General features: G+C 43.0%; 2 protein-coding genes, 1 long non-coding RNA gene and 1 pseudogene across 9 annotated transcripts; 3 read left to right on the forward strand and 1 right to left on the reverse strand.

Annotated features, from left to right (window-relative positions):
- Positions 1–43837: 43837 nt before the first annotated feature.
- Positions 43838–329076, reverse strand: ERG (ETS transcription factor ERG). 7 transcript variants are annotated; one of them, XM_003263932.3, is made up of 12 exons: positions 328954–329076; positions 247376–247477; positions 238306–238391; positions 107944–108161; positions 85539–85690; positions 65361–65564; positions 64437–64517; positions 62471–62542; positions 54246–54314; positions 53527–53583; positions 52861–52908; positions 43838–45796 (listed from the first exon to the last, which is right to left on the reverse strand). In XM_003263932.3, the coding sequence occupies exons 3-12, from the start codon at positions 238342–238344 to the stop codon at positions 45276–45278; spliced, it is 1461 nt and encodes a 486-aa protein (XP_003263980.2). In that variant the 5' UTR covers positions 238345–238391; positions 247376–247477; positions 328954–329076; the 3' UTR covers positions 43838–45275. The 7 variants fall into 7 exon arrangements, with proteins under 7 accessions (XP_003263980.2, XP_003263983.2, XP_003263982.2 ...); XM_003263935.4 differs by lacking the exon at positions 328954–329076 and adding an exon at positions 327835–327980; XM_003263934.3 differs by lacking the exon at positions 62471–62542.
- Positions 165020–165190, forward strand: LOC115833146 (annotated as a pseudogene).
- A 142632-nt stretch (positions 329077–471708) lies between the features above and the next one.
- On the forward strand, positions 471709–490798 carry ETS2 (ETS proto-oncogene 2, transcription factor). The gene is made up of 10 exons (XM_012501890.2): positions 471709–471987; positions 475904–475975; positions 478881–478992; positions 480151–480270; positions 480659–480859; positions 482820–482903; positions 484240–484461; positions 485323–485586; positions 487406–487524; positions 488527–490798. Exons 2-10 carry the CDS (start codon positions 475904–475906, stop codon positions 488740–488742), a joined length of 1410 nt encoding a protein of 469 aa, XP_012357344.2. The 5' UTR covers positions 471709–471987; the 3' UTR covers positions 488743–490798.
- A 30029-nt stretch (positions 490799–520827) lies between these two features.
- Positions 520828–522131, forward strand: LOC105738742. Its single transcript, XR_001114596.2, has 3 exons — positions 520828–520914; positions 521065–521243; positions 521367–522131. It is a non-coding gene; the product is annotated as an uncharacterized LOC105738742 (long non-coding RNA).
- The last annotated feature ends 17152 nt before the right edge of the window (positions 522132–539283 follow it).

The following is a 539283-nucleotide window of genomic DNA, read 5'->3' on the forward strand; positions in this document are numbered from 1 at the left end:
TCTGTGCCTATCTGTGTCCTAATATCCTCATTACAACACTGGTCATATGGATTTAGGGCCCACTCTAATGATCTCATGGTAACTTAATTGCCTCTTTAGTGGTCCTGTCTCCAGATACCATCACATTCTGAGGTACTGGAAGTTAGAACTTCAACAGAAGAATTTTAGGAGGTCCGAATTCAGCCCTTTACAAAGAGGAACTTTCAGGAAATGATCCAGCTTGGTGAAGAAATTGTTCTCTTGAAATAACATTTAAGTAAATTAAAAACACAGATTTCTCTTTTGTACACACCTCAGGATGTGGACTGATTCATGCCTACTGGACCCCACAGGTGCCTTTTCCCCAGGCAGGAAGGTACAGATCCTGGGAGGGACACGATTGTGTGTGTGTGTGTGTGTGTGTGTGTTTAAAGGAAATCTCCAGGTGATTTTCAGTCCCTCCCACAGAGGCCCACTGCTGTGCCAAGTGGGCACAGGGCAAATCCCAAAGCTCTTGCTCAGTTATAAGACAAATAGTCAGTAGGTGCCTTCTATAGGCTTAGCGTTGTGCAAGGCACCTGGAGGAAAACTAAAGTATGTGGCCTGCCCTTACCTGTTATGTACAGCAAGGCGCTCGGTCAAAGCAAAGACAGCCCAAAGGCATTCCCAAGCTTGGTGCTCCAGACCTCCCTGTGCACTCACATGCCTGCACTCTTTACTCTCATGCAGGTTCTTTCTCCCTCCCTAGATCTGCTAAGAAGTGTATTATGGATGGGTGACCTTTTCCAAAGAAAGGTGGGAACTTCCTCCCCTCAAGGGAAACAAGTGTCCCGTGGTGGCAAGGAATAAGGAGAGTGAGGAATACGACTTTGTGGCAAATGCTTTAACTCAGACGTTAGAGCTAGGTCTGGCATTGCTGCAACTGAATGGATACTGTTGTCCCAACTTTGCAGAAGACTCCACATATCTTAGTTTGGGATCCCCTGAAAGTGGACCTTTGGACAAAGATTTTCTATGCAAGCAGTTTCTTGGGCAGGGATCCAGGAAGCACAGTGAGGGAGAGGGGAACAAGTGCTGGGAAGGGGAGGGGATCAGTAAAGGACACGCTAGTGAGTGGGCTACTGCTGCAGGCGCATGGGGCTCAGTCCCAGTGGGGACTCTGAAGCCTAGGGTCATGAGCTCAAGTAAGCATGCATTGGAATAAGGGGAATGCCCAGACCTTGTAGGATTGTTGGTCATAGAGTCTGAATTGACACTGATAGCTGGGGACATACGGGACCCAGGTAATACATGAAGTCCTGGCCCAGGTCTAGCTTACAGTGGATTTGTTTGACTCATAGAACACTGAGTGGTTGTTTTCCTAATCACTCAATAGAGAGTTGGAATGAAAATGCTTGGTGGTTGTCAGAAGTCTCACACTGGAACCTTGACCGGTAGCATAAGAGTTTTACATACTGGGGAAAGCCAAATAGAAACCCAACCCCTCTCCTTGGCCAAAATAATTTAAAAAAAACCAAAACGCATCCCCAGGAAAACAATGGAGCTTAGTGGCACCAGCAAAAATTTGAAGAAGGCAGGGGTGGTATCATTGCTATATCCCAATTTAATCTGTTAGGGAAGCAGAAGCCCAGGAGAGCCAAAGTGACACCATTTTTAAATCAATTCCATCTTAAAACTGGCAAGGCACATTTCTTGCCAGTCACGACCCATGGTCCTGAGATGTTTACAGCTAAGGAAGCAGCTTAGTGATGCTACAAGGACACACTCCTACAATAACAAAAAGGCCAGATGTCCCAATACTCGTATATGTTTCCAAGATAATTATAGTTACGCTTTGATGTACTTACACACTAAAATGTCAAGGATAGTTTTATTTAAATCAACAGAATAATTTTGTCATGCTGTCAGCCCACCTGTATGTGGGCACAACTTAGTTTAGTCTCTACATAGACAAAACCCCTATATAAAAAATTAAAGTTGATACATTCCTCTGCTTGCTTCCTGAGAATACCCTACTCTGTAATGGAGTAGTTTCTAATAAACTTGCTTCTTTCACTGCGCTCTGTGACTTGCCTTGAATTCTTTCCTGCATGAGATACAAGAATCCTCTTTTGAGATCTGGATTGGGACCCTATTTTCCAGCAACAAATCCATCAGTCTGGCCACTACAGAAATCAGAAGGTCATGGAGATGACAATGGGCTGTCACAAACTCAAGCAAGTAGTAGCCTGCATTGTCGCAACTGTGCCGTACGTGGCAAAGAGAGATTAACACAGCCTTTAGAACATGGTGTGCACAGGGGTGCTGCCGTTGACCTGGAAATGTGTACTTTTCCTTATGTATCAGCAAAAAAGACCAGAAGTAGTTCCCCTTCATGTAGGACTGATACAGATTTCTCCTGAGGCCTCTTTCCTTGGCTTGCAGACAGCCACCTTTTCACTGTTTCCTCACCTGGTCTTTCCTTCGTGTGCACACATCCCTGGTGCATCTCCCCCTTCTTATAAGGACATCAGTCATACTGGATTAGTGTGCTACTCTTACAACCTAATTTAATCTTAATTACCTCTTTAAAGGCCCTATCTTCAAATATGGTCATATTAGAGGTTAAGGCTTCAACCCACATATTTGAAAGTGGAGGGACAAAAGTTAGTCTGTAAGAGGCACCATGGCACAGATAGACAGAATGACTCAGCCAGCTATGATCAGCCACCTCAATTCTGGCACAAGGAGCTCACAGAGTAGCTAAGGTGACAGAGAAGGAGATTGAGGTTGTGCCTGGACCCAACAGCAAGGTCTCCCTCTCATCAAGGCTGATCTAGCTTTGGCTGCTGCTGCACGTCCAACCCATCAGCAGCAGAGGCCAACAATGACACAGAGACCTGCCTATCCCAAGTGTGTGCCCCCTCCCAAGGGACGAGTGTCACCAATGACTGGCTTCTGCATGGGTATGTAGGTCCAACCCCTTTCCTTCAATTTGGGAAAACTCTGACGGATCATTCCAGTTATGGAGCTCCTGTGGAAGCAACTGAGATCTCAGTGATAGCACCATCACAGGTCAGTTTCTCTCTCTGCCCAGTTCTGCCATCCTCACTCCCTTACATATGTATCTCCCAAGAACACTCCCCAATAAACCTTGGCACTCAGCTCTCAGAGTCTGCTTTCAAAGGACCTATGATAAGACAGTAACCTTTCTAAAACTGATCTGAGAGTGAGCCTGCATTCAGAATAGTCCTTTCCCCACTGTAGAACACTGGTGCCCCTCATCTACTTTAAATATTTCTGTGGCTCACTACCCTAGTTGAAATACACACCTGGCGTTCTACAAAAGGAATCGAAGTAGTCTCAAAAGACCATCTTCATGATTAATCAAGGCCCACTGAGCCATAGGGCCTCCAGCCTTTCCCTAACTGAGGGATACTTCTGCTAATGGTGAAGCTTGGTGTTAAAAATAATGTTTAGAACTGTTTTGTGATATTCTGAATGTAGAACAGCCAAAGCCATTTAGATTAGTGTCATTTGTTCTCATAAATGTGAATAGAATGCTTTGTGGGACTACCAAATTCTTTAAGACACATTACATAAAATGTGCAGATAATCTTAGGAGATTCCTTTTAGAGTTGGTGTGTTTCATTCAGTAAACCTGTTTTATCAAATCACATAACATTTATTTAATTGTCACCAATCATTCTTTTATTTCATCATATAGAGTAATGCATATTTGTCTTTTTTTTACCAAGAAATGAACTTTCTAAAACTTATGAAAATATTTAGATATTAGCTTACAAAAATACACAATGATAGGTAGATTTTTCCTTATTCTCTTAAGGTGTATGTGGAAAATAAAGTACGAAGATCAATGGAAAAACTAATACCCTCCTGCCTGCCCATGATTTCAAGCAATTAATAAATAAGAGAAAAGAGGAAGCAAAGAGACAACAAAAATATATAATGACATCCCGTCACATGGGGTGGGGGAGAGGCACCACCTCCTCTCCAACAGGATACCCACACCTTCCAGATTATCTGGGTAGATCTCAAATTCCAGTACTCTGATCTGCCATCCTCAGAAGATCACGAAGGACTGTCAGATACCTTGTTCTTTTTGGGGTAAGGGTATGGAACACAGAGTCCCAGTAACCACACACCTTCTTACCCAGCCTATGATGGCTTCAGAGCACAGAGGCTGCGGTGCCCTTGGCTTCCTGACCAGGTGCTCCTGGTTGGCCTTCCCCCAGCACTTCCCAGCAGACCTGGTTCCTGGTAGTGACGCTTTGCTTTTCTTCCACGTCTATTTTTGTCCAGAGTAGCCAATTCCCCACCACAAGTCTCCATTCTTTTCCCCCAAGGACCTTCACTGGTTTCCCTAAAGGGGTTTTCCCTTGCCCAATCCTGATGCCTTTGAGTCACAGCCGGCATCCTTGCCAGGGGGCCACCAGCCCACTCTGCTAGCTGACCAACAATCCTGTTTTTGGGTCTAAGGAAAAGCGTCTCATGTGATCATCAGAGCTTGAGCCAGAGGACATATATGGGCAGGGCTTAGACCAAGGGCCAAAGGCAACAGGCCCCAAGTGAGGGCAGAGAAGTGAAGTCATAGATAGTCACTGCTGCTCCAGGCACCCATGTGGGAGAGGCTGCATTGCCCCATGAGTGACCAAGTGGTCCCATTCCTCTGGATATAGCAAAATTAAGAACCTTAGCCTTGAAGAGGTCAGGAGGCTTAAAGGGACATTTCTGAAGTTGGGGTCTTTGCACTTGAAGTTATCCAAGTAGTTGAGCATTAGACGTCTTACTCTTAAACCTTGTACGCTCTCCACCAAAAGGTTTGAAGCCTGGTAAAACTCTTGAAAAAATGCACACCATTGTGGTAGCCATGTCTTCAATTAGCCCCTATCCATAGAGCAATATTTTGGCTCAGTGATTGCAAAGACATCCTCTCTTCTTATTTTATCCCTAATGCTTAGGTTGCTGCTGGCACCTAAGAAGTATTAAATATTGATGGCATGAATGATCATTCTGACTTGAAAGGGCATTTATTGAACTTTTTACTCCATCAAACACCGTAAGCCCTTGATTTTTATTTCTTCTGCTTTAATTTCTCAGAGTTTGCAAATATTTCCTTGCAGGTCATCGTTGCCACCTGGGCAAGACAGGAAGGCTGCCCTCATCCCACTCACTTGTTCTCCTTTTGATCATATGCTCTCGTGTTCTCCAATGCATCAAATTGGTGACCTTCTTCTAATCACAGACAAGTACAATAAGATTGGAAACTGTCATGTTTTGGCAGGTGAACCTGTTTCTATAAGGATCCTGGAAAGACCAAGGTATATTTATTACCCTCAGTTTCTTTCCCTGACTTGCTCTTTGCACTCTGATGGGCCAGCCTTGGAATATCTCCAAGAGCAGCTGTTGGCAGGTCTTTCGCCCCAGGAAAAAAATGTCAGCTCTGTATTACTCAAGTTGTCTCTAAAGATGTTGGTCATTAGCCACTTCACTCTCTCTCACCTGTTTGTGAAATATGGGTTGGATTCCTTCTGACATGTTACATCCCCAGTTGATCTCCTAATGCAAATAGGAATTTATGGAGAGATTCAACCCAGGAGTTTATGACCTGGCTGGGAGGGAAAATCTCCTCCACAAACATCTTCTCTAATTTTTTGTATCTTTCCCATCTCAACATTCCCACTTCCTAAAGACTCTCATGAAACAGAAGCACAATTTTTGATTGAGCACCCAGTCTGTCTACTATAATACTCTCTGGATCCCTTGTTACCAATATATTTACAATCCTATTTCTAACTAAGGAGTTTAGTTATAAGCTAAACTCCTGCATTTCCTTGGGAGGTGCTGGCCTCATAAATGTCCTGCAAGCAAGGAAAGTAGATCTTTCAGGAATGGCAGGAATCATGAGAAGACTGAAGGGTCAGCTCTTTAATTGGACCATCTCAATCGTTTGGGCTGTTAAACAATCTTTTTGCTCAGTCTTTCCCACATTATAGTAATTAAATAGTTCCTCCCACATCCTCAACAAAGTCAAACACAGCAGCTTCACTGGGTGAAAAAGACCACTCTTGATTTGGATGAGAAATGTTCTTTCCCACCCATGAGGAAGGCCAAGCAGCGAATCCTCCCACTGCTGAGATTAGAGCAGTTATTTCTGCTACACTGCCACCCTTCTCTCTCCACAACACTTTCTCTGTTATCAAGTTGAGCAAAGCCAGGAAAAAGTAAGCTGGTCAAATGTTTACTTGGTTGGTGAACGTTGATAAAATGTTGGCCTATGTGTGGTTCTGGACGAGACATGCACCCCCTGACCCAGCCAGCCCTGGGCTACAATGAGAACCAAGGAGCAGGTGATAGCTCTTAAACAACTGCCCAGTCCCAGGTTTTCAGCCCAGTGTTTGTTCACTTATCCCAGACGCTTGGCTTACAAGGGACCGTGTTTATACTGGCTCTGTCCCAGGGTCACTTTGGTTGAGTGGTATCCATTGGTGCGGGTCCTACAGCGAGAGGCCAAGTCCTGATGCCAAGAGAGATTAGGAGTTTGCAACGGGAAAGAAGAGGAAGAAACAAAAAAGAGTGGCTCCAAGTCGAGTAAGTTGCTGAGGTGACTTGAGCTTGTTTCTACTTGCGGAAAACTAAGATCAATCTCCGGTCCGGTTCAAATAATCTTCAGACTGTCTGAACACCATAGTTGGTGGCACGCATTTACAGATATCTCAGCAGATTGGAGTGCAGGAGAGCAGAGAGTAGGTGGGTTAAGATATGAGCCAGCTTAAAGCTTCACTCAATGGAAACTGGAGCCCCGTGTTTCCAGAGAGGCAAAAAATGAATAATAATAATTGTGATGACGATGATGATGATGATACGTTAAATAAACCTCCTTGGAGCTTTTTGCTGACTTCTTCTGCTGGTGCCTGCTTTCTGCCTCCCTGGAGGTTCCAACAAAACTTCTGACTCTAAAAGGAAACCCTTCTGACTCCAAAAGGATAGCCAATTATCTCAAGTTTTACAGCATGAATAATCTAATTGGATACTAAGAGGACTCCAGATATTTGCACAAAAATTAAACCATCACACAGAAGGGTATTATCCCCCTGCCTGGCCTCCTTCTTCCTAAAAGCCTTGAGAGTGAACAGATTTGAGTGTTGAACAACCCCCATTTCCTCCTGCTGTACCGCGAGTGGGCACCGTGGCCTCAGGCATGGGACCAACCTCTCCATGTCCTCTCAGTTTGAGGAAGGAGGTGCTATCCGTTGTGCCTCCCTTGATAGGAGAAATCAAGCATGCATTGAAGCCCTTGACAAAGAAAAAATTGCTGAACAGAAGCAAGGTCTTCAGGACATGGGTCCTATTGCGGCTGGGCATTTTGCAAGGATAAATATTACGTAGTCACTCAGTTTGATAGGAACTTTGCTCACAAGAATTGGAACTGGAGGGGTTGGAAAATAAAAACTACAACGGAAAAGGCTAAATTCCTTTTATCTTCATTCTTTATTGTTAACTACTTAAGCCACATAATCCCCTCAGTGTCAAGTATCCCAGGCCAAGAATCCTATATACCCAGGCACATCGCCACCCCTGCACCACCAGGCCACATAATACTAGAGACTCGTTCAGAAAAACTCTTTCCAGATTGATTAATTGGTGATTGAATAAGTGGGGGAAGGAATAGGGGAAAGGGCAGAATCTGTAAATAAGAAGAGAACGCAGGAAGCCAAAATTAGCGTGGCAGGTACAATGGCACCTGCCCAGATCCCCTCTCGATGAAGGACAGATGGCCGCAGCTGCCAGGAGGGCTATTATACCCTTCAGAAGTGGCTGCAGTTGCAGAGAGATGCCTGACTAGGGCATCCCACAACTGACAGATCCAGGCAGGTGTATAAGGTAGCACTGGGTCATTTTAACCCAATGCTGAACAATGCTGCTAAGCCCTTTTAGCTTCTGAGCTTCCATGGCGTCCGCTGAGGCTGTCTCCTCTGCATCACTGCTCAGCTCCCACCTCTGCCCACTCAAACTTTTCTTGTCCTCACTTCCACTGGTGTCGATCTCAAGGGCACCCCTTAACAAACATCCTATCCCTTAAAATCCATCTCAGAATCTGCCTCCAGAGAACGCAACTGTGACCACTAGGAAATGCAGCCAATGGAAATTCTCAAAGACTAAGAGGAGAATGAAGAAGGCAGGGGACACTCTCATCTTCTTTGTGCTGTCATTGCCATTCCTTGTCTGGGTGTCTGCTGCAGCAAGGCACTGGAGCACAGTGACAAAGAAACACGTGTTAGGTTCCTGGGACCTCTTTCTCACCTTAGTTTTGTCACTCACGAACTGTGTGGTCATGGATAAGTCAATGTCTCAGGGCCTCTTTTTGCAAGTTAAGAAACAAGGAGAATAATGATCCTACCTGACATTTGAGTCATCGTGAGGGTCTCTTATGACCGTAGATACCAATGTGCATGGGAGATGGTAACACCCCATCTGCTAGTGACATTTCCCTTTTCTCCAGCCAAAGCTTGGAAAGACAGCAGGACCTTGAAAATGGCATCCAGAAAGGCAGCCGTTTCCACCCTGACCTTCAATCCCTAGGCTGAGGAAGTCCTTGCAGGGAGGAGTTAGCTGCTAGAAGTCATGGGAGAGGGGAGGGTACTAGCTCATGAAACTCTCACGCCATAAATCATATTGAACACCTGCTGCCTATGTGTTAAACTCCAGGCCAGTCCACACTCCATAGGGAGATGGAAATTAACTAAACAATCCTGCAAACAAATAAAAACCTCCCACAGGGAATAAGCCAAGTAACAGGAGTTACAGAAGGCCTCCCTGAGGAAGTCACACTTGAACTGAGAACTGAATGACGAGAAGGAGGTATGTCGACAAAGGAGGGAGGGAAGGTGATTGCAATCTGAGATGAATATGAGTCCCAAGAAGTCCTCATGGTCAGGGGAGCAGAGAGCAGAAGGCCTGGAACACGAGGGTGAAGCTGGGAGAAGTTGGGAGGCAAGAGTTGAAAACGGGCTGGGGAGAGCATGAGGGCAAAGTTGAGCAAGTCCTGGCAGGTCAAAGACTATTAGCTTTATCCTGAATAAAATGAGGAGTTGTGGAAGGGCTTTAAGCAGCAGGCAGATGGTTATACCGGCTGCAGAGGGAAGGATGGATGGCAGGGAGGTCAGAGTGGGTGGCATTAATAACCATGAGCATTGGTTGATTTACTACATGCTTGGCACAGTTCTAAGTGTTTAAATGAAGCACAGGCACCCAATAAAATAGGTACTATTGGCTGGGTGCAGTGGCTCATGCTTGTAATCCCAGCACTTTGGGAGGCCAAGGTGGGTGTATCGCCTGAGGTCAGGAGTTCAAGACCAGCCTGGCCAATATGGTGAAACCCTGTCTCTACTAAAATACAAAAATTAGCCAGGCATGGTGGTGGGCGCCTGTAATTCCAGCTACTCAGGAGGCATAGGAAGGAGAATCACTTGAACCTGGGAGGCAGAGGTTGCAGTGAGTCGAGATAGTGCCATTGCACTCCAGCCTGGGTGACAGAGCGGGAGTCCATCTCAAAAAAAAAAAAAAAAAGGTACTATTATGATCCCCATTTTAAAGATGAAGACATGAAAATACACAGAGAACAAACAAACACGATGCCAACCAAGCTGTCTGGCTGCAAAGCCACACACGTAACTACACAATACTACATGGAGGGTAGACCAGATGGACAGCTATTTTAGTAATCCAAATTTGAGTGACAGCAGTGGAATTGGAAAGAAGTGGATGGATTTTCAAGCATGTAGGAGATCAAAAGAAAAGACAGAACTCAGTTACACTTTGGCCACAGGGATGTGGGGAGATGGTTTCTGGGAGAGTGATAGGGTGGCAGTGAGAGACACTGAGATATAGGGGTCCAGAAGAAAACCAGGGTTGCAGTATCACGATGCGCAGGAGGTCAGGGACAGCATGAGTCCACTGGGACCTGCAGAGATTTGAGATGTCCTAGTGACATATTTAGTAGCGTTATATTCTTTTAAGGAGACCTGGTTTTATCCTCCTACAAGATTCTGGCTCTTTCTGTTTGACTACGATCCATCTGGAATAGTCACCTGTTTAATATAATCTGGCTCCTGTGCACACAGGGAAAGGAACCACCGTCTCCCTTAAAGTCCCCTTCCAGAAGCAAGAGCATCCTCACCCCCCTCAGCCCAGCACATCATCATGCGAAATCACCATGGGAAGCAGGACAGTCCCTGCTATGCAAGGAGAGGACAGTTGAGCATGAGGGCTGGCTAAGAGCAGAGATTTCTGAGCCTGACTCCAAGCCCTACCATTTATGAGTTGTGAGATTATGTCTTTGCCCAATTTATTAATCTGTCTAAACCTCAGTTTTTCTATCTGTAAACTATGGTTCTTAAGAGGCTGCAATGAGATGATATACCTAAGAGAAAGCTCAGAGCCTGGCAGGCAGTAGCCAAGCGATGGTAGCAGTTATTATCCCTAGTGGAAACCCCAGTGCATGAACACTCTTGGATTGTTGTTTGTTTCACAGCTCGAGTCTCTGGAACTGGAGGAATCCCTTCCAGTTACCTCCTGTTCTTGCTTTTTGGATGCCGGGGGCCTCTCTTGCCAGAACAGCGGTCATGAGCCATGAGGGCAGTTTCTACACATCTTCCTAGACAGGATGGCTCAGCTCATGATCTGGAAGATGTTTTGCCACTGTTCAGCCACAAGAATGGTTGTCATTTGCTCCCTTGCTTGTAAAGGAAGGCCCATCTATGGCATTTGCTTAGCGAGAGCAGCAGTTTTGAGGATAAGGAAAGAAGTTTATTTGAAGAGGGTCTCAGAAAGTGAAAGATAATTGTTTTACACAGATGATGGATGAAGCGACTCCTTTTGCGATAAGCCCTTATCTTTCCTTAAAGCTTGTTCTAAGGGGGAAAGGTTATCACCTGGCCTACTGTGATTCTTGGAGTCTCCTCTGGCAAAAGAGGTGGCAGTTGTGGCTTGCCTCCCTTTCGTTTTTTTTTGCTGAGGCCTCCAGAAAGTCAACCTGCCTCAGAAGGTGCAGGTCCCATGGGTTGTGGCCCCTCACAGGATGGTTACAAGGCAGGCAACTGAGTCACACATTTTGTTGCTTCCCAGGACACTGGAGACTTCTCACCTTGAGGGTGGGAGAGGGTGGGAGAGGTCTGACGGTTTGAAGGAAAGAGGGATTCCTAGCTACTGCAGGTCTTGGTAGGGAAAATGTCTTTGTTTATGAAGCCTTGGGGAGCACAATCATGAGTGATTTGGGGAAGGATTTCCTGGGAAATGGAGACTCTGTGAAACAGACAGGTCTCGCCTCATTTCTCTCTAGTCCCTGGCAGCAGCTGCTCACAGGAAAGAGTGCAGGGTCTTTGCTAAGATTCACCGAGGTTCCAGCACTGCATAGAAACAAGTAGGTAAGTGTCCCAGTAATTGTCACCATCTGTACCTAAGAGAAAGGAAAACCTCACGTGTGACCAGTTTTTTTTTAAGCAATCATTTCTTGAGAGAATAAAGTGGAAAAACCTGAACTCATCCTAGGAGAAAGAGAAAACACAACAAAACACACACACCTGACCCCCAGCTAACCTTTCTCGGGATGGGGATGGGAGGGTCCTGTCTGGAATCTCAGAAGTTGGGGCTTCCTAAGGCACCCCTACACCCCCGTTTCCTGGAATCTGCTAAAAGAAAATGGAAAACCAGCCGAGATATTTGACTGAGGTTTCTTAAGAAAACATATTCTCGGTTTGGGTTGTTTTCTGAGGGGAGGGTTGGAGCGATGTGGTTTAAGTAAGAAAATTGCTTATGAACAGTGATGGAAATAATGACTCTCTTGACTGTTCCACATGTCTCTGGCTATAGTTACAGGAAGCAAAGTGGAACAGTGTTTGCGAATTACCTGGGGAACATGGGCAGAATAGACAACTGATCTAAAAGGCTGGAGCCAAGAAAACATCACCGCATCAGTGATCTGGGTAATTCCACAGCTGGAGCATGTGTTTAGTTACTTAAGTGGAAGGTGGGGACGATCTTATTTCTGGAGCCTGGCTAGACTCCAAGACGAAATAAGGGAACCTACTTCATCTAATTTGTTGCCCACACTCCCTAGAGACTAACGCATCTCAGGTCTCTCTGACGTCTATCCTAGTGAATCTCAAAAGATTTATTTTCATACTCTTTTAATAAGGTCAGTCAACCAAAATCTAAACTACTTGACTTGTCTTTGAAAATGGTTTTAGATTTACAGTTCATGGTATAAGAGCACAAACAGTTTCCATTATCTTTGAATAAACCCAATAAATAATATTCACAAATTCTAAGACACAGGCAATTTTAGTTGTTTGACCATCAGAATCAGTTTTTCTCTGGTGTATCTTTGTGGTTACCCTTTATGATGTCACGTGTCTGCTACCATCTATCTATTCAGGGAAAGATAAACAGAGGGCAAACCATATTTGTTTATACCTTTTGGGTTAAAGACACAAAAATTCTGCTTAACTGCCTTCACCAATCAGTAGAAGATCCTAAATTCCTGGAGATCATGGAGCTCAAATGGTTAGGGTGGGCCATGTGTACACAGTCATTCATTCAATAATTCATTCACTCTCTCAGCCAGTCAACAAGTGTTGCACATCTGCAAAGTGCCAGGCACTGGGCTAGGCTCTGGGCATTTCAAGATGAATAAGACCCCACTTCTGAATGATGCAAAGAGCTTTCCAGCTACACAGTGACATTCGTAATGTCACAGGCAGTCCAAGGAGGGAGTGGTTACTTCACAGAAGTCACTAGAGAAAAAGAGTATTTACGCAGGGCCTACAAGGATGGGAAAGATTTTGGCAGGGAGAAACAGAGGGCTAAGGAGCTCTAGAAAGATGGGTTTCCAGGTATAAGCAAACTGAGGAAGCTGGAAATGATGAAAACGGGATGGCCACCACGGCTGCAGCTTGGGAAATGCGGAGCGGAGTGGTGGCAAATGAGCCACTGACAAATCGCCGAGTTTCTTCAGAAGCAACAAGTGGGGGCTTTTCTCTGTAGTAGCTGGGAACCGAAGAAAATGTGTGAATGGGGGCAGAGGCAGTCAGGGATCTGATCAGAAAGTTCAGTGTGCTGTCAGGTGAGGAATGCATTACACAGGTGGGTTGGAAATACTGGGATAGGAGGCAAGAGATACAGACTTGAGCAAATGCCTGAGAGGGAAGCAGTAGGTTGCTGAGTGGGGCATTGCCGAGGGCAAGAGGAGAAGGAGGTGGCTGTGCAGAGGGGCAGGCCACCCATCTGGACTCTGTCCTGGCCCCACTCTTGGCAGCTATGGGACCAGGTTTAAGTGGCCTCCAGTTCCTCTGGAGAGAGAGAAGGGCTGGGTACAGCATCCCCTCCCCCAAGCCTATTGAGACATCTGTAGGGAAGAGAGTTCAGCTTACTGGGAAGGAGAAGCCTTCAAAGCTGGAGAGCGCCGTGGTGATGTGGTTATCTAACTTTGCTGTGGGTCGGAATTGCCTGGGCAGCATAGCAAGCGGTCCCATCCCTGGAAATCCAGACCGGGCTGCCTTTGTAGCTGCACCACACTTTGGAAAACCCTAATCTTACATCTGGGGTGTTTTCTGACTCTCTGTTTGGAGGATTCTGAAGCTCAGAGGGGCTGGGTGGGTCCAGCCTGAAAGGGGCACATCCCATCACCTCTCTCTCCTCCACCATTCACAGGGACACCCAACACGATGCCCCCCGCGTCTTCATCTCTCCCTCTCCACCTCCTCAGTCCCTCTCCCCGGACTTCATGGGAGCCTGTTGAGCTCAAAAGATCCCCAAGAGCCAAGATGCAAGCCTGCAGATTTCAGGACAGCTGGTCCTGGTGCTGCTGGCTGCTCGCGAGGGCCGGGCCTCCTCATTGCCATCACCAGCCCCTGTTGGGCCTCATCAGAGCAAGGCCAGGCTCGGCTGATGCACGGCGCTCTATTCCTTGACAGCTCCATGGGGCTTGCTGCCCAGAACGTCCCAGGCTTGTTGGAAATGCTGAAGCTCAGGCTCACCTCAGACCCACGACTCAGAGTCTGTATCTTTTCCAGATCCTGGAGTGATCGCATGTGCACATAAAAATCGGAGAAGCTTTGGCTTCCATAGCCTCTGCTGGCTGTAACTAATCCTTCCTCACCCCACATTGAGGGAAAAGAAAGAAAGGAAGGGAGGGAAAGGAAGGGAAGAGAAAGGAGAAGGAAGGACAGGGGGAGAGAGAGACAGAGAGAGAGAGAGGGAAGGAAGGAAGGAAAGGAAGGAAGGAAGGAAGGAAGGAAGGAAGGAAGGAAGGAAGGGGAGGGAGGGAAGGAGAAAGAGAAAGGAAGGAAGAACAGGAGGTTAGGAGAGAGGAATGAAAGAAAGAGAATGAGAGAGGGACAGAGGGAGGGAGAGAGAATGATTCTGTGACCCTCTTAACTCTGGTCCTCCTGTGACACATCTTCTTAAGCTTTGAAGATGTAAAGTAGGACCAGAGGGTGGGAAATTCAAGAACCTTGAAATAAAAGACATTTCTGTTTGCTTTTCATTTCCTAAAAAGGAAGGCCTCACTGACTTCCTGTAAGCGATATTAAGCTGCGTGGATTATGGGTGATTCGTCACCCAGCAATTTGGAGCAGGAAGCACACGAAACCCTAGAGCTAGCCTGCACGCAACTAACTGAAGCCCTCAATTAATCGGATTGGCTTCCACCTTCAGGAGAAAAGTGAATACTAAGAAAACAAATTGGCACCTGGAATTTAACGACTTCCCTTTCTTGGTGTGGGGGCGTGTTATATTCAGAGTACATGATGACTGATGGCTCGTCTCATAGGCACAGACATCTTTACAATCCTCTAAGGCAGATTGGTGTGGTGGAAATGGAGTTGGCAGAGGCCTCAGACCTGCCTGGGTTTCTATCCCAGCACCAGCATGCATGGGCTGTGTCACTTGGCAAACAATCTCTCCACCCAGAGCCTTGATTTCAGGATTAAAAAAATAATAACCTATTCAACAGAATCATGGTCGAGAAGATTAGGGGTTTGTGCAACTGCTCACCTGGTGGATACTCAACTGGAATGAGTTCTCTTTCTCAGTTCCTGCCTACAGATCTATAGACACGTAGCTTACAAAGCTTTGATTGTGGCCAGTTGCCTGGTCTACCTAATACCAGCAGAGGAGTGTATTTTCCCTACTAAGGAGGAACAGAGGTGAAGGTTTTCCAAGTTTGAAGCAATCATACAAACAAAATAGGAGCCCAAAGACTTCTGGGGAGCTTTGGAATGAGCGGTGCCCATTCTGGTTTCAGAAACGCCAGCACCAGCTCTTGGAGGAGAATGAAATTGGTTCCTCGGGCTGAAGAAGCCTCCATGGGGCCCCAGGTAGCAGGTTCAGCTGGTCCTTTCCTTCTTTCAACTGTAGTTTCAGACTGGAACCCCAGGGCTTCTTCCCAGGGAAACATTCTTAATTATTTCTTTATAAAGGTCCTGCATACCTTTGTTCGTCTCTCTTCCAATCAAACCATTCTTTCTCTCTAATTTCATTGGGTCCAGTATTTCCAAATTTCAGTCCCAGTTTGTAAATCTACAACTCAACCCAAACCTTCAAAGACTGAATTTTCTAAATGGTTAGTTATCCTTCTAACACAGAGGGTCTTCCTTCTAACACCCTAGCAGAGGCCGGGTAGCCTAGCACTCAAGATCCTGGACTCTGAAGCTAGACCACTGTGGTTAGCATCCCACCTCCACTCAGTCTTCCAGCTGTGCGACCTTGGAAAGTTACTTGACCTCTCTGTGCCTCAGTTTCCCCACCCACAAAATGAGGCTGACAGCAGACACCACCTAGAATGGTTGTTGCAGCATTACAGGAGTTCACACCTGCGGCACTCAGTGCAGGCCTGTGACGGATCCCCAGCTAAGTGTTTGCCATCATCTTGGTTTTCAGTGGCTGTTCCCTTACACAACACTTACAGCGTTGGGCTAGGATTTCACTTGACTTGTCCACGTTACCCACCAGGCGGTGTTTCTGTAGCATGGGCAGTAAAGGCAGCACAGACCTAGGCCACACTCAGACATGCACATTGTTAGCACATAAACCCTGTGATTCAGATGCAGGTGGTCTGGGGGCCTGATTTTTAGAGCTGCTGCACTCAGTTTTGTGCTCCTAGGGGGCGGGGACTAGCTCCATCCATCTCAGACCCCAGCCTGCGTGCAGCGAGCACCTGCCCCCTCGAAAGTGCTCCTTCTCCATCTTCTTTCCTTCTCCATCTTCTGTAATAAATGATCTTGGAGTGAACAAATGGGAGGCTGACAGTATTACACTAAAATAACAGGAGTTTCTGGGCACCTGAGAAGCACAACGGTCTCTCGTCTTCTCTTTACTCCATTAGGAGTTCATGTGTCTGCATTTTCCTTATTAAATCTGAGGTGCTTTTCTGAACTCTATCTGAGAAGGAGATGAAGCAATTGATGAGTGTCTCACACACAAATACATGGAAACAGGTTCTTAGTGAGAGCAGTGGGGACTCTGAGTCCAAATTTAATGATTTTTCACTAGAAAGAAATGATGCTTCCCTTCACTAAAAAGCAATGATGTCTTTGGTGGTTGCATCAATGACCAAACATGTATAATAAACTGCTTCTTTGACCTTGAGGACATCTGATTAAAAGACAGAAAGCAAAACAAGCCTTCACAGATGGTAAAAGTGCTGGGACACACCAACTTTTGTGAAGAACTGAAGAGTATATATTAATAACAGAAATCACATCGGAGTGCCCTTACTGAGGATCAACAAAGGAGAACACGTCTGTGTTTTGGGGAAACATGACTGAAGCCTTCATCCAATGACGTTGGCCGGCCTTGCTCTCCTTGTGCCATCAAGCCCTTCTACGCTGACTCAGTAGAGCAGCACAGCCCTGTGTGTGGAGAGATTCCCATGCACCACAGGAAGAGGGACCAAGCCTGGGCCCTGGAGGGCACAGCCGGTGCAGTCTGCAGGAGGCTCCCTGTTTCAATGACTGTGATGTCCTCACACCCCAGGGGCCATCTGTAGATCTGCTGCTCCAAAGTTTCTCACAGTGGCTCTTCTTTGGAGGTCACTCTCCAGTTAAGTGGGGGACCAACTGCAAACTTCTCCCATCAATATGAACTGCAATATGATATTGCAGCAAACAAAACACACACACACACACACACACATACACTCACCCAGAAGCATTTAACAAGAGAAGTGTGTACCCACACATTTAGTCCCAAGATCTCTTTCCGGGCCCTGTCCAGGTTGGTGGTGGAAGCCTGTCCTCTGCACACTGGCTTCCCCAAATCTTGCCATATTCCAGAGCAGCGGAGTCCTTTCTCCATCTTTTGGCTCAGATCTACTGTGGAGTGTGGGAGAAATATTAAAAGTAATGATCCTTGATAGTTAAAGCTGCCTTATCAAGTTCCTGCCCCGGGTTTAAATAAAGTCTCTTTTTCTGCCAGCTTTAGATAAGGATGGAGGGTGAGAGAAACAGAGAGAGACAGAAAGAGAGAGAGAAGAAGGGAGAGAGGCAGAGAAGCAAGGACTCTATAGGGAAAGAAAGAGCTTGGACATTAATTCATTTTATGAATATTTGTTCTATTCTTCTTAAGAACAAGGTTTGCCCCCTGGTACCTTGGGGACAAGAGAGAATTTAGGGGGTGGCAAGGGGCCACTGTCCCGCATTTTGGGGACGTTGTAGGCAGGCAGGTAGAGATGTGCTAAGGTTCCCGGGTCCTGGAGATGCCAGGCAAGTTGAAAAATGCAGGAAAGGAGGCTGGGGTGGGCAGGGATCGTTTTGGCTGAAGCTGGTTATAAGAGGCTTAGAAGGTGAAAGTGTCTGCTGTGCTGGGCCCTGAAATGTGGGTCTTCCGTGGCCACAGTGGGAAAGGGGAGCCCTAGAGGTCCTTGAACAGTCTGAGTGACAACACCTGGGCTGCCCAGCCCCAAAGGCCAAAACCAAGACATATCTTTGTCCCAGAGGTTGGGCCTGGGGGCTGGAGCTGTGGATGCTGACCCTTTCATGGACATGGGGACAGGTGAAAAGCGGGAGCGAGGCAGGCAGGGGTGGGTGCCAGCACCAGCCCACAGCCATGAGGCCCGTGCCAGGCCAGCCTGTGGGGACACTGGGCCCCTGAGAAAGACATGGAAGCTCCCGCCAGCAGGAGACTTGAAGATGGTCAGTTCTGAAGTCCTCTCCTTCTTAGGCCTGGACCTGGGCACACAGGCTCCAGCCAGCAGCAGGAGCCCACGAAACTCATTTGTCCCAATCTTCTTCCCAAGTCTCAACAGCTTTCAGGGGGTTCTGTGACAGGCACCCCACTTCTAGCTCCACAGCCAGCCCTTTGCTAACTCTGACAGATGAAAGGCCTCAGAATCACTTCTTCAAGTGTACTGCACCCAACTTGTGGAAAGCAAAACAATATTAAAAATACTTTTTAAGAAACTCTAGAATATATTGTTATCAAAGTGATCACGGTTCTGCTTATTTTTGGTCATCGCAACTAATGTACTGAGTCCCCTTTGCCCAGACCCTAGTAGGGCCTGAGTCTCAGCGTCCATAAAACGAGACCATGGCCCTTGGGAAGTTCCGTGCGGTGCCACAATTGGCCTCTGAGTTACTCTAAAGTGATAAATGCAGCCTTGGCAGTAAAATACCAGAGAGGTAATGAGTGCGGACTCCGTGCTCCCTCCGCAGGGGCAGGTGCGTGAGGCTCTAGCGCCACCTCGTGGGCAGTGGGATTCGTGCCCATCTCCTCCCGGGCGGGAGTTCCTCTGGAGCCAGGAACTCTTTGGCCTCAGGGTGTCTTTTTAGAAAAGCTTCTGACATTGGTTCTTCTTTAGTGGACCTTCTCCAGTAAAAAGGGGGGAACAACTCCGAACTTTTCCCCACCTACAGGGATTGAAAAGCTGTTTCAAAGGAATGAGAGCTCTGAGACTGCAACCCACAAAATACACAATAGCATATACACAGAGATGCACATAGAAACACAGACACACAGGGACACACACCAGAGATACACACACAGACACACACACACACACACACGCACACACACACGGACAGGCAGATACATGGCCACAAACACATACACAGAGATGCACACGGAAACATATACACACAGGGACACACACCAGAGATACACACACACACACACACACACACACACACACAGTGATATTCAACAAGGGAAGGGTGCACCCACAGGCTCAGTCTTGAGACCTCTCTCCAGGCTCCTGGGTGGGTTGGGGAAGCTGAGCCTCCCTGCCTGCTCATCGCACACAGCCCCTACAAATCTTGCTCTATTCCAGAGTGAGAGAGGAACGTTAAAACTGATGATCCCTGATGGCCAAGGCTGCCTTATCAAGATCCTGTTCCCGATTCAATAAGAAAAGATGCCTCTTGTGCCAGCAGCAGATAAGGCTGCAGCCCTGGGCGTTCCCAGGAGAGCGAACAATGGAAGCCCCCAGGATGCCTCTGTATGAGGTAGGATGGTTACTTGCCCAGTCCCTGCCTGCCAGGCCCTTATCTGGGAGGTGCTGGTTCTGTTCGCACCCTCCTGTGTTCCTAGCTGGGGCTGCCACCCACCAGGCTTCTGAGGCCTTCCTGGTGGGGGTTGGTGGAATGGCGGCAGGGGGAGGGTGTTGGTGCGTCCTGAAGTCCTCCCTGCACCTTTCCCAGAAAAAGAAAAGAACGCCATGAAAACACTTCACCCTAGACATGGTTTACCCTCGGGAAAGCTGATGTGAAGGAAGTTCCAGGGGGCCGTTTAGAAAGATGAAGGCAACAGACAAACAACACTGACAAAGTGCCCAAGGTCTGCAAGTCCTGATAGTCACAGGGAAGGACATCAGCTGGTTGAAAACCTCACCTTTTAGGCCTGAGTGTCAGTCTTGCACTGCTGAGCTGTGTGACCCTAGGAAGGCTACTTAACCTCTCTGCGCCCTGGCATCTCCATCTACAAAATAAAGCTTCTGACAGCACAGGCCTCACACACCTGTGTGGAGACCCCATAAGTCAACAACATATGTTTACCTGAGGAAATAAATGTGGGTGCCCCTTTAGGCCTGTCCCACAGAGTTATACACCTGAAAGACCTCAGAGTGGGTCCACATGCCTTACCAAGTAATGCAGGCCTTGATTAATCGCCACTTGAAGGGAGGTGGGGAGAAAGAGCCCCACACCTAAATTTACTAAAAAAGAAACTCTTTGCCCACTTAACTTTTTAAAGTGCCTCACAGCAGAGGCAGCCCCAACCCCTTCCTCTCTCTCTAGCCTCACCTCTTCTCCTAAAATTCAGTTCCTCCTCACACTCTCAGTGCCTGGCCCTGGCCATGTATGAAGAACTTTTGAAAAAGACCAATCCCTGGGCCCTATCTCAGGTGTGTCTGAGCATCTGTAGATTTTAGAAGCTCTGAGGAGTTTTACATGCATGTAGGGTGGAAATCACTTGTAAGTATATTTTTTTAACAGTTTCCTTTAAATATGAATCAATGGACCACTTATGGCTTCTGCTAATTCTCTTACATATGCCCATGGTTCCTTGTTGCAGTATCATTTGTATAATAAAAAGATTGGAGCCAACCAGAAAGTCCACCAATGGGGGGAAAGTTAAATAAAATGTAGTTCATTCAAGCAATGGAATACTATGCAGCTCTGAAAAATGAACCAGGAAGCTTTCTATGAATGGATGTGGAAAGTCTCCAACGTACAGCAGTAAGTGGAAAAAGCAAGACATACAGTAGTGTGCACGTTCTATATTTTACATAAAATGTGAATAAAGGCAGTTTATATTCATGTTTTCTTAGATATACATTTAAAAAACTCTAAAAAGATACACAAAGAATGGTCTAGTAGTCATTATGGGGGGTCTGGGAAGGCGAGAGATAATATATTATATTTTCAAATTTTTGAATTATGAGAACGTGTCATTCATTCAAAAATTGAATGTAAAAAGGGTTAAGAAAGAGAATAAAGCAAGGGCCAGGGCATGTCTCCACTGTCTTCCCATGGCCCTCTCAGAAGTGGATCACACCTGGTGCTGGGCAAGGGGACAGAAATTGCTGTGGCCTGAGCAGAGCCTGGGTCCAGCCAGCATCTATGCAGCCCACGTCCTCCCAGGGGAATTTCTCTGTGCTCTGTTTTGAGGGGATGGTCCTGGTACTGGAGTTGCAGAGCCAGGTCCCTGCTTCTTGCATACCTCTGAGGCTGCCCTCTTTGCTCTTCCTGTGTGGAGGGCACTGGCAGAGGCCTCTGGCCTCTTTGTGAGCTGAGCCACAACTTACTTCACTTTGAGCTGTTCTCTGCCCTGGCTTTGCTACCCTGAGGTCTCCAGTGCCATCCACACCTTCCTTCTGCCACTGCCAACAGCCACAGGTGATGGATGGGGACCATAATGTGAGAGGAGAAGTGTGTACTGGAAATCAGCATGCAGGGATATCCAAAGACCTGGAGAAACCCAAATCACATGGGGATGGGAGAGTGAAGATCTGAGGGAGGGATGTGCGGCAAGCCCTGCTCTGAGCTCTGAGGGTGCAGGTGTAATCAAGACCGAGTGCTGCCCCACCAGACCTGTAGACGAACTCTCCTTCCGGTGAGGCAGTGAACCTGCAAGTACGGGAAGGTGGTGGTGGGATGGGTGCCATGGAGGAAACGAAGAAGCAGGAGATACACTGGGGGCCAGGTGGGGTTGCAGTTCTCAGCAGGGTGGGGCTGAGGTGGTGAGGGGCGAGGGAGTGAGCTGTGGAATATCCAGGCAGGGAGAGCAGCAAGTGCAAAGGTGCTGGGACAGGAGTGGATTTTGCAGGTCTGCAGGGCAGTCAGTGTACTGGGAGTGGAGCGGATGAGGTAGGACATGGAGGCCACAGAGTCTCAGAAGCCGTCAGAGGCTGGCGTGCAGTCAGGTTCTGCAGGGCGTTGTTGGCCCCTAGGAGGATTACAACTTTTTCTCTTACCCCAAGTGGACTTGAAACCATTGGAGGGTCTGAGGGAAGAATGATATGGTCAGATGAAGTTTTTAAATCATGTATTTAATTATTCTAGTTGATGTGCAGAGAATGGAATTGGTGAGGGAGGAGAGAGTAGAAGTAGGGGGACGAGTTAGGACTGATGGGAGATTGAGTTGCTCCTTGACCATCACAGGATTCCGCATCCTCTGCCTTTACCATGGGCCTTGCCTGCCTCCCCCAGGGACAGAGTGTACCCCTCCAACCCTATTGACTGCACATTTGGCCATGTGACTTGCTTTGCCTCAAGGGACGTGAGCAAAGGCCACATCTGAGCAGAAGTTTTGAGGGCCATTGCCTGGTTGGCTCTTGCTTTTTTCCCTCTGCTCTGAGAACAGGCATTTCCAACAGGGGGTCCCCTCCAGCCCAGGCCCTAGAATGGGAAAGCCCACGGAGCAGGGCTGCCACCGCGGCACACAGCCATGACAGACATGGGAGTGAGAATGAGATGGCTGTCGTCGTAAGCCTCGGAGATGTGGAGAGTGCTGACCGACACAGGGGCCCTTGGGGTACCAGACTACAGAGGCACTGCTGGAACGGTGTGAGGTGAGTTGACTTGGTAATGTTTTCTGAACAGCAGAGCTACCCAAATTGGAGTTTGATGTATGGCATGAGGGAGAGTTTGATTTGGTTTAGGGATATGTTAAGTTCGAGATACTCATTAGACATCTAGGTAGAGGCTGGAGTTCCTGGAAAATGTCAGCTATAGGTACAACTTGGAGTCATCTTCTCACATTTGCAAACTCAATATATGCAAATGGTATGAAAAGTCATGAGGCTATACCTGATCAACCAGGGAGAGGGTGTAGAAAGAGGTGTGTTCTTAGGACCTGGGGCATTCCATCATATGCAGAAAGGAGATCTCACAGGGCGAGTGAGCACTGACCTGGTGGTGGCACAGGCAGGTGCATGTCAGGGAGAGAGAACCTGTGTGCAAATACAAAGAAGGTGAGTGAGATGGTTTGGCTGTGTCCCCACCCAAATCTCATCTTGAATTGTAGCTCCCATAATTCCCACATGTTGTGGGAGAGAGCCGGTGGGACATACTTGAATCATGGGGGCAGTTCTCGTGGTGGTGAATAAGTCTCACGAGCTCTGCTGGTTTTATAAGGGGAAACTCCTTTCGCTTGGCTCTCATTCTGTCTTTGCCGGCTGCCATGTAAGATGGGCCTTTCGCCTTCCATCATAATTGTGAGGCCTCCCCAGCCACTTGGAAATGTGAATCCATTAAACCTCTTTTCCTTTATAAATTACCCAGTCTTGGGTATGTCTTTATCAGCAGCATGAAAACTGACTAATACAGTGAGAGAGCATGACACCTTCAAGAAGGGGGCAAAGGACAAACTCCCCAGCCTGCCTGGGCTCATGCACAGCACTGTGGCCCTTCTCTATCCAGGAGCCTTCCCTGTCATTATGCACACCCTCAGTCACTATCCTCTACTTGGCAGCACCTCTCTGGACTCACTGTTTGTGGACCAGTTTGTACTCATTAATCTCAAGACTTAAATTTCTACTACCCATGACACACAACCTTTCCCTCTCCTAACTCAACCCCTTCGTCACTTTTCCCCACTTCTGATGTAAAGGTAACCCATCTTCCCCAATTACAATTTCTTGTGGCCCAGCCTTGCCCCAGTACCAAATTTTAGGAGATGATTTTTGTCACCATAGGTTTTATTTTACTACGAAAGGCATAAGATTTGTTTGGGGCTCTTCTCTCTGTATGTCCACCTTCCCTGCCCTCAAGTTCACCATGTTCCCCCAGCATGATCTCCAGTCTTCCCTAACAGCTGTTGGCTCCACTTCCCTCCGGCACTCTAAGAGTTATCAGCCTGCAGAACTATGAGCTGCTCAGGTCATCCTACAGCAAGTCACTCCTCCCACTCAGATCATTCTCCCTCGACCCATCAGAGCAATATCCCTTGAAAACAGAAAGGTGGCCCTTCACTCCCTCCCCTGCCACACTCCTGCCTGGTAATTCCACCATGGCTGCTTTCAGCCTCATGGGGACCTCAAGTCCCTGGATACTTCCATCCCTGCCATGATGTCTGGAACTCTCAAGAAACATTTTGGACAGTTTATCTGCCTGCTCTTGGATTTATTGAGTAGGGAAGAAACTCTGTAAGTTCACATATCTCTACTCTATCCCTGACAATTTTTCTGGGACAGGAGAGGAACCAGACAGGGAATGGAGTTGGGGATTGAGGAAAGAGGGGAGAAACAAGAGAAGGGAATATCTTGGTCAGCTGGGCAAAAAGAAACAAAGCCACACCATCCAGAGACAGGGATTTTGGAATAACTGCAAAGTCACAAAAGTATTGGGAAGATGACTTAATGCCTGCCTCTTGAATTCAAGTCCTCAGACATACACAGATATTATGGTGATCATCCTAGCAAAGCTAGCCTTCCCAGGAAAGAGAATGCCAGAGGTTTTCCTCAGAGGAGGCACAGAATTAGCCCAGCCAGTGACCAGTGAAAGGACAAGTGTTAACTTTGACTTTACCCCAGTCCACTCACGCTGCCACCCTCACGCCCTACAGAGCCAGCGTGTCCTTGTGTAAAGCACACCAGGAGACACCAAAGATATCACAGAGCAGGTCCAAGTGGCACATGGGTTCTGAAACCTTAATGCAAACCAATGGCATGCTGGTATCTGATCCCACCATGACCTTCATCTTGAGAAAGGTGCCACGAGGCTGTTTCTTGAAAGGAAGTTTTGTTGACCTGGTTCCTATACTGAATATGACCACTCACTACCTGGATTTCTTTAGCCATTTGGAACAGGAGCAAGACCACAAGCTCTCATTACCTTCCTGCATGAAATTACATCTCCTGGGAGGAAGAGAGCCATAAACATCAAGGTGGGTGTCACCTGGTCTTAATTTCTTGGCTTCATTAGAAAAATCAGAGAACTTGGAACGACATACCCACAGAGAACATTTGGGTTTACATAAACTAGTATTTCCTTCATCTAGGAATACATAGTCGGTTTAATGTAAAAGAATTGTGGGCCCAAACCAACAGTTTTAGGGTATTTAATTAGGATATTATTCAATAAGCACAAATGGCTCTTCTTAAATCTGTATTTGATTCACCACTGAAAAATTTGAAACTAGGAAGCAAATCTCTGGAGAAGTTGCATTTATTATTTTAGAGTGATGGTAAACTTTGGGGATTTGATGAAAGCAACGGGCCATCTCATCACAAAAATTCACACATACAAGCATTTTTTTCTATGCAATTTAGAGGGCACCCAGCCCTAGCTAAGAATCTCTGATCTATTGATTAAAATTCTAAAATAACGAAAATAATATGCATTTATTTATGTATTTATGTATTTATTTATTTTGAGACAGAGTCTCACTCTGTTGCACAGGCTAGAGTGCAATGGCATGATCTTGGCTCACTGCAGCCTCTGCAACTCGGGTTCAAGCAATTCTCATGGCTCAGCCTCACGTGTAGCTGGGATTACAATCGTGTGCCAACACACCCAGCTAATTTTTGTATTTTTGATAGAGACAGGGTTTCACCATATTGGCCAGGCTGGTCTTGAACTCCTGGCCTCAAGTGATCCACCCACCTTGGCCTCCCAAAATTCCGGGATAACAGGTGTGAGCCACCATACCCAGCACCAACATGCATTTTCTTAGTGCCTGAAAGCTACCACGACATGGGCGTGAAATGGGCCCAGTGCAGACTACATGTGTGAGAATAGACTTCCTCCAGGCCAGCACGACACTTCTTCCCTATGGTCGCAAGTCCATTTTTCCTCTTTGTGTAACAACTCCTCCCTAACCATCTGCGGTTTGCATGTGTTGAACCAAACCCTAACTCCAAAAACTTAGGTCTGGTCAGTTGGAACCTTCCATTTATTTGGCTACAGTAATGGGTTCGGGGATGGACATGTGACCAAAGTGAGTGAGTGAGACTCAATTACAGGACTCTCTTGAGACTACTGGGAAAAACGAGTGCTATTTCTGTTGGAGCGGTTGAGAGGCCATGATGTAAGCCAGGGATTCTCAACCAGTGGTGATTTCACCTCCCATGGGACATTTGGGAACACCTGGAGACATTTTTGGTTGTCGCTTCTAGGGATGTGCTACTGACATGTATTGGGTAGAAACAAGGGATGCAGTTGAACCTCCTACAAATGCGTGGGACAACCATCCCCAACAAATGCCAATAATGCAGAGGTTGAGAAACGCTTCTGTAAGCTTACAGTTTGAGCAACTATTTTGGTGTTGCATAAAATGAGCCTGCCCAAGACTGAGGCCAACTGAAAGGAGATAAAACTGAGAGATGGAGGAAGGGCAAGTCATGAAGATGTCCTTTGAGATCTGGGATGCATCTCTGTCTGAAGTTAAGCCCTGGACTTTAAAAACTGTTTCATTTACAAGTAATTGCTTCCTGATTCAGCCTTCGGTTGATTCAACAACACATGTTCGTTAGGTGGCTGCCAGGTGCCAGGACTCTTACTTTCACTGAGTTACACCAACAACGATGATAATGAGAAACAAATAACACAAATAAAGAAAGAAAATAGAACTGGGAATGGCAGATTGCATACAGAGGCTAATTCAGATGAGGAGGAAACCGGAAATCAACAACAGAACATCCTCTGTGTGCGTGCATTGTGGTCCATGATGCACGAAAATGTAAAGTACATGATATTTGATGCTCCTGAAAGAGTTTGGCTGCAGTCACAGTCATCAAATCCTTGCAGTGTCTTCACAAAATCTCAGGTTCAGAACCCCTCTAGGATTGCTATGTAGGTACCAGTATAGGAGAGAGCATTTCTGATCTTTAAAGAGAAAACATGCAGGATTCTGCCTTCAGATGGCATTTTATTTCCTGCCTGGGGGCACGAGACAGACATTTGGTATTGAAGGACTTTGACTCCTAGATGCTAGCAAGGCTGTGGAGAAATAGGAACACTTTTACACTGCTGCTGGGAATGTAAGTTAGTTCAACCACTGTGGAAGGCAGTGTGGCAATTTCTCAAGGATCTAGAGCCAGAAATACCATTTGGCCAAGCAGTCCCATTACTGACTATATACCCAAAAGATTATAAATCATTCTGTTATAAAGATGCACGCACACATATGTTTATTGCCACACTATTTACAATAGCAAAGACTTGGAACCAACCCAAATACCCATCAATGATAGACTGGATAAAGAAAATGTGGCACATATACACAATGGAATACTATGCAGCCATAAAAAGGAATGAGTTCATGTCCTTTGCAGGGACATGGATGAAGATGGAAGCCATCACTTTCAGCAAACTAACATAGGAACAGAAAACCAAGCACTGCATGTTCTCACTCATAAGTGGCAGTTGAACAATGAGAACACATGGGCACATGGAGGGGAACATCACACACCAGGGCCTGTCGGGAGGTGGAGGGCAATGGGAAGGAGAGCATCAGGACAAATACCTAATGCATGCAAGGCTTAAAACCTAGGTGACGGGTTGATAGGTGCAGCAAACCACCATGGCACATGTATACCTAGGTAACAAATCACACACAGCCAGGCAGCTGCTTATAGGGACTTCCCTGAGGGACACCTGTCATGTGCTTTTTGTCCCTGTTCTTTATCCTTTCCTCATTAGTGCTAGCTGGACTGCAGATGTTATTCAACCAAAGACACACGCCCCGATGAAACGCACACGGGGCCTGCTGGGGAAGCACTTGTTGGAGAAAACTCCAGGAGTCAGGAGCAGAAGTGAGCATGTGGATCATCTGTTGGACATAATGGTTCTGCAGCAGTGCACAGAGGGCTTACAGGGCCTGGCATCTGGCTACGGGAGAGGGACTTAACCTTTAGAGGGGTTTTAAACTTATGTCTCCTAGAAAGACTAGGAGTTTGGATCCAACAGAAGTAAGAGGCAGAGAGACCTGTCTCTAGTTTAATTCCATCAGCTCAGATTCATGGCTGAGGAACACCCATCCCACCCCTTGGTGAACGAGGGTTTGAAGTCCAAACCTTGCAGTCGCAGTTTCCATGACAGGGCAGACGGGACCTGATTTGCCACCTCAAGCACTCAGCTGTACCAATTCAGAGACCAGCTTGTGGGAAATCAGTCTTGAAAAAGACTTGTAGCCTGTGGTGGTCAGTTGTTCCAACACAAGTCTCAGAGTTGCTCTGAAGGTATTCTGTAGATGTGGTTAGCATCAACAATCAGTTTGCTTTGAGTAAAGAAGATTATCCTTCTTAGCCTGGGTGGGTGGGCCATGTTGAAAGACATTAAGAGCCACACTGAGAAAGAAGAAATGCTGCTTGTAGATGACAACGTCAGCTCCCACCGCAGAGTTTCCAGCCTGCTAGCCTAAGGATTTCAGGCTTTCCCAGCCAGACCCCATGATTGTAGACACAATTCCTTGAAATAAATAAATATATATCTTACTGGTTCTGTTTTTCTGGTAGAACTCTGATACCTAGTGCAAGTCCAACTTGGACTTGCTTTTCCGTGCATATGTTGGAATTACAGCATCTATCTTTGACCAGCATAACTATGCACAGGGGAGCAACAAGATAACAAAGATCCTGGATCTTCTTACCCTGAGGATCCACAATAGCCCTTGGCCATACACCTCTGGATTTTTACACAGAAAAGATGCAAACTTCTACCTCGATGAAGCCATTGTTTTTCTTCGCTCATAGCAAACTTAATCCTAAGTAATGTATATTTATTGGATGACTGTTATTTGCTCAACAGATAAGGAAAGAGAACTTCTGAGGAACTAAATGACATACCCAAGATCAAGCAACCAGCAAGTGGTAGGAATAAATGCATGCCTGTGGGGTTTGAAATCCCACACTATTTCAACTACAAAATCCAGAATTTCAGGGTCCCACCTATGCTTCTACAAGAGCCCTTTTACATCTAGGGGTGGGGGAATGTTTCCTTAAGCAATAGTCTTTGGCTTCAGAAAATCTGAGCGTTGTCATATACTTTCACAGTGGAATGAGAGAAGAGCCAGCCAAAGGTTTTTCAGAAGCAGAGGGAGCACTTTGCAAGGCTATCTCAGCTTATCCATTCTTCAAGTCTAACACGATGGACTAGGTTAGGCAGAAGTCATAGGCCGAAGTCCAGAGAAAACAAGATGCATCAGTCACTGTGTAACTATTTATTGCTATGTAACAAATTTCTCCATAAACATTTATTATCTCACAGTTTTGGTGGATCAGGTATTCAGAAGCAGCTCAGGTGCGTGGCTGGTGGCTCAGGGTCTCTCATGAGGTTTCAGTTAAGATGTTGGCCAAGACTGAGGTTACATGAAGGCTTGACTGGGGCTGGAGAATTGGCTTTTGACAGGAGGCTTCATTTCCTCATCCCATAAACTTCTCTGTAGGGCTGCAAGTCTTCATGACATGGCAGTCTCTTCCCCCAGAATAAGTGATGCAAAGAGAAGGCCACACTGCCTTTTATGACCCAGTCCCAGAAGTCACACACTGTCACATCTGCTATATTCTATTCATTAAAAGCAGATCATTGGGTCTAACCTATACAAAAAGGGTGGGGAAATTAAGCTCCACTCTTGAAAAGAGGAAAATCATAGGCGACCCATATTAGAACAAGACAGAATTCTGCACAGACATTCATCAACAATAACTAACCAACAGAGGGCATTTGGCAGAGGAAGCAAACCTTCTGTGGAATAACGAAACCTACGGTACAGAGAGTGAACTCTCAGCCACCTCCCAGGAGGACATGAAACATCCTCTGCAGAGAACAATTAGAGTGCAGCACATTTCACAACATTGCTGAGCACTGCTCCAACAGGGGCATGCTCCTGGTGGAAGCAAAACTGGGGCTCAGCTTCCATCCTAGGCCTCTGGGCCTGTGATGGGAAGGGTTCTTTTTCCATATTATTTAAAAAATAACCAAAGTCAAAGGGACATTGTATATACAGAACAGTGTTTGAAATGAACATGTATAACCAATAAAGAAAACACTACCACACAGAGAATTAGAACATTGCCAGGCTCTTAAAAGATCTGATTCTCCCTTCTTAACCCCATCCCTCTTCTTCCTGCTGAGAGGTAATCACTGTCTTGGCTTTGGAATAATCATTCCCTTGCTTTTCCTCGTTTTTGTTTGTTTGTTTGTTTTTCACTACCATTGCACGATCTCTAAATAATATATTATCTTTGTCTGCTTTCAAAATGTAAATAAATGGAACCACATCATATATGTTGTCCTGCTACATGCTTCTTTGGTGCGACAGTGAGTTTGTTAGTTTCATTAATTGCTGTATAAACTCCATTATGTGGATATACCTGAATTGGCTAATCCAATCTAATGTTGATGGATTCTTGGTTGATGAATGCTCATGAAAAAATTTCTTTTTTCTATGTGCATGACCCAATCACCTCCCACCAGGCCCCAACTCCAACACTGGGGATTACAACTGAACATGAGATTTGAGCAGGGACATAGATCCAAACTGTATCAGACTTTTTTTATTAACTTTAATTTGGAGTTCAGGGGTACAAGTGCAGGTTTATTACATAGATAAACTTGTGTCATGGGTGTTTGTTGTCCAGACTATTTCATCACCCAGGTATTAAGCCTAGTATCCGTAAGTTATTTTTCCAAATTTTCTCCCTCCTCCCACCCTCCCCCCTCTGAAAGGCCCCAGTGTGTGTTGTTCCCCTCTATGTGTCCATGTATTCTCATCATTTAGCTCCCACTTATAAGTGAGAACATATGGTATTTGGTTTTCTGTTCCTGTATGAGTCTGTGAAGGATAATGACCTCCAGCTCCATCCATGTCCCTGCAAAGGACACGATCTCATTCTTTTTATGGTTACATAGTATTTCATGGTGTATATGTACCATATTTTCTTTATCCAGTCTACCATTGATGGGCATTTAGGCTGATTTCATGCCTTTGCTATTGTGAATAGTGCTGCAGAGAACACTGGGGTGAACATGTCTTTATAATAGAATGTTTTATATTCCTTTGTGTGTATACCCAGTAATGGGATTGCTAAATCAAATGGTATTTCTGTCTTTAGGTCTTTGAGGAATCCCCACCCTGTCTTCTACAATGGCTGAACTAATTCACGCTCCCACCAGCAGTGTATAAGCATTCCTTTTTATTCACAACCTTGCCAGCATCTGTTATTTTTTGACTTTTTAATAATAGCCATTCTGACTGGTGTTAGATGGTATCTTATTGTGGTTTTGATTTGCATTTCTCTGATGATCAGTGATGTTGAGCTGTTTTTTCAAATAATTGTTGGCCACATGTATGTTTTCTTCTGAAAAGTGTCTGTTCATGACCTTTGCTCACTTTTTACTAGGGCTGTTTCTTTTCTTTGTAAAGAAATTAATAAATTTGTTTAAGTTCCTTATAGATGCTGGAAATTAGACCTTTGTTAGATGTACAGTTTGCAAAATTTTTCTCCCATTCTGTAGATTATCTGTTTACTCTGTTGATAGTTTGTTTTGCTGTGCAGAAGCTCGTTAATTAGATCCCATTTGTTAATTTTTGCTTTTGTTCAATTGCTTTTGGCATCTTCATCATGAAACCTTTGCCTGTGCCTATGTCCTGAATGATATTGCCTAGGTTGTCTTCCAGGATTTTTATAGTTCTGGGTTTTACATTTAAGTCTTTAACCCATCTTGCTTTAATTTTTGTATATGGTGTAAAGAGGGGGTCTAGTTTCAATATTCTGCATATGACTAACCACTTATCCTAGCACCATTTATTGAACAGGGAATCCTTTCCCCATTGCTTGTTTTTGTCACTTTTGTCCAAGATCAGATGGTTGTTAAGTGTGCAGTCTTATTTCTGGCTTCTCTATTCTGTTCCATTGGTCTACGTGTCTGTTTTTTGTACCAGTACCATGCTGTTTTGGTTGCTGTAGCCCTGTATTAGAGTTCAAAGTTGGGTAGTGTGATGCCTTCAGCTTTGTTCTTTCTGCTTAGGATTGTCTTGGCTGTTCGGGCTTTTTCATATCAGGCTTTTTAATGTTTGCCAATATGGTGGGTGCAAAATAGATATTATTTTGATTTTAATTTATATACCCTTAGTTACCATGAGCTTGAGCATTATTTATAATTAATTGTTCATCATGTTTCCACTCTTGAAAAGTGAGCTATTCAATTCTTTTGCATATTTCCCACTGTTTTTACTTGTTGATTTACAATAGTTAAACATTTTGGTTATTAGTGTTTGGCAGGTGATATGAGTTACAAAACTTTCTCCCAACAGGTAGTTTATCTTTTCACTCTCTTTAATGATATATTTTAATTTAAACACCCTTAATGTTAATATAGTAATATCTATCAATATTTCTTTCACAGGTTGTAGTTTTTATGTCTTGTTTTATAAAACCCTTTTGCACCTCAAGGTCATATTCTCCTGTAATACCTTCTAAAATGCTTTATAAGTTTAAATTTTACATTTAGATCCTTAATCATATATGTGTGATTGATTTTTACATGTGGAATTATGTAGGGGTCCAATTAGTTTTCCCCATTATAAAGATTTCTAGTTGTTTGGCCTCATTTATTGAAAAATCCACTCTTTCTGAGTTGATGTTTAGTACTATTTCTGATTATATCAAGTATGCATATCTGTTAGATTAGTTTATGGACTTTCCTATTCCATTGTTGTGTCTCTTTTGAGCCGTCCATACTGTTATTCTTAATTACAATAACTTTATAATAAGATTTAGTTCCTAGGGGAACAAAAAACACAACACATATGCTGTGCTTCAAGCATAGCTGGGCCTGTGCAATCTAGCCCTCTGTGTAATTTTAAAAACAGCTTGTAAAAAAAAAAAAAGTACTGCCAGATTTTCTTTTTTAGAGGAATTGCAGTGGGTTTCTAGATTATCTTGCAAACAATAGACATCTTTATAATACGGAATTATTAAATCCATGTACATGATCCATCACTTCATTTGATTAGATCATCTTTAATGTTTTTAAATGAAGGTTTATTGTTTTCCCATAAAGCTCTTGCATATCTTTATAGAATTATTCTTAGGTATTACATTTTTATGCTATTGAAAATGATATATTTTTAAATTTAACCTTCTCAATGTATATGTTAGTATGTAAAAATGCAATTGAATTTTGATTCCAACATTTTGCTAAAACTCTTAAATAAAATTCAAAAATTAACCTAATGATTAATTAGAATTTTATACATGCACAGCCATATTTTCTGTGAATAATAATAGATTTGTTTCATTCCAATACTTACCATTTTTATTTCTTTTTTCCTTGCCATAGTATTCTGGTGAGCCTCCAAACCTATGTTGAATAGTAAGCATCTTTTTCTTGTTCTTGACAGCAAAGAAAATGCTTTTAATTATATAGCTTTATGTGAAATATTTGCTATATGTTTTCTATAGATACTATTATCAAGTTAAAGAAGTCATAGTCTTTTCTTAGTTTGCTAGTAGTTAATAAGATATAGATGCTTAATTTTACTTTCTATATGTATTCAGATAATCATACTTTTTTCCTATAATGTTTTCATGTGAGGGATACATTAATTGATTTCCCAATATTAACCCAACTTTGCACTATTTTGATCAACCCACCTTGATCATGATATAATTTCTTTTTTATACATGGCTGAATTCTCCTTACTAATATTTGGTTGAAATTTTTGCATCTTGCATTCATAAGAATAATTGGCCTTTTTTTGTACTGTTATTGTTTTTGGCATCAAAGTTATGTTAGCCTACAAATTTTACAAATTTTATTGGGGAGTATTATTTCTTTTTTATATTCTGCACCATATTTTGGGAAATTCTGGACCTTAAACATTTGATTGACCTAACTGATGAAGCCATCTGACTTTAGCTTTCTTTGTGGGAAAAGCTATGACTACGAATTCAGTTTCTTTAATGGCTGTAAGATCATTCAGGTTTTCTGTTTCTTCTTGTGTCAGTTTTGCTAGGTTTGTTTTCTACACAAATTTATTCATTTAACATATTTTTCAAACAAATAGGCATAAAGTAGTTCACAACATCCTCTAATCATTTGAAAGTCTTTAGCAACCATAGACTTATCCCCACTCTTATTCTTAATATTATCTGTCTTTTCTTTTTTAAAGTAATCTCACTAAAGACAAGATTTGCCCATTTTACTAATCTTTTAAAAAACTCCAATTTTTATCTTTGTTGATTCTCTGTATTTTAAGTTTTTCAATTTGTTAATTTCTGTTATGTTTATAATATCCCACTTCCTAATTGTTTTTTATTTGTTTTTTGTTTGTTTTGCTGCTCTTTTGCCAACTTTTTAAAATGGATGCTTAGTTTACTAATTATCTTTTTTCTCTATTTCAATATAAATATTTAGGACTATAAATTTCTATTTGCTGTTTTAGCTGTATACCACAAATTTTATATGTATTTTTATTATATTAAATCATATTGTCTAACTTACATTGTAATTTCTTTTTTGAAATGTTAGTATATTTCCTAAGTAAACTTTTCTACTTAACTTTTTATTGACATCTAGCATAATTCCTTTAGGCCTGAGTAGGTATTATATTATTTTAGTCATTTAAATATGTTGTGATTTTCTTTGTAAACCTATTCATGGTAAATTCATATAAATGATTCATGTGTAAGAATTTGTATTTTTTAGTTGTTGGGAGCAGTGCTCTAACCCCGTTAAGTCAAGTTTGTTAATCTTCCATTTCTTGTTTTTTTTTCACCTGTTTTATCAATAGCTCACACAACTATATTAAAAAGTAGGTATGAATGTAGTGCAAGAAATTATTTTCTTCTTGTTATAAAATCAAAATGAAATTGACTCCACCGAGAATTGGTGAGAATTTTGAATCTTTTAATGTCATCATCATTGTGAGTTCCGCTCTATCCATAGATCCTGGAAGCAAAAGTCTTCTGGTCCTCGGTGCACACTCTTTGCTCCAAACCCTATCGGTTGTGGCTTCAGTGTCAAGTAAAGGTACAGGGATCCCTGATGGGGCTAGAATCTGCATAACCAAGGCTTCAGCTCCCTGGCAGAGCCACACTCTGAATTCCTGTAAGTATCCAGGACTTAAACATTCATAATGGTCTAGGTGCCCATTGCTTGTGAATCCTATAGACTCTAATCTTTTCCCATTAATGGAATAACTTCTCCCAACATCTCTCTCATTTTGCTACTCTTTTTATTGTTTCCTTTTACATTTTGTTTTCAAAAATTTCCCCAAGAACTTTTAGAAGCTCAATTTAAACTACTCTATCTTGGGCTTGGGGGTGGAGGAATGCGATGCTGAGATGTAAGATCTGGTAATAATGCCTACAATAGGCATATTTCCCTCCACAGAAAGGTCAGTACCTCTGTAAATATACAAACCAACTGCCTGGCTTCCTGTTTTTTCTGTATCAAGTTCTTGTAGTACCATTAGAAAGTAGCACTGAGAGGTTGAAAATGTACCTGGCTAGCATCCAAGTCCTGGGTCCAAGTTCAAGCTGTGCTTTTCACTAGCTACATGTTTTAGGATGTATATTACCTTCTTGGAGTCTCTACTTCTCATTTTCAAATGGGGACAGGAATTCTACAAGACTCTGAGGTCTACAAAGTCAGGGCCTGTGTCCCATTTCTTTATGTATTCCTTGGGCCTAATTCCACATCTGCTATTGGAGATCAAATCTTTTTTCTGAATGAAAGAGTAAATAAATTTGTCTTCAAGATTTTTTGCTATGATGAACTGAGACAGCACATGAGTAAGCTCTTTGTAAACTATTAAGCACATGAAAAATGTATATTGTTATTGTCACCTTTCTATTATATTTCACAGCAATGTGAGATATCCTCAAATATACTTTTACATCCCTCATCCTCAAATGTTTAGATCAGCCCCCAATATTTACATATTTTTCAGCAATTGTTTAATATAATCTCTACCCACGGAAGAGATAGAAGCCACTTGAAAACAAGTCTTAGGGACATCTCCCAAAACTGCTTATTATTTGAATGGCTTATATTTTAAAATGTGTGCAGCCAATTTTTTGCTCTCTTGTGCTCCAACCCTTCTTCATACCACAGGCTGTGAGGGTCTGCCCCACAGACCCTGACCCAATGACAGATGAATAATGTACACTGACACACAGATATTCTGCTTTGACAGTCCAGCTAAGTGTCTCAGCTGCTTACAGACTCCCTGGAGAGTACTGTAAACAGTTGTCGACCAGCTAGTGAGACTTACATTTATTTGGTAAAGATTAATTGACAAAGGCTCGAGTCAACACCACCAGAGGGTAATTGACACTGTGGACTTCCCAAGTAGAAAGCAATTAAGCACCTGTGGTAAATCAAAGGTTAGTCTTAAGACCACATGAGTAAACAAGCTAGCTAGAAAAACTCCCCACATTCCTTTGTTACTACTTTAATATATTTAACTAAAGGTAAAGGGACCAGGCCACCTTCAGCCAGATCTATTACCGAAGTTATGCAAACTCTCAGGCCTTCCAAGAGAGTTTGTGGCTATTACTATAACTATCTTAAATATTCTTCCCACCAGCCTGATTGAACCCCTACGACAGACTATGGTAGGTCAGACCCAGAAGTGCCATGACTTTTCAGACGTGGTCCACATGTGTAGCAAGATGCCCCAAGCCCCACTCCTCAGTATTTTTTGGTTCATTAAATACAAAAAACGAACCTTCTACTTGGCCTTATATTGTTTTTTAAACCACAGACTGCTTGGGTTTGTTTTGTTTTGTTTCCATCACTAGTATGTTTTGCTCCTGAAGATTGTTTTCTGACCTCATGCCTTTGCTCAAGAAAAAAAAAAATCCCTGCCTGGAATGCATTCTATTCATCAAAACCCTTCCCTTTCTGAAATATCACCTCCTTCAATAAGCCTTTCCTGCTCAGCCCCACTATATGAGTATGAGTATCCTCATACTCAGAGGCAGCTCACACATGCTAAGCCGCCCTACTCCAATTAAGAAGAAAATACTAACAGAGCATCTACAGCTTTCATTCAAGGAAGGCTGAGTACTTGTTAAGATCATTTTTTCTAAGTTCACTTAGCTGTTAAGCAGCAAGGACAGGATTTGGATCAGGTTCTGTTTGATTCCAAACCCACCACGAAGAGCCACTGTGCTGTTTTACCTCTGAGAAAGACCTGACTTAAATAAAACCCGACCTCTATGTTATAAGAGTCAGGCTCATAGGATGGGCAACCATGATAGGTGCATGCATGTCTTGTCTTGCATTAGAGATTTTTATGTATATTTTCCCTTTCTAGATTATAATCTCTCCAAGAGCAAGAACTCCCTAACACCGTTCTGTACCTCTTAGATCATTGTGACATCAAAGATCCTTAGCAAATGCTTGTTAAGTAAATGAGAGCAGACATTCTTGCTCCCCACTGATTTTATCTTGGATTCTAATAATACAGTAACCTTATTTCCAAAAACCATCCCCACAGAGCCCGACACACAGTGGAACAAAAACTGAGAACTGGATTGAAGAACTGGATCGAGAAAAGGAAACACTTTGGTGAAATCACAACCTGTAAACAGACCTCAAAACATAGTGTTCACTCAACTGAAGCTGAACATTCTATAGCCTGGGTTCATTTGGCTTGATTGTGCATCATTTGTTTACTTGGTGTGTGTAACACTCCATAGGAGACACAGGGTCCTTTTATAGGCATCTCGACTGTGGGTCTGTTGTGGGCCCCAGGTAGTCATAGTCCCACTCTCTTGCTCATTATCCTCCTGCACCCCCAACACAACTGGACATCACACACTAACTTACAATTCAGCCTCCTTCCAACTGTCTTACCCCTTCTACCTAGTTCCTTCCTGCCTTACTTAACTTCCTAGCATCATATGAATAATCATTTGTTTGTTTGCTCATCCTATTGTGGTTGCCCATCCTATGATCTTAAAAAGTACTCAGCCTTCCTTGAATGAAAGCTATAGAGCCTCTGTTAGTATTTTCTTTTTAATAGGGGTAGGATGGCTTAGTGAGCATGGACCTGACAGTGTTGGTTTAAAATCCAGTGACCATTGCATAGTTCCACTTTAAAATGCTCTATGCCACAGGAGTGTGAATGCACAGAGGCACAGACAGGCCCAGGGTCTCAGTTTAGAAAATATGATGAGGGGAGGGGTTTCTTCTAAAGAGAACTGTGGAATTGTCGGATGTGAATCTGGGCCTATTGTTCTTTTCTCGCTATGCATGTTTCCATGGGACGGACACTCACTTGTTACTCTCGCTCTCTCCCACCACTTCCGCTCTCTGTCACAGGAAGAGGCGGGTCCTACCCTGATGGAAACCGGTTCTGGTCTCTGTCCAATGGGAGTCCTTCCCGTCCTGCACCTTCCCAACCACATCAGTGAAAGGGTGGAAGTGCTGGTCTGCCCACTGCTGCAGGCTTAACCCATGTTCTTCGTACTAGGAAAGGGACGTTTCCATTTGCATCCACCTGACTCCCGAGTTGGTTGCAAAGATGGAAGAAAAGAACAGCCATTTATTCTCCTGGAGGCAGGCCCTGCCCGACCTGAGAGGGCCTTCCCTCTGACCCCAAGCATCAGAGCGGATGGAGGCAGAAACCCCTGAGACCGCTGTATGGTGGGTCTCTTCACAGCCATGGGGCCCAGCCCCACTCGCCTCCCCCAGGTTATGGCCCAGCAGCTGGGACTCGGCCCAGAAGAGCACCTGCAGCACGTATCCTGTGTTCTCCATCAAAGCGGCCTGGAGTCCGCCTGCGTCCCCAGCAAGCAGCACTCCCGCCCTAAAACCAAAGGGCGCAGCAGGGAAATGGGAGGGCTGCGCTTTGCTTCCTGTCTGATAACTACCAACAGCCGGGCTTCTGCCCAGCATAGCTAGATAAGGGAAGGGCACTCCATTTGACATGCCCTGAAGGCTGTCCAAGCGATGGCTTAGGAAGGCCATTCCAATTTCAAGTCCTGAAAGTTGTAAGATTTTTCTGTGACTTAGTGTGATTTATAACATAGTTTAACCTCTCAAAGCCTCCATTTCACATCTGTAAAATATGGATAAAACTATCTCAAAGCGTTATTGTGCAAGTTAAATGAAAAAGATAGTGTATGCCATTGTTTAGCACTAAGCTATTATTATTATTATCGAAAGTAGTAGCAATTAGTATTATTGTTTAAAGGAGAAAGTGATATCCATTGGGAGGCTCCTCTCTGGACCTGAAAGCTTAATATCTGGAATTACTTAGAACTGGAATGCCAGCCTCCGCCTCCTGCCAGCAGCCTGCTGCCAATTCTGATGAGACAGCTTAGAAACCTTTGCCCTGATGCCATAGAAAAGAAGAGGACAGCTAGCCTTTTCCTTTCTCTTCACCCTTAATTTAAAAAGGTTGGGCAAGTTACACATCCACCCACCTCCAAACCTTTCAAACAAGTTTCAGTTATATTCTTGCCAAGTAAAAAAACCAAAAATTAATAAGAGAACTTACTTAAAATAAACAGTTGTTAACATCTTGATACATCCTGGCTTTCCAGTTAAGAGACTTTACAGAATGGTTCATGACTTCTACACCAAATTCTTTCTTGTACATTTTGTCTACACCCCACCCCTTCCTTAGCCTCAACCTCATGAGTGCAAATGGAAATCAGCCCTGGCTCCTGGCCTCCCATGACTACTTGGAGGTGGAAATGGTTAGTCTGGAGTGGGATTGAGGGCCCCTAAGGCAGACTGACACTCTTTCAACTGATGCATGTCTAATGCTGAGCAGGCTGTGACCAACCACCCTCAGGACATGTTTTTATGCAAGTGTGCTGTAGGGGGTGGTCTTCCCCGTAAGTGAGAAAACATGGAAGCAAAGTTCATTCATCCCATCAGTTGGCTGCTTCTCACCATTCACCTGGGCCCTGCAGTGCTGAGAAAATAGATGTATTTTAATCTCCAAGCAGACTGGACTCCAATCAATTTAGAGGCACAGAGCCACAACATAATTCAATTTGGGGTGATTCCACTGCCTCTGTAATGTCTAAAGCCCTAATGTACTGCTGACTATTAGGACAAACTGGCACTGATCAAGAGTGAGGCTACTAAGCCATCACTGATTTCGGACTCTCACCCCTGACTTTCTATGTATGTGTTTATAGACAACACTTAATATTTCACAGAACCCAAGTTGCACAGGACCAAAGAATACCTAAATAGCCATGTAGTCCATGTGCCGCCAACAGCTGGCAAATAGTTACATGGTTGTTAAATAAGCACACCCCATATCCAGGAACTCCTGGACAAAGGCTGACCATTCCATTTGGAGCTCCTCCAACTTTTAAAAAGCTTTCTCTTGAATTTGGCCAATGGGCATCCCTGCTGAGCCCACCTCTAGTCCAGCTGTTACCTTTCTGGATGTTCATTCATGCATATAGCTGCAAACAGCTTGATATTGCTAGGCACTGTGCTGGGTCCTGAATCAATGGGTGATAAGGGTAATCCCACTTCCAGCAGAGACACTGACAGCCCCTCCTTGACATGGTCCTGGGTTCTCTCATTCCCCTTGTCTCTCCCCACTGAACCTCCATTAACTGTCCTATGTCACTCTTTAAGTGTAGGCCCAGAATTGATATTGCAGTCTGTTTAATGTAGAACAAATAAGTCCTTGTTTGTGACCTATTTCAGAAAGTGCAACCTAAGATTGGGCAGTCACGTCACCTTCCCGTTTAATTTTCTGTCCATATGAGGCAAAATAGCTTAAGATTAAGAAAAAGCTTTTGGAATTAGCTAGCCCTGGAACAAGCATTTGTTGCACCTCTTACCTTGGAGAGCTGGGCAAATTGTTCAATCTGTCGAAATATTTTTTTTAAAAGTGTACCGTGGGGGCAGTTGGTAGGAGTAATGAGGCATTGTATATACAGCACCTGACCTAGTCATGGCTCATTAAAAGCTGCTCTTCTACATCTCATTGCTGTCGTCTCCAAAACGCTTAAGTCTTTTCACATGTGCTGCTGCTCCATCAAACTCCCAGGTGTTTTGGGGAGGACTGGATGGAGGTCCTAACACCTTCAAGATCTAACCCATCACCTCAGCCTGTTCTTTGGCATCCTGGATGTGTCACATAACCTATTGTCATCTCAGCCCCATGGCATTTGGAGCTGAGATCAGGATAGCTTCTGTATCCTCATCTGAGTAAAGTATGACCAAGTAAGTTCAAGGGCCGCAGCCTGGGGTTTAATCCTGCGACCTCCCTTCTAGACAAGCATCCATTTTTTAATTAGTACTATTTGGCTGTGCTTATTCAATGAGTCACAACCTTGTAACATCTCCAGATTGTTTTATGAAGTCATGTCAGGATGAAGTTCTGGCTACCTACTATTTCTGTATTATCTTCTTTAGGAAACATGCCGTGTGGCTATAGAATATGAAAAAACCATTTCTTTTTTCCATAAAGTTTCTACATATAACATGCTTCCTGCAGAAGTTTGTAATTCACATATTCTAGCACAAATTATAATCAGGTAATATTATTACTTTCTTCAACAGAATAATAGTTTAACATTTTTTTGTGAGAAGATAATTATGTTTTACTCAGTAAAATGAGTTTAAAATTACAAGTTAGAAAAGTTTATCTAGTTGTTTCTATATAGCATGAATCTGGGCTGCTTTGTCAAAAATTTATTTTATTTTTGAATCAGGGTTTCACTCTGTCACCCAGGCTAGTGGCATGATCACAGCTCACTGCAGCCTTGAACTCCTGGGACTGCAGTTGTGCACCACCATGCCTGGCTAATTTTTGTATTTATTTATTTATTTTTGTAGAGACTGGGTACTCTCATGTTGCCCAGGCTGGTCCTGAGCTCCCGGGCTCAAGCGATCCACCCGCCTCTGCCCTTCAAAGTGTTGGGATTACAGGTGTGCGTCAACAAGATTTCTTTAAACCAAGGTTAAGATAAAAAGAAGGCACAGAATTTGGTGTATTTTTGAATAGTCCAAAGTAATTTTTATTCTCTAATTAGTCGCCTCACGACTTTATTTGAATGAATTAATGAGAGGCTAATTAAACCAGCTTTTTAAAAAATATTTTCTTCTCTTTCTCCAGGCAATGGGTCACTTTGGGGCGCTGCAGAACATCTGTGCTTTCCCTGTGCCCCATCACCTTCCCAGCTCCTGAGCTGTAGCCATCTCTGCTGCACCTGCTGTCAGAGGGCAGCTCCTCGGGCTCCTGCTCCTGGGCTGCAGGTGCCACATCTGTGCAGAGGGCTTAGGAGGAGCAGTGAGCCTTCTAACTGCAGCAGTCCTGACGAAGCACTTTGTGAACCCCGCCGGGACATAAGGGCATCAAACTAGAACAAAAACACAGTCTTGACTGTGATTTGGTGATTTTACCACATACAAGGCCCAAAAGACAATCGAAGACAAGAAAAGAAGACAAATCTCTTGCCAGCAGGAGTAAGATTGCACAGGAGTCTGAGTATACATCAGGGCAAGCCAAGAGACAGGGAAAAACAGAGAGAAAAGGTTCCTGCAATTATGAATATGACCTGGAGGGTGCTTTGGAATTAGATTACAACAGTAACAGAGAGTTAATGCCATTTGGAAACAATTTAAGAATTATGTATTTGAAGGAACTCAGTATTATCATGTTATCCAAAATTATCCCAGTTGCTCATAAGACTTGCTAATAACCTGGATTGGGCGTGGAGGGTTGAGGGATCTAACGGAAAACATCTGTTAAAATTGAATATGATAATCATGTCTTGTTTTTATGATCTTGCTCATGAGACAGTCTTGAAGAGAGAACTGAGTGATTATCCAAGTAGATGTGTATTTCTATGCAGAATGTAGGTGTGTCTTGACTTTGCATTCCAACATAAAAATGACTGATCTTTTCCATTAGCACAGTTTGGGTCAGCCTAACTGCCAGCTTTCATGATTGTATTTATTTATTTTCCCTAAGGAGATACTGGCACTTTGTGGGCCTTCCCAGGCTGCTGCAAAATGATGGATGGTTGGGCTCCGTCTAATCCAAATGACACGGGGTGTCAGGAGCATTGGTAATCGTATCTTGCCGACTTCAAAGCCCACTGCTAAAACATCCACAGCACAGAGGTTTGGCAACTTCACATAATCACAGCAAAAGGATTACAACGTGAAAAAACAGGCCCTGAAACAGCTACGAAAAGGGCCCATTCAGAAACCGATTCAGCTAAGATGGTTCAGCTAGCGCCTTTGCACGGTCACCTTGTATTTTCACCTCTTGACTTGCCTTCACCTGGACCAAGGTTGGTAGCATTTGTGATTCAAAGAAAAGATGCCCAGGGAAACTGACTCTAGATTATGGAAATAAACATTGTCTTCAAGGGATAGCCAGCAACATCAGGCTCAGGGCTAGTGAATCCCCAGCCACAGTGCCCAGGTAACTCTGATGTAGCAGGACTAAAGCTGTCTACCTAGTGAGAGCTCCGGAAAGAGAAATCCCGTGGCAAATCTAGACGTTATCCCTTGTTTCTGTAAAGTGAGAAACTGCAGCTATCCATGACGCTTTATTTGCCAGTAATAATACAGTTTGCCTTACGAGCAGTAGCTTGTTCACTGTTCAACAAATGTATTTTAATCATAGCAAGAATTAAGGGTGATTTGTGACCAGGTGCCGAACTAGAATTTCTCAATGACAACCCCAGCTTCATAGGCCTCTTTCCATTCCAGGCATAAATATGGAGGCTCCAATGTGAAACCTGGGGTCCTTCTGTTCCAAAAGGGGCTAGAAATAAAAGACAGGAGAGGAGGCGAGAAGGACATGGAGAGGCTGACGCCATTTGGGTGCCAAACATCCTATTTCCTTGGCTCTCGCTTGCACAAGTTCCTGGACAAAGTAAAATTATAACACAAAATCCACAACATTCAGCACATGTTTTCATTAAGCAACTTTAGTCACTAAAAAAAGTGCAAATGCAGACTCCTGTATAAATCTGATTTGCCATGCTAGGCCAAGCTTATTTTATTACATACATTCTGCATCCTAAGAACTAATAACTTCATATTGTAAACATTAAGCATACAGAGTTAAAATTCAAGGCCACATTATATTGATTGTCTCTTTTGTCGTGTGTCTTTGGCTGGCCGAGATCAACTCGTAGTGTATAAATGCATAAGTTATATAATTATTATATAAAAAGGGGAAAAAAAACATTGACTTGTATACTTCATTCTGACAAACGCACAGCGTTCGCGACTCAAAGGAAAACTGGAGGCCGCCTACCCAAAATGCCTGCGTGATTTCTGATTGTGGCAGCCAAGGCTATCTCTTACCTGACCCTGTGGAGAACAAAGCCCCCACACAATGATGAGGTCCTGAATGTTTCTCTTAAATATCAGACAATTCCAGTTAAAATTTTCATTTGACAAACAAAAAAAGAGATGCACATTTTTGTTTCTGAATTCTACTTCCCCTTTCTCCATTACGCTGTGTCCTTTCTCCTAACACTGGGTTTGGTATAACACTGACTGCATGAACCCTCGAGTCTCCATAACTCATTGTACACAGTCCGCAAATGTCCTGAGTCCAGTCTTCATTGCTTGAGAAGTTTCTTTCCCAGCCCTGGTCTTCTCCTTCTCTGCCTCCTCCTCCTCCTCCTCCTCCTCCTTCACCCCTCTGTCTACAATCACACGCTCACTCTATACACATCCTCAGTCCCACCTTTTAGTTCATAGTCCCGGTAATACTGTAAAGGAGTTGGAAACTTTGGGTCATCTTCACAGTTTGAGAAAGCTGACAGCTGTCCATCAAATGGAATGTATTTGATTTCAACCAAAACAGCACATGCCATGCAGTTGCATATCAATGTCTGTTGATGGGCCACAGTCTCTCTCGTGTCTTTTCTCTTGTTTCTGATATGTTTCTATTTTTAAATACAGGTAGTTTTCCTTAAAATGGCATTATAAACGGTATGTTAGGTCAAAACTGTGTTGTTTTTATTGCTTTAGTTTCTTCCCAGTTTGCATTAGTGGGATTCCAAACTCTACTCTAAAGTTTATACATTTCTTAAGACCACTTTCTTTGGCACTTTGTCCTTAAGACTTCATGCTTCTACATACATTGTCTTTTACAAGGTCAGTCCACAGATGATATGTCCATATTCGTGACATTTTTAGCATCCTCCTCATTTCTGTAGTAAGACTTCAGTATCTCCCTCCCAAGAGTCTTTGGATCTCTTCCCCGGCTTCCTTCCCCAGCCCCAGTAAAGCTTTTTTCATTCCTCTTGAGGCACTTTTGATTCATGTTCTCCGATAGAGTTTGTGGTGATGGCTGGTGAATGCACGCTGATGGCAAAGGCCTCCATCGGGTCTTTAGTAGTAAGTGCCCAGATGAGAAGGCATATGGCTGGTGGGGAGCCTAGTGTTAGGGTATATACCCCCAGTCGGTGAATTCCAGTATGGGTTTGGGGCAGCAAAAAAACTGGAAGATGTCACGGGGAGGGCTGGAGGGTGGGGCGCCACAAAGTTCATCTTCTGTGGGTGGGCGTGATAGGAGCCCATGTACGGGAGGTCTGAGGGGTACTTGTACAGAGATGACTCTGGGGGGTGGGGCTGGAGGGCCTGGGCGATCCCGTGGAAGTCGAACTTGTAGGCGTAGCGCTTCCCGTGGACCTTGGTCATGATGTTCTTGTCATAGTAGTAACGGAGGGCGCGGCTGAGCTTATCGTAGTTCATGTTGGGTTTGCTCTTCCGCTCTCCCCAGCGCCGGGCCACCTCGTCGGGATCCGTCATCTTGAACTCCCCGTTGGTGCCTTCCCAGGTGATGCAGCTGGAGTTGGAGCTGTCCGACAGGAGCTCCAGGAGGAACTGCCAAAGCTGGATCTGGCCACTGCCTAATGAGGTCAGGAGAGGAAGGAAAACTCCAGTGAGCACAGGTTCCAGGGGAAAGAGGCTCTCTGTGATGACAGAAGGAGGTGCTATTGGTGTGCCGCCCACATTCCCTTCACCAGGCCTGTCCGTCCATCCCTCAGCTGCAGGGGTGCGGACTGCTGTCATTCCATGGCCACCCATTTCTCCAGAGAACTGCCCTTGCCTGGACAGAGCCGCCGCCTCACCCACCCCCAGGTATCCCACAGCTGGGTGGACTGAACAGGGTATCATGGGCCGGCCCCCTTGCCTTAAGGAAAGATCAACTCCATGACGCTATTCAGGCTTCAGAGCTCCCGTGGGATTGGGCTGAAACAGCCTCCAGCTGCAAGGAGGCTTGGAGGAGGCCAGAAACTTCCTTAGCGCTGCCCCTGCAGCACTTCCCATTCTCTCTCTCCTGAGAACATGCCGTTAATCAGTCACCTGCACAAGCAGGCTTACCCCAAGCTCTGCATCAAGGGAACCCGACCTAGGACGATGATCTAACAGATTCAAGACCTAGATGGAATGCAGGGAATTCATATGGGGCAAAGTTCAGGCTGGTTCCATCCATTTCTGACTTCCTTAAAAGAACAGCCAGATCGACCTCGTGTTTAGGGGATGAAAGAGCTATATATTTTTTTTTCCTATTTTGTGAAGCACAAAGTACTGTTACGTGGATGGCAATAATGACTTAATGCCATTTATATTGGCTAGGTCAAGTAAGATAATAAAAGTTAGATTTAGGAAATGAACTTCTAAAAGTTTATGGAAAAAAATCGAGAATGGAAGTAAACACCATTATTTCTAACATAACATTTTGCTGGCGCTCAGAAAGCAATTCTGTCAAAACTTTTCCTAGAACAGAATTAACCCTCTCAAAATGAGGAAGTTTAGAAAAAAAAAAAAAAAAGCTGGCTCTTTTTCAAACCAGATCACCCAGTTCCAGTATTTGGGCAAGTGCATCGTAACGGAAACCAATGCGTTGCCTGTGCCCTGCAATGCCAATTGTGTTAAGCGGCATTTCCAGAAGAAAAACCCCAACAATGAGTGACTGCAAGTCCCCTTGGGAAGCTGAATGAGACTCTTCCTTTGTCAAAGAGATCACATTTAGCTGGGTGGACAAAGTCAGAATTTTCTTGATTTCATTGAGAGCATATAGATACGGCTTTATTTTATGAAATTCAAAGAAAAATCTAGGCACATCATTCTAGCTGCTATGTTACAATACTTGGAGATAATTTATGGCTCCCTAGAAGACAGCAGCATGTAAATATTGACAGCAGTATCAGTACCAAGAGAAGCTAAGCTGTGCTGAACATATTTCAGAAGTTTAAGAATGGATGGGAGGTGGGTCTTTCCTCCCAAATTCCAGTTATAGCACTGCCTTAGACTTATTACCAAAAGATTACCTTTTATTATATTGTAAGTAATATCAATCGATGTGATAAAATGATTAAAGTAACTTTAACTGACATCTACTCAGGCAATTAATATAATGTAAAAATCAATTTTAAGTTCATTTTCTTCTAAATCCTCGCTAGCCTCCTGTATATACCACCCAACTCATAAATACTTCTTTTCATGTTGGCTACATGGAAATGGATATTTTTGTGAATTTATCCATACAATAGCACTGTGAGAAAGGTAAGCTTTTTCTGAATCTATTCTGGAAAGTGCTCATTTTCAGTCTAGCAACACATTTGAAATGTATTAACAGCTTGTAGCTTATTGCAGTGGAAGCCTTTGCTTTTTCAGAACCACACATACAAACTGTTCCCAATCAAGTTTTGTTGCCTCCAACATTTTATTAATATGTGTTTAGAAAATACAAAGAATGGTATGAGAAAGCCATATGGTCTTAGTATATATATTGTAACCAAAAAATTACAACTTGAAAAAAATTCCATATATGACCTGGGAATAGGAAAAGGCATGGATTTTTTAACAGTCTAACAGATGCTTCCATATAAACACATACGGTTGTTTGAAAATAAATATTCAGCGTCAACTTTCTCCCCCAGAGAAAGCAACGCCACAGACCTGCCGAAATCACACTTGGAATCTACTCAAACCTTGGCATTGCCCCTTAGCAATTTGTCCCTCACCCACTTCTCTTATAAACGTGTGTAGGACAGAATCAGTGGACAAAAGTGATCTCATGTCTCTCCTATTTCTGAAGAGTTAGAAAGCAGGGGACCTAAATTTGTGGCAGAAAACTCTATGCCCAAAGGATGGATGAGCTAATTTCTCACTTGACTATTTTACCCATTAGCCATGAAGACACAGGGCTCAGGACTGTGAGAATTTCAAGGGAGGGTCTATAGAAATAAGAGATCTGTCAGCAAAATTCATCAGCTTTCAAACCTCGAAAGAAACCTGGAAACGCAAAATCAATGAATGTTTAAGTAAATGGTTGAAAGAGTAACATTATGTCAAACTCATTAATTGTTGAATTTAATATTTGTAACAAAACTCACTGCATTTTGCAGTGTGTAGAACAAAATTTCTCACTGCAAGAATTCTCAAAAATGAACAATGGTTGTTAAAAAATTGTCAATGGCAAATGAGTTATTCTCAGTCATAAAATTTTAAAAGCAATTTTTAAATTCTTATTTTACTTCCAAAACAATAATATTTAATGTGTGATGAGGTGCATTTTAGAATATAGAATAGAGATTTCAAAACAAGAATGCTTAGGATTTAGGAAAGCCTAAAAGTGGCTTGGGTCACTCATGGGCCAAACCAGGATTTACAAAGAGAAGCTCTTGAAAGACAAGAGCCTTCACTGAGTAGCATCACCACCTCTCCCTTAGGACTCATCTTTCTTGGGTAAACCCTTCAGATCTATTTTTTTTTTTACTCTATCTTAATAACATCCTTGCAATGTCAGTAAGGAAGAACTAGTTTTTTCTTAGGGTAATTACCAAAATAAAACAGATTTGGGGGTAAAAAACAGTGGCAAGCAGCATTGCCCACCTACAGAGAACCCTGTGGGTGAAAGGGAGTGGCTGTGGCTTTTAAGAAGACAGAAGGCACTCCTTTAATTTTACAGAGGAAAGTAATCTCCTAATACTGTTAAAAGAAAGGGAGAGAAACAGGGTAGCAAAGGGGTACAGACTGAGCAAAAAAGGGCAAAAAAAAACACAAAACCTAAACGGTTTACAAACCACAGAGCAAAGCAGAGAGCTGCAGAGTGACTCAGCAGCTGTGAGTCTGGTGGAAACAGTGTCCTGGTGCAAAGCCCTGCAGCCGCCAGCTGATGAACAAGGGCAGTAAATACAGCCATGAGGGGCCCTGCCAGTATCAGGGTGGCAGTGGTTTGGGGCCACTTTCTCTAGAAGCCAGGGGTGGTGCAGAAGATCCACATGCATGGCCTGGACCCTCTGCAAGGCAGCAGGTGTGTCCTGAATGGAAGTCTCTGCCCTGAGGCCCAGTGAGAGGCTCAGGTACCACTTACTGGAGGGGCAGGAAAGCATGATGGTAGGCAGCACCAACTTTGGAGTTGCCACTGCCTCAGTTGAATCCTGCCTCTGCCCTTTGTGGGACGTTTGACAACTCTCCCAGCTCTCTCTGCCTCAGTATCCTCATCTGTAAAGTGGGGATGATGGTAATAGTACTATCTTGCAAGATCATGGTAAGGATGAACTCAGTACATGAATGGTCTTGTCATCATTTATTTGGGCTGAAAATCAGAGTTTAAGGAAAGATAACACTCCTCTCCTATAGCCAGGAAATGCCTAAAGAAAGAAATACTGTTAAATTGGCCTATTGAACCATGAAGAAGCTTGAAACGGTGCTATTCTCGGGCTGACTGACATTCTCTGAAAGCTTACTGTGTGCTATGTGCCATTCTAAACGCTTTACAAGTGTTGGTTTATTTAATCCCCACAGGAATCATGTGATTAGTCCATTGGAGAAGTGAGGAAATTGGAACTTACAGAGGTAGACTGACTTATTTTGCTCAGCATCAGGAAGGGTTGAAATCCAGACTCTAGGCTGCCATGCTTAATCACTGCGCAAACTTGCTTTCAGGCCTGGTTTATGCACACCTCTGTAGCCACCTCAGGTCCCTTCCATGTTGTCCCCTCCCTGGGGGGCTCCCACTGGAAGACCGCACACTCCCACCTCCTAACAAATGGCAAAACATCCCTAGCCTGGTCTGTCGTTCTGCAAGAGGCAGGATGTATTTTCATGTGCACCATTGAAGAGTATCCAGTTAGCATCAAGGAAGCCTCTGAACATAACCCAACAAAGCTCTTTCATCAGGGGAACCATGTTAGATAGATTCTGGGCTGCTCTGATGGGATGTAAAGGAGAGCTGTGTTGCTTATAACCGATCCATGATACCAGAATGCAGGGACACACTGTTCTCAGCAGGAGAAGTGATGTCCAAAGCACACATCAAATGAATATTTGGGATAGAGATGTTGGGATGCTGACATCATCCTGTGCATTCATACTATATGATGCAATCTTTCCACTTAAAATGATGAAAAGGAATTTGTATTGTATGAAGAGCAAAGACAGCAATTTTTAAGTGATGAAGGATTTATTTATCAGAGAATAGAAAAATAGAATCAAACAGGAAGAAGCATTCTCATTAATACAAAGATAAAAGACATTCTGGTTTCAGGGGAAGAGTTCACATGGGTAAAACAGACACAAACCTAAAGATAGATGGAGAGAAAGTCAAATTCATCAGAAACTAAATGAAATAAATCTTTCTCTTACAGTCACTTGGCTGCAAATCAAAGGTGGGATGTTGCCATTTTCTCCAGGCCCATTAAGAATAGTCTTAATGGTATGAAGCACAGTCCTGTTTCCCCAGGCCTGTGATGAGTTTCTGGTCTCCTTGCTCTGAGCTCAGGTCCCTCTATCTATAAAGGGCATCCCCAGGCTGCTGGGCCCAGGGCATATGCAGTGTTCCCTTGTGAAAGCTGGCACTCTTCTTAGGAGCAAGTGACTCTGGCCCTATTCTACAAACAAGCCAAGCAGTACCTTTGGGCTGTGACAACGTGGTCATGGACATATATGTTTCATTTGGCCAATGTGTGAGTGCAAAGGCCAGTTTGGTCTTCTTTGGTGCAGCTTGACTCTTTCCTCCTCTTCCTTCCTGACCTCAGATTCATCGCCTGCACCTAAGCAGTTATGACTCTGAAAGGAAATCCTTGCTTTCTATTCTCACAGTCCGCATTTTGTAAGACCTCCTCTTCCCTTCATACTTAGTCAGTGGCAGAGTAGGGCAAGAAAACAAGAGTAGACTTTGGAGACAGTCAGGTTTCAAATCTGACCTCCCTTATCATTGGCTGTGTGACACAGGAAAAGTTACTTAACTTCTCTGGACTTCTAATTCCTCTTCTGTAGGATGGAGATAGTAACCTCCCAGGGCTGTCATGAGGCACAGAAGGGACCACAGACATTCTATGGGGGGCGTTCTGTGGGGTGGGAGCTGTTTGATTGTTATTTCACATGATTGTATTAACATTCCCAGAGTGTTTCAGCTTCCGTCATTTTCTTTTTTCTAATCTATCCTGAACATTGCTGCCAGATCAGTCTTCCTGAAGCATGACTGATAATAATCATCTCAAAACATAGTCATTATTTGTATTTGAATGGTTATATGGCAGAGTTGCAAATGAAAAGCTGAGCAGAAGGCTGAGAAGAGACCACAGCCTCAGGAGCCTGGGCTACTAGATGAAAGCCAGCATGAGCAAAAAGGGCCGGGACTCCGTGTTTGGGACAATGTTGTAACTACCTGTGTCCATCTCTCCATGAACCGAAAGCTCCCTGAGCTAAAGGACTATATCTCATTATCCTTGGCATTCATGTATGCAACAAATAATTATTGAGCACCTAGTCTAGGCCCCAGGCTAACTGTTTTCTTTAGATTTTTAGCTGGGTAAAAAAAAAATTCATTGAATTCATTAACATTAACCAAAATTTAACATCAAAAATACAGATGTTCAATAATGATAACATTTCATGTTTTCAATGTGTAGATTCTCTTGCAGGGATGTACACTGATTAAATCTGAATTATTCCATTTTGAACCTTATTTTGGCCTCAACGTTTAGGAAATATACATTCCATCTTGTGCTTGCAACATGCCTGTAACATCTTGGCATTTGAATTTGCAGTTGGGAATATGCAGCATAGGTTACGAATTTCTGAAGTTGGTGCCAGCACAGCTGGTTCTGATCTGAATACAAACAAATAAAACTATGTGGTTGGCACTGAAACACTAGGACAGGTGACAAACCTTGGCAAGGCACTGGTTACAAATGGGCTAATTAAGAATCTGCACTTTCTTCTAGCATTGAAGTTCAGAAACAGACCATCGAAGATGAGCCTGAATCTGAAGTCTTGTGGTTGTATTAAGGCTCTCTTTTAAAAAATACTAGTTATTTTATCTGCTTGTCTAATGGGTTGAATTGTGTCCCCTCAATTCCCTATGTCGAAATCTTAACCCGTAGTATCTGAGAATGTGACCTTTTTTTGGAGATAAGATCCTAAATGAGGTAATCAAGTTATAGTAAGGTTATGGGGTGGGTATTCCAACCTGACCAATGTCCTTATGCAAAAGAGACATTTGGACACAGAGACTGACACACACAGAGAGATGATGATGAGAAGAGACACGAGGAGATGATGGCTATCTGTAAGCCAGGAGAGCCCCCAGGACAGATCCCTCCCTCACAGCCCTGAGAAGGAACGAATCCTGCCACCATGACACTCTGATTTCAGACTTCTAGCCTTCAGAACTGCGAGACAATAAATTGTTGTTGTGTAAGCCACCTAATCTGTGGTACTTTGTTACAGCAGCCCTAGAAAACTATTACAGCTTGGATTAGGTTATAATGTTCTTTGTTGAAGCTGAAATCTTAATTTATAACCCAACCCATTTTTCCATTAAGGCAAATAATTCAGTGAGACCTAAAACTAAAATCTGTTCAGTCGAAGGAATTTCTCACCAATACCAATTTAATTTTCAAAATAACCACTGCTAAAAAGTAATTTTGTAAGAAGAAAATCATCAGCAGTTTCTCACCTGGATTTGCAAGGCGGCTACTTGTTGGTCCAAGAATCTGATAAGGATCTACAGCAAAAAGAAACAAAGTCAAATCCTAGACGTAGTTGTAACATAGTATGATGTGACTTCAGACATAATGGCTGACTCCATTGTTTTTTCAGATTTCAGAGCTGAAAATGTCCCCCAACTCCAAATCAACTGCCTCCACCTCCTCTATGAGAGAAGATGTCACACGGCATCTCAGATGTCTTATTAGGGTACTCCTAATTGGTGGCAGGGCTTGGATTCAACCCCAGGATCCTGACACGTAGCTCAGGGCTCACACCAACCAATGATATAAAGAGGGCAAACATGTGCCAAGCCCCATCAGTCCAGGGTCGTGCAGGCTGTGTTGTTCAGTCATGGAAAGTAAAATTAAAAAAAATTAATGGATCACAGAGAAGCAGCCTGTGTGCAAGTAGAACTTTTTTCCCTATTTATTGCATAGATGAGGACGTGTTTTAGCACCATCTCAAGTCACCTCGCATGAGTAGGCTGATGACTTGGGCCCTATCTTATGTATGGAGCAGTCGAAAAGAGGCAAAAAATTCATGTTAATTTCCATTAAAAAGTGAAGCATTTTAGAAATGTGCTGCTGAGCCTGAATCTTCTCTTCTGGTTATCCAGATGGCCCCTGAAACATACCTAACTGAGGACGCTGGTCTTCAGTTTTGGGCACTGTGGAAGGAGATGGTTGAGCAGCTGAAAATCCAGAAATACAAAAGGCAATTAGCTATAACAGATTTGGTCACTAGTCTTTGATGTTGTTGTATAATCATTCTATCAGTTAATTTAGTTATTAACATAACAGTCTAACTCAGAAGCATCTTACGGTAAGGAAAAATTTTCCTTTCTGATGAAATCAAATGTAAACACTGTAACAAAAAAAGAGGACATTTCCAATTATTTAAAAAATGGATACCTCCCACTTTTTCCAAAAGTTAAAAAAAAAAAAAAGAATTTGGAATGGCTTACCAAATAGATTACAATAAATCATAGTCTAAGATAAATACATAAAGGGAAACCACCAGTCAAATAAAGTAAAGCCAGAGATACTTTTAAGCATGGCCAAGATTCATGAAATTACCGATATTTTAATGTGTACTCAAACATCCCATGAAACATGCATTTGGGAAGGTTGAAATACACTACATCATTCCTTTATTTTTGTTATGAAAGTCCTGATGACCCAAATGGAGAAAGAATCACTGCAGTTAAAGATCAATTGTACTCTGTTGTCAATGGAACAAACCCATCACATGTTGTGAAATCACAGATTAACCACAGAAATTATTATATACTCCATCAACAGTCATCCACTGCCTGTGACATGAAACTCAGGGTCATGGGAGCCAACACTGTACCTTTCGACTGGGGCGTGGGGTGGCCGTGACCAGTCCAGGCTGATCTCCTGGGGGGCTCATATGGTAAATCTGTAAAGACAAATAAATTGACTAAAAGATCAATCATGTAATTTTTATAAGAGATGTTTTGGTTTTTTATTTGATTTTGCATTTATTAGAATCAATTTTGTGCAAAAAATCTGGTAATCCAAAGAAATATCCCACTAGATTTGAGTTTTATCTACAAATTAAAATTTCATATATTATAGTGGTCTAAAATTCTCACCCGTTTGTCTGAAAACTTCCATTGACAGATTCTCCCAGAGCTTTCCAACTCTTCTAATTTCCTACAATCATAAGTCAAGACCCTAATAAAAGTTTCTTACAATCTAGTTCATCCTGCTTCCACTGGGACTGATTTACATCCATCTCTTTATTATCTTCATGACTCATCCAAAACAGAGTCTACAACTTGGATGAACCAGCCCATTTTTGTTTGAGGTCTGCCCCTAAATCAATCAAATGACATTCAACTTCTTTTTCTTCTTGCATCTCCTAGGAAATGATCGCTGCCTTATCTTTTTATTTGCCAGCTGCCTCTCTTAGCCAACTCTCATTTTCCCTTTATAATCTCATCAATTTATATTAAATCAGTCTTATCTGATCTAGTGATTTTCGTAGGCAAATGTCTCCCATTTCTAATGTTCTAAATAAATTTAGAATTTCTCTAAAATGACCTGCATGAAATGACTTACAGGACTGAAATAGTATTGTTCCCACAGCACATTAATGATGAACTTCTGAGCTTAAGTATATGCCAAACATTTCTTTGTATCTATAAAGTAGTATCACTTGTCCTATAAACCTTCATTTACTTTTCATATGCAAATTTAATAACTACACTTCTGCATCCTCAGTGTGAGTTCTATTAATGATTATCAAAGCTCTACGTCATTTCAAGTTTGTTTCAAAAATATATTACAGAAACCTTATTATAATACTCTTGCTAAGAGTGCATATCTAAAGCTATTTCTACATGTAATCTTATTACATAACTGTTTCAAAATTATGTCTTCTTGGATTGCTTGGCCTCAGTTCAATGTCATGTGTCATTCTGGGCCAAGTGAAGGCCATGGCCAAATATCTCAGCAGGTACTTTGCTACCAGACACCAGGAGATGTGTACAAAATTTCACTTGGAGGGTAGGACAATGCAATTGTTTTTAAGCTTCTCTTTAAACAAGTATTTTAATTTTGTTTAAAACCAGCAATTTGATGGGTCAATCTTCAAAGAGCATGACTGTGTTGCAGAAGATGTGTCTCTTCCTATTTTCATATCCCAAAGAGAATAGAAATGATATGCAACGTGGAAGTCAACACAGAGTCTCCTTAATGTCTTTGGTCTGTTTGGCTGCAAGCATCTTTGCTACTAGTGTGGCCTGTGAAATCCTACCCTTCAGAGCTTTGGAGAATTAGATAATTTTTCTTTTTAAACTGCTGTTACTCCTCTGTCTCAGCTGGCATTTTTGCATTTTTGGACCTAAATCTTTTCCCACCCAGCTCCTTAGATTTTCACATTTCTGGTGTTGGGGTTACACATAGGAATTAAATCTGCAGCCCCTAACAATTTACAACTGAGCTTCAACTTCAGTCTCTGGGAACACTCTGCACATGGGTTCTCAGTCAGTTGCATTTTGTCTAAAAAAAAACTGGATAGCCAGAGTTTCAATTTGCGAATTGTCTCAGAAAGAAAAATCTACTCGCAAGGCAATCCTAACCACATCTAACCTAATTTAGGAGCAGAAAAGCACATTAACTAAGGCCTTCTATTTACCAAATGAAAAAAAGCAAGATAATACAGAAATATAGAAATATGTCCTAGACCTCTGTTTCTCAAAGAGTGGTCTGTGGACCAGCAACATCAACAATACCTGGGAGCTTTCCAGAAATGCAGAATCTTACCCCAGACCTACTGCATCAGAATCAGCATTTTTTTTTTTTTTTTTTTTTTTGAGATGGAGCCTTGCTCTGTCCCCCAGGCTGGAGTGCAGTGGCGTGATCTCGGCTCACTGCAAGCCCCGCCTCCTGGGTTCACGCCATTCTCCTGCCTCAGCCTCCCGAGTAGCTGGGACTACAGGCGCCTGCCACCATGCCCAGCTAATTTTTTGTATTTTTAGTAGAGATGGGGTCTCACGGTGTTAGCCAGGATGGTCTCGATCTCCTGACCTCGTGATCCGCCCGCCTCAGCCTCCTAAAATGCTGGGATTACAGGCGTGAGCCACCGCGCCTGGCCTCAGAATCAGCATTTTGACAAGATCCTGGGTGACTCTGGTGCACACTGAAGTCTGAGAAAGCCTGCTCTAGACCATTGCTCTTTTCAGGAACTCTGTTCCTGCAGATGATTTCAGAAATGCTATCTAGAGTGTGCAAAGACAAACTAAAAAATGGTTGAAAGAGTTCTAGATGGATTGCTTTTACCCATGGCATAAGTATGCTAATGGAACGAATAGACAGCATCAGTAGGTTAGTCAGACACTACCTTAAACAGAAAATTATTGCTCATGAAATGTGACTTGGAAAAAAAATAAATGCCAAACTACTACTCCCAAAATATTTTGAAACTCTTTATTCACAAAATCCTTCTTAGGTGTATAACGATATCCCATCCTCCCTTGAAAATAAGTCGAAACTTAACACTAAACAGAGCCTACTTTTCAGCCAAGTATTTGAGACATTTATATGAACAATGATTAACATGTTCATAAACATATTGCGTGGAAGATAAGCGGGCTTTTGTTTTCTTCCATGACATTCTGGTCCAATGCTTCCTTATCGGCTACCGATCACATGCTGTGGGCACTAAGTGTTCCCTGTGGGATGTGACATTGGGAAACATTCAACTCAGGCTCACTGAGATGGGGGACAGCCAGGGGTGACTGCTTCAGCAGCTACACCATCTCAAAACCTTAGTAGTTCTGCTCTTGACTGCTTGAAAAATAACTCCTCCATGTATTTTTGCTATCTGTCCTTTATTGATAATAGAGCATTGAACTTCCAATAAGAATACATTTTACATTTAATTTTTGCTGATCATTTCAACACCCTCTCCATTTCTCTTTAACTTTGATCTTCAAGGTAATGAACTCATATGCTTGGCAGAAGTGCCCATGTAAGGGAAGGCTGCTTTCTGGCACTGGTTCTGCTGTTTTATCTGTAAAAGACTGTGTTTCAAAACTGAGCTTTATAAAAGTCATTGCATAGGCAGCTCGGGTGAACACAGATGTACATTACATCACAAAAGTATAAAAAAACAGCATGAAGCTACAAATAGGGACTCGGCTAGTGCTGACCGCTACACACCAGCAACTGTGTTGATTTCCTGGGAGCTGGGATCAGCTTCTCATTCTGAATGAGACTCCTCCTCCACCACACCCCTTTGAAGACATCAATAAATTAATACAACATTCTGGCTACCCTTTCCTGGAGGGCTAAGTTCAGCCAAGTTTTACATTCTCCCTTCATCAAACTCACTGAGGAGGAACCCTCTAGCTCTTGCCCCACACCCCCCACACCGCCACCCCGCTGCCTACCCGCTTTATTTTTTAAAGCGCAAGAATGTGGATGATGGAAGAGCTCATCTTCATTCTGCAGGATCCACATCATATCTGCAAAGCAACTCTGGAGGTTCCCTGGCTGGGCTGGATGGGAAAAGATGAGATTTGCCTGCTCTTGAAATTAGATGCTAATGGGGAACACAAATTAGGAAGAGCAAGAGCTGCTGCTGAGAACCAATCTATCAATGTCTGTGAAATGAAAAAACAAGTTTGAGTCAACCTTAACATAATTAAGTTGCTCTCTATTTTCCTCCAGATCTTCTTAACATTCTATATCAAAGGCATGGAGTTTTGGAAACATTTTGCATTCCCTTCTTGCCTAGGTTTGCAGATCCCTGTGGTTATATAAGAACTAAGGGGAAGCAAAGAATGCAGTTTTAGCCATTTGCTAAGATACAGGCTTTACGTAACACCTAACTGAGAAGTGCTATGCAGTAGTTGCATTGTCTCACGCGCCTAGCTGTGCTGAAAAGCACTAGGCTGTGAGCTCCAGTGGAGGAATAATTTAAGATTCCAAGAAACCCCTGAAGAGCAGCAGCTTCAAAGTAGAAGCGAAGGCTGCATTTGCAGGCTTAACTCTCTAATCTCTTTTGATAACACCCCAGAGGCATATCATAATATATGGGTTGTCATGGGGATAGAAGAGGAAAGGATGGGGTTGCAGAACATCATCCTTGGGATAGAACTGAGCTTTTGCATGACCTGCTCCTAAGAGGACAGGCAGGGTGGCGCGCTATGTAGTTAATAGGGGCTTGCAAGGTTCTGTGGATATGTGTTTGCCACTTTTTTCCCCTGAGACCTCAAAGGGCTATGGCTCCAAAAGAAGTGGAATCAGCAAAAAAGAAGGGTGTTTGTAGAGGAGGTACAGAAAGGGATTCTGGTCGTAGTAACTGCAACAACGTGAGAAACACGTGAAACATCATAAAATAAAGTATAATAAAATATATATATATATTAAAAAATCATAAAACCACAGAATGTAAAATGATATGCCTATGGGTTGATACTTTATGAGAGTAGAGAAGACCGTCTCAATGCTAATTCAACAAAGGGGTCGTGAAAGAAGGTAAATCTTGAATCAGCAAAATGTGGGAAAATACTAGGTATGGGCATGCAAGGAAAAGGGATGAGGTTTGGACAAATGGCAGGTGGTGGTGGTGGCAGGGCATGTTCACATGTGGTCCCCTGTGAGGTCAGTGAACAGCCTCCGCCAATTGTGCAGGGAGACTGAACTGACATAGCAGCGGTGAGACTGAGCTGACAGGGAAGCAGTCAGGGGGCTCTGGAATAAATGATCCACTTGGGAAGGTGGGCCATGAACAGAAGAAAAGGTAGATTGGGAGCCGGGCATGGTGGTTCACGCCTGTAATCCCAGCACTTTGGGAGGTAGAGGTGGGCGGATTACGAGGTCAAGAGATAAGACCATCCTGGCCAAGATGGTGAAACCCCGTCTCTACTAAAAATACAAAAATTAGCTGGGCATGGTGGCATGCGCCTGTAGCCCCAGCTACTCAGGAGGCTGAGACAGAAGAATCGCTTGAACTCAGGAGGCAGAGGCTGTGGTGAGCCAAGATTGCACCACTGCACTTCAGCCTGGCAACAGAGTGAGACTCCATCTCAAAAAAAAAAAGAAAGAAAGAAAAGAAGAGAAGAGAACATAAAAGAAAAGAAAAAAAAGAAAAAAAAAGGTAGGTTGGGGCAGTAACCCAGGGATGGGTGACTCACAGTGGGAAGGGAAGGAGGGAAGGGTGGTGAGGAAGTGCTGGGAAGGTGGATGCAGCAGGACAACACACATGTGTAGAAGAAGTCTCTGCAGAAAGGGTGCAGAGTGCTGTCTAATCTAACCAGTAAACCCTGAACATCACTGTCTCCTCTATCAGGGACTCTATAATGAAACGGCCACCATGCAGAGAAGAGACAGATTCTGGTCTAAGTAGAGTTGTTACCTAGGAGCCTGGCTTGCTTCATGGTCAGCACAATAACACTGACCAGAGTTTGGTTCCCTCGGATGTGGGATTAGACAAAGGGTATGGAAATGAAGATCACGGCACAGCAAACCGAGAGTGGAGGAGACAGGGATTTGGGTCTGTATCCCCAAGGACCTTCAAAGAAACAGTCAACAATCACCTTTCTGAAAGTAGTCAGGTACCCACTGACCACAGGGATATCGTCAGATTCCCAGTGACCTCCCTCTGGGACTCGTGCAGCTCTGAAAGTTAGTGATGCAAAAGCTCTTCCCCCTCAGCCATCACGACGTTCATTCTCCAGTTGCAGGTTCACAGCTTTTATCTCCACAGGACCAGTCCTTTAAGATTGATCGCTTAGCAATGGATGACCCGAGGTGTATAACTAGTTCTTATCTCCAAGGTCAAGTCCCTGAATAGGGCCTACAGTAAACAGTCCTCTGGCTTGTTCAGTCTGCTTTAAATTCTTTACAGGTCAGATACCAATATTTGTACTGGTTCTCATAATCACAGTAGCAGTGGTCAAAACAGGTTATTTCAGGTACAAACTGAGTCGCAAAAACATACTTGACTAGTAGTGGAGCTGTGGAAGTGTGCTCTTTCCCAGGTCACGCTCAAATCATGGGCCCATGGAAGAGCACCACCAGAGTGGCATGGGAGGTGTCTGAGTTTGCCACCCTTGCCTTCCCTGAGTTGGGCAGAGAGGGAGTCCCAACCAACATCCTCACAGTCACCCTCTTCTCCATCCACCTGGATAGGCCATACCATCCAAATCCACCATATCCTAAAATGTGAAAACAAAGCAGCTACAGGACCCACTGTCTTAACCAGGTAGCATCAGTCAGCTGGCTTGTCTGACAGAGAGATTGTGCCAATGAATTTGGCCAGTGTTGTGATCTTTTAACACAGTTTATAACACTAGCTCACAACCCCTGGCTTTGCAACTCAGTCAGAGGCACCTATGAGATGTCTTAACATAAACAAACAAATACAAAATTAAAAAGTAAAAAATTTTTTAAAACCCCAGCCAAATGTTTTAGAAATAGCTTTTATTTTTTAAGTATATATGGAAATATTTTTTAAATGCTCACAGAATTACAAACTCTCTAGAACTTGAGTCAAACATGAATTTCTATTTTCCACTTGCAATACACGTGGTGGATTTCTTTAGGACCAGTCTTGTAGACTCTAGGAACTGGGTCTTGCCCATGTTTCAATGGCCTGTGAAATCTCTTACATGACAGAGATGACTTACTACCTCTTAGTACCTCTTAGCTAAGCCTTTCCACCATGCTTCCCAGGAGCAAGAGAGCAAACTTTTTCTCTGACGTTAGAGAAGAGAAAGTTGCCAGCCTGAAGTCACTAGGCAGTAACCAGGGCAGTGTCAGTATTTAAACAGCCCGAGAAGCTTCCTCATTCATTCTCTTTAGCTCCCTGGGCCCCCAGTCTTTCTCATTAGAAAGAAAGAGTAGTTGCCAAGCCTAGATCTCGAACCAGTTCAAACTGAGACTTGTGTATTCCGGATATGTGACAGAGGTGAAAGAGGAGTCGCCTGAGTTTAACATGAATTCTGGAAGCATGTATGAATATGGAGAAACCATCCCACCACCCTGAACACGAAGTCATCATCTGTGAGGCTGGTACAATGATACCTAGCTTATCGGGCTGATGTAAGTCCCAGGGAGGGGACAGATGCTTAAGGCAAGCTATACCCTTCTGGGAAATGCCCTCTCTCCCTGCTCATTATTCGTCTGGCAAACATCTAATTCCCCTTTGCCATGTGGCCATTCCTCTGGAAAGCATCTTTATGCCTTTCATGGGGGATTGGGTTCCTCCCCACCCCTGCTTCTACAGCCTGTATTGCTAGATGTTGTGCCTCTACCATAAAATCTATCACATTAGGGAAAATATTTATGTGTACATATCTGTCTCTCTGGCTCTAGGTCACTCTACTGAAACATCTAGAACTGGAGGCGAAACTTTTCGGCTTGTTCACCGTCATACCATCCGTGGCTGGCACAGAGGAGGCACTCAGCAAATGAACAAGCCAAGCTAAATGAAGAAGTGAACTTTCTGAAGACAGGAAGCTTACTGAAGCCTGGTTCATCTTTATACTTCCAGAGTCTAACATCATGCTTGGCACTAATGGGCACTTGATAGATGTTTATTTTTGCATGAATGGCATGTAAATTAATTACCTAATTAAATCATCTGGAAGACAGGCAGTAAGATTCAGATGTAAATACTACTGATTGCATGCTTCTGCTCTGCAAGACCGGCTTCTTGTGACATACTGATAATGGGTCACTGTGAATCTGGGGAGTGTCCTTGTTTTGTGCTCTTCCCCCGAGGAGGGACGGATCCTTCTGTTAGTTCAAAAGTGGGCCTATTCCTAACTGCCAGGCATCCAGGATGCCTTCTTTGCCCATCTATCTTTCTGAAGAGCTAGTTAAAGGGTTAATCTGCTCTTAATTCCTTTAGTGTGGTCTTTGAATGAAATGGTTTGAGGGGATTTAGTCTCCAAATCAACAGAGGCAGAAAAAGACTGTCTGGGACTGGCTTCAGCTCCGGGACCAGCTCTCTTTGTATCGCGTGACTTAGGGCACGGATCTCAGCAGGACATCTGGGATGTCTCTCAATGAAGAGATCACACAGGGGTGTTTTCGTACCTGGCCTAGTTGTAATTCTTTGCGTAGCTTCAGGATATACTGAAGTATTTGGGAAAATAAAAGCTGCACCCCCTGCAGACAAAAGGAAAGACAAACATGTGAAGGTCTTTTGTTGTGGTTGTCGATGTCAACATCAGCGCCAAATCTACTTTTCCCTATGACAACAAAGGGAAGAGACTTCCTCAAACCTGCCTTAACAGAGCTCCGGAGAAACGGACAGGTGCACGCGTCAGATTCTCAAGATGGAAGTGAAACTTGGAGGCTTGGTGTACTCCTGTGCCCCATTTGCTATAAAGCGTTTTGTGTTTTGATTTTATAGCTTCTTAATGAAGCCCTATCTGTGTCCCCCTCAATCCCACTTCCCACTGGGCAATCTCATTTTATTAAAAAATTATATGGTACATATTTTATTTTTCAACTTGTATAAAAACCCATAATATATTTTACAGAGCTCTTGGAAAGTAGTATCAAGCAATTATAAGTATTTAGCCTAAGAGTATATGGATTTTATTAATAATTAATTCACATCTCTATTCGAATGAGTTTTCCCTTTCTCTCTTTTGACCAAAACTCATGTTGTCAGCTGAGAAAATTCCCTTTCACAGTTCAGTCCATTTGGAATTTGTTGTCCTGTTCATTGGTTGCTTCTGTGTTTAACAATAGCAAAATTAATACATTTGGAGCTTTTTTTGAAACTTTCACTCAATAGTTAAAGAATTCCTAAATAAATGTGAAATTATCAGAAAATGTGCATAGCTCAAAGGTGTTTCCTAAGAAGGGGAAGTAACTTCCTCTAAGTTATCTGTTATTTCTGGCCACAAGGTCACTAACAGGCTGATGTGTGCAACCAAAATTATTGAAAAAGTGTACTACCAACTCGAAGCAGGTTTTTTAAAACTTCAGATTAAAAAGACAATGTGTTGGATATAGAAGACCATGATAAATGAGCAATTTCATTGTAATACTCAAACCGGGACTCACTCACATTTTATATTTTAAAATAAAATGGTAGATATTGGGAAAATGGCTGTATTTCTATGTGAGGGCTGATCGTGAGTTAACTGGCTGACTTGCAAGGCTTCCTGGCACTTCCTGTCTCCCTCCCTAGCCCAAGTGACTGTGGAGGGTCCCTGCAGCTAACAGAGTGGGGTGAGCAGCCGGTGGCCATGCTTCCGGAACTCTCTCCATCAGGAAGGAGCAGATGGACGTGAACCAGGAACACATTCATCCACAGAAAACCCAGCCTCTGCTGTGAGCGGGGGGCGAGGGAGGAAGGTTAGCCAGGATGAGGCATGGTGTTAAACCCTACTTAGGCTCAGGCAAAATAAATACATAAATAAGTCAAATGTAGAGTCAATGGTTAGAGATAGAAAACAGGCATTTGGTTAGTGACTAATTTCATATTCTCCAAAATTATAGCAGAGGTTCCCTCCGAACAAAAGCTCTCAAAATGTTACAGAAATTCCCTCCTGCCTTTTGCAAACATACAAAGTCTGTAGGAAAACAAATCAAATAGCCTAAAAGTTTATGGGAAAGGAAAAAGAAAATTCCAACTTATCCTAGCAAATATTTCTTTAAGAATAAAAATGAAAAAAATTAAAGGAGGCTGCTAAGGGCTCTTTTATATCGAACATGCTTTTAGTGTCTTACAGAGTCAGCACAGCGAATATATTGGGATGACCAGAAGAAGATTGTAATCCGACAAATGTGAGCTAAAGTTATGGCTAAAGGCAAATTCTGCACGTCTCCTGGTTAAAAAGGAACCCTTTGATAATCAAAGTGGGGTGCTTGGGAAGCACTCAGAAAACCAAAGGGCTTCACCTTCCTTTAGGCTGTGGTACCTCCTAAGTATCGGAAAGTATTCTGAATCATCTACGTGCGTTCTGTCTGGTTTCCCATGAAAGCATGCAACCTGTACGTAAGACCTTATGCTCTTGCTGGGAGGCAGGGGCGGGGCCAGCATTACCTGTGTTTCTAGCATGCATTAACCGTGGAGAGTTTTGTAAGGCTTTATCAACATCATCTGAAGTCAAATGTGGAAGAGGAGCTACAAAACAAAACAAAAAGCGACATCAAAATGAAAAAAAGAGAGAGAGAGAGAATTACCTTTCTTACAAAAAAAAGAAAAAGAAAGAAAGAAAACCATTCCCCCACTCCCACACTAACATCACGGGCAGCTTATAACCATTTCCATCAACCTGCTACTTGTTAGCATGTTAAAACCTACATGGGGGCCCATCTTTAATCCAGGGAAGAAGTGGTTGGGATGCCAGGCAAAGCAATGGAGGAGAATTTACTCCAGCTCACTGTCTGTCACACTACTTCCTTCTCACCATGCTGGACGTTGTAGAAATTAAAGCATGCAGCAAACATTCTGGATTCATGCCAACATGCCATCCCTTTCTGTCAGGTTAAGCCGAATCACATGATACAAAGTGAAAACTTCCCTTGATCTGTGCTCAGGTTAGAATATAAAGTGGGGCTTCATGTAACTTTAGGGAGAATAATCCCCCTAATTCCTACGAAAGAGGAGCCTTAGTGACTGTATTTCGATTTGGGGTATCATGGAGAGTTAACCAATGTGTGACCAGTTAACGCTTCCTTTCCCTTTGACATTCCATCTTCTTGGTCGCAGGACCCTGGAGGAGGCAGCTGAGTGTGGAAGTGAATTTTGGCTTCTGAGAGCGCTGACTACTTCTCATCAGGTGATGTGGCCAGGGTGCTGTTTCCCTAAGTCATCACATACCAAGCGTGTGGTTCCCTCGGATCCCCAGTGGGAACTGGGCGAGGGCAGAAGGATGCTGTCGACACACCTGTTTGAACCCTCTGAAGCTCAGGTCATAAGAACCATAGCCACAGCCATCTATCCTTGGAGGAAGGGGGAGCTTACTCTCTCTGAGGTAGTGGAGATGTGAGAGAAGGATGTCGGCGTTGTAGCTGGGGGTGAGCCTCTGGAAGTCGTCCTTGGTCATCTTGCACAGCTCCTTCCCGTCGATGTTCTGGAATAACAAGATGTTGACGTCTGGAAGGCCATATTCTTTCACCGCCCACTCCAGCCACTGCCGCACATGGTCTGTACTCCATAGCGTAGGATCTGAAAGGGGTGGGAACACATTCAGTCAATTCCTGAAGCCAGGTAACTGCATCTTGGGGTAGATCCCCATCCATGCGGGATTTCTGACCAGCTACCTTCCACAAGCACAGCCTCCAGCCAGGATCCCTGGTTACCCAGGAGAACATCTTAGGGGAAAGACAAAAGCTGCCTCACATCCATAGATCATTGTCTTTAAAGTGAATAGTTCTGGAATCTTGGGATTATTCACATCACATGCCCTCTTTTTTGCTCAATCTAAAGTTTCCTGTAGGCATAAGATTTTAAAAATTCTTTTTTCTCATTTATGTTCCATTTTATTTATTCATTTTAAAATGAGTAAGAAGAAGAGGAAACTTCCTTTCCTTAGAAAACTACTGGAATATTTATATGGAAATAAGAGTAAGCAACACATATCAGGAAGGTGCTAATTACAGATCACAACAACAACAAAAATAATGATAACAGTATTTATGCAAAATACTGAAAAATACTGACCACAGAATCTGAAATGAAATATAGATACACCAAGACTCCAGCCCCTCCTATGAGCCAGCGTTCCTCACAGAGAGCTGTCAGTTCCAGACTTTTCCTGCAGGGTGTTTGGTTTTGCAATTAACCAGCACCTGCAGGAGTGGGGTTGGTGAGTGGTTTTTGCATTCCACAGCTGGCCATGGCGAGCACAAATACCCCAAGGGATGCAGGCTACGTCGTCACACTCCACTGCCACCTATAGGACAGGCAGAGCAGGGCCCTGGGGAGAAGGAGCAGGTGATCTCCAACAGAAACGCCAGCCGGGATGTCCTGTGGTAAACACCGTCAGTGGTAGGGTCTTCAGAGTGTGGTAAATGGGGCGGCTGCTCCCTTGGGCCCCGAGCCCTGAGAGACACATGGGCAGAGAGTTGCAGTCCTGAGTTCTAATCCCACCATTTCTCCACTTTCTGGACCTTGCTGTGGGCAGCTATGTCTCCTTTCTGTGTCTGTCCCACCTGTAAACTAAGAGCACTGATCTCAGCTCCCCGGACGAGCCCTTGGGGGTCAGGCATGCCAGGATGTTTCAAATCCTCTTGAATGAAAGTCAGGTGTGGGAGTCACATTTTAGCTAATACTTTCAGATCCTTGCTTGTTTGGTCCCACTAATATTTTAGGCTACTCAAGAATGGAGCATGTAGTATGCTGCTGCAACACATTTTTAGGTTTACAGAGGTAAACCATAATAATAGTGAGAAACAGCCAGCCAGTCATACACCCAGAGTTCTCTTCCTCTCCTTCCTTCCTTCTTCCTTCCTTCGCTTCTCCCTCCCTTTCTTCCTTTCATCTACATACGAGAAAGAAATTATTGCAGGTCCAGTAGAATCTACCCTTCCCATTCCATTCTCCTACTGCAAACACCTATCCTGAAGTTAGTACATGTATCATTCCTATACATATTTTAATATTTTTACCATTTAAACTACATATATTGTTTTGTGTATTTAAAGTTAACATAAACGATATCTGATTTGCTATTGGCATTCAATGTTATAATTTCAAGATGTAGCCAAGTTAATTCACAAAGATATACTCAATCATTAAGCAGCTCTTAGGCCTCCCCCACGTGATAGTCTCAATTTATTTAGTGAATGTCCCCTGTCCATCTCCATGCATACGCATGAATGAGTCCACATTGGTCCAGGGCCTGGGGTCCTTTTTGGAATCATCTGGGGAGACTGAAAAACTAGTGATGTCTGGTCTCCCCTGGGAGAGTCTGTTTCAATTAGGCTGGAGGGCAGTTGGGCATCACAGTCGAGAAGAGCTCCCCCAGGTGACTGTAATGAGCAGCCAAGGTTCAGATCATCTTCCCTGGGCCTCACTACTCCAAGCGTGGTCCTCCAACCGGGCAGCATCAGCATCACCTGCGAGCTAATTAGAACTGCTGACTGTCAGGCCCCACCCAGACCTGCTGAACCAGAATCTACATTTTCACATGAAACTTGGGGACACGCTGGCCTTGGCTGAGTACCTAGATATGGGATTTCTGAGTTACAGGGCACATCCATTTTCAACTTGACCAGCTAGCATTGGATGTCTACCAATATTTAAACACCCACATTCTCACTTAAAAATCAGTGCGTGGGCCAGGCGTGGTGGCTCACGCCTGTAATCCCAGCACTTTGGGAGGCTGAGGCAGGTGGATCACGAGGTCAGGAGATCGAGACCATCCTGGCTAACACGGTGAAACCCCGTCTCTACTAAAAATAAAAAAAAAAATTAGCTGGGCGTGGTGGCGGGCACCTGTAGTCTCAGCTACTTGGGAGGCTGAGGCAGGAGAATGGCATGAACCCAGGAGGTGGAGCTTGCAGTGAGCCGAGATCAGGCCACTGCACTCCAGCCTGAGCGACAGAGTGAGACTCCATCTCAAAAAAAAAAAAAAAAAAAAAAAAATCAGTGCGCAGAACCTGAAAACTAAAGGGAACTCTGGTTTTGCTACAGAGAATATCAACAAAAACTCCAACGGCAGTGATGACAGAAAAGTGTACATGTTTATTTGTCATCCAAACACTTGGAAACATGTTGTTAGTCTGTGAAAACTGAATGTAGATATGGAAGGTTAATGTTATCCAGTTCACTGAAGTTCAGATGACTCTTCGTCATTGGCTGAGAATTTGGCTTTCAGAGATAAAATGTTTCTTTTATCGTGACATGTCAGAATTCCTCTTTCTACAAAAATGGATCATACTGAGGTCTTAGGCAAGTTCTCTTTATCTTTGGTTCTGCGCAGAGGACAGTTTGCTCCATCTTCACAGAGAGAAGACCCCCCATCCTACCCAAGTCATTCCCTATAAGCTCCATCCTTTCATGTTAGCCAAACCCACCTTTTTGTTTTGTTTTGCTTTGCTTTTAACAAAACGGGAGGACTATTTTATTTTTAATGTAACAACTGTACTTCCTAGAAATAAGTTCATTCTGGGAATAGATTTTCTTCTCTAAATGGTGGAACTGGATATTCTCAAAATGATACCTAAACATATTGTCTGAAAGCCACTAGGTTCATGTTAAAATGGTGAAAGGAGAAGTTTAATCTCTCTATTATCCCTTGGTGTGCCCCTTAATTGGTTTCGCTCATCAAGCCAAGGGTTATCATGGCCCATTCAGTTTTCCTTTAAGGGAATCAGGTCCAACACCCCAGAGACAAAGTCCTCAACCTGTATTGTACTTATCTCTACAAGTCTCACTCTGAGTTGGTAAAAGGCTGTTCTGGAGCTCTGGAGTTCTGCCGATATGAATATAAATTACTACAACCTTTCTGATGAACAACACAACAATACGATACAACAATACAACACAACAATACAATCAAACGTCTTTAAATATGTGCATATTCCCTGGCTTAAAAATTCCATTTCTAGAAATTTATCCTAAGGAAATAATAGAGGATGTGCGCAATGATTTATTGTCAAGGATGTTCTTCGTAGTGTTGTTTATAATAGCAAAACATTGGAAACACCCTAAATGTCCAGCAAAAGAGAACTAGTTTTGTAATGCATTTAGGAATATTCCTGTGATATTTAGAGACTAAAAATTACACTGTTGAAATATATTTATTGATATGATAAAATGTTCAGAGTAGATTGCATTTTAAAATTTCAAAATATTATTATGATATCATTGTATTTTGCAAAGATATATAAATATCTGCAGAGAAAGAAATTCCGAGGGAGATACAGCAAAATGTGAACTGTTGTCTCTGAGGAAAAGGAGATGGGGAATTTTAGATTTGTCATTTTCACTAAACTATATTTTCTCATTTTTCTATAATAAATATGGAATACTTGTGTCACAAATTATTCATAAAAAATGTATTCTCTATTTTTCAAAACCAAAACATGGTCTTACAAAGGGCATATATATATATATATTTAATGTATATTATATATATATACTATACATACCACCTATATATAATATATGTGAAAGTATTTTTATAAAATACTTTAAATACTTTATAAAAAGTATTTTTTAAAAGTATAAAAAATAAAAGTAAAAAAACAAAAAGAAAAGTTAAAAAATAAAAATGAAACTATGCAAAGCATTTTATAAAAAGTATAAAAAATAAAACTACTAAAATACTTTATAAAAATATTTTTATAAAATAATGAAATATATAACATATAAAATATATACTTACATATATGCTATATATACTACCTATATATAGTATATATGTGAAAGTATTTTTATAAAATTGCTTTCAAGAGTATAAAAAGTTAGTTTCAGTTTCTTTTATATTTTGTTAATATAGATTGCTTCATCTGAAAAGAGTAAAATTACATGAAGTCAGAACACTCCCACATCCTTTTAGCATTTGATCTCCACACATCTGCCCTATAAATTTCTAAGCAAACAATGGTGAAAACAAAACATGGCCACTTGGTAGAAGAAATGAGGGCATTCCTTTTCTCCTGTGCACTCGCACCACTCTCCTGCACCCACTCCGGAGGTGTTGCAATAGAGGACAGTTTGCAGGGGAAAAGCCCAGATTCCCCAGCATGAAGCACACAGTCCTTTGTTCCATGGGTGTCATTCCCAACCATTCCCCCTCCACCCTACATTTCCTGAGCCAATGCCTCCATGCCTGTGCCACATGCCACCCACAGCGTGAAGGACTAGCACCTTCTTGTGCCCTCACCTATACTCACCACCTCCTTTGGGCATCTGTCCTAGATGCTCTCACAGAGGAAACACTTAACAAATCTCTGGGCAGTGAAGTGATAACAAGACTGAAGACCTAGTCTCTGCTCACACTGAACTCCACCTCCACTACTTTGGCCAGGCAATGATGCTGCAGCTATAGATGATGGTTTTTAGAGTTCAGGTCAGTGCACTGGGTCCAGGCTGTCAGGTTTTGGCCCTAACCTTTCAACTCCATGGAGAGCCCCAGTAGTCTCTCTAGTCTCCTCCACAGTCCACGGTATCTCAGCAAAGCTTTATGGCTTCTGTCACGCCAGGAATCAAAGAAAGGGGCTCACGAGTTCCTATGAGATTCAGCAGGCCTGTCTTCCTCCTTTCTTGACCCCAACCACACATGTGTAGGAGGAAGGAGAGGGGACTACAGCATAAGCCCCAGCCGAGGCATCACCTTTGCCTACGTTTAGGTGCGACCTTCTGCCCTGGGTAGGAACACCTCTTGCCTCCAGGTAGCAGCGTGTTTGGAACCTGTCATTTAATTTTATAACTGGACCTCATTTTTCTCTTCTGTAAAACAATGTGAAGAATTTCAGGACCTGAGAAATGACTCAAATAGGATAAGAAATAAGATAGATTTAATTCAAGTAAAAGTCATTAAGCATTGAGCATATGGCTATATGCACCAGTACTATGGAGATTCCAAAGTGTCCAAGACCAAGAGAAACACTAAGGATCCACTGAGAGAGGCAGCTTATGACCACAACCACAAAGCAGAACTAAGACTCCGTGATCAGGCCGGGCGTGGTGGCTCACATCTGCAATCCCAGCTCTTTGGGAGGCCAAGGAGGGTGGATCACCTGAGGTCAAGGGTTTGAGACCAGCCTGACCAACATGGAGAAACCTCATCTCTACTAAAAATACAAAATTAGCTGGGCGTGGTGGCGCATGCTTGTAATCCCAGCTACTCAGGAGGCTGAGGCAGGAGAATTGCTTGAATCCAGGAGGCAGAAGTTGCGATAAACCGAGATTGCGCCATTGCACTCCAGAAGCCTGGGCAACAAGAGCGAAACTCCGTCTCAAAAAAAAAAAAAAAAAAAAAAGACTCCGTGATCCAAGCAGGAAGTGGAAGTGCAGAGAGGTAGCACCAACCAGGAAAAATGGGAAAGGTTTACCAGGAGAGTGAGCTTGGATTAACAGCAAGAATTTTGACAGAAGTAGAGAGAAGCTCTTTGGTTTAGGGGAACCACTTAGCCCAGCCTCATCCGACATGGGCATGAAATATCTGACATGTTTAAGAAGAAGGGAGAAATTTGGTGTGGCTGCAGTGGAGGATTTCAGAGAGGGCACAGCAACATACGAGGATGGGGATGAAAGTTGGGCTCAGATCAACAAGGCCCTTGAGTCTTGCTAACAAGGTTGGATTTTCATTTCTAGAGATTTCAGAGTAATTGAAAATTTCTAAGAAATTTTTTAAAATCTTAACACCAATCACAGAAAACTTGGTGATGAAAATAAAAGGTTTTATTGGGAATCCAAATACCCACATTTGGATTCTTATTCAACCATTTACTAGACATAAACGTCAACCTCTCTGGAATTTGTTTTATATTTTTCTGTGGGTAATTAAATGAAATGTTAGGGGAATAGAAAAGTAAATGAGATAATGGATGTGAAAGCACTTTGCCAACAATAACATACTGCAAAAAAAGAATGCATCCACGCACTCGATTTTGCATTGCAAACTCTGCTAAAATGGAATAAGAACAAAATCTATTATCATAGGGGCAGCCTCCTCCTTAAGACACAAAAGTCCAATTTATGATTCTATTTTAAGAAACTTTTGGAGGTGCTTCTGTCAGATGAATCATAAGCCATTGAAGATAAGTTGTTCATTTTCAGCCTTCCATTCCAATTGTTTTGAAAACATCTGTGTCATCATTCTACATTTCATAGACACCAAAATGGTAAACTGTCATGGCACAGGCTAAACAGGAGAAGCCATCACACTCTGAAGCCTCTTATTTGTATCTTAAGTTACATGGTTATTATGAAATCTACTCTGGTAAATTGGAATTTAAAAAAATAAATAAAAGTAAACCATTACACACAGAGTTCTGGAGTTGTACTGTTAATGTACTCTGTATGTGGAGTGGGAGTGGGGGTATAAGCAGTGGGAGGGAGGGAGGAAAGCTGACATTTAACAAAAATATTTCCATGAAACAGGATTCTGACCTAGTAGAGTTCCACTATTGCCAGGAAAATATTGAGTGGATATTTAAATCAGGCAAAGGGGTACTGCATTGCCAAAGACATACTGTGCCTTTGTAAAACAAAATGCCTCACACAGGCAAACATCCTATTTCAGAGGCCCCTCCAGAGAAATGAATAAAGTAAGATTAAATAAAAGCCAAACTGGTGATAATGAAACTCCTGAATGTTATTTTTCTTAAATAATACCAATGTAAAATCTTGGCTTCCCAAAAGAAAAAAATTACTCTTGGTTATGAAAAAAAACATCAAAAAATAAAAACTAAAATGTACCTCTAAGCCATATCACAAGCCTAGTGAGGTGTTTGTTTATAAATCCAGGCCCTGGGCAAGTCAGCCAATCTGCTGTCCAAGACACTCATAAGCCTGCAAAAATAAGATTTAACATCTTGCATCCTCAGGAGGACAGAAATTACGTTTATAAAGCAGGCCCAATAGAGAGAACTGGCTTAAATTTGAGCAATGATTCATTCCATCACAAATGGAAACTTGATCTCAAATAAAGAGCCTATCTCAAGACTGTTTCTGAGCCTTTTAAATTTCTAACTTATATGTAGAGTTCATTTATTGTTTTGGTATTGATTTCTAATTTTATTGCACGTTGGCCAGTGAATAGAGTCTATATGAAATTAACATTTGATTTGATTTTATTTTTTTGAGATGGTGTCTCGCTCTGTCACCTAGGCTGGAGAGCAGTGGCATGATCTGGGCTCACTGCAACCTCAGCCTCCTGGGTTCAACTGCCTCAGCCTCCCGAGTAGCTGGGATTACAGGCACCCGCCACCATCCCCGGCTAATTTTTGTATTTTTAATAGAGACAGGGTTTCACCATGTTGTCCAGGCTGATCTCGAACTCCTGACCTTAGGTGATCCACCCACCTCGGCCTCCCAAAGTGCTGGGATTACAGGCATGAGCCACCATGCCCAGCTGAAATTAGCTTTTTAAAAAGTTTGTTACTCTTTTGGTGGCCTAGTGCATGGTCAATTTTTATAAATGTTCCTTGATTGCTTAAGAAATGCATATTCTCTAATTTGGGAGTACAGAGTTCTAGAAAAAAAAACCCTTGGTAAGGTATATTTAATTTTAATGTCACTGACCTATCAATTACAGAGAAGTGCAAATTAAAATATCTCACTAAATTGGACTTGACTATTTCTTTTTGCAGTTCATTACATATTTCAAGGCTATGTTATTAGGTACATATAAGTTTATCATTATCATATATTTTTCATGAATTTAACCTTTTTTCACTATGTAATGACCCTCAATTATCTCCAGTTATGCTTTCTGCCTGAAAGTATATTTTGTCTGCTTTCTATTTCTATTTTTGTCAGCTTTTTTAAAACTCAATTTTGACTAGCGTATCTTATTCTGTCAACTCTCAATCTTTGTTTGTGCAAGATGTTTTTGTAAACAACCCATAACTGATTGTGGACTATTTTTTAGTCTAGTCAATCACTCTCTGTCTTTAATGGCAAATTTGGTCCATCTACACTTATTATTACTGATCTATCTGATTTTTACCGTCTTATTTTGTGCTTTATGTTAAACTTTCTTAGTCCATTCTCTATTTCTCCTTTCCAAGTGTCTAATCAGATTGATCTACTTTTCTTCACTCACTTGTTTTTCTTTGTTTCTGTATTGGTTTGGCTCTTTGACATTCTAGTTCTCTTTCTTGTTAATCTTTAAACAAAATCTAAGTTTAATCACCAGTAATTTAGAAAGCTTATATTTGAATCATCAATCTCTGATTTTACATGACAAATGTTCCCTCGTATTTTTACTCCATTGAATTTTCTACTCCCTACTTAGGAGGCTGTGGTTGTCATTTTACAGCCATTTCTTTCTAGATCTACCCTCACCTGAATCAATTTCATTGCTCCCATTTCCTTCCTGTATCTCACTCCCTTCTTCTAGGATCCATTTTTTAAATTAAATCTTTTGTTATTATCTGAAGTGAGGTTCAATTAGCAACAAACTCTCTTTTTGACTCCTTCTTTTATGTTCTTCCTTAATATTTAAAAAGTTTATTTATTTTATACTCTTTATCCAATACTTTAATTATTTAACCTTCTTGAGGGTTTAATCATGTTCGTTGTTTCTGTTAAATCTTGGTTGGGGGAGATCTCTCTTCAGCTATTTTTTTGTAATTTGCGGGTGGCAGAGTCATCTTTAGCAGGTCTCTATCTGCAGGAATTCGGTACAACGTAGGTTGAAGACATGTCTCTCCATGAAGATTTCGTATTTACTTCTGCCAGGTTTCCCAGATTATCACTAGCCCATGACCATTTTTCTGTACTAATTTCTCAGCCTTAGAGTTCCTGGCACACACTGTTGTATGTATGGGGTGGGGACTCGGCTAATGACAGGCTCAGTTCCAATTCCCTGCTTTGTGCAAACTCAAGATTTCATTCCTTGCCCCTAGTTGACCTTTAAAATCCAAATCTCTGCATTATAGCAACCTAGGATAACCAGATGTCAACATAAGAATGTGCTGCTCTGCTGTATTCTCACTTTTTCCTTATTTTAGTCCCTAAGTAGTTCATTGACTTTCTTCCCAGTTCAGCTGTGCATTTAAAAGGATATTAAACTCTATGCAGCAATTCCAGGTGTTTTGCAAAAGGAATGTTTTTCAGGTCCTTTTATAGTAACCTCTCTATTTTACTAGAACCAAGAGCCCTCTCTGCATACTTTTTACCTATTTACTTTGCATAGTTTTCATTTTTAATGCAGCGATCATCCTAACTCATGTTATGCTTTACTTCATTCATTTATTAATTAATCATCAAAAATTACTTACATGAATTGTATAATCCTCTATGAAAGATTCAAAAATGGCAAGAAAGAGTGCCTGTCCTCTACTTGTTTGAGAATCTACAATTCTGTGTATTTTATTTAAAAATACATGACTAAATTATTTTTGTTAGGCTCTAAACATAGCTTTGTCATTCTGACACACTGATTTATTTCTCTGGATGAAACCATTCTCAACTAATCATCTTGTTTTTGGATAATGATCGTTATTGTTCTTTCTTTTGTTGTTGTTGCCTCCCATTAGTTATTCCATGACAACATTGTGTGTGCTCATCATGTTTTAGAAATGCAAGGGCTTGTTCCACGTAAAGGTTTCTCCCTGCCTGGGTTTTCTTTCTTTGTCTTCTCTTTAAATGTTGCTATCCCCAGAGTTTCATCCTTGGTCTACCCCCTCCTCTTTCCATAGATATCTTTGGGCATTCTTATTTGCTCTCGTGTTTGAACTACAACATGCATGCTATATTATTTTCCTAGGGCTGCCGTAACCAAGTACCACAAAATGTGAAATGTGTGGTTTAGAAACAACGGAAATTCATCGTCTCGTAGCTCTGGAGGATCAAAATCTGAAATCAAGGTATCAGCAAGGCCTTGCTCCATCCGAGACTGTGGATAAAATCTGTCCTTGGCTCTTCTAGCTTCTGGTGCTGTCCAGCAATTGAATGTTCCATTGCTCGCAGTTCCATCAATCCAACCTCTGCCTGTCTTCACATGGAGTTCTCCCTCTGTGTTTCCATATCATCTCCCTCTGTGTGTGTCTATGTCCAAATTTCTCCTTTGTGTAAGGACATCAGTCATTTTATTAGGCCCACCCTAATGACCTCATCTTAACTTGATTAAATCTGCAAAACCTGTATTTCCAAATAAGGTCACATTCTAAGGAACTGAGGGTTGGGACTTCAGCATATCTTGTGAGAGAGGCACAATTTAACCTGTAACAGGCAGCTGTGTCTGCCATTCTATATCTTGAGTCCCCAGGGCGCTCTCGCAGTTTCCAGACCCAAATATAAACTGAAGAGCTGCACTTTTTATCCCAGGTACTGTTTAAGCATGTCACACATATTGCTGTATTTAATCCATATAACACCACATGAAGTAGGAATTATTATCATCCATATTTTGGTGATGAAAAACCTGAGAAACAGCAAGATTAAGTAGCTTCCCAGATCCCACAGTTAGTACATGGCAGAGTTTAGAACTCAAGTGCTGTGACTCCCGATAAAGGACTTTCCATCCGGAACTCTAGGCCCACCACACTGCCTGGCAGGTGTCCCAGAAGCATCTTAAACACAGGATGAACCAAACTGAAATCACCTATTTTAAACACTTTTTTTTTGTATATTCATTAACACCTACCCAGCTGCTCATGCTAAATCTAAGCTGTCTTCAATTCCATTCTTCTCTTTGACTTTGAAGAAAAACAGATAACATCATTAGCACTGTAGAAATGTAAAAATTAGCCCTGGGCAACACAGTAGATTATTTTGCAAAATTCCCTCTCCACCTCCTTTATTTACTTAAGTCTTATTTGAAAAGGCTGTTGCAGAATGTCTACAAACAATTTAACAAACATATTCTCTCATCCCATTCCTGTGTTCTCCCCTGGGTATTTTTGTCAGTGCAGCTTAGGAAGAAGAACCCAGACTCTGGAGTCAGAAAGAACTGGGTTCAAATCCTGGCTCTTCAAATGATTGGCTGTGACATCTTTGGCAACTCTCTTAGCGTTCCTAGTTTTAGTTTCTTTACTGTCAAGTGAGAATGATAATGAGTACCTACATGATAGGGTGGTCGCATGATTTAAATGAGATGATACCTCTTCTACAAAGTTCATGTCCAAGTGCCTGACAACAGTGCATATCAATAGATAGTAGCTGTCATTGCTTTTTAAAAAAATGATTCAATTTCAGCCTCACATGTAACCCAGTGGAGGTTTCCTCAACCACTATTCAGCTGATAACTTTAAAATACATATCATAAACTTTGATGTTAGCATTTCTATTTTAGTGGGTTTTGTTATTTAGTTGTTTGAGCATAGCAGGAATTTAAACAGAAGATTAAAGAAGCATGTCCCATCATATCGACAGAGTGGAAGAGATCCTCGGGTGTGTTCAGGGATGTGACAAAGAAAGATGAAGACACAAGTCATTTCACCAACAGGTTCTAGGCCTGAGAATAGGCTCTGGTCTCACCCAGTTGTGCAAGTGTCCCTGGGAAAGTCATTTGACCTCTCTCAGTCTTGGTTTTCTCATGTTTAAAGGAAGACTGAACTTAGACCACCAAGAATCCTGCAACCCCTGCGAGTCTGCGATTCCCGCTAGTTAGATCTAGATTACCGTTAACTTGATAAATCACATTTACTCTCCTCCACACAGAATCCAAGTGCTGGCTGTGTTGTCTGGTGATTGAGAACAAAAAAGACATGATCACCACCTCACTAAACTTACCATCTAATAAAACAGACAGGCTTATAAATAACTCATGCTAAGAGGATTGGAAACATAATATATCAGCCATCAGGGCTTGGTCGGAGGGTATGTTCTATTACTTGTTATTCACTGGCTTTCAAAGCCCAGAGGGGGCATGCCAATATTTAGGGAGGATCATGTGAAAACTACACAGTCCTCTACTACTCTGAGAACTCAAGATCCCTTCTTTACATGAAAGCAGACTGCCAAAGACTCATGCTGAGTGTCTGTCCTCTACCTGTGCTGAGCTATTCTCTAACGTAACTCAGTGCTCATAGAAGATGTCACAAGAAATAGGCTGTTGAAATGCAGTGCTGCAACTGTGGCAGGAAGATGGTCGATGGTCGGGTCTATGGCCCCAGTGGCCCCAAGGGATCCTTGTTTCAGGATTCTACACTGAGATAAACATTGCCTTCCCTGTGAAACTTCTTTTTTGAAAGGAAAAATTATTTTCCCAAATAACTCTTTTCATTTTGGCTGCCAGGAAGCTCAAAGCCACACTGGAAACTTAAGTATAGCATCTTGGGCAAGCTTGTGGTCAAAATGGCTGCATTCTTCCCTCACATGCTCTTGGTTTCTCATTTGTATTTTTAACTGCCTTAGCACTGATCCCTAATTTCTATTTGATAAGTCGTTTGGGCACATGCCCATCAGTAGTTTAGTTCACAAGACATCTCAAATCCTTTGCAGAATATCCATATTTAAGTAAGTATATACGTGCATTTGAGAATACAATATGAAACAAAATAAAGTGTGATAACAAAAGAATTGGTAAGATGTCGTAAGAGGAGTGATTAATCTGACAGAGAATCAAGCATGGCTCCCTTGACAGGGTGGATTTTGAAGATGTCTGGAAGAATGAGGAAGAACATTCCAGAGAGGGAAACGCAGGGACAAGGACACCAGGTGGTGAAAATACAGCATGTGAGTTGGGGATGTGGCAGAGGAAAATGGCAGAGGCTGCAAAGGGCTTTCGAAATCACATCATCATGGGTATAAGCAAAGCTTTTCTTGATTTGTCCTGTCATACAAACCTCCATTCCTCAACTGTTCTGAAACACGGGTCTGAATCACTCACTTGAGCTCTCAATCACACATTCTTCTGTCTGTCAAAAACTACTTACCCCACGTGGGTGGGTCTTAGCTACTTCTGACAGCCTTCGGTCATCTCCTCAGTGAGTAAGAGTAATGGGAACTCAATGAACAATTTCTAATGGAATCGAAAGGTCCTAGCACAGGGGTCTGAGTAAGACACAAATCATGTAGCTTCAGCCACACGTGTTTGGTGGGCAAGAAAAGGTGATTTTAAATCTCATTAGAGCTTTTATTCACGGTGAATGGAACACAGTGAGTTTAATGAACGAATTAATAATGAAGAACGTGAAGAGATACAGTGAAGAGAAGAATGTGGCTACTCTTTTATCTCTGAGATTACTGATTATCGCAAGGGTCTATGCTGAAAGTGAGTTATTTTAAAAATAGAAGCAGAGGCGTTTGAAAAGCTCAACACTTTAGCACCTATTTTAGGGAATTAAAACAGAAAAAGGGCCGGGTGCGGTGGCTCACGCCTGTAATCCCAGCACTTTGGGAGGCCGAGGTGGGTGGACCACCTGAGGTCAGGGGTTTGAGACCAGCCTTGCCAAAATGGTAAAACCCCGTCTCTACTACAAATACAAAAATTAGCTGGCTGTGGTGGCAGGCGCCTGAGATCCCAGCTACTCAGGAGGCTGAGGCAGGAGAATTGCTTGAACCCAGGAGACAGAGGTTGCAGTGAGCCATGACCGCGCCATTGCACTCCAGCCTGGGCAACAGAGTGAGACTCCATCTCAAAATAAATAAATAATAATAATAATAAAAACAGAAAAAGAGAAACCTTTCAAAATGCTATAAGCTGCTAAAGCCAGAGGTCCTATTGCATTTTGGTCAGCATTTTGCAACTTTTAAGAAGTGAACGGAGCCTGTGCCTTCCTCTTTGTCAGCCACTTGGTTAGCACATCTCCATGTTCACAGCCAACACCTAAAGAGTAACAGTAACTAGCACAACGAGTGATTCTTCATTTAATTTTTTTTGGAATGTTAATGTGATACTGTTAGTTATTTCTACCCTTCCTTTTTGTCTACTTGCCTTTTCTAAAAGTGATAAACCATATCTTTGTTAAAAATAATTCAAGTCTATTAAAGTAAAATTCATATCTTCTATCTAGATTGGAACTTTTAAACCTTATTATACACGAAAATTACATATACAATAAGCATGTTAATAATATAAAATCTCCAACCCCACATCCAGGTTTGGAACATTTGGAGGTGCGTGTGTGTGTGTGTGTCTGGGAAAGGGTCTCACTCTGGCTTCCTGGTGAGAGTGAAGTGGTGCAATCATGGTTCACTGCAGCCTCAAACTTCTGGGCTCAAAGAATCCTCCTGCCTCAGCCTCCCAAATAGCTGGGACTACAGGAACCACCACTACACCTGGCTAATGTTAAAATTTTTTGTAGAGATGGGGTTCCACTATGTTGTCCAGGCTGGTCTTGAACTCCTTGGCCTCCCAAAGTGCTGGGATTACAGGTGTAAGCCACTGTGACTGGCAGGAAATGTGTATTTTTAATCACAAATTTTCCAGGCAATCTTGATGCAAGTGGTTCTGACCATACTTTGAAAAACACTTTCTAGGCCAGGCGTGGTGGCTCATGCCTATAATCCCAGCACTTTGGGAGGCCGAGGTGGGCGGATCACCTGAGGTCAGGAGTTTGAGACCAGCCTGGAAAACATGGCGAAACCCCATCTCTACTAAAAATACAAAAATTAGCCTGGCGTGGTGGCGGGCGCCTGTAATCCCAGCTATTCAGGAGGCTGAGGCAGGAGAATCACTTGAACCTGGGAGGCAAAGGTTGCAGTGAGCTGAGATCGTGCCACTGCAATTCAGTCTGGGGAACAAGAGCGAGACTTTGTCTCAAAAAAAAAAAAAAAAAAAAGGAAAAGAAAAACACTTCCTAGTCAACCTCCAAATTAAGCTCGGCCAAAAAAGAGCCATGTAACCAGGATGGGGGATGTCACACTTGTCAGGCCCTCTTATTACAACTGGTTTCACTGAACAACACTTGGGTCTACAACAATGTAAGAAACTGCCCGGCCCTATGAGAGATCCACCTAGATTTATAGATACGTGCACCAAATACATAGATAAAACCAGAGATGTGAATTATGGCCTAACCAGTACCCTTTGGGAAGGCACAATCAACAGTCTTGCCAGAACAACGGGCACAAACCAGGGCTGCCCAGAATGCCTGGTGGCGCTACTGGTTGAACGCTTTGCTCATGACTCCCCCAGTCTTCCTTAGGACAAACAGAGGAACGCATCTTCCTCCAGACTCAGAATTAATAGCTGGACTGTCTTTTCACATTTGCTTTCTTTTTTTACTGTGGACACTGAGTTATCCCTTTCACACTGCCTGATGATACCTTGAAGCCAAGTAACACCTACCTTTTGCAATTCTGCAATATTTAAAAGTTGCAATTAAAAATACATACATACACACACACACACACACAGGTGTGTGTAAACCTCACTCCTGGTTTTACTCTGTCTGTTCAATTCTTACTTTAGTCCATACTCCACATTCCTCTATTTTTAAAAAGTGGATTCTACTGTGCTCTTTCATATGTATCTATGTGAGCTTGCTTAAATCTGTTCTGAAATAGGAGGCAGTGTAAATATATCAAGTGGCAGTCTACATTCATTCATTAGGGACATTTTCTAGTTGACACTTTCTTATGGGCTTTTTTTTTTGACGCTTTTTTTATGGGCTTCTTTATTAACTCAAGATCATGAGTCTCAAAACCAGGGTTGAGGGAATCACTTCTCAAAACTGGGTTCCACGTACCAGAACCCAATCTGAACACGGACAAAGCCCCCCAGGTCCTCTGTGGTTTTCTCTCTCAGTCTCCATACAGTACAAATGTTCTCATCAGTGTTTATTAGGACCACTGTTACCTCTAGTGTGTAAACATCGGCATGTATTGATGGCACAAGTGTTTGGGAATTACTGATGTTTTTTTTCCATTCAGCTATCCGTATGATTTGCATTAGTGCCAAGCAACGTCTCTAAGTAGTAAGGTCTATGTGAACCACTCAGGACCAGGTCTGGAGAATTCTTTTTGCATACATGGGGTACTCCATGCCCCAAATCTGCCTTAGTGAGGTGCCTGAATACCATGGGGATGGATACAGCAGCTGGTACAGCTGCCTGAGGTCCTGCAACCTCATGGCCACATTGGAAAATTGTCCAGATTGTGCAATGAAGCTGTGTTATGTGTGTGTGTGTGTGTGTGTTCATCTCTGTGTGTGTATGAGCACACATACATGAAGCTTGACCAATAACTGAAAGACTCACAACTTGCAAAATCAGCCACAACTATGTCTCTTACAAACACTATTAACTGAATAACTGCCTACGCTGGCGTGAAGCAACTGAAGGAGGGAAGAGCTGAAGAGAAGAGTACTTTGCTCCAAAGAAAGGAAACAGCCTTTACATCAAAGCTTACTATAAGCCAATTTGCAGAGCTATCCTTGCATCCATACAGCTAATATTTGATGAGCACCTACTATGTATAAAAAATCCTGGGTGCTCTGACTTCGGTTGCTTCTCTGTTCTCTTCCCCACACAAATATCTCTCTTATTTTCTAAACACTTTCCTTAGTGTAGAAAGACTCAAGTCTGGCCCTACTGAAAAGGATATTTATGACATCAAAGCATATTGATGGCCTCATGGAAATACAGCCTCACCAGTTAGAAGATGGTACCAGGCATTACCTCTTACGTCTGTGATTCAATGAGGAATCAAGCAAGGAATCTTCAGTGCAGGCCCCCTCAGATGGATTCTCTCATCTTTGAGATCTAAACACTTTGTTTTGTCTCCTTTGAAGAAATTATATTCTTAAGGAGGAGGGCAAAGGGTGAGATGGGTTAGGGGGCTTCCTTTGGGTGTCTACCTCACTTTGTTCATGCCCAGCCAGTGTCTGGGCAACACACCCCTGCCCTCCTGCCTCTCCTCCAGGCACATCCCAGCCCTCAAGTTTTTCTTGCGTGCCACACATCTGGAATGGGCACCTGGGGCATTTGTGTTTCTATTTTTCCCATCCAACAGGAACAGCTCCCTGTTCCGAGGCACAGCAGCAAGTGAGGCGTCTCAGGCATTCAGGTGCATTGTCAAGATCAAACCAAATGCATGGCCTCTGTACCTGTCAACTGCCTTTCAGTAAATACTAAGGACAGTTTTCTTCCTTTCATAATCTACCATCAGTGTCTCCTATAAGTCTTAAAAAATGCTTTGAAATCAGGCACAACCCCAAAGGATGGTCGCTTTCACACCCCACTGCATCAGTCCAGCTTCACGTGTTTGCTGAAAGTCACACGGTGACAAATCTAAGCTGAAACCCAGGATACAAATCCAGGCCAGATGTTTTGCAAAGTACTCTGCACTCCTGAACTCTTCTGTCTAGAAGGTGACAGAAGCTCACTGGGCGTGATCCAACTCAGGTAAAGGGAAAATCACACCATGGAGGGGATCTAACCTGTTTGCCATCACACTTCGCAGACATTAATTTAGGTGACCCCAGGAGCAAGGGAGAATTGAGTTTGTGCAGATTTCACCCATGCATACCCTTGGCTACTTTGCCAACAAGAAGTAACTTGTACAGTGCAGCTCAGTGGTGAGGTGTCCGTTCATCCATTCTCCACCTCCCTTAATAGTCACTGAGCACCTCCCACTTACCAGGCACTGCAACTGGCCCTGGAGATAGGGCCTTTGTGGGGCTTACGTTCTACTCAGGGAAGAGGATAATAAGAAAACTTTTTATTTTTTTATTTTTATTTTTTTGAGACGGAGTCTTGCTCTTGTCGCCCAGGCTGGAGTGCAATGGCACAATCTTGGCTGACTGCAACCTCTGCCTCCCTGGTTCAAGCAATTCTCCTGCCTCAGGCTCCCAAAGTGCTGGGATTACAGGTGTAAGCCACCATGGCTGGCCAATAAGAAAACTTTTACATAAACATGCAATATAATGGCAGATGGGAATGAATGAAATCAAGAAAAATCAGGCCAACAGGAGACTGGCAGCCACAGGTGGAGACGAGAGCAATTCTAGACGGAAGTGCTCAGGATCGGCCTCCCTGAGGCCATGACACTGGCATGGATACTTGGTGAAGGAAAATGATATGGAACTACCTGGAATCAAGGGTTTCAGGCTGAGCTGATGCCAAATTCAAATCCCTGAGGCGGGACCGCAGGGTGACCAGATGGCTTAAACGAGTAACAGGAGGGAACCCACAGAAATTTCATCAAGTTCGACACTGGTAACCTGTGTATGGTGACTGGAGGTGCTAACCTGGGAAGAATTGGTGTGATCACCAACAAAGAGAGGCACCCTGGATCTTTTGACGTGGTTCACGTGAAAGATGCCAATGGCAACAGCTTTGCCACTCGACTTTCCAACATTTTTATTATTGGCAAGGGCAACAAACCATGGATTTCTCTTCCCCGAGGAAAGGGTATCCGCCTCACCATTGCTGAAGAGAGTGACAAAAGACTGGTGGCCAAACAGAGCAGTGGGTGAAATGGGTCCCTGGGTGACATGTCAGATCTTTGTACGTAATTAAAAATACTGTGGCAGGATTAATAGCAAAAAAAAAAAAAAAAAAAAAAGAAAAAGAAATTGCTGTAAGCAGCTGAGATTTAATCCAATGCCAACAGGCAGAGACTAAAGGAGTAAGGCAGACCTGCCTGAGTCCTAACTTGGCCTCTTATTAGCCAAATGCCCTTGGAAAAGTTGGTGGACCTCTCTGAACTTCATCTTCCTCATCAGGGAAATCATAAGAAAGATGCCCAGTTGCAAAGATTGCTTGAGATCATGTTTCTAAAGCATTTATCCAAATGCCTCCTGTAGGGTAAGGGTTCACTGACTGGTGACTGTTGCTGTTGTTCTTATATTTCTGGTTTTATGTAGCATGTATCCTCTGAGGAGCTTTAAGTCATTTTTTCTATTACCTTTAGTTTGGCTAAATAAATAAGTTCTTGGCATGTCTTTCAAGTTCAAGAACTATTCCTTTGGGTTGGTTTTGAATTATGTTTGTGGCAAAGAGTTACTCTGGTTATTAGAATCTGTATTACAGGCCAGTGATAGCTGGAATTTTAGATGTTTAAGAACACGTAAGACAGCAATATAATACATGGCTCCCAAATGTTTATTTTGCCAGATAAGAGAATTTTAAAAACAAACAAGCCTATCATCTATCATAAATAGCACCTCATGAAGGACAAGATATTTGGCACAATAATCTCCAAGAAGGGGCAATTCCTCCCTAGAAAGGTCACCTTTTATAGACATATACACACATGTGCATATGTGTGCGTGCATAAGCAAGACTGTGTGTTTGCCTGGACATCCTCTTTCTCTCTCTTTCTCCATATGTAGTGTGTGTGTGTCTTTTTCTCCACGTGGCAAAATAAAGAGCTGGGGCTACATATTGCTGTCTCACATATTTTTTAAATACTTGTATTTTTAAATCCAAGTATATTTTTCTCGCTTTGCTGTTGATCCATGAGCATGTCCCCATACATAGACCTCTGCCAGCTCCCATTTCCAAGCCATGCTCTGGACAAAGGAGATGTGATCAACGCCACAGGTCGGGGAGAAGAGCTCCCTGAGGCTCAGCCTAGCCTTGGGGAAGTTGAGACCTGCTGAGGGCAGTGAAGCTGTGGGCACCTGACCTGCTGGCACGATAACTCTGCGCTCGTTCGTGGTCATGTTTGGGGGTGGCATGTGCTTCTCCTCCATGTAGCTGCCGTAGTTCATCCCGACGGTGTCTGGGCTGCCCACCATCTTCCCGCCTTTGGCCACACTGCATTCATCAGGAGAGTTCCTGGAGGAGAAGAAGAAATGTTCTTCCATTACAACGGCAACCAAAGAGCTTGTCTCCATCGACTTCTCCCAGTACACAGAGAGAACCAAAGAAGGGCAAGGCGGAAGAGACTGGGGGAGAAGGGACAAGTGTGAAAAGCCAAATACAGGCGGGGTGCCATGGCTCACGCCTGTAATCCCAACACTTTGGGATGCCGAGGCGGGCGGATCATGAGGTCAAGAGATCGAGACCATCCTGGCCAACATGGTGAGACCCCGTCTTTACTAAAAATACAAAAATCTGGGCGTGGTGGCACATGCCTGTAGTCCCAGCTACTCGGGAGGCTGAGGCAGGAGAATTGCTTAACCTGGGAGGTGGAGGTTGCAGTGAGCTGAGATTGTACCACTGCATTCCAGACTGGCGACAGAGCAAGATTCCATCTCAAAAAAAAAAAAAAGGAAAGCCAAATACAGTGCCTTCCCTTCTGTCCTCCCAAAATGCATATTTTGAATCCCTAGCTCCCAATGTGAGGTATTAGGAGAGAGAGGCTTTGGGAGGTAATTTCAGTTTGATGGGAGGTAATTTCAGTTTGATGAGGTCATGAAGGTAGAGTCCCATGATGGGATTAGTGCCCTTATTAGAAGAGAAAGAAACCAGAGCGCACGCTCTCTCTCTCTCTCTCTGCCATGTGAGGGCAGAGCAAGAAGGTGGCCAGGCCATCTGTGACCCAAGGACAGAGACCTCACCAGAGACTAGCCCTGCTGGTGTCTGATTTTAGACTTGCAACCTCCAGAAGTATGCAAGCTCGAGTCCCGTTGTTTCAGCCAGCCAGTCTGTGGGGCTCCGTGAAGGCAGCCTGCACAGGCTAGGACAGTGCCCACACTGGCTAGATGCATAGAACATGCACAAGGGAGGCAGAACTACCACCTGGCTTCTGTTTCTTAAGCAGCTACTCCTGAAACTGTCATGTCAAAACTCCATCTGTGACAACTGATTGGGAACACTTGCAGGGAACAGTGAACTGCTCTTTGTTCTCTCAGTGTGACAGCAAACAGGCAGAGTAGACAGATGCTGAGGGGCGGCACCAGGGACACTCGCTGCTCAGAGAGGTTTATCCTGGAACGATGTTCCTTTTCAAAACCTCAGAATGAAATCCTCCTGCTGAATTTCAAATCCCTGCAGCCAATCTTTACATACGGAGCTTTGAAGACTCACAGTGTTCCAGGCTTAGGTGCAGACAGGAAGGGCAGGGAAGGGTGGGGACTGACGCTAGGGGAGGCCTCATGGGGAGTGGACTCCAGCAGTCCTAGAGGACCCTTGGGAAAGGGATATGGAAGGAACAGTGTGGATGCAGAGAGGGGTCAGCTACTGACTACTGACCTTGGGCAACAGGTCACAGGGCTGCTGTTAGTAAGGCAGTCACTGTCATTTGGATAAAGTCAAACCTACCTTTCTGGAAAAGGAAAAGGAAAACATTTTAAACAGTGAGATGTGAAAGCTACAGGACATTGGTGAAATCGCATCTGATAGGGAAATGCCAAAAAGAAAATCCAGCTTAGGGCCAGGAGCGGTGGCTCACACCTGTAATCCCAGCATTTTAGGAGGCCGAGGTGGGCAGATCACCTGAGGTCAGGAGTTCAAGACCAGCCTGATCAACGTGGAGAAACCCAATCTTTACTAAAAATACAAAATTAGCCGGGCGTGGTGGCGCAGGCCTTTAATCTCAGCTACTCTGGAGGCTGAGGCAGGAGAATCCCTTGAACCCGGGAGGTCGAGGTCGTGGTGAGCTGAGATTGTGCCACTGCACTCTAGCCTGGGCAACACGAGCGAGACTCCATCAAAAAAAGAAGAAAGAAGAAAGGAAAGAAAGAAGAAAGAAAGAAAGAAAGAAAGAAAGAAAGAAAGAAAGAAAGAAAGAAAGAAAGAAGAAAGAAAGAAAGAAAGAGAGAGAGAGAAAGAGAGAGAAAGAAAAGAGAGAGAAAATCCAGCTTAGGCAGAAAACAGAAAATACATGTCAGTGCCTTCTTAGATGGTTAACACATAGATGGTAAACCCAGGGTCACTGCGTCTGAGGAGTATTAATATTTACGGTCTGTTGTCTAAGGTGGATTTCCAGAAATGCCTCTCAGGCTCTATCCAATGCATACATTTTTTTCATATTCCTTGGAATCTGGGAACCTTCGCTTTCTCTAGATTTTAGATTTCTATCCCAGTGTGGGATCCACTCCAATGAACCCTCATGTATCTCCTCCACATCTGGTTAGTTGGAGTTCTGCAGGGAACTTGAACAATCAAAAAACTATGGGCTTGGCATGGATGTGAACTTCAAGTCTAAGGAGGTCAAAACCATCTGAGGCAGGAGAGCACTTTCTGAGTGGGGTGAGATGGAGAAGGTCATTCCACACCTGAAAGCCATAGCTGGGATGTGGACAGGAAGGGGAAGTGTTTGTTCAGCATGTGGGAACTTGAAAACATAGGTTTGTTCTCAGCATCACTTACAAAGGTGTCTGAAGCCTACGGAGGGATCTTAGGTGTTGGCAGTGAAGAGGGTACACTGCCATCTGCGGATGGAGGTTAGAGTCAGGGTCACGCAGGACTCAGGCCCTAACACGGGCCTGGAATGCACAGCCCTGCCTGATGGCATCCTCACAGCTGTGCTAACATGAAGGAAATTTTAAAATAATAATGGTCTGAGTTCCCATGAAGTAGATCCTGAATATTTCCACCGCTGCCTACACATGCATTATTTCCTCTTGATGCTATTTTTCCTGGCTTCACACATTTATCTCTAAAAGACCCATCCTAATATCAAAACACAGAGTGTCTTCACTTAGACGGAGTTTCCTATTCCTCTGGAAAATTCCATCAGTTGAGTCGAGTGTATATGTTTTGGTATATTTGTCTCAAGGAGAGAAGTTACTAGGGAAGAGAAGTTAGAGGGATTAGGTTCTTTAGGAAAAAGACTTTACCCAGATGATGTGAGTAACTCAAGTAACAACTATAAATCTGGACAACCTTCGTTCAGATTCAATCATTCACTCATCCATTTAGACAACTGTTATTAAGTGCTGGCCGTATACCAGGTCCCATCAATTCTTTCTTCTCCAACAATGCAGTTAACCATTTGAAAAGTAAAAGATCAAAGAGAGGTATAAAATTATAGAAACAGGCCAGGTGTGGTGACTCATGCCTGTAATCCCAGCACTTTGGGAGGCCGAGGTGGGTGGATCACCTGAGGTCGGGAGTTCAAGACCAGCCTGATCAACACGGAGAAACCCCATCTCTACTTAAAAAAAAAAAAAAAATTAGCCGGGCCTGGTGGCACATGCCTGTAATCCCAGCTACTCGGGAGGCTGAGGCAGGAGAATCACTTGAACCAGGGAGGTGGAGGTTGCGGTGAGCCGAGACTGCGCCATTGCACTCTAGCCTGGGCAACAAGAGCAAGACTCCATGTCAAAAAAAAAAAAAAAAAGAATTATAGAAACAGGGGACATTGAGGATTTTGAACCCTTCAGACCAACCCCTTTTTCATTTTCTTTTAGTTCTTTATAGTTTAATTTTCATATCTGAGGACAAGAACTCTAGGCATAGATCACAACAGTTTCTCTGTGACATTAAAGTAGATCCTTCAGGCCGGTTGCGGCAGCTCATGCCTGTAATCTCAGCACTTCTGGGAGGCTGAGGCAGGCAGATCACTTGAGGCTAAGTGTTCGAGACCAGCCTGGCCAACATGGTGAAACCCCATCTCTATTAAAAATACAAAAATCTCACCGGGCATGGTGGTGCATGCCTGCAATCCCAGCTACTCAGGAGGCTGAGGTGGGAGGATCACCTGAGCTGGGGAGGTGGAGGTTGCAGTGAGCCAAGATTGTGCCACTGCACTCCAGCCTGGGCGACAGAGCAAGATTCTGTCAAAAAACAAAAATCCTTCATCAAATCTGGATATGATGAACTATTAAAATGCATTTTGTGAGAGCTTTCTAAAATATGCATAAATATTTAAAATAGGGTAAATGGCATATGCGTAAATATTTAAAATAGGGTCAATGGTCAGTAAAGCTACTCTGTTTTCAGTTTGCAACAACGACATCCAATTCATCCTATTAGATTTTCCCATCCCAGCTTTCATTGTGGAAAATGGCAGAATGAGGCCATCAGACCCTATTTTCAAAACTTGCACCTTTAGGATAATTTTTTTAAACTCTTTTTTTTTCCATTGCATTTTGTTTTAGCTTAGAGAAAGATAGAGTAGAGCCATATTTTTTATTATTTCAAGTGTTTTTTTTGTAATAACTCTGAGGGAACTCCAACCCCAAAGAGAGGAAATGGTAACGCCACAGGGTCACTGAAGTGCTAGACTCCAACCGCGTATTCAACAAATATTAGTTAAGCAGGCCCCAGTTGTTGTATTCTCACTTTTTGGTCTTTTTCCCTTGTTAGTTCTCTTACAATTTTTTTTATTTTTATCTTATTATTATTATTATTATTATTTTGAGACGGAGTCTTGCTCTGTCGCCCAGGCTGGAGTGCAGGGACACAATCTCGGCTCACTGCAACCTCCGCCTCCTGGGTTTAAGCAATTATCTTGCCTCAGCCTCCCGAGTAGCTGGGATTACAGGCGCCTGCCACCACGCCTGGCTAATTTTTGTATTTTTAGTAGAGATGGAGTTTCACCATGTTGGCCGGGCTGGTCTCAAACTCCGGACCTAAGGTGATCCTTCTGCCTCGGCTTCCCAAGGTGCTGGGATTACAGGCGTGAGCCACTTCACCCAGGTTTCTCTTGCAAATTTTAACAGCAAAAGAGTAGCCTTAACATGTTTGGGATCTGTTTTGGGAGTTTAATAGTTATCAGTCTTCACCACAGCGAACTGTGTTGCTGGCATCATCTCCGCTTTCCAGAGGTGTGAACTGAGTACTCAAAACACAAGGGGCTGGCTCCAGGACTCACAGCCAGGAGGATGTAGAATGAGACTTCAGTGTGGGTGGCCCGAACTCTCCATCCCTGCTTCTTAACCCTGAACAGAATGACTCCACAAAGTAAAGGCAAGACAATGTCCTTTAAAAGGTAACTAGATCTTCATTTCAGGAAGGCATCAGGGACTCCCTGACCCATCCACTACTCTGCTTAAGGTGTACACTGAAGCACTCATCCTGACATACTGTCCTACCCTGGGACTGTTCATTCCCTGAAGGGCATGTGTATGACACAAACAGGGCACATCTACAAGATACAAATAAGAAAGAGGAGTGATTCCTGGAGAAGAAAAGAATTTTCAGAGATATCTGCTTTACGTAAGAAAAGGATGCCAGGCACAGTGGCTCACACATATAATCCCAGCATTTTGGGAGGCCAAGATAGGTGGATTGTTTTAGCTCAGGAGTTCAAGACCAGCCTGGGCAACATGAAAAATGTGTTTACAAAAAATACAAAAATTAGCTGGGCATGGTGGCACACCTGTAGTCCCAGCTACTCAGGAGGCTGAAGTGGGAGGATCACCTGAGCCTGGGGAGGTTGAGACTGCAGTGAGCCAAGATCGTGCTACTGCACTGCAGCCTGGACAACAGAGCAAGACCCTGTCTCAAAACAGAAAAAGAGAAAAAAAGAAAAGGAAATTTTATCACAATTCAGAGAACTGAAAAGTGTTCATTTGAAAGTCTCACTATAAATACATTTCTAGCTCTGTGCCTAGGTGTGATAAGAAAAGATCCACACTGCACAAATATGTGTCTTGATTACTCCATTGCAGCCCCACCTTCACCGGGCATTCTGAGGCTCACACATCGCTAGGGAAAAAGTCCCCGCAAACCGCTTGGTATGTCACCTGCACCAAGCACTGCCCAGCATAGAGGATCACATGTTCTCCATTCTCACATGATAAGGATTTGGAGGTTCAATGCATTGTTTTATTGTGCACATGGCAAAGAGCATGCTGTGCAGGGAATGAACAGTCCTGAAGTAGGACAGTGTGTCAGGATGAGTGCTGCAATGTACACTTTAAACCAGAGTAGTGTATGGGTCAGGGAGTCCCTGATGCCTTCCTGAAATGAAGACTAGTTACCTTTTAAACATATACTTACTTTTAAACATACACATACAAACTTTTTAAACATACACATAATTGCATATGTGTGTTGCAGCAGTTCCTGAGAATATTCTCAGGCTACTCAGCAGCTGCCTGTCAAACAGATAATCATTTAGTAAATATTAAATGTATCTCTCTTTTTTGGGGGGGTAGAAATTTCTTTATTGCAAATAAGCGTGGTTCAAGATATTGCTCTCACAGACTCCTTTAAGGACAAACAAAAATCATTTTGTCTTTTTTTTAAAATTTAAACAGTTTTGGGGGAACAGGTGTTGTCTGGTTACATGAATAAGTTCTTTAGTGGTGATTTCTGAGATTTTGGTGCACCCATCACCCAAGCAGTAAACATTGTACCCAGTGTGCAATCTTTTCTCCCTCACCCACTCCCACGCTTCCCCCAGAGTCCCCAAAGTCCATTGTATCATTCTTATGCCTTTGTGTCCTCATAGCTTAGCTTCTAGTTATAAATGAGAACACACAATATTTGGTTTTCCATTCCTGAGTTACTTCAGTTAGAATAATGGTCTCCAACTCCATCCAAGTTGCTGCAAACACTGTTATTTCTTCCTTTTCATGGGTGCATAGTATTCCATGGTGTGTGTGCGCGTGTATATATATACACACACATATATACACACATACACATATGTACATACGTACATATACACGTGTGTATATACACATATGTACACATGTACACGTGTGTATATATACATATGTACATATATACACGTGTGTGTATACATACATATGTATACATATACACATGTGTGTTTATATACACATGTACACATACATATGTATATATACATGTATACACATGTACATATGTGCATATATACATATATGTGTGTATGTATATGTGTGTATATATGTGTGTGTGTGTATATATGTGTGTATATATACACACACACACACACACACCACAGTTTATCCACTCATTGGTTGATGGGCATTTAGGCTGGTTCCACATTTTTGCAATAGTGAATTGTGCTGCTATAAACCTGCATGTGCAAGTGTCTTTTTCATTTCCTCTGGGTAGATAACCAGTGGTGGGATTGCTGGATCAAATGGTAGTTTTACTTCTAATTTTCCATATGGTTTTCCACAGTGGTTGTACTAGTTTCCATGCTGTTTTCCATAGTGGTTGTACTAGTTTCCATTTCCATTGGCAGTGTAAAAGTGTTCCCTTTTCACCATATCCATGCCAACATCTATTTTTTTTTATTTTTAATTATGGCCATTCTTGTAGGAGTAAAATGGTATCACCCTGTGGTCTTGATCTGCATTTCTCTGATAACAAGTGATGTTGAAGCATTTTTTCCTGTTTGCTGGCCATTTTAATATCTTCTTTTGAGAATTGTCTATTCATGTCCTTAACCTATTTTTTGATGAAAGTATTTATTTTTTTCTTGCTGATTTGTTTGAGTTCCTTGTCAATTCTGGATATTAGTCCTTTGTCAAATGCATAGTTTGCAAATATTTTCTTCCACTCTGTGGGTTGTCTGTTTGCTGATTATTTCTTTTGCTGTGAAGAAACTTTTTGGTTTAACTAAGTCCCATCTATTTATCTTTGTTTTTGTTGCATTTGCTTTTGGATTCTTGGTCATGAACTGTTATTCTCAAATTTACATTTTCAGTTCTAGGTTCTATTTGTCACCCACAAGACATTAGTCTTGACAGTCCTATGCAATTTGTGGCAACAACAAGAGTAAACAGGAGCTGGGAAGACAGATACTTCCCTCTGCTCACAGCAGCAGAAATTCCACATTAGCCAGGGTCCCCAAGAGGGGAGGGCTGGTTCAGAATGCTGAGAAAGAATTGGACAATAGCCCAGTGGCTGGGATACTAAAAAGCCAGCCATAACACTTCACAACTCCCTGGCAACACCCCTGGGGCCACACAGCCTCAAACTCCTGAGCTCAAGTGATCCTCCTGGTTCAGCCTCCCTATGAATAGCTGGGACTACAGGCCAAACTCCTTGAGGAGTGTAACCTCTGCAGCAATCTCACACTTTTCCATGGCATTTGGTCATAACTGTGGTCACTCACAGGAACACAGAAACAGTGTAGGAAGACACCCAAACCTTCATGATGGAAATAAAAGAAACCAGAATGCTAGTGTCCTTCTTTTGGTAACTGGAGACGTGCCCAGTGAAACTGGCTTGTTGAGCTTCAAATAATAATCTCCCTTAAATATCAGTTGGAGAATTAAGTTCTAATCATTTAAAATCATGAGCACTGACTTCTTAAAACATACTAGTATTCTGAATTAATGATAAAAGGACATGGCAAAGAATATCAAATACATTGGAAATTTTGTTAAATTTGAATTAAGGAGAGAAGGCAGACACGTTGCTAAGCCCAGTTGGGTTCTCATAGGGTTACTGAATCAGAGGGCTGGAAGAAGCCCCATTTTCAAGCCCCCGGGCATGACTGTCTGGAAACCACTTGGATGAACAAGAGTTTAGCTTCATTAACAGGTTTTTATGGAGGGGCTTCGTAATTTTCCTCTGCAACTCCAGAGTTCTATTTATAAATATGTATAGTGGTTTTAAATATAAGTTATTCCCCTACCTGTGTGCAAGCTATGTGAAATTTGAGGTGGGTTATAAAAATACATATAAGACAAAATGATAACATAAATAATTAACAGAATAAAAATGAGGAAAACAAGGGCCAAAAAGGAATTAAGGGACAAAAGCAGCCCGCTGAGTAAGCTTACTATTTATCCTGCTGAGGTAGGATATCAATTCAACTCTGATCTTTCTACTAGCCAAAGCAAAGACAGAAGTGCATCTGATGACAAGGTTCAAGGTATTAGTAAGCTACATACAAACCAGTTATTCAGCAGAAATAAAGCTCTCCCTGGGCTAAGCTTTGAGAGTTTTTGTCAGGGCTTCTCATGAAGAAAACTGGATTATGCAGTAAACAATATCGTTCCCAACATCTCATAATACATCTAAGACCACCCTGCACAGTGCCAGGAGGAGCTGGTGGCAGAGCAGGACACTCCCTGCACACAGTGCTCACATGCTGCAGCCACAGAGGTCTAGAGATGGCATGTCCCCAGCCTCTCCTCCTTACTGGCTGCTATTGGAAAGATCAGACCTGTCAGAGAAGTCAGTGCAAAAACATGAAAAAAATGCGTAATTAAAAAAGTAAAAAACCTCGAGAGATGCAGTGTTATATATGCTTCTAGTTTCATAACTCCCAAATTTCTAGATTTGGTTTGGTTTTATTGTTTTTTAAGAGACAGGGTCTTGCTCTGTCACCCAGGCTGGAGTACAGTGGTATGATTATAGCTCACTGCAGTCTCAAACTCCTGGGCTCAAGCGATCCTCTTGCCTCAGCCTCCCAAGTAGCTGGGACTACAGGCATGCACCAACACACCTGGCTGTTTTTTAATTGTTTGTATAGATGGGATCTCACTATGTCGCCCAGGCTGGCCTCTAACTCCTGTCCTCAAGCAATCCTCCCACCTCAGCCTCCCCAAGCACTGGGATTGCAGGCATGAGCTGCTGCACTGAAACCCCTAATTTCTAGATTTTAAATTCAAACTTACCAACATTAAATAGGGTTATGTTTATGTCTCCAAGAGCACCAAATGCACTGTGGGTAAACAAATCTTTCCAGGCCTCAGTTGGTTAATCTTCCAACCAGTATTTCACTGTTGACTAATGATGAGCATGGCTCCAGACTCTTTTCATGTGTTTATGTTATAATAAACATATGGATAAAGCATTTAACATGGTGCCTGGCACATGACCACGCCAGGTGTCAGCTGTTGCTGTTAGTTCATTTCAACTGCACATCTCCATGACAGAAATACTCGAAAGCAGGAGCCTTGTTACAGATGAAGCACAGAGAGGTTGGATAATTTGCCAAGATCACACAGCCAGTAGTGGAAGAATTGGGATTTGAACCTAGACAGTCAGGGTCTCGACTCCAAGTACTTCACCGCCCCACTCTATGCCCTTGCTTGGTAAATCCGTGTGAGGAGTCTTTCACAGACCTAAAGCACCATTGAATGGATCCTCAGAAAACTTAATTACATCCCTATTAAGTATTCTAAAAGAACATCTTCAGAGTGGCCCTGAAGATAGTCACGGATGAGGGTTACAGACGTGAGCTGAGCAGGGCAGCCATGAAGGAGCAAGGCAGGGCCCCGTGGGAGACTTGGAAAGTGGCAATGTTTATGTGGAGATATAAATAGGTTTTGATAAGTTTGGTCTAAAAGAAATAGTCACCTCAATTTGCAGTTAAGCGTTCTATGCTTCTCCCCAAAACTTCACTGATGTGCCCAGCAGGGTGCATGTTTTACACAGATGATGGGCAAACATTCCTAAGTGCAAAAGGAAATCAGACAAAAAGTCCCCATGATGAGAGAGCCGAGTGGGAGTGCATCTGACTCTGACTGCAGGCCCAAAAAGATGGAGGTGAGGACCAGGACAGGAGCTGGACCACTGGGGAAGTAGTCAATCTAATTTTTTAAGATTAAATAAAATAAGTCCAAGATGAAAGCCTCCTTCAGCTGTCATCCATACATAATACCCCTTAAAAAAAACAAAAAAGCGGGGTTGAGGGTGGGGACTAATATTACTGAAAAAACATACTGAGAAATGTAAAATTTGGTCTTTAGTCTTTGAAAAACAAAATAAACTTGGCATCTGACTTTGGTTTTCTCACATCAGAGTCTACTTACAGCGAGGCAATTTTCGTCATGGAAAGAACCCGCAATGAAATGGCACAGCCGTGGCCATTAGCTCGACAAGCATGGAGCCTCAGCCCTTGTGAGTGTGAATGGGCCCCATTTATCCAAGAACGGCACTGAATACATCCCAGAGGGACAGCCCCAAGCTCGCTGGCCACATTAAATCTGATTCACCCTCACTTCAGAACACTTAGCAGGGGCCCACTCCTTGGAGAAAGTCCAAGCCAAGTCAGAATGTAATTGCGGAAATCAATATGTCTTCTTCTTTGAGTCAGTGGAGGCAAACCCGCTAATCCTGTCGAAAATCTACCTATTCTTCTAGAGCCATCCTCCTTCCTAATCCTCTGAATTCCTCTTGCACCTGGACACGACTTTCCAGCCCCTCGTGCTCCATCACATGCTGGCGAAGTGTCCCTGAACTTCACTTCCAAAGCTTTCTCCCTCCTGCTACCAGAGTGCTCTCCCCCAAACAGAAATGCAAGCTGGCCATGTCCAACCTAACCCCCATCATGGCCCAGAGCCCCTCCCTAGATTCTCCTCAGTGATCTGGCTCTGGAGCCCCTCAATTCACTCATTTGTTTAGCAAATATTTGTGGAGTATCTTTCTAGGCCAAGCACTGTCCCAGGTACTGGGGTTATATCAGCATCTCTATTATCACGGGGCTGGCATTTGAGTGGCCAAAGCCCCTCTCCCCAACTCCATGTGCTCTGTGCTCAAAGACCACATTCCACATCACCCCCTAGTCTCTTCCCTTCGGGCCTTCACTTTTGCTACTCCCTCTGCCTTCAAGGCCCTGCCTATGACCACCTGATACCTGCCCTATTCACCTGTTCACCACCCGGTACCTGCGCTATTCACCTGTCCATGCTCACCTCTAGGTTCTCTATAAGCCTTTCCTGGGCCTCCAGAGAGGAACGTCTCCTTTCCAATTGCACCATTCTCTGTATTTTCTCAGTAAGTGTCTGCAGGATGAGTGAGTACATTTATGAATGAATCTTCCATTTAAATATTGAGTTCCTTATCTTATACCTGCAGTGCAAGAGAAAGCCCCTCTTGGAGGGGCTTTGTTGGAGTCAGAAAACCAATGTTGACCTTGGTTGACCTTAGATGAGTCACCTAACCTTTCGAGGCTCAACTCCTTCATTCATAAAAATGAATGAATGCTTTCTTGAGGCTGCTGTGAGGACATCCCTGAGATGACGCCTGTGAAGAAAGTCTGCAAACTGTGAAGCACTATACAAATTAACACAGCAACATACTGCATGTGCACGCCTGTGCAGGTGTGTGCGTGGGTGTAGATGTGAGGCTTTTTGTTCTTGGCAGCTGTTCATAACTGTACCTTGGTGAACTCTTATGTAGGTCAGCAAGCTAAGGTTTACTATTGTGCAGTGTTCAGCCTGCAACTGTTTTTTGGAATGTCACTGTCTTTCTGAATGTTCCTTTTGGTTTATTAGGTTAGTTCACATTAAGAAGAACTTGGTGAGGAAGCCACATGGAAGAAATGGAAAGGCTTTCTTTGGCAGCTCTACCCTAAGAGGGCAAAGGGGTCAGTTCTGAGAGAGAACCCCCACAAGGAGGCTGGCCCAGGACAAGCATTCCAGGCCTGTCTCAAGTCTGAATACAAATAAATCCCTTCTCAGGTGGTTTTCTTCCCAACGATCCTAAAAGCACATACTTAGTCCTAATCGACTGAACAAGGTCCTAATCAAGTTTCATAGTGTGAATCGAGGTCAGTCAGCACAAAAGGTATTTTTAGGACCCCAGACAAGGAGGGGATTGTCTGGAGCGCTGCAGGGTAATTTGTGGGTCTGTTTTATTTCTGAATCAGAGGCAGTGGAAAAGCTGTTTCAGACCCCATGGCTGGAGCAGCGGGTGGAGCTCAGCAGTGATTCATGTAGAACTCCGGGCTCAAACTGAAACCGTAGATGTTTGTCTTCACAGCTGTGTGTTATTTTTACCCTTACTAAATATTCTCTCTTACACCTGGAATTTCAGCCTCTTCCCAACAGTCCTGTTCCTTCCCCCTTCTCTGAAGCAGTTGAAGACAAAATTAATTAAAAAGTCACCACCAGCACACCAACAGTTAGTTCTTTGTCCCTTTAAAGGGGCTCGATGTTTCCCTGAGAAAGTTTCATTATTTAAGTTTATATTTCTCTTTACAGCCAAAAACGAATGCCAGCAAGACCGTGTTGCTTTTAGATCTTGAAAACTGGAGGGAAATGCACCATTTTGTGATTCATCATTTGAAAACAAAATGTTCTGTAGCATAAGATCTCTACAAGCAGTTACATGACAAAGATCAGATGTGACACCTTTTCTATCTTGTGCATGTCTTTTAATTTGTCTGAAAGACTCCTTTTTCAGAGAAGAAATGATTGAGCCCAATAGCCAGTATGGTGCTAACCACCTACTATTTTTAAAATGTGATTTTGTTTGGAGACACCTGGTGAGGTTAATGTAAAGGTGAGTGCAGGTGAACTGACCTGATGTGATAAAATAAGATAGTAATAAATGTTTCTAAAATGTGTAATATATACAAAAAGTCAAAATACAGTTGGCACTTGGATTTGATGCTTCTTGTCACTGCTTGTCTGACACATGGAGAGAACCTTGCTATCCCTCTCAATGCAGGAAAGAAGTTCATCTTCTTCTAAGAAACCCTGAGGGAGTGAAGAAGAGTCCAGGCCTGTGGTCAAATGGCCAACTTTCACTTTCACTAACTTTCACTTGAGCAAGTGACGAAAACTTTTGGAAACTCAATGGTCATCTGTAAATGTGAATAATCATAATAATGTCATCTCATAGATGTTTGAGAAAACTGGACAATATGTTGTATACCAAAATCTATTAATAAATCACATGGGTTTTAGAAATATGGGTTAACATTATCCCTTTCAGGGTCTTTCTCTCCTGCCCAGGTAGAGTTGATCGCACCCTCATCCCTGTTATTGCTGGGCCCTGAACATCGCTCTGTACTGAATGTGTCTTATGATCTCACAGAATCTTTTTCACCTTTGGTAGACCATGAGCTTTTCTTAGTTCCTTTTTTTCTTTCTCTCTCTCTCTCTCTTTTTTTTTTTTTTTTTTTGAGACAGAGTCTTGCTCTGTCACTGGAGTGCAGTGCCATGATCTCAGCTCATTGCAACCTCTGCCTCCCAGGTTCAAGTGATTCTCCTGTCTCAGCCTCCTGAGTAGCTGGGACTACAGGCACCTGCCACCATGCCCAGCTAACTTCTGTATTTTTTGTAGAGATGGGGTTTCACCATGTTGGCCAGGCTGGTCTTGAACTCCTGACCTCAAGTGATCTGCCCACCTCAGCCTCCCAAAGTGCTGGGATTACAAGTGTGAGCTACCCGCACCCAGCCAGCTTCGTTTAATTCTTAATCCATCTCCATCGAAGCTAACACAGTACATGATGCAGATTAAACACTAAATAAATGTTGGTTTCGTGCAGCATTTGTCAACTTCAACACTATTGCCACTTGGAGCCAGATCACTCTTTGGACAGGTTGGGGTAGGGGCTGCAGGGATGCTGCCCTGTGTACTGCATGATGTCCCCGGCCTCTACCCACCAGATACCAGTAACACCTCCCAGCTGTGACTGGCAAAAACATGAGCATTGGCAAATGCCTCTGGGGGCAACATCACAGTGGCTGAGAACCACTGGGCTAATGAATTAAGATCCGCTGAGCTCAGACAAGGAGGCAAGAGCCTCTTGTTTTACCTGGTGTTTATTAGAGGGAAGTTCCTGTCCCCAGTGTCTGGGGTGATGCTTAAAAGGGGCCCTTAAAGGGGCCTCTATGCTCATGAGGATTCCTAGTTATGTTTTGTCCATACCTTGTTTGGGGTACATTCCCCAAGCCTTGGCCCATCCTCGCTTCCTCTTTTCCTCATGCCATACGTCCAACCCATCAGCAAAGCATGTTAATTCCACCTTCCAACTATACCCAGAATGCGATTGCCTCTCCCACCCTCCCCTGCTACCACTCTCACCCACTCTCACGCAGACTTCTCCCATCCCACACCAACATTTTCAAAGGAAGACTTCAACACAGGAGCCAGAAAGTCCCTGCAAAATCTAAGTAACACTATATCCCTCCTTTGCCTAAAGTCCCTTAATGATTTCTGAACTCACCAGAAAGAGAAAGTCAAAGTCCAGCAATGGCCCCACGGCCTCTCCAAACTCATCCTCTATTACTCTTCTTGGACACTAAACAGCAGCCACGATGGCCTCCTTGTTGTCCTCTAACACCTCAAACTGACCTCAGGGCCTTTGCATTTAGCATTCCCTCCTCTTGGAATATTTTCTGCTGTTTAATCACGGGCCTTCTCCCTCAACTGCCTTTGTGGCTTTACACAAACATCACTTTTTGGTGATCTTCTCCAGCCACCTTCTTTAGAGCTGCCATTCGCTTCACACCTTTATTTTTCTCCTTAGCATTTACCACGATCTAACCTGCTGTGTGTTTTCATAAGTGGTCTGATGTCATGACCATCTTCACTGCTAGAAAGTGAACTTAGTGAGGCAAAACTTTTTTGTATATTTTATCACTCTATCCCAAGAGCCTAGGAAAGTGACTGCACATACTAGGTGCTCAATAAATACTCATTGAATGACTGAATGACTCCATGCATAAACAGTATGTCTAAGGCCCAGAAGGACCCAGCAGGTAATCCCTACTTTTTCTCATCTCCATCACATTACAAGTGGTATGTTTTTTAAATAACATCTATAAAGCATCTTGCTATCTGACCCGAGGCTGGAGTTACTCATGGCATGCAATGAATCTCCATCCCAGAGAGAGGCAAGGCCCAGATAGCACCGTCTCTCGCTGCACAGGCCCAGCAGGGCAAAGCGCCAATGTGGTGGGAGGGAAGGAGGTATTTCTCAACTCAGGCAAGGACTTCTGGGGAACAACCCCGCCGCCACGTAGATTCTCCCAGATCATTCGCTGGGTGGTCACCTTTACCCAGCTGCTGGGCATTCTCATTTTTCATCTCCTTGGATTGTGCAACAGAGCAGTGGTTCTCAGACTACCAGGCATCGGAATCCCACAGAGGGCTCCTTCAAACACAGCGTGCTGGGCCACCACCCAGGTCTCTTCCGATTCTAGGGCAGGGCCTGAGGAGCCGTGTCTCAAACAAGCTCCCAGGTGGAGGTGATGCTGCTGGTCCCGGAGCCCACGTTGAGAACCATCACACCAGGGGAACCCTCACTCAACAGAATCAAACATGGCAATGGCTCCAGGTGGCCTGCAGACTGGGCTGAGGGAGGACTCACAGCATGGCACATAAATTCACTGAGTTCCACCTGCAGTGAGCCTCCAGGTGGGCTTCACGAAATCGCCGTCGCCTGTGGAAAGGGGAAGGTGCCATTTAGTGTAAGCTGCCTGTGATCTGGCTGGCCTGAGCTGGGGATGCTCAGATAGTGGAAAAACAGCCTGCTCTGCACAGACCTGCCGGCCTGCTCACGGGAAGACAGTTTGCTTGTGGACCATGAGTGCGCAGGTGTTACCTCTTGGCTTATCCTGCTAGTCTATCATGACTTGAGCTTTAGGGACCTCACAGCAAATTCAGGACATTGGTAGGGAGCTCAAGAGAGGCTGAGCAGGCGCCGATACTCCCAGCCGAGCCCTTGGCGTGGATGGTACAGGAAAACAGCTGGTTTTAGTTTGGCCGCGCACTGACAGTTCTCCATTGTGTGAACACTTGGGGCTTTCTGGTGCATGAGGCTAGAGTGAAGAAAGGGAGAGGGTGGCTGTGGACCACCGAAGCTGAAAAATGATGTCCTGTGTCTACACAACGTGCAATTAGATTAGTGTCTGCAAGAATTCTGCCGTTTGATCTGGCAGTGGCCGAGCCAAACCCACAAGGATGTCCCAGTTGGCTTGCAAGCAGTGGTTCCTTTCTCTCCTGTTTTTCTTTTATTATGTTTTACAGAAACTCTATTATAATGGCAACAGATCTCATTTCACCACTTGTATTTCATTTCAGGAGCTTGTAAGCACGTTAGGGCTGAGGTTTTGTAGAATTCCACTATTCGGTTGGGAACTAAGTCCTTCCTTCCTCTCAAAGCACATGGCCTTTTTCTCCATGGGTACTGGATGGATAGGGATGGACAGAGGGCACTATTCCCAAGCTGGGTATTCTATGCAGAAGGAGGTGGGCCATGTTCTGGAAAGACCTAAGCTGCAGAGAGTGCACTTCTCCCTTGGAGGTGTCTGCAAGATAGTCAGGGGCCACAAAGGTAACAGCCCACAAGTTCCAGCCAAAGAGTAATATTTGACTTATGTAACTTCCCCTTGGACTTGACTTCAAGTGGCACGTGCACTACAGGAAAGCCCATTATGCATAAGCTAAGAGGAGGGACAATTAAAAGAAGCTATTGGGCCAGGGGCCAGGAGCCAGGAGATGGGCTAACTCCCTGGCACAGCTGGCCTGGGGCTTCCGAGTCTGGAAGGATGCAGGTGCAGGTAGTGGAGCGTTCAGGAGCTGCACTCGTGGCGGGGCTCCTCCAGAGTCGGGCAGCCACACACAGCTCTGCAGCATCTCTGCTGTGAGCCCCTCTGTGGCAGAATCTGCGTCTCCATGAACCCTACCTCTGCCCTGGCCCCTCGAGCTGGGCTGACACAGCCCGGTGCTGGTTCACGGTGTCCAAAATAAAGCAGAGTGAATCACGCCCATGTTCCTTTTTATGGAGCTGCACCTGACATTCGTAAAGAGCCCATAGTGAGGCTGGGCATGGTGGCTCACGCTTGTAATCCCAGCACTTTGGGAGGCTGAGGCGGGTGGATCACCTGAGGTACGGAGTTCGAGACCAGCCTGGACAACATGGTGAAGCCCCATCTCTGCTAAAAATATGAAAACTAGCCACTCGGGAGGCTGAGGCAGGAGAATCACTTGAACTCGGGAGGCAGAGGTTGCAGTGAGCCGAGATCGTGCCATTGCATTCCAGCCTGGGTGACAAGAGCAAAACTGTCTCAAAAAAAAAAGCCCACAGTGAGTCAGCAAAGCCTGTGGATTGGATCCCAGGCAGTTCTTTGTCTGCCCCAGGGCTGCCTCCAACCTCTGGCTGAGATGAGTCTTAGCTCCACTGATAACCGTTCAGCTTCCTTTTCCGCCATTCCCCTTCAAGAATCCCATTGGATTCTTAATAGCAGAACACTGACTCACCACTTACGTTTCAACTCTTCCAGATCACTAAGCTTGAGCAGCCCCCTAGTGAATCTCTGACCAGACACGCCACCCCCTTTACCACCCGCTGTCCAGTCAGGCTGAGCTCCAGCAGCAGCAGTGAACTGGCCCCCTAGAGCACACTGGTTTGGAGATCTAAAAAGTACAGTGGGTCACCAGTCACTGATAAGTGCAGCATCCCTGGAAGTCAGGTGTGGGGGCCAGTTTCCTGTGTCAACTTGGCCATGCTGTAGCACCCAGTGACTTAATCAAATGCTAACTGAGGTGGTACTGGGAAGGCATTTTGCGCAGGCAGCTCAGTCAGTTGAACTTAAGGAGATGATGTTGGATCATGTGAGTGGGCCTCATCTAATCAGTTGAAGGCCTTAAGAACAAAGCCTGCGGCTTCCAGAGAAGAAGAAATTCTGCCTCAAGACTGTAACACAGAAATCCTGCCTCGTTTCCAGCCTGCCAGCCTCCCCTGCAGATCTCAGACCTGCCCACTCCCACAATTGCATTGGTCAATTCCTTCACATAAATATCTTGAAATATAAAAATATCCTATAGGTTCTATTTCTCTAGAGAATCCCAACTGATACACCCGGCCAGCACCCAGACACAATGCCAGGAGACACACTGAGCTCTGGGGGAGATGGGCATGAGCTCTGTATCTTTCTCTTCTACAAAGGGGATTAGGGTCAGCCACTCCTCCCCCTCCCCCTGGAACATCCTTGGGGATAGGGGACGATGACACTTGGTGACTGGTTGACATCTGTACATTGCTAGATGCCTCGAAGCTGAGGCAGCCTCTGCAGCCAGTGTTCCCCTCCTGCCTATTACAACCCAGCTGCCCTTTTCCTCAAAGGAGGCACGTAGGCCTGGATTGAAGGCAGATGGGGTCAACCTTGTTCTCTTCATGAACAGCACCTGCCGAAACGACATTGCTGTGAATCCACCGGAGGACCCGGAGGATAAAGAGGATGACATGATGGTCTTCACTCAGTATCCACCCACCAAAACACATCACCAATGCTTTAAGAGCTGGAACAGCATTGAAAGTTTATGACAGGAGCAATCTGAGCAATGTTAGAATTCTGTGAGCCCTGAGAGAGGAAGCTCTTAAAGTTCCCATTGTTTCCTTGAAAGAAAATGTCAAGGCCGGGCGCGGTGGCTAACACCTGTAATCCCAGCAATCTGAGAGGCCAAGGTGGGTGGATCGAGTTAGAGACCAGCCTGGCCAACATGGTGAAACCCCGTCTCTACTAAAAATACAAAATTTAGCCGGGCATGGTGGTGGATGTCTGTAATCCCGGCTACTCAGGAGGCTGAGGCAGGGGAGTCGCTTGCACCCCGGGGGGGTGGAGGTTGCAGTGAGCTGAGATCATGCCACTTCCCTCCAGCCTGGGTAAAAAAGAGCAAAACTCCATCTAAAAGAAAAATAAAAAAGAAAGAAAATGTCCAGTTCCCCTGAAAAAGATGTCGTTTCCCAGAAAGAGACCCTCAGCGCAGCACCAGCCTTTCACTTGCCTGACAGAATAACCACCCAAGAGCTTTCCCCAGTCTGCTGCGCTGAGGGCCCTGGGGCAGAACTGCCCTGGCGTCTTTCTTATGGACTGAAGCCCCTGGTGTTTCTTTCTTATAGACTGAAGCCCCTTGCCTGGGGCTCAGGGTTGCCCCAAACTCCCAACCTGCACCCCTGGGGTCACAACATAGGCTGGAAAAGCTGCCCCATGCCTGGCCAGGAGGGAGAGGACACATCAGCTACCAAGGGGCATCACAGGCTCACACTAAGGAAAACAGTGTTCGCACTTCTCCCACAAACAGAATGCTTATTTTTTTATTTTTTATTTTTATTTTTTTGAGATGGAGTCTCTCTCTGTCGCCCAGGCTGGAGTGCAGTGGAGCGATCTCGGCTCACTGCAAGCTCCGCCTCCCGGGTTCACGCCATTCCCCTGCCTCAGCCTCCCGAGTAGCTGGGACTACAGGTGCCCACCACCACACCCAGCTAGTTTTTTGTATTTTTAGTAGAGATAGGGTTTCACCATGTTAGCCAGGATGGGCTCGATCTCTTGACCTCGTGATTTACCCACCTCGGCCTCCCAAAGTGCTGGGATTACAGGCGTGAGCCACCGCATCTGGCCAGAATGCTCACTTTATTTTAAATTCGGGAGTAACATAGTGAGAACAACAGAAACTTTCATTTCTGGAGCACTGTTCTCACCTCCTCACTCAGTCTCCCTTCGGATGCTTGCTGAATCCAGACTGGCCCCAGGCCAGACTCTCAAACAAGGGCCAGGACATGGCTCACTCTGTCTGTTGTCCATGGGAAATCATCTCAGTGCCCCTTTGTCTGAGATGTTTCCTTCCTCTCTCCCCGCTTTCCAACATCCCCCTCCTCCCTGCAGGTGAATTGCTCATAGGTAGAAATTAGCCTCTGCAGAAGAAAAGCTTTAGAAATGTGTCCCGGTCTTAGTGTCTCCGCCATGATCACGCTGGCGTATATGGGATCATATGACCCCACCCAAAACAGAATCCATTCAGTGTTTCCAGGCTGTGTTCCACCAACTGATCTTCTGCATAAACACTGCTGCATTCTTTAGAACATGATTACCCTGCATTCTTCTGTGTTTCAGAAATACATACAGTTAATGATCAACAGAAACATTGTATCAAATGTATAGGATTTGTGGGTAAAAAATATTTACATGTAATCATTAATTTCCCACAACTTTGGTGTCCTGGACCCATCATTGCATTTTCTACCCAGGTCCTTCCGTAACTCCAGGAATGAATCTCTTGATGAGATTCAAGACGGGCCTGCCTCAAGTTCCACTTAAAGGACCAGTGCGGTGGCAATATTTAGCATCAGAGCCAGTGCCCTTTCAAGAAGCTAAATGCACAGACGCGAACTGACTTCTCGGAGTGGAGGAGTGTTCTGGCATCTCCCATCTCCCCATCTGGCACGTCCAGCCTTGCCGCTGACATTCCCTCTAGGACACTGTGACTTGGCACCTTCATTAACACCACACTAGGAATTGACGCAACCGTTTCCAGACTTATAAACTATGACACTTATAATAAACCTTTTTAGCATTAAAACATATATGTAACAAAAAGGCCCCATTACAGCTTCAACAGAGTGGAAAATGCTCAGGGTGTGGAGTCAAACCCTCCTGGTTTAAATCCAAATTCTGATTCCATTTAAGTGGTGATTTGGGGTCAGATTGGAAATGCCTGATCATAGGTTTCTTCACCCATCAAATGGGGTCAAGTATACTCCATGAGGGGCTGCTTGGAGGACTGAGGGGCTATTGGATATAAAAGGGCCTTGTACACAGTAAAGTATCCGAAAATGTGAGCTGTTCTTATGACCGGATGGTAGATTATACAACATTTCAAAGAAATAATCTGTTCTTTATCCTAAGATTTGATATTCTTTTTCCTGAATATATATGGGGTATTAGATCATAATTGAAATTAATTTTACTTTTCAAAACTACACATAATTCAACGCTTTTTGAGGGCCAGGAACAGTTCTGCATTTGGTAATACATTTTACGTGACAGTCGTATGTTCATGACAAACTCAGGGAAGCTAATAATTATGGGAGACACCGGAGAGGGCTTTACGTGTAAGCTAAGAGGAGAAAAAACAAACAGCAGGCATTAAGAGAAGAGGACCGCAGGGATCAGAGGGTGGGGTGAGGGTGGTGGAGGGCAGACAATGCAGATCCACTAGGAAATTCAAATGGCTTGGACATACGCCGCACCGCCCGGCCACTAGCTGACACTCTCCCTTTGTGAAAACATAAGACGGCATTATTTTCCAGGCAATCAAACTTCAGATGAATTCTGCCATATGTGGGCAAGGCTCCCCTCCCACAGAGCCCTCGTGCCTGGGAAATAGAATTGAACACATCTTCAAAGACAGTTCTTGGTAAATATACTACTGATTTTACAGACTCCATCCTCTACACAAACCACTGGAGAACACATTTTCCCAGCGCTGCCCCATGTCACTATTCAATGGCCTTTCTTTCTTTCTTCTTTTTTTTTTTTGTTAGCCAGAGTCTTTCTCTGTCACCCAGGCTGGAGTGCAGTGGCATGATCCCGGCTCACTGCAACCTCAGCCTCCTGGATTCAAGTGATTCTCCTGCCTCAGGCTCCCAAGTAGCTGGGACTACAGGCACAGTGGCCTTGCTTTCTAAGTCAATCTTTGGAGAAGCATGACTGACTTCCACTTTGCCTTTCTAAAGGATAGGAAAATGGGAGGTCGGGGAGAGAAAGGGGTGGAAGTCTCCTTACCTTGAGCCATTCACCTGGCTAGGGTTACATTCCATTTTGATGGTGACCCTGGCTGGGGGTTGAGACAGCCAATCCTGCTGAGGGACGCGTGGGCTCATCTTGGAAGTCTGTCCATAGTCACTGGAGGAGGACGCGGTCATCTCCGTCTTAGCCAGGTGTGGCGTTCCGTAGGCACACTCAAACAATGACTGGTCCTCGCTCACAACTGATAAGGCTTCCTGAATGCGCAAAGAAACACATAATTCAAGACACTCCAGCAGACAGTCACGTTTCAAAAAGTTGTTGATTTCAGAGTCCTAGAAAGGTCCCAGTTTTCTAACTGGGAACACATTTTAGATAGTTTTTATGGTCTCCATTTCTACCTTTCAGAAGAAAAAGGTGCTTGTTTTTCTTTCCTCCGGACAGTAAGAGTTAGAAATGCCAGCCTAGAAAAACTTTTATGCAGGTCTCGAAGCATCCCAGGCTTGACTGCGGCAGGGCAGCAGAATATCCACTTTAATCTCAACTTAAGGAAGTTGAATTTCAAAGGTCTTAGAAGACACCCAATTGCATGTGTCACTATTTGACAAATGCGATCTATAATTCAAGCAGACAGGGTACAGAGCGGTCATGAAGATTAAAAAAAAGAAATCTGAAGGCCAACACCTAAGCATCTGGCAAAATTGCCACATTGCTGGGGATTTTGCAGAAGAGGGACTTAGAGGAAGACAGAGGGATCAATGGAGCACCAAAGGGCAACCAACCAAAGATACAAACGTTTCCACTCTAAGTTATTAGCTGAAGTAGAGTTTCGAGTGGTGCTTCCATGATGGTGAGCATCTGGATGATAAATGAACCAAAAAAAAAAAAGCTGTGAAGTATCCAGATGCTTCCAAACACCAGGATGTTTAAAATATGTAGATCACTGACAAGTTCTTTTCTCCCCTTACTTTCGATGAATATCTTCGCTCTTTTGCATGATTTGGTGAGAAGAAATAGCAATTTGTCATTGTTGGATCAATCATTTTTCGTGGTTTTAAGTCAAACAAGTGGTAAGCCAATGGCTATGTTTATATTCTACAGCCAATGAGCAACGGCAAGTTTGGGAAATTTCAACAACTTAAATGATGCCTTGTGCTGCAACGACACAGAGCTGCTGTGATACAAACCAATTTTGGTTCTTATAACAGACAAAAAAAATCCATATGAATGCTCATTTTTATATTAGTCCTTTGGCATCCTCAGTATTAACATCAACTAGTGAGAAGCAAAGGCTAGTTGGGCCACACATTTTTATTAAAAAAAAAAAAAAAAAGAAAAGAACTTTGGAGCCAGAGTAGGGGAAGCAGGGGAGTATGGGCTGTGCAGACCCTTCCAGTCCGAACTTCTCATCTCCAAATGAGAAATCTGAGACCCAGAAAGGTCTAGAGCTAATCTTGAATGCACTGGCCATGATCAACCAGGGGATTAGTGATGGGAATGACATGTGTATTACCATCTGCCTTCTCCTTGCCCCCACAGCCCTATGATGCCCTTTGTGACATTTTTTTCATTTGGGACATGTGTTTAAATTAGCACCCTCTTCCCCTTCTTTGAGATGACGTTTACATAAATAAGGGTGCTTCCCATCAGTAATTGCACCCTAGAAGCAGCCCTTCTGAGATGGAGAGCTCCCTCCCCACCCAGAAGGATCAGAATTTTTAGGAAACAATCACCCCCAACCCCACATCTGCTGTCGCTCGATCCTCCACCTGCCCCAGGACCAAGTTTTTTCCTTAGCTTCCCAAGTGCACAAACTTCTTTGCCAGACACACTGCACTGAGAATCAGCAAGGAGGAAGAATCAAAACAAACTCAAACCTCTGTCTCTCAAAGTAGTGGTCAGGTGTCTGTGCTAAAGCAAAAGCCCCCATCCTGGACTCCATTAGAATCTGTAGAATTACAGCCCTGACACCCTGGGAAAGACTAAGCCTGGTGTTCAAACAGTAATGCAAAATGTACCAAAGAGTCAGTTATGCCAGACAGAGAACCAGAATCAGGCACAAGGGAAAAAAATCATCTTGAATAGACAGCAAAATCAAACTCATCAACAATCAAAAATAATACGAGGCAGTGACACAGAAGTTGACAGTACAGAAACGGCGTCCTAGATGTTAGGGAACCTGAAATTCATGGCTTTCTCTTCCAGTCACAATTGAGTCGCCAAAACAAGGAGTCTAAACACACAGACGTGGGTTTCAAAGTAAAATCAGCACCATAGACTTCGTGTAGTCATGCTAATTAAGACAAAAATTAGACCTTCTTAAAACATTTTTGCAAAACAGATACTCCCTTCCCATGGTGGCACTGGGTAGTGTATTTTACAGGCTCAGAACAGGAAACAGAGCTGATGGCTGCCGCCTCTCTCCTTCCTGGGCCTGAGCCTCGACCAAGACTCACAGGGGAATAACACACTATGTAATGTTAGCTTTGGCTCACCCATGATGAGAAACATGAACAAATGTGTGATTTATATCAGAGACTGGCGAAAACACGTTATATATATAAGAAACAGGCTAAATTTAAAATTACAAACTAAAAAGCAAATGGCTGCAACAACAAACAAGCAATAAATTTAAAGTATTAGTATCTCTCCAAGATAAAGTAAGATACTTCTGCAAACAAAGCCAATAGCCACAGAAATGTAGTGTAAGTGTGAATAATAAAAAAAAAGACCAAAATATTAGAACTAAAATGAAGCTTAAGTGTGTTTGTAGGGGAAGGAATCCATTCTCACATCTGGCAAAGCATTATTTCAGCACATGGTTTTCTAAAGAAAGAAATCAAAGTTAATTGAGATCGATTTAGGAAGGAAAAAACCCTTAGAAATGCTAGAGATAGGGGAGGCACGCCTCCTTTTTTTGCATCTTAAAATTCTTCTCACAGTTAATATTGCACAAAAATGAGAAAGGGAATATAATTCAGAATTTTGAAAGCAACCCCTCAGTTGCTTTTGTTCATTAGAAGGGAAAAATTCTGAAAATAAGGAAGCTTCAGGATAAACATTTCAAAAGGGGTGAAATACAGTCCACGTTTTGAAAAGAAAGAGCAACCCAAACTACGCCCCAAAATGATTCTCACTCAACAAAGGCTGCTGAACACCTAGGATGAAGTACAGCTCAGGAAAAGGAAACAAATGAATAAAGAAAATCTCTCTCACACACACATTTGGGGAGTAAGAAGCTGAGGGGTTTTCACAGACCCACTCCCACAAGAGCGGTCACTAAAATTAAGTGCTGTTCTTCAGAAGCAAACCAGCTTCAGAAGGCACAGCCCTGCCACATCTTTGTCCTCCCACTTGACTTGGCTGTTGGCAGGTTTCATCATCCCTTTGGCTAAAGCTTGAATGGACACAGGCTGCTGCATAAGACTCTCCCTGCCTGGCAGCCCTGTGACTTCAAAGGGGAGAGAGGATCTAGCCCAGTAGGATTAAAACCAGAAAAAGAGTGCTGAACACAGGCTGCTAACCAGGACCACATGAGTTCTTTAACTCCAGCTCTGGGAGAGACTTCCTGGCCTTGACTGACATGTCTCTCCTTCCCTGCAGCCTGGCTCCTCCTCTTTATAGCTAGGAGATCTCACCTACCTACTTACCCGCCTGCCTACCTGCCGGCGGGGTTAGGCAGCTGCCTTAGTTAGCATGTATAGATTGTTATTGCAGAGACTCTGGCCAGCCACAAGGCTTGGGACACGCTTCAGAGCTTTACAACAGAGAATATTTTAAATGTCAAAATCTGGCAGATATGTGGCATAATAATTTCATATGCCTGCTTCTATGTTACTATAAAAAGACCTGAACTTTAGATTGGTGTTTGCCAATGTGTGGGGTGTTTTTTTTTTCTGTAGCTCCAGGAAAGTTGGGATATTCCCATCAGGCAAATGGCAGGCTACCAAGCTCATTTTTAAATAACTTATGAGAAACACATAATTCTAAGCAAATTACCCCCAAACAAAAGGTACTGCTGTGTTAGTACTACAGTGTTGATTATTTCATTTCAATACAGAATATACCAACAACATATGAGGACCATTCCTTTGGATTTTGGTCATGGGATAACAGTTCCAGAAATGAAGGGAGGTCCCACCAGGTTATATTTCATATTATAACTCTAAAATATGCATCTATTTTCAGGTAACTAGAGTCCAAAAAAGGATCCAAAATACTTACATTAAAACACTAAAAAAGAAAACTAACAAAGTTGAATGCATACTGACATTTTCAGTAATATATTTCAGGAATCCTGACGCCCTTCTATAACAGATGAATACTTTGCAAAGTATGTTGGTTGCATATTTCTCAACCAAAGTATTAGAAAATAAGGGCCCAAAATTGATTCTAATTTGTGATCCTTATAGCTCATAAAAATATTACATTGTTAATACAGAGAATCCATCATACTTAAACTCTTTTGAAAATTTGGGAGTGGTAAAGTGTTGAAACTGAGAAAATCTTTAAGAATGGTCAGCTAAATTTCACATCTGGAGTAAAGCAAAGGCATCCATGGTCCTTTCATGGTTTTCAAAAATAAGGAAGATGGCCAGAACTAGACCTCCAGAGAATTAGAATATCAAATCCATCTTCAATGTTTTCAAGTCTTATATGCCATAATTATTTGATAATTATGAAAAACAAATGGAACAACTAAGTGGAACAAGAATTTTATGATCATGATCATGCTTAAAAAAAAAAAATCTTGGTTCGGGCATGGTGGCTCACCCCTGTAAACCAAGCACTTTGAGAGGCTAAGGTGGGTGGGTCATGAGTTCAGGAGATCAAGACCATACAAAAATACAAAAAGAAAAAAGAAAAAAAAAATAGCCAGGCGTGGTGGTGGGCGCCTGTAGTCCCAGCTACTCCGGAGGGTGAGGCAGGAGAATTGCTTGAACCCAGGAAGCGGAGGTTGCAGTGAGCCAAGATCATGCCACTGCACTCCAGCCAGGGTGACAGAGTGAGGCTCCATCTCAAAAAAATAAAATAAAATAAAAAATAAAAAATCTTAAAGAAGTCCTTGCTGCTATCACAATACAGTGTGGAGATCATTCATGTAGGAAGCCAACATCATCTTAAATCAATAGCCTACTTTTTCTGTCAGTTTTAATCCCATTACAATCCTAAAAAACCCTTCCTTAAATTTCTCTCACATATAACCACGCAGAATTTGGTACATCACTTAACTCCCTATACTGCCATGTATACGGTATCTTTTAACCACTTGCATAAATAGATCATCACCAAATAAACCAGGTTACCTTGTTAAGCACTTTGCATGAAATATCCTCTTAAATTCTATTTTGTTGATTATAAGATACACCACTTTTCACATTTTATCAGCTCTGAAATATGAAAATGAATGGCCTATCCTAGGTATGAGGCACCATTTCTTCTTCTCTGATGGCAGATAAAATAATGTGACATTTTATATCCAATGACATCTTACATTTTATGAAAAATGATCATTTAATCCTTATAATTGTCCTACAAGGTCAGCTGTGATTCTTGCCCACCCATCAGAAAGTGCGATTAGAGAAGTAACATCAACAGTGAGGATGAGGTAGAAACAGGGTTTGTGTCTCTGAATGGAATCATTCCCCAGGGCTGTACCTTGGCCACTACCTGGGTGTTACTGGAAGGAAGAAGTTGGATTAAGAAAAGTCACACGGTGGAGTGTTTTGATGCCTGCTCTTGCCATGAGAGATGGAATCACCTAGAGAGAGACAGAGAGAGAGAGGCTGGTAGAGGGAAGAGACAGAAGAAGGATGAAGGGATAAGTGTCCAGAATCCCTGGATCTGGGATGGAATAAAGGATCTGGATGGTAAACGGAGAGTGTTGGGAACCAGTAAAGACTTCTCTAGGTATACCATGCTCTTCTATGAGCCTAGGGGATATGTAGCAATGGGCCCTGCGTACAGTGAATCATTTCTTTTGCAATGGCTTAAATCAACAACCCTGTTCTTTTCTTTGATTAATCAGATTATTCAGACACAAAGACATGGCCAGGTGTTGGGATGTGTTCACTGCAGGTGGATGCCTGCCTTCTCTTAACGAGTACTATGCAGGAAAACTAGGACAGGTAGGAGTACCATTTATAAATATGCTGGAGCCTATGCCACTTTGGTGGCCTTTAATGGATGTCTGCAGACCTCAGGATATTGGAAATCTATTAGGCTGTCGCAGGCTCTATTGTTTATAGTTTCTCTTTAAGGTAGCACACATGCAGTAGATGCTTCTAAAAGGTCTAGTATCTAACTGTATTTGGAGGAGGAAAAAACAACACAAACAAAATAGACAATGCACTTAGAGAAAGCTCTGCTGTCCCACCATAAGCCTGACAAAAATATGCCAGTCCTTCAGGAGTTTTTATTCTACACATGTGCACTTTTGCAATTCTGATGCCACCAGTATCTCATTAAACAAGAATCTTCATCTGACCAGCGTGTCTTTTATTTACAACACACAAAAAAGCAAACCATGGTAAGTGAAAGAAGCTTCACCAAGCTGGGTATGATCATTTTTGCCCCTTCTTGATATGATTTTCTTTTTTTCTTAATTCTTCAGAGAAGGAAGCATTAACATTGTATATTAAATGCAGCATCTAGCTTTGTGTTCACGTTTTTCTAATTTAACACATTGCGATTTTAGTCCTTCAAAAATATAAAAAAAAACTTGGATTAACCTCAAAGGAAAAATGTATGTAGGCAGATGAAGTCCATCTAAAGAGAGTATTTCTCCAATATGGTATCACTTCAGTGTCAAATAATTTCACCACTCACAACACTAGTCCAGTGCTAAGAAATGAGACCCAGAACTAGTGTCCAGATACATTTGCACATACATATATACAAACACATACACATGCTTACATATGTACACATATACATGTGTGCGTGCATGCAAATACATACATACACAAATACATATATACATACACACATATATACAGATACGTACATGCATACACACAAATACATATATAAGTGTATGCATATATGCAAATAGATACCTATACAAATACATGCAGATATACAATACATAATGTATATATAAAAATATCATACATATGTATACATATTACTAAATACATACTAAGATAATAAGGAGAGATGAAAATCTTTATCCTTAGTATCTTTATTAATAGAACGCTTTAGAGGACTTTCAGACATTCTTTATCTTTAATCATATCCACTAGGGCAAATGTTACCTAAAAGATACAGAGAACCTGGCTTCCCATTTCACCTCTGCTCCTTCCTCTCTCATCCTAGAAGGTGCTTTCCCCTATGCTCAGCATATCCCTTCAGAACAGACTTAGCTGGGGATCCATCCCCTCCATGTCCTTCAGCCGATTTTCCCTGCTCTGGACTCACAGACTTTCTCATGGCTCTAAGAAGGCCTGGCTGGTGCCAGCAATTCTCTTTGCCCACATACTTCTCCCCTGGCCTTGCCTTTATTAAAATATAAGCATTTTCAGGGCTGGCTCCTCTGTATGTCTGCTCCTAGAAATAAGATAATTTCTTAACCTCAAATGCTTGTTGGTGTTCATATTAGCCCTAGAACTAAGTCATCAGGTGATATTAGAGCCCCATCATAATGCTATAAATGGGATCCACAAACTTCTATTACATCCAAATGAAGAGATGTGTTTTTGTGAGATGAATGGATTTTGTAGCCAATGGCCAGCAGTTCCAGGGAGTTTGGAAAATAATTGCCATCGGCAACACGTCTGCAGTCATCCTACCAAAGAACGCATTACTGCAGAGTTTCTCCTTCAATCCACATAGGCTTAAATAGGGACTTCTATAGCTAAGCAACCTATGAACAAAATAAGACTTACTGGAAAATGAACGTTTGCAAAAGAAGGAGGGAGCATTCAATCTGGAAAGCAGAAACTCTAGAAACATCGTGAAAGATTGGAGCATGGTAGAAAAATGTTAAAGAAAGAATAGTTATGTCCACATAATGAAAACTAGATTTAAATGAGCCTTGGGAGATCCAGAATTTCAACCAACATCATTTTAAAACAACTCTTTGTTTTCTCAGTGCCATGCAGAATAAACCTCGAATGCATTTGAAAGGACAATGAACTGGGACTCTTTGCCCTGGCAAATGTCATTTAACTGTTTAAGAAACAACGTGCCTGTGATGTTAATAGCTTCTTATTTTCTTCTTTAAAGAATCGCATTTTTGGCTGGGTGCAGTGGCTCACTCCAGTAATCCCAGCATTTTGGCAGGCCGAGGCGGGTGGATCACCTGAGGTCAGGAGTTGGAGAGCAGGCTGGCCAACATGATGAAAGCCTGTCTCTACTAAAAATACAAAAAGTTAGCTGGGTGTGGTGGTGTGCGCCTGCAATCTCAGCTACTCAGGAGGCCGAGGCAAGAGAATCGCTTGAACCCGGGAGGGGGAGGCTGCAGTGAGCTGAGATCGCGCCATGGCACTCCAGCCTGGGCAACAAGAGAAAAACTTCATCAAAAAAAAAAAAAAAAAAAGAAGAAGAATCACTTTTTCTTCCCAGTAGGCTTCTTTCCTTCTTTGGAGATGAGCAAAAAGTATAAAAACATCTGTGGAAACCTCCTGTTTGTATGTTTTACATTGGAATGGGTGCAAAAAATGCACTCACTATTCCTTTAGATCCTTCTAAGAGGGCTGTTTCTACTCTTGACACTCAATACTTGTTTTTGTTTCTCTAATCACTGTCACACATTACTCACGAATGTTCATCAAAACCCTTTTCCTTATTTTTCATCTAGTTTTAAATAATTCATTTGAGATAAAAAGAACTTTTTCTTTCCTTTTTTTTTTATCACTCAGTGGAGGATGAACATGAAGCTGCACCAATGGGTAGGAGGCCGTCTGGTAGAGCACAGGAGCCGGGGATAGGGATCTAAAGATGGAAGATGTGAGTTTCAAGCTGGGCTCTGCCCTTGCTCTGGGAATCACCTGGGTAAATCCTTTAACCCTTCCCTGCCCCAGGTGTGAGCTGAGAGCTTGCCAGAAATGCAGATTCCGAGTCTCCAGCCCTGCTGAGTCAGAATCTGCTTTGTAACAACTTCCCCAGGTGAGCTGGGTGCCTGCTCACTTCAACAAGTGCTGCATTATCCTTTTTTGACTCTCAATTTCTTCAACTATAAAGGTGGTGCTGATGGCAACCAGCTGCCAAGCAGCTCTCTCCCAGGAAAAGTTAAATGGGCCAAATAAGCTAGTGTGTGTAACAGGTTTCAGAAATCTTAATATTGTATTTAAATTATCATATGATAGAAGGGTGATGTGACTGACTCCAAACCTCCACATGTGAACCATCAGAATTATCCATTCTAGTCATATTATTCTAACAAGCCAGATGCAAGGAAAATCACAGTCTCTTGTGTGCAAATTATCACTTATTTTTTGTAAGTACTGGATTTTCAAACCGTGTATCTACCTAACAGAGGGGAAGGGAGATCTAGCATCTTTTACTTCAAGAGCACATCTGTCACTTTGATTTAGCCTTTTTGGTCCCTGGTCCAGTTCTTTTGTGGGTTTTCCATTCAAATTCTACATTAGTTTGTTTAATATCAATTAAATCAAAGCTTTGTGCAGGAAGGAATGAATCCTGGTACACTCCCCAGTGTGCTGTTGGTATTCTCTACATAACAAGACAATAAATGAATAAATATACCATGGTCTTATAACATAATGTCCTCTTTCTTTCTTTCTTTTTTTTTTTTTTTTTTTTACCTAGAATAGCACAAGACACACAGTTGATAGCCCTCAAACTTCCGAAGAAAAGTCTTTTCTTCCAGGATGTGGAATCCATAATGCTTGTTATGTTAACTTTCCCTAAAAATTGTTGAATTTTTCATAAACTTCTATGAGGAAGTGTTTCTATGGCAGTCTGGCTAAGAAGTTCACACCGTCATTCTGTCCTGGTGATTTTTGAAACTTACAAGCCCAGGTTGAAACTCGGGTGATTCAAGGCTTGAGAAACACAAAGGCCAAGCTCAAGGAGTAGCAGAGTTGCTTGCACTTTTTTTCTATTGGCAGGTCCTTCTCTGAACACCAGGGGAGGGATGGTGCACCACCTCTCTCCTCTGCAGAAGGAGCTCCATGAAAAATCGGCAGTTTTATGCTTGGCCCTTTCAAAACACACAAAGGCTAAAAATATAGCGTGCTACACATCTGGAATGTGTCTCATCTGTGAATCTCTGACACATGGATTCATTGTTTTCGATAAAATTCCAGGAATTTTATTCATGAGAAAATTCTGGCACGATGGAAAACCCTGGCAAACAAAAGATAGGGGCAGCAGATGTCCTGGCCTCCACCCACAACTCTGTCTCTGCTTTCAGCTAATTTTCATCAGGTGTCACTCTCATGCCTTCAAACATTCAATTCAAAATTTCCCATAAGACGGGGGTGAGGGGGTGGGGGTGTCAAAACAGCCTTAATTTTTTAAATAATTGGTACAGTCCCCGCTACCCCAGACGGGTGTGTCACACCGGGTTCAACATGCACGTGCCGGGATGCAGGATGGGCACTTTAAGAAGGAGCCGCAAGAGCACAGGGCCACTGGCTCGAGATCCAGCTGCCCATGGGGTTCCACCACTCAGTGCCCCTCATGTCCAAAGTCTTCAAGCTCCTCATCTAAAACGAGGGTCTGGTCTACTGATGTTTTCTAAGCCTCCATTTTGCACGTTTTCTTTTTCTTAGATGCTGACTTACGTAGAAAGAGTTCGTCTTCACCCACTGTGAGGGTCCAATCCCTGCCAAGATCTTTCTTCAGCTTGGTAAGTGATGATGTCTTACTCCCTGGGGCTGGGAGGCTAAGCCTGTGCTTTTCAGAAGATTTTTCCAGCACATAAATACATCCTGGTTGCTGCATGGAAAGGGGACTAAGTAGCCAGAGCATCAGAGCCCTTTGCTAATGCTATAGGCTGAGCTCATGCTTTTCCTATGACATAGATGGACACTGGGTAGACCCCGTCCTGGTAACACTTTTCATACATCAAATGAAATCGATTTTGTTTAACTAGTAACATCCTCTTTCAGCCATGGCCAGCCTGCAGTCTCTACCTCCTCCATCTCTGAGCAGACATGCAGATAAGGTGGAAATCTATCATGTATGGAGTTGCTAAAAAGTTCCTATGCATCCAGGTTAGATGCTAACTGCAGGGTCTTTCCCTGCTGCCCCCAGACTTTAATTTTCCTCAATCTTGTAGAGATCTCCTTCTCTGCTAATGGTAAGAAGCTAGTCGGCACCCCGAGAGCTAGTGTTATGTTTTTAAGTATGGAAAGGATCTACTCTGTTGCATGGGAATATGGCATCTGTTCTACACATAAAGCACTTCAATAATAATAAAAAATAAAAAAAATTAAAAAATAAAAAACACATGGCAACATGGTAATACCAACAGAAAGTCTTGTAGAAACTGGGGTTCTGGCAGAGAGAGGAGCACATGAATAAGTCTCCACTATTCACATGATGGTCCAGGGGTCTCCTGCTTTTGCTTTCTATCCCCATCCCCAGATAATTGTTGGCATGGGCCACACACTGTATAAGGCAGACACGAACACAGACGTTTTCTTTTTCTTAGATGCTGACTTACGTAGAAAGAGTTCGTCTTCACCCACTGTGAGGGTCCAATCCCTGCCAAGATCTTTCTTCAGCTTGGTAAGTGATGATGTCTTACTCCCTGGGGCTGGGAGGCTAAGCCTGTGCTTTTCAGAAGATTTTTCCAGCACATAAATACATCCTGGTTGCTGCATGGAAAGGGGACTAAGTAGCCAGGGCATCAGAGCCCTTTGCTAATGCTATAGGCTGAGCTCATGCTTTTCCTATGACATAGATGGACACTGGGTAGACCCCGTCCTGGTAACACTTTTCATACATCAACAAGCTGGTTGCCAGTGAGACTTGATTTTTATGAGTCTGGGAGTGCTGACCTCAAAACCTAATACATTTGAACCAGGAGAGCAATCCCTCCAACAATTTGAAACTACACATACATACATCACACCCAATAGCGCTCTTTTGCCATCTGGCTTGAGCCCCTCTATAAATATGTCTACTTTGAAAGTCACAAGGCTGGGTGGGGTGGCTCACACCTGTAATCCCAGCACTTTGGGAGGTGGAGGCAGGCAGATCACAAGGTCAGGAGATGGAGAACATCCTGGCTAACACGGTGAAACCCCATCTCTACTAAAAATACAAAAAATTAGCTGGGCGTGGTGGCACATGCCTATAGTCCCAGCTACTCAGGAGGCTGAGGTAGGAGAATCGCTTGAACCTGGGAGGCAGTGGTTGCAGTAAGCCAAGATCGTGCCACTGCACTCTAGCCTGGGCAAAAGAGCAAGACTCTGTCTCAAAAAAAAAAAAAAAAAAAAGTCACAAATACTCTTTAAAAGTTTGTAGATTCATTCATACCCAAACCATCAAGGCCTGCAGAACAGCCTAGTGACTTGAAATCTTGACGTGTACACAGAGTCTAAACCTCTGTCTTTAGACTGCCTCCTTACTGGACCTCTTTACTTATTAAGATTCATCCTTGTGGAGGAAGTGAGGTCATGGATGTCCACATCTATCTTTCCCGGGAAGAAAAGGAAGCTTCAAGAGCTGGGAAATGCTATGCACCACTGTGCAGGTTCTGAGCAGCACAGAGCCACCTGTGGGGGGGCGGGTAGGTGAGTAGTGGACATCTGACCACCAGGCGCTGTGCAGGACTACCTCTTTGCAGAGCAGGTGGGGCCTTCCAAGTTGCCTACTCATCCAACCTGCACAGTGAGCCTTATGGGAGTGTCATGGGGCTACGCCTACTTCAAAGAGCAACTTAGCTAAAGGGAAAGGGAATTTGCACTTGCTCTCTTCCACTCTAGCAGACTTGCACTTGTCGCTATTTATTTGTGAACACAGATGCATTTTAGATCGACTTAACAAATAAAAAAAGGTGCAAAGAACAGGGCAGCTGGAAGTGAGGAAACCACTTCTGCCACTGCTGAATCTGAAGCCTTAAGCTCCTGAACTGGAAAACCAGCCGACTGGAGCACTGAGCTCCCTGGCCCCTGTAAAAGAACACACCGGCCAGGCATGGTGGCTCACGCCTGTAATCCCAGCACTTTTGGAGGACAAGACAGGTGGATCACAAGGTGAGGAGTTCGAGACCAGCCTGGCCAACATGGTGAAACTCTGTCTCTACTAAAAATACAAATATTAGCCAGGTGTGGTGGCAGGCGCCTATAATCCCAGCTACTCAGTAGGCCGAGACTGGAGAATAGCTCGAACCTGGGAGGTGGAGGTTGCAGTGAGCCGAGGTTGCGCCACTGCACTCCAGCCTGGGTGACAGAGTGAGACTCTGGCTCAAAAAAAAAAAAAAAAAAAAAAAAAAAAGAATGCACCAAGTAGTGGCCAGTCAGGCTCCCATGGGCCTTGACATGTGAGATGTGAGGCAGAATTTTTATTAATGAATCTGACGCCGATTCAGTATTTCTGCAATCACAATGCACTTTCGCAATATTTATCCAAGCAATATTTATCCAACAAAAATATCCAATATTTATTTATCCAGGATCTCGCAAACGTTCAGTCTAGTTTCACTCACGTCAGTGTCTCTAACCTTCATACTTTGCTTTCAAACAAGAGTAGTGTGTTGATCTGGGTGTCCGAAGGTGGGGGTGGTAGCTGGTGATGCAAGGAACCAAAAATTGGCCATACTTACTTTCTTAAATATTTTACAGCTCTTTAACAGATTCTCATCTCCTGCTGTCTTCTCCAACCTTGCCGTCTGGTTCTGACACTGTCCTGCCATGATTAGGAGTGAGCTTTTTGGGGTTCCCTCAAACGTACACTCCCAGCTGGTCTCTTTGTTACCTACTCAAGAGCAGTTCATACTGTTGGCCACTCTCCCCCTTTTTAACCCTCTTTTCTTTGGCTTCCATGTTCCTGCTGCTCCTCCTATTTGGTTGACGATTCCATCCCCCATCTCTGTATGCCCTCCTTTTTCTCTCCTCATTCTCTAAATGTCAGTTTTCCTCTGTGCACTCTCCTGGGCCACTTCTCTACTAGGCTATCATTTCTTCGAAGCCATCACTCAGGAACCATTCCAATGGCCTCAGCGCTGCCAGGAAGCACAGTGCATTTAATTTCAAGGGTGAAACTGCCTTGGAGGGATGGCAGGTGCATGCTTAATAACTTGATAGGTTTTATCCCATTTATTTCCCAAGGCCACATTAAGTGTAATTACTGGATGATAATAATCAGCTCAAGAGGGAAAGTTCTAAGACAGAGAATGCAAGATTTCTAAACAGGTCTAAGACAGTTTTCCAATGTAAGATTTATTATGTAACAGTTTTGAAGGCAGTGCCTGATTCCCTGTTTATATCCTCCACAACAATCCGAGGGCATGGCTGCCATTACAATTTACTTTGGGGGACGATTTTGTAGCACATCTTCACAGACAACATGGCAAACATCTTTGCTTCTGCTACACTGACAACCTGAAGTTAACATTTCTGTACCTATGTAGCCATTTTAATCACCGCCTAAACTGGTTATTCCACAGCTCAGGGGTGTGGGACTGAGTCAGATGGGCTACAGATACCTTTATTCAGAGGATTTAGAAGTTTGCCTCAGAGAAAGGCCATTTCTAGTCTCCACTAGAATCACACATATCTTCCAGGAATAAGAATATTCTCTTACTCATAAGTTCAACAAATATGTACTGAACACCTTTTCTACTCTAGAAACTTGTCTAGCTGCTTCTAGATTACATCCATGAACCAAAACCACAAAGACACCTATCTGCATAAGGCTTGTATTCTAGCACTACAAGCCATAGATAATTTTTGAAAATCAATTAATCAACCAATAATTGATAGGGTAAATTTATAACCTTGTTTTTCAAGCCTGATCTCAGGGTTAGAAGGTGGTGATAAGTGTGAAGAAACAGAAGGCAGAACTAGAGACTCAGGAAAAGAGAGGTGAGCTGCTGCTTTTCATTTAGAGTGGTCAGGGTGGTCCTGAGAAAATGCAAAGGAGGGGAGGGTGTGAGCCCCCATGCATTCATGAAGAATAGGCCTTCCAGCCTTGGCAACAGCTAGAACGAGGGCAGAGTGGACTGCGGGGGCTGCACGAGGAACAATGGGACCAAGAACAGCCAGGGAGGAGGGGTTACTGGAAAGGAGCGAGAGAAAGAACCAGGAGGTGAACCAGGAAAGGCTGGGGGTGGTAGAGCCTTGCAGGCCATGGCAGGAACCTGGGTGTTGACTCAGAGAGAAGTGGAGTCTCTCTAGCCGTCTTGGCTAAAAGCCCGGGAATTGTCTTCTTCTGTGTTGCACTAATATTTTCCATCTCATAAGGGTTCTGCAAAGAAAATTCTTTCTATCTTTAAAGTTTTATTATTTTCAAAACTAAATGTGATCAGAATGCATATATTGCATATGCCATGTGTACACCAAAAGCCACACCTAATAAAATGTTACAGCCATCCTTTGTCCCACATGCAACGAGAACTTCCATTCATCATCACATGCAGAAACTCTGGGAACTGAGAATCTGTGCTTGTCATTCAGAGTCTGTAAGGGGTCATGGCCATTTTAAAAGGCTTTGACTCACACAGGAAATACCTCATTGAGGCTGCCGCCCACCCATCCTCTAATAGGGCAGCCTTTAGGGAAACTGACTTGTGGCAACTGAAAGGAATAATGGCACCAAAGTATTCCCCTGCCCTGAAATCTCTGTTTACCTGTGGACCAGTGATGGGTGTGAGGCTGTAGGTTTTAACGAGCTCTGGATGGCAAATGGCAGACAATGGTGTCACTTCCTTTCTAGTTAGGAAGCAGGCGTTTGGAAAAACTGTTCACTGCTGTGCTTGCCTATGGAGAACCTGGATTCCCAGAGCTCTATCTGGTAGAACGTGTCCCCATATTAATAAGCAGTGGATCCTCTTTTGTGGCTGAATTTTCCTCAAGGCAGCAGCATGGGCCTTATTACTGCCTTAAAACCCAATTTCAATATTCGATACATAGTCTGTGTATTCATTTGCTAGGGTTGCCAAGACAATGTACCACAGACTGAGGGCTCAAGCAACAGACATTTATTCTCTCATGGTTCTGGAGGCTGGAAGTCAGAGAGCAAAGTAGTAGCAGGGTTGATTCCTCCTGAGGACGCCCTCCTTAGGTTGTGGATGGTCATCTTCTCCCTGTTTCTTCATATCATCCTCCCTCTATGCATGCCTGTTTCTGAGTCCAAATTACCTCTTTTTACAAGGACATCAGGCCCCTAAGGGCCTCATTTTAATTGGATTACCTCTGTAAAGGCCCTACCTCCAAATAAGGTCTCATTCTGAGGTCGTGCGGGTTAGGACTTCAGCATAACTTGGGGAACACTATTCAGCCCATACCATCCTCCAGGAAGGCAGAGAATGTGTCCCTTTTCTTCACTGCTGCATCTCCCTGCCTAGCACAGTGTCAGGTACCACACTATGCTCTGTAGGTCAGTGACTCTCCTAAGCTGTGTAGGTCAGTCATTCTCAAAGTGTGGTCCAGGAACCCCCTGGGGACCCCAAACCCCTCTAGGGGCAGGCACAAGCAGATCTGAGAATCCAGCTGCCTCCGATTAGCCCAGACATTAAAGAGATTGCAAAAAATGCAAAACAATGCCACTTCTCATTAACATTTTTTTGGAAAATAGAGTTACTTTTCATAAAAATATCTCATTTGTGTTAACATGCAATGAGTTTATTTATTTATTTTTATTTTTTGAGATGGAGTTTCACTCTTGTCGTCCAGGCTAGAATGCAATGGTGCGATCTTGGCTCACTGCAACCTCCGCCTTCTGGGTTCAAGTGATTCTCCTGCCTCAGCCTCCTGAGTAGCTGGGATTATAGGCACATCCCACCAAGCCTGGCTAATTTTTTTTTTTTTTTTTTTTTTTTTGAGACGGAGTCTTGCTGTCTCGCCCAGGCTGGAGTGCAGTGGCACGATCTCGGCTCACTGCAAGCTCTGCCTCCTGGGTTCACGCCATTCTTCTGCCTCAGCCTCCCGAGTAGCTGGGACTACAGGTGTCCACCACCACGCCTGGCTAATTTTTTTGTATTTTTAGTAGAGACGGGGTTTCACGATATTGGCCAGGCTGGTCTCGAACTCCTGACCTCAGGTGATCCGCCTGCTTCGGCCTCCCAAAGTGCTGGGATTACAGGCATGAGCCACTGCACCTGGCCTTATTATTGTTATTTTTAAATGAATTTATAAGTAAATGTTTCAAAATTTCTGTTTTTATTTCTACCAATAGAGATAATGCATATAAACAATTTTTTTTTTTAGAATCCTCAACCAATTTTAAGAATGTAAAGGGGTCCTGAGACCAAAAGATTGAGAATCACTGCTGTTGAAGATTTAAGCGTGGCTAGGACAGTCTGTACTTACTGAAGTAACCCACAGTCTGATAGTAATAAGACACTTTATGAAGAACATATTTTTAGTAGCTAAGTGTCATAGAAAAGGAAGCTTGTTAGCCATTTCCTCAAGTTGACAACACAGAGTCCTTAGGAAAATAATTTTTTAAAGCCAATATTGAGCCTTCCAAGACTGCACATGGTGATATGTTAAATTTGGAATTTATGCAACTTAAAAAACTGAGAGTCGGGGGTTGGCATTTTTATGCCTCCTAACTGATGAGTGCTGCCCCAGGGCTCTCTAACACTGCACAGTCTACTAAAGAAGCAGGCTGCCCATCACGACCCCCACCCATCAGCTACACAGCACATATCTGCTTCTAGATGAACCTTCTTGCAAGTGGCCTGTCCTATGGCAAAATAAGGGGGCAGGCCTGTAAAGGGGACAAGGAAATGGGCAGCAACTGCATACCACCAACCTGTTGCCAAGCTAACTGTGCTTTTCTGGATCAGAGGCAGCTTGAGACACTGATCCCCGGGGCTGAGGGACTGCAGAGCCCAGGCACAGACTCCCTGCCTATATCCCAGTGTGTCCATCTTGGTACACCTGGTGCATGTCTGGATTGGCAAGTGGCACTCCCCAATTAATGTTAAGGGCCACTCGTTTTAAACATAACCAGATTATTTTAATTTTTAAATATGTATCCCATAGTTGGACACTGAAAGGTCCTCCCTGTTTACCTGCTTGCTGGGGTCTGTGCTTGGGTGTCTCATTTGATTATAAAACAGAGTCTCGAAGGCATTTGATACTAAGAGCAAGTGGCTGGGCATCCATCACGTGCAGAGCAGGAGCCTGATAGTGGTGAAGGCTCATTCTGCACGTGGTTGACTCTAGGAACTACTCTAACGAGGGGAGGAAATACACTGGGAGAAAGAAAAAGGAGACTCGTCAGGGCTGGGGGAATACTGGCTCCATGAGGGCAGAGACTTTTTTCCCTTTTTTTTTTTCAGAGCCTGTAAGTGTCCACATGTCATGCGCATGCAGTGTGTATTTGTTGCATGAGCTCCTAGTATGGAGGAACCAAGTGTCATGCTAAGTGTGTTGACTGGATGACAGAAGAAGGAAGGAGGGATTGAAGGAATTGGTGTGCACTGGCCTGAGCCTTGAAGAATGGGGTGTACTGGGTAAATCAAAATGGTGGGGAGCATTTCCAGATGGAGAAACTGCGAGGAAAAGCATAGAAGTGGGGCCACCCCTTGCAAGCAGGGGAGGGCCCAGGGTGTGTGTGCTGGTTGGGGGTAAGCTGAAGCTGAGGAAATTCGGACTGGATCCATAGCCTGGTTCTGGTTTCCACAGGCCTGGGATGCCCCGTCCAGAGTTTGACTTTCAGTCTGCACGTAATCCAGGCTTTGTATTCCCATTTCCCGTATCCTCTCACTCCTTTTTCACACACCCTTTTTATCTATGATGCTACTGGGGTCATGGGTTAAAAAGTCCTGTCCTCTAAGCAGCAAGAGTGCATCAAAGCAGGATTTTCTCCATTGATTCCAAGGTAGTGATTCAGAAATGGTAAAAACTCCGAACACTAGGATGGCCGTTGGGGAAGGGTTCATGTTTTTTTTTTTTTTATTAAATAATTCAGAATTTATTAAGAATTCCCTTGGCAAACCAAATTAAATATTAAACAACTATTTGTTAATATGTTACTATTGATTCTATCTTAGAAAAGTGTAATGTGTAACTGAACTTTTTGTTCTCTTGTGGTTGAACCCTGAATTACCATGTCTTCTGGTTTCCGTGTTTTTCCTGGGGAATAGACCATATTTCTTACTGCCAAAGCCCAGAAATAAGAGCCTCACACATCCATCCACAGTCCCAAAGGCTTTTCTGCCGAGTACCCAGAGAGTAACAGCAGTGCTTCAAACTATTTGTGGACAAGAAGTCCTAAAACATCAGAGACACTGTAGAAAACAATTTCATTTCATTAACACAATTCATAATTAACTGCATTTATTTTATTGTCTAAATTCCAACTGCTAACCTATCATATCGACGAATTCTTCAAAGTTGCCTTTATTCTACAGGATGTGTTCATTTTTAGATAACGCTATTTTTTATATACTTTAAGTTCTGGGGTACATGTGCAGAACATGCAGGTTTGTTACACAGTTATACATGTGCCATGGTAGTTTGCTGCGCCCATCAACCCATCATCTACATTAGGTATTTCTCCTAATGCTCTCCCTCCCCTACCCTCCCACCCCCTGACAGGCCCTGGTGTGTGATGTTCCCCTCCCTGTGTCCATGTGTTCTCATTGATCAACTCCCACTTATGAATGAGAACATGTGGTGTGTGGTTTTCTGTTCTTGTGTTAGTTTGCTGAGAATGATGGTTTCCAGCATCATCCATGTCCCTGCAAAGGACATGAACTCATCCTTTTTTATGGCTGCATAGTATTCCGTGGTGTATATGTGCCACATTTTCTTTATCCAGTCTATTGTTGATGAGCATTTGAGTTGGTTCTGGGTTCATGTTTTAAAATCTCAATTTGCTCCCTAGTCCTAGGAATGATCTTCTCTACCTCCAAGGAATGCAAGCCCCAGTGCAACATGGATTCTTCCTCTATAAGAGGCTAGACTCCAAATAATTTGTCCTGTTTTTGCCTGTGGGATGTTACAAGTGTACCCTGCTGTCTGTAAGTGTGTTTCTGAAGTGTTCTATGTAAGTAGGTTTTTGTTAGTTGAATTGTACTTTAAATGTGCCAGTCAAGTTCCCCATGAAAAGAGATGGGCACAGAGACTTTTTGAAAAATTAAGCATCCCAAGAGAAAAGCCGACCTGAAAAGACTACATACTATATGATTCCCATTATATGACATTCTAGAAAAGGCAAGACTACGGAGATACTGAAAGACCAGTGTTTGCCAAAGATTAGAGGGAGGGAGGGGTGAACAGGTGGAGCACTGAGGGTTTTTAGGGTAATGAAACTATTCTGTATGATCCTATAATGTTGGATACATGTAAATATACGTTTGTCCAAACCCACAGAATGTCCAGCACCACAAATGAACTCTAATGTAAACTACGGGCACTGGGTGATAATGACCTGTTAATGTAGGTTCATCAACTGCAGCAAATGCACTCTGATGGGGGATGTTGATAATGTGGGCAAGACTATGCAAGCGTAGGGGCAGCAGGTGTACGGAAATCACTGCATCTTCCTCTCGGGTTTGCTGCGTACTAAAATTGCTCTGAGAAATAAAGTCTATTTTTTAAAATGAAGTATTCCAATTAATTTATAAGTTTTGCCACACGTGCAATGATGGCTCTAACCACTTTACTTTGGTTGTCCAATACTGAATATGTCACCGCCCGTGAATAGCTCATCCTCCTTGATCCTATCCCCATCAAAACTAGAGATTGAAATAAGGAGATGAGATGGCCCTCCCTGACCACCTTGTGCCTTTCAGAGGAGGTGCCTGGGCTGGAATGGGGAGGAGCTGAGGCCTCCTGTGGGGTTCTGATGCTGGGTGTGAAACTGTCTGCAGCTTGCACGGTGCTGGAGAGATGAGTGCTAGACTTTGTATGTCTGGGGACTAGTGATAAATGCTTGTTATTATTTATATAATTTTAAAGCTACGTTTAAATTTGTCCCCAGTACTAGAGACTTTAATGCTATGTTGAAATAATACATAATAGGATGCAAATAGTTAGATTCTTTTCTTGTTGGTGTCCATGTATCAGCATTCTTGTATGAGTGAAACTAGAACCAAGAAGAAAATCCGTCACTACAATAATGGTCCATACATTAAAACAGTTTAGGCTGTCTGATGGTCTGGGGTGGGTGTGTGTGTGTGTGTGTGTGTGTGTGAGATATAGATATGTATGATATATATGTGATATATATGCGATTTATATATATATATATAAATCATCTCATCTTGCTCAAAACAATATCACTCTTATTTAGGTAGGCACACTGGAATATGATTTTAATTAATTGAAAAGTACAGTTTGTTTTACATTTGCAGGAGTGGTTTAATTCCTGCACAGTGTACTAAGATGGCCTCTTGTGGGCTCATGATCCTGGAAGATATACTCCCAAAGTGAGGGGGGGTCTATGTTGGAAGCAAAAATAAAAGGAATTTAAAGAATGACAGGTCTGGGAAATTATTCTTAATGAATGGTCAGTTCTCCATATGATAAAATAGTTATGACAAACCAAACAGGCACAGTCTCATGTATGCACCGATTTGCATGAACCAACTTTACAGATAATTGATTTAATTGGTTGGAACTACGGTTTCTTCCAAATGTGGATAACTTACAACAGGGTGGGAGCCCCAAACTGTGAAGTCCTGTGAGGTCATGTGCAAACTGAAAAACAGGGCTTCTCTACTGGAATGATAATCTTACCATGTTACACTTTTCCCCAAAATGAAATCCAACATCTGTCACCTAGCGTAAGAAGCCCAACATGTTCTGGCCCCTGGAAACACTTACATCCTGCAAAGAGGGACTGGAGCTTGTTACTCTTACTAGCTACTCTTAAAGTCACAGAGGCAGTTAATTTGGCAAGGAATGGCTACAAATTCAAGACATGTTTGGATGTGCTGAGAATCAGAATCCAGTCTCGGCCCACAAGTCATGGGTTAAAGACTTGGTTTTTTATCTAGATGCGGTCTTACCTTGTAGTTCAAGCAGAAACATCCAACAAATGAAAGCAGAAACAACATTTGACAGCTCAAGTTCAAAAGCAAGAGGCTTGTCAATGCAAAAGTCTTGTGCTGCAAATGTTTCAAGGGAAGTATCCATACTCTGAAGTGTGCAACTGAAAGAACGACCTGATATTCTTGCACTGTTGCCTCAAACCTCCCTCCTCCTAGCTAGCTCCAGATATTTCACGCATCATACAGTACACCTTCCCAAAAAAGCAGGTGGAAACCAAAGTGTGCAAAAACACACATTTTCCAAGAACAAATGCATTATACTAGCAAGCTATGTGTGGCAGGGCTAGGTGCTTCAGCGGGTTTGGAGGAGGAGGAGAGAAAGAAGGGTCAGGAGGAAGTGTATTGGGTACAGAGACATGGAAATAAGAAACAGGAACCCTGAAAGACACACCCATGGAGGTTCTGTAACTGTACATGTGCTCTCGTTAAATCGCCTGTTTCAGAGGACTCAGATCTGAGGCCAGATAGAAATCTATGAATTTGCATCTTGACTTTGGGGCTTCCAGTAACAGTAAGTATTTGTATTTCAGGATCCACTCAGCAGAAAGGCCATACATATTCAAGTCACATAATAAATTGGTGAATTCCAAGTGAAGAGTGAATACCAAAAAAGAAAACTGACTATGTGACTTTCTGGAATACGATGTAGAAATTGACCTAACAAAATGTACATGCACACTTACGGCATGTGTGCATGAGGGCGTCATCCATGTACACAGGTCATGTGTACATCCAACTCATGGCCATGCACGCTGTAGCCTGTTACCCACTCTGGGAGATATGTAAGCCTTTGTCTTTCTCCCTCCAGCTTCCTGCCTTCCTAAAACATTTCACTGGTCGTCAACCAATGATTGAAGCTCGGTGCAGAAAAGGAGAAAAGGTGAAAACTCCTGTTAGTCCACAAGGTGACTTGTTAGTGCTTCAAGTGAAAGGGCTGTGGTGGAGAGCCAGAGAGAGCCCTTAGGTGGAATGAGACTGTGGTTCCTATAGGTCTGCACCTTCCTCTCCACCCAGCAGGTCAGCTCATCAATTGCACTTATCTCCCAGCTGCCACAGCCTGTCTCACTCCTTTCTCTCTCCTGTTGGGCTGCTACCAGGCCTGGTAAACTATTCCATAGCTCTGTGCAATAGAAAATAGATGTGTATTTCTCTGAATATAGAGAGGGAAATTGGAGTTCACATGGAATGGATACCATGAACTTATTTGTTTTCTGAAAGCAAAAATTAAACTTGAAAGGAGCCAAGTTTTTAAAATTTCCCATAGTGCTGGCCTCAAATCCTAAAGATTTTTTTCCTTGACAAGAATCATGGGATGAATTGGAAGATCTGGATGCTCCATTCACCACAGTTGATGATGCTAAAACCCATGTCACAGTAGAGGCAAGAATCGAACATTCTAAAGTCCCCTCTGGCAACTGGAACGCCAGGGAAGCCTTCACCATATACCTCATCAAGCCACCCCAACAAACCTGCCATGTCAGTGAAAAGAGCGTGCTCACTATGAAAATGTGGCTTCGGCCGGGCACGGTGGCTCACGCCTGTAATCCCAGCACTTTGGGAGGCCGAGACAGGCGGATCACGAGGTCAGGAGATGGAGACTATCTTGGCTAACACAGTGAAACCCTGTCTCCACTAAAAATACAAAAAATTAGCCGGGCGTGGTGGCGGGTGCCTGTAGTCCCAGCTACTAGGGAGGCTGAGGCAGGAGAATAGCGTGAACCCAGGAGGTGGAGCTTGCAGTGAGCCGAGATCACGCCACTGCACTCCAGCCTGGGAGACAGCGAGACTCTGTCTCAAAAAAAAAAAAGAAAATGTGGCTTCAAGACCAGAGCTCTAGCCCTTTGTCCAAAAAAACCATAGTCCCCGAGACCCCTGATGGCCTTGACATGCCACAGGGGGTCCCCTTATCTGTTTACATGATAGAAGTGCTTCTAAGAAGAATGGTTTCAGTCAGAGAATCCAAGCAACTTAGCTAAAGTCCAGCCTCATCCTCAGAACTCTGAGCTTGCTTGTTTTTAATGCCATGTCTATCCGTCTGTGACTCATTAACGCACTCAGCAAACACCGAGTGACTGACTACTCTCTCTCTCCCTGTGATACAATTTAAACGCCTCTTACAAGACATGAGTAGTCTCGCTACCTGTTACTTGTATGCCATTATCTGAAGAATTCCCATTTGTTTGGATGCAAACTTCACAGAAACTCTGCCACAAATGCTCACGAACACCATCACATGGGCTGGGCTCTAGCGCTTTGGAATATCCTACTTCCTTAGAAAAAATCAGTGAGTACATATGAATATAATTAGCTGCACCTTGCTTCCTGTGGAATCATTGTATTAACTGCTTTGGGCTATTCTCCTTCTTTCAGGCAATATTAATTTGTAACAAACACATTTTATGATATAATAAATTATCTTTCATTTTTTTACTATCAAATAAATGGAGAAGTAAAAAAACAAAAAACCCAGAACCTCTAGGCAGCTCTTAAACAAGTCTTGCTGTTACTTGGAAAAATAACAAATTCACAGGTTTATTGTCTATGTTAATAAAGCTGTGTTGGAGTAATCATTATAACCTCTTACATTCCCTCCTGTTTACAGCTCACGGAATATGTTTACACATGCGATCTCATTCAGTTGTAACATGATCTGCATAAATTATGGGTATTAACACTTGCCATATTTATTACAAAGATTTCCCCAGCAATTTGTCTTAATTGTATCACCTATATTGCACACAGATGTCTGCAGTTTGTATATGCAGCTATGTACTCCTACGGTTTATGTATCTATCTCAGGCCATTAAACTGTAAGCTCCTGGAGGGCAGGGATGTATCTGATTCATTTCTGTATCTCCGGAACCCACTGCACAGCTGCTGAATGGATACACATCTAGTTACTTAACCTCTGTGTCCTTCAGTTTCCTCCATTTCCTGTGAAATGGCTATACTGATTGCAGGAACCTGTCTTCTCTGTCCCAATTGTATTACGTAAAACACTTAATACTATGTCTAGCATATAATAAGCACTCTATATATGTTTTCTATTATTATTATTGTTATAATTATCTAGAGTTAATTGAATTAAAGTTCACAAAGATGACCTAACTCATTTGGGGGAAGGTGATGAATAAATGGCAGAAAGAAAGGAATATCAGGGATCTTATATGCTGATCCTAGCTTTGTCTAATCTGCCGAGCTAAGTTGTAAGATTTTTCTCTTTTCAAAATACTTCTGTTAAGCTAGTAAAAATTATTTACTTGTAAAGATTCCATGTGCTTCTTTTTCTGTCATAATTGCATTTACCTCACCAAATACATATTGACCATCTACAAAGTGGATAGCAGAGGTGCCACAGAAATGAGTAAAGTCTAGCTCACTGTGCAGTGGTATCTCTTTTCTTCCATATTTACATTTTATAATTACATTTGTCAAACTGCTTCATAGGCGAAGTCCTGGACCAGGAACCAAATAAAATTGACCCAGCTTTTCGACTATGGAAAACTAAAAGTATAATCAACTTTGGCACCATTAAATTGTGTTTCACTTGTTTTTTCCAAGAGTCTATTAACATTGTCATGCAGAAGTAGAAGATTTAATTGAGTGTGTGCATTTTGAGTTGAAAGCAGATACTAACAAGGGAAGCTAACCTGGAAGACATCTTGTAAACTGTTTCGTCAGGACCAGGAGCCAGGGGAGGGTCGAGGTGACTCAGGGCTGTTGGCAAAGCTGCAGAAACTGCCACTGGATTTCTCTGTCCTCTAGGTAACCTAGGCTGCATTGGCTCTCTGGCCTATTATTCATTCTGGTTTAGTTCACCAGAGAGGTTGCCAGTGAGCAGCGCATAAGATTAGAGATTGTGTAAAAACATGTTAATTTGTATGAAGACGAAAATTAGACTATGGAGTTTAGTGATGAAAATGGATAAACAGTTCTGTCATTTGATTTAAATATTAAAATAAGAAAAGACAAAGCTTTTAAGGAAATGACCACTTCTTGGTTCTCAACTAGAGGCAATGCCTCTTCTGTCCCAAGCAGATGGGTGTTTGGGAATATGTGGGGTGACTTGGGTTGCTGTGATAATGCAGGGGTTCTCTGGCAATCAGAGGGAGAGGGAGGGGCACCTTCAAACTGTGCTCCAGATCTACACAACCAGGAAAGGCTGTTCACCTAAAATTCCCATAGCACCTCCTGTCGAGAAGAGCAACACTTACGGAGCTCATCAGAGAACGACCAATCACTGGAATAGTTCTTGAGACCAAAGTCTCATTCATTCTGGGACATATCCAATTACATAAATCATTTATGTTTTATCCCATCTCTACTTTCCCAAGAAACCCTGCCACACATTCACAGTGAGTATCAAACCTAATTAAAGATCCTAAGCAGCTGAGAAAATTATTCAATGACCAAGCTATAATTAGTCTTCTACAAGGGAGAAAATGTATTCAAATCATCGCTTAATTTTGTTTCATTTCTTCTTACCTGCACTTGACCATTAAGATCAAAAGTCTGAGAATTTTGGCCAAAAAAAATGAACATGAGTCAAAGTCACATCTATTTGTTAATAACGGAAAGTAACTCCTTTTCTAATTACACGTGAAAATATTAGTATCCAACAAACCTATTTGTGGAAAATATGGTTTAGGTTGGGAAGGTTAATTACTTTCAGGTTTTTCAATGTCCAAAACACACCTCAGAACTAACAGGCTCAGATGAGATCTTTATGAGATCACTGGATCCTCCCTCCAAAAGCTTCCCCCTCCCCTGTTGATCTCTATTCCATATGCTGCTTCATTTGATCGTATAGCGTGTATGATGAGCCTGAATGCGGGCATTTGTTGATTTGAGTATTACCTGAAACAACAGATACACCAGAATGTAAAACCCATGAGGGCAGAGACTGTTTTCCCAGAACCTAGAACAACTCCTGGCACATACCAGATGTAAAATCATTGTAGAATGAAAGAAAGAAAGAAAAGAAAGAAAGAAAGAAAGAAAGAAAGAAAGAAAGAAAGAAAGAAAGAAAGAAAGAAAGAAAGAAAGAAACGATGCACTATTGTATGCCACCTTAAGTCACTCATAGAAAACACTGCATGCTAGCACTGTATGCAATGGGTGTTACACTAGCCATTATGTAAAGTCAATGACGGGATTCTATGCTGGGCACTTTATAATTTAATAAACACCCTTCAATTACCGTCTCATTTGCTCCTCCATGCCACTCCACATAGCACACGGGACATATTTTAGGATCACCAGTTTAGAGATAAAGACAGACGTTGTGTTCCCAGAGTTTGCTTGCGAGTCTGGTATTTGTGACTTCTAAAACTCTAACTCTCCCCTGAAAACACGTCCTAAGAGTGGTGAGGCTCCCACGTGAGGTGGCAATATTGGTTACCCCCGCTGAGCTCATTACATGGCGCGGGCCTCCACAGAGCAGCTCACACTCTACAATAAGGAACATGAAGCCACGAGAGTCAGGAGGGAGAAAAAAGAAAATGAACGTTTCGAAAACGGCATCCCCAAATCACAGGAGGAGGGGAAGAAACGTGTCTCAGCTACTAAGTTTCTCTTTTCCATGACCCTCAAAGCAGAAAATGGCTGCATGTGGGCAATTCGTGCGCGTGGAGCTCAGACCTGCAGGCTTGTAGTTTGTCTGCCCTGTCTTGGTGGATGCTGGGCCTGACTTTTTATTTTTCCATTTCAAGGAGCCCCAGCAGGGCCTGCAGGAAATGAGTTTTGCAGCCCATCTCGGCCCTTGAACTTGGCTCCTCGGCTGACCTCAGCTCCCCGCCTGCAGACCCGGCATGAGGCAGGCAGCAGGCACTGCGGGGCAGAACTTCCGGGACCTGCAGACCAGTCCGCTGCCTTGTGAGACGTGGTTCTGAGATGTAGCAAGTTTTCATTTTCACAGCATAAAACTGTCTACAAATACATAGTTCAAAATGAAATGGAGGATGCGCTCAAAAAAAAAAAAAAAAAAAAGGCTTAGAGACACGTCAAAAGGGCACAGGAGCTCAGCCAGGTCAAATAAATTCCCAAATTTGACTCACATCACTTCAGCCTCATCTGGATATTACCCACACTCTGCCTAGGCAGGCAAAGCAGACAGATCCTCTGTCTTTAGTGAATTCTTTCCTTTATCTTGTCCAGCTTTTCATTGCTCTTTCAGAAACTGAGCCCATGGTTTTAAATCTTAATATGACCTTGCATTCAATTATATATATACATATATATATATATATAACTGTTTTTTTAAGACAATTTTAAATAAGAAAAAAATTATTTTAGATACCAGAGAGTGGTGAAATAATAATGATTCAAACTTAATCCTCACTTCACGTAGGGGAAATTGACTCAAATTTGGGGGCATCAAAAATTAAGATGCATTTACAAATCCTAGGAGAAGATATCCTTTGTAATCTGAGAGAAAATAACTGAGAGAGGGAAAATTTTTTTGAAAGACATGGTTTGGGGATATTATTATTTTGTGAAATGAAGTTATACTTAAATGTATGGTACAGATATTAAAGTTTACTTAAGTTTTATCTATATAAAGTATGTGATTTTGGATCTAAACAGGCATAAATATATATACATGTGTATGTATATGTGTGTACATGTCTGCGTATGTATGCATGTGTATGTGTGAGTGTATGTGTGTGTATGTGTGTGCGTGTGTGTATATGTATGTGTGTGTATATAATAGGAAGAAAGCTGGAAAACATGAGCCAACTGATTTTCTTTTCCTTAGACGGCTAAAGAAGAGTGGTTAAAAGTTTACTCACAAGTAAATCTATCTTTTAAGGAGCACTTACTTCTCAGAAACAGCAATGAGATCTTGGAGGAGCAATTCTTGCCAACTGTGCGTCATCAATGGAGTTTAACTGTGAGAGGTAAAACCCATTGTTGGTCCCAACTCCACCAACCCAAATGGTCATATCTGAGGACTTCCTGTGGTTCTCCCGCCCCCACCCTCTCCACGGCATTTACTGCTCCTGTATACCCTGGACTTCTCGACAGGAAATGGCAAATTCCTCAGTAGGAAAGCCGAGAAGTGGGAGGCCACATGGAGACTGGAGGTTCATTGCGTGCAGCCCCTCCAGGTGACAGGCAACACTGCCTCTGCATGTTGAGTGTCTTTGTGACACAGGATCTCCTTGTCTCGTGACCACAGGCAGCAGGGTCCTGATGGGCGCCCTGGAGAAACTTGTCCTCCCACCCCTGGGTGACACAGAGTCTCAGAAGCCAGCAGAGGTGCTGCACCAAAGGCTCAGACTTTCACCCGGCCTCTCTTCTCCTCAGGTCTTTGCCCTAAAAACCATGTGCTTTGAGGGGGTGTTAAAAATCTCACTAAGTCACATGATGCCTGTGGGGCAGAAATAACCCTTGCTCTGAAAGGGTCACCAAAAAGTCATGAGATTCCTACCTGTATGGAAGGTGGTGACAATATAGCCCTTGTATAAACAAACAAACACGGTGAAAGACTTGGCTCCATTTTTTTTTGTCTGTTTGTTGTTTTTTGGAGAAAACATTGTGATAAGAAGCCTTTACCTACAAAAATGTCTCTAGATTAATGATAATTTATCTCACTTTTCTCAGTGAAACAGATGAATCAAAGAAAGTGAAGCATTGTAGACAATATAGGACCTTCCTGATAACATCTAACATTTAATGACATGATCACAGCGTGGCAGGCTCTAAAAGACATGCATGTGTGAATTAATGCATCTAACCTGCACACTAGCTACCATTATGCCCATTTTAAAGATGAGGAAAACTGAGACTCCAAAAATTAAATAAGTTGCCTAGAGCATCTTGCCAGTTAATGCACCAGAACTCTAAGCCAGCTGCCTGGTTCCAAAGCGCATGCCCATAAATGCTGAACATAATGCACCAAATGGCCTAGAACTGAAGCGACTGCAAAAACAAGTCAACATATAAGAAACTAGAGAATATATAAAGCCAGCCCCACCATAATCAGTGGCAAGGGATAGGAGATGGGAAGAAGGGAGAAGGGAAGGGAAGCTAAATAATTTAAGTTTTTCTCTGTGCCTTTAACTCCTGTCTCCTGAAGATGACATGCCTATTTTAGCAGCAACCCATGGCCAAGATGCATTCCCCCAGCTTTTCGCACCTGACAGAAAGGGACTCGGTGTCCAGGACTGTGCCCGATTACAATCAAAGCAGATGGACCCTTCCTTAGGGTAGGGCTGTTCTTTGACAGCCTCCTCTGTGAAACTAGATTATAAGAGGATGTGCTGCTCTCAGACAACCCCCGCCTGTCCCCGCCTTGGGGTCCTTGCCTTTGCCATTCCCCTGGCCCGCATCACTCCTCCGTGGCATTTGCAAACCTTGTTCTCACCTTTTCTTTGGGTCTCTGCCTGACAGGCCTTGCCTGATCACGTTCTCTAAACTAGAGGTCCCGTCCCCTGGGCCACCTGGCTCTATCATGTTCCCTACATTCCCTCCTAAGGCTCCTGACTGCCTGCCACACTCTGTCTTGGTTGAGCTGTGATCTATTTGTCAGTCTCCCCCATCTGCATCCCCCTGATTGACAGCACTGAGTGAGCCCAGCTGTCCTGCTGCTCATGCCCCTCAGCACCCATGAGCCTCGTGGGTGCCCAGTAAATCCTTAGTGAGTAAATGAATTAGTCAATTTCCACACACCAAATCCCAAAGGGATAAAAAGACATCGCCTTTATGCCATTTCTTGGAAGAATTTTTTGAGACAAAGTAAAGACAGGAAGCTACTTGTTATTAAATTTTAAAAAATCTGCCTACTATTTTCAGGCAAATATGTCATGATGACATCTATGAAATCTCTGAAATTAAAGAGAAGCCTGACGTTTCACAGGAATTAAATGAAGTTGCTGCATCACAGGTGCTCCCTGCCACAGGGCTCAGTGTGGCAGCAGCAAACAGAACTCCTCGCTGCTTAGGTGTAGTCCTTAGGAATGAAAATCTGAACCTAGTACATTAAAAGAAAAATCTTCAAAAGCAAACAAAGCCCTAAGTGTCGCTGTGTATTATCAGGGCAGGGTCCTCCTCAGAGAGAGGCGGGCTGCAATCGCCCCTACACCTTTCACCAAGTGCCTCGCTTCAGGGTCCCATTGTCTCCACGTTTACGTTTCGGAGCCTCGCTCTTCATAACAGCAGCGAAACATGTTCTCCTAAAGATGTTCCCTGAGATACAACACTACTCTGCATTGTTTCACCACATACCAGCATTAATATCCCAGAGTAATCCACCCTCCTCTTAACGGCTGATGACAGCTCCAATGGCCATGCAAAAATCAGTTGAAGGAAAGGGAAGTCTTGTCGGAAATGAGATTAATCTTGTAACGAGTGTTCAGCCCTGATAACCCATCTGGGCACAGAACTGCTTAAACTGGAGAGCAATTAACCTTCACCCGACAAGCTCTGTCCAACCGTTATAAACATTAAAGAGACAGAATCCTTCCCCCCTCCTTGTAGACTAAACAACCAGATTTGAATTCCACATAAACGGCCTCTTTCTGCAGATGTGCACCAACAACAACGTTTAGGGGGAAAAGGTGGGCAATGGCTCTGTTCATAACTCTGGTAACTTTTGGCCTTGGTGTGAGCGGGCTGAGGTTATTAGTGCAAAAATTAACTGGAGGTATTTCCAATAAAATCACCAGGTTTAGGGGACTGGACATAGTTGCTTTCATGCAGAATCCCACGTCTCCTATAGGAACACAACTTGATGCTTAAGATATTCTTTTTTCTTTTCTTTCTTTCTTTCTTTTTTTTTTTTTTGAGACAGAGTCTCACTTTGTCGCCCAAGTGGGATTGCAGTGGTGCGATCATGGCTCACTGCAAACTTGACCTCCCCAGGCTCAGGTGATCCTCCTACCTCCACCTCCCAAGTAGCTGGGACTGCAGGCACAGGCCACCGCACCCCACTAATTTTTCTGTTTTTTGTAGAGACAAGGTTTCACCACGTTGCCCAGGTTGGTCTTGCTCAAGCGACCCACCCACCTTGGCCTCCCAAAATGTTGGCATGACAGGCGGGAACCACTGCGCCTGGACTTCTTTTTTCAACAGTAGAAATATTTGCACTGGGCTAGACTCTCACTCACTCCCAATTCCTCTCTTCTGACATTTGCATGAGTGATGCTGCTTGTGGTCACAGAAGGGAGATTTTTTTTTTAATCTCTGAGAAGTTATTGGTTTTCATGGGGAGCAAACCTGTGATCTTGCCTTTATCAGCATATGCCGTAACCAGTCGAGTTAACCAAGTTGGACCATGTGAAATACCGAGTGGTTAGAGAATCTACTAAGAAACCTACTGTTAAAAATAACTTTCACAACACTGAAGAGAAATAGCTGAGGTCATTTAATTTATCACTCAGGCATGAGCTTTCTTCAGCATCAGTTTATGCTGAGCCATTGGCTTGTTTATGGACATGATACTAAAAATAAATAGGTAAAGGGTAAGGTCCCTATAACTTAGAGCTGGCTACAAACCAATGTGGGGTACATAATACGCCTAGCATTTAAACAAAAAAAAATGTTATGTATATGCAGAAAGTCATATGAGGGAACCAAACCTCTATGTTACTGACCTGTTAATGTGACTGCAACTCAGATTTTTTTAAATAGCAAGAAAAAAGGAAAACATATATTTAGCATGTCCTAAACAAATTTATCTCCCCAAGGTTTTAGTGCAATCTTCATGATGGCCTGAGATAGCTCTCAAAACAGTCCATCCTAACATTCGATCTTATCTCTCCCTTGAACCCAGTTTCTCTTTTTCCGGTAGGTAAGTCATAATATTCCAGGCCTCAGAGATGTGTTTGCACACAACGAGGCTGAGTCTATCTCACTTATAAGGATGACATATCTCACTCATGCTGGACTCCAGACCGGCCCCAGTAACAGTTTTGGAGAGTGGCATGGTAGAGGATGTGTGTTACATGGGAAGTACTACTGTACCCCGGGACAAGATATCCTGGCAACAGGTCTTGTTTTCATGGTTTGCATTTACATGCTTAACTGTTCCTTTTCCTGCCTTTGTAAGACTAAGAAAATCCTTACTGTACAGAGAAGGAATTGTGAAAATAGAGCAAGTGGGACTGACCCTCACGTTGCAGGGATATGCACCATCTCCATTTTTGCAGCCAAATTAGATGCAAGCCCAGGATTCCATTGGTCTGGCTCTCCCAGGAACACTGGGAGCTTCTTGGTGTCTTAGCTTGAGGTGAGGTGAGGATGGGCTACGGGCACGTGAGCTGACCGATTTTTCATCCTGTGTGCATTGGACGTAGACAAGGGCACACACAGACATGACAAGAATCCATGACCTAACTCCTAATGTAAATCTTCTTTCCCAAGACAATCTTGCAGAGCCCTCATGGTCAGTGATAAGAGGAACTTCAATTTTTATTTGGAATCTGACCCGTTTCATAAGAATGAGTAACACCTGAATATTTAGGTGCAGCTATCAAAGACAGAAGACAAAAAGAAATCATAGTGTTTGACAATAATATTAGTATGTGATGCCGTTTTATGAGTTCAGTCTTAGGACTGTGCAGGTGCAACATGAAGACTTTCCTGAACACAGCCACAGGAATCATTTTTCATAGGATGTAATCAGCACTGCCATCCATGAGCCCAGGCTTGACACATGGAATGGGGGTGATTGGCTGCCTAAGTAACAAACTCCCCACGTGTGCTTCTGACGAAGTGTGTGGGCTGCCCTAAGCTTTTGCATGTCTCGACACTTACCAAGTAAAATGATGAGATAAGGAAAACCACAACATCATACTCAGTATCTTGTGAAACTGAAACGGTTGCAGAGTAAACACTTTGCCTTACAGTGATTTTATTTTGACTATTATGCTGGATTTAACAATATAATGGTTGACATCCATGCTATAAGGTTTTATTTTTTCTTCAACAAAACTAATTGCGTTGGCACTTTCAAAATGTTGTTTGCACATAAATGATTTATACGTAAGTATGAGTATAACAATCTTGCCATCAGGACCTCGTCTGTCGGGAAATATCAGTGAATGGAGCCTGGCTCTTCCAATGGGCAACCGTTGTGCGTTGGTGAAGCTGCCACCCTTGAGACCTGCCTGATCTCCTTCCCACCTGTAGTTAGCTAAGTAGTGTCTCCCCACAATTCATGTCCACCTGGAACCTCAGAATATGACCTTATTTAGAAGTAGGATCTTTGCAGATGTAATTAATGATTAAAATGAGATCATAGAATAGGGTAGGTTCTAAATCCAGTGAGAGCATCCTCATAAGAGGCTAAGCAGGACACACAGAAACATACAGAAGAATGTAGCAGGATGACAAAAGCAGAGACCAAAGTGATGCATCTACAGCAGTCTCCCCTTATCCATGGGGGACACACTACAAGACCCCCAGGGGATGTCTGAAACCTCAGACAGGACTGAACCCAACTGCCATTAACTGGAACACTTTCTCTTCCACCCACAAATGCAATGCCTTTTCCATCTTAACTAAGCACTTACTATCCACTGTGGTCATCAGTTTTGCGGTTTGAGGTGCAATGGCAAAACAAGCACAGATTTCTTTTTATTTCTTCAAACTTCAAAGATAGAAGATTCATTCTTACTGTACATCTTAGCAACCACAGCATATGATCTTTTTCCTCACCTTTTCACTGAAAGAAAGCACTTTACGGCTTCTCTTTAACATACCCGGAATTGCCAGGATCAGTCCTCTTGTGCCTTGGGGCTATTACTGAATAAAAGAAGGGCTACCTACACATAAGCACTGTGATACCATCACAGTCGATCCGATAACTGAGAGGGCTACTCGGTGACTAACAGGCAGGTACCATCTGTAGCATGGATACAGTGGACAAAAGGGAAATTAATGCCCTGGGTGGAGCAGGGCAGGATGGTACAAGATTTCATCATGCTACTTAGCATGGTGAACAATTTAAAACGTATGATTCATTTATTTCTAGAAATGGCCATCTAATATTTTCAGACAGCAGATGAAACTGCCAGAAACCATGGAAAGTGGAATCGCGGATAAGAGAGGACCACTGTCCAAGCCAAGGAACACAGGGCTTGCAGGCAACCCCTGGGGCTGGAGGAGTCACCAGATGCATCCTTCCTCACAGCCTCCTGGGTTGGAAGGGACCAACCCAGCCAACACCTCCATTTTGGATTTCTGGACTCCCAAGCTGTAACAGAATAAATTTCTGTTGCTTTAAGCCACTAGGTTGTAATAATTTGTCACACCTATCCTGAGAAACTGGTACAGTACTTCTGGATGCTGTTTTTAACAAAAATTTTGCCACTTTAGGGCACTATATGGCTTTTTTTTTTTTTTGCCTTATAGAGTTAGGTCAATTTCCAAAAGTGCTGGAGTTTATGCCAAGAATTAAGTGACTCCCTGGTTGCAGTGGCCAAATAGCCTGAAATTTTCAAAGTAATACTAATTTTGCAAAACTTTTCATGTGAACTCCTTTGCCTGACCATGCCCTAATTTTTCTGATTAGGAAAACCTGGCTCTTATCCCACTGGAGGAAAAGTGTCTAGTTTATATTTTAATGGAAATCATCACTTGGGAGGTGTTTTGACAAACATCTCTCAGTTTTGTTTAAAAATTATGTTAGAAATCAAGAAAAATAACGAATGGAAAACAAAATCTAATTTTGAGTATATTTTCCTGCTAACATTTGTGGGCAAATTAGTTAAATTATGATTGTTTCATGCATACTTACTCCTCCAACAGCATCTTAGCTCTCTTAGGAGTTCCTTTTAATTACCCTAAAAACAGTTAAGAGGATACTGAGCCAAAATATAATTAGGTTGAGAAACAATGAACCCCTAAATGACCAACCAAGTTTTTTCCAACATTTTAATTCTCAAATAAAGGTCATTTCCTTTTATTTGACTCCTTAAAAACTAGATTATAGTTCTTCTAGGAGAGGAATCAAGTCAGATTTATTTTAATCACATACATTGCCAAATGCATGCTTTACTCAGGGAAAGATTTCAATATGCATCTATTCATGCATTCATTCATTCATTCATTCAGGAAACAAAGAGTAGCACTTTACATGCCAACACTGTGGAAACAGTGATATGAATTCTTAAATGATTAAAGAAACAGTCCACTAAAAATCTTATAAAGATAATAGAAAACTTCAGGTTTTATGAAAGATCACATTTTCATTGGCCTATATATAATGTTTTAACCAGTAAGGCTCACTAAGTTAAATAATATGCTGGATAATCTTAAATTTACAGAAGGGTATTCAGTTTTACTATTTGGCTTAGATAAGCTGGTAGTTACTTGCTAAAATTAATCTTTATTATAAAGCAGATCATCTTGAAACTGAATACACAAACAAACGTAGCTATTATTGAAAATGTTATGCTATCTCATATCCATTACAGATGTTATGTATATAAGTACTGTGTTGTAATTTGCCTGATTCCAATGAATACAGAAGCCCTCAGTGTGAATCCATACACTGGATACCAGCAGACATATTTAAAAGATTGCTACAGTTTCACTGACATTTCAAAGGGGTGACTGCAGTAACAAAAGAAGAAAAATGAATAGTCCCTATCATATCATAGCACATTAATACAACTTGTCACTAGTTCATGCCCAGAAAGACTTATTCTATAATAGATTGTCAAAGTCGAATATTTCAATGACCCAATGCAAATCCTGGATAAACGCTGGTAGGTGTTGCAGCTCAATAAAAATGAAAGTGGTGTTTGGTTTTGCTTATCAAGGCAAGTGTCATGTAGCAAAATGCAGGCTACGGGTTGCCTGGAAACTGTATTCCTGCTTTTAATTTGCAAGTGAAACATTTCCATCCATGGCCTGGAAGGGACCATCATGTACTCGGCAGCACTCATTAGATTCTGGGCAGCCCCCCGGTCATCTGACCTTCCCAAACATAGGGAAAGGATGTGGATAGACACTTTCTCAAAAAGACATAACAATGACCAATGGGTGTACGACAAGGTGCCCAATATCATTAATCACCAGGAAAATGCAAATCAAAGACACAATGAGGTATCACCTCACATCTGTTCAGACGGCTATGGTCAAAAAGACAAGAAATAGTAAGTGTTGGCAAGACTGTGAGAAAAGGGAATCCTTACACACTGTTGGTGGGAACATGGAATGTTGCAGACACTGTGGAAAAAAGTATGGAGGTTCCTAAAGAAATTAAAAATAGAACTACCATATGACCCAGCAATCCCTTTTCTGGGTATTTTCCCAAAGAAATGTAATCACTATCTCATAAAGATACCTGCAGTGCCATATTCATTGCAGCATTACTCGCGATAGCCAAGATATGAAAACAACCAAAGTGTCCATCAATGGATGAATACATAAAATAAATTGTGGTGGATATATTCAACGGAATATCATTTAGCCTTTTTTTTTTTTGAGATGGAATCTCACTCTGTTGCCCAGGCTGGAGTGCAGTGGCACGATCTCGACTGACTGCAACCTCTGCCTCCCAGGTTCAAGTGATTCTCCTGTCTTAGCCTCCCACATAGCTAGGATTACAGGCACCCACCACCACACCCCACTAATTATATTTTTAGTAGAGACAGGGTTTCACCATGTTGGCCAGGCTGGTTTCGAACTCCTGGCCTCAAGTGATCCACCTACCTCGGCCTCACAAAGTGTTGGGATTACAGGCGTGAGCCACCATGCCCGGCCCATTTAGCTTTCAAAAAGAGATTCTAGCAATTGCCACATTATGGATGAATCTGGAGGACATTATGCTAAGTGAAATAAGCCAGACACAGAAAGATAAATACTGCATGATCTCACTTACATGTAAAATCTATAACAAACAAACAAAATGGGGAAATGGGGAGATGTAGGTCAAAGAATATAAAGTAGCAAATATGCAGGGTGAACAAATCTAGAGATCTAACGTACACCATAAGGGATGTGCTTAATAATACTGTGCTGTGCTCTACTTGGGATTTTTGCTTAAAGAGTAGATTTTAGGTGCTCTTGCCCCACAAAAAAAGAATGCGTAACTATGTAAGATGATGGATATGTTAATTTGCTTCACTATCGGAACCTTATCACCATCTTCATGTACATCAAAACATCACGTTGTACACCTTAAATATATAAAATAAAACTTTTAAAAAATAAATCAAAAAGAGTTCAAACCACTCTTTTGGAAAAGTATGGATTTGTTAATATAAGTGGTATATAACAATTGTATATGCATCTGGGGAAAATGGACTCCATCTTTCATGATATAAAAAGCAATTCTCGGCCAGGCGTGGTGGCTCACGCCTATAATCCCAGCACTTTGGGAGGCTGAGGCAGGTGGATCTCGAGGGCAGGAGATTGAGACCATCCTGGCTAACACGGTGAAACCCCGTCTCTACTAAAACAAACAAACAAACAAAAAATAGCCGGGCATGGTGGCACATGTCTGTAGTCCCAGCTACTCGGGAGGCTGAGGCAGGGGAATCTCTTGAATCCCGGGAGGGGGTGGAGGTTGCAGTGAGCCAAGATCGTGCCACCGCATTCCAGCCTGGGTGACAAAGCGAGACTCTGTCTCAAAAAAATAAAAATAAAAAAAATAAGCAATTCTCTGTGATTTCAATATAGGGTGCCAGCCACGTCACTGATACACGCACTCACTCATGCATTTGTCATGCAGGAAGTTATTTGTTCATTTATGAAATGGACATTTACTGATAGCCTGCTTCTTAATAGGCACCATCAGCACGATTGAAAGGTTACATGACGACAGCCACAGAACTTAAGGCATAGAACTTTAACAACGCATGTTTTGAGTTTCTGGTCTTGACTCTCGGCTAATTTTTTGTATTTTAGTAGAGATGGGGTTTCACTGTGTTGCCCAGGCTGGTCGTGAACTCCTGAGCTCAGACAATCTGCCCGCCTCAGCCTCCCAAAGTGCTGGGATTACATGTGTGAGCCACTGCGCCCGGTCGAGGTTCTATAGATTCTTAATCATGATTAACCAGCAATATGATAATTCAGTAGACGCCTGCTCACCTCCCCTAAAGAATGTGCCACTCTAAATAGTTGGTCCAAAACAGCTTGACTTTGTAACCTCTAGATCCACTCCAGAGAACAGTGGTCTCTCCCCATTGCACAAACACATTCATTTATTTAATAGCATCACCCAAAGCATAAGAATGGGAGGAAACAATGAACATCTTTCATTTCTCCAACTTTAAATTATCAAAACTATTGATTTTCTGGGCTCACAAAAATGCAGTTGAGTTCAGCTGTTGAAAGTTTGGTTAACATGTCAGTTGAGCCACCAAATGGAATAACAGTTGTAACTCTCTTATGTTTTCTCTACTGTCCTCAAAGGAATAGCATGAGAACAAAGCAATTAGCATACATTCAGCAGTTGCATAATGATGTTTTGGACAATGACAGACTGCGTATAGGACGACAGTACCATAAGATTATAATGGAGCTGAAAAATCTCTATGGCCTAGTGACATACAGCTGTAGTAACACTGTAGCACAATGCATTTCTCACAAGTTTTTGGTGGTGCTGGTGTATAAACCTACTGTGTTGCCAGTTGTATAAAGTATAGCACATACAATTATGTACAGTATATAACAGTTGATAATGTTAATAGTTGACTATGTTATTGGTTTACATATTTACTATACCATACTTTTTATTATTATTTTAGAGTGTACTTTTTCTATTTCCAAAAAAAAAGTTAACTGTAAAACAGCCTCAGGCAGGTCCTTCAAGAAGGATTCCACAATAAGGCACTGTTATCGTAGGAGATGACAGCTCCATGCAGGTTATTGTCCCTGCAGACCTTCCAGTGGCACAGGGACAAGATGTAGAGATGAAAAACAGTGATACTGATGATCCTGACCCTGTGTAGTCCTACGCTAATGTGTATGTTTATGTCTTAGTTTTTAATAAAAAGTTTAGAAAGTTAAAAAAAATAGAACAAAGCTTACTGAGTAAGGATATAAAGGATGAAAATATTTCTGTACAACTGAACCGTGTATTTGTGTTTCAAGCTAAGTGAGTACAAAAGAGTCAAAAAGTTTAAAAAAATTAAGTTTAATAAGTAAAAAAGTTATAGTAATCTAATATTAATTTACTATTGAAGAAAGAAATGTTTTAATAAATTTAGTGTAAATATACAGTGTTTTTTTTTTTTTTTTTTTTTTGAGACGGAGTCTCGCTGTGTTGCCAGGCTAGAGTGCTGTGGCACAATCTCGGCTCACTGCAACCTCCAACTCCCTGGTTCAAGGGATTCTCCTGCCTCCGCCTCCCAAGTAGCTGGGATTACAGGCATGCGCCACCATGCCCGGCTAATTTTTGTATTTTTAGTAGAGATGGGGTTTCACTATGTTGGCCAGGCTGGTCTCAATCTCCTGACCTCGTGATCCGCCTGCCTCGGCCTCCCAAAGTGCTGAGATTACAGGCATGAGCCACCACGCCCGGCCAATATACAGCGTTTATACGTCTACAGTAGTAGACAGTGATGTCCCAGGCTTTCACATTCACTCACCACTCACCGATTCACCCAGATCCACATCCACTTTCCATCCTGCAAGCTCCATTCACAGTAAGTGCCTTACACAGGTGTACAGGTGAACCATTTTTTTCCTTCTTACTAATAATAATAATTATTATTTTGAGATGGAGTCTCGCTCTGTTGCCCAGGCTGGAGTGCAGTGGCGTGATCTCAGCTCACAGCAACCTTTGCCTCCCAGGTTCAAGCAATTCTCCTGCCTCAGCCTCCCGAGTAGCTAGGACTACAGGCACGTGCCACCATGCCTGGCTGATTTTTTATATTTTTAGTAGAGACGGGATTTCACTGTGTTAGCCAGGACGGTCTCGATCTCCTGACCTCACGATCCACCCGCCTCAGCCTCCCAAAGTGCTGGGATTACAGGCGTGAGTCACCGCACCTGGCCTATACTGCATTATTACTATACCTTTTCCACATTTTGATACATAAAAACCATTGTGTTAAGTGTCACAATTGCCTACAGTATTCAGCCTGGTCACATGCTGCACAGGTTTGTAGCCTAGGAGCACAGGCTACACCATATAGCCTATAGCCTACGTGTGTAGCCGGCTATGCCATCTACGTTTGTGTAAGTGCTCTTTGTGATGTTTGCACGATGAAATCATCTAACAACTCATTTCTCGGAACTGACCCGGCGTGGTGATGCATGACTGTGTAGGGAAATACTTTCATCCCTTTAGGAGAAGCTATAAATAACCAGGTATAAATGCAGGATTCCTTTCCAAAAACAAATACTGGAAACAAACACAATCAAGGAAGATAATTGATTATTTCAGAAGAAACAAATGAGATATGAGAGTAAATTAAATAAGAAGACTGTGACTGGGATAAGTAACCAATAAGAGCCCATAACAGCTAACATTATTATTATTGTTGTTATTATTATGAGAGGAGGTCTTTTGTCAGGTTGCCCAGGCTGACCGCAGATACTGAGGCTCAAGAGATCCTTTGCTTTGGCTTCCCGAGAAGCTGAAACTACAGCCAGCTACCAGCATGCCTGGTCTGCAACGTACATCTTTTGTACACTACAGCACGTTACTGTTCAAAGCACATACATGTATTAAGCTGTTTAATCCTTGCAACACTACCAAGAAGTAGGAGTTATTATCATGACTGACTCTCTTCTACACATGAGGAAACGAGGCACAGGGAAGTGAAAGGCGTGGTGGGACAGGGACCTGCGGTCTGGATCTGCTTCATATAGAGAAACTGGGTCCTTAAGAAGGAACATGGGCCTTAATTTCTAAATCGTAACAAGTTCAGCCCTCACTCCTCTTTTTTTTTTTTTTTTCACTATCCTGGAAAAAAAAAAAAAGAAGTGGATAGAAAGGTATTAATAAAAATGAGCTTAATTTCTCAAATTTTATTATTCTTTAGAAAGAATACATTGGTATAGGAGTAAAGACAAAAAAAATCAAAAAAGAATCGAGTATTCAAAGACTCTTGATGGTGTAACATCAATTATTTTAATTTTGTTTTTAACATTTTTATTTTCTAAACTCCTATAATAATTGTTTTTCAAATGGGGAAAAAGAACAAAGTTTTTATTACTGCCTTTCTTTCTACAATATATTATTCAATGGAGATATTGAACCTGTATTTGTTACAGGCTAAAGAAAATAAAATAAAACAATCCCTAGCCAGGCAAGGGAGATTTTCAGAGAGGATGCCAACAAGGTCCTATCCCATCAGGCATCCATGACAAATCGGTCTGCTGTCTGGTCCCGTAGCATCACCCAAATGTGGTTCAGGCAGCAACGGAAATAATACAGACTCAGGAGATCAGGGAAGTCATTTTGCAAAGAAGCAGAAGTGTCAGGAGGCAACACCTGTAAGGATGAATGCTGGAGCCGTCTCATGGAGTTTCACAGAAAGGTAACAAGCTGCACAATGACTGTCTAGGGGCAACAGATACATAGGAGGAAAGCAGTCTTCATTCAAACAGGGTACTGAGATTGATGTAGTGTGTCTTCCAACAAGATAAGCAAAAGTATGTGAAGAAATGAGTCCCTAAAGGAAAATATCTCTTTGGGCAATTTCACTTCAATTCAATCTCATGTTAAATACAAAATACATATATTGAATATGTGGATAAAATCATTAGAATATATTCGTGCATTAACATCTACATGAGACATGACAGCATCTCACCATGTCTGGCAGTCTCTCAGGGTCAGATGCAATCTCTGCCCCCCTCCTGGCAGTCATTGGCACTTGTGGAATAGGCCAGGCAGAATACCCTGTTAGATACTGCCTTCTTCCCTTTGCAATGCACTGTCCCAGATTTCCTGAGGTGAGAGAAGTGATTGTCTACGAGAGCCAGCTTGGAGTGAATGAAAACAGCATTTAAGAGGCTCAGCATTTTCTGATCACCAAAGGGGGTACTTCACCATGAGGTGACCCAGCAATGATTGGCTGCTGAGTTCTTTGAGTATTTTAGGGACCTGCAGATCTGGGTGGAGCTGTGGGTTTCCGTGTGTAGAGTGTGTAAACATCACCCTTTGGTGCTTCGCCAGTGCTTGAGGGGCTCCCAGGTGCTATTTATTTTGTTTAGTTTATTGTTCAGTGTTATTGTTTGTTGACTTGATCTATTTTTTTTTCTCCTACAAAGGGGCCAGTCTGCAAGGACACATCCTGTAGATGGCTAATTGATGATGCCCTATTGTTTAGTGTGTGTGCACTGTGGTTTTATTTGCTTCGGTTCAAAGGGCCTAAACAATGCATTCGTTGGAATTTAGTAACTGCTGTAAAATCAGCACAGAGAACAATCTGTGAGCTGATATTTTTTGTACCCAAATCTGGTAATCTCTGCTTGACTAAAGAAAGCAAAATCTAAAATGACCTTTCAACTAACCATAGAAAAGGCCTTCCATTGACTCTCAAAGAGACTTATTTTTCTACCAAATATAAAAACATATGCATCATTTTCCATGATTCAAAGGAGACGGAGGTGCCTACGGGGCATGTTACTCATAGACAAGTCTATTCTAGTCTAATCACGTCCCCTTAAAAATCACCAAGTAGATGACACCGAGGATGAGAACGAGGGACTGAAACCATTACTTTAGAAACTATATTTTTACCTGTTTCAAGACAGAATTCTCCTAGAAAATCTGGAGCAACAAGCTTATTCCCCTTGGAGAGGAGATAACGAATAATGGACACGCATTCGGAGAGAGGAAGTTTCCACTGGGAGCCCTTCCTGCATCAGTGCGTCTCTGGTTGGGCTGGCTATCTGTGTAGGAAGTGAACGCAGGAAGTATCTGTCTACAAACCCTTTATCCTCAAGGTAATTGCTGTAGCAGCATTTTACTGTTTACCAAAGCAGTAAACATGTGATCTAAAAAAAGATGTTTTCCATCTCCAGAAGAACAAGGCTTTAAAAAATGTATACATGTGCTTATTTGTTAACCAGCTTCTTATCAAAATTGGTTACAATAGGCATGGGCTTTCAACAGTGAGTCAATGAAAACAACTCTTGGGATGGACAGAGGTACCCTTACAGGGATGCACAAGAAACAAAGAAGGGGCGTCCTTCACTAGAATGCTATCCTAGCAACACACATTTTAATGTCTTTTCTCCTAGGACCGGCTTAACTGAGTTCATACTGTTTGGCTTACAAAGAAGGTAAAGTCAACAAAACTATCTATGTTAATTCAAGTTGGTAGAATGAGTAATTCACAAAGTCCAATAACTCGTAAAAGTCACTTACATTTGACCTTGGACAATATTCTTATTTTTATGTGAATATAAATATGCTTCCAGTTTAGGAGTTCACACAAGACAAAGTGAAAAGTTAGAACTCAAAAGGAGATGTGTAGTGGCTGCTTTTGCTGACTTTTGCCTGGCGTAGGCCAAGCCTCTTGGTGCATCTTTTCCTTTGTTTCTTTATTCCAGATCAAGCTTGCAAACCTGCACCATCCCAGATTTCCTGGGGTAAGAGAAGTGATTGTCTAGGAGAGGCAGCTTGGAATGAATGAAAGCAGGTCCAGGAAGGATCCCTCAGCATTTAAGAGGCTCAGGAGGGCTCCCCCTCGTCATCCTTGTTGCCCTTTGTGTTTTTCAAGCCTCCTTCCAGGTGGATAGCGATTGCAATGAGAGAGAAAGAGTATGGAAGGAGAATAAGAAGAATAGGGAGATGCAGAAGGTAACAACGCCCTGAATGTCTCCTTCCAGGACCTGCTAGGCATAGTGTCAGGTGAACTCACCAGCAAGCATTTCCCAGCCCTGTTTTAAGCAATCTCCAATGCAGATCAGGTGCTTGTGAATAATTGGGAGCTCACTGTGTCTGTCAGAGTTCTTACTTTATAACGAAGAGATAAAAACATGTTCATCACAGGAAAATGGACAAATTGGCTACTTGAAAACAAAATTCAATTCACAAACTGCTGTAGAAATTGAAAAAAAAAGGTGGGGGACTTGTGGCTTGTCAAAGCCACAGGTGGGAGACTGCGGCTTGTCAAAGGTGAAATGACCAGGAAGTAGAACAGCCAGGGTGTGAACCCCAAAAGCCGGGTGGGGGCCCATTTCCCCTGCCCACTGCACAAGACCCCTCCCCAGTTTCAAGATCCGATAGGGGCACTGCTGTTAGCTCCCCCTGCGTCCTGGCAGCAGCACAGTCATCAGATGGTCACAGTGGAGAAGGCGGAGCTGACCACCTCCATTTTCCTATAAGGGAGCTAGGGCCAGGAGAGGTGCGTTCACCTGGGGAAGTCCTGCAGCATCAAACTAAAGCTCCGGGCCACCCTCTCCCAGACGGGCCTCTTTCCACTTCCCCTTGCCAGCAGCTATATCTATGCCTCCCATCCGTTGCACGGAAGATAAGGCCAATCCCTTTTCCACAGAGGCTATTTTAAGGATGCCACGAAGAAATACAGAGTACCACGTGCCTCCCTGGGCCAAAGATAAAAGTGGGCTGTGCTCTCCGGATTCAATCTTCATGTTTTTGATGTTCTCTGGAAGGTCAGGGAAGGCGTACATATCATATGGATCCAAAGAGGACTACGCAATACAAAACCACATACTTTTTTTTTTTTTTTTTTAACTTAGAGCAATGTCTTGGGACATCTCCCTCAAATTGAGACACAAACTAATTGTGTTGACAGATTCTGAAGTGTTGTTTCAACAGTTTCTTCTTCCTCAAAGGTGAGCATCATGTGCACACTGTCAAAATTAAAAAAAAAAAAAAGACCCAATAAAACCCAATGAAACCCAAAGAGCATGGAGATGAGAAACTCACTGCTGGCTGATGACCTGAATGAATGGCCTTTGGGGGGAAATGTGAATGTGGAGGTAGCAGAAGGGTCCCTTCTTCAGTGCTGATTCTGTGTCAATACTTGGCAAATTAAAAAAAAAAAAAAAAACAGCAGGGAGATTTTAAATCATCAAGGCAGATGGATTTAAAAAGTGGAATGTGTTAAATGCAAGAGTGCGGGATCTTTGCATAAAGTCATTATATTTTCAAAAATTCAACAAGCATTGTTTTTAACAAACGTGTTTAAAGTAACAGCCCTGAGGTTAATGTTATGATTGGATTCTGATGTAGCACTTTAAAAATAAATCATTTTGCTTGGCCTTAGCATTTCTTTTCAAAATGTCTCTGTACTTATCTGTGTACAACAGCAGATTACTGTTCTTCCCAGAGTTTAATTCCATGAACACCCTGCTGAAAGACTTGTTAAGGCCTTATGGAAAACTCTGACCTGCGTGTTCATTATTGACGCCCAAGACGAGTGCAAGGAAGTTGATACTTGGGATGAGGAAATTTAAATCAGCAGCTGATCTGGAATCTGAAAGCACTGCCCCTTGGATCTCGCCAAATATGGAAAGAATTCTTGTCACTGAGCAAATATAGAATTCAGTGCTAGAGTTTTATCTCTTGAATTTTCTAGAACTTTGTTTTGATTAGCCACCTAGAGTATAAGAATTGTTGCCTATGGGATTTTTCAGAGAAGAGTAGATAACATAAAGTACCCAGCGATAATAATTTTCATTATCCAATTATTTCATGTGTCTCCATAACACTTAATACATCATGTTTCTCTGCATAGTAATTCACTATTTACAGCTAGGGTCAGTAGCAGGAAAAAAGAGATCAGATGATAAAGAGAAGGGAGACAGATTTGTGTGATTTGTATAAGTCACTTCACCTCTCTAATCCTTTGTCCTTATCTGTAAGAAAGCAGCAGTACCCAGGCTGCTGTGAGGATCACATGAGACATTGTGAGAGTTTAGCACAAGGCTTGGCACATAACAAGCAGTTATTAGGATGATGTTAGTCTGGATTATGAATTCAAGATACTACAGCTACATTTTTTATACGTTCTTAAACATCAATTTAAGTCCATTTTAATTAATGTTATTTTACTAGGATAAATGTCTCTAAAAACATAAGAATTCTATTTGAAGTCTACAATGATGATTACATTACTCTGATATCTTAAATTCCTCTTTATGATTTCAAATAATTAAAATTAAAGTTTATGTTTTCAACAAGTGCTTATTGAACCTCTACTCTTTGCCAGTCACTGTTGAGGACACAGAAGAAATGGATAAGATATCACTAAAAACAGCTTCTGTGATATCAGTGGGTATACATAAATTATTCACACTCAACAACAAACACAAGCAAAGCTGGGAGAATGTGCTGACAAGAAAGAAAATGAAGAGTGGGAGGGTGGACAGATGGGAATCGATGTTAAATTTTATAAAACATGTCTTGGCCAAGCTCAATAGGGGAAATAGGTGGAAAGTAAGCTAGACCAAACAGGGAATAAAAGTACAATAAGAAAAAAAATCCAGAGGTCACAGTGGACCACTAGCCAAAATGGGTTCACAGCAAACAAACAAAAAAAGTAATGAAATACTAAAATTAAAGAAGTACAAATAAAAATGAGATTCTGTTCTTACCTGTCAGAATGGCAAAGATTCAAAGAGTAAAATATTCAGAGTTGTTATGGGTGTAGTGTGGAACTGGTCTCATATGTGGCTAGAAAAAGGGGGAACTGGTATAATCCTTCCAGAGAATAATCTGGTAATTATTTTTTAAATTGGCAAATATTTAAATTTGGCAAAGACTTAAAATATATATATACCCATTGGCTCGATAATTCCTTTCTAGGCACCAATACTAATAAAAAGTATTCAAAAAATTAAATAGATGGTGTACTGCAATATAATTAGTGAAACATCGCAAGCATCACTTTATACACTAGGATATTGGTTATAAAATGGTAATACATATTTTAGATAGAATATAATGAAACATAAAATTTCTGCTTATCACAAAATGTTAGTAACATGGGAAAATGCTCGTAAAACAACGCTGAGAAGAGCAGGACAGGTAGGTAGATACAAGGCCAAACAGATACACACGGTGGAGAGACACATCCCAATTGTTAGGAATTCGCTGTGGTTGGTTAGGATCTGAACAATTTATATTGACTTTGTGATGACTTTTAAACATTTTCTCTACCATGAGAATTTTTTATGTTTATAATTTATGCTAAAGAACAAGACGTATTTTTGGTAATTCAGGAGTAAAAAGGATAGTGGGGTATTCCAGGGTGCTGTTCCTGACCTAACTAGGAGCACGATGCAGTCGTAGGCCTCTGTCCTCCTCCAGAAGCCTCAGCTCAGAACAGGACGAAGCCAGCCTCTCTGACCAGCACCACCTCGGGCGACCCCTGGACGCTCCACCTGCCCCTGTGTGTGGTACCTGCCCTGCTACGCCTTTAACAAGCACCCCTGCAAGCTCCCTCCTCCTTCCTTCCCTGTCCTGTGGCTGCCCAGACCCAGATGTACCCTGCCTGGGTGTGGGAGGCCACACATCAGAGCAGTCTGTGGCTGTGGGCTTCACAGCTGAAGGGGGGCCGTGGGAAATGTTAAGAGGATTGAGTGCAGAGCCTGAAAGACAATACGGTAGAAAAGGTTACATCCGCGGGGGGGCATCTGATGGCATCTGCCATTTATTGAGGATGGGTGCAAGACAGGGTAGCCATTATGATCCCATTTTACAGATGAGGACACTGAGGTCAGATAGGCTAGCTACCTTGCCCAGGGTCACAACAGGAAGGAAGCAAATGCAAGCGTGTCTGTGGCCACGAAAGGTAAGAGAAGCGCCATCAGGGGTGGTCTGACAGAATTCCCAGGCCAGGGAGCCATTGTCCTCTATCCTGTGGGGTCAAAGGAGGGGACAAGAAGGCTCTCCTTGAGGTAGCTCCACAGAAAAGACCCCGCCAGAGCACAGTGTGCTACCAAACGCTGGAACAGCCTGGAGACTGTCCCTGTCTCTTCTCTGAGGTTTTGCATTTCAGAGAAACTCTCATCCGTCTGGCTTCCCCATGGCCTTCACTCTGTGATTCTCTTATGTATCAGCTGTTAAACCAATAAATCCGCCAAGCTGTTGGGATGCCTATAATGGCTTTGGGTCTCCACTCCCACAGAGGGAATCTTATTCTAAAGTTCTAAATGTATCAGTCATATTTTCCTGAAGACAACAGAAATGGTTGTTTCATTTACTTATTTTTATGTATGCTTTTTCAAGAGTTGTTAACCTGTGTTTGTGTTTAAATAAAGATCTGTTTTGCAAAACAAAAACTTTATGAGATAATCACTTATAAATGTAGATAATTAAGAAATGGTTCAGGCTCAGCACATTGTCTGACAGCATTGCAGTCCTGCACTGTATTTCATGGGGGGGAAAAAGTCCACAGATTGAGCCATTCTCAATCCTGCTTTCTGGGGTCACTGAATTAGGGTGCCTGGCGTGCATGGGTGCATGCACACACAGGCAGAGGGCCAGGGAGAAGTGTGCTGTGTCCACAGAGGGCTGCCTGGATCACAGAGCTGACCAAGAACAGAAGCAGCAAGTTGTTTTAAAGTAGTGGCCTGTAAAGCCACTTTTCGGCAAGGACAGATACTCAGAGCATGCTCTGAAATGACTTATGCACAGCAAGGCAGCGGCATTTTGCCCCGGGCCTTCCTTCCATTCTCCCGGAATCCCCCCAAAGCAACAAGGACTGACGCAATTCGTATTTCACTTAGCCAACGAGTTGATGAAAAATCATAAAACTGTAGCTATTAAACTCATTAATCACATCCATCAAAATTCTATGAGGAGTTAAACTTTCTTCATATAACTCTTAGTCTTAATAAGTTTCCCTCACATGCGATAGCAAATGTTCAAGAAGTGCAAATGTGCAAACATGGCGTATATAATGCAAGCTTTATGTCTTTAAATTAATAAAATTGAGTCCTATCAGGTCGTGTTTCAATTACCATCAAACCTTCCGACCTCTGTTAATTCAAAAAAAGTAACTTCTTTAGGCAAGTCATGGAAACAGCACTAGGGTGCCCTCAGATCTCCACCAAGCCTTGTTAGTAACTTTCCATGTTCTGTCTGATTTTTAAGATGCTTTCCCCTGATGCTGCTGCCGGCTGCTGGCTCTCTCCACATCCTTCAATGTCAGATCTCTGTGATGATGGAAAATCCCCCACATTCCCTTTTTACACATTAAGTATCTTTCTAGGGTCAGAACCTGCAACCCGGGGTTCATGTTCTCCTTAAAAGGTCCGGGGAGAGAACTGTATTTCTGTTGTAATTCTATGTATTTCTTTTTATGCACCTGAAAGTATTATTCTGAGAAAGGACTGTAGGCTTCATTAGACTTCCCAAATTGCAGATGGCATTAAAAAAAAAAAAAGGAATCAGGAAAGTCTTTGGGAAATTAGGTTAAAACTCCTAACTGAAGCACAATCGAGTTTTCAGTGCAACAGCAGGATCCCTGCAGTCTATAGCAAACACCGAGCTGTTTGTGGGGACAGTGGGGCTGGTGAGGTTCAGCACCTCTCAATATTGTCAGATGTCACCAATGCCCAAGGGAAGCACCAAAACTGATCTGTGAATTGTCTGCAAACCATCAGCTTTGTTGCTTCCAAGTCTTTACTAGAACTCTTAAGCTGATCTTAAAATTCACAGACACTTAGAGATAAATGAACACTCTCACCTAAGTTCCCAAAATTCCTTTACTTCTTCCAGTTGAAACATTTTATTCCCAATTTCAAATTACCAAGGGAAAATGATGGTAAGAATCACAAAGACTGGATAAGAATATTTAGCTTTTCACAGTGTCTCATAGGGTCTTAAAAATGATAATGCAAAAAAATAAAAACTCCACTCAAATGCGGAAAACCAACTTAACAAATTCAGAGCATCTGATACCTAATCGACTAATTGATTTATTTACTGAAACAACAAAAAAACAGAGTGCATTGGAGACTGGAAATTGCCTCTATGGGGGGCTGTTTCCTAATTCCAGTGGACAGCCATAATTTTCCCTATGCTAACTTGGGCTTTGCACTAACATAATTGAAACTGTAGTCAACAGACTCAGGACCCTTTTTTCCACTCTATAAACAAGGCTGTAAAATCATCTCATTACTTTACCCAGGAAATCTAACAGAAACATGTCTTGAAGGAAGTCACCTATAAAGAGGGACTATTTTAACAGAAGATTAAAAAAAAATTCACCTGTAGTCATTCTAAGGGTTCACTTGGGTACATACAATAAACACATAATGCAATGTAATCAAATGTTAAATCAGGCATAGTATCTTAGACAAGTGTAAGCTATTATTTCCAAAAAAGTGTTCAGAAAATCACAAAATATTCAAACTTTCAAAATAGCTTCATGTATTCATAAATGTATATTTTAAATTAAACAGTATAACGCATTTGGATGTTTTGCAAAATGTACCTACCTTCTAAAGGATGGTCTGTTATTTCAATGTCCTTTTTAATGCACTGATTTTTTTGGGAAAAAAAAACCACATAAGATCGTACCCAAGCTATTCAAGATTTACACAGAATATTTGATTTAACATGCATATGAATAAGGATGAAAATAAGAAAAAAAAAAGATAACATTTGGGGTCACAAAATCAAGTAATTTCTATTCATGTAGCTAAAAGTAGGGCACATTAACTCTCAGTTTTATAATTCCTGTGTATAGGAGCCATATTTCAGCAGATTCCAATCCTTGAAGCCAAAGAAAGAAAAGTCTCTATAAGGTGAAAGTTCTTGGTACGTAGATTTTTAATATATTATTGAACACACCTTGAGAAATAAAAGCTGAACTTCTGAAACACAGTTTCTATGGTACATGAGTTAAATCTTCTAATACAAACATTTCCAATTATGAAAATACCAAACCAAAGAGTATTTTTGAAAATGGCTTGGCCCAATTCTGGGCAAACTTCCATTTTCTTATGCACTTTCCAACAAACTAAAAGCCTCATGAAAACACCACCAAATGCCTCTCACCTTCATGCAGCAAAACTAAAGACATGCAACAAACACAATTTTCTTTTTCCTCCACTCAGCATCTGCTTTTGTTGCTGATTTTTCACATTTCTACAAATGTCACGAAGGTATGGTGGCCTTTAAAACAACTGAACAGACCCCCATTCAAGACTGCATGCCCCCTGACTTGCAGTCACCACTAAATTGGCTTCATTTCCAAGAATCAGGCCATATTTAGGATTGTACCTGTGCAGATTTACCTCCACATTAATCTCTATATGCCATCTACTAAAAACTTAGGCAAGGAAATGCATCAGACCAAACACCCCAGAGCACAGAGAACCGACCAGCCATTGCTTTCCAATCCCCGCAAACCTAACCATTGCTAGGAAGAAATCTTACTCACGGTGTACAGAGAGTAGGTATTTTATTGAAGATAAACATATAGCGGAACAAACCAAATTACCCCCATTTGAGTTACGTGAACACTCAGTTCTCAGCATGGATGTCCCACAAATCAAGTCAACATTTGCGTCCCATTACCAGCAGCCACTTGCCGAGTATCTCTTCGCTTCCACTGGGACTGCCTGGCATCCCTGACGCTAAGGAGCCACCGAAGAGCCTCCAAATGTCCGACATTCACAAACCCATCTTTTGCTTTGACCCGACCCTTCAACCTCTCCGAGTCTGCTGCCTTTTCTCAGACACACATCCAGGCACCGTTAGGGATAGTTAGAGAATCTGAAAATTCAGAAGCGCTCCGAAAAACCTTTCCAAAAGTAATCCACAGCCCTCAACAGTGAATTTAGAAACCCCAATTTTTTTCTGAGTTTGAAGTTTTTAAGCCTTGCGGATGGTTGGAGTAGGAAAAAGGAAATTTACTAGGCAGTGCAAAGGAAATCTTGTTGTCCTCTATTGTGGCAGTGGGGGTGTTGCCCAACCCTAACTTATCTGCCTTGATAAAGGAAACCAAAGAAAAGAGTAACAAGAACAAGATTTTGTCAAATTAAAAGGAACCCTTTCCTTACCTTAATGGTGCTGGCCATAATGCAATCAAGTTTATTGATCGTTAATAAATGTTAATAATAATTATTGCTTCTCTCTGACCAGAAAGTAGTTTTGATGAGGTTGTTTAGAGCGGATGAGATTGTGCTAAGTCTGGGAAATGAAGTCAGCCAATGGCAGGAAGAGGTTTCTATTGGTCCTGGCTGTCCAGCCCAAAGAAACAGGATATTTGGGAGTGGAGAGATAAGAGACCCTGAAAACAATGTTGTTTTTCTTGATGATATGCAGCCAGGAGATTTTTTTTTAATTAAAAAAAGAAAAGGCATCAATTGGGACGGGGACTGCCACAGCAGGTGTGACCGGTGTGCCGCCGTGTGACACACTGCACTGAGACCAAGGCAGGATGCAGATGTGATGGGACTCCGCATGGCTTCACACGGGCTGCGAGCACCTTGGAGCCAAGGCGTTGAGGGCACCCCACTGCCCCGGGTGCCAGCCCTTTGCAGCCCAATTCTTCGCAGAATTACTAGGACAGAGGACTTGAGCTCCTTTCTCCTAAAAGGAAACTTTGCAGGTGGAGTTTATTTCATGTTAATAGATGGCCATGTTCAGTAACGGCCATTGCCTGGCTGATTTTTAACAACCTGTATTTATTCAACATTTCATATGAGTGTTCCAGAACAGTTTCATTTTCTCCTTCCAAATACCTGCACTTTTTATTTGCTCTACAACAAAGTTGTTGAAAATGCAAGGACTCTAGGCTTACAGTAAACAAGAAAAATAAAGAGGAAAAATAAACCTTTGCAAGTCTTGCTTTCAAGTATTTATTAAAATCCAAATAACTGAAGTGACTACAAATGTCCCGGAATGTCAGTGAGCTGGTCTCACTCTGACAGACATCCATGTTGCCGACAACAGATCCTCATAGAACTTTTGGCTACCCAGAGATGCCATGTGAGGGCCCCATTACATGTTAAAAATCCAAGCTATAAGTTCAGGGTCACAGGTCTGCTTTCTCCTCGAAGGAAGTACAGCGAATGCAGGCCTGAACATTCCTTAGAGGGTTTCAGGACTTTAATTACTCATTTTCAGGAAATTGCTTGGAAGAAACATTTTGCTTTGAATCTAGCTACAGGAACGCAGGACCCATAAAGAGGTGTGGTCTCAACAGGGGACCCCAAGAACACAATAGACTAAGTCCTGAGTCATCTGACAATTCCTGGTTGCAGAGTTGGACGTTCAGTAAATAGATTTCACTCAGACTTTAGGCTGGTATGTGTCAGAGTTCTGTCCACCAGCCCAGGCCATTCTGGCTTTTAGTATATACGTCTGATTTATCACCTCATGTTAGGATAGAAGAAGGAGGAGAAGGAGAAAGATAAGGGGGGAAAGGGGGAGGAAGGAGAGGAGGAGGAGGAGAGAGGGAAGAGGACAAGAAAAAAAGGAAGGAGAAGGAGAAAGGAAGGACGGAAGACAGGGAGAAAGGAGGATGGGAAGATGGAGGGAGGAAGGAAGGAGGAAGGGACGGAGGGAAAGAAAGAAGGAAAAGAAAAGAGAGTATGTTGTAAGAAAATCATTCTGTAGAAATCAGAACCTAAGTTCTCAGCACCTACATTTTGAGGGGGTGTTGATTTCCGCTCTTTTCATCTCTGAACAATGAATAAGATGGCAGGCTGATTAAAATTCTGTTTCCCCGAAAATTTCAAAGTCCTGAGCTGTTTTATCTGGGCAGCTTCCACTAGAATTCTGGAGTGTGGAGGAGAAAAGCTCTCTCAGCTTCCCTGAGTGTCCTTGCTTTTTGTTCTCTCCTAAGAAGCATCAATGTAAAACGTTAACTGTGGCCCCCACAACATGTGATGCCCGATTACGCATTTACCAAACACCAGCTTTAAATAAGATGAACGCTTTGCTAATGAAATAGCCACGGAAGAAAATCCCGCATGGTCCCGCCTCACGCATGCCTCCTGGTTGCTAATCCAGCCCTCAGTTGTTCCCTGCAGCAGGAAAGATCAGCATTTCTACCAGGACCTAATGCTTCAGTGATGATTTGACCTTAACTCCCTGGTTCTTGCCTAATGCAAATCAAACTGTGAAGAGTGGGATTTCTTACCTCTCTATTTTGAAATAATTTCCAACTTACAGAAAAGCCACAAGATAATACACAAAACTCCTAATACCCTTCACCTGGTTAACTCTGATTGTCTGCTGGTGCCAATGTACATCATTTTCTCTGCTTTCTCTCACACATACGCTCTCTCTCTCAATCTCTGTCTCTCTCTCCCATATTTATTTACGTATAACATATGTGCATGCATATATCCTTTGTTTTCTAACTAATAAAAATATTGTTTTATAAGAGACAAATTTATTTTATTGGATACTAAAAAAGAGAAAAACAGATGCTATTATTTGATCAATATTCGATCCATAAGTTTCATTGTGTCTAATTTTGGAAATGCATACAAACATAAAAAGTGATCTAATAAAAGTTAATTTGGGGATACTGAGTGGTAAATTCTGTCCCAAAATGTTACAAAGGAAACTCTGCCTCATTTCTAATGACAAAATGTTTGATTCCTGTTGTCTTCAAAGAGAATAATTCTTGATGTTTCAAATGGCATCATAGCATCCAAGCCTGGTAATCTCTGACTAATGTAAAGTGTTTTAAAAAAAACTTTGGCTCTTGATAGCACAAGGCACATCTTTTTTTTTTTTTTTTTTTTTTTTTTTGAGACGGAATCTTGCTGTCACCCATGCTGGAATGCAGTGGTGTGATCTCAGCTCACTGCAAGCTCCGCCTCCCAGGTTCATGCCATTCTCCTGCCTCAGCCTCCTGAGTAGCTGCAACTACAGGCGCCCACCACCACACCTGGCTAATTTTTTTTTGTATTTTTAGGAGAGACGGGGTTTCACCATGTTAGCCAGGATGGTCTCGATCTCCTGACTTCGTGATCCACCTGCCTCAGCCTCCCAAAGTGCTGGGATTAGAGGCATGAGCCACCGCGCCCGGCCAAGGCACATCTATTAACTAGAATATAGTAGTGCAGAAACCATTTCCCAAACATTATCCTATGGGGAAATTATCTGAAGATATAGATATCACTTCAGCTTTCCTCACCTGTATCCCAAGTCTATGCTATTAAATGGCCTCATCCCTACACCACCCAGCAGCCTAAGATAACCAGGCTGCCTTTCCCACCTGATACCTCCTCTCCCTAGGGAAATATACCCTCCAAGTCACCACACAGACCAAGTTAGGGGGCAATCTGGCACACGGCCCCTACCTGAGGCCCATCCTGCCATGAGCCTGTCAGGGCAGGGTCCTTTTTCACTCTCCTTGAGACGCAACAAACATCACACTAGACCAGCACAGCCCACCCAGTGGCTGTGGACAGCAGAACCTATGAATAAAGTACACATTTCCATTGCATGCTTCTCTGCCACAAACCCATCTCCTGTGAATCTGCCAAAACTTTCCACTAGTCTCCTCAAATTTTACTCCAAAGAAAGAAACAAAATAATATAAAATAAATATACCATAAATTCACTGTCACAATAAAAGAAGCACTATTATTTATTTATCCTAAAATCATTTCTTCCCATTTTCTAAAGATTGAACAAGTTCTCATTCTTGTTCCCTTACTAACTTCTCTGTATGGAATATGGGGAGGAAGGTCAGGAGCTAAGAACACTCTGAATGACAGCCACATGGTTCTCAATGTGATACATGCGCAGAGCAAAGAGAGGAGACCCGTCTGAACCTCCACATCTGTGGGGACACAACAGAAGATTCACTCATGACTCATTCATGTCTTTATCCCTGCCCTATACATCCATACAATGGAACGCCCATCCTCCTCAAAAACATTGCAGGAAAATGATGTAGTAGATGAACACTTAGCAATACGGAAAACTGCTCTGATATCTTACCTGGTTAGTTAAAAAATCACAGAATATAGGAGAATTATATCGTAGACCCATTTTGTTAAAAATAAAAAGGCAGATGGGGGTGGCCATACATTCTGTTCCAAAGCATCTGTGAACCCGAGGAATAGACACCATGAGTGAAGCTAACCTTCCCGAGTTGAAAGATGAAATGCAATGGTGGCAGACATGTCCAAGCAATATTATGGGGACTTGATCCCTTTATGAATCTTGTGATAGATGAATGTGTGGAGATGTCAACTAGTTGGCAGCAGAACAGTATTGGAACGGTGGTAATACAAGGAAATAGTGTCATCATATTAGAAACTTTGGAATGAGTATAAATAATGGCTGTTCAACAGAAAAACCCATGTCCCCTCTCCAAAGGGCCTGTTTTACTATATGTAAAAATTAGGTCATGTATGTTTCATATTAGACTTTTTGTTAAATAACTTTTTTTTTTTTTTTTGAGATGGAGTCTCGCTCTGTCACCCAGGCCGGAGTGCAGTGGCGCAATCTCGGCTCACTGCAAGCTCCGCCTCCCGGGTTCACGCCATTCTCCTGCCTCAGCCTCCGGAGTAGCTGGGACTACGGGTGCCCGCCACCACGCCCGGCTAATTTTTTGTATTTTTAGTAGAGATGGGGTTTCACCATGTTGGCCAGGATGGTCTTGATCTCTTGACCTCGTGATCCACACGCCTCGGCCTCCCAAAGTGCTGGGATTACAGGCGTGAGCCACCGCGCCTGGCCAATAACCTTTTGTAACAGTCAAAAAATAAAAAATAAATAAAAAGGCAAAGTAAAAAATATTGACAGCTGTATCTTATAACACTAATGGCAGAGAAGCTTTTTGTTTTTTCCCCTCTTTTTCTTTGGTTCACTTATATTTTCAAAACATAAATTTGTAATAAACATAAATTATATCCTAATATAAAAATATGTAAGTAACATGCAATGTTGTACATTTTTGTAAATATCTGAAAATTACAGGCATGTTCTGTAAAAAGTGCAACCCACAATACTTGTAGGCGTCAAACCTTTTAGCATGCCCAAATGCCTGTTCTTTTTAAAATGTCTACAGCAAGCATAGAGCTCTTTTTTTTTTCATTTTATTAAGAAAACCCAGAAATGCTCAAGAGTTTTGTGGAGGCCATCTATGCGGCATTAATCCATTCAGGTGATATTAATGGCATGCCTTTTCCTGCCAGGAACTCCAGTGGGCACTCAGGAAGCCAGGATTACAGGGCTCTATCCAGTCACCGCGTGTCTCCGCATTCGGGAAGCCTATCTCAGTCTCCTCAAATTCTGCACACATAAAACTTCAGAGCCTGGGAGCGACCCATGAAACGCAGGTTTTTAAGGACAAAACAATAGGACAAAAGTGCTGTATATCGTCCTTAAGATGACACATGAATTTAAAATGCATAGTGTTTGGATTATTCATGAGAGCCCCGCAAGAACGATGTCCCAAGGATTTTTGCCAGGAACATGCCTGAGATTGTAGATAAGAATCAAGCATCTGGGGCTGCCACACAATGGAAAACTCCAGCACTCCGTGGAACTTTTCCATCTGCAGCAGTTGGAGGATTTGCCTGAGAACATATGCAGCATTAAGACACTCTCAGCCCTCAAGGGCACCCAGTCAGTGCTGTTTAAGGACGGTTTTTCTGTTCACAGCACACTTCATGATTACAGCTTCACTCCACTGGATACAACTACGTATGTGTGTATGAATGTGTGAGTGTGTGTATGAGGGTGTGTGTGGGGGGGGAGGGGAGTGCCATATCCCCCAGCAGCACATTAAGAAATAATCCAATTACAATTTAAATAACCATTGTTTCAACACTTTCTCTAAGTGGTGAATGTATTCTTCAGTCTCTTGGTTGATCTGAACTAATAGAAACCAAGGAAACTGTTATCACATACCAAATCCTCAACTTCTCAACACCAAGTTGCAATTTCCTTAATACTGAAGCACACGTCAGTTCAGTTCTATAAGTTCACATGGAGCAATGATTTCAATAAACACAGTTTCATAAGCATCCCACACGTTCTCAAGTTTATGCCAATTTTGCTCTTACTCAACTCCATATGACTTTAAAAATGCAGGAATATTAAAACCATTATCAAGGACTCCAAATATGTCAATGTATTATCTATGGTTTTCAGAAAGAAACCTAAGAGGAGAGTAATTATTTTGTCACCATTATTTAGTTTAAAATAACTTTTAAATGTATTGTTCCAATTATTAGGCTTCTCTATATAATCTGGAAACCATTAAATGAGTTTCAACTTCTTTATCCATATAACCGGGTATATCTGAGCATAGATGCTACAGACATCACGTTGCCATTGGTGCCCATAAGGCTTGGTATGCCCACAGGGCATATAATTAAGATTCACAAAAGCATCTAACTGGCATCCCACTCTACCCCCGACTCAGATCCAAAGTATCCTTTCCCAGGTACTGTCCCCGGTCACCATCCTTGGCCAAACTGAGAATTTATCCCAGGTTGTTGAAATTAATTTTGATTTTGATTCTAGTCAGAATTTTAAATGATTTTTTAAGAAGTGGGTCAATCTCACCTATAAGATACTAAACAGCATCACTTATTTTTGTCTTAATCTGTCACTATTTTATGAACTTTTTTTTTTTTTTGAGACGGAGTCTCGCTGTCGCCCAGGTTGGAGTGCAGTGGCGCGATCTCGGTTCACTGCAGGCTCTGCCCCCCCGGGGTTCAGGCCATTCTCCTTCCTCAGCCTCCCTAGTAGCTGGGACTACAGGCGCCCGCCACCTCGCCCGGCTAATTTTTTGTATTTTTAGTAGATACGGGGTTTCACTGTGTTAGCCAGGATGGTCTCGATCTCCTGACCTCGTGATCCGCCTGCCTCGGCCTCCCAAAGTGCTGGGATTACAGGCGTGAGCCACCGTGCCCGGCCTATTTTATGAACTATTTTTAAAGAAAATACAGATTACTTCTTAAAGAAAGATCATAAGTGGCACTGTAATAGCGTTCAATTTATATAGAAGCCTGCATTAATAATTTTTCCTGCTGCTTTCTAAAGTTGGCTTTTAGTTTTAGGTTGAGGTGGACTTTAATTCAGCATCACCTCATTTGATGATTTATTTACTAATTTATTTCTATCACAAATGAAATCAGAAATGAAGTGAAGGCAAAAAATCTTTGCCACAAATTCATTTATATTTGCATGAGTATCATCATCAGGCTACCTGCGGATGCAATGAAGCCCTATACCCGTGCCTGAAGTCAGGAGCACAGGACCCTGGGAGTCTGTCTCAGCGCAGTAACTGCTACACCGTACACTGCACATGGTATCCTCTCCACCCCAGCCCTCCTCATCCCTCGCCCCCTCTCCACACCTCACCCTCTCCACACTGCATTATCTCCCATTGCAAGCAACGCAGAGGACACAGAGGTGCAGCGGAAGTGAAGGCAGGCCAGTTCTTTTCCAATTCACTCATATGAAAATGTGTTAAATCCTGTTAAATGCACCGACTTGAACTGAACGATGATGTCAGTAAATTTGTTATTGTCATCTGATGCCCACAGAGATCTCAGCACATGTTTTGGGAAAGGCTGCAGTGTTCAAGGAGTACTAGAAATGTTCTTTGTGAGTGGACTGGCCGTGATAAGCCAAAGAATATTATAGCCGATAGGGATAAATCATGGTTTTCCCACTGCGCAGTTGCCTGGTGGAGATTATTCCAGCCTTTATTTACAGCTACAAAAATAATCCTGCTTCAAGGATTTGAGGAAGCAACCACCTCCTGCCTAAAGAACCACACTGCATTGTTTACTTGCCAGCTAGAAACCAGACATGAGCCGTGCAGGGAAGTTCCCTTTGAACAGCTTGAATTGTTGTCACTAGAGGGTGCTAAATGCCCCTCAAAAAGACCTTTAGAGCGAATAGGAACTAGTGTGCCTACTTCTTGATTTAAATTCCTTGAATTGACATTATTTTACAAAGTGGTCTAATTTTTTACTTGTTAAAATTAAGATCTAACATTTATAATGCAGAAATGGTGGGTTTTTTTTGAAAAATTTGAATTGTTCATTATTATAGAACATAAAGAAATACACGTTTTAGGAGCGAAGATGAAATACACAGATCTGAATATAAGATTAAAGGCATAAATCTGGGGGGATGAGATTTGACCATGGAAATTGTATAATTGTTTCATGCCACTGTTAATGATTTTAAAGCCTGAAAAATTTTCCACTTTACAATAATTTTAGATTGTTCAATATGTTCCCAAATGTGAGTTGCATCAAATTCAGTAAATTCAGAGCACGTTTGTTTTCTCTGTACACAATACTGACATCAGTGCTAGCGCCTGCCTAAACTCAGACGTGAGTAGATCCTTTCCAGAACTACGTGTTATAGGAGGAATATGGATTATACTATAATACGTCAGATGTGAAAAAAACCTCACGGTCCCTTCCTTTCTCAAAAAAACGTGTAGTATTTTGGGATATGCATGGAGTATACCACTTCTCAAAATGGTACTTTATGTATATATGAAGTAAAATAGGCCTTAAAACTTAATATGTAGATTTTCTTGAAAATAATCTTATTATACATTTACACTGACTTTTTGGTCATCCAAACATTATACACTTAAGCAAAAAGAAATATAACCAATTTTGCAACTTTCCTCTTTCTGTCTTTGCTTGTACTTAAAAATATCTGCAGTATTTCCTTTTCTCCCCGCTTCCACTTTGGTTCATATACCAAGGAATGGTGAGGTCAATGGGTGACAGTTGTTTGTTTGTGTTCACGGCTGTCGGGTGGGGCTGGCTGTGGGTAAGGCTCTGACCGACATCTGAAGAGGCTTCACCCACTGCGGTTTAGGATACATTTTCCTCTCGCTCTGCCAGTAGAACAGGGAGGCTCGTTTTCAATGTGTTCTACAGAAGGATAATTAAGGCAGTGTTTCATCTGCTCGTCTGCTATTTTTAAAGGGAAACAAACATAACCTTTGCATGTGAGAGGCATCGCAAACTAGATGGGAGGAAGCCTGGACCCTGTAACAGTCGTACATTCCGGCCACAGCTTCGCTGGGGTGCAACTGCAGATAAAAGACGCTGGCTCGAGAAAAAGCGACCCTGGGCTCTGCTTTGCCAGCATGCACAATACAAATTGCTAATGATGAGCTGGCTTCGGTAGGAACTGAGGACCGTGAGTGCAGGGCTAACCTCTGCTTCACAAGAGGGGTCCACTGGCGCGTGCTGGAGGCGGGGAGCCTTCGTGATATTTCTCCGAACGGAAGAGTCCATGCAGCATCCTCCTGATAACAGGGACCTTGGCTTTATCCCCAACTGCTCGGTGACCCCAACGCGTCATTTAATTCATTTGTGCCAATTTTCCTTTTTCAATCAACCAGTAACTTTGCAGGTTTGTTCAAAGAAGAAATGAAAATGCATTGGAGATGGAAGGCAGCCATCTTCCTGGAGCCCCAGTGCTGACAGTGGGAGGGGAGCCCCAGGATTCCCTCATGACCGCGTCAGCGATGACCCTCAACAAGCACTTACTGAATGAGTGAATGAATGAATGAATGAATGAAGCCGGCCACAGAGCCCAGGAGCATCAGGGAAGGGCAATACTGGCTGTGTCAGTGGCTAGTCCAGGAGAGCCCTTCAAGAGCCCAGAGTTTGACTTGAACTTGGGACTCCCCTGGAATGGGTGAGGTTCTCTCAACAGCAGTTGACAGGAGGGCACTGGGACAGGCCCAGCCAGTTTCAGTCCAGCCAGCTGTGGCTCCTCTGAAGGGATGTGGCCAGGCCCAGCTGTGGCCAAAGCACCAGCCAGTCCCTCAGTTCTGAACAGAACGTGCCCAGCATCAGTGCCTTCATTTGTTTTTAAACTGCCTGCTGACCAGCCTCAAAGTTAAGATGACAGCTGGGACTTAAGTTGTGAGGAATCAATGGCTCCCCCATCACTCTCTCACACACACACATGCACATGCACACACACAGACACACAGACACACACACATACAGAGACACACACACATGCACATGCACATATACACATACACACATACAAACACACACAGACACATACACAGAAGCACACAGACACACAAACATACAGACACACACATGCATGCACACAGACCCACATACACATACACACAGACACACACATACACAGACACACACATGTGAAAACACACACAAAGACACACACACATATTCACAGGCACAAAGACAGATAGACATAAACACACAGACACACATAAACACACATATATATACACAGACACACACATACACTGACACACACATGCACACAGACACATACACAGACACAAAGACAGACACACATACACATAGACGTATGCACACAGACACACAGAAGCACACAAACAGACACACATACACACAGGCACACAGAAGCACACAAAGACAGACACACATACACACAGGCACACAGAAGCACACACACATATACACACATGCAGACACACACACATACACACAAAGACAGACACATATAAACACACATACACACACATGCACACACATATATACACACAGACACACAGGCAAACACAGACTCACAATGGATGGTATCAATATCTATGAACAGATGAGGGAGAGACAGAGCAGGAGGTCATCTGCTCCCCACCCCTCTTCTCCCCACTGTCACCACCTCTCTCCCAAGTCCAGCTGCAGGCCCTGTGAGCTGTGGAAGTGGCTTTTTTGAGCTGTCTTCTTAGATTGAGTCGTTGGGAAGTGAGGAAGGTAAAATTTCTCTAAGAAGCCTCCCAAATCTGTATCTTACGGGATTTCTGTCTCAATAATTGAGCTAATAGTACCCGTAAGCAAGTGGATAGTCAATAAAAAAAAAATACCAGCTGTAAGAACGAATGAATGAATGAGTGGATGAGTATACATCCTCTATTTTGCTGGCATCGTGATGATTTTACAGTGCATTTATCTGGATTTCAATATGAAATAAGAGCTCCCATTTGTATACAAATTAGTCCTGGTAATTTTCCAAAGTAACTCTGATTAAAATTATTTCCAGTCAAACTATTTAGGCAACTGGGTTGGTTTCACACATACTTATTAGAAACCATTAGAATGGTATATTGATTGCATTTCTAGACATCTGCCATATCACCATGGCAACTGTATTTCCCAAGATGGCCCAGTAGGATTTCCCACCATGCATAACCTTCTATAAAGTGACATTGACTTTGCTTCCATCAGAAAGTGAGGTCCACGTTCCCACTCCTTGAATCTGAGTCGGGCTGTGACTACAGCAGAAGTTCAGCTATGTGGCTTCCAAGGCTACCTTGGAAAGGTGATAGAGCTTCCACCTGAATAGAGCTTTCACCTGATTTTCTTGGGAACAGCCACTCTTAAACCTCAGCCACCATACGGGGAGAAAGCCCAAGCCATGTGACGAGGACATTTGTAGGTGTTCCGGGCATCAGTCCCAGCCCACAGCCAGCATCAAACCCCAGAGGTATAAATGAAGAAACCAAGATCACTCCAGCCCCAACTGGCACTTGACTGCAAACCTATAAAAGACTCCAAGCAAATAATATCTATCTCAGCCCAATCAAGCCCTGGAACCATGAGAGATTCTAAATAAGAAAGTGATCATTGTGATTTAAAGCCACTGAGTCCTGGAGTGAGTTGTTATACAGCGACCGGGCATTGGCATACCATCAGAAGATTCCTGACTCAAGAAGAAACTTTTGCAATGTTGCTACAGCAGAAAATATTCCTTCTGTATGATCATTCATCCCTTCATCAAATCTTGACTGGCATTGGCTATGCGCTAAGCATTGTCGGTCACTGGAGGTGCAGAAAAGAAGCAAAGCAGTATTCAGCCAAACAAACAACTTGCATATTGGATAGAGAGAAAAATACACCAAAATTACAACAGTATTTTGACCCAACAGAAAGGACATAAGAAGGGAACATCAACAGTTCCTTCCTATTCTTTTCCACCCTTTTTCTTTCTGGGCCCCTTAAATGTAGAGGTGCCTCAGGGTCACTTTGCCCCATGAGAGTAGATACCCTCCTCCCCCATCCCTAACTTTGGTCTTCACTCTATGACCAATACCAGCAGCTCCCCAGGCTCCTCCATGCTGTTGGCACCCCATTCCCATTCTCTGGAAACATCTCTGCCCATCAACCTCAGATTACTTTCCCAAGGAGATGTGGGAAAAGTTCAATTTTCCCCTTTGTGACTTGCAGAGAAATAGGGGTGGTAAATGAGAAGCAGAGGGAGAGGGTGGGGATTCATTACCTTGAGTTACTAAAAAGAAAAGCTCTAGTGTTTAGAAGGTGCTGTTATTATTTTCTCTGAAACATTAGCTCCTAGAAATCAGGGGCTCTGTACCTAGCACGGTCTCTAAGGCTTCCAGGACGCCATGGGGGCTTCCCTCAGTCAATTTTGACTCTAATGAGAGCCATCTGGAAGGCTGCAATGGTGGGTCTCGCCGACCACTGGACGGGGCCTTCGCTGTGGGCACAGGGACGTGCACAGGTTCACAGAGTGTGTCTCCATTTCTGAGAACCATGGTCCTGTGTGCTCCTTCCCCAAGGAAAGCAGGAGAAAGAAAACCCACAGTCCTGAGTGGGATTCTTCCCAAACATCTAAAAAGCTTCTTTAAAGAAGTCAAGTTATCATAATTAAACTCACATATGGAATGCCTGTAGACAACGTGTTGCTCTTCCAATCCCAGGGAGCTAGGGCATCCAAAGCCCACCTCCTAGACGGCGCTAGGATTTGAGATACTGGATTCCACATTACTTAAAGCTGTTTGAGCTTTTCATCAGGAATGGAAAGCATTAATGCGTCTCACACATCACTCTCTGTTTCATGGAATTCTTACACTGGGGAGCTCTTTTTATTTTACTATTTTTCTTTAACAGCAAGAACACTGAGAAGTTTGCAAAGAAATTTTTCAACTGCCTTTAGTGACCCTTAACTCAAGAGGTTTTGCCTAATCTGTAAATTGAAGTTGAAAATATTTCTGTACTTTTGGAGTGGGGAGCTTTTTGTCTTTAAAAGAGTGGAACGACACTAACAATAGGGCTATACATACATTGTGCTTCTTTGTCAGTTACTGCAAACCAAAACCAGATGTGAAGTATCAGCGGCTACCTCGTAGTGACCCATGGAAGTTGAGGCTAATCCAGATCATTCTTAATAACTCAAAACTGCCACCTTTTAACCACCTAATTTTTTTCCCACTTACAAATGCAAAAAAAGGAATTGACAGTACACATTGAAATCCGTTTTCCCCTGACCGCTTACAGATTTTCTCCTGTAAGAGCCAGGAATAAAAGCTCACTCCATTAAATCAAGCAGCCGTCATCTGAATATGCTTTAGTTTAGGTGATAATCACCTTTAACAAACCAAGATCTGGAAGGAAGATTTCTGATCTTTAACAAATCAAGATTTGAAAACTAGATATTCCTGTCGTGATCTTTTCCCAACATTCAGTATGTAAGGGATTCACTGGATTATTAGACTGCTTGTAAATGTAAGAAAACATAGAAGGTTTAGTGTGAAGAAGTTAGCAACCTAACAAATGTTTCCCTAACATTGAAACACCCTGAATTTTCAGTAACTTTCCTGAATTTAAAGGTAATGAATATAAACGAAGAACAAAATCAATAGATATAGGAATGACTCCGCGATTGATATTCTAGAAATCTATTTTTTAGAAATACTCACAATAGACAGTTATAAGTACAAAGGATGTCCGCTATTATACTGCTCAGTAACAGTAAAATATGAAAATAAACTGTATGTCTTTCAATCAGATGTTGGATAATTATACTACACAGTATTATGAATGAGATAGATATTAATGAACTGCATAGAAAATATTCAAAGTATAATAAGTTTTAGAAAATTATCACATATGTATATTAGTATATGCAGAGAAAACATCTTAAATACAAATTTCAGTGTTGAGGTTTGGATCATGGAGTAACTGCCCCCTTTTCAAGTCAAACAGTTGAGAAAATTTGGGATAAAACAAGTGTGTGCTACTTTTGTAATCAGATAAAGTATTTTAAAATAATTCACATTATAATATAGAAATACTGAAATGCCAAGAAAATTTAAATATATTAATTAAAACCTACGGGCCAGGCGCAGTGGCTCAAGCCTGTAATCCCAGCACTTTGGGAGGCCGAGGCGAGAGGATCATGAGGTCAGGAGATCGAGAGCATTGTGGACAACATGGTGAAACCCCATCTCTACCAAAAATACAAAACTTAGCTAGGCATGGTGGCATGTGCCTCTAATCTTAGCTACTCAGGAGGCTGAGGCAGGAGAATCGCTTGAACCAGGGAGTCAGAGGGTGCAGTGAGCCAAGATCGTGCCACTGCACTCGAGCCTGACAAGAGAGTAAGACTCCGTCTCAAAAAAAAAAAAAAAATTTTAACAGGCTACCAATTAGACTTTATAGAATACATAAACATATTAATATAGCTACAAACAGGTTGAAGCTTATTCACTGAGACAAGAGTATTTATTGAGCATCGACTTTATTAAATACACTGTTAGTAAGACAACAAGTGAAACTTGTTAAAAAAAAAAAAACTAGGACAAAAGAAATTTGAGTTGGGTTCCCCAAAAATAGGGAATATTCAGATTGTAGGGGAAATTGGGTAAAGGATTTGTTTCATCATGAAAGGGGCAAAGAAACTAAAAGGGAGGTTATGCTGAGAAGTATATCAGTATGAGGAAATATCTTGACATCTACAGACAAATATTTGTTACCAGTTCATTTTGGGCATTGAGGATTCACAAGAATAATTAAAAACACGTAATATAAAATCCTGATTAGAACACATTTTATGGCACTGCATAAAGAGATGGCTGTGGGAGTCATTTATATTTTAATACTAACTTGAATGAGGCTTGGTTCTGCAAATAAAACAGAAGAGTAAACATGAAGTGGAGCACATAATAATGTTACTGTTTCTGTGGGTGAGCTTCCATAGGAAAGAGGCAAAGGCATCAATCTCAAAAAGTTAGCAAAACCCAAAGAAAGAAGAAGAAAAATAACAAATGAGAACAAAATTAAGAAAATAGTAAATAGTCATATGGTAGAGAAGATAAACAAAGCCAAATCTGGTTCTCTGAAAAGATTAGTTATGTATAAGTCACTGGTGATTATAGAGAGAAAAGAGGGAAGGTTAAAATAACCAAAGTCAACAATAAAAAGGGGCTATTACTACAGATGCTATAGACATTGGAAGGGTAATAGAATATTATGATCAATTTCCTATCAATAAATGTGAAAAATTAGTTGAAATAGATAATATAATTGGAAAATATAATTTACCAAAACTGTCAAAAGAAAAAACACAAAACCTGAACTCCTATAATTATTAAAGACATTGATTGAAAAATCTCAGACCTCTTAAAGGACAACTCCAAAAATAAAAAAAAATAAAAATAAAAAAAGAAAGAAAGTTCCAGGCCAGACATCAGCAAATTCTAACATGCATTAAAAAAAAATGATGCCACTCTTACATAAGCTTTTCAGATAAAAGAAAAGAAAGCTTGATACCAAAATGTAACTAGAAAATTATTTAAAAAGGAAAATTATAGGCCAATTTCATACATAAACATAGATGCAAAATCCTAAATAAAATACTAGAAAACAAAACCCAACAGTATATACGACAATAATATATATATTGTGAACAAATTGGATTTAAGAATGAAAGCTTGTTTCAATCAAATAATCAAATTTACATTGTAAAGAAAATTTATATAACTTTAAACAAAAGAAGAAAAGCATTTAATAACATTCAATATTCATATTAAAAATTCTTAGTAAATTAGAAATAAAGAGGAAGTTTATAAATCCTACAAACTGATAAAAGGAATCTACCAAAACCTACAGTAAACCACACATTTTCATGTCAAAACTTTAAAATTTAATCCTTTGAAGTAGGGGGAAAAGACAAAGAAGCCCCACATATTACCACGTTTGTCTGAAATTGAATTGGCAGTCTTAGTTAGTAAAGAAGGCAAGGAAATGAAATGCAATGTTAAAGGACTGGGAAAAAGTAAATAGAACTTTATTTACAGATGACATCATTTTTTTACACAGAATTTCCAAGAGAATTTGGAAATAAGTCATTAGAATTAATAAATGAGTTTGAAAAGTTTGCTAGATACAAGGTCAATATAGAATTCTAGTTTTATATATCAGCATAAACATCAATAGAAATCAAAATTTTTAAGTGATACTGTTTTCATTAGCATTAAAAATACCTTACAATATGGAAATAAATCTAACATAATATGTGCAGAACCTCTACACCAAAAACTACAAAATATTATTAAAAGAAGACCAAAATAAATGGATAGATATATTCATGGATTGAAAAACTTAATAATCAAAGACAGAATTTTCTTCAAATTGATCAACAGATTCAATGCAGATGCAATAGATACTTCAACAAAGTTTTTGTGAAACTCGAGTGATTCTAAAACATGTATGGAAATGCAGAGTCAAAAACAGACAAGACACTCTTAAAGAAGAGTGAGAAATACATAAGATTATCAGAGACTATTACAAACTGGAAAATCTAGAGGAAATGGATACATTTCTGAACACATACAACCTGCCAAGATTGAATCAGAAAGAAACTGAAAACCTAAACAAACCAATAACAAGTAATAAGATTGGATAGGAAAAAAAAAATCTCCCAACAAAGAAAAGTCAAGGACCAGATGGTTTCACTACTGAATTCTACCAAACTTAGAAAGAAGAACTAATACCAATCCTCACCAAGCCATTACAAAAAATTAAAGAGGAGAGAATTCTTCCTAATTCATTCTATGAGGCCAACATTACCCTCATACCAAAATCAGACAAGAACACAACAAAAAAGAAAACTACAGGCTAATATTCCTGGTGAACATCACTTCAGTTCAGCACGGATACAGGCCAATATTTCTGGTGAATATAAGTTTTCTAGTATTTTGTTCAGCAAAAGTTATCAACAAAATATTAGTAGGCTGAAACCAACAGCACATCAAAAAGATAATGCACCGTGGTCGAGTGGGATGTATCCCAGAGATGCAAGGATGGTTCAACATACACAAATCAATACATACGATACATCACATCAATAGAAAAAAACAAAAACCATATGATCATATCAATAAATGCAGAAAAGGCATCTGATAAAATTTAACATTGATTCATAATAAAAGCTCTCAACAAACTAGGTACAGAAGAAACATACCTCAATATAATAAAGTCCATACATGATTAACCCACAGCTAAAATTACACTGAATGGGGAAAGGCTGAAAGTCTCTCCTCTAAGAACTGGAACAAGACAAGGATTCTCATTTTTATCACTTCTATTCAATATAGGACTGGAAGTCTTAGCCAGAGCAATCAGGCAAGAGAAAGCAATAAAATTCATCCAAACTGGAAAAGAAGTCAAATTGTCCCTCTTTGTAGATGACATGATCTTACATCTAGAAAAACCTACAGACTCCACCAAAAGACTCGTAGGTTTAATAAACAAATTCAGTAAAGTTGCAGGATACAAAATCAACATTTAAAAAAACAGTAGCATTTATATACCCAATAATGCACTGGCTGAGAAAGAAATCAAGAAGAAAATCCCACTTAGAATAGGTATAAGGAAAAAAAATCTAGGAAAAAAATTAACCAAGGAAGCGAAAAATCTCTACAAAAAAACTACAAAACACTAATGAAAGAAATGGAAAAGGACACAAACAAATGAAAAGACATTGCATGGTCATGGATCAGAAGAACTAATATCATTAAAATGACCATACCACCCAAATAAATCTACAGATTCAATGCAATCCCTGTTAAAATATTAATGTCATTTTTCACAAGAATAGAAAAAAACAATCCTAAAATTTGTATGAAAGCAAAAAGGAGCCTGAATAGCTAAAGGAACCCTGAACAAAAACAACAAAATTGGGAGCATCACATAACCGGACTTCAAAATATATTACAAGGCTCTAGTAACCAAAAGAGCATGATACTGGTATAAAAACAGATACATAGACGAATGGAACAGAATTGATAACCCAGAAATAAATCCACATATTCACGGCCAACTGATTTTCAACAAAGGCATCAATAACATATATTGGGAAAAAGACACCCTCTTCAATAAATGTTGCTGGAATAATTGGATATCCATATGCAAAAGAATAAAACTGGACCTCTATCTCTTGCCATATATAAAAATCAACTCAAGGTAGATGACAGACTTAAACCTAAGACCCCAAATTATAAAACTATTAAAAGAAAACAGAGAAAACATTTCAGGACATTGATCTAAGCAAAGATTTAATGGCTAAGACCTCAAAAGCACAGGCAACAAAAAACAGACAAATGAGACTATATTAAACTAAAACACTTCTGCACAGCAAAGGAAACAAAACAATCAGCATAGTGAAGAGACAAGCTGTTGAATGGGATAAAATATTTGTAAACTGTTCATCTAGTAAGAGAAAATCCAGAATATACACAAAACTCAAACAACTCAACAATTAAAAAAAAACTTTTACAAAGTGGGCAAAGAACATCAATAGACATTTCTCAAAAGAAGACACAGAAATGGCCATCAAGCATATGAAAAAAATACTCAATATCACTAATCATCAGGGAAACACAAATCAAAACCACAATGAGATATCATCATACCCTAGTTAGAATGGCAATTATCAAAAAGACAAAAAATAACAGATGCTGGCCAGAATGCAGAGAAAAGGGAACTCTTCTACACTGTGAGTGGGAATGTAAATTAGTACAGCCACTATAGAAAACAGTAGATTTCTCAAAAAACTAAAAATAAGACTTCAACATGATCCAGATATCTCACTACTGGGTATTTATCTAATGAAAAAGAAATCAGTATATCAAAAAGATACTTGCACCCCCATGTTTACTGCAGCACTATTTACAATAGCAAAGACATGAAATCAACCTAAATGTCCATCCACAGATGAAAAGGTAAACAAAATGTGGTACATATACACAATGGAATACTATTTGGCCATAAAAATAAGGAAATCATGTCACGTGCAGCAACATGGATGGAACCGGAGGTCATTATGCTAAGTAAAATAAGCCAAGCACAAAGGACAAATACCACATGTTCTCACTCCTATGTGGGAGCTAAAAATGTTAATGTAATGGAGATAGACAGTGGAATGATGGTTACCAGAGGCTGAGCAGAGAGTGGGAGTGGGGATGAAGAGAGTTTGGATAATGGGTACAAACACACAGTTAGATAGAAGGAATAAGTTCTGATGTTGCATAGCAGAGTAGGCTGACTATACTTAACAATAATGTATTGTATAGGTCAAATCAGCTAGCAAAGAGGACTTGCAATGTTCCTGACACATAGAAATGAGAAATACCCAAGGTGACAGACACCCCACCCTGACTTGATCATTACACATTCTATGCATGTAACAAACTATCACATGTGCCCCATAACTATGCGTGTCTATCTATCTATCTATCTATCTATCTATCTATCTATCTATCTATCTATCATCTATCTATCTATATACAGTACCAATTTTTAAAAGGCAAATCTTAAAAAAAAAGAGTGAGGTAGGACAACCTGCTCTACTAAACATTTTTATAAAGGCACAGCAATTAGGTCAGAATGGTGTTCATGCAGGTAGAAACAAATCAGACAATGGAAAAGAAAGGAAAGTTCAGAAACAGATTCACACATATACGGACACACTTGATTTTTGACGAAGGTGGCAGTTGATTTTTTTTACAAAGGGGCAGAGTAGTTAAAAAAGGGAGAAACCATTGGTAAATGATGCTGGAAAATGAGAAATCCACATGAGAAACAGAAACTTGAGAAGTAACTCATAACATCACAAAAATTGATGTCAGATAAACTACAAATCTAAATATGACAGGCAAAAACTATGAAGTTTCTGGAACATAATATAGAAAACTATATTCCTGACTTGGGAAGGGAAAGATTTTATAAACAAGGCACAGAAACACTAAGTGTACAGGAAAGACTAATAAATTGAACTGCATTAAAATAAGAAAAAAATTAAGAACTTAAATTTTCATCAAAAGACACTATTAAGAGAATCAAAAGGCAATGCATGGAGTGGAAGATGATATCTTTAACACATCTAATCTACTATTCATATCCAGAATATGTAAAGAACCCCCATCAATCAATAAGAATACACACAAGTCAGAATACACACAAGGGGAAAAACAGGGAAGAAACTGCACAGGCAGTCATAAAAGAGGATATCCAACTGCTCATTAAATACATTAAAAGGTCTTCTACTTCATTAGTAAAGCAGGAAGTACAAATTAAAACCTGAATGAAATAACACCACAGATACATCAGAATGTCTAAAACAAAGACTAACAATGTTGGTGAAGATGTGGAGCAATAAGAACCCTCACACGCAGCTGGAGTTTAGAAAACATCCTTATTTATCCATCAGGGCTGTAATAAGAGGTATACAGCATATTCAAATAGGTAAGTGAACAAAATTTAATGAAAGTATTTACAATGGTAAAGGTAGAATTTAGTAAAAACCAAAGGGTGAGGAAGTCCTCCGGGCTAGCAAGAACAGGAAGCCATTACTACCCTCAGGCCTACAAGGGCAAGGGAGGTAGCAGTCACGCAGCAGCAGTAGCTGTGAACACAGGAGAGGATACGCAATAGGAGCTGTGGCCTTCCATGGAGGGAAAAAGTCACTGCCAACCCATGACCAAAGAGAGAAAGCTGGAGAAAAAACTCCCCAAGCTCTCTCCTCCTACTCTCAGGCTTCCTTGTGGTGACTCTCATTTGCTGAACCCAACAGAAGACAGAGGACAAAGGAGCCCATTTGATGTAGTTAACAGAAGTCAAACTCCCAGGACAAGAAGAGCAGAGAAGGATGGAGAATGAATTAGAGAAGTAAACAAAGAAGGTCGGCACATCTACTGTCATCAAAGACTGTGTAATTCCACTATTTAATATACATGTACAATAGAGATGTGTGTATATGTGCACCAGAAGTCACCTACAAGAATGTCCACTGCAGTATCATTCTCTCAGTTAAATGCTATATCTGGCTGCACAACTAAATTAGGACTGAGACCCTAACCACACACGTAGAAGCAGGGAGAAAGATGCAGTTGAGAAGCCCTTTGCCATCTGATATGCTTCCAAACAAGGGAAACTCAGCCTGGACACTGAAAGCATTTTGTATAAAATACTCTTTGCATGATATCCCCACGGTACCACACACACACACACGTACAGACACACACACATACACACACACAACAAAAACAAAAACAAAACTTCCAGGGTTACTTTTCTCCTCAGTTAGCAGGTCAAAACTTTTCACGTGTGAAATGCTTTTGCAAGGAGGCAGATGAAACAGGGGAGAAGGGATAACCTTGCCTTGCGGTCATCTACCAATTCACTGCAAGGAAGGAACGGAGAGCTTAGATATGAAGCATCCGGAGTTCTTCCCAAGACCCTTCTTGTCCCTTGGGAAGAGCCAGGAGCTGGAGGGGATGGCCTTCACTGAGAAGTGGCATCAAATTAGAACCTGCACAACAAATAAGAACCAGCTACTTAAAGATCCAGAGAAGTAGCCCTCTAGACTGAAGGATCAGTTTCTCAAATATCCTTTTTGATTTTGAACTCACAAGTTCAAGGGCATCTGAGGAACAGACACAAGCCAGGGCTGAACAATCTCATCTGTGTCCATGAGGTGGGCAAGAGCCAGATCCTACTGAGGAGTTTGAACTTAAACCCCAATATGGCGGGAAGCCACTGGGGCCAAAGATGAATTAGGGATTGTCTGATCTCCTTGACACGTTCTGAAGGCTTTTTGTACAGAAAAGGTTTGTCAACATGCACAAAGGAAAGCTGGGATAACCAAGCTAAGACGCTACTACATCATTCTAGGGGATGGGTGATGGACCAGGAGTTTCTGCAGGAAGACCTATCAGAACTGGTGATTGACTGGAGGTAGAGAGCATGAAAAAAGAAGAATCAGAGATGATTTGTGGTTTGTGGTTGTTGTGTAATGTTAAGGCTTAACAACTGCGAAAACAGTGTTTCTACTTTACAGAGAAGAAGACTTGAAGAATATGAGATTGGGGAGGGCAGATAGGGATTTGTACTTTATGTCCGAGGTGCTCACAGATATACATGTTGAGATATTAGTTGGGAGCTGGATATATCAGGATTCGAGACTGGGAATCACCAGTTTATAGATGGCTTTTAAGCCATGTGATTGGATCTCATTTCTTAGTGGGGAGAAGTGAGATAACAAATAAAAGCCAAGATTAAAGCTGAGCCTTCAGCCCACCCATCACTTAGAAGCCTGGCAGGGACAGAAGAGCCAGCCGACAGCACAGAGTCGAGGAGGGGGATTTCCAGGCTTCAGTGAGTGTGCGTCAGAGATTCATGGACACAACTGAAAGTGAGACCAGCCACACGGTTCCCTTCATTTTCTCAAGCAACATTCAGCAACTCAAAGTGCAACTACTACATACGGAGCCAAGCCCTGGTCCAGTTGTCACAAAACCTTACTAGATATGTCTATTATTAGCTACATTTTATAGCTAAAGGTAGGCAGGCACAGAGAAGTTAAGTCTCTTGCCCACAGTCACAGCAAGCAAACAGACCTCAGACCAAAGTCTTTCTAACTCCTTATTTCACATCTAAAACACTATGTGACGCCACCTCCAAAAAATGTGGGGGTTACTCTAGGACAAAAGAAGCTCAGGAAAAGAAACAAACAAAGAGAGAAGCATAGAGCTTAAATTTAGAACAATATTCAGGGTGATTGGGAAAGATAGCCTCCACACAAATATAATCAGTTCATCACCATGTGAATAAAATGAGAGAGGAACCTGGTACAAAGCGAAGTTCATTGAATTTGCTTGCAAAAAAACACAATTCAAGCGTGGAAGCTTGGAAACTAAAATAGCAATCAGCTTAAGAAATTTTCAGGCCAACTTAGACACAATGGTGACAAAGCGCCCCTGAGGAGGCAGGAACTATACTACTTGCAACTCTAACTGAATGGACTTAACTTAGCAATTAAGATCACCGTAAGTTTGATCAGGTAAATATTAAAGGGTGTCTTGGGTACATTTGCAGATTCAGACACTCTTAGTTGTGAAATTCTTTACCAAAAATTTGCAACTTATGGCTTGCACATTAAAAACATGATATGAATGAAATTCAGATATCTCTTGGTAAATTTTATAATTATTCCTCCAGCTAAAGTTCTCAGTATGAAGGGTTATAACTGATGTTATATACAATAACTACAAGCTGTATCATACAAAAATTGAGAATTTTCTATTATAGAAAGAATTGCTTTAATCTAAACCTAAAGTAGCATCAATAATTTTTCATAAGTGGTCCCCTTCCTATGAATAAGCCCCCAGGAAAAATAAATTGCTTTTAAGAAATGCTATAAGTAAGCTGTTTCATATATAAGTTTTGGCAAGATCTAGCTACTTAAATTACAAGATATAAAATGAGATTTGTACTTTTTCTCAAATGTAAGAAAAAAAGATTTACTTCTGAAATAATGGTCTTTATAAAATATGCATTTTTGTTCCTTTTTCTTATCGTATCTATAAATTTACTAATAAAAGGTTCTATCTTGATTTACTAACATTTGTAAAGATTGATTATATTGGTATTGCAAGAAGAGGATACCATAAATTAAAAATCCATATATTAACCATATTCTCTTATTTGCAATATGACAAATGATTGTATAAAGTTATAATCAATAAAAGCTATTTGAAAGTCATAAAATGGATATTGCCATAATTGCTTTCCTAGCAAGGTTAAAACACTTTATTTTTAGTCAACTTACAGTGTAGTAGGTCAAGCATATCGAAATGTTTTATTTTAATCAAGCAAATATATTTATGCGTTTCCTATTATAGTATGAAAGTTTGGTTCCAAATATTTCCAAGGTATTTAACACAGTTCAATAGAGGTCCTGTCTCATAAATCAATTTCAGATTAGACAAAAGGAAAAAGCAAATTCTTGTTTACTTCAGAATTTTTCAAGCCAGTTCTAAAGACAGAGTTGTTACTCTCGTGAATTTTCAGGAGAAAGCTGAACAACGTTGCTCTGACAATCTTTTTAAATACTATATGATGGAGACAGAATAACAAAAACAAAGTAGGTATAAGTTGTATGAAATTATTTCTCTTGGACATAAAATGTGTTTGGGGAAGTAATGCATTATTCCATATGGACTAGGGTAGTTATTTCTCAAAGTGGGAGCAACTCAGACTCTGAAAAATGGTTTCTCAAAGGAGGCATTGTGTATGAGTGAGGCCAGTTTTCAACTCAAAATCATTTTATGAAATGCCATTGGATTGAATGCTTCCAGGTTTGCTCTCTGAAATATGCCCTATCATTCTTAAAAAACACACTTAGGTAGCAAAAAGGGCACACTAAAAATAACATGGGTTAATGTTTCTATCCTGCCCATGTTTTCTACGTAGCCCCTGCCTGAGCTTTAGACTTTTCTAAATGAACCATCAAATAGTTGGTTGTCTATCACAAATAAGCCATCTATTTTGTTATTCCTGTACCTTTTCATAGAATCCAGAAAGTAACATTCTTGTTGACATATCTTATATAACACCAAGTCCATTTTTTAAATGAGCATTCCAATGAGTATTCATCACCAACATCTCCCCGAAAAATATTTAGAAAAACAGACTAAATCCTTTATCCAAAGTCAGTGAGTAAGAGGCAGGGCCAGGGTTAGACAAAAATCTCTTTGGCCAGGAAGCCGGTGGTCACCCTGATCTACTTCTCTAAGCTCCCACCCGTGACGAATGTTCAATATCTGAGTCTCACCCCACTCATTATTGTAATTCTCCGTAAAACCCTAGTTACCCACACGGAATTCTCATCTACATCTAGCCCAATTTGCTACTGGATTTCAATGTTATTTCATATGAAACCAATCACTAACAGAAAGAACCTGGATCTGGTTTCGAAAACATAATTTGAAAGGAATTCATTCTGAAGGCTGCAAAAGCCCAGTGATAGCCCATCGGTACTCTGAATGGGCTTCTTAGGTGCCTCCACTCTCCTCTGTATGCCTCCATCCATCTCAAAATACATGTCTGGCTTTTCCTGCTCGTAAACAGAAACAGAGAGTTCTGGGATCCAAAGGCAAGGCTGCGATTTAAGAGACACTTTGTTTTTGTAGGTGTTCAAGGATTTGGAATCAAAGCAGCAGAATTATTAAAATTAATCCAATTTTCTTGCATTTATTTTGTTAGTTCATACCTCTAAAAGATATATTTTGGAAGGCACCCTTCAACCCACCCATTTACAAATCAAAGCTTTCTTTGGAATCCCTGAGACCAAACCCAAGCTAGACAGTGACACACTGCCAGCTCCAGAGCCCTGCCCACCTGGAAGGGGTATGGAATGCACTATTTGACTTGAGCCCACATTTAATTACAGTGTCAAAAATCAAACTTAAATTGCTTTAATCAGCTGCCAACACTATGAGCCTTTCTGGCTTGAATTTCTATAAACAAAGAATAAATTCAAATATGTCACAAAGTGGCAGCAACTTGTTGACCACTGGACTAGGAATCGTTATGCAACCATGGCTCACTGTGGAAAAAGTAAACATCTTCCTATATGTGACTCTTTGCTGATCTTTTTGGACTATTAGTCAACAGAATCATCATAAAGCTAAATTATCTATCTACACTGAAATTACTCAGCCTCAGATATCCAAACCAGTAGCTGTTCACCAATAAAGCCTGAATAAAGCTGTTGCTGACTTTCCCTGCTTCAATTTAGAGTATTTTTGGAAACATCATTGCATGTTTAAAATATAATAAGCAAAAGGACCTCTGGTGATTAAACATTCTGTAATTTAAAACTCCAAAAGACAGGAGCAGTGATAAGACATTAGGTTTTCTTTACTGGGGTGAAAAAGACAGAAAGCGGTTAGCTGTTTAAAAAAAGAAAGAAAGAAAAAAATGCAAGGATTTTTAGAGCCAGAAACAGTAACAGCATCCTTTATTCTGGAAATGTTTAAAAGCCTGTAAGCAGAGATCACCCAGTTCATCCTGAGCATTGGTGAGCAAATAACTTCCGAAAAGCTCCTGAAAGAGAATTCTCCAGCCTCCTCTGTTTGAAATGCTTCCTAAAGCAAACACAAAAGTGGGCAAAACACAAGAGCTCATGTTAATTCCAAACAAAGAGACCAACAGTCGCAAATTAAGAGTCCCATCTTAGAAGGGGGTGCTGCTTCCACATCAAGCAACTATTGGAAAGAGTAGGGGTAGATGCCGAATTAAGATCATTTGTGCTTACAGAAAGAGACCAGAAAATTAATTTTTAAAACTAAAAGAGAAATTTATTTCAGATAATCCAAGGAAACGAGTAGAGTCAACCTAACAGGATTCTCAAGCCCCCTCCCTACTGGTGTGGTATGAAGATCACGTGTGGTGTAGCTGACACCCCTCACATCTTCCCCGGGCCCCTCCTGCCACCTCTTTTTGGCATTCACCCTCTCTCGGGTTCTGTATCCCTGCCCATGTTCTCCATGAAAGGCCACGTTAATGTCCATGGTCTTTCCTGCCTCTCACAGGCGATGCCTTCCACAGTCATTCAAGCTTTAACCCTCTTCTGGATTCTGACCTGTGCATCCAAAAGCCCGCCAGACATCTCTTCCGGATGCTCTCAGGGCCCATGACCAGAAGCACATGCAAAGCTCTCCTGAACCTCAGTGCTTTCCCTCCAACATTTCTTCCACCCTCTCAGTTACCAAGCCCAGACACAGAGTTGTTTGTGAGTCATTTCTCTACCTCATCCCCACCACCTAACCTTCCTGTGAGATCCTGCTCACCTTACCTCCTAAATGCTGTTACGTGACTTCAACCATGTCAGCTTCTTATGGGGGAGGAGAGGCACCTGCATATCAGTGGGAGCACCAACCTCTAGACATCTCCTGCCAAGTTACTGCAATGGGCAGAAAAGAGGAAGAAAACCAGCCCAAGTCGCAAAGTCTTTGTCAGTCCTTCTACCAACCACACCTTCGGTGGAGATGTGGGTCTGTGGAAATGCAGAGATGGACTGAAAGCCAAATGGGCCAATGAGAGATCTGAACAAAACATTAAGCTTGTTTTTCTTTAAGGCAATGTGATTAACAGTGGTCCATTAAGAATCCGTTTAAAAAACAATAATAATAATAATAATACCCTGACTATTGTCGGGGGAGAACAACTCCTTTATGGGGAGTATGAATTCAAAGACATGAAATTGTAAAGGAGGCCTTGAAGAAGAGAGGGACTAAGAAATGTGATGGTGTGGTCTGTTACATGTGCAGGTGCTGTGTGTGAGGGAAGCACTGAGGACCACTGGAGGATGAGGGATGCTCTGTCCTTCTCGGGTATGGCTGAAGGACAGGGATTGACCATCAAGGAGTAAATAATCCACGAGTGAACTAAATTCTTTAGAAACAGGAACTCATATCCAGTAGGGATTAGGATAAAAATGTAAACTCTACTTTGCACCTCTCCCTCTCTCCCCTAAATAGTCTCTTTCTATAATTTTATACTAAATCAATTAAATGTATCTGCTATAATATTAATCATAATTTTGTCTGAAGTGGTAACAACTGGAAACTACCTAAAAGAGTCAGAGTAGGACTGTAAGACTATATTGCAGTCTACATTATGTCACAGTGGACTGCATCATGATAGAGAACGATACTCATGATTTAACTGATAAACACATATGGCAATGAATAAAACTGTGAGTAAGATGTCTTTAATTTTAGCAAAATTATCTTCATTCTAATTTTCAAGTAAACTTACAGATTTATATATAAATGCACATAATTTAATTAAAATACATGCATATATTAACTAGAAGGCTAATCCCCCAAAATGTCCATAGATGTTATTTCTGAGTGAGGAGGGTCAGGAAGGTTTTAATTTTCTTTTTACTAACTCTATTTACTAAAATGTCCACCTGGATTAACGTTATAATAAAAATATCACTGTTTAAAATAAAATGAATAAAATACACAGGTATGAAGATATTACTAGAACATATGAAAGTACAAAATCAAGCAGCACAAGGAGGACATTATATTAAGAATTGAAAAAAGTATGTTGAGAATTCTGTCTGAGAAAAGCTATAGCAATTAAGAAAAATCCCAGTTCTGGAAGTAATAGGAGAAAGATGATGACTTCCAGAACTTTCACCATCTACTAAGATGTCCACCAATTTCTAAGAAGGGATTGAATATGTCTGCATCCTCAGATCTGAGACTGATTTTCCATGACGCATACTGAGCACCACAATGAGTGAAGTCTCTGAGATGACCTCTACGACCTCTCTCAAACAATCACAGGCACTGCAAACATGGCCTATCCCACACTGGCCCTTGGTGAAATTCAAGGGCATAATAATAGACTGAAACAGTGAGAAGAGGATTCGACATGGAGTGTGGCAAGAATGTGTTCTAGTCCTTGAAGGCCAGCGCTGTTCCAAGTGTGGTCTCAGATCAGCAGCCTCCTGCAGCTGGGGGCTTGGAAATGGAAACGTATGTGCTACCTCCCGGACCTACGGAATCAGAATCTCTGAGGCGGACCAGGAATCTGTGTTTTTAAAACCCTGTGGTTGGTAACTTCCTGCTGGCTGAGGACAGAGAGAATGCTTCGTGAACGCTGAGGAATGACGGGTTAAATAATCCCTGAATGATTCCCGAGCGGATCAATTTCTCAGCCAGAGTTTTGACCGTAGCTGATGATGAACAGGGCTGTGACTACCAGGAAGGGTCTGAAGAGGAAGCGTTGATTGCAGTTTTCTGCCTCTGATCCTCATGCATGGAGCCCCACCCCCAGATCTCTTACACTGAGGCCAAAGAAAAAGCTGGAATTCTCCAAGAGAGCAGGACCTGTTAAACAGCAAAGGGCAACCCAAAATTGTATGAGTGGCCTTGCCCCGAGAAGCTTTGAAGCCAGAGGTTACTGAACAACTACCCTGGTAAAACCCTAACGTGACAATAACGTGTGACTGTGTGTGGCTGTCTTTAAAACAGCAGTGATTTAGGCACAACGTGGATCTCTGATTGTTCTGTGAGTTTGGTCTGATAAGATTGTATGCATTTCCCAGGGTTGCCATAACAAAGTGCCACACCCTGGGTGGCTTCTGCAACCGAAATATATTTTCTCACGGCTCTGAGGCCGAAAGTCCAAGATCAAGGTGTCCGCAGGGTTGGTTCCTTTTGAGGCTGTGAGGGAGGATCTGTTCTAGGCTCTCTCTCCCCCCAGCTTCTGGGGGCTGCCGCAATCTCTGGTGTTCATTGGTTTATAGAAGCATCATCCCAATCTCTGCTTTTGCATTCACATGGCCTTCTCCTCATACACCTGTCTGTCTCCAAATTTCCTCTTCTCATAAGGACACCAAGCACTGATTAGGGGTCCACCCTACTACATCTGCAATAACCCTATTTCCAAATAAGGTCACATTCTGAGGGACCAGCTAAATACAAAACATTAGCCAGGCGTGGTGGTGCGCACCTGTAATTCCAGCTACTCAAGAGAATCGCTTGAACCTGGATTAGAACTTCACAGTTACTGACACAATTCAACCCATATTAGGTTGTTTAGTATTATACATTAGGAAGCCATAGCAAACCTTTGTAAAAATAACTGTTTATTAAAATTTGGTATAATTAATATTTAAATATCCTTTCTGGCAAGATTTAGCCAGTTTTTTAAGCTTCACTGAGAGTACCATGATATTAGCATTAATAATAGAATGGTCTATTAATTTTTTAAAAAGATACTGTGTCTGCATTTCCAATATAAAATTCACAGCAATGATTCGGGTAGAAATTAAATGAGAATGTCATTGTCAACCTTTTAAATTATATCACAGGAGCAGGGGGCACATGGGCCCTGAGGTAGAAACGAATAAGGAATATTCTAGAACCAGCGAGAAGCCAGTATGGCCACAGCAGAGTGAGCCAGTGGTGCTGGAGGCAGGTGAGATCTTGAAGGGCCTTGGCAACATGAACGGGAGCTTGTATCCACATTGCCGAGGGAAGTATGAGGTGGTGTTTAGCAGGGCATAAATCTCATCTGATCTGCACTTTGAGGAAAACACTCTGACTTCGGTGTGGAGAACAGTCTATAGGAAGCCAAGAGGAGAGGCAGGGAGATGAGGGAGGGGTGATTTCAGTCTCCAGGAGAATGAGCTAGTGATGTGAATTAAGGTGCTGGTGGTGGAGGAAGTGAGGTGGAGAACTGGACCCTGGGATCTATTTTGAAGAGGGAGCCTACAGAACTTGTTGGTGGATGGGCTATGAGGGAAAGGGGATTAAAGAATGATGCTAGGGATTTGGGCCTAAACAAATCCCTGAGTAAATGGTTATCCTATTATTAATACTAAGACGGGTAATGCTAGGGAAGGAGTAGCGTTGAGGAGCAGTGATCAGTTATATTCTTAGACAGAAGCCATGTTACCTATAGGAGGCTCAACAGAGTATCAAATTAGAATAAAATATCTAATGTCCTGATTTGTGTCTTTAGTTTTTCCATTAAGGTACATATGGCTGGCCAGGTGCGGTGGCTCACACCTGTAATCCCAGCACTTTGGGAGGCTGAGGCAGGCCGATCACCTGAGGTCAAGAGTTCGAGACCAGCCTGGCCAACGTGGTGTTACCCAGTCTGTATTAAAAATACAAAATATTAGCCAGGCGTGGTGGTGGGCACCTCTAGTTCCAGCTACTCAGGAGGCTGAGGTAGGAGAATTACTTGAACCCAGGAGGCGGAAGTTGCAGTGAACCGAGATCACGCCATTGCACTCCAGCCTGGGTGACAAGGGCGAAACTCCGTCTCAAAAATAAAAGTAAACAAAAACCATGGGAAAGAACAATTGAGGAAACTGGGGACTTGTCCTGGAACAGAAGACAATGAAGATTTTTGGTTTTTTAGTTTTGTTTTTGTTTTTGAGACACAGTCTTGCTCTGTTGCCTGAGCTGGAGTGCAATGGTGGGAACTCAGCTCACTGCAACCTCCGCCTCCTGTATTCAAGTGATTCTCCCACCTCTGCCTCCTGAGTAGCTGAGACTATAGGCGCACACCACCATGCCCAGCTAATTTTTGTATTTTTAGTAGAGAGAGGGTTTCACCATGTTGGCCAGGCTGTCCACAAACTCCTGACCTCAAGTGATCCACCCACCTCGGCCTCCCAAAGTGCTGGGATTGCAGAAGTGAGCCACTGCGTCCAGCAAGAATGAGGTTTGAAGGGAGGCATGATCGTGTTCTCTTCAAATAGTTGAAAGGTTCCATTTGGAAAAGGGATTTACTTATTCCTGTGGTTCTAGTAGTTGCAGAGGGTGGATCTAAGACCATCAGATGAACTTTACAGAGAGGCCAGAAAGCCTTCTCCAGGGGAAGAAAGAGTCAAGAAAAGGCCTCAAAACTGTCTGGCAGAATTCTGCACAGGAGAGTCCTCAATTCGGTGTAGAATTGGCAAGTATAATAACTGTAAATCCCTCTCAATCTACCATCTACATCATTAGGCGACATCTTCATTTCCTGAAAATTCCAACACGTGAAGGCTCACTTACTCTCAAGATGAGCAAGCTTGTGCTACATAGTGAATTTGATTTCAACAGGACTCATTTTATAAATTTTAAGAGTCTTTAAAAAGTTGAAAATGTAAAGATCTGCAAGAGCAACTGATCTTCAAAGTCCCATCGAGTCATAGGATTTTGTAATGATGTCTAAACAGGAAAATTCCCATTTCAGAAAAGGCTCAATAGTATTTAATAGTTAGCTCAAAAAGACGAATAAAGTTCTACATGGGAAGCTGCTGAACTAAAGTCAGGCCAAAACTTCATGCCTGGAGAAGATGACTGGGCCTGTAGACACAGATATGGATCATAAATCATCACAAAACACAGCTTTCCTTAATTGGGGTGGTGGGCAGGGAGGGCAGGCTTCAGGTTGGCCTTCCTCCAGCAAGGGCACACACGCAAAGGGGACCTGAACACGTGGAGCTTACGGTCAGGAGGCCTGAAGTGCCTGACCCAGCACATCTGGTGACTAGTAGTGTAGATTCCCCACGGAAGGGATGTCAAGGCGTCATTATTCAAAGTGACCTTCCCTCCATTGGAATAATCAGAAACAGCTCACAAATAAAGTAATCTGTAAGATGCTTCATCTTCTCTAGGTAACCTCTCCCCAGCATGATGACATCACTTCACATGAGGCGACATGGTTTTGTGAGGACTTTTTTTTCCTTCCAAGTTTGGAATCTGGCTGAAGGCTAAAATCGCCATTTACAATGTTTGAGCCCTCCTTGACACTTTGAAGAAGGAGTCTTCTTCAAAGTGTAAATGTGTAACTTCAACGTGTAAATAGCCATTCCTACTTCTCAGACTCGCCAGAGGCAAAACCTGTTTTGCTTTGGTAGTACATGCTCTTCCTTAACTGGTAAAAGACTTTAAAAAAAAATAAGATGCCATTTTTAATTGTTTCATAAATCTGGCTTAGATGTATTAAGGAAAATGCTATTTTATATGTAGAACAGCGGCAAGCAAATCTCAAGAGATTAAAAATCATGTTCTTGTGGTTTTCTTTTAAAAGCTGCAAATTTGAATTCAATTTAAAAAATCATGGCATAGGGACAAAATAAGAATGAACAAAGATGGGAAAAATGTCCGCAGCATTCTGCAGAGTCAAGTGCTGCTGTGAGTGTGCATGTTTCCAATTACACAGCAGGCCTCGGTGAGCTCCAGGAGTCAAATTCAGACAGAACCAAAGTGCAGTGCGTTACACAGAACCCAGGCCAGGAAAAGCTTCACAGAGTCTGTCTTTCAACTGAGGCAATTGCGTAGACAATTTGGTTCATTTCAAGAAAAAAATAAAACTGATGTAAGAAAGAAAAATATTATTATATGATTGCTCTCTTTTGCCTCCCAAAACAAAGTCAAATTGTGTTGGTGTATAAATCAAGATTTAGTATTTCCTTGGTTGCTTCCAGCATAATAGTAGATCACAAAGAGAATAAGAACAAGAAAGTTCAGTTCTCAGCCAGACGATCTAAGGTAACAAAGGGTGAGACCCTCATTCCATTACTCACAGGAGCAAACAGACAACCAATAATAATTGGGCACATGGGGGTTTCAACAAGATAAACTGTTATGTGAGTCCAGGGTGCTAATTTCCGGATTCTTTTGAGTTGCAAGAAAAATATATACCGATTCCGCACCCCCACCCACCCACATAACAAGACACAATAGTTAACAGCTGGAAGACTGTGGTTAGGGGGAAATGTGATAGTAGGCTTCCATTTCAAATGATGGAAAATCATTTCTGAAGTCACTACGAACGTTACTTCACAAAACTAGAAGAAGCCTTGACACCTTGTGTTATCCCATCATCTAAAGCAATTCTAGTTTGGAAACACTTGATTCTTGGCAGGGGATTCTAAAGAAGGTGCCGTATGTGAAAGGCTGGTGTGTCAGAAGGAGCTTTAAGGAACTGGAATGAGAACAGCCAAAAGCTAAGATTTCTGATTATAATCACAGGTCTGGATGTGTTCAAGGTAAGAAGAGATCATCCCCATCATTTGCAATATTTTCAAGAGAATGGGGCTTTGGTGACATTGATCAAAGTCTGACATGGACTTTCAGCTGCCTTCCAACTCCACATACCTGCAATTCAATGATCTCTATGGATAGTGGAAGTAACTGCCACCCTGATGTTCTCATCGGTGATTTACATGTGAAGTGGACTCAAAAGAAATACAAAGAAATCCCTTAATAAAAATTATGTCCATTGACCCAACAAGCTTCCCAGTGCTGTATCAGTCCTCAACCGATTTTGGAGACGTTTGATCAAAAATGATCTACTTGTAATAAGCCATCTGAGGGCACTAGCTCTTTTTCACCTCTGTGTTCCTTGAAGCAGGAAGTCAGTAAAATCACTATTGAATTGAAATGAAGTAAAGCACTTTGAGATTTCGGATTTCCAAATTAAGGAACACACAACATACAGTACTTTATTTGGACAAGAATTATTAGAACCCAGGGCTAACACCCAAGTGAGGTCACAGGTAAATGAAAATCTGTCTCAGTTATTTGAACTCAGGTCAACACACAGCCAGAGCGAAGCACCAGCTGACCTCAGATGCGCAACCCAGTGTTCTTACCATAGAATTCCAGAAGGCATCTCAGTCATTCTCTTACGTAAATACAAAGACGTCAACTGGTTTAAAAATTCATTTATTTTTATTTTAGCTTCTTTGTGTCAAACTCAAAGAAGCCTCACATAAATGATCAAAGACTTTTTGGTGGATCTTCCAAACGTACATGCCGGGAAGGGCTGCTTGCGCTTTTTCCTTCAATCCTCTAAAATGAAGGTTTTGAAGATGCTTGCCAATGGAACGTTGTGCCTTACAGCTATAATATTTTTTAAAAGGCATTCAGTTTAAATTAATATATTTGGCCAGACAACTGTATTAAAATTCTTGTTGTTTTTTCTGTTATAATGGTAGCCTGTGGTATGACTAGTCTTCTTCAAAAATATGTACAGTTATTGCTTCTCTCTTGCCTGGGGTATATCATGTGTTTTTCATTTGAGTGTACATTGCAATACCTCATTAAAACCAACACTTAGGCTACACAAAAGTCTTCATATCATGCCGCAAAGGGCGTAAACTCACGTGGAAAGTTTCAGAGCCTCATAACTCATTGCATACAGCTCTTACTCTAGCTGCTCAACTGATATTTAGCTCTCCTGGATGATGTCACAGTTTTCATGCTCTTACAATTGCCTGCCTTCAGAAAATATATAGTTTTCTTCATGCACTAATCATGGGGAGTTACGGTGTAAATAGAGCCATTTTTTTTCTTATACAAGGAACAAGTGCTCTCACCCTCCTCCCTTCTCCCCCTCCCCATACACAGAAGCACACACTAAACACTTCACTTAATACTTACACTGCAACAAAGAGTTGCAAATACGTGCAAATAAAGCCTTTATAACTCGCCTCTCTCCTGCTGGACAGCTCCTTGACTCAAGTATTTCCGAAGACAGACACTCTGATAAGGGTCTGCTCTGAGCTTCATTCTCAGCATACAGTCCTGGGATTATTTACCTACCAATATTCACCTCTGCATGAACCAGTAAGTCATCACTGACAAGAAAAAAACAATTTGTGATTTTTTTTAATGTGAAAACTTTTCTTTTTAAGGTTTGGGAGAGAAAGCTGTTTTGAATGTTTCGTCAGTTTCTGTTGCCAAATGAACACCTGATTCAGAGTCCCTGAAAGTCACACATAAGAAGCTTCTGACTTCAACATATAGTCTGCTTTGAAGAATTATTTTAAAAAAGCATTGACTGCTTGAAGATAAGCAAGTGACACTCAATAGCTTCATTCTTTAGTCTTAAAAAATAATTTTTACACCTCACACCTATTAGGATGGCTACTATGAAATATAAAAAAATTGAAAATAACAATGGTGGCAAAAATATGAAGACATTAGAACCCTTGTGCACTGCTGGTGGGAATATAAAATGATACAGCCTCTATGGAAAACAGTACGGTGGTTCCTCAAAAAATTAAAAATAGAATTACCATATGATCCAGCAATTCCACTTCTGGGTATATATTCAAAAAAATTTAAAGCAGGATCTCAAAGAGTTATTTGTACAGCCATGTTCATGGCAGCATTGCTCACAATAGCCAAAAGGTCAAAGCAACCCAATCGTCCATTAACAGATGAATGAATAAACAAAATGTGGTATACAATAAAATATCATTCAGTCTTTAAAAAGAAGAAAATTTGGACATATTGTACAATATAGATGAATCTTTTTTAAAATTAAAGTGGTTTTTTTAATCGTTTTATTTTAAAGTTCCAAGGGACATGTGCAGGATGTGCAGGTGTGTTACACAGGTAAACGTGTGCCATGGTGGTTTGCTGCACCTGTCAACCCATCACCTAGGTATTAAGCCCAGTATGTATTAGCTATTTTCCCTAATGCTTTCCCACCCCCACCATCCCGCAACATACACCATAGATGAATCTTAAGGACATTATGCTGCATGAAATAAACCAGTCACAAAAAGACAGTGTATGATTCTACTTATATGAGGTACCTAGAGTAGTCCAAATTCAGAAAGTAGTAATAATGGTTGCCAAAAGGTGGGGGCATGGGGAACATGGGGAGTGTTGATTGACATCGAGTTTCAGTTTTGCAAAGTAAAGAAGTTCCAGAGATTGGCTGCACCAACAATGTGAATATACTTAACACCACTGAACTGGAAAATGTTGTGACTATAAATTGTATGTTTTATGTGTTTACCACAACCAAAAATAAAAGTTAAATTAAAAAATAAAAGATTTTATAGCACCCATCACTTACCAAACCCACTGTATATCTTACACTCATGAATATTTTATGATTTTCAAAACACCTTTATTTTTTCCCTTATTCGTTCATTCCTTCATGTATAACCTACAATGTGTTAGGTTATGTGGTGGGCAGCCTGGAAGACCCAAAGATGAATTAGGGAAGCACCCTATATTTAAAGACCTTGCAAGGACATAAATATCAGTAATATAAAGTAAAATGTGTTCACTGCTGAAAACTGCTATACTTCCTAGATTTTTCAATTCAATTGCAATTTCTAATATTCTGCCATGTTGATCCCACAAATTCACTTGTGTTTAAAAGTTAATGTGCTTGATGATCATACAGCTGCTTCTTTCATAAGAGGAATACAGATAAAATGCTATGGGATTTCAGGGGGAGAAAGAACTTCTTATTAAATTCATATTTTCAACCAATAAGAAAACATAATTTTTTTGAATTAACACTATGTTCTTGGTGCTTTTTTCACATCTCATCCTCTTTGCTTCTTTACCCTGCCTAAGCAACCATTTCTGGACCCAATCTTGGGTTATTACATCTGATGGCAAGTGTTATGTGGGCTATGGACCATGAGCCATTAGCTCCCTCTCTACTCCTAGGGATGGAGTACATGTGATGACTTCCATCAGACTCAGATTAAATATCTTGCTGGTAAGTTACCCCTAAAAATCGACTAATGGACTCTCCAGGTAGACACTGAGGTAATCTCCAACCAAACCTAACTTATACTTAGGGGCTTTGGGAGCCCACCAGAGTCATCAAGCCATATCTCCATCTAGGCTCTATACTGGAAAGCTGGTCAGTAACGCAAAGAACAAGCCACTTGGGAAAACAGCCCACATGAAAAGAACTATGGTTTCAAGAACAGTCATTCTATCCCAGGTTTAAAATACTCTTCTCCTCTTTATCTACCTTGAGGACTCCTATCTATCCTTCCATACCAGATCCAGCCTCATCTTCTAAGTGAAGCCCTCCTCTGGGACATCAGCCTCTCCTCTGCATCCCCTAGCATTTTATGCATCCTCTGTTAAAGCAACTATTTGCACAGCTGTATCCACCACTAAACTTAGAGGCAACAGACCATGGTTTTGAATGTGTAGAACCCAACACAGAGCCTGAGACCTAGTGGGTATTTCAGTGCACGTTGAAGGGAAGAATGAATGCATGAGCAAACAAGACAATGGAAGCCTGTCATCAGTATTTACATTTCAAAATGCTAAGTGAAAATTGTGCAAATCTCTAATCAAGCTGTACTTTAAAATGCTAAATTGATTTGGCTAAAAATATTTCAACACTGAAATTTCTTTTTGCAAGTTAAGTCTTCGCATAACCAAAACAGAAAAGAACATATCAATGAACTAAATAGATAAATTTATGGCTGACAAAATCTCAAGATTTAGTGTGTGAAAGGAAAGTAAAATTAAACGTGTCCTTGAAAGTTCCGGGGTCTAAGATATACAGGCCAATGGAATAGAATAGAGACTTCAGAAATAAACTATTGCATATATGGTCTGATAATTTTTGAAAGTGGTTCAAAGATCATTTAATGAGAAAAAAAGGAGTCTTTTCAACAACCGGTGTTGGGAAAACTGGGTATACATATGCAAAAGAAAAAAATTGGGCTTTTACCTTATACTATATACAAAAATTAACTCAAAATAGAACAAAGACCAAAAAATACAAGCTAAAACTCTAAAATTCTTATGAGAAAACTCTAAAATGCTTAAGGAATAACTTCACAACATTGGATTTTACAAGCCTGTCTTGAATACGACACCAAAAGCACAGGCAACATAAATAAAAGAGACAAATTTGCCTGCACTAAAATTAAACACTTTTGTGAATCAAACAAGCTATCAACAAAGTCAAAAGACATCCTATAAAATAAGAGAAAATATCTGAAAATAATTTATCTAATAAGGGATTAATATCCAGAAAAAAGTATATATATATATGTATATAACCTACAACTCAACAACAACAACAACAACAAAAACAACCCAATTTAAAAATGGGCAAAGGACTTGAACAGAATTTTTTCCAAAGATAACACTAATGGCCAATAAGTACATGAAATTATGCTCAACATCACTAATCATTGGGAAAATGCAACTCAAAACCACAATGAAATACTTCATAGCCATTAGTATGACTACTACCAAAAAATCAGAAAATTACAAGTGCTGGTGGAGATATGGAAAAGTTGCAAATCTTATGCACTGGTGGTGGGAGAGTAAAATAGGAAAGTCACTATAAAAAACAGTCTAGTGATTCAAAAATTAAAAATAGAATTACCATATGATTCACCAATTCCGCATGAAGATAGCAGGAAATTGAACTGATATTTGCACATCCATGTTCATAGCAGCATTATTTACAATAACCAAAAGGTGGAGGCAACCCAAGTGTCCATCCACAGATGAGTGGATAAACAAAATGTGATATACACATATCATGGGATATTCTTCGGCCTTAGAAAAGGAGGGAAATTCTGACATATGCTATAACACAGATGGACCTTTGGAACGTAAGAGATTGTCTTATTTATCTTACGCTAAGAGAAATAAGCCATCCACAAAAGAACAAATGCTGTACGATCCCACTTATGTGAGTTACCTAGGGCAGTCAAATTCACAGAAACAGAAAGTGAAATGATGGCTTCCAGGGGCTGAGAGAAGGGTAGAATGGAAAGCTATTGTTTAATGGGTTGGAGTGTCAGTGTGAGAAAATGAAAAAAGTTCTGGAGATGGATGATGATGATTTTTGCACCACAATGTGAATGTATTTAAAACCAATCAACTGTACACTAAAAAATGGTTAGGATGATAAATTTTATGTGTATTTTACTATAACAAAAAGTCACAAAAATCAAATATGGTTCTTCTCATTAAAAAAAAGAGAAAGTTCCTGGGTCTAGTTGGTTCTCCCTCCTTCTCAGTTCTTGGATCTAGGAGATAGAATTGTGTCCAACGTGACCAAGTGACCTACGGAGTAATGGGCTTCCATCCAGCCACTCCCTGCTTTATGACTGAGCTGCAATGGGAGAGGCATTGTCAGGGGAAATTCCAGGTTTCTAGAATTGGTGTCTAGCCAGAATTTGTCCCAGGGCTAAGTGGCTAAGGCAGTGAACTAGTCTGTCAGCTTCTCTGTTTTAAATGGAGTTATGCAATTCCATTACATACCCTTTGCTTTCAACTATATGGCCAGGCATGACTGGCCAGGAGCCTGGGGGACGGAAGACATGTGGGCTTGTGCTTGTTACCTGGAATTGAAAGGAGCTCTTGGCGTGGTTCTTGTTCAAGCTCCATGGTTGACTAGCGCATGACCACCAAGAGAGCTACCGTACTTCTCCGAGACTCATTTTCTCTTCTGTAAAAAATGACTGAGTTCCTTTCACAGTGCATAAATCTTTTCCTCCAGGAACAGAGACTGCCCAGGGCCTGTCCAAGACAACTAGGAAACCAGAGCAGCAGTTAAGCCGTTCCTGGGCAGGAATAAATGAGCAGATGTCAGCTCTCAGAATCTCAGTTTTCTCACCCATAAAATGGAAAAGAATATTATTTTCTTTTATGTCATTCACATTATTGTGAGCTGAAGGCACTTTAATGATGCTGAGGCTGTAAACTAATGCATAATGTGATGTTTATCATTCTTCACCTACGTTTTAGTTACTGAGCATCTCCTGAGACCAGAGAGGACTCAACAAAAATCGCAACTCCTAGAACTGCACAGTCTAAATGGCAACCACTAGCCCCTGTGACAACTGATCACTTGAAAAGTGAGTAGTCCAAATTAAGATGTGCTGTAGGTGCAAAATATATGCTGGATTTGGAAGATGTTCTATGAAAAAATGATCTCATTAGTCATTTTTATATTGATTACATATTAAAAAGATTCCATTTTGGCTATGCTGGACCCTTCAGATATATCCTAGGAGATTGTATTAAAAGAAAATACATGATGGAAATTAGTTAGTATAGGTAGTTACTAGAAAATGTAAAATCACATGATTCACATCCTATCTTTACTGTTCTAGACATATAAATATAACTTTTGAGTTATTTTTAAGCATGAGAAGATAGAAAGTAATGAATAAAGTGAAAAAGCTAAAGATTAAAGATACTTACAAATCATTGCTGTATTTTTGAAGAGGTCATTTTGAGGATATTCCTCACCATTGAAGCCCCTGCCTGTCTGGCTCCTCTGTCCACCTTGTTTTGCTAATGGGTCATGCTCCTATATGTGCACAGACAAGGAGCAGCTCTCAGGGACTGACCGTAAGCATAGTCAGCACAGCCCGTATACCCATGCTCTGACGCCAGGTTGGTGTCTTGGAAGGTGAAGCATTTTCCCAGTCCTTCTTTGACTCATCACAAAGGTATAAAACAGCATCTCCAACACATGAATTTTTTTTTTTTTTTTTTTTTGAAACAGAGTCTTGCTCTGTCGCCCAGGCTGGAGTACAGTGGCACGATCTTGGCTCACTGCAACCTCCACCTCCCAGGTTCAAGCAATTCTCCTGCCTCAGCCTCCCAAGTAGCTGAAATTACAGGCACACACCACCGCGCCTGGCTAATTTTTGTATTTTAGTAGATACGGGGTTTCACAATATTGGCCAGGCTGGTCTCAAACTCCCGACCTCAAGTGATCCACCCATCTTGGCCTCCCAAAGTGCTGGGATTACAGGCTGAGCCACTGTGCCAGACACATGATTTAAAAGAAAAAAATATTCAAACATATCTGGTTTCTTACTGAGGTGAAGTTCACATAACACGAAACTAACAGTTTTAAACTGAACAATTCAGTAGCATTTAATTAACAATGTTGTGCAAGCAACACCTCTGTCTAGTTCCAAACATTTTTGTCACCCCAAAAGGAAACCACGCGCTCCGGAGGCAGTCGCACCACATCACCCCTCTTTCTAGTCCTGTGCTTTGCACACAACTGACTCACCCTGATAGTTATAACCTAAAAGTTAAATAAAATTATTAGTAAACTGCAAACCCCTGGCAAGTGAATTACTTAATATCTCTTAAAATCCTGACATCAAATGATTCCCCTGTAAGGCCATGAGATGATAAGAACATCCGCCTCCCTCTCTTGCTCCAGTGGAATGAAACCCCCTCCTCAAGGAGGGTTACACTCAGGCATCAGTTAGGCCCAATCACTCATCATATATTGACAGACGTGAAGGCCTGAGACCCTGCCTTCTGGAGCTTTCTAATGCTCCTTGTTATCTCAACCCAATCCTTGCTAGGAATTAGGCTCTTCTGCTGAATGTAAAATTTTTCCATCTGCCTCCATAAAGTATGTGCCACCTGTCAGCTGACTGGTCAACCCCAAACTCAAAGTATATGGACATTTTGGGGGTGACAATGGTGGGCATACATCTTTAGCAAAGATTAAGAAGGTACCAGAGGAGGACCAGCACAATCCAGCAATGTAGCAGAATTCATCAGGAAAGCTTTGGCTCTGGGTGGAGCTCCTTGCTTTAGCTCTGCCTTTGAGCACTTGGGTGGCTGGGGAGGCATTGGGGTGGAAGGGAAGGAAGCACGAATTCGTACACTGCAAATTTCACTGCACTTGACCACAACTTTGAGTGGAAAGGGCACTGTCGTACGTCTATCTGGCCTTTCTTTACAAGCCTTAAAATGCTATGGAATCCATCTGGATGAAAGATGCCATCCAGTGATAAATCCTTAGGACACTTTTTATTGCCCTTTAAGAGTTCTGATGCTTGCTCTTCCATGCCCATGTGTTTCTGCTTAAGAGGCTTCATTCAAATCAAATTTGAAGAAAAGTCCAGATTACCCAACCACAATTACCTGAGCAAAAATCCCCTCAATTATCTTGGTAATCCAAATAAATTCGGAGTACAAAGGTGAGTTGCCTGGATAGCACTGGCTAAAAACTGCTTTGTCTCCCATTTCACCTTGCATTATTAAAATCTACTTGATTACACTTCATTTATAACAATAGGGAGGGCTTGTTTTATGCCATACATTGCCACTTGCTCAAGTGTAAAATAAACCTTAAATGACTGATATGCTGCTAAATTTATCTTAAAAAACAATCATAACAGGAATCTTAAGGCAATAAAGTCAAACAAATAGAATCTTACAGAATTTAAAAATTATTTTGTGGGTGATTTATACTAAAATACCTCAAATTTATTTCAAAAACAGTCTTACTTAAAACTGACTTAAAATATATGTAGGATAAATAATTTGTAGTGAATTTAAGAAAACTTCAGCAATTCAAATGAATGCATGTTATTCTTCTTAAAAACAGATATCCTGAAAATATCCATCAGGATAAATAGCTAAGGCATGTGTGGCCTAATATCTAGGTGATGGGTGGATAGGTGCAGCAAACCACCATGGCACACGTTTACCTGTGTAACAAACCTGCACATCCTGCACATATATCCTGGAACGTAAAATTAAATTAAATTTTTAAAAAGCAGATCTTTGGAAAATATCAATAGCTTCAAAGTAAAAATACTCTATACACTGTTTTTGTTTTTCTTTTTTGAGATGGAGTCTCACTCTGTTGCCCAGGCTGGAGTGCAGTGGCACATCCTCAGCTTACCACAATCTCCACCTCCTGGGTCCAAGCGATTCTCCTGACTCGGCCGTGCCACCATGCCCAGCTAATTTTTTTGCATTTTTGGTAGAGATGATAGGGTTTCACTGTGTTGGCCAGGCTGGTCTCGAACTCCTGACCTCGTGATCCGCCCGCCTCGGCCTCCCAAAGTGCTAGGATTACAGGCGTGAGTCACCGCGCCTGGCCTATGCACTGTTAATTTTATCACGACAGTTATAAATCCATCAAGATGTCCTGCGATTTTTCAACAAAAATTACTCAAATTATGAACTTCTCTGTGTGTATTTTCCACTGGCTTGTTTATGAATCCTGCTGATATGTCTGCTACAATTTCTCCAAAGGCTAAAAGATGTTTACAGGACAAATGACATCATGACCATGACAGGCTTAAATGTGTTTATATCAGTTGGGTTTAGAGGGTCTTCAAAACATGGCTTTAAAATCTCAGTTATTATGGAGCTTAATGTGTTCCTGATGTTTCTGGAGTAATGTATTTCTAAAAATAGAGAAATAGATTGGTTAAAAGAAAATGAATTATTGGTCTAATCTGTCTTATGCATGGCTAATGAAATGCATTTTCACTCTCTTCCATGATAATATGACACTTAAAACTGTGAGGACCAATGGGGTGATAAGAGAGAAAATAAACAGTAAATAGATACTCCATGTAAGTTGCTACTCTGTAATAATAGAAAAGATATTTTATAGAAAAGGGAAAATACCCGCAGACATATAAGAAATGTCCTATTTTTGTTATCAAATTTACTGTTACCTGTTTAAAAGTGCCTTAAAGGTTTTTTAAATGTGTCTTTTCTACCTTAGATTCTTTAGATGAAAGCCATCAAGCAGCAAATACCTCGCAGGAGGCCATCGTATTTCTATTTGAACTTCTATTGATGTCAAGCTCTGTTCTTCAAAATTTAGCCCTACAGATGGGTGGCCCACCGGAGAGAATTAATCTCACTATGCAGCCAACATTGCCCTTTCTGGATCTTTCCCCAGTAGTGTGGATTCTGCTCTAGTCCAGAATTATGCGGAATAAGTATACTTTGTCTTAGACACCATAATTCTTCAAATATCTAAAATGTATATTATGCTCTCCAAAGCCTGGTCATCTCCAGGTTAAGTATCTATCAAAAACAGTCCATCAGATAATATGATTTTAAATCTTTATCCCCTTGGTCATATACCCACAATCTCATTCTATTTACCAATATCCCTACTGATGCCTCAACTATATATGTATATGTGTTTTTTTTTTAAAAAGCAATTCCACTGTAATTTTAGCAGAGGTTATTTCCACATAGAACCATGTATATATGTATATACACATATCTTTATATTATATACTTTTCTGTGCTTTCCCAGTTATCTACAATGGGCATATATGACTTTTACAGCCAGGTAATCCAATATTCATTCATTCAGTGAAGATCATCGAGCATCCACTATGTGCTAGGAAGTGAGGATGGAGCCACAAACAAGCAAAATAAAAACCCCTTCCCTTCTCATTGGAGGAGACGTACAGTAAAGAAAAAAAATAAAAGAGTAAAGTTAATAGCCTGTGAGAAGGGGATATAAAAGTGGGAAGGAAGACAGGGTGATGTGTGAGGAACACTTTTTTTTTTTTTTTTTTTTTTCCAGATGAAGTCTCACTCTGTTGCCCAGGCTGGAGGGCAGTGGCTCGACCTCGGCTCACTGCAACCTCCACCTCCTAGTTTCATGCGATTCTCCTGCCTCAGCCTCCCAAGTAGCTGGGACTTCAGGCATGCACCACCATGCCTGGCTAATTTTTATATTTTTAGTAGAGACAGGATTTCACCATGTTGGCCAGGCTGGTCTCAAACTTCCGACCTCAAGTGATCTGCCTGCCTCGACCTCCCAAAGTGCTGGGATTACAGGAATGAGCTGCCAAGCCCAGCCTGGGGAACAATATTTAATAGTGTGGTCAGGGAAGGCTTTACTGTGCAGGTGATGAAGACCCAAAGAAAGTGAGGAACTAAGTCATAAATGATGGGTAGAACATTCCAGATTGAGGGAGCAGCAAGTGCAAAGGCCCTGGAGTGAGGAATACCAAGAATGTTTGTGTGGGCAGAGCAGAAAGAACCAAGGGAAAAGCATTAGGAGATGAGGCCCAAGAAGTAACCGGGCTCAGGTGGTTAGGGCCCTCAGGCCCTGGAGGAAGGCTGGCAGCACTGGAGCCACACGGACTGACAATGTCTAGCAGTCATCCTGGCTCCCTGTGAAGAACAGACCCTTGCTTACAGAGAAGCGAGGACAATTAGGAAAGCAGAGTCATGATCCACGCACAGGATCACGGTGACTTGGACCAGAAAGAGAGCAGTGGAGCTGGGGAGTGACTCTTTTCAGTATTTCTCAGGTGGTACCAGTGGGACCTGCAGAGAATACATAGTTAAAGGAGATGTCTGGAACCAAACATGACTCTTCCAACGTGATCCTACTGTGGCAGAAGAGAGACGACTTTACATTTCCTTTCCCAGGGTATCTTATTCTAATGAACACAGAAACCCTAAAAACAAGCCAACCAACACGATGAAAATGATTATATAAGGTACACAGCCCAGGCTGGATTTGAACTGATGAGGGTAAAAAAATCTCTAGCAAAAATTCCTCTCTCTAACCACAGCCTTCTCTCCTTCCATCTCTGCCTCGCCCTTGCTCTTTCTGAAGCCTTTCTGGATGCTCATGAAGCTCCCTCCTTCTTTGACTCATCCTATTTTCCCAGGACCTTTATCAACTCAGGGCTCTTCTCCCCTCCACACAGTCAGCTCACTGTGCTCTGACTAGTTCCCTGAAATTGCTCATCCTCTTACTAACCAGGAAGCTTCTACCCGCTCTTGGTCTTCTTTCTCCACCCCAGTGCCAGAGAACTAAGCACTGATGGAGAAAAAGCATGCAGCTAATACTGGCTGTCTCTACCACAAATCTCATAATTTTTAAAACCCATTTGGAATTTACATTCACTCCTTAACTTCTTTTCATTCACTCCTAATTCACTTCCTATATAATTCTCTACACAGCTGCTGAAAACCTTCCTTTCTGCTGCCTCTTACCCCAAAACTACTCTCACATTACTCACAAAGGTTGACCTTGTTTTCTATTTTTTTCTAGAGTAATGAAGCCATAAAATGTAAGTTCTTTCAACCTGGACCTCCCACTCTTGGGATTTTTCAGTAGCTTCACCTGTATTCTCCCCCTTCACTCTTGACTCAGAGGTAAAAGCTCCCTTGCTCCCAAATCCTTCGGCAATGCAGGGTTGATAATTGCTCCTTTCCAAATTTAATCCCTGCATCTGCGCCCCTGAGACAGACACTGCCATGATTTCCCAGCTTGCTGTCTTCTCCCTCCTGCATCTCCTCCCTTTCTCTCTGTGATGGATATTTTCCCTGTGCAAGAGAAATTTCTTCTACCCTAAAATAAATAATCCAAAACATCTCTTGACTCCACTTAAGCTAACATTCAATATCTCACTTTCCCTTGTATTAACAAAAGTTAATTGAGTCAGTACAGTGCTACAATTCTCAGACACAACGATAAACATGATAGAGACCATCAACACGCCTTGGCATTTTGCCTGCTTTCTCTTCAATTACTTGCAAGTTGGCTTCTACTGAGCTCCACTGAAAAAGCTTTCATGACATGACCACATCCAATCCCAAAGAAACTGTCCCCTTGCCCAGTGGTCTTCAAAACCCTCCGACTCCACAGTGTCTCATTAACTCCAGCTCATTTCCTACTAAACATCTCTTCAAAGTCAAAGATTGGGAACCAAATCTACAGACTTCTCCTCTCTTCTCCTTTGGGTCCAACTCCATCCTTCTCCATGAAACTTCTTATCCCTAGAAATGGTGTCTGCACCTTTTAGACTTCCAGGCTCGAGCCTAGAGTCATCTTTAACCCTTTCCATACCCAGACTCCCAAGACCCAGTCAGCTGTTTAGGTGTCTCCTCTGCATGCAGCACTTACTGTCATTGCCCTGGTCCATCTCCCGGACCCCACATCTTGTCCCACTGTCTGCAAGGCCTTTCCTGTACGCTGGATATGAGTGCAGACTCCCCCTAAAATCCCATTGAAGTTTTTACTTTTTTCTTTTTATCTTCTTTTTTTACTTATTTTTATCTTCCTCTACTCACACAGAAGTGCTCCAGTTACAAGGACCTTATTTTATTCCCTTTGCTGTCAAACACAAAGCCAACATGCCATACGAAAAGGCAGTACTGTGCTTCCTTCCATGCCACTATAGCACGTCCACTCCAGCACACCCTTCTTGTGCGGGTGTATGCTCATGTGATACTATCACAGGCAACACTTACTATGCAATACGGTTTCCACAATCACAATATTGTGATATGAGCTCATTCTTCAGGCCTTGACACAAGCGCCCACAAACCTAAGAGAACGCATTTTCATTTTTATGATACACAGTTTTCGACTGCTCCACTCTGGCTGCCAAGGCATTCCTCCTCCAAATCACGATGTCTATATCAAAAGAAGAACAATGAGGGAGAGCTGGAGGTAGCACTAAGAAACAACCTGGTTCAGTTCCCAGGTCTCATAGAGAACACTCAGAACATGCTTGTTAGAGGTACCTGCTCCTGGCCTCAGCTTCTCAGAAGTAATTACGCATCTTCTGGGTAAACGTGGAGTGTGCAGCACAGAATACTAAAACAGAGCTTCCCCTTGTACCTGGTTGTTGATCTCCTGGTTGACCTCCCTCAGCTGAACATTTCTTAAGAACAGTGTTCAATTAATCCAACTATCCCTGGTGGCTGGCAGGATGAATCAGTTATGACTTATTTCATGTTTGTGGGTGGGTGTATGAAGTGGTCCTCAAAGGAGATTTTTCCTCTCTGCAGACAGTCTGCCTGTCTGTAGAGTCACTTCCTGCCATTTCCTTTGAGTGGGAATATGAGCCAGGGTGTTGGAAGAAGGAAGAGTCCAAAAGATGTCTCAGGGAATGTCCCATGGCTATTGGCCTGGACAACTTCTGAGCCAGGTCACCCTAGAGTGCTACATGAAAAGTCACGGGTTTTGTTTTTTTTTTCTAACTTGTTGATCTCAAATGTCCTGATTTGGCATGAATATCCAGCTTTCCATGTTGCAGCTATGGATTTATTCTTGCCAAAGTATTGGGGATTGGGCTGGAGAGGGAAGAAGGTATGAAGATGCATTCTGTGTTGCTCAGCAAGATCTGCATGGCCTCAATCAATGCGTGTTTGACCATATGGATATTTACAAACCCCACCATCAACTCGCCAAAATGAAGAGTGTCTTAGACTTATTCTCACAAGACAAGAGGGAACGCTGCCTCTAAGGAGACTCTCTGGGACCCCTGGGAGAGATTCATTTAATGGTAAAGAAAGGAAAGGAAAAGATGAACAGTGACCTGCAAATCATTAAAGAGGGCAACTCGATCATAGGCAAGGGCTTTTATTAGTGCTAAAATTCCACTTCAAAGTTTGCTGATTCATGGATGCTTTTTGTTTTGCTGTTTACTTTGTAGAAACTGATTTGATTTTCATAGACAAAATAACTAGGCATTTATAACCACATATAGGTATGAAAGAAAGATAAAATGTTGCCTTTAGCCCAGTCAGAAATACTCTTAACCATCAAAATACTTCCCTGAATCTAATAGGCCAACGATATTCCAACACCAGAACCTTTGCTACTATAGCCAGAATTTTTAAGACTGCACCACTGTTAAGTAGAGGCAATTTTTAATACTTAGGGTCTAACCACAAGGCAAAAAATGCAAAAAAAAATTACACAATCCTGTACTTTTTAATAATTAAATGAAAACACATAGACTCTAAGCAGGAAAATATCTGAGATCCTTAAAACTGTATAATCATAATTGTTCTACATTGGTAATATGTGTGATGATACTTTTCTCCAAAAAAAATTCTCTACCATTTTATTCTCTTCGCTTTCTTCTAGCCCTTAAGGTCTAGCAAAGAGGAATACCTGAATAGATGCACATTGCACCCCTGTGCTGTTCAATGACAGCAAAGATTGCAGCTCCCCAACCCCAACTCTTATGTCCCCTGAGCAATCTGTGATCACTTGAGGGTGAGGACAGTATATTGCCCCAATGAACTGGCTTTCCACCAAGTACCACCAAGAAATCAAAACAGCTTTTATTTTATTGTGTCATCATATATAAGTTAATAGTTCATAATTAGTCCAAAATTTAAAATTATATTCTAAAAATAAAGCTTTCTAAGTCAATGTAGGCAATGATTCCAAGATCCTTATAGTTTTCCTCGCTTAAACAGAGACCATTATCATATGATTTTTTTTTTTTTTTTTGAGACTTCACTCTGTCGCCCAGGCTGGAGTGCAGTGGCGTGATCTCTGCTCACTGCAAGCTCCGCCTCCCGGGTTCATGCCATTCTCCTGCCTCAGCCTCCGGAGCAGCTGGGACTACAGGCACCCGCCATCACGCCCGGCTAATTATTATTTTTTTTTTTTTTGCATTTTTAGTAGAGACCAGGTTTCACTGTGTTAGCCAGGATGGTCTCGATCTCCTGACCTCATGATCCGCCAGCCTTAACCTCCCAAAGTGCTGAGATTACAGGCATGAGCCACCGTGCCCGGCCAATCATATGATTTTTAAAGAGAAACTGAACAGTTATTTGTAGAAACTCTGCAAAGCATGACTTTGGGACGGGCACGGTGGCTCACACCTGTAATTCCAGCACTTTGGGAGGCTGCGGCGGGTGGATCACGAGGTCAGGAGATCGAGACCATCCTGGCTAACATGGTGAAATGCCGCCTCTACTAAAAAAATACAAAAAAAATTAGCTGGGCATGGTGGCGGGCGCCTGTAGTCCCAGCTACTCCGGAGGCTGAGGCAGGAGAATGGCATGAACCCGGGAGGTGGAGCTTGCAGTGGGCCGAGATCGCGCCACCGCACTCCAGCCTGGGCGACAGAGCGAGACTCTGTCTCAAAAAAAAAAAAGCAAAACAAAAAGCCATGCCCAAGCCTACCCCTGACCAATGAAATCTCTGGGATTGGGGCACAGGTATAATGTTTTTATAAACATCTTCCTAGATGTTTCCTGCATCCAGGGTGATAAATCAGCATACCAAAGGCATCATCTGAAGGCTCCTAGAGTATAGAGAAGTTCAGAATAAGGGCCCCAACCTATTGCACATCCTGATACTAACTAGGCATAGCTGTGCACCCTGGACAGGGACAGATCTAACCAGCTAGTTAACTTACTTCACCAAAATCTACAACTAAAGATGTCTATCCATCTATTATACCTTCGGCTTCCCTAATCTAGATGTTCAATCTACTTTTCTGCAATTTGGCAAAGTAAAACACCCACCTACAGTAATGCACAATGTCCTGATTGTTGAGGATTATTATTTGTTTTGCATTTACACTTCTTAGGTATGTAACATGCCAATGTCATGGGAGCTGAGTCTTTTGAAACAGAGGCTTGTTTGCGTGCAAATATTAATTTTCTATGAAAAAAGAGAAAGTACAAAGAAAAGAAAAAACAGCAGTAATACAGAAATGAATGTCTTCCTTGTCTGGGACACAGTGTTTTTTTTAACCTAGATTTCTTTGAACACAGACTGACACAAAAATTAAATACTGTTGCTCCATTGGAGAGGTGCAAACCTGGGGCGGTGAGAGTGAGGGAAAGCGAATGAGATTGTCACTACACTGGCTTCTGGAGACATGGAGACAGCCAGTCACTGAGCCCATGCCTTCCCTTGGCCATGCAGATGCCTCTGATAGGTTACAGAAAAATTCTACCTCACAGCAGCCCACAGGGTGGAGGAAATATAGGAACTTAGTTGCCTACATTCTTCCTGCATCCCCTTCCTCATTGGTCAGAGTCGCCCTGCATGTCTGGGTTGTCACCTGCTCCCAAGGTGACCACTCCAAAAGTCAGGTTCTACGCCTGGTGGTGGGGTGCTTCATCCAAGTACAGAAATGCCAAGAGGATCCGGAAACCTTTTGACCTGGTTGCTGAGTCACAGGAAAGAAGGGCCAGCCCTCCTGGGACAGGTGACAGGCTGGCCCTGAGCTGTGGAAGCCCTCACACCCAGAAGGAGTCAATCGGCTGGAGTGGCCACTGAGACCGAGCAGGGGCTGAGGGTCCTGGAGTAACAGATGGAGGCCCGTGAGATGTGTTCAGACACATAGCGTGTTTGTCAACTGCAATGTGTGTGTGTGCCCTCAAAATTCATGGGTTTAAATCCTTACCCCCAAGGTAGCAGTATGAGGAGGAGGGGCCTTTAGAAGGTGACTAGGTCGTAAGGATGGAGCCCTCATGAATTGCATTAGTACCTTTATAAAAGGGACCCCAGGGAGATTCCCTCACCCTTTTGCCACAGTGTGAAGACCCAGCAAGAAGATGGACATCTATGAATCAGGAAGATAGCCGTCACCAGAACCCAACCCTGCTACACTCTGATCTCAGACTTCCAGCCTTTAGAACTGTGAGAAATACATTTCTGTGGTTTATATGCCACTCAGTGTATAGCACTTTGTTACAGCAGCCCAAGCTAAGACAGCCTATTATGTATGAGCAGGTGGCTTTGAGATAATTGAGAAAACAGAGATTATAACTACCACCAGCCAGAGATGGGATCATTGCAAATGGGACTCAGGTTCACACAAGGTTTGTGACACACACACACAAAAAAAACATAAGACACATAAATCAGCAAGGGTAGCAGTCAGGAATTGACAGACGATTAATGGATTAAGGAAACAGAATAGAAAATTTAAAAGAAAACCTTTGTACACAAAAGAATTCAGGAGGTGATAACAGTAACATTTTCATATCAGTTGGAAAGTAAGTCATTCAATAGCAACAGAACAATCATTTATTGAGGAAAAAAACTATTTCTTCCTGGTTCAATCTTGGGGTGTTGTATGTTTCCATAAATTTATCCATTTTTTCTGGGTTTTCTAATTTTTGTGCACAGAAATGTTTTTTAATAGTCTCCGAGGTTTTTTTTTTTTTTTTATTTCCGTGGGTTCAGTGGTAATGTCCCCTTTGTCATTTCTGATTATGCTTATTTGGATCCTCTCTCTTCTTTCTTTGCCTGTCTAGCTAGTTGTCTATCAATCTTATTTATTCTTTCAAAAAACCAACTTTTATTTTTGTTGGTCTTTTGTATGGTTTTTTTGTATCTCAATTTCATTCAGTTCAGCCCTGATTTTGGTTATTTCTTTTCTTCTGCTAGCTGTAAGTTTGGTTTGCTCTTGTTTTTTCTAGTTCCTCCAGGTGTGACATTAGGCTGTTAATTTAAGATCTTTCCAACTTTTCGATATCGGTGTTTAGTGCTATAAACTTTCCTGTTAATATTGCTTTAACTGTATCCCAGAGATTCTGGTATGGTGTATCTTTGTTTTCATTTGTTTCAAATAATTTATTGATTTCTGTCTTAATTTCATTGTTTACCCAAAAGTCATTCAGGAGCAGGTTGTTCAATTTCCATGATTTTCAGAGATATTCTTAGCATTGATTTTATTTTTACCGTGCTGTGGTCTGAAAGTATGGCTAGTATGATTTCAGTTTTTTTTTAATTTGTTGCAAATTGTTTTACAGCCAAGTGCATAGTCAATTTTGAAGTATGTGCCATGTGCAGGTGAAAAGAATGCATATTGTGTCGTTGTTGGGTGCGGTGTTCTGGAGATGTCTGTTAGGTCCATTTGGTCAAGTGTCAGGTTTAGGTCTCAAATATGGTTTTTTTTTTTTTTTTGAGATGGAGTCTCGCTTTTTCACCCAGGCTGGAGTGCAGTGGCTCAATCTCAGCTCACTGCAAGCTCCGCCTCCCGGGTTGACGCCATTCTCCTGCCTCAGCCTCTCCAAGTAGCTGGGACTACAGGCGCCCACCACCACACCCGGCTAATTTTTTGTATTTTTTAGTAGAGATGGGGTTTCACCATGGTCTCGATCTCCTGACCTCGTGATCCGCCCGCCTCGGCCTCCCAAAGTGCTGGGATTACAAGCGTGAGCCACCGCGCCCGGCCAGGTCTCAAATATGTTAAGTTAGTTTTCTGCCTCGATGATCTATCTAATACCGTCAGTGAGATGTTGAAATCTCCCACTATTACTGTATGGTTATCCAAGTCTCTTAACAGGTCTCTAAAACTTGATTTATGAATCTGAGTGCTCCAGCATTGGGTGCATACATATCTAGAACAGTTAAGTTTTCTTGTTGAATTGGACCCTTTATCATTATATAATGCCCTTCTTTGTCTTTTTTGATCATTGTTGGTTTAAAGTCTGAAATTGAAACCCTGAACAGACCAATAACGAATTACAAAATTAAATCAGTAATAAAAAGACTACCAACCAGAAAAAGCCCTAGACCAGAGAGATTCACAACCAAATTCTACCAGATGTATAACAAAGAGATACTACCAATCCTACCGAAACTATTACTAAAGATTTAGGAGGAAAGACTCCTCCCTAACTTCATTTTATGAAGCCAGTATCATTTTCATACAGAAACCTGGCAGAGACACAATCAAAAAAGAAACTTCAGGCCAATATTCACGATGAACAGGGATTTGGGAATCCTCAACAAAATATGAGTAAACCAAATCCAGTACCACATCAAAAAGCTAATCCACCATGATTAACTACACATTATTCCTGGGATGCAAGGTTGGTTCAACATATGTAAATCAATAAATGTGATTCATCCCATAAACAGAACTAAACACAAAAACCACTTGATCATCTCAATAGCTGCAGAAAAGACTTCCAGTAAAATTCAACATCCTTTCATGTTTAAAACAGTAACAAACTAGGCATTGAAAGAACATACCTCAAAATACTAAGAGCCATCTATGACAAACCCACAGCCAACATTGTACTGAACAGGAAAAGCTGGAAGCATTCCCTGTGAGAATTGAAACAAGCTAAGGATGCCCACTCTCACCACTCTTAGTCAATATAGTACTGGAAGTCCTAGCCAGAGCAATCAAGCAAGAGAAAAAAAAAAAAGAAATACATCCAAATGGGAAGAGAGGAAGTCAAACTATCTCTCTTCACAGAGGATGTGATTTATACCTGGAAAACCTCATTGTATCTGTCTAAAAACTCCTGGATCTGAAAAATAATTTCACCAACGTTTTAGGATACAAAATCAATGTATAAAAATCAGTAGCATTTCTAAACATCAACAATGTCCAAGCAGAGAGCCATATCAAGAATGCAATTCCATTCAAAATAGCAACAAAAAAAATACAATACTTAAGGATACAGCCAACTGGGGAGTGAAAATCTCTATGACAAGTATTACAAAACAAAGATGAAAGAAATCAGAGATGACACAAAGAAATGGAAAAACATTCCATGCCCATGGATAGGAAGAATCAATATTGTTAAAATGGCCATACTTCCCAAAGCAATTTATAGATTCAATGCTATTTCTATCATACTACTAATTATATTTTCACAGAATTAGAAAAAAATATTTGGAAATTCATATGGAACCACAGAAGAGCCTAAATAGCCAAAGCAATTCTAAGAAAACAAAAAGCTGAAGTATCACACTACCTAGCTTCAAACTATACCATAACGCCACAGTAACCAAAACAGCATAGAACTAGTACAAAAACAGACACATAAACCAATGAACTAGATTAGAGAACCCAGAAGTAATGTCACACATCTATAGTCATCTAATCTTCAACAAAGTAGACAAAACAAGCAATGTGGAAAGGATTCCCTATTCAATAAATAGTGCTTGGATAACTAGCTAGCCAAATGCAGAAGATTGAAACTAGACTCTTTCATTTTACCATGTACAAAAATCAACTCAAGATGGATTAAAGACTTAAATGTAAAACATACAACTATAAAAACCTAGAAGAAAACCTAGAAAATACCATTCTAGACATAGGCCCTGGCAAAGATTTCATGACAGACTCCAAAAGCAATGGCAACAAAAACAAAAATTGACAAATGGGACCTAATTAAACTAAAGAGCTTCTGCACAGCAAAAGAAACTATCAATAGAGTATACAGACAATGTACAGAATAGGAGAAAATATTTGCAAATTATGCATCCAACAAAGGTCTAACATGCAGAATCTATAAAAAAAACTTCAGCAAATTAACAAGCAAAAAACAAACAACTTCTTTAAAAAAAAATGGGCAAAAAAACCATGAAAAGACACTTCTCAAAAGAAGACATGTGTGGCCAACAAGCATATGAAAATATGCTCAACATCACTCATCACTAGAGAAAAGCAAACCAAAACCACAATGAGATATCATGACACACCAGTCAGAACAGCAATTTTGAAAGTCAAAAAATAACATGTTGGTGAGGCTGCAGAGAAAAAGGAACACTTATATGCTGCGTGTGTGAATGTAAATTAGTTCAGACACTGTGGAAAGCAGTTTGGAGATTTCCCAAAGAACTTAAAATAGGACTACCATTCAACCCAATAATCCCATCACTGGGTATATAAAGGAATATAAATTGTTCTACCATAAAGACACCTGCACGCGTATGTTCATCACAGCATTATTCACAACAGCAAAGACATAGAACCAATCTAGAAGTCCATCAGTGGTGGACTGGATAAAGAAAAAATGTAGTACACAAACATTATAGAATACTACACAGCCATAAAATAGAATGAAATCATGTCCTTTGCAGTAACATGAATGGAGCTGGAGGCCATTATCCTAAGGGAATTAACACAGGAACGGAAAACCAAATACCACATGTTTTCACTTATAAGTGGGAGCTAAACACTGAGCACACATGGACACAAAGAATGGAATGATAGACAGCAGGGGCTGCTTGAGGGTGGAGGGTAGAAAAAGGGTGAAGATTGAAAAACTACCAATCGGGCACTATGCTTATTACATGGTTTATGAAATAACCTGCACACCAAATTTTCATGGCATGCAATTTACCCATGTAACAAACGTACACGTGTACCCCCGAACCTAAAAGTTAGAAAGAAAAAAAAAACACTAAATCCCTATCTCACATTATACATCTAAAAAATCCAAATAGATTAGAGATTTAATTAAAAATTAAACCACAAAACACAGAAAGAAAATACAGATGAATAGTTATATAATTTAGGATGAGAACAGCCTCTGTCAGGATGAACTAAAGAATTCACAAAAAAAAATGTTAACAAATTAAATGACATGTTAAAAATTTGGCCAGGGGTGGTGGTTCACACCTGTAATCCCAGCACTTTGGGATGCTGAGGTGGGCGGATTACCTGAGGTCAGGAGTTCAAGACCAGCCTGGCCAACGTGGTGAAACCTCGTCTCTACTAAAAGTACAAAAATTATCCAGGCATGGTGGCACACGCCTGTAATCCCAGCTACTCGGGAGGCTGAGGCAGGAGAATTGCTTGAGCCCGGGAGATGGAGGCTGCAGTGAGCTGAGATCATGCCACTGCACTCCAGCCTGGCTGACAGAGTGAGACTCTGTCTCAAAAAAAAAAAAAAAAAATCAAGAAACTATATATTGAAAGACTATAAAAAATAGTTTTGGTTTTTTTCTCAGTAAAAAAATATATTCATTGTCAAAAATTTTCTATTTTCAATATTATTATTTAATAGAAAAATTTCAACAATTTCTGGAGAAAATATATGAAACACATTTGACAGAGTTTTTACATCCTTAACATAATTTTCTTTGTTCAGTTAACAAGTTTTTATTGAGTATCTATATTGTAATATGCACTATGTCTGACACTGGCAACACATTTGAGGAAATAAAGAAGAAAAATTCAAGTCCACATGGAAAAATGGACTAAGGACGTGAAAAAGTATAAATCATCAGTACACTTTTAATAAAGTTAATAATCAAACAAATGCAAATAAATGTGACCTATCAAGGTCTTGCTATTTGTACTGTCAAATTATAAAAATATAACAACAAACATTGGCAGATATTGGGGAAACAAGGAATGTCATATACTGGTATGTGCTTAAACTGGTAAAAGTATTCAGAAAGGAAATTGGAAATATATGTAAAAATTTTGGACAGTTGCATATTCTTTGTTCTAGAAATTCTACTTATATGATTACAACCTAAGGAAGTTATCATAGATTTAATCAAACATAGTTACAGGATATTCAACATAGCACTGTATATAACAGCCAAAAATCTGAAGCCAACAAAAAATTAATCAATAAATATTTAGCTTAAAATGTATGGAATATACATAGGATGAAATTGTATAGGTCACTAAACAGTTTCTAGGGACATGGAAAAAGAAAAATGCCATATTGCAGAAATGCAATATTTTGGGATGATAAAAGAGCAGTTTCAAAAAATTGAAAAAATAGCAGTTACTATGACCTCTTTTGGCAAAAATAATTATATGTAATATTGTTCATGGAAAAATAGACGGGAAATATAACTATTAAAATGTTACTTGTATCTGGGTTGGTGAGATTATATATAATTTTAATTCTTTACTTTTTTAGATTGTTCACAGTGACATCAAGATTTGTCATGAGAGAAAAAATGAAGAAGATTATTATTTTGTAGTCACCCAAAGAGAGAAGAAGTCACATCTCTGGAGATAGGAGGAGATAGGGCATATGAGCCAACCACATTTCTGCAGCTTTCTGTGGATACAAAAGAGGCTGGCCAAGCCTTTCCAATATCCCTTTTCCTCCTTGGCACCCAGACAGACTATATTTACCAGCCTCCTTTGCAGCTAGGTGTGGTCATGTGACTCATTTCTGGTCAATGAAAGGTAGATGGAAGCCTGGCCTAGGAAACATGTCCACATGCAATCTTCCATTCTTCTTCCACCCACTGGCTGAAAAGAAAGGCTTCTGAGGACACAGAGAGGGGGGAAGGCTAGGCAGAGGCTGGATGGGAAGAAAGCTGGGTTCTCTTATTCCTCTCACCAGAGAGCCACTGAGGAGACCCACCACACCCAAACCCCAGTACTGGACTGTTACAGGAGTGAAAAATAAACTTTATTTAGACCACTGAAATTTGAGGGTTAGAGCTATTAGCCTACCCTGATTAACGCTGGGGTAGCCCCTCACATCTGCCCAGCACCCTCAGCAGAGCCTAACCCAGTCATCCAAGGTTACCCAATAGAGAACTCAGGCTTCCACTAGAGTAGCTGTCACGTAGAGTTACCCGGTCTTCCAGGTTCTGCCACCTCCACCGTGTTTTGTGGGACTCTCCACTGAACACTCACAAAGCACATGTATTCAGCTACTCCAGAGCTATGTGTACTCAGGAAGAGAAAGTTCCAAGTGTTTCTGTGACCTTGCGCCACGGATATCATGGGTTCTCTCCTTCAGACTGCTAAGAAAAGTGTTAAATCTCCAGAACAGCTTTGGAAAAGTGGAGAAATTTGAGACTTTCTCTATTTTTAGTTGCTAATATGCATTCCTGAAAAGTTTATTTAAAGCCACAAGGAAATATTTCCATATTGAATTTCAATATTGCAATATACTATTTTAGAATAAAATGGAAAGATCCAGGACATAAAGCAGCTGAGAAGCTGCACAGTTGTCCCCTGGGCTTCACTCAGACAGTGCTTCTCTAGGCTGCAAGTCATAAGTCTTTGTGTCACCTACTATTAGAAGACATCCCCCCGACTTCTGGGGCCAAACTGGGGTTTGTAGGAATCTCTGAGGATCAATGACCAAACATATATTAGCTTGAAAAAAAACTAATATATGTGTATGTTTTTTTAAAAGGTTAAGTTTTTAACAATTTAGAAGTCTTGGCATTATACTCTGAGAAGGCTAACCAATGAGAATAAGAGTGACAACTTAGATGTAAAACCTCTTAAAGGTACAGATAAAATCCTAGCCACACGGGGAAAACCATGTGTTCTGTGGACGATTTCCATGGATTTCTCAGAAGACTCTTAGAATGTTCTGGGTATGACTTTGGGGGCATCTGTTCTATGAAGATGGGCACCCCAGCATCACCTGCATATTAACTGTTCTTCTTGCTCCTAAATGTGCAGAATTAGCTGAGATTAGGAAGATGTACAAAGTGTTCTCCCTGCACTTCAACTAATGACCAAAACTTTTTAAAAATTACTTATGATTTGGAACTATTTTATCATTTTATATATCCTATGGCAACTGGCATTTTATATTTAATTTTATCATCTTTTTCTTTTTTTTCTTTGATCTAAATCAGGGCGCTAAGTTTTGGAGGAGTCCCACAGTTTTGACAGAGACCTCATTCTAAAAAAGAGGTACCAGACTATTAAGGCAGAACCTGCTGAGGGTGGCCCCAAACCTGGTCTGGTGAACCTCACTCAACTCATCATTGATTTCAAGGGCCCAGAGGAGGCAAGGAGATGACAGCAGGAGAACTGGACATGTACCATGGTGAAAGGGGACCAACCACACCCTCCGTCCAAACCGAGGTTTCCCGGCCTGAAACAAGTCAGCACCGGGGGAAGCAAGAAACTTTAAACTGAATAGGAGATTAAGGTAATAAGAAGATGAGTACTACTACTGGTACAAATTATATTGGTAATAGTTTTACGTTTCATTCTTTAAGACAGGGTGAATCACAGTCCCTTCTCTCAAGGTCCTTGTCAGCATTCTATTTTTCCAAGGACATTCAAAAATTTCTCATCCAAAGTCAAACATTAGTGTGTGTGCCTCAAACAAGAAATAGTTTTCCATCAGTCTCCAAATCCTTGAATAGTGAATGGCAAAAGTATGGAAATGTAAGATGGAGTGGGGCTTAATGTTGCCACAACATTCCTACAATACTGGGATAAGTCTTCCTTGGAAATTACTTTCTTTCCTATCACATATCAATAAGGAAAGCAGATTTAAATGAGCCAAATGCAAGAAATAAAGAAACCTCCCCGATTTACTTAACACACGGAGGTGACAGTTACAGTGCAAAATGAGGGAAGAAGTAAATGATTTCTACGAATGAACCAAAAACACTTAAAAGCCACATTTGAGAGAAATGGAGTCATAAAGGCAATATTTGGGAGCAGATAAAAAATCAGCACAGAAAAAGGTGAGAAATACACAATGTCTTTCATCAAGGTGCAAGGAAATGTAAAATAACATTAAAAGTACCAACTACATAATTTGAATATAAAGAGAACAATAGCAAGAAAGGAGAGAGGAAGGGATGGCAATATGCAGACGCAGACTCTTTTGCATGCACAGGGCAGAACCGGTGCCTCAGGCTGGAGGGTGTCTGTGAGTGTCCCACAATGAAGGCAAAAGAGCACCCAGCATTGAAGCCACAGACCTTGCTCCATGAATCCTAGCTGATGGGCTGGCACAGAGACATCAGGAGCAGAACAAGGAAATCCATAGGAGGATCTTCCCGAAGTACTTTTTTTTTCTGGTCCAAAAATCCTTAAATCATTTAGAAGCAGGAGGTTGGAATGGGAGAATTGCAGAGCCTGGAACACACCTGCCTGCTGGTGACCCACTCTGAGGGGGATCTTTCTACTTGCCAGCAATGGACTTGGTAAAAAAAATAATAGATCCTTCTCCATGGATCCCATTTCCCCTTTTTTTTTTTGAGACGGAGCCCCAGGCAGGATTAAAGACCAACTCTGGGACCCAAATTTTTAGAGGACAAAGGTTGATATAATGGCCAGCACAATTTAGTTATTTAGATTTCAGGTCTAACTAACTGATGACAGACTTTACCAAAATCACTGAAACAAATTTAACGTCAACCTTAAATAACAGTAGAGGCAGGTAATATAACAAATAGAGTCAAAATTGTTTATCTAAAGGTCTAAGCCCAAGAAACATCCAAACAATAAAATTAATCTAAAAGGAATTTTTTTAATAATCTTTTTTTTTTTTTTTGAGACAGAGTTTCACTCTTGTTGCCCAGGCTGGAGTGCAATGGCACGGTCTTGGCTCACTACAACCTCCACCTCCCAGGTTCAAGTGATTTCCTACCTCAGTCTCCCAAGTAGCTGGGATTACAGGCATGTGCCACCATGCCCAGCTAATTTTTTTGTATTTTTAGTAGAGATGGGGTTTCACCATGTTGGTCAGGCTGGCCTTGAACTCTTGACCTCAGGTGATCCACCCACCTTGGCCTCCCAAAGTGCTGGGATTACAAGCGTCAGCCACCACACCCAGCCTCATCTTTTCTTTAACATTACAATTTCCCATCATGGTGGCACTTGACAGTGGTGGGATTGTCCAACAGCAAATGACCTCATCTAAGCACTCAGGACAGAAGCCATTTTAGGTCATGAAAATTATATAGATTTTGTGAACAAAGGACATTTAATTCTGAGCAGAAAGTAGTCTTGCAAAAGGTAAATTTGCAACAACAACAGAAAAAGACAAGGAGGGTGACAATGTCAAGCAAATGATAACCCTCCTGGACAATTCAGAAGGAACCAGCTACATCCTTTTCCTGCTTCTACAGATGCTATGGCAGCCCCAGAGGTGTCCCACTAGGAACTCCCTTCAAGAAAGAATCTAGCATGCATCTGAACAGCCTCCAGCTGTTCACACCACAGGCCCTGCCTCATCCCAGACAGCCCTGAGCCAATCACTGACACAGCAGAGTATTAGAGCCTGGTCATTTCTGCCCAACCCAGGGCCCCTCCAAAGGCAAGCTCTGCTCCAGAGCTCCCCGTTGGGTTGGTGAAACTATCAAATCTGTACCTGGTATGAGGCTCTCCCTGCCCAATCTTGCTTCATCTTCATTTTGTCCTTCACAGGCATAGCCCCCTTCCCCCTCCAATAAACCACTAACATTCCTAATTCCATCTCAACATCTGCTTCCCAGGGAACCCAACTAACACAATACTCCTAAAACCAATACCAGCAAAAAGTGACTTTCCAAGCCCCTACATGAAGACTCATTTTCTGGAAAATAAAATTTAATATAATTCCAATTACCCATGATGCTATTTAGCCATTTCAAAGGAAATGAGAAAGCTTCCCAAATTGCAGTCCTCATGGAGTGAACTGATCATCAAATGTTGCTGTTTACATGAGGGCACACAATAATTAGGGTTGTATATAACATGCTACTTTCAGATTTTCAGGTAAGTCTAAATGCTTTTAATTGATGCAAGAATAAGTCCTTCAGTTGATTTATGTCATGCATTAATATCAATCAAAAGGTTTTCCAACACACACTTTTTAGTACTATAAAATGTGGGGTTTTTTTAATGTCTTTTTTTTCTTATTCAGAGCCACATTTCTTCACACGGTATGTTTTACATAACCTAAGGGTTATGTTGTTTGTTTTTAATTTCAGGTTTGAGGAATCAAGTAACAGGTCTTTTTAAATCCTTTTATTGGATATGTGTTAATTTTCCATTATCACAAAAGACTGAGGAACAGGAACAGCAGCATACTGTTTAAATGATTCATAGGTAAAAATATCTTCTCCCTCTTGGTCTGTTTTCTTCCTTGATGTCTTTGCTCATTGCCAACATTGTCTATTTTATATATAATTCTTGCAGGACATTGTGCCCTGAAGGTGAAGTTGGACAGGTAAGGAAATGACCCATCACCCCTTGTCACACCTGCAGGCTCTAGGTCACTTTTGTAACACGCAATGAAATGGGTAAATTCTACACAATCCTTTTTTTTTTTTTTCAAACAATAACAGAAAGTAAATATTTGAACTGGGAGCTTTTTCAAACAACACAAGTCATAAAAAATTGACTTGTTTTTGACTGTTACTTTAGGCATCTATTTTTGATTAATGACAATTAAATGTAAATATAAAGATATTTTAAACTTGAGGTTTTAAAACAAAGGATGCAAGAATCACCTGGTTAAAGTTAGATATTTTGTCAGTCTCAGAGTCAGTTGGCTGAATAATACCATTATCATAAAATTTTATGAGACTAATTTGAAGGTCCATATGAATTGGTATTGTTCATTTTTCAATATTGATCATAGCAGTGTATTAACAACATACAGCAGAGTTAATGTTTAATACAAACAGGACTTTCCAGAAAATCTACAAAGAATCACTAACTAATAGCCATGCTTCAGTTAAATTTGTTTACTTTTTAAAGGACATTCTCAGAAGTAACATGTACTCTCAATTAAGCAAAACACAACCAGAATTTTGGAATTTGATCTTTAAAATAAAATAAAAAAAAATCTTTCACTGCTATTTACAGTCCTGCCTTGGTTAAAATCCCAACATCTGGATACCAGAATCTGAGCAGCAAAATCCATGGAGACACATGTGCAATTTTATGCCTGCAAACTCACTATTATTTAGAATAAACCAGTGTAGTGCTTCTACCCTTGTTTCTTGCTACACAGAATGTATCCAGAGTACAAACTAATGTAGATTATTATAAAACTCAGTGTGTAGATATATATTATATATATACACATACATACATACACACACATATATAACTAAAACAAAATTTTCAGAAATAATACTTTTTCTTTCTATATGTGATGTGCCCTGATAGTTTCCACTTTACTCCATCCCATTTCTTTTTGTTAATACTGGCCTTGACTCACTTAGACAAATGGGTCATGACCTGTAGTTTGGAAAACAGGGCTTTCCAGCCTGGCTTTAAAGAGGCTGGTCCTCAGGCCAGCAGAACCAGCAGCACCTGGGGGCTAGTTTGTGGCACACAATCTCAAGGCCTGCCCTAGACCTACTGAATTGGGATCTGCTTTTAGCAAGGTCCCCAGGTGACTTACGGATGTATTAAAGTTTGAGAAGCCGTCCTCCTGCATGCAAAAGTACAGAATGAGTATCTGTGATCTGAACTACATTTAAATCGATAATGCACCTCTTAAACTGTCTTTGTTCAAAGAACTTCTATCCTTCTACTGAACTCAAGGAGCAACAGTTTCTAGCAAGATAGGTGCAAAGAAAAATTCACTTTCAATTTCATCAACTGCCTCAATGGGTTGCAAGGACTGGCTGATCTGGTATCCCAGCTCCTGCAGCACCGAGAGTGTGGGAGGTGGGTTGAGGGGAGGTACTGAATTGACTGCAATAGATCCATGAGCACATAAAAGTGTGCGTGTTTGTTCTTATTCCTGGAAGAAAATATATAGCATTCACCTAATTTTAAAAGAGTTTTATGGTTTAAAAAGTTAAGATGAGCTATTGAGCCATGAAAAGACAAGGAGGAAGCTTAAATGCACATTACCACACCGGATAAGAAAATCTGAAAAGGCTACATAGTGTATGATCCCAACCATATGACATTCTGGAAATGGCAAAACTATGGAGAGGTAAAAAGATCAGTGGTTGTCAGGGCCTAGGAGGTGGGGAGGGATGAACAGACAGAGCTCAGTGAATTTGAGGGGCAGTGAAATTAATCTGTATGATATGATAATGGTGGATCTGTGTCATCACATGTTTGTCCAAACCCAAAGAACATATAACACCAAGAGTATATGGTGTTTATATTAGAGTATAACCCTAATGAGAACTCTGGATTTTGGGTGATAATGATGTGTTGATGTAGGTTCAGCGCTTGTTACACATCAGCCACCCATGTGGGAAAATGTTGGTAGTGGGGGAAGCGATGTATGTGTAGGGGCAGGAGTTATATGAGAGCACTTGTGGTATATGCTCAAGTCTGTTGTGAACCTAAAACTGCTCTAAAAAATAAAGTCTGTAGGTATCTATAAAAGTGAAGACACATGGTCCTGGAGAGCATGTCCTCTCTGCTATAAATTAGTTGTATGGTTACAATCATACCTAGAAAGGAGAGAAAATAAAGAGTAAGTGAATACCGACATGTTCAATTCTGCCCCAGAATACAACAAAGTCCCTGGATCACTCTTGTTTCATTGTTGCCATTGCTTATTCAATTCAGTCAACTCATATATGTGAAGCATGTGCTACATACATAATGTAGAATGCAGGATACAAAAATGATTATGTGATCACTTCAAGTAATTTATAATCTAGCAAACATATAAAACAGGCACACAGATAAACCTTATATAGTAAATGCCTCCTTTTTCCCCAAAATGGCAAGGAGACAAATAGCAAGGATCAGAGGACAGAGAGGCAGAAGTCAGAAGGCCAGAAAGGCATGGAGCCAGAAATCCAATTCACTCGCGAGTAAGGTATCGGGAGAGAGTGGTGTACAACGTGACAGGGACACCTGTTGCTCCCAATTGTAATCTTTTCTGATTGGTTTATGCCCCGTTCCAATTACTGTGTCCACGATAATTATCAACTATTTTTATTATCAACCCTGCAGAGGGGACTAAGAGGAAAAAAAGAAAAACTGCTGCAAAGTGATGCTGTGTTCATTTTGCACAGAACCCAGAAATCCTGATGAAGAAACCTGAATTGGATGCTACAAGCCTTATCTCCTGTGAATGCTGAATGACTCTGTTGGTGGTTTTTATGATAAGATGCATTTTCTTTTATATCTATTAAACAAGCTACACAGAACACTGGTAAATACACAGAAGTAAAAAGAAGAATAAAATAGATAAAATTTTCTAAGTTAAAAGCTAAGGGAAAAATAAAAAGAATTATCAATCGATGTGATCAAAGAAAAATGTTTATCTCATGGGGTGTTGAAAAAGAACACCATAAAAATTAATTGGTAGAATAATCATCAAAAACAATCTGCACAACAAATATGACATAGTTGAGGGGAACTATCATTAAAATATAATGTATACAAATTGCTGAGAAACTCACTACACCTTCTAAATCATGTCAAAAGAGTTGTTTGCATATAAGCTGTCTGCACTTCTCTCTCTCTCTCTTTTTTTTTTGTTCAAATTCACTGCAAGGTGGCTTTTGTCCACTCCATGCAAATCATTCATATGAAGGTCACAATGATGTCCAGGTGGCCAAAGCCTGTGGCTAATCCTCAGTCCTCATCTCACCGAGACAGCGGTTTCTTAGCCCTTCTCCTACCTCCACTGGCATCTCTTCTCAGCTCCTCTGTAGTTCCCTCTCCTCTTTCCAATCTGTATGCATTGGAGGGGCCCAAAGCTCAACCCTATGGCTCTTCTGCATCTTGGTCCCTAGGTGATCTCACCTAGTCACCCAGCCTCAGATAACCTTAGGCTTAGGAATCACAAATATATCTCTCACATGACCTCTAGACTCCTATCAACCTCTCAGCATCACAATTTGGATATCCAACAGGCATCTCCAACTCAACACAGCCAAACCCCACTTTTTTTTTTTTTTTTTTGAGACGGAGTCTCGCTCTGTCACCCAGGCTGGAGTGCAGTGGCGCAATCTCGGCTCACTGCAAGCTCTGCCTCCCGGGTTCACGCCATTCTCCTGCCTCAGCCTCTCCGAGTAGCTGGGACTACAGGCGCCCGCCACCACGCCCGGCTAAATTTTTTTGTATTTTTCGTAGAGATGGGGTTTCACCGTGGTCTTGATCTCCTGACCTCGTGATCCGCCCGCCTCGGCCTCCCAAAGTGCTGGGATTACAAGCGTGAGCCACTGCACCGGCCCAAACCCCACTTTTGATTTCCTGCTCATTGCAACCGTCCCCTCTTGCAGACGCCCCTTTTAGAGTAGGTGGCACCATCATACACCCAGTTACAAACAAAATCTTTGAAGTCATCCTTGACTTTCCTACACTGCATATCTAATGCATCAGCAAATGCTGTCTTTTCTACCTTCAAAGCAGATCCCCAATCTGATCATTTCTCACTACCTCCCCTTTCACTGCCTGGTGCCTGGCAATGGCCTCCTAATTGGCCTTCCCTGTTTCAACCCTTGGTCCCCCTCTAGTCTGTTCCCCACATGACAGCCAACATGGTTCTTTTAAAACTTCAACCAATGTAAATTATACTTCAAGAAAGCTTTAAAAAAAATTCAATCAGATCACATCTGCTATCAACCTTCCAATGGTTCTCCTCCTGCAGTGTGCAAAATAAAATTGAAATGCCCTTATCCTTGCTTAACAGAAGTCTACAACACAGCCTCACCAGTATGCCTCCAACTCACATCCTGCAGCTTTAACACACCAGCCCACAGTCTCCTTGCTGTTACTTGAAAGTGCCAGGAGAGCTCCTGCCAAAGGGCCTTTGCACACGCTGTTCCCTCTCTGCAATACTCTTCCCCGTGTGATCATACGGCTCATGTTCCCACTTCCTTCAGGTCTCAGCTTGAATGTCACCTCCTCCCTATGACCTTCCCTAACCTTTCGTGTAAAATTCCACCTCTCCCTTCCTCAGTCTCTTGCTTCTCCTGCTTTGTTCTGGAGAATACCAACCAGCACCACCTGATTTGTAACTATTCCCTTGAGCACATTCTATCCCAGCCACGGGAATGGAAGCTTCATGCAGGCGGGGACATCATCTGTTCAGTTCACGCTGTAGCCCAGCAATTCTGAACGATTAGATTGAAATTGGATCCAAAAATATCACAAATGAGATAATGTAACTTGTTGACAAGTGTATGAAGAGTATGAAGAAATGATCAAACTCACAAGTTTCCAAATGCTAACATCTAAAAAACTCCACTGTCACCGATCAAACCAGCAAAGATTAAAAACCACAATAGAATGTAATAAAATAGTGTTCTCAGATACTTCCTGGAGAAGTATAGGTGGGCCGAGTTGGGTGATCTGGTATCAATGATCACTCTTTCATACCAATACACCATGGGATTTTGCGATCAGAAGGTAAAGAAGACACAGAAGGAAAAGAAGGTGAAGATTAAGCCAGCAAAAACCCGTAATTAGGACTTCTTCCTATTCATTTGTAAGAGAGAGTTGGGTGTCCCCATGGGAAAATGCTAATTTAGTGTCCTGAACCACTGTACCCTCCAATTCCTGCTTCCCCGACAACAGTGGCCCCACACTGAGTCCTGCAATGAGGATAATGATCCTCAACCCCCACTCGCGCAGACAGGGCTAAGTCGGAGACAGTGATGTCAACCTTGCTGATGTCTCTAAAATACTCAACTACTGGGGGCTAACCCTAAGAAAAATTATTGACTCCGATTCCTAAGTTAATTTCCTACAAGGTGGAAGAAGCAACAAGTGTCACTTCTCTTCTGGGCTCTATGACACCAAATAGTGGAGCCAAAGAGACTTGCTGATGTTTTGAAACCCAAGGCCAAATAATGCTCTCTAAACCCTTAGAGGTGTGACTAGGATATTCACAGCAGCCACGCAAAAGACAGCAGCCTTCAATGAAGAAACAAAGAACAAAAAACATGGTTCCTTTTATAAATATTTATCGATTATCTCAGGCTAGGTTAATTGTTGATAACTATCAATTATCTGAGCAAGACACGCAGAAACACTTCAGGTGCTTGAACTGCAGCACCCTGGGCTCCAACCCACACTTACTGGAAAAGAAACTTCAGATTAGATACCAGGAATCTGCATTTTAACCAACTCCTCAGGGAAACTGCCCCAGAGGGGGTCTAGGCTAACCATGCACAACTTCTACCCATTCTCCTGGGAAGTGATTGTGAATCTCCTCCAAACCCCTCTTACACTTCCTGATTAAGTTGGTGCCCCCTACTGAATGTCAGCCTCACTGAATCTTAACAAGGAATCTCCAGACTGGGGGGGGATTGTGCAGCATGTCTGGGGAACACTTCACTGCTTCACGAAACCCTGCTGCACACATGCTGAACACCGCTCCAAAGGCCACAGGAACTGAGCTCCGCATGGGAATCGCCCTGGAGGGTGCCCAGCATGGCGACCCTGAGGGGTGCAGGAACCCAGCGAGAAGGAGAAACAGAAGGTACAGTCCAGCTCGAGACCACGCACATAAGGAAATCTGTAGGCAGGGTCTCTATTATTGTGCCATATTAAATATCTTGATATTTTAAAGCAATATTATTTTGCTGACTATAAAAGTACTCACTGTAGAAATTTTAGTCGTGCCATCATCCTGCAGAAAAAGGAAAGTACAAAAAACGAAAAAGCAGCTATACACGGCCACAAAGTCACAGGGCTCATTGGGATGTGCTAACCAGGCTGGAAACTGATCAAAGCTGATTTATTGAGAAAAAATAGGCAGCATATCAAAGACTTACATCAGCTTCATAGTAGACAGACTTTGGGGGTGGGGGTGGAAAACTCTGTCTCTTTTGAGTATATTCTCAAAAGGATAAACTTTCACCTTCCTGTGAAGCACAGTTACTATAAGTCAGATTTGCAAACTGTGAGCAATGCTTACAACTCAATGAGTCTTTTGTCAGCCAGGTGGGGGCTCCGTGGTGAAATCCACCCTTTGCCATAGCGATGGGATAAATCACCACCAGCCCCGAGACATCGCCTAATCCCTTCCTCGCAAGGCAGATTCGGGCGCTTTCTGCATCTGCTTCGTGTTATTGAAAAGAGCTCCACTCATCTGCTGGGCTCTCAGGCTTCACAGTGACCTCGCACGAACGCTGCTACTTCTGAAACTGTTTTAGACTCTTCCGTCTATAAAACAGACACGGAGTTTAAGTTTAGCATCTTTTATGGTCAGAAATATTTAGGGTTACTTCCAGAGCGGCAGCCGTGGAACAATGTGGGAAAGAAGTGCTTCAGTTCACTTCTTGGGAAGTACTGACCCTGGGTCAATTTAATTTTTTCCATAAGATTTTCCCTTCTTACTTTTCTCCTTCCACTGCTGTATGTAACAGTATCTCCCCTTCCACTGCTATATGTAACAGTATCTCCCCTTCCACTGCTATATGTAACAGTATGCTAGTATACAACATCATAGATTAACAATATGCTACATTGTTTAAAAATATTAATGTTATATAATTAACGTGGTGTGCATATTATTATATTGACAATATGTAATGTGATGTGATAATAAGTCTCACTGTGTGCCAGGCACTGCTCTGAATGCTCTAAATTCATTAGCTAATTTATTCCTCATGATTCTATGGGGTAGATGCACTATTTCATTCCCATTTTACAGCTGAGGAAACTGAGGCAGCTAGTAACAGGTGGAGCCAAGCTTCAAACTGAGATCATCTGGCCCCAGCACACTCATAAAAATGAGCAAAAGTATACAAGCTAAAGGGAAAAGGAAGCCAAGGGGTGAAAATCCTAATTACAAACAAATCCTGGGTAAGCTGGTTTTTTAGTCCTTCCCCACATGTGAACAGCAACTAGAAACCTGAACAGTGACTTTGTTTCCCCTGTGATCCATTGTTGGTGCCTGATCCTCACACAAAATCTTAGGGAGCAGTATCTAGTGATTAGCTCAGCTGAATTGAGCCTGGACACCCTTCATGAGCTGGAGGACAGAGGACGTGTCAATGGAGGGTCCAAATTCAGGCATCTGTACTCGCCTGCTACAGGTGTGTGGACCTATGAATCCCCAGCCTCATCAAGCACCCTCAAAGGTCACCTGTCTGCTTCACCTGGAAGAGACAGGAAGGTGTGATCCCAGGAAGATCCTCTGCCAGGAGGTTTACAGGCAGAAGCAGCGGCTGCTGAACACAGATGCTGTCAGCGGGACACAGGGGTGATGGGTGAGCCAGTGGAGCAGGTGAAGGTGCAGACTACAGGCAGCCCCCCTGAGATCCTGCCCAGACCCCAGCAGCAGCTCCCCTGTCCCTCTCTAGCAGCTTCACAGTGCCCGAAGTGTTTGAGAACAGGTGACCCACGCCCTGAGTGGCAGATGGTGTGTCTTTTTGATCCCTTCTCTCTCTCCTCCCCCACCCCCGGTGTGAGTACATGGATGGTTTGCTAAATGTTTGTTGAATGAATAAACGAACCCAAGTCAGAAACAGTCTCCAAATCATTCCTCATCGCAAAAGGGTGTGGTGGAAAAACTCACAAAGCCAAGGCAGGAGGACACACTCAACTTGGAAATGGCCTGTGCCCAGCTTTTGTGCAGGCACAGCCTGAGCTTCAAGGAAGTCACTTGAGCAGCAGTAGCTCCCACCTTTCCTTGCAGCTAGAACAGCATCAGACCAAGTGATCTCTAATGTGATGATTTGCTAAAGTACAACGAGTTTTACAATTAGAAAGTAACTTCCTCTCAAGAATGACTTCACTATGAGTCATCTAATTTTTCCTCTCTCTTCTTTTAGTATTTTTGTTGCAAATAGTACACACAAAACAGGATATATAATCTATTTGTGCAATTTAAAGAATAAGAAGCAAACACCTTTGCATGTACTCCCTAGTCCACAACAGTCAGCCTCAGGACCTCAGAAGCCCCTTATGCTTTTTCCCCGAAACTCTCCCCTCCCTGACAAGGTAATTCCAATGCTGGGTTATGTGTTTATTTCTTCCTTTTCTTTTCAACACATATTACATTTCTCCGAATAATATGCTTTTTAATTTTGCCTCTTTTTAATCTTTATTTGTGGAATCATGTTGTATGTAATCTGTGACTTTTTTCTACTCACATATGAGAACCATCCACATTGATACATGGCTACAGATAAACACTTGGAGTTTATTTTTCACTGCTGTATAGTACTCCATTGGTGGAGTACAATAGGTTTATTTATCCACTTTTCTGTAGATGGACATTTGGGTTGTTCTGTTTTTTGCTCAAATATACCTCCTGGTGCTCAGGTACAACAGAATACAGACCCAGGGTGAGACTGCTGGATCACAGGCTAGGCACATCTTCAGCTTTACTAGGTAACACCAAGCCAACACAAAAGTGCTTACACAAACTCATGCTCCTACCAGCATGGAGGACCCACTGTGCCACAGAAAAAGATCACTGTTATTAACTTGTTTTATTTGCATATGATTATTTTTCCCTTATCCCCAACCACTTCTCAAAGCAACTAGCCAGCATGTGCCACGTAGGCAAGCACCCACTCCAATGTGATCTATATGTGTTAGGTACATATGTACCCTGGAAACCCCTAAGATGTTGCTTGAGGAGTTTATAACTTTTTTATGTATGTTAAGTAGCATGTGCTACAAACAGCGTTTTGTTTTCTGTATTTTTCCCTCCACTCAGCGTTTTGTAAAACATACTCATGTTGCTCCATAGGTATTAGAGACAGGATGATGTTTTATCTTTAAGATGGGTATGCCAAACTCATTTTATAGATCAGTGATAGCTCACAATTGTTTAGTACTCGGTGGGGTCTAAATGTACTAACTCGTTTAATCTCCCACTAACCCTGCAAAACAGATGCTTCTGTTTCATATTAAACGAGACCAAGGCACAAAGAAGCTAAGGAACTTGTACAAAATCACCAAGTTAGTAAACATCAGAGCAGGATTTGAATCGAGCCAGAATGTGTTCCTATCCACGACATGAAACTGGATAAGAATGCAAAGCTCGGGGCCGGGCGCGGTGGCTCAGGCCTGTAATCCCAGCACTTTGGGAGGCTGAGGCGGGCGGATCACGAGGTCAGGAGATCGAGACCATCCTGGCTGACACGGTGAAACCCCGTCTCTACTACAAATACAAAAAATTAGCCGGGCGTGTTGGCGAGCGCCTGTAGTCCCAGCTACTCGGGAGGCTGAGGCAGGAGAATGGCGTGAACCCGGGAGGCGGAGCTTGCAGTGAGCCGAGATCACGCCACTGCACTCCAGCCTGGGCGACAGAGAAAGACTCCGTCTCAAAAAAAAAAAAAAAAAAGAATGCAAAGCTCGGAGAATTTTCATGACTAGCATCTCTGGGATTCACAGCTGGCGACCACGGAGCAGAACTAACATACAGATGGTTCCCCTCTCAGTCCAGTCCTCATTCCATCAGCTCCAAAATGCGTATTATTCTATATGAGTAGCTGGTGAACAACAAAGGGAATTAGTTAGTCCTCTTCGGCAAATGTTAGTAAATGAAAATATTACAGAGACAGAACTCTTTTTAGGAAATGCAATCACATGAATTTAAAAATGCTTTATCAGAAATAGAATTAATGACAAAAATATTTATAGGATCCTAAGAAAATGGATTTGCTATTTTTTTTGTCTGCTGAGGATAATTATCCGGGTGCATCTTTGGTTGTGACAGCTCTACCCCTTCAGAGAGTTGTATCTTCATACACACCTAACATGCTAAGAGTACATCTGCATGATACGGTAGTTAGTATAATTTCTGTAATAAAAAAAGTACTTGGTCATGCCTGTAATCCCAGCATTTGGGGAGGCTGAGGTGGGAGGATTGCTTGAGCCCCAGAGTTTGAGACCAGCCTGGGCAAGATAGTGAGACCTTGTCTCTACAAAAAAATTAAAAATTAGCTGGGTGTAGCGGCGCACACCTGTAGTCCCAGCTACTCAGGAGGTTGAGGCAGGAAGACCGCTTGAGCCTGGGAGGCAGAGGCTGCAGTGAGCCATAATCATACCACTGCACTCCAGCCTGGGCAACAGAGCGAGACCATGTCTTAAAATAAATAAATAAATAAATAAAAATAAATAATAAATAAAATTTTTTTAAAAAAGGTACCTGGAACGGCCTGCAAAGAAAGGTAAATCAAATTATGCTTAATGACAGTCACTATTATCACCGACAGAGAAGCAGCTAAAATAAACAGCCTGCTCATTTTGTTTGTAAATGAATTGCCACAATTCTTGCACTATTTAAATCAAAAATATTTTATATTCCATAGTTTTCAACCACCCCTCCTTTTTTTATTGTTTCCAGCTCCTTAAACATATAAAAGCGTAAAAGCCATTTGTTCTGGCAGAAAAGAGTCGTCATACATTGTGCAGAGTGAATTTCTCTAAGATGAAAGGAACATTCCTCTCCTTCAGGACGGCCTACGGACATGACTGTGATGACACACAGAGTCTTCACGGGAATCACACCTGCAGTGTTAAGCCACTTCTGTGGAAAACTCAAGTCCTTCTCAGATAACAAAAACATTTTAGTAGCAATGAACCAAAAACAAAATCTTCCACTATATATGTTAATACATCAAGAGGAACCATTCATGTGACATTTATAAGAACTTCCTTCTGGCCGGGCGCAGTGGCTCATGCCTGTAATCCCAGCACTTTGGGAGGCCAAGGCAGGTGGATCACAAGGTCAGGAGATCAAGACCATCCTGGCTAACAAAGTGAAACCCCGTCTCTACTAAAAAAAAAAAAAAAAAATGCAAAAAATTAGCCAGGCGTGGTGGCAGGTGCCTGTAGTCCCAGCTACTCAGGAAGCTGAGGCAGGAGAATGGCGTGAATCTGGGAGGCGGAGGCTGCAGTGAGCCAAGATCACGCCACTGCACTCCAGCCTGGGCGACAAAGCGAGACTCCATAAAAAAAAAAAAGAACTTCCTTCCCAGAAATCATAGCAGCATTCCTCAGCCCAAAGCCAGAAGAAACTTCTCGCACATGAAATTTTACTTCAAAAACTCCCATATCAGGCATTTTAATGAATCAGTGGAAGAAAATTATCCTCCCAACTTTGTTGTCAAGAACCCCAACTTCATATGCAAAAAAAAAATTACAAAAATAATTATTTGAATTCCAATAGGTGGAATTTTGATAGGTTTGTAAAGGAAATAAACATCTTTAACATAATTCTACCTCGCAGCCAACATCAGCTATTAGTAACCACACTTCTTATTGCCAGTTCATCTCTCCAAACACACAGAAGCCATGTGAGTTGAAATTTATTTTTTAAAAACTCTCAGTTATGATTTCTCAAAATTATATTTTATATATTGACATCAACCAATATGATGATAATTGTAGGGAAAAGAAAGAGAAATCAGACCGTTACCGTGTCTACGTAGAAAGGAAAGGCATAAGAGACTCCATTTTGAAGAAGACCTGTACTTTAAACAATTGCTTTGCTGAGATGTTGTTAATTTGTAGCTTTGCCCCAACCACTTTGCCCCAGCCACTTTGACCCAACCTGGAGCTCACAAAAACAGGTGTTGTATGAAATCAAGGTTTAAGGGATCCAGGGCTGTGCAGGACGTGCCTTGTTAACAAAATGTTTACAAGCAGTATACTTGGTAAAAGTCATCGCCATTCTCTAGTCTCAATAAACCAGGGGCACAATGCACTGCGGAAAGCTGCAGGGACCTCTGCCCTGGAAAGCAGTGTATTGTCCAAGGTTTCTCCCCATGTGATAGTCTGAAATATGGCCTCGTGGGATGAGAAAGACCTGACCGTCCCCCAGCCCGACACCCGTAAAGGGTCTGTGCTGAGGTGGATTCGTAAAAGAGGAAAGCCTCTTGCAGCTGAGAGAGGAAGGCCACCATCTCCTGCCTGCCCCTGGGAACTGAATATCTCGGTATAAAACCCGATTGTACATCTGTTCAATTCTGAGATGAGAGAAAAACCGCCCTATGGTGGGAGGCGAGACATATTTGCAGCAACGCTGCTTGGTGATTCTTTACTCCGCTGAGATGTTTGGGTGGAGAGAAACATAAATCTGGCCCACGTGCACATCCAGGCATAGTACCTTCCCTTGAACTTCATTATGACACAGATTCTTTTGCCCACATGTTTTTTGCTGACCTTCTCCTTATTATCACCCTGCTCTCCTACTACACTCCTTTTTGCTAAAATAATGAAAATAATAATCAATAAAAATTGTGGGAACTCAGAGGCCGGTGCCGGTGCAGGTCCTTGATATGCTGAGCGCCGGTCCCCTGAGCCCACTGTTGTCTCTGTGTCTTATTTCTTTTCTCAGTCTCTGGTCCCACCTGACTAGAAATCCCCACAGTAGTGGAGGAGAAGGTCAACCCTTCAGATAATAAGATAAATCAGAGCTAAAAACATAGTTCATTCCTGAAATCAAATACAGAGCGTTTCTACCAACACACATTTTCAAAGATGCTGTTTTCAGGTTTGTATGGGATTGTTTCAGCTTTATGAATTAGCTATTTAAAATCTGTAATACTTTCTTGCTGACTTCATCATTTCCTTCTGGTTGCCTGGAGGGGTGGTGGTGGAATGCTAATAAAACGAATTTCAGTTGCCGTCCCTCACATTCTGAACTACAGAAGATATTTATTGTCTCAACTTCCCTATGAGCTTTTCTTTGCATCATGCAGCTTCATGGTCAGCAGACACTAAAAATTAAAAAAAGTCTTTCTCCCACTTTACATGTGTAGCATAGACACACTGATCAAACATGTTCCCAGCGCTTCTGAAGAAACCTTATCACATCCACAAGAAATTTCCCACGTGCACATTTTTTGATAAACACAACCATCATAGCCCAACAAAACATCACACAGAAATCAAATTATAGTGTCCCCATAAGCATCTGCTCCTCTATGGCTTTGGGCAAAATTTAGAAACCTCGACACCCCTAGAGTGACCGCAATCTCTGAAAGTGCAGGAGCGCCCACAAAGCTCAAGGAATGCATTGAAACTCTTATTACTTCCAATTCCATTTTCAAAGAAAGTTAATGTGTACGCATGTGAGCTGCACATGGTCCAGAATGCCTCACCAAATGTATTGTTTTCAAATGTGTGTACGTCCATGTGTAATTGTATGTGTGGGATTTTGAAGAGCTTTTTATATTTTACTCAAAAAGGTACATTTTTCAATATCACAAACTTTCCTTTCAATTATAAGCCCTTCCCATTTTCAATTAATGTTTTAGGCAAGGAATATACATTAGTAAAATGAACCACACCACTTAGGGAAAATGAATTAGTATGGGGAAAGTGAAGAACCGGCCGTGCAGTCAATTACTTTGGCCAGCACAGATATAGTTGCACTAACCAGCACAGGTGTAGACAGCCTGTTTGGATAAGGTAGCTTAAGCCCCAATTTTTTCTGCAGTCTTTATTTTTGTCAAGTCTATGAAAACTACCATCTCATTTCCTCCCTGTAGCTATTACCCACACGTATCTGTAGTGTCAAAATAAATGGCCAGAGTCCTCTCAGGGACCTCCCTTGGCACAAGTTTCACTTCCTCACCCTCTCACCTCCAGAGCCTCAGGAAGTGCAGGTCAGAAAGCAACCAGGGCAGGTGTGAGGTGATGGAGCGCTGAGTGTCGGCGAGCCCAGATAAAACAACGTTCCAACATCGGAAATCCAATCATTCACCCTCTTGTCTCCTCCTCGCTAACCCCAGGCAAGTATAAAGGAGATGGAATTAAAACAGGAGTTAGAAGAATTTGGATGTGATTTCATATATTAACTCAGCAAATTTTTTTCTGGAAAGGTCCAGACAGTAAATATTTTCAGCTGGCAGGCCATATGGTCTTTGTCGGACCTACTCAACTGTGCCATTATGGAGTGAAGGCAGCCCCAGATGACATAGAAATGAATGCATGGGGCTGTGTTCCAATAAAGCTTTCTTTATGAACACTGAAATGTAAATTTCATGCAATTTACATGTGTTATGAAATATGCTTCTTTTGATTTTTCAACCATTTAAAAAAGTAAAAACCATTTTCTTAGCTCCTGGGCTGTGTTGGCTGACCCCTAACTAACTGATATATGGGCTGCTATCCATGAAAATCTAGGCGCAGAGGAAGGCAGAGCTGGCTTCCCGGCCAAGATGGGACTTACCTTGATATGAGCTGCTGGGTCCGGGACAGTCTGAATCATGTCCTTCAGTAAGCCAGCCCATCTACCAGCTGTTCAGAACCTGACGGCTAGAAGACAAAAGGAACAACATACATAATAATAAACAACTGCATTTCTGTGTTTTATGTTCTAGCAGGACCGGACACAATTCACCAATGGCAAAAGAATCATAGCTTTGCATTAAACATGTTTGCCTAAAGGCATTCTCTAGGTATGTGTGGTCCATGAGGTGACTAGATAAGTCACTTCCCTTCCATTGGGAGAATCACTTACGATGAGCCCAAGAGAACCCTAGTCCGACAGGCCAGAAGAATCTAGCTCAAGCTAACCCACATCACATGCAGTATCCACACATCCTTCCACATGGGCAGCATCTAATGAGGGATCCATTAAAGGAAGACGTGAGACTAAAACAGGGCATACTTCTCTATCATACTGAGAAAACAGGACTTTGAAATCCCACCAAAACTCATGCGATCTGCACATCCTTTTCAGCTTCATTATTAAGTTCTCAGTAAACGGCACAGCTACCGTTCATTGAGTACTTCAGTGCCAGTTCCTTGAGTGCCAAGGGCTCCACACACATTTTCTCATTTCATTCCGACCACGACTCTGAGAGCTGTCATTCCCATTGTCCAGCTGTGGACGTCAAGACTCATAAAGGTTACTGATTTGTCCAGGATCACCTGGTTAATAAGCGACAGAACCAAACTTCAAATCAGATTAGCCTATCTGACTCCAGAGCCCCAAAAAAAATTGGTTTGACTTAATTAGCAGGTATCAACCCATATTTCGAAGGGACACTTTAAAACACGCCTTAAATAAATTAAATTTAAAGGTGCCTATAATCCAGGAATTTTCCAGAAATAAATACTTCATCCAATATATTCCTTTATTTGAATTATAAAACAGCATGTTCTGACCACTGTCTGTGCCCCTCCCCTTCCACCGAGCCAGTCTCCAACCTCCCTTTGCTGTCACAGGCCCCAGGGCTGACCTCTACAGATGGGCTCAGCAGGGTGCCTTGCCTCCTGGCCACCTGTCAGGGTTGGTTGACGTGGCCCCATCTGGAGAGCAGGGGTGAGAGGAGAGGGGTATCTCTTCCCCTCACCTTCCCACCACCAACACCTGCCGCCCAACCTCCCTGGGCGCTTGGTTACGGTTCCGACTACAGCTGGATTCTAGGGTGACCTCTCCCGTCATGGGGCCCCTCCTTCCAGGCTCCAGCCTCCAGTAACTGGTCCCCAGCCAGTCTCTGGTGCTCTGCAGATCTCAGCCAAGCCATCAGTTGTTTTTTGGCACTAAAAATGCCTTTTTTAGTTTACATTTTTAGAAGCCATCACTTGCTTTTTATCACCTATATTTTTTTGTTTGTTTTCTTCTTTACAATGGCTCTTTGCAGTAACAAATGCAAAATAAAAATAAACAATATGATTACAGAACTGAGACATTTTCGAAGGCTGTCTTTCAAATTTGCTACTGAGCACATTACTGTAGTGACAAGTGAAAGCATTCACAAGAGTCCTCCCCACATTCACATCCGTCCTTTCTGACCTCTCATGCTACAGGCACACCCATTCCAACCCAATCGCCTCTCATGGAGAGCGTCTACCTCCAGATCTGCGTGCTCCATGTCTGTCCTCCTGAAAGGTCTCCCAGGAGGCCTCCCAAGATTGGCAGAGCTTGGCTCGCCAAGAAGATGACGTGCTGGGAACCTTAGGCATTTTTTTTCTATAACCAAATTTCTAGGTCTTGGAAAATATGTACTTTCCCCCCACCCCCACCCCCAGGCCTCAAGTAAGTCCCTCTGGGGGATGAGAGTTATTGAAAGTGCAGGGGTAGTGAAGTGCATCCTGAAATCGAACCGGGAAGCAGATGAAGGTGACCAGGCTCCTGGTGCTCTCGTGGGAGAAGAGGCTGGGAGAGGATGGGGCCTGGCTGCAGGTTTCTGGGAGCATAGGAATCCTCACTCTCCTTATCCTAAGAGCAGCAGGTGCCACAGGAAAACACCGCTCTGCTCCTGGGGTCATTCAGCCCGGAAGGGGAGCGTCTGCAAGCCGTCTTCACGAAGGGAGGGCCTCCCACTGCACGACCCTGCTCTGGGGAGCACGTGGCTATTTCTGTATGTCTGGACATTCTCTCTGGACTAGTTCACTCTGCACAGTTCCTCCCTGCCTGCACACACATGCTGCCGCTCACACCAGGGGCTGAAGCTCGTCCCCCTCCCCTCAAACCCAGGCTGACCTGTGGCTGCCTCTGACCTGGAGAACACAGCAGAGGGAAGGTTTCAGGAGTCGCAGGCCCAGGCCTTTATGGAAGTGGGAGCTTCCCCTTCCTGCCTCCTGAAACCAAGTCCCCATACCCTCAGCAGCACAGCATATGGCAGAGGACCGAGTGCCCAGCAGGGCAGCCAGCACCAATGCCAGGCCTGGGAGGGAGCTGTCCTGGACACTCCAGAGAACCGACTCTCAGGTGACCACAGCCCCTGCCGACATCAGGGAGGCAGCTTCCAGCTGAGTCCAGGCAGCCCACAGAATCAGGACCAATAATAAATGGGTTGTTGTACTAAGCTGCTGGGATTTGGGGTAGTTTATTACAAACACAGGTCATTGAAACACCCTGTAAGTGCTCTGGAGGCACGGAGAAGATAGAGGGTAAATAGCTCGTTTCACTGTCACTATGGATGAATACAAAGATGGTTCCAACACTCAACTCCTCCTGTATCCATGCTTTTTGCCACATAACTTTGTGATTCTTCCCACTAAAGAGGTAGAATTACTTCCCAACCCTTATTTTTGGGCTGCCTATATGATCTGCTTCAGCCAACAGGCTGTAGCAGAAAGACAAGTATATCAGATCCTAGCTAAAGCCTCAGAAGGCAGGACGTGTTCCCCTTTGCTTTTCGGTAACTTTCCACCAGCATGGGAACATGGCCAGATGCATGCGGGAGGATGAGAGGTACCTGAGGCAGAGTCACCCACCCCAATCACCCACCAAGACTACGTTTCATCATCCCATAGACAACCAAAACCCCAGACATGGGAGGGAGGCAACCAGACCAGGCGCTAGCCAAGGCCAACCAGAATGGCCAACCCACAGGCTCATGGCTGAATAAGTGCTTACTGCTTGAAGCCACTGAAATTTGGGGAATTTGTTACACAGCATTTTTGCGACAATAGATTACTGACATACACTTTGCCCTGTATAATCAGATTACCGAGATCTTTGTTAAAACTTTTCTAGCCAGTGATAAAAGGAGACTCAAACAGGGCATCTCAAAGGAAGCCAACTTCATCCCAACACAGAGACATAATATTTCCACTCGCCTACGAGACATGATCTCAAACCCTAATCCTGCCCTCAAAATGGGTTTGGAAACTGAAGGATAACCAAGAAACCACCACCAGAAACCTCCATGGGATTCCCAGAGCCCTTCCCAGGAGCAACTGAATTCTCACTTCACACGATGCCCTGCCAGCCTCCCCTGGATTCCAAAAATCAGATCAACATCCTTGGATATCCAAGACTGCAGCAACATCATAGAAGTTACAGCAGCCACTCGGTCTGTAACCAACCAAGACATAAATTTAATGAGCAACTGTTTGAGTCTCTTGTTTCTTATGGGGAAGTTTTGAGTACTCAGGACGCATCAAGGATAAAATGACAGGGAAGGGAATAGATAGATTCCAGATGCAACACAGTCCCGATCCTTGAGGGATTGAGATGGGAAACAGATCTGTTTCATACAGATATGAAGCGGTCAGTCCTGAGAGCAGGCAGTTAGTGGAGGTGCCCAGTGAGGCATGTGGATTTACCTAGAGGAAAGAGAGAGCTGATTCATGCAGAGACAAGAGGGTGCCACGAAGGAGTCTTGATGAACAAGAAGCATGAGGACTGGAGGAAAGAGGGTGAAAGGCATGAAGCAGGGAACCTAAGTTTCTCCCAGCTCCGCCACATTAGAGACCAAGGGCGTATGAGCTCCTCAGACTGCCACCACCAGAGTGATCACACACCAAAGGGATTCACTCAGCACGCAGCGTGATGGCACTACCATCCTCCACACCAGCTCAGCGAAAACCCAACGGACCTAAAGACCAGGAGAATAAAAGCTCAACCACCCTCCCCTGCCTCCTCAACCCACACAGATCTCTGACTCTTTTTATTTTTTTTTTTGAGACAGAGTCTCTCTCTGTTGCCCAGGCTGGAGTGCAGTGGTACGATCTTGGCTCACTGCAAGCTCCACCTCCCGGGTTCACGCCATTCTCCTGCCTCAGCCTCCCGAGTAGCTGGGACTACAGGCGCCCGCCACCACGCCCAGCTAATTTTTTGTATTTTTAGTAGAGACAGGGTTTCACCATGTTAGCCAAGATGGTCTCGATCTCCTGACCTAGTGATTCACCCGCCTCGGCCTCCCAAAGCGCTGGGATTACAGGCGTGAGCCACCGCACCCAGCCCTCTCTGACTCTTTTTGCAGCCATTTGAGTGCCTGTTGTTTTTTACCATTTCAGAAGTATTTTATGGATTTTTTAAAGAGGACTTCTAATTTACTTTTGTGTTCCTAATGGTCATTTCTCAAATATGTAGTAGTTGGTAACCAAACAAACTGAAACCATACTAAACATTTTTAGTAGTTGGTGATAGTTTCATGTCACTGTAGGAGTCTTTTTATTTTCTATTTTACCTGCCTTTGAACCCTTGCAGGACTTCACTCTATGTTGATCGAAAATCATTTCTTTAATACTTGTTTCTTGCAATAAACTCATTTGCTAAGGTATATACTTCTGTATGATTTTGTGTTTCATGACCCAGCTATATTTTATTATTGGCTATCTTAAAGATACAAAAAAGGCCTTAACATTAACAGAATTCTACTTGTGTCATTTCTTTGTTTTTGTTTTCAAAATGCCAGTGTCTTACTAAATAGAAACAAACCTGATTTGGATTACCTAAGCTCTAACCACATAAAAGATGGACTGGTACCCAAGGTAGAAGGGAAAATAAGCATTTTGTAATTATGGAGGCAGTATTGCAAAATGGTTAAGAGAAGGCCTAAATATTTGCAGGACTGGTGCAAGAAAATAGATGGAAGTTTGAGACCCCTCGACCCTACCCCTCCTCTCTTCTCAAACCCAATTCTGTTCTGTGGGTTAGGGGATGCATATAGTCACATAGACATCCTGATCCACATGGCCACATTCCATTCAGCAGTGCTCCCTGCTCATCCTTCAGACCCAGGGAAACACACACAAGATATTCCCAAGAAGATGAACTCCAGAAAACAGGCTGGTGCAGCCCAAAAGATGCTCAGTCAAGTTTGGAAAGGCGCTCTGGGTGCCCTGGCACCTGGGGCGTGGCCTGGAATGGGGATGGGTTCAGCTGGGGAGGGCAGGAGTGGGGCCGAGAAGGCACAGGCAGGACCCTGGGCTGGGGGCAGTGCTCGATATGAGCACAGTGCAGAGCCAGATGAGGGATGGAAATCAGATCTGCCACTTGCTCCTTGGAAACGTATAAATGATCACTTTATCCTCCAAGAGCCTTAGTTACACATTTGCACAATGGGGATAATATTACTGTAGCATAATAGGAACTCCATTTGCCCTTGTCTCTCATTTCTGGCATGGAGCTCCTAAAACTCTGGGAATTTCCCAAGTGATGGGAGCATCTTTTGCTCTAAGAAGGCAACGGGTTGGTGAGTCCCTAGATAGCTTCAGGATGGGGGCTAATTGCAAGAAAGAGTGAGTCTTGATTAGATGCTCAGAACTTTCAGCCCCATTTCCCAATCTCTCAGGAGAGGAGAGGAGCTAGAAATTCAGTTGATCCCCAGTGGCCAGTGATTTAATCAATCCCGCCTATGTAACAAAATCTCCATAAAATACCCTGACAGTGTTAGGACAGCTTCTGGGCTGGTGAGCATATTGGTATGAAGAGTGTGGTGCACCCCAATGCTAAAGGGACAGAGGCGGCCAGGCGCGGTGGCTCACACCTGTAATCCCAGCACTTTGGGAGGCCTAGGAGGATGGGATCACGAGGTCAGGAGATTGAGCCCATCCTGGCTAACACGGTGAAACCACGTCTCTACTAAAAATACAAAAAATTAGCAGGGCGTGGTGGCAGGCACCTGTAGTCCCAGCTGCTCGGGAGGCTGAGGCAGGAGAATGGCGTGAACCCAGGAGGCGGAGGTTGCAGTGAGCCGAGATCACACCACTGCACTCCAGCCTGGGCGACAAAGCGAGACTCCATCTCACAAAAAGAAAAAAAGGCGGTGGGGGCAGAGGCTCCTGTACTTGGAATCCTTCCAGACCTTGCCCTGTGTACCTCTTCATCTGGCTGTTCATTCATATGCTTAATAATAAACTGTAATCATAAGAGCATAGCGTTTTCCTGAGTTCTAGCAAGTTATTGCACCTAAAAGGGGGGTTGTGGGAACCCCCAATGTTGTAGCCACGTCGGACAGAGTGTAGGTAACCTGGGGACCCAATACTTGTAACTGGCATCTGAAGTGAGGACGCTGTTGGGGAGCTCAGCCCTTAAACCCGTGTGCAAACTTCAGGTAGTCAGTGTCAGAATTGAACTGAACCGTTGGATACCCAGTTGGTATCAGTGTTGAATGACTGGTTGGTACTGGCGAAGACATCATGTATTTGGTGTTGGGGAACATAAATAAAATTTTTTAAAACCTCCAAACTATGCTCAGCAATTCACAATGGTGTCAGTGCAAGAGTTGGTCTGTATCTATTCTAACTGGTCAGTATGCAAGTTGACCCATTGTTTGATTATCTCCTCTGTCTACACCATCAGGCTTTTGTGAGGATTAAACTGAATTATGCCTCAGAAAGAAAACTCTCTCAATGCTAGGCACATAATCAACACTAAACAAGTGGTAATCATTATAATTAAGAAAGTAAAAATATTTCAAATGGAAGATTTTGATACTGTATAAAATGTTGCCAACTTTTTTTTTTTTTTTTTTTTTTTTGAGATGGAGTCTTGCTCTGTCGCCCATGCTGGAGTGCAGTGGCACAATCTTGGCTCACTGCAACCTCCACCTCCCGGGTTCCAGTGATTCCCCTGCCTCAGCCTCCCGAGTAGCTGGGATTACAGGCGTGTGCTACCATGGCTGGCTAATTAAAATGTTGCAACTTTTTAAGAAAAATAATTCTCAATAAATAAATTGCTAATTTTCATAAGAGCCCTTTGTCAACTGACTAAAAACATCCTTAATCTAGAAATGTATTTTTAGTTTTAAGATAACTAGTCATTAAGTGAAAACATTGTAGGCAAAATGGCTCTAAGCAATTTAGTATTCATAGGAATTAATCCATTCCTTGAAAGCATTGGTCACTAGGTGCACTTGTCCTGGATGAGCAGATATTGGGCAAATCAGTCTTTCACCAGCAAACGCTGTCATAAGAACTGCACAGGCCTGATTCCTGCCAAGCACACCAGGCCCCTGACTGGGGCAGAGGCCTCCCTTATGGGGCAGGAAGAAGGAGGCAGGGAGAAACGTGGGGCCCATGATTTAAGGAGGCTCTCCCTCTCAGGCTCATGCAAGTGCAGGATCAGTACCTAAAGGGGAGCACCGCCCAAAATCCTGTGCCCCAGTCACCTTAACCCAGTCCAGTCCTGGCTCCTGCACTCCAAAGCTAAGCGGGGAATACCAGCGGGAGACGGAAGACAACATGAGAAACTGAATGCATCTCTACATTTATCTAAAAATAAGAAACTGGACTTCTTCAGTAGGAAATGGCTCATCTTTCCAAATGAATAAAAATACTTACAGCTATGGGTTGAATTGTATCAATTCTCTCCCCCAGTTCATGCATTGGAGTACTAACCCCCGGTCCCTCAGGATGTGATGATAGAGAGGTAGGGCTTTTACAGAGGCAATCAAATCAAAGTGAGGTCATTAGTGACCTAACCCAACATGACTGATCCACTTATGAAAAAAGGGACAAGATTTAAAGACAGACCTGTATAGAAGGACGATGGTGTGAAGACACAGGGAAAAGACAAAAGAGGCCTGGAACAGATTTCCCTCAAAGCACTCAGAGGGAACGACTCGGGCTGACACCTTGATCTTGGACATGCAGCCTCCAGAAAGGCGAGATGATGAATTTCTGTTGTTTTAAGCTACCCAGTTCATGGCAATTTGTTACAACAGCGCTGGGAGAGGAAAATACCGCTATTGAGGGACTTATGAAAGTCACTTAACTGATGCAGATAAGAGGCCTCGCAGTGGGGGTATGGCCTCAGGAGCCACATCCATTTTAATTGCACCATTTCTCACTGAACACTGACCCTGGTCAAGGCATGTCTCAGCTCCATGGACTGCTATTCCTTCCACTAATCGACCCTGGTTTCATTCTGGCAAGAGAGGGACTCTTACATTCTGCGGCCTGCGTGAGTGTCATGTGAGCACCCCCATCACCTTGATCCCTGCGGTGCTTCTCCAAGGGAGCCCTAGCATTCCAGCCGGCCTCATGGGCATGCCTTAGAGACAGGGTGCTGACCCTCTCCTTCTCCAACTGGATTTTATTTTTATTTTTTGGCATGTTTTGTGAATACAAAGATTCACTGCCTGGGTGTGCCCCTTGAAAGAAGGTTTCAGTTGCATTCAGATGAAATAACCAGAAAATGACTGTAAGCCAAATGTAGTAGTATGATAGAAAAATGGAAATATCGTAAAAGCACCAGTCTGTAGACACTGAGCCTCTGGTTCCTCTGGAAAAGGGAGAAGAGAGTAGACGGTGATGGAGAAAAGAGGGCCTATGAAGACTACAGAACTGAGGAAGCAGTAATTCTACAATCTCCACACTGTAGGGCCGGGAACAGGCAGTGCTGGGCAATGGGGCATCTTATCTCAGGGAAGTCAAGGGTGTCATGTAGAACCAACATAATTCATCCAAGTACAGCAAAGAATCCAGAAATGGTCTGTGGAGGTTTGGAACCATGAAAATCAAATAGGAAAGATACAAAATATTTACACACCCACATTTTTTAAAAGGGGTCCTGACTAGGCAGCGTAAGATTATTTGGGTTCTGTTCGTTTTACCTTTAGTTGCCCTTGGTTCTGCCATCTTTTTTCTCTGTGAGTCATTTGTCTTGCTTTTGGTCAACACGGCTTTCCTCGGGTCTCCAAAGATCCTGGAATAACCTGAATATAAGTTTAAGAATATTAAACCTTATTTTGTTTTCAAATATTAATACCAGGGATCAACTGTACATGTACCGACAAAACCTATTTCTTAAACATTATTTTAAAATATCCTAAAAGGGGAAAGAACTTAAATCCTTCGTTTTAAAAAAAAGAGGGGACAACATTCCTCTCCTCTGAGGGAAGCCCAGCATTATGAAGCAAAAATTGGGAGTGAAAGCAAGGCCAAGCCTAACTGGCATGCTGAAGCACACAGACGCTTTTGCACAGAAAATATTCTGAAAATGTTTTCTTTTCCTTACAGCCCCCAGCTTTGGTAATAATGGCTTCCCCAGATCATTCTGTTAGCACTTTCTGCTGCTCAGAATAGGGTAGTGGGATTCAGAATTTAGAAAACATCCTGAGAACTGTAATTAAGCAATTGTCTTAGTCCCAGAAAAGAAACAACCCTTTTACTTTGTAAATGCTAGGAGGATCCGTATTTTTTAAAATCTTAGAACACTAACAAGCTAAAAAGATAGAAAGAAAAAAATCTTTCTTACAATATGCCTGTAGCACAGCTCCAAAATCCAGTCTCTCTCTCTCTTCTTTCTTTTTCTTTTTTTTTTAGATACAGGAATTTCTTAAACAACTTTCCAAGTAAAATATTCAATCCCCAAATATTATATTTAGTAGAGTCCTTACAACATGAGAAATTGTAAATGGCATCTGTTTCCGTTGAAAATAGCTTTAAATTAGAAAACATCTTAAGCACTGCATCAGATCAATATTTGTAATGGTCAGAATTATTTCTAGATGGTTCCACGGGCCAGCTGACGTTCCCGCTCTACTTAGGAAGCCCCCGGCCAACTCCACCTGATGTCTTTGAAACCTATGCATAGAGGCAAACTGCCCAGATGTCACAGAAAAGCATTTGTTGTGATACAGAAAATAAAACACAACATTATTGGGGGAAAATAATGAGAGTTCTAAACCACGTACATAATATCATCCCAATATTGCACAAAGAAAAAAAATAAATGGATGAAATAAGAGAGGGAAGGCAGGAAAGGAAAGAGGATGACCTGAGAAAAGTTATCAAAATGGTTAACAGTCATGGTCTTTGGCTTTCCAGTGTGAAATAGGAGTTCTTATTTTCTTCTTTTTTAAATATTTTTAAAATTATTTATTTTTTTAAACCAACTAATAAAAGTAATATATTTTTACTGTGTACAACATTATATTTTGAAATATATATATATACATATATATATATGTATACGTGTTGGAATGGCTAAAGTAAGCTAATTAACATCTGCATTACCTCTCATACTCATTTTTTTTGTGGTGCGAACACTTGAAATCTACTCTTAGTGATTTTCAAGAATATAATGCATTGTTATTAACTACAGTCAATAGATCATAGGTCTATTCAAGTTCAAGTCATAGATCTCTTGAAATTACTCTTCCTGTCTAACTGAAATTTTGTGTCCTTTGACCAACATCTCCCCAGTTCCCCTACACTCGACATCACTAATCATCAAGGAAATGCAAATCAAAATCATGATGAGTGTCATCTCACACCTGTTAGAATGGCCATTATCAAAAAGACAAGTGTTGGTGGGGATGCGGAAAAAGGAAACTCTTGTCCACTGTTGGTGGGAATGTAGATCAGTACAGCCATTATGGAAAACAGTATGGAGGTTCCTCAAAAACACAAAGATCAATTACAAATCAAAATACTATATGCTTTACAAATGTACTACAAATCAACTTTGTACGTATTACAAATCAAAATACTACATGATTGCTGGCAATCCCACTCTGGGGATAGATCCAAAGAAAATGGAAAATGAAACCAGTATGTCAAAGAGGTACCAGCACTCCCACATTCATTACAGCATTATTCACAACAGACAAGGTATGGCATCAACCTAAGTGTCCATCAACATAAATGCCCATGAAGAAAAGTGGCGCACATACACAATGGAACACTATTCAGCATTTAGAAGAGAAATCCTGTCATTTGTGACAACATGAACAAACCTGGAGAACTTTATGCTAAATGAAATAAGACAGGCACAGAAAGACACATACTGCATCCTCTCACTTATACATAGCATCTGAAAAGTTGAACTCCTATTTCCTTCTTTATAGTTCTGTGTATTTTCCAAATTTTCTAAACCAAAAATATTCATCTTTATAATCAGGGGAGAAAACTAAGGAATAATCATTTTATAATCCTAAACATGATTTTAAAGCATTTATTTCACTGTAATGTATTCTTTTCCCATCCAGCCATACATGGGCCCAAGGAGCTGGCCTTCCCTGCTTGGTGGCCTGATGTTCAAGGGGATGGAGGAGGGGGACGGTGCAGTAGAGCATGCTTTGCAAAGCTGTGCAAATCTTTTTTTTTTTTTTTTTTGAGACGGAGTCTCACTCTGTCGCCCAGGCTGGAGTGCAGTGGCGCGATCTTGGCTCACTGCAACCTCCGCCTCCCAGGTTCACGCCATTCTCCTGCCACAGCCTCCCGAGTAGCTGGGACTACAGGCACCCACCACCACGCCTGGCTAATTTTTGTATTTTAGTAGAGACGGGGTTTCATCATGTTAGCCAGGACGGTCTCAATCTCCTGACCTCGTGATCCACCCGCCTCGGCCTCCCAAAGTGCTGGGATTACAGGCGTGAGCCACTGCGCCCGACCAAAGCTGTGCAAATCTTGAGTTAATAAACGTGTTCCCCAAATCCAAAAGCCAATATTGACTATTGCTTGGTTAACTGTTTTGCATGGATAAGTGGTTAAAGGAGTATTTGGTTTCCAATTTCTGCAAAGGGAATAAAAGTTTTAAAAGCGTGAACTAAGATTTCCTATACTATGCTATTCTACAGCAGGTTTTTATGCCAAAACCTCTACTAGGCTGAAAGGATAATTTGATTTATGGTTGAGACATTGTTGGGCCTGATTTAAAGCCCAGAGTCAAGCCCAGAGAGGATTCTCTTAAATAGGTGCAATGGGTATTTTTAAATTAACATTATGGCGTTATTAACATTTCATTTATCCTGAGAGCATTTACCTGACAACGTAAATTATGCGTAACACAGCTGAGAAGCCACAAAGGATCCAAAAAGATGTCACAAAGTCCAGGAAGAGAAGCTTTGCCAGAGAAAGGCACACTACCAGCCGCGTGAGCTGGCCTCATCAAAGCAAAAAAGTCAGAAAATTATGTAAACCAGACTAAAGAACTCAAAAAATACAGCCGTTTGAGAACGTTGGTAAGAGTGCAGACTGCTCAACCCAGCTCAATCGCCCCTGGTCCAGCAACGGCAGAAAACCAAGGTCAAGGAGTCACATGACCTGAAGAGACCCCACCACCACCACCATCCCCCCAGCCCTGCCCCTGGCCAGTGGGACAAACCACATCACCCCTGGGATTCAGTATTCAGTCAGGTTCTGTGTTCTGTATGGGGAGGTAGAAGAAGGCGCTGGATCATCAGGAAATCTGGACTGGAAATGGCCAAAGCTGAACACATCTGAGTACCTGAAGGGTGAGCTTAAGGTGTCAAAGCAGCCATGGTGAGGCAGAAAGAACCTTGAGCTTGGAGCCCCACGTTTGTGCTGACCCACTAGCAGCCAACAAAACCTCCCTCAGACTCAGTTTGCTCATCTGAAAACCGTGAGTAAGAGGCTCTGACTCCAGAGAGGTGGTGCAAGTTCAATGAGATGGGGTTGCTGATGGTCCAGATGGACAGATGCCAAGCATTATTTTCTGTTTTTGTTTTTGTTTTGATACAGGATTCTCTCTGTCATCCAGGCTGGTGTGCAGTGGTGCCAATAGCTCACTGCAGCCTGGACCTCCCTGGCTCAAGTGATCCTCCCACCTCAGCCACCCAAGTAGCTCAGACTATAGGAAAAAGAGCCATGCGCCACCGTGCCTGGCTAATTTTTAAAAAAATTTTTTGGAGACATGAGATCTCACTACATTGTCCAGGCTGATCTCGAACTCCTGGCCTCAAGCAATCCTCCTCTCTCAGCCTCCCAAAGTGCTTGGATTAGAGGGGTGAGCCACCACGCCCAGCAAAGGCATTGTTAAATTCAGGAATGAATGACCACCTTGTTCCCCAAAACACTAGACAAGAGAACCACTCTCTATGCACAGATCTCCCTGGCCACCACGTGTAAGCAGCAGTGAATATTCCATAGGTGGAATTGGCTACTGTGAAGAAAGAAAACTCCAGAAAAGGTGTCCTCACTCCAGGAAGTAGCCTGGACCCCACGTGGGTGACAGCAGCCTGGGGAGAAGGCTCCACTCCCACCAGCAATGCCAAGGACAGAGCAGCAGCAGCCATCCGTCCCCACAGTTATGGTGAACACAGCCACGGAGTAGCCTGCTTTTTCCATGTATAGCCACACATAGGTGGCAATGGCAGCAGACACAACTGGCTGCCCTTCCTCCCTTATGGAAGGAAACATAATTTTGCTTGGGTGTTCTGCCTGCCCCCACATGACCCACGGAGGATGGCCAGCCCCAACACCAGTGTAAATCCTATCACTGGGCACCATTTCTTCTCACCACTGATTGGTTTAGGGAAGGGCACATGATATAATTCTGGTCAGTCTAACACTCAGGGAAGCGAGCTAGAGGACTTCTAGGAAAAGTGTTGGCTGATGAAGAAAGGCCATAGAGTAGTAGTCCTGTCTGTGTGGCACTTGGAACTGTGAGAGCCATCCCAGGACCATGAGACCATGAGAAGAGGTCACCTGAGGATAAAACCAATATGCTGTGGATATCTGGGGGAAAGGAGGGAAGTCCTTATGTTTCTACCTACAGTAGGGAAGAGTATTAACCAACTCTGAAGGCATCTCATGGCAGGGCAGCTAGGCACATCAAATGCATTTTCCTTGTTAACTAAACCATTTTGAATTGGGGTCATTTTTGTTGTTATTGTTACTACTGGCAGCAAAAGTATCCCATACACTCTAGTATCCATGTTCAAAAAAGTCGCTTTCAGCTCTTTTACCATCTGTATCCACAGTCACGCAGACATGCTGAATATGCTCTTCAGTTCTAATTTTAAAATAAAATGATCTGCTGGAAATTAGCTCAGCTCACAGATCTCCATACTTACAACACTGTATCTAAGAATTAGTAAATAACTATTACCATGATAAGTGGCCTATCTCAGTCTATCCACATGTTGAGTGTCCAGGTACTGGAGGTGGCATGGAACCTCCCCTCAATAAACAAAGGGTATGATGAGGAGATTATAGTTTTAATTAAATTACTAAGTGGGGCAGAATGTGGTGAAAGTCACAAGAGAGGTACCAAAGATGCAGCAACAGAGCAGTTGATGGGCACTTAGTATTTCAATAAGTGGGAATGGGGAGGAGAGCAGGAAAGGTGGAGGAAATAGATGAGGAGAAGGAAGAAGGGAAGTGTTCTCCAAAGAAGCATGCTGCAGGGAAAGAGTCTTTCACCTTTATGTCCCCACAAGGCACAGAGTATGAGCTCAGAAATGTTGAATGATTTGTCTCTATAATTAAGGGATGATTTCATTGATAATATTGTCTTCTTCCATGATCTAAATTCAACCTGCCCTTCAAATCCATTCATTCATAGAATTGTTCATCCATCTATCCATCCATGTATTCGTGTATTCATTCATCTATCCATCCATGTATTCATCCATCCATCCATCGTCCATGTATTCATCCATCCATCCACCCATCCATCCATGTATTCATCCATCTATCCATCCATCCATGCTCACTGAGTTCCCTCCATGTGCCAAGCACTGAGCTAAACACTACTAGGGTTGGGCTTTGCCAATGAGTTCAGAGCCTAGTGACAGAGAGAGTTGTAAAGAAAAAAATCACAAATGCCAACTCCCCCATTGCCTTGCTTGATCCTCAATGCCAGAGTGTAGCCTGGTTGAGCATCACAATCAGCTAGAGAGCTTTTTAAAAACAGAAATTCTGCAATCCTTCCTCTTTTTTCTTTATTGGAAAGTCCAGGGGTGAAAGGGGCAAAAGGGTCTAAGTGGGAGTTACGGAGGCAGAAGAGGATTGAAGGCAGTGTCTGAAATATTTTCAGACTGAGAAGGAAAAGGAAAATAGCCACGAACACAAGGAGGAGCAGTCAGAGCATAAGGAGGAAACTAGGAAAGATCTAAGTCATGGAAGCCAAGGAAGGACATTCAGTAAGATGGAAAGTTCAGTGTCGCATCTGCAGAGAGAATAATGTCCAGGAGAAAGTCATTCAACCAACCATATGCATTGAGAACAGGTCCTGAATTTGGCAACTTAAAACCTCTGCTGTCCTCTAAAAATGTTGTAGGAGCCTGACCTCATGAAGCCAAATGGCTTAGTAGTTAAAGACAGGGAGGATATGCAAAGGGCGATGTAGGCTACTCATGGAAGGAGTCGAGCAACAAAGTCAGGGACGGAGTGGCAGTTTAAAGAAAAGCACTAATGCCACAGGTCGCAGTGGCTCATGCGTGTAGTCCCAGCACTTCAAGTCAGGAGTTCAAGACCAGCCTGGCCAACACGGTGAAACTTCATCTCTACTAAAAATATAAAAATTAGCCGGGCATGGTGGTGGGCACCTGTAATCCCAGCTACTCAGAAGGCTGAGGCAGGATAATCACTTGAACCCAGGAGGTGGAGGTTGCAGCAAGCTGAGATTGCACCACTACACTCCAGCCTGGGGGACAGAGTGAGACTCCTCAAAACAAACCAAGAAACAAACAAACAAAACCAAAAAACAATAAAAACAAAAAGAAAAGCACTAATTGGCTTCACCCACCCAACATTTGCTGGGCACTTACTGTACTTCAGAAATCACTAGTAGCTAGGGATGCACTAGTGCACAAGACTCAGCCCTGCCCTCAAGGCATTTACGAACCAATGAAAAGAAGGTTTATCTTATTTGCTCAGTCTGTTTGAAGGATGAGAAAAGCAGGTATGTTTACAGACAGGATAAAGGGAGCCAGTGGAGTAGAGGACATAGACATTCTAGAGCCAGAGGACCTAAGGACATTACTGTCTGGGGAAGAGGTAGAGGAAACGCCATGTTTCACAGCACAATGGTGGGGTCAGTTCTGGTGGGAAGGTGGGACCCCACTGTCTCAGAAGGGGTGTACCACCAGATGGCTAACAACAGGCTCTCACAGGAAAACTCCTGATCTGAAGCACTTGGTCATTGCTGTGGAGTCAATATTTCCATCACGGGCAACTGCAAGAAACCCAGGGGAGTCCCTGAATGCAGAGTTGGGAAAAGATGTGCTCTAACGCATCATTGCCGGCTCTAGCGAGTTGGGAGGAGCCAGCTCTAGCACACTTGGGCTCCAGAAGCCAAAGAGAGACCAAGAAGCCTGGAACTGTTGGTAAGAAAAGAGTGTTCAGAGGAAAGCTGTGAAGCCGGCATAGCCAGCTGCTCTCCTAGAAGCTGAGACCCTGTGATGAGAGGAGAAACCAGCGAGGAGGAGTTCCAAGTCTGGAAAAGTGGCAGGCTTGAGTGCTCTTCAGTTACTCCCACTTGAGCAATTTTGCTTCCTAAACCTGGTTAATAGCCCAAAATGTGGGCTGCTTGTTGTCATCTCCCTTCACTCTGTGTGTGTGTGTGTGTGCTTTTCCTATGTAAATTGTTGCACCACTAACTCTGCTATACTTTAGAACTCAGTGAGGCAATCCTTAGAATCTTATATAATTCCCTAAAGGGTCCCCTTTTACTCTAAGTCATAGAGAAATGTTGAACATTTAAACCTTTAAAGTGCAGTTTGGCTGGAAGAAAATCTCAAGGGTCTCCATGAATCATATCTGAGCCATGTATTGGCCATGACCATATACTTCTTGTCAGTCTTATTTCATTTGGTTGTTATTGTGGTTTGGTTTCATTTCATTTTGCTTTGGAGGGTCAACCTTTCTTCCATTCATGACATTCAATCAACTTTTCTCCCCAGTGCGTCTCCCCATTTTTTATGTGTGTGTCAGGAGATAGCAAAATAAACACAGGTATTAATGTGCCTGTGAGCACCAGTTTGTAAAGCCCAAGATGTTCTTAGACCCAAGGAAACTTTCAGTTCTTTCTCAGCCTTGCCGTTTTACATGTAAAGCATTTGAGCTGATCTCAGAGTTGAGGTGGCTGCCAGCTTCCACCAGAACAAAACACACAGCAGCAAAACAGCGCCATGCCCCTCAGTGTGGGAACCAGGGTCTGCCTGGGGTCCCCCGTAAAAATGAGAGATTTGAAGGAAAACAGACAGCATTTGAAAGGCAGATGACATCAAGAAATAAAAGCAACTATAAATATGACTTCTCTCCTGCTTTACACTGAGCCTTCTGTTCAAGAAAACATTTACCAGGGATTTTTTTCCTTAAGCTCAACTGGAAAAACAAATATTTAGTCATTTTACAAGAGCAGACAACTGAAAAGCAAGCCACAGATTAAACAAGCATTATGTATTTCTAAGAAAGTTCATCAAACACAATATATCTTTGAGAACACAATCCTGAAGTCTGTTTTAGAGGCAAATTTGACCTTCAAAATGAATTTTGTCTCAATATAATTACAAGGTCAAATCTTAAAGAAGCAAATGCATAGATAACCATCTTTGCAATGAGATCTGTTTTATATTTTCAAATGAACAATACTGGAAAGAAAAAAAATATTTCATTACTTCTGAGGTTATATATAAAATACCCAATTGGCAATTAACCAATATCATATTAGCATCTCAATATTTTAAATAAAGCAAAACTCCCAAATACAAAATAATCTGTAATAGAACAAAATGGCAAGTTATATTAAAGAGAGATTACATATAAGAGACTTTATTACAAGTTATCATTTTTTAGATAAAATTTATTCTTTCAGCATCACTTTGATACTTGTAGGAGGCAGATATAATATAGAGAGGCAGATAGAGGTGAGAACCTTTCCTAAGAAAAATCAAGCAGCATTAAAAGCAGAAAGAGAAAAGAAGAAAAAATATTTCAGATTCTCAATTCGGTATATCACACTGTTGCCAAAAAAAAATAGAGAATACCAACAGGAAAAGGTTTCCTTGTGCTCTTTAAGGGTGGGGAATTTCAAAGAACCTTGAACTCGTCATGAAAATAGTTCTATACCCATCGGCTTTGCCAAAAACACTTTGGGATTTCAGTGATGGGTACTGAGCCACCAGGAGCAATGAAACCAGCTTTTCCATTTCCACTGAGTTTTGGCTGGTTTATGAGGATTGCACAAAGATCACCTCATTTGTACTGGACACAATTGGGAAATAAAAATTTAAAAATCATCCTTGATAGTTAAAATAGAAATCATGAGCCCCGCCACAAACATGCTTCCCCGATACTCAGGACATGAGGTTGACAACATGCCTCCCCATTAACCCATGAAGCTTCACAGGTAGGCACTGCATCTATATAGCATTTTCCATGGACTCCATCATCAAAGCGTTCTTTAACAAGTATGAACTGAGCACTCACCCCATGCACAGAGCTGTGGACGGGGCCATATGGGACAGAAAAGTTCCAAGGTGTGTCTCTCACTCCCAAAGAGCCCACACGCCTTGCAGAAGAGGCAGATGAAGGGGCCACATAGCTGCTCCAGTAAGAAGAACTGGAATCATTTGAAGGAGAGGAAAAGAGGGTGTTTCAGCCTTGAATAGCAGAACCCAGATCATGAAAAATAGGAAGAACTTATATGGATATCAGAGAGGAAGGCAATCCGACAAAAACAATAACTTAAGCGAAACAGAAATCAAATGCAGCTTGCAGAAGGCTCTGTACAGGGAGCCAACACAGCTACTTCATGTGAGGAGTCAACAAGACCATTTAATAGAAGCCCCCTGTCGAAACTGTAAAAACGATTTTGCCATCTTGGCCATCTCCTGAGATGGTTGAGAAGGGATTTGCAAAGCAAAAAAAGAGCTGAGGGGTTTTGCACAATGGCCTGGAACAGAGAGGGTGGACAGAAACCAGACAAGTCTCTCAGGCAGAAGTTCCAGAAAAATGAAGAAGCGGGAGAGCCCGAGGCAAGAGGGAAATGGCAGGCACATTGGTTGGACGATGAGGGTTTGTGTGGATCTCAAAGGGCCAGGCCGTGGAGAGAGTCCAGACTTTCAGGCTAGGAAGTCCGAACCTTGTTGTGAAAATAGATGAAGTTTTTGGAGCACCTGCCGAGCAAAGTTTCCCAAAGAGGCTGTTGGGAAGATTCATGAGGCAGGAGACTACAGGGAGGGAAGGCCAGAGGCAGAGAGGCCAGTTCCAGGATGGCTGCCATGGTCCAGCCCAAGGTAATGAAGGTCGGGAAGCCTCGGAATGCAGGAGACAGGGTGGAGATGAGAAGACATGTCAGAGCCTGGTGGCCAATTAAGCACAGAAGGTGCAGGGAAGAGAGGAGAGCAGGATGGAAAGCCAGGAAATGTGGGTCTCAGTGTTGGGGAGTTCTGTTTCAGCCCCAAGAATGAGCATGTGCATCCTTGGACCCCAGGCCTGTGAGGCTGGTCAATGGAAGCCAGGAGGCTCTGCTTAGTCAGGGTCTAGGACTGGTTACTCCTGCTGGGGCCACCTCAGAGCAGAAGCAGGGTGGGGGCGGTGGAGGCTGGCTCTGAAGTGTTCTGCCCTTAAAGAACAACAAGACTTTCCAGAGGCAGTGTGTAGGCTTTAAGATGGAGACTGTGACAAAGAATGGAGAGAGATGGAAAGAGCTTCTCAGTGACATGGGGAGAGGGTCCGCACCTGGAGGGCAGACCCTTCCTGGAGGGCAGAGCCTCGCTGGCCGTCTGGCTTCCCACACACCTGCCTGGTGAACCAACATACCACTATGGGGTTCTTTTCTTGCTTGAAATGTCATTGAGTTTTCAATTTGTAGCATTCATGAGGTGCATTATAAGGTTTATTCACCACTTTTTTCTTTTGCTGAGAAAGGCACAATTAAGTACCAGAATTTTCTTTGCTGGCCTAGCCTTCTGGAATCTGAACAGGTTTTGCAACTCCAGGACCAGATCCACTCTGTATAAAAATTGGTGGGAGGCCGGGCGCAGTGGCTTACGCCTGTAATCCCAGCACTTTGGGAGGCCGAGGCGGGCAGATCACAAGGTCAGGAGATCGAGATCATCCTGGCTAACACGGTGAAACCCCATCTCTACTAAAAAAAAAAAAAATACAAAAATTAGCCGGACGTGGTGGTGGGTGCCTGTAGTCCCAGCTACTTGGGAGGCTGAGGCAGGAGAATGGCGTGAACCTGGGAGGCGGAGCTTGCAGTGAGCTGAGATCGTGCGACTGCACTTCAGCCTGGGTGACAGAGTGAGACTCCATCTCAAAAAAAAAAAAAAAAAAAAAAAAAAATTGGTGGGGGATGGGGGCATCTCTTTTTATAATAGCTAGAACATCTTAATATTTTGTAAAAAATAAGCTCATCATGAACCCAGTTAACCCAGCAAGGCTACTGCCCTTCTTCTGTGTGGTGGTAACAGCTTTGTTCAGCAGTGCAAGGTGCAGGCAGAGCCTTTCGTAGTATTAATCACTAGGTCCATTTATTGAGAGAGCTTGAAAGGTGATTACTCCTGTTCTCATTTCTTAGAAAACTGAGGCATGTGAAGATCACAGGTAGGGTAAGCAAGTGAACACAAATTCAAACTCGGAATTCCAAAGCAGCCTCTATGTATTCCTGAGGACCATAGTGTCTAAGTGTAGAGAAAGGCACATGCTGGTTCAACAGCAGAGAAAGCAAACAGGAGGCACTTTCTGTGAGTCATCTCCACCCTCTCTCTTGTGATCCAGTGATACTCATTCACAGTCAAAGCCCAGGAAGAGCGGAAAGATTAACCTTTGTGAGCCGAACCGTGTGACACTTGATTACTTGACAGAACTAATCCTTCTGTCCTGATGACAAAAATTCAACTACATAGATACATGCAGGCTACAATCTGTTGTAATGCCTCCCAGTTTCTCTGGAGAATTCCTTAGTTTCCTGGACATCTCTGAAATGCAAAGTTTTGGCAACCAGTCTCTGAATTAACCTCTGAAAATCTCACCCAGCCAAGATGGCCTTCTTGAGAAGACTGAAGCACATGGTTGGTTTCAGGCTGAGCTGGAAGTAGTTTACCTCCCAGGACAGGTTCCCCACACGGGTGTTTAAGGCACGGGGTGGACCAACCCCAGGAAGACTCAGACATCACACCACCCACCTTCAACTCAGTCACATCCACCTACATTTTCTGAAAACAAAAGGCAGTCTCCCCAAAAAGCACTGAGACTCTTGTGTAGGTAAACTGAGCAGACACCAACTTCCCAGGGCTTCCTTTTACCCAGCAGAGCTTGGCTGTTCTTTTTTTTTTTTTTTTTTTTGAGACGGAGTCTCGCTCTGTCGCCCAGGCTGGAGTGCAGTGGCGCAATCTCGGCTCACTGCAAGCTCCGCCTCCCGGGTTCCCACCATTCTCCTGCCTCAGCCTCTCCGAGTACCTGGGACTAGAGGCGCCCGCCACCACGCCCAGCTAATTTTTTGTATTTTTATTAGAGACGGGGTTTCACCATGGTCTCGATCTCCTGACCTCGTGATCCGCCCGCCTCGGCCTCCCAAAGTGCTGGGATTACAAGCGTGAGCCACCGCGCCCGGCCTGTTCTTTTTAATGGTAATATCTTCTTCTTCCTGCAGCACCAGGCTGTGGCCCACTCTGGAGAAAAGGAAAGATCATTGCTGGCCTGTCTTCCCAATTTCAGACTTGCCAGTCTACAATTGCATAAACTAATTCCTTAAAATATATCTCACTATATCTATCATCCATCTGAATCTATATGCATATATATGTATATACATGTATGTACATAGTTATAAATATGGATCAATATAATGAGATGTATTTTTAAGAAACTGGTTTATCTGTCTACATATATTTACATACATATACATCCATACATAGATATCTCATTTTAGCTCTATATCTATATACATATAAACACATGTGTGTGTACATTTATGTATGGACATAGAGATGGGTGTAATAAGATTTATTTTAAGGAACTGGAAATATAGAGAGATATCTATATATATCTATACACACACACACACACGGAGAACGAGAGAGAGAGAGAGAAAGATCTATCTACATCCACCCTATTGGATCTTTGTGGAGCACGCTGGCTGACACTCCTGCATTGATGAGTCATTGGTTGTAGGATGTCCTGGGAACGAGGCATGAGCTTGGACACGGCTGTCATCATCAGCAGGCACTTCCCAAAGAGGGCTGACAGCTGAGGCATCTTCCAACCATACTCCCAGCATCTGAGGGAGTAAGTCCTTCCTTCCTGAAGGGAACCCAGACAGCACATCACAGAGCCCACGCCGACTGGGCAAATTGCATGTGCACAGAGTAAATTACCAAAACTGCCAATAAAACTCAGAATTACAAAATCATGTAATTTAGAAATTATGTGATGTAATTAACATTTGCAATCCATTGACTTAAAGTCGATTATGTGAGAAATAACTGAGAGATCGTTAATAAGCACAAAACGATCCAGCAGAAATTGACAGCGTTAGGTGCTCAGGTTGTGTGGAGGTCAATCTCAGCAGACCAGAGTCACTGGGCTCCCCAGATGGAGTTAAGGAGAGCCCTGTTCTTGGGCCAGCCACATCCTTTACACATAGCAAGGACTGTAAGCCTGACCTTGCTCTAGCACAGGAAGGAGGAGGGCCTCCCTCTAAAAACCACCCATTTTCTCCCAGAACCCCAAGACTCCAGTCCCTGTCAGGCTGCAGAGGTGATTTCCAACCATATGATCCATAAGCTACCTGCATCAGAATCGCTGAGGCATTCCTGGGCCCCATGCTCCATTCCTGGAGTCAGCAGCTGGACTACGAGACTGGCTCAGTGAACCCACAGACAGGGTCACAGGCATGGAAGCGCAGGCAGCAGAGTGCAAGCGCAGAGGCTAGCAGTGATCACCCACCTGGCCCTGAACAAGTCCAACTTCTCAGAGTTTTAGTTTCCTAACCTGGAAAACGGAATAATATCATGAAAGAAACACCAGGCACAGCACTAATATATCACAAATGCCACATAAGTAACCATGTGCAAAATTGGACGTTTCCTCCCATCGGCTGAGGCTCAGAATAGCGCACAGAGCACGGCAGCGGTGCACTCTCTAAAAAAGGAAGCCGGCACATCCATGCACAACTCTCTAAGGAGTGACCTAAACAACAACAGCAAGTCCCTGCCCCTCTGCCTTCCCGGCCTCAAGGGTACATATGTCAGAAACTGGTCAATGCTGAATATCCAGCTCCCACAGTCGCAGAGAGGAGCAGGGTGGATGTGTAGAGTTTTCTGGTTTCTGCACAGTATAAATCCTCCCACAATTTCAATCAACCAAAGGAGGAGTTGGAAGACATCTGCACAATTAGCTCTTATGCACCAGCACTGATAGAAGAGACCAGAGACCTGGATTCCTTCAGAGAAAGTTTCAGAGGCTGTGCAGCACCTCTCTCCACCCCAGGGAAAGAAAGGAAAGGGGGACATAGGCAGGGAAATTTCACATCCATGTGCAGATGCACCAACCTCAAGACCAGTGAGGGAAGCTTCAAAAAAACCATTTAGGCTGCCTCCAAGGGGTTCCCTAGGGTTCTGAGCTACCAGGGCACAGGGGCTGGTGACTGCCTTCCAGGTAGAGAAGTTTGCAGAGGCTGCCTGGGGACAGGTAAGAAGGAGAGGCCATGCGGGAGCACACTGAGCTTCCATCCATGGTTAGGTGAGAGGGCCTGGGTATATCCTTGTACCCAGGGACCCATGGCAGGTGGCTGGACTTGCAGGGGTGAGCCAGCCCTGACAGAAAGAGGCTGGAGGTGTATGTACCAGGGTGAAGCTAGGGGAAGGGTACCATCAGCAGACACACACAGGGATGTCACCCTGCCATGGAGAGCTGTGGGGCAATGTCACTGCAAGAGCCCTTCGGCACCCTCCCATGCATTCCATGAACAAAGGGCAGCTTTTAGACCTTTGCTTCACAGAGGGGAATCTGACACCAAATCATGATGCATGGTCAAGTAATCCTATTAATAGCCCTTGTTGTCCTGTCTTCCTGCTCCAACCCTGGAGAACCAGAGGCAGAGGTCAGTGGTAAGGAGAGGAGTGGGTGTGCAAGCCTCTGAGGCTGGGAGCCGGCCATGGCCCCAGAGGCGTTTCCAATGCTGACACCAGCTCCGGATGCAAAGAATCTTGAAACAGGACGAACAATAGGCTTTTAAAAATTCAACTTCTCTGGACCTCTCAATACTTGGAAATCAGACTCTTCACTGTATCTAGAAGTGACGGGGAAAGTCTGGTGCTTGAGAAGACTCGGAACAGGGACAGGAAGGAGCTATCAGACTTGAGCCATGAGTTTGGAGGAAGTAAAGTTGCACCTACATCATACCCTACTGAGAACAGCTCATTCAGAAAACAAAGAAGCCCAGTTTCTCATATGTCTGGTGGATGGCCCTGCCAGGTAAACCTGTAGCAAAGCCACATGGAAATAGGATAGGGTCAAAACCAATCAGGCCAAGAGTGAGCAACAGCCCACTGGGTCTCTGAAAGAGCTGAGGAAACGAGGAGGCAAAAGAAGTGATCTATAAGGCACGAGGTTGGTGACGAGGCCAAGAAGTTTACAAGAGCAAGCATATCAGACAGACAAACACCAAGAGGCAGAAAAGTCTACAGATACAAGGAGGTCCAAACCTACCCGCAACCCCCACCCAACCCCGCCCCGTCTTTGGCTCCCCTGGGGCTGGCGAAGGTAGTAAGTCAAAACACCCAGGTTTCAGAATGGCTGGGCATCAAGGCAGTCTTGACAACCTCAGAATCAGAAGTATTTGCCTGCAGGCCAGTGGCTAGGAGAAATGTCCAGCTCTACGTAGATTTCTGTAGCTGGGGTCCCATTTTCCTTCAAGGTGGGATGGGTAAGACAGAAAATGTCCCCTTAAGGACAAGACTCAGGACAGCTCCAGCCTAGTGTCTCCGGGTCCCTGTTTGTTCCACAGGAGAAAGACCCTCCAGAGTGCAATGAAGGGGCCCAGAGGGGACAGTAAAGGGACCCCACCCCATGTGACGACGCCCCTCATGGCAGAACTGTAGAATCCAACATCACATGGACCTCATCGATAACACTGACCACGCCTCCTTGCTCTTAAGATGGATAAAGGGCAGGGACAAGGGGCTCCTTGTCCTATTTGACCAATAGCTGCAAAAGTAAGAAATCTTAGTAAGCATGGAATCACAGAACCAGTTGAATGTAGAATTAAACAATTAAGGCACATTTCTGGCTTAAAGATGCCAAGAGGTTTTTGTTTGTATTCTTTATGTTTTTGTTTTTTTTTGGACAACCAATAAACACACATTCAGAGCATCTTCTGTAAGAGCCACAGAAACATCCCTTGAGACTTCAGATGATTTTGAAACTCTGCTATCACTCCTTGAAAAAGGCAGGCCTGGGATTGCAACCTATCCATGCATCTAACCCCACCTGGAAATCTCTGGCTCCAAGAGTCTAATGGTGATGGCTGCCACTATTAGATTTCCTTTCTCTCTGGGGATTACAATCAGGTTTACAAGGAAGAAACACCAACCACGGTTATCACCTCCACCAGTGGACACAGAGTTCACCAGCTTTTATTGCTGGGACAGACAGATGTCAAGGGGATCGCTGGATTCCAGGATTCACAGGATGGAATGGTCAGTAGGACGCCTTCCCCCAACAACTCAGATGACAGAGTCCACAACACGGCAGCCAGATCAGGCAGGAATCCAACCTAATTTTCAATAACACCACTGATGGGAATCCCCACTGAATCCCAACTGAAGGCTCAACTGTACACTGTGGGCCCAAAATACCTACAACGCTTTACAAAACCTAAAGAAAAGGCAGATCTCTTTGGTGGCAAAGGCAATGTGGTGAGTTAACTTTGAAGCAATCCAACACCATATTACTGTCATAGACACGCTCACTAAGAAAAAAAAATCATATAGAGAAATAGAAAAATAGAGAGATAAATGAATAAATATTTATTTTGAGGTTTCACTGCCAAAGGCTAGCCAGAGAAACAGGGGAGATACAAGGTGAAGACTGGAATCACAACTAAATATTGTTCCTGCATAAGGAGAATTTTCCCTGTTTGAATTCTTAGATTAGTTGACTCCCCGAGTTTCTCATTCCTTTGACAGGCACCCATGAGCGTTTCATTCCAAGCACTCACCCTCCTATTTCCATATGCCAGCATTTCCAGTCACTATCTTGATTTAAGTAGAGAGGATAACAGTTTTCTCCTAGATAGTAACTTTAAAATAGTAACAGTTTTCTGCTAGAAGCAACTTAAAATAAATTTATTGACATTAAAAAATTTTAAATGAGGTGTAGTCAAAGCTTAACCAGCACTTTTTTAAAGGAGCATATTTTACTTTATTTTATTTTTATTTTTATTTTGAGATGGTGTCTCCCTCTGTTGCCCAGGCTGGAGTGCAGTGTGATCTCAACTCACTGCAACCTCCGCCTCCCAGATTCAAGCAATCCTTAAAGAAGCATATTTCATAAAGAACACTTCCGAGATACTTCTGTTGTCTTCCTGAGTGCTTTTTACCTGCTCTTTGCATGTGGCACAAACTCCTACTTGTCGAATGCATCTCAGTTTTTAACTTTTGGCTCTTTCACTGCAAACGTAGGAATTTTTTAAATAAAGAAACCACAGCTGGGAGCGGTAGCTCACGCCTGTAATCCCAGCACTTTGGGGGGCCGTGGCGGGTGGATCACGAGGTCAGGAGATGGAGATCATCCTGGCTAACACGGTGAAACCCCGTCTCTACTAAAAATACAAAAAATTAGCTGGGCATGGTGGCAGGCGCCTGTAGTCCCAGCTACTAAGGAGGCTGAGGCAGATGAATCCCTTGAACCTGGGAGGCAGAGGTTGCAGTTAGCCAAGACTGAACCACTGCACTCCAGCCTGGGTGACAGAGTGGGACTCCGTCTCAAAAATAAATAAATAAATAAATAAATAAGTAAACCAAAACAGTTGTACAAACAGCAGATATTCAAACATCAAATGACTTGGTAAATGTGGACTTTAACGGGGCAGGGGATAAGGAAGGGAAATGCAGCAACTCATGTATTTACAGCAATTAATCCTCCCTCATCATTAAAAACACTGCTCCATTTTGTAAATAGCAGCACAGAGCAACCGTGGAGAAGTCATGCTTAACTATACATTCATTTGTGGGCTTTGTGATTTTTTTCCCTCTCAAGCCATTTTGAAGAAAATCTTTGAACACCTCTCAGTGGCTTGATGCTTCACATTAGGCTCCTTTAAGCAGCTAGAAGTTTCCTGAAGAAAACACATGAGCCTTTCACTCCTAGAACGCCAAGAGCTGGTGGAGTCCTCAAGAAAAAAACGACGATTCCAGTGGGTATGAATTTCCTTCTGAGAAGTGAAGGGCAAACCACATAGAAAAAGTTGAGCTTCATGCTTCAACTCAGAAAGTTAACCTAGCCAGGGTCCGGGCAAGAACAAACTCTGCCAGAAAGGCAGGGTGAGCTCAGACAGATTTCAAGCAGGAGCACAGGCAAGGTAATGTTCAAAATCCTGTCCAGCCCCCAGGTACTATGAATACTCAATGACATCAAATGGAGCCAGTTCCAAATTGCTACACTTGTAACTCACAGCAGGGTCTCCTAAAGACACCTCTGCCACATGAAGAGACCCGAAACACAGCTCACATCCAGAGCAAGTCCTTTGTCAATGAAAATGTGAATGGCAAAGACGTCAAGGTATCTAGCAGTGGCCATATTTGAACATGTTTTAGGACTTTCAGACAAAATTCGATTAAAACAAACAGATTGGGGCCAGGCGCGGTGGATCACGCCTGTAATCCCAGCACTTTGGGAGGCCGAGGTGGGCGGATCACAAGGTCAAGAGATCGACACCATCTTGGCCAACATGATGAAACCCTGTCTCTACTAAAAATACAAAAATTAGCTGGGCATGGTGGCACGCACCCTGTAGTCATTCTTTGCAGTTCCTTGCTCTGGGGCTGCGTGAAGGAGTTCCACCTGTGAAAAGAAGTGGTGAATTTGGGGCCCATCATTGGAAATGCCAGCCTTCTCACTGAGTTAATCAGCTATTTTGCAAGAAAAATCACAAACAGCATTCCCCTTAAGTAAGTCTCTCGAGATATCGCCCAGGCCAGGGAATCCCCGACTTTGTTCTTGGATCAAGAAGGGCCCCTGATAAGGTTTTCAATCATCCTTAGAAAAATAGGAGGAAAGTGGAGGAACAGTAGTCTTATGCTAAATTAACATAACTGAAGTCACATTCTTTTAAAACTATGTCCTCAGATTTTTGGGGGTGGAAGTTAAAGTGTCCTTTATATGCTGAAATGCTGATGAAATTAGAGAATAGAGGTTTTCCTCCTTTGTTAATGCCTTCACGTATTGGCATCTTGATTTCCTCCTTTTAAAAAATGTACTAGCTTCAGCGGGGCGCAGTGGCTCACGCCTGTAATCCCAGCCCTTCAGGAGGCCGAGGTGGGCGGATCACGAGGTCAGGAGATTGAGACCATCCTGGCTAACACGGTAAAACCCCGTCTCTACTAAAAATAAAAAAAATTAGCTGGGCGTGGTAGCGGGCGCCTGTGGTCCCAGCTACTAGGGAGACTGAGGCAGGAGAATGGTGTGAACCTGGGAGGCGGAGCTTGCAGTGAGCCGAGATCGCACCACTGCACTCCAGCCTGGGCAACAGAGGGAGACTGTCAAAAAAAAAAAAGTACAAGTTTTATGTCTTAATAGCAAGTCTCCATTCTAAAATGTCTACAAAATTATGAGAATTTTATTATATACATGAAAACATTTATTATGGAATAAATAGGAGAAAATGTAAAATATTATGTACAGTATGATTACAATAAGAAAAAATAATACACAAATGTAAAATGAAGATAGTTACACAAGGGTGGTATAATTGGGGCAATTTTGAGTTTTTAAATAATTGTTTAATGTCCTTAAAGCATTATTTTTTAATTAAAAGAAATTTCATGTGAATGTTATTATAATAGATTTATAATAGATTTTTTAAATTACCTACCAAAGCATAAACATTCATCTCTACAGACATTACAGTATGCCTTTCCAAAAATATTCAAATAAATGTTAGCTTTTTTATTACCAGTATAATGTGTACATTGTTAGTATTACTGATTGTGTCCTAAGTACGAACTCAACTGGCATATCCACGTTAGGTCCTGAAGAATGGCCTCAGCCTTACTCAAGGACCGTTCTCTGATAATGTCAGCTTGAATAGAAGCAACTTAAAAATCTCCATGCAATTTCTATTAGCCTCATGCTGCTGCAAGATCTACAAGCCATTTGCTCTTGTTGGGAGTGTGAAATGTCAACCAGAAAATGTACTTACTATAGGGCGTATTATTTCTTTTCTTGCTTGCTTCTTTCTAACTGAAGATTCTGCTCTGGTTCCCCTTAAAACAATCTTCAGTGTTTCCTAGATGAAATATTTTTCTCCATCTGTCCTCTCTTCCAGCTTCCACACAATTGTAGACTTACTCTGTTGCTGAATTTTCAGTTTTTCCTACCAAAATACTGGCTATTTTTGTTCTCTCCTTCCCCACTTCTGTCCACTTTTTAAACCATCAAAATGCTATCTATTCTACCTCAAATGCTTTCAACACCAGTAATACAAAATTATATTAAAAATGTGATCTTAGAGTGGCACAGTAACCATTGTCATGGGGTCACAAAAACCACCGTTTTTAAAAAATGGTTTCCCTCACTGAATGCCCATGCTGTCCCTAAACTTCACTAGAAGTACAACAAATAATCTTCATAAAGAACAGTCTGAAATCACCACATGGTCGATTCGCCTGAGACAATCAGGCCTTATTCCAATTACAAGTATGTTGAAATGCTAGAGAAAATCTAACCACCACCAACATCCACCCTACCCCCAAGAAAGAATTTACATACATTATATACATGGCCAAGAGCAAAAGAAAGAAAACAGAAATCCCCAAGGTCCAGAATCAAAGAAAGAAATTCAGTTAGCAAGTGCTAGCTGAATCCACAGGAACCCATAGGGATCTGGGTCACAAGTGTAAGTCCTAAGGACTGCGGGTGGGGTTCCAAGGCCCAAGCAGGGACAAAGGACACAGCTTATGACCCAAGAGAAGCAGGAGAGCAAAGACTGGAACGTTTCCTAGCAAAAGTTGCTGTGTGCCTAAGGCTATGTGCAGCAAAAACAGTCATCTGTGAGAAATAAAAACCACATTTCTATTACTTGTATAGTGTGTTGCAGCCCAGATAGATAGACAGATGATAGAAAGATAGATAGATAGATAGATAGATAGATAGATAGATAGATAATAGATAGATAGATAAATAATAGATGATAGATAAATAGATAGATAATAGATAGATAAATAATAGATGATACATAATAGATAGATAGATAGATAGATAGATAGATAGACAGACAGACAGATAGATAGGAGATAGGTAGGTAGGTAAATAGGTAGATGATTGATAGAAGTAGGTAGGTAGGTAGGTACTAGATACATAGGTGATTGATAGGTCATTAGATAGATGATTGATAGATGATAAATGATAAATGATTGATAAATGATAGAGAGATAGATGATAGCGAGGTAGATAAATGATTGATAAAAGATAGGTAGATAGATAAACAGATAGACCGATAAATAATTGATAGAAGACAGGAAAGTAGGTAGGTAAGTAGACAGGTGACAGTAGATAGGTAGATAGATGATACACAGAAGATAGGTAGATAGATAATTGATAGAAGATAGGTAGGTAGATGACTGATAGATGATTAGATGTATAGATAGATGGTTGATAGATAGATGACAGACAGATAGATAAATAAACTGATTCATGACCATCAACACCCCTAGGGCTCTGGCAGAAGCAAAAATAAAACTACTTTATAGAGATACTTTCATAGCTTACATTATAGAGAATTCACAAAGAAAAAATAATCCCCACTGAAGATAAGTTCACAAGAAAATATTATAAAGTACATGAAGAAAAAAACCAAAATAAGTAGATTTTAGTAGATGTAGTAGATACAAAAAGATTGAGGATTAGCACCCCAAACAGCCTGGATAAAAGATCAAACCAAAAGCATCTATAAAGTTAATTTAAAATGACTTTTTAAAAACAGAAATTTAAACCATAATTAAAAGCAGCAGAGTATAAATCAATAACAGGCAGAGCTGAAATAACTGAAGACAAATTCCAGAAATAAAAATTTAATAGATATCTTAAAATTAGTTATTCAAAAATGATAAGAGAAATTAGTGAACTACCTAGAAAGAAGGAAAAACAGAAAGAGATGTTAAGGAGTGTGGAGGCTAGCATAAGATGTCCAAGTGAACAGTGAAAATGAGGGATAAAAATTATTCAGAAGGCCGGGCACGGTGGCTCACGCTTGTAATCCCAGCACTTTGGGAGGCTGAGGCAGGCGGATCACGAGGTCAGGAGATCAAGACCACGGTGAAACCCCGTCTCCACTAAAAATACAAAAAAAAAAAATTAGCTGGGCGTGGTGGCGGGCACCTGTAGTCCCAGCTACTCCGAGAGGCTGAGGCAGGAGAATGGCATGAACCCGGGAGGCGGAGCTTGCAGTGAGCCGAGATTGCACCACTGCACTCCAGCGTGGGCGACAGAGCGAGACTCCGTCTCAAAAAAAAAAAAAAAAAAAAAATTATTCAGAAGATGTATTTGGAGATAAATAATAACCAGATTTTAGAGAAAGAAATGAGACTTCAGATTGAAAAAAAAAAGAGTCCTGAGCAAAATAAACATAATTAAATCCACATCTAGTCTATCACGATAAAACATCAAAGACAAAGAAAAAGTATTAAAAGTGACCAGAGAATAGAATAAAGATTACCTACAAAGGAAACAACCTGATGGATACAAGATTTCTCATCAGCAACAACAGATGCCAGAAAGGAATAAAATAATGCCTTCAAAGTGCTGGTGGAAAATAACTGGCAACCTAAAATTCTGTGTCAGGCAAAATTAACATTCAAGAGTGAGTATAAATGGAAGAAATGTTGAGGGAGAGACTGAAAGATTTTACTACTTACAGACACTTAATTAAAGAGCTATCAGAGTATATCTTCAATAAAAAGAAAATTAAACCTGGAAAGGAAAAAAATGAAATTCAAAATACAAAGGTAAACAGGCCGGGCGCAGTGGCCCACACCTGTAATCCCAGCACTTTGGGAGGCTGAGGCAGGTGGATCACGAGGTCAGAAGATTGAGATCATCCTGGCTAACACGGTGAAACCCTGTCTCTACTAAAAATACAAAAAATTAGCCAAGTGTGGTGGCGGGCACCTGTTGTCCCAGCTACTCCAGAGGCTGAGGCAGGAGAATGGCGTGAACCTGGGAGGCGGAGCTTGCAGTGAGCCAAGAACATGCCACTGCACTCCAGCCTGGGCGACAGAGCCAGACTCCGTCTCAAAAAAAAAAAAAAGGTAAACAAAGACAATTATGAGTTGATATATGTGCATCTTAAATTCAATTTTAAAAAGAAAATTATGAGTTGATAAATCAAGATAAGCATCGATACAATTAAAGAGATAATAGTAATGATGAACTTTAGAAATCATTACTAAAACAAAGCAGAACTAAAGAACTAGGTAACAGTAACCTGAGAGCTAGAAGTAGGGGAGCAGAGTCAGAGGGCCTTGGATCCTTTGGAAAGTGGGTAGAAACAATGCTTGATGTCAGACTTTGTTAGGTGAGGGATAATTAGACAATCGTAAGAAGAGTCTAACCAGACTAAAATTAGAGTGTATAACATTCCCAAAACAGTAGATTGGGATAGGCAGCATAAATAAATTTGATAAAGTCAGGAAAAATGAAAGTCACAAAATAAGTTGACAGTAACAACTGCAAATATATTTTGTATATATGGTAATTTATGCAATATATAAATTAATCTCACTTGTCAAAACATAAATATTCTCAGCCTGGGTGATTTTTAAAAATCTAGTTATACTCTGTTTATGAAAGACGTACCTAAACCATAAATAAACAGAAAAGTTTAACATACATTTACTGAAAAAGATATACCTGACATAACATAGCAAAAAAGAAGTTCAGCTATCAACAAAAAGAAAGCTGGAATAGCCACTTTACTAAGAGGACAAGTTAGACTTTAGGATAAAATTATTTATTAGGGATAAAGATGAGCAATGCTTAGTAATAAGGAGCAATAATTCATCAAGAAGATATAAAACTCCAGAAGCTGTGTGAACCAAACAACAGAGCGTCAAAATACATATGCAAAAATCAACAGAATTATAAACAGAAATAGAAAATCCTTCATTATAGAGAGAGGTTGTCGCTCTCATCGAAACAGCTAGATTAAGTAGACAAGCAATTAGTACAATGATTCTCAGAGGACGCTTTGTGAGACTTCACCTGTTGCCTGACATTTAGTGGCCAGGACCTAAAGCTGAGGGTTTGGAGGTGTCTGGGACCCCACATTCTGAAGACAGATATGTATGAATCACTAGGGGACTCAGGCTTATAAAGAGGTGGCTGAAGTGGCCCTAGCCAGTTTTTATAAAAGGCCAAGGACTGTCTTAGTCCATTCCTGCTGCTGTAACAAAATATCTTAGACTGGGTAGTTTATAAACAACAAAAAATTATTTCTCACAGTTCCAGAGGCTGGGAAGTCCAAGATCAAGGTACCAGCAGATTCAGTGTCTGGTGAGGGCCCATTCCTTATAGATGGACCATTCTGGGTCTCCTCACAGGGCAGAAGGGGAAAAAAAAAAAGGCCAAACTTGAACTTGCTCCCTCGATCTCTTTATTAAGGGCACTAATCCTATTTATGAGGGTGGAGTCCTCATGGCCTAATCACCTCCCAAAGACACCACCTTCCTAATAGCATCACCTTTAGGGTTAAGTTGCAGCATATGAATTTTGGAAGGACACATACATTCAAACAGCAGGGACAGTCAAGGGTGTGTTTCCTATGGATAGGATGTGAGAAGCAATGAGGCTTGAACCAAGTGTCTTCCTGATACGACATGGGCTTGGGAATCAGCAAAGGCTTCCTGCCAAGCAGAGGCCACCAGGGTAAGCTGAAGGGCCCAGAGGAAATCAGGCCAAATGAGTTTTCCACTCAAGGGAAACCCATAGGACTCCCTGATCCACTCACATATGGACCACCACCCAGTGGGCCTTGGAAGGACAGTGTCAGACACAGACAGAAACAGCCAAGCTTCTACCATAGAAGCAGTCAGACAATTTCTTTCACCCTCTATGCACCCCACATACAGGGGCACCAGAACCAGTGGGGTGGGAGCAAAGGGGTGGGTACAAATAATGAAACAGACCTCACCCTCCAGATTCCCATGGCCCATCCCCCATGCCTTGGGAGGCAATTTAGGGAGGAAGAAGGGTAGAATCATGTAAGATCTTCCATGGGTTTTAAAATTGTATATATTTATTGAAAGTATACAACAGGATGTTTAGAAGTACTCATCTGGATATACATAGACACAGCACAATGATTACTACATAGTGATACTACAGTCAAACAGATTAACATACCCATCATCTCATATTGTCAGTGTCTTTGTTGGGGACAGGGGGATGGTAAAAGAACCTACAATCCATGTAAGAGATTTTATTAGACCAGATAAGACTTTTAAGTGATTAAAGGAGATTGGAAAGCTCTTGAATCTACTCCAGATAGTAACAAGGGATGTAAAACAGAGATCTGTCCAAACGTGGATGAAGGCAAAGGGGAGGAAAATTTGTTGAATGCACCACTTATACAAAGATCTGAAAACACAACGATCCAGCTAGATCTAGCAGGCATTAAGAGAACCTGAACCAAACTGAAAATACATACTATTTTCATGCCCATGTGGAAGATTTCTAAAAACGACATAGTAAATCCCAAAGAAAGTATCCACAAATTTCAAAGAATGAAGATCCACACAACACGCTCCCTCACCACAATAACTCGACATTGGAAAAAAACAAAGGTATCTCAAAAAAAAAGACTTAAAATCAAAAAAATAAAAATAATTATGAGACAGTCAAAGAAAATTATGAAATAATTAGAACCAAACCACCACAAAAATCAGTATGCGAACTCAATCTACTTGTATGCATATGGATAATCTTAACAACAAAACCTTGAATGAAAAAGCCACTTGCAGAAGGATATGTATAGAATAACACCATATGTGCAAAATTATAAACACATTTATAGAATAAACATGTGTGCAGGTGCACATGCGTATGTGTGAAATTTGTGCTGTATACAGGCAAAGAGAAAGCAGAGTCACGTGAACAGGAAAAAAACACACCCATTTCTGGATACCAAATGGAAGAGGAAGAGACTGGGCAAGAAAAGAATGCAAATGAATCATGCACTCTGTTTGTAAGTTGTGTTTCTTCAAAAAGACTCAGAAGACAATACAACCAAGCATTAGCGTGTGTTGAATTTGGTCAAAGGCTTTCTTCATTTTATTATGACTCGAATTTTGTATATTTCAAACAAATAGAATTAAAGGAGAAAAGTTACTTAAATGCTTCAAGCCATTTTTAACATGGCTTCTGCTCCTCTGAGCACCAGCTGCAGCTGGTGCCTTTAGAGTGGCGAGAGATAAGAGGCCACGAGGGAAGGATGGAGGGAGATTCAGGTTCACAGGTTCTTTGAAATTTAACATAGCAACGCTGCGATCACTATTCAAACACACAGCAAGTAACGGATGGCACTTAATATGCACTTCAGTTTCTTCCACTGCCCTTGTGCAAAGTAAAGCTTCCCAGAAAACAATAAGAACTAAAATGTTTTCCTGAAACAATGCTAGATTCCTAAAACCAATACCCAAGCTTGAGCCATAATGGGTTCAAGGGTGGTGGATGAAACACATCTTCAAGGTTACTGTTGGTTCACTGCCATGCGGGCTTCTATGCAAATGGCAACATTCACCATCCAAGAAAGTAAAGAGCCCAGCCTCAGTCTCCCTCTTCCACAGATCAACTGAACCCACATCCATCCACTTCTCTGCATTCAGCTCTTTCATTAGTAAACCTGATACTAGTAGTCCACGTGCATGTGTGTGTGTGTGTGTGTGTGTTTAGCAAGAGGGTCTTGGATTCCTCAAAGTCTCAATGAAAACTCAGTGTAGACTGAAGCAGGGGAGATTGAAATGCAATTGTACCAGTGCTTAAGGACAATGAATGTTTGATCTGAGCAATCATTCTGTGCTGTGGTGTGAGAAAGGAAACCTACGAAATAATACCCCTCCTTCCTGTGACCACATGGGCTGCACTGTGCATCTTGGCCACGTCTAATGCAATGCAACACCAACCCACGCTGTGTCTCTCTCTATCCTTGGCGAGGTCCTACACACAATGCAAGGAACTGCTTCACCGCACCGGCCAAGGACAACAAGAATAGGCTTGAGGGGAGATTGAAAAAGAGGAAGAAAGTGTTTCACACAGAGGAGAAAAGAAGTTTTAGATTAAAAGAGCCCTCATCACTTCCCATGTGCTTTCACCATAACTGCCTTGGAGGGAAGCAATCCCTGCTATCCACAAACCAGCAGGACTGGCAGAAGGTGGAACACAGAGGTAATCCCTTCCAGGGGCTCAGACCCAACACAAGGGCTTCACCCTTGACTCACTTCTTCTCCTCGTGCCACACATCCAAACCCTATGCAGAATAACACACATGCCCCCGTCACCACCCACCTCCCCACCTCCACTGCAACGTCCCTGGTCCAGGCCACCGTCACCCCTCAACTGGATTATTATATTAGCTTCCCATGTTCCCTGCTTCAAACCTCGAAACTACTGTCCACAAGGCAACCAGCAAGATCTTACGAAAACATCCATCAGATCACATCACTCCCGCTGCTCACAACCCACCAATGCTGGGCTTCCCATCACACAGACCCACAGCCCTTAGGGGGCCTGGCAGCACCCCTTCATCACGTGGCCCCTCTTTCCGTGACCTCATCTCCACTCCTCCCCTCTCTCCATCTGGCCGCCCTGGCCTCCCTGCCGCTCCTCAAGCTCAGAAGGCAACTGGCAAGGCACTGGCTGTTCCATGTGTCTGGAATGTTCTTCCCCAGATAGCTCCTGGCTCCCCCTTCACCTCCCACAGGCCCTCACTCCAATGTCAGTCTTTCCATGACTGTCACTCTATAAAATCCTAACCCCCAACATTCTCCATTTGCTGCCTCTGCCTGATTTTTCTCTCCTTAGCATTTATTTCCATCACAGCAGGCCTTTGCTCATTTGTCTTATTTTCAGTCTGTTTCCTGCCCAAGGATGGGGACATTCATCTGTTTGGCTCCCCGCTGCATCCTTGGCACCCAGGACAGGGGTGGGCACGGAGTGGGCAGGCAATAGGTGTTTGTTAATGGAATTCGAAAAGTAAATGACAAAAGAGAAGAGGGGTGAAAGCAGATCTTTGTTTTCTGGTTTATAAACTTAGTGCTGGGCAGGAGGAAAAAAAGCGGGGGGTTCATGCGAAGCTCCGTTCCTGAGTCAACATGGTGATCTAAAATAAACTAAATTTAGTTGGAGACCTTTTAAATCATTTTTGTCAAGTCAGTTATATGTGCTCTAGCTCATAAATAGGAGGAAGAATGTGGGTGACATTCCCAAGACTGCAGCAAATGTCGGCCAAGTGAAAAACACACAGAATGTCCTGAAGATCCAGCGACGTCCTGAATGTGATGCGTTCCAGTTCACAAAAGAGGAGTCACAAAATGTTTACAAACCTTTACCATTCCATTGAAATGGACCTTAACATTTTCCTCAAAAATAGCTTTCTAAAATTGTTACTGGTTTACATTAATTTTACCTTTCTTCTTTTTTTCCCCTTTTTCTTTCTTATTTTAGAAATAAAGTAATATGATTAGCTTTTTGATTAAAGCATATTAATAAAATTTTGACATTTTATTTGATTTTAAAATATGTTCCAGTTTCCGTCATTATACTGGGTCCTGTATGCCATGTTTATTTTTTGAAAGGCTAAAATTATGTGTGATGAACAAATGTATTTTATATCAAGAGCATCTGTACATATTAAATCCTAAATATGTCTTGAAAAACACCCCCTCACCTTTCTCTATCCTGCATTTTATCTGAAGCATTATAAGCCTTCATGAAAAACAGAGGAAAAAAAACACAGTAACTAACTAGGAACCATTAGAATTATTTTCTTTGACATTTTCTTTTTTTTTTTTTTTTTTTGAAACAGAGTCTCACTCTGTCACGCAGGGTGGAGTGCAGTGGCGCCATCTCAGCTCACTGCAACCTCCACCTCCTGGGTTCAAGCGATTCTCCTGCCTCAGCCTCCCGGGTAGCTGGGACTACAGGCACCCGCCACCATGCCTGGCTAATTTTGTATTTTTAGTAGAGATGGGGTTTCACCATGTTAGCCAGAATGGTCTCGATCTCCTGACCTCGTGATCCACCCACCTTGGCCTCCCAAAGTGCTGGGATTACAGGCACGAGCCACCACGCCCGGCCCTTTCTTTGACATTTCTAAGCAGCAGATATTTGCAAACCATGTTAACGATTTGTAGATGTATATTACTAACAGGCAGGGCCCATTGAAATCCTAACTCTTCTCCATTTGTTTGCTGATTCTTATCAGTTTAAATAAAATGTTCACTCTTAAACTACATTTTAAGCACATACTTGGATCAGTATAGGAGGAATGTGTTCATCTGAGGAAGCAGTGAACGGACATCATAAACTTAGCCAAGACTATTTAGTAAAGTCACAAATAGACCAAGCAGTTTCACTGCTGTGAGTTTAAAAAAAGAAATCACTGATCTTTAGTCGGACATAGTTTTCTGAATGAAAGTTAGCACAAGCGGCCCCTTTCCAGTCTACAGTTGACATGTGCCTTCTAAGTGACTAGACTGTGAAACCTCTAACACTCTGATCAGAGAGTTAATTCACAGCTAGTCACTAAAGCGCGCCCCCGACCACATTGTAACTAGTGTGAAAAGCAGTCCCTATAGAAATCATGACGTTCTTTTCCTTTGTTTGCAGTAGGTTGTTCATCGTTTTCATGAGAACATAAGGGCCCTCTCCCAAATAGCTCTGTCCCCAAAATGCAGACATCAGCAAATGACAGCAGGTAACACCTGCAGACTGGTGCTCGCCACCAGCTGTGAAGGCAAGCAGGCTTCTGACTCAGTTTTTTCCCCCTCTTTCTCCTCCGATCCATTCCAATCAACACCACTGACAGTGGACAGTCTGCTGTCCGGGTAAGAGTGAGGGGGACAGAGGGCCTGAAGTTGCTCCATTCGTCCTCATCACAATGGGTAAAGAAGGGACTTTATGTCCATGTGCAGTTAGCTTCCAAAAGACAAAGAAATCTCCCACCTAGAAGGGGACCCCACCCACACCAACCACAGGCTGGGCCCCCCCTCCTCAGCCGGCCCCTGCCCAGGTCCTGCTGACCAAGCCTCCTCAGGACACAAGGTCAGTTCAGGACTTCAGTGGCCTCATCCCTTGCATCCCACCCTCTCAGTTAAAGTCTTTCAGAAATACAGCACCATGGGCTTCTAGAGCTGCATGGAACCCTGGAGATCATCCCACTCCACTCGTTGAACAGCTGGGGAAGCCAAGGCTCAGCAAACAGAGGGGATTCTTCCCTCGGGCTTCATATGCAATGGAAGGGCACCAGCTAAAAGCTAAGCGCTTTGACTCAGAGCCAAAGACCAGGGACCTTTCCAGCACCTTCCTCCCTCCCCATAACTTATATGTAGGAGAAACAGTTGTTTCCATGAGCCTATAGAAGGAATATGATGTCAAAGTATGGGAGAACATTGGATAGCATTAATGTCTAGTCAATACACATTCTCCCCTAGTTCTTACAATGAATCCCAATGTTGCTTAGGGCCACAATATCTTCAGGTACAAATTACATCCCCAGGCTTCCTTACAAGATGTGGCCATGAGAGGGAGTTGTGGCCTAGGAGATGTATGCAGACATCTACTCTGGGTTTCTGGGAAATTCTGACCTGCCCTTCTTCTTAGGGACACCCTCCTACCTCTTCCATCCTTGGGACCACGCAGATGAAACCACCTGCAAAGGTGGCAGGCAGTGGCTAGAAGGGGACTGGGTTGGGGACGAATGGCTTCCTTGAGCCCTGGACTGGTCCACGACTGCTCAGGTCCAGGCCTCTCCTTAGGCAAGACAAACACACGTGTGGGGAGGAAGGCCGATTTATCTGATTGGTGAGTTGGGAAGAAAGCACAGAGCATGGTCAGCGTGGCCTCAGCAGGGGGTCCCTCCTTTGGGGAAATATCCTGTCCCAAGGCCAAGGTATTATTCTCGTCAGCCATTGGATGAGATTCCTGGGACAGGCTCTCCCTCTGGGGGGAAGCCCAAGATTGTCCAGCTCTACTCAGCACAAATGCATAAGTGTATATCAGAGGTGAGGTATCAGCAGTCTTAGGTATTTAATTATTATTAAGGCAAAGATTATATCACTGCCTGAGATACCCAAATCCCATCCCAAGCAGTTTCCTAACAGCTGATCTCATAATAATAACAATCTTATTATTAAAAGGCCAGTGCAAATTGATTCTTAGAGACACTATTATTCAGTACAACAAGAATCAGAAAGTCACCACAAAACCATGGATGTCCAGTTAATTCCTCACCTTACTAAAGCAAATAAACTGCCTTTAGAATTAAACTGGCAATACCAGTGCCGCCCTCAAAACTCACTGCTTCCTCACCAATAGATAAAAATGTCAGATGAGATGATATAAAATAAATTGAGATACTGAATTACCTCACTGAATAAAATGGCTATCTGAACAAAATTTTATGTGAACTGACTTGTCATGGAGCCTAAAATTTCTTGAGTCCCATTCCCTTAGGTGAAGGCGGGAAGGCATCTCAAAAAATGCAAGCGTGGGGCTTTGAAAAAGTCTTTGAGTAAAGGAGGCAGTAAAGCACAAAGGGTAGAATCATGAGCTTTCTTCAGTTCAGAGATAGTTCTGTTTCTGGCTCTGACATGTACGAGTTTTGTGACCTTTTTCTAATCAGTAGACACCATCTCAGAGGTAGCTATAAAGATTTTGAGATGAAGTCTGTAAAGCATCTAGTATGTAGAAGCATAGCATAAATGATAGCTGACGATTATTAGAGTGATTATTATTTAGAGTGTCTGGCAGTGGTGTGCTGACAAAAGGGTTTTTGAAATATCATTTATTTGGGGAGGAAGCCCTGGTTTGTACTGACTGCCAATTTCCATGGTGTGAACACTCCCATTACGGTCAACTTCAAGCTACCAATGGGATGTCACTGAATGCAGAGTTGAGAAGAGGTGCATACAGTCAGCTCTCAGGAGCTGCCAAGAGTCAGCAACAGCTTCTCTCTGGTTCAGGCACTGCAGTCACACCTATTGACACGGTTTGGTTCTGTGTCCCCACCCAAATCTCATCTCAATTTGTAATCCCCAAGTGTTGAGGGAGGGACCTGTAAACCCCACGTGTCAAGAAAGGGAGGTGATTAGATCATGGGGGCAGTTCCCCCATGCTGTTCTTGTGACAGTGAGTGAGTTCTCATGAGACCAGATGATTTTAATGTGTTTGACAGTTCCTCCTTCACACACTCTCCTCTCTCCTGCTGTCTTGTGAAGAAGGTGCCTTCTTCCCCTTCCACCATGATCGTAAGTTTCCTGAGGCCTCCCCAGCCATGCATAGCTGTGAGTCAATTAAACCTCTTTCCTTTATAAATTACGTAGTCTTGGGTATTTCTTTATAGGAGCATGAGAATGGACTAATATACCCATCTTGATCTTTGGGATTCCTGTGTGTATGGCAAAGCACCTAGTGAATGAATGATTTATAAATGATGGGCTATTATTAACACGCAAAGCTATTTTTGTCTCAATAATTTTGCATACCTTTGAACTGAGATTCAGAAAAAAATGTTTTCATGAATAAGAATAGATAAGAGGGGCCGGGCGCGGTGGCTCACGCTTGTAATCCCAGCACTTTGGGAGGCCGAGGCGGGCGGATCACAAGGTCAGGAGATCGAGACCACGGTGAAACCCCGTCTCTACTAAAAAATACAAAAAATTAGCTGGGCATGGTGGCGGGCGCCTGTAGTCCCAGCTACTCGGAGAGGCTGAGGCAGGAGAATGGCGTGAACCCGGGAGGCGGAGCTTGCAGTGAGCCGAGATTGCACCACTGCACTCCAGCCTGGGCGAAAGAGCAAGACTCCGTCTCAAAAAAAAAAAAAAAAAAAAAAGAATAGATAACAGGGACATTAGAGCATGGACTGTTGCCTATACTTGACTGTGAACACTGAGACAGTGCCTTCCCAACACCTAGCACTATTCCAGGTATAAGGTATATGGTCTGTAAATGACTTCTGGGTTGGAGTGGACTGGTCTGGATTGGATTCAACTGGATTGGATTGGATTGGACTAGACTGGACTGGACTGGATTGGATTAGATTGGACAAGGATGCAGAAAGAAACTGACCATAAGTCTGCTCAGAAAACACTCAACCTCTAAGAGGCAGGGAAGTCTACCCTCCCCCACCTCATTTTTATCCTAAGCATCACCTGGAGGAAATGCCCTCCAAGTCCCATGGTGGAAACCATCTAAGATGCCCCTTCGTCCATGGGGCTTGCTCTTTATTTTAAATACAGTTCAGTTTTGATTGCTGAAATTTTCTTGGAGCCAAAGCATTCCAACAATGCTACTAGTCAGAACATCAAGAAATTCCCTGGAGATTCCCAAAGTAAATAATGTGATGTAACTCTTACCTACAATTAATCTATGCATGAAAATATATTAAGGGATATGGCATCTTCTAAAATTACCTGCCTGAATTTCTAGCAGAGAGACCTAGGGAATTACATCATATGCTGCCTCTCCAAACCCAACCTCTGAATGACCTCCACGAAGGGATAACGTAATAATGCGGCTGTGTCTTAGTAAATGTCATTTATTCCCTCATGAATTTTGACAGAGATGACATCAAGTTTCTTCCAATTCTAAGATTTGATGGCACCATAAATATGACTTCAATTTTTAACAATTTAATGAAAAAATCCTTCTGGAAAGAGCTGCTCATGGGGAAACACACCTCAGGCATGAGGCACATTTTCTTTTCCAGCCCTTCCTCCAACCATAACAGATCCAAAATGGACTTCCAGGAGGATCCTGAAATGAGCCCATGTGTTCAGCCTCCCTCTTAACCACATGGAAAGGGCAGGCGGATGACCTGCCCAAGGTTGGGAATTCTCCACACACTAAAGTCCATGACTGACATTTAGGAGAACACTTTGTTTAATAAATTCAAAATGTTCTTTAAAATTCTATCCATGCTTTCATTGTCAAGGGTCTTAATGGATGTGTTTAAAGTATAAATAAATATAGTAGGCATTCTGTTTGCTTAACCTTTCTTCCTCACCCCTTCATCGCTTCATATAACATTCACTGAACATGAAACAGGACAAGTCCTGAACTCATTTCTATTCCAAGTACTAACTCAAGTCACTGGAAAGGTTTCTATTTCATTTAGATGGTACAGAGATGTCCTGCTGTTTCTGTACCATCCCCATCCCACTGTTGATATTTGATATGTCATGTTCATATCTGTTGTCTTTGTTTCCCAAAGGGTTTGTTTAGAGTCCACTGCTGAAGAAGAACTAAATGGAATCTGTCTCCGGGCAGGAAGGTAGGGAAGGCCTTTGTTTTACCCCACAGTGGCACCGACTCAGACAACAGAGGACAGAGGGAAAATACCCCAGGCAGGACAAGGCCAGCCTGGAGCAGCGCCTGGCATGACGAGGCTTAAAAGAATGAATGAGGGATAGGCCCAAGCCCACACGTGTCGTGGGGTACCATTTACAACTTTGCCCACTTGACAATGGAAGTGGGGAGAGTAGAACCTTCCAGACCATCAGCAGTAGGATCAGAAAGTAGAAGAGTCCGGAAAAGCAAGACTAAGCCAGAATAATCTGGAAGAATGCAGCCCCAGTGAGAAGTTGACAGCCAAGCAAGGAGCAAGACCATCCTGTTAAGAGGCACTGAGTGGTGAAAACAGCCTTGTCACGAAACAGGGCAGATGATCATCCCGGAACGAACAGGTGCATTCAGGAAAGATAAAAATGAAAACCGGAAGATCAGGATCATTAATTGGTAAAACAATGCATGCCCCTAAAATAACAACTGACAAGGGTAAAGTGGCACAGAGTGAGAATCACAAAGTAACTTAGAGCAGATTGACTCTAACAGAGCTTTTCTGGCTCCAAAAGCAAAAGGTTTGGTTGGTAACATCTTAAGACACCATAACTATAAGGTCCCTAAGTGGACAAGAGCAGGCAAGCTTTCTCATTTGGCAGGGAGGTGGGGGGATGGGGAACAAAGAACTTAACAAAACGGCTAATACTAACTCCTTGAGAATAGGATTCTTCTAGAGAAAGGCAATGGTTTGTAGGTAATGTGACCATTCTGTCAATAGCATCAGCAACAGCACTGCCTCCTTTACAACATGGTGACATTCAGGACCTCTCAGCATCACCCTCTGTGGGGCAGGAGACAGAGTGAGCAGAGGTTAGTCACATCCATGTGGGTTCTAGCTCCCCTCTACCACTCACTAGCAGCATGACATTGCTCAAGTCACAACTTTGTGCCTCTGTTTCATCAACTATCAAATGAGAATAAAATTAGACTTACCTACCAGGGTTGCTAGGAAAACTAAGCATTAAAGGGCAGAACCCAGTTCTGAAAATTTAGCAAGTGCTCAATAAATCAAAGTTAGTCCTTGGAGAAGGACCTAAAACATTAAGTAGATGCAATTCAACCAGGGTCATGCAAAGCCGGGTTCAGTGGGAAGACCACTGGGTCTGTCAGACAGCTCACATTAAGCCAAATTCAGTCATTGTGACCTACCACCATCCACTTCCCTGACTTCTCCAAGATGGTGTCAACGACACACTCTACCTGTAGACCAAGTTCCTTCCCCATGCTCCAGCCAGTCCAGATACTAAGCTGAATGTACTTCAGAGCTTCAGCTTCACAAGTCGATGGAGTCTAGAATTATAGCCCACACACCTGGTATCAGAGAGCCAGAGAAGAGCCTTGGGCACATATTTCTCCAAGACATGAGATGTGTTTCTCTGAGACATTCCCTCATCTTTCTCCCTCTATTCCTCTTGCTCCCTCCCCTCTTTCTTCCCTCCTGCTCCCCTATTTGATCTCACTGTGATCCTAGCCTACTTCACTCTCCGGCCTTGCAGCTAATTAAAACTGTGGCCCTTAGTCGTTTATTTAAAGACCCCCAAAAAATGGCACAGGAGATCTAGCAATCATAAAAGCATCACTTTTCTGAGATTCTGTCTAACAGGGATAGCTCAGGAGGCCCTGCACAATGTATTGGTGAATCTATTCTATTTCAGCCTACCTTGCCTGACAGTGTTTATAGGGCCAGAATTTATTACCAGCCTTATGGCTTCATAAATTAGCTAGTCAGCTATTGCCACACCTCAGTGTATTGTCACATCTGTGAATTTATGGCGTTGTGGCTTAATATAGCATCATTGTCATCACTTTCCAGTACCTGGAGCATTCATTTTACCCTGGAAGATAATTCATCATGGTTATTATGAGAATACCAACATAAACAAAAGAGGAAGAAAACATGTAGGTTGTGGTGTAATTGCCTGAATCAATCCCAGAAGAAAAGAAGATACTTGACAAAGTCTGCAGACTTTGAATGAATCTTGAATGTGCTTAGTGTTATTCAAACTCGAAATGCTTTGCACATTTGAATGGGAAAGTATGCAGTGAAAATCCCATTGAAACTCCACAGAACGCCAGCCAAGCTAAAGTGCTGCACTTGGTCGGAATAGCTGGGCTCTGACTCCTCCGTAAATCAACATTTAAAGTGTTAGATACAGAGAGTCCATAAATCCGTATCGCATTTCTTCAGCATAAGCTAGTGCCTTCAGGAAGTGTCTTCTGCTGTTTGGCTCTTTGTTCTGATCTGGTTTGATATGGCTGGTGTGGGTTTGGTTTGGTTCGGTTGGGGGGATGAAGAGGTTATGCAACATATGCAACAGAAAAGCCATGACTTATTCTTTTGCTCTTGCTCACATCTCTAAGGACTAAAAGCAATGCCAGTTCAACCCTCCTACTCATGTGTGATGGCCAAACCTGACTTCTGGCTTCTAACTGCAAAATCCCCAGCACACTCCGCAGGCCCGCAGCCAGCTCGTCTGCTTAGGAAGGAGCAATAGCATAATCTGAACATGACCAATAAAAAAGAACACTGGTCTTACTTACTTTCACAGGTTACATTGTCTCACAGGTAAGGAATGGAATTTTTTAATACATTTAAAAATAGAGATTCCTAACCAATAAAATATCCCCATCACCAAGATTTTAAGGATGCCATGAGTAGCTGGTATTACCAATGACATTGGTGTAGTGGGAAATGCATGGATTTTGGAGAAAGAAAGATGCAGGCCTAAACATGGACTCTATCATTCACTGTTACCCAAGGACAGGCTTTCTCTCCACCAGGCTAAATGAAGTTTCCCAGTACACGAGGGTGGTGGGGAGCAGAGTGGTTCTGCAGCAGCAGGCTGGTAAATTTAGTCCTAAAACAAGACAGGTCTAAACATCTTGGAAAGTAGAATCTGTTTGGAAGCCCCTTCTAGACATCCTCTCAAGCACAGCCTTGTTCAGTAAGAAGGACCTTAGACATACTTTCCTCATGGCTTCCCAGAAAAAAAGTTAAGGATGATGCCATCAGTTTTCAGCATTTATTGAGAGAACTCGAACTACTGGAGGATTTCAAAGATGCTTATTGGGTATCCAAGTAAGATGTCAAGTAAAATTTTGGATACAGGAATTTGAGTGTGAAGGGAAGCCTAGGAATGCAACTATTTGGGAGTCATCTGTATAGGTGGGATTGGAAGCCACGGGATGGGATGAGATCACTCAGGAAGCAACAGACTAACCCCCTTCTGTGATAAATAAATTCCAGCAGATTAGTGTGGATTATTGTCCCCAACTCTTATGGCCTACCTCCTTTCATGCAGCTCCACACGTCATCTTGTGACTTGTGCTTGCCTGGCAGTAGAGAGCGCACTTTCCTCTCCAGGAACCTTGGGCTTGGCCAGGTGTCTTGCTTTGACCAGTAAATGTGAGCAAAAGTGAAAGTGTGTCCATTCCAGGTGGCAACTTGAAGAGGAATCATGCATTTCTGCTTGCCCCTTGCCATTTCCCTGCTGCCATAAGAAGAGCATGCCTCAGAGAGCTGCTATCCTTTCAACCTGGGACCCAGAATAAAAGACACAGGGACCTCCATTAGGCCCAGCTGAGTCCGACAGAGCTCCAGGGACCTGAAGTCCTCTGAGTGAGAAACAAGTGGTTGCTGTTATAAATTACTGAGACTTCTGGAGGCCATTTGCTACTGCAGCAAAAGCTGACTAATACAAAAATAAAACCCATCTCCTCTGGCAGATCCCTCCAGAAAGGAGGGTTAGTCTCCGTCATAGGAATCAGGCCACCAAGCCTAAGAGAGTTCCAGAGGGCTATGCAAGTTCAGCCCAAGGCAATACACAAAAATGCTTACCTTGCCGGGCGCGGTGGCTCACGCTTGTAATCCCAGCACTTTGGGAGGCCGAGGTGGGCGGATCACGAGGTCAGGAGATAGAGACCACGGTGAAACCCCGTCTCTACTAAAAATACAAAAAATTAGCCAGGGATAGTGGCGGGCGCCTGTAGTCCCAGCTACTCGGAGAGGCTGAGGCAGGAGAATGGCGGGAACCCGGGAGGCGGAGCTTGCAGTGAGCCGAGATCGCGCCACTGCACTCCAGCCTGGGAAACAGAGCGAGACTCCGTCTCAAAAAAAAAAAAAAAAATGCTTACCACTGTAATTTCCAGACTCTACTTAGATGCTCCCCTGAGTCCCCACTCATGCCTTTCCAGCAATGAAAACCTGCTCTGAAGAAAAAATGGCTGATACCGAGATGACTCTGTGTACACAAGGCTGGGAAGTTACAGGAGACAGAGGCTCTCTCGGATCTCCAGGTAAACACACGCAGCTGCTCAGGAAGGCAGCCTGATCCGGGAGCCTGCAGGAGCCTGAGTCCTACCCAGATGGCCAGGTGCAGCCCCAGCTGTCCCAGGACATGGGAGGAAAGGTGACCACGTGCTGCCAGATAGCAGCTCAGGCACCACTGTGCAGTGCACAACCTCACAGGCCTTCATTCAGCAGGGGACTAGATTTGCACTCTTTTTAGCCAAATGTGGGCCTTCTCATGCTCCACGTGTAAACGCAACTCACCAAATACAGCCCCCCTTGCTTTCCGGGCCAAGTCAGTGGAGGGCACTGAAGCCCGGCTCATAGCTAAGAAAGCAGGGCTCTGCCGTGCCAAGCCCAGGTCTCTTTCAACATCAGTAGGTGACACACACACTCACAGCACACACCACACACACTACATGCTCATACATATCACACAACACACACACACACCACACATGACACACACCATACCATACACATACACACCACACACACACACATGCTCATACATACCACACACACCACACACACACACACACCAATCACATACACACCATACCATGCACATACACACCACATACACATGCTCAAATGTACCACACACACCACACACAATCACACACACACCACACGTCACATACACACATCACACACATACACATCACACACACCACATGCTCATACATACCACACCACACACACCACATGCTCATACATACCACACCACACACATACCACACACACCACATGCTCATATATACCACACACATACATCACATACACACCATACCACACACATACACAATCACATATACACCACACATACACACCACATGCTCATACATTCCACACACCCACACCACACATACCACATGATCATATATACCACACACACCATACACACACCACATGCTCAGCCATACCGCACCACACACACACACATCACATACACACCACACCACACACACACATCATGCACACACCACACACACATCACACACACACATTACATACACACCACACACACACAAAGCATGCACACACCACACACACACACACAAAACCACACACACATATCACACATAAACCCCACATACACACCACACACATTACATACGCACCACTCACACACACATCATGTACACACCACACCACACACATCACATATACATGCCACACACACATCACACACACACTAAACACACACCACATGCTCATAACACACACACATCACACACACACACACCATGCATACACACCACAGAGCACACACATACCCCACACACATATCACATACCGAGCACTCCACCCACACACCACACACCACATACACACCACACACACACACCGCACACACCATACACATACACATAAAATTTGCATGAAATAAACATAAAGGAAATGAACACCAAGATTCATTTCTCTTGCCCTGCATATTGGATTGAAACATGGAGCAGACTGGCCAAATTTAAGATTTTTGTAATTTACCTCTGAAATCTTCATCAAATTCAAAACACAATTTCACTTTTTGCCCCATCTGGCAGTGTAGGAGGTTTTGCCACTGGAATAACAGAGTATATTTTCCAGTCACACCATACAACAGAGCTCATGTGTGTGTTAGTTTGTTGCAGGCGTCCTGGTAGCAGAGCATGAGGTCCTAGACTCAGAGTGAGTTCCTCCCTCCAGAAATGAAGCACCTAAGTTGCTCAGCACTGACAGCAAACATGTAAGTGAGGCAAAGGTTGCCACCGGCGCAGCAGGGGTTGAACTTAAAATGAATCTGTGCATGTGGGCCCCTTGCCTTTGACCCATGGGGAGCATCATTCCAGAAATAAACGAGACAATACCTAACAGTCAGCCATTAGATTTCTTCAAGGCCATCTCTGCAATTTCTTTGATGAAACAAAATTGAAGTTCATAATTTCCTCCCAAGCTAATGTTTTACAATAATTTTTTTAAAGATCCCAGAGTTACAGTAACCACATATCAAATAAGAACATTCTTGAGATGTTTTCCATTTGGAATAGTGAAATTATTTATTAAAGCATCTCGGCCTTCATCCTTCAGGCTATATGTGAAGCCTTCAAGAAGAGCTCCTTGTGAGCCCAACCACATGACTTGGCAGTCCCCACTCCTACTTTCTACATCATCCCCGGCCATGCTCCGCCACCCATCCCATGGTCCAGCCTCAGCAAAGCCCTGGCTGTCTCCACAATGCACCAAGCACCTGGCTGCATGCTCTGGCAATCTCCACTTAAACTCTCCTCCCTGGGAACATCACATACTGGGGCCTGTCGGGGGTGGGTGGGGGGCAAGGGAAGGGAGAGCGTTAGGACAAATACTCTGACGGGGTGATAGGTACAGCAAACCACCATGGCACATGTATACCTACGTAACAAACCTGCACATTCTGCACATGTATCCCAGAACTTAAAGTAAAATAAAAAATAAAAAAACTCTCCTCCCTACTCATCCCGGCGCACTCCTGCCTGCCCCTTAGGCACAGTTCATGCACCAGCTCTGCTGTGAGACACCCCTTCTGTGTCTCCACAGAGCTCCTGTCCACCTCCGTTCACAGTGTAGGGCTGGGGAAAAGGTTCTGTGATGGGACCACCTGGGTTTGAATCTCAGCACCGCTCACTGGCTATATGACCTCGGACACTTAACCTTCCTGTGTCTCAATGTTCTCGTCTGTAAAACTGGGATAGTATAAGCACTCACTTGATGCAAATGTGGTAGGGAATAGATATTTTAATAAATGTAAAGCACCTAGAATAATACTTGGAACATCCTAGCCCTTATCACAATGTATTAAAGTTGTCTGTTTATGTGGCTATCTCCCCCACTAGACTATAAGCATTTTAAAAAGAATATGCCTTATTATTTTAATATCCCCAGTATTTAGCAAATAACCTGGCACATAGAAAATTTATTTTTCAGAATGTTGAATGAACGAATAAATGTATGAAATTAAAAATATATATTAATATTAAATTCCTGTTATCCTGTCCCAAAAGACAACGTGCTGTCATCACTGCTTGAGGAAGAAGTACATTATTTTACACATCAACCCACCTTCATCCTTTGAGAATTTTTTTTAGATTAGAAATAGACTCTATCCAAACCACATGGCATAAAGCTGTAGTTTTTAAAGATAAAGATACTATTCAAAAAAGTGCTGACTCATTTCATCCTTATACACAGAATACTTATCTTCAGCATTACAAGCTTGTGATGGAAGAATACAAAATTTTAAAAATACAGAAATTTACCTCTTAGAGGTAAAGGTTTGAAGAACAGAGTTATTTGGTCTACTTGCACCATTAGTTTGTTTTCTTTAATTTTACTTTAAATTCTGGGATACATGTGCAGAACATGCAGGTTTGTTAAACAGGTATTCATTGTACCATTAGTTTTTAAGAATCGTTGATCTTTAAAATGCTACCCACTTGGCCTCCTCTTTTATTCATAGCCTTGTTCTCCAGGAAAGAGGCTGAAACATCCCTTAGGGAACATTTTCTGCCAAGGTGCTAGACCAGGAGTGTGAAGCAGTGAGCCTTAAACTGCAGGAAGTCACAACAGCAGAAGGCAGAACACTCCTCAAACTTGAACACAGAGCCTGGTGCTGCTTCCAAGAAGTCCCAAGCCAGCCTGACCTCTGACAGTTGATCTCAGGATCTCATCCTATGTTCATTTTCACATCAAGACTTTATTTTGAACAGGTTCCAGGATACAATGCCAGCTTTTTTATTGAAGGCGAAGCATTCTCAATTACTTAGATACTTCCTAATCAACATGATTGGCGAGATGGTGCGTATTTAGAATAATCTGAGATAAAACTCATTGAAGCAGCTTTAAAAAGCCCATTATAATAAAAATAATACTTGAAGCTCTTTTTTTTTTTTTTTTTTTTTTGAGACCAAGCCTCACTCTGTTGTCCAGGCTGGAGTGCAGTGGCGTGATCTCGGCTCACTACAACCTCTGCCTCCTGGTTCAGGCGATTCTCCTGTCTCAAAGTCTTGAGTAGCTGGGCCTACAGGCGCCCGCTAACATGCCCGGCTAATTTTTGTATTTTTAGTAGAGACAGGGTTTCACTATGTTGGCCAGACTGGTCTTGAACTCCTGACCTCAGGTGATCCAGTCACCTTGGTCTCCCAAAGTGCTGGGATTACAGGCGTTGGCCACCATGTTTGGCCAACACTCACTTTTCTTAAAATGTCATGATAATAATATTCAGTGTTGAAGGACTGAATTCTGAGCCACCTGCAAACCATAATACAGTCTGCAGCAGTGGTACTGAGTGTAATCCATAGACCAGTGCCATTTTGCAAAATGTTGACTGACCATGATGAGAGAAGTACAGAAAGTAAGAAGGGCTTGTAAAATTTTAGAGCAAGTTGACATCACTGTGACATCAGTATGAGCTCAGTGCTCTAGTTCCTCTAAATAAGGTGCAGACCACTTCAGACACTGCAGCATTACTCACATTTGGGAACTCACTGGTAGGGCCACATTACAACATGTGACCTTTTAAGGCCAGTTTGTCAAGGATAAATCAAAGTATATGAAAATCTGAGAAAAGGGAAGCACTTATTTTCATAACTTCTTTTCATAATCTGAGAAAAGGGAAGCACGTTATGAAAATAATTAAAATTTAATTAATTAAATGTTAATTATGCCTTTTTAAAATTTATAGTTTAACATTACTGGCTAAATAGGGGAAGTCAAATTAGTATTATGTATTTATAACCTTTATTGATTGATTGATGGCCTCTTTTTGGTCAGAAAAACATGTATCTTTTTTGAATGTGACAATCACAGTAACCAAATGATGACAAAGAAGTTGACATTGAAGAAATGAAAGCCAAAAAATTTTGTATTCATTTTACTTGAAAGTATAATCCCTCATATACAAATTTTTATAGTTTATGTAGCCATAAACTACAGTTTTGCAGCCATAATTGATAGCAAAGTGCTAAAAACACTGTATGTCATTTGAACAAATGTATTGGCAAACAAAACAATGAAACTATCAAAACTTGAGTAGCATTTACATAAAAAACATTTTTAAATACCGAGAACAAAATAAATTTGCAAAAAGGAGTATTATTAAAAAGACAACAAAAGTAGATGTTCAATATTTAATGTCTAAAAATGAATGTCTTAAGGCTTCCTGTAAAGCAGCACTTACATTACCAAAACTAAAAACAAATGAAATGAACAATCAAACAAAAATCATAAAATTGCCAAGACATTAATGTAAAACTACATTAAAGAAGTCTACTTGGAAATGTGCGGTGAATCTGTGACCCAAAAAAAGGAAGCTTGAGTACCACTTTTTAATAATATCACAAATCAGTGTTTTTAAGAATGGGCTGATAGCATAGCTGTAATGACAGGAAAATACTGTGAAATCATTATTCAGATAACAATGAAAATAAATCAACAACCTGCTTCTTTTCTTCAAAAAGTCTTGCCAGGAGGAAAAAAAATCAGCTGAACAACATGCTTAGTGACATAGTATATAAAAACTAATGCATTAAATTCAATGTTTTTACATTTATTATGTGATGTTATAGAAGATGAACATAAAGAACCGTAGAAGCATGCAAGGCATGATGGCTGTTATGGGGAAAGATTCTGACAAGAATGTTTGAAATGGGAAATGAACTCTTGGCGTTCTGGTAGGAAACGAGTTTTGTCCCATGTTTTTAAAGATGTGAATTAGACAGCCAGACTTTGTCTGACATCCTCAGTATTTAAAAATATCTTAATACTCCTATGCAAGAAAGGGATGTGGTAATTTTTTGATGTATATCTTTATATAACCATGCATAGAAGAGTCTGGGAATATACAAAACAAAATAATAAGAGTGGCTAACTCTAGAGAGAAATGACAAGGAGTTTTTTCTTTTTCTTCATTTTTTTTTTGTTTGTTTGTTTGAAAGAGGGTCTTGCTCTGTCATCCAGGTTGGAGTCTGGAGTGCAGTGGTGTGATCTTGGCTCACTGCAGCCCCAACCTCCTGGGCTCATGCACTCCTCCCACCTCAACCTCCTGAGTAGCCAGGGCTACAGTTGCATGCCACCACAGCTGGCTAGTTGTTGTATATTTTTGTAGAGACAGGGTTTCGCAATGTTGCCCAGGCTAGTCTCAAATTCCTGAGCTCACGGAATCCACTCGCCTCGGCCTCTCAGAGTGCTGGAATCAGAGGTGTGAGCCACCATACACAGCCTGCTTTTTCTTTCTTTTGCTTCTCTGTATTTATAGTTGTTTTTCTACCCTGAATGCTGCCTATGTCATAAGAAACAAAGACCCCAGAGTCATAAAAGGGTCACACAATTTCAACCATTTAAAAAACATTGTCAAGAGCTTTGCCCATCTAAGCACCACATGAGCATTAATGACTGATGGACTCCATACACTACCCAGAATGACTAACACATCAATGAAAGACATGATGATCTAAGGGCCGAGGGAGGGGTCAATCTAAAACACAAAATGTCCCTGCTCAATAGCCACCTGCACACCCACAGCTACTGCGTGGAGAAAAGAGAGAGTTGGCTGCAGTCCCCCTCCTGGGGGAAACTGTGAAGCACAGCAGAGGCCTGCTGTCTGGAACCTGGTGGCTCCCTCCCCACAGTGAGCATACCACACCTGCACTCTCATGCCCCCACTTCTCTCATGGAGCTTCCCTGCCCCTTCCCTCCACAAGCTACAAGCTCTCAGAATCACACCTTTCATGCTCCAGAGTCAACAAGGCTGAGTTTGTGGTGGGCAACAAACAGACTAAATGTCCACACCATTTCTCATTAAACAATCCCTGTTCATGAGATCTGCATTAAAACTTTTTTCTCTTTTATCAAGAGATAAAGCAGCAGTACACAGCTTTTAGAGGACTACGGCCTCCCCAGTAACCCTTTCCTTCAAACCTTTCTAAACAAATAATCATTATCATTGGTGCTGTTGTCACTATCACTAGTACTGTTAATGCCAAGAGATGACCTGTTTTAGGCAATAACATTTACAATTCAATAGTAGAGTTTCCTGCACTGACTGTACTATTTACAGAGTCCTGCAGCCCCCGGACAAGGGAACACAAGGCTCCCAGCTGCCTGCTTGCAGAGTCCCCCTGTGGGAGGCAGTGAGATGGAAACACATGGATGAGAGGCCAGGAGACATAAGCTCCTCCATCCCTGGTTCTGCCTCCAGGGAAGTAAACTAAGGCAGATCGCCCATTCTCTCTGCTCCTAAACCAGAGGCAATTTTAAGTGGCTTCCAGCATTGATACACTAGGTCTCTATGAAAAGTGCAAACCTTTCCACACTCAATGGATTCTTACCACAACCAAAGCAGCAGGGCAGTGTATTAGTTAAAATCCATTTTAGTTGCAAGTGACAGAAGATAACACTGATTTTTTAAAAACAATGGTGGCTTAAAAACAAACAACCCAACTCAAAAATGGGCAAAGGACATGAACGGACATTTCTCCAAAGACCATTCTATGGCCAATGAGCACATGGAAAAATACTCAACATCGATGAGATACCACTTCACACTCATGAGGATGGCCAGTAGAAAAAAAATATATCAAGTGTTGTTGAGGATATGGAGAAATTGGAACCCTTGTTCCATGCCGGTGGGAGCACGAAATAGTACAGCTGCTGTGGAAAACAGTATGACAGTTCTTAAAAGATTAAATATAGAATTACCATGTGATCCAGCAATTATACTTCTGGGTATATACACAAAAGAATCAAAAGCAGGAATTCACACAGATACTTGTACATCAATGTTCATAACAGCATTAATCACAATAAACAAAATGTGGAAACAACCCATTCATGATCAACAGATGAACAGGCAAACAAAATGTGGTCTATACATACAATGGCATATTACTCAGCCTTAAAAAATAAATAAAATTATAATCCATGTTACAAAATGGATGGCCCTTGAAAATATTATGCAAAGTGAAGTCAGTCACAAAAGAACAAATATCGTATGACTCCACTTACATGAGCTACCTAGAATAGGTAAGTTCACAGAGACAGAAAGGAGAATCCAGGTTACCAGGATCTATGGAAAGGGGGAAGGGGGAATTAGTGTTCAACAGGTACAGAGTTTTTTGGGGGATGATGATTTTTAAAGTTCTGGAAATGATGTGGTGATGCTTGTACAATATTGCAAATATGCTTGATACCCCTGAATTATATCCTTAAAAATAGATAAATGATAAAATTTATATTATGTATGTTTTACCACAGTAGATTTTTTGTTAATAATGGTGGCTTAAACCATAGGAAAACAAGCAGATAGGCCTGGTATGATTATAAGGTACCCAGGCTCCATCCATTGAGCCACCTCAACACAGGGCTTCCTCTTTATGATCCAACATGGCTGCTCCAACTCCAGTCATCATCTCAGCCATGCAACAGGGAGGTAGGAGGAGGAAGGACAAGGGCACTCCTCTACCTGGAAGTTCAACCTTCTCTTGAGGGATACTTGCTGGAAGTGGCACACAGTCCTTCCATTCTATTGGTCAGAACTTGGTCACACAGTTGCACGTGGCTTCAAGGGAAGCTGGGCAATGTTGACTTTGTTCTGGGTACCCATCTTTTCAGCTAACATTGAGGAAGAAGAGACAAACAAGTACTGAAAACAACAACCAATCCTGCATAAGTTGAAAATCACCTTGAGTGCAAATGTTTTTTAGCACAGGACTGCACACCTTGATGTTTTCCTAGGATCACAGTCAAAAAGAAGAAGCTTTAAGAAATGGTTCTGAGGACTTTCTTCTTTGTTAAGCTCACTTTGCAACATAAGAGGAATTCAGACTTCATAGGGATGTGAGCTACATAGTTATTCACCATATACCCTCAGGAAGAAGTAGAGCTAAACTGAGAAGCACTACAAAGAAAAAATAAATGAAGAAGAACAAAAATGAAGATAAAGGGTCACTTTCTTAATGCCTCATCCTATGCATTTTGTAGAATTTGAAACCCCTGGAATGGAAAGCATAAAGCTCTGACAATCTGGGCTCCATTCAGCCTTGGCAGAAACCAGGATGTGCCCACTGGCTCATTCCTAACGTTTCAGGTGGGTAACAAATATTTGCTTTTTCCTGGGAGTTGACCACACACCCTCTTCCACTTCCTTCAACTCGGAGTGCATCTTGCCCTTGAGAAAAAAGATTTGGCACCTTCAGAACACACCATTCCCCACACTTCATTTCCCATTAAGGTTGTCTTGGTTAAAAATGTTACAGGCCAAGTACATGGTTTCACATATTCACATGGTTAAGAAAGAGAATAGGAGTTCTATGAGTCACAGAAAATTTGGTTGAAAAAAAAAAGGAATCAGGAAGAATCAGTAACACTAAACGCCCACATGTCTCGTCTCTTTAAAGCACATTGGGGGAAATTTTGCTTTTAGTGGTAACTGAACATTCTGTTGCTGCTATATATGTCATTTTCAGCAGAGATGAAATAACTAACAGCCTGGGAAGATTTTTATAGCCTTCCCGTCCTTTAAGGGATGGCGTGGTCCCAATTTTGACCTCCCTTTTACTACTTTCCTTTCCTTTGGATAAAATCCATGTAATCCTCTGTAACACTAGAACATCTCTGCGTTACTGTGTGCACACCTGATTTCCATGCCGTTTTCACCCCTCATTTTGGCAGCAATCTATGCATAAAGGCAAAAAGTTCCCACACCCCTATCCTGACCTCTTGGTAGCCGTGACCCTCATCCCAGCTCAACCCTCCTGGCATCTCCTCTCTCCTGCCAGGTTCGCGGCTCAAGTCAGGAAGTACGTCAGCCCTGAGACCTGCAAACCGAATCCCACAGACAGTTCTAGGGGGTGTGCTTGACTTTGGAAACCCAGTTTAACTGGCTTCTGCTTGAATCATCACTCCATTAACATCATCATTCCAGAAAGTCGTTGCTCAAGGTCTAAAGCACTTGAAACCTTCCCTTATATTTAATATTTATTACCCATCTCGAAGGAACGGCATCTGAGGACATCTTCCCATCTTGTAACATGGCTCCCCTAGGAAGGGTATAACATAGTGATTGCAAAGCAGGACTCTGTAGCCAACCATCCAGATGCAAATTCTGATTCCATCACTTGGCCTGAATATAACTTTGGATAAGCTGACTAACCTTTGTTTGCCTCCACATTCTTATCTATAAAATGGGCACAGTAAAAGTGCATCCTCCTAAAAAAAAATGGTCTACAAGCATATGAAAAGATGCTCAGTATCACTAATCATCAGAAAAATGCAGATCAAAAACACAAAGAGATGTCACCTCACACCCATTAGGATGAATACTATAATTTTTTAAAAATTAAAAACAAGTGTTGGTCAGGATGTAGAGGAGGTAGAACCCTCATGTACTGTTGATGGGTGATATGGTTTGGCTCTGTGTCTCCACCCAAGTCTCGCCTTGAATTGTAATAATCCCCACGTGTTGTGGAGGGACCCTGTGGGAGGTAATTGAATCACGAGGGCAGGTCTTTCCTGTGCTGTTCTCGTGATAGTGAATAAGTCTCATGAGATTTGATAGTTTTATAAAGGGGAGTTCCCCTGCACATGCTCTCTCTCTTGCCTGCTGCCGTGTAAGATGTGACTTTCCTCCTTTGCCTTCCACCATGATTGTGCGGCCTCCCCAGCCATGTGGAACCATGAGTCAATTAAACCTCTTTCCTTTATAAATTACCCAGTCTTGAGTATGTCTTTATTGGCAGCATAAAAACAGACTAATACAGTGGGATTGTAAAACTGTGTAGCCATTCTGGAAAACAGTATGGAGGGTCCTTAAAAATTAAAACCAGAAATGCTGTGTGGTCCAGAAATCCCACTTCCGTGTCCATATATCCAAACTAACTGAGATAGATATTTGCATGCCCACATTCTTGAAAGGACTAATCACAATAGCCAAGAAGTAGAAACAACCCAAATGTCCATGGATGGATGAATAAATGAAATTTAGAATATACATACCATGGAATATTATTCAGCCTTAAAAAGTAAGAAAGTCCTGTCCCATGTTATAACATGAATGAAACTTGAGGACATTAAGCTAAGAAATAAGCCGGCCACAAAAAAAAAAGACAAATATGGTATGATTCTAGTTATATAATGTATCTAAGAGAGTGAAATTCATGGAAACAGAAAATAGAATGGCTTACCACAGGCTGGAGAAAGTAGAGAGAGAGGAGTTGTTGTTTACTGAGTGTAGAGTTTCAGATTTGCAAGATGGAAAAGTTTCTGAGTTTTGTTTCAGAACAATGTGAAAATACTTAACACTACTGAACTCTACACTTAAATGTGATTAAGATGGTAACTTTCATGTTATGTGTTTCTTTTTACCATAATAGAAAAAAATAATTTAAAAAGTGACTCTTCATAGAGCTTTTGTATGGATTATATCAGTTCATGTGTGTAAAGCATACAACACTGGATGGCACAAGTGAGCATTTCTCAAATGTCGTCATTATCAGCGAATTCACATACCTTGCTCCATGCTGTATCAGCATGCGTGAATTATTTTATGTTTGGTTGGGTGCCTTTTTATTTGTTTGTATGGAGTTTTGTTTTCTTATTTATTTTTGCCTTCTCAATTTTCTGTGTTTTCTGAGGACTGTTTTAGAAGGTTTACACATTTATTTTTTAATTATTCCTTACCAGGATAAAAATAAAAAGTAGAAAATAAATGAGAAAACCATCATCTGCATCTCCTTCAATTTCATAAGATACAATTTGAAGTGTCGAATTATTTTGTTTGTTTTGGGTTTTAAAGGTCCTTCTTTTTACTGAATGAGAGGGATGTAGATTGGCAGTAGTTGATATGAAAAAAAAAAAAAGATCAGGTTGTTTCCAAAGGCAGTGTGACGGGCTGCCCTAAAGCTGCTGCCTCAAAAGAACCATAAAGTCCAGATCACAAAATATAATGGTCTCAGATTTCCTAGGGCCTGTTCTGTATATAATTCTCTAAGAAGAACATTGATAAAAAATAATATGTCCAGAAAAATAAAACCAATACATGATAGCTCTAAAATACATATTGTAGGAAATCAGGTTAAAATAAGTAGTTGTATTTTATCTGCAAAAGAGAAGTTTAAGGAAATACTGCCTTGAAATATATGAAGATAAGTCAAATATTCATTCATTTATTCAGTTCTGAAATTATTCAGCCACTATTCACTGTAAGATTTCCAGGTACCATTCTAGGTGTTCCTAGTCCCCATTATGAGCAAAAGTAGCCACTTTACTGTGTTATTCGAGGAGAGAAAAGTAGATACGATGATGGAGACATATTTGAGGTTGATATGAGAAAGTTCACGCTCACAAACAGAGCTGTGCATAATGGGAATGGCTATTTGATGAGGGAGTAAGTTCCCTGTCCCTGGGAATATGCAGGAGGAGAAAATGTGAGCATTAAGAATGCCAAGAAGAAACTTCTAACTAGACCCCAAATATCTGGTGTAGATAACAATCAACCTCTCCTCCAACCAAAAACTCCTCGAGTCCAGTTTTAAGGCACGTCAAGCAGGAGAACATCTGTATTCTCAGGGTGACTTCAGGACAGAATGCTAAGATCTTCACTACTGACTTCCATGTCGCCTGCACAAAGACCCAATAATCCATTGTTTTTAACATAGACCCATAATGAATCTGTAACACTTATTCTATTAAAAATAGTCAGCTCCCTTTGCATGGATGCAGATTGATGATCCATTTTTAGAATCTCGATAATGATTACAATGGCACAGCTTGTCACCTGGAAGGTATACTGTAGAATCCTTACCTACAGGGTTTCACTGAAGCTTTGAAAAGAACATGAAGATAACTGCTAAAACTTGGAAGCAACCAAGGTTCCTTATACAGGTGAATGGATAAACAAAATATGGCACATCAAGACAATGGAATATTATTTAGCAATGAAAGGAAATGAGCCGCCAAACCACGAAAAACATGGAGGAATCTTGAGTGCATATTGCTAAGGGAAAAGTCAATATGAAAAGCCTACATACTATATGACTCCAACTACATGATATTCTAGAAAAGCAGACAGTAAAAAGATCAGTGGTTTCTATGGGTCAGTGGGGAGGAAGAGAGGGATGAATAGGGAGAGCCCGGGGCATTTTTAGGGCAGTGAAACTTTTCCATATTATACTATCATAGTAGGCTCTGTTTTTAAAATAGAGCCATACTGAATCCTTTCTGAAAAATGTGAGCCTACTATAATAGTATAACCTACTGTAATAGTAGGCTCACATTTGTCAAAACCCATAAAACATACAACACCAAGAGCAGGCCCTAATGTAAACTATAGACTTTAGGTGATAATGATGTGCCATCCTAGATTTATCAATTGTGACAAATATAACACACTAAAAAACAATAAAACTACTCTGAGATACCAAAAAACACTAGATATATGCATAAATAAAGAAATAGTGAGTAATCCAGTAAATGAAAAAGTAATCAAGAGGAAACTTCACAGGCATGATTCCTTTAAGGAAACAAATAAATAAGAATAATAATAATAAACTTCTCGTTTCTAAAATCCAAAAACTGTTAAAAAGGATTCAATGTGATATTTTTAAAGCACAATTATTGAGCATAAAATACAATCTGAAAGGCATATAACTTTGCAATAACCTTTTCTGTGTTTAGGTAAGGTTGACTGCAGAGTTGAAAGCTGGACCATCAACATTTGAGGTCATGGTGGCAGGAATCCTCCACTATTACCACCTACGTCCAAACACAGTTGACCCTAGCATGACTCAGGTTGAATAATATTCAGCAAATGAGGCCTTGGGTTAGGGTCCCAGCTCTAGCAATCACTATTTCCACAATTTGGGGGAGCTGATTCTTCTGGGTCTCTATTTTCCCATACAAGATGATATGGTTTGGCTGTGTCCCCACCCAAATCTCATATTGAATTGTAGTTCCCATAATCCCTATGTGTCATGGGAGGGACCAGGGCAGGTAATTGAATCATGGGGGTGGTACCCTCATGCTGCTCTCAAGATAGTGAGTGAGTTCTCATGAGATCTAATGATTTTATCTGGGGCTTTTCCCCCTATTGATCAGCATTTCTCCTTCCTGCCGCCATGTGAAGAAGAACATGTTTGCTTCCCCTTCTGCCATGATTGAAAGTTTCCTGAGGCCTCTCCAGCCATGTTGGAACGGTGAGTCAATTGAACTTCTTTCCTTCGTAAATTGCCCATTCTCAGTTATGTACTTACAGGAGCGTAAGAATGAACTAATACACAATAAATGCACAGAAGAGGTCAGCTAGCAGTTTTCACACCCATCTCCAGGAGAAGAGAAGCTGGAAGGAGCAGGAGGGCAAGGAAGGTCCGGCTCCCGCCAAAAGAGTTCACCCTCTGGGGGAAGGGCTACTTATTGGGCTTTTATGAAAAATTTTATTTGAACAAAGAATTCTTCAGCTTTAAAAATAGTGGCATCTGGTTCCTTTTCCCTGAAGGTATTTACTCAAGCCAAGGAATGAAGCACCTGTGGGTGAAGAGCAGATGAAAGCTGGAACTACAAAAACTGGAGGGACGCTTTTTCTCATTTCTAAGGAGATTATCAGGAAGAATGTACTCTGGCTCCTGGAAACCCAGCCAACCTCTCCTCTCCCACCTGGGCTGGCTGCAGCAGCTCTGCAGGATGTCACCCAAAAAGCTCCCTTCCCATCCCTGCGGCCCACAGCCTGACGGGAAAAAGAACTCTCTCAACCTGGATTCCGGGGCCCTATACTCTGAGAGAGGGCTGGACACTGCCTGGCTGTCCCCCCACTTAGAAGGAAACAAATGTTTATTCAAAAATATTTATTAGGTAATACGACAAACTGTCAAAAAGGAAGAGGCGAACACTGTTATAGTTTACAAACATGAACCATGGATTCTTAACGTATGAGAGACTTTAAATGGGGATGGAAATAAAGCCCCAAGGAGGCGAAAGATGTTGTGGAAACGCTGCCCAGTGGGACGCAGGCTTGGAACCCCACGCTGGGCTGGCTGGTGATAATCTAGTCTAGATGAAGATCTGGACAGCATCCTTCTGCTCAGCCACTAGCCTTTCTTTGCTTTCTAGTTAGTGTAGAAAGCATCTCAAAACCATTGCTTTCCCAGACTTCAGTCTCCTGAAATGTGTGTCTGTGTGTGCAGTCTGTAGGTGTGTCATTGTGTGTTTCTGCCAGCTTTCTGTTGAAACTTGCCAGAGAAAATGACCCACCTGCGAATTGGCAAATGGAACCTGACTGAATAAAAAATCCTTGATTCATAGCTTAAGAAACAATCCAGTGGATTTCTTACTAATCTGGGTGTTCAAAATAGTCTTTCTACTTATTTGGGCTCAATATTTTGGAAGGCTACTGTAGTGAAATGAGTGATCACGTTGGAATTAGACACTGTACTACTAATTGTGTGTCCTTGGAAAGTTACCTAACATTTCTGAGCTTCCGTTTCCTCAACATAAAATGAGGATAAAAATGTCCATCATGCAAGGTTGTCCTGACAACTGTGCTACTGTCTAAAGGATCCCAAGAAAGAGCAACTAAAATTTGTTAATGTTATTAATTATAATTTTAATCACCAATACTGTTAATAATAAAAGACTTTAATTTCCTTGTTTTTAACTTACTGTAATATCAACTGTCTGTGGTAGCCTGTTCACTTGCTTTGTCCTTAGTCTTGTGATCCACGTCTTTTTCTTATCTGTTAGTTTTATGCTGTGTCTCTTCACAAGTTCTTTCTGTGTGTGTGTGTGTGTACACATGCGTATGTACACACATGTGTGTGTTCCAACAGGGGTTCCCACTTGCCCATTAGAAGTTTATGCTGGGGTCTAGATAATAAAAGCAAGAAATCCAGGACTAAAAAAATGTTAACTGAGTGGATTGAAGAGCAAGAGAGTTCTCATCACAGCCAAACCTATGAATGCAATGGTTTGGGCATATCAGAGAAACCGAAGATCTAAGGTAAGGCGTGAAACACAGCACATGCAACTCTGGAAATGACGGGAGGAAGATCTGGTAGGGGGGCCTGGACTGTGAAACTCTTCAGATCTGGGTGCGCCAGTCCGTGTGCAATGTCCCGCTCAGCCACTTCTCCCCATGGGACCTTGAGCAAGTCACTCCATGATTCCATGCCTCAGGTTCCTGCTCTGTGAGTTGGGAATAACAGAGCCCCTCCCAGTGGGATGTTGTGAGGATTTGGGGAGTTAATCCAGGTAAAGCCCAGCACAGTCAGCATTCCATAAGCATGAGCTTCACTGTGATCATCTTATCACTTTGCATGCATCTGGCCCTCCTCACTTACAACTACTGCACCCCGTAGTAGAATGCAGCACTCATCCAACAAGACTTGCAACTCACTTCATCTCTAAAATGCAACAGGTCCAGGTAAAAAAGGGCAGATTGAACTTGTGGGCTCACCTCTAGAATAATATCACTAAAAGTAGAAATTCAAATGGACAAAGGGAAGAAACAAGAGACAACAGCCTGTGGAAGATGTTTGCAAAATTTGGAAGATGGAAAGCAAATAAGAGAATGGCAGCTGATGAGTGAGGGGACCTCCCTGCCAGAGGATGGGGGCAGTCAGTAAAGGGAAAGGCAATTTGCAACATACGACCCTGACAGGTTTGGAAATTTGAGGTCCCAGCACCTCAGAGGGTGGGAGCAGGGCAAGGAATGGGGCTGAAAACATGGGAGTGTATGAGTGTTGGAGAAAGGGGAAATTTAAGTGCTCCCTCCTCCTCCCACATCCCCTTTCTGATCCCCTGCAGCCAGGTAACCATCCTGTGCCTAGCAGGTAATTTAGGGTTCCTCTCCAGAGAGAAATCAGGGACTCCAGGCTCTGCAGAGTGAGGGAATGAGGCAACATACTGAAAAGGGGAACCAAGTGAATGGCAAGGTACCTCCCCCAGGATCTTCCCTCTACTTCACCCTCAGAACCCTGCAGCCAGGCTCTAACAATCCCACCCTCATTCCACCACCCTTTCCACAGCTGACAACAGCAGGATTCTCCCCCAGGAGATGCTGACCAACCCAAGAGAAAGAGCTACTTAGACAGTCACTTATGGGTCCCCAGTGACACAGTCAGGTGCTGATGCCCATCACGGCACACACCCCCAGCCAACAAGCCCCACCTGGGCACACAGTTTCCTAGTGAATTATTCTTTCCTAGTGAATTATTCTGAATTATTTCCTAGTGAAGAGCATCCAAGGTCCACCAGACACTTGTAAAAAACTTCCAAGCATGAGAAACGATGACCAAAATCCAACAATCATGAAGAAAAAATGTGGAGCAAAAAGAGATGTTTTAACTTTTAAAAGAAACTATCATTAAGATCCTAAAGATAAGAACAAATAATACAGCCATTAAAAAAACAGTTAAAGATGCCTTGAAAAAAAAGGATCAGAGAGGAGGGTCAACATCTAAATAACAAGGGTTCCAAGAAGAGAAAACATTTAAAAATGGAAGAGAAAATTCTCAAAGAAATCATACAGAAAAACTTCCCACAACTGAAGAGGCCCACTGAGTACCCCATATAATAAAAGGAAGAAGACCCTAACCAAGGCACATCTCTGTGACATTTCAGGACACCAAGATGAAAGAGAAAAACCTAAAACATTCAGAGAAGAGAAATGGAAACCAGGACGGCATCCCAAGCTTCTTGATAACAACAATAAGAGCTGGTAGTCTATGAAGCATCACTTTCCAAATCATGAGGGAAATGTTTCTTAAAGAGAATCAAAGGTCCAGCCAAGCCATCAATGTGAGGAACTACACCAACCATGAGGCTGATAGGATAACCTGGAGTCAGGGGGCCCAGAATGAAAACCAACAGAATCCTAGGGTGCCAGAGGGCAGAGATGCCAGGACAGCCATGCCTGGAAGCAGCCGGTTCCATCTGTGAGCACAGGGTTCCTTAAAGCACCCTGCCCCACAACAAAACAATAAAGACCCTGAGAGATGACCAAATTCATTCTATCACATTGAAAAGAGGAACTGGTTCTGTCAAGGAGTTTAAGGGAGTCTTATTGCAAGTACTTAGAAAAACCAAGGCAATAAAAAAATCATTGAAAATCAATGAAAAATCAATTGAAAATCAATGAAAAGTTATTAAGTTTTTGAAAAAATCAAACATCACAGCACACTATATGACTCAGTTCTAAGTAACATTTACATAGTTATAATAATGTTACAAATGCATATCAACTTAACCAACATTATGATTTACCTACATTGGAAGGATGGAGAAACAGGAGATGGGGGAAGGAGACACGAGCTAAATTCTCATCTACCTTAGGAGAAAATTGATAATGTCTGATATGGTTTGCCTGTGTCTCCACCCAAATCTCATCTTGAATTGTAGCTCCCGTAATTCCAATGTGTTGTGGGAGGGGGCTGGTGGGAGATGACTGAATCATGGGGCGGTGTCTCCCACACTGTTCTTGTGGCAGTGAATAAGTCTCACAAGATCTGATGGTTTTATAAGGGGAAACCCCTTTCACTTGGCTCTGATCTGTCTTGCCTGCCGCCATGTAAGATGTGCCTTTCACCTTCTGCCATGATTATGAGGCCTCCCCAGCCACATGGAACTGTGAGTCCATTAAGCCTCTTTTTCTTTATAAACTACCCAGTCTCAGGTACGTCTTTATGAGCAGCGTGAAAATGGACTAATACAAAGTCCAAACGAAAAGCTCATGAAAACGCAGTGATGTATCAACAAGGAGGTGAATGACAGAAGAAACAGCTAAGAGGACAGCAGTTACCCCTAGGAAACGGGGCTCTCTGGGAAAATGGATGGCAGAGAACTGCTATTTTTCATTATAAGCCCAGAAATACTATTTGACTTTTACAACTATGTATTAGCATGAGAAATATAACAACTAAAATAGAACAGTGATAAAACATGTAGAAAATTTCACAGTGAATAAACTAACGCATACATAGATAGGCAACCGTTTTCTGACAGTCAGTTGTGAACCCAGAAAAGGCATAAAACCCAGTTCTGCAGAGCCATCCCATGCTCATTGCATGTACCACAAGTTTGTTTCCTCCCAAAATTCACATGTTGAAATCCTAACCCTCAAGGTGATGGCATTAGGAGCTGGGGGCCTTTGGGAGGTGATTAGGTCTTGAGGATGGAGCCTTCATGAATGGAATTAATGCCCTTATAAAAGGACCAGAGAGAGCTCCCTTCACCCCTTCTACCATGTGAGGACACAGCAAGAAGATGCCATCTATGAACCAGAAAATGGGCCCTCAACAGACAACAAACCTGCCAGTGCCTTGACTTTGAACTTCCCAGCCTCCAGAACTATGTGAAATAAAGTCTTGTTTATGACCAACCAGTGTACAGTATTTTGTTATAGCAGCCTGAATGAACCAAGACACTCATCATCAGGGCTGTTGCATCTGCCCCTTCCCACCACAGTTTCACTAAAGCAACCGGAAGGAGGCACCAAATACATCCCCCTTTGTTATGTTAGTAACACGGTCATGTTACAATGCAAAATAAACTAAGCAATGTCAAACAGATCAACATAATTATTTAGTATGACATAAACCTCTTCCAAATGCACATGCAAATTCTTTACCTTTTAAAAGCCTTAAAGCTTAAAGTGAAAATTAGTGTGAAAAAAAAACAAATTTATGAATGGTAATTTGTCAGTCTATATCGAAAGATTAAAGATATATATCTTTCATCACACAATTCCACTTTCAAGAGCATATCTCAGTCTGATAAACTACAGCGTGGTTTGAAACAGTAATTTTCATCTTGGAGGCATGTGAGAATACTGATTCCTGGGCCCCACCCCAAGGCAGCCTGATTCAATTGGCCTGGGATAGGACCTGGGCACCTGCATTCTGCACTCAAGACTGGGAATTCCTGGTTTATAATACAGAAAACTAGAAACAGCCTGAATACTCAACAGAAGAGGACTAGGTAGGTAAATTTATAATGACAGAGACACACGATGGAATACTAGACAGTTTAAAAGGAATGGGGCATTAAAAATATCACTAAGCATACCTGTGAACATGGGCAGATACTTCTAATGTGCTGATAAGTGAACAAAACAGGTGCCAGCACATATATATAAACATGTATATATAATATGATCCCCTTTGGGGAAAAACATGTGTCTAAGAGAGAAATTCCACTATCTGGAATGAAACGTATTACTTTTCAACAGCCATTATGTCTGAGTGCAGAAAGATTTAATTTAAATACTTTTGTTCATCTGTATGCTCACGGTAAACAAAGTATTATTGACACCATCTTCTAAAGTTCAAAAATGCTGATATATGTCACTTGTAAGTTTTAAACATTTTAGTACTGTTCATATAGATTTCACCTCACACCCCACCCTGCCCCAGCCAATAAATCCATATACACAGACCCACTCAAACTCTCACCTGCAGCTTTTCAGAGCACATTACATCCTGCCAAGTCTCCAGCACGAAGAACAACTTTTGCATAGATTTCGTCTTTCCTTTGTATTAATAGGTAGCAAAGTCTGGCTGCCTCAAACTCAGAACATCCTTGCAACACTGTTACACCCACTGATCTTCCAAGTTCACCTTCACAAATGTGCAAGGGATGAGGGGGACAAGGACCAAGTCACCAGCACCACTCCTGATCCCCCAGATTCCAGCCCAGGTAAACCATTCAGCATCATTGGTCAAAGGTATTGAGTCACTGAAAGAGGAGAGGGATAGAAACAAGGCATTGATTCAAATACTTCCAAAATATGTATGTGTTTTCCCAAGCAGCTGTTACTCCCTAGCTTGAGGAAAGTGCTGAGTTACAGATGATGGAGTATGAAACACTGAGAGAGTGCACGCCCTGTGCCTTTGCAGCAAGGATGGCAGAGCTACAGTGGCTTTGGTGTTTTACTTCGCCCACTTTTATGCCTACCCTTTTCTTAGCGCCCCCTTCCCTTACTCATTGCATCAAAGTGATCCACTGAAAAGAATCAAGTCAACTGCAGAGTTCCACATAGCTATCCTCAGGAGTTTTGAAACTTAAGATGAAAGCGGTCAGGGAATTAAGACTAAATCCCGAATATGTAAGAAAAGGGCTTTCCCACGTGACACAATACACGTACTGTCTGCTTCACAGGTCCAGCCTGGTAGCAATCAGGCAGGATACCAGAGCACGCAGGAAATCCAAAATTAGGTTTTACTACCTATAATGGAAGATTTATGGGATGGTTTAATTGGTAGTCTCAGGACTAAAACCTGAAGCAGGGGAACAAAAACATCTTTCTGGACACAGCCAGTGAGCCCACGTGCACCCCATGACACTCGCTCATAGGGCACACAGGCCCGAGGCTGCAGGGGACAGAGTAAGGCCGCAACTCCTCCTTCTCCCAACCTTGATGCACACCAAAGCCAAGAATGTGCTATTCCCTGTTCCTTTTATTTAAGAGGCAAATTTGTTTCTTGTGGTAGAACAGGTCTTCAAGCTACACACACACACTCAGATGTTCTGCAAAACAAAAGAACTCATTCAATTCAGTCCTCCCCCTGTATATCCAAACCACAGGGGCAACACTCACAAGCTGCAAAGAGGATTCCACCCCACCGGGAATGCATCAGTCTGCACCTGTCTGTTGCCATTTTCAGGGTTAGCAGGGCCACTGGAAAATTTCCTCAGTACCATTTTGGGTCAATGTAAAGGATAATTGCAGTGCATGTTTCTGTAAACTCCGCGTGTTCAAAGAAATTTCAAGTAAATATGGGAAAATAAGAACTGTAGACTTGAGCCATATGTTGGCTGGCCACGTGGGGCAGGAAGAACACACACTGTCCAGGCAGTGAGTAACTGAAAACCAAGTGTCCACAGACACCATCCACTGCCAGAACTTGGGAAGCTGGGGTCCCAAGGGACGGTCCCCTCTGCTCACCCTCTCCCCTCCTTTCTTTCTCACCCTCTCAACAAAACTTTAGTAGAGTTAGCTTTTTTTCCTAGAGGCCTTCATAGCCACTTTTTCCCCTCTCCGGGTGGTAGCGTGGGACCCACCGCGCAGAAGGACACGCAGGCCTGAATTGAGGTCAAGCCAGGAAGAGGAAGAAGTACAGAGCAGGGCAGCCACTGACTCCTGAAATCCAATGAAGAGGCAGCACCATTTAGTAGCATGACATTCTGTCTGCAAACCACTGTGACAACATTGTTACTAAGTAGAAGTATCCCTTTTAAAAGAACTTTCGATGTATTATAACATACTATAACAAGATGGGAAGACATTTTTCCTTTTAATAAATTGATTTTCATAAAGGAGATTTCAACTTTCCAGCGATGGAAGCACTTTTCCTGGCTTCCACTTGTTTTCTGAAGGTTTCCATTTGGGTGTGATTTCTTAGCAAACAAGAGCCTTCCCAAACATTGCCTGCAGACATCTTGGTCTGTAGGAACGCCTTATAAGGAGATCAACGTATAACACAGTCTTTTTCTACCTAGAGAATTAGCATAGGGTGAAATTTGGTATGACAGGGGTCTTCCCTGGATTAGTTTCAATGTAGTGCAAGGAAGAACTAACTTAGGCTGAATTGTAAGCTTTAAGACAAGGTTATCACAATATTTACAAGATTACTCATCAGGATTATATCAATTAAAAATTTTGGGGAAAAAAACTGCCATACAAAAATCATATTAAAATTGAGCCAAGCAGTGAAACAACTCTGAAATGGCCTAGAAAACTAACATGTACTTGATATTCACTTTTTCTGACTACGGATGTGATCTTCATGCCATCATTGACCCCAGGTGGTGAGGATCATTAATGTTTCTAAATTCCTACACTGGGCGGCTCATGCCTGTGATGCTAGCATTTTGAGGGGCCAAGGCAGGAGCATCTCTTGAGCCCAGGAGTTAGAGAGCAGCCTGGGCAACACAGCAAGACCCCGTCTCTACAAAAATATTTTAAAACTTAGCCGGCATGACGGCATGCACTTGTAGTCCCAGCTACTTGGGAGGCTGATGTGGGAGGATCATTTGAGTGTGGAGATGGAGGCTGCAGTGAGCTGTGGTCACACCACTACACTCCAGCCTCAGTGACAGAATGAGACTCTGTCTCAGAAAAAAATAAACGATTTTAAAAATTTTAAAGTTTTAAAAATAAATAATAAATTCCTACACTGTTGTACAGTTAATGGCCCCAATTACTAAGCTCAAAGGGAATTCCCCAGAAAAGGCAAGAACAACGTAAGTGTGAACTATGGCTATAGAGGAACAAATATATGGCTTGTAATATAAATAGGTTTCATATACATAAGAGTGTAGGCATACATTGCAATATATCATCTCATCTGACCCTGCTACCAAATAAACCACAATGTGATTTTGCTACTGTGGAATCCACTGTGAAACGAGTCATAGTTCGAAGAGGTATTTTTAGTGATTTTTAAGGGCAAGCATTCACAGACTTCAGATCTGGGTTCCATGTGACCATGACAAACACTTGGTCAGTTCTGCGGCTTGGGCTCCAAATTCAATCTGTGGATCACCACTGACTCAAACTAACTCTATCTGTAAGATGATTCAAAAGAGACAATTTGGAAAAACAGAAGGGAGGAAAGACTTGAGAAAGAGTGAGCTTTTACAACTAAACAGTATTTGCTTGAATTTAAACACCACTTAAAACATAGACAACAAAGACAAAAAGCTTCAATGAAAATGTATGTCCCTTTTACATTCCAAATACAGGCCCAGAAAGCAAAAAGCAAAAGGCACAGCTGGGCTCTGTATAGCCGACTTGTTTTAATGCAGGTACCGCTCTGATCTCAGCCCCCAGATAGAAGCATATACCTTAGTGATGGCCCAGGAAGACGTCTACCAGTGCAAAGCATCCCCACACTTCCCACATTCTGAGCTGGATACAACCATTCTCTTAGGAACCTAGTCTTGACTGGGTGTTGTGGCTCACGCCTGTAATTCCAACACTCTGAGAGGCCAAGGAGGGCGGATCACTTGAGGTCAGGAGTTTGAGACCAGCCTGGCCAACATGACGAAACCCCGTCTCTACTAAAAATATAAAAACTCAGCTGGGTGTGGTGAAATGCACCTGTAATCCCATCTACTTGGGAGACTGCGGCACAAGAATTGCTTGAACCTGGAAGATGGAGGCTGCAGTGAGCACAGATGGCACCACTGCACTCCAGCCTGGGTGACAGAGGGAGTCTCCGTCTAAAAAAAAAAAAAGCAAAAACAAACAAACAAACAAAAAACAGCCCCTTCTGCACTCATGGTAACATCCTTTACCATTTAATTTCTCCTAGAAGACAGGGCACTGCCATACCATTACTCACTTGAAGATGAGAAGTGGAGGATTTGTTAGGACTGCAGGTGATGAGGAGAGACTCAAACAGAATGTTAGATTCTGACCGATCTGCTCTGGTTTCACACACTTCTTTCCCTTCCTAAGAATCTGCTTTTCCCTTCATGTACTTTTTCCTATTTTCAGTATCATTGGGTCATTTCTAGTAACTCTGCTTAAGTGATCCTGTCAGCTACAGGGCGTGGGTGGGTTATTCAGCTCTGCCTCACAGAACACTCACCCTCCATCTCTGAGTCAGTTGCCTTTTAATGGAAATACTATTCACTGATCACGTTCATAAAAACATGGGCCAGCCCGGTTTTGTTTCTCTTGACAATGGCCCAGGTGTTTTTCTCTTCTGACTGAGTTTTGGGTTAAGCTCAGCACCTTTGTTGTTGTTGTTTGTTTTATTACATTTCCATTTTTACTGGAGGGGAAATATCAGAGTCAATGTGATCCAGCTGCTGCACGTCAGTCCCGCCACACGACCTGCACTGTTACATCCAAGGCGTGCAGGGAAAAGGCTGCGTGCTCAGGTCTGGGAAGTTTATAAAGGCAGCGTCTCCCATCAGCTCACCGGCTGGTGGATGCCAGCCTCCATGCCGCCTTGCTGTCTCTAGGCTACTAGTTTTTGCAACCTTCTGCTTTTGTCCACTCGTAACTTTGATAAGTACCGTGTCACCTTCTCATACGTGGAAAACGTGTAGTCAGCGATTCTGCATGTTTAATGGTGCTTGAACAATACAAAGGGGAGCTGTCATCCATCTTTTGTTTTCTCATTATCAGTTTTCAGGCCACGTTCTAAACAAGGATGACAACCATCAGAACATCATTCCCTGGCGTCCCAGTCCTTGCTTACTTTGAATCTCCTCACCACCTTCAGTCCTTCCTAAGATCACGTACGGGCATCCACCGTCTTTTTTCCTAAACAGAATACTTTGCAAAGTAAAGTATTGGCATGGCGTATTTAAGCCATGCATCCTCAAGGAGGCTAAAATTAGTTCTTAAAGGATGAAAAAAGTCTTATTCCTTTTCTGTATAAAGCACAGATATACTTAAACGTAGACATACGTATATGTATAACGCAAAGTACTAAAACAGTATATCTGTGGTATTAAATTTTCATGTGAGGAGGGACAATTAGGAAAAAAAAATCAGAAAATGCTTTTTAGGAGGTTGATCATGAAAATAGGAGGTTGATCATGAAAAAAAGGTTGAAAAACACTAATTTAAGCCTAAATGTAACTGCATTACAAAATGTCACTACTTCTTGCTGGTTTTGGCACCAGTGCCTCAGGTGACACAGAAATACTAAGTTTTCTTTTATTCTGATATGCTTAAGGTATCCCCAAAATGATTTCTCTAAGTTGGGAATTGAAAGGGTTATGTTACACTCATTCACTCTTTAACAAGTCACATACACGTCACCTCCTATTTTAGAAGCCAATGGGTATAAAGCACAAGAAATAAAACCACTGAAAAAGCAAAAAATAAAAAGGAAAGAAATAAAGACTCGGCACTCTGACACAGATGAAGCAGATGATTATGTTTATTTAAAACAGCAACTTATTTTTTAATGTCTATGAACTAAAGATTTCTCAGGACATCTTATTTCATGTTAAGTGTCCGATGCAGCAATCTTTGCCTTGCAAAGTCCATTACAAATAGGCTTGTGCATTCCAGAAAGGAAGCATGCATTTAACTTTCTCAAATATGTAATATGTAATTCTTTTTTTTTAATTTTTTACTTGCTTGGAGTAAAGACTGAAAGCAAGTATTCAATCTCGCTTCCTTTGCCAGTGCAAACATAACTAATTCTGATCCTCATTTCCATTTCTTCCTTAATCTTTTTAAATCAGGGTTGGGCCAGCATTTATTCCCAACCTTTTGGAGAAGTAGCCTGTATTTCAAATGGGGCCGCGATGCTACTGCGTGTTGTCCTGACCAGCGCTGTCCAGATCCTTGCTGGAGAAAGAAATGGAGGCATTTTACTCACAATCACAGAGCTTATGTATGCCAGCATTACAGAATGCAAAAAATAACTTTGCAACAATCTGAAAGGGTAATTTATGGAGCGTGGACAGTAAACGGGGTATGTTTTCTGTCCTGAAAATCCCAGATGAGGGCAGGCTTATGAATAATTTTCAAAAATCAGGAAGTCTATGGAAATCCCCGCTGTCTTATAAAGATTGCACCGTGCTCATCGCATCTCCCACGGCCTCTGCCTCCTCCACCTCCTCCGAGGTTCATTGGTCCTGACTCCTAATGGCAAGGGCCAAAGAACACAGGCACCTGCCTCCAGCAAATCCACTCCAATTCCCCCTCATTCCCAGACACAAATTTCCATGAAAACCAGACAGAGGACAGAAAGCAGGGGCAGGATATTCCAAAAGCACTTCAGATCTGCAGCCTGATTTCATTAGACTCGCTGGCTTGTTTCTTTTAGTCCCTGGGTGTGTTGACTGCAGGAGAAACCTCACTAAAGATGACACTTCAGAACTGTGAGTCCGAACACTTAACAAAAGATGTGCCCAGGAGAAAGGTCTAGAAGCTCAGAGACAGTGAGGAAGGGGCATTGCTCAGCGATACTTAGATGCCTTTATGAGCTGACTCTACTGGCAGTCACTTGTCATGTCTCTGAATCCACCCACACATCCCTATAACATATGAAAACTGTTCGGCCCAAAGGAAAAAATAAACTCGACGGTTGTCATTAATCCAAGTTTAACTAAACACAACAGTTCCAAGAGTACATTTCAGCCATTTCGCACCCGCAGATACCCAACCTGAGAAGCTGATGGGGAACGGCTGTTTTGGCATCACTGAGGGCTGAGGCAGGCAGCACCCAGGGGGTTTCTGTCCCCCCTGTGGCACTGCAGCTGAGAGCCACACCCATGAGCTGACGATGTAGCGTTTGTCTCAAAGGTCTTCCTTGATGACGTGGCAAACTGCAAGGACCAAGCACAGAGGCACCTGGACACCAACCCTTCCCTGCGAGCCACATGGCCAGTCAAACGTTCTGGTTACCAGGGATGACACGCTTTTTCCGACAAGATTTTAAGCACATGTGGCTTACATCAATGTGGTCTCGTATTCATTCTGTGTTTAGACCACTTGCCTCGCACGTTCTCATATTTACACATGTTCACTGAACGTAACCTCAAGTGAATTATTTAAGAAGCCTTAATGTGCTTCAGACTGCTCAAATATAATTTAGACTTTAAATTAAATTTGTACTCTGATACGAAACTGTAATGCTTGAATGCAGCTTACGGCATCAAGTGGAGGTGCAGGAGGCCTTGGAATAGAATTTCAGTTACCTCTAAAGGGCTCACACCTGGTGGCCCACGTTCCTTATAGGACGAAACAAGATTCTACTACAAAATCCAACTCATTGCCAACATTTGAAAGCCAGGGAGCCTGCAGTACACAAGATAAAGTCTTGCTTTTCCATTTGTCCTTAGATGACCCTACAATAAAGCATCGCAACACACCAGAGACGTATAATGCCAGACGTGAGAACACACAGCCTGTTAGGTAACAGGGGTACCTTAATGGCGCCGGTTCCAGGTTCTTCTCCCCGCCTTGACCGGGCACTCTCTGAACCCGCCAAAGGAGGGCCAATCAGAAAGAAGCATCTCGCCGGGCGCGGTGGCTCACGCTTGTAATCCCAGCACTTTGGGAGGCTGAGGTGGGCGGATCACGAGGTCAGGAGATTGAGACCACGGTGAAACCCCGTCTCTACTAAAAATACAAAAAATTAGCCGGGCGTGGTGGCGGGCGCCTGTAGTCCCAGCTACTCGGAGAGGCTGAGGCAGGAGAATGGCGTGAACCTGGGAGGCGGAGCTTGCAGTGAGCCGAGATTGCGCCACTGCACTCCAGCCTGGGAGACAGAGCGAGACTCCGTCTCAAAAAAAAAAAAAAAAAAAAAAAGAAAGAAGCATCTCCCGCCTTCCCTTGGGCCCGCCCCACGTAGGCCCAAGGGATATAAAACCCAGCACACCAGCAGCTCTCTCTCTCTCTTCTCTTCTCCTCTCTCTCTCTCTTCTCTTCTCTCTCTCCCCCGCGCGACCTGACCTCTACGTCTCCAATAAAGATCTCTTGGCTGCCACCGGTATCATATCTGACTAGCCTGTCGCCCTTCATTTTGGTGCCGTGACTCGGATCGGGATTCCCCACCTTTAGGTGGGACCCCGATCCCCTTCCCAGGCTCAGTCTAGACCTCCGGCCAGCCTTCACCCATTTTCCTGTTCGCCAAGCTCTTCGCCCACCACCGGCCTCATCTCGGTAAGTTTTCCCCTCCCGGGCCTACCTCTCGGGCAAATCGCCACACCCTAGCCGCTCCCGTGACGGACACATTTTGCCCAATGCCCTTACGGCAGTGGTAGGCCCCTATCATTCACTTCCGCCTCGGCCTGCAGGGAACGGAGTTTTCTCCCTCTCCTCCTCGCGTCTCCGGCCTGGGCCCCTCTCCTTTGCTCGTTAAAATCCTGGTACCAGGTGACCTACAGCCTCCCGCCTCTCAGAGGCTCCTCAGTCCTTCTGTTTCGGTGACGATGGATCCGGAGGCTCTGACTCGCTCCGCGGCAAGCAGCCAGCAGGGGGCGCCCTGCCTAGCTCGTCACCGTCTATTCCTTCCTCTCATTATGGGAGGCTCTGCATCCCTGCCGGCCGACTCACTCAAAACTGGCCCACCTATCCCCTAGACAACCAAAACAAATGGCCTCCTTATGGCTCTCTCGATCCTGATCTTCTCCGGGATCTCTACAACTATTGTGTGCGAACGAACAGGAAAATGGGTAGAGATCCCAGATATTCACGGCTTCTTCCTCCTACGGGACACACCTAACCTCTGCCTCCCTTGCGAACCCCAACAGCTCCTTGCCGCTCTTAAACTGCCAACCCCTCCCTCTGCCCCCGACTTCGACCCAGCCGATGAGCCCCCCCATACCACCACCCTCCGCCCCGCCTTCCGGCCTTCCGGCCGCCGGCCCAGAGCAACCAGACGCCCCTCCCAGCGGCGCCTGCCCCCCCCCACCAACTGCACCTACACCACTGCTCCTCCAAACTTCCCAGCCCCCGAAGGCTGGTGCAATGGCTCCCTACACAAGTCTATCAACTCTTCCACGGGTGGCCCCTGTGTTCCCGTCACTCTCTTTCCCCAACTCACCCTATTACCCTTCTCTGAAGGCTCATCAGCACACCGACACAAGAGAGCAGTTTTCCTACCATTCATTCTCGGGCTATCCGTCACCACCTCCCTACTAGGCTCAGGACTAGGGGCTGCCTCCCTAGGTTACAGAGTGTCTCAGTTTTCCGATCTCAAGATTCCGCTTTACAACGTCAAATCACATCCCTAGCAGGGGTAACACTTCAAACCGCCGAGCTCCAGATTTACTCACCGCTGAAAAAGACGGTACTTGCATCTTCTTACAAACATTAAAACTTACATAACATTAGGAAGAAACTAATAGGGGCCAACTCGTCCCCATCATTGTGGGACACCCTAAAGACCCCCTCCTAGCCTGGATCCTCCCATTTCTAGGCCCTCTCATGGGTCCTCTCGTGCTCTCCTTCCGTGCCTTCTCAAAGTCATGAGACAGCAAGTCTCATCCATCTCTAACCAAACCTTTAACCAGCTTCTCCTTAGATATCATCAACTCCTAGCAACCAGTGAAGAAGCGGCTGACTCCAGAGACAGACTCTGAGCGCCACGTCTCGGTTCCACCAGTTCCTAGACGATCCCCGCAAAGACTGCTGGCTCATCACAGACCCCTCCCTGCCCCTTGGCTGGCTACAAGGAACATTCATGGACTTCACAACTGAGGAGATATTCACATACAGCGCCCTACTGCTTGGCCTTATGCTCCTGCTGTGCCCCGTACACAACCCCCACAGTCCTCCCATACCCCTCCCCCACGACGCCCCCGCTCAGCAGGAAGTACTCAGACGAACTACAACGCCCATTTCCCCACTTCTTAAGAAACAAAAAAGGGAGGAATGTTAGGTAACAGGGGTACCTTAATGGCGCCAGTTCCAGGTTCTTCTCCCCTCGACCGGGCACTGTCTGAACCCGCCAAAGGAGGGCCAATCAGAAAGAAGCATCTCCCGCCTTCCCTTGGGCCCGCCCCACGTAGGCCCAAGGGATATAAAACTCAGCACACCAGCAGCTCTCTCTCTTCTCCTCTCCTCTCTCTCTTCTCTTCTTTCTCTCCCCCGCGCGACCTGACCTCTACCTCTCCAATAAAGATCTCTTGGCTGCCACCGGTGTCATCTCTGACTAGCGTGTCACCCTTCACAGCCACGCTCCTTGGTCTGAGGTTTTGGGTATGGTTGGGTGTTTTAATAAACCACAATATTCCTTCTCCCTTACTGTTTGGTTACCAATAACTGTGCTGCATTAGGTGTAAAATTCAATATAGTGATTAGAGTCTAGAGAAACCACATTTATTTCATTTATCAGTTTTTGCTTTATTTTATTTTTACAGTAAGCACTGCCCACCGGGAAAAATAAACCAAAACAAAAAGAGTGAAATTTCCTTATTATGCACTAGTGATAATGAAAACAAACTTATCTACAAGGAACCACAGACGAGAAACTTGCTAGAGACCAGCTACTGGAACTAAAAACAAATTTCTTATTCAGGAAAATGTGAATGAGTAAGAATCTGCTAGTGAAGTTTCTTACTTTGCACAAAAAATTAAATGAAATCTTAACTTTAAGAGTAGCATAGGCTGGGCACGGTGGCTCAGCCTGTAATCCCAACACTTTGGGAGGCTGAGGCAGGAGGACTGCCTGAACTCAGGGGTTCCAGACCAGCCTGGGCAACATGGCGAAACCCTGTCTCTACTAACAATACAAAAAATTAGCCGGGCATGGTGGCGTGCACCTGTAGTCCCTGCTACTCAGGAGGCTGAAGCATGAGAATCACTTGAACCCAGGAGGCGGACGTTGCAGTGAGCCAAGATTGCACCACTGCACTCCAGCCTGGGCAACAGAGCAAGACTCTGTCTCAAGAAATAAAAATTAAAAAAAAAAAAAAAGAGTAGCATAGTTAAAAGGGTAGAAGGTTAGTCAATGATGCATCATGTATAGTACACATATAGCACATTGATAATAACAAATGGCATGTAAGCACTATGGATTGACTTCAGAAGACTTTTCCATAAGCTTCATATCGCAAACGAAGGGAAAGGCCTGTGTTATGTGCAACCTGTCATGATCAAATAGTGTGAATATATCCTTGTAAAGGTTAATTCTGTAGCAATACATTCAGTTGATGTGCTTTCTTCCTCTGGGATTCTAGCACTTTAAGAATGCCGTTCTTCAAAATAATCAATTGTATTATTCTCAAGAAACATGCAAAATAAGAAATGTGTCATCAAGCTGGAATTATCTTTAAATAGAGGATATTCAAATAGCATTTTTATGCCTGGAGTTGTCACAGCATGATTCCAGCAAAAGCCGCACTATTTGTTACCGGGCATACAGAGTTTTGGCCTGAAAGTCAGTGTTTTATTTTACCCTTTAAAAGCATGAAGTGACTCAACAGGAAATTATACATACATTTTTCCCTCCAATGTAAAAACTGCAGATCTAGTACCGAACATGTCACGCTGGCATTCAATTTTCTATTGCTATCATATCTGATTCCTTAGTGACATAAGGTCACAAAACTTCTACTCCTGTGGCCAAGTTACATAATAGATCTTGTGGTTGCTCATTATATTAAATTTGAATTCCTAAGCTAAACATTGTAGACCTGCACTATTCAGCACGGTGGCCACTAGCCACATGTGACCATGGAGCCCTTGAAATGTGACCAGCCCAGATGGAGATTTGCTGTAAGTATACACTACACAATGCATTTTGAAGATTTCATATAGAAAAAAATGAAGTCAAATATCTCATCCATATTTTACACTGATTACATTTGAAATGATAATATTTTCAGCATGTGTTACATAAATTACATTATTAAAATGAATTTCACCTGTCCCTGTCATTTTTAATTTGGCTACTGGAAGATTTAAAACTACCCCTGAGGTTCATGTTCTATTTCCTTTGCCCAGCACTGCTAGGACCTTACACGGACTCTACCTCCACGTCAGTCGCTCCCTTCGGGTCACTTCCGTAACAGGCCCGCTGCTCTGACCAAGATAACTACATACAGCAGAGTCCCATGGGTGGATCTCAGCATCAGCCTGCCTGGTTCTGATGCTGCACTGGCTCCCACCATTGTGTGACTCCAGGCAAGGTGCTCAGCACTCCTGAGCCTCACTGCTATTCTGGAAAATGAGGACAATTAGAGCACCTCCTGCAGAGAGCCACAGTGAAGACAGTCCTGGCAACATGTCTCCTGTGGCTATACCATCTGGTGAGTGAATGTCACCTGCCACCTTCCACAACATCACACCTCTCCCTTCCCTTATGTAAGACTGCTTTCTTCCCTACCTCTTAACTTTACACCTGAGATACTGAAGTAGGTGGTCTGATCCCTCCAACAATCCAGAGGATTTGGTCAGTTTCCACACGGTGTGACCCACTCCCAGGTAACACTTCCACCCTCCAAACACACCAGCGGACCTGACTCCCCCACCCTCCTGCCCACTGCTATCTCTACCATTCCCGCCAATCCAGATCCAACACGCCATGGCACAGCTCAAGGGCCTCAGCCTCCGGGTAGCATGCTCTGATCCTCTGATCTTCCTATGGAATGGTGTAGATTGCTTTTGGATTGCATGATTCTATTTTATGTTATTCATACTCTACCTTGTTCCCAAAAAGGGACTCAAAGCGGTCTACAAGGATATATGCAATATGACAAGGTTGTTTAAAATTCAGAAGCAAAATAAAAAATAAAGATGAAGCTAAAGGGAAACGGGTAAGAACATAAACTCGAGCTGGGAATGCAATGGCCTGCCAGGCAGGCCTCAGGGTCTTACATGTCTGCTGGAGTTGGGTCATTCACACGTCTCCAAATAATGAAATCCAACCAAATGCTCAGACAATGACTCCTGATGCTAAGGCTAAAAATGAAATCCTCCAATGATTCCATAAGAAAGAAGACCTGTGTGATAGCAAGCATGCCCATGAACGGCCCTACAGCAAACCCAGTGCATTGCACGAGGCTGTCTCCCTGCTCGGGAACATCTCCCCCATCGCCATACAGTCTAGAGCCCTGTTCACTGCCATGCTGGCCCAGTTCAACCAGGTGGTCCCACTGAGGATGCCACGCTTGTTGGTGTGTGAACTCATCTCTTTCGAGATTTCCTGATGCGCACGTTCACCCCCTTTCTAGATTTCATGACACAAGCATTCACCCCTTTTCTAGATTCTATAGCAAGTATGTTCACCCCCTTTCCAGATTGCACAGCATTTGCATTCACCCCCTAGATTCTAGATTCCACGGCATGCACATTCGCCCACTTTCTAGATTCCACAATGTGAATGTTCCCCTCCTTTCTAGATTCTATGGTGTGAATGTCTGCCCCAATTCCATGGCATTCTTGCTCACCTCCCTCTCTAGATTCCATAGCATGCGAATTCATCCTCTTTCTGGATTTTGCCTCCCTGAAGGCATTACTCAAGTCTTCTGCGTAGTGTCTTGCATGAAGTCTTACACAGAACATAAGGCAAAAACACGGACTAAATGGACAGCTTGCCATTCCACCATACAGTTTGTAGCTTCTAGCCTCTCTTCCTTTGCACGTGCCTTTCCCGTGATCCGGAGCACCCCCTCTGTGGCTGGAGTCCTGTACCTTCTCACCCTGAGTCAAATCTGACTGGCCACTGATCTCTGCCTACTCAGCATTGCCTGAATTCTCAGGCATTCCACTTGTCCTGTATTAATTTCCACCTGCAGGCATTTATCTTAAGGACACTGCATTTAGAGTGTCCTTGCAAGAGGGGATGCTCCTCTCTTCAACTAAACTTAGCTATTTAAAGTAAAAAGGGTGGTAGTTTGGTTTACCTGTTAACACAACTCGTGGAAAAGAGAAAAATTCAAGCATGCCACTAATTGCTGCAGTCAGACAGACAGGTGGATAGGCGGGCTCCATAGCGGAATGTTCTGGCTTCTCCCACTAAATTTGCAGTTGTTTGTCTAATCTCTAGATGTGTCCCGTGTCTTAACAGTCCCTGTATGACTTATGCTCCCACCTCTTTTTTGGGACAGTGCTCTCATTTAATAGATGCTCAATATATTTTAATTAAGAAATGTATTTCCAGGTTGCTTAAGACCAATAAAGAACAATTAATACAAGTTAATGCTTAATTTTGCAAAGAAAAAGTTTATATTGATGCTAAATGCATTTACAAATGTGCTCTTAATGTACAAACAAATACAGCCCTTACTGTGGGTTACACATACTTATGAAATGATTTTATTGACTTACCTTTGGTTTTACAATTTGGCTATGGGGTACTTAGAAAAAACTGCCCTTGTGGGACATTCTGTTTAATCACTTATATTTACAAGCCTTAGAAAACTGCAAAAATATATGCAGTTTCATTAAGAGATATTCGATCTTCAGAACTGATACTATTTCATCTATAAAATCCTTTTACTGGCCGGGCGCAGTGGCTCACGCCTGTAATCCCAGCACTTTGCGAGGATGAGGCAGGCACATCACCTAAAGTCAGGAGTTTGAGACCAGCCTGGCCAACGTGGCGAAACCCTGTCTCTACTACAAAAATTACCCAGGCCTGTTGGCAGGTGCCTGTAATCCCAGCTACTCGGGAGGCTGAGGCAGGAGAATCATTTGCACCCAGGAGGTGGAGGCCGCAGTGAGCCAAGAATGTGCCATTGTACCCCAGCCTGGGCGACACAGCAAGGCTCCATCTCTAAATAAATAAATTAAATAAATAAATAAATAAAATCCTTTCACTTTGATACCTCAAGTAGTAATCAATAATATCCCTCTCTGTTCTAATGGCAGGGCCTTTAGGTAAGGTTTCAGAATTTGGGATAAATACTAATAATATGCTGATCTAACATCTCTTCTCCAGAAGACTCCCTAGATTTGATTTTTACTGTCATTATTTCTATTTTAAAACTCTGTAGTGAAGTAAGTTTTACTGCCGGGTCAAATAGACTAGAAAGTACTTTTCAATACTGAAGAAGCAAATTTTTCCTCCACTTTTGCTTATTCTGTCCTCTTGCTGCTGTATCTTGAACTGCAGAAAAAGCAAGCCTTGCACAAGGCAAGTTTAAACTTTGTGCAATTATAGATCCAGATTTGTAAATCTGGCAGCAGGCTCACATCAGCTTTGTGAGGTTGGGTATAATTTTAATGAGAATCCATTCAACATATGAAGTCTTCTTAGAATGTTTCTCAATTAGCACTTGGTTTCTTTTCAAAATGTTTTTTACCTCATTTCCTAATACAAGAAATCTCAGCTTTCTGATACATTTAATTAAAAAGTTTTATGTTGAGATTGTAAATGTGAGTGGTTTCTGTTTCAAAACATTTAATTTTACTAGCACATCCTTCACTTATTATTTATATTCTGCTTAGATCTCTGCATTTCCCATGCAAAAATCCTGAAACGCACCTTCTTCAGTGCTGAGGTCTAAAATTGTCCCTTCCTAAGCAGTGCCACAGTCATCCCCTCTTCCTGCCACAGGGCCCCTCATAATAGCTTCTTTCAGTCCTTCCTCTGAACCCTGAGACCCCCGTTCACTCTCATGTCAAGCAGAATTCCAACCCTTCATTGCACACAGAGGTGGGTCCAGGGAGGTATCATGTGTTTCTGAAATTCCTGCTTTGCCTGTGCGTAAGCTTCCCAATTCTCCCGAGAGTCTTCATTTTAAGAACACAGCATTGCGCTAGCATTCAGCATCTCCCACCACACATTGCAAATGGATAATTAGCTTGATTGCCAGGAGATTCACCTTGCTATCTGCCCCCCTCACCCTTTAGCAATGTGTGTGGAACGCACTTGGCTCCGTACAAATCAATTGTGTGTGAGGGGTGACATCTGACTATGAACAACTAAAAAGAACCATTTAATCAGGCCAAATTCCCTTCAGGCTTATTGAGGCTTGAGTGTGGATTTTTAAAATGTAAGTAGCACTGTCACTGTAACCATGAAACAGTCATGGTTTTAAGAAGTGAAGTTTTGGGGGACAACAACATGACCAACAGACTCTACCTCAGCATCCAATTCCTAAATTAGTTAACACAAACTTGGGCCCCGCTTTTCAACAGAAGCACAGCTCTAAGTAAAGGCTGGTACCCAGCTCTGCCCACTCAAATTATTTGGTGAACAGGCCAAATGGGAGAACTGCAGGTAGTACTGCAGCATCTGCCTGCCTTGGAAAACAGGCTTTCCATGAAATATAGTTTTAAGGTCCCCAGAGGCCAGGGCTCTCTCCCTCCCCTACTCTTCACTGCGCCCCCCGCCAGCCCACATGTGACGAAAAACCACTGCCCCTGCAGAGGCCCCAGCAGCAGGCAAGGGTCTGTGGATGAAAGAGAGGAATATTACAAAGGGGTTTCTGGCTGGAAGGGGGTTCCAGGGAGGGCGGAGAGGTTCAGGCTCCAAAGCTGGCAGCAGCCCCTACAGATGGAAAGCTCCAGTGACAGGACCCATGAAAGGACACTGCAGAGCTTGTCCCATGTCATTGGGCCATCAAGACATCAAGGGCTGCCTGGATTTCAGGAACTCACATCTGCAAACCAAGAAGGAACAGCACGTTCCCATTGCCAATTTCAATCAATTTATTAAACTAAGGCAATAGGTAACTAACAGATTTACTAAGATCTTGGGATTCTCTTACTGTCCATCTTAGTTCAGATGGAAAGATTTACAACACCAGCTAATCTGATTCCAGGATGCAGCTTCTGACGGTGCACAAGCTAATATTTCCTCAAGATAGTCACACAAACCTCTCTGCCAGGCATGCAGAAAAGTGTGCACGCTCCAATTTAGTCTTTCTTTTACTTTCCAACTTTAAGTACTTTAGTGAGCCTCAAGGATGCATAGCCCACTCTTTCCACCCAGTTAGAAAGAAAATTAATCTTTCCACCAATAACAAAGAATCACTTAATGGAAATAGGACGATAGTACTTCACTAAATAAGGCTTCGCTCCTTTGCTCCCCTGCTCTCAAAACTGAGGTTCAAATGCATTTCTACACTTTCAAACGAACATTTGCAAACTTTTGCTGAATGCTTACATCAAGTGAAAATAAGGGTTTCCTATTTTTTAAAAGTCATTCTATATGTGCCTGTTCTCTTTCCTATTTCTTAGAGAGATGGCTTTTCCTCCTGGAGTATGTTTTGCGGGGGGAATAATTACTGCAATAATGTTATCCTTAAAAGGGAGCACATATAAGACAAAAGCAAGTAGAAAAATCTCATTCCCACTAAAACGATTCAAAATCATAGGTTAGGCTTTAAAAGGAAGCAGCTACAAATCTAGGTTTTAAAAACCTTTAGACACACTAAAGATTTGTCCCAGATCACATCTGATGTCTATTTCTCTATTTCTCTGGGATCATAACAAAAAAAAGGTGATAATTCAAATGGCCTATTTTACACACTTGAAGCATATTTCCATTGTCTCATATAGCTGTTCTGAATAGGACAGAGTCACATAATGAAACTTCCTTTGCACATTCTCCTGAACACACACTGAGTCAAGATAACCAAACCCCTTACTTTCATTGTAAAATTACTGTTTCTCATACGCAATCAGAGTCTCCCAGATTATGATATGCGACCCTAAAAATAGGAGAACTTAAAAGTTAGTTTAAATCTAAAACTTAGACCCAGCGCTCCATTTTTAGACGCACCCTTTAATTTCTTGGTGTTGTCTACATTTTACTTACACTTAAATTTAGCAAAGTAATTTTAGCTCAGCCTCCTTCACTACCTTCACTAGACTTTGCAACGTTACAAACATGAAGCATTCAAGCCTCTCCCTAATATGAAAATGTTTTAAATAAAAGATAAAGTTAAAAGGGAAAGATCCCCCTTTTAACTTTAACTTTTAACTTTTTTAGCTATGTTGAAGAACTGGTTCGGGTGACAGCCCAGCCATTGGAAAACTCCCGCTGTTGTTTATTTACAAAATAACTGCTTTCAATCAATCATTGTGAGAGGTCCGTACACTGACAATGCATAATGGACAACTAATTAACTGACCCCTAATAAGGGTGTGGGAAATACCAGGGAGAATGCTATCATGCAAGGAACAGCAACAATATGGAGGGGTGGCTGGTCACTGCCAAGCGTGAGCATCCCCAAATACCGCAGTGATTTTCAGAGTTTTCAAAAAGCCCTACTCACACCACTGCCATAATCATCTGAAACCGTGCCCCAAAGATCTGAACATCTCTGTTACATCAGCCTATTTTTCTTACAAATGTTGCTCCTAAGGTTCAAATTCAAGGTGTAGAACATTAAACAATAGCTGTATTGTGAAGGACCATGCTCCCTGGGAAAGCCCAAGTAACCTTACACACTGGGGAAGGAAAAAAGAACTCCTTTGCCATACTCCTCCTCTGTGGAAAACTGCCTCGGACGCAAGGGGTAAGGAAGCAAAGAAGTGACAAAAAGAGACCTGCATTCAGAGAGATCAGCTGTCAACTTAAACTGAGAAGTGACTTGATGCCTCACAGAGCTGGGATTTTGCCACCTTGACCAAACTGCTTCCCAGACTCCGTAAGTCTCATCAGAAATGTAGGTGGCTCTGTGTCAACACCTTCTCAATGGAGTTCTATGAAATAACAGGCAACATAGACATTTATTCACTATGACAATGTCTTCCCACCACTCCAGATCCTATGACTGCGGCTGACTTGCTATCGGTTTTTGCCTGGGAATAGGAAACAATTCCAGAAACATTAGCTCTTCTGTTTTGAGAAGAAATAAATCCCCCCTTTTATTTCTTTTTTGTTTAAAGATAGCAAGATAAAAATAAAAACCAATATTACTTTTAGAAAAAAAAAAGTGTTGAAAGTTTCCTATTACCCTACTTACAATGTGAGATACATTTAAAAGATACATAACATATAACATTGTAGAATAATATGTAAGTTACAAATTCCTTTTGAGGTCTTTCAGGGATGCTTTCCTTGTTACTTATGTATCTGGTATTCCATTGGGATCTTAGGTCTTACCACAAATAAAATATCTGATTTTATAAGATTAAAAACTCAACAAGGTTTTTCTTTAATATCAAAGCAAAACGTGGAACGTGGAGGGGGGAATGTTTATATACAGGTGTGCGTGCAGCCCCTCACACAATCCCTTCAATGGTAAATGCAAATTTTCTAAATTTTAGCTAAAGAATTCGCATCAGATTAAATCACCAATAATTCCTCAGGAAATAACAGATAAATGTGAAATAATGTACTACAATTCTACTCTAAATTTTTTAAATAGAATAAAGTAATTATAAAATGTTACAAAAGAGAAGAAACTGAAATTATAAGTGCAACTGGAATTATATATTCCTTAACAAATATCTCGAGATAGATTACCCATTTCCTAATTTAGTGTACTTTCCAAAAGCCGTTGACCCAAACCGAAGCTAGGATTACCAAATGGCAAATAGCATTTGTGATGTGTGTAGCTCTTCTAAAGCCTTTCTTGACAATTGTAAAACTTGATATATTAGCCACAAGTTTACATAGCTCACCCTGTTTCTGCTAGAATTATAATTTCGATGGTGTAATTAGCTTATTAATAATTTGACACATGGTGAATTAATTTACAATGGTTGGGTTCTTCACAATGTCTGTTGTCTGATCCTCCTATGGATGAAGGCTATGAGCTCTGACCTGCCCTGGCAGCGGGCACCAGCCAATGCCAGCGGAGCAAGGGTTAACTTTGGGACTGTGACAGTTCTCCCTTCAGGGGCTCTAAACTACTTGGAGAGAATGGAAAACAGTCAAAAATAGTCCCAAAGGTAAATAAACTCTGTATCCTATGTATGTCACCCAGGAAAGAATAAAATGTATTTTTATTCACATTGAAAGTTTTCTGAGCTACAAAAGCTATACAGACATGTACAGAGTGAAACCTGTAGCACATAGGAATATGTTATTTTGAAAGATAAAGGAAACTATCTTTAGATTAACGAAGAGTTGTATTAAATCCACATCCTCATTGAAATTGTTTATCCATTTTATTGCGCAGTGTAGTCTGCTATTAATAACAGCATTTGTCTTGTACTTAAAAGATAATTAATGCCTCTATGCATCTATGCAATATACCATAGCAATAAACGTATGATGTATTTCAGACAGAAACCAGGTAAGGCTAGCTGATAAAATACAGACTGAATTTTTTTTAACATGCCAAGTTTTGCAATTAGGGTGGTAAACTGGAGGCAAATAAACATAACAGCTGCAGGCTGAGGAACGAGAAGGTGAAAAGACTGAGATTGAGAGTGGGAAAGGAAAGGGACCGCTCCTGGCGCTGAGAGCTGGTCCCAGAGCCGGTGTTGCGGGGTGTGCGGGAAGGCGCCGTCGGGGGTCATTCCACCATCAGGACCCAGCGGACAGCGACAACCCAGCCTCAAACTTGGTCCCTACTTTAGGCCAAGCGTCAGCTTTTTTAGTTCAACCCTGATTTCCATTCCAGACAAGGACAAATAACCTCTTGGTCTGGGCCCCAGATGAAGTCCCCGCGGTGTGCTCTCCTGGCGCTTGTCAGTTTCGGGGTGCCCCCTCCTCTCCATCTGCACCCGACTGCACGCGCCTCCCTGGGACCCCGCACTGGCGAGCCGTCCTTCCCGGCGCTGCACGCCCCACCTGTCCCGGCGCCGTCGGAAGAGCCCTGCAGAGTGCGCCCCTAGGGCCACCCCGCTGCCTTCGTCCCCGTCCCCGCAGCCGCTGTCGCCAGCGTGGGACTCGGGCAGGTCGCGTGGGGTGCGGGACTTACCGAGAGGTTAGCGCCGCCGTCGGGGGAGGGCGTGTCCCGCACGTGTGTGTCCGCGCGTGTCTGCGCCCGCGTGTGCCCGCGCGCGTGCCTTGGCCGCGCGCGCCGAGCCGGGTCGCACTAACTCCCTCGGCGCCGACGGGCTCAGCCCATGGTGTGGGCGCCGGGCTCAGGGAGGCTCCGGCTCCCGCCAATCGCGGAGCAGGACGGCCGCCCCGACGCGCGACTTGCGAACCCGGAGTGCGCGCCGGGGGCGGGGCGGGGACGCGTGGGCGGGAATGCACGCGCGTGGCCAGGTGCGCGTGGGTGCGAGCGCGCGGGAGTGTTCGAGTGAGCGCGTGTCCGTGTGTGCGTGGGTGTGGGTGTGCTCGCGTGTCCGTGCGCGCGCCCTCGGGGCCGAGAGCGCGGGCGGCGCGGGCAGGTTTGGACACTACTCGCCCTGCTCGGGTTTAGGACGCGGCTGGCGGCTCCGGGAGGAAGAGGAGGAGGCGGAGGAGGAGGAAGAGGAGGAGGCGGAGGAGCAGAGGCTGGGACGGCCGGAGGAGAGAGTCCGGCCCCAGCAGGAAAGGAACCCAGGACGCGACTACTGGAGGGGCGAGGAGCAAGGGAAGGACCAGAGGGGAAGAGAGGGGGTCATGGGAGGGAAAGTGTGGGAGGGGGAGCCGCGGGGGTGCACGCTCCTCCTAACTCGGGGTCGCTTTTAGCGAGAAGTGATATTTTTCCAGCCTCAGTGAAAACCGTTGCAAACATTGAAAATAGTAAAAGTGAAAACGGTTGCGACACTAGACGTTTATAAAATGACCGCGGACTGCCCTCGATGCTGATGAGAATTGGGACGACACCTCGCAGAGCGTCCGGAGGGAGAGGCGCGGTGCCCGGGACCTCGGTCGTGGGGAGGAGCCGGATACAGTCGCCGGGACGCGGGGATGCCGAGGGCACCGCGGCCTGGTCTGACCGACGCACGCGGTGACAGCCGCCCTTGGGAGACGACGGCGTCTGCAAGAAGCAGCCTCCAAAGGGTGCAGCCGGGAGGCTCAGCTTGTCCGCCTCCGGGGCTCGGGGCTAAGCCCCTTCCAGAAGTTTTCGTTTCTACGCGAATTCCGACCGCAAAATCGAGCTTACCTGAGCGCCGCTCCTCTTCTCTCATGTCCCTCGGGGGCCGTCACGACCGTCCCGGAGCGATCTCTAGGAACCTGTCCCGGAGCGATCTCTTGCACACTCTCCCCATTCCGACCAAGTGAAAACTACCCATGTCCCTCCCTCTCCAAACTTTAACAGCCAAGAATTTCAGCAAACAGCCAGAAAGAAAGCTAAGTCTCCCCCCGCCCCCCACCCCAAGGGAAGGGAGGGAATAAGCACTCCTTTAATTTGAAAAATAATAATTAAAACTCCCTCAACTTTTAAGGCCGAGCAACATAATCTATTAATTGGTCGCTATTAACATGCAGTTTTATTGACCATAGCACACAGAAGTCTGATTGTGAGGGAGGAGTGTTTTCAATGAAAGTGGAGTTATTTTAGCTGCAGACGTGTTTACATTTCTGTGGTTTAGTCTATAACTTTCTCTTTTTCTTGCTTCAGAATTCTGCTCCATGAAGCAAAGCCCTTAGCTCCCAGACATTCCAAAAAGTCTGCCAAAATAATAGAAAAAAAGAGAGGGAAGAAAAAACACACAGAGACCCCCAAGTCTGGGTCAGGCTCAGGGTTGGATGTGGGCAGGGTGAGTGTGCCCCCTCCCCGCGCACTTTCCAGTTAGGAAAAAAAAAAAAAGTTTCAGGGCTCCATTTCCTGTTTGCTGGGGGAAAAAAATAAAATGGACCTGAGCAGCTGAGTTTAGAAACCGCCTTTTCCAGTACCTATAGGTTCTGAGAGGATCTTTAACCCTGCAGATGCCAAAATAGGCTCATTAAAATTTGAGACTCCAGCCAAGGAAGTTTTTCCCCTGTTAAGATGGACAGCCTTCTTGAAACTACAAATGCATTCCTAGGAAATTTCTTGAACAATCAGGCACACCATGGTAGTTGGGATACAAGCCCACCTCTCCATAGGTGGCCAAGAGAAGATACCAATAAAAATAAATATTGAAAACATTAAATTTCTGACAAGCATGCATCCTTTTTGTCCCCTGAGGTACGAAGAACAGAATGTATATTTCAAAGTGGATATTTAGTAATAGGGTCTTGGCAGTTTATCCACTCTGTGCTCGAATCGTCATTTGCAGAGTCGATTGCATTAACTTTAGTATTGAATGTGCTCACTAGTCACACAGAAGTCCCCATACTCCAGTTCACATGGTCTTAAAAAATATTCGATCTGACTCTCCTTAACTTCCAAACGCATATTTTGGTTCCTTTTCTTTCTAATTATCCTCCAAATATTCAGATCCAAGATATTTCACTGGATTTTGAAATCTTCCAGTTAGCCACTAATTTTCAAGTCTCACCATAGTGAACCCTTAACATTTAGGGGAATGCTTTAAAGTAAACAGGTTCTGAACCTGTTCAATAAAATCAGTAGCCCACAGGCCAATGACTCTTTTTTAATACTTTAAAAGCTTTTTAATACGCTGCCAACGTTTCTCAATCATCATCACTGTATTGCGAATATTATCACAATATAGAACAGTGCTAAAAGCAATATGCGCGCTGACGAACAAAATAACATTTAACGTTTTAAGAATAATGAACTGCACTTTAATAGTAGAAGGAACATGATTTCAAAATGAGCTCAGAAAAACCCCAATATCTGAAACAATGTTGTTTGTGACTCTCCCTCACTACCATCTCCAGTTCCCCCAAAAGACACTGCAGAGGGAGAGAGAGAGAGAGAGAGAGAGAGAAAGATAATTTCTTAAAAGATGAAAGACACATACCGATCCCATTCATAAAATGTGGGTCATTAACCTTGAAGAATCTCAGTATCCAGAATCCTAGAATTTTGCATATGACATCATCTCCTCCAACTGATTGCATCTTGTAGTTACATTTGGGAAGTTCTTTCTGCTGTCTAATACCTGCCTATGGCCACAGCATTCCCTTCAGTCTGGCCCATGATTTAGGTCAAATAGGAAATCAGTTTCAATGAATTAAATCAATTAAGTTAACTTGAGAGGCCAAAAGAAAACTAAGAGACAACTTCACGTTCTGTATTGCAGGACAAACATCATAATTCTAATTAAAATGTCATTTAAAAGGAAAGTTTTTATAAAAACACCACTTGACACATTCCATAAGAATTAGTATTTTAAAGTATTTCATACATGAGATGGTCTTCTTTTTATATAAAGCTTTGTGGTCGACCTAATTCATTTTAAAATCCCTTTTATCCAAAAGATGTTTTGGATTAATTTAAGTATTTGTTACTGGATAATGTCAAGCTCCTTTTCAATGAAATGTCCCGTGTTGGGTTGTCACACCTGTTAAATATAAGCCTCCTTTTCTTTTGATATTCTGAGAAGGGCTTTAAAAGGTTTTCATCCCTCAATATGGAGATTTAATTGCTTTACCTATAATAAAAATAATCCCTATAAAATTCAGATTGTGGATATTTCAAAGCTAAAAGAACTATTGGATTGGGATGTAAAGGTTGCAGTTCAAAAAGTCTTCCACTTTTAATATAACATGCATGGTGTTATGAGTTATAAAATCCTGGTTATCATTTTGAAAGGTCTGGTTTTTGTTGTCCTTGCACGGAGCGTCTTTGCGCTTACTTTATGGCTTAGCAGTTCTGCATGTGCATGTGTTAAATATGGAAAGGGTAGCGTATCCCTCTACAGTAAATGCTCACAAGGGAGGAAGTCTCAGATTCTGTTTTAAACGGGGTACTGGAGTGAGGTTCCTCACACTGACCCATTCACATCTTTGGTGAGCCCAAATCTGGCTTGAAGCCATTCTGAGGATGGTCATGGTTTGAGAAAGCAGATAGCTCTCAGGCTTCAGCCACTGCCAGGCGCCTGAGCCCTACCCCCACAATCTCCACCCGATCACCTGAGACCTTCTTTTCGTCATGCAAATGGGTCGGGCAGCTCGGAAGCTTAGGAGTCACTGGAGGCCCCTGTCCTGTCCCATTCCTAGTTCCACTTTCCCTCATGACAAATGATTAGAACACACTCACTCAAGCAACCAAGACATGGAAGCAATGTGAATACGTGTCAGAACACGACAGTTGGGAGTTCCAAGTGGAGCATCCCTGGGTCCCTCTCTCCCCCACCACTCTCACTCATTCCCTGATTTCCATCACTATTAGTGAACAGGAGGACAGATGTGTATCTTCTCTTAGGGGAGTCTCTTAACCTAGTACACAAGCATCACTATTATCTTTGATTACTTGCTGTTAAGAAGTCAGTTTTTAGGTGTTCTTTATCCTTGCAGATAAACTAATTTCATGCAACACTCTCACCCTCTGAAGCGCTTTTTTAATCTACGTCAGATGCAGTTTAAGTCTTTACTACACACAGCAGTTCTCAATAACACGTGGTGACCACAAACTGCTCCGTAAAATTGCATAATGCATAATTCCTATCAACTTGCATAACACACAAAATAAGTTGATATGAAACACATTGTACATCTGTCAATGAGGTTTGGTGACAAAGGTTATACAAAATAAGTCAGGAGACTCTATTTGTATTTTTAAAGTGGAATTACATAGAGTACAACAAGAGATTTGCTCCAGCTTTTCTGACAATTAGGCAGTTCAGTTTTGAACTTCGTATACTGACACTAAATCTATCACGAACAATTTTGTCGTGTACATTATCATAACATGATTACTCATGAGTGTAAAACTAGTTGCAATTTTAGAAAATTGAGACAATTTCTTCTCAGTGATTTTTTTGTATTGATAAAGTCACTAGCTGATATGGTTTGGCTGTGTCCCCACCCAAATCTCCCAGAATTCCCAGATGTTGTGGGAGGGGCCCAAGGGGAGGTAATTGAATCATGGGGGCTGGTCTTTCCCGTGCTGTTCTCGTGATAGTGAATAAGTCTCACGAGATCTGACAGGTTTATCAGGGGTTTCCACTTTTGCTTTTTCCTCATTTTTCTTTTGCTGCTGCCGTGTAAGAAATGCCTTTTGCCTCTTGCCATGATTCTGAGGCCTCCCCAGCCATGTAGAACTGTAAGTCCAATCCAACCTCTTTTTCTTCCCAGTCTGGGGTATGTCTTTATCAGCAGCGTGAAAACAGACTAATACACTGGCATAACAGTACATCAGTGCAAATAAGAGCAATATCTTAAGTTCTCTTTTGTATCCTAAAATAGTAAATCATTATGTTAGGATTATGGATGACCTGATACAATTTAAACGGGTGAAAATTTCATTACAGATATAATGCACCAGCAATTATTAGGAATGCATGTGACCAGGGATCCAGCACTTAGCAGCCACATGACCTTGGGCAAGTCATAACCACTTGATTAAAGCTTCAATTTTCTTATTTAATAACTGAAGCTGTTGAGGTGGATGACCTCAAATATACTAAACACAGGATCTTCCAGGGAAGAACTTGGGTTATTCATCTTCATCTCTATTCTTTGGGGTAGGGACTAATTGATTGATTAAGGGGAAACCTCTTGGTAGTTTACTTCTCTTTGATAAACCCTTATGCATACAGTTCTTGCTTTTCTTCAGCAGCACTGCAGCAAGAGGTGTGCCTTTCTGGGATGGGTTCTGTTACGTTTGCATCCTATATCCACCTCGTATGGGTGGAGAACTATAGTCTACACAGCAGCAGTCTGGGGCCTGCCTCCACATCAAAACCACTTTGATGATGGAGCTTCAAAACTATTGCTATCATCTGGGCACCATCTCAGACCCAGTGAATCAGAATCTCAGGGGACAGGGAGACCACCATGGCACTGACAGATATATTTGAAACTCCCCAGGTAGTTGAAATGGACTTCCAGGATAGTGGGTCACAGTACTTGACATTATAGCCATTAAATGAATGATGAAGGAATTCCGAAAGCTTCATCTTATCAGACGTCTCTGGGAAAGCACATTTTTAAAATGAACCTCTGGCCAGGCACAGTGGCTCGAACATGTAATCCCAGTGCTTTGGGAGGCCAAGGTGGAAGGAGTTCGAGAGCAATGTGAGAAACATGGCAAAACCCCATCTATACAAAAAAATTTAAAAATTAGGCATGGTGATACACAGCTGTGGTCTTAGCTACTTGGAAGGCTGAGGCAGGAGGACAGCTTGAGTCCATGTGCTCAAGGATGCAGTAAGCAACTGTGATCATGCCACTTTACTCAGCCTAGGCAATAGAGCAAGACCCTGTCTCTTTTTAAAAAAAAAAAACTTCCTACTCCCAAAACAGCTGGAGTCCACTCCTTCCATTGCTAGTGTCATTCTTCACACAGTTACAAGGTCCTGGATATTTGGAATCCCTTCCTCATTTTGTCCCCTTGTCCTGGAATGTCCTTCCCATCCTTACCATAGCAGATGTCATTCATTTGGATCTACCATTTAAAAAGCACTTACATGCGTATTTGCCCTGGGGATAAACATGCATGTAAGTGCTTTGTAAACGCCCACCAGTCACCTTGGCGCAGGGATGACAAGGTGGAAACTCCAAGTTTGCACAACTAGAAAGCGAGTCAAGACTCAAACCCAGGCCTTGGGGCTTTCCCTGCATGGCCAGCTCACCATCCTCCCTTATTCAAGGTCTTTTTCTGGGTACCTCCCTGCCAGCCCTGCGCCTAATTTAATTCCTGCCCTCCAGCACCCCTTCCCACCTCTGTGACAGCACTTACTTCTCCTAACTTCATCATCCACGAATTGGAACTGTCTGCATCTTTTGCTTCCCTTTTACACATCAGCTCCTTGAGGCAACCTTAGTTCCCCTTGACTTTCTTTACAACAGTGACTCAAAAGGAATCAGATCTTTGAACCCTGCCCCTCACTTGCCCCATTGCTAGATGTTACCATAGGCCATGTTGACTCCCCACAGCTCCCGTGAACACCCCCTTTTGTCTATTTCCAGGGCCAGTTTGCCTCGTTCAAGGTTTTATAACCTCACACCTGGCCACTGAGGCTATCTCCCTAACTGCCCACCTGGTCACTGATATCTGCCTGCACCAAGTCACCCTGCACCTGCACTACACCAAGCACCATCATACAGTCTTAGAAACCTTCAGGAATGCCTCCTGCCTGCCGAGTAGATTGCAGATGTATTTGCTAGGTGTCACAGGATAAGAATTAGAAAACTAGAGCATACTTCTTTGTTTTTGCCTTGCAGAAGGCAAGCTCTTCACCAGGGACAAGCTTTGATGTCTGCCTACCTGCCTGGGAGAGAAGGGGAGATTAAGATTTGTTGCAGAAGAAATTCAAGGTGCAAAGTAGGATTATGGAGCAGAACAGGAGCTGCATTTCTTAAAGGCTGTGCACTCAGCACTGCACTGGCCTGGAGCATCCACTCAGGGACGCAAAAAGAGAATCCTCTGTGCCATTAAGATGTAGCTGGAGAGTTTGAATTCAGGAAGGGGAAAGAATAATATAGGGGAAAGCCTGCTCTTTCTGAAGCCCATGAATTGTGGGGAGAGATAAAGGAAGGAGTTATAAAAATGTCTAGGTCCCTACTGTCTTCTCTGGCTTCTGCCCAGAGTGGGGGACCAGGTCAGGCCAAAGCTCAGGGCAGAGGGAGTTTTTGCACCCAGCCCCTAATGAGGACCGTGGAAGCTCTTTTACTCCAGAACCTATGGTGGCGGAGGGGAGCCTGGGTCTTCCTCTGTGGTGTAGATTCTGAGTGGAGATTCAAGGCGTCTGCTGCAGTGAGGTAAGGTCACAGTGAACCTTGGAAATCAACCTCTGGTCTTGCAGGCTGGGTAAAGGGTGTGGCTGAGCCTGGCGTTAAACAGCTGGCAGGCCCCGAGGGAAGGCCAAGTGGCCAAGAGATGCCAAGGAAGGCCCTGGACAATGAGTTCCCCCAGCCACGGGTTTCAGCCATGTAGGCCAGCCCAGCAAGAGGAACCCAGAGGGTAAGGGACCTTCCCTAGAAACCCAAAGACATCGTGTCTGAGTACCTCCGCTCTTCCACAAGACCCGTGCTACTCCGAGTGTGGATCAGGAACGGTCTGTGAAATTTGTTACCAGTCTCAACAAGATAAGTCCAGAAACTGAGGGTAAGCGTGTAGAAATGTCTATAGCTATCTGACCAAGTATTTTCATGTCTGTTCAACCTAATAAAACTTGAGCTTGGATTTTGCGTGTCTTTTTCATTTCCTTTTTTCTAGTAACTTATTTTTCTCATACTTTACAAACTATCCATTAGCACCATACTGAACATTTTAAAACAAACAAACAAATTGGTTTTTTATCGTGGAACGTTTGAGAAGCACTGCGGTAAACCACAGCAAGCCCACAGGCCCCAACACCATCTTAGAAACAGACTCAAGCAAAGAGTTACAGAGCATTTTATCCAAGGGAGACCTGGCCCTGCCTAGCGACTGTTTACTGGATCAGACTTAAAGCGCTGACCAGGTCTGGTAATAAAGCTAACATTTTTCCTGCTAACCAGCAGGTGGGGCACAGGAGGAAGCTCAGATTGACTGACACAATGACCGTTTCTCTGCACACACAAGTTGTGGTGTGAATTAAGATTTGTAACTCCTATATGTGGGTATCTGGGTCTGCTACAATCGGGGTCCAGGTTTTCTTTCTAATGAAACGCCCATCACTTTCTTACATGAATCTCCGTAGGCCAGGATTCTCCCCCGAATCCTTTCTGACCATGCACAACCTACTATTCTTATGTTTGCCCCATCTGGCGCAGCATCAGAAAGATACTCCATCTTAACAAATCTCTATTGATTTCTTGGCCTTTGGTATCACATTGAAAGCCTCAGGCAACAGTGTTTGTGACCCAACTCACCTCCTAGTACCTACCTATGACCAACATAATTGACTCTCACCCTAGATCCCACTGGTCCACCTCTCTGAGTTCACCCACAGTTGCAGTGGACCATTCGCTCACATACTGACAGGTTCTTGGCATGAGCATCTCTGGCTTCTCTGAAACAGGCTTTCGCTGGGGCCACTGAAGCTTGTTCAGCCTTTGTGCAAAGCATCCCAGAAGGGCTGAGGATGGGCTACCCAACTCTCGACCCATAAGGGAGAGCAGTTGGTGGATCAATGCCCCAGCTCCTCATTCCCCAGAGGCACAACTCTGAAGTTCATTCCACAGGATTCCTCGGAGGCTTCCCATGCAATCAGGCCTCGACTGTCCACTGAAGCAGTAATGAGCTTCCGGACGTTCTCTTAATTGGCCAGCCTCCCTTGTTCCTGTTCTCCACTCCCTCACTTTTGCTTCCTGGGATCACCTTCTAGGTAAACTACCTGAACCCAAGGTCTTGGCTCAAGTCTTCTTTAAATGGAAACCAAAAAAAGGCACCATCCCAATGGGCTCTTTGTTATCTATGTTTGCCCAGACTTTTATTCTTCCAGCATTAGTGCAGAACCAAACTGGCTTCCAGGTGGAAGGTGCCCATGGACCTGATCCAGGAGGAGACCAAGAGCCAGGTGATACGGCCAAGAAGAGCTAGAAGCACATCTCTGTGGAGAATTGAGCCTTGAGCGATTCGGAGGCCTCATCCTCTTGCAACCTGACCGATGAAGCAGCTAGTGTCAAAGAAGATGGCAACTCTGTCACTTTTGCCTAAAAATACCCAAAGCTCCCTGTGATCCAAGAGGCCCTCATCTTTCCAGCTGTCACTACCAGCACAAACAGGAGACAGCCCTAACCCCTTACACACCACCTGATTTTTTTCGCTCCTTTGTAGCTCCTTAGTAATCACTGTAACCAAGGCGGCAGAGGAAAAGATGGTACAAAGAAATACAGAAAAGTCAGGATACAATACAGGTGATGTAACTCTGCCTCACCCATGGGTGACTATAACTGCCAGAAGACTGAGGGTGTTGGGGAAAGCGAGTCCCCACCCAGGACTGAGCACAACTCCGAAGGCATGCGGCCCCACCGAGTACTGAGCCTGTAGGTGCACATCCATCTGTCTGTGAAAGTCGGAGAGAAAGGAAAAGAAAGCATTGCAAATAGGAGTGTTCAGTATTTCTCATGCAGCCTCTCGCACAAGCAGGGTGCACTCTGTTCCTGTGCTATTTCACACGCTCTTCCATTATGGAACTCAGCACACAATCTTGATGGTGTTGGTCTCTGTCTCCTGCCAGCCTGTGTGTTTCTTGATGGCAGGTTTGTCTTATTTATCTTAGTACTCTCAGAGCCTGGCACATGGGAGATAGTGAATAAATGTTTTTCAAATTAGGTTGCAATAAATTAAATTGGGTCTACTTTGGCTCCGATGAAAATACACTGGAGATAAAAACAAAGCATAGTGCAGTTTGTATGAGTTGTTCTGTCTCTCTCTATATAGATGTATATATATATTTATATTTAGTTGTAAGAAATATAAATATAAATTTATATGTACACACACACTTTCTTCTAAATTGGTCTGAGTTGAGGCAAACCAATGTGTGTTCATTCCATTAATCAGTCAGGTCCAGTGTTCTGTTCATTTATAACTATATTCAATAAAGGATTCTAAATCATCATCATAGAAAGACAACCCCAGAACTCAGGGCCTTGCAGCCCAGTTCCAAAGAAAAGAAAATGTGAACTTTTTCTCCAAAGTGTTAAATTGTAAGGAGTGGTTTCCCTTGTGTGTTACTTCTGGGCCCACAATTGAGTGCCAAATTGCTAATGAATAGGTAGACCGCGTTGTCCATTTACCCTTGGCAATTAAAATTAAAGTCACATACTTTTTATGATATCCTCCCCGGCCCCCAGAATAAGCCATGGCAGCCACACCTTTCCCCCTGAACTATCCCCTTCATTTTTCACCCGCTCTGTGGCTATTCCTGGGACTGAGCCCCTTTTCATGAGTTCCAACAGGTCCCCATCAACCCCCAAATCCCACCACAGGCCACATCGTCCCAGACCAGACCACGTCTGTTGAGCTAGCTGTCTGTTTCTATGTGAGTCTATCACCAAAGTAAGTTACAGTCTTTCACTACCAAAGTTACTGGGCCTTTTTTTTTTTTTTTAACAATCCTTGGAAATGATCCCAGCTTAAAAAAGAATGAAACTCTCAACAGTCAGCCAAATACAACTTTTGAATAATTTAAATGAGAGCTACTAAGTCTTTTGAAAACAACCCCAACCCTGTGTTCTCTGATGTGAACAGGAAAAAAAAAAATTATGCACCAATGTGCAGAATTTGAGCCTATGCAGATGGCATGTTTTGCACCATAGACTGCTGTTACTGTTTTGGCCAACACGTTCCTATGGGATGTTGAATTTTGCTTGTGGATTGATCTCTAAGTTACTTTATAGTTGAATCTATCATCATATTTTCCTGGGATTTTATTTCTCTTCATTTTAAACAGATACATCAGAGACGGAGCAAGGAGCTTAGGCTAGCAAGCAGCCAGCCTCCTCTGTTTGACCAAAATGTTCCCGCACTTTCAGAAGAATCCGTGAATGTTGTTTGAAATGAAAAGAAAGAGTAAGGCATTTACATAGTTCCTAAAGAAAAATAAAGCTTAATCAAGCCAATCTTTCTATGATGATGATTTAGAATCCTTTATTGAATATAGTTACAAATGCAGAGACATCTCCTTTCTTCTGGGGCCATGACCAACAGCACTGTATAGAGAATCACATAAATAGACAACCTGCTTTCCCATCCATTTGGGACACCTTAGACAGACAGAAAGGAGGGAGTCCAGAGACCTTTACTAAGCACCCATGACATATAATGTGCTGTGCCTGGGATAAACTGTGATTTCTAGGAGCTTCTATTCTTCTTCTATTCTTACAAGCACCTACACAAGAAGCTACAAAAAGATTTTGTAAGCTAAGGGAAAGTAGGTACAGAAATAGAGCGAATTACTATTAACAAGTTTAGCTGCAAGTACAATTTTTTCTGACATTGTGCACCGAGGTGAGCTTCTTGTAAGTGGTTCAAACTTGGATTTATTGTCATTGTGTTCTCATCATTCTACTATAAGTGGATCAGGCACCACTGAGAGAAGCACACGTTCATTTATGCATTCAGCACACATGTATGGTGCACCTAGTGTATGCATCATGCCAGGAACTGAGGAAGAGAAGATGATGAGAACTTCTGCCCTCCAGAAACTCATGATCTTCTGGGGGAGACAAGTATGCAAATGTATCCTTTAAGAGCACTGTCAGAAGTGCAATGAGAGAAAGAAACTGTCCGTTCACAAGACTCACTCCTTCATACCTGGATGCAGTACAGATGGAGGTAAGATTTAGGACTTTCTGCAGAGCCATTGAATTTTAAGTAGACTGAAACTGCATCTGTCTAGGAAGCTAGGCAGTATTTATCTGTCCAAGCAAAAATTGAATGAGGCAGATGACTTCCATGGATGCAAACATTATAAACGAGGTCTCTGTGTGAATTTGCAGGATCGAATCTCCCAGATTAAAGTTGAACCCTACCATCTAGAAATACTATGATTTTTATCAGACAAAATCAAAACATATACATTTAAATTGGAACAAAAGAATAAAATGTGTTTGACTCACTTTATTTAGCACAGATTTGGATTTTTGTTGTGTATATCAATTCAAGAACTAAGAATTCAACCCAAGTTTTAAAATGTAAAACTGACTTCACGTATCTTTAGTAAAAGGCCAGCAATACCTCCCAAAGGGTTCATAATGTTTTTAGGAATAAAGTGCTAGGGGTTGACTAAGACTATTAAGAAAATTGGGTATAAATTCGAATGAAATTGTGTGTGGGTCCCTCCCAGACCATCTTAGCCCATAGAAGTCTCTTATTTCCTTGAGATTATTTCAAGGCATCAGAAATCTCCTTCTCGTGTTATCTACCCTGCCCCATAAGCCAACATTTCATTCTCTCTTTGCATGAATTTCTTGCCTGTAAAGAATCTCTTGCCTTTTTTTTTTTTTTTTTTTTTTTTCTGAGACAGAGTCTCGCTCTGTAGCCGAGGCTGGAGTGCAGTGGCATGATCTTGGCTCACTGCAACATCCGCCTCCTGGGTTCAAGTGATTCTCCCTCCTCACCTCCTGAGTAACTGGGACTACAGGTGCGTGCCACCATGCCTGGCTAATTTTTTGTATTTTTAGTAGAGATGGGGTTTCACCATTTTAGCCAGTATGGTCTCGATCTCCAGACCTCGTGATCCTCCCGCCTCGGCCTCCCAAAGTGCTGGGATTACAGGCATGAGCCACCATGCCCGGCCTTGGTTTTGCTTAGACTGAAGACTTTTCAAAATCATAAGTCAGTTCTCCCTCTTCTCTTTTTGTTCCTCAAATTCTCTGGAACTCTATTAAATATAGGAATTTAAAAATGGCTGTCAAATCAGTTGTTTCAGCTCTATTGTTGCTAAGCCACCTTTGAAACAATTAAGACACCATCAATTTTTCTACAGTTTATATAGTACCAGTGTACAAAGTAGATACTCAGGAAAAGGTGGGGTGAATTAACTGATTCTGAAGAATTAAGAATTGTCCCTGAGTTATAGAAGAATGATTGTGTATATAATTTTTAGTTGAAAGCATATAGTAGCCCCTAAAGAGCTTATAACGCAAACAACAACTAGGTTCTCAGGTTTTACATCTCTGGTTGACAGGCTTATGGGTACTACATTGTCGGACATATTTTAAAATAGAATGGGGCGGGGGAGAATGTACACAAGTATTATTTGAATTCTATTACCATTTACTTATTTAAAACTTATTTTTGTATTTCATGTTTACTACTTTTGTTTGCTTTGCTTTGACGGAAACTAAAACCCATCTTCTCTGACAAAATACTATTTTTGATACTCAATAAACAGAGCTTTCTTATTCATCCCTTTCTTTAAAAATTACTTTCCTGTATTACAACTTGTATTTGTTAATCACGTATGGAATCAGCTTTTAAACAGAAGAAAACAAGCATCAGCTCTGTAGAAACTGCAGACCTTTTGGAGAAGATCAAACAAGACAGCTTCAAAAGACCAAAACATGAATCCACCCCAGCCCTTGTTGGTCAAATCACGTGGGCCTTCAGCTGTCTCGTCTTTCTAGAATCTCATCTTATGATGAAAGTTAAATAAATTCAGTTGTAAATGATGTTTTTTTAAATTCTAAATGAGAGAAGCAATAGAGACTTTACCCCCTAATAATGGGAGAATATATGTAATTCTTAAAATTAATAAAGGCCATTTGTGCTATAAGAATTTCTCCATTTTCTTTTGTAAAGGTGACTTTTTTAACTTGAATATTTTAACAGGTCAATAAGATATGCCCCTGGTAGTAGAGTGACATTTTTTTCACTCCTCGAAAGCCATTTTAAAAGACAATGCACATTTCAACATCAGCGTAAATAACAGCCTTGTTTGAAAACTCAGGAGGCAGCTTTACTCTTTCTCTGCCTTCTTTCCTACCCAGCCCTCCCCCCTCCTCTGAACTGAACCACACCTCTCTAGAAATACTCGCTTTCTTAATGAAAACCATATTTAAAAAAAAAAAAAAAAAGGTTTGCATGACCCGCTGAAACGCCTGGACAATCTTTAATGTCAGCTTCAGACGACACGTGTCTTATGAAAGTCTGGGGCCCCGCTCGTCTGGCAGAGCGAGCTCTGTCCCACATCTTTATGAGAAAGAGGGACAAAACTTCTGTTTTTGGCATTTTGTGTTGGAGTCTGTTTTAAGCAAGGAGGAAAAAAATAGCAACGTAGAGTCTAGACAGAAAAGATGGGGGTGAAATCTGGAAGCCATTCACCCCGGCAAGGGCAGCGGCAGCCCGTCGGCAGCGGGGATCGCCTTACGCTGCCTAATTACACATGAAAAATGTACACACCGCGTCTCTCAACTGCTTGGAAAAATAGATGCTAGGATGGCGCTTTTGGACGGTGGCAACCGAACCAGTTGTATATTCTGGGTGTGGGATCTCTTACTCCACGCATTTTGCATGTGATTTCATTTTTCAGGGACATAGGTATTCCTTTCATCCTCCCCGCAAGATGTTTTAAATGTATTCTCAATTTGGCAAATGGTCACATTCTGTGAAGAATATTTAGATATTAAAGTAGGTTCCGTATGAGATCAAGTTAGACACATTTCTATGGTAAAGAGTTTGCCTAAGAGTAAGATCAAGACTATGAAGTCCTTGAACCTACTTTAGGATCTCATCGATGGCTTGAGGTGATTTGCATTTACAAGGATAACTTCCAAATCATTAGCGCGGCCTGCTCATGCAATCACAGACTTCGTGCCAAGCATAGGTCTACATTTTATGCAGGATAATGATTTTTTAAGAATCCTTTAATACAGTGTCTTTTTCCAGGAGTTCAAAGCATTTTTCACAGATATTAGCATTCAATCACATAACATTCCTGGGATCTAAGGAGGGACGAGGCCGTAGCCAGGAGCTGACTGCAGAGGAGGTGTGTGTGCAGGCTTTGGTGCTGGGGAGATTCTCCTGAAGGAGAAATGGTAGGAGAGAAATTTAGAACCCAAACTTAACGAATGTTAGAGAGCACAGCTAGCTGTGTGGGTGACAGAGAGACTGACAGACAGACTTGGAGAGGTGGGTAGAGGTCAGGGAAAGCCTGGGATAGAGAAACTGTCCATCAGAAGCTCAAAGCAAGTAAAAGAGGAGGCCAGGGAGCTATTTGGGGCCCTGAGAAGGGGTCATCTATGGAAGGTTTGGGAACATCAGGATACCAGGAAGGCTGGATGCCATGAGTGGTGAAGTCAATGGGACCAACTCCTAAGGGCTCTGGGTAAACACTGGGAAGGAGCCAGGAGCTGTGGGCAGAGCGGGTAACATGGCCTGGCTCAACTTGGGGCAGGCTCGCTGGCCAGGAGAGCAGAGACTGTGGGGGCTCTAAGGGGAGACTTAGGGAGAGACTGTTGTTCTGCTAGCAATAGATGGTGATGGTTTGGACCAGAAAGAGGAAGAATCTAGAAACACTTCCCTAAGGCTGATTGAAGGCTGAATCTATCATCCTGCCAGGGTCCCGGGGGGAACTGCAGTAGGTACAGCAAACATCAAAGGCAAGGGCCTCCTTCTAACATGAAACATCTATGTGCCCTTCAGTGAGGATTATGAAGTGCAGTGGGGCAATCCCGCCAGAGACTACCAAAGACCCACACCAAAGACCACTAAGCAGCCACTAAAAATGATATCTTGGGGTGGTAACTGCAGCAGGTGTATACCTCAGTCAAAATACATCAAATTGTGCATACACTTAATATCTGGCCACTTTATTCTATACAGAACATGCTTTAATAATAAATAGTAAATTAATTATTTAATCAATGTAAGGCTAGGATAAGCCTTGTACGTGCCTCTGAATGTCCCTGGGGCTGTACTTCTGATTGAAACCACAATAGCAATAGCTAATATTTTCCTCATGCTGCCCATGTGACCAGAATTCTTCTAAGCATTTTGCATAGATTAATTCAGTTAACAGTTCCAGCAATGCTATCAGATAGATACTATTATTATCTCCATTTCGCTGGGGAAGAAATGGAGTCACAGAAAGTTCGCGAGCTTTGGCCGAAATGTCTCATCAGTGGGAGCCTGAGGTTATCTGCAGCCTCCTTCCCTCACAGGGCAACTCTAAGAAACAAGGAGAGGCAGGCACCAAAGGGCTCTGAAAAGTGCAAGGATCGGCCAGGCGCGGGGGAGGCCGAGGCGGGTGGATCATGAGGTCAGGAGATCGAGATCATTCTAGCTAACACGGTGAAACCCCGTCTCTACTAAAAAAAATCAGAAAAAATTAGCCAGGCCTGGTGGCAGGTGCCTGTATCCCAGCTACTCGGGAGGCTGAGGCAGAAGAATCGCTTGAACCCAGGAGGCGGAGCTTGCAGTGAGCCGAGATCGCGCCACTGCACTCCAGCATGGGCGACAGAGGGAGACTCCCTCTCAAAAACAAACAAACAAACAACAAAAAAAAGTGCAAAGATCCATATCTGACCAAAATGCTTCCAGTTTCTCCACAGAGATAAGGAATAGCTTGTCTGTGGTAGGAATCCGGGGAAGATTCTAGTGACCACACCAGTTTCCCTCCAGGAAATAAATAATTACTTTAATTACCCTTTGCAGAGCCCTGTTTTCCCTCCTCATAATCATTACTTTTGCTGTTTTCTGAATTCTCTCCAATTTTGTTATACCTCTCAAAAATTTGTGGACACTATTGACCTACAAAGAAAGTTTGAAATCGTTGACAAAAAAGACATTTGCAGGAAGACCTTGCAATAGACGGGTCGGGTTATCAGAAGATTTTGATATCTGGGAGTTACACATGAGTTACTAAAACCCTGGCTTCTGTCCCAAACTTAGATCCCAGGTGTTTAAGTCACCAGTGAGCAACTGTTTTTCTTACCAGGCTGGAGGTCTGGTGGTGTGGGGAGGTGGGTCTGTGGCAGTGATATTAAGGTTACGACCCACAGTGATTATCAGAGCTTACTGACCCTTGAAGTCTCCGGGAGTGCCCAAGTCCTCCCAGCCTGGTATCCCAGCACAGAGCCCTCTTTGGAAGTAACAGCTGGCAGGTTTGGTTCTGGGGAGGTGACTGTCTTAGGACTACACAGTGTCATTTCAGAAGTCCATTGCCCTCTCTATCAGGCACAGGAAGACCCCAAAGAAAACCTTGCTTCCACCATGAAGCTGTGCAACTTTACACAAATTCCCTAAGCTTTCTGGACTTTACTCTCCTCGTTTGTAAAATGGAGCTAGCAATATCTTCCTCATAGGGTTTCCGAAGATCAGAGTTGATAGCAGGTAAAATGCCTGGTGTGGAGTAGCCTTTGTGACAACGGGGAAAATTTGACACCCCAAGTACCAGCCCTTGGGTTGACATTCCAAGCCTTTCCCACAGACAGGTTCTTACTCGAAGTTTGAAGATTCACTAGAACCTTTACAAAGGAAAGGGGAGGGGAGGGGAGAGGGAGGGGAGGGGAAGGAGAGGGGAGGGGAGGGGAAGGAGAGGGGGGAGGGGAGGGGAGAGGGGAGGGGAGGGGAAGGAGAGGGGAGGGGAGGGGAAGGAGAGGGAGAGGGGAGGGGGAGGGGAAGGGGGAGGGAGGGAGGGGGAGGGGAAGGAGGGGGAGGGGAGGGGGAGGAGAGGGGAAGGGGAGGGGGGAGGGGGGGAGGGGAGGGGAGGGGAGGGAGAAGTGGAGGGCTTCCAAGGGCCCACATCAACCATGCAGGAATTTCTACTTTTAAAATTCTGGGTAAAATTGTATTTCCCCATTTCCCAGGCTGGGGTGTGGAGGTACCCAGGAAAGGGTCACAGCCAGCCTGTGGGACTTTGAATGCTGTTCCATCTCCCAGATATCATATTGAGTGAAGGGCACCAAAGACCTTCCAGAGCTGGTACATATTAATGAGATCACATTGGAGACATGAGGCAAAGCTCAAGATCATCACAGTTGTTCTCGTCTGGGCATACTATCATTTAACGGAAGGAAGCATGGTCTGGACCAAGACCAGGTAAAACAGTTAAACAATGGTGAAGGGGCTACTGAAATTGGACTGAGCATACGAAGAACCACCAGTGGGAATCTATGCCACCAACAACAACCCCTAATATCTCCCCAAAAGAAGAATTGAGGAAAGTGTCTCTCTTGTAGTTAGAGTCCATTTTTATCAACTGTGCTATATAAATGTCAGAGTAAAGAATTGTGCTTATAAAATGAACCTTAGGTATGATCCCAGAATTCAAAAATGCATACCCTTTGTGACCAGCAGAGACGCGTCTTTATTTGGGTTAAACGCTGGCAGAAACAGGAACCAAGAGATGGGCCAGACCCTCAGTGGATGATCTTCAGCCGTGACTTTGCAAAGTCTTTGCTTGCCCAGTATGGTTGTTAGACGACCTGATTGACAAGGTCTGGTCTAGTGATGACCTACCAGGACTCCTAAGTATAACTTTTTCTATTATTGCTGTTTCTCAGCGGTCAGTAGGTGTAAGAGAAAATAACCAGAGGAAGTGAATCACTTCCTGTGGTCATTCTTCTGCCCACAGTTGAGCTATTTTTAACAGTCCATATAAAAATCATAAATCCAACCCTGGGCGTGTGTTTTATTTAACAAGTGCCCAATAAGTTAGGTGGAGGTGGAGACAAAAATGGGAAGAATTGAGCCAGTGAGGAGGAAACCATTAAATAAATTCCCCCAGATAATGATAATCTCTATAGCTTCTTTTGGAAAACTTGTCACAAAGAACAAGAATAATCTTTTTAGGGTCACTTCTATGGTAAGTTCCCATTCCATATGGAAGAAACTAATGTGTAAAGCAAAAGAGCTGCCCAACTTTCACAGTGTCTGTAGTAAATTATTCAAAATATCCCAGCAACCAGCCAGGGTGACTTTTCAAAAATCTTTCTCTTTTTTATCAGTGCTATTTCTTTCCATTCAAATATGGTGGTATCATTTATCCAAAATCTGTGAATAATTAGACAAGGAATGTGAAATGATTTACTAAGAAATGCTTGGATATTAAGCACTCCAGCACTGAATGAGGGAGAGTAACAGCTTGGCATCCATTTCAAAGGACCAGAGACTGGGCAGCTTAAAACAACAGAAATTTATGTTCTCACAGCTCTGGAGGCTGGAAGTCCGAGATCAAGTTGTAGGCAGGTTTGGTTTCTTCTAAGAACTGTGAAGATAGACTCTGCTCCAGACCTCTCTCCTTGGCTGTAGATGTTCATTTTCTCCCTGTGTCTCCACATGGCGTCTTCCTCCTATGACTGTCTCTGTGTCCAAATTTTCTCTTCCTGTAAGGACACCAGTCATATTGGACTAGTGCCCACTCTGATGACCTCATTTTAGCTTAATTGCCTCTGTAAAGACCCAATCTCCAAATTGGGTCACATTCTGAGGCAATGGAGATTAGGACTTCAACATATGAATTTGAAGTTGGGCTTGTTGGGGGAGACACAATTGGCCCATAACAACAAACGAGTTTCTTTTATTGCATCGTGACTTTATCACATATCAGGCTTTCATAGTATTAAATATCTACCTAACACCTCTAGTCTGCCTTCCACTCATATCCCCCATGTAGATGTAGCCCACCCAGAGAGAGAAAACCCAACATAAATTCCGAACAGGATGCTGCTCCCTGGACCTGCCCACTGGAGGCGCCATTTTTGAGAGGACTTCTGGTCTAGGTGCTCTTCCTAACAACATCTCAGATGCTTCTAACACTAGACTTCAGACAGATCACAGACAACACTCAGAGGGCTATTTATAATTTAATATACACAACATATGATAAAATGAATTGTTCCACCATTTTATAATATGTTGAGATGTCTGCAGCTCTTTTCATCAATGGTCTAAAGCAGGAGTCTGCCAACCTCTTGATATGGCTTGAATCTGTGTCTCTGCCGAAATCTTGTTGAATTGCAATTCTCAGTGTTGGAGGTGAGACCTGGTGAGAGGTCATTGGATCATGGGGGCAGATTTTCTCCTTTGTTGCTATTCTCATGATTGCGTTCTCATAGGATCTGGTTGCTTAAAAGTGTGTAGCACCTCCCCGCTTCTCTCGATCCTGCCTCTGCCGTGTAAGACAAGCCTGTTTCCCCTTCACCTTTTGCTATGATTGTAAGTTTCCTGAGGCCTCCCCAGAAACCAAGCAGATGCTGGAACCGTGCTTTCTGTACAGCCTCAGAACCATGAGCCAATTAAACCTCTTTTCTTTATAAATTCCCCGGTCTCAGGTATTTCTTTATAGCAGTGCAAGAACAGACTAATACACCTCTTGTAAAGGGCCAGACAGTAGATATTTGAGGGTTTGCAGTACATCCAGCCTCCCCGAAACTTCTGAACTCTGCCATTGTAACGTGAAAGCAGCCTTAGGCAACACGTGCGTGAATGAGTGTGGCTGTGTTCCAGTAAACTTTATTTATGGACACTGAAATTTGACTTCTATATATTTTTCATATGTCACAAAATATTCTGCATCTGATTATTTTCCAACCATTTAAAAGTGTAAAACTGAAATATTCCTTATATGATTCTTTTCCAACCATTTAAATGTGTAAAACCACTCTTAGTTCATAGGCCACTGAAAAACATGGTAGTTGGATTTGGCCAGTGCCTTAGGTTTGCTGAGCTTTGTCCCTGTTTGTTCCTGGTGAGCCATCGTCTGCACTCTATGCCTGTTTCTTCCTTGAAGGCCCTAATTTATCCCTCTCCATCCATACTACTCAGCTCTCCCAACACAGCCTTGAATCCTTCTCTACTGATTTCCACAAGAGGCCTTGATCCTAATCCATTGTACCAGATAATAACCGCATGCCAGATAGGGAGGCTCCACCACCATCTTTCCAACAGGAGCTTTCCAAGTCTTTGCTTCCCTTTATCAGTGCCCCTTTTAGGATCAAGATTTCTTTGCTTCCTCTAGCCAGTGGGGTGGTGGTGAGAACCAAAACTTCTGGTGGTGGTCAGGGTAATTTTTTACGTTGAGAGGAGCTAAGAACAGCTTTCTTATTGAACGAAAACATCAACACCATGATGCTTCCTACTAAATATTCTCCATCCCCTCTCTCCTTCCTCCTCCCTCCCTTGAGCAGCAACCCTCGCATTTCTCTTTGGCCATTTCATGTTCAATATCACCTTGCTTATTTGCCACCTTAGTAGAGCACTGGACAGTACTCAGTAAATCCTCCCTAAACATTGGCCAAGTGCTGAAAACCCCTGGGATGATGGGATATCTGTACTGCAAAAACATTTCTTGAATATGAAGTCCCCCTCTACTATGTGCTTCAGGTAAATCCAATCCTCCAAATGAAGGAAAACAATTACGAAAATATTTTAGGCATGAAATCATGGTACAGGTTTGGATGCCAGAAACTCTGTGACTGGTGATGTATTTTTCGTCCAAGTAATTAATTAATCAATAAGTGGTGATATGGTTTGGCTCTGTGTCCCCACCCAAATCGCATCTCAAATTGTAATCCCCATGTGTCACGAGAGGGAGCCAGCGGGAGGTGATGGGACTATGGGGGCGATTTCCCCCATGCTGTTCTCGTGAGAGTGAGACAGTCTCCTGAGCTCTGATAGTTTTAAAAGCAGCAGTTTGTCCTGTGCTTGCACTTCTCTTCCCTGCCGGCTTATGAAGAAAGTGCCTGCTTCCCCTTTGCCTTCTGCCAGGATTATAGCTTTTCTGAGGCCTCCCCAGCCATGCAGAATTGTGAGTCAATTAAACCTCTTTCTTTTATAAATTATCCAGTCTGTGGTATTTCTTTATAGCAGTGTGAAACGGACTAATACAATAGGGTATATGCACCCTGAGTGAGTATACATCAGAGGGTGTTCACTTTTCAGAGGAGGTACGAAGTTTTGTGAAACTCATTTTTCAGAGACTTGTAACTTTAATAGCATTAAAAAATGTAATGTGGATGCCAAAATTGGCATTGTCCCAATCACTGCAAATCAGGGTACTAATTAATGTTTTCATCATTCTCCTATGCTACCCATATGTGAAAAACGAAGACATCTACATGGGATGTTTTTCCCAAGGATCAAGCACCAAGGCTAAACAAAGATGCACTGCTTGATTGAGTTTAGACCCGGCAGGCACAAGACCATTGCTTCATCTCCACCTTGGATTGCAAAATCTTTCAGGACCAGGGCTGTTGGCTGAATAACCTGCTCCATGGTACCAGGATCTGCAACTGTTGGTGCAGATTGTGGACGGATGTGTGTGGTGAGGCAGGGTGGCAGCTATCCTTGCACCTGAAAGAAGTTTGGTGACTCTCCTGGGCAGGTATTCTTCGAAGGGAGCAAGCCCTTCCAGCTGCAGGGGGACCCCGCACAGCAGAGTCCTCAGCAAACCTTGGCATTGCTTGTGAGCAGCCTCGCAGCTCAGCTGTGTGCTCATGCCAGCTCCTCTAAATGATGCTGTAATTGGATAGCAACTTTCTTCACTAGGTCACATGTTCAAGAGCAGCCCAGACCCTTCAGATGTTGCTTTGTCCTCCCTCTCCCAGCCTGCACAGCATCAAGCTACTCCTGGGGCCTGCCTGTCCTGTCTTCTGCGCCTTACACAAGCTGGGAGCTGAGCTGAAGCAGAGCTGGTTTTAAAGCCCTGACCTCCTTGAGGCAAGGACCACAAAAACCCTGGACCACAAAAAGCTAGGCTGCAGAGACAGGAACAAAACCAAGGGATGGCAGGAAGCTGATTGACATGTGGGAATCCATCAATGCCCCAGTCTTCCAGGCAGTGTGGGTCATCTCAGCCAGGAGCACTCCTCAAATGAGAATGAGACAGGTCACCATGGGTCACAGAGCCTCTCTACCAAAGAAAGAGAATAAGATCAAGGGGGCCTTTTGTAAAAAGGGAACATTAGGACTGGCAAAATAAATCAGAGCTGGCCATGGGGTAAGATCTTCTTATCCCAAGACCGTAGTCACCGTTCCTGTCACCTTGGCTCTAGAATAAAGCCCACACCTTCATCCCTGACTTCTGCAGACTAATTTAAAAAGATTAAGTAATGTTCCTGGTTGTTGCTATCAGGATATGAACTTGGGATGCAGCCACCCCAAAAGGGCTGTGCGGAATGGTATTGCTCTAATTCAAAGGACGAGAAGGGAATTTTGGTTTTCATGAATTACATCATAGGGATTTTTTTTTGTTTTTTGTTGTTGTTGTTGTTGTTTGCCAAGAAACCATCCTGAGTTCCCTGGTCCTGAATTTGACCTCATTAGGGGTAGAGGTTGGAGCTACGTCCCTGGCAACACCACCCTCCCACCTGGAACAGCAGTGCTGCAGTGAAGAGGAGTTTCTCATGGTTTAGGGATAAAATGAACTGAAGAGTTCTCACCATGACCGCCTAGGCAGCTGACAGGGCCACAGTAACTGACTCTGGATCCCACATTCCAGCTGAACACCAAGGTATGTCTTAGTCCACATAGGTGGCCATTGAAAGCACCACAGACTGGGCAGCTTAAGCAACAGACATTTATCTTCTCACAGTTCTGAAGGCTGGAAGTCCAAGATTAAGTTTCCGGCAGGGTTGGGTTCCCTGCCAGGGCTCTCTGGCTGGCTTGCAGATGGCACCTTCTTGCTGTGTTCTCAGTTGGCAGAAAGGTGGTGGGGAGGGGGGACAGTGAGCCCTAGTATCTCTGTTTTAAAGGCCACATATCCTTTATCAGATCAGAACTCTACCCTTATCACCTCATCTAACCTTAATGACTTTTGGCCAGGCACGGTGGCTCACACCTGTAATCCCAGCACTTTGGGAGGCCGAGGCGGGAGAATCACTTGAGGTCAGGAGTTTGAGACCAGCCTGGCCAACATGCTGAAACCCCATCTCTACTAAAAATATAAAAATTAGCTGGGCATGGAGGCGCGTGCCTATAACCCCAGCTACTCAGGAGGCTAAGGAACAAGAATCTCTTGAAACCGAGAGGCAGAGGTTGCAGTGAGCTGAGATCGTGCCACTGCACTCCAGCCTGGGGGACAGAATGAGACTCCATCTCAAAATAAGTAAGTAAATAAATAAATAAATAAATAACCTTAATGACTTCCTTAGAGGCCCCATCTCCAAGTACCACCACACTAAGGGTTAGGGCTTCAGCATAAGAATTTTGGAGAAACATGAACTTTGGCTGTTGAATGCAGCCCCCATGCTCACTCCTGACTTCCTTAGACTAACCAAAAAAAAAATTAATAGTATTCAACGTTATTGCTACCAGAGTACTAAACTGTCCAGGATGAGAACTTGGGGTGCGGCTCCCCAAGTCCATAACAGATATGTGAAAAAAGCACGCTCCTGGATCACTTTCACTATTCATTCATTCACGCGATTGTCCGTTGACTTAATACTTACTCACTGGAGTGACCGAAGGCCAGGTGTGCTCCCAGAGGCGGGGATAACAGTGGTGAGCAAGGAGCCGTCATGCTCAGGGAGAAGTTAGACAAATAAAATGGAAAGACAGAAGAAAATAGAATGTGGCACATCCCACCATAAGAACAAGTTGGTTTTCATTTGTGTGCAACTTCACATTCTTTTTAGAGATGGGGTCTCACTTCAATGCCCAGGCTGGTCTCAAATTCCTGGCTTCAAGTGATCCTCCCACCTCAGCCTCCTGAGTAGTTGGGATTACACACGTTTGCCACTGTCCCCAGCTATGTTGGTTTTGACATAATCTGGCCTGTAGCAGCTGCCTTTTCCCACTTCTTCTTTAAGCTTTTCCAAACAGATGAATATCTTTCAATTTTTGGAAAAGTAATATCCTCAAACTCTTCAGACTACTCCTCCCTTATCTGCAGAATTTAAACAATACCTCTTGCTTCTGTGTGTTGTTCATGGCATGTCATAACAGCCTCAAGTACCTGAGCTGGATTTGAACAGAAAATTGAGGATGATTGTAACATGAAAAAGTATCAAGATATTTACTCCAAGGCCAGGTATTGTGGCTCACACCTATAATCCCAGAACTTTCGGAGGCTGAGGCAGGGGGATCACTTGAGGCCAGGAGTTTGAGACCAACAAAGCAAGACCTCATCTCTACAGAATATTTTAAAATTAGCCAGGCATGGTGGTGTGTGTCTGTAGTCCTTACTACTTGGGAGGCTGAGGCGGGAGGATCATTTGAGCCCAGGAGTTTGAGGTTGCAGTGAACTATGATTGCACCTCTGCAGTCCAGCCTAGACAACAAGGGGAGAGACTTTGTCCCTTGAAAAAAAAAAAAGGATTTATTTTTTGGATAATTGTAAATTATCAAATAGGTCATTGTTTCTTTCTTCTTTAATACATTTTAATCAGTGGATCTCCACTTTTCCTCCCCAGATTTCTTGCTCTGAAAATGAAGAGTGGCAAAAGTAGAGGAAAAGACACTGGTGGGTACAGTCATGACAAATTTGACATTTCTAAACTGGGCTTGACAGTGGAACTTTGAAAATATTTATCTATCAGAAAATAGTTTCAGCCATGGGCAATTTGGTAAAAGGTTTAGTTGATGGAAAAACCGTAACTCAGTGTGACTGGCTTTAATGTAAGATGTTCTTGAAGGCCACAGAATCACCAGCATTTCCAACAACCTGGAAAATTTAGACCAGCTTGGAAAAATAACAGGGGACTGGGGTCATAGCCAAAACACTGTGCAGGATTAGATAAATTTATGTGCTTTAGAGATTTGGATTTAAAGATTAAATTATAAATGAAAGCAATGCTGAGGCTAAGTGTTTAAACAGGGCTCTCTGCCTATGTTCTGGTCTCTTTTGCCTCCAAAAGATGGGAATAACTTTCCAAAACAAGGTGTGCTGCTGCATCTATATATAGTTGTTTCCCATTTGCATTTCTGACAAAAGTATGTGCTCCTATGGCTCCTTTAAGTAGTTAAAAAGGACTCTGCCCTGTGGGTGCTGGCCTGTGTCTCAGTACTTTTGTGTGCCTTCCAAGCCCAAGACAATGACTTCTCTAAGAGGCAGCACTGCTCATCTGAGGTCCTTCCTCCTGCCACCCTGGCTGGTCTAGAGTTTCAGCCTCTGCACAGGCAATGGGCTAGGCTACTTGAAGTGCTGGGTCCATTCTGCCTTTTTCACCTGCCACGGCCCTAAAACGACTCTCTTCTTGAATTGTTTGGTGAACATAATCAGATTTTCTCCAATTTTGTTTCTGTTTTCATAACAAAAATGAAGAAAGCAACTGTGTTAGTCCGTTCTCACAGTGCCATAAGGACGTATCCAGGACTGGGTAATTTATAAAGGAAAGAGGTTTAATGGACTCACAATTCCACACGGCTGGGGAGGCCTCAAAATCATGGTGGAAGGTGAAGGAGGAGCAAAGTCATGTCTTACATGGCAGCAGGCAAGAGAGTGTGTGCTGGGGAACTGCTCTTTATAAAACCATCAGATCTCATGAGACTTCTTCACTATCATGAGAACAGCACAGGAAAACCTGCCTCCGTGATTCAATTACCTCCCACCAGGTCCCTCCCATGACACATGGGGATTATGGGAGCTACAACTCAAGATGAGTTTTTGGTGGGGACACAGCCACACCATATCAGCAACCCCCTTCCTGCAGAACAAACAAACCATCTGCAGAACAAAGGAAGAGTAAACCCAAGGCTTCATCATAGTGGTCCTCCCCCTTGCCTCTTTTTTCATCCCTCGAATTATACATGGAGTGGCATTAACCATTAACCACTCTTAGGTTTAAAACCCTCCTCCCTGTTGCCCTGAGAGTAATTTCCAAAAACATAGCATGGTGTGGAAGCCCCGCTTATCTTCCCAGTTCTAGAGTCCCCCAGTGCCCCCATCTTTGCTCTCTATTTCTACCGTAGCCAAGTAGGTTCTGTTTCTTTCTGCCTTCCCAGGCATTGGAACATTCCAGGTTGGAGTGTTATTCTTAAAACTCTTGTCCCCCATTTCAGTTGGCCAACTCCCACTCACTCTGCCAGGGTTTTCCCTAACCATCCCCCCACTGTTGGCTTAAGTGGCCCCACCATGAGCTGTCATGCCATATCGCAGCGCTATTTTTGCACACTCCACTGTAATTGCATTTGTACAGCTGCTCCCTGTTAGACTCCTGGAGGGCGACGGCTGTTTCGTGTTCTCTGTTGTGTCCTCACAGCCCCGCACAGTATTGAGCCTATGATAAGTGTTGAACAAATACTTGATGAATGGATGAATACAATTACAGGAACCAACATTTAAGTTGAGCCATATGAAATGGCTGCTATTTAACCATTTTTAACCTACAAACATGGCAGTTTCATGATTCTATCTAATGAACTAACTGTCTTAGGAATACTGTGCCCCAGCACAAAAGACTGCTTGAAGTTACCTCCAAAAGATGTAGGGGTCTAGGCCCCATGAAGAGAAGCTTCAGATAACACAGGAGAGGACAAAGGTGGAAGGAAAAGAGGATTTTGTAAAAAGAGTTGAACAGGCATTTCCAATCAATTATATGCTCAGAATTTTTCCTGGTCTCCCAAATATTGCCCCTCAGCCTTCCAAACCATCTGGAAAATTCTTTCTTCTGGATGAAGCATGCTCATGCCAAATGTGAACTCTGTACTCTCTGACAGTCACAAGGAAGACTGTCAAATCAGGCATCACTATTGAAAAAAAAGAAAAAAACTTTTTCTAAATGAGAAAATAATTCAATTTTATTCAGCTTTCAGAGAACTAAATAATCATGAGATTAAAATGCCAAATTGTGTACCACACTGTAGGCTTGTAAGTACTACTATTCAGAAAAACTGGATTCTAGGAGGAAAATGAAGCCCAAAATAAGAAACAAGAAAAAGTGAGATGGTCTAATTTGGGTGGAAGTTGAGAACATGCCATTCTTGCCATGAGTAATTGAAAGTTTGATGGTTAAAAACCGACCTGATACTCTTCTCCTCCTCTGTAAGGAAGCCCATTAAGGGCATAAATCCTTATCAAATCCAACCCCTCTAACTGGGATTGAGGAAAAGCTGTCTTGCATAAGGAGGGCTGAGGGTGTCTAAGCAAGAACTACAATTCTCCCTGGTGTTAAGGTCTCAAGTTAATAAAATGAACAATTCTGGAAAATGCAAATAGAAAACCAATCCCAAAACTGTGACTGCCATGTTTGTGCAGTGTATGGAATTCTTAAGTGTTGTGCATTCAGGCTGCACAGATTCTGTTTCAGAAAGATGCTTCCAAGAGGTAGGATCTATTCAACATAATATCATCCACAACACAGAAGATGCCCAGGGAATATCATTCAAAAATAAACCAGGAAAATCCACAATAGCCATTTATCATGCATTCATCAAGAACTTGGCTCTGGGGTCCAGAGAAACACAGATGAGGAAGCCGTAACTCTGGCCGCCAGGATTTTGCCTCTTGTGTGGGAGCTGAGCTGACAGAAGTTCCTGATGCCAAATGGGATGTACAGGCACAAAGCAAGGATATAAGGGGGCATTCTTGGTTAACTGCCAGGTGTGAGGAGTGAACCTGGCATGCTTCGAGTCAAGGAAAGGATGGCAACTGATGGAAACTGGGAAGGTCTGTAAGACATCATGCAAGAGACAAAAGCTGATCAATGTTCAAAGGTTGTGGAACCACTTCTCTGTTATGCTTTTAAAAAGCAACTTCAAAGAGGAAAAGGGAATGGGATAGTTTATGCTTTGTTCCTAAACCAAACGATAGTAAACTCTGAAATTCAAGTCCTTCAAGAAATAATTATTTCTCTCTCTCTCTGTCTCTCTCTCTCTGTCTCCTCTTTCTTTCTTTCCCTCCTTCCTTCCCTCCCTCCCTTCCTTCCTGCCTTCCTTCCTTCCTTCCTTCTTCCCTCTCTTCCTCCCTCCCTTCTTTCTTTCTCTCTCTCTCTTTCTCTTTATCCTTCTCTCTCCCCTCCTAAATGAGTGAGGTAAATTTAATTGGGTCTGTGAAATCTCATACCCTTTGGGTTGATATGAATACACTAGGAAAGTACAGCTTTATCTGACTACAGACGTGATTATCTGTTGTGTTTTTCTGAAGAGTGTTTTCCTTTTATGGATAAATTTATCTCATTTACTTTTATTGACATGTTTAGAATTATTTCTGATGTTTTCTTTTTATGCTTTCTGGATTTTTTAACCTTTAAATTGAAGTATAACATATATATAGAAAAATAAACAAATCAAAACTGTATAACTTGAAAAACTTTTATAGAGTTGAAGCATCTGAGGAACCTCCACCCAGATCAAGAAATGAAACATGACTTCTCACTTATAATGGGAGCTAAACATGAATATACATGGACATAAAGATGGGGATAATAGACACTGAGAATTGCAAAATGGGGGAGCATAGGAGGGGAGTGAGGGTTGAAAAATTACCTATTGAGTACAATGTTCAATATTTGGGTAATGGGTAGACTAGAATCTCAGTCTCCATCATTACACATGTAATACCCAAGCAACAAACAAGTACATGTACCCACTGAATCTAAAGTAAAAGTAAAAATAAAATAAATAATTTTTAAAAAATGGAATATGACTGTCAAGTCAGCATGGCCTGAGAGCTTAAGTATTAAACATTTTTGTTGCTTTCTTAGGACAAAAATAAGACTTAGCTACACTGTTTTTAAAAGGAAGGAGGCTAGGAAGAAGTGGCTTCTGATAAGCATTAAGGACTCCTTTCCAAGATGAATGAATAATGTAAACTAAATAAAAGCTGATGAAATGGCACAAAATAACAGTTAAGAATTACCAAGATCATGCCAGAGGGTGGTTAGAGAACCAGATGTTTCCAGGAAATTATGGTCCTTGTTTTGAACTCAGCTGGCCAAAAGCTGGGTAAAATTGTACATGTTCAACTCACAGGGCTATCTGACAACAATGCTTATCCCACTTTGCAAAGAAAAATTTCCCGAGATACGTCAGGAAGAAAATGCTGATAAGATTTTTTAAACTCGGGATACATTTTTTAATAATTTTCTAAGTTAATAATTTAATAATTTCTACATTATTTTCTAGCATCATTAGCTTTAAAAATGTTGAAAGAAATTGAAAGTGAACATCCAGACTGGCTGGAGTCTTGGAAAGGTGAAATCTTTTCTAAGCTGCAGGAAAATGCAATGGAACTTCAGTGATGAAGACACATCCTTGTAATCATTTCCCATAGATTCAAAAAGAGCAGGCCAGGTGCGGTGGCTCATGTCTGTTATCTCAGCACTTTGGGAGGCCAAGGTGGGTGGATCACCTGAGGTCAGGAGTTCAAGACCAGCCTGGTCAACATGGTGAAACCCCGTCTCTATTAAATAAAAAAGAGAGAGAGAGCATACAGTATAGGCACACAAGTCTACATACAAGGGTATAAAGTATTTCCAGAAAGAGATACAGATCTTACCACACTTGTTCTCTCCTTAAAACTCTTAGGCCGGGCGCAGTGGCTCATGCCTTTGGTCCCAGCACTTTGGGATGCCGAGGCGGGTGGATCACGACATCAGGAGATCGAGACCATCCTGACTAACACGGTGAAACCCCATCTCTACTAAAAATACAAAAAATTAGCCGGCTGTGGTGGCGGGCACCTGTAGTCTCAGCTACTTGGGAGGCTGAGGCAGGAGAACGGCATGAGCCCAGGAGGCAGAGTTTGCAGTGAGCCAAGATCACGAACTCCAGCCTGGGAGACACAGAGCAAGACTCCGTATCAAAAACAAAAGAAAAAAAAAAAAAACTCTTCAGGTATTTGGTCCCATTGCCTAAAATCCCAGCTTTTTGACATTGCATTCAAAGCCATTTATGTGCTAGCTAGCCTTTCCTTCTCTCTCTGACTCTGTCCCATAACCACCTGCCTTTCACCTCTTCCCTCTTGCATGGTTTTTCCAGCAACATCAAACTATCCCTATGTATTAGTTCATTCTCACACTGCTACAAAGAACTACATGAGATTGGGTAATTTATGAAGAAAAAAGGTTTAATTGACTCACAGTTCTACAGGCTGTACAGGAAGCATGGCTGAGAGGCCTCAGGAAATGTACAATCATGGCAGAAGGTGAAGGGGAAGCAGGCACATCATCACATGGCAGGAGAGAAAGAGAGAGCAAGGAGGGAAGTGCTACACACTTCTAAACCATCAGATCTCATGAAAATGCATTCACTATCGTGAGAACAGTATGGAGGAAATCCGCCTCCATGATCCAATCACCTCCTACCTGGCCTCTCCCCCAGCACACGGGGATTACAATTCGATGTGGGATTTGTGTGGGGACACAGAGCCAAACCACATCACTCTAAGTTTATTCAATCTACTCTACTGTTGCAGAATGCCTTGTCTGTAGAACCCACTATAATTTGGCTTTGGTTCCCATTGCTTCACTCTAGTTTTTTTCATCAAGGTCAGCAGTGACCTGTTTTGCCCAATCAGGTGTTCCTTCCATTCTCAGTCCTCATCTTACTTGGGCCACCCTCCTCTAGAAACACATTCTCCACTGTGTCCTGGGGCATCTTATTATCCAGGTTTTCCTCCTGCTCTCTGGCCTCTCCTCATTGACTCCCTTTGTTGGTTCTTCTTCCTCTTCCAAACCCCTACATGTCAAGGTGCCCACAGCCTCACTTCTTGAAGCTCTTCCCTTCCCTATCCATATTAAATCCGGATTTGATCTCATTTTCATGGCTTTAAATAGCACAATATATACCACTGATTTCCTAAATGTATATCCCCAACCCTGACTTCTTTTCTGAACTCTACCTGCCCACTCCACATTTGTACTTGGCTGTCTCATAGGTGTTATCGTGGACCTTCACCAAAATAGTGCACACTTCCCCTAGGAGTGACGATGATGACTGCTGATAGCTCTGGAGAATTGCCTTGGCTGATGAGATGCCTTTACTGATAAAAGACCACTCACCAGAAATGTTTAGGAGATTATTCCCTCGAAGGGGTGAGCAGGTGTCCTACCCAATGACTGACTGATACAGGAACACAAAAGCCCAGCTTCCATGCACTAAGGAGGGACAACTCCACCGTGCCCTGAGTGTCCATGTGTGAGTAGGCTGAAGTGAGACCTCAGTTGGAACCATGTCTTTGCCCAGCATATTCTCAGCCCTATTTCACATCTCTCATCACTCCTCAGAGACTGCCCTCAATAAATCACTTGCACAAAAATCCCCATATCAGGCTCTTATTCTAGGAAACCCAATGTAAGAGAGGCATTTCTCACTTAACAACCAAAACAATGCTCTTGATGGACTCGTCCCCTAAATTGGCCTATGATCCATCCATCCTCTTCATCTCCATAAATGACACCACTTGCTCCACTGCTCGGTGCCAAAACCTAGGAATTGTCCTTGGTTCTTATCTTTCTCTCATGCTCCAGATGCAATCTGTCAGCAAATCCTGCTACCTTTGCCTGGCACATCCTGAATCTGACTCTGGCCCAGCACCTCACCTCCCACCTGGACCACTGAAAGAGCCTCCTTACTCGTGACTGATTCCCTGTTCTTGTTCCTCTTTAATCAGTTCTCCACAGAGCTGCCAGAGTGAGCCTCTCAAAATGTAAGTAGAAACAAGTGCCTCCTCTGCTCAGAATCCTGTAGGGGCTACCTATTATTCCTAGAATAGAATCACTTGGCCTCTTGTGATCTCTTCAGCTAAGTCTTCCACCTCATTGTATTAATCAGCTAAAGCTAAGACATGGCAGGTAACAAGCATTCTCCAAGTGTCAGCAGCTTGCTCCAACTACATGTCTTAGGGCTACTCCAACACAAGAGGGCAAATGACATCCCCAGAACGTTTTGCAATCCCTACCTAAAGTACAACTAGCTATACATATTGGTTTCATGGGCACTATAAAGACACATTTTTACTTTTTTATTCATCACTGTTAAATATCCATTCCTTTAAAAATTCATAGTTAAAAAATGTTTGGAGAGAAAAATAAAAATAAAATAGAACATATCCTGTCTAAATAATATTAATTAACAAATGCAATATGTGTTATCTTTAAAGAAAAACAGTAACAATGGGCAATGGATGTGAATTAAGAAGTGAAGACTCACAATAGTGTTAAACTCAATATGTGTTTTTAATATTTACTGACTCTCTAAAAAAAAGATATGGGAAGTGTACGAAGTATTTCTCTTGTGTCATTCTCTTTTATCCACTTGAGAAATGTTCTCCATTATGGCTCTTCTCTTTAAAGAGCTGGGTTAAATATCTCTGCAACCAACAAACAACCTGCCTCTACAATTTAAAAGTCACCTTCTCTATGAAACCGTCCAGCCTTCAAAAGCACCCATCCCGTTTCCTCTGGGTTTCCATTTGATTTTGCCCTGTTCATCTTCTTTTCCTTAGCAACAAGCCCAGGCCCTATGCACAGATTGTGTCAAATAAATGTTGAGTGAATGAAAGTATTAATGATCTAGAATGGGCACTGTGGAGTGGGCTGCACAACTTCAGGCATTTCCCAGACTCCTTTGGAGAAGAGGAAAGTTTCTAGAATCACAGGTAGCTTGGAATTTGCTCAAACTAATCCATCACAAATGGGCATGAAAAGATGCCTTTTTCTGTGCTCAGCATAATTTAAAAAATATATATCTAATTCAATATTCTGCTGGTAAAGGAGCATCTAAATAAAAAAAGTTTTGACATCTCTTGATCAAACATGCTATTGCCTGCTTCTGTTTGGAGCACACAGTGTCTATCATGGGTGTTTTTTGGGAGTCAATGAAGATGAACAACAAGTTAATGGCCTGATTTATTCAAACGCGTCTCTGGACAGGCACTCAGTGGTGGCTCACACAGAAAGTTTTCTCCTGGGGATGAACAAGATCCACTGGTCCACTTGCTAGGTTTCCATGCCCAGACAAATAGGGGAAAAATAGAGAAATCCTTCCACAGTTCTGGAAATAAATTCTGGGTGTGCAAGGGATTTGGCAAAGTTAGGCATTGAACATTTGGAAAGTCAAGTTTTGGGAAAAACAGACAGACTGCGTTTCCATGTACACCCCATAATTTCAAACCAGGAAGTACAGCGAACAATCCAAATCAGACAAAACACTGACACTGTAGTTTTGTGAAAATTCCACAGAAATGCATTTACAAAATTGTTCTCCTTTTGTGTGTGTGTGTGTGTGTGTGCGTGCATGCGTGCACTTGTGTGTGTCACGGTTTACAAGGCAGACCATCATAGATGCTGGACCTCTTGGCAAATGCAATTAAAACAGCCTGGAGTACCCCACAGAGGATTATAGATGAGCATCAGAGAGCCCTGGTGCCTTGCAAAATGCCAGTTAGCATCTTTATAAAGGATGGCTTTTGGTTTAACTACAGTGTGCCTCTGGCAAGCCACTTGGTTACGAGAATTGAGTATGACAGGGGAGAGATTTGTTCACTGGTAACCACAGGTAGAGAGTGCTGTATTGCCCCATGCCATCACCCTAATGAGAGCACAGCTGTTCACCCTCCCCTGGGACTACCTCTGCCACCACTGTCAATCTAGCCCATCTGTCTCGATCACATGGAAAGTGTCAGTTGGGAAGCTCGGTCTGCCTCTGAAGCTGGAGCTGCTGTCAGTCAATGCTCAGAACCTCTTAGCAAAGCTCTGGTTTGATAGGAGGCTTCTTCCTGGGGTGTTGATAAAGAATGGAGAGGGTGGAGTGGTGATTTTCTCAGCAACGGGAGCAGAGCAGACACACCAAGGTCAGAGAAAGCTGTTCAGTGTGGCTGTGGCTTCAGCTGACAAGTAGGCCCAAGAGGAGGGACTCAAGGTTGTGAAGTCTGGGGAGGCAAGACCATGATACCGAACTTCATTCTATAAGCGAGGGGCACTGTAGGTTGTTTTTTTTTATTTGACATGAGGGGTGACCTGATCAGATTTGCATTCTGGAAGAATCAAAGGCTCAAGCGTAGAGAGAGAAAGAGAAGGAAGCAAGGGGAGCAGTTGGGGGAACTTCTGCAACTGTCTTGATAGATGTGATGGTGCCTGCTTAGGACATGGCAGAGCTGAGAAGGAGGGAAGAGATGCATGGGAGGTGGCATCGATGGGACTGTGCATTGATCATTACAGAAGTGTAAGGAGTCCAGAGCAGTGGTCTCCCCAGGTCTGACTGTCGTAGAGCCACATGGAGACGCCAGGAGATGGCTTCAGGATAAACAAAGCAACCAATTTCATTTTACCCAAGGTGCAGTTGAACGCATCTGGGCATCCAGCTGTGCCCTCGCTGGGAGGATCTGGGTGAGGACCAGTATGAATCACCTGCATTGCCAGCGTGAAAGGGGCAAGGAAATTAGATCTATGTTTAGCAAAATAGTAACCAATAAAAGAATAAAAAATCATCTTCCAATCTGAGGAATGAGAAATAATGGGTAAACAAAAGGTTAATGTGTAGGTGACTTCTAAATTTTTTGCTTTTGCTTGCCTCTGCTTTCTAAAATTTCCCCAGTGAACATAAATTTTTTAGAAAAGAACAATCAATAGAAAGCTATTTTTAAGGGGAAAGCATGTAGACATCAGTGGAAAGGGAGGAAGCAAATGAAAGATGAATGTGATGTGGTAGGTGTGAAGGGTGGGGGGATGTGCAGTGAGCCCTGCAGCAAGGCCTGGGCCATCCAGCCAAGGACACACAGCTCCCATTCTGGCTTTCCCTGGCATCGCAACAAAGGGCTTCTTCATATGGCTGCTCTTTTTTCTGGAAGGTTCAGCCCCACATCATGCTCACCTCCTGGAAACACACCCTACCACCACCACCTTCGTTCATGTATGGCTTTTATCTTTTACCAAAATATACCAGACGGTATCTGTGCCTGTGGTGGGGCAGAGGGGAGGGGAGGTGTTCCAGAGAGGAAGGAGAGTGGCACCCTGCACAAGCCAGTCCTCCACATCCTATCCTCTCTCTTCACCTTCACAGCCCACTAAGTATTAAGATGCTCACTTCAATTTAGAAACTGAGTGTATTAGTCCATTTTTATGCTGCTGATAAAGACATACCCAAGACTGGGCAATTTACAAAAGAAAGCGGTTTAATGGACTCGCAGTTCCACATGACTGGGGAGGCCTCACAATCATGGTAGAAGGTAAAAGACACATCTCACATGGCGGCAGACAAGAGAGCTTGTGCAGGGAAACTCCCCTTTATAAAATCACCAGATCTTGTGAGACTTATTCACTATCAGGAGAACAGCATGGGAAGGCTCCACCCCCATGATTCAATTATCTCCTGCTGTGTCCCTCCCACAAGACATGAGGATTATGGGAGCTACAGTTCAAGATGAGATTTGGGTGGGGACACAGCCAAACCATATCACTGAGATTCAGCTGTATCAAGGAACTTGCCCCAAACCCCTAGAGACAGTAGGTAGCAGGACCAGGACATCTAGTGCTGCCTCCCAGGCTGAAAAGCCCGTGGGGAAAAACAGAGTGATTCTGAATGTGCATTCAGGAGTAGGATGGCCTGGTTCATATTCAGCCCCACCACTAAGAGCTGTATGACTCAGGGAAAGATGGTTACCAGCCCACCATCTGTGGTAGGTTCTTAATGAGCATTTGAGTGAGAGAGTTCATGGTTGGTGCTTAGACCATGCCAGGTGCAATACACGTGCTCAATACATGTTTTCAGTGGTTGTTTTCTTTTCAGCACTCCACTCTGCCCCTCCAACTACTCCAGAGCCTCACTGTGAAGACACCACCCTCTTTGGCACCTCACTGACTAGTCTTCAGATAGGCTCCAAGATGGTGGATCCTCTGTGGTAAAGAGGATGTTGAGAAGATATCAGCTGTAAAGATCTGTTAAAACCAAGTTCTCTACTGCATTCTAGTTTTCCTGACCATCCAAGAATATCTCTGAGCACTGTAATTCCTGTTCTCAGAGCTGTAGGAAACATTCAATTTGATTCTTTCCACCAGGTATTGATAAAGTCACAGTACAAGTTCTGGGCAGTTCCAGAACTTCATGGAGTCTGACAAAACTCCTAGTATGTCACTGAGTCACTTATAATTTAGTCATAGACATGATAAAACTGTTAGTGAACAAGGACTGCTTTGAGGGAAAGGAGAAGGAAACATACCCCAAGAAATGAACGGAAAAGGATGAGGCAAGGTTGCAAAACTAGAGGCTGAATGGCTGCAGGTGGAGAGGGAGGGAGCCTCCTGCTGGGAGGCAGCCCCTCCGAAGGCATGGAACTTCCATTTCTAGCTCTTTCCAGTGGTTTGTCAGCCTACAAACCTAGCATGATATTGATGAATTAACTTACAACAAGAAATATAACCATGTGGTAGCTGATTACCACTGCCCCCTCTCTGAAGGCACAAATACACCGGAAGACAAATTATCATGAAAAGGCAGGTTAGCCATCTTGAAACCAGAGCCATTGGAGTGAGTCAAGGGAATCTTATGGCTGTGGTCATCAGCCTAGGACCATGATATCCCTGACACTTTCCTGTGCCCGACTCTGCACGTGACACCATCTCCCTGGGGTGCGTTGTCAAAGTTTTGCCATCCTATGGAACAAGATATTACATGAGAAGCTTTCTCTGGGGCATCAAGAAAGTGATAGATTTTAGACTACAAATGAATTGTAAAATAGACCATAATGCAAACATTTAAAGTAGGTGATAAAGAACTAGTTAGATAATTCGCCCACATCAAGGGCATACAGAGGCCAGGCTTGAGAAGCAGAGGGTTAGTGAAAAGGATTTCTTTAGAGAAAGAACTAGTTAGATAATTCACCCATATCAAGGGCATAAAGAGGTCAGGCTTGAGAAGCAGAGGGTTAGTGAAAAGGATTTCTTTAGAGAAAACTATTAGACACCTTCATGGGAGTAGGTGAGGGAAGTGGGTGGGTGGAAGTGTGTGCCCCCCTTCATCTCAAGCCAAGAGACTGACCTCTATAGGGTTGATTGTGACCTTGCTCCATGTGCCCTGGATTTTGGGAGGCCTGGTGGACTATGTTTGCCACCTGAGCAAAGAACCCATTGATGAGGAGCTGTGGGCTGCGGGCTTGCAGCAGCAGAACAAAGAGAGGAGCACTAGACACGGTGGGTGTGATGTCCACTTCCACCAAGAGGTGGTGCTGTCCAGGGACCAGGTGTGGGCACGTAGGAGAGACAGTGGATCTTAAAGCCTGCTCAGGGGACCTCCTGGAAAGGTGCTGGGACCACCACCAGGAAAGTCTGGGAGAGTAGAATTTGCACAACCATGGGCTGGAGCTGAGCAGCAGCAGGGAAGCCTGCATCACCACCTTGGGGAGGGCAGGTGAGCCTATGCAGCAGGATCTACAGCGATCCCACAGGAGACTCAGCTGCAAACACAAGGCCGTGGTTGTCACTTGGCTGAGTGCTGCTCTTCCCAGGGCTTGGTCACACATGGGGCAGCACAGCTGTAAGACAAGGCCAATGCCTGAGACAGACAGTAGCCACCACTCCAGTGTCACTTAGGTCTCTCTAAAGACAGAAAAGTGAGGAAAGAACCCAGAGTTCCATCAGGCAGAAAATAATTGAGAGAAGGAAACTTGCTGAAACCTTAATAGGATGCCTTCGGGCTACACAAATCAGATGGAGTAGTTAGGTAATGGTACAAACTATTAAACCCAAGGGGCAGCTGAAGCATGGGACCTGAGGCTCCCCATTTTTTAAAAGGCTCAGCCAGTCCCAGTCCAGTGTTGCAAATAGAATCCTGCTTGTATCAGCTGGGGTTAGTTCAGAGAAACAGAAGCACTAGGAAGTGATAGACCACATGAGAGATTTATTATAGGTACTTAACTTTATGCAATTGTGGGAGCTGGTTAGAGAATCTCCGTGAAGCTGTTTTCTTTGTGTCTAGTGCTTGTGCTTGAAGTCTGCAGGGTAGGCAGTCAGATTGGGAGAGTAAAAATGATCTCCTAAATCATCTCCATACAAAACTAGAAAGAAAAATAGTGATGCCATCGGCTAATTTGCCTGCAGGAATAGGCAAAGAGAGCTCCATGCTGCGGGTGCCTGAGGTGGTTTCTGTAGATCCCCCAGTAGGCCACTGGCCCCAAAATTCTTCCTGGAAGTGTAGGTTGATGGGGAAAAGCATTTACATTCTCATCCATCATTTCCAAACCAATAATCCATTATTAACAAAAACTCATCATCCATCACTAAATAGGGTCAAGAGGAATGAGTTGAGAGCAAAGAGAATTCAGGTCAGGAAGTGGAGAAAGAGCTTCTGATAAACCTGATGGTTGTCAAAAGCCTTTCATGTGCCTGTCCTGTTTCCCTGGAGCCTCAAATCACCCCACTGGGCAAAATGGCCAGGCCTTATTATCCCCTGTTTATAGATAAAGAAACAGAGGCATGTGCTGCTCAGCTGGGCCTCAGTGTCCTGACTCCCAGGATGGCAAGAGGCAAAGACCAGGCTGACAGGTGCCAGGGACAACTTCAGCAACTCCACTCCAAACTCCCCTGCTCATCAGACAATAAATAAGACAGGCCTCAGTGAGGTGCCTTCTCTTCTGTAAGGCATCCCTGATACCCCTGAACCCCTCCTTCTGAATCCAACCTCATGCCACACACTCCCCAGTCTCTGTGCCACCAGCAGGATGGGTCGATGAATGGATTCAGGTTGTAAGGAGCCAGAGGATTTCACAAACTAGTATCAGAATTTCAGCATGCACCTCAGTTCATTCCTGCTGCTATAACAAAATACCTGACACCAGGTAATTTATAAATCATAGAAATGTATTCCTCACAACTCTGGAGGCTGGGAAGTCCAAGATCAACGTGCTGGCAGGCTCAGTGTCTGGTGAGGGCTGCTCTCTGCTTCCAAGATGACTCCTGTTGCTGCATCCTCCAGAGGGGACAAACATTGTGACCTCATGTGGTGGGAAGGACAAATCACCCCCTCTAGCCCTTTCATAAGGTACAAACTCATTCATGAGAGCAGAGCTCTCAAGGCCCGATCACCTCCTAAAGGCTGAACCTCTTCTTCTTGTTGCACTGGGGATTAAGCTTCAGCAAGAATTTTGGAAGGGATGCAAACATTCAAACCATAGCAGCATCCCAGACTGAAATCAGTAGAGCAAGGCCAGCCCAAAAGGTGAGAGATGGCTTCATCTACTTCCACCCTAATCTCGTAGATAATAAATCATGCTGAGAATTGGAGGCCTTAAATACAGAAGGGATCCCAACGTGACATCTGAGGTTCTCATCACATTCACTTACAGAGCGAACTCAAAATGCAGATGCTTGGAGCACGTGCCAGCAGGTCGGGGTTGGCTTTAGACTTTGCACTTTTAGCAAACACTCTTAGGAGACTCCTAGCTAGAAAGCATCATTCCAAAGGAAGCATCATTATTTCCATTGTATGGACAAGGAAAGGGGACCCAACTGGCTTAAATGGTTTGTCCCAGCCTCCACAGCAATAGAGCTGCACAGAGAGGTCCTCCTACCCTGACCCCAGCCTTTCTTCCCTCTCACACGCCTCTTCCTGGTGGGAACCATATCACAGTCACCTGTAACCTGGCAATAGCATAAATGAATAAATAAATGAGTGAATGCTTTCCTGCAGGACCACATCCAGGCATGTTGCTGTGTATCCATCTGGGACAGACGCAGGTAACAGAAAACATCAAAAATGAGTGAGCCAGAGGATTTCACAAACTACTATCAGAACTTCAGCATGCATCTCAGTCCCTTCCTGTGTTGCAGGCTCATGATGTTTTGCCCCTTGGATAATTGTTTTGAAAGAAGAAAGCTTGTAGGTTTCAGTGTTGATTTTGAAATATTCACTCTTCACTAAGACTCTGGAGGGAATAGACAAATGGCAGAAGAGGAGAGAGTTGGCATTTATTTTCTCAACACTCTCCCTTCACTGCCTGAGCAGGCTCACCTACATCCGGGGTGCTTCACAGCTGAGAGACATCACTGGGTGCAGCTTAACTGTTTCCAACTTTGCTTTTGCAATCAAGCCAAAAGACAAACACAATTTTTCACTTTAATTCCTTCCACCTAGATTGCAAATTGACCTTATTTTAATTTGAGGAGCATGCCTCAGCCCCTAGACATTTTACCTATCTGACAGTGAGAACTGACATGTTCCTTAGGCAGCCCTTCCACTTTGGCCAATTTGACTGATTAATTGAAGAATTCTTCTTGATCCTCACAGAAGGATGTCTGGCAGCCGTGATATTATGGTCACATTGCTTCTGTGCTTTTGCAGCACAATGACATCGTGAGCAGAACACGTTTATCAGCTGGCCAGGCGCTCCGGGACCTGCCGCCTGCCAAACCCAGCAGTTACACTTTGCAGTTTCCCCGATTAAAAAGTGTTTAAACATCTGCTACTTAAACGACACTTAAAAAGTAATAAATTAAAAACAGGGGGAAAGAACTTAGAGAAAGTGAATAGAGAACTAAAAGGTCTATATAAAGACAGAAGCCATATATTTTCGTTTCTGAAATGATCCCTTGACAACTTAAAAGTAAGCACTAACTCAAGTGTCCAGGGTATAAAATAAATCTGAATAAGCTTAATGAAAATCAGGCAGTAGTCCATAAAGAAATGGAATATCTTTGCCCCCTTGCTTCTAATGGGTCTGAGTTTGTTTTACATGCACTTTCAGGGATAAGAGGTTCCCTCAGCCAGGAGGAGAGGAGCAGGGTCCTGAAGCCAAAGCTCCTCGGCCATGTGTGACTTGGCCAGGCTGAGCTTTTCAGGAAGTGGCCTGGGGACATTGAAAACTGTACACACAGAAGATTCTTTTATTGGGTCTGGTCACTTTTAAAAAGGGTTTGTCGATTTTCTGGCATGTATATTTCATTTTTAAAGAACCTTCTCTCTCTTTCTCTTTTTTTTTTTTTTGAGACAGAGTCTTGCTCTGTCGCCCAGGCTGGAGAGCAGTGGCGCGATCTCCACTCACTGCAAGCTCCACTCCCCAGGTTCACGCCATTCTCCTGCCTCAGCCTCCCGAGTAGCTGGGACTACAGGTGCCCGCCACCGTGCCCGGCTAATTTTTTTTTTTTGTATTTTTAGTAGAGACGGGGTTTCCCCGTGTTAGCCAGGATGGTCTTGATCTCCTGACCTCGTGATCTGCCTGCCTTGGCCTCCCAAAGCGCTGGGACTACAGGCGTGAGCCACCACGCCCGGCCAGAACCTTCTCTCTTAATGATCGGTCATAATTAGCAATGACTGTATCTTTGCAGCTTTACATTTTGGCATTTGTTTTCATCTCTATTAAAAATTAGAGGCTGGGCGTGGTGGCTCACGTCTGTAATCCAAGCACTTTGGGAGGCTGGGACAGGTGGATCAGCTGAGGTCAGGAGTTTGAGACCAGCATAGCCAACATGGTGAAACCCTGTCTCTACTAAAAATACAAAAATTAGCTGGGCGTGGTGGAGGGCGCCTGTAATCCCAGCTACTTGAGAGGCTGAGGCAGGAGAATCACTTGAACCCAGGAAGTGGAGGCTGCAGTGAGCTGAGATAGCACCACTGCTCTCTAGTCTGGGCTACAGAGTGAGACTGTCTCAGGAAAAAAAAAAAAAAATTAGGTAAAACTGTGTTGCCCATTTAGCTGAACCATCTCTTTCATATACATGCTGTTATTTAAGAATATTCTAACTCAACAACATTCATCACACCAATCTCAAGAAGAAAAGTTAATTTCTAGAATTAAAAGTTGGGCCGGGGCATCATATGTAAAAGGAAAGATGGAAATTCGTGGGAACACAGCAGCTTGAATCAGTTCTATCAGTTTACACAAATGCAATTCTATGTCTCTTCTGTATTGAGAGGTGACAACGTGCTGGCAGCCCTAGCAGCCCTCGCTCGCTCTCGGCCCCTCCTCGGCCTTGGCGCCCACTCTGGCCATGCTTGAGGAGCCCTCCAGCCTACCGCTGCACTGTGGGAGCCCCCTTCTGGGCTGGCCAAGGCCAGAGCCGGCTCCCTCAGCTTGCGGGTAGGTGTGGAGGTAGAGGCGGGGGTGGGAACTGGGGCTGCAGGCAGCGCTTACAGACCAGTGCAAGTTCCGGGTGGGCGTGGGCTTGGTGGGCCCCGCACTCGGACTGGCCGGCCAGCCCCGCCGGCCCCGGGCAGTGAGGGGCTTAGCACCTGGGCCAGCGGATGCTGTGCTCGACTTCTCGCTGGGCCTTAGCTGCCTCTCCGCGGGGTAGGGCTCGGGACCTGCAGCCCACCATGCCTGAGCTCCCCCTCCTGCCGTGGGCTCCTGTGCAGCCCAAGCCTTCCCGACAAGCACTGCCCCCTGCTTCACAGCGCCCGGTCCCATTGACCACCCAAGGGCTGAGGAGTGCGGGCGCACGGCAGGGTACTGGCAGGCAGCTCCACGTGCGGCCCTGGTACGGGATCCACTGGGTGAAGCCAACTGGGCTCCTGCGTCTGGTGGGGACTTGGAGAACCTTTATGTCCAGCTAAGGGATTGTAAATACACCAATCAGCACTCTGTATCTAGCTCAAGGTTTGTAAACACACCAATCAGCACCCTGTGTCTAGCTCAGGGTTTGTGAATGCACCAATCAACACTCTGTATCTAGCTACTCTGGTGGGGACTTGGAGAACCTTTGTGTTGACACTCTGTATCTAGCTAATCTAGTGGGGAGGTGGAGAACTTTTGTGTCTAGCTCAGGGATTGTAAACACACCAATCAGCTCTCTGTAAAACAGACCAATCAGCTCTCTGTAAAATGGACCAATCAGCAGGATGTGGGTGGGGCCAGATAAGGGAATAAAAGCAGGCTGCCCCCGCCAGCAGTGGCAACCTGCTCAGGTCCCCTTGCGGACTGTGGAAGCTTTGTTCTTTCTCTCTTTGCAATAAATCTTGCTACTGCTCGCTCTTTGGGTCCACACTGCCTTTAAGAGCTGTAACACTCACCACGAAGGTCTGCAGCTTCACTCCTGAGCCAGCCAGACCACGAAACCACCGGAAGGAAGAAACTCCGAGCACATCGGAACATCAGAAGGAACGAACTCCGGAGACGCAGCCTTTAAGAACTGTAACACTCACCGCAGAGGTCCATGGTTTCATTCTTGAAGTCAGTGAGACCAAGAACCCACCAATTCTGGACACAGTATCACACACAATTTCATCTCCCACCCTCTTCTCATTCTCCTGATGAAGATCTACGCAACTTTGTACTAGTAGTTTATTCTTTGTTAATAATAATTGCTCTGGTACTTAGCTCAAAAATAGATTTTCTTTTTTGCACATTGCTTACGTTACAGATGTGGGTGGAGGGATTTGTATAAATAAGCATTCAGAATGTGCATAATTTCTACCGCTTGCAGTTGTTCCTCACCTTTTTCCGGTCTGGACATAACACAAGCTCTCTCTTCGGTCTCTTTTGCAATTACAGGGAACTTTAACTGGGGCTGTAATTGAATGTGTGTTTCACCCATGCATGGTAGAAATCCCAGTGTTGAAACAAGAGTTCAGGGCTTAGAATTCGCGGACCTGGGTCCAGCTCTCACTCTGCCTGACACCGGTGAGTGACCTTCAGGAAGATAGTGTTCCTTTCTTTTGCTAAATTTTCCTTTCTTTCCCTTTCCTAGAAGTAAAAATGGGCATAATAACAACCTCACATAACTCCCAGGACCATTGTGAAGTTCAAGTGAATGTATGTGTGCATTCAGTCATTCCCAGGCTTTCATATGATGGCTCTGTTCAGTAAATTCTGTCTCACAGTAACATATTTAAAAATAAATAAAAAGAAGGGCTTATAATCAAAGACCTATAAAGGTGCCTCACTGTTACTTCCAGAAAAGCAGTAGATTCCAAGAATAAAGACTTGAGCCTTCAGTGTTACTAATCTTTTAAATAACATTTGGTTTTTTTTCCTAATTTACAAATAAATACACGTTTTTTCCTAAAAGCAAAATTGAAAAAGAAAAATATCACTCAAAACAAGAGGTAACAATTCTTAACGTTTTTGTTTTGTTTTCTACCAGTCTACATCTATGAAGATACATGCTTTTCTTTCTTATAAAATTTGGATCACAACACATGTGAATCTTTGTTCCCGTTATTAACTATTTCCTTTGGATGGTTCCCAAGAGTGAAATTACGCCATCAAAGAGTAGTAACTCTTTGAAGGCTCTTCATAAATTCGTCTGCATGTTTTGAGAAAATCTGTACCAATTTAAAATGCCATAAGTAGGGAATGAGAATACTTACCTTGCAGCAGCCTCCCAAGCACTAAATGCCATTATCTGTTCAAAATATTTGCCAAATTTCATTTGATTATTATTGATGCAGGAATTATTTTTTAAATATCTAATTAGCCATTTGTGTTTCTTATTTTGCACATTGTATTTGTCAGGAAAACTTTGAGCCGCAAGTAAGAGAAAATATGACTTCCAATGATAGAAACAAAGAATTTTTTAAGAAGTCTGAAGAATTTGGCTTTAAGGGTTGGTCCAGCAGCTCAACAATGCCAATGACAGTTTTTCTGCCAATCTCATAGCCTCTCACACGTGTGGGCAAAATGGCTGCTGAAGACCCAGCATCTCATCCTTATTCAAGCCAGAAAGAAGGGAGGAAGAACAAGGCAGCCATATCTGTCCCCAAACACTCCTCATGAAGATATCTGCTTATGTTCCATTGGCCAGAATTATGCAACATGTCTACCCTAGCCACAAAAGAGGCTGGAAAAGATTATTAGTTTTTCCAGCCTCTATAATGGAGATGGGCAGGAGTGAAGGGGGCTTGAAAATGGATATTGGGTTACTCAGCAGTCGTGGTCTTGTCATTTGCACATCTTCACCATAAGTTTTTTTTGTAATGATATTTAAAATACCAGCTAGCCTCCCTGGCAGTCCCTGGAAGAAGCATTAGCTATTATTGAATAAATAAAACTGCTGGTGATTATCTTACTCCATACTACATAAGTGGACCACATGAGAGGCAGCTGGATCACTTGCCTATGTCTGCACTTTCAAAGCAGCAATCTCCGTGTGACCCATATACTAATGGGAAACCAGTTTCTTTCTCAGTTCATGACACCTAAATGCATTTGGCATGTTTCTTCACTGAAGCCATCATGAAAAATTTCTTATATTTCTGCATGTCATACTCTGGGGGGAAGTCACATCTTTATTTCAGTTGCACTCTATCCTCTGGGGCCCTGAAGAGTGAATTCCATACATATTACACAGCCTATGTATTATAATCAGACCCTCCCAATCTCACTCTCCAAATTTTGTCTGAACTCCTGTACAATTACACATGATGGTACAACTGATGAAGAAGTGAAAACTCAATTTCAAGTATATAAATGGGTAGAAATACTTTCATATTTTCCTGATTATATATTACTTAATTTTATTAAGACTGTTCTTTGAAATACAGGCATCTTTTTATTTTAAAAAAAAATAAGGTAAAATCTATCATTGTTTTCATGGTGAGGCGGCACAGCATTTGGGGAAGAACTACTATCTGGGTTCCAAACCTGGATTTGCTGTTTCCCATGGGGAACCACAGCAGTTATATAACCTCAGTTATGTCTTAGTATCCTCATTTGTTAAATATAGTAATATTAATAATACCAAAAACATATAATTTATGAGAAGATTAAATAAGATAACTTGCATAAAGCCCTAGCTCAGTGCCTGGTACCTGATCAATACTTAATGATGAATTTTTATTAGCATTACTAGATTATTGATATGTGTGTGATATATATGTAATATGTATGTAATATGTGGATGATATACATTAATATTTTTATGTAGCTCATTATTCTTCTGGATTTATTTCAATGTATATGGGAGAATCTAATTAAATATTTTTTCTAAATACAGTTAATTTTTCTATCACTACTTGTTGAATAATTCATTCCTTCCTCATCAGTTTGTGGCATTTTCTTTCTTGTGTATAGTTCTGTTTTTATATACACTAGGATCTATTTGAACACATCTTACCTGATACTATAGAATGTTACAGCAGTAACCTGTCATTTTAGTTGCTGGTAGAATCATTCATAGTATGCCAAAGACTGGTTAAAAATTTGTAGAACCAAATCCATTTGGATTGTTCCTTCAAATTATAACAAAAAACAATCCAGAGAAATTCGGAAGTCAAATATAATAAGTGAATTATTTGTTTTTAATCTGGGAGGAAAAGCATTGAGAGCTTAGTATGTACTAGGCACAGAACTAATAGTCCACCCATTACCCATGTGTGGTTATGCCCATTGTACAGTTGAAGAAGTGGAAACTCAATTTCAAGTATATAATTGACTGAGTCAAAGAGACTGAGGTAAGAGAAGCTCATCACACAGTCACAGCAGAGCCGGGACTCAGTCCTAGCAGCCCAGACTCTGAAGGGCTCTGCTAGGTGATCCCTTCACTGATCTCTGCGTATAGAAGAGTCTCTAAGCATAAACAACGTGAAAAAGAATAACAGAGAAATATGTCAACAGATTGGACTAAATAACAAATATATATATATATATGCCATTTTGCCCACATGTGTGAGAGGCTATGAGATTGGCAGAAAAACTGTCACTGGCATTGTTGAAATATATATGTGTGTGTGTGTGTGTGTGTGTGTGTCTTAGAAGTAAATAACATTGGCTTTTTGGCTACAAGCAAGTGTAAAAGCAAATGACAATGCAGGGAAATATTGTTACAATAAGAAAAAAACTAAGAAATTTATCTTGGAAACTGATGAACAAACACTAATGACGTCAAGGGCAGAAACCATAAAAGAAATGATTAACAGATGTGGCTTGATAGTCATTTAAGCTTTTTCTTATCAAGAAACACCATACACAAAATTGTTAGCAAAAGTTAAGTAACCTGGCTGGGTGCAGTGGCTCACACCTGTAATTCCAGCACTTTGGGAGGCCGAGGCGGGTGGATCACCTGAGGTCAGGAGTTTGAGACCAGCCTGGCCAACATGGTGAAACCCCATCTCTCCTAAAATTACAAAATTAGCCAGGTGTGACAGCACATGCCTGTAATCCCAGCTATTTGGGAGGCTGAGGCAGGAGAATCACTTGAATCCAGGAGGTGGAGGTTGCAGTAAGCAGAGATTGCGCTGTTGCATTCAAGCCTGGGTAACAGAGCGAGACTCAGTCTCAAAACAAACAAACAAACAAAAAACAGTTAACTAACCTGATTAAAATGTATTCCAACAAATACACACTTAATATCCTTTTTAAATAATTCTTATTAAATTTTGTCAAAAGACAAGCAATTCAATGTGAATATGAACAGAAATGTGTAAAATTTTTTCACAGAAAGAGAAATACAAATTGACAATTGACATACAAAATAGTTCAACTTCACTCACTTACAATCAAAGAAATGCAAACAAGGATAATAATGGAATTTGTTTTGGTTTATCAAATTGGCAAAGACAATAAACACATAACTTCTAATGTTGATGAAAATGTAGAGAATGAGACATTCTCATGTAAACCTTCCTTATAAGAATATAAATTGATATCACCTTTTAGGAGGGCAAGTTGGCCATGTGTGTCAATGACCACAAGAATTTGCATACATTTTTCCCAGCAATAATAAGATGTTTAAGGAAAAAGTTTGAAGTTAAAGGAAAAAACTATGGGTATGCATAGTGATTTCTCTTTGCTTTATTTATAATCATTAAATATTAAAACCACCCTAATGTCCAACAATATAGGATTGCAATGAAGTAAATAAAATATGATATATTTATACAGAGGGGAAACTAATGCTTTAGAAGAATATTTAATGATATGAAGAAATACCTGACAGTGTGGAATCGTCAATATAGTCACATAATAGAAAATAATGCACTGATTAAAAATGGCATTGTGGAAACTGTGGTAAGATGTTCACAATTTATATTTGAATATAGTAAGCAACAGATACAGAATTATATGGTATGATCCTATTTGTAAAATAAAATGTACTATATACACATAATTTTGTATATATAGAAAAGTTACTAATTTACTTATTTTCTAAGTTTATTCTAAGTTTTCTGTAATAAAATGGGATTCAGTTTCAGGACAAATACTATTAGGTGCAAAACGTCAAGCATTACTTCCTCTTTCTTGCTAACTAAACCCTGATATTATCCACACAGCCTGAATCAGCCCAGGGCATGAGTAATGACTGGTCTAGGCTTAGAGTGAACATGATTTAAAGTAATGCTAATTAAACAATTTTCAAGGGAAAAAGCACTTTAAAATTTTTTGAGAAATAAGGAAGGTGTCTTTGTCTGCTCAGTCTGCTATGACAAAATACTATGGACAAGGTGGCTTATAAACAGCAGAAATTTATTTCTCATAGCTGTGGAGCCTGGGAAGTCCAAGATTAAGTTGCCTGTAGATTCAGTGTCTGATGAGGACCCACTTCCTGGTTATAGACAGATGTCTTCTGCGTCTGTCCTTGAAACTGACCCAACTGTCCCATAGACAGGTTTTTTTGGGGTTTGTTTGTTTGTTTTGTTTTGTTTGATAAACATAGAAATTAACCCTTCTAATCTTAAATCTTGAAACTTACAATTGTTTTATCTGAGTTCCTTCCTCAGGGAATGACCTTCATGCCTCTCAAAAAAAAGTATCATAGATCTGAAACTCACCAGATCACCAAATCCTGGCTATGAGATGCCCGACCCCTCGTTTATCATCATTGTTTCCTTGCCTCTCCCTAGTTCCTATTCTCTTACATATTGTTACATTGTTTCCCTGCTATAGAAACCCCTAGTTTTGGCTAGGTGCGGTGGCTCATGCCTGTAATCCCAGCACTTTGGGAGGCTGAGGTGGGTGGATCACGAGGTCAGGAGATTGAGACCATCCTGGCTAACATGGTGAAGCCCCGTCTCTACTAAGAAATACAAAAAAAAAAAAAATTAGCTGGGCGTGGTGGTGGGTGCCTGTAGTCCCAGCTACTCGGGAGGCTGAGGAAGGAGAATGGCATGAACCCAGGAGGCGGAGCTTGCAGTGAGCCAAGATCGCGCCACTGCACTCCAGCCTGGGCGACAAAGCAAGACTCCCTCTAAAAAAAAAAAGAAACCTAGTTTTAGTGGGTCAGGGAGGAGATGGATTTGAGACTGAGCTCCCATCGCCTTGGCTGAAGAACCCGACTAAAGCCTTCTTCCTTGGAAATACTCATTGTCTCAGTGATTTGCTTTCTGTGCCTGAAGCTGCAGGGCCTAGACCACACCCCTGGTGTTTCAGTAACATCCTCACATTGAGGAAGCTGAGGAAGCTCTCTGGGGCCTCTTTTATAGGGGCATTAATCTCATCCATGACAGCTCCACCCTCATGACCTAATCACCCTCCAAAGGCCCCACTTCCACACACACCACTTGGAGTTTAGGATTTCTACATATAAATTTTGGGGAGAGACAAATATTCAGACCACAGCAGAAGGTCTAAGTATTTTTAAAAGAAAAAGAAAGGAGAAGACAGAGGAAGAAAAGAGGAGAGGAGGAAAAATAGAAGGAGAAAAATAAATCAAGAGATGTAAAAAAAAGTAACATTTAATCACACTTGGAATCAGAAAACAACAGAGCCACATGATTTAGTGTGGGGGAAAGTGCAGCAAGATTTCCTGTGGGGGGATGTAGTAGCACAACTTTTTTAATAAGCAACTTTTATGGAAAAAAATTTGACTTTACCATTTTTCATACATTCTGATTTGGTAATTTCATTCTAGTAATCTGTCCTGAGAAAATAATCTGTGGGAAAAGCTGTTTTGTTTTATTTTGTTTTGGTTTTTTTTGAGATGGAGTTGCACTCTTGTAGCCCAGGCTGGAGTGCAATGGTGTGATCTCAGCTCACTGGAACCTCTCCCTCCCGGGTTCAGGTAATTTCCTGCCTCAGCCTCCTGAGTAGCTGGGATTACAGGCACCCGCCACCATGCCTGGTTAATTTTTGTATTTTTAGTAGAGACAGGGTTTCACCATGTTGGCCAGGCTGGTCTTGAACTCCTGACCTCAGGTGATCCACCCTCCTCGGCCTCCTATGGTGCTGGGATTACAGACATGCGACACCATGCCTGGCCAGCTATTTATAGCAATAAAATATCAAAGACCTAAATGTCCAACATGAGGGAAGGGGTCACTCTGATGGGGTTCTATATCCTTCTTCAAACATGATTATTGAGAGATCTAAATAGCAGGAAAATGTTTGAAATACTATTTTTCAGGAAAAAAAATCAAAATTGTACATATAATATTATATCAACAATGTATGGGGGGAAAATGCCCAGAAATAAAAGTGGAAGGAAATATGCCAATGTATAACAAGTTGGCTCAGGAATAGAGAGAAAATATCATTATTATTTTTTTACTACTCGGTATTTGTATGTTTCTAAATTCTGTATAATGAGCATGCATTTCTTTGAAAACATCAGAATAAAAGTAAATTAAAAGATTTAGTAATAATTATATTAAGAGATCCCTTCTTTGGTAAGAAAATGGGTTGACTTTGCTATGCCTGCTAGCCATTATGCTGTGGCAGAAGTAATCAACCTGCATTGTATTCTGAGTACGTCCTCCAGAAAACAGCTCTGATAAGCAGTCCAATCTCAGAGGCAGGTGAAGGGCATCACAAAAGTATCCTCCAGTAACCCTGTATTTCTGTCTGCTTTTATATCAGCTGCTCCTGCAACACTCCTATAACAACCATTAAACCAGGCTGGGCGCGGTGGCTCACGCTTGTAATCCCAGCACTTTGGGAGGCCGAGGCAGGTGGATCACGAGGTCAGGAGATCGAGACCACGGTGAAACCCCGTCTCTACTAAAAATACAAAAAATTAGCCGGGCGTGGTGGCGGGCACCTGTAGTCCCAGCTACTCGGAGAGGCTGAGGCAGGAGAATGGCATGAACCCAGGAGGCAGAGCTTGCAGTGAGCCGAGATTGCGCCACCGCACTCCAGCCTGGGCGACAGAGCGAGACTCCGTCTCAAAAAAAAAAAACCATTAAACCAGCCCCAAAGCTAGTGGAGTCTAGTGAGATATTCATTTCAGTGGATTTGGGCTTCTGTTGTTTTAATGTGTATGTCTTGTGTGTCAGTAAGTGATTTTCTCTATAGCAAAATAAATAGATTTTTCCATTTTTTCCTGCAATGCCTGTGTATTACTCTAATCAGAAAGATGGGACCACATTTTTAAAAGAATATTCTTAGAAAATAATTGAAGGCGCTTTAAAAGTAAAGATCAAAGGAAGAAATATTTCTATTTTTTCTCAAATAAAATGTCAAAAGTGTTTCAGCTTTGAGTTAACATTCAACAGTCCTGCAATGCTTTGGAGAGTGAGAAAAGGTGTGGCATATCTCCCAAAACACAAAGAAGAATATATTAGTTAATGTATTATCTGTGGCCATTTCACACTACAACACTGGAGTTGTGCAGTTGCTACAGACTGTGTATGGCCCACAAAGCCAAAAACATTTATTATCTGGCCCTTTGCAGGAAAGATTTACTAAACCCTGGCATTACATGTCATGACATTAAAAACACTTGAGTTTGCAAAAGCTTAGAGAAGATAGATAAGTTTCTTTCAATAATGCTGCTTTGAGAAATTCAACCTTAAGCTTTCTTTACAGAAGCACATTGAATCAATTTGGATTGCCTCTGGCTGCAAGGAACAGGAAAGCCAACAGTGGCTTATAGACACACGGTGAACTCAGCTCAGGCAGGACAGACTCTCTGGTGCCATCTGGCTGTTTCCAACTTTTCATCCTTAGCAAGAGGTGCTTGTCTCTGTGCTTTTGCCTTAAGGTCACAAGGTGCTGCTGCACCGCAGTCCTCATGCTCACCATCCAGCAGGAAAGAGAAAGAAAAAGATAACTAGAACAAAGGCAGAAAACCAATTCCTTTTTATTCTGGAGGGCCTCCCTTTCCTGCGATTTACAGCTTCTTTTGAATGCCCTAAGTTATGTCGTATGGCTTTTGGAAACAGCAGAGTTGTCTGGGTGAGTTATTTTTCTTTAACTGGGCATGTTGAGGCCACAAACCATATAAGGGTTTTGTTAGATAGAAAGGGGACGACATATACATTGGATGGGCAGCTGGTGGTGTCTGCTGCAAACATATACAGCATCACCACCAAGAAGCCTATGTATTGATACACTGAATGTATCATCTGCTTTCAAATTGTTTTACTGCAAGCAGTAAAATGAATGCAAACCCCTAGGTACTGACTAAGCTTGTCCCCTGCCCTGCCTAGTTGTCAGCCCTGTTTCCTAATATGAGGCTGTCCTTTCTAGGGTCCTTTGGACTCCCTTCATATCTCTCCCAGACAAAAGCTCTAAAGGCGGAGATAAAGCTCCTGGGGCTGGGAGGGCACACCCACCCACCCTCAGCAGCACATCTGTTCAGGGATATGAAATACCTTCTCCTTGCTATAGAAGCCCCTAGTTTTAGTGGGTCAGTTTACTTTCCCCCATCTCCTCCGAGGAAAAATAATTTGTATCTGTAGAGACTGCCCTTGGCCTTGTCTTTGGTAATCCATACTCTGAGTTATTTGGGGTGTGGGGGGGCAGGGGCGGGGTGGCGCATTCATATCTCATGGCTCCTTAAAGAAGTTCCAAAATCCAGACACATGACGACTCTCTTGTCCCTGCAATTTTAACTCATCTAGAAGAACCACTCTTGATTTCTGAATGGTTCCTCCATTGTACCATAGAATTCTGACAGGTATTTCTTAATTAACAGTTCAAAGTTTCTTTCTTCCCTGAAGAGTTTAACAGCACAAAAACCCAACAAAATATGCATAATCTTTAAATAAACTCAACAAAGTCTGCTTCATGAAAGCATTACACTTTCCAAATTCTTTATTCCTTCACCCACTTCTTCAATATTTATGAATTATAGATGTGGAAGAGGATTTATCCTGATAAAGTATCTATATTTCAAACCCACCAGTGATTTACTTCTCAGGGGTGACCAAAAAAGATGCAGATTGATGTGCAACAATTGAACACAAGTGGGAGTGTCCACCCTCTGCCACTGTGCTAGTTATACACTGGGTTGTTCCATTTCCATTGTCTCTCCAGGAGCCACCTTGAGACTATTTGTTGGACATGCTCTTGCTGATTTACTCACTGCCATCACCCAAGGCAGAAGATACTGAGAATCATACAAACAGGGATCCATTCCAGAATTCTAAAGGGCTAAAGCTGAAAATGACTTTAGTGATTCCCTAAGCAACTTTCTAATTTTAGAGACTAAAACCCCCAAACCCAAAGAGACTGAGATCCCCAAGCCTCTCCCCCCAGTTTTAATTGGTATGTTACATTAAACAATGTAATCTGGCTGTGTTCTGTCTCCCTGCATTGGACTAGAATTGGCCTTGAAATGAGTAAATACAAAACGATACTATGGTGCATTCACGTGTTTGATATTCTACCAACACAAAGATAATAACACAGAAAGAAAATAAGATTGAACTAAAATGTCCTCCCCCTTTGCCAATTGCGCTCCCCTCCCACTGCTGCCCGAGTTATAACCCAGGGCCCAAGATCTCTGTCTGCCAGCTGTCAATGCAAAATTCTTTCCACCCATGGTGGTGTTTGCCATGTGTAGGCAGGGGCAGTGGGAAAAAGTTTATAGAAACTTTGACTTCCAGTCATCACTTGTAAATGTTCCATGCACATTCACACAGTCAACCAAAAGCATATGTTCCGACCAGTTCACACTCTCCCACTCCCCTCCCTGGCATCCTCAGGGTTATGTAGAAGAGACTAGAACAGAAAGCTGTTTCTGGTTTTTGTTTTTGTTTCTATTTTTATTCTTTATTTTAAAGAAGGCAGTTCTTGGAAGTAATTGGCTAAACTTCTCACCGAAAATTAAGATTAAAAAACACAATGGGTGACCTAAAGAAACCAATCGAGTAGTAGGGACACCAGAAAACGCCGAATAACCAAGCGTAGCATTATTCTCAAAGGGGGTGGAAAGTCTATACAGAAATTAAGCCCAAGAAATACTGAGTTGATTTACAGCTGATCTAACTAATGTATTTCAGAGGGAGGAACAACTTTCCTCCCATGACTATACCTCATGAGTTTGCAATGCATATTATAAATGATGCAATGAGAGACGGGATCCATATTTCCTGGTGTTAACTCTTGGAAAAGAATGTGATCATCTAAGGGTTGCAAAGGAGTTTCTTTATCTGTGCATTAATATCTAAGTTACTGGTGTTTCTGAGGTTGGAAGGCATTTATCTTGTTAAAGCCATTTCTTATTCATCATCATCATTGTCATAATAAAAGTGACATTTCTTGATTGCCTGCTCTACTTAAAGGCAAATTAGATCTTACTGGAGTGAAGTCTCTGTGGGTCAGGATTGTTGGGCTTGATGCTGCGAACACTCTCCTGGCTGAGCTCCTAAGCAGATCACTCAGCTGCTACAAATGTTCTACCTTCATTAAACAAGAGCCTAAATTGTGTAGGATTTTTGGCTCTTAGGGTGTATTTGGGAACATATTTTCTTCAATATCTGTTGAACCGGCCACTGTAGATTCATTGAGTACGAGAACAGTCATTCCCCAGGCTCTCCTGTCAGTGTACATCACGTGGTTTGGCATTTGCACAACAGAGAAATAAGCAAGTTCATTCAAGATGAACTCAGGAATACACTGATTGCACCAGTCACACACCAGAGTTATTGATTTCATCACGGATCATAACTTGTAAGTAACAGTAGCTATAGTAATTGACATCATACTTTATATGCCACAGGTCAATTGCAGAGATGATTTACCTGTGTTCAGTAGCTACCCTAGTGATCTCTATCTCCTGGTATCCACACGCAACCTGAACAGGGCTGACTGGTATTGCCAAGAGGATATTGTAGAAATAACTGTGTATGACTTCCAAGTCTAGCTCACAAAATATATTGCAGGTTCCATTTTGTTCTCTCCTGGATTACTAACTCTGGGGAAACGAAGCCACCATGTTGTCAGGACACTCAAGCAAAGACAGCCCTTTAGAGAGGTTCACAAAGACAGGACTAGTGGTATCCTGCCACCAGACTTGAGGGCCATATGAATGAGCCATCTTAGAAGCTGATCCTCCAACCTCAGTCAGAAGACTGCAGCCCTGGCCATTGTGACTGAAATCCCAGGAGATGCCCTGAGCCAGAACTACTCAGCTAAGCCACTTCTGAATTCCTGATCCACAAAAACTTTCATATAGTAAATGTTTACTGTTGAAATTTGGGATTTTTAAATGCATCAATAGGTAACCACTACCTTGTAACTCATGAGCAATGATAACTAACCTTGTAGTTAAAAACAACATTACAGAGGCAGAAAATTTGAGTTCCATTATACAAAAAGACAAAACAGGCCTAGGGGAAGAATGGAACTGATGTTTCATGTGAATTTCACTTATGCCTTTGTTTGGTCTAGTCTACTTCTGACAAGCACAAAAACTAGATAAGGAAATTGGGTTTACAACAGCTAAGTAATAGTCCAAGAATCCACTGAAGTAGTAAATGGCAAAGCTCAGATTCAAACACAATTCTGTCTGCTTTCAAATTCCCATGCTCTATCCCTGTATAAAGATAAAAGCTTCTCCCAAGATCAATGAAATCTGAAATACTCATCATTTATCACTCTATTCATTCCAGAAAAGGTTTACATGTCTATCATCAGAAACTGTTTTATGCCATACAAAATGGGCCATCGTATCCACAACACAAGGCACATCTGCCTCAATGTGGTTTGCTGAATGCACATTTTAATTTGTTTCTGTACCATGTCTTCCTGTGGGTTCTGAAACAAAAGTGCATTTGGCAAGAATAAGGCAAAAGAAAAATTACTAATAGTGAAGATATTGCTCCCACCACCATCTTAGATGCACCAGTTAATACAAAGTAGATCTGAGATACAAAGCCTACCCAGTCTGGAAGATATGAGACTGTGGAGGGCAGGTCCCAGAGCCTAGAATCAGAAGAAGGGTACTGCTGGGCAGATTTTGGCAATGGCAGTGTGTGACCAACAGCAATTCCCTGCATCTGTTTTGGCCTCAGTTTTGCCATATGTGAAATTATGTCAATAATTCAAAAACATCACTAGATGTTCCCTAAGATCCACTCAGGCATCCTATGTTATACATGCACAAGCACAGATGCCCACACAAGGCAGGGGCTTGGAGAGGGAGAGAGGGAGAAAAAGAAAGAAAAGATAATGTAGCTATTTGTTATTTGCCTGCTCAGTATTCATTGCTGCCTCTTTGGGTCATAAGGCCTGATTTGTTTTTATTGCAAAGCCACCCCTCTTCCTCTTCTACTCTTAGTCCATGACACTGGGTGAGTCTCAACTCAGTTCTAGGAGTGGAGAATGTAACTCAGGCTTGGCCAATGAAAGCACTGGCATCCTCCACCTTGATGATTAGGTCAGGGATGGATGCACGACCTAAAGGAGTCCTGTTAAAATAAATCTCAGGACATCAGCAAGAGCTACTCTTTCCCAGTGAGATTGAATCTGGAAGGTCGTTGGCTTAGTTGGAGTTGCCATAGTAATTCTGCCACCAGTGGTAAAGTCAGTGAAAGAAGAGCCAAGAGACAGAGAGAAACTAAATCCTGATGACTCACCGGCATCCCGAGACCAATGATTCTAAACAGGAATTCTCTTTCAGGCAGTGTTTCGGTTTGGGCTTCTGCACAAGCAGATAATGAGACAAGATTTCTAGTGCAAGTAATTGATTTGGGAGATGATCCAAAGAAAACTAATAGGGAAGTGGGGCAGTGAGACAGAGAAGGGAATGAAGCCAATAAGGGATGATGTGGTAGGCAGAATTTTGGCCCCTAAAGATGTCACCATCCCAATCCCCAGAATCTGTGACTGTGTTAGGTTACAAGTCAAAGGTGAATTAATGTTGCAGATGGAATTAAGTTTGCTAATCATCTGACCTGACAGGGAGAATTTCCTGGAATATCGAGGTGGCCCTAATGCAATTACAAGGTCCTTAAAGGTGGAAGAGGGAGGTCAGAGTCAGAGGGAGATTTGAAGATGCTGTAATACTGGCTTTGAGGATGGAAGACGGAGTCACAAGCCAAGGAATGCAGGCGGCCAGCAAAAGATGGAAAAGACAAGGAAACAAAATCTTCCCTGGAGACTCCAGAAAGGAAAGCACTTCGCTGAAACCTTGATCTTAGCCCATTTCTGACCTCTGAGCTTCATAACCATAAAGTAAGAATGTTTTAATCCACTTAGGTTGTGGTCATCTTTCACAGCAGCCACAGGAAACTAACATGAGTGTGTTATCAAGTCAGTGACTGTATGGGCAGCTGGAGCTCCACCCCGCTGGGAAGCTCCGAGAGACAGTGCAGGGCATGCTTCAAAGTGGCTTCAATCCAAGGTGAGAAAGCTGGGGCATTCGTCTCCCAGCCTACAGTCATCTGTGGTTGAGGGCTGTTTCCAGGCACGCTATCTAGCACTTCCATATTGTCAGAGTGGTATTCATAGATAGACAGCAAGCCCACAGGCAGAAAGTCTCTGCAATAAGAAGCCTTTGGTGGCCGGGCGCAGTGGCTCATGGCTGTAATCCCAGCACTTTGGGAGGCCGAGGCCAGTGGATCACAAGGTCAGGAGATCGAGACCATCCTGGCTAACATGGTGAAACCCGTCTCCACTAAAAATACAAAAAAATAATTAGCCGGGAGTGGTGGCAGATGCCTGTAGTCCCAGCTACTCAGGAGGCTGAGGCAGGAGAATGGCGTGAACCTGGGAGGCGGAGCTTGCAGTGAGCCGAGATCGCACCACTGCACTCCAGCCTGGGCGACTGAGCAAGACTCCATCTCAAAAAAAATAAATAAATAAAAAATAAGCCTTTGGTGTGTAGAGGGAAAGTCCAAGGACAACAGCATCTGCCACAAGCACCTCTTAGAGATAAATAGCTGGGCCAGGAGTGGTGGGGTTCGGGACATGGATTTTAATTATCATGATAATTGGGGGCTTCTACTAGTATTTATGGGCTGGAGCTGGGTATGTTGAACAACCCACAGTATTTGGGATAATTCTGTACCAAGATTTATCTCACCCAACATGCCAGAAGCACCTCCTTAAGAAACACTGGCCGAGACCAACCCGCTCTCTTCCTAGGCCATTGCATCAGGCTAACCAATGTATTTCCTTCCTCCGTGAGCTGGTTTGGAATGAATTCCTCTTCACTTAGCCCAAAGAACTTCAAGTGCTACTCGTAGATGACAGAGAGACATAGATATATGGAGAGCTAGGTATTCCTTTCTGTAAAACTGTCCAACAATTTCTTTCAGAAGAAAAGAGAAAGCCAGCAATCCACAACAGCTTGGACTAGATTCCCATCCATTCTTCACACTTTTTTGCACAGTGTTGAAAGCAACGTAAAATCAGCTCAGCCCAGTCAGAACATTCTGTCATGAAGTAACAGAGACGCGTTCCAAAAGGAAGGAAAAGGGGATTGCAATGTGCTTTTTCACTCCCCAAAGGCACATACACCATAAGCCGGTAAATGTTCAAAGATCAAAACAAGAGCCAAGCAACCTGCTGCCTAAGCCTGTCCTGCTGATGCCCATGTCAGCAAATGAAGGACAGGTGAGGAAGAAAGACGTTGAGATTTTTAAATGGAAAGGATGCGGGGAAGAAAATATTTTATTTTCTTGCTTTAAAATACTCCATGGAATTTTTCAGCATCTGTAAGCTTTAATCAGCCTTCCACTTGAACTCTGGAGTGGAAGAAGCCGTATTATCAACATGCGTTTCAGAAGCAGGTGACCCTGAAGGAGGGATGCAGAGGGGAGAATCTGGGAAGCTGATGGGACAGGCCCAGGGTGACCCATACATCACTTCTCTCAGGGGCCCACCTTAGCGAATTTCTTAAGGTATTTCCTGTATTAGCTTCCTGGGGCTGCCATGACAAATGACCACAAGCTGGGTGGCTTCAAACACCAAAATGTGGCTGGGCTCGGTGGCTTATGCCTCTAATTCCAGCTTCTGGGAGGCTGAGGTGGACGGATCACGAGGTCAGGAGTTCAAGACCAGCCTGGCCAACATGGTGAAACCCCATTTCTACTAAAAATACAAAAATTAGCTGAGCACAGTGGCACTCGCCTATAATCCCAGCTACTCGGGAGGCTGAGGCAGGAGAATCACTTGAACCCGGGAGGCGGAGGTTGCAGTGAGCCAAGATTGCACCACTGTACTCCACCCTGGGCAACAGAATGAGACTCCGTCTCAGAAAAAGAAAAAAAAACACACCAAAATGTGGCTGGGCGCGGTGGCTTACACCTGTAATCCCAGCACTTTGGGACGCCAAGGTGGGCGGATCACTTGAGGTCAGGAATTTGAGACCAGCCTGGTCAACATGGTGAAACCCCATCTCTACTAAAAATACAAAAATTATCTGGATGTGGTGGCATGTGCCTGTAGTCCCAGCTACTCGGGAGGCTGAGGCAGGAGAATCACTTGAACCCAGGAGCCAAGATCGTGCCACTGCACTCCAGCCTGGTTAACAGAGCGAGACTCCATCTCACACAAAAAGCAATAATAACAACAAAATGTATTCTCTCCCAGTTCTGGAATCCTGAAGTCTGAAATCAAGGCGTTGCCAGGGCCCTGCTCTCCCTGAAGCCTCTGCTAAGATCTTTCCCTCACACTTAGCTTCTGGTGGCTGCCAGCAACCCTTGAACAACCCTTGCTGTATAGACATATTGCGCCGGTCTCTGCCTGTGTTGTCACGTGGTCTTCTCCTTGTGTGTGCATGTCTCTCCATGTCTAAATTTCTGTCTTCTCATAAGAACACCAGTCATTGGATTCAGGGCCTAATCTAATCCAGTACAACCTCATCATAATGTAATTACGTTTGTAATGGCCCTATGTCCAAAAAGAGAAGCTCTTCGTCAATGCTCAGCCAGTCTTCATCTAGCTGTCATACCCTGGGCATTTCTCCTAAGTCCCCTGCCTCTGAGTGGAGCCTCATTCCCTGGGTCCCGAGAGCCTTTCCTTCCCTTCCCAGTTCAGTGCTACAAGCCGGGTGCCCGAGCTCTCTTGTCAACTGCCTTCTGGCTGAGTTTGGCTGGTGGGAGGCACTGGCAGGGAACTGGTTGAAATATTAGGTTAGTCATATTAAATCACCAATATCTGAACTTTTTTTAACCTGAGAAGTCAATTTCATATAATTTTAAGTAGTTTTTGTTTTGCTGGTTGGACTTCAATTGATAAGGAATTGAGCTTAGCTGTAAAGATTGGCCCTGGTAGAAAGATTGGCCAGCAAAGCTGAAAGTCACTCCCCAGTAAGAAGTAAAAACTACCCATTTTTAGTTCAGCACGGGCTAATTTATTGATCATACTCTTTAATTCCCTCCAGGACAAATCAGCCTTGCTAAAACTGCTAGGAAATGAAGCAGACGTTGTCAGGAGCAGCATGTTATTTAAGAAGTGAAGGAAATATTGGTTTGATTTATAATAATTTGCATTAATGGTTTTAAATCATACTGTTGTAGAATTTTCTCCTTAGTTCAGCTAAAACCAGGTTCTTGTCACATGACCAGGAAAGATTAGGCTCGCAGACACATAGAAGGGTGAGAAAAATGGAATTTTATTGTTTGAAAAGGAAAAAAAAAACACAGCAAAGCGAGAGAGGTTCCTGTAAACAGGCCCACATCTGACAGACTAAATCCCAGGTTACCACCCAGGAACAGGAGAGGCCAGGGTTCTCCCCACTGCAAACAACCAGAGCTTCCCCAAGACCCTGCCCCATCCTCCCAATGGGCAGGCAGGTTGCAGATTCTCCAGGGACCCCTTTTTACTTGGCTGTCTCAATAATACCTACTAGTAAAAATGCAGGTCTTAGGCTTGTGGGAACCTAAACTACCATTCTTTTATTTTGAAACCACGATCTAACATCTAAGTTAATGTATCCTTCTTTCAAGTTGTCTGTTTGAAAGGCTGTGACCTTTTTCCAGGATTAACATCAAAACATCTCTCAAGAACCTCCCTGACACAGCTTTTCAGACCCACCTTTTTAGTCCTAGGATAATTTCACTGACATTGACAACTCACTTTATTCGTGGGATTAATCGCAAACTGACTCCTCGTTGTTACAAAAGGTTGATCTCTCCCTCAGATGGAATGTGTTGTCACCACTCTTTAATATTCTAAACAAGGCCTGAAAAAAGGTGTTTGCCACATGCTTTAAGCCATCATAGAAGCAAGAGTGTAAACTCACAGCCAGCTACTCAGAAGAGGCCAATTTTTATTTAGAAATTTAAGTTCTGTTACATTCATTTATTTTTAAAGTACCTTGATTTTATAATTCCACCTATTTATGACAAAACCACTGTGTTTTTCATAGGAAGTACAAAATTCATTTGGCAAAGAAGTGTGAAAATGAATGAAGTTCTGCTCCAGCTCAGCTTCAGAGGAACCAAAGCCACTTGTACCACAGAGGATTCTGCAAGGTCCCAACTGATCCCCAGATGGCTTCCTACTAACTCTCACAGAGCTGAATCACACACCATTAGATTCACTGCTTAGGTTTGGTGTTATTGGAGGGCCTGCCCCAATATATGGACATGTCATGAGATGAGGAAATGACCCATCACCCTATGGAGTCCGCCATCTGTTTTTTTTTTTTTTTTTTTTTTTTTTTTTTTAGACGGAGTTTTGCTGTTGTTGCCTAGGGTGGAATGCAATGGCGCAATCTCGGCTCACCACAACCTCTGCCTCCCAGGTTCAAGCAATTCTCCTGCCTCAGCCTTCTGAGTAGCTGGGATTACAGGCATGCATCACCACACCAGGCTAATTTTGCCTCGCGCCTATAATCCCAGCACTTTAGGAGGCCGAGGCGGGTGGATCACCTGAGGTCGGGAGTTCGAGACCAGCCTGACCAACATGAAGAAACTCCGTCTACTAAAAATACAAAATTAGTCCACCATCTTTTATCATCTTGATTAGATACACTGTGGGAAGCACAGAGCAGTAGCCTGGGCAAAGGGGCTTGGGTAGACAAGCTTTGATGCATGAGTTGGCTGCAGAAACACCAGAAGCATTAAAGAGTTTGGCATTGAGCTGCTGAGCTCAGGAGGTAGCTGCAGACACAGGGCTCCCGGCTGAGCCCTGGAGGTGGTGGGAACATGGGGCTGTGGCAGCCTCAGGGCCTGTGTCAGCCAGGTGGCCCTTGAGCAGGGGAGCAGAGTCGCTATGAGTGTTATGAGAAAAAAGTTTTATTGTAGAAATTAGACCTTATATAGTTGTGGAGGGAGCTGAAGAAGCCAAAGTCTCAGGGGCAGGGGGTGCGAAGAGAGGATCCTTGGTGGCGACACCAGCCAGTCACTTTGAAAAGCCAAACACACCTTGCTGCCAAATGAGGCCACAAAGGTAGAGTTCAGGAAGGGGGTTGCCGCTGTCACTGTCACCTCTTAGGGTCTGCAGCCAAACACCTAGGAAGGCCAGCAGTCAGGATCACAGGCTCAGCAGACGAGAGGACAGAGATCCCCAGCTGAAAACCCCAAGCGACCGCTACATCTACCCACCACCGCATCTGGCTGATCAAAAGGCCTCCAGACAGCAACGGCAATGGCTTCACGTCTGCTTTTAAAATCTCACTCAAATTTCCCTTTGGGCTAGCTCTAACTCAAAACCACGCGGGCACCTTTCAGCTGTAGATTCTGAAGAAGTCTGTTAATGGAAACATGGTCTCATTAGAATAATCGGGGAGTGGATAGGTTAGATTATTGATTGGAAATATTCATTCTTCAGCCTCCCATCCTCCCATGAAGGATAGAGTGTATTTTCCTATTCCTTGACTTTAAGTTTGTCCATGTGCCTTGCTTCAGCCAGCAGAATGAGGCGATTGAGGATGTGCCAATTCTAAGCCTAGGATTAAGAGGCTTCATGGGTTTCCACTCAAATCATTTTGCTGTGCCATGAACATGAGACTAGACTGCCAGGTTGGACTCCTGCTCTTAAGAGGAGGATGAGAGACATGGGCAGAGCTGAACCACTCCAGCTGAACCCACTATACATCAGCCAAATGCTGGCTGACCCCCAGATGTGTGAGCAAACCTACCAAAATCAGCAGACCCTGACTAATCAACCCAACCTAGATTAGCTGACCCCCTGCTGACTCCCAGATGCATGAATTACATAAATGCCTACTATTGTATGCCACTGAGCTTGTGTGGTTGTGTCTTACACCGCATTACTATGCCCATAAGAAACCAGAACAGAAATTGGTACCAGAAGTGGAGTGCTACTCTAACAAAAACCCAAGATATGTTGAATTGGTTTGGGGACCAGTGGAAGGAAGTAGAGAAACCTAAAGAGGCTGAGAAGATGATGAGAAAAAATAACTTGAGGATGCCGAACAGTAATGATTCATGTTATGGAGTCTGAAATAGAAAATGTACCTAATTAACTTATGAATCTAGGCATGGACATCTCCAGGCAGAATACTGAAAGTGTGGGTTGGTTGCTTTTGACTTCAAAAAAGAGATGAGCTCAGAAAAGAACTGGCCAGTTTGTAAGCAGAATTTGGAGGGAATATGAAGAATTTGGAACGTGCTGAGTTAGAAAATAAAACTGTTTCTCATTTCCAGCCTTTCCAGTCAGCAAAATATTTTCAAATTAGGATACAGCCTGGGAGCAATAATCAACCCCAGGGTGCTTCCAGCAAGGCCTGACCTCAGAGTAAAAACCAAATCAAACACACAGTTGCAAGATACATTGTTAAGAACTTCATAAGAATTAAAGTGGAGTCTAGTAATCCTTTCAATTGTTCAAAAAAATTTTTAGAAAACTTAAGGGTGGGGTGTGAGAGCAGTCTGATACACCACCTATAATACCAGTAAGTACATCGAGAAAGGAATATTTTTAAATGAATTATGGATATGGTTTTTGGTACATAGACTAGACTGAAACCAAATATACATAAAACACACAAATTTTTCTAAGAGAGCCAGAAACTGTTCCAAATATAAAAGGATCCCTGGGCTCCTGTATTTGAGTTCTCCAGAACTCTGAAGAGTTCGATAGCTGGATGGATAGATAGATAGATAGATAGATAGATGATAGGAGGGATGGAGAAGGATTGATTTTAAGGAATTGGATCATATAATTGTGGAAGTTGTCAAGTTCAAAATCTGAGTTCTCCAGAACTCTGAAGAGTTCGATAGATGGATGGATAGATAGATAGATAGATAGATAGATAGATAGATAGATGATAGGAGGGATGGAGAAAGATTGATTTTAAGGAATTGGATCATATAATTGTGGAAGTTGTCAAGTTCAAAATCTGAGTTCTCCAGAACTTTGAAGAGTTCAATATATAGATAGAGAGAGAGAGACACAGATATGGGGGGATGGAGAAGGATTGATTTTAAGGAATTTGATCATATAATTGTAGAAGTTCGTAAGTCCAAAATCTGAGTTCTCCAGAACTCTGAAGAGTTTAGATAGATAGATAGATAGATAGATAGATAGATAGATAGATGATAGATAGATAGATAGATGATAGATAGAGAGATAGATAGATAGATGATAGATAGAGAGAAGAGAGATAGATAGAGAGAGAGAGAGAGAGAGAAAAATGATAGATATGGAGCGATGGAGAAGGATTGATTTTAAGGAATTTTAAGGAATTGGATCATATAATTGTGGAAGCTGGCAAGTCCAAAATCTGTAGGGAAGGTCAGCAGGCTTGTGACCCAGGGAAGAGTCAGTGTCGCAGCTCTAGTCCAAAGGCAATTTACAGACAGAATTTTCTCTTCTCCAGAGGAGATAGTCTTTTTTCAGCCTTCAGCTGATTGGATGAGGCCCACCCACATTATAGAGGGTCATCTGCATTACTCAAAATCTACTAGTTTAAATATTATTCCCATCTAAAAATTGACCAAATATCTGGATTCCATGGTCTAGCTAACTTAACACCCAAAAGTAACGATCACAGTCCCAACTTTCTTCAAAATGAAAGCCACTGGGAAACTTTCTGGGCCACCAATAGAGCATATTTTCTAAAGTCTTTTTCAGAAGCGACCCAGGAGATGACACAAAAGGGAGAGGAACTCAGAGAACAGAGCCAAGACTTGTGCCAAACAATGGAATGAGGAACTAGACTCAGTGACCTGAACCTGGGGCTAATCAGAGAACACTCACTGTCATCAATGCAGGGAAGCCTGGCAACATTTGCCAAGTGAGATTTCAAAATTGCTATGGACCAGTGACTAATACGTGCCTCCCATTCTTATCCCTTTTACCTAGGTGTGTTTACTGTAAGTATCCTGTCCTCATTTTACTATATTATTCTGAATATGTGTGTAGAGGAGAGAAATCAATGTGTTCTTTTACTTCGAAAGGAGTAAAGAGGAGTTAACATCTGGCCCTGATGTAGACCATGAGATCTTCACCTTTGAGTCTAACACCATGATTGGATGAAACTTTTGGAATCTTTCTATTGAGGTTAACATATTTTGATTAATATTATTAATAAGAGGGTGATTGTATCAACTTATTATTCAGACATATTCATTTTCTCCTCCCCCAATACACACACACACACACACACAAAATAGCAGAGTATGTATTACTGCCTCTAGACTCTAGGAATGCCATATGACTTGCTTTGGTCAACAAAGCAATGTGGAATTGATGGTGTATCAGGCCTGAGCCTAGCCCTTTTGAGGTCTCATGTGTTTCCACTTGCTTTCTTCATGGGAAAACATGTCCAGGTGAGCTTGCTGGTCACATAAGGAAAACAATAGTCACAAGGCAGTGGAGATGAGCCCAGTATAGATCAGCTGACCCGCCAATTCATAGATGCATGAGCAAGTCCAGGCAAGATTGGAAAAGCCAAGGCAAATAAGTTGAGCCTAGATTAGATAATCTATCCCCAGACACATGATACAAGATAAATAAGCTTTTTGTTGTATAAAGTTGAGATTTTTCTGGGTTAGTCCATTTGTGTTGCTATAAAGGAAACCTTAGGCTGGGTAATTTATAAAGAAAAGAGGCTTATTTGGCTCACAGTTCTGCAGGCTGTACAAGAAGCATGGTGCTAGCATCTGCTTCAGGTGAGGGCTTCAGGGAGCTTCCAATCATAGTGAAAGGGAGAGAGGAGCCAGCATATCACATGGCAAGAGAGGGAGCAAGAGAAAGGAGAGAAGGTGCCAGGCTCTTTTAAACAGCCAAATCTCATGTGCACTAATAGAGTAAGAATTCCCTTATTGCCTCAAGGAAGGGACCAAGCCATTTATGAGAAATATGTCCCCAAGACAAAAAAGTCACTAACCAGGCCCCATCTCCAACATTGGGGGTCAAATATCTCCCTCCCTCCCCCTTCCTTCCTCCCTTCCTTCCTTTTTCTTTCTTTTCTTTTCTTTTCCCTTCCTTCCTTCCTTTTTCTTTCTTTTCTTTTCTTTTTCCTTCCTTCATTCCTTCCTTCCTTCCTTCCCTGACACAAACACCACTCACCAAGCCCCACCTCCAACATTGGGAGTCAAATTTCTCTTTCTTTCTTTCTTTCTTTCTTTCTTTCTTTCTTTCTTTCTTTCTTCTTTCTTTCTTTCCTTCCTTCCTTCCCTCCTTCCTTCTTTCCTTTCTTTTTCTTTTCTTCCTTCCTTCCTTGTTCTTTCCTTCCTTCTTTCTTTTTCTTTTCTTTCCTTCCTTCCCTCTTTCCTTCCTTCTCTCTCTCTTTCTTTCTTTCGACAGGTTCTGGCTTTGTCACCCAGGCTGGAGTGGAGTGTGGTGGCATGACCTCTGCCTTCTAGGCTCAAGCCATCCTCCCACCTCAGCCTCCCGAGTAGCTGGGACTACAGACTCATGCCACCATACCCAGCCGTGAATCAAATTTCAACATGAGATTTGGAGGGGACAAATATTCAAACTATATCACTTTCTGATTGCTTGTGATACAACATTCTTGTGAGCATAAGACATCTATACAAGAAGTAAGCTGGAAAAAGCTTTAGGAGAATTAATATGGGAGGGAAAATAATATTTAATGATGGCTTATAACATTGTACTTTTTAAAATTCTTAGTAAAAAATAAGATGAGATAGAATATTGACAGATGCCTCATATTTAATGTAATGAAAGCTAAATTCCTGTTCCCACTCCCACGCTTCCACCATCACCACTTCCCACTGTCTTCACCAACTTGAAAAATGGCAACTTCATTCTACCAGTTGCTCATGTCAAAACCTTAAAGCTATCCTTGATTTCTCTCTTTCTCTCACTTCTCAAATCCGATTCATCAGCAAATTCACTTAGTGCTTCCTTTAAAATATATCCAGAATCAAAAAATGTATCTCATCCCTACTACCTGCTTCAAGCCATAATCATCCTTGGTCTTGACTTTGGCCATCCTTTGGCCACCCCCGACATCTTCCTGCTTCTCATGTGCCCCCCTACACTTCATTTTCCAGAGGAGAGCCAGTATCCTTCCAGAACAAGTCAGATCATGCCATTATTTTTCTCACAACCTTACGATGACCGCCCCCTCGCCACCATCACTTAGAATAAGATTTCTTACAACAGCCCACAGAGACCTAAGTGATCTAGATTCTGCCCCTTACCTCTTTGACATCAGCTCTTACCACAGTCACCCTTGCTGGTTCTACTGCAGTTGCACCAGTTTTTGTAGCAGACACTGTCAGTGCTCAGGCCACATCCCCACAACACTCACGGGTTCTCAACTCATTTGTGTCTTCCTGCTATAAGTACCTGTGGCTCTTGGCCTGAGTACTTTCTCTGGCATGCTGGGCCTACACTCAGGAAAGGCACAGTGCTGCAAAGCAGCCCTCAGCCAATGTCAGACTCGATTTGGAGAATCAATATCTCTGCTTCCACATCCCTTGGGTGGGAAAATACTGAGAGCTTATTTGACATGCCGTCCTGGGTCCTGAGCAGGACTGAGCCACTGGTGCCCGTGGTGACAGCTTGCTCATTCATGCACCTAGTATTTTCTTCTTCCCTTCCCTGTCTCACTTTCCTTCTCTACCAGGCTTTCTGGGATCACCTCCCAAGTATTCTACTTATACTCAAATCCTTGTCTCAGAGTCTGCCTTGGGAAAAACCCAATCCAATATAGCTTTCTTGCTGTTTCCTAAACATGCCAAGTATACTGCAGGGCCTATGCACTGACTTTTAACTCTACCCCTAATGCTCTTCTTCCATATAGCTGAATGGCTCACTCCCGTGCTCACTCGGGTCTCCACTCAAATGTTACTTTATCCAAGGCCTTCCCCAACAAGCACACTTTCCCTCATTCTTATTCTTATTCTTAATCTTTTTTTTTTTTTTTTTTTTTTTGAGACAGAGTTTCACTCTTGTTGCCCAGGCTGGAATGTAATGGTGCGATCTCGGCTCACCACAACCTCTGCCTCACAGGTTCAAGCAATTCTCCTGCCTCAGCCTCTCGAGTAGCTGAGATTACAGGCACGTGCCACCACACCCAGCTAATTTTGTATTTTTAGTAGAGACAGCGTTTCAGCATGTTGGCCAGGATGGTCTCAATACCTTGACCTCGTGATCTGCCCACCTCGGCCTCCCAAAGTGCTGGGATTACAGGCATGAGCCACCGCGCCTGGCCTCATTATTCTTCTTAACACTTTCACCCTGGTTATTTGTTGTTGGTGGTCTTCCCCACTAAAATGTCCCTGTGTGAGAGCAGAGAATTTGCCTGCATTGATCACTGCTGTACATTTCATTCCCAGCACCTAGGACGTGCCTGGCACATAGTAGGTGCTCAATAAACATTTGTTGAATTAATAGTTTTTTTTTTATTTCTCTTTCTCTCACTTCTCACATCCAATTCATCAGCAAATCCACTTGGTGCTTCCTTTAAAATATATGCAGAATCAAAAAATGTATCTAATCCCTACTACCCTGCTTCAGATATTTTTACAGATTTTATTTTTTTACAGATTTTATTTTACAGATTTATATTTTTAAAGATATTAATAACAGCAGCACTTATTGAGGGATTTACATATTTTGACTCCTTTAACTCTCTTGACAAGTACTACTGCTATCCTCACTTCACAGCTGAAGAAACTGAGGCACAGAGACACCTCAGTTTCAGCTGGGCTAAGTAGATTACCCCAGCCACACAACCAAGATAAAGGAGAGATAGAATTTGAACCCAGGCAGTTTGGTTCTAGAGTCCACAGTCTTTGCCATTTTCTTTCTGAGTCCCAGAAGTGTCCACAGTTACACTAGACAGCTGATCAGACCACAAACTCCGTTCTTTTTTCAAGGCTTGAATTTTTACTTTTTGGTAATTTTTTTTTCCAATTATGAAAGCAATACATGTTCATTGCAGGAAATGTGAATATTTAAGAAAAAAATAATAAAGAATATTAATCTCTTAGGAATGCTGTTCACATGTGGTTGTTTTTATTCCAGATTTTTTTCATCTAAGTATGTATGTCAAATATTTGATGCAAAATTAGTATCACGCAATATACTTTTACATTTTGTCTTACTTGTTACAATTTTAATATTGTGTCAGGAAACACTTGTTGTGTTAATATTCTTAGAAAACAGAATTTAAAATGCCTACACAATGGTGCAGTGAACATGGCTTTTAATTCCTTTAGAAATGTTCTTACCCTTAAGTATTTAGCTTGTCTTAGATTTTGGTTTGGAGTAAATGAACATGTACATAAATTTCTGTGTCCGTTGCTGGATTACTCATTAGGACAATTCCTAGTAGCAGAACAGCTGAGTCAGAGGGCCTGCATGTGGCTGATACGGGGCTTGATTTATACTTGCAGATGGTGCTTCCAAAGTATTTGACCAATATGCCTTCCCCCCCGTGGTAGAGAAGACCCCGGTGCTCCCTTGCTAGAGGTTGTGTGGCTGAGTCACGCTGCCTCCCCAGCACACACAAAATGGATCTTACGGATGAGAAAATAAGGCTTAGACCAGCTGGGTAACTTAGGTGAGATTAGTGACAAAACCAAGCAGGGACAACAAATTGTGTTTCCTCCAAACCAGAAGAAAGAGACACGAACCAAGTGACACCCAACTGGCAGAGATACCACAGCTTGAAATGTCACCTCTCCGCCCACCAACTCCACCCCAGCCCCTGGCCACCCACAGACTCTCTTGCAAAGCAAACACAGCATACTATGTCTTCAGCGATTCCAGAAACTTCGCCTCTTGGAACCTGCTGGAACATTTCCAAATCATGGCCAAATTATAATTTCTCTCACCCACACAGTCACCAAATGACCCATGTGATGAGGAATTTGCTATCCACTGCAGACAAGATCCAACACCAATAAAACGTCCTGGCCCCCGGCTGTTCAAAGGAAAGCCTCTGTTTTTAAACCTCGTATTAAAAATAAATACATAAATTTGACAGCTGTCAGCAAGACATACGTGAACTAGAAACTCAGGTCGTTGTCTTTTGCCTTTTTCTTAAAACAAGATGGGGCTTCTGATCTCTGTTGTGATTGGAGTCACAGCAGAGGGACCACAGCTTGTTTTGGGACTATAGTCAAAGCTATCACTGGAAGAGCTGTTTGTATTGCTATGCCAAAGCTGGGCTGCATATTAAAATATTCCCACTTCTCCTTTTGTAACTTGGAGTTTCTCATTTCTTTTTCCAAATGTCTATCAAAAATAATCTTTTTTTAAAAGAATAGCAACTTAGCCCTTGAATCATTAATTTTATTTTTTTAATCTACTTTAAAAATATATATATATATATTTAAATATAGAGATTGTCTTAGTCCATTCAGGCTGCTATAATGAAGTATCATAGACTGAGTGGCTCATACACAACAGAAGTTTATTTGTCACAGCCTTGGAGGCTGGAAGTCAGAGATCAGGCTACTGGTATGGTTGGGTTCTGGTGAGGGCTCCCTTCCAGGTTGCAGACGGCTGCCAACTTCTCATTGCATCCTTGCACGGTAGAAAGAGAGCTACCAAGTTCTCTGGCCTCTTCTTATTAAGACGCTAATCCCATTTATGAGGACTCCACCCTCATGACCTCCCAAAGCTCCCAGTACCAAGTACCATCATCTTGGGATTAGAGTTTCAACATATAAATTTTGAGGGGAAAATAAATATTCAGCCCATTGCAGATATAATGCATTAATTCTGTTTTCATCGTCCACTTTGGAAATAGATATATTCAAAGATAGATATAATGCATAAGTTTCCAATTCCTTTTTTTTTTTTTTTTTTTTGAGACGGAGTTTTGCTCTTGTTGCCCAGGCTGGAGTGCAATGGCGCAATCTATGGCTCACCACAACCTCTGCCTCCTGGGTTCAAGCAATTCTCCTGCCTCAGCCTCCCGAGCAGCTGGGATTACAGGCATGTGCCACCACACTCGGCTAATTTTTTATGTATTTTTAGTAGAGACGGGGTTTCTCCATGTTGGTCAGGGTGGTCTCAAACTCCCAACCTCAGGTGATCCACCTGCCTTGGCCTCCCAAAGTGCTGGGATTACAGGTGTGAGCCTCCGCACCTGGCTCCAATTCTTTTTTAATTGGTTAGGATCAACTACATAAAGGGTAGCAAACTTCTGTAACCAAATGCAGGGTTTTACAGAGCTTGAGAGGTCTCTACGATTTGTCATCTTTTAGATATTTTTTCCTTTTAATCTTTATACTTTTATTTCGAACTTTCATTTAATTTTTTAGTTGAAATGAAAGTTAGACTTAACTGCAAACACTTTAAGATGAGCTCAGTTTCCTGCTCACATATTGTCTTCAGAACCCCATTCCCCACTGGCATCTGATGCCCAGCCAGTTCTCGGTACACATTTGTCATCTGTTTAGCAAAGAAGAAAGCCTCACAGATGTGAAGTGACTTACCTAGGCTGCATCAGAAGGCTGACAGAGGCAGGGCCAGAACCTTCTTCTGAGTCAAATCCCGTCCCAACCTCCCTACCCAGAGAGAAAGCCTAGCTAAATTACCTGCAGGCCGGGCCCTATTCCAGGTGCACGGAATTTTATTTTTTTTTTTTTTTTTTTTTTTTTTTGCCTTGCAATGCCACTGGGGGCCGTGTTAAGAACATCCTTAGTTTGGTGCAACTTTAGACTGGTGGATGGTTGTCTAGAAAATATTTTTTCTACTAGAAAATTATTTGTTCAAGCTTTGGGAGAACTCGCAAAAAAATATTTTTAACTTTGTTTAAAAATCATAATTAAAATGCTTCAAAACCCAACCCATGTCCTAATTCCAGTCCTCTCTTCTCCAGAGGAGAGCGTAGGGCTTTTCCTTTCCACCCTGCTGCCCAACCAGTAGCCAGGACCCTTCCCTGGAGAGGTCACCTGCCCACCAACCTGTCCCCTTCAACCCCCAAGTGCAAAGTCACCAGGTGCCAGCTCCCTATACCCCTCACCCCTCACCTGCACTCTCTCCTGATGGTGGCTCCTTGCACCCCTCACTCATGCACATGGGCAGGAAAAGGGAGCCAGTTCCTTGGGCACAGAGCTGCCCCCTAGGCAGAAAGATAAAGATCCACGCCCTACTCACCCCACCTCTGCCCAGACGAAGGAAAGCCGTCATCAACCTTCCACCATCTCCTTGGCAAACTCCAATTTTTTAACCCACACATCCAACATCTATTAAAATATTGATTTGCTTTGTAAATAATATACAAGTGTTTGAATAATTTTATATGTCCTATAAAAATAAAAGTACTGAAATTTGAGATAAAAATAAGTATGAAGAGAAACCCTAATATTTTCTTTCAGTGCCCCCAGGAGACTGCTTATAGAGGTATTTGCTCGCACACACACACACACACACTCCTTGAGGTGTGCACACTCTTCTCAGAACCTTTCCATCTAGTCTGTTCTGGATCCTGGGTCTGTAGCATCAGTGCTCTGTGTCGACCCCTGGGGAGCGGGGAGGGGTGGGCACCCATCAAACAAGCACTTTAGGCACACTTAACCCATCCTGTCCACCGTGGGTAGAATGCTAGAGGAAAAAAATTTTCTCATTTTTTTTTTGCCTCTATCTGCTTTTATATATATTACCAAAGCCCATCCTACTCAGCCTTTAGAATCCTAAAGAATACAATTTATGCAACTTATAGCTGAGGGTATAGGATGGCACTCAGTTCAGTGTCTTTATTTTTCCTTTTTCCTTTCTTAAAAACAGAGCTTTGCTCTGTCACCGAGGCTGGAGTGCAGTGGCGTGATCACGGTTCACTGCAACCTCGAACTTCTGGGCTCTAGCCATCCTCCCTCCTCAGCCTCCTGAGTAGCTGGAACTACAAGTGCATGCCATCAGACCCAGTTATTTTTAAAATTATATTTGTGGAGACAGGGTCTTGCTCAGGGTGATCTCAAACTCCTGGGCCCAAGCCATCCTCCCACCTCAGTCTCCTAAAGTGCTGGAATTACGGGAGTGAGCCACCATGCCCAGCCTCAGTATATTTTTTTGTTTTGTTTTGCTTTGAGATGCAGTCTCGCTCTGTCGCCCAGGCTGGAGTGCAGTGGCGAAATCTCGGCTCACGGCAACTTCCACCTCCCGGGTTCAAGCGATTATCCTGCGTCAGCCTCCGGAGTAGCTGGGATTACAGGTGCGCGCCACCACACCCGGCTAATTTTTGTATTTTTAGTAGAGACGGGGTTTCATCATGTTGGCCAGGCTGGTCTCGAACTCCTGACCTCGTGATCCGCCCGCCTTGGCTTCCCAAAGTGCTGGGATTACAGACGTGAGCCACTGCGCCGGGCCAGCCTCGGTATTTTTAAACCCAAATTATTGCCAGAGAGATTGGTATATTTATTCAGAGGAAAAATACTTGCATTAGTAAGCGAAAATATCTGTCATCGTCACTTTACAGAAAATGAAAAAGGATGAGGATTTTACAAAAACTAGAAATTCCATCTCGGGTGTTTTTCCCCCTCAGCAACGGGCACAGGTCGTTCCAGTTTTGGCCAGGCGGTGGCGCTCGAGGCAAATGGTGCCATGAAACGGTCCCTGGACGCACTGACCCTGAAGATGCTCTCAAAGCACGAGTCCGTTCATCAGAGAGTAGACTTGACACCCATCAGAAACATTCTCGGAGCGCGTTGGTGTGAAGGTGCGGGGAGAGTCGGGGAAGCATCCCGAAGCCCTGCTAGGCGAATCTGTGCTGCTGAGATTACAGGGTCAGCACAAAGCAGAATACAGGACCCGAAAATAATAGCTGCACCAAAAGAATACTTGACCACTGTTTAAGAAGGAATTTGACGAAGAGCAGTCACCGAGTGCAGCCCTGGGCCGGCTAAAGGAAAAGAAAAAAAAAAATCACGTAACTGCAGCTCGGCGGCGGGAATGCCAGGGGGGTCAGAGAAGGGAAACAGGGTGCTTTGCAGCCGCGGTGCAGGCTCAGGGCAATCCCTGCCCAGCACTGAAGTCTAGAGCAGGCTCTGCGGGTAAATAGGAGAAAGTCCTGGCGAGCCTTATTGTGATTCAACATTTAGAATTTTCCCCCAATTCTGACCTTGAGATTTAATAAAAGGCCCTTTCAAGTTACACTGGTTCTCTTTTCATATGGAAATGAATTTGGGGTGATTGTTTTCACTGGTGTCTTATTACTTTACGAAATTATGAGCACCCCTTTGCAAGGAAAAAGACCTTCTGTCCTTTGGATTGCTGTTTAAATACGGGTAATTATCATTCCTATTTAAATAAACTTGAAAAAACAAAAGGAGGCCACGTAGGCAAAAGTTCATTTTGAGGAAGGAAGTTCTCCTAAAAGCTAGGGTAAGTAGATTTTGCTTCAATCTGCATATTTTTCAAGGAAAGACTTTTAAAACGAAATGTTTCTAAAACCTGAAATTTTAAAGGCAAATACATAGTCTTTTTAATAAAGCAAAGCATATTCTGCATTCCCACCTTTTACGAGAATAAAATAAAATATCTAGAGACAAATACATTTGGATTTGTGAAAGGAAAATAAATATTGGGACCACAAAATCACTAAGCTAAAGAGAAAAGTCAAGCTGGAAACTGCTTAGGTCAAACCTGCCTCCCATCCCCCTCTGCTCGCTGAGATGAATGCGTATTTGGTTGCCTCATTTTTAAAAGTTAATCAGAAACTCAAAAGAAGGCAATCATTTGTCTCTTTTTTTTTTTTTTAGACGGAGTTTCGCTCTTGTTGCCCAGGCTAGGGTGCAGGAGCGCTATCTCGGCTCACTGCAACCTCCACCTTCCGGTTTCAAGCCATTCTCCTGCCTCAGCCTCCCGAGTAGCTGGGATTAAAAGTGCACACCACCACGCCTGGCTAATTTTTGTATTTTTAGTAGAGATGGGATTTCACCATGTTGGCCAGGCTAGTCTCGAACTCCTGACCTCATGATCCTCCTGACTCAGCCTCCCAAAGTGCTGGGATTACAGACGTGAGCCACCACACCCGCTCATTTGTCTCTTAACTACCTATGACTTGGAAGCCCCGTCTCTGCTTCAAGTTGTCCTGCCTTTCCAGACCGAACCGAGATACATTTTACATATGTCGATCAATGTCTCATGTCTCCCTAAAATGTATAAACCCAAGCTATTGCCCCGACCACCTTGAACACATGTCGTCAGGACTTCCTGAGGCTGTGTCACCGGTGCACATCCTTATCTATGGCAAAATAAACTTCCTAAATTGACTGAGACTTATCTCAGATAGTTGGGGTTCACAGGTTCATTTTCAATTTCTAGAGAACCTCTAATGGAGTCATAATTATAAAAGCCTCATTCCATTTCTTGGAAATTTGGGGACGGACAGAGAGAGAAGATTGTGATTTACAATGGGGCAATAAGGAAGAATAATGAAAAAAAAAAAAAAAAGAAGAAAAGATCAGCATCCCCTGGAGGAATAACTATGTTTTATGAGGCTGAGCCATGAAGCAACTAACAGAATCATATCCCACACCTCTCCCAGGAATGCTCAAGTTCAAGACAAGCTTTGCAATAAGAGCACCTGAGTCTGTCATTTCATGTCCTATTTTTCTGTTTCATTTTGTACCAGTCCCTGGAAAATTCTCTGTGACTTCCTTTTCCAGCACATAAGGGCTCGTGCCTCTGAGAGAAGCCAAGTCCTATCCTCTCCAGATAGAATGAAAAACTAGGACTCCTCCCTACCACCCATTCAACCCATGTGCACAGGAATTCTCTTCCTTCACTCAACTGTCCCACAACCCCCAGAGCGTATGTGGATGTTGGGTTGTTATCTATTAATTGTGTGATTTGGAAAAGGGCAGCAAAATGGAAAGCATATTGCTCAAATGTGTCCTGGGGAGCTGCTTGAAAAACACCTACACAGAAAATACAGTTGACGCTGTATTTTTCCCAGTTGCACCTCTTCTTCACAACAGATGTACACTTCGGTGAAATACTGCTGGTCGGTAAAAAGGAAAGGTTTATTTCTAAAACAGTGTAGTCATTCTCTCCAAAGTTATACCATAACCCAATTTAAAATAGGGTGGGAAGCAACCCACTGAAATTGTGAACCAGCTCTAAATTAGAGTCCAGAAAAACAAATGCCTAAATAGTTAATTATGGGAAAGTCCATCCAGGCTTTGGCTGTCATGTACAGATCTTTCTATTTTCTTCCAAATAAAGAATAATGAAAAGAAATCAGTGGTAGAGCATTTCTGATTAAATACCCAGAATAAATACTCCACGTAAAAAAGACAGTGTAGATTCAGTGACAGAGAATACAGTTTCTGGAAGTAGATTTCCTAGGTCCAAATCCCAACACTTCAATTTACTAGAGTGGTGACCTTGGGCAAGTCATTCAACCTTTCAGTGACTCAATTTCCTAACCTCCAAAGTAGAGATAAGAAAATTGCCTCTGGAGATAGCTGTGTGGTATGGGTTCATACCTGTGAAGTATTTGGGATAGGTTCTGTGCTAGGAAGATATAAAGTGCTCAGCGTATTTTACCATATTATCGTTTCTCTTAACTGATCACTTTTTCTCAACACACAGATAAAAAAACTTGACTTTCATCATGTTTCAACAGCCACGTCTAAAATACCATGTTCTGTAGGGTTTTCAAAATTGTATGTCACTTCACTAGCAAGAAAGGTAAAATGGCTATATGATTTGGAGACGTTCATACAATAAGCATAAAAACTGTTAATATTTTTAATGAGTTTTGATGTTCTTGGAAACAGTCTAAATATCCTACAATAGGGAAATAGGAAACGGTTAAGAAAGTTATGGAAGACGGGCATATGTTATGGTGCAGTGGCTCAAATCTATAATCCCAGCACTTTGAGAGGCCAAGGTGGGTGGATTACTTGAGGTCGGAAGTTCTAGACCAGCCTGGCCAACATGGTGAAACCCCATCTCTACTAAAAATACAAAAATTAACCAGGTGTGATGGCACTCACCTGTAGTCCCAGCTACTTGGGAGACTGAGGCAGGAGGATTGCTTCAACCTGGGAGGCAGAGGTTGCGGTGAGCCGAGATCTCACCACTGCACTCCAGAACAGGCAACAGAGCAAGATTACATCTCAAAAACAAAAAAAAGAAAAGAAAAAAGAAAAAAAAAGAAAAGAAGTTACAGAAGGGGCAGAGGATTGAAATAATACAAATAAATGCTTGTGGTGTGTCAAGTGAAGCAAAAAGTGTAAATATTTTATAAGTGGTAAACTCTCATGTTATAAAATGGATAGGGATGGACAAAGTAATATGCTAAAATGCTACTAGTGGCTTCTGCAAGTGGTGGAAGATCGGTAATTTTTTCTCAGTTCTACTTTTACTGACTTGCCAAATTTTTCACAAGATTAACTGAGCACTTACTCTGGGCAAAGCACAGCTCTAAGTGTTTCACATGTGTTAGTCCATTTGTGCTCCTATAACAAAACACCACAGACTGAATAATGTATAAAAAACAGAAATTTACTTCTCATGGTTCTGAAGGCTGGAGCGTCCAAGATGGAGGTGCTGGCGGGTTTGGTGTCCAGTAAGGGCTCCTCTCTTGGCTTCCAAGATGGTGCCTTGTTGCTTTCTCTGGAGGGGTCTCCTATGGCAGAAGGGATGCAAAGGCCAAAAGGGCCTAAACTAGTTCCCACCAGGCCTTTTATAAGGCACTAATCTATTCTAATCCACTGGGATTTAATCACATCCCCAAAGGCCTCATCTCTCAATGCCATTGATATGGTTTGGCTGTGTCCCCACCCAAATCTCACCTTAAATTTTAATAATTCCCATGTGTCAAGGGCAGGTGGAGATAATTGAATCACGGAGGCAATTTCTCTCATACTGTTCTTGTGATAGTGAATACGTCTCATTAATCGAATCACAGGGGAAATTTCTCTCATACTGTTCTCATGGTAGTGAATAAGTCTCATGAGATCTGATGGTTTTATAAATAGGAGTTCCCCTCCACAAGCCCTCTTGCCAGCTGCCATGTAAGACGTGCCTTTCTCCTCCTTTGCCTTCTGCTATGATTATGAGGCCTCCCCAGCCATGTGAAACTGTGAGTCCATTAAACCACTTTTTCTTTATAAATTACCCAGTCTTGGGTATGTCTTTATTAGCAGTGTGAGAACAGGCTAACACAGACATCAAGGTGGGATTAAGTTGCTACATAGATTTTAGAGGAGATACATTTAAACCATAGCAACATATATTAATTTATTTCTCTCTTGCAGAGGCCGTTTTACTTAAGTGGTTTATTGTTGCCATTTTACAGACGGAAAAAAGAAGAGAGAGTGAGAACAAGTAACCTGCCCATGGCTCTATCCTTGATAAGTGAAGTAGCCAAGATTCTGAAGCAGGCTTCTGACTCCAGAGTGCTCCTAACCACCAGTCTACACTGCCTCTTTACGTACACACCACTTCGAAACAAGAAAAAAGTTCATTTTAAAGAATTTAATTTTGCCAGACAAATAATTTGACAAAATATGGCATTTACTTTAGGATACATTATTCATACATATTATGGATTTAGTCTTCATGCAACCCAATATAGTATCTGAAAAATATTAGATTTCTATGGCTTGTTTTGATTTTTCTGAAATACTATTTCTTTAGAATTTCTTTGTTGAAAGTAACTTCTAGAAATACAAATCCAGATTTACCCTCTAAACAAACACAAAGGACATAAATCTTATTATATTAAAAGAAATGTACTTTTAAAAGCCTATTTGGGTGAGGATATATTGAAGTATGTCTCTGCAATTTGTATCTGGAAGTGGCCTGTGGAGAAGAGAATTACAGGATGAGTAGGTAATGAGGACCGACTTCTACTTATTTAAGAATCATAAGGCTTCATTAAATTCCAAGGTTTACTTCATTTTCTAACTTCTTTAAACACCAAGTTTAAGAATTTGAACCAAAAAGTAGAAGAAAATAATTCTTTATTTAAAAATATATTTAATTTAACATCATAAGTGAAGCATAGCAAAGTCTTAAAAAAATATAATTGCAGCAAATTGGTCTGAGATTCCACAATTACAGCAGATTACAATGACCAAGGGCATTCGCCTCTGTCAATTGATATTCCAATGTCTTCATTCAGCAAATACTTACTGGACATCTTCCATTGTGCCAGCCAGTGATCTAAGATTTAAAAGCATTTGGCAAATTCTTTTTGAATTGCCTACTCAGTCCAGGAGTTTGAGGTTAAATAAAGAGTCTACAGATGTTTAGACCTAAGGAAACCAGACATCAGGGATATGTTGAACCTTCCAATGTCAACCCTGGACAAAGCTTTCTTTTGAAGAGGTAAATGGGAAGCATAATGAATTCTCCTTGAAAATCTTGGTAGGCTATGGCATAAGGTAGGTGAGAGTTTGGATGGTGATGGGGGGTGAAGCCTAGCAACGGAGTTTATGAAAGATTCTGAGAAAGCCTTATCCATTCATTGTGCCAGAAATAAACCTAAAATAAGTGGCACCATTCTTCAAGCAATGACATTTTGAGAATTAAAACATAGCCAAGTCTGAAAGCAGGACACACCTTCACTAACTCAAGAGAACCTTGACATAAAACAATGCCCCCCTGCCTTTCCTCTTGCTTCTCTTTGCCTGTTTGTTTAATCAAATTACACTGCAGCCATCCTACAACTGCATAGTGATTTGTGAAAGGACTCCATTGGAGTTCATTCCATTTGCATCAGTCAAAGAAGCTGTCTTTCCCTTCAAATTGCCTTCCCTGTAGCCTTCAAAATTGTAACAAGGGATGGCTTTTGTCTTCCAGCCTTACCAGGAAGATGAAAGTGAAACAATTTCCTTCTCTCTGCTACCAGTCTGCACATGATGATCTGCCCAGGAAACTGTAGGTATATTGTAAAATATTACTGCTCTGTAGATAAAAGATGGTTGTGGTGAGATGCCAAGAAGTCTTTATATACATATAAAGTTTCACATATATATACAATCTTATATATATATATCTGGTTTTCTCTCAATCTCTTTCTTTCCTTCTTTCTTTCTTTTCTTCTTTCCCATTTTTCTTCCTTCTCTCCTTCCTTGTTCCAGATTTAACATTAAAACTGACGTGATGCCACAAGTTTGAGCACAACATGTCTAAGAACGAGTTCTTAGGAGATGCGCCTGGGCCCGAGAAACACAATAATGATGTGCTCCTGGGCCTGGAATCTCAAGGCTCAAGGAGCTCCATGGTCCTGACCCAGGTGATGAGGAGGAAAGCTCTTCACTCCTTCAGACCTCTAATTCCACACCCGGAAAAAAGAAAGACGAATTGGACCAGAGTCTCCCCAAGTCTCCTCTTGTTCTTACCTTGTAGTTCTAGAATAATGGAATGTCAGGAGCCCACAAAAACTGCCTTCCTCCAACAAACGTGCACTGGGGTAGACGCCTCCTTCTTTCCACCCCGCTGGGTTGTACTCAGAAGTGTCTCTGCTCTTGGCTCTCTTTAACCGTGCTAAGGCCAACCACACCCTCCCTGAAGGATGGTAGCCATCCACAGCTCCCACCTTCCTCTTGGGTTCTTCAGCAGCTTCTTAAAGTCCCTGGCAAGAGGACAGAGAACCTAATACTTACCCATCAATGTAATGGGTATATAGGAATGAGGTGTAATCACCTTTATACATTCATAATTTAATCCTCCCAGCAGCCCAATGAAAGCCAATCAACCATTCATGGATCCAACAAGTATTTCAGAACTTATTTCTTGTGTGGTTGGCAGTGGAGCCTGCGTCTCCAGTGGGGACACAGTAGAACTGAACTGCCATCCAGGAGGTGACTCTCAAGTGGGAAACAGGAAACAAGAGAGCACACAAATAAAAAGATAGCAGGAAGGGAGGTGCACTTAGATGAAGTGAAGAGGCACATTAAAGGGAAGGGGCAGTAAGAGACCTGAGGGGTTGAGGAAGCCAACATTGCAGGTGAGGGTACAGGCCAAGGACTCAGGGAGCCCGGCGATCTCAGGCTCGGGGAACAAAACATGATAACATCCCCAAGGTAGGCAGGGCCTCAGATGCTTTGCAGCAAATGTGGGTTTTATCCTGAGCACAAAGAGCAGTCATGTGCCAAGGAGCCCAGTGCTGCTTCCACTGCAAATATGTAGGTTCCAAGAGCCCCTCAACCCTTCTCCTCCCTGGACAAAGATCCACCCTCAAGCTACTTCTCATATCATTCACTTGCATGTCGCTGACTCTCAAGCGTGATCCTGGTCATATCCGGGACTTGTTCTTCAAGTCTTATCTTTTATTGTAGCACAAAACCTTTTGGCCTCTGTTATGCAAATCCAAGATACCAGTCATTTGAGGAAGAAGTAGAGAAGGGAGGGGAAACAAGGTCATCTTCCCCATCTGCCTAACTCGTTTCTGCAAAAGACTAATGTGGTTCCAAACTCTCCGAGCACAAGAGCTCCCAGGCAATTACTTTAGGGAAGCCAATGATAAACTTCCATTGAATTGCTGGGTTTATGAAACGATAGTGTTTCCACAAGTGTAGACTGCAGAAGTTTTGAGAGGTATCAAAACTTATTACATAAAGGTTTGGCAATATGGAATTTATAGAAATTAAGTAGGTCTCTTGACTATAGGACTTCTCAGACCCTTAATCCGCAACTGCAGGGCAGGAGTCTCTGGATCATCATGGCAGCTATGTTGGTCCCATGCCCCTGGACTCTGCTGGTCTGCTTTCTTGTCTCTATCCAGAGTAGTATATAAGCACTAGGAAGGCAGAGATTGTATTTTAAATATTGCATGTCTTGAATGGTGTCTAAAGCATAGTGAGATCTCAATTATTAACAAATATTTACTAACAAATAAATGAAGGAGTCACCAGCAGGTGATTATTTCCCAAACTTCTCATATTTTTTTCACGGAACACATCTTTGGACTCTTGTTCTAAAGAACAGACCCCTTAGGAATGCTTCTAAGGAACGCTGCTTCAGGAAAAAATGACAACAAAACTATGATGTTGTCCAGGTTCTTTACCTAATATGGAAGAACCCAGAATTCATTGTTATATTTGGTACTTTTTTCTCGTAGGGATCTTGTGTCCTCTAAAATTTATTTAAACTAAAAATGTCATCGTCATCATCAGTCAAGATAGCCATCTTGCTTTGTTTCTCTGTTCCCTGTCTCTCTCTCTCTCTTTCTCTCTCTCTCTCTCTTACACAAACACTCACCTACACGATGATGCATGGCCATAATCATTAAAAATTATTTTCAGATTAGAAAATTCAGAGAAGAAAACAACTGTTGGTAATCCCACCAGTTAAAATGTTGGCATTTTTCTTTCTCCTGGTCTTCCTTCTTTGCTTTTCTTTTTCTGAAATCATGCTTTTTTTTTTTTTGAGACGGAGTCTCACTCTGTCACCCAGGCTGGAGTGCAGTGGTGCAGTCTCGGCTCACCACAACCTCTGTCTCCTGGGTTCAAGTGGTTCTCCTGCCTCAGCCTCCCGAGTAGCTGGGATCACAGGCACGTGCTACCATGCCCGGCTAATTTTTGTGTTTTTGGTAGAGGCAGGGTTTCACCATACTGGCCAAGCTGATCTTGAACTCCTGACCTCGTGATCTGTCCACCTCGTCCTCCCAAAGTGCTGAGATTACAGACATGAGCCACCACGCCTGGCCCCAAATCAAGCTCTTCATGCACACACTGGACACACCATGGGAGGGACCTACCAGATACGTTCCTCCCTCCTCCCTCAGAAGCCCAGTGTGCTCTGCATGCCCACAGCCCCATTCTTGGGCCAATCAAAAGTGGCTCCTTTTGCATGAGGAACTGACCAGAGGCACGCTGGAGCCACTGAGCCAAGCTGGCTTGAGCTTCCTGCATACCTGGGCATCTCAAAGGCTGGAAGCTGCTCTTGAGAGTGAGTTTCCTAGAAGCTAAAACCCTCCCACTGGAAAAAGATCCGTCTTTTTCCTACCACGGTAAAAAATGTAATTCCTTTTCCTTCTTTCTTATTCTGCATATAGTATAATGTCTTTAAAAGCTGTTGCAAAAATAACTGCTCGATATGTCACTCCAGGACACTAATTGTTTAGTGGGACACACATTTCCTGAATTCATTGCAGGGTTATAGGTCAGTTGATTTATTATTATTTGTGCAAGAGCAAATGGCTTTTGAGGTGAAGCTGCTTCCTGGCAACAGAGGACGATCCCAGCCCTCGGAGTGTGCGTCTGCAGCTTACACTGGGACGCATCCCGGGACGAGTCTGTGGTCTTTCACAGCACCTGCCTGGGTCTGGCTCTCTCACATTGCACACTTCGCAAAGACCTGAACAACTGAGGCAGGTGAGTGTTCGGGCATTTTTCCTACTCGTTCTTTTTTTTTTTTTTTTTTTTTGAGATGGAGTCTCGCTCTGTCGTCCAGGTTGGAGTGCAGTGGCACCATCTCGGCTCACTGCAAGCTCTGCGTCCCGGGTTCACGCCATTCTCCTGCCTCAACCTCCCGGGTAGCTGTGACTACAGGCGCTCACCACCACGCCCGGCTAATTTTTTTTTTTTTTTTATTTTTAGTAGAGACAGGGTTTCACCGTGTTAGCCAGGATGGTCTCGATCTCCTGACCTCGTGATCCGCCCGCCTCGGCCTCCCAAAGTGCTGGGATTACAGACAGGTGTGAGCCACCGCGCCCGGCCCCTGTTCACTCTTGAGAGAGTGGACAAGCACTCTTCCCCCCTCCCCAAAACATTGAATCCCAGCATTCCTAACGTGCAAGCAAGTCTTTCACAGAAAAGCGTTACAATCTTATAATTAAATTAGGTGCTTGTGGGAAACAGCACAATTAAAACCAGAAAATAATTTAGGAAGATTAAACTCATTAGGGTAGGACTTTTCTTCTTTAGTAGAGAGGAAATACAATTAGGTGAACTAACTTATTAAAAACACCTACACAGATACCTAAACATCTCCCAAATGCACTGAAACGCTTTGCTCCCTATGAGGCCGAAAGACTCTACTTCCTTTTCTCTCAAATCAAATTAGAAAGCCCAACTCAATGATTCCCCAGGAGAAATATTTATACCTCAAAATAGATTGAAGGAAGTTTAATCTGAAGCTGCCCAGAAATTACTACAGAACTAAGTTATTTCCATCATTTTAGGGTGGTAAGCTCATGATTTCATGATAAGAACACCCATTCTATCACCTAAATTTATATAAACCTTAAAGAATAAACAAAGGGGTAGAGATCTGCTTTTCAGGATATGGACAGAAAAGTTCTTGTGGTCTTAAGTAATTACAATATAAAGATGAGTATAGATATGACCTGACACATTATACAATAGATAATTTAGGTATAATACAGACTTAATGGGCGAGGCACAGTGGCTCATGCCTGTAATCCCAGCACTTTGGGAGACCCAGGCTGGTGGATTGATTACCTCAGGTAAGGAGTTCAAGACCAGCCTTGCCAACATGGCAAAACCCCGTCTCTACTAAAAATACAAAAATTCGTCAGGCATGGTGGTGCATACCCGTAGTCCCAGCTACTCAGGAGGCTGAGGCAGGAGAATCACTGGAATCCGGGAGGCAGAGGTTGCAGTGAGCTGAGATCATGCCATTGCATTCTGCCTGGGTGACAGAGCAAGACTCTGTCTCATAAACAAAAAAAGAACAAAAACAAACAAACAACCAAAAAATCCTTAATGAACATGTATGTTTAACGATATATATATAGGAACAGTTATAGCCAGATGTTCTCAGAGTCTGATGGTTGGAGAAATATAACAAAGTGATTAAAAGCTTCACCTTTGGAGTCAGATGAACTTGGATCTAACATGGCCATAAGCAGGTCAAATCTGTCTCTAAATTTTAGTCTCCTCATCTGTAAAATGGAGATTCTAGAACGACCTTTGAGGAATCTTATGGGGATTGGATAAGGCCATACCTATTGTTTGCTCAGCAGTGCCCTGGTACTTAGGAAATGCCCATAGACACTATTTTAAATAGTAAAAATAAGCTGGGCACAGTGGCTCATACCTGTAATCCCAGTAGATGGGAAGCTGAGGCAGGAAGATGACTTGAGCCCAGGAGTTCGAGATCAGCCTGGGCAACATAGTGAGACTTTGTCTCCACAAAAAAATTTAAAAATTAGCTGAGTATGGTGGCATGTAGTACCTGTAGTCCCAGTTGCTCTGGAGGCTGAGGTGGGAGGATTGCTTGAACCCAGGAGGTTGAGGCTGCAGTGAGCCATGATTCTGCCATTGCACTCCAGCCTGGGGGACACAGCGAGACCCTGTTTCAAAATAATAAATAAATAAATAATAAAAATAATAGTTCCCACATCCCAAGCTCCTACTATGTGCCAGGCACTGTCGTAAATGTTTTATGTACATTACCTCATTTAACCCTCATGGTGATCTCGTGAGCAGGTATATTTAATTCTACACACATGTTAAAAGGAGGACATTGAGGCACAAAAAGTTTGGGTAATGTGCTGATATGGTATGGCTCTGTGTCCCCACCCAAATCTCATCTTGAATTGTAATCCTCTTGTGTCAAGGGAGGGGCCTGGTGGGAGGTGATTGGATCATGGAGATGGTTTCCTCCATGCTGTTCCTGTGATAGTGAGTGAGTTCTCATGAGATCTGATGGTTTTAAAAGTGGTATTTTCTCCTTTGCTCTCTCTCTCTCTTTCCTGCTGCCATGTAAGACATGCCTGCTTCCCCTTTGCCTTCCACCATGATTATAAGTTTCCTGAGGCCTTCCCAGCCTTGTGGAACTGTGAGTCAATCAGATCTCTTTTCTTTCTAAATAACCCAGTCTCAGACAATCCTTTATACCAGTGTGAGACTGGACTAATACACACACCAGTGTCATACGTCCAGTACGTGGCTAGGTCTGCATAGAAACCCCTCATTCCTGAACCACATGATAAGAGCTTAGATCATTTCTCTGGTAGGTGGGAAAGGTGGTCTCCAGAGCAAGGAAGCAGCACTAGTACCCCAGTTCATGACCACATTTCAAAAAGCAGTGTCATGTACTCCTGTCATCCCTCTTAGATAATAAAGGTACGCAGTCCTTGCTTTGGTCCTATGTGCGGAAATTTCAGTTGGAAGCTGAACCAGACTTAGAAATGCATAGGACAAGTCACCAATGCATAGAAAGATGCTTTGGTAGTGTACATCTCTCTCAGTTCATTCTCACATTGCTATAAAGAAATACCGGAGACTGGGTAATTTATAAAGAAAAGAGGTTTCATTGGCTCACAGTTCCACAGGCTGCACAGGAAGCATGGCAGCATCTGCTCCACTCTGGGGGAGGCCTCAGGAAACTTTCAATCATGGCAGAATGCGAAGGGGAAGCAAGCACCTCGTACATGGCAGGGACATGTGGAGGAGGGGGGTGGTGCTGAACACTGTTAAACAACCAAATCTCGTGAGAATTCACTCACTATACAGCGCCAGAGAGGGATGGTGCTACCATTCATGAGAACTCCACCCCCATGACCCATTCGCCTCCCACCAGGTCCCACCTCCAACACTGGGGATTACAATTCAACATGAGATTTGGGTGGGCATCACAGACCCAAACCATACCAACATCATAGGATGAGAAGAAGCAGCCAGGCATTTTTTGAACTACTCTTGATAAATTCTTTACAGATAAATAAAACACTTTAATGTTTGGAACGTTTAAATCACAGTGTACGAAACGAATGTTAGTTACTCCATTTCTTTTTATTTCCCTATACTGTACATTTATAACTGACCCTAAGACAACCTTGAATGTTTTGACAAAATGGTTTAAAGGTCACAGAACACTCACAAATTTCCCGTTAATTATTAAAACTGTTTTGCCCAGTTTCAGCTTGCACCATCACTTTTATGGCCCTGCTGTAAGGTGCAAATGCTATATCTGTTAAGTGTGTATACATGTGGAGTGTGTTCATTTCCTACAAGGCTGATCACAATGCTAGATGAAAGTGTGCCCCTCCCCTGCTCCTCAGACCCTGGTGGGTTCTGCTTCTCCATGCATTCTGGGCTGGCTTCCATCTCCAGAAGTGATTCTTCTCCTATGCTCCCCTTCCTTACACTCCCTAGTAATGGCTTAGCTACACAGCCTTCCCACCTCTCAGTCTCGTTCCTGCCTCCATTTCCTCCTGAAGCTCCTGAAACAAACCCAGGCTGTTCTTCTTGTTGTTGTTGAGATGGAGTCTTACTCTGTTGCCCAGGCTGGAGTGCAGTGTGGCGCGATCTTGACTTGCTGCAACCTCTGCCTCCCAGGTTCAAGCAATCCCCCACCTCAGCCTCCCAAGTAACTGGAGTACAGCCACAGGCCACCATGCCCGGCTAATTTTTGTATTTGTAGTAGAGATGAGGTTTCACCATGTTGGCTAGGCTGGTCTCGAATTCTTGACCTCAGATGATCCGCCCCCTTCAGCCTCCCAAAGTGCTGGGATTACAGGCGTGAGCCACGTGCCCGGCTCCATGCTGTTCTTAACACCCTTCTATTCCATGACATTAAGAGCTAACGTGTCGAGTGCATGCTTGCTTGTAAGTTATTTTAGCCTCACCCTCACAAACTCCAACAAGGAGGATGATACTAGTATCACTCCCATTTGGCAGAAGAAACTGAGGCACAGAGAAAATAGATCACTTGTTCAGGCCACCAGAAAATGTCAAGGCAGGCTTCAGACTCAGGTGGCCTGGCTTCTGAACCTGCAGGCTGGACCGGCCCACCTGGGTGCCCTTCTGTGGTCCTTGCCTGTAGTCATTTTTGCTATTGGGCCCAGGGGCACAAGCTACTCATGAGACTTCCAAAAAATATTTAAAATTGGGGAAAGGAAAAATACAGATAGTCTCCAGAATATGAAAACTGCAAAAACAAAACCACTCCATTTAAGTAAGTGTGTACACAATATAATATTTATGGCCTTTAAAAATAACTAAATTTGGTTTTTAAAAATTTCCATTCTATTATAAAAATAACCCGACTTTGAAAGCATTCCCCAGTGTACAGATTAATTGGCTAGCCATCATAGCCAAACACAGGATAACTTACGTTTGTTTTTTGTTTGCTTTTTTGTTTTTTGTGTGAGACGGAGTTTCGCTCTTGTCACCCAGGCTGGAGTGCAGTGGCGTGATCTCGGCTCACTGCAACCTCCGCCTCCCGGGTTCAAGGGATTCTCCTGTCTCAGTCTCCTGAGTTGCTGGGATTACAGGCACATGCCACCACACCTGGCTAATTTTTTGTATTTTTAGTAGAGACAAGGTTTCACCATATTGGTCAGGCTGGCCTTGAACTCCTGACCTCAGGTGATCCACCCGTCTCGGCCTCCCCAAGTGTTGAGACTATAGGCGTGAGGCACCACGTCCAGCCTACTTATGTTTGTAAATAAATTTATAAAATCATTTCAAATTATTTTATGCCCAAATACATATGCATGTGATGTGAAATGTGGTTGCCTTTTCAAATGTGTGACTTGACATGGGCAGGGGTCTCAGCTTTGAGAAAAAGGAGAAACCAAGGCCTCAACATGGTCTTATCTTTCCCTGGGCCCATAGCTCCTGTGTAGATGGTCCCAGACCAGTTATAACCTGATCCGCATGTCCAGCTCCTGCCAGGGACCACCCCAGCTGTGCCTCCCCAGACAGCAGGGACAGGCTCGGGCACCTTGTCCAAGGCAGAAAGACATCAGAGCTAAGCCTGCCTGGATTCAAACTGTCATTCTCCTGCCGAGGAAAAAGATGACCTTGGGGGCTTACTTAACCTTGCTGATCTCAAACATGCCTGCTTCAAGGGGCTATTTGTGAAGATTGCCTACCTGAAAGGAAGAAGCTGGAGCAAAATTAATCCAAGTAGATAATTTATTTGGGCCAAGCTTGAGGATTGCAACCCAAGAGCAGAGATTCAAGTTGTCCTGAATCTACACTCCAAAGAGTGCAGGTAGACGTGGGTTTTTAAAAACAAGAAAAGAGGCAGGGAGTTGGCTGATACAAAGTTGTTTGCCAGGAATTCTCATTGGTGTACACAAATAACACTGAAGAGCAATTGGTTATACGTGGTTAAGCTATAGGTTGTGGGTTACAGCGTCCCCTGTGGCGTTATTAGGTTAATCTACAGCTATCTGTGGCAATAGCAATAGTTTAAAGAGATGAACACACAGCTCAAAGTGGGAAAGTGGGGCATGGTTGCTGTCTCATTTTAATGCCTTTGTGGGCCTGATAATTTGAAAGGGCTCGTGTTCCTCACATGAAAGTTCTTTTCTTTCCTCTGGATTGAGTTTACACACGGCACATGGAGTATGACCTGTACATTCATTCACTCAAAACAAAAAAACAAAACAAAAAGATAGCTCCAGGCAGTGGCTCATGCCTGTCATGCCGTACTTTGGGAGGCCAAGGCAGGAGAATCTCTTCAGGCCAGGAGTTGGAGATCAGCCTGGACAATATAGCGAGATCTCATCTCTATTAAAAAAATTTTTTTTAATTAGCCAGGCATGGTAATGTGTGCCTGTGGTCCCAGCTACTTGGGACGCGGAGGATCAATTGAGTCCAAGAATTTGAGGCTGCAGTGAGCTGAGATTGTACCACTGCACTCCAGCCTGGACGACTGAGCAAGATCCTGTCACAAAAACAAACAAACAAACAAAAAACTATGCAGCAGCAACTATGTGCTCGGCCCTGTTCTGGACACTGGGACGTATCGGGCTGCAAACGAAGGTCCTGTGCTTATGAAACTCACATCTCGTGAAGGAGAAGCAGGAGATGGAGATGTAACGTGCTCAGGGTGATGAGTGCTGAGGAAAGAAGTGAGCTGGAGAAACGGATTGGGACCCAGGAAGGCATCACTGATGCAGGGTATATGAGTGACATAGTTTGGATTTGTGTCCCTGCCCAAATCTCATGTGGAACTGGAGGAGGGGGCCTGGTGGGAGGTGAAGGGATCATGGGGGTGGATTTCCTCCTGGCTGTTCTCATGATAGTGAGTGAGCTCTCATGAGATCTGATGCTTTAAGAGTGTGTGGTGCTTCCCTCCTTGCTCCCTCTCTCTCCTGCCACCGTGTGAAGAAGGTCCTTGCTTCCCCTTCTCCTTCTCCTTCCATCATGATTGTAAGTTTCCTGACGCCTCCCAGTCACGCTTCCTGTACAGCCTGCAGAACTGAGAGTCAATGAAACCTCTTTTCTTCATAAATTACCCAGTCTCAGGTAGTTCCTTACAGCAGTGTGGGAATAGACTCATGCGATGAGGGAAGCGCTGAAGCCTGCAAGGCTGTGAGCGAGGAGCAGGCTGGGGAGAGCATTCCAGACAGAGGGAACAGCCAGGGCCAGGGCCCTGAGACAGGAGTGAGCCAAGATATCTGAGGAACAGCAGAGAAGCCAGTGTGGCTGGAGCTAAATGAGGAACAATGCGTGAGTTCCCTGGGGTGGCCAAAACAAACACCACGGACAGGGCCTTCAACCACAGACACCGATTTCCTCACAGCTCTGGAGGCGAAAAGTCGAAGAAAACTGCACGGAGTATCTATGAGGCCCTGATGGAGACCTGACCTGGTCCACACCCATGGCCTGGCAGGCTAGATGGGGTGAATTTTCACCTGCCACAGCCGCAAGTCAAAGCCACCAGCTTCTCTCTTCTCCCTCCCATTGCTCCTGACAGCCAGGGTTAATATTCTGCCTCATGTAAACAGGGAGGCACCCACCCGAGAATCTCCCCTCGGCCCACATAAGCTCTGCAGAGAGGGCTGTGTTGCACCGGTTCCCACCTGGACATAAGCACTTTGAAGGGCAGCTTCCCTCCCAGGGTCTGGCTGAGCTCAGGGTAGGCATCAGTCTGCATAGATTGGATGGAGGGAGGCTGTGTATGGCCGGAGATGGATGACACTGCCCTTGGGCTGTGTGGTTTCTCTCTGTTCCGAGCCCTGTTCCTCCACCTTAGCAGAATAGCACCTCTCCATCCAGTTCTCATCTTTGAGAACGTTTCTTGGGATGAATGCCACGACGTTGGATATGAACAACCTGGTTGCCAAGTTGTTTGCATTTTTGCCTCCTCTCCTCTCTGAAGGGAAAAGCTGTCCTTGTTTGGGGCCACTTCAGACCCCAGTGAGCAAAAGGAGTGATGTTTAGGGGAAGGCAGGGAAAGCAGAAACTTGCATATTCCACACCTTCTGTGGCTGGGCACTGGGATGGGCCTTTCTCATGGCTGATGGGATGGGAGAGGAGGGAGGTCTCCATCCAGCACCAGTTACATCGCACACATAAGCCATCTGGGGTATTGGTGGCTAGGAGTACAGATTCCAGATACAGACTCTGTCTCTGTATCTCTCAGATATAGTCTCTGCAGGATCCTGTTCCTCCCCTATCACTCATGAAGCCACTTTTCCACCCAGGAGCCTTGGTGGCCTCCTGTCTAAAGTGGGGATGGCACACAAATCCGTGTCCTTGTGACAGTCCTGTGAGAGAAGCAGATAGACCCTGTGCACACACGGGCCTGCAGGGAGGAGCACTCTACATGTGGCGACACCCCTTCCTCCCAGGATGGTCTCCTCTGCATTCCTGCTGTCACCCCACTGTCCCACCTGATTCCCCAGGACACAGCTGACTGGAGATCAGCCCTGGACTAGCACCCACCCCCCGCCAGGGGTGGGTATGCTTTCTCAGAGGCCCCCATGGGGAGGCAAAATGGAAAAACACACCCAACACTCAACCTGCAGTGGGCCACTAATTCCCAAGGCAATTCTGCTATTTATATGTCCGGGAGAAATGCATTTCCTTTGTTTTTGAAAAAGTGGATGGCCAGGTGTCATTGGCAGAGGGGCTGCAGTGAGGGCAGTGAGGGAGAGGAGAGGAAATGAATGGATAGTGCAGAGGACAGGCCAGGTGGCCCACAACCAGGCAGACAGCTCACGTCGCCTCTTCTGGAAATAGGGACTGCATGACCAATCTGTGCCTGTGCCTCTCTGGCACACAATGGACAATTTCGGAAAACTTCAAAAGAAAAAGCCAAGTTGATTTTGCTAAAAATGTGAAGTTTCTTTCTCTATCTATTTATCTCTTTAATGCAATACATAGTTTATCATTTTCTTGTCTTTAGGATTAATTAAAGACAGGGCTAAATTTGTTTAAACAAGCTCTAAAATATTAAAAAAGAAGAAGGCAAAGTACATAGCGTTTCCAAGTCCAGGGAACATTCTGTTCCCTGGGCTTCAGTTTATAACTGAATGTGCTTTACGTTTAGAAGACAAGCTATAGCTTGTAAAATGAATGTGGAAATAATCTAAAGTATGAGGCCTCCATTATTTATTATGTAATTGGAGAGAATTCTTGCTGGGAGAAATCTTTAGCTGAAAGCCAAGATGATCCCTACTCAATCGTTCTTAAACAAAATTAACATGTATCTATTTCTTTGACAATATTTCACTGGCAGGCAGTTCCTCTTCTAGGCTGCTATGAGCAATTGCCAAGTTGGGTGTCACCCGTATAATCATTATCATGGGAAACTGTCAGAGTTCCTTGGGCAAGAGAATCAAACATTTCAAGTGTTGACATTTTGTTAAGTAGGTTTTTTATAAAGTCTTACTCTGGAACTTTTGTTCTAAATTTAGAACTTTTCAGAACATGTTGTCTCCAAAATCAGTAATCATTCAACGACGTCCAAGACCATGTTTTTGAGATCCTTCTATACTCCAAAAGCATTTTGATAATATTATTCCATAAACTGCCCCTTTTTTATTAAATTCGTATCACAGTCTTTTCAGACTATGAATATGGTACTGGTTCATTCAAGAGAAAGAAGCTCTGCCCAGTGCAGTGGCTCACGCTATAATCCAATCACTTTTAGAGGCAGGAGGATGACTTGAGGCCAAGAATCAGAGACCAGCTTGGGCAACAAAGTAAGACCCTATCTCTACAAAAATATTTAAAAGTTAGCCAGGGGTGGTGGCACATACCTGTGGTCCTGCCTACTCAGGAGGCTGAGGTGGGAGGATCCCTTGATCCCAGGAGTTCAAGGTTACAGTGAGCTATGATCGTAGCACTGCACTCCATCCTGGGTGACAGAGCGAGACACTGTCTCTTAAAAAACAAAAAAAGTCATTGGTGATTACTTTCTTTATTGCCTTTCATTAACAAAGTAATTTCCCCATAGATGCCTCCCTCCCGCCAACTAGGACTTGTGGAGGTCGAAAATCTCATGAATGAATGTTGACTTTTATAAAATGTTCTTCCTGTACCACTTGTGCCTTGAGAAGCTCTGTGGAGTGCGGGGTCATTCTCAGCTTTCTTGAGGAGGGGATGTCTCCTACACCCCCACCTCCACTGTAGGCACCCTCTTCCCTTAAGCTGCTTTAATTTTTTTTTTCACGACACTTAATTTCACTCAACTGTATTCTTAACAAGAAAATAAATTCCAAGAGGACAGGGGCTTTTCTGCCTTGCTCACTTCGGTATCCAAGCTTTTAGAAAAGCACCTGGCACATGGTAGGTGCTCAATAAATATTTGTGGTGATACTTATTAAGAAATGGAGTGACAAAAGGCACTGTGCATTCATTAACATTAAAAATATTTTGTCTTATTGCACGCAATTAATGCATACATATAAAAATGGTGGCACGTAAGTGTACATGTTATTATTTAATCCCTGTTATAGGTTTCTGAACCCCTGGGAGTAACTCCAAGGATCAGAGATTGAGAACCACTTATATCAGGGGAACAAGTACTAAATTGAAGTGCTGTAGACTTGATTCTATTATAGGCTGAGTATCTTTTATTTAAAATGCTTGGGGCCAGAAGTGTTTTGGATTTCAGATTATTTTGGATTTTGGAATATTTGAATTATACTTACCAATTGAGCATCCCAAATCCAAAAATCTGAAATCTAAATGTTCCAATGAACCTATCATTAAAGCATCTTGTCAGTGCTCAGAAAGTTTCAGATTTTGAAGATTTTTGGATTTGGGATGCTTAACCTGTACCAGCTAGGTAACCCTGAACAACACCACTTAATTTTCCCAAGTCTTGGTTTAATTGTGTGGCAGATGGGAGTAATAATAGCTGATTTACCTACTCAACATAGCTGAAAATAGAATGATAAGTATGTATGCAAATACATTTTGTAAACTACAAAGAACTATACACATATAGATTATTTTTGCTACTATAATAAAACATAGGTCTTGGGTCCATAATTCCAGCAAAGCAGAGGACTGCTGCCTGCAGCTTTAGTCAATTTGATCACCATAGTCTATCATCACCATCATTATAATAGAAACACTTGCTCTCCCTGGGGTCTGTTGACCATCCCATGTGCAAAAAAACGCTATACAAATTTGCCCTGAATGTAGATTCCCCATTGGCCACAGTGGTAGTTTATTAGCTTCATGCTGTGTGGAGTCAATGACTCATAGAAGGCACATTTTTCACCTCCTAGCCTTGGCAGCAACGACCAGTTGCTCAAAATCTGCTAACAGGCTCCCTCAGCTATTTCCTGTTGTGTTGCAGTAACACCGCTTTTTCTTTAGGCCACATTAAATTTTAAAACACATTAGAAACATTTCATCTCTGGCCTTCCTCTTCTAGTCATTGCAAAAAAAAAAAAAAAAGTGCTGTAGCAAACATGAGGATTATGATGATTGGTTAGTTTCCCTCCATTTTAACCAACGAAATGTGTTCCTTGTCACTATGGTTACATAACAACTAGCTCCCACAGGTGGAATCCAGCCTCACCAAAGCACCTGGGATAGTTTATCTACTCCTGCTCACTGTTTGTATCTAAATCACTAATAATCACCCAAATAACTTCGTATTTTTAAAAGTTACAGAGGTTATGTTATTTTTAGCCACTTCTATTGTGAAATATGCTTCACATACAGAAAACTGTGCAAATCAGAAATGTCTAGCTCAATGAATAGCACATAGATTTCCTTGCTCTTCTTCAGCTATACCCACCTAAGCATGACCCCTCAATACTACAGTTGACTTCTGTCTGTTTTTTTTTTTTTTTTTTTCGAGACGGAGTCTCATCCTGTGGCCCAGGCTGGAGTGCAGTGGCAAGATCTCGGCTCACTGCAAGCTCCGCCTCCTGGGTTCACGCCATTCTCCTGCCTCAGCCTCCCAAGTAGCTGGGACTACAGGCGCCCGCCACCATGCCCGGCTAATTTTTTTTGTATTTTTTAGTAGAGACGGGGTTTCACTGTGTTAGCCAGGATGGTCTTGATCTCCTGACCTTGTGTTCCACCCACCTTGGCCCCCCAAAGTGCTTGGATTACAGGCGTGAGCCACCGCACCCAGCCCCTGTCTGTTTTTTAAAGTATATAAATGGGATTCTTGATATGTTTTCTCTAGTATCTGGCTTCTTTTGCACGTCGTTCTGTTTATGAGGCTCATTCATGTTCATGTAACTGTGGTCCAATTTCTTCACTGCAGTGACGTTGTTTATTATATTTAAAAAACCATTTTCATGAATCCATTTCATTGTTGATGGACAGTTGGGTTGTTTCCAGTCTAAAGCTGCTATACACACTGCTGCTGTGAAGATTGCTGTACAAGGCTCGTGCTAAAAATAGGCATGCTTTTCTGCTGAGTATCTACCTACGAGTGGAATTACTATGAAAGAAAGAATGCACATCTTCACTTTAATAGATAATACCAAACTTCTTCCTTTAGTGACTAGAACCAAATGTATGAAATGAGAGAGTTTCCGTCACTCTCCATTGTCATCAGCCCCTGGCGTGGACATTCCCTTTAACCTTAGCCACCTTGGTGGGTGTATTTGGAATCTCAATGTTTTTAATTTGCATTTTTCTGATTACTTATGAGTCTGGGCCTCTTTCCCTATATTTATTGACCATTTGAATATTGTTCTTTGTCAGGTATCTTCAAGTGTCATCCATTTCTGTCTTTTATTTTATTTTATTTATTTATGAATTGGGATCTCACTCTGTTGCCCAGGCTGGACCGCAGTGGAGCTCACTGCGACCTTAAACTCCAAGTGATCTTCCCTCCTCAGCCTACAGGCATGAGCCTCCATGCCCGACTCTTTTTAAAATTATTATTTTTGGCCTCTCAAAGTGCTGGGACTACAGACCATTTTTCTTTTTAAAATATTATTTGGGTAGATTTATTTATTTATTTATTTATGAGACGGAGTCTTGCTCTGTTGCCCAGGCTGGAGTGCAATGGCATGATCTCGGCTCACTGCAAGCTCTACCTCCTGGTTTCACACCATTCTCCTGCCTCAGCCTCCCGAGTAGCTGGGACTACAGGCGCCCACCACCACGCCCGGCTAATTTTTTTTGTATTTTTAGTAGAGACGGGGTTTCACCGCATTAGCCAGGATGGTCTCAATCTCCTGACCTCGTGATCCGCCCAACTGAGGGCTGTTTGGTGCTTTGCTGCTGGCAGTGCGCTCTCACGTGCCTTTTCCATCTGGCTCTCGCCTGATTCTCAGACACCTCTGAGAGCTTGGTGGTGTTCTCATGTACATGTTAGAGATGAGGAAACCCAATCTCTGACAGCTGTCTATCCACCTGTTTGGAAGGGGCTGAACTGTGTTCCCCCCAAGTTCATCTGTTGAAGCTTTAACCCCCAGTACTTCAAAGTGTGACTTTATTCAGAGATAGTCTTTCAAGAGATAATTAAGGTGCAAGAACTCGGAGCAAGTTTCCATGCCTCCATTATTCCTTGAAACCCATTGTGCACACCTGCATGGGCAGTAAATACCTTGCCCTGCCACAGCCCAAACAGGAATTGCTTTAAAGTGTTGATACATTGTGTTTTTGTGTGTGCATGTATATATGAAATGAAACAATTCTTAAAGTCCAGAAGAAGAGAAATATCACCCCTAATTCCACAATCATAAACAACCAACATTAATACTTTGATTTTTCTCTTTTCAATATTTTTTTTCTACCATGTCTTTGCCAGTGTTGGGGAAAGACTAGTTTTTCCTTCAATTTCCATTTCCTTGGAAAGATTGTTGCTGGGACTATTTCTTATTAACTAGTTGCATTTCCTGTTTTTTTTTTTGTTGTTGTTGTTTAGGATTTTTGGTGTTTCCTTTTATTATTTTTTGAGACGAGGTCTTGCTCTGTTACCTAGACTAGAGTGCAATAGCATGATCACAGCTCACTGCAGCCTCAACCTCCCAGGCTCAAGTGATCCTCCCACCTTAGCCTCCCGAATAGCTGGTACCACAGGCATGCACCATTATGCCTGGCTAATTTTGTAAATGTTTTGTAGAAACAGGGGTCCCACTATGTTGCGCAGGCTGGTATCGAACTCCTGTGCTCAAGTGAGATGTTTTCAAAATGACATATTTCTATATCTTACAATTTTCCTGAGTTTTGGTGTTAATTAAATGTACAACTAAATCTTTTGGTTTTTAAAAATATAGATAGCATTTTCCACTGTTCAATTCTATACTGTTTTTTAAAAAGAAAACCCGAAGAGTACAAGCCAGTGGAGTAGGAAAAGCGGATGAATGAAATTTCTCTTACTCCTCCTGCCAGATGCAGTTTCGTACATTTTAACACAAATGCTCATTCTACTGAATTCTCACTTTAAGAATGTTCTATTATATTTTAAACTCTTTATACACATACTGATTTTGTGCTGAAAGAGATTAAACAGCCCTCAAGAGTTTTAAGCAAATTCTCTTAGTAAATGCACTTCCTCTTTCATTCATGTCCCAATGCCCATTCAACATTTTTTGTGTGCCTGTATCACTTAACCAACAAAGGTTTTGGAAACAATCTTTGGATAATACAATATTTGATTTCTCATAATGTGACCTAAAGATCCACATGATTTTGTTTTTTTGTCAGCCCATGCCACCTCACAGTTTGGGGAAAAGAGACGCCCCAGCCCCCAGCCTTTCGAGGAGTGGGACTTGGAATTCTCATCCTGTGCCTTCATGGGGATTCACACTTGGGGCTGCTCCTGTATTTAGTGTTTGTTCACCCGACACAGACTCGCAGTGCCTAATGCATTCCAGGCACCACGCTGAGTGCTAGGAATAAAGAAACATCTGTACCTGGTACAGTCTGGTTGGGGCAAGAAACCACCAACATGATAAGCAAATGAATGTATAATGTAACAGAACATGGGTTGTGCCCTGAAGAAAAATAAAGTAAAGGGTAAAGACTGACCAGGAAAGTGAATGGGAGTGGGGAGAAAAACCATGTTAAACTGAATTATACCTTCCACCTTACCTTGTACTATGATCAAAAGAAATCCCTCTGCTGTCCTTTCCTCCTGACACTCTTCCCACACACACACATGCACACACACACACACGTACAACTGTAAACCCCTGACAACAGTGGTGATGTCTATCTCACCTCTGTACACCCCCAAAGCTGAATACGGCTATGCATGACTGGCACAATTTTGTTAAACCAAAGAAAATCTTTTCATGATGTCTCCATTAATTTCATGTGGCCAACCAGCCATTCCTGGAAGTTTCTTGAATTCTCTGGAGATCCCTTCTGCCTTTAGGCATCTTCTGTCTACTCAGCGAGTAGTTCCTTGGGCTTTCCTAACAGCAGTTCTGCTCATCTGATATCTGCTGGATGTCGTTCAGAAAAATGACATTGGAGGCTGAGGCCTCAAACTTTAGCTCCATATTCTTGGTCAGGTTTCAGATTTTCACTTAAACACAGCCCTGTCTGCGATGCCAACAGACTTTGGCCCAATTTATCATCAGAGGGCGATCTGGCACTCCCACACAGCTCCGCAAATGCCTCTGACTGTCTAATAACTCATCATTAAACACCACGTTCCCTGACAGGCTGTGGAGGCCAGGCAGGGAGGGCCTCTCCCTTCTAAGAAAAGGAGCCTCTTCCAGGGCTCACAACAAAATGTCAGGTTTGGCAAAAGATAAAAATAGAAGTCTTTGTTTCACACTTGCAAAAAGGCTCAAACTTTCACGTGCGCTTCTGTTTATATTAAATAAAAAGCCCATTTTTCTTGGGATAAAGGCATCTTAAGAAGAGTTGTAAGGAGAAGAGACTATAGGTCCTTTCTTAACCGGAATTCAACTGATTAGACCCTGGCCAGACTCTCCAGTCAGACCCAGAAAGAGAAAACAGTGCCAATCCGAATGATTCAGCTTGATCCGTTCAAAACAACAAATCACGAAACGGCATCATGGACAGGCATGTTACGATAAAACTCTACTAACGTGGCTTTTGCTGCAAAGTGGGAAATGGTTCTAGGAACTTACGGCTTTAATAAGATCAAACGATGCATCAAATGGAGGTCTGAGATGGAGATCTGGGCTTCGACCTGCAGAAATAAGAATTGAGGCCTGTTGGGCGCTTTGCTGCTGGCAGTGCACTCTCATGTGCCTTTTCCAGCTGGCTCTCGCCTGATTCTCAGACACCTCTGAGAGCTTGGTGGTGTTCTCATGTACATGTTAGAGATGAGGAAACCCAATCTCTGACAGCTGTCTATCCACCTGTTTGGAAGGGGCTGAACTGTGTTCCCCCCAAGCTCATCTGTTGAAGCTTTAACCCTCAGTACTTCAAAGTGTGTCTTTATTCAGAGATGGTCTTTCAAGAGATAATTAAGATGCAGTGAAGCCATTAGCATGGGCCCTAATCCGATCTGACCGGTGTCCTAACAAGAAGAGGTGATTAGAACACAGACATGACCATGAAAGGACACAGGGAGAAGGCGGCCGTCTGTAAGCCAAGGAGGGAGGCTCAGAAGGAACGAACCCTGCTCACACCTGGATCCCAGACTTCTAGCCTCCAGGATGGAGAAAATAAATGTTGTTGAAGCCGCCTACCCTATGGTACTTTATTATGGAAGCCCTAGCACACTAATACATGAAGATAAGGTCTCTGAGGGCAGAATGGGGCTTTTGCTATTTTGATGAAAGTTCTTTGGATTCTGCAAAGCTGACCTCATATTCAGAGATGATTTTGGTAGAAGGCACAAAGGCCACCTGCTCACTCCCTGCTCCTCTCATTCCTCCTCACTTTCCTCCCTATTTTCATCCCCTTCCCTCTCCCTTTCTCCTTCTTTCACACCAGGGGGTATGTTTGCCAACCATCCGCGAAGTGCCTATTGTGTTTCATGTAAACGCTTTTAATTTACGTAACTCATGCTATTGATCTCATCATGATTTGACTCTTTTCCTTTTGGATAGTTTTCAAGATCAATCCTTGTTGCAGGATGAATATTTAACCTGTTACCTTTTTTTTTTTTTTTTTTTTGGAGACAAGGTCTCGCTGTGTGGCTCAGGCAGGATTGCAGTGGCATGATCACAGCTCACTGCAGCCTCAAACTCCTGGGCTCAGGTGATCCTCCCACCTCAGCCTCGCGAGTAGCTGGGACTACAGGCATGCGCCACCTCACCCAGCCGATTTTATTTATTCTTTTTTATAGAGATGGGGTCTTGCTATGTTTCCCAGGCTGGTCTTGAACTCCTGGCCTCAAGCAATTCTCCCACCTCAGTCTCCCAAAGGACTGGGATTACAGGTGTGGGCCACCACGCCTGGCTTAACCTGTAACTTCTAATTGCTACCTCAACATTTCCGAAAATGCCTTTATTCTGCCTGTGCACCGGATTGATAGTTTCTATAGGTGTAGAAGCCCAGGTCGAAAACCACCTTCCTGCACAAAGCCCCATCCTCGTGTCATTCCCAGAGCGGCTGCAGGGAAAGCCACAGCCATTCTGAGTCCTGAGTCTTCATGTGTTGCCTTTTTTCTTCTCCCTGGAAGCTTATAAAATCTTCTTCCTGTCCTCATTGTTCTGAAATTGCACAGCAACGAGGCTTCGTGTAGGTCTATTTTTATCTCTTGTACTGGGCCCTTTAGACCTGCAAGCTGGTGTTATTTATTTCTGGAAAAGTTTCTTGAATTGTATTTTTTTTTAGACGGAGTCTCGCTCTGTCACCCAGGCTGGAGTGCAGTGGCGCAGTCTCGGCTCACTGCAAGCTCCGCCTCCCGGGTTCACGCCATTCTCCTGCCTCAGCCTCTCTGAGTAGCTGGGACTACAGGCGCCCGCCACCACGCCCGGCTAATTTTTTGTATTTTTAGTAGAGACGGGTTTCATCGTGGTCTCGATCTCCTGACCTCGTGATCCGCCCGCCTCGGCCTCCCAAAGTGCTGGGATTACAAGCGTGAGCCACCACGCCCGGCCATCTTCTCTCTTTTCACTTTGCTCTATTTTCTAATAGAATTTTTCCAGCCACTCCTTCTAATCCTTGTACTGGGTCTTTCATTTTGGCTATCATGTTACTTTCCCCAAGCTTGCTCAGTGCTTATTGTTATTTTCCAAATGTTGATTTTTTATGGTCTCTCACTCTTTTTTTTTTTTTTTTTTTTTGAGACGGAGTCTCACTCTGTCGCCCAGGCTGGAGTGCAGTGGCGCGATCTCGGCTCACTCCAAGCTCCGCCTCCCAGGTTCACGCCATTCTCCTGCCTCAGCCTCCCGAGTAGCTGGGACTACAGGTGCCCACCGCCACCACGCCCAGCTAATTTTTTGTATTTTTAGTAGAGACGGGGTTTCACCGTGTTAGCCAGGATGGTCTCAATCTCCTGTATGGTCTCTCATTCTTGATGCATAAATGAAAACTCGTCTCATCTCTCTAAAGGTGTTAACAGTAGGTGTAGTCTCAGTTTCCTCCAGGTTTCTTTTGACTTTTATTTTTACTGAGCTACAATTCACATAACATGAAATTTGGCCTCCTTAAGGATATTCACACAGCTGTGCAACCACCACCATCATTTATCCCAGCCTATTTTTATCACCTTAATAAGAAGCTCCATACCTGTTAATATTCATTCCCTATCACACAGTGGTATGATCTTGGCTCACCGCAAGCTCTGCCTCCCGGGTTCATGCCATTCTCCTGCCTCAGCCTCCCAAGTAGCTGGGACTACAGGCACCCACCACCATGCCTGGCTAATTTTTTGTATTTTTTGGTAGAGATGGGGTTTCACCATGTTAGCCAGGATGGTCTCGATCTCCTGACCTCATGATCCACCCATCTCGGCCTCCCAAAGTGCTGGGATTACAGGCGTCAGCCACTGTGCCTGGCCCCCAAAAACTTTCATCCTGTCCTCCTTCCTTAGGCCTCCTCCACTCCCACTTCTGGAGGCACTGGGTCCTGAACATCAATGTTCTGCCGTGCAAATCAGGCAATTTCTGCACAGCTAGTGTAGGATTTGGCTTTCTTAAATTGGCCAAGCCCAGCTCCACTATCCACCTGTGCTCCAGCCTCTAAAATCCGCACCCTGTTCTCTCTTCTCCTGGTCTCCCCATCTATCCTTGGGGATTTACAACTTTAAAAAAAAAAACTCTTTATTGAAGATACTCGAGTTCCCTCTTCACCATGTTTACCTAGGAGCCTTCCTAGTGATGTCTTTAATTTTCACATTGCGTTCCATGATTTACAACGATTGTCTCATGAGACAATCCTCATGAGAACCTCTGGGGAAGATGCTATAGTCACCTCCCAGTGAAGAGGAAATTGAAACTCAGAAAGTTTCAGGGAGGCATCCACATCTGCACATGGCAATGTGGAGCTGGGACTTGAGCCCAGATGTCTGACTGCGGAGCCTGCACTAGCCCTGAACTAAACGGTGCAGTCACTGCCAGTTACTTCATGGCTAGGCCTTGCCACAGTGGCTCAATGAAACCAGCACTTCCTGGTGCAGGGCGAGGAGGACCTGCAATGTCCAGGGTACCATGCCAATGGGCAGTGGGAAGCTGTGCCCAGTGACAGCCCTGGTCATCAGAGATAAGAGGGGATGAATGGCAGTGCAGAATTGGAAGGATGTCTTGAGCCAGCACTGTGCCAAGGCACTTAAACAGGACATGGGTAAGGGTGGGGGCGTCCTCCTCCACATGGGGGTCTGCTCGGCTCCAATGGGGGCAATAGAGAACTGCAGCTATTTGAGCATTGATGAGTACTGCTCTTGAAGCTTCTGTGACTTCTTTTATAACAATTTTCAATCTCTATTCCATTGAAATGCCCTCCCTACAACAATTCATAGCCAAATTGCTTCCAGAGATAATTGGTGGAGATCACAGGTTGCTAGATTGATAGCCTTTGTTAATGGATCCAGGAATCATGGAAGTTTCACCTTGGAAGGGACCTAGAGACCTTCTAGACCAACGTGTTTCTCTTGGGGAAACTCAGAGATGCCAAAGGCTAGACTCAAGGTGCAAGGCTGGTAAGCAGCAGCTTTGGAACCATTTTTGTGGGGAGAGCAGGAAGACGTGGGGGAAAGATGGCTCAGGAGCCTGGAGGGGGCATGGGGAAGGGGTCCACGAAATGCCAGCTCATGGGGCTGAGTAGGAAACCTTGCAAAGGACTCAGCTCCCTCCCAACCTCCACATCTAGGGCCAATCGGGAAGATGCAGCAATGGCCACTGTCAGAAAAGGAAACCTGCAGAGGACATCTGTTATCGATATTTTGAAGGCCTAAATCCTGGGACCTCAGAATGTGACCTTATTTGGAAATTGGAAATAGAGTCCTTGCCAGTGAAATTACTTAAGTTGAGGTCATATGAGAAAGGGTGGGCCCTTCATCCAAGAAGACTGGTGTCTTTATAAGAAGAGGAGACATAGACATAAAGGGAAGAGGACAGCCATGTATGTGATGATGAAGGCAGAGACTGGAGAGATGAGTCTACAAGCCAAGGAATGGCTGGTAACGATGGCTGGTAACACCAGACACTCAAAGAGATAAGAAAGGATCCTTCCCTACAGTCTTCAGAAGGAGCATGGCCCTGCTAACATGTTGATCTTGGACTTCTGGCCCCCAGAACTGTGAAGGGGTACATTTCTGTGGTTTTTAGCCACCTGGTTTATGGTGCTTTGTTGCAGCAGCCCTTGGAAAGGTAATTGAATGTTCCATGAGGTGTCATGAGGGTGGAACCTGGAATTAGCTGCACTGCTCTGCATGGCATCACTTTTTGTCCTTAGTTTGATTCCCCTTATTGAAAGTACCTGGAGGCCAGGTGCAGTGGCTCACATCCGTAATCCCAGCACTTTAGGAGGCTGATGCAGGCGGATGGCTTGAGGCCAGGAGTTCAAGACCAGCCCGAGCAACTGGAGAAACCCTGTGTCTACAAAAAAAAAAAAAAAATACAAAAATTAGCTGGGCATGGTGGCACACACCTATAGTCCCAGCTACTCAGGAGGCTGAAGTGGGAGGATTGCTTGAGCCTAGAAGGTAAAGGCTGCAGTGAGTTGAGATCGCAGCACTGCACTCCAGCCTGGGCAACAGAGTGAGACCCTGTCTCAAAAACAAAACAAAACAAAACAAAACAAACAAAGAGTAATTGCTTTTAAACCCAAACCTAGGTGATAGTGAGTGTGTGCTAACTTCCAGTGAGCACTCACATGCCTAGCTCGCTGGAGTCCTATGTTCCCAGGCTTGCCTCTGTCTGCCTGTTCCCCCTGGGTCTCCACCCACAGAGGTAGCCACGGCTCTGCAGCTCTGGAGCCTCAGGGCTGGAAGCAGGTGAGGAGAGGCCTTTGTTGATCCTGCTCAACAAATGCCCCTGCTGCCACATAGAAGAAACGGTGGACGTGTTTAGAAAATGATACCTAGTTTACCTCTGAAACACAATTGCATATCCTGTGCAGGCTGAGTGAGGCAAGGTGAAACTATTGACTGGTATCACTTGAGATAGAGCCAACTGTTCAAACTGAAACTGAAAGACAGCATGGTCCCTCTGAGGAAAAAAGGGCAGAAGTAAAAGCACGAAATTGTCACTTGTTTAGTGGCAAACAAAAAAGAAAGAGAAAATAGGTTTCACTTATTCAAATTATAAAAGTAGTTAGTACGTGCTGATTCAAAAAACTTAAAAGATACAGAAGTGTATAAGATAGAAACAGAACTGCGTCTGCTTCCGCCTCCTCCCCTGCCCACAAGCCAGCCCTCCACATTCAGACTCCACAGAAGCAACTGTTTTAATGCGTGGTAAACATATTTAGAAGAACTTTCTCTGCTGTGCATAAAAACATGCTCTAACATCATTTGGTTTCACTTCATTTTATTTTAAAACCACAGTATTCAATGACTTGCTTTTTTACTCACTAGTATATTATGGGCAACTTTTCATAGCAATGAATACAGATTTATCTCAGAAAGTAATCTTGAATCAATTTCAGAATAACTCTGTGGGATACATCAGTGATTATAAATTCACAACATGCCTTGGGGAATATACCACCTGTTTCTATGGATGCAATTTGCAGTACATTAATTTGGCTCACCACAAAGGCTGGATAGTTATCAATAGATTGGGTCAAGAAGAGAAGTATACAAAACATTCAGCTAGTTTTAAAGCTAAGGTTTGTCACCACAAATGTATGAAATGTCTCTTTTGTGAGTTGGAGAAAGTGATTATTAGAGAAGCCTCAATAAAGGTCAACAGTTACAGATGATTTGAAATTTTGCCAACGTAGAAAACAGTTGGAAAACCAGTGGAAATTATATTTTTTATCTTGGGTCAAGTAGGAAATAAACTTAATTTACATAGCGTAAGAATGGTTGATACACAGTGTAATCCTAAATCTTAAAATTGCTGGAGATAAATCACAAAGAAAACCAAAAAGATCCAAAAAAAAAAAGGGGAGGTAAAAGAGAAGATTTTGTCTTCTTTCAGAGGATAAACAATCTCAAGATTCCATAATTCTTTGAATGTCTCAGAAAAACAAAATTCATTCAAGCTATTTCAGACATTTGGAAGAACAAAATTAATTCTCCCCACCCAGATGAATCATTCTATCAGAGGTTCTCAACTGGGGGCGATTTTGCCTCCCACCCCCAGAGGACATTTGACAATGTCTGGAAACATCTTTGATTGTCACCACTGGGGGCAAACGGTGGGAGGATGTGCTGCTAGTCTTAGTAGGTGGAGGCCAGGGATGCTGCCCAACATCCTACATCGCACGGGATGACCCCCACCACAGAGAATGATCCGCCTCAAACGCCAACAGTGCTGAGGCTGAGAAACTCTACGTGATACTTTCCTAAAGGGATTACTTTTTGTTTCCTTATCTTATTTAATCAACTTCAGAAACACATCAGAAACATAGGTCACATCATTTTCTTGTGAATCTAAACCAGTCTAACTTAAAACACCCTAACCTTCCTCCAAAACAAAATAGAAGTGAACATTTTGTATGAGAGTGACTCGCATGTTAAAACTATGAAGTGAGGATACACAGTAATGCCCGAAACATACAGCAGACCTTCCAGGAAGGCAAGAGATGACTTCAGACATTGGAGGATAGGTCGCGTCTCACGCAACGAATCCAGAAACCGTCCTGCAACTCACAAGCAACCTACTTGTAGCTTGAAAAGGATTCTGAGCCAGGAGAACCAGGTTAAAATTACTTCCAACATAAGGGAAAGGAACAGGAACTTAGCCTCTTACGTGCTTAATCACCTAATAAGACACACACACACACACACTCGCACAAAAATCTCACACACACACACACACACACACATACTTAAAATACTTATTTTGGATTCTTGTGAATAAAATCCAGCTCAAGTCTATGGGAAAAAAAAAATCACGGCCAGAAAAGTCTTTCCATTTTCACTGGGTACCAGCCAATAAATCTTAGCCTCTGATGCTCTACTGAATTCAGCCTCTCACGTTCCCACCCTGCTCCCATCCCACCCCCACACCAAATCAGCACCAGCTCTGGATTTTACACTCGTACGCTCAGCTCAGGCGCTGGTAGAGGTGGAGCATCTCATTGCCTCATTCATACCCGCTTTGAAAGATACCCTTGTCTTACTCAGTTAGAAGCTCTATAAGCCCCCCATTAAGACCAAAGAATGTGAAACATCACAAACAGCACAGCATCATGTACATAAACTGTTTATTTAAGAGCGGGCAGTCATAGACTGTGGGTGATCCGGGAGATGCATCAATAGATTTCCTGTGGCCTCAGAAAAATCCACACAGTAACCACAGCAGAGATGACAAAGAGTCAGTTGCAGGAGGCCTCTGCCCAGGGAGGGTGGCTACCTACCCTGTGCAGTTCAGGCAGAGCACAAAGGCTCCTCCCAGGGTCCTGGGGAAGGCTGAATCCAGTCTGCCCCTGGCTTGCCTAGCTTGGCGCCGGGCAGAGCACATTTCCTCCACCCCTCACAGGGGTGCAAGTTACTTGTACCTGCCCAATGCAAATGCTTTGGTGAGTGGGCTACCCTAAAACAGAGGATGGTGAAGAACGATGGCCATTCCCAGAGTATAATGAGGGGTTCCCTTTAAGTAAGCTTTGATCTGCCCTCTGCGTTTTCATTAGAAACCAGAAAACTGCTGAGTCTTATTTGTGTTTAAGCCATCATAAACTAAATAATCAGTTCCTATTAATGACCCTAATTATTCAGCTCCTATTTTTAAATGCTGGTCTTTCAGCATGCTCTATGTGGGTGGTTTTAATTAAGCCTAATTGTAGATACGTCACATCCAAACAGACACCCTACTCAAATGATTAACAGAGCTTGGAATCTAGTTCACTAAATAGGGGTTTGCAGTGGGATGGTGGTGTCTATCAAGCTGAAACGTATCATATAAATTATTTCTCTGATAACTATAATGGCAGAGAGAATTGTTTATTAGAGTCATTTAGGATTAGAGCCACCACTGGTCTCAGAAGCTACATTCTCAGAGCAGTTGTCAAGTTTGCTGAAAGATTGTTTTCTTAAATTAGCTCTAAGTTGTAATGTACTGGTTTTTCTTTTGCATTTATATTCCCAGAGGCCTTCTCCTTTAAAAGTGTCTTCTGACATGGCAAAATAACTATCATTTAAGAAGCACTAATCTTAAGTAAAAAGCAAACAAACAACTCACCTTCAATGCAAAGACCGATTGCTCCTCTTTAGCTCTTCCCTAGAAATCAGCTTTTGATCACCGACCACGCACTCTCAAGTTTCTGATTCCCCTAAATCTCACTTGATTTTCCAACTTTTTACACATGAGAGGTGAGGATATCGAACCTCTGAAAGGTTATCTAACCAGCCCGGGATCTCCTGGGGCAGAGCTGGGCTTAAGAATCACCTGCTTGAGATTTCACCTGCAGTTGCCTGACCCATGGGGTTCTGACTTCTTGGGTTAAAGCATCATCCGTGCACCTTGTCACACTACATGGTGCCAACAGAGCAAGCCAACCCAGAAGCCAATCAGGAGCCAGCACAACAAACACAGCCGTGACTCAGCTCTCCACCTGCACACCTCCACCTGCCCATCTGCAGTCCACATTGGACACTCAGCGCCCACAAAGGATTTGAAATTTTCCCAACGACCTCTCACAGGACACATAAAAGCAAATACAAGCTGTCCTCAGTGCTGTGCTACAGAATACATTATCCAATGGTTGATCACACAGATCCAGTGAAATATTGTCAGGGAGTTCATTTGAAAACTGTTGTTGCCATGATGTGCTTGTAGTGCCGTCTGTCAGAGCAGATATCGACTCATTCAAATCCAGCAGCATAAGACAAATGACCAATAGACAGAGTCGTTTCCAGGATAGAGTTTTTATTATTTTTAGCAAATTTTTCCCTGTAGGGTTATGTTTCGGATGCTTCGATGGGCAGATTAAGATGTACTGTGACAGTGATAGAGAATTGGCAGTGGATAGAATTGAAATTATGTCTCATTTCAGGTGTGGTCTTCACCAGGTCTCACTCATTGGCCTTAATTGTCAGCTGAATTGAAAGGGGGTCCTTGAAGTCAAGGTCAGAATTTGGGAGGCTCAGAAAATCAAGAGCTGATTGCTGTCCATGGACAGATGTGACCTTTAGGTGTTTGGCCACCCAGCCCAGTTGACTTGGATGAAATGTGTAGAGAGGCTAGAGCTACAAACTTTGGTTAAATTTATCTGAGAGAATTCTGAATTCCTTCTGTGTTATCTTGAATTGCTTTGAGTTTTCTCAACACAGCTATTTTGAATTCTCTGTCTCAAAGGTCACATATCTCTTTCTCCAGGATTGGTCACTGATGCCTTATTTAGTTCGTTTAATGAGGTCATGTTTTCCTGGGTCGTGTTGATCTTGTAGATATTCTTTGGTGTCCGGGCCTTGAAGAGTTAGGTATTTATTGTATCTTCACTGTCTGGAGCCACAGACTTTGGAATCAGACACACCTGATTATACATCTCAGCTCCTCCATTATTCACTCTGTGACTCCAGACATGTTACAAAACCTCTCTGAGCTTCTGATTGCCTGCATCCATAAAACTAGACAGTCACACTTAAATTATTGAATCATTGTAAGGTTTAAATTAATTAACGGAGACAAAATGTCTTACTCATAATAAACACCAGTAGATGTCAAAGGGAGAGAGTGTCTTTTTTATCTGAGCATTTGTACTGAAATGAGAACATTATGATAGCAGTGGATAGCAAAGCCAAAGTAACCGTAATTTTTAAATATCCCCTAATGAACTGACCATGTAGAGAAATAGTTGACACTCAAACCCCCTCCACATCTACCATCAGCCTTAATGGTAGTCTATTGGGTCAATGTGTATGCCAGTCTTATTAATAAATGAAGATTGAAAACACTGCAAATACAGTGCAAACTGATAATAACGTGAAACTCCGAATCTTGCCTATGATATAAGGTTACCTGAAGTTAAAGAAAGTGATGGAGGAACTACCGTAATTGTTCAGTGTGCAGTGAAAGCTGATGTTACTGTTATAATCTAAAATTCACTAATAAAATCCCAAATTGGCTGGGTGCTATGGCTCACTCCTGTAATCCCAGCACTTTGGGAGGCTGAGGCGGGCAGATCACTTGAGGTCAGGAGTTCGAGACCAGCCTGGGCAACATGGAGAACTCTGGTCTCTACTAAAAATACAAAAATTAGCCTGGTGTGATGGCATGCACCTGTATTCCCAGCTACTTGGGAGGCTAAGGCAGGAGAATCTCTTGAACCCGGCAAGCGGAGGTTGCAGTGAGCCAAGATCATGCCACTGCACTCCAGCCTGAGTGACAGAGTGAGACTCTGTCTCAAAATAATAATTATAATCCCAAATTACTTCCTTTCTTATTTTATTACTTCTTTTCTTCTTTTAAGTTTTATTTTTCAAGACGAAGTTTCAGCTGTCACACTGCCCTTGTTGGTTCTATGAAATCATGTTCCCCATTTTAAGTAAATTCACTTTAGGTGGACTTTTCTCAGTAAAAATTACTCTTTGAAGACAGAGGTCTATGTATATATAAACTTACACGTGTCATTTCACAGAATAAGGAAGAAATGGTTTCACAAATTATATTGCATCAATATGAACTCTCTTTGGGCACAAACACAGGATAAACACCTGTCAGATAGGATTAAAGTGCCTGTATGCCACTGAGGAATGGGATGAAGAGAGAAGGAAGACAATAAGAAGAGAAGGCAAGAAGAAGGATCAAACAGACAGAAATGGAACTTCCCTCAAAGGTGGTGCAGGCCTGCCTGGGGCCCCTGAGAGCAGGAAGGCTTTCCTCCTGAATCCAGCAGAGCTCTTCTCACCAAGTGGCCAGAGTCTGTCTTGTGCATGAATGTCATTGCCTAAGTGACTTCGAGATGCAGATGGAACGTGGTTTCACCCTCAGTCTCTCCTCTTCTGGTTCACGCTCATGTCTGATTCCTGAGCATCGCTTTGCTTCAGAAAGCCACCTCCAGTCTTTCCCACACACTTCCAATTTGCCCTTGCCCCTTCCTCCAAGCCAAGGCAGTGGTTGTGTAAACATAGCTGTGTGTACGACACTCAGCTTTTACACTGGCCTCCATTGAGTGAGTAATCGCATTACCAACCTTCTAAGCAAGTCGGCTCCCTCAGGACTGCCGTCTTCCAGCCCTCGTAGTATGAAAATGATTCATTAGTCCATTCATCACAATAACATGAGTCACATGTTATGAAAAGCTAGGAGGATGTATTTTGTGTACACTGAAATCTAAGGTTTGCAAATTTCTGCAATTTAACTTTATTGAGGAGGGAGTGGGGTAGAAATGAATTCCACATTTTTTCAAAGTACGAAAACCCACATCAGGCAACATCTGCTTAAATCAGTCTCCAAGGACTCAGTGTAAACAGTTGTTGATATAAATAGACTTGCTTTTAAGCAAAGACAGACGTCCCAGCCCCAAATGTTAAGAAAACAATTAAGTTCAAAGACATGTTGGTTTTCATTTCTTTCCCAATAGGTGAATCTTCACTGGGCTATGACAATGAGGGGTGGAAGAGAGAACACTGTGTTTCCCAGTGGAAAGGCATATGGTGCTGTGGGTGGCAGCTGTGAGCCGCACACATGCAGGATGGGGTCCACTTGCCTCCCTAGTGTTGCTCGAGAGGCCTGGGTCATGACGCCTTCCCTTACTCATGCATTCTCATGGCACTTGCTGATTTATTTGAAGACTCCCTTATTCAGAACTCCTCGGAACATTATTTCAGGGAATACTAAGTGGGAGTCATTAGGAAATAAGTCCCCGGAATTTGGGGGTGCATGGGAGAAGAAACTAGAGGCCAGCAGGACTCTGGAGCAAGAGTGGGCTATGGAACAATGGTCCTCAGTAGGAACGGGCCTGCATCTTGTGCTCCCAGGGCAAGGATCTGAAATCCAAAAGATGATCAACAAATCCGCATTTCAGCAGGAGGAATATTCTCAGTGAGCTTATCAGGAAAGCTAGCACCAGGCAGAAAGGGTCATTTCTACATAGAGAAATTCACGTTGTTTGTGTCAGGCACTTGGCCAGAAAGCATTTTGACATAAATTCCCTCACTGAATGTGAGGGATGCAATGAAGAATTTAAAGTTTCGCAGGAATTAGTGACATAAGGCAAGTTCATATTTTGACCATACCACCCTTTACATGGTAGAAAAATTCTACCCCACATGCCCAAAGCAGGTCTTCCCTTCCTTCTGAGAAGCCGAGGCAAAGACCTTCCTGGCCTTTGGGCCAAGCTTTCCCAGGAAGGGAAGGAAACTATAGCTGCTTTGGAGGGTTCCTCGGACTAAATTGGGGGTGCCAATGCTGGAAGACAACACAGGCTGGCAGGCCACTCCCCACCCCAGGCCCTAGCCAGAGCCTCCCAGGCCCCATCCCAGGCTCTGTGGTACAGGCAGGGGGAGGATGGCATGGCCACCTTTCTGACATCACCTGGGAGGGGGCATCCAGGCTGGCTGAGGTTTAAGGTAGAAAAGCCTAGCTCCTTTGTTGTTTGTCATGAAGCCAAATGATCTGGAACTTGGTTCTTTCTCAAATGGTCAGAAAAAAAAGTCAAAACAAAGCCCCCATCACAAATCACCTCAGGACACATGTCACAGTCTTCCTGGGCCCGAGCACTGTTGGTGATTAGAAACGACCACTCAGTTGTGAGCACACAGGCTGGGCAGGCTGTCAGAAGTTGCAAAAGCAGTCTCTGGTTGTGTCAGGCGGATACCAGAATCAGTCAAAAATCTCAAAGTCTGGTGCTGCCAGACATCTGTGAGTATTAGGATAAAATGTCATATTAATCAGACATTTACATGAGGCCACAAGCAACGCTTGGCATTTGTAGATGTAGTGTAGATAGATAAGCCACCCCATACTCTCTTCCTGGACACACAGGAGGACCACCTTTCCAAGCCTCCCTTTCCTCCCATTGGGTTCTGGTGAGGGGCGTGTGGGCAGAGGTGATGGGAGTCCTGTAGACTTGGCCATAAAGCACTCTGAGTGATCTTTGACACACTTTCTTCCCCTTCTGTGACAACCCTGGAGGCTGTGTATTGACCATGGTGGCTTCACAAGATGTAAGGAGACTAGATCCCTGGGTTATCACATGGAGGAGAACCCAGCAGAGCTGCTCAGGCTACATCAGAATGGGGATGAGGGGAAGCAAACCTTTGTGACATTACAACACTGAGATTAGGAGATTGTTAGCGCAGCTAGCATTTACTATTCTGATGCATGCATCTTGTTTCTGGGAAGTGTAGATGGTTACCACCAAGGAAGGTTCTTTGAAGTAGTTCGTTTATTGGCATTTTCCAGATCAAGTGTGTAGTTTAAAATCAGTCCCCCAAAAAATCACAGTTAGGAAGTGAAAGAGAAGCCCGAGAATGAAAGGAGTATGATGCTGCTCACTTTGGGACCGAGTCCCATTAGATTCCTAGAGTAACAAGAAACTGAAAGGGTTATTCAGTTCATTCTCTAATTCTGAGCATAGCTGTGCCCAGATCATCTTTGAGGGACAGTCTGTTCCCTATTCCCAAATGCAGCCAAGCATGAAATTCCACAGCCCAGCCTAGTAATTTAGTGACTGGAAACCCGAGCCCCAGGAGCTGTTTCTGAGGGCCAATCCAAGCCCCTTGCTGGGGTGTATCTTGCTCCCATTTCTCCTTTTCCCTGAGGAAACAGACTGTTGCTTACAATTTTGATATGGTGTGTCTGCATTTATTTGATTACTAACATCATATGAATTCTCCATCACTCTTTATTCTTGAAGTAAAATAATGCATTTGCCTTAAATTTATTTAATCCATCCAGCAATTCCTGACTATGCAGCCAGCTCTACTCCAGGGAAGAGAAGGCTCAGTCTCTGCCTTCAAAGAGGTAAGATAGACACATTAAAAAGTTAACAGGATATTGTTACATGTTACAGTGAATGGGAAGGTTCTTATGAAGAAAAAGACATGAGCTCCAATCTGGAGAGCTTCCCAGAGGAGGTGGGCTTCCAGGGGCCCTGAAAGATGGTAAGAACTTAGAAGAGTCAAGAGAGAAGTTAGGACATTAGGAGAGAATTCTAGAGGCCAGGATGAATGTGGGGAAGGATGGTGAGAAAACCAGCTTGGTTGGAGTGGAAACTTCCACTGGGGAATGGACAAGAAGGGCTCGAGGGGAAGAAGAGTAAGAGCCAGTCTTGGAGGGTGTGGTAGGTGGAATAATGGCCCTCCAAGGGTATCCAAGTCCTAATCCCTGAAACCTGTAAATATGTGGCCTTACATGGTCAAAGGGACTTTGCAGATGTGATTAAATGCAGGACCTCGAGGTGGGGAGATGATTCTAGATTATCCAGATATTCCCAAAATGTAATCACAAGCATCTTTAGAAGAGAGAAACAAGTCTCAGACTCAAAGAGAGAGATAAGGTAATGGAAGCAGAGGTTGGGGAGAGAGAGTTCAAGATGCTATACTGCTTGAAGATGAAGGGGGTCCCTGAGCCAAAAGATGCAGGTACCTGTAGAAGCTGGAAAGGGCAAAGAAATGAATTCTCTGCTGGAGCCTCCAGAAGGCATGCAGCCTTGCAGATACCTTGATTTTAGGAATTCTGACCTCTAAAATTGTAAGATCATATATTTGTATTGTTTTAAACCACTATGCTTGTTGTCATTTGTTACCATGGCCAGAAGAAATGAATGCAGACGATTTCAAGTTTGAAGCTGATGAGACTTTAACCTGCCAAAAAATCAGTCTTGGACTCAGAAGGTCTTTGAACAGAGTCATGAAATCATTCATTCTTCATGTGTGTGTAGTGTGAGCTCTATGTAAGTGCCACAAAACATGTCCTTGCCCATATTGGTCCCCGAGAACCCCAGCGTGGATGACAGTGCATCACATAGATGAAACTGGTAGAGTATTTTCTGGATGAATGAGCAAATAAGCAGTAAATGCTGCAATCTCTCTGGTTGAAGCCCTCAATTCCTCTTGCCTGAACCATTTCAATATCCACCTCATAAGCCTCCAGGCTCTGATCTTGTCTCCATTCCAACCTGCTGCCAGGGTCTTCCTCCCATGCAAGTGGTTGTGTACATTTCATCCAAATAAAATTCAAATTCCTTAAAATAGTATATAGCCCTTTTTGGCTTCCCTGGGCAACATCAGAAGAAGAATTGTCTTGGATCACACATAAAACATACTAACACTAACAACAGCTGATGAGCTAAAAAAAAAAAAAAATCACACACAAAAAATCATAATGTCTTAAGAAAGTATTGGGCCGCATGTGGCCTGTGTGCTGTGGGTTGGACAAGCTTGGTCGAAAGCCTTTTATGGCCTCAGTCTATCATCCGAGCAGAAACTACCAACACCCACATGGATTCCTGTCTGTGTTGGCAGAACTTCACTATTAAGTTGCCCTCTCTAATATGACTTTACTATTCTAAGAAATCGTTGCCCAGGAAATAAAAGTTACTAACTGTATTGTTTCAGGAACTTCCCAGAAAAACTAATTTAAGTGATTATCAAACTATTCAACTCTTCAATAACCAGTATCAAGGATTATTTACTCTCCAATACACTTCTGAGAACCCTGCCTTAAAACCCTCACCTTGCTGTTTTCACGAGTCCTGAACCATTATATCATGATCCTTAATCCTATTCAAGCGTCTTTCCACATTGAAAGACCTGCCAAACCCCCTAAACCTTACAAATAGCCCAACTTTGTCATACTCACGAAAAATACTATGCAGACTTTGTTGAGATAGTTGTGTTGCTTACCGTGGGAAGCAGTAAACTCAGCTTTGCCTGACTAGCAGTTTGTTGGGGTGATGTTTTTGGGGAGTCAGTACTGGATACCTAAGTAAACTTGTTACTTCATGCTTCCCTCTTCTAGAAGGCAGAATAATGGCTGTCCAAAGATGTCCACATCTTAATCCTAGGAACCTGTAAATATATTTCCTTACATAGCAAGGGGGAATTAAGGTAGCAGATAGATTTAATGTTGCTAAGCAGCTGACTTTGAAATGATGAGATTATTGATACAGTTTGAATATATGTCCCTGTCAAATCTCATGTTGGATTGTAATCCCCAGTGTTGGAAGTGGGGCCTGATGGGAGGTGATTGGGTCATGGGGGCAGATCCCTCATGACTTGGTGCTGTTGTGATAATGAGTGAATTCTCAGGAGATCTGGTTTTTAAGTGTGTGGCACCTTCCCCCCACTAGCTCTCTCTTGCCCTCATTCTCACCATGTGAGATGCCTGCTCCATCTTCTTCCACCATGATTGGAAGCTTCCTGAGGCCTCCCCAGAAGCCAACCAGATACAGTCACTATGCTTCCTACATAGCCTGCAGAACCGTGAGCCAAATAAACCTCTTTTCTTTATAAATTACCCAGGCTTAGGTATTTCTTTAGAGCAATGCAAGAATGGCCTAATACAATTATCCTAGATTCTCCAGGTGGGAACCCATGTAAACACAAGGATCTTTACATGTGGAAGGGGGAAATTGAAAGAGTCAGTGTTAAATCGATGAGATGCAGGAAAGACTCAACCAACCATTGCTGACATTGAAGATGGAGGATGGGGCCACAAGCCAAGGAATGGGCAGCCTTAGAAGCTGAAAAAGGCAAGAAATGCATTTCTACTTGGAGCCTCCAGAAAGGAATGCAACCCTGCCAACACCTAGATTTTGGCCTGGCAAGATCTGTATTAGACCTCTGGCCTCCAGAACTGTAAGATAATCTTGTGTTGTTTTAACCCAGCAAATGTCTGTTCATTTGTTTTGGCAGAGGTAGAAAACCAGCATATCTCTCCTTGCTGATGCTCCTTTCTCCATCTGAAATCTCAATCTGATCTCACTCTTCTGCCTGTTGAAATCCTGCCTACGCTTTCATTTCAATGGCAAATCCACCTCCTCCAAGATACACTCCCCTGAACACCCCTTTTCTGAATTCTGTCAGTATCTGGTTTGTTCTCCTTTATTATTTATTATTATTATTTTTTTGAGATGGAGTTTTGCTCTTGTTGCCCAGGCTGGAGTGCAATGGTGCGATCTCGGCTCACTGCAATCTCTGCCTTCCGGGTTCAAGCGATTCTCCTGCCTCAGCCTCTTGAGTAGCTGGGATTACAGGCATGCACTACCATGCCCGGCTAATTTTGTGTTTTTTTAGTAGAGACAGGATTTCTCCATTTTGGTCAGGCTGGTCTCAAACTCCTGACCTCAGGTGATCTGCCCACCTTGGCCTCCCAAAGTGCTGGGAGTATAGGCATGAGCCACCACGCCCGGCCTGTTCTCCTTATTTTATACTATCACATTTACTAGGGTATGTAGTGTATATCTTCTATGTCTTATAAATAACTTTTGCACAGCTGAATGGTAAAGATTTGTCTATTCTTTCAAAGTAACCATACCATTATCCCTTTAGCTAGCCAAATAACATCCATGGTGGGTACAGAAGTATCCTGACAGAAGTCATATATTTGAGGAATGAAATGTAAGTTCCTCATTAATTAAGGCTGGGAGAATCTTCCTCTTTGGGAAACTAATATATCAACTTGAAAGTCAATTCTAATAAGAAGGTTGAAAGAGTGATATAGAAAGGAATTTGTGAATAATAGAAAAGAAATCAAAAGAACACTTTCTGTAAGGCTAGCTTCTCCACTGGGCATCAGGACTCTCGCTTTGAGCCTATAGCTTTTCTAGCACCTATGAAAATATTTGAAAGCCTAGACAAGAAAGAAACATTAGGAAGTTAAAATAGGTTCATCAAATGTCTACAAAATGTAACCTTATCTCAACTCATTAATTGAATTTTGCATACATACAAATTCCATTACATTTGAAAAAAATGTGTAAGTTTGTTTTTCTCACTTCATCAGAATTCAGAATTCTCAAGTATGCACCAGGAATGAAAATAACTACTTTTCGCCAACTAATTTTGAAAACAATGTTTTCTCTTAATTGTTTCAAATCATTTTACATTTGAAAATATTTGAGATGAGAAGTAGATGCATTTTAACATATGTGATGGAATGTATCATGGAGCCTCCAAAATTGAGAGACCCTACAGCCTACCCAGGGCTTAAAGCAGCCCTGTTAGTTACTGGGCAGAAAGGAACGGGGTGTGGCTGACAGGTAATGTGGACGATGGTGGTAATAACAGTGACTCATGTTCCTTGCACACTTACCATGTGTCCTTTATTTCTTACATCATTTTTTAAAAATTGAAGGCTGGGCGTGGTGGCTCACTCCTGTAATCCCAGCACTTTCGGAGGCCGAGGAGGGCAGATCACGAAGTCAGGAGATCAAGACCATCCTGGCTAACACAGTAAAACCCCATCTCTACTAAAAATACAAAAAAATAGCAGGGTGTGGTGGCAGGTGCCTGTAATCTCAGCTACTTGGGAGGCTAAGGCAGGAGAATCGCTTGAACCTAGGGGGCAGAGGTTGCAGTGAGCCAAGATCGCACCCCTGCACTCCAGCCTGGGCAACAGAGCAAGACTCCATCTCAAAAAGAAAAAAATTTGAGGTAAAATCACATAACATACAAGTAATCATTTTAAATGCACAATTTAGTGCATTCACAGTGTTGGGCAGCTACCATCTATCTCTAGTTTCCAGTCCTTTTCATCACCCCAGAAAAATTCCCCATAACCGTCAAACAAGAACTCTCCATTTCTTCCTCCCTTTAGCCCCTGGAAACCACTAATCTGCTTTCTGTTTCTATAGATGTGCCTATTCTGGACATTTCATATAAATAGAATCATACAAGTGACTTTCTGTTTCTGACTTCTTTCACTTCACATGTTTTCAAGGTTCATCCATGTTGTAACATATGTCAGTTCTTCCCTCATTTTCATGGCTGAATAATATTTTGTTGTATGTATTTTGGGCTGTTATGAATAATTCTGCTGTGAACATTTGTATACATGTTTCTGTATGGGCATTTTTTTTTTTTTTTTTGAGATAGGGTCTCACTCTGTCACCCAGGCTCTGGAGTGTAGTGGTGCAATCATGGCTCACTGCAGCCTTGAACTCCTAGGCTCAAGTGATCCTCCCACCTTGGCCTCCCAAGCTTCTGGGATTACAGGCATGTGCCACCATACCCTGCTAATTTTTGTATTTTTTGTAGAGACAAGGTTTTTTCCACGTTGTCCAGGCTGGTTTCGAACCCCTGAGCCAAGCGATCCACCCACTTCAGCTTCCCAAAGAGCTGGGATTACAGCCTCGAGCCACTGCTCCCAGCCACATTTTGATTTCTCTTAAGTATACATACTAGGAGTGAGACCTGCTGGAGCATATAAGTCTGTGCTTTTTGAGGAATGATTCCTTTTATCTTTTCAACAGCAATATGGGAATTGGAAATCAGTGTGATCATGTGCCCAAGGTGACACTCCCATAAGAGGTGGAGTGGAATTTACAGTCAAGCCATTCCGATTCAAGAGCCCCTGTCCTTGCACTGAGTCAAGATGTCTCATTAGTGTACATGAAATAGAGACAGGTGGGAGCTGAGGGCTGCACGCAGGGCGCAGCAAGAGGTAGAGGCTAGCAAGTGTAGGATGTGCTCAAGTGCATTCAGAATCGAGGACTATGAGGGTGGGCAGGGGCCAGATTCTTGAGAATCCTGAAGGAGAGCAGAGTAGGAAGCCAAGGCTCCAAAGTCAGGCAGCCAGAAGTAGATGGGCTATGAGGACCAATGGCACTTTAGGGTGTGTCACTGGGACCTTTTAGGAACTCAGGTAAAAAATAATGGCCAAGAGTAGGCAAGGTTAGAGAGTTCATCCTCAGGCACAGACAGGGCAAAGTGTGCAGCACCGTGGACTGCCTTTGTGACTTTTATGATTAGATTGAGAGAATCACCACCTCTTAGCAGAGAGAGCAACGAACCATGCAAACAATGCAAACACAGACACACAAAGAAGGAGAAACAATAGCCCTCATCACCACAGTCCTAGTGGTGGCAGCAATTAAGGAAATTATATAGAGAAGTTGGAGAAGCCTGTGCAACCAGCACACAGAAATGTTGTGAACCCATTGAGATGTATGGACTTTCCCTGACATGCAACCAAAAGTTTGGTCATTTTAGGAGTCCTGAAGACTTCCTGAAGATCTGATGTGCAGGCCTGGATCTCAAGCTTATTTATTTTTCTGTTCTTCTTCTTGCATATTAAGATGGATGCTTTTCTTATTAATTTTCAGCCTTGCCCTTTTTCCCCAATATGTATAAACAATTTCAAGCTCTAAATGTGCCTCTAGGTTCTGCTTTAGCTGCACATCCTCTTTCTTTCTTTTTTTTTTTTTTTTTTGAGACGGAGGCTGGAGTGCAGTGGCATGATCTCAGCTCACTGCAAGCTCCGCCTCCCCGGTTCACGCCATTCTCCTGCCTCAGCCTCCCAAGTAGCTGGGACTACAGGTGCCCGCCACCACGCCTGGCTAATTTTTTGTATTTTTTAGTAGAGATGGGGTTTCACCATGTTAGCCAGGATGGTCTTGATCTCCTGACCTCATGATCCACCCACCTTGGCCTCCCAAAGTGCTGGGATTACAGGCGTGAGCCACCGTGTTTGGCCTCCTTTTTCACATTTAGTATTTTCCTAATCACTCAGTTGTAAATATTTTTAATGTCCATTATGATTTCTTCCTCCATCTTTTGCTTTGATTATCTATTGCTGCATTCCAAAAAAAAAAAACTTAGCTTAAAATGACAATCATTTCATTCTGTCTCATGATATTGTGGGTCATGAATTGGGACAGGTTTCAGCTGGATGATTCTCCTGCTGTTCTGAACATTAACTAAGGGAACTAGTGACCTTCAGCTGGTAGATGGGCTGGTCTGGAGGGTCCAAGGACTTTCACTCACATGTTGGCATCTGGGTGCAGATGGCTGGATGGCTAGCTCAGTGAGACTGCTGGACAGTGGTTACCTCTGGCCTCTGCAGCTTGGCAGGCTCAGGATGGTTGGACCAACTCAAAGCAGCTCAGATCCCCAGAGAGAGAGGAACCGGCCAGTCTGGGAATTGAATCTAGAAATTAGCAAAGCCCAATTCCACCATAGTCTGTTGCTTGAAGCAACACAGAAAGGCCTCCCAGATCATTGGACGGCACACAGCTCCTGCTGCTGAATGGAAATAGTGGAAAAATATCTCTGATCATTCTTTTTGGAGTGAATTGTGTCCCCCAAAAATTCATATGTTGAAATCCCCCAGAACCTCATAACATGACTTTTTGCAGGTACGGCCTTTATAGAGGTAATTAAATTAAAATGGCGTGGTTAGGGTGAACTTTAGTCCAACATGACTGGATTAGAAGAGGAGATTCTGACACAGACATACAGGCAGAAAGCCCATGTGAGGACAGTGAGAAGGCAGCCATCTGCAAGCCAAGGAGGGAGGCCTCGCAAGGAATCAAGCCTGTCATCTCCTCAATCTTAGACGTCTTGCCTCTAGAGCTGTGAGAAAATAAGTCTAATGTTTAAGTCACCCAGTCTGTGGCGGTAGTTATGGCAGCCCTAGCAAACTAATACACTATCTTTAATCCATACATTAATGAATTCTTCATAATTACCTTTCTTTTCCTTTTTTTTTTTTTTTTTTTTTGAGATGGAGTCTCACTCTGTCATCCAGGTTGGAGTACAGTGGCACGATCTCTGCTCACTGCAACCTCTGCCTCCTGGGTTCAAGCGATTCTCCTGCCTCAGCCTCCTGAGAAGCTGGGATTACAGGTGTGCGCCACCAAGCCCGGCTAATTTTTGTATTTTTAGTAGAGATGAAGTTTCCCCATGTTGGTCAGGCTGGTCTCGAACTCCTGACCTCATGATCCATCCACCTCGGCCTCCCAAAGTGTTGGGATTACAGGCGTGAGCCACCACGCCTGGCCCATAATTACCTTTCTTAAACTTCAATCACATGGGTTTCTAATTTAATAGCATGGTGACTAGAGAATGTGGTCTGTCACCTATCAAGCATTTGAAATTGGTTGAGGCTTCCGTTTTAGCCTTTGTGTATGTGTAAGATATTGGAAAATGTTCTTGGTAAAATTGACCAGAAGATGTATTCTACAGTCACTGTTTAAGAAACAAGTGAAAATGGTGGTTAAAATAACCAAAACAACTAAACGTGTGTGGAAATAAACAAAGACCACCCAAAGGAGAGCAGGCAGAGGCGATCCATTCAGAGCTTGCTGTAGCATAGGAGTCAGACACGGTCACTTGTGTTTGGCAGAAACTCAGACGCAGGCTGTTGATCAAGTTTTTATCATGAGGGCAGCTTTCCAGGCTGCCATTCATTTTTCACTGATGGTTTACTTTGGGCTTACCAGGAAAATCAGTCACTATTAACCAATCATCAGCTTCTATGTAAATCAAAATATTAATAGTTGCCCAGGCGCAGTAGCTGAAACCTGCAATCCCAGCACTTTGGGAGCCTGAGGCAAACAAATTGCTTGAACCCAGAAGTTCAAGAGCAGCCTGGGCAACATGGCAAACCCCACCTCTAAAAAAATACAAGAATTAGCCTGGCATGGTGGCATGCACCTGTAGTCCCAGCTTCTCGAGAGATTGAGGTAAGAGGATGGCTTGAGCACTGGGAGGTCAAGGCTGTAGTGAGCCATGTCCATACCACTGAGCTCCAGCCTAGGTGACAAAGCGAGACCCTGTCTTAAAACAAACAACAACAAAAATAGTCTCTATTTACATAACTTAAAGAAGACCTTTGGAGAAGGTAGAAACAGACTTTGCTGCCCTCTCTGAGCAAACATTGTCTCATTAATCCTCCCCACAACCCAACAAGGCGGTTGGACCTACTGAGTTCCATTTTATGAGATAAGAAGCCACTGTATGCCTCAGCTGGCTACCCGGTCTGGGGGCAGTAAGCCCCCACTTGCTATAATAGGTTGTGATTGTCTGATGTATTAAACTGAACTTTAAAAAGTCATTTCTATTCTGCCACACAGCAGTGGGACAGAGCAGAAACAAGGAAATTATGTCGTCCGCTTCGACTGTTTTTCATTTTTACTTTGTGTTTCTAGATTCTCAAACTTCCGTCACTCTAACAGATTCTCAAATTAGAGGAGAAAACAATCTTACTTTACATAAAAACATCAAACTGATCCTTTATGGATGCAGTGTGGTCAATGACAGCATTTGTTTTCCCAGCATAGACTGTGCTGATGCATTGTGTATGTGGTCTGGTCTGTAGCCTGTGTGATTGATAGATGATTGAGAGAGAGAGAGAGAGATTGTCAGGAGGGTTAATGATCCTCACAACACAACTAGGGTAGGTGCTGTCTTCCCCACATTACAGCCGAGGCCCAGAGAGAGTCAGTACCTCACCCGAGGTCACACAGCTTGTGAACAGCAGAGCTATAATTTGATCAACGCTGCTAGGCTGCCTGTCAAAATATATCCAAAGCAAAACTCACTTTTTGTATAGCATGAGCATCTAATTCTATGGGTTGCCATTGCATTGAATTATGCCCTAGTGTAACACAAACTAAAATATCCAGTTGCAAATTTACATAATAAATAATGGGTCTGCGTGCTGTTTATCAGTCCAAATGTGGCTGCGTTTTTTGGCCAACTATATCTTTTAAGATCACATCCTAACATTAAGTTTTTGTTGGTTTCTAATCCCAGCTTTGGCAGTTTTGGACGAAAGCTATGGGCATAATATCCTCTTGGCCCTCCAGGCAGGGGCGCTGGATTCTGGGCTGGGGGTCAGTGGGGGCAGCTTACAAAATGTTTTTCTGTGAGGGCCTCGGCTGAAATAGAGGGGAACACTGCTGAGCTCCGGCCTCTGTGTCTCTATCTTGACTGACTTTGCTTAATCTTTTTTTTTCTGAAATGTCTGTGTGGCCTGACAAGTCTGAGACTACCACGAAGTGGCCACAAAATTTGTTTAAATGTTGTCTGTCAAGTTGGAAATTTTATTTTAAAATTCATGGTGCAACGGCATTATAATAAACCTTCTTTTTCCTTCTGCAGTCTGTTTCCGGATGCTGGCAGTCATTCAGAAACATTTGCTGAGCACCTCATACCTGCTGAATGAACGCACGTGAAGGGGAGCCAGGAGTGCGGATCATTAAAAAGCCTGTACTTTCTCACTCCCCATTTGACACCACAGAGAGAAAATGCATGCTCCTGATTTGGGTAGCTCTAGAATGTTCTTATGAATATGGTAGGTGGAGCAAGGGATCCAAGTTCTTATGATACATGATAAGAAAGGCCCTAGCTTGGTCCGACACAAATAAAAGCTGAGCTTTTCAACTAAATTCCCTCGAAGCATCACCCCCTTACCAACCAGTACAGAGAGCTTAACATCTCTATACCAGATAGCGAATGTTTCCAATAAGAATGGCAAATTCTTATTGTGAAAGAGATAAGGGCATTCAAGAGTTAATTCAAGAGAAATACGTATATGGTTCTTTAAATGATTTATTTACTAATAGCATTAAGTATGGTGTAAAGGAATTTACATACCCTAATTCTCATCTATATTTTTTTTGGATTTTAAAGTGACAACTTGTCTCAGTTCACATTGGTATTAAGGCCTAACATGAGACAGTATTTATAGCATAAGATTTTTGCCATCTATTTTTAATTGTAGTGCTGTTTTATCAATAAGATCAATTAAATAGTTGAACATTTGAAAAGAAGAAACATGAAAACGAATTTCTAATTGTACAGTGTTGAATACATGAAAGTTCCCTTAAACTTCCTCCAGAGTCTCAATAAACATGGTAAGTATGTAATAATTCACATTTACAACCACCATAAAAACCCTATCAACCAAATTATTTTATGACGTCAAAATTATCTGAAAAAAATTGAGGAACTAAAATTTTTAAAAATAGGTTCTCAGTTAGAGCTGTCTATTGAAAGGATAAATTTTAAACTCTCTGAAGCTGGCCTTCTTGGCTCCAGGAGCAGCCTGTTGGCCTTCTCTCGAAAAGCTCAGTTCCTTTCCTCCATTCCAGGAGACCCTCAAGCCTGCCCCATGCACCTGGTTTTACATTTTTAAATGTTAAAAGGAAGACCACCGGGAAAGATTGGCATGTTAATAGTAGGCTAAGGTGACAGGTGCTGGGGCTCCAGCTTAGAGATCCCCACAGATTCCATGCTCCCAGGGCTGGTGCAGGCATCTGCCCCCACCCACCCCCACCCGGCCCAGCCCTCCCCTCCTGGAGGTGGAATCGTGGCTTGCACAATCCCCGCTGGGCCCCTGGGGGAGGCGCACCATATTGATTTTTTGGACTTTGTTTCTGTGTGTCTCACCAGTCTTTGCCGGGCACAGTGACTCACTGGCGTCCCTTTCAGGACTTTCTCCCTCCTGATAACATCTAAATGACTCATGCCTACACCACCTGGAGAGCTCGGGGAAGGCACAGTTTGTTCAGGCCACCCTCACTCCAAGGGCCAGCCCTTTTTTGGAATAGAAACTAAAAGTTGGTAGTCTCCATTTGTAGTTCCATCTAACAGAAGAGCCGACCCACTCACATTAACTGGCTCACAACTACGGCAACCAATGCCTCCCGGAACATAGACTCAACTGGCAACCCCAGCACTGAAGGTCAAGGTGAGTCAAAGGCACTCATGCAGAAGGGTGGATGCTCTTCCAAGTGTGAATGGCTGGCCTGCAGCGGCTCGCTACCTCCCCTCCTCCCGTCAAGATTCAGCTTCAGTTTAAATCACCTTTGTTCCATTCATCAAAGAGGAATATTTACTGTTATTGTAATGACTCTTCTCACAGTACACAAGGCTACACCTGAAACACACAGGCCTTTCAGAAAGCACAAAGGAGCATTGTGCAAGCCCCCGCCCCGTGAGATGGATGGGGGCGTAGACACGCCAGTTAACAGCCGGGCTTTGCAGGCCAGCAAGACTTATCTGTGGCCGCACCATGGCCACTGAGCTTGTACCTTACTTATTTTAAAAATTGCTTCCTCATTATAAGCAGAGTTAAATACCTGAACATGTGATTTGTGTTGAAATAATAAAGCAACAAATACACATCAAGCTGGGGAGAGAATCTTGGCTAAGGTAGGAAGTCGTGGGTCTGGTTTCAGTCTGTGCTGCTGACCAACTGTGAGACCTCAGAACTCACTGTCCACTCAGGACCACAGTGTCTCATCTGAAAGGACGAGGAGACTGGAACACACCAGAGCCATGGTTCTCAATGTGTGGCCCAGAGGCCCTCGGGGGTCCCTGAGCCTCTTTCTGGGGATCTGTGAAGTCAAAACTACTTTCAAGTATGGTTTGCCTTTTTCACTCTCACTCTCTCATGCTTGAACAATGGAGTCTTCTAAAGGCTTCCTGACACGTGATGCTACAATGGATGGAATCCAGAGGTGGATAGGAGAAGCCAGCTGCCTTCTATTAAACCAGAAATGAAGAACATTTGCAGAAATGTACAACAATGCCATGCTTCCCATTAATTATTTTGTTCTTGCCCATATGTTACTTTTCATTGAAAAATGTTACTCATATGATTTTATGTAAAAGGTTTATCACTGTTACTTTTAAATATATATTTTAAGTGTTTTTTAGTTTTGATTTCTAATATGGCAAAAATTGGTAAAATCACATAGACAAGGGCTTTTGGGGACCCTCAAAACTTTTTAAGAGTGTAAAGGGATCCAGAGACCAAAAGTTTGATAAGCACTAACCAAAACCTTTGACAACCATCATCTTGAAGGGTCCTTGGACTTTCTGGAATTTGGATCTCCCTTGCCTTGTTCAGTTTTCTCTCTTTTTAGCCATCTCGTACTTACTAGGCCTTGCCCTCAGTGGATACCCAATAAATTGCAATGGACCTATGTTTTCTTTTCTGCGCACTCTCTTGCCCTTCCCTTGGCTGGATCTTGGGGCTTCTGGGAGAGTGATGGGGAGGGCAGTATTGGAAGAAGAGGCTGAGAGCGCAGATGAAAGTCATCCCATCTGTTTGGATTTTATTTTAAGAGCAGTGCAGAGGCATTGAGTGTTTTTAAGCAGAGAATAACATTAAGGAATGTACAGGTGTACTTTGGAGATATTGCAGGCTCAGTTCCACACTGCAGCAATAAAGCAATTATCGCAATAAAGAAGGTGATATAAATATTTCAAGTTTCTCGGTGCATATAAAAGTTATATTCACACTATATTGTAGTCTATCTAGTGTGCAATAGCATTATGTCTAAAAAACAATGTACATACCTTAATTTAAAAATACTTTATTGCTAGAAAGTGCTAATAATCATCTGAGTCTTTGTCAAGTCATAATCTTCTTGCTGGTGGGTGGTCTTTCTGGATGTGGATGGCTGCTGACCAATCAGGGTGGCTGTGGCAATTTCTTGAATCGAGACAACAGTGAAGTTTGCTGCATTCATTGACTTTTCCTTTCACGAAAGATTTCTCTAGCATGCAATACTGTTTGATGGCATTCTACCTACAGAACGTCTTTCAAAATTGGAGTCAATCTTCTCAAACTCTGCCGCTGCTTTATCAACTATTTATGCAATATTCTAAATCCTTTGTTGTCGTTTCAACAAAGTTCAGAGCATCTTCAGCAGGAGTAGATTCCATCTCAAGAAACCACTCTCTTTGCTCATTCATAATAAACAACTCCTTGTGTGTGAAAGTTTTATCACGAGATTGCAGCAATTCAGTCACGTCTTCCGGCTCCACTTCTAATTCTAGTTTTGTTGCTCTTTTTACCACATCTGCAGTTATTTCCTCCACTGAAGTCTTGAGCCTTTCAAAGGCATCCCTGAGGGTTAGAATCCACTTCTTCCAAACTCCTGTTATTGTTGATATTTTGACTTCCTACCATGAATCATGAATGTTCTTAATGACATCTAGAATGAGAATCTTTTCCAGAAAGTTTTCAATTTACTTTGCCGAGTTCCATCAGAGGAACTACTCTCTACAGCAGCTATAGCCTTATAAAATGTATTTCCTAAATAAGACTTGAAAGTCAAAATTATCCCCTCTATCTGTGGACTGCAGAATGGATGTTATATTAGCATACATGAAAACAGTATTTATCTCCTTGTAAACCTCCATCAGAGCTTTTGGGTAACTAGGTGCATTGTCAATGAGCAATAATATTTTGAAAGGAATAGTTTTTTCTAAGCAGTAGTTTTCAACAGGGGGCTTAAAATATTTAGTAAACCATACTATAAACAGATGTGCTGTCAGCCAGGCTTTGTTCCATTTCCAGAGAACAGGCAGAATGGATTTGGCATAATTCTTAAGGGCCCTAGGATTTTCAAAATGGTCAGTGAGCATTGGCTTCAACTTAGTTACCAGCTGCACCAGCCCCACCAAGAGAGTAAGCCTGTCCTTTAAATTTTTGAAGTCAGACATTGACTTCTCCTCTCTAGCTATGAAAATCTTAGGTAGTCTCCTCTAATACAAGGTTGTTTCATCTACACTGAAAATCTGTGGTTTAGTGTAGTCACCTTCATCAGTGATCTTAGCTAGATCTTCAGAATAACTTGCCACAGCTTCTCCAACAGCATTTGTTGCTTCGCCTTGCACTTTTACATTCTGGAGATGACTTCTTTTTTTAAATGTCATGAACCAACCTCTGCTTATGCAGCTTCCTCATACCTCTCAGTCATCACAGAATTGAAGAGAGTTAGGGCCTTGCTCTGGATTAGGCTCTGGCTTAAGGGAATGTTGTGGCTGGTTTGATGTTCTATCCAGACCGCTCAAACTCTCTGCGTCAGCATAAGGCTGTTTCACTTTCTTACCATTCATATGTTCACTGGAGTAGCACTTTTAATTTACTTGAAGAACTTTCTCTTTGCATCCACAACTTGGCTATTTGGCGCAAGAGGCCTGGCTTTTGGCCTATCTTGGTTTTGACATGTCTTCCTCACTCAGCTTAATCATTTCTAGTTTTTTATTTAAAGTGGGATACATGTGACTCTTTCTTTCACTTGAACACTTGGAGGCCACTGTAGGCTTATTAACTGGCCTAATTTCAATATTGTTGTGCATCAAGGAATAAGGAGGTCCAAGGAGAGGGAGAGAGACAGGGAAACGCCCAGCCAGTGGAGCAGTCGGAACACATACACATTTATTGATTCTGTTCGCTGTTTCTCTGGGTATACAGTTTGTGGTTCCCCAAGATGATTATGATAATAATATCAAGGACCACTGACCACAGACCACCATAACAGATAGAATAATAATAATAAATGTGTGCAAATAAATAATACAAAAAATCATGAGAATTACCAAAATGGGACACAGAGATAGGAAGTGAGCCCATGCTTTAGGAGACATGGCACCAGTGGACCTGCTGTATACCACAATCTTCGGTTTATAAAGAACACGGTATCTGTAAAGTACAATAAGGTGAAGCACAGTAAAACGAGGTGTGCTGGTGTTGGGGAGCACATCTGGCTGCCTGGCATAGTATTGACTGAAAGAAAGATAACAGAGGGAGGGTATCTGAAAAGTAACTGCCAGATGCTATGGTGCCTGCTCCTGTGCAGTCAGGGAGAAGAGAAAGAAAAGACTGATTATCAAAGAAATTCCGAAGCTGGAATCCACAGACCCCCATTCCAGATTCATTAAAAGTGGACAAGAGATAGGGGAGCCTGAGGATTGTCCCTGGTTGACTGGAAGGTCACTCAGGAGGAAAGAGTGTACCTCAGAGATGGACAAGGATGGGCCTTCTGCTTGTCCTACAGGCGCCCATTCTCAGCACAGGCTCATCCAGCCAAAGACTACATTTCCCAGCCTCCCTTGCAACTAGATGATGTCACATGACAAAATCCAGCCCAATGGGTCTGCCAGGTGCAATTCTGATTAGTGCCTTTAGGAAGATGAGCCTCTGCTTCTCTTTCCTGCTTTCCTGGGGAGGAATGCGAATGTGGTAGGGAGACATCTTCAACCAGGAGAATGAGGACAGAGCAAGGTGGGAGGATCCTAAGTCCCAAAACTACCACAACATCACTAAGCCAACAAACCAGCCTAGGGTCACCTTCCCCAAGTGTTATGGGAGTGAATCATAAACCTCTATTACTTTTTTTATTTTTTCCTTCGAGACATGGTCTTGTTCTGTAACCCAGGCTAGAGTGCAGTGGCACAATCTTGGCTCACTGCAACATCCACCTCCCAGGTTCAAGTAATTCTCATGCCTCTGCCTCCCAAGTTGCTGGGATTATAGGTGCCTGCCACCACATCTTGCTAATTTTTGTAATTTTAGTACAGCCAGGGTTTTGCCATGTTGCCCAGGCTGGTCTCAAACTCCTGACCTCAAGTAATCCACTTGCCCCGGCTTCCCAAAGTGCTGGGATTACACAGGAGTGAGCCACTGCACCTGGCCAAACCTCTATTTCATTTAAGCCCCTGTATGTGTGGCCTCCTGTTACTGATGTTATTTTCACGTGTTATTCTACGTGAGGGGCAGAACAACTTGCTTTTGTTGTATTTTAAGTGACTGTATTGCTGAACCAACCACTCTCGGAGCCACACTTCCTCTGCCTACAGGCTCTGTGTTGACTTGTGGCATGAAGAACACCTGTGAGGCATCCACGGCATACACCAGCCCAGGGATGGAGGCCACGTGGGCCTGAGCCTGCAGCCAGCAGTGGCAGACACAGATGCTGCAGCAGGAGTGAGGGGAAACACTCCACCAAATGAAGGCCTCAGGGTCATTCGGACTTCGTGGAAACAAGTTGTATCTGGTTTGCTGGCGAAGCAGCTAGAAGGCTATGGCAGCTGTTATTTATTCTTCAGTAGGACATTTGGCGCAATGTCTTACATCTTCATGGGTAATTAGACAAAAAGAGCTCACCACCCCTAGGCGATGTCAATGCAGAGGGAGAGTCCTAGTGACATACTATGGGCTTGGCCTCAGTCACTATTTGTTCAATGACTTGCTTATCAGGGTTATATGTGGACCAAAGCAGTTACTAATAGAAGAGACCTTAGATAACAAACTCGAGGGTCATAAAGATCTGGAGAGGCTGGAATGATGCACTGAACCTACACAGACTCATTCATTCCTCCCCTATTTGTTCATTCAGTGAAAGCATATTCATCGACACCCAGAGGACGCCAGGCACTCAGGAAGGTGCCGGGACACCACAGGTGACAAGGGTCCTGCTCTCACTGACCCTGTGCTTTCGTATGTGGAGAAAGACAATGAAATACAACAGACCGAGGCAGGTGGATCACCTGAGGTCAGGAGTTCAAGACCAGCTTGGCCAACAACACAAAACCCCGTCTCTACTAAAAATACAAAAATTAGCTGGGCATGGTGGCACGTGCCTGTAATCCCAGCTACTTGGGAGGCTGAGGCAGGAGAATCGCTTGAACCCGGGAGGCAGAGGTTGCAGTGAGCCAAGATTGTGCTACTGCACTCCAGCCTGGGGAAGAGAGAAAGACTGTCTCAAAAAAAAAAAAAAAAAAAAAAAAAAACCAGACAGATAAAGCAACAAAATCATTTTTGGAGAGATAATGCTGGGAACGCATTATTGGCAGGATGTGATAGTGACATGAAAGTAAGGTTCCTTCCGCTTGGGATCGGCAAGAACTGCCCTGAGCCAGTGACATTTGCCTCAGATGATGAAAAGGAGCCAGGCTTGAGAGCCAGGTGGAAAGAACTCCAGGGAGCAGCGAGTGCAAAGGCCCCAGGGGGCAGCAATGAGAGTTTTCCAGGAACAGACCCAGGCAGGTACACTGGAGTGTGACCAGCAAAGAGGAGAATGAGGAAGGGGGTGGGGACAAGGTCACAGAGGGCATGGTGAGGGGTTTTGGATTCTCTTCTCTGCAGGGTGAGAAACCTTCTGGGGATTTTGAGGAGAGAGGTGGCGTCATAGGATTAACTTCTCCAAAGGCTACATTGGCTGCTGTGTGCAGGGTGGATTCTAGGAGGTAGAGCAGAGGAGAGCTGGCTCTTGCATGGTGGTGATGACCAGGGCACTAGAGAAGAGACTGTGCTTGAGATGTGTTCTGGAAGCAGAGTCCGCGGCATTTGCTGATGGTTTATGGGAGTAAAGGAAGAAGAGAAATCCGGGACAACTCCAGGTCTTTTGCTGAGCAACTGGTGGGTGATGGTACCGGTTCCTGGGACAAGAAGCCATTTTCTCCATCTCTGCTAATAACTTGCTGGCCTGAGCCAGCCTGGTCACTTGCCTTTAATGCCCCTGTGGTCACATGGCTGGCTGCCCTGCTGCCACCACGCCTCTTCCCCACGGTCTGGGATTGATCATGTGCAGGGCAGCACCTGAGGTCCACATTAACACTCCCACACACCAACAGATGAGCTGGAAGGAAGCCCCTGTGTGGTTCACACACAGGAAATAGGCGGGTGGTCACTGTGTGGGACTGTCCTTGGATGGCAGGTCAAGGGCACATCTCTGGTCGAGGAGGGGAATAAGGACACCAGGCAGGGGAGATGCCTGAGTTGAAGGAGTGAGACCAAGGCAGAAGCCCACCCAGAGGATGAGGGATGAGGGAAAGAGGAGCTTCTCATGCGCAGTGAAGCAGGAACCAGGGGGCTCTCCAGACCCGGAAGTGACCCTGGGCCAGCCAGGGGACAGTCCAGTCTCTACTAGACCATGGGGCTGGCTGTGGGGGTATTTTAGGTCTCCAGCTTGATGTCTGCAAGGCCAGCTTTTTTTTTTTTTTTTTGGAGACAGGGTCTTGCTCTGTCACCCAGGCTGCAGTGCAGTGGCTCACTGCAACCTCCACCTCCCAGGCTCAAGCAATTCTCCCACCTCAGCTTCCTGAGTAGCTAGGACTACAGACACGCACCACCATGCCTGGCTAATTCTTGCATTTTTTGTAGAAATGGGGTCTCACCATGTTGTTCGGGCTAAGGCCAGCTTTTTCTTGCTGATGCAGGAAGAGGGACTGGATCAGATTCAAATCTGAGAGGCCCTGGAGGACCCAGCTATGAGAAACTAGCAATGAACCGGAGCAGGAGGGCCAAAGGCAGCCTGCTGGCTTCTTCTCATTTTTCCAGCCTCTGACACCTCACACCATTATGAACATGTAATTGACCTGAATTTGTAAATTCTTATTCTTTTTTGTATGACTTCTTTCCTGCATGAATGGCAGAGGGTGACTCATCCCCAGGGATGGGACTCAACCTTTCAACACCACCATGTAACACATGCGGCCCCCACTGGCTGAAGCCATTTGATAAATCCCTTTTTCTCATTTTTACAGACAGAAGGTCTAAGATCCAAGCCACTACCTAATTCAGCCGTTTGCCCTTTACCCGAGTTTTTCAATGTAGTCCACACTTTCTTACCCCTGCTGAGAGCCCCACTTTCCTCGAATGCGTTCCTCTCTTGGCCTCCATCCCTGCTGCCAGTCTCCTCCCTCTCTCTCCCTTACAGGTCACTTCTCGTGATGAGATTGGACTTGTTTCCTGGGGCTCTGGTAACAAGTTAGCTTAAAAGAGACAAATGGACCCTTTCACAGTTCTGGAGGCCAGAAGTCTGAAATCAAGGTAGTGGAAGGGCCACTCTCCCTCTGAAACCCCAGTAGAGGATCCTTCATGGCCTCTTCTAGCTCCTGGGTCCCTGACACTCCCCTGCTTATGCCTGCTTCTCTCCCCACACTGCCTCCGTCCTCACACAGCCATCTCCTCATCTCCCTGTGTCTCTCCTCTGTGTGTCTCTTATAAGGACACTTGTCATTTGACTCAGGACCCACCAGGATAACCCAGGATAATCTCATCTTGAGATCCATCACTTACGACAACGGCAAAGTCCTTTTTTCCAAATGAGGTTACATTCATAGGTTCTAGGGGTTAGGATGTAGGTATGTCTTTTCAGGGACCACCATTCAACCCACCTCAGGGAGTCACTGTTACCCCTTGTGGGATGTTAATGCACAGGAGAAGAAAATAAATCCAGTCAAGTCAAAGTAAAATACAAGCTGGGCAGTGGGTAAGGTTCCTTTGCAAGCACATAGCCACAAGAATTAAGGCATTATGTCTTGGCCAAGCTTCAAAACGATGCCTTCAGGGTCTTCAGGTCCTCAGGGTCTTCAGGGCTGCTTTTGGTTTGTTTGTTTGCTCGTTTGTTTTTTAGATGGAATTTTGCTCTTGTCACCCAGGCTGGAGTGCAATGGCACGATCTAGGCTCGCTGCAACCTCTGCATCTGGGTTCAAGTGATTCTCCTGCCTCAGCCTCCTGAGTAGCAGGCATTACAGGCACCTGTCACCACATCTGTCTAATTTTTGTATGTTTAGTAGAGACGGGCTTTCGCCATGTTGGCCAGTCTGGTCTCGAACTCCTGACCTCAGATGATCTACCCACCTTTGCCTCCCGAAGTGCGTGAGCCACCGCACCCATCCAGGGCTGCTCTTAAATGATGAAACCAATGGGCTCTACAGCCTCAAATGCCGAGGGTCAAGCTGTGTCCTCTTCTGCCAAGAACAAGGAAGTGGTATGTCTGAGTGATATGTCATTGCTCATTGTCTGCCATCAGGTTGGGACAAAGAGCAGAGGTCTGGGCCTGGCACTCAGCTTAGCCAGCCAGGCCCCCGGGCCAGGCTGAGTCACTGCGTCCTCACTGCTTAACCCAGGGTAGCAGTGCTCACTCTGCTTATCGCAGGGCAAGGGGCGATGGAGCTGATACCTGGGAAACAGTTTAAAAACTGTGAAGGGCTCCACAGGCAAAGTGCCATTCTGTTTGTTTTAGTGGGGAATCACTCTAGGAAAAAATTAGGAGGATTTTGGTCCTGAATCCTCTAGAAGTGTGCTCTGCGACTTTGGGCAAATCATTTAAGCTGAAGATAGTAACGCTACTCAAAATCAGTAGTGTTACAGACGTGTCCACCTAGGAAAGGTATAAAGTACTATATAAATGTGAGGTTCTATCATTATTATAGTGTTTACCATTTCAGCAAAGTATTGTAAAAGACATTACATAATGCATTTGCATCTTTTTACTGATAAAATTTTTACTATAAGCATTAGTACTTACTAACCAGCATTTTACATTTTCCTTTGAAGGGGCGAAAGTCCTTCTGCAGAATTAAATCGTGTAATTTTTCCAACAGCTATTTATTGAGTGCTGTGCATCAGGAATTATTCAAAGCATTGCAGGAAAGTCGTGAACAAAGCAGATATAATTCCTTCCCTAATGGGATGGAATTTGTGCTGTGGAGACAGAGAATTATTAAGGTAAAAAAGCAAAAGATAAAGAATGTAATTATAAGGGCTTAAGAAAAAAAAAAACTCATTCGGTGTCAGAAAGGAGTTGTTGAAATTTTAGGTGGGGTGGCCAGGGAAGGCTTCACCAAAGGCGACTATTTAGTAAAGATCTGGCGGCGGTGACAGTAGGAGTCACACGGACTCCTGGGAAAACCCTTCTAGGGAGAGGGAACAGCTCAGGAGGGAGGCGGCCTGGTGCCCAGAGCAGGAACTGAACATGGAGGCGGAGGGGTCATGTAACTGCCGGAGGCTGGGTCTCAGGGCCTCCAGGGGCTGGTGGGCTTGGGTTCAGGCCTTTCTTCTGAGTCACACAGGAGCTGTTGGAGGGTTTTACCTGAGGACGGACAGGCTGACTGCCGTTTTAACAGGATCCCTCTGGCTGCTGTGTTGAGAATGGGTATCACGTTTAGAAGCCTTTTGAAATGAGTATTCGAATGCACAAGTCATACTGAAAGTCATTTTTTAAATGTCAAATGCTTGCCTTTTCCCCTAAACTAGAGCAGGTCATTCTTGCAGTGAAATAATCCACTCACTTTTCTATAGTAGGATGAAAAGAAAGAAATGAGAAGGCACGACTCGCTGTTTCTAGTCAAACATTCTTGCTACCAAGAAACAGTCATGCTCCGAGTGGAGACGATGCTGCCTGCATCCCGCGCCCTCTGGGTGAGCCTGGCTATGTCTTCCTTCACCACCATCTGCTGGGAGGGTGGGAGCTGAGGGGACAAGGACATCCGAGAGAGGCCTGTGATGGGCTGCCCAGTGCCACCCAAGCCCCTACTGCACCTCTTCCGCCCCCGCCCTCGTTGGTCCAGAAAAAGAACATCAAGTGTTGTTACCCAATTCTGGTGTCAAAGACACCCTGAGAGTCCGCCACCGCTACTGGCCAGCAGTTTCACATGTACCTACAAACAGAAACGGGGTAATTGGGTTTAATAAAAAAAAAATACATTGGCCATAAAAAGGAATGAAGTTCATCCATGTAGTACATGCTACAGCACAAAAGAACCTTGAGAATATTATGCTCAGTGAAAGAAGGCAGTCACAAATGACCACGTATTATATGATTCCATTCTTATGAAGTGTCCAGAACACTTCATAAATCATAAAGCAAATCCACAGTGTCAGAAGGTAGATCCATGTGGTTGCTTAGGGTTGGGGGTCGGAGGGATAATGGGGTGACAGCTAATCAGAACAGCTTTGTTTTTGAGGTGATGAAAATGTTCTAAAAGGGACTTCAATAATGGTTGTACTTACCTGTGAATAAATATTCTTTTTTTTTTTTTTTTTTGAGACATAGTCTAACTCACTCTGTCACCCAGGCTGGAGGGCAGTGGCACGATCTTGGCTCACTGCAACCCCTGCCTCCCGGGCTAAAGCGATTCTCCTGCCTCAGACTCTTGAGTTGCTGGGATTACAAGCATGCACCACCACACCCGGCTAATTTTTGTATTTTTAGTAGAGATGGGATTTCACCATGTTGGCCAGGCTGGTCTCAAACTCCTGACCTCAAGTGATCTGCCTGCCTCGGCCTCCCAATGTGCTAGGATCAAAGGTGTGAGCCCAAAGGTGTAAGCCACCGTGCCTGGCCCTTACCTATGAATATTCTAAAATCCATTGGATTGTATAGTCTAAATGGGTTGCTATGGTTTGAATGCATGTGTCCCCTCAAAATTCCTATGTTGAAACCTAACCCCCGAGGTGATGGTGTTGAGGTGGGGCCTTTAGGAGATAACACATCGTGATGATGGGGTCCTCATGAATGGGATTCGTGGCCTTATGAATCAGGCCTGAGGAGCCCTTTATCCCTTCTGCCATGTGAGGACACAGCAAGAAACAGAGAGCCTCACCAGACACTGAATCTGCTGGTGCCTTGATCTTGGACCTCCCAGCCTCCCAAACCATGAGAAACAAATTTCTGTTGTCTACAAATTCCCCAGTCAAAGGTATTTTGTCATAGCAGGAGAAGTGGGCTAAGACCTGGATCAATTTTATGGCGAATTATACATCGGTAAAGGTGTTTCTATATGTGTCTGTCACACACATATGCATACATAGATGCACAAACACACAAATACAATGCTCTTTCATGACTTCTAAAAAAGTTTAATCACAACTAGAAGTATTTACACTCAGCCAGGAGAATTTGTAAACATGCCCTTTCAACTCCCATTGTCAAACAAGAAAGAATGGTTTCAAGGCGCTGAGACAGAGTGAGTCTGACATGGAAACCCAACCCTACCTTGGGAGCAGGGGCTGACAACCCAGCACTAGGATGTGCCCTGTGTATCTGTAGTGTTGTTGGCTCCCTGCACACAGGGCAAGGTCCCATCCAGGACCATCTGCAGAATTTGCAAGGCCCAATGCAAAATGAAAATGGGCCTCTTGTGCAAAACTTATTACAAATTTCAAGATGGTGACCACAAAGAATTAAGCCAAGTGTTTATGCTTTTAAGAGGTATTTCCTTGCTAGAACTGGGGCAACTCGTATGGCATTCAGTGAGAATCTTCCAGAAGATGAGGGCTGGCGTCCTATGCCTTGAGAGCTAAGAGTGGAGGTGCTGGCCCTCCTCTGGTTCCTCAACTTGCACCAAAGGGGCATGTCCCAGGTGCTGACGACTGGAATTTAGAGGTAAAGGCAGCATTCACCTGGAGTAGAGCACACGAGGCGAGGCGAGATGACTTTACACCACAGCCATAGACAAAAGGTACTAATAGCTCAGTCGATCTAAAAGAGACACACTTAAAGTCATAAATGGGAAGACGTGGGTGGAAAGTCTTGCAGCAATTGGAAAGCCATTCCTCCAAAGACGTGTTATAACTTAAAAATATTCTAACTTCTGAATGATTTCTTTATACACCTGCTTCAGTCGGTGACATTATTCAGCCTTAACACTTTAATCCAAGTTTTATTTTGTCACCAAAATGTGAGTTAAGCTAACTTAATCATTTGCTAGACTGACTGGCACAGTAGTGACTAACTCTTAGTTTGTGTGAAGACTAGTGGTTCAGTTTTCTAGTTAGCAAAATACATAAGCCGATGCACTGGGGATTATTCAGTTCCATGCATACTGTTGGAATCATTTTGTGATTCAGACAAAAACACACAACTATAAAATCATATATCTGTACAGGTCTGACTCAGTTCAGACACATTTATTTAGGGATTATCAGTTTTACAGAATACAACGGGTCGCTATTACTATTTTGGTTGTTCAGACTTGCCTAAAGCACGTCACTGTGCAGTTTGATATCATGGTGGATTTTCAAGCGGTTTATACCCTCCCAGAGTACTGCCTTATAAGGGAAAATGACTGTGTCAGGGTGGCAGTGTGCTGGACAAGGGGGCAAAAGGCCTGGAGTGTGGCCCCAGCCTCGCCAGGAAATAGGCATTTGACCCTGGGCAAGGAATTGATCCTCCCTGGGTCTCAGTTTCTGCATCTTACAAACCAGACTTGGTCTGAGCCATCAACTCTCTGAAGTTTTTTCCAGTTTTAAAATCCAATGTTTCATTTTCTCGTTTCTGACCACCAAAGGCAAGAAAATCACAGTCAAAGACACCATGGTTCCCATTGACAGCACTGGGATTGATTTTATACCTTGTTGTCAACCAAAAGTGCCAATGTAGGGCAGCAGTGATCAGGGATGCCCGCAGGAGACCAAGCCTCCAGCGCCAGGGGACCTGCTACTTATTTATCACACACTTAATGACATGCCAGACATTGTTCTAAGTGCTTGGGAGACATTAACAGAGGGAGGCCCAGAGGGGCCCACAGGTGGCCTGCTAGGGAATGGCTGGGCTGCGATTTGACCCCAGGCAGTCTGGGCCCACAGGCTGCCCTTCAGAGGTGAAGACGATAGCCCTAGCTGGGTACCATGTCTTCATGTCCACAGGGAGTGCAAGGGACAAAGGAGGCTGACAACAAGCAGAAGGAATTAGAAAGGAGCATTAGCAAAGTTTTTGACCACCAGCAGAATATCCTATCTGCCATTCCAAGGAATCTCACAGAAGAGACTAGACACTGGCCAACTCTTACATAATCTGGGTCCACCCTGATGGAGCGGGAGGCAGCTCCACAGCCCCACATCTGCCCAGGATTCTTGGTAGCTGGGCCAGCCTGCAAATGGGCAAGGTTGGTTGGATTCAGAGGTGGGCGGAAGTGGGGGTTAAGCTTATCAAGTCCTTGACCCCAACATATATCAGTGAAATAGCCACCACTGCCAGACACCCCAGCAGGCCAGATGCAGGCGGCAGCTTACACATGAGGAAATGATTTCTATCTCTAGGTTCATTCTTTTCTTCCTCCACTCCTCACCAAAGTCTCACTGTGCATGTGATTTTGACTGAACTGTGTACTTCACTTTTACTTCTTGAGGGCGGGAACTAACTAAGCCTTATTCATATTTGTCTTCTCAGCATCTGACTCTGTGTTTGCTAAGTGAATAAATGATGCACTTCGGACCAAATGACGTCTGTTTAACTTGCAACTGGAAACCACCACAAACTGCCTGTCGACTATTGATTTGGATTTTAAGGTAAATACAGACATATTTCTAAGGAGACGTTTTTGTGTGTGTGTTTTTTTTAAAGGATGACTTCATAAGCTAGCTAATCATTTCTAATAATTATGTCTGGATCCTAAAGAATTCTTTTTCTGCATTTTACTCTCTAGATATTTCATATTTGTAACACATATATTCTACTGTAATATCCCTTTTCCTCCTCTCTTCTGTGAATGTCCCTTTCTTAAGGGGAAAGTGTTAACATTGCTCATAACTCAGTCTGCCATAGAGCATCTGATCACTCCACCCTGTGCACCTTCTGACTTTTAATTTCCTTCTAACACCCTCGACTTTTGATCTCCAAGCACAAGGGCTGTACTTTTATTAGGTTTAATTTACTGTAAAGCTCATTGTTCCCTGTGAATCGCACCATAATAGTCAATGAATAATCACTGGCTTCAGCCAGACTGCTTTTTAATTCTGCTGAGTAACTGGGAAGCCAACTAGTATTAAGGACAAAAGTGTAAGGAACCCTGATATTGCCCCAGAACTAGGATAAGCCATTTTATTATGAACATGTGACTGCCCACGTGCAGAGGTGGATCAGCTACAGGGCAGGACCCAGGGCAAGCGGGCTGCTTGGGGCAGCCCCAGACTCTTTGGAAGGGGATATAGGGAGGACCAGGGACCTGGGTGGGAGGCAGGAGCTTAGGCTTACGATGACTCCAGCACACAGGCCCAGCTTCCTCTTCCCACAGCCTCCCTGCCGTCTTAGCTCTGCCATTTGGTCTTCCGGCCAGGATCCCCTTCCCAAGGCTTTCACACATTTAAACCCGCGAGGGGCGGGATTTTTTTTGTGTGTGTGTGTCTATATGATAGTTTTTTCAAAATGTTTTTTATAAAATCCTCCCTGAGGAGAGCTTGGAAAAAGATTCTTAATAGCTAGATCATTTTGAGTCCTTCTCTATCATGTCCTCAACACTCTGATATATTCTGCACATTTGGTTCTATGTCATTCACCACAGTCTTAAGGACATAGGTTCCATAATCATCCCTTATTCTGTAGAGGAGGCCCAAGGTTAGTGAGCAGAGGAAGGCTCCACTGTCAGGAACCAGTGGTCTTCAAACTCCTGTGCTCCTCTTTTGATGTCTTTCTGCTCATATATGTTGGAAACAGCCCAGCATGAGCAAAGCCCACCTCCTAGCCCCCAGCCTGTGCCAGCCCTGCAAAGAGGAAGGATGTCTCCACTCAGGGAGCCCATCAGCGACTCAGGGAGCCCTGGAGCACCTGGCACTCAGCACCCATGAACACAAGGGCAGGCATGGTGGGACAAGGCAGTCTGCTTGGGGCAAGTGAGCTTCGGGAAGTAGCTGAGCTTTGGGGAGCAGCTGTCTACACCCAGCTTCTCAGGGCTGTGCAAGTAGCCTGAGGGAGAAAGACCCTATATTAGCTGAAACTGCAGCCCAGATGAGTCAGTATTTTCTGCTACGGTTTTTTAAAAAAAATAGTAACATACTCATGTCTCCATGGTAACTTACTATGGATCTGTATTCCATTTATGGAACTCTTTCTTGACCTATCTGTGTTCTCTAATCTGGGCCTGAATATACACTGAGAAGCCATCAGAATCAATTCAATCTCCAAGAAATATCACTTGCCCTATACGTGATTGTTTCAGCCGTATAGATTCTGACTGTGACTCATGCCACGGTGATACCTGGAGACCTTCGGGGACCCAGAAACATTAAGGCGCACCGCTATCTCAATTATCCGGATAACTCTAGACCCAGAGTCACCATGGAAACCTAGAACCCTGAGTCACAGAGAAGCTGGGCCATTCCTCTCCCTTCCCGGTGGCGCCCCAGTCCTTGAGATGCGAGCAGCTTTCAGCCCTGTGGCCTCACCTAAGCTGGGCTTTCCTATTTCATCCACAACTTCAGGAATCTAAACTTTCCTGCAAAATATTGAGCATGTGACCTGAGTCTAAACAGCCATGGACTCAAGCACCTTCTGATAAAAACGGAAACCACAGTGTAGGGGGTGGTTTTGACCAGGGTTTGGGAGTCAGATAAACTCAGGTTTCCACCGTGAATTTCTCATTGATCTGACCTGGCAGGTTATTCATCCTAAGGTTCAGTTCCCACCTGTGTAAAGTGGGAGCCGTAAGTCCTCCGAGAGTGACGATGATGTGCCCAGCCCAGAGAGAAGCGCGGCCAAGGCTGGTCACTACTTGGGCACCGCTCAGCTCCAGAGGGCGCCACTCCCGCGGAGCCTGCGGGATCGGGGCTTCCCGGGAGCAGCGCGATCAGCACCACGACTCGGGGACACAGCCGGGGCCCGGTTTCTACAGGAAGCGCCTCATTTGGAGCCTTTTTGTGATAGAATGATCATTAGTCCTAAGCCCATTCAGAGGTTCAAGAATGGGGTCGGCTCAATTTCAGGGCCTTATTACCCAAGCCCGGCTGCCCCTCGGTGCCACCAGCACCACTGCTCCGTCGCTGCGGAATTTCAAAGGCATGTTTGGCCTTAGGGCCTTGGCCCCAGGGAGGACGCCGAGCGCTCCACGGAAAGTCTCCGCCCGGCTCCCAGGGCGCACACTCGCGCGCACGTGGGGCCGAGGCCCTGGTCCCGGGGCCTCAGGGCCAGCAGGAGAGGGACCCAGCCGAGTGACAGCAGGAGGCGGAGAGAAGGTTGGGCCGGAAGGGGCCAACTCCGCCCCGCGCTCCCTCGCCGCCTCCGCCCTCCTCTTCTCTCCCCTCGTGCGCTCCCTCTCCTCTCCCTCAGCTCCCCAACCCTCCTGCTGCCCCCTTCCCTCTCCTCCCGCTTCTCCCCATCCAGCCTACCTCCCTTCCCCTCCTCTTCTCTCTCCTCCCCTTCCCTCCCCTCTCTTTTCTCTCCTCCCTCCCCTCCCCTCCAGTCGGCCGTCCCTCCTTCCTCCTCCCTCCTCCCTCCTCCTCCCGCTCCTGAAGAGCGCGCCGCGTGGGGGACGGGCCGGTTACTTCCTCCAGCGACTGACGAGTGCGGTGTCGCTCCAGCTCAGAGCTCCCGGAGCCGCCCGGCCCGCGTCCGGCCTCCCCGATCGTCTCTGGCCCGCGCCCTCGCCCTCGCCCGGCACGCACCGAGCAGCCGCGGGCCCCGAGCAGCCACCGTCCCGACCGCGCGCCGGCCCTGCCCGCAGCGGCGCGGTAAGAGCTGGGCCCACGGAGAGCGCCCGGCGCGCGGCTCCAGTCCCGTGGAGGGTCACCCGGGGCCCGGGCGGGGGTCGCGGGGAGCACTGACACGCAGATCTCGGGGCGCTGCCGGGGGTGCAGGTGGGGGTGGCGGCTGATTCGAGGACTCTAGGGACGCGCGTCCGAGTTCCGCGCCGCCTCGTTTTCTGGTTCTGGAGTGGCCTCCGGGGCTGGCGGGGTCGGCCAGGGTTCCTGGTGCTGGGGCCGCTGTCTTCAGGGTCGCCGAGTCGCGGGCGCGGCCAGGGCGCGCTGGCTTGTTTCGCTGGCTTTTGTTTTTAAAAGGAAACGCGGGCCTGGTAGGGGGTCCTGCCCAGTGGGTGTCCTGGCGAACATGATTTCGCGAACGGGAGTGGGGGCACAGGAGAACATGTCCGAGGTGGCCCGGCGCCCCGGTTTTGAGGGTGACTTCCTGGAGCGGCGCCGGGCCCGGAGGATCTGGGGCGCCTAAGACACCTGGAGGCTGCGGCACCGCGGGAACCTGCGGCGCGCGGGGTGCCATGGTCACCTGCTCGCCGCGTCCAGGGCCCGGGCTGGGGACCCCTCGGTCCTGCGAGGAGAGCGTGGGGAACCTGTCGGAAATGAGATCTGGTTGCGCCGGGCTGCCTTTATTTTCTCGTTCATACAGCATTTGAATGAAGGGGTAACTGAGTGCTTGTGTGTGTTTGGGTTGCGCGTGTGTTATCCTATTTTATTTTTTACGGCAGGAGGCCTTTTATGTTAGCCTGTACACAATTTCAAGGTAGCCTAAAATAGTAGTTGACGCGCTAGTTATTTAGAAAGTAAAGAAATGAACAGTCCCCTTTGGAGATAGGAGTAATTTATTTTAATTTGCCAGTAAGAGATTATATTTGTTCCATACAATGGAAGCGCCTGTGCGTTATCTGCCTGCCCACACCACCACCAATCAGGGAGATAAATCTCCACGTTAAGCTTTATTAAAATTCTGAGTAGTAGCGCAGCACAGTAAATGTTAGCACCGACCATCCGCAGGGAAACGGTCAGATACTCATTTCTGGGATTAGTCATTCATCTCTCTAAACTGATCGCTTTCAAAGCGAAAAAAGCAAACTACTTTCAAATGTGTGTTACAAAGTTGTGGTGTTTCATTTTTTGTTTGTTTTCAAATTTATCTAAATAATCTTACATAAGTGATTACTTGTTCCAATAAGGGTACTGTTGTCAGGCAAATTCGCTTTGTTTTTAAATTTAACCATTCTCAGCTGTTACATTTCTGCTCTTTATCCCTTTTTTTTTTGTTTGTTTGTTTAAAAGCAGTGATCCATCAGCAACACCAAACTTGAAATTGATTTATGTGGAAAAACTTGGCTTGTCTGCCACCTAACAAGCCCTGTTGAGTAAAATAAGCAAGCTTAAATTTGATTAGTTGTGTGTCTGCCTGAAACCATTTAGAAGAGCACTTTAATTCTGCATGGTTTTTACAAAACTCATTAAAAGCTGGACAACAAAAGAATTCTATTCTGTAGCTAGTAATTACAGCTCTTTATGTGGGAGTGGTAGGCTGCCTTTTCTCCTGGTATTTGTACACAAAAGCTGGGCAGGGCTTTTCCACTGCCTTCCACATTCATTCTCTGTCCATCTCACAGTAGCTGAAAAACAGAATCAAGTCAGCAAGCAGTCTGCAAGCCTAAGGAAGAAAAAGAGCTGACCCATCCGGCTCTGGATGGATAACTGGCAACACCCAAGATGTCTATGATTTTGGCCTTCTGTTTGAGGCTTGTTTATTTCTTTAATCAGCAGGTACCAGGACTTATTTCATGCAGATAGATGACATAAAGCGCTAGAGGAAGGAGCATTTCACATTGGAAGTAGTGAGAAGGGCCTGATCTGGTAATATCAGGATGGGGTGCGAAGGGTCCATTCCTCATCATTCATGTTCATCATCCCGGCACAGAGGACTGTGTGGAGGACTCAGGATTTAGGACCATACTCAACTGGGGTTTGATCTCCACTTTGCCCTGTGGTGGCCCCCCTGGTAGCTATGTGTATCCTGGGCTGATTGCCCATGTTGCTGGGCCTCCATTGCTTCACTGTATGACGTCTGCCTCTCAGGGATGCAGGAAGATTCAATTAGGTAGGAGTGGATGGTCCCCCAGCACGGGGCTTAGCTCTTAGTAACTAGGCATTCTGGCAATTGCAGCCATCAGTAGGAGAGACTATTGATTGTTGAGTGAATGTAAGTGACATAATCCACCAAGTGGAGATTCTGAGTGAATGCGGCCACTTTGGACCCAAGACTGCTGCCCCTCTCTGTCCTCCCATAGGACTATTATTTATTGCCAGTGCTGACCAGCCTTTGTTGGCTACCATGATCATTACCTGCACTCCGAGGGTTTTTACAGAATTTTCTGATGCCTCTGGCCTCACCTGCTGCCTTTTAGCCAAGAGGGGTGTGTGTGTGTGTGTGTGTGTGTGTGTGTGTGTGTGTGTGTGTGTTGGGTGTATGTTGGGTAGCAGGGTTCTTGGAAGGTCTGGTTTTGCCATAATGTTGATCATAAAGAGAAAACAAGAAAATAAATGCAAATTAAATAGTTCAGTAAGCATGTGTTATTTCACCACATCCAGTAAGTTCTATCAGTTGAATGTTGTCTTAATTACTTAAAGTTCTCAGTTGTAAACAGGTAAGAGCACCCAGTGGAGGCCATGGAGCTGGGCTTAGAGCTTTGCTACCAGCCTTCAGTTCCATAGCCATGAACCTGGGAGGGCAAAGAATCACCCTAGAGGTGAAGGCCACTCATCAGTGCTAACCCAAGGTCTCTGAAAATGAGTTTTAGTTACTCTATTATCTAAGTATCTTTCTTATTGATATGTAACTTACCTGGCTGAACAATTACATTTTAGAGCTCCAAATAAATTTTCAATCTATTATGGCATTGTCCAATTACAAGCGTCATTGTAATAGCCATGTTAAAAACGATAAAGCTGGTGAAATTGATTTCAGTGTATTTCAAATTAACCTAATACATTCAAAATATTATGTATGTATAAAAATTATTGAGCTTTTTTCTTTTTTCCACTAAGTCTTTGAGAGCTAGTTTGTATGTGTGGATTCGTACTAGCCACTCGTTGAGAGCTCTGTAGCCACACACGGCAAGTGGGTACCATATTGCTTAGCCCAGGCCTAGTAGAAGATTAAGACTCAGTCAGAGGAAGTAAGGCAGATCCGTGCTTGGAATCAGTTCCTCTTGAAGAAGTGCACAGCCAAGCAACACACAAAGCAGAAATATTTTGAGGTCTGTACTCAAAGCAGGAAGATCTGGGACCATGTAAGGGGGTTTGGTCTTCAGTTCTCCCTTTGATCCCTTCCCTGGGTGTGTGCTTTCTCACAGCCTGGAGAGTGGAAGGGAAGAGAGGGGGCTTCCTGGACTCCTTTCCTGTCTCTGGAAATGACCCCTGCAGCTGTCCTGAAGCTCTCAGGTTGAGCTTATTGTGTCCAGAGCAGACTGCAGGCGGCCCACTGCCCCACTGTACCCACCCAAGTGCTCACCTAAGCTGACCATGGAAATGTGAATGAAAAGCCTGACCCAGGCCCTCTTGGAGGCTGCTAACCCAGCAAGGAGGCTCTGACCAGCCAGCCAGCAAGTGACTTTCTGTGACATCTAAGTAGAATTCAGTGGGGAATCAGCATTATTATTCAATCACCGAAATAGCATATCCCGTTGTGATACTGAGAAATGCTTTCCTCTTGAGACCTTTGGGAGGACAGCCATTTAAATAAGAATTCCCTGCATTCAGTTTTGAATTACCTGTTAGCTGTAGAACTCAGCCAGGATCAAGTCTTGATGCCACCAATGATGAGTTTAGTGTACTTAATCCTTTGCCTCTTTGACTCTTTTTTTTTTTCTTTTTTAAGATGAATGATTTCGGAATCAAGAATATGGACCAGGTAGCCCCTGTGGCCAACAGTTACAGAGGGACACTCAAGGTGAGTGAGCAAGTCTTAATTTTATTTTTTAATTGGAAAACTCGATCTCTAGGAGGAAAGAAAAAAATGGCCTGGTCCCAGAAAACTGGTTGTAGCCCTGGCTTTTTAATTTATTGGCCATGTGACTATAGACTATTTGCTTACTTGCTCTGGTCCTCAGTTTTCTGGTCTGCAGAATGGGTGTCTTGATGTGTGCTTCTCCTTCACGATATGAAACCAAAGGCCTTTATAGCTTGTTTTCTGAGGCTCCTTCCCGGTGAAAATCCTATAACTCCCAATGAAACAGCTGGAGAGGCTGTCTCTACTGCCTTTTCTGTCTACCCAGGAGTTTCCTTGGTTGATGGGAAGCTGTTTAAGAACTGAAATGAGAGAGAAGAGGCAGACAGACCCTACCGCTACAGCTCTTATCAGAAAGCGCAGCGCCCGTGGAATTGTAGGTAGCCTGTTACTGGCGCAGAGAACAAGCAGGCCTACTTATGTTAAACCAAAAACCAGATGAAAAATGAAAGCGCCCTCTCTGCTGCATAAACATTTTATGTAGCTTCTATCATCATTCCTTTTGGGAACATTCTTTAGTAGCACAAACTGGTAATCTCCCACTTGTCTTTTCCAAATATGACAGCAAGATTTGATTGTTTTCAGCATTATGTAGTAAACATGTTTCAGAAGCATGATTTTAAAATTGGCCTCCTCAAAGTTTGGCATCTTGCATAATGATGATGTACGTCTCTGGCATATTACATTTTCCTTTGTATATCATTATTGATGTTATTTGTGTGATGTGACCCAAAGAGGCAAAACTCAGCACAGTCCTTTCTGCAGTATTCTAAAGGTCATCAAACCTCAGCCTAGTGAGTTTGCTTGTTTGATTTGGCCAGACATTTTAAGCATGGCAGAAGTGGTACAAGAAATCATGGTATTAAGTTGAAACCACACCCCTAAGAAAAATCCTTCTATTAATTCAAATAATTTGACGATGCTTATGCGGTTTCTGGATATGGAAAAGAAGCAGTCGTTGCTGAAATTGATGTGTTGAAATAGGAAGCGCAGATTTGTATTGTCTTTTGGCTTCTTGGCTTAAAAAAAAAAAAAGAATTTACAGTTAGGAAAGGCATTTCTTAGTCGCCTGGGCAGTGCTTGTGGGAACTTTAAAAGTTTATTGGAGGTTTCACCAAAATTAGCTCTGCTCTAAAGTAGTTTGTAAATCCAGATGAGTAATTTGCACTTGCCTGATTGATTGGTTTTCCTCGTAGATGTCAGGCAGTTGGTCATCATTGACTTGGATTTTTTTGGGCTAGGCTCCAGCCTCTGCCTGCCCTCTTTTGTAATGCGTCATTCATTGTTCTGCATTTCTAAAAAGAAAGCGGGTAACCGATTTTATTTGTAAATGTGTTACACATTTTCTTATTGATGACTCAACAGATGGGTCATTGTATTACATATAACATGGGATTTCCAGCTTATGTTGGAAAAATATAGTCTTTCTTCACATGTTCCTCAACAATTTAGGCAATGATGAATCCAGACATTATCTGTTACTTACAAATAAGTCTTACATTAAAAGCTATTTCTTTCATAAATGTTACGTAAAGTGCTCAGAAATCAAGGTAGTGTAAGGTTTTATCTTTCTGTGTGTCTCTTCTCTTCTGCAGATAGTTTAGTTTAACTTTAAACCTATTTCCTTTGGAAATCTTTCCCCTTAGTAGGTGATTTGGGTTTTTTTTGTTTTATTTTGTTTTGTTTTGTTTTTTGGTTTTTGGTTTTAAGCAATAGGGTCCTTCTCTGTTGCCCAGGCGGGAGTACAGTGGCTTGATCGTAGTTCACCACAGACTTGAACTCCTGGGCTCAAGTGATCCTCTGGCCTCAACCTGATAAAGCACTGGGGTTACAGGCATAAGCCACCCCACCTGGCCTGGGGGCGGGGAGGGGGGGGGTTCATTTTTAAGACACTTTACTTTTTATAAAATGAAACGTTAAGGAATTTTGTCATGTATTACTATTTTCCAAACCATTGGAATTGATGTGGAAAAGCATCTCTAGTTTCAGTTAAACTGTTTCATGGCAAACATTTCAAAATAAATGCTTCCAAAGGTAAAGTAGTGTATTTCATTGTTTGATTTTCAGTGTTTTATCCCGTCATTTGCCTTTTAACTGCATTGTGCTCAGACAGCCTTGTCAAGGGTCATTTTTCTTATACACACAGCCTAATTGAATTTTTCTCAATGTAACGGGGGGTCAGGTATTTGGTAAAGGGGTCTCTGAGGCTCCTCTTGACACCGTTGTAAGATTCTGTTATTTTCAGATTTGTGTATTTAATATACTAACTTAAGTGGATTAGGCCACTAAAATAAATTCCCAGTCACTCCGACTCTGTGAGGTTACTTAAATAAATCCATAGTGGCCGGGCACCGTGGCTCACACCTGTAATCCCAGCACTTTGGGAGGCCAAGACGGGTGGATTACACGAGGTCAGGAGTTTGAGACCAGCCTGGCCAACATGGTGAAACCCTATCTCTACTAAAAATGCAAAAATTATCCAGGCGTGGTGGTGGGTGCCTGTAGTCCCAGCTACTCAGGAGGCTGAGGCAGGAGAATCGCTTGAACCCAGGAGGTGGAGGTTGCAGTGAGCCAAGATTGCACCACTGCACTCTGGCCTGGGTGACAGAGTGAGACTCTGTCTCAAAAAAATAATAATAATAATCCACAGTAAAATAGAATCATTTCAGTCACTTTGACCATTTTACAAGTCTGTTTTAAGGACTGACTGGTTGATTCCATGTTTGCTTCAAAATTGCCAGTTTAATCAGAGACTATTGGTAGGATTGCCCACGGACCACTTTTACAATAGGTAATTAAATTAGTTTAAATATTGTATTTCCTTTTTTTTTTCCATCTGTTTTTGCAGCGCCAGCCAGCCTTTGACACCTTTGATGGGTCCCTGTTTGCTGTTTTTCCTTCTCTAAATGAAGAGCAAACACTGCAAGAAGTGCCAACAGGCTTGGATTCCATTTCTCATGGTAATTTATTCCTCATACTTGACAAATTGTGCATGATTTTCCTAAGTAGTTCAGTTAATAAAGAGATGACAGTTCCTAAGCGAGAAATGTTGGTATCTGGAATCTTTGATATGAATAGCCAGAAGTTCTGGACCTGGGAGAAGGCAGTTTTTCATTTGTATCAACTTGGTGATTCTGATGTGGATTCTGATGTCTTGGCTGCCAGACGCCCCAAAGTGAGCCGCTGTTAGGAAACTGCAGGGGAACCCCTGAGCTGTCCCTCCTGGATGTTTTCAACATTAGCAAGCAGGTCCTCATCTCCCTGCTCTGCCCTGGAAAACACACAGAAGAGTAGACATTAAAACACACCCAAACTTGTAATTTGGGTTTGCATCATTAGTTAAATCATCTCCCCTGCCCTGAGTTTTGGGGCAACAAATTGTTCTTTGTAATCCTTACCCATCTGTAGTTCTTTCTGTAGTTCTTCTTGTCATTGTTTATTCTTCTTAAAGGAATAGCGCGTCAGATAATGTTCATACAATTACTGTGACAGAGCTATTAGTTGGAAACATGCCAGAGATGACTGTGTCATATGAAGTAGGTGCTGAGAATACAGGCCAGAAAATTAATTAAAACGCATACACTGGCGTAAGCATAACACTGCATGGCAGCCATTTATCATTCTTGAAATTGCTGAGGGTGTCTGGAGAAGATTGTTTTTCAATAAAAATGGAAGGTGTGGTTCCATTACCGTGCTGAGTGCGGCACATTCATATCACACTCACTTCTCAGCTCTATGCCTAGTTTAATGGAAGTGACTTCCAAATGATACAGTCCCTTCAGCCTTTTGACCAGAAACCATGCAATTCTTTTCACTGCCTACAATTTTAAAATAGACTTAGCAGTCTTCCCTACGCACAACTGCTTTGTGACGCTTTGCAAAATAGAATCAAATTTGAGTTTTATTTTAGATTTTTTTAATAAGTATAGTTCTGAGACATATATTTTCTCAATTACAGTCAGAAAACTTTTTTGTTAATAGTTACTCTGTTTTAAGGAACCACGCCAAGGTTTGAGATCAAAATTGTTATTTTCCAAAAACTAAGATGTCTTTCCTAAATCTCCACCCGATATCACCAACGTGAAGTCCTAATGTCCCCGTGGGGGGTTTCCTTCCAGACTCCGCCAACTGTGAATTGCCTTTGTTAACCCCGTGCAGCAAGGCTGTGATGAGTCAAGCCTTAAAAGCTACTTTCAGTGGCTTCAAAAAGGAACAGCGGCGCCTCGGCATTCCAAAGAGTAAGTACTGCTTTCCTGAGCCTGCGTTGGGTGAGAAGAACCAACTTGAGTGCAGTTGTTTGATCTTGACTTGTTTGTTAAGCTTTTGCTTGGGGTATTCTGCAAAGAGTAGCATAGATGTCGTTAACCTGAGCCAGTTTCTGTTTCACCCCAATCAACCGAAGACTTGATCCACAACTCATTAAATATATAGTAGAAGGACACGTTACTGGTGTCTTGAAATGTGCCTGGGTCGTGTCAGAATGGCGACGTGTCATCAGGGTATCTTGCTCATTCGTGGGTTCTGGTATATGTCGGTACTTGGTGCATAAATTAGGGATGACAGTGGTCTCACTACCTTTCCACTGTTTTTACCTCGTGTGTTCCATCTTTTCTTCTCTCCTGGTAGACCCCTGGCTATGGAGTGAGCAACAGGTATGCCAGTGGCTTCTCTGGGCCACCAACGAGTTCAGCCTGGTGAACGTGAATCTGCAGAGGTTCGGCATGAATGGCCAGATGCTGTGTAACCTTGGCAAGGAACGCTTTCTGGAGCTGGCACCTGACTTTGTGGGTGACATTCTCTGGGAACATCTGGAGCAAATGATCAAAGGTACCAGCTGAATGTCTTGCTTCTCCTTGTCCAGGATGAGCTGTGGCCGGGAAGACTGACTGGGAAAGTCACGTGGGTGTTCTTCAACCTTAGGGTTGCCACTTGAAATGACATAGAGTACCTTGCCTCAAAATGCCACTCAAGTGAGTCAGATATATGGCAGTGATTATAGATTTTTATCCCACTTTATGTGAGTGTGAGTGTGTGTGAGTGTGTGTATAGCATCAAGTATAGCCACAAGGCAGTAGCCTTAGTCACTAAATTGTTCGCTAATTGCTGGCTCTATTCATCACGGGAGTCCGTGTCGACTCAGATATGTAGGACAGCAAGAATTCCCACGTCTTCTGAGCTCACCTTACAGAGCTAAGAGATATGGCAGCCTTAATGAAAGGGAGCCTTTACTCACATAAACCCTGTGAATTCTACTGTAAATTTTCCTACATCCAAATGGAATGTATTTTGGATGTTGAGGATTGTTGAGGGGGTGGGGTATGTTTTTAAACAAGTGAGAAATTGATATATATTTACACACTATCGTATTGTACAGAAACTGGCCATTGATCAGTAGAAATCTCACCAAATACAGAGAAAGTCTTGATTCAAAACTTAAAATAGCAGGGAGACCAATGCTTAAAACACATTGAGTTAAAAAAGAAAAGAAGGCCAGGTGCAGTGGCTCACACTTGTAATCCCAGCACTTTGGGAGGCCGAGGCGGGCAGATTACTTGAGGTTAGGAGTTCAAGACCAGCCTAGCCAATATGGTGAAACCCTGTCTCTACTAAAAATACAAAAAATAAAAATATTAGCTGGGCATAGTGGCACATGCCTGTAATCCCAGATACTTAGAAGGCTGAGGCAGGAGAATCCCTTGAACCCGGGAGGCAGAGGTTGCAGTGAGTTGAGATCACACCACTGCACTCCAGCCTTTGTGAGTGAGACTCTGTCGAAAGAAGAAGGAAGGAAGGAAGGAAGGAAGGAGGAAGGAGGAGGGAGGGAGGGAGGGAGGGAGGGAGGGAGGGAGGGAGGGAGGGAGGAAGGAAAGAAGGAAGGAAGGAAGGAAAAGAAAGAGAAAATACAGTAGGGATTATTTAGGTTAAAAAAATATAAGAAAATAAGCATGTTTATAGAATTCAGGGAACTAGTCCTCACCTGACTGATTTTAAACACACTGATTTTAAACACACTAATCAACTGTAGACTCAGAATCTCAAAAACACCTAGGATTCAACAGCTAGCTTTTTTTAGTTACGGCTTCTGAGGGCCAGGGAAACTCATTTTTAAAGACCCTCATTTTTTCTGAACTTGGACAGGGCTTTTCTACCAAGTTTCTGGTGATTTGTTTATTGGCAAATTGGGCCTGTTTTGCCATTCCTGTGAGTTAGTGTGTGTTTGGGTTTCCGGGTGCATGTGCACTTTGTAATATATTCGTAGTAAGTATGCATACACAGTACACAAACCTCTTCCCTTTCAAAGTTCTTGGGCACATGTGTTCCCTGTCCCAGACTCCCACAGCCCTGGAGACCTCCCACACCCTGGGGAAGCGTGCAGGTTTGGAAGCAGTGGAACTGTAAGCTTCACGGGGGCAGACACCATCCATTTTATTAATTTCCTGTATGCAGCCTCTGGTACAGATGGCATTTCATAAATACTTAACTGTTTCTTGAATGCATGAATGAATTCAATACACCATCTGGACCTTTTGCGATAGAAAATTTAGTGTTGCCGATGACATCATTCATTTTGGAAAATTTATTTTAGTAATTGGAAAAATGGGTTGCTTTCTCTCGTTTTTTGAAAAAGACAGGCAGGGACATGGAGCACCATGAGATTAAATGTGAAGCACTCCGTGCATCTCATCATTCTAAAATTGTCATCTCACAGGAATTCAGAAAGTCAATTTGTTCTATGTAGTTTTCACCTACATCTGCCATCTTACGTTCTCCTGTGTCTGCTTTTCAGAAAACCAAGAAAAGACAGAAGATCAATATGAAGAAAATTCACACCTCACCTCCGTTCCTCATTGGATTAACAGCAATACATTAGGTCAGTCCGATGGATTCTGCCCTTAAGAACTTGGTCTTCAGTCTTCCCAGTAGACTTGGACTCTCTCTACTGTAGGCTCCTAAGGGGCCACCTAGACCTGTGTGTCTCTTATGGTGGCCACACGTGGGTGTTGAGCTATAAGCCGTTGAAATGTGACTCGTCCACAATGAGATGTGTAGGAAGAGTATAGTCATGCACACCAGATTTGGAAGTCTTAGTATGAAACAGAGAATATAAAATGTCTCCCTGATAATTTTTAACATATTGTTTACATATGGAAATGATAATTGCTATATGAGGCCAAGTAAAATAAGAAAAGTAACTTCACCTGTTTCTTTTTGCTTTTTTAACATGGCCACTAGAACATTCGCAATTGCTTAAGTGGCTCACACGATCTTCCATAGGTCTGCACTGTTAGTGCTAGTCCAGGCAATTCTTAGAGCAAGGAGCAGAACGAAGTGAGCTGATTACCGTGGTCACCAGTAATGTTGGTTTAGTGTAGCAAACAAGAGGCGGCAGGCACAGAGTGCGTGAAAAGCAATTTGTAAACTGGCTCTGAACTTGGGAGCTTAAAGAGCTGTCATGGAATCTGGGTCCTTTCTTCTTGTTGCCGGTACTGGGGAGGGCACGTGGTCTGGCCAGGCCAACGAGGGAGGGGTCCTCGGAACAGCAGGCTTGGGTGGTGGTGGTCCGGCCCAGTGTTTTCTCTCTGGCCCCAGCTCCACCATTCAGACCCGGTGAAGCCCACCTCCCTGCCCCACTGGGGGCTTCCTGCTCAGGAGGTCTTTCTGAACGTGACACAGTGGGACACCCTGTGCCTGCCTGAACCTGAATTAGAGTCAGAGAGCTTCCTTCCCTCTCCAGAAAATAAATTATTCCGCAATGAACAGAGACAGGAGCCGTGTGATGAAGGAGCAGAAAGCAGAGTGGGCTGTGCCTCAGCACACAGGGTTCATGGCCTGGTTTTGCTCCTTGTGAATCACACAGTGCATGACACATCACTTGGTCTGTCTGAGCCTTACTCTCCTCGGAAGCTGAAAGAGCCAGTGAGCCCTGTCTTCCTGAAGGTCCCATGAAAGCACTAGGGTTGTAGAAATAGGAACATTGAGTCCTGCCTGCAGAGGCTGCAGTCATTTTGGCAGAGGGCTGCTGGTTGAGAAGATGAGTGGTTTGAGAAGAAGGCCTGGTGACAGACCCCCACCAAAGCCCGGGTCTCCACTGAGGTCCTGAAGAGGGCTGGAGTGTGTGGAGTGCCCACCTGTGATTTGCTCTTAGGGGTTAGTTACGGTGCTAACACTGACTCTAAGAGCTCTGCCGTCTGATTGTTCTGTTCCAGGTTTTGGCACTGAGCAGGCGCCCTACGGAATGCAGACACAGAATTACCCCAAAGGCGGCCTCCTGGACAGCATGTGTCCGGCCTCCACACCCAGCGTACTCAGCTCCGAGCAGGAGTTTCAGATGTTCCCCAAGTCTCGGCTCAGCTCCGTCAGCGTCACCTACTGCGCTGTCAGTCAGGACTTCCCAGGCAGCAACTTGAATTTGCTCACCAACAATTCTGGTAAGATTGGAAGCATCTTTCAACAAGGCTGTTGGTTTGATTCTGAGAATCCCAGAGCCATAATGAACCTCTTAAGAAATACTTCCTGGATTCAGCCGTTAGAGAAGGAGGTCAAAGCCCTCCTTCTAAGTGGATTTCCAACAAGCATACCCCTAATGTGTTTCAGGTACTGGCCCAGGTACTGCAGGCATTGAGTAAACAAAACAGTCCCTGCTCTTACAACCGGGTTTCTCCACGCTTTGGGATATTTATGGAGGCGATGCAGGAATGTGGCATTCCTTTTTATGGAGATGTAACATAAATACAGTGCACACGTCTCAGGTCATATGGCTGGTTGAATTTGTGGATGTATGTATACCTATGTAATAACCATCCAGATGGAGATAGAGAAGTTTCCAGTAGCCTGGAAGGTTCCTTCATACCCCTTCCCATCAATAACATCCCCCCCCTACAGAAGGGAACCATTCTGACTTTTATCATTATGGATTAGGTTTTGATTTTCTTGAACGTGACATAGATGGAATCATGCAGTATGTTTTCTTTTGTTTTGGTCTTTTACTCATCATGATGCCTGGGATACATGCATGTTGTTGGATATAGCAGCCACGTGTTGTTTTTCATCACTGTATAGTATTCCATTATAAGAATTTTATTCATTCTACTGTTGATGGAAGATAGGATTTGTGTAGTATAGTTACCCTAAGGAATAAGCACCTGAGTAGAGAGCATTTTGAGAAGTCTGAGTGGTTCTACACTAGCAGATGCACGATTGCACTGGTAGTGGTTGGTGATGCTGTGGTCGTGCCCAAGACCAAGTGTGCCCTGGAGGAATCAAAGTATGTGTTTGGTTGTCTTTGCCAGGGACGCCCAAAGACCACGACTCCCCTGAGAACGGTGCGGACAGCTTCGAGAGCTCAGACTCCCTCCTCCAGTCCTGGAACAGCCAGTCGTCCTTGCTGGATGTGCAACGGGTTCCTTCCTTCGAGAGCTTCGAAGATGACTGCAGCCAGTCTCTCTGCCTCAATAAGCCAACCATGTCTTTCAAGGATTACATCCAAGAGAGGAGTGACCCCGTGGAGCAAGGCAAACCAGTTATACCTGCAGCCGTGCTGGCCGGCTTCACAGGTGTGTGTGGAACTCCGAGAGCCTGGCCACCCAGGCTCCTGGGTCCTGTCCCTTGCTTTCAAGCCACAGTACCACGTTCACCGAGGGTGTTTCTAAGCTAGGTACACCAGTGCTCTACACTCCATGTTTTATGCATGGCTTGCTGTATCTCTGAATTCAACAAAAGCCACACTTGGAGGAATTTTCATGTACACAGAGCTCCATGGAGTGAATGAAAATCGACAGGCCACTCCCTCCACCTGGGACGTTCTGAGGAATAGTTGGAGCAGGGGACGTGGCCTGTGCAGTCTTCAGCCCTGACTCACCCACTCCAACAATCTCAAAGAATGTAAACTGGCTTAGGGAGGGGCAGCAGAGCCAGTCTCAAATAATATGGGCGCTGTTTACCTTTTCTTGCTTCTAAAATCTATCTGCTCTTATTTTTGAGGTTTGGGTGAGAGCTATTCTAGGCAGAGGACAAATATAAAGCTGTTTTTAGAAACAGGTATTTCCAGTACTTTAGCAAAAATACTGGGGCTTTGTTTTCACTACTTCATGTATCCTTAAATGAGTTTTTTTTTTTTTAACCATATGGAGCCACTGTGGATTGAAATTACCTAACTTAAAAAAAACTGATAAGTTTAAAATAAGGATACTGAGGCATTCATTCTTTTTCTGTCATCCAAGAACAACCAGCCACGTAAACGTATTAAAATACACGGAAAGAGTGTGTGAAAGCTATTACCGGTTTCATTATTGGGAGTTCAGGGCCTGAGAAGAACAAACAGCCATAACGTTAGTGTGGTTCACTTTAATAGTAACATAAGTTTGTGTTTATTGACTGCCAACTCTGTGGTTAAGTAGCCATACAGTCTGTAGTCTGTAGGACAGCCTGGCATGGGGGTGGTATGAGGCCATTTTACAGATGGCGAAATTGGCTCACAGGTAGACAGCTATCGGTGGTCACACAGCTCTGGTTCTAGAATGCCTGTCCCGTGCTTTACAGCAAAGCTTTATTGATAACGGCCATTGCGTTTCTGAGGAAGAGCTATTATTTGGTAGAAAGAGGTTGGGCTTAGGGTCGGAAGATCTAAGCTTTTCTCCTGTTTGCTGTGATGGGCGTGTGATCCAGGACAAGGCACCTGGCCTCTGAGCTGCCTCTTATCCCTCCGCTTTAGAACAGGACCACACTGACACTTGCTTTGCAAGGTGGTAGTTCTAAATGTCAATCGAGAACAGGTGCACGAGAAGCTCTTGGCAAAGCATGCTTCACCAGACAGAGGCTGTGAGGCAACGGATGTGACCCCGCGTGGCTATTGAGTAAACCGGGCTCACATTAAGCAATTTATACATGGTCATTTGGCAGGAAGGTGGCATGGGATCCCACGTATGACACGCCTCATTCTGTGATGAAACAGCCCTTCAGCCACCCCCATCTCTGCCCCACTGGGTGTTTCTAGAAATAAACCTTGAAGGTTTTTGCATAAGGAACAATTAAACCAGATGGGGAATTTTAATGCCAAGAGTTGGTGGCCCTAAACTTTCTTCCAGAAAGAACAAACCTAGCAATCAAAGGGAAGAGTGTCTCGTCTAGTGACCTTATTTTCTAAGAGTAGGCAGTGTGGAGGAGGAACTCACATTTGGTGCCCAGCCCCATCTCGTTAAAGCACTTAGTACTGTCACCAAGACCTTGAGTGCCACCCTTGATTGTCAATCGGAACCCCATTCAGAGAGTTGGGTCTGCATTCCTAAATCAGCATGTACAATTAGGATGGTTAAAGCCTTGCTGTATTTTACATCTGTGAAAGGGTATGATCCATCTCCCTCCCTCTCTCTGCAGGAAGTGGACCTATTCAGCTGTGGCAGTTTCTCCTGGAGCTGCTATCAGACAAATCCTGCCAGTCATTCATCAGCTGGACTGGAGACGGATGGGAGTTTAAGCTCGCCGACCCCGATGAGGTATGGCCAGAGCCCTGGGAAACCTCTGGGCTTGGAAACCTGATTTCCTGGTTGCATTCAAAAACTCAGTTCTTTGGGCACAAAGAAGGGTTCAACCAGTACTGATGAGAATCTTTCCACATGAGGCATCCTTGGCTGTTGGGAAAATGGAAGTGGAGTCATTGCTTTGTTGATGAATGTGTACAGTGTTTTCTGGGTATGCTTCATACAAGGGCGTTGCACAGATTTCACTGTCTTGATCAGTTGTCTGATCAAGAGGCCCAAGGTGCAAACTGAGGTTCTCTGCCAACCATCTGAAAATGCCTTACGAAGGCTGCCGTTGTCCATCGGGGGAACAAGCCTCATGTGGCCCCAAGCCGGCCTTCTGTCTGCTCCTTAGCTGAGCCCAGCAGCATTGACCCGAGCCCTGCAGAGTTAGAACCAGGAGCCCTGTCTAAAGGAGAAGGCCAAGGGCAGGTGGGACACCAACCCCTCCAGAAAAGCGTTAGAGAGAAGCCCTTGGTCTCTGGCACCGGGGAGCGTAATCTGTCACCATTCCCACCCCACCTCCAGTTCCCTTGGGAGACAAGCATTGAGGAATGAGTATATCACACATCTCAGAATCCCACTCGGCACCTGTTAACTTCAGTAGTTGGAATAGAAGCCTGGAGGGGTGGGTGACACCACCTTTCCCTGGTCTCGGGACCCTCCTGGCTCTGAACCCTTGGCTCCCAGGAGGTTTCACTGAGCTGGGGCCAGGGAGCAGGGAGTGAGGTCTCCCGCAGATAGATTTTAGAACCACCACAGCAAACAGTGGTTCTGCCCCTTGGGGACACAGTGCCCCTGCCATAGGTACTCAAAGGTACTCAGAGGTACTCAAAAGGTCCTCCTGCAGACCTTGTGAAGGTGTCAAGTTCTCTCTAGGGTGACCCTGCCTCAGAATCATAATCAGGGAAGAATGTCATTCACTTTTTCTTCACTGACAAATTGAGTTTAACTCTTTTCCATCTGTGTTCACCAAAGGTGGCCCGCCGGTGGGGAAAGAGGAAAAATAAGCCCAAGATGAACTACGAGAAGCTGAGCCGGGGCTTACGCTACTATTACGACAAGAACATCATCCACAAGACGTCGGGGAAGCGCTACGTGTACCGCTTCGTGTGCGACCTCCAGAACTTGCTGGGGTTCACGCCCGAGGAACTGCACGCCATCCTGGGCGTCCAGCCCGACACGGAGGACTGAGGTCGCCGGGACCGCCCTGAGCCAGCCCCAGGCTCGTGGACTGAGTGGGAAGCCCATCCTGACCAGCTGCTCCGAGGACCCAGGAAAGGCAGGATTGAAAACGTCCAGGAAAGTCGCCAAGAAGCAGTGGCCTTATTGCATCCCAAACCACGCCTCTTGACCAGGCTGCCTCACTTGTGGCAGCAACAGCACAGCTAATTCTACTCACAGTGCTTTTAAGTGAAAATGGTCGGGAAAGAGGCACCGGGAAGCCATCCTGGCGCCTGGCAGGCCGTGGGACGGGATGGTTCTGGCTGCTTGAGATTCTCAAAGGAGCGAGCATGTCGTGGACACACAAACTATTTTTAGATTTTCTTTTGCCTTTTGCAACCAGGAACAGCAAATGCAAAACCTCTTTGAGAGGGTAGGAGGGTGGGAAGGAAACAACCACGTCATTTCAGAAGTTAGTTTGTATATATTATTAGGGTCTTATAATTGTTCTCAGAATCCCTTAACAGTTCTATTTAACAGAAATTGTATATTGTAATTTAAAATAATTATATAACTGTATTTGAAATAAGAATTCAGATATCTGAGGTTTTATTTCATTTTTCAATAGCACATATGGAATTTTGCAAAGATTTAATCTGCCAAGGGCCGACTAAGAGAAGTTGTAATGTATGTATTATTTACATTTAATAGACTTACAGGGATAAGGCCTATAGGGGGTAATCCCTGCTTTTTGTGTTTTGTTTGTTTGTTTGTTTTGGGGGGTTTTCTTGCCTTGGTTGTCTGGCAAGGACTTTGTACATTTGGGAGTTTTTATGAGAAACTTAAATGTTATTATCTGGGGTTATATCTGGCCTCTGCTTTCTCCTTTAATTGTAAAGTAAAAGCTATAAAGCAGTATTTTTCTTGACAAATGGCATATGTTTTCCACATCTTTGCATGCCTTTAAGTCAGTTTATACACAAAATGGATTTTATTTTTTAGTTTAACTGTGTTTCTCCAACAGCTCACCTCTCCCTGACCACCCAGCCATTTCCTTCCTGTGCTCCACGTTCTTCTGTGTGATTAAAATAAGAATACTATTTTTGGAAATATGCAACTCCTTTTCAGAGATCAGGAGGGATTTATGTAGCAGCTATTTTTACTGCAAAAGTAATTCACTGGAAAAAAAATGTAATTTGTAAGAAAGCTTTATTTTTATCTCAGCTCTATGTAAAGTTAAAGTTACTGTACAGAGCTGAAGGACGGGGGGCGGTAGGGGTCTTGATGAAACCTCTTGAACTAAGCACGGTTTGTCCCATCTTTGTTCACTCGTGTGTCTCAACCATCTTAATAGCATGCTGCTCCTTTTTGCTCAGTGTCCACAGCAAGATGACGTGATTCTTATTTTCTTGGACACAGACTATTCTGAGGCACAGAGCGGGGACTTAAGATGGGAAAGAGAAAGCATCAGAGCCATTCATTCGGAGAAAACGTTTTGATCGAAATGGAGACTTTTGTAGTCGTTTAAAAAGAGCACCTGAGTCATGTGTGTTCCCGGCCTTTATAAATGACCCGGTCAAGTTGGTTTCAAAGTCCGACAGGCTTGTCTGTTTACTAGCTGTGTGGCCTTGGACCGGTGGCTGACATCTGTAAAGAATCCTCCTGTGATGAAACTGAGGAATCGGGTGGCCGGGCAAGCTGGGAAGAGCAAAGTCAGAGCTGCGATGCCTCAATACCCACAAAAGACCATTCCCAGTATACATAAGCACAGGATGTTTTTCTCAAGAGGGATGTATTTATCACTTGGACATCTGTTTATAATATAAACAGACATGTGACTGGGAACATCTTGCTGCCAAAAGAGTCCTAAGCATTGGCTCATTGTATGTGAGGTTGAACCACGTGAAATTGACAATATTAGACTGGCTTTTATCTACAAAGAAGGAGTTTCATGGGGTTCAGCCTAATAGTTACGGAAACTACAGTCCTTATAAACCATTGGCATGGTAATAAACAGATCTTAAGTATAAAAATTTTGTAATTGGGCCTTTACTCTCTCAATAATAAAGTATTTTGTTTATATAAACTCTTTGTGATAGTCCTCGTTCTTCCTTTCCACACGCAGCATGAAGGAGTTGGAGGAAGGATGTTAATCCCAGATCCATTCTCTACTCAAAACATTCCATCATCAAGCGGCAAGTCTCTGTTTAACTGGTTTATACACAAGTGACTTAGAAACCACAACCCAAATTGGAATCAACTCTGAGCCCTTCCTAAAAGAATTCCCAAAAAGTGCTCCTTCAAAGCAAAAAATTCTTTTAAGGAAGTGTTATAGTAGAAAGATTCAAATGTCTTTCTTTGCCAGAAGCTTGGCAGAGATAACTGAGGAGAGATTCCGGGATGTTTATATTAAGTACATTAGAATTTGAGGTTTAAGTACTTTTGGAACTGAGGCCACAACACTCTGTCCCCTCAGTGGACTCTGACGTTGTTAAGGTGATGGTGGTCTTAGGACACCTGTTTTCAAATTTATTCTCTTTACATGCTCCAAAATTAGTGAGTATGCCAACAAGCTTATATTCACTGGTGTGCTAGAGCCAGCTCACTGCGTTCTCCTGAGAGCTACGTGTCTCTTCCCATCACCGCATCAGTAATGGTAGCTTGAGATGGGGCATGATGAGAGTATTTACACCATGGGAATCAGCAGACACTACAAATCAGGGCCTTCTCTCCCCCACAGTGCTGATTGTTAAACATTTACTAACATTCTACTGGTTATATCTATCAATAATTTCCATACTAGAAATTAAAGTAAATTTTAAAAGAATTCATTTAAAAATAATTTTACTTATTGGCATTAACAGCATTTTTTTCTTGCAAAAAGTAATTATTTTTTAAAAAGTTAACATGGCATTGTTTCACATTTGCAAATCTCTTTAATGTCTGGTTTAGTATTAGAGTTGGATTCTTCTGTTTCTGCATTCAATCTGTTCGCATATATTTTGATAGAGTATGTGAAGAAAATCTGGCCTAACAGATATGTAACAGAAAAAAGGAGGAGCATTTAAGGCTATTTCAGATAATTGTAGATATTCTTTCTTTACTATGCCAAAACTTAACAAAGTATAATTCCTTAGTTGCAATTCAGGTATGAAACTATATTAATAAACTTTCCTAAGGTTACATTAAATTCCATTGGTCTACCTTGCACTTTGAACAGATCTTTTAGCCGTGTGTGATTTTGTAACATCCCGCATTGGTCATTTGGAAAATATTGCTTCAAAATGTTAACACATTTCAAAATATAATATTAAACAATTACTTACTATCACCACAAATCACATCAGAAAAGTACTGGGAAACTATCAAACTCACAGTAGTGGATACACATTTTTTAAAATTCAAATTTTCACTTGAAACCTCAAATTTTACAATCAGCAACAAATACCCTTAGTATTTGAGGAGAGATTCTGGGATGTTTATATTAAGTACATTAGAATTTGAGGTTTAAGTACTTTCGGAACTGAGGCCACAACACTCTGTCCCCTCAGTGGACTCTGATGTTGTTAAGGTGATGGTGGTCTTAGGACACCTGTTTTTAAATTTGTTCTCTTTACAAGCTTCAAAATTAGTGAGTATGCCAAAAAGCTTATATTCATTGGTGTGCTAGAGCCAGCTCACTGCATTCTCCCGAGAGCTATGTGTCTCTTACCACCATTTTGCGGGGGAAGCGACAGGCTCACTTTATTTAGTTTTTGAGGAAGTACCAGCCAAATACCCAAATCAGAACAACTTGCCAGTTATTCTCTCAGATAAAAGTGATGTTCATGAATAGAGTGGATAGTTTAGCTTGCAACTCAAATACACAACTGCATTTCCTTAGAACAATCACCATATTTCAGTATGTGTGCAGACCAGTTCTTTACGTGTACTTTCCATTTTATTACACAGAAATTAAAAAGATGAGTTTTCCATTAGTAAGAAAAAGTTTTTACTGCTTCGTCAAGAGCATTCTTGAGGCCAGGTGTGGTGGCTCACACCTGTAATCCCAACACCTCAGGAGGCTGGGGCAGGCGGATCACCTGAGGCCAGAAGTTTGAGACCAGCCTAGCCAGTATGACAAAACCTCATCTCTACTAAAAATACAAAAATCAGCCAGACATGGTGGCACATGCCTGTAGTCCCAGCTACTTTGGAGGCTGAGGATGGAGAATCACTTGGACCTGGGAGGCGGAGGTTGCAGTGAGCCAAGATAGTGCCATTGCACTCCAGCCTGGGTGACAGAGCGAGACTCCATTTAAAAAAAAAAATCTTGCGTGAAACTCTTATTTTTTCTTTTGTTTTTTTCTGCAAGTGCATGGTGGTGGTGGAGAGTGCAGTGACACAGTGACTGCCAACTGTTCCGGTTCACGTGATTCTGGTTCAGCACCACAGTGCAAAACCACCTGTGCTTTTGTACCATCATAGCAAAGGTCAAAAAGTCAAGCATGGATTTGTATCCTTGTAAAAATAGTCTTAACCATGAGGATCCTTCCGAAAGGGTCTCAGAGACCTCAGAGTCTGTGGGGCACATTTTGACAACTGTTCTAGAAAGAAGAGAGGCTCACTCAGAGCAAAAGTGGTGGACCTCAGGAGGACGAAGCGAAGGTAGGGAAAATTAGCCTTTGGCCTCCTGAATCCAGTGTCTGTGCTTCCAGTTTTCTGACCTTTTCATAGCCAGGTAAGGAGGAAGCATTTCTTATTTAAAGCAGAAAGAATTGTCTAGTCTGCATGATAAAGAAAAGTTCCTTCACACAGGGTGAAATGGATACTCTCAAAGCCCTTTTCCTGCCATCCTTCTATTTTGTTCTTTTCCATGCTCCAGTCCAATTCCAAATCTGTTTTAGGAAACAAAAAATGTTTATTTTGCCACTTTTTTTTTTTGAGACAGAGTCTTGCTTTGTTGCCCAGGCTGGAGTTTAGTGGCAGGATCACGGCCCACTGTAACCTCAACCTCCTGGACTCAAGTGATCCACCCATCTCAGACTCCTGAGTAGCTGGGACTACAGGCGTGCACCACCAGACCCATCTGATTTTTAAATTTTTTGTAGAGATGGGGTCTCCCTATGTTGTCTAGGCTGGTTTCAAACTCCTAGAATCAAGGGATCCTTTGGCCTTGGCCTCTTAAAGTGCTGGGATTATAGGCATGAGCCACTGCACCTGGTCTTTCCACAGTATTTCTGAAACTCAGAAGAAAAGAGGAAAGGGAAGGGAAATAAGTATTTAGAGAAATCATTTTTCGGAACATCTTCAACACTGAGATTGTGCAGAGATGAGGTCATGGGGCCTGCCTGCCTGCCTTTTCCATGGTGGGGAAGAAGCAGAATTAAATTTCCGTCAGTCCTGCCCCACATCCTGGCTCTCCCTCATGTCCTGGCTCTCCCCAACATCCCCCTACCAGCTTTCTTTTCTGATAGGGCTCCAGAACTCCACGTGGTGGACACTTGTCACTGGGAATGATTCAGGCTTTAATGGGGCTGCTGGGGGGGGCACAGGGCTTGGGGGCCAGAGGAAGTGGAGCAGGAACTGTGGCAAGAGGTAGAGGGAGCAAGCTGCCCCATCACCTCTCCTGAAACATCAAGCAAGTTAACAGGAGGATTTGTTGTGGTTTGGAGCTGGACCTTGGATTATCACTGTCACTGGGTCTGTCAGGCACTGTTTGTGACCTTGGGCATGCAATTTAATCGCTCTCTGCCTCAGTTTCCCTTCCATAAAGCCAGGTCATTGGTGGCTGTGGGGGGATTGATCTATTGGGGGTGTAAGATTGTGTGAAGTCAGTAATCTGGGGTGGGGGTGCTATTTGAACAGAGCACGCCAAGGAAGGTGTGTTTGAGCCAGGGGATCTGCAAAGAAAATATGGTTCCCAGACAATCATGTCTCCATTTTCATCAGAAGAAACCCAGGGGCAGAGTTCAGTCATGAAACAAGTACTTAACTGAACCAAGACTCAAACCCTGGTCTTCTGTTTTCTGCTGTTGTCCTCTGGCCAAATTAACCCTGTCATGTTTGGTTGAAGTCATTATAAATGCTGCCCCAGATGCTACCTAGGGATCCTCCAAGTTTCTAGTTCCTCCTTCAACAGACCAGAGGCCACAGCCCTTGATTTGAATTTTAAATTATCCAGGAACCTCCTACCCAAAGAACACACAGCCCTCATGTACAGCAGCTGGTGGCAGCTAGCTGAGTTCGAACAGATGCAAGAATCTCATAATCTGGGCCAGATGTTAATCTGTCTTTTCTGTAACAGCAAAACAGAAGGGTGAGTCTTGAAGCAGTGCAGGGGGAAACCCCTTATTGTGCAACTCTTTTGTAACTCCTGGGCGGAGTTTGGACATGTGACTTCTGCTTGAAATTTAACATTAGGGGAAAGACCATTTTTGGTCATCGCTGAGGTGATGACATCTTGGCAACTGGAATGGACATGACCTCTGTTCCATGTACTATGAGTAACTGCCCCCTCCCCATTTCTCAAAGTCATGTTCAGATGGCAAAACTGCCTGGGATTACCACATCTGACTCTTGCTAGCTGTTTCTGTGTCTGTGGCTTCATACTCTCCAGACATAGACCTGGGGCTCAGCACACATGTGTGTTTGAGTGGCATAAGGTCAGAAGTGCAGATACAGGAGATACCGTGGCCTGGAGGAAGGCGGGTTGGTTGGAGGACAGAAAGTGGAGGTGGTAGCGAACGGAGATAAGTAAACAAAAAAATGAGCTCTTAAGCAAAAAAGATTGCTTGTCTGCTGTAGCCTGTAAAGCTCTGATGAGAAACACCTTTATGATTTGCTGGTAAACTCCACCCAATTTGGTTCTAGAAGAGGTTATTTTTCATTGCAGTGCAAGCACGTAATTAGTTAATTGGGAAATATGGCGCCATTTTCAAAGCTCACTTTCATCTGTCATCTCATTTACACCTCCCTGTGACCCTGGGAGATTGGTTTTATTATGCCCATTTCACAGATGTGGAAACTGAAGCTTGGAGAGGTGAACCCCCTAAAGAGAAATTGGAGAGGCTTATCCTGACTCATCCGTGACCCGATTCCTTGTGCCTGAGATGCAAATTGTGGCTTGGGAATCGGGGAGGGCTCAGAGGGCTGGAGCTCAGCTGAGTGGCCGGACGTTCCCTCAGAGGGTACCCTCCTGTGGGTTCCTGGTGACCCTAGTAGTTGTCAATAGTGCTGAGGTGCTCCACGCCTTCCCACCCTCTGGATGAAGCTCATCCTAAGGAATTAGCATCTCATTTCTAATTCTCAGGTCCTCAGCAATCAGACTTGTATTTTGGGTCAAATTTGCATACCTTGGGGCTTCCATCTTCTCAAGCTATGTATGGACCCCAGAGCAAATCCCAACCATGGTTCAATGTCAGCCTCTGGGAATCTGCAGATCACTGGAAGCCAGGCTGTCCACACTTTCTGGAAGCCACTTCCTAGTAAAGGAGGCCTGGAGGAAAGAGGCAACGGTATAGGAGTCTCCCTAGAGTGAGAAGCGTGGAGCCCAGCACTTCAGCTATGTCTGTGGCTGGAGCCAAAATAACCAGTTGCTCCTGGTCGCTGCATGTCAGCAATTCTATCACAACAAGAGGCCACAGGGCATCACCCTACCCAATACTGTGATAGGGGCCGGGGTCACATGTGCTTAAGTGTCTCTGTAAATCAGCCCTTCAGTTGGGATTAAGACAGTTCAGGATCCCAAGAACACACATGCACACACACAGCCCACTTGCACATACATGTGTGCAGTCACACATCCAGAGACACACATACATACATATACACACATGTGCGTGTGTGCACACGCACACACATGCACACACACATGCACACTCGTACACTAACACACATGTGCATATGTGCATGCATGCACACACACACACATACACCACTCCTTTTGTTTGCTTCACCTTTTCTGTCTCTGCTCCTTCTGGTGGTCATCACCTCCCATGCCCTGTCTCCCGTATCAATGCCCCAGGACTACCTACTATAACAAAGTGTCACAAACTGGGTGGTTTAAAGCAACAGAAATGTATCCTTTCACAGTTCTGGAGGCTAGAAATCCAAGATCATGGTGTCTATAAGGTTGGTTCCTTTTGAGTGCAGTGAGGAGAGAGCCGGCTCCAGCCCTCTCTCTCCTTGGCTGGTAGATGATCATCTTCTCCCTGTATCTCTTCATGTCACTTTCCCTCCTTGCCCCTCTCTGTGTCCAAATTTCCCCTTTTTATAAGGATACCAGTCATATTGCATTAGGGCCAGCTCTAATTATTTCATTTTAACTCAATTACCTCTGTAAATAACGTACCTCCAAAGACAGCGTCATTCTGAGGTTCTGGGGGTTAGGACTTCAACATATCAATTCGAGGGCACACAATACAGCCCATATACGCCTCAACACTAAATAAGTTACATGGTAGTTCTGTTTTTACTTCTTTGAGAAATCTTCATCCTGTATTTTGTAGTGGCTACACTAATTTTCACTCCCATCAACTGTGTGTCCCCTTTTCCCGGCATTTCGATTTGCATTTCTCATGATTAGTGATGTTGAGCTTCTTTTTTCATATACGTGTTGGCCATTTGTATGTCTTCTTTTGATAAGTGTGTATTCATGTTTTGACCACTTTTTAATGAGATTATTATTATTTGTTGTTGTTGTTTTTACTGTTGACTTTGTTGAGGTTTTTGTATATTCTGGATATTAGCTCTTTGTCCAAATGAATAGTTTGCAGATATTTTCTCCTATCCAAAAGGGCATCTCTTCCCTTTTAGATTGTTTCCTTTGCTGTGCAGAAGCATTTTAGTTTAATATAGTCTCATTTGTCAATTTCTGTTTTTGTTGCCTGTGTTTTTGAGGTCTTAGCCATAAATTGTTTGCCTAGCACAATGTCCTGAAGTGTTTTTGCTATGTTTTCTTCTACCAGTTTATGGTTTCAGGTCTTATGCTCAAGTTTTTAATTCACCTTGGGCTGATTTGTGTACATGGTTAGAGGTAAGGGTTCAGTTTCATGCATCTATATGTGAGTATCTAATTTTCCCAGCATCATTTATTGAAGAGGATGTCCTTTTCCCATTGTATGCTCTTCATGCTTTTGTGGAAAATCAATTGACTGCAAGTGTGTGGATTTATTTTTGGGTTGTCTATTCCATTGGACTATGTGTCTATTTTTATGCCAATACCATGCTATTTGGGGTACTATAACCTTGTAGTATATTTTAAAGTCAGATAGTGTGATGCCTTTTTCTTTTTTCTCAGAATTGCTTTGGCCTTTCAGACTCTTTTACACTGTTTTTTTCTATTTCTGTGGGAAAAAATGATGTTGGTATTTTGATAGGGATTTCATTGAATCTGTAGATTGCTTTGGGCAGTATAGTCATTTTGATTATATTAATTCTTTCAATCCATGAGCATAGGATGTCTTTCCATTTGTGTTCCTTTCCATTTTTTTTCATTAGTATATTATTATTTGTGCAGTGAGCAGAGCAAAGTCAGGGACACTGTTTCTAGAACCTGCCTGGCTCCCCTCCCCCAGCCCAGCTGATCGTCCTGGTTGCCAGGCACTTGTTTGCATTAGAGACAGAACACTCTGCAAGGTTCTGAATTGTCAATTGCGGCCCTTAGGCCACTGGCAAACAGAGGCAGAGCCACAGAGGGGCTGCCACTCCTCAAAATGTCTCTCCAGCCACTCTGGAGCTGGTGGGGGCTGCCCTGCTGGTGGTGGCTTGAGAGAAGCCCTGGGGGTCCCTGGGCATCCTGGGGAGGTCCCGGTTTGTGCTGCTGTGGTGATCTTAATCGAGATGATACACTTTATGACAGAGGAAAAGAACTGAGCCAAACACTGTTTCCATCAGGAGGTCCATGTAGAAGGCAGCCGGAACATGTAGAAGGATGGGAGTCAAGACACAGGCCCAGGAACCCTTCAAGTCACCCTTGATGGAGACCAGACCTTGAACGTTATAATCCCTCTGCTTGTCAACCATTAATACAAATCTGAGCAGGTCTTCCCTGCAGGACATAGGAGGCTTTCTGGAAAAAGCATGGAAAAACAAGCCTCCTAAATGTTCTCAAGTGACTGATGTAGGACACATCTTAAAAGGATCAAAGGAGGATGAAGAAAAACTTCAGAAGAAAATGACAGGTGGTTTGAATGAAAACACTCATTTTGCAGAAAGTCCAGAAGTGCTCAACCAAGAAACTACAAGATGCAAGCAAAGAGTACAGAAAAAGGAGGCAAAAGTAAAGCTGGAACTTTTGAATGCACAAACAAAAAAGGTCATAAAAGATACCATGAGCCAATTAAAATCTATGGCTGAAAATTTGCTAGACACCACGCGGTTGTGAGATTTCCCTAGGGACCGCAGTGACGAGAACTAGAAAGCAGAGCTAAAGAGAAAAGCAGAAAATGAAGACCGCCTCCCCCGGCCCCAGCCCTCCCAGCTATAAGTCAGAAGAGTTTGCTGGGTGACGGTGACTTAAATGTGTCCTGTGAAAGTCAAGAAAAATCAAGAAATAGCCAGACAATTGTGGGAAGAAAATGCAATGAATGAGAGCTCACAGGAAAACTCAAATGCCTCCAAACTGAGAAAGCATCTTTGCAATTTGAAAATTCCTAGCTGGGCCAGGTGTGGTGGCTCATGCCTGTAATCCCAGCACTTTGGGAGGCAGACACAGGCTGATTAGCTGAGGTCGGAAGTTCGAGACCAGCCTGGGCAACATGGTGAAACCCTGTCTCTACTAAAAATACAAAAAATTAGCTGGGTATGGTGGTGTGCACCTGTGATCCCAGCTACTCAGGAGGCTGAGGCAGGAGAACCGCTTGAACCTGGGAAGTGGAGGCTGCAGTGAGCCGAAATTGTGCCACTGCACTCCAGCCTGGCAACAGAGCAAGACTCCATCTCAAAAAAAAAAAAAAATCCTGGCTCACAGGTGGGATCCAGAACCTGCAGCTGAAGCTTCAAATCCTGCCTGAATCACATCAAGAACATATAGTGCAACTTCAGAGATCACCTGAGGTGGAAACACACAGCTTAGAGATGAAGAAACTTCCCAGTGTATGTAGAAACGTGAACACACACAGCGGATTTGAAGCTTCTACGAGGAGACGGCCAAAGACATCAGCAAAGAATTGGAGAGAACCACTTCCTTCTGTCAGGAGATTATCGGCCGGGCGCGGCGGCTCATGCCTGTAATCCCAGCACTCTGAGAGGCCGAGGTGGGTGGACCACGAGGTCAGGAGATGGAGACCATCCTGGCTAACACAGTGAAAAATACAAAAAATTAGCCGGGTGTAGTGGCGGGTGCCTGTAATCCTGGCTACTCGGGAGGCTGAGGCAGGAGAATGGCGTGAACCTGGGAGGTGGAGCTTGCAGTGAGCCGAGATTGCGCCACTGCACTCCAGCCTAGGCGACAGAGCGAGACTCCATCTCAAAAAAAAAAAAAACCTCAGGAAAGCTGGAGGGCAGCTCTGCCCACTGAGAGAAAGCTCCGGGAGCTAAGAAAAGAAGATGATTGTAGTAGGCCGGTCCTGGCTGACGTGGAGTTCAAGTTCCAGGCTTTCCCTGGGGGATCTTTCGCTCCTGCTTCTCCAGGCACAGCCCACAGACGCCCAGAAGTAGCAGGGGTCCCCTGGGTCATCAGGTCCCCAGCAAGGAGGAGGGAGGTGCTGTGAGGCTCAGGGACCCAGGCCACCAGGTTTCACTCAACTCTCCCAGCAGTAGGGCCCTGAATGCGCAGGACCACAGCGGGACACAGCAGCCTGGGCTGTCTCTCTAAAGTGATCTTGATTTATCTCTTTCTAGTTTAGCTATTGTCACTTGGGATGCCACGATTTTCGTTTCTTGAAGTTTGGTATAGCATTATAATTTTATGTTAGTATTTTAAAATATAGACATCAATGTAATTCTCATAAATATAATTCCTCATCACTGGACCCTTTAAATTACATGGTATGACTATCGCATTTTTATTTAAGTTCACCTTTTATGTTTGAGATGGGTGGAGATGTTTAAAACAATAAAGTTCATTTCCGAATGCCATAAGCTGTTATTGTATACAAGTAACAATATTTACCTGAATAAATTTTGTTTTTAAAAACAATGCAAAAAAACTTAAGAACAATATGCCATTCAAACTATCTAATATTTGTATTAGTTTAGTCCTAAATTTATTGACTAATCTGGGAGAGTCGATATTTTATAACCATTTGTTTCTTGTTTTGTATTTTTCTTAACCATTGATGTTTGAAGACAATGTTGTTTAAACATTTCTAAACTATATAATCAACAAAAAGATTTCCATTGATGGCAAACCCAGTCTCTGTTACACACACACACACACACAACACCCCGAATGTTGAGAGAAGGGGCTTTCAGTTGTTATGTCAGTACCTGAAGAAAATGTAGAATTAAAAGAGATACAAAGTGTTTTTTTAATATTGAAATAAAGGAAAAAATTTGTACGTACACAATTTATACACACAGAAAAGACAACTAAATTATCTATACACTAAAGGAGAGTTGCCTGATGTATCAGACAAGATTTCAACAAGAAACAGTTCATTCCAAATGGTGCAGATGAAGAGACTTTGATAAAGGAAAGTTTCCTGGGCTGTCACAGTTTCCTATGACAGTTTCCTGGGCAGAGATAAAGGCTTGGACAAGAGATGGTGAGGCTCCCAGGGGCTAGCACTAGGGAGAAGGTAGTCTCACCTCTGGGCATGAAGGGAGGAGGATGTGGTGTCCTCTGAGCCCAGTGAGGGACTGTCTTAGGACGTGCAGAAACTAGAGCTAGAGGTGCCTACTAAGGTGGCCACGGCTCATTGCTGGAGCTGCGCCCCGTGCTCCAACTGTCTCTGCAGGTGGCTGAGGAGGTGGGAAGATCAAGGAAGGCTCTCTGGAGGAGGTGGTCCCTGAGCTTAACACTGATGGATGAGTAGGAGCTACCTTCAATGCTTTTCACACATGAAGGGGTAGATGAATCACTTGGAGATCTTTCACTAAGCAGGTTCAGATTCATCAGGTCTTGCAGCGGGAGCTGAGACCCTGGGTTGCTCCCAGGTGATGCCTACGGCAGGATGAGAGGTGGAACAGCAAGAATCCTTCGATAAATACAGGGCAGGATCCGGGGAAGTTGAAGGGACGGGAGCATTTCCTGCAGACAGTACAGCCCAGGCAAAGACACGACGGCACAGACAGCCTGGTCTGCGCGAGCTGCGCCGTGCAACTGGGGTTCTGCAGCCCAACATCAGGCAGGGAGGACAGGACCGTGAGAACCAGCGTGCAACATATGCAGGGTGTCTTCCCAATTATCCTCAGAAACACTCATCTGCCATGGGCGAGTCTCGTCCCGAGGATACCACCTGTCCCAGAAAAGTGTGAGGAACCGAAGGCTGAAGGTCCCCCTTGGAGAAGCCACCATGGAGGGTATGCTTGGCCTCCAGAATCCCCTGTGTGGGTCAGCAGCTCCCTGCTCTCCCGGTTGCTCAGCCCAGACATCTGGAAATCCCTCCTGACTCCTCTGTATCCATCCATCAGGTACTCTCATAAATTCTGCCCTGCAAAGCCCCTCTACTCTCTTCTGTCCATCTCAACTACCGCCATCCTGCAAGCCACAATTACCTCTTCCGAGGTGCTCTGTTCCTTGGGTAACCACCTCCCTTACTAGGCCCCCACTTCACTATTACTTCCTCCAATTCATGTCTGCACACGGCCAGAGTGGACCTTTTACCAAAGACCTGAGCATGCCTCCTAAGAAGCCAGACCTTGGCCTGCATGCGGTGAGTGTGCAGCAGCCCTTGGCCTTGGTCCCTGTCTCCTACCTCGGGTCACGAACAGCAAAGGTGAGCACACATCCCTGAGTGCCCTGGACAGGCCTGGCCGGGGCCAGCATATCATGCTGTGCCCAGTGTATTATTCATAGCTCCCTTTCACTCTCAAAATTGGTTCAGTTACGACAATAAATTATATGATCACACAATGAATGGATCACTTGAATTCAAACTTTTCAAAGAGAGCTGCAACATTCTTAAAATATAGAAGCTCATGAGAAAATAGACAACATGAGTCAAATCAAACTCTAAATACAGCCGTGGACAGTCAAAGAAACGCCACTGCTTTTCCAAGTTAGCCCATGTGGGAACATCACGTTTTTGGTTAAGACAATTCTATATTCTTGAAGGCCAAATGTAAGCCACCTCAGTTTTGGGAAGGTCCCAATAAAAGCTGAATAATATGTAAGCATAGTTTCAAGTTAAGGCCCCTCTAATTTATTGTGGACCTGAAGATACTATGCTCAAAAATCATTTCACAAGAGTCCATTCTAAAGTTGATATGATGCAATGTTCTTGTGAGTTATAGACAAATGATTCATCTGTTTGACTCAGATTCAAGGACATTTTTTGTGGTGAAGTAAGACACTGAGTCTCAAGATAGAATGTAAAGATATGGAGTTGCTATGCCAGGAAAAGAACTATAGAAAGGGCAGCTAGGAAGTCAATGCAATAGTCAGCACACCTCCGGGGCCCTCCCTGGGAGCCTCTGATTCCATTACTCTAGGGTGGGCCCTGGATATCTATATTTTCTCCAAGTTCCATTCATGATTCTAATGCTCAACAAAGCTGGGGAACCACTGCAATAAGGCATGATCTTGAGAGTTATGGCGCAGAGACACGCATCTGTCTCTGACTCAGCACAAGGGGCACCCCGCGTCTCACGTCTCGTGACTGCATGGTGTACGGTGTGGTCAGTTCGGCCTTTATGTCTGATCTCTGTCCTTCTCCACCCTGTGGGGTGCTGCTGACCTGTGGGGTGTTGACCACAGATTCCTACCCCATGCTTCTTGGGGGCTCATCCCATGGGGATTTCCAGAAGGAGACTGGAGGTTCACTCTCCTGCCTCCCTTGATCCCTGCTTTTTTTGTTTTTGTTTTTGTTTTTTGAGACAGGGTCTCACTCTAACACTCAGGCTGGAGTGCCATGGCATGATCTCGGCTGACTAGCAACCTCAGCCTCCTGGGTTCAAGCGATTCTCCTGCCTCAGCCTCCCGAGCTGCTGAACTGCAGGCACGTGCCACCATGCCTGGCTAATTTTTTTATTTTTAGTATATTTTAGTAGAGACGGGATTTCACCGTGTTGGCCAGCCTGGTCTTGAACCCCTGACCTCAAGTGATCTGCCCGCCTCGGCCTCCTAAAGTGCTAAGATTCCAGATGTGAGCCACCATGCTCTCCTGCCTCCCTTTTGACCAGCTGGCCTTGAGCTGGCTGTGTCTGTGGGCCTGAGGCTATGCTCCTCTCAAAGGCTGACTCTCCATGGCTCTCCTTGTGGTTCCTCTAACTAGTCCCTTCCCTTGTCCCTCGAGGCTTAGAAGGTGCTGAAGCTGAACTGCAGGGATCCCCAGGTTACTGTCTGTATTCATTACCTGTGTCTGCTGCAAGAAATTTCCACACACTCATTCACTTAAAACAACATATATTTATTATCTTACATTTCTAGAGGACAACAGTCCAGAAATAGTCCCACTGGGCTAATGTCAAGGGCTGGTGCCCTCTGGAGCTCCTAGAGTCAGCCTGCATTCCCAGGCTTATGGCCCCTTCCACCATCCTGAGAGCCAGCAGTGTGGCATCTTCAACTCTGTCTCTGCCCACCCTCCGCTTTCATCATCATTCATCTCTGACTGTGAGGATCCTACTTCCCTCTTTCGAGCTACCCTGTGATTACATGGGTGATCCATGACAGTCTGCCCATCTCCAGATCCTCAGTCACCCTGCAAAGTTTCTTTTGCTGAGTAAGGCAGCATGTTCACAGGTTCTGGGGAGCAGGAGGTAGACCTCTTGGGGGTCATTATTGGGTGTACCGCACCTAGCTTTCTACTTTGCAGTTTCCTATGCCCACACCTTTGTGAACCCTTGTGAAGCCCCTTGGTGTATGAACCCTCCTCAAAGTCACCTATTTCCAGCATCATTTTTTCCCTAACTCTGTGCACCATCTCTAGCACTTACTTTTTAAATGTATTGAAAAGATAGACTCACTTAGCATTTATGGAACAGCTTCCCAAGGTAATGAATAGATTTGAGCAGTTTGCTGATAGAGGTGCCCAGTGGAAATATCAAAGTACAAATGAGAATGTTGGTGGTTTCCATGAAGTGAAGCTGTCTGACCAGACAATAACATAAGAATCATATCTCCACAGACATTACCCACTTTTGAATCACTCTGTCAAGGTGTTGGCACAGTGCTTCCCTCATTATCGAAAGGCGATGACTACAACAGGCTTGTTCATTCAAGAGCTGTACTCCAGTCAAGGAACTGAGAGCCTCCCAGGGGGCACAGCCTTGTGCTTGGTTGTGCAACCAACGTGCCTCATTTCTAATTTCACACACAATGTGTGTGATCAGCAAAATAAGGGCCCCCCAAATATGTCTATGCCCTAATCTCTGAGGCCTGTGAATATGCTGTGTTACATGGTCAGAGAAACTTTGCAGATGTAATTAAATTTAGGGGCTTTATAATAGCGAGATTGTCCTGGATTCTCTGGGTGGTCCAAATTAATTTCATGAGTCCTTCACAGTAGGGAGCTCTCTTAGGCTGGGAGCAGAAGAGGGATGCAGCAGGAAGGGAAGTCAGTGGGAGTCTGATCCTGAGATGGATGGCATGCACGCTCACTGGCCCTGAGATGCAGGGGCCACGTGTGAGGACCAGAGGGAGATCTCTAGGGGCTCTGACGGCTCCTCCCAGCTGACAGCCAGCAAGGAAACAGGGACCTCAGCCCCCCAACCATGGGAACTACTAGCAGTATCGATGAACCTGGCTGCTGATTTTTCCCAGAGCCTCTTAGTAAGAACCCAGCTGGTTGACATCTTGGTTTCGGGCTTACAGAACCCAAAGCAGAGAAAGCAACTGAGCTGACCCAGACTTCTGACCTACAGAACTGTCAGGCAATAAACCGTTATCGGTTTCAGCCCCTAGCTTTGTGACGTTTGTTACGGCAGCAACAGAAAACTAAATGAAGCCATTTCAGTGAGAGCAGGATAAGTGCTGTAAGATAGTATTCTCCAAAAGAGAAAATTTTCATTGTTTATTTCTGATGATAAAAGTAATACACTCTCATTCTTGGAAAATAGAATAACATGGAAAAAAATAAAGAAGAAAATTAAAATTATTTATGATCTCACCAACCAGAGATCATTATCATTATTGCAATGGACTATATCGTGTTCCCTCAAAATTCGTATGTTGAAATTCCCAACCACCAGTGGGACTGTATTAGGAGGTGGGGTCTTTATGGAGGTAATTAAGGTAAATGAGGCCATGAGAGTAGGGCTCTGATCCAATAGGATTGGTGTCCTCATAAAAAGACAATTTAATAATTATATATATTGTATATACACAATCTCTCCCTCCCTCTCTGTCTCTCTCTCTGCTACGTGAGGACACAGCAAGGGGAGAGAGCAGCTGTCTGCAAGCCGGGAAGAAAGCCCTCATCCGAAACTCAATAGGCTGGCACATTGATCTTGGACTTGCAGCCTCCAGAACTGTGAGAAATAAATGTCCCTTGTTTAAGCCACTCAGTCTATAGTATTTACTTATGGCAGCTCAAGCATACTAATACAATTACTGATCGCATTTTCCTGTATTTCTTACCGATATTTTAAAGCCCACATACAATATTTTTCTTAGAAGTAAGATCATGTCATATATAATCGTATAGCTTCTTAATAAGTAACATTGTTAACATTAATATGTTACTAGAAAAATTTTAAAAATCTGTTTTTCAATGACTACAGGATAGTTTTTCAAGCTCCGTAATGGCAAGGTCTTTCCTTTTTTAAAAAAGTGAGGTTTAATTTACATGCAGTAAAATGAACAGATTGTAAGAGTTCAGTTTGATCAGTGTATTAGTTCATCGTTGCACTGCTGTAAAGAAATACCTGAGACTGGGTAGTTTGTAAAGAAAAGAGGTTTAACTGGCTCATGGTTCTGCAGGCTGTACAGAAAACACGACAGCCTCTGGGGAGGCCTCAGGAAACTTACAATCATGTCGGAACGCAAAGGGGCAGCAGATGCATCTTACATGGCTGGAGCACAAGGAATAGAGAGAGAGGGGAGAGGTGTTGAACACTTTTAAACAACCAGATCTTGTGAGAACTCCATCACAAGAAGAGCATCAAAGGAAGAAACTGCTCCTGTGATCCAATCACCTCCCACCAGGCCCCCGCTCCAACACTGGGGATTACAATTCGACATGAGACTTGGGCAGGGGCACAGATCCAGACCATATCAATCAGTTCTGACAAATGTATTCAGCCATGTAACTCACACCACTCTCAATACATAGATGTTTTCGATCACTCTAGAAAATTCCTTCTGTGCCACTTCCTGATCAATTCCCACCATTCCAGAAACAACTTCTATTCTCATTTCTATCCCCATGAATTAGTTTTCCTTGAGAAGGTCATAAATGTTATCATACACTATGTACTTTTGTGTCTGCTTCTCTGACTCGGAATAATGCTTTTGAGATTCATGCATGTTGCTGTGTATTGGTGCTTTGGTCCTGTCTGTTGCTGAGTCATATATGGATACACTGCAATTTTGTTGTTGGTTCACCAGTTCATGAACGCTTGGGACATTCCTGTTTTGGAGCTGGTATGAATAAAGCTGCTATGAACATTTTTGTGGGAGGATTTTTGTGGGGATGTGTTTTCATTTCTCTAGGAACTGAATTGTGAGTCATAGGATAGATATATGTTTAAAATTGTAAGAAATTTCCAAATCATTTTTCAAAATGGTTGTATCATTTTACATGCCCACCAGCTACATACAAGAGTTCCAGTAGTTCGGCTTCCTCTGCTGTACTTGGAATGGTCGATCTTTTTCATTTTAGCCATGCTAGAGGGCTGAAGTCCTATCTCGGTTTTAATATGCGTTTCCCTGATGACTAATGCTGTTCATGTGCTTATTGGTCACATATCTTATTTGGTAAAGTCTCTTTTTAGTCTTTTACCTAATTTTAACTAGGGTTTTTTTAAATTATTAAATTGTAGCAGTTTTTAAAAATATATGCAGATGCTCCCTGATATGCAATGGAGATACATCCTGATAAACCCGTTGTAAGTCAAAACCATCATAAGTTGAAAATGCATTTAACACTCCAATAAAGCCATCATAAAGTCAAAAAATCATAAGAATGGATGTTTTCTCCCAGCCTGTGGCTTGCCTATTTCATATCTTAATAATGTCTTCTGATGGGCAGAAGTTTTTAATTTTGGTAAATTCTCATATGGCTTGGCTGTGGGTTATCATCCAAATCTCATCTTGAATTATAATTTGAATTGTAATCCCCACATGTTGAGGGAAGGACCTAGTGGGATGTGATTGGATCATGGGGGCAGTTTCCCCCATGCTGTTCCTGTGATAGTGAGTTCTCGCAAGATCTGGTTGTTTAATAAGGGTCTGGTGCTACCCCCTTCTCTCTCTTTCTCTCTTGCCACCATGTAAGATGTGCCTTGCTTCCCCTTCGCCTTTGTGAGGCCTCTACAGCCATGCAGAACTGTGTGTCAATTAAACCCCTTTTCTTTACCCAGTCCCAGGTAGTATCTTTATAGCAGTGTGAAAATGGACTAATACAAATTCCGATTCCCATTTTAGTGAATTCCAATTCCAAATTTTGGTGAATTCCAAAAATTTTTTTTCTATAACTCTGCTAACAAATGTGTCCACCTCCAAATTCATAAAGATATTTTTAAAGTTTTCTTCTAGAGGTTTTACAGGTTTAGTATTATGATAAGGCCTATGGTCCACCTTGGAATAAATTTTGTCTGGTATGAGGTAGGGATTGAGGTTCTTCCCTCTACTCATACGGATTTCACTTATTTCTGCATCTGTTTTTGGAAATTTCCTTTTTTTTTCATTGAATTGCTTTGGCATCTTTGTTGAAAATACCATTTGACCGTATAGTTGGGAACTTATTTCTAGAATTTTTATTTTGCTTGATCTTTTTTGTCTATTCTTTCAGCAGTACAGTACTGTATTAGTCTGTTCTCATTCTGCTAATAAAGACATATGCAAGACTGGGTAATTTATAAAGGAAAGAAGTTTAATTGACTCACAGTTCCACATGGCTGGGGAGGCCTCACAATCATTGTGGAAGGCAAGAGAGCATATGCAGGAGAACTCCCCTTTATAAAACCATCAGATCTCATGAGACTTATTCACTACCATGAGAACAGTATGGGGAAACCACCCCCATGGTTCAATTATTTCCACCTGGCTCTGCCTTTGACACATGCAGATTATTACAATTCAAGGTGAGATTTGGGTGGGGACACAGCCAAACTATATCAAGTACTGTTTTGATTACTACAGCTTTAGGTTAAAATTTGAAGTCAGGTAGTATAAATCCTCCAAATTTGTTCTTTTTCAAAATTATTTTTGCCATTCTATGTGCTTTGAATTTTCATATAAATTTTAGAATCTGCTCATTGATTTCTATTTTTAAAAACCATCTGGGATTTGGATTGGGATTGCATTGCATCTATACATAAATTTGGAGATAACTGACATAATAAGAAAATTGTCTCCCAATCCATAAACATTGTATATATTTCCATTTATTTAGGTCTTCTTTTATTTCTCCACAACATCTTATAGTTTTTATTACAGAGGTATTACATACCTTTTGTTAAATTTATCTCTAAGTATTTCATATTTTGGGGTGCTATCGTAAAGAGTATTTTAAAACTTTTATTTTTAAATGCTATATAAAAATATATGTGTATATAAAAACACCTATCACTACAGCTATGTTTATATTAATGTCTCTATCTATATCTATCTTTGAGTCTCTATTTTCAGACTTGGGCAAACTCTACTCCTCAATTCATGGAACACTCTCAGTATTGATCTATGCATGGTAGGTGCATTTCATACATATGTATGTATTTTTAACAATGTTAAGAAGCACCCTCTATTTCACCTTCCAAACAAAAACTTAACTTAATCTATATCTAATCACATGGTTCCCTCCACTTAAGGCCTATCCCCTGGTCTCCATAGTCAAGTATCATCATCCCAAATCAATCTCTGAATTTATTAAATCGTTTCCCTGTTCATGGATTTTGTGGTGATGTTTCCAGGTTTTTGCTGTCACAACCAATTCTATAATAAGTATTTTTGTGTGGTATATTTGGTCCAAACACTGATTTTATTCTTGGGATGTGTTTTTATAATTGGAATTCCCGTGCTAAAGTACATCAAAGGGCATGAACATTTTAAGATTCTTGATATATTTTAGCAAAAGATTTCCAGAGTGCTTGTATCAATTAACTCTTTCACCAGCAAGACAAGAATGCCCACTTCAGAGTACCTTTGCCAAAATTTATTAAATTTTTTTAACTTTGTTAAATATCACGAGTGACACTTTTAATTTTTGCATTATTCACATTTTATTAGACAGTTGTTTTTCCTACTCTGCAAATTTTCTATTTTGACTTTAAAATATTTGTATTTAATGATGTTTAATGTATTGTGGAGAGTAACTAGCTGCTCATCACATTTATGGCAAGTATTTTTCCCTTTTAATTTTGTACATGATTATGCCAAGTTTTATACATGCTCCATCCTCATGACCTAAACACCTCCCAAAAGGCCCAATCCCCACCCCCCCCAACAGGGTTACACTGGGGATTAAGCTTCCAATACATGAATTCTGGGGGACTCATTCAGACTATAGCAAATATTAAAACTATAAATTGTATAAAATTGTATAAACACAATTTACCTATAAACTGTTAGGAAGTGCCATTGTTCTAAGGTCACCCTAGTCCTGGTCAGCCAGTCTCACATGATATAAAATCCACTCGGCTGTGAAGTCACCTCCTTCAGCACAGTGCCATCATCCCTGCCCCCTACTTAGTGAAAAACAATGAGACTTTTAAAGCGTTGCATTGGAAAGCATTACCTACTCCTGCAGCCTGATATGGAATAGCCTCAGACCCCCCAGCCCCTCTCAGAATGAGGGAACTTTCTCCAGCTCCGCAGGACTGTGCAGGGCCCCTTCCCAGTGCAGCCTTGACTGTGGGGTGCGGTCCCTCTGCATGCCACTCACAGGACAAGTTTAATCAAGCCCAGTTTAAGGATCACAACCATGATGTCTACAAAACCATGAAGAACTACAACCATTCATAGTTCATTAGTTCAGAAATTCATTACTGAACTTCTGTGAACCTCCACAGTGCAAGAGCCCTTTTTGAAATGCAAATTTGGATAGATTCCCGGTTCAGGCTTACTTACATGCCAAGATAAATGAAAAGGGGATTCTTAAATGTCATTCAAAGATGATTTCTCATCTAGCACACACCCTGAGCTTCTGGAAGTCGCCCAATCACTCACTACGTTATTCACCACATAGGTATTACACAAAGACCACGAGAAAAAGTCATCGTCCAAACCAGAGAAAGGAAATTGACCAGTGACCTGTCCTGGGCACATAGCCGCATGTGATAACAGGCAGGACCCTGGCAGGGCAGAGAAATCAGCTCTGTTCAGAGGTTTCCAGACTAAATTTCAAAGCCCTGTACAGTTTCAACAACAATGAAAATTTAAGGATCAAGTGTACTGGCCTTTCAACCTTCTACTTTGCCAAATAAACAAATTGAAAAAATAGTTACACTCATTTTTGCTATCATTTTATAAAAGGATATTTTTAACAGAAAAAAGGGTAAAGAAAGTTATCTTAAAATAAAAGACAGTTTCTCAATTAAGTTCATTTGAAGTATGAAAACTTGCTATACATTCCTTATTTTTCTACTTTTGTTTGCAGACCAGTGCAAAGGCTCTTATATGGACCAACCCCAGTCAGAAAGCAGGCACTTGGAAACCTCACGTCTGTGAAGAACAAGGGGTGGAACCTCTGAAATCCTCCCTTTGGAGACTTCCCGTGCGTTCACACATCCTTCTGTGTGCCTTGAAAATGTAAGAAACAGATGTGGGCAAGAGGCAGCCAGAAGTCTCCAGCACAGACCCTGCAACCTATCTGCTCGCATCGCGCTTGTGAGACATGTCAGCGATAAACTTCAGGAGTAGTCACAAGGGGTGACAGTGGTTCCTGCCCAGCTCTGCATCCAACAGCCTGGTGGAGCCTAGGCTAAGTCTACAAAAAATACAGAGCTCAGAGCTCCTACCTAGATTTCTTTGCTTTATTCAGGCAGAATTGACAAATTAAAAGGTATGTATTTAAGGTGTACTACTTGATTATTTGAAATACATGTACACAATTATTCTAATTAACATATCCATCACCTCACAGTTACCTTTTTGGTATGTGATGAGAACAGTCAAGATCTGACCTCTTAGCAAATTTCTAGTGTACAATACAGTATTGTTCATAGCAGTCACCACACAGGACACTAGATCTCCAGAATTTAAGTTACGTTTTGATTGATTAGGTATGAGTTGGGCCTAACGATAGCATTTTACTCTTTTTTTTCTTTTTTCTTTTTTTTTTTTTTTGAGACAGGGTCTTAACTGTCACCCAGGCTGAGTGCAGTGGCACAATCATGGTTCACTGCAGTCTCAACCACCCGGGCTCAAGCAATCTCCTACCTCAGCCCCACAAGTCGGTGGGACTGCAGGCACACCACCACGCCTGGCTCATCTTCTATTTCTCATAGAGACAGGGTCTCACTATGTTGCCGAGGCTGGCCAGGAACTCCTGTACACAAGTGGTTCTCCCGCTTTGGGCTCCCAAAGTGCTGGGATTACAGGCTTGAGCCACTGCACCTGACTGGACATTTTACTCTTTATCACAGCATTAGATACACAGGGTCTAAAATATCACAAGGCTTATAATGGAAACAACTAGCCCCTGGCTGTGCCTACCCCACCCTGCTCATAGCCATGAGATTACGACCACCAGTGCACTTAGTGATGCTTTTGGGAATTCACCTCAATGCTTGTTAATAACATGCTCATAGGGCTAGATCCTGATCCTCTATTGAGCACATTAACCTTTGGGGTCTGCAAAACCATGGCTTCTCGCCACTAAAGATGTCCATGTCCTAATCTCAGGAACATAGGACCCTGTGAACATGTCACTTTCTATGGCAGAAGGGACTTTGCAGGTGTGATTCAAGTAAGCATCTTGAGATGGGGAGATTTTCCTGGATTATCCAGCCTGGTACAATATCATCATAAGGGTCCATATGAAAGGAAGGGATTATCCAGCCTGGTCCACTATAATCATAAGGGTCCATATGAAAGGGAGAGATTATCCACCCTGGTCCAATATCATCATAAGGGTCCATATGAAAGGGAGGGATGAGAGTGGAGTCAGAAAAAAGAGAGGTCGCCATGGAAGCAGAGGTTGGAACAATTCACTGTGAAGACAGAGGAAGGGGCCAAAGCAGAGGAATGTGGTGGCCTCTGGAAGCTGGAAAGGGTGAGGAAGATTCTCCTCCGAGCTTCCGGAAGGACCACAGCCCTGTTGACACCTTGACTTTACTGCAGGGAAGACTCATTTCAGACTTCTGAACTCCAGAACTGCAAGGTCACACTTGTGTTGTCTTAAGCCACTGAATGTCTGGTAATGAGTTACAGAAGCAACAGGAAGCCAATACAGCTCTTTAATACTCCCCCAAATTACCACCCTGTTGCCCCAGCAAACATTGGCTTCTCTTTCTTCATCTTCCCAATGTTGTTTATCTGGGTCTTCAGGAAGTCAATACTATGATTATGTAAATATTTTCCAGTGAGCCACATCAAGAAATAAGATTGCATTTCTGTCTCGTACATGTGTATGTTTTCAAGCTTATAATTACTTTGGATTTTCCCTGATGCACCTCTGGCTAATTTTCAACAGCCACAATTTACTTGTAAAACCCTTTCTCAATTCTATTTTCCGCACAGCCTATATATCAAAAAAAAAGTTCAGTTCATGTTTTTCCTGGAGGAATCCCTCTGGGAAACCCTGGTCTCCCAGCTTCCACCTGGACCGATGGCTCCCTGGGTCCCTGTTTGGCTGCCAGCCTGACAATCCCTTCTGTCCTGCTCTGCTTCATTGGTTTCGCTGCTGAGACTCCTCTTTCTTGGTTTTCTCTCTTATCTTGGACGAGCACGTGCCCAGTAACTGCCTGAGAAAGGGTGCAGACAAGAAACGTTTCTTGAGATATTGAGTGCTTGAAAATGCCTGTATTTCATTTTCATAATTGATCAGTAGTTTCATAAGCCAAGAATTCCGCATTAGAAATTCATTGCCTTTCCAGAATTTTGAAGGCCCTTGTCTTCTAGCTCCCTGTATTGCTCTTGAGAATTCTAAGGGCCTCCTGATTGCTGATATTTGCTAAGTGGCCTCTGTGTTCCTCTAGAAGCTTCTAAGGCCTTCTCTTTATCTCTGCTGCAGTGATATTCCATGATGATTTGCCTTGGCCTGAGCATCTATCAGGAGATTTACACCACTTAGCTCTAGGGAATTTTCTTGCATTTTAAAAAATAACTTATTCTCTATATATTTGTTTCCTTTTCTCTCTTTTGGAATTCCTGTTTGTCAGGAGTTCAACTTTCAGGGCTTATTCTCTTGTCTTTTCATCTTTCCTCTCCTATTGTTGACTCTTCGGCCTTTTGCGGTATGTTTTTTTGGCAAAATTTCTTATTGTTATCTTCTAATCCTCCTGTAGAATTTTGTTTCAGCTCTGTCCTCTTTCCTGCCCCCAATCCTGGAGCTATGAATGTTCCTGCTAGGAGCCTGATCTTGAATCACAAGTATACAGTTCCTCTTAAGTCCTGGAAGGTTTCAATTGTGGGTGTGTCCAGAGAGTTTCCCTCTGCTCCCTGAATTGCCTGTTTTCTTTGAGATCCTTTCTGTCTTGTCTTTAGTTTCTGTTTGCCTGTGTTAGAGGACTTCCTGTCTGGTGATCCTGGGCTACCTATTCATAGTTAAGAGTGAGGCACTAAAATATTTATCAGAAACTGGTGTGCTAGGGCAGGATTTGCCTGTGTGGTGAGAGGCAAAGTACATGTTCAGAGGAGCCCACATTGTTAGCATCTGGAGCCTGTCCTCTGGGTGATGTTGACCTCAGAGGTCATCTGTTTTCCTGCTTGCTGGTTATAGGCTTGGCTATGGCTGCCCTGGAGCAGGGATGGGGAAGGCACCAGAAGTCCACCATTCAGTGTGCACAATTCATACCCCCACCTCACCCTGCACTGGAGTGCCAGCTGCCTCGATTTCCCAGGGGATCACCCTCGAGTCTCTCATGGGATCAAGGAGCTAGTGTCTGCCTGAGCAGCAGATCTAACAACCCTTGGACAGCATTTAATAACCCACCTCTTGCCAAACCCATCTCACCCCGACCTTTCGGAAGGCCTGGAGTCTGATTCCTGAGCCTCTCAGGTGGATCCTCAAGGTCTTCTGCTTGCACCTCTGACTGCAGACACTCAGTAGCCAGCTTCCTTCCCTCCACTAAGTCACCTCCCACCCATGGCTGTGTCTGCTTTCTCCTTCAGACATAACTCACATTGTCATTCATCTTATTTAATCCCCAGTCCTGGGTTCCTCATCCTGTAGGTTTCCTGTTTTCATGCTTTTACTGACATTTTAAGGAGGGTGGGCAGAAACAGAAATGAAAGTGCATGTGCCACTGGCCATGTTTAAGGCTCTTCTGCCTGGGCTGGGCATGGTTGTTCATGCCTGTAATCCCAGCACTTTGGGAGTCCGAGGTGAGTGGACCACCTGAGGTCAGGAGTTCAAGACCAGCCTGGCCAACATGGCAAAACCCCGTCTCTACTAAAAAATACAAAAATTAGCTGGGAGTGGTGTTGGGTGCCTTTAATCCCAGCTACTTGGGAGCCTGAGGCATGAGAATCACTTGAACCCAGGAGGCAGAGGTTGCAGTGAGCCAAGATCGGGCCACTGCGCTCCAGCCTGGGTGACAAGAGTGAAACTCCATCACCAAAAAAACAAACAAAAAAGCCCCCCAAAAAGCAAAGACTCTTCTGCCCATGCCTGCCGTAGACACTGAAAGGAAAATGCAAAGCACCTTCCAGGAAAGCTGACTCACAGAGGTGCACAGAGCCAACCCAGGAGCTTCTCTTTTTCCCACAGCATGCACCTATCCCCAGCAAGTCCTGCCAGCTCTGCTCTAAACAGGACCAGGCTCAAAGCTCATCTCTTCACCTCCTTCACTACCTTCCCTACTATTCATCTGGGATTCCTGCAGGCACCTCTGACTAGACTGCCCTGCTGTGCCCTCTTTGGTCTATTCTCAGAAATTAGACTCAGCTGGAGAGATTCCTGTTAAAATAAAAGTCAGATAATATGACCCCTTCCTTCTAAACCCTCCAACAGCTTCCCATTTCACTCGTGACAATATCCTAAGGCCTTACCAGGAACTGCAGAGTCAACACAATCTTTCCATATCACCTCCTATTCCTGGCCTCTTTGCTTAATCTGCATCAGGCACACTGAACTCCTTGCCATTTCTCACACACACTGAGTGTGTTCCAGCCCCAGGGCCTTTGCACTTGCTGCTCGATCCCCAGATACTCCTATGATCATGTCCTCACTTACTTCCATGCTCAGCTGAAATGTTACCTTATCAGAGAGACCTCCATTGTTTTATCAATCCATTTGTGGCCTGAAAAAGTCTGATTGTGATTCCTGGGTTCCAAACACCTTTACCCTTCAGCTGCTGATATTACAATCAGAAATTCATGCTGGTTATTGGTATTCTGACTTCTGTTTGGAATCCATGAAGATCCCTAGGCCAACACTTCTCAAGCTTTAATGTGCATGTGAAGCAGAAAGATGCTAGCCAGTGCTTCTTAGACTTTTACATACAAAGGAATCACCTGGAGAACTTGCCAAATGCAGCAAGTTTGGGACTGAACCAGAGGTTTGCATCTGTAACACGCGCCCAGGGGATGTTGAGCCTGCTGCTCCTTACCTTTTGAACAACAAAGTCTAGACCAAGGTGAGGATACTGTCCTTCTCATCCCAGGACACAAGAGAGAGAGGCTGGGCCTTCACCCCTCCCATCCCCACCTGTGGGCAAGTTACTCCATCAGCCAGAAGATGGTCAGCTCTTACAGCCTCAGAGGTCTAATGACACAACAGCTGCAGCACCTGCTCCCTGGGTGCCCGCCTGTGGGGTGAGTCAGCGGCTGGACTGAGATGACAGCTCATGAGCATGTCTCCTGGGACTGTGCCTGTGGCCTGGGCTTGGGCCAGACTCTGTCAGCAACTAAATGCACCCGGAAGGCTCTCCTCAGCTCTTCAAATCCCACCAGCTCCCTGACCTGCTTTCCCCAAGCCCTACCACTCCTCTCGCCTACTCTTAACTGCCTTCATCACCCCAGTTAGGTCAAATGGCATTCTCTTCAGAATGACCTCTACCATTTGTTGAGACTCTGTTATCTGCCAAGCAGTGTTGCAGGCATTTCCCTGGCATCATTTGATTTAACTCTCACAAGTGTGCTATGGGATGACTGTTATTATCTTCTTTTAAGATGAGGAAATGAAACTGCAGTGAGGGTAACTAATTTGCTCAGGATCACAAAGCTGGGAAGTGATGGAGGTGGGATCCCAGGCTGGCTCTCTGATTCCATCTTGGGCAGGGGACATCACATCTGTGCCACTACCCTACTTGTGGTCTACCAGCCTCCACCGCCTCCATTATCTTAGTGGACAGGTGGAGAAGCACCACCTCATCTTTGTGGAGGGAAATGCTGTACTTCAGCTTCCTTCATCCTAACACCCAGGGAAAGGAAACATCCCAGTCCCATCTCAGCTAGCTTTCCTGTCTTACCTAATATAAGATGGGATAATAACTGAGACTCCCAGGTGAAGTTCACAGCCCAGGGATACAGGCTCACTAAAAACCTGAAACCTAATCACTGGACTCTATATAGAATGATTGGCCTCCCCCATTTCTGCCCAGCACATCAGCAGTGCTCTTTTATAGTAACTGGAACACAATGCAAGCTATATGTCAGTGAGCTTGAAGATATATGAATAGAAACTTCTCAAACTGAAAGACAAAGGGAAGAAAGACTGAAAAAAAAATGGAGCACCATGTTTAAAAATGCAAGACAATTACAAAAGGTGTAACATACATGTAATGGAAATACCAAAAAAGAAGAAAGAGAGAAAGGAACAGAAAAAATATTTGAAGTAATAATGACTGAGAATTTTCCAAAATTAATGAGACCCAAACCACAGATTCAGGAAACTAAAGAGAACACCAAGCAGGATGGATATTTTAAAATGTATACCTAGGTATATATGTTCAAATTGCAGAAAATCAAAGATGCAGAGAAAATAATGAAAGAATTCAGAGGTGGAAAAAAAAACCTACCTTACATATGGAGGATCAAGGGTAAGATTACATCAGACTTCTCCTCGAAAACTATGCAAGTAAAAAGAGAGTGTGGAGTGAAATCTTTAAAGGGCTGAAAGAAAGAAAACACCACTAGCTATAGATAGAATTCTGTATCCAGTGAAATTATCCTTCAAAAGTGAATGGCAAATACTTTTGCAGAGAAAGAAAAACTGAGGGGGTTTGCTGCCAGTAGGACTTCCTTAGAAAAAAAGGGAAAATGACCTAGGTGAAAAACTCAGGTCTACTAAAAGGAATGAAGAGCATTTGAGAAGAAAGAAGTGAAGGCTAAAATGAATATTTTCTTTTTCTTATTTTATGCTAATCTAACAGTTTATCATTTTCTTCAAGATAATAGTAGTAAACATGTATTGGGTGATTATAGTTTATAGATTAGTGAAATGAATGATAAAAATGTTGTAAGAGATGAGGAAGAGAATTGTGAATACTCTGTGATAACATATTCTCACTACACATGAAGTGGTATTGTGTTATTTGAAAGTGGACTTGGATCAGTTTTAAATGTATATTGCAAAATCACAGGCAACTACTAAAAAAAATTGTAAAGATGTATAACTGATATATAATGAAAGAGGAAATAAAATGGAATCATATAAAATTCTCAAGGAAAATCAGAAAAGGAGAAAAAAGTGTAAGAGGAAAAAGAAACAGAGAACAAGGGAAACAAATAGAAACAGTAATAAATATGGTTGATATTATATCAAATATATTAATAATTAGTTTATACATCAATGTTCTAAATATGTGAATTACAAGACAGGCGCTGTCTGGGTGGATAAAAAAAAGCAGACCTAACTGTATGTTGTCTACAAGAAACCCACTTTAACTATAAAGACACAATTAGAATAAAAGTAAAGAGGTAGAGATAGATACACCATGTTAATGCTGGAGTAGCTGTATTTATATCAGACAATGTGGACTACAGAAAAAGTATCAGGGCAAAGGGGCAAGAAGGGAGGGGTGAGCAAGTGGAGCCAGGAGGAATTTTAGGGCAGTGGAACCTCTTCTGTACTTTACTGTAATGTTGCATACATGACATTATGCATTTGTCAAAACTACTAGAACTGAACAACACATGGAGTGAACCCTCACGTAAACTATGGACTTTCACGGATAATAATGTACCAGTATTTTCATCCATTTTACAAACCTACTGCAACAATGCAAAATGCTAACAATAGTAGGGGACACTGTGGGAGGAGTCAAGGGTCTACGTAATATCTCTGCACAATTTTTCTTTAAACCTATCACTGCTCTAAAACATAAAGCCCAGTTTTGTTTTGTTTTGTTTTTAAAAAAAGAGGCCACGTGCAGTGCCTCATGCCTGTAATCCCAACACTTTGGGAGGCCAAGGCAGGATTGCTTGAGGCCAGGAGTTTCAGACCAGCCTTGGCAACACGGCGAGATCCTATCTCTACAAAAAAAAAAAAAAAAATAGCTGGGCATGGTGGTGCATTCCTGTGGTCTCAGCTACTGGGGAGGCTGAAATAGGGGGATTGCTTGAGCCCAGGCATTTGAGGCTGCAATGAGCTATGATAATGCCACTCCACTCCTGCCTAGGCAACAGAACGAGACTCTGTCTCAAAAAAAGAGAGAAAGAAAGAGAAAGAGAGAAGGAAGGAAGGAAAGAAGGAAACTATCACAACTATTGCTTAGGCATTGGCTGACCTTGACCTCCACCCCGGCCCTCACCACCTGGCTAGTCAGAGCCTTGGTCCTCTACATCCATGGGGCCCCTACTGCCTGAGCTAGGCAACCCCTCAAGACCCCAGGGCTGGCCTTGGCAGACAGGTCTCTAATTGCATTCTGGGTAAAGGGACCGTGAGCAAGTTGCTCATGGCAAAGTCCCAGAGGATGAACAAGAGGCTCTGAGTCTCGATCTGCCAGAGAGATTCCAGGAGAGAGAAGTGGCTTAATAAACAAAAGGTGGCAAATATGAGCCAAAAGAAGGCCCCATCCCCTTGTAGTAAACATGCACTTCTGAAGACGGCTCAGTGGATTGGAGACTGTTCCCAGGGCCACCTTGGGAGGCATGAGGGAAGGAGCTTGGGTCAACCTGTCATACCTAAAACAGAGTCACCCTCACTCAGACACTTACTGAGCAGGGACAAACCGGCTTCACAGAAAATTTATGAAATTTTAGACTCCATCTACTTATTTCCCCTGGGTTGTTACATTGAAAATCCAGGTCTCTCAGTTTATACCTTTGGGGAGACTCTTCAGTCCCCTCCCCATCTGCTAACATTGATCAAACACAAAGGAGAGAGGGGCCTCAGAGGAGGGTCCCTGGGACCTTGGTGGGCAGGACCCAGCTTCCCTGTGCAGAAGGAAACTTGAAATCAGGAGACTGAGCCTCACCCAGGGACAGGCCCCACCACTGTGCCCTGAGAGGCCCTTATGGACAGAAAGGGACAGGGCATAGCCTCACTTGGACCCTCTGGGTTTGCTGTGGGGCCAGCTGGGCCTGGTGTGGCTGAGCTCCAGGGTGCTGTCAGCCACTCCCAGTTCCCCCATGACCTGGGCGGGGAATATAATATCACCTCTATCTGTGCAGTGAGCACAGCAATGTCAGGGACACTGTTTTTAGAACCTGGCTGGCTCCCCTCCCCCAGCCCAACTGATTGTCCTGGTTGCCAGGCACCTGTTTGCATTAGATACAGAACACTCCGCAGGGTTCCGAGTAGGCAGTTGTGGCCCACAGGCCACTGGCAAACAGAGGCAGAGCCATAGAGGGGCTGCTTGTCCCCAAATGTCTCTCCAGCCGCTCTGGAGCTGCTGGGAGCTGCTGTGCTGGTGATGGCTGAGATCATGAGATGAGCCCCGGGAGTCCCTGGGCATCCCTGGGAGGTCCTGGTTTGTGTTGCTGTGGTGATCTTAGTCATTAAGAGATGATACTTTTTAAAGAGGAAAAGAGCTTAGTTAAAGTGTTGTTCTCACCAGCAGGTCCATGGAGAAGGTGGAACACTGGACTAAAGAGACAGGCTGAGGAAGTTCTCAAGTCACCCCTGATGGAGGCCAGACCTTGAATGTTACAATCCCTCTGCTTATCAACCCTTAATAAAAATCTGAGCAGGTCTTCTCTGCAGGACACAGGAGGCTTTCTGGAAAAAAAACGTGGAAAAGTGAGTCTCCTAAGCGTTCCCAAGTGATTGATGCAGGACGCATCTCAAAAGGATGAAAGGAGGATGGAGAAAAACTTCAGAAGGAAATAACAGACAGTTTGAATGAAAACACCTATTTTGCAGAAAGTCCAGAAGTGCTTGACCAAGAGATTGCGAGATGGAAGCAGAGAGTACAGGAAAGGAAGGAGGAGAAAGAAAGGCTGGAAACCTTTTAATGCACAAATAAAACAGGTCATGAAAGATACCATGAGCCAATTAAAGACTCTGGCTGAAAATTTGCTGGACACCATGTGGTTGGGAGATTTCCCCAGGGACCACAGTGATGAGGGGAACTTGGAAGCAGAGCTAAAGAGGAAAGCAGAAAATGAAGAAACCACCCCCCTTAAAAATTAAGTAAATTTTTTAAAGTTATGTGCATACATTCTGTATATACAGAAAAGATATCTAAATTGTAGGCACGCAGAAGGAGCATTGCCCCCATAAGGAACAGTTCATCCTAAATGGTGCAGATGAAGAGAATTTGACAAAGGAAGTTTCCTGAGCTGTGGGCAGGGATGGAAGCCTCCCAGATGCCAAGGTTTCCCACCCCCAGGTTTCCAGGGAGGAGAGAGGAAGTGATGTCATCTGAGCCCAATGAGGCCCTGTCAAGGGACCAGGGAAAACTGCCCCCACTTTTTGCTCCCATCCTCTCACTGACTGCAGGTGCACAGGCAGCTGCCTGAAAGAGGACCTGCGAAGTGCAGGCCAAAGGAGTTGGCCTCCAGGGCACAGAGCAGGCAGAAAACAAATTTGGAGAATGACCAGCACTCTTGGGTTTATTTGACTGAAAGTGCTTGTTTTATTGCATTCATTCACATCCATTTATTTAATAAATATCCGTGGAGCGTCTATCAAGTCTTCTGCACTGTTCTAGGGGCTTGGGATGCAGAGATGAAAAATACCAACGCAATGAGGCCTGCAGACCCCTAGAACTTACATTTTAGTGATGGGCAAGGTCAGGTAATAAAAGACAAGCAAGTGATGGGAATATGTGCTTTGCAGACATTTCCAATCCGGTGATGGGAGAACAGGGGCTATGGGAGAGCACCCAGGAGACAACATTTAACCTGAGATCTAAAGGTAAGAAGGAGGACCCTGGGAGGGTCAGGGGCAGAATATTGCAGGTAGAAGGTACAGGTAGGATAAGACCAGGAGAACTCTGCTTCTGGGTCCAGGGGAAGCAAAGCAAAGTGGGGTTGTGGGGAGTGTGCAGAGCCCTGTGCACAGATGTGACCTCCAGTGCAGTGTGATCACCCAGGGAAGGGTCTCAACCCCTGGAGAGGTGGGGTTGCAGGGAAGGGGGCATGGAGGACTGTGTATGCCACCTTGACCTTTTTGGTTGTGGAGAGAATGGAATAAGAATTGGGGGAGAGGCAGGATTTCAGCAAGGGGTGTCACAGGGGTCTGATGTTGGGGTGGTCATCACAAGATGAATCAAGGACAGATCGGGCTGTGTTTGGATGGTTGTGAGGGTCAGAGAGGAGGAATGAAAGACACCCTTGGGTGTTTTCTTATAGGATGTTTATCACTACTCTAAGAAAGCCTTAGTAAAATCTCTGCAGGAGAGCCCCTGACAAAAATTCAGAAAGGCTTTAGTGTATGAATTACACCAGGGAAAGCCTGCTTTTCCCTAGCATAGAGTGTGGTGTGCTGCCTGTCTCTCTTGAACTTGCGTTTGGTTCCCGCACTACTCCCACAACAAGGACTGTAGGGGCGGGTACAGGTGGGGCTCCAGTGAAGGGTGGGGGTTCTCAGGTATGATGTGTTTACAGCCTACATTGAGGCTATATGATGCACCTCGTTTGGAGATTCCAAGAGGAATTTTAAGTTTATTCCACCAGAGTGCACCACCATTAAATGAGAAAGACTCATGAGCTATAAGTGCTCATGAATGTGGTGGGTGTACATGCTGGGGCTGTGCCTGGCTCTTTAATTGTCCCAGCAGCCGGCTGTGGTGGGTAGGAAGATCAGGGCAGGCTCTCTGGAGGAGGCAGCTCCTAAGCTGAACACCGAAAGATGAGTAGGAGCTATCTCCAATGCTTTTCAAAATTGAAGGGGCAGATGAATCACTTGGAGAGCTTGTTACTAAGTAGATTCTGATTCATCAGGCAGGGGCCTGAGCCTTGCTTTGCTCCCAGATGATGCCTATGCTGGGATGAGATACGAAAGGGTGAGGCTCTTTAGATCATTATAGGGCAGGAATCAAGGAAAGATGAAGGGACAGGGAAGGAAAGATTTCTGGCCAGGACAAGGCACAGGCAAAGACACGAGGGTGCACACAGCTTGGTCTAGGGGAGCAGGAGAGTTTGAGCTCTGGAGCCAGGGACTCAGGAGGGAGGGCAGGACCTGGCAGCAGAACAGATCCCCAACCCACACAGATGGGCCCTTCCTGGTCATCCTCTCCAATGCCCCTGTCTACCATGGGTGATCTTTAGCCCCAGAACACTTTATTTTTCAGAGGAGTACAAAGGACCACAGACTGGAGGTCACACTGGGGAAGCAGCCACGGAGAACGCACTCTGCCTAAACACAGAAACAGCTTGTACCAGGAACAGCCTGAAGACAAGGTCAAAGGCTTCGAATCATGAACCAACTCACGAGCTCCGGACAAGCTCATTGGTCCCATGAGCAGGATGTCTGAGGGCTCAGTGAATCTTAGTGAACACATCAAATACAAATACACCTTATGTCTAAGGATCTGATGACAGATGAGTATTTTTATCCTCTTTGGGGTAAAATAATGTGTATTCTGCTGTGTTCTTGACTGAAGAGGTGTATATATACATATAATTCGATATACATATGTATACATACACACATATATATAATTGTGTGTATAAGCACATTAAACAATGCAACGCAACACCTATATGCTTTTTTATTTCATTCTACAAATATCCTCAGTGAACTCCAACCGCCACACGAGGTATAAGGTTCAAGAAAAGATGCTACATAGGTTGCGTGTACTTTTTCAAGGGTTCTATGCTAGTTAGACTTCTATTTTTTCATTTATTCATTCAACAGAGATTTATTAAGCCCCTTCTATGTGCCAGGCACCAGGCAGATTTGGGAGATACTACTGTGAACAAGACAGACAAGGTCCCGGCTTGAAAGAGCTGAACTTGACTGAGAGGCGGGTGGTGACTGAGGCCTCGTGGATGCAGCGGCTCCCTGCCAAGATCTCTCTCCAGTTCAGTTTCCCAGGAGCCAGGGAGGGAGCTCGCCTGCTGCACAGCATGGTCAGGGAAACTTGTAATTACAGCATTTATTAGGACAGATTAGAGAGCCAAAAGAATCACGTCGTTAAAGGAACAATGAAATTTAAAAAGAGGTTAAGCAAAAACCACAGGAGAAAAACCCTTGCATTCACCAGCTATTACAGGCTCACAAGATAGCAGTTACATGATTGAAATCTCCACTGTAACCTCTGATCTGCATTTTTAGCTGGAAGAGACCAATCATATCTCTAGTCTTGAGCCTGGGGCCGTCTCTTCTCCAGCCGTGTGTACAGTTGGGAGGCAGCTTTGCAAAGGCCAAGGGCCGTGGTTTGACCTTGGACAAATGACTCAATCTCCAGGAGCCTCAGTTTACTTATCTGTAATAATTCCGGCCTTGCAGGCTGGCCATACGGCCACATGATTGAGAAATCATACCTGTGTTGTGACCAGCACATACATTCTCAAAGAGAGGTAACTGCCATTCAGCGGTCAACCAAGCCATGTTACAGCCTGCGGCAAAAGGCAAGTTCAGAAATACAGATCCCCTTTATTTAAAATGTTGCTATTTTGTCATCAAGGAATTTATTGCATTAATTTTGATTATATATATAGCATTAAAATAGTATCTATCTTGGCTGGGCGAGGTGGCTCAGGCCTTTAATCCCAACACTTTGGGAAGCCAAGGCAGGAGGATCGCTTGCAGCCGGGAATTTAAGACCAACATAGGGGCTCTCACAGTCCCCTCCTCCCCCATGAGATAGTCATCATCATCCTCATTTTACAGGTGAGGACATGGAGGCACCGAGACATTAAGTAACTTGAAGGCCACACAGCTAAGCAGCCAGAGTTCCAATCCAGGCTACAGAACGTCAGAGCCTGCATTCTTAACCACCAGGAAACACATGGCTTTAGACTTTTACCACAGACACGTGCTCCCAATGTGCAAACCAGCCAACCCACAAAAACTGCTTTGCATTTTTAAGCAATTGCATTGAAACTTACAGAGTGTTCCAGTGCTCTGGGAGCCCCACTGACCCATCCCGGGCTGGCCAGATGGGCTCTTTTCATAACTGTGTGTCTGCGGCATCTGACCCTGCTCATATCTTCTCCTGGAGGACTTTGAGACAAGACTTCATCTGGGGACACTGAGAGTCCAATGAATGGAGACACTAGGACACCCCCGACTAGAAAAGACAGACGGATGTGCACACCGTCACCCTCTACCTCGTTCCACCACAGACCCAAGGTGGCGTATAGGAAGGCGCACACTGCACAGAAAAACAGAAAACTGGAAATGTGAGTGCACGAGGGGGCAGGGCCAAGAGGACCCAGGAGGAGGCTGGGCCGAAAGGGAGTTAGAAAGTACCCTGTTGGCCGTGGGACTTCAACAGTTCACACAGTTGAGTCCCCAGCTGAGGCCAAGCTTTGTGGGCCAAGAACAAGGGAAACAAGATCAGGGCTGGAGCATATGCCCCTTCCTTGGGAGAAACACGTGCTTAGGGCTTGGCTTTAAAAGAGCTTTTCCTTGTGAAATCCACTCAGGGGCCCCTGAGGAATGTCATGGACTGGGTCTTGATGTGACCCTTTTTATGCCACTGCATATGACAAGTGCTGCAGCTTCCAAGGCCCCCACGGGAAAAGCCCTGAGAGAGGGATGGAGGCTCCCCCATGGCTCCCAGCACACGGGTCCTACCTCCCGGGACACGTTTCTGGTCTGTCTGATGTGATGGTGTCGCCTGTCTGTGCTGTTCACCTGCTCCGCCCCAAGGGTAGGCCCTGGGTCCTGTGCATTTTGCACTCCTCCCAGCAACACAAACCAGTGCCAGAAAGGCCTCTGTTGAACTTGCAGGGTGCAACTGGGCTCCTCAGTGGTTGGGAAGACCCTGCACTGCTGCTCTGACCCCCAGTCTACATGGAGGGATATGTTGGGGTCCATGGAGAAGTCAGCAGGTGATCAAGATCTGACCTCCCCCGTCCCATGTTCTTCCGTGGGAGGATTAATCACTGCCTCTCTCTAGCTCCCCTTTCTTAGCTAATCTGGAGTCATAAAACATCTTAATATTAGGCCACATCCACACAAGCAGCAGGTAAGTTCCCTTTTAAATATAGCCTCTCTCCCAGGTGTTCTGACGTGGGCATCTCCCCCACTCGAGCCTACTCACAGATTTCAGCATCCACCCTGAGGGTGTCTGTGTGAAGAGCCTGTCTCCTCCTTGGCCATCCAGGGCCTAGCTGCTGTCCAGTTATTGCTGGAACCCTCATCAGTCTGGCTGAGTCACAAGGAAAAGATGTTCTGCCCCAGGCACTGGTCTGGGAACCGCACACTCTCCTTCTAAGGTTGTAACATGGCAGACTCTTCACCTTCCACCCCAACCAGCGTGTCAATCAAAGGACAGGGCCACACAGGCAAGGTAGGTCACAGCAGCCAGTTATTAGGAAAGAGGACTGAGGTTATAATCTCACAGGCCACTCCCACCTGGAAGATGGTGGCCTTGTTTTCAGGGTCAGGCATAGTTTACCAAAGGATATTTGGAAAAGGGCCTTGTTATTTATAGTTTTTAAGCTGTGCAAGTGAAGATACCAGGAAGAGAGAGCTAGGGTCAGAGTGGGTTGAGCTGGGGTTTTTGTCGTTGTTGTTGTTGTTGTTGCCATTACTAGAAAAGAGATAATGCAAAACCCAAGGCATTGCCTCCGAGCCCAGGGGTAGGGATTCTGGACTCCCTCCACAATGTTCAGGTCATTCTAAAGATGCTGAGAGTCCACAAGGAATGAGATGAAATGACATGGCCATGAATCAATTCCCGTGGTGTTGAAAGCTTCAGGGAGGAAAGCTTCTGGCTCACAGCTGGGTTTTCTTGGGTCCTCACAGTACCATCGTGCTGGTCTCTGTTGCTACAGCTTCTTGGTGGTGGCGATTGCAGCTCCTTGCTGGTGGCAGCTGTGCTCTCTGATCCCAAAGGACCACCATGGTTCCAGAGGAAAGAGTGGTTGGAGAACAGGAGCAGTTTTCAGCAGAAGCATTTGTGACTGAGACAAGACACGGAGGAGAACTCCATCCTCTAAGCCCAAGTGAGTAGCAGCTCTTGGTGACAGAGCAATGCCAGACCCTACACCACTTGCATTTCTATTCACTGAGTGCCTATGGAGGGCCAGGCCTGGCTCTGTGCTCCACAAGCCCCTCTTGGCATTCCTTAATTCTCTGGGGTTTGTGTGTGATCCCTAGTCTATAGTTGAGAAGTCAGATTCAGAAAGCTGGTGAGGCTAGAACAGGGCTTGAACTCATGTTTACAGAGAAGCAAGCCCCAGACCCCTTTCCCTCTTCTCTAATTTGTTCAATCTTTGTCTCTGTTTGCTTTCCCTCTATCATTCTTTATCTTTCCTATTTCTCTCTCCCTTTTCTTTCCCTCCTCTGTCCGTCTTTTCTCTTTTTTCTCCTTTTTTTCTCATTTTTCTCCTTGCTGTTGTTTGAATGTGTTCTCCAAAGTTCAGGTTTTGGAAACTGAATCCCCAGTGTGCAAGCGTTAAGAGGTGGGGCCTTAATAAGTGGTGATTAGGTCACGAAACCCTGCCCTCATGAATGGATTAGTGTCATTATTGAGGGAGCAGGTTAGTTATTGTGAGCGTGGAATTGTTATAAAAGCAAGTTTAGCCCTCACGCTCTGGCTCTCCCAAGCTCTCTTCTGCCTTCTGCCATGGGATGAGTAGCAAGAAGGCCCTCACCAGATGCAGCCCCTTGACCCTGGACTTCCAAGCCTCCAGAACCATAAGAAATAAGATTTTTTTCTTTATAAATGACCCAGTCTGTGATATTCTATTATAACAACACAAGATGCTCTTCCCACCTCAATCAACTTTCACTGCCCAACCCTGTTGCACATAGACTGAGTACCACTTGTGCATAGACTGAGTACATTGCTGGGTCCTGGGCACATGGCAACGCCTGAATATTCTCCCTGACCTGGAGCCTTTGCAAATCTGCTTACTAAACTCCATGAAAACTGTGCTCAGGGTTTTTCATTGAAAAATTCAGGTGAAGTGAATATTTTACTCATCTCTTTTTGGTTGGTTTTAACTTTTATGTAACATTTAATTAATTCTTTCAAATGAACTCTGTGAATACCTAATTCAGGGAAAGGAGCTTCAAAGGAGAGAAGAACATGCTGGGAGACTGACGATGTACTGGGGGTAGGGAGGAAAGGGAAGGGAAATGGAAACAAAGGAAAAGGGAAGGGAAGAAAATTTAGCATTCCCCAGCATGGCTCAAGGTTTTCCTGGTAGTTCCTATAATCCTTCAGGAAAGTAGAGCCTTCTTCAGTGAGAAATCTTTCCCTAATATTGAAACTTTGAATTTAAATCCTTTCTGAGCCACTGACTATTTACTGACAGTCCTTCTGACCTTTAACTGTGAGCTAAGATTTTCCAGTTGAAAGACTAATGAGGGATTTATTCCTAGGATACAAAGATGGTTTCACATAATTAAATCAATAAATGTGATACACCACATTAAAAGAAAGAAGGACAAAAACCATGTGATCATCTCAAGAGATAAAGAAAAGTCACCGGACAAAGTTCCAAATTTTTCATGGTAAAAAGTCCCAATAGGTGAGAGATAGAAGGAGTGTACCTCAATACAATAAAGGCTACATATAAAAAGCTCATAACTAACATCATACTCTACAGTGAAAAGTTGGGATCCCCTAAGATCAAAAAAAGACAAGGATGCCTACTCTGACCACTTCTATTAAACATAGTTCTGGATGTTCTAGCCAGAGCAACTAGAGGAGAAATAACTAAAAGGCATTTGAATTGGAAAGGAAAAAGTTACATTGTCTCTATTTGCAAACAACATGATCTCATATATAAAATATCCTAAAGACTCTACCAAAGAACTGTTAGAACTAATACATTCAATAACGTTGCAGGATACAAAATCAATACGCAAAAATCAGTAGTATTTCTATATAAGAACAATTAACCATCTGAAAAAGAAATCAAGAAAACAATCCCATTTACAGTGGCGCCTCCGCCCAAAATTACTTAGATGTAAATTTAACCAAGTTAATGAAAGATCTGTAGACTGAAAACTATAAAACATGAATGAAAGAAGTTAAAAAAGACACAAATAAATAGAAAGATATTCTGTGTTTAAGAATTGGAAGATTTAAGGCTGGGTGCGGTGGCTCAGGCCTATAATCCCAGCACTTTGGGAAGACAAGGCAGGTGTTACACGAGGTCAGGAGTTCAAGACCAGCCTGGCCAACATGGTGAAACCCAGTCTCTACTAAAAATTCAAAAAATTAGCCCACTGTGGTGGCAGGTGCCTGTAATCCCAGGTACTCGGGAGGCTGAGGCAGAGAATTGCTTGAACCCGGGAGGAGGAGGTTGCAGTGAGCCAAGATCGTGCCACTACACTCCAACCTTGGCGACAGAGCGAGACTCCAACTCAAAAAACAAAACAAAACAAAAAGAATTGGAAGATTAATATTGTTAAAATGTCCATACTGTCCAAAGTGATCTAAGAGTCAAATACAATCCTATCAAAATTCCAGTGACTTTTTTTTAACAGAAATGGAAAAAACAATCCAGAAATTTGGATGGAACCACAAAAGACCTATGAATGGCCAAAGAAATCTTGAGCAAAAAGAACAAAGCTAGAGGCATCACACTACCTGATTTTAAAATCTATTACAAAGCTATAGTAATCTAAACGCATAAAACTGCCACAAAACAGACACAGACAAGTGGAGGTGAATAAACAGCCCAGAAATTAATTCATGAATTTATGGTCAATTGAGCTTTGACAAAGATTCCCAGAACATACAATAGGGAAAGGACAGTTCTTCAGAAAATGGTGCTGAAAACATTGGATATCCAGATGCAAATAAATAAAATTAGACCCTCGTCTCACACCACACACAAAAATCCACTCAAAGTAAATAAGAGACTTAAATATAAGACGTAGAACCTTATAAATACTGGAGGAAAACATGGAGAAAAAGCTCTATGACATTGGTCTGGGCAATGAATTTTTGGATATGACCCTAAAAGCACAAGCAACAAAAGTAAAAATGCAGTCGGGTGCGGTGGCTCATGCCTGTAATCCCAGCACTTTGGGAGGCCGAGGCAGGCGGATCAGGAGGTCAGGAGCTCAAGACCAGCCTGACCTACATGGTGAAACTCCATCTCTACTAAAAATACAAAAATTAGCTGGGCATGCTGGTGGACACCTGTAATCCCAGCTACTCAGGAGGCTGAGGCAGGAGAATCGTTGAACTCGGGAGTGGGAGGTTGCAGTGAGCCAAGATTGTGCCACTGCACTCCAGCCTGGGTGACAGAGCAAGACTCCACCTCAAAATACATAAATAAATAAATAAATATGCACAAATGGAATTCAATCAAACCAAAAAAGCTTCCACACGGCAAAAGGAATGACCACAGAGTGAAGAAACAACATATAGTATGGGAGAATATATTTACAAATCGCACATCTGATAAGAAGTTAATATCCAAAATATACAGGAAACTCAAACAACTCAATAGCAAAAACAAAAACAAGCAAAAACAAATATAAATCAGTTAAAATGGGCAAAGAATCTGAATAAATATTTCTCAAAAAAGACATACGAGTGGCCAGTGGGTATATGAAAAGATATTCAACATCACTAATCAGAGAAATGCAAATTAAAATCACAATAAGACATTAATATCACTTCACATCTGTTAAAATGACTAGTATCAAAAAGATGAAAGATAACAGATGTTGGCAAGGCTGCATAGAAAATGGAACCCTTGTACACTGTTGATGGGGATGTAGATTAATACAGCCATTATGGAAAACAGTATGGAGATTTCTTAAGGAATTAAAAATAGAACTACCATATGATCCAGCAATTTAATTTCTGGGCATATATTTAAAGGAAATAAAACCGGTAGCTTGAAGAGATATCTATACTTTCATGTTCATTGCAGCATTATTCACAATAGCCAAGATATGGAATCAACTTAAGTATCCATTAATGGATGAATGGATAAAGAAAATACTATTCAATCTTTAAATTAGTCCTCATGCTAATTTATTTAGAAAAATTATTTCTTATGGTTCTGGAGGCTTGGAAGTCCAAGGTCAAGGGGCTGCATCTGGTGAGGGCCTTTTTGCTACTCATTCCATGGCAGAAGGCAGACGGGCAAGATAGCTTGAGAGAGCAAGAGTGTGAGGGCTCTTTAAAAGAAGTAAATTCTGTCATTTGTGACAACATGGCTGAAGCTGGAGGGCATTAGGCTGAGCGAAATAAGCCAGACACAGAAAGATAAATACTGCATAATCTCACTTATATGTGGAATCTAAAAAAGTAGGGCTCATAGAAACAAGGAACAGAATGGTGGCTACCAGAGGGTAGAGGTTGGAGGATGAGGAGATGGTGGTCAACGGACACAAAATTCCACTTAAACAGGAGGAATAATTTCAAGAGATCTATTATACATAATGAGACTACAGTTAATAATAATATACTATACACTGGAAAATCTTTAGAAGGGCAGAGTTTTAAGTGTTTTCACTCCAAAAATAAGTATATGAGGTAAGGCATATGTTAAAAAGCTTGATTTAGCCATTCCAAAATGTACACAAATATCAAAACATCATGTTGTACAACATAAATATGTACAATTTTTACTTTTCAATTTGAAAAAAAAGAAAAATGAAGAAAGAAACCTTCTTGTTGGATTGAGCTCTCTATCATCAACAGGGATGGAGAGGTTTTAGGGAAAGAGAAAATATCACCTCTCTCACTGTAAGAAACAGATTTTATTATTACGAACCTAGAACACTGCGTTTTTTTCTTTGTTGTTGGAAAATTTCTGATGACACCTTTAAAAAATTTATCTGAGATTTGTCTCTGGGTAAGTTAAATCTTCATTAAGTGATCACAGAAAGTAAAAGTTTGGGAAACTTTACCAGGAGCGTTTGGGGGAAGCAAACCCTGCGCAGCCCTCAGTGGGTTTCCTTTGTTCTTGCGATAGCACTTCCCTCTTGAGTGTGCCTCGGGGCCCCTCAGTTGGCCCTGGGACATCTGCTCACTTTGGGACTCTCTCTGAACATCACTGGGGGAAGGAAGCACTGGGCTTGGGACAGGGCTGGGCGCTGCCCCTCACTGGACGAAGACAAGGTTGTCACCTCATCAAGGAGAGGTGCAAAAAGCTTAGGGGCTTGGATTTCTAGATTTCAGTGCCAACTGTTCCACTTACTGGCTTTATCCTTGGGGAATTTATCTACTCTGTGACCCTCAGTTTTTTTCATCTTAATTATTAATACCTACCTCATAATGTGACTATGAGGGTTCACTTAATAATATATGGAAAACCATAGAATAGTGCCCGGCATCTAGGAAGTGCCACAGCCCCCTTCAGCAGCTAGCAAAACCCGCAGACCACTTTTCAGAGTGATATTATTATTTTTATTTTTTTCTAGGTTTGTTGAGTTATAATTGAAAAAATAAAAATGGAATACAGATGTACAACATGAAGCTCTGATGCATATATCCACTGTTAAATGATGACCCCAATCAAGCTAATTAATGTTATCTATCACTTCACATAGTTCAACCTTTTTTTGTGGTGAGAATACTGAAGATCTACTCTGTCAGCAATTTTCAAGTCTAAAATACATTATTATTAACACAGTCACTGTGCCGTACGTTAGCTCTAAGGACCTTATTCATTTTATACCTAAAAGTCTGTACCCTTTAACCAACATCTCCTAATTTCCCACTCTCATCCCTACTGCCACCCCTGGTAACCAGCCTTCTGCTGTTTCTGAGTCCAGCCTTCTCAGATTCCACATATGAGTGAGATCATGCCGTGCAGTGTTTGTTTTGCTGTGTCTGGCTTGCTTTCACTTAGCATAATGTGCTCCAGGTCACCCATGTTGTTGCAAATGGCAGAATCTTCTTGTTAAAGACTGAATAATATCCGTGTGTGTGTGTGTGTGTGTGTGTGTGTGTGTGTGTGTGTGTATCACATTTTCTTTATCCATTCATCCATCAATGGACACTAAGCACTAAGGTTGATTCCGTATCCTGGCTATTGTGAATAATGCTGCAATAAACACATGAGTCCAGATACCTCTTCAAGATACTGATTTCATTTCCTTTAAATATGTGCCCAGAAGTGGGATTGCTGGATCATATGGTAGTTCTATTTTTAGTATCTTGAGGAATTTCCATACTGTTTTTCATAATGATTGTAGCAATCTACATTCCCATCAACAGTGTACAAGGGTTCCATTTTCTACATAGCCTTACCAACATTTGTTATCACTTATCTTTTTGATAATAGATATTCTAGCAGGTGTGAGGTGACATCTCATTGTGGTTTTAATTTGTATTTTCCTGATGATTAGTGGTGTAGAGCATCTTTTCATGTACCTGTTGGTAATTCATATATCTTCCTTTGAGAAATATTTATTCAGATCTTTTGCCCATTGTTAGCTGAGTTATATGTGAGTTGGTTTTGGTTTGTTGTTGTTTTTTGTTTTTGCTATTGAGTTTAGTTCCTTGTATATTTTGGATATTAAGTCCTTCTCAGCTGTATGGTTAATAGATATATTCTTGCATTCTGTAAGTTGTCTCTTCACTCTGTTGATTGCTTGCTTTACTGTGTGAAAGCTTTTTTGGTTTGATGTAATTGTGTTTGTCTATTTTTGCTTTTGTTGCTTGTACTTTTAGTGTCATATCCAAAAAGTTATTGCCCAGACCAATGTCATCACCTATGTTTTCTTCTAGGAATTTTAAAGTTTCAAGTCTTATGTCTATGTCTTTAATCCATTTTGAGTTAATTTTTTGTAGGGTTTAAGATAAGAATCCAATTTTATTTTGATTTTTTGTATGTGGATATCCAATTTCCCCAACACCATTTGTTGAAAATTCTATCCTTTCTTCGTTGTGTATTCTTAACATCAGAATAATATTTTTAAATACATAAAATTCAGAAGATGACAAAGGAAGCCAATTATATTGAAATGCATAAGAGTTATAATTCTGAAAGAGTAATATATGTGCCTCTTTGTAAACACATCATATATCAAACTGCAGTGACAGTTCTAACAACTATTGCAATTTCAAAGTCATGTTGAGTAGGAGGAGTACTTTGAGATTCTGAAACAAATGTTCTTGTGCTATGAAATATCCAGGATTTTGATTGGTGATGATATCCCAGGTCTTGTTAATGCTGCTGTAATCTGTTGCTTCCATTCCCTAGTTGAATAAAATGCTTGATATCTGTTGGAAATTAGTAAAAATAAAAATGTATTTTTTTCCACCCAAGTTCATTCTCAGACCCTGAAGAGTCACTTCTCTGGATTCTGCAGCAAAGTTCCCAGCTGGGGCAGCAAGATTTAGGCAATTGAAAAGAACATACACCTTGTTCTCAGTGGCAAACCACATGGAAAGCTTTAAATGTCAGGGAAGAATTCTGCCATTTTGCTGACTTTTTTGTAGTTCTCCTAAGAAACAAGTGTTAAGCGACAAGCTTTTCAGAGGAGATAATTTTCTCCCAAGTGGTCTTTTTATTTACCTGAATATTAAGTTCAAAGGTACTCTAGTCTCTCAAAGGAAACCTGTGGGTGGAGTGTTTTTTAAAATGTCAAATTCCAAACGAAGCTGAAGGGCACAGCCTCAAGAAGGTTCTGTGTTCACCAGTGCACAGGGACCTGCCAGCCCTTTATTGCCATTGTCCACATAACATTTTTCAAGTTCTCTGAGTTGTGAGGCTGTCAGTATGGAGACTCCTATTTTTTCTACTATTAAATTTTTTTTTCCTCCAACTTTTTTTTTCTTTTTCTTTTCTTTTGAGATACAGTCTCGCTCTGTCACCCAGGATGCTGGAATGCAATGCAGCCTTGAACTCCCAGGCTCAAACAATCCTCCTGCCTCAGCCTCCCAAGTAGCTGGGACTACAGGCATGCACTGTGGTGTGGTTTGTCTCTGTGTCCCCACCCAAATCTCATGTTGCATTATAATTCCCAATGTTAGGGGAAGGGCCTGGTGGGAGGTGATTGGATCATGGGGGCAGATTTCTCCGTTGCTATTTTCGAGACAGTGAGTGAGTTCTCATAAGATCTGATGGTTTAAAAGTGTGTGGCAATTCCCCCCGCCCCCGCTCCTGCCACCTTGTAAGGAATATCCTTGCTTCTCCTTCACCTTCTGTCATGATTGTAAGTTTCCTGAAGCCTCGCAGTCATCTTTCCTGTACAGCCTATGGAACTGTGAGTTAATTAAACCTCTTTTCTTCATAAATTACCCAGTCTCAGGAGTTCTTCATAGCAGTGATGATGAATACACACCACCACACCCAGCTAATTTTTCTTTATTTTTTTAGTAGAGATGTGGTCTCGCTATGTTGCCCAGGCTGGTCTCAAACTCCTGGGCTCAAGTTACTCGCCTACCTCGGCCTCCCAAAGTGCTGGTATTATAGGCATGAGCCGCCGCACCCAGCCCTCCTCCAACTGCTGCTGGTTGCTATCATAGGCTCTCACTGGGTGTCCACCTAACATGTCCCTTCAGGAAGGCTGGTGTCCTGACATTCGGTAGCGGAGGCCTGGTGTTGAGCCCACCCTGCATTTCTGCCCCCTTCTCTGGCTTTCTGGGGTTGCCCTCCTCAACCTGAAAATGACTTCCAACTCCTCAGCACAGGGGTGGGCACGTGACCCAAGCAGGTCCAGGATTCCATAAGATCCCAAGCACGAAGAATCCTGTAATCCTGGGGCTCCAGTGGCCATCTTATTCCTTTCGGAGAACTAACCTATTGCAGAGAAAGTAGTAGAGCTAAAAGAAAGAGAAGAGAATCCTGATAGCATCTGTGACTCTGGATCCAGCTATCCATAAAGCCCCATACCCTAATCTGATCAATTACCCAAGTCAATGAGTCCCCTTAGAAGCTAAGACAGTTTGATCTGAGTTTCTGCCACTTTCAGGAGGAAGAATCTTACTGGTATATTTTATAATAATCCTGCTGATATGCAAACTGTCTTCAATAGAATGCTCTGTCCACAGTCACAGTGGAGTCCATCGGAACAAATAAGGTCAGACAGCTCACAGCTACAACTGGGCTCATGCCTTCCAAGTATCAAAGTCATAACAAACTTCCTCTGTGTGAGTCCATAAGGTGTTCTTCCTCTGGGGGGATCACTCCCTTTCCATTGTCCTGATACGCTCTCTGTGGGGCTGTAGAGGAGTGCGTGGCTTTTGCCCTACTTCCAAGCCTTCTCAGGGAACACAGCAGGGACAAAGAATTGAAGTCTCAGCCTTGGCCATGGCCCATCAGGCCCACTGCAGTCTTCTCCTGGGAGAAGATCCAGAGCCTCGGGCTCCGGGCTCCCATATGCAGGGAGAACCTCCAACCCCAGAAATTGGAAGGAGCTACCACTCCCTAGGAGACATCTTCCCTTGCGCTTTTTCAAGGGCTGAACAAACAGATCCCACACTTGTTCACTGAATCCATGGGCCTCAGCACATCAGAGAGAGGAAAAGAAATTGACCCAGAGTGTAACCCACCCCCATCTTCGGGCCCCATCAAGAATTGTCAGTGATGCCAGAGGAAGAGCCACCTAATTCAACAGATCAATGGAGACTCACGTCACCCACAAGCACCACTTCTCTGCCATTTCATCCCACACCGGTACCTGATCATCAACCGTTGCAAACACTCATTGCTGTAATTGTATCATTAGTTTCAATCACAGCCAATTTGGGGCTAGCATGTGAATATCCTTTTCTGTTCCCACTGCTGATGAAATTTCAGAATTATAAGGTGAATGAAACCTAGTAGATTAAGGTATTGTGAAACTGATGCTAAAGAACAGTCCTGTTCCCCATGCCGCCTAAATATGTAATTTCAGACATCAAACAGAATCTTTAAGCTGAAATAAAATCTCTACTTAGTCTAGCACCATTGTATTCTCTGTATGGGATGAAGGCAGCTCTTACCCCATCTAGTAAGATTTATTATTAAAATTGCCTGGGAATTTAAAAAATACATTTTTTCCCTTGGCAAAGTTAGCGCCAAGCTATCTCAGTTAACTCTCTGGAGGAGAAAAAGGGGAACAGTGGTTGTGAAATTGGAGACTTGCAAGAGTGCCCAGGACTGCCTAGGCATAGACTAGACCCTTCCACCTAAATACTCCCGTAGAAAATGCCCTAGGTGAAGTCTCCAGGTGTAGTTTTCAGAGCAAAGCCCTCACCCAGTTCTTCAGGTTCCATAATACATTAGTGACCACACTAAATCTTAAAGTCCTTGCCATCAGTTGACATAAAAGTCCAGTGAGAACTCTTGCCTTACCAGTGAAGGCTAAGCCCCAAGAAAGCTGTGTGAGCTGTTGTATGTTGAGTCAGGCTCCAGCCGGTCTTCTACCCATTGCTAGAATAACAAATCAAGTCCCCTCCTTCAACTTGGACTCATGTGATCTTCACGCTCCTTGAAAGACAGCCCTGTCCTAACCCCCTCCAGAGCTGCCACATCCCTGGTCCCCAAACAATCAAGTGAGGAGGGAAGGCTGCTGGCCACCCACAGGGCCCTGAAAGTACAGGGTGTTGACTCAGGAATAATCCAAGCCTATGGCGGGAGGAACAGGACTTTATGGAAGCTGGGAGAGCCCTGGAGACTGAAGAAGGAGTCACCATGGCAACCAGCTCTCCAGCTTTCATTCTCCTCCCCATCACTTGATCCAGACATTCTCCTTCCAGAACGTAAGGCCTGACATCCATCCACTTCCTATCATGTGGTCACAGGCAGATCTCTCTACCCACTGGCAAAGAGTGGGCTGATGGAAATGAGCATTGGGTGCATGGTGCTTGGGCTGGGTTTCATAGTTATCGCTCCAAAATCCGTGGCCTTTTTGGAACCTCAGAATGGGACCTTATTTGGCAAAAGGGTCTTTACAGATGTAATGAGTTAGTATAACATCATTCTGAATCAAAGTGGGCCCTAAATCCAATGACTGGTGTCCTCTATAAGGAAAGAAAACAGAGACACAGAGACACACAGGGAAGAAGCCATGTGAAGGCCAATGCAGAGGTTGGAGGGATGCAGCTACAAGCCAAGGAATGCCAAGGACTGCAGCAACCACCAGGAGCTTGGAAGAGGCATAGAAGCTACCAGAAGGAGCCAATCCTGCCGACTCCTGGGTTTCACACTTCTGATCTCCAGAACCATCAAAGAATACATTTCTGGTGTTTTAAGCCGAGCCGTTTGTGGTGCTTACTAAGCCAGCCGCAGGAAACACACACAGGGCCACATGAACACTTCAAAACACAGCCATTGCAAAACCTCAAACCTGGAATCTAATTAGCCTGAACCAGCCATTAAAAGAAAAAGTTATGTATGCCTGATAACCATTCTCCATATTTTTAAGGAGACAGAACCAATAAGAAAAAGAACATAGATAAATTAATTCCCCCGTTAGATATTTATTTTACAAGTAACCTTCCAGGGAATTCCCTGGTATGAACAAATGCATGCATTATGAACCCATCCAATGACATTGAGTTCACTGCTGGAATCTGGGCAAAACACTGCAAGTTGCTGGGTGAAAACAGGCCCAATTGTGTTTGGTTTGCTCTAAGGCAGCTGAAGGGAGGCACTGCTCTGCCACAAGACAGGAGGGAGGAAAGCTGGGGAAATCAGATAGGTTTCCTTGTTGTAGGTGTGTTCAAAGGAGGGTTGGAGCATCTTCCACTGACTTCACCTCTATGAAGCTCCTCTCCTCTCTTCGTAGTGAGAACAGAGATGGC

This window comes from Nomascus leucogenys, chromosome 25 (genome assembly GCF_006542625.1).
Source record: "Nomascus leucogenys isolate Asia chromosome 25, Asia_NLE_v1, whole genome shotgun sequence".
NCBI classification, from domain to species: Eukaryota; Metazoa; Chordata; class Mammalia; order Primates; family Hylobatidae; genus Nomascus; species Nomascus leucogenys.

What these genes read in the sequence shown, in the direction of transcription:
- ETS2 (XM_012501890.2), top strand. Translation starts at nt 475,904, where the DNA reads ATGAATGATTTCGGAATCAAGAATATGGACCAGGTAGCCCCTGTGGCC. An exon ending in GTTACAGAGGGACACTCAAG is followed by an intron (nt 475,976 to 478,880) that starts GTGAGTGAGCAA and finishes CTGTTTTTGCAG; the next exon opens with CGCCAGCCAGCCTTTGACAC. An exon ending in CTTGGATTCCATTTCTCATG is followed by an intron (nt 478,993 to 480,150) that starts GTAATTTATTCC and finishes GTTTCCTTCCAG; the next exon opens with ACTCCGCCAACTGTGAATTG.
- ERG (XM_003263932.3), bottom strand. Translation starts at nt 238,344, where the DNA reads ATGATTCAGACTGTCCCGGACCCAGCAGCTCATATCAAG. An exon ending in AGCCAGGTGAATGGCTCAAG is followed by an intron (nt 85,691 to 107,943) that starts GTAAGGAGACTT and finishes CTTCTCCTCCAG; the next exon opens with GAACTCTCCTGATGAATGCA. An exon ending in CCCCACGCCCCAGTCGAAAG is followed by an intron (nt 53,584 to 54,245) that starts GTACAGTGTTGG and finishes CTGGATTTTCAG; the next exon opens with CTGCTCAACCATCTCCTTCC.